General features: G+C 38.4%; 5 protein-coding genes across 7 annotated transcripts; 2 read left to right on the forward strand and 3 right to left on the reverse strand.

Annotated features, from left to right (window-relative positions):
- Window positions 1-37,652: 37,652 nt before the first annotated feature.
- pcdh15a (protocadherin-related 15a) lies at window positions 37,653-321,413 on the forward strand. Its single transcript, XM_051648198.1, has 37 exons — window positions 37,653-37,863; window positions 77,299-77,417; window positions 105,620-105,634; window positions 106,238-106,303; window positions 156,317-156,477; window positions 158,981-159,136; window positions 162,889-163,008; window positions 164,689-164,799; window positions 166,137-166,307; window positions 171,588-171,696; window positions 173,935-174,047; window positions 175,771-175,977; window positions 177,300-177,434; window positions 188,139-188,288; window positions 192,215-192,405; window positions 192,578-192,710; window positions 199,175-199,254; window positions 206,295-206,388; window positions 212,298-212,426; window positions 220,509-220,814; window positions 227,201-227,425; window positions 231,123-231,239; window positions 253,185-253,325; window positions 254,901-255,013; window positions 267,630-267,739; window positions 268,045-268,185; window positions 270,347-270,474; window positions 272,628-272,843; window positions 277,690-277,778; window positions 283,212-283,388; window positions 287,430-287,648; window positions 295,029-295,037; window positions 295,428-295,538; window positions 310,381-310,399; window positions 312,410-312,483; window positions 316,615-316,726; window positions 319,478-321,413. Exons 2-37 carry the CDS (start codon window positions 77,327-77,329, stop codon window positions 320,054-320,056), a joined length of 5,118 nt encoding a protein of 1,705 aa, XP_051504158.1. The 5' UTR covers window positions 37,653-37,863; window positions 77,299-77,326; the 3' UTR covers window positions 320,057-321,413.
- A 61,439-nt stretch (window positions 321,414-382,852) lies between these two features.
- On the reverse strand, window positions 382,853-388,162 carry LOC127412114 (dickkopf-related protein 1-like). Its single transcript, XM_051648202.1, has 4 exons — window positions 386,637-388,162; window positions 386,107-386,248; window positions 385,836-385,997; window positions 382,853-384,096 (listed from the first exon to the last, which is right to left on the reverse strand). The coding sequence occupies exons 1-4, from the start codon at window positions 386,892-386,894 to the stop codon at window positions 383,846-383,848; spliced, it is 813 nt and encodes a 270-aa protein (XP_051504162.1). The 5' UTR covers window positions 386,895-388,162; the 3' UTR covers window positions 382,853-383,845.
- A 3,285-nt stretch (window positions 388,163-391,447) lies between these two features.
- Window positions 391,448-479,062, reverse strand: LOC127412113 (cGMP-dependent protein kinase 1-like). Of its 3 annotated transcripts, none has more exons than XM_051648200.1 (18): window positions 478,629-479,062; window positions 464,144-464,310; window positions 456,704-456,817; window positions 440,497-440,602; window positions 430,894-430,957; window positions 421,496-421,573; window positions 421,297-421,391; window positions 417,640-417,705; window positions 402,361-402,435; window positions 395,716-395,812; window positions 395,071-395,210; window positions 394,384-394,473; window positions 393,830-393,971; window positions 392,684-392,847; window positions 392,455-392,577; window positions 392,061-392,123; window positions 391,915-391,981; window positions 391,448-391,752 (listed from the first exon to the last, which is right to left on the reverse strand). In XM_051648200.1, exons 1-18 carry the CDS (start codon window positions 478,880-478,882, stop codon window positions 391,654-391,656), a joined length of 2,004 nt encoding a protein of 667 aa, XP_051504160.1. In that variant the 5' UTR covers window positions 478,883-479,062; the 3' UTR covers window positions 391,448-391,653. The 3 variants fall into 3 exon arrangements, with proteins under 3 accessions (XP_051504160.1, XP_051504159.1, XP_051504161.1); XM_051648199.1 differs by lacking the exon at window positions 478,629-479,062 and adding an exon at window positions 473,899-474,506; XM_051648201.1 differs by lacking the exon at window positions 478,629-479,062 and adding an exon at window positions 466,649-466,723.
- Window positions 479,063-507,732: 28,670 nt separating this feature from the next.
- LOC127412150 (NK1 transcription factor-related protein 2-like) lies at window positions 507,733-509,776 on the reverse strand. Its single transcript, XM_051648281.1, has 2 exons — window positions 509,560-509,776; window positions 507,733-508,854 (listed from the first exon to the last, which is right to left on the reverse strand). Exons 1-2 carry the CDS (start codon window positions 509,774-509,776, stop codon window positions 508,247-508,249), a joined length of 825 nt encoding a protein of 274 aa, XP_051504241.1. The 3' UTR covers window positions 507,733-508,246.
- Window positions 509,777-523,949: 14,173 nt separating this feature from the next.
- LOC127412151 (MORN repeat-containing protein 4-like) lies at window positions 523,950-528,207 on the forward strand. Its single transcript, XM_051648282.1, has 5 exons — window positions 523,950-524,074; window positions 524,465-524,543; window positions 525,031-525,145; window positions 526,452-526,561; window positions 526,925-528,207. The coding sequence occupies exons 2-5, from the start codon at window positions 524,477-524,479 to the stop codon at window positions 527,071-527,073; spliced, it is 441 nt and encodes a 146-aa protein (XP_051504242.1). The 5' UTR covers window positions 523,950-524,074; window positions 524,465-524,476; the 3' UTR covers window positions 527,074-528,207.
- Window positions 528,208-538,938: the final 10,731 nt, after the last annotated feature.

Raw genomic sequence — 538,938 nt, forward strand, 5'->3', positions numbered from 1 at the left:
AGAAAGGGAAGAGTAAGGACTGCTGTCTCTCTGTGGATCATGCTGTGGTCACATCTGTCCATGCTGTGGAGCAGCAGACGGTCAGAGCCCTGCAGAGTTTAAAGCTTCAACAGCTGGGTCAGACTGAACTCTACACTCATCAAATTAACATGGATTTAAAGGACTGTGCATTTGATATAGAACACAGTCTGTTCCGGGCTTTTGCTGCTTAACTGCACTGTATGGTTATGCAAATATTGTTTTTTTTTGAGTCTGTTAATATTCACCAGTTAGCTAGTGTTGTGTTTGAGTTAGTGTGTGTTATTTAGTTAGTATTTTGTGCCACTGCTAGGCCCAGACGGAATATGCAGACTATTTTAACATTGAGGGGGAAAATCTGCAGAATGTATTTTTAAACATTGTTAAATATGTAAAACAGAAAGGAGAGTACCCTACACACAAGAAGGCTAGTGATGGTGGTAATGATGCACCAATACTAAAATTGTTATACTAGTAAGCCGAAAACTGGTAAATGGCCAATTGACCTGTTTCATGTGACAACACTGTATGACCGTGCTGCCATGTTTGTGACCAAAATTCCATTTACCTTCATTGTGCTGCGCTGTGGGATGCGGCAAAAGTCGGTGACATTTGTTTCTATTTATAAACCTTGAAATGGTGATACTGCTGCTTAATTACCAGAGCCAGAATGTAATTTTTTTCAATAAAGTTTTAAAATCTTTTAAGTGACACGGCTTAATTTTGCCAAAGACAAGCAGCGATGAAGGGGCAGAGCAGGGATAATAACTAGTGTTGGGTTCAAGTCCACCTTAGTCGAGTGAGAGTCAAGTCTGAGTCTTTAAACAATCGAGTCCAAGTGGAGACAAAAAGGGTCTGAGTCGGACTCAAGACCAAGTCCATAACAGGCCGAGTCCGAGTCCGAATGAATCTGTTCATGAATCTGAATTAAAATTTTAACCGTAAACTCAACATCAATATTTAAAGCTTATTTTAACCTTCATAACTAAGAAAAACAATTTGTCAATATAAATGCAACACAACCACCTCTGATGCATTTCATTTTCACATTTTATGATTGGTGTCCTGCTGAACAAACTTCAAAGTGGTTTCAGATTGAAAGAATATGCTTTAGGTCTGTGAAGACAAAACTGTCTTTCAACACACGTCTTATTGTGTTCGGTTCACTTTTTCAATTATTTGTTTATTTTTCCCCTCAACTCAAACATAGATTAAAGAAACTGAAAGCTGCATTAGTCATTACAACTAGTTATTATTATTTCGGATTTTAATTTAGTTTCTTTTCTACTTCATTTTCAATTTGTCCATTCAATTTCATTTAGTTTTATCTAAAATTATGGGTGAAATACTTGTAATGTAATTAATTAAATACATTTAATATGTTTAATACATTTAATAAATGGTAATATTAAATCATTTAATAATGCCCCAAAAAATTAAACAAAAAATAAAAACAGAAAAGATCAGATACCATTAAAAATGTATTTTTATTCTACTATACTTCACACTTTTCAGTCCTCCTGCTGTGTCCAGGTGTTGCCTACTTCCCTAAAGTTAAGATAAAACATTTTTATGGCAAAGTCTCCTTGAGCTGACATGTTCTTTTCACATTATATTTAGTATGGATAATAGGTGAATAGAGACTTCTCCCCTCACTTGTGTTCTTCATTGTATTTTCTTACTTTTTTGCCATTGAAATGCAAGTGCCAGCTTTACAGGTAACACACAGAGGTTGCGCTACAAATATGTAACGGACTGAGTTGTACAATTTCCATCATGGCCTATTTCATCTGTCATATTAGTTTAAATATCCCTAATACGTAGCATATTTGATTTTGTCTCAATATAGTCAACATTTCAGTTAGAAATGGCTTTGCGTAGTAAAGTGAGTATGATAGAACATTTGTTCTATTTAATAATTTGCAGAGTTGGGGAATGTACTTTTAAAAGTGTACTTACTTTATTGATATTTCTGGATGAGAGTGGCAGAGCACGTGTGGTGATCTTTTACGTGCACACACATACAGCACGCGCGCAGGCAAGAGAGAGAGAAAAAAAGTACTTTGAAAGAGTGCACACTGCCGCTCTCAGCCAGAATAATCACACGTAAGGACATATACATGTGAAAACTGATGTGCAGTATCAAATACACAGAATGTATGATAGTACTAACTGTAGAGAGCACATCATTATGAAGACAAAGCCAAATCCCGGACATTTAGAGGCAATTTTGAAATCCCGGCCGGATGCTTTTTTCAGGTCTGAAAAAGAGGACATGTCCGGGCAAAAGAGGACGTATGGTCACCCTATGTAACGTTATTTGTTTGCTTGTTTGTTTGTCATTGCATCACAAATGCCATGGACTCGGCTGGACTCCAGAGTCCTAAAGGCTGGAGTCTGAGTCAAGTCCAAGTAAAAATGCATCCGATTCTGTGACAAGTCCTAGTCCATTAAAATTGGACTCATGACTCGGACTCGAGTCCGAGTCTGAACTCGAGTACCCCAACTCTAATAATAACACTTGTGGGTCTTTGCTCATTTATTCAGACATGTCAGTTACCTGTACACGTGTCAGTTATATTTATAAATCCATCGATTCGGATACAGTTAAACTGGAAATGCACAAACTGAAGGACGATGTCATTCATAAAACCCAGACTGTATAAATGTATGCGATAACTGTAACACGATTTAATAAATACAAAAGCACTATAATGTGAATATACTGTATAGTATATATTTGATGTGTATATACTAATGTTAGTCAATATACAACACATCGTAAAATAATTAAGCAAAGACATCGCCAGACTACAATTTAAACATATTATTCCTATTCACTAATATGCCTCAGGTGCTTTCTGTGTATTCTTCATGAATTAAAAGCAGTTCTTGCATTCTTACAAACAGGATCATCACAGACGTTTTGTAAACTTTTGACCAAATCAGAGCAGAAAACAACACAAACATTTGTTATTTATGAAGGAGAAATGTTCACGGTGATACACCGAGAGGTCACCGCTGATGATCACAAATATGGCAGCTATGGGGAAAAAGTGACGTCACTGAAACAGGTCAATCCAACTTTTCCTGAATGCAGAAGTGTTCCATGGTTCGCCTGTTTTCAATCTCCAGTGTTTTCCCCCACATCAGGGTTTATTCTTAGCGGGTAAAGTATTACATTTGTAGAAGTTGTCAAAAACATATTAATCTATAGTGCCAATACTTCACAGAGTCGAAATTACCGGGTTTTTTTTAAATTTTTTATAGTGCCTATAGTGTTGATGACATGAAGCGATGGTCCGAGTTTTGTTATGTTGATATCATTAACTACTCTGAGTTGTTATGACAGCTAACAGCTGCACAAGTTGAGTGTGAAATTCATGTTGTTGTTCTCCATCTGGATCTCTCATTTAGGTTAGTTTTACATTGCCTCTTGAGACCAGAAACAGAAAACAGGCAATTAGAATCATCATGGCACCAACCAGTGGTTGCTCAGGAAAACTGTGTATAGAATAGATCTGTTTGTTTTAGTCTTAAAGGAATAATACGGGCTTGGTACAAGTTAAGCTCAATCAACAGCATTTGTGGCATAATTTTGATTACCACAAAAGTTTATTTTGACTTGCCCCTCCTTTTTTTTTTTTTTTAAAAAAAGCAATAATCTGGGTTATAGTGCGGCACTTACAATGGAAGTGAATGGGGCCCGTCTGTAAACTTTAAAATACTCACAATTTCAAAATGATAGCCACAAGATGTAAACAATAAGCATGTTGACATGATTTAAGTGTGATAAATTTGCTTACTAACCTTTTCAGTGTAAAGTTATAGCCAAATTTACAACTTCGTTGCCATGACAATGTAATGTCAATAAACCCTAAAATCCTAAAATGACTATAAAAATTACGATTTAAACTTTACATCTGAAATAATACATGAGTTTTAACAGAATAATTAATGTGATTAATAATTAAAGTGCTTTTATAAGCTTCACCTTTCCACTTTTAAACCCTCCAAAAATTGGCCCCATTCACTTCCATTGTAAGTGCCTCACTGCAACTTTTTTTTTTTTTTTTTAAAGAAAAGGAGAGATGATTTGAAATTATGTTTTGTGGTAATCAAAATTATACCATAAATGCTGTCGATTGAATTTACCTTGTTTTATACCCGGAATATTCCTTTAACTAATTTTTATGCATGAATGCACACAGCAACTCATTGTGGAATGTGCTCTTAAGAACAGTGCTATGAAATTGTAAGAGCTCATCAATGGATAATGCTCTTAAATGGTTAAATCTATACCTTAATCCCTTTAAATAAGCAATAGATGACGGCAAACATTTTTTTCATTTTGAATAGGCAGAAACAATTGTCCACAGTTTAATGCCCAACACTGGTCAATAAATACCCGATTTATATACTGTAAATCCTATATAAATCTAATTGAATTCCAAAATAAAACAAATAGAAATAGAATCCAATTCTGATATAAATGTAAAAATCTGTAATATCAGCCAATAATTTATATGGTCATGGTATGTAATTATTATAACAACTTAATAGTAGCTAAAAACAAAATTAAAAGATCCTAAATATTAATGAACTGATGCCAAAGAGGCAGGGTATGAGTAGAACTTCAATGACTGCGGTTTGATTTCAGTGGAGCTTTCTATGAAGTTTTGGCTGCAGATTGTGTGTTGGCCTGGTTATTTACACATCTATTTTTACACAGATATGTATCTCAGACATGTGTGAAACCTGAGATCACATGCTATTCTGCAAGCATAATGACCACAAACACAGAGATACACACAACAGTATCAATGTAATTGGGTTCACAGTGATGAGAAAGAGAGAGTCTTACAAAGGGAGTGTTTAAATTGAGGGCAAAGTTGATAACAAAACTATTGGAGTGAAAAGTGTGCTGGTACGATGAGAGAGAGAGAGAGAGAGAGAGAGAGAGAGAGAGACTTAAGATTTGTAATTTTAAGCTGCTGAGTCGGAGTGCAAACAAACAGTTCTTCCTCTTGATAGATGTATATCTGTGCAGCTTAGCTGAGTGTTTGCTTTCAACCCCAGCAAATTTATTTATTTTTTGCATAGTTTCAGGATATTACAGGTTTGCAAAGCAGCTCTGTATTTATATTCCTCAAACATTCTGGTTAGCGATTTATTCAACTTCTGCATTGAAACCACTGAACATATGGACTTTTCTGTTTTGTAGATGATTTCATCCTTAGTTGTCTATTTTAGTTTTTTGTAAACCTTTCTGTTTTTAGTAAAATCAAGATTATATTTTGGAAAAACTCCCTCCGAAAGAATGTTCAGCATTCAAAATGTAAACAACAGAGAACATTTTCATAATATTTGAATACTGAATTGCATTTCTTTCTGTCTGTACACTGCATTTTATTTAGGCAGAACCAAATCCTATGACCTAAGCTTACCTAAAACCTTAACACTATTCTTTTACTGCCTTTCAAGCACTGATATTTCCTTCAGGAAATGCCAGTCAAGTTTCTTGGATAAAATACTTGATTGATTTCAGTCATTATGCTGTTTTATGGAAACATTATTGATGTATTACTTTCTAATCTGGCAGATTCGTCAAGCATATCACACTCCATTAAAAATAGCAAATGTTTAGTAGTTTCAGGATGGCTTATGATTTTGTCTGTATCTGTTTGTACGGCATGCAGTGATGAATCATTAAACTCAACTCAACTCAACTCAACTCATCTTTATTTATATAGCACTTTGTAAACATTAACGTTATCCAAAGTGCTTCACAATTTTTGTAGAACAAACAATAAAAAGGAAAAAAAACAAAACAACAGAACATCAGAGACATACCTTTACAACACACTTGAAAATGTCTTCACTCACATAAAAATTAATTCATTACTCAGACTTAAAAGCTATTTCAAAAAGATAAAACTTCAACTTTGATTAAAAAATCTCAGTTGAAGGGGAGGAAAGGATGTGAATAGGGAGATCATTCCGTAACTTGGGGGCAACCATAGAAAAGTCTCAATCACCTTTAGATTTCTGTCTAGACCTTGCTAACAGCATTTGGTTGCACGATCTCAGTAGTCTACAAGAATAATAGGGCCTAAGAAAGTCATTAATGTACTGTGGAGACTGGCCATGTAGTGCTTTAAAAACAAACAATAAAATGTTAAAGTATTTAACTGGCAACCAGTGAAGGGAAGACAAGATGGGAGTAATATGTTCCCTTTTCCTGGTGCCAGTCAGTAACCTGGCTGCCTCATTCTGCACAAGTTGTAGATGGGATAACTGCTTACGATCAATTCCCGAGTAGAAAGAATTATTGTTGTCGAGGCGGGATGAAATAAAAGCATGAATTATCACCTCCAGATCTTTAAATCCAAGAAAAGGCTTTATTTTAGAAATAACTCTAAGATGATAGTAGCTGCTTTTAACTATAGAATTTATCTGCTTATTTAAAGTAAGAGCTGAATCTAGTATTACACCAAGATTGCTCACATTGTCCTTTACACTAATCCCTAGTGGTGCAAGTGTCTGGGCTAATGCCTCTTTAGATTTAGATGGGCCAAAAATAACAACTTCTGTCTTATTGTCGTTTAACCAAAGAAAGTTTTTAGTGGGAAGTAAAGCTGTGTGTCGTCGGCATACAAATGATAAGAAATTCCATATTGGCGGCAGATAGATCCTAGAGGATGCACATATAATAAGAATAATATGGGGCCCAGTACAAAGCCTTGAGGAAGACCATATTTTAAAGGAGCTGAAGATGATGCTGGATTTCCAATTTTAACAGAAAATGTCAAATCTGCTAAATAAGATGCAGTCCCCTGAATGCCAACCTCAGACTTCAACTGATCCAAAAGGATAGCATGGTCAATAGTGTCGAAAGCAGCGCTAAGGTCTAACATAGTTAAAATAGCAGAGAGACCTGAGTCAACGGCTAATAAAATATCATTAAAAACGTTCAAAATAGCAGTCACTGTGAAAATTATAATGTGTTTTAACCTTGTGCAACCCCGTGTACACATGCATGTACGTTGTATTTTGGATTCGCTCTACGCAACGCAGAATTTAAGTGAATTTAAACCAACTGAAAACTGTTCACAAGACTCTAGACTATAATTTAAGGGTTAAACTTTTGATGCACCGATTCACGTGACAACAGCATGGGTCAAATTCCATGAAGTGCTTCACAGGCTCAGAGCCAACAAAAGTGACTCTAGTAAGAAAACTCTTTACGTTTTTTCATTGAAACCTGTTTGGGTGTGAAGAGTAGCATATCTAGTTTGATATGTCGCTTTAAAAATGTATTCATTTTTCTTGCGTCAGTGTGATGATAAACATGATGCATACACACATGTATCGTGGGACATTATTCCCACAAAAGACGAAAAAAGAAATAACTTTCCACATTAACAAATCTGTGGGTTATTTCCCATCATTTTAATATAAATTTTGTTATATTTTATCTTGTTATCACTGTACAATATGGTTCTATTCGTTTAACATTAGTAAATGCATTCCTATATTTACTGTGCATTATCACATTGAGAATCAACGGGTTCATCCAAAAACTGAAAAATGTTGCTTTCAGAGGTTTTATATGGAGTTAGGATGAAAAAAAGGTGCATTTCAAACTGTTCTGAGACCAGTGCATGCAGACAGCACACCGCAGGTTAAGTCATTCACTAAATAGGGAGCAAGGGAGTAAGGGGACATCCTATAGCTTTCTATGCAGATAAGTCCATTCACTCCTAAACTCCGACCAAAAGTTCCGTTTCAGGTGATGTTTGGACCACTCAGCATGTTTGACAGACATGGGACAATGGAAATCAGCACATACAGTATATTCAGAATTTATAATAGTAACTTTTATTTTAACATGGTTGCAGTGATTGGATGATGCTGGCCATTACTTTGAATCAGAATTAATTATGCTAATTTCTGATGTAATGTCTGTAACATGTCAAAAACTTGAATAACCAACACTCCTGGAATCATGAAAAAAAATCTGACTTTGTATAGCTCGGTATTATTTAAAATTTAGCAACATAATCCCATTGTCCACATATGTGGACATACATTTTTAGGAAAACTATTTGCTCAATATACAAAACATCATGATATACATCATATATATATATATATTTAAAGTCTGTTTTGTTAATTATATATACATAAAAACACATGCTTTAGTTTAGTAGCTTTCTTTAGTGCTTCTGAAGATTTCTCATCTTTTGTAGAGCTTGTTTTCCTTTCTCTCTGTCTGTGTTGACTTTCACACGGTTTGAACTAAGCAGGCAGTTTTAAATAAAAGAATTTCTATAGAGAACCAGTGTTGTTTTGGTTTGAATGGCTAGTTAAAGTAGGCTTGGTCACCTGCATGGATTTTGGCATAACTTTTAGAGTCTAAAACATATTTTTTAATGAAATTGTGTCACAGATCCACGAGTTCAGTGGCATATATGTATGCAGATATGGGTACAGTCACTGTGACTTTGTGTGAGCAGCAGCTTATAAGAAAAAAAAAAGCTCAGATAGACCCTCAGATGTCTGTCTGGCTATCGCGGTCACAACAGTGTGTTGGTAGATGCACACTACACATACCTGTTTTGACTGAAACAACAGAACATACAGGGACGGGGAGATAAAAAACTAATGAAAAGGCAAAAAAGATTACAGTGGTGATATGGGAACCCAAGTCATCAATCACATGTTCCAGCCTCCAGGAATTAAATAAGTGACCCGTGGGTTACCAGACCAGATGCTGAACTACTGTATCCATCTCCCAACACATTGCTCACTATGACAGAATGTTGTCACGGACCGGCAGCAATATAACAGAGACCTGCAAAAGACTTCGGGTCTCATTAACTTAGAAATCATGATTATATATTAATATGTTTGTGCGCATAATTGTCACTGCACTTATTAGTAAATGAGACCCAGTCATATTAGTAGAATAACAACTCATTTAAATTTGAAATGCATTATGGGACAATAGGTCAGTAGTATTTGTCTTTCACTGCAGTCCTATTGTCACTCCTTCTCCTTTCCTGCCTCCCATTGGTTTATTGCTTTGCTTCTATCACCCTGTATCTCATGGATTTTAGCTTGCAGTCTCAGATAAGAACAGAGAAGCGTTAATCCACAGAAAGTTAGCAGAGAGAGTGCGTAGAGAGGAAGATAACCTCAGGCCTTGAGCTCTAATTCCTAACTGGAGGACTACTGCGCTCTCAGCCGTTCTGATGCTAGTCAAGGCAAAGCACCTCTAAGATATCAGCATACCTTTAAGAACTCAAAGCTGGATTTTTTTACATCACACATGCTGCAACAGGATGATGAAAAGATGCATTGATTAATGCCCAAAGGATACTTCGGGTTTGACGCAAATGCTTAGCGTCTGCGTACACGAATGCAAGCCTTTCAAAGTATCCTTCATTTGACTGTGCGCGCATGGACAGGCGATTAAGAGAGCCTGAACTATTTATCTTCAAGAGTTTAGACCCATAAGATGTCTTTATATTCCTTCAGACTCGAGTATTTTCTGACCTCCTCACACAAGCGTTCTTGACGTGCACATCCAATGTTTTTGTTTCTACATTCGTCTCCTGTTGTTTAGCGGCGATTACATCTAGCGCTTCTTCGTGACAGCAATGGCTCAAATGTGAGAGCTGCCACCTTGTGGACCCACTAATTAGTACAAATAATTCCAGGCACATGCGCACACTGTGCGGTTAAAAAAATCTGTCCGCATACGTTCATTGCATTTCATGCATTACGAAATTTACGTCACTTGTCCTGTACGCAGACGCCTAGGGTTCAAGTCTGATCAAAGTGTACTTTGGCCTTTGGACTAATGAAAACAGATGCTGGAGCTGGGCTATTATATTCCAACTAATAATAGCTATTAATTGCTATTAATCAGTTCACAGTCACACATATGATTTTTTAAATAAATTTTAAAGTGCTGATGTTTACTTTTCCAGTGTAAGCATGATTGATTATAATGACAGTAATTTAGTTCTGACACAGTGTCAGGGGAACAAGTAAAGTTTTTTTGGAAAAGACTTGGCCACCTTTATTCCTGTCTGACAGTCAGATTCCTAATGGAGTTCATGGAGCTTTTGTGCCTGTGGTTGCAAAAGTAATCATCTGCAGCAGGGCTGTGGACAGCTGTTTGTGTAAACGCAGGTCTAAATGTAGGTGTGAAGTTTGACCCAAGTCTTCGAGAGTGTGTGTATGAGAGAGGGAGAGCATGAGTCTGATTGTATAGCTAGTTGTATGAGTCTGTGGGAAGGCAGTCTTATCAGAGAATAAGTGTACGGTTTATCCCATAGGCTTTAGCTTTAGATCAGAAGATCTGAGTGACACAGTCGCTGTTCTCACTGTGTTCCAATCATCAAGTTCTCAGAAAGTGTTGAACTCCAGCCTGCAGGCACATGGTCTTCCTGATAGCACCCTTAGCTCAATGATCTACATAGCACTGTCAAGCGTAATGGGTCTAAGAACTGGCACTTAGCTTATAACTCAGCAACCGGGCATCTCTGTAACAGCATCTAAACTATACTAAATACTGTGCTCAGTTCAACCCAGAAAGTTGGAATTTGCTAATTGAAAAAGTGCAATTGAATGCCCCAGGTTCCAAAATTAACTTTTTAGCTAAGGTGGCTGTTAGATTAAAAAAAAAAAAAAAAAAAAAAAAAAACAGCCAGTCTGATTTCTTGCAGGCCAATTTGTTATTTATTTATTTATTTATATTTTTTTTTATTGCATTTTAAAAGTGTTTAGTGGGTGACACTGCAAAATTTACTGGCCAAATAGAAAATTTACCCGCACTTGTGTTAATTTCGGACCCTGAAAATGCCTCACCAAACGTCCAAACTCGTATGAAAATACCAACCTGGTCTTATAGAATCATGTTAAACCGGCGTCGCACTAGCCGATTTTTCCAGCGATTTTCAGGTTTAATCTTTATTTACATAATCACTGGCCAGTAGGTGAGAGACAGAGTGTGCATTAGCGCCTTCCAGTGGGAGGTTGTTGATCCCTTGACCATTCTTGCTGTCAGTGGTTCCAGCACATTGAAAAGCACATCAAAATTGTTTGAAAAATGTGTTTTGTTGCCGAGGCGGGCTCTTGTGTTCTCGTCAAGTGATCAGTGAGCATCTCCTTTTGCTTAAGAACTAACAAGACTTCATGCTGATCTGAACATTTTTATCAGAGATCACACTGAGCCATAAATCATCCACAAATGCAGATTGTAATCCACAGTGATTCTGTCACCAAGCTTTGGCCAACTGCGTTCGCATACTTGCGTAAAGTATGTTTCTGGCCTCAAAATGCTGTCTGTGTTGACAGTTTACTAGACCATTGCATTACAGTGCAATGGGGCTGTAATGCTGTGATCAATAGAGGTTGACTGAGCTGTGCTGTTCATCTCTGTAAATTTGTTTTCTTACCACAGATCTACTTTTACCTGTAAATCTTTTCAGCACTTTCCCATTCTAATGCAAGACCCTGGGTATGAGGTTCGTTTTAAACTGCTTTATCACATTTCTTCAGTAAATGTGTTAAAAAAGGTAACTCTTTTATCCAAAACAGTATACGAGTATGAGTAAGTGTTGCAATTTTTGGACATAAAAAGTGGTTTCCAAAAGAGACCACTCTTAAAACTTGGGTCTTTTTTTCCACTTAAACCTGGAAATAAAAAATTAAAATAAAAAAAACTGAAAGTTTTAGGTCTTTGAAAAATGTACAACAAAGAAGTGTTATGTTGAAAAATTAAGAAGGATTACTATGTCACTAATCACATGTAAGCAAATTCACTTGTGGTATCATTGCAGTTATCTGCTGAGTCAATGGTTCAAATCTCAGGTCTTTGCTCTCATGTTGTGCCTCTGTGATGTGGGTGGTTTCTACAGTTTGAGTTTATTTCAATAAACATTACAGACAGTCTGTTTGAGTGGAAGTGGAACAGTCACAGATGGAATTAAAGCTTGTTTGTTAAGGAATGTTGTTACAGACTTGTGCAGTTTTACAGTAACAGTCCATAATCAGAGGCGGATTATGACTAACAAGGGCCCAGGGGCCAATTTTCTTTGTTATACATAATGTAAACTCAATGTTAATACTACAAATTATGCATACAAAATGCATATTTACATGCATATTGCCATAATAAATTATAAAATATTTTAACTTCATCAAACACTTTAAATATTGATGAATTTAACAAATACAGAAGGCTCCTACAGTATCTGTGCAAGGGTTTGGTGAAATTCGGCAAAGAGCTCAGACATTTATGGCTCACACTGATATATCTTTTATAACTCACCTGAATGATGGGGTGTGTTCCATTCAGAAGTGATCATCCCTACACGCTATTTCCTTCAAAGACTTTAGCCTCCATTGTGAGAGCTTTGAAGGGCTGAGAGGCATGGGGCTCAAAAATAGTGGTCATTTGGTCAATATTTGGGGAAATTCTGTTTGGAATGACCCTACAGCGTGGCTACCATTATTATTCTTCCATCGAAAAGCCCTGCAAAGGCATGATTTAAGCCTTTTCAAAGTGTCCAAAAATCCCCAAGACTACATTACATTGACAGAATATTTGAATGAGCTATGAGTGTTGGAATGTTCGTAATTTCAAACTTCTGCTCTCAAAACTTGCACACAAGCCCTTTAAAATGCTCTTTACTTACTTAATTACTTATTTAATTTCTTTCTGTAAAACCTGTAATCATTTCTAACTTCAAGCATTTAAAACTATTTTAAACTTTCAGACAAGGCTTTGTCAGATCAACATTATAGTTTGTCTCGACATCTAGTTTAATTATTACTTTTGAACCACACAAAGTAAAATATCAATATTTTCTTGTTCCTAACCACCTAAGTTATTTTTGTAATGTGGGGCAAACATGCAGTTATAGCAATGAATAGTAACATTTTTGTTCAACAGCCCTTTTATACAAAGAATAAAGTTTAACCATATAAAGCCTAACATATGAAATAAGTCAGAAAAGTATATTTTTAAACCTGATTAAACCTATTTTTCTACAAAATAATGACATTAAGCACATGTTGCTTGAATTCAATAAATACTACTTTTGAAATAAAAATAACAAAAAACAAAAAACATACACATCGTGAAAATGATGTAGATGCTTTAGAAAGTAATGTATCAAATATGATACGCACAGTGTTATAAGGTTAATGAGTTGCTCAAAAAATGTAATTAGAAACATGAAGGCAAAAGGGTCCTATAAGAGGGCTGGGGGCCCTTATAATCACAGGGCCCTGTTGAGGGGGCCTTGAATAAGTTCTCACATATTTAAGCATATATAAACATTTGTTTTCAAAGTTGATAGACTTTGGTAGTCAAGGGCCCCTGGGCACTGGCCCCATTGGCCCGGTCCGTAATTCACCTATGTCCATAATGAGAAGACAGAGCTTGTCAAGTTGCATTTAGGAAACCTGCTTATCAACATTCATCAAAAGAGTTTCACTTTTTATTATTCCACATCTTCGGTTTCACCCTTTCCTACGTTCTCAGCATGAGTCACCCACAGACATGCTGTTTCGCTAAATGTCTGTTTATTGTGTTCTCACGCAAAAACATCCCGCTCGCACACACAATCTGAAGTGTATTTTGGGTTATTTTGCTCGAATTTGGGATGTTAAACCATACATCCTCTCAGTGGTGGGTACGCTGTTTGATCTCCAAGCAAAATCTGAGCTTTGCAGTCATGTTTAGAATCTCCTCTGTGTATAATGGTTTAACATGACAGCTTGACTTCACAGCGATTCATAGAAAACCAAAGCATGCTTCCAGTATCTTGTGCATTAAAAATGCATTTTGTCCTGCAATTTCACAATTCACTCATAACAAAAGTATGGCCATTTATTTATAAGTAAATAACAGCAGCAGAGTAATGCATTGTGTCTTAGCTGCTCCAAAGGGTATATTAATTTGGCAAAAGATGCTGTCAGTGCTGTTTTTCAGTCTACCAGTTGAGAGCAGTTGCTTATATAAAATAGTCTATGCAACACTTGCTTCCGGCTCTTTAATCTGATTGGATGAACGGCCTTAATTTCTGGCCACAACTCAAACATTCTAATATTAATAAGACTATTAGTGTTTATATATATATATATATAGTACTGTGCAAAAGTTTTAAGCACTTGGGAAAAATGTTGCATAGTGAGGATGTCTTCAAAAATAATGCCATAAATAGTTTTCATTATCAATTAATGTCATACAAAGTCCAGTAAACATAATAAAAAGCTAAATCGATATTTGGTGTGACCACTTTTGCCTTCAAAACAGTACCAATTCTCCTAGGTACACCTGGATACATTTTTTCTTGGTTGTTGGCAGATAGGATATTCCAAATTTGCCACAGTTCTTCTATCTATTTCGGCTGTCTCAATTGCTTCTGTCTCTTCTTGTAATCCCAGACTGACTCAATATTCAGTGGGGGGCTCTGTGGGGACCATGCCATCTGTTGCAGGGCTCCCTGTTCTTTCTATTCTATTCTATTCTATGTGCATATAGAAATGTTTGAGAGTCTAAAATGTATATTTCCTATTGACGCACTAAAGCTGAAAATGTAAATAACCATCTTAAGACAAATGTTTTTGTGAAGCATCTTATGTGCCTAAGACTTTTGCACAGTACTGTATATATTATATATATACCAAAAGCATGTATATATATAAATAAATTAATTAAAGGGTTAGTTCACTCCAGAATTTCTATTATGTCATCATTTATTTACCTTTATTTTGTTCCAAATCAAATCTGTATGGCTTTCTTCTGTGGAACACAAAAGGATCTGTTATGCAGATCTGTTAGCCTCAGTCACCGTTCACATTCATTTTATGAAAAAAAAAAAAAAAAAAGGGGTAATGAAAGTGAATGGTGAAAGGCTAACTTTCTGCCTAATATCACCTTTTGTCTTCCACAGAAGAAAGTAAGTCATATAGGTTTGGAACAACACAAGGGAAAATGACAGATTTTAAATTTTGTGTGAACAGTCCCTTTAATTGTGCTTAGCTGCATTTTATTTCATGCACTACGGCTGAAGCAGGTGGGATTTTCTTTTTTGATGTCTAATTAATTTTGAGGCTCATTTGACCTGAGAATATGCACACACATCGTAAACAAAAATAACAGGCTTGAGAAATGAAGGCTGTAGGAGCAAGGAGCATTTGATCGGGTCTCACTGCTACCTTGGCTTTTTACGGTAATGTACTGTGAGCTTAACTTGAGAACATAATTCTTTGTTTAAAGCAGCCAGATCCCTCAAGCAATTTATTGTATATTTCAGCACTTTGGAAACCCAGGATGGGTCGACAGCATGTGAAATTATTATTTCATGGCACCAGCACCACCACACATTTCAGCACCACGGATAGCTCCAGTGCGCTTGCACAGACACCACAGCCCTTTTTCACTATAATTTAGATATTATATGCAGCTTGGTTCTCTTTAAGGTTTGTTCGTTTGCTTTAGTCACCCATGACATCTCAGAGAGCAGATTCCTGGCATATGTATCTGGAACAGAAGTGTGGTCTTCTCTCGATTAAAATGACAGAATGGTTCTCTGGGAAGGAGCAAAGACAGGTGCCTAGTTCCTCCCAAATATGACCCCTATCCTTAGCTCTTCTCCTTCATATGCTCATATTCACTTTTATTGGCTCATTCATAGAGCTGTAAAGTTGTAAAGTGCTGTGGGATCCTATACAGCTGTGCACTAAATGACCCACAAGGCTCTGCTATTTTTCTCTAAATTAATCTATTCATTACCACTGACACAACACTTTACCCAACACCCAAAAAGAATGTATTTCTCAGTGTGCCATGGGAAGCACTGAAATTCAAAAACAGCCACAACTGTGATAGAAATTATGTTTGAAAACTTTGTGAGCTCCCTACCAAGACAGCATTTGAAGGTATCATACAGTAGGCGCTAAGGTTGCGCGGTATACTGGTACTAACTAAATATCGCGATACCAAAATTTTAAAACGGTACAAAATTGTCGTGTTGCTAATTTTAGTACTATACTCCAGTATAGTGCTGTTAACGAAATTTAAGTGATGGGACATTTTTTTATGAAATCAATGACAATTTGACAATTAATCACATTCAAATTTTGATATGGCCAAGTGTGATCATTGCACAACATAAGGATGTCATTTAATTAAATAATATACAGTGCAGTCTGCATGAGCTGCACACTTTAGAAGGAACTAGGGGTGCCACTGTGCTCTCTTTCATAGTTCACACACACAGAGAGAGAGAGAGAGAGAGAGAGAGAGAGAGAGAGAGAGAGAGAGAGAGAGAGAGAGAAATCGTATGTGATGCTCAATGAGGTGTGTTTATTGTTTGAGCAGCTGTGAACACATACATTTCTTCTCCAGTGGGATTTCAGCTTGCGAGTAGTACAGCATTTCCTTTGGAATGCAGAGCTTATTAAAAACTACTGTAAAAAACACAAAGGTCAGAACTCAAAGGTCCGCTAAAATAAAAGCACTGTTTAACTTGTATTTATTTCTCTTTTTATCATTACAACTGTTTTAACTATTTAATTTGACAAAAAACAAAATGGCAATTTTTGAATTTTATTTTCATGTTTTCATTTGGTTAAAGTTTTATGTATTCATTTGTTTAAATATTGTAATGATAACAGTTTTTATTCAAACATAAAACATGGAATCCACAAAAATTGTAACTGTAAAACACAGAATTTGTAATGGCAAAACTTTATGCAGTTCTTTTAATCAAGTCATTTTCTGTGTAATTCCATCAGTAATCTGAGACTATTTATTTGTTGCCTAAGTATTGATTTAGAATCGATACCGAGGTACCAGGGCTGGTATCGTACCGAAGCTAAAATTTTTGGTATCAGAGCAACACTAGTAGGTGCACTCCCAAAGTTAAGGCAGTTCCAAAAGGTAGACAGTATGTTTATGCTAAATACCAAATTTTTGCCCAACTCAAAAGGGCCATTCACACCAATGCATTTTTGCATCCATCTGCGTTGTTTTTGAAATGTTTTTTATGTAAACATGCACTAGACAGATGTCTTTGTCTATTGATGCGGCATATCTTGCTTGTTTTTTTGTTTTTTTGTACCTCACAAAGGAGTTATGTAGTTTTTAGACGACACATCAAGTTAAAAAAGACCTTGTATCTCAAGACACCTGCATTTTGTTATATTTTTTGCACTGCATTTGGCTTTTTTTAGTGCAAGAGCACATTTGGTCTGAACGGCCCAAATGAACGCCTGAGAAAAGAGCATTTTTAAGCAAACTAAATGAAGCCTGTTTGCAGAGTAAGTATAATTTAGCCTATAGAAGGCAGCTTCCTATGTAGGCCATAGACAGCAAGGCAGCTCACTAGGTTGCAACACTGATGGAATCTCACTGGCAGTGGCAGAGCTAGGGGGTGGCCAGGGGTGGCCGTGTCCACCACGGACTGAAGCCTGGCCACCCCATTGGCCACCCCACTCACAACTGCCGTTTTTGGTCATTTTTTGTCTTGGGCACAATTTAGTTTTTTAGAGGTGGAACCGTCTCTTTACAACCACAACACACAGGAGACTTAATATGTGCGCACACCAAGGTTGCTGCACCTCTCTGTCCTGGGTGTCATGTATCCACTCCCCTCTGTTTTTGTATCCACGCGCCTCCGCGTTCTACACCAACAACCACCATACCCCTGTCCGATGATACGAAAATGCTGCCCGAACATTTCTGTGCCACCACAGACTGATCGCTGGCCCCTGCTCGGCCACCCCTGTGAAAAACTCCTGGCTCCACCCCTTCTCACTGGTGGTTTTTGAATTCACTCTTAAGACTTCCAGACTATTTTTATCTGGAGAGAAGCCAATGTTTTGTTCAGAAGAATTCAAACTACCTACTGTATGTAATGCATCAACTAATGAAGAAGTCACTTTCATGTAGCTTCATCTTTTTTAATGAGACAAGACCCTACTAGGGACAAAAATGCTTAAATCAGCCTAAGATTATCTTTTTTAAAGTTGGTCTAGTTGGTCTCCAATCTCAGCCAAACTAATGTTCAGCTGGTTTAGCTGTTTCTTTTCAGACCAAAGGTCCTGTAAGTGTTCTCCAATTTTAGATGCATAATGTTGTGTGTCTTAACATTATCTGCTAAGTCTAGTTGCATTAAATGTAAACTGTAAATTCCCCCTCCCATCCTGGCAAACAGAATCAATCAAAGCTCTAGACTAGCTGAGGTTTCACTTACATTCTGCTGGAGTCACAACTTCACCCAGCGTTACAACAATTACTTTACGTGTCAAAAAACATCTTGCTGTGAGATTAAAATGCATACACTTGCCCCTAATGACCTGGGGCTAATTTCATAGGCTGGCATGTCACAACAAAAGACACACGCACATTTGCGCGCTCTACAGATGTGCCGTTTATAAACAGTTAAGTGATACTCACTGACAGTCTTGGCGGGACGGACCATCTGTGCTGCTCACAAGCTCCACAGGGCTTGAAGGAGATGTCTGTCACACACTATTAATGAGACTTTGTTTGTAAATGCTTCGTTCCAGCTAATTATTAGTACACACTGAGAGCTTCTACTCTCTGGAGCTCTAGTGAACTAGATAATGATTAGTGTTTTGGTTCATGGCCTCCCAAAGCAACTTGTTGCTTTAATAAGAATTCCAATTCAACAACAACCTCAGAGAGATCTTGCAGAGGTCATAGGCAACTGAAGGAATATTTTCAAGAAAATGCTTGTGATATTCCATTGCTAATTGCAGAATTGAATAAGTTGTTTAACAAATAACATCTGAGCATGCTCATGAGAGAATTCATACAGTGTGTGCACAGTCTGAAGTGGCTGTGCTGATACAACAGTTCTGTGTAAATTCACAGTTGTATTTTTCACAATGATTAATTTATGTGCTGTGTATTGCTATGCACATGACAGTATAGCTAGTTTATTAATGACAGTAAGAAATGCCTGCTGTCATTTTACAGCTCAGCCTGTTAGTTTTCTTTTCCAACAGAACTCTGTCAGTAGATCTGTTCCTAAACTTAGTGAGCTGCCTCGCTGCCTTCTGTCTTCGTAGGCAGCTGCCTTTTGAAACAGCATTCACAATGGCAGTGATTTAGATGACAAAGCGAACGGAAGTCATTTATTTTGAATGAAAGTTGGCGATATGAAGCAACATAAGCGACCACAGGCGATGTGACAGAGATTACTCAGGAATAAGTCAACAACTGAAGGATCTTAGAACTTATTTGACTATATGCACATGCAACAGGAGCCAGCTGGAACGTGATAGCTGTGCGGTATGTGTAAACCTCACTCCCCTGGCCTCAAGTGGCGCACTAGTGAGTGACGCTAGAGGTTGTAGCCTTTAGCCTTCTCGTTAGAGCACCCACTAACTACTAACACTCTCAGGAGATTCCAATAGACATGGCATCAACTTGTTGGAAAGATAACACAGCACTCTAATAAGCATACTAAGTACACAAACAAATATTGGCTGAAACAGTCCATTCTAATTAGATGGAGCTATTTTTATCAATAATATCAAATAAACTATATGATCAACATCTCCCTGCTGAATGCAGTCTAAGCAGACAGCGAACTAGGTTTTGGAAAAAAGCGTGTTTATTGCAAAATCATCTGACTAAATGTGAATAGGCAATATTTTAGACCACAATAAACTACTAAGCCTGATAGCTGACTTTTTTATACACTATATAACACGCACAGTGTTGATGAGTAACAGAGTACATGTAACGGGAATACATATTAGAAATACAAAATATAAGTAACTGTTTTCCACCACAGTTACAATTTAAATCATTGGTAATTAGAATACAGTTATATTCAAAAAGTATTTTGATTACTGAAGAGATTACTTTGCATTTTATTGTCATTTGTTTCATTTAATATTTAGTCCTTTCAGATGGAAAACATTTATACATATAAATGATGCGATCCAAAGTGCATTTGAACAGCGGTGAAACACTTTCTTATGATGTGTTACATTCATACGAGCAGACAGAGAAGTACGTTTGAAATAAGTTTTGGGGCAGAAGAAATAGAAATAAACCTTGTGTAAATTGTCAGCTTTATGCTAAGCTAAAATGCTATTTCTAGCATTACCAGGCACGATCATATTTCTTATCAAGTTAATTCATGTTGGATAATATATATATATATATATATATATATATATATATATATATATATATATATATATATATATTTTTTTTTTTTTTTTTTTTTTTTTTTTCTAGTAAGACCTTTGATCTTAGGGCAAAAGTTATATTCGTGATAATAATTTTTGTATTGTTTTCCTGTAAAAATATCTAAAAATCCTTAAAACAAGATCAATTTGATTCATCTTGTTTTAGAAACAACACTGCATAAGATATTTAGGTTTTTCAGAGAATGTATTTTTAGAGTAGAGTTTTATAGTCAAAACAAGTGAAAAAACCTACCAGTGCTGAAGAAGTAATCCAAAGTATTTAGAATACATTACTGACCTTGAGTAATCAACGGAATATGTTACAAATTACACTTTACAGCAAGTACTCTGTAATCTGTAGTGGAATACATTTCAAAAGTAACCCTCCCATCCATGAACACGAATGCATGCACTCATGCACACACACACTCTCACACACATTGAATCTTATTCTATTTAGTTACTCATTCATGCCCAGAAGACTCCGGTGATCTGTTCTGACCTCTTATGTGATGACTTAAGGCCTAAGAAAGTTCTCTTTCTCTGTTCTAACTCAGTTGTATATCTAAATATGCGCCCCAGAGGGATGTAGCAGCGTGATTAAACTAGGCTTAGCCATAGCAAAGCAGAGAGCAAGAACTCTCACTAACACTCTTATTAGTAATGTTGATATGTATTAACAGAAGACAGTGGAGGAAAATATCACAGTTTGCAATGAAAAATAAACAAGCTTTACTGGTCTATAATATAATGGCACAAGTCATTTTGATTTTACTGTAACTTTAGGCGACTCACGCAATGTTTAATTATTTATGACCTGAGGGAAAAGTGAGAGTTTCTATTAGCTGATTTAAGCTCTCACTGTGTCCTCCATATGTAGCCAAGCCATGTCACTGAAGGGTTATCCAGTTTTAATTAATAGCACAGAAATCACACAACTACCAGGGATATACAACTTAAAAACTTGATATACCGAAACAGTTCATTTGCTCATTTCTTAAAAATATACATGGATGTGGCCTTAAAAAACAGCTTAAATTTGGTGCATATGTTTTGGAATAGCCTTCAGCCTTCACAAGGATGAGTAAATAATGACAAAAGATTAGCCCAGCCAAGGACGCTCAGAGTGAAAGAGAAGCGAAAGTGCCATAGAAGCTACATGAAATTATATGGTTGCTTCAGTAAATGTGCTTTTCATGTCGAATATGATTTTAAAACACTATTGGTTAGGTTTAGGTGTTGGTCTAAGGTAAGCATGGCTTTTTTGTTCACCTCTCATTTACAGTATCTTTTAGGACACCATTGGTTATCCATCTAATATTCCCCTTTAAAACCTTGTCTGATAACAACATAATTTCACTCGCTTTTGGCGCCCCCCGCTGGACATTTCACTTGGAAACTGCAGCCAAATGTGTAATGAAGCACATAATTTTGGTTTACAAAAATGTTGCCACTGTCACGTAAATTTCATGAGATCAGGCTGTTCAAAAACGTAGATTGATCGACCACTTTTAAAAACTGTTTCTACACAATTGTGAAATTGTAATTTTGTTTTAATTACAACAATAACTGCAAATATGAGATTTGGACGACTTGAATTTATATGAAATACTTGAACTGAAATGAAATCTCGAATGTCTTTGCTAGCATCAGGATTTTTATAATGTGTAGATGTACTGCATGCTAGCACAGATTTTGTTCTTCTTCTATATTGAGAATATTAGATCCTGAGCTTGCTGAGGCATGAGCGAACAGCTACAGCGTGTTTCCTGCGTGCGTGTGGGGTTTATTTTTGATAGCAGGGCATCACTGTGTTTCAGCTAACATTTCCTGAATAATTTGACTGTGGGAGGTGCGCTGCTTTAGCCGAAAGGCTCCTTTACTCTGAGCAAGGTTTTAATTTTGTATTGTTTTGGCTGACTTTGGAATATGTGTATTTTACCTGTGCTACATTTTTTATTAAATGGGTCCATAGGTGCTGATGAGGCTTTTCATTAAAGCTGCAGCTCACAGCCCACTTTAGCTACAAGACTAGACTGCATTAGTTTGGTTACTGTGAGTGTATGAAGACACTCTATTTGCAGGTGGGTCTCTGTCTAAGACCCAAGGAGACTTCCAAAATCCACTGGTGCAAAATCTAACTACTGAACTATTTGGCCTGCCATGACTACAAATTACTGTGTTGACCTTGGAGTGGTTTTTCGATCACACACCCTCTCTGCAGTCTCTTCTCTTGTCTCTCTCTCTCTCTCTTGCTCTCTCTCTCTCCTTTCTATTTTCAGGCTTCCGTTCAGTGAATTTTGTGATTGCCACATGAATCTCCTGGGGTTGCTTGCTGATCTACTGTGCACAAGGTGTGGATGTGCACTGTGAATCAGAGATGTGTATGCATGTATTCTTCCATGTTTGGTAGAGAGTACCGTGTTATCAGTAAGTTGCAGACAGTTATGGTAACAAAACTGGAAAGATATATATATCGAAACAAGATATATAGCAGTATAATACGGTTGTCAGTCCTCAACTGTTTTAGGGTGTGTTCACACTTGTTGTTTGGTTCTCTTGGTCCTCTTGGTCCAGACCAAAAAAGAAAATGATACATTTAGTCCTGGTTCCCTTAGCGTTCACACTGGCATTTTTAACACCGAACCTAAAGATATGAATCAAAAGGCATCATAAAAAAGTCACAACCTGATTGGACAGCTTTTATGACGTATATCTTGCAACGGAACTTGCCGAACATCCAAAACAATGCTGGCTTCTGGGCTAAATGCGCTCGTTGGATTTATATATGTATATATGGTGGTATTTTTACCAGCTGAGAACAAATGAAGAGCTAATAAAATGTGTAAAAGAGTCAAAACAGTGCCAGGAATTCCTGCGTTGTACACACAAACGAAGATATGCTGCAAGGATGGCTGATGGCGGTTCCGACGCCTGTACCGAACTATAATGGGCAACATAGCTCCTATGATGAGAAGAACCAGGTATGCTTGAGGTCAGTATTAGGCAAATTGCTTCCTATTTTTGGTCTGTTTAGAAGTCTTTGGTCCATGTTGCGTTCATATATCAATCGAACCGCACCAGAGTTTGTTTGGAAGCGGACCGAGACCCACTATTCCGCTTGTTTGGTGCGCACCAAGGTTCGGATGGCAGTGTTCACACTTGTTCAAATGAACCGCACTAACAGAGCAATCGCACCAGAGTTCGTTTTAATCGAACCCAACCTGCCAAGTGTGAACACACCCTTATAGTGTTAAATATGGTTACGTTTACACACAGTTCAGTTATAGATGAGAATAACAACCACATTCAACTAAACTAACTTTTTTAGGACCTTTTTGAGTTAGACCTGAACAGAACTGCACTGGACAACTAGATTTCTGTTACGTTGTGCAGTGTGTGCCACTCTCTTAAAAGTGCATTCAGTAAAATATGTGTTTGTGTTGCACTAACACCTTGTGCTGTAAATTTAACATAATTCCAAAAGAGAAGTTCTCAGTTATCAATGTCATCAGCCATTATTAATTTATTATCAGCTATGATTAAGCCTTAAAAGAGTGAAATAGTCAGGTTCAGGAATTAAAATTCCCATTAATTATCTCCATAGGCGAATTGATTTTTAACAATAACATATAAACCTTTAAAGACGAACCAACTGCTAGCTCAGCTGGTGTTTATCATATATGGTATATGCCTCTGTTGAAGCCATCAGTCTGTATTAATTAATACTATAAAATACATAAAATAATACTTATTGTGTGCATTTATTTAAGGGCATTGTCTGTGTAAGTATGTTCACTCATTGTTTATTTGTTGATATTGCGCATATTTTTTGTCATAGATCTGTGACAAGCAGCCAAGTAAACATTTTAATTGTACTTGGTAAACTATACTCTGTACATTTGACAATAATAAAGCTTTTATTTTGACTTAATTAAATTTCATTGTTTAAAAATCAAGTTTAATAGTCAAATTCCTAGTAAAGAACAAGATGGTCCAGTCGAGAAAGATCCACCAATTAGAGAATCGTGGCAAACCAAGCCTGCAAAATGAACCCGACAGCGACCACTCACTTCAATTACGCAATCGAGTCAGTCTCCCTTCACTCTCAAACTACTTGTACATGTGCAAATATCTAAATATTTTGCAATAAAATTAAAATAGATTGTTTCTATACTTACACTCACCGAGAAACAATGTGATCTCAGTTATTTCAACTGTGGATGATTGTTGGTGCCAGACGGGCTGGTTTGAATATTTATGTAACTATTGATCTCCTGGGATTTTCACGCACGACAGTCTCTAGAGTTTACTCAGAATGGTGCCAAAAACAAAAAACATCCAGTGTGCGGCAGTTCTGCGGACGGAAACCCCTTGTTGATGAGAGAGGTCAACGGAGAATGGCCACACTGGTTCGAGCTGACAGAAAGTATACGGTAACTCAGAAAACCAATCTGTACAATTGTAGTGAGCAGAACAGAATCTCAGAATGCACGTCGGGCTTTAGTGTACCATAGTGTTCTTAATAAAGTGGTCAGTAGGTGTATTAGCAACTTTAAATCAATATTTTTTGTTTTTATTTTTATTTATCACAAAGCTTCATAGGATTGCAGATTGTGTCCTCAGGTCTTGCACTATTTTTGTCTGATTTTCAAATACTTTATTGCTTCAAATCAAAGTTTGTAATGTTTTGATTCACATCTGAGTTGGTTGGTCTGATTCTAGCTTAGAACTATTTTATGAAGCATTTTATGAGAGGGGAAAATACTTCCGGAACAAAGAGTGCCAAAAAAGTGGGCTGGCACAGGGCACTGTTGCACTCCTTTGTACTTGTTTATTAAATAACGTTGTGTCAATTGTACGAATATTTTCCGGTGTTATGGACACCGGCATCTTTGATATTTATTTTCGTCACTGTCACTTTAGTTAAAACCGCTATCGCAAGAGAAAAACAGGGGCTTAACTTTGATCATTCAATCATACAGACTGTATTCGGACGAATCTGGCCACTTCTCTAGACTGTAATATGAATGGAAATTTGAGAGTCATACCTGCTAGTAAATATGGTTGTCTATGCCAAACATTGACTGTGTGATCTCAAATTATTCTGTTCATAGATGTTGTATGAGGAGGACAGTTTGAGAGTCACACCTCTTAGATACAGTTTTAAATCCCAAACACGTATTTTTTGAACATAGCCATAGATCGCCTTCCATTGACCCCACTGTAATGCCATCAGTGAGACCTGGTCATACCTAATGTACATAGACAAAGTTGATATTAAGGATGTTATATGACTCCTCTGTGTAAGTACATTTCTGCAGTGGTGGAATACATGCCAGTGGTGTGATGTTATAGGGGTTATTATATGTGAGCACTGGACTCAGTGTAACTCTCTGGTTACACTGAGCTACATTTAAGATGTTAACTGGTTACGTTACTAGAGAAGAGAACAGCCGGCCTATCTCTCTCTGTCTCTGCACCACCCACATTCATTTTTAAAGAGTTGGAGGAAAAGTCACTTTCAGACTGCTTTTCATATTGCAGTGTCACAACCTCAGGCTCCATCGTGTTTATAAGCAATGCTTATCTCGCAACTGTGCTTTCAAAGCATTGTGTTGTTATTTTGTGCACTGGTGAGTGTGATGCTCGTATGTGTTTGTAATATACTGTATATGTGGCTGAATGGGAGATTCTCACAAAAACATTAGAAGAATAAACAAATGCTAAATTACATTTTGAATAAAGAAAATAAAGCTTGTCTTTAGGACTGTTATTATTATTATTATTTTATTGTGACGTTGTTATTTATTTATTTTTTTTATGACAATTACCCCCATCTCATTTTTCTTGATGATTTTCTTCTCATTATTTTAATGCATTCTTGAGAATCATTCTGTCTGGACACAATAATTTTATTTGTTTGCTTTTCAGCTGTAATTAAAGGCAGTATATGATGCATAATTCTTACTTTTTAAGTCATGCTGTCACAGTCCATCTCCCTCATTTTATTCAAGGACTCTTATTTTGAAGTTTTCCATGGACTTCATTTCCCAGAATTCACAGCCCTCATCATTCCCACTTGCTCATCATCATCCTCACCTGTATTCCATTCCCTCATTTAGTTCTTTGTGTATAAATACAGTTTTGCCCATTCCTTTGTCATTCCTTGAATTGTTATGCTGTGTTGTTAATTTGTGATGTTAAGCTTTATAGTTTGTTCCACTCCAGCGTTTGTTCCACTCCAGCGTTTGTAATTAAAAGATTGAATGATTCTACTCCTGTGTTTCCTCTCTTCCACTCCAAGACAACCACCATTACAGAAGGACTGACCTACAAAGAATACTGAATCACTTACCTGTTCTTCCTAACGTCCTCCTCCACTCCAGCGATCCCTCTAAACCTCCTCTCCTACATGTCCAGACCCACAAGAGTCATGGAGCTGACTGGTTCATTTATGGATTTATTCAAGCAAGACCTTCCTCTCCCTGAATACACCTTCAAGTTCTGCCAACTCATCACTTCCACCACTATCTCGGACCCCTACCTCTGTGCCATCTATGGTATGGGCTTAAACTTCCATCATTCCACAGCCCTTCCGCAAGTAGAGAATCTTCCCTTCTTGGAATACATCCGAGCCACGGTCTACGAGCCAGCGCCCATGCCTGCCACGGTCTACAAGCCAGAGCCCACTCCTGCCACGGTCAAAGAGCCTGTAGCCTCGACCGTCCCAGAGCCAGAGCCTGTAGCCTCGACCAGCCCAGCCAGCCATCAGCCTTGCCCCCAAAGGACCAACAGCCCGAGCCCATTGCGGAGTCTGGCCAGGTGCGAGAGCCGGCACTAACGTCTGTCCCAGAGGGCATATTAGTGGAGTTCAAAGGCACTGAGTGGAGCCCCGCCCATACTCCCACCACTGAGGGTGAGCTGAGCCCAGTCCCTACTATGGTTGATGTTTTTGAAATAATCTGTCCCATGAGTCTCCAGTCTCCACTGATCCCATCCAGTTTCCAAATCTCCTCGTCTCTGCTGTTCCCGCCCATCCTCCCACTCCCTCCTCCTCTGCCAAGGCCATCAAATTCCTCGGCCCCGCCTCCACAGGCTCCCTTCAACCCCTCGACGCCTTCCTTGGCTCCTCCCTCAACACCTTCCTTGGCTCCTCATCCTCCCTCCTCTGATCAGCTGGTTGCCCTCAAGTCACCAGCTCAACCATCAACCCTGGGGACTCCACAGGCAAGGGGATCGGCCTACCCTCTGACTCTGCCTTCGCCCTCCGAACCTGGACTCCGCCCTGGCCCTCTGATCCCTCTTCACCACCTTGGCCCTACGTTCCCTCATTTCCACTGTGGGCCTGTCGGCGTCTCCAGGGACCTTTGTCCCTCCAGCTCGGTCAGTCGGTTACCTGGCTCCACCTTCGGCTCTACCAGGGACTTCCTTCCATCCGCCTCCGCCTTGGTCCTCAGTCCCACCGGCTTTGCCTCTGTCCTCTGATCCCCCAACTTCGCCCCAGTCCTCTGAGCCTTTGGTGCTGCCTCGGTCCTCCGAGCCTCTGGCTCCATCCTGGTCCTTCGAGCCTTCGGCTACGCTCTGGGCACTAGGATCCCCAGTTCTGCCCCTCGAGCCTCTCACGGCTCCGCCTTCCATGGCTCTGCCTTCCACGGCTCCGCCCACTTTCCCAGAGTCTCCTCCTCCAGCGGTTCCGCCTCTTGACTCAGTCCCTGCCCTGTTGCCGCCTCCCAGGCCTCTTGACTCAGTCCCTGCCCTGTTGCCACCTCCCAGGCCTCCTGACCCAGGCCCTGCTCTGTTGCTGCCTCCCAGGCCTCCTGACCCAGGCCCTGCCCTGTTGCCGCCTCCCAGGCCTCCTGACCCAGGCCCTGCCCTGTTGCCGCCTCCCAGGCCTCCTGACCCAGGCCCTGCCCTGTTGCCGCCTCCCAGGCCTCCTGACCCAGGCCCTGCCCTGTTGCCGCCTCCCAGGCCTCCTGACCCAGGCCCTGCCCTGTTGCCGCCTCCCAGGCCTCCTGACCCAGGCCCTGCCCTGTTGCCGCCTCCCAGGCCTCCTGACCCAGGCCCTGCCCTGTTGCCGCCTCCCAGGCCTCCTGACCCAGTCCCTGCCCTGTTGCCACCTCCCAGGCCTCCTAACCCAGTCCCTGCCCTGTTGACCCCTCCCAGGCCTCCTGACCCAGTCTGTGCCTTGTGGCAGCCCCCCAGACTCCCGGATCCATTCCCAGGCCTGAAGCCGCCCCCCCAGGCCCCCGGATCCTTTCCCAGCCCTGAAGCCGCCCCCTAGGCCTCCTGATCATCCTCCTTGGATCTTTCATCTTCTGCATCATCATACCCTCCTCATCTGTCGTTGGGCACCAGGAAGTTTTTCCCCGGACTGCATTTCCCATAATTCACAGCCCTCATCAATCCCACCTGCTCATCATTCTCGCATGTATTCCATTCCCTCGTTTAGTTCTTTGTGTATAAATACCCTCCAGTTTTGCCCATTCCTTTGTCTGTCCTTGAAGTGTTGCATTGTGTTGTTAATTTGTGATGTTAAGCTTTATAGTTTGTTCTACCCCAGTGTTTGTTCCACTGCAGCGATTGTAATTAAATGATTCTACTCCTGCATTTTCTCTCCTCTTCCACTCCAAGACAACCACCGTTACACATGCATTTTTTCACATGACAGTAATAAGAATTTTCAATAAGACAATTGTCATAAAATAGGTGGGCCATTGACAAAGCTGTCCCAGGTGATAAAAATTAAAAACCTTTAAGATGCATATGTTAAGTTTGAAGAAATGTAACTTTTTTTTATTTGGTAGAATAACTTTTTGAAAAACATTAATGGAATTTTTACAAAAGAAATAATTAATTACTTAAATATCATGTGGTATAAAGGTAATAAGATAATTTCCTTGCACCTTGAATACATGACACTGCATGAAAAGAGTCAAATCTGGAAAAATGCAGGAATAGTAAACTCCCACTTAACTTCAAGTTTGTCAGATTTTTTTAGGGAAAAAACGGACCCAAGTGACATGTAACCGTTATCGTCCACAAAAAGCCACATACCTCAATTCAGCAGACATGTAAAGGGAACTGTGAAGTTGGATGGAAATTTACAGAGGAAATTTGGCTGGTTGTGATGACTGATGGCAGTCCTGCTGTGAGGGTTTTTAGAACACGGGGGAAAGCAAATAACTGAAAGTTTGGCTTATTGTAGGCTACAGCGAACTACATTACTGTACATACAAACATGCTAAAATAAACACCCTGAAATTAAAAATAGTTAACCAAACAGTGGTGATATTTAACTCAATAACTACGTTTTATTTTACTTTACATTTCTGACAGACATTACAGAAAAAAATTATGATTTTAAAATTAAGAAACTTATTTTATTTTTTATTTTTTTATGTACATTTTCAACACGTACACTGTTACCATTGTGCTGACACAGTAGTTACTTTAAATAGCTAATGGGTCATTCATAATGCATTTGGTCAATAGCCATGATCACTTGGTCAAGAAATGTCAACAAAACTGTTTTGCAGAAAATCGCATTACAGTTTATATAAACTGTAATGCAATTTTCTGCAAAACAGTTTTGATTAACTCATCTCATTAACTCTTCATTTGAAAGCATTGTGTTTTTAATTTAAGCAAAACATATGTCCCATGCAAAACATTGCTGCAGCAGAGTCAGTCTGTGTGTCCTGCAAACCCATACCTCCACAGGGCTCCCAACAAAAAAACAAAACAAATGTCTGTCTGGATGAGGGTGCAACCATGTTACCTTTTCAACAACATGCTGTTAGGTCAATGTGTTCTGCAACATGCATCTTTTTCCTGAGCAATAACGTGGAGGTGTTCAACAGCTTTTTTTGCAACCAACCCTGCTATAAAGACCAGCTTAACCAGCATGCAATTCCCATGCTGGTCTAGATCTAAACCTACTCTGAGAAATATTTACTGGAGAAACATGTGTAACAACTTGCCTGATCTCCCATTGTTGACTATTATATGATTTTTTTTTTTAATGCATGTGTTGTTTGGAGTTCTTTAAGTGGGTGTTTTCAGTGGTTAAATGACTGTTATGTTTTGCAGTTGCTGGAGAGACAGACTGAGACAAACACAGGTGTATTGTGTATTCTGTGGACATGATGTCTGATGATAAAGATGGTGCTGTCTGTGTGAGGCCAATGTGGGTTGTAAAACAAGCAGCTTTGAAAAGATCTGTTCCAGGAGCTACAGAAGAGACTTGATGCAGACCCACACTATACTGGAACTGATCACTTTCATGTGATGACAAGTGACAGAGTCAGATGCCAGTTAATTTACTGAACTTTAATTGAAGTTTCACAATGTGTTTCAGATGTTTGCATATTTTATTATTTTTATATTTTGTTGTGGCAGTGGGGGCGTGGTCAAGCCTCTCTCCGGAGAGAGAGAAAGCGGTAAGGGCGCTTACACCTTTGTTAAATTATGTCTAACACCTGTCACTAATTTCAGTGAGCACGGGGAGAGCGGCATAAATAGAGCCACACAGCAGGTAGATGGGAGAGAGAGCCAATTGTGAAGCCAAGCGTTTATTATTTCAAGAGTTTATTTTTTTGTGAAGTAGTTTGTATATTTTTAGAGTTAATCATTGAACAGTGTAAGAGCCCTGAACGAGTGTATTTGCTGCAGTAAGGAGAATAAAACGCTTACCTGAACCAGGAAATCTGCTTCTCGCCTCCTCCTTCCTCTGAGAAGTGTTGCACTTGTATATATCATGTTATCCTTTTACATAAAGATCTTTCAACCTAATTTTTGTCTCATCTTTGATGTTGTGTCAACATTGATTAAAGGCCTGTAACCTTAAGAGGCATAAGCTAAATGCTGTTTGAGATTGGGTGGGCTAAATTTTAAGTTTAACCAATAAAATTAAAGCAATGCATGCAGAGACCCAGTAGCTGTCTTGATTTAGGGAAGTGCTAAATAAATTGTAACCAATAAGATGAAAGCCAGTGTATGCAGTAACCCAGTGGTTGTCTAGATTTAAGGGTAGGTTAAATCCAGTTTGAAAAAATGAAGGTGAGATTTTATCTAGAAGGTGAGAAAGGCAAATATGACTCAGCTGTGAAAAAGTCTCCTGACAGACAACTTAAGGGGATTACTTACTATGGCAACAAATGGCCATACACGGAAGGAATCGTCAGTCACTATACAGCCGAAATGGTATATAATCGGATGTATAGGGCCTGTGGAATTTGAGACTCCAGGCCAGTATATTTCTGAATACGTCCGAAATTCAGCGGTTTATATGGGAGTCTACTGGTCCCAATACAGCTCATTTAATGCAGTGAGTGCAGACAACTTAATCATTAATTAAAAATTGTAATTAATATTTTTAAAAGTCTTTTTATTTTAACAAATATCATACATTTTTAAGACAAGAATATCAAGAGGTTTTCTCAGGGTTACTCCATGACCTGAATAAAATGTAGGCCTACCTTTTTCATTAAAATGTCAATTTTATATATATATATATATGTATGTATGTATGTGTGTGTGTGTGTGTGTGTGTGTGTGTGTATATATATATATATATATATGTTAATGTGATTGTATATGCACTTGACATTTTTTGCTTTAAGCCCTAGTAAAAATGTCAAAATGATTTTGAACTCAGTGATTGAAACATATGATTTGATTTGATTTGATTTGATTCATATAAGAGTTGTATTTAAGTCATGCATTTTATATGTATTTTTGAATAACGTAAGAGTGTCATCTCATTAACTCATCTCATTAACTCTTAATTTTAAAGCATTGTGTTTTTAATTTAAGCAAAACATATTTATTTATTTATTTATTTATTTTTTAGATGAACTATAATATGAACCTGCCAGGCACTGCAACGTTTCCTTCTCATGACTCAAGATTTACCTGCCCTCACCTTTTGTGACCAGGCAAATTAGATTATTACCTCTTGAAAGAGAGAGAGAGAGAGAGAGAGCGAGAGAGAGAGAGAGAGAATTTGAATTTTAACACTCCTTATATAAAAACATTTTAACATTAAAACATTGTGACAACAGAAACAAAAATCCTAATCCCCCCCCCCCCCAAAAAAAACCATATAATTACAGAATTAAAACTAAATTGTTCTCTTCATCAACTGTACATAAAAAAAAAAACACCAATACCCCAAAAATCATTAAAAGCAAGCAGATTATTTGTCATTTTGTAAAAAGCAGATTATTTGTCATTTTGTCAAAAGCATACACTGCTTTAATTCTAGCAGCTATAAGGGCTTTAAAAGTCAAATCAGGGTCTACTGAATTTCCCCCCCTTAATTTCCATTTTCTTGTCAACCATATTGCCAACTTTGCTTCACCTACTATAAGATTTATCAGAGAAATTTTCTTTCTCTCTGAAGCAACATACTTAGGTCCAAATATAAAATGTATTGGGCTAAAAACTTCCCCAAATTTCCTAAACCATTCCCCCAAAGTCTGAAACAACCCTTTCAGTCTAAAACAGTTTAAAAAAACATGGTCTACAGACTCTTCAAATGTACAAAACGGACACCCCTTTTCCACAGTGGAATCGATATGTGCCACATGTCTGTTTGTGGCTACCGCCCAGTGAATAACCCTCCATTGGAGATCCGCAGTGCGTTTCTCTATGGGAGGCTTATACAGGGACCTCCAGCAGCCCCTAGGGGACGAGTCTGGCCCAAATAGATCCAGCCATTTTGATTCCTTCAGCTTCTTTAGGGAGGCTTGATGAGACACTTTCACACATGTTACATACATTGCTTTCTTAGAGATTTCCTCAAACTTTGTTAGTTCTGGAGTTCTGAAATTGAGAATCGAGTCCTCCATTGGTTGTTCCTCAATGGCAGCAAAAACCCTTATCTCTGGAAAAAAACGATAGCCTTCCTCCTCCAGCGGAGATATCTTGTCAGCCTCAGAAACTTGTCTAAGGACTGAAAGTAAAAAAGAATAAATTTCATTAAGTACCATCTTCATGAACCTAACAGACTTAATGCCCGTCAGGCAACACATCTCCTCAGGACTTTTCCAGGTTTCACCAGCTCTCAGATCTGATATTTTGGTACAACCAGCTTTTGCCATTATAGTCCTTAAACTCTTAAGGTTTAACACCTTAGCTTCTATCAGAGGATTACTGAAAAGTGGTTCAGATTTTATCCAGTCTCCAAGGTTTGAAAAATCTCTCTCCAATTTAAAAGTGGATCTCCATGCTTTTAAAACTGACTGATAGAAAAACGAAGTGCCACTCAAATCCAAGTCTGTCAGCCTTATTAAAAACAACTGCTTGTCATATTTAAAAATGTCCACTTTTTGCAGCAAAGCGCAGGCTGTTTCAATCCAATTTCATCCTCTAGAATATAGCAGTCTCTGTGCAGCTTGAAGTCTGAAGGTCATGAGTCGGCTTTGTACATCTATTAATCCGTGTCCACCTTCATGAATGGGCAAATAAAGCACAGCCACCTTCATCCAATGACATCCAGACCAAACAAAATCAATTAGTCTCTTTTGTATCTCTTGAACAATATCCTCTGGTGGATTAAGCACAGTCATTTTATGCCAGAGCATGGAAGCAACTAGATTATTGGCAACCAGAACCCTTCCCCTATATGATAGCTGAGGTAGCACCCAGTTCCATCTAGACAACTTGGCACATACCTTTTCCACCATACCCTCCCAGTTCTTTCTCTGATACCCCTCCTTTCCTAAATGGACACCAAGAATTTTTCGCCCTTCACTACCCCATTCAACTCCACCTGGAAGTACAGGGAGATTTCTCTCTTGCCAGCTCCCTATAATAAAACCTTCACTTTTTCCCAGTTGACTTTTGCAGATGAGGCCTTTTCATTGATTTTTAAACTTTTTTTATAAAAACAGTTATATCATCAGCATATACAGATATATTAACAGGTCTGTTTTCAAACCCTTTAATTAAAAAACCTTGCAATTTCTTCCTTAACTGACAAAGCAAGGGTTCAATTGCCAGAGAATATAGTTGCCCTGATAAAGGGCAACCTTGTCTAATGCCCCTATGTATTAAAACTGGCCGACTAAGCCCACCTCCTACCTTTAACATGGCCGATGCCCCAGCATATAAAAGTTTTATCCCTGATATGAATTTTTTTCCAATTCCAAAAGCTTTAAGAGTACTGAACAAATAAAAATGATCAACTCTATCAAAAGCCTTTTCTTGGTCAATAGAAAGTATACCCAAATCTTGATCATCCATACATGCTAAATCATTACATCTCTTAATAAAAAAAGATTGTCCATTATAGTTCTGTTGGGTACACAGTAGGTCTGGCTTTTGTGTACCACATACCCAAGGTATTGCTTTAGTCTATTTGAAAAACACTTTGCAAGAATCTTATAGTCTGTGCATAATAAAGCAACAGGTCTCCAGTTTTTTAAAAGACCAAGGTCACCCTTCTTGGGCAGTAAAGACAATATAGCTCTTTTACAACTTGTTGGTAATTCTTTCTTTTTAAAAGAAACTTTAAAAACCTCTAACATGTCTTCTTTAAATAAGTCCCAGAAATGTTTATAAAATTCTGCAGGAAGTCCATCAATACCAGGGGCCCGACCAACAGAAAGTTGTTGAACTGCTTTTGACAATTCCTGTATTAGTATTTCAGAGTCTAATTCCTTTTGCTGCTCAGCACTCAATTTAGGCAGATCCTTAAGTAAAAAGTCCATACTAGAGCCATCACACTCTTGTGCTTTAAACAGTTCATTATAAAAGTCCATTGCATCTCTTTTGGATCAGACGTCAAAGTTCCATTAGTTTTCTCTCCGATTCTTTTCTTTCTAGACTAAAAAAGAAAGAACTAGGAGCGTCCATATCCTTCAACGAGGAAAACCGGGCTCTGATTAAAGCTCCTTTTGCATGTTCATGAAGAAGAGAACCTAAAACATTCTTTTTTTTCTTCAACATTCCCACATCTGCTAAATTATTGTTACTTACACTCATTTCAAGTTGTTCAATGTCTCTTTCAAGTTCTCTAATAGTTTTTTTAAACAAACTATTATTGTGAGCAGTATAATTTTGACAGAACATTCTTATTTGGGTTTTTCCCACCTCCCACCATTGTACAATATCATCATATTCACTTTACTTTTCTCTCCATTCATGCCACAATAAAACAAACTTTTCACAAAAAACTACATCATGCAATAATTTAACATTAAAATGCCAATAAAAACTAGAGCGTTGTGATTTTTTAAAACTTATTTCAAATAAACACAAATGATGATCAGAAAAACCATTCGGAGAAATAATAGATTTTAAAACTCTATTATTCCTATTTCTACTAATATAAAACCTATCTAACCTAGCTGAACTAATATGTGCATTGGACGCTTTAACCCAGGTGTTCTGTCTTGCCTTTGGATGCTGTTCTCTCCATACATCAAATAAATCATAATTTCTAATAATATTACTTAAAACATTTACTGAGGGAGGGCAGGGTTCCTCTCCATTTCTATCTAAAGTAAAATCTAGGGTACAATTCCAGTCACCACCTAAAATTAAAAAAGCATTCTTATCAAATTGCCTTAAACCATCTTGTACTTTATTAAAAAACCTAGTTCTCTCTGCTCCATTATTTGGAGCATAGATATTAACAAGTACAAACAGTTGGCCCATTATATCAACTTGAACAGCTAAACACCGTCCTCTTTCTATCTCACAAGAAGAAACAACAGTCATATTTAAATTTTTCCCAAATAAAATAGCAACACCCCCACCTACATTAGAGCCATGATTAAAAAAGATATTTCCTTCCCACAACATTTTCCAGTCTATTTCATTTGTCATGTCACTATGAGTTTCTTGTAAAAAAAATAATATTTTTGTTCTTAGTCTGAATATATTCTGATAAAACTGCCCTTTTATTTCTATCCCTCCCACCATTAATATTAATTGTTCCTAATTTTAAGCTCTCCATGAAAAGAGGGAAAAGAAAAAGAACAAGAAGAGAGAAGGAAAACAATCTAAAACAAGACAGAAGATTTACCCCTTGTGACATTAACATGGTTTGGTTAGACTTTTAGTTGAGGTTTTCCCTCTCCATAAGTTTGTGACAATTTTCTTCAATCTAAACCGTTTCCTTCTACTAAGCTCATCAAACCCCACAGACTTCTGTATTTTTCCCACTGAAATCAAAAACGTATTGATGTCTGGGAAAAACTTTCGCACTTCAACTGTTCTGCCAAATGTTTCATCTAAGAAATCATTAATTTCTTTTACAGTGTAGAGCTGTTCATCTCCACACTGAGAAGGGATGTCTGACATTTCAGAAATGTTATCATCATCACCTATCTCTTCCATACCATCACTAGCTCCTGTCTCCTCTATCTGTGAAAGAGAAGACTGTTCTGCACTTGCATTCTTGAGGCCGAGATGATGTTCTCAAAGCCAATCTGTTCACCCACAGCCACGAGCACATCTTCCACAGACGCACCGGCATCAGGCACACACCTGACTCCATGACGGAGTGAAAGAGAAGAATTCCACTCACTCGGGTGAGCTTCCATCTCCACACCCCGCCACGAGGTCAGAAAACAAACAAACAAGCAAGCAAACAAACACACACATAAAATAAATAAATGAAAAAAAAACAAAAAAAAAAAAAAAAAAAAAACAAACCAACCCAAAAAGGAAATAGGAGAAAAGAGTCGCTCTTCTCACGCGTAAAATGCTCACACACCCAACAATCCCAACATGCAAAGCGAGAGAGAGAGAGAGAGAGAGAGAGGGGGGGGGGGGGGGGGGGGGTTTTATACAGAATTATTATTATTATTATTATTATTATTATTATTATTATTATTATTATTATTATTATTATGTTCATAATGTCTTGTTAAATGCTTATTTTATTTTATATTGTATAGTGTATATTGTTCTTATATATATATATATATATATATATATATATATATATATATATATATATATATATATATATATATATATATATATTGTGATTATTATTATTATTCATTACCTGGCACCTTATTTTAATTATATTTTGATTGTTATTTGTTACTATTTTATTATTATTATTTGTCTTGCATTATCTGTTTTGTGTATTAATGCTTTGGCAATATTGTATGTAATCATGCTAATAAAGTACTTTAAATTGAAATTAGAGAGAGAGAGAGAGAGAGAGAGAGAGAGAGAGAGAGAGAGAGAGAGAGAGAGAGAGAGAGAGAGAGAGAGGGGGGGGGGGGGAGGGATGAGGAGGAGGCAGTGAGGGTTGAATGTCATGAGGGCTGTGTGAGGTGGGTGGGCAGCACTTTCATTCGAGCAGTGACGGTACTTTTCACCATTACTTAAAGAGGACAGACGAGCACCCTCCTGATTCTGAGCCGCTCGTGGACTTTAACCGCGTGAGGACAATCTACAAGAACTGAAATCACCGGGACTCTCCTGCTTTCTCCTCTTCTGTGGGTGTGTGTGTGAGAGAGAGAGAGAGAGAGAGGGAGAGAGAGAGAGAGAGAGAGACTGATGCGGGATGCACTGCGTGAGTCTGTCCGGAGAGACTCTGGATCTTAAGCCGACATGGTGGGTTTGAGTGATACGGAGACCGTATGCTAAATTCCTGACGGGAGTAATGAATGATTTCACACGCGCGCGGGAGTGAAAACGAGCGCACCCGTAACTATTGCTGTCAACGAGCTGTTTTAAGGGAAATGAAGAAATGAAATAACTCAAATAAGCAGCGTGAGTAAACATATATGATAATTAAAAGAATAACTAACATCTTGTCATGTTCTTAGAGAGAGTAATTTAATTGAACTGAGTGTCATTAGTTGATCTTTGCGTTACTCTTGGACAGGGATGTTTTTGGGATTATATGTGATCCATGTCTTTAAGGATATATCCCTCTTTACATTGAGCAGACTCGTAGCAATCTATAGCGGCATTTAAAGAGATTAAACTGAGACCGCACACATGTACATATTTATTTTATTCTTCACTCAACCTCTCTCTCTAGATCCGCATCTTTAGCCTTCTGAATTTATATGAGGGAAAATCGATTATTTTCTCTTAAGTTTTTATTTTATTTTTTATTATTCATTCAAGGCATGTCTGGTAAAATTAACTCAACGGCGACTGGGGTGGAGGGACCTCATGAGTTATCGTCCACGTTTCGGTCGACAGAAGCTTCATTAGTTAGAGATGATACAGTCACCCTGTGCTTTATTTGGAGATCAATTTCAACACGTTTCCATGTAAATACAAGAAATGGAGGAGCTTTGAAATCAGTCAGGAGTTTCAGTCACTCTGAAGCATGTCACAGAGTGACGAAACACATTGACATTGAGATCCTGCTCGGTCTTATCGGAGTTCTTATTTGGAGTTCTTATAAAGTAATGGCACAATTACTCTAAAATGGCATTAATGGTCATTTGTTGCAATTTGGTAAACGTGTGAATGCGTTCTCCTTAGAGGAATACTCCGGGTTCAACACGCGTTCAGCTCAATCGACATCATTTGTTTCATAATATTGATTACCACATAAATTAATTTCGACTTGTCCTACCTTTTCTTTAAATAAAAGCAAAAATCTGTGTTCCAGTGAGGCTCTTACTATTAGGGTTGGGAGGGTTACGTTTAAAATGTATTCCACTACATATTACAGAATACATTCTATCAAATTTAATTTGTAACGTATTCTTTTAGATTACTCAAAGTCAGTAACATAATCTGAATACTCTGGATTAGTTCTTCAGCACTGGCAGATTTTTTTTTTTTTTTTTTCACTCCATTTGAATATAAACAGTTTCTTTAAAAAAATGAAAAACAAACATCTGCCAGCACAATAAGCCAAAATACACTTAGATTATTAATAATAATAATAATAATAATAATAATAATAATACAAATAATAATAATAATAATAATAATAAAATCTGAAAAAAGCCTAAATATCTTAATGCAAAGTAAATTTATCACAATTTATTTATTTATTTTTATATTTATAAAAAAAAAAAAAAAAAAAAAAAGGAAATTCTCATCAAGAATAAGATTTTTGCAGCATAACTTTGCCCTAATATCAAAGGACTTACTAGAGAAAAACATTGTCTTGATAAATAATAATAATAATAAATTAATCGTGGCTGGTAACATGTGCATGTAAAAGGGCTAGAAATATCATTTTAGCATAAAGTTAAATGTTTACATAAAAATGTACACAAGGTTAACTATTTCTGCTGCCCAAACTTACTTCAAAACCCCACAGAGTGGACAAAACCACATCTTTTTCCTCAATGACGTCATATCCAACTTTTCCCTCATAAAAGTGTAAAAGCAGTCTCTGTCTGCTCCTATGATTGTAACACATTTAGAGTTTCACCGCTGTTCAAATGTTCCTCGGATCACATCATTTATACAAATAAATGTTTTCCAACTGAATAGACTAAATATTAAATGAAACAAATGACAATAAAATGCAAAGTAATCACTTCAGTAATCAAAATACTTTTTGAATGTAACTGTATTCTGGTTACCAACCATTTAAATTGTAACTGTAGTGGAATACAGAACTCATATTTTGTATTTTGAATACGTAATCCCGATACATGTATTCCGTTACTCCCCAACCCTGCTTACGATGGAAGTGAATCGGGGGCCAATTGGTAAACGTTAAAATACTCACTATTTCAAAAGTATATCCATAAACAGTATGTGAACAATATGCATGTTAACATGATTTTAGTGTGATAAAATAGCCTACTAACCCTTTCTCTGTAAAGTTATAGCCAATTTTACAACATTGTTGGCATGACGATGTAATGTCAACAAACCCTATAATTACTGTAAAAATGACAATTTATACAACTTTATAGCTCAAATAATACATGAGCTTTAGCAGAAGAATTAATTTAAGTGCTTTTAATAAAATTACAAGCTTCACATTTCTGCCTTTAAACCCTCCAAAAATGGGCCCCATTCACTTTCATTGTAAGTGCCTCACTGTAACCTCGATTTTTGCTTTTTTTAAAGAAAAGGAGGGACGAGTCAAAATTATTTTTTGTGGTAATCAAAATTATGCCACAAATGCTGTCGATTGAGCTTAACTTGTATCGAATCTGGAATATTCCTTTAACATCAAGGATGAAATGGAGTATGGGGGTGCAGTACTTCAGTGAAGTGATAACCAACAAGGTTATTCACCAGTGAAGCTATACAGCAGTGAAGTTGTTATAACCAGGGTCCGAAATGAACTTTTTTGCTGCCAACCAAGGTGGCTGGTAAATGAAAAAATGAACTTGCCAGTCAGATTTTTTAATTGCATTTCACATGTGGATTTGACAGACACGAGAGGCAAATAAACAATAGGATACTGTAAGCAAGTTCTTTGTCAGATTATTCAGTTACTGCAACAAAACTCATGTGTATCTAAAATGTTGTCTTGTGCACAACCAAACAAACCAAAATGTAACTTATTTTTCACTATAAATTGTGAGCGATCATGATTTGAAGCACAATCACACTTCTTTGTGCTTGATGTTTAAGTAATTGAATTCTGTCAGATTCATCAAATCACTGCTCCAAATGATTCATAATTTTTTTTTTATTTTTTTTTTTTTTATTCGCTAAAATGAGTTGCGCTATTGTTGATTCACTTAAAAGAACAAGAAAAAAGTAATTTGTTTGGAAATCGAACTACACTGGTCACGCTTTGTTTCGCACTGTATATCCAGTAACGAGGTGTGGTGGTGGGGGTGTGGTGGAGCGCCGGCTTGTGAATGGAGAGCGAGATCAGGAGATGAGAACGGTGAGGATCATCACCTGTCAATGATTGTCTTTAACAGCTGTTTGTCATTTAAGAGCGAGCCAAACACCAGTGAAGGGGAAGAGAAACACACGCAGCAGAGTGCTCTGTGTACATGTTATCCTATGCTGAAAAGTGAGTTTGTGTTGGAGAAATATATACCCTTTTGAGTTGGATCTCGCCGTCTCCCACTTCATCCTTGCAGAGAGTTAAAGAACTTGTCACAGTGGGGCCAACCCAGGATTTAAGGAGGAAGAAAGCCGCCATGGAAGCCTCACCTCTGGAAGGAGTTTTCAAGACCCTCGCCAGCATCTACCAGTTCCAGCATCAGGCCCTCCTCGAGCTGTGCGCAGAGCAGCAGCAGCAGTTCATTTGCGCCTCTCCAGGCTCAAGCGGAGGACCCGCAGGTGCTTGCTACCCCAGGAGAGGGCTGCCGCTACCACCCCATAGCCCACGACTGCCCCGCCCCAGGTGCCGCTCATCAAGATGTGTCCCCAAGACAATCTGGAGGCCTTCCTGGAGCTCTTTGAGCAGGTGGTGGGGGCATGTGGTAGGCCGAACACCCAGTGGGCGGTTCCGGGGAGGCCCAACTCGTGGTGCAGCAGTTACCAGCGGAGAACCTCCTGGTGTATGCGGACTTAAGGAAAGCCATCCTGCAGCGGGTTGGTCAGACACCGGAGCAACAGCACCAACACTTCCACGTGCTGACCCTTGGTGAGCACAGCTGCCCGTTTGCCTTTGCTCAGCAGCTCCGGGACACCTGCCAGAGGTGGTTGCTGTCTGAGCAACGCAACGTCGGGACTGTGATCGATCTGGTGGTACTAGAGCAGTTTATTGCTCGGCTTCTGAGAGTGAATATCAAGCCTTGGTGGATTCAGGTTGTAATCAAACCTCCATTCACCAAAGCTTGGTTCAATCTGAGATGTGCATGGGGATATCCAAAGTTACCCTGTAGTGATGGTCACTGTTCAGTTTTGGGGAAAAAAACATAAGGTCGAGGCTGCGGTTAATTCCCGCCTCACCCATGCACTAATCTTGGTAACAAATTGGCTGGCATTTACTACCTTATTAAGGGGAATGTGCGTGGATGGGTCCTGCAACAAAACGTATTGGTGTGTGGTGTTTGACTCGCTGGCTGGGGAGGCGGAGCTATGGCGGTCTGTGTCAGCTCCACTTTAGGAGGAAATAAGGAAGGGGAAATCTCGGATTCCCCAGCCCTTAGAGGATTCCCTGCTGGGGATTTCCCTCTGGAGCAGACACGAGATGAGACTCTTAGGCATGCCTTTGATCAAGTGAATGTGATTGATGGTCAGTGCCTCCAGCCAGACATTGCACTCGAATATCCGTATTTTTCAATGATCAAGTATTGTTTGTATCAAGTGATGCAATAACGCTCAGACAAAGGAGGATACAACACAATTTTGAATGGCGCGGAGCCATCGGGAAATGTTATTCTAGACGGCTCATTATAATCTGATAGCAGGTCACTTAGGGCAGGAAAAGACACTGAACCATCTAATGGCAGGGCGTTTGCGGGGATGTTCGCAGTTGGTGTGCGGCACGCCATGAATGGTAACTGGTGAATCTGTTGGCCACCCCAAGAGCGCCATTGCGCCCCCTTCCATTGATCGAGGTCCCCTTTGAAAGAATTGGTATGGACCTCATTGGGCCATTATAGCAGACGGCACACGGGCATTGCCTTGTGTTTGCTCTGGTGGACTACGCAACGTGATATCCGGAAGCAGTGCCTCTGCGCAACATCTCAGCATGTAGTGTTGCAGAGGCACTCTTCAGAATAATCTTCTGAGTGGGGATGCTGAAAGAAATTCTCGCTGACCAGGGCACTAAATTTATTTCACGTACACTACGCAAACTGTATGAATTATTGGGGATTAAATCAATTCAGACCAGCGTTTACCACCCCCAAACAGATGGCTTGGTCAAACGATTTAATCAGTCACTAAAGAATGATTCGTAAGTTCGTGCACGAAGACACTCGAAAGTGGGACTCTATTATTTGCAGTACTAGAGGTCCCGCAAGCCTCCATGGGGTTCTTCTCATTTGAATTACTGTACGGGTGTTGACTGCATGGCAGGCTCGACATCCTATGGGAAAATTGGGAGGTGGGACCATCAAACAGCAAAAACAAAATTCAATATGTTCTTACCCTGAGAGCAAAACTCCACACACTGGGGCAATTAACACAGGAGAATTAGCTCCAGGCTCAAGAACATCAAAGCCGGCTGTATAATAGGGTTACTCGGCTATGGGAATTTACACCTTGAACATGAATTACTTGATAGTCCTTGAATTACTCCCCACATCGAGCTCTAAATTACTTGCCAAGTGGCAAGGGCCATTTGAGGTCACATGGTGAGTCGGGGAAATCTATTATGAGGTTAAACGCACGGATAGAGGCAGAGCACGTCAAATTTACCACCTCAGTCTTCTAAAACCATGGAGAGAGGCGGTCCGTGACTTTGGCGATGGTGATTCTGGAGATGGAGGAGCTCGGACCGGAGGTGAACTTAAAAGCCATCGATCGAGTCACCCCGGTCACTTGCGGAGACCACCTCTCACCGTCACACGTCACAGAGTTTGCCAGGTTGCAAAGAGAATTCTCAGATGTGTTCTCACCTCTTCCCGGTCGTACGAATCTCATAGAGCACCATACCGAAACGACCCCAGGGGTAGTGGTATGCAGTTGTCCCTACCGACTACCCGAACACAAAAAAAAGTGGTTCAGGAAGAATTAAAGGCCATGCTGGATGGGGTAATAGAAGAATCCCACAGTGACTGGGCCAGCCCGGTGGTGTTGGTTCCGAAGAGCGACGGCTTGGTCCGGTTCTGTGTGGATTATAGAAAAGTCAATGCAGTGTCTAAATTTGAGGCGTACCCAATGCCTCGGATTGAACAGCTTAATTTAAAGACACTGGATTTAAAGAAGGGATATTGGCAGATCCCTTTAACTCCCATGGCGTTATTTGTGAAAGTTTTTGATGTTGCAAAACTGTCTCAGGACATTTTTGAATGTGGCCAGCGTGTTTGTGGTCTGTTGCTCAGCGCAGTGGTAGTATTATGAGCATTATACTGCTGTAAGCACTTCTGATCAGTGAAGAGAAGCAAATGGGAGCTATACCATGACATGGTTTAAAGAGCGCTGAGGCAATTACACAGAGGTCAAAGTCTTAGACATGCATCTGACCTTCATCCGCCTTGTGTTGGAGTTGACCTCTGACCTTTTCATGCCCATAATACAGCTTGACACGTCTTAGAACTGACCAGAGGTCTTATAACCTACTAATAGGAGAAAAGAGGTTGGTAAAGGTCGTTGAGTGTGTATGTGTGTGCATATGTGGAATAGTGAGGATATCATTATATATCGCTGTTTTTTTTTTAATGTTTGGACTGGAGTATCATGCTGTGTGCAATCTGGGTTTAGACTGTATTCATGTGCTCTGTGGACACCTTAGGGAACACATTTCAGCGTTAGCCTTGAGTAGCAATGCCTGAAATGATTTCCATTCACAGAGCCAGGCAGATGTTGATGGAAGGAGAGAAAAGCTGGAAGGCAGAGAAGAAAATAGATAGAGAAACAGCTGGAGAGAGACTAAGATGGACAGAAGCACAGCAAGTAAAGCAGCACCTTGAGAAGGAGGGAACGACTAAAAAGGAGCAGAATGTTCTATGTAAAAGGTAGATGTTACACAGTCAGGGTTGGTTTAAGGATGGATTGACTAGTCGTTCACCAACAGACTAGTCTGTAAGTGAGGTTGACTAGTTTATCAAGAATCATTTTATTTTTAATTTATTTTTGGCCTTGTTATTTCTAGTGGTAGTGCTTTAAAGGGGATTAATTTAGAATTTCTCTAAGAGGATTTTGGGTGCTGACAGTGTGTTGTGCTTTAACATGCTGTTAGACTGTTAGGATGGTAAATTCTCTTAGAGAAGTTGAGGCTTTAAATTTATCCCACTGCAAAGACAAAACGCAGTAACTACACATTTGGTAAAAATTTCGTTATTACTGAAATCAGATCTTTTGAAAACTGAGTGTGGGAAAATAATATCAAATCAATATAAATTCAGTATAAAACTTCAAAGCCATATTTTCAGTGTCACAGTGTAGTTTTTTGTTTCTGTTTTTTTTAGGGCAGTAAAGATGTTCCACAGCAGGCATTAAAAGAATACTTAAGGAACAAAATCAACTCCTTTAACAAAACATTAAGACAATAATGTCAGACTTGAAACTGGCTGCTTTTATAATGCATAATCAATAGGTTGTTGCATATCTGTTAGTTACCCTATAGAAGGACTGCGCAGTTTAGAATTGTTAGTTTATTTACACATGCAGGGTAACGTCTTTGACTATTGCATCATGTTTTGCACTGTTTTTTCACTGTCTTGCACCATGAGAGTTGCATTTTTATGATTGTGTGTCTTTTAAATTTTAAAAATGTGTCTCAAGACCCTTACATTCTGTTCCATTCTATTGCGCTCCTTCCAGCTATTTGTAAATACAAGAATGTGCCCTATGTGAATGCCCCCTAAGAAATGTGTCTGGACACTGTGTATGGTGGATATCTGCATAATTATACAGGGCTTCCTTAAGACCACTGGTTCTAAACCTTATTGATTTTTCGAAGAAAATATTTGAAGGCTATCGATCGGTTGTTCAGGCAAGGTACCAAATAGTCAATTACGAAAATAACACATCATTGTTGTGTTATGGTGATTTGGCCTCTCTCTCAATGTCGCAGCAGTATATAAGCCAAAATATTGTAGCTGAATATAACCCAAATGAAATCTGAATCAGAAAGAGCCTTATTACCAAGTATGCTTACACACAAGAAAACACTTCCAGTATACACACAAAACAACTAGACACTGTACATACAACAGTATACATACAACAACTAGACACAGAATTAAAAAATAAAATAAAAAATAAAAAAACTATGAAAGAAAGACAGACAAAACACATATACAAAAGAGTTGCTGCACATATTTACAGTCTTTATGCTATGTACAGATATGTGCAAATGGCAGTTAGAGGCAAGGGTGTGTACATTTAGTATGAATAAAACTGACCTCTCTGCCAAGTATGTAGTCTCTGATGTGTAAAGGAAAGATCCAGGCCAGTCCTGATGTCTCCAGTATACACCTTTACCTCACTCAGCCTCCTTCAGCTGTCTGATTCATGTCTAATCAGCTACTGTCTGCTGGGATTCCCCTGGGACGGCAGCAGCAGGTGAGGCCAGCAGAGGTTTAGTGCTCCGACAGAAAGGGAACAGTCGGGGAGGTCGGGAATTCAGGCTCCAGGGCGTAATAGAGTGCTTATGTATTGGGCTGAGACACTACAGTTGCAGGCCCAGATGGGTTAAGAGAGCTGTTTAGAAGAGAATGGCTGAGTTAGGAGGACAAAATGAATGTGTGAAGGGGCTGCTGTTGAGAAGGGTTGATTTAGAGAAGATATAAGACATGAGGTCTGGGCTGAGGGTGATGAGAGAGTGAGACAGATGCTCAGGGTGGATAAGGGTGTGTGAATGATGACAGAATGTGCATTTTTTGGTGAACTGTCCTGTTAATGAATCAAAATGAATGATTTATCCATGTTTTCAATATTATTAGTACTCATATTTGCTTTAGAATTAGTCTTAGTATTCAAATAGTTTTCAAGACATTGGCTTTGAAAAGACTTATAGCTACCTCTATGCATTTATTTCCCCTTTCTAAGTAGCAAACTGAAATATTTATAGAGGTTTGCCAAAGCCAAGGGCACTGGGCAGAGGTGCATTTTCATGTCTAGCTAAGTGAAGCTTGGAATCTGAACTTTTCTCTTTAATGTACAACAGCGAGACTGGTGTTGTCTGAAAACCATCAAATGACACCGTACCTCTGCAATAATAGGGGTTCAGAATATTCATTCTTGGGTTCTCGGAAAGGCTCAACATTGCTGCAACAATGGCGTTGTGAGTGCTCGGTTAAAAAAAAAGCATGTTTGTGTATGATAGAGAGAGAACGCCTCATCTCTACACTCTAGGGATGATGTTTTTATAGCCTTTCAGAAGAGATGTTCCTATACAAGCCATTAGTTCAGTTCCACTCTAGGGTCAAACATTCTTTCTATATCAGATCTTCCAGCAGAGTTTCAACTAAGAAAATTTGGTGCCTGTCAACATATCTGTGATTGATACTGTTTGCCAGAAAAATGGGAAAAAATCTGGTTATCTGATTTGCTTGTTCATTTTCATTTTTATTTATTTTCATATTTGTGTGTTAATTTTTGAGTTACATGATGGGATATGCAATATAATAGTAGTGCACTCAAATAATAAACACTTTTTTTTTTCTCCATTATTCAGAATACAGTGTATATCCAAATCTGATTGCGATTTCCTCTTAACGATTCTGGTTCCTTACCAGTTAAAAAATGTTTCTTTAAGAAACATTTGGAAATAATTATAAATGCAAATAATATTGGATTTACTGCCTTCAGCAGCCTGTTACAAAATGATGAGATCATTTCATTTTGTATTGCAGAAGGTGTTTACACAGACTAATTAACATGTAATTTATATATATATATACTAATTACAACAAAAGTCATAATGTGTATCTTTAATAACACATTGTCATATCAAGCCTTTAGTACACATAACACAGTAACAATTCTTGGTTCATTACACCGTGTAACATTTTTTTTCTTTTTTTTTTTTTTTTGGTTCCTGGGTAGTAAATGTTATTTCCTAATTGCTTATGCCTCAAAAGTATAGAAAATGGCTGTTATTCCCCACAAACTTTGCTTTTGTGACCAGGACAGTGATATTTTGAAATTGACATATTTTCCAGAACATTCCAGATAGATTCAGTGCTGAGTAAACTTGGAGAAACTTTCCAGTAATATGAATAGTAGTATAAATACAGGGGCCTTAAGCCCACCAGTTCAGTTTAGTTCCAGCTGCCTCAGTGGATACATATCTGCATTTTTCTGAGATGGCATCAAGAGGCTGCAAGCATCCGGCAGATGCATTTTGCTATGTCTGCGGACAATTTATCAAGACAAGAGCGAAAAAGTACTCCGTGGAAGCATCTGCTAAGATGTGTGAGTCCTACAAGGCATATTTCAGCATGCCTGTCGGGGATCAAGATAAACCCTGGGCACCTCATTTCACCTGCGAGCACTGCAAAAAAAACTCTGGAAGATAAGATGGACAATTGTTGCTCGGAATTTTGTTATAAAATTTGTTAATTTTAAAATTGTAAAAGTTTTTAATTTTAAAATGTTTTATAATTTTCAATGTTATTGAAAAAATATATCATATATAAAAAAAATTTGTAGGATGGTACAGAGGGGAAAAGAGAGCCATGAAGTTCGCTATCCCAAGAATTTTGCGGGAACCCACTGACCACTCAAGCAACTGCTACTTCTGCATGGTGGACCCTTCCAAACGTCAGACTGGCAAGAATGCACCTGCTATCACGTATCCTGATCTTCCTTCATCCATCGCCCCGGTACAACACTGCCACGAGCTGCCCGTACCCACTCCTCCGGAGAGAGAGCAGCCATCTTTAGAAGAGAGCATTAAGTCAGAGAGCAAGGAAGACGTTGTAGACCCAGATGACAATTTCAGAAGTGGAGCTGAGGAGAGAAACCCAAATTACCCCAACCAAAAAGACCTCAATGACTTGATTAGAGATCTTGGTCTCACCAAGTCCAATGCTGAGCTTTTAACGTCTAGGCTCAAGCAGTGGAACTTTTTTGATGAAAGTGTGCAAGTCGCAGATCAGAGGAAGCGCCACCAAACTTTTTCCAGCTTCTTCACCCGTCAAGAGGGGCTCTGCTTCTGCCACAATGTGACCAGTCTGTTCGAGGCAATCGGAATCGCTTGTAACCAGAATGAGTGGGGCCTCTACATTGACAGCTCAACCAGGAGCCTCAAAGCCGTGCTGCTCCATAATGGTAACAAGTACCCGTCTCTTCCCCTGGCTCACTCGGTGCACCTCAAAGAGGATTACAAGAGCATCAAGACCTTGCTGGACACCTTGAAGTATGATGAGTACATTTGGGGGCTGATTCGTGAAAGTGATTTACAGTATAATCGTACATCTCGAAAAACTACTCCTAAATCTTTTGTAGTCATTTTTGTATTACTTTAGTATAAAATACATGTTAATTTGGATTCATATGTTGTTTTTTCTGACTTTATGTGAACGAAAAGTTACAAATCCGCCTGTTTTTTCATTGGAAATAGGTACATTTAAAAATATCACTGTCCTGGTCACAAAAGCAAAGTTTGTGGGGAATAATAGCCATTTTCTATACTTTTGAGGCATAAGCAATTAGGAAATAACACTTACTACCCAGGAACAAAAACTGTAACATACATAGTTACATAGTGTTATGGGTCGGATATGATGAAATTAATGACTTCAGTAAGGTTTTCACTAAAAAGAATCAGCTGATAACAGTCATTCAGGAGTTGGCACTGTATGTTTTGCTGTGTAGATTCAAAAGAACCGACTTATAAGAGTCATTTGTTCAGAAATCAGACTACGTTGGTTGTGCTGTATGTTTTATGCAGCGGTGTAGTAGTTTCTGAAGAGGTGGGCATACAGTGAATTTATGAAGGACATAAAAAAACATGCACCCCTTCTCTAAAATTCATATATTTACATTTATTTACAGTATATATGTAAAATGTGTAAAAAATATTTTTTTTCCAATAAAAGTTTTTTGGCCGTTGTAATTATAGTTCCACATGAATTTACAAAATGTACTGTATATCAGGGTAAGTTTCTGTCAGGATCTTGTCACCTTTATCAGTCAGGTTTATTGTGGTGACAGGATCCTGACACGTATGTTCTATGTCTCTGTGTGAGCGCGCGGCTTTGGTTGTTTTCCTTGCCTTGTGCTCTTCTGTCTAGACTGTGTTTCATGTTCGGATCATGGTGTCTGGATACTGACTCTTCGGTCTGGTTTTGTCTTTTTTCTGAGTCGTGACCCAGACACTCATGCTCCATGTCTTGTCTTTGTGAGCGGATGGCTTCGTGTTCGGTTTTGGGTCTCTTGCCATGCGCTCTTGTCTGGTCTTGTCTTTGTATTTGAGCACATGGCTGATGATGGCTTCATTGCCGTGTGCTTTATTGTCTTGTCTTTGTATTTGTTTGAGCACATGGCCAATAATGACTTCATTGCCATGTGCTCTTCCTGTCCGGTCTGTTGTGTTTTTGTGAGCATATGGTTCTTGTTAAGTTGTTTGCCATGTGCTCTTCTGCCTCTTGTCCTGACCTTGTTACCTCATTATTAGTTTATTTGCTTCACCTGCTTTCCTTATTACCCTCCTCATTTTCTTTCCTATTTAACTCCATGGTGTTTTTTGTCTTGTGCCAGTTCGCTGTGGTTTATCACCCTGTTAGGTTCTCCCATGTCTGTTCCAGCTCAGAGCATCAAACCTAGTCTGCTCTGCAGTGTCCTGCCCTGGACCTTTGAGTTTTCCCCATCGGGGTAGTTTTTTTACTATTAAAAGCCCATTCTTCTTCACCCTCTCTTCTACCGTTCCCCTCAGTTTCTTGCTGACATGATGTACTGAAAAACTAAGAACCATGGTATGGTAACTTGATGTTAAATATGTATTTAAATTTATAGGTCTTATAAATATAATTGGATAGCAAATATCCAATCGCGTCTTAAATGTACGTTCTGATTGGTGGATCAGCTTAGTCGAACTATCTGTCTTGCCTGTGCCATCAGTTGCGCTCCCGCCTCCCACTGCTCCGTGCGTGTTTAGAGAGAATCTCTGTACACTTTTTAAAATAATAATAATAAAAATAATAATAATAATAATAAAAACACATTTCAAACAAAGGTGCTGAGGCATCGTGTTATTAGACTGAAAAAGTTCCAGGTCAAATGCCTACTCGTTGTACTGGCGGCCATATGTATTATCACTTATTTTAGGTGGGCATACGCAAAATCCTAAGAAAGATAGAAGGGCAAACGGAGTATGCCTGCGTATGCCCTAGACTGCACTACTGGTTTCATGTAGTGTTGTTGCAGTGCCGCTAAATGGTAGTGCTGGAAACAAAAGAAGAGTATTTGATAACACTTTACAATAAGGTAGCATTTGTTAACTTTAGTTAACAATGATAGTTTACATGAACTACCAATGAACAATACCTTAACAACATTTATTAATCTTGGTTAATTTTTAATTCAATGTTTTTTTTTTTTTTTTAAATCAAAAGTTGTATATGTTAACAACATTAGTTGATGCACTATAAACTAACATGAACCAACAATGGTTCACCTACTTTACTATTACCCTCCTCGTTCCAACAATTTATTAACTAGCATTAGCAAAGCTTAATAAATGCTGTTAAAAATATTTCAGTTAGGACAACTCTCAGAATAGTATAACATATATTTTTAAATCTATATATATATAGTATATGACATGGTATGGGCTTGGTCTTGGCTGCTGCTGCTGCTACTTGACATGAGTAAATATGCTGCTGCTGTTGCACGGAACCCGTGTGCTGCTGCTGCTGACAATGAAGAGTGCTGCTTCTACTGAACAAACATAAAATCCCCCCCATAGAGCAGATCTAGACAGGTGTTGCTGGGGAGGTGGAGGGAGAAATGCTGCATGTTACCATGCTGCTGCAGCCGCGCCACTATGATGCGTAGGCGGGTTATATATAATTTGATGAGGAAAAAAGGGGTTCTGATTGGTTAACATAGCAAGGTGTGCAGGGGTGACCTATCAGCCTGCGCCATAGAGTTTCCTAACTGAACTTAATTTTTCATTTCAGTTAAGACATCTCTCGGAGTAGTATAACATATTTTTATTATATATATGTATATATGACATGGTATGGGCTTGGTCTAGGCAGACTAGATCTGCTCTACTCATGCAGCTGCTGCTGCTGCTACTTGACATGAGTAAATATGCTGCTGCTGTTGCACGGAACCCGTGCGCTGCTGCTGCTGACCGAGAAGCATACTGCTTCTACTGAACAAACATAAAATCCCCAAACCACGTTAAAAGAAAATAAATAGACAAGACAATCAAATAAGATGATCCCTCCCTCCATGAGCAGATCTGACTGCAAAACATGTGGGCTGCAGTGAGGTGGATTTCAGTCACCTCTAGCTAGCAGTGTATCCCTAGCGTGTGTTAAAAATGTGTTCCCACTGGGGTTTGTCTAGTTTATCTAGTTATTAGTTGTTTTTTTGTTTTTTTGTAGATGCTGCAGTTGCGGCACCTGGACAGCACATTTGTGCTGCTTGCAGTTTTTTTTTTTTTTTTTTTTGACAGCACATTTGCGCTGTTGCAGTGTCGACCCATAGATGTTGCAGTAGCGGCACCTGGACAGCATATTTGCACTGCTTGTAGTTTTTTTTTTTTTTTTTCTCCCTTGGCTTGAGCCAAGTTAAACAAGACTACCATGGCACAAGCTGACAGCACACCTTAGCCAGTATAGGTGACGACTAGCACGGCACAGCTGATAGCATACCTCTGGAACCACCTAAACAATTCTATGATCAACTGAATCCAGAATACATAGCTTGAGTATTCAGAATAAATTGAACTGGTCTAAAATACGTGCTGCTGAAAACCAACATTCCATTCTATTATATAGCCGACAAGGTAACTCTGGGAGCTGAAGTGATTTTGTTCCGGCTTTAAAGAGTGCTGGTGTATGCTTCTGCATACAAAGTCCCTTCTGTATACGGAGTCCCTTGAGTAGACATATTTGCCTCACTGCAGGTGAACCATGACTCGTCATATGTTATCCGTCGATCGTTAGGAGGAGCGGGTCATAAAAGGAGTTCTGGTCTCAGGTCCAGAGACATGTGAAGAGAGGACAGAACTGTGTTAGTTTGGATTAGGCAATAGGTGATCCTTATTAAAGTATAGGAGAAATAAATAAGTGAAGTTTTTTTTTTTTTTTTTTTTTTTTTTTAAATGCTGCAATTGCGGCACCTGGACAGCACATTTGCTTGCAGTGTTGTTAGGTTTAGTTGCTCGGTCCTAAGATGCCACAGTTGCGGCACCTAGACAGTTCATTTGCGCTGCTTGCAGTATCGTGAGAGATTTAGTTGTTCGGCCTAAAGACGCTGCAGTTGCGGCACCTGAACAGCACGTTGTGCTCAGCAGGCTGAGCAGATGACAAGCATAATGAATTATGATTGGACACCACTGATTATGAATTAAGAAGTGTAAGCCACAGAGGGAATGTTCTTCTATTTAATATCTTATACTTAACAGTAGGAGAGATCATGCGATACAGCCTCAGACCCTGTTGGATATTGGTATGAATTTGTTGCTCCATTACACGAGCGATATGTCTTTCAGAGCTCATAATGTCTGCCGTGCATGAGTGACCCTAGATGATGCATACCGATTTATGCAAATTGAATGTACACCTAACTAAAATGACAGACAGGAGAATGCTGACCATGCAAATAAAGTAATCAACAGGACCTTATGACATAACTGGTTGTTTAAAATGCCAAAGCATGCAAAATACAGCCTTATGTCCAATTGCTGCATGCCTGCTGATTTCGATTTAATGATAGACTGAAACCATTTTTGGAAGGAAGCTTCCTTAATAGTCGGTCTGATTTTACCGTGAGAGGGTCCGGACAGTATTTCTCTGGAAGATGCCTAGCAGCAATGGTTCCTGCAAGGGAAGACTCTAGACAGACATTGTAAAGGTGGAATAGAAGCTGCATCTAAAACAGTGGTTCTCAACTGGGGGTGAGGACCCAATAAGGGGCCGTGGCACACTTCCAGGGCCCTCAAGATCTTTAAAATGATTTAGATAGGAAGATTATTATGATTTAAATATTTATTACATTATAAAACTTACAGAAAATTCTAAAATTAATACTCCCTTCAACATCTTGCTTTATTGAAAAATATACAGTTCTAGATGTTCTGTAGTACAAATTATAATAATTAATATTTTTAATCTATTGTCGATAGTAGTTTCTTTCATTAAAACTTGAAAACAGGCTTTGTCATTATTACAGTAGAAATACAGCAAATATATTATAATAATAATATACCCTACATGGTAGGCGTTTGAATACTTTCTCTGACAGTGGGGGGCCTTGAAGTCAAAGGGTGGAGAACCACTGATCAAAATACATTCATGTAAATTTTCAAACAGATTAATGATATTCAGTGGGTATGCATGCATTTATACATCAATTATGGTGCAACAACTGATGATGGCCATTATGCTTTAAAATATAAAATCAAATATGCTTATATGACAGTTTAAAGCTGCTCTGAAGCTGCCATCATTTATGCAAAACCAGTGTACAAAACTTTTGCGTCTTTCAGAGTGAAAACATGGCACTGTATTTTCTCCACACACAAGGGGGCTTGTGAGTGTTCCCTATCTGTCACTCACTCGACGTTGGTGTCGATGTACTGACACTAGGGGTCACTCTTGGGAGCCCGAGACACCACTGGTCTTTGATAAAAGGCCAATGAAAATTGGCGAGTGGTATTTGCATGCCACTCCCCCGAACATACGGGTATAAAAGGAGCTGGTATGCAACCACTCATTCAGATTTTCTCTTCGGAGCCGAACGGTCATGCTCATTGAGCTGAATAGCACTGTTCATTCACCTCTGCTGGATCTGACGGCGCATTTCAGTGGCTTCTCCCTCCTCTGCACTGGTGCACTGCAGAGAACGCCCCTGGGCGCTTCGGCAGAAAAACTAGAGAGTATATTTTCTAAAAGAACATTTTTCCCCTCTAAAAGAGTATATTTCTCTAAAAGAGCGCACACACGGAACGTCTTTTTAAAGACGCGTCTTTCTAAAAATGCCTTTCCGTTCGTGTGTTATTCCTGGTTGCGGTCGTTTTCTCTCAACTTCGGATGGTCATGATCGCTGTCTTTCGTGTCTGGGCGCGACACACACGGAGGCAGCGTTTATGAATGGTTCATGTTCTCACTGCGAGAACATGACCATGGCAACGTTGCAGTCGCGGCTTGCTTTCATAAGGAAGCAAGCCACCCCAGCGGCTACCCGCCTTGGTCATCCTACCTACGGGTTTGAGGTCAGCGCGGCTGGTGCTGGGGGCGATTTGGGGACCTCAATGGGATCGCCTCTGCCGGGTATCCCCCCACGGACCTCACATTCCCCAGCACGCTCGTCTGCCCCAATCGGGCTTCCGGATGAGTTCGCCGGCTCGTCGCACGGCGAGTCTGGCTTCTTGTTCGAGGCCCGCGAAGATGATGAGCTCTCGAGCGCAGCATCGGAGAGTGGGCTTGTCCAGTCGGATGCAGAAGCCTCAGCTGGGCTTCCCACTTCGGGGACGGTCGCCCAGTTACAGGCCGATGCCGAAATGATGGACATGCTTTCCCGGGCGGCCGCGAGCGTCGGGCTAGAGTGGAACCCTCCGCTCTCCCCTGAACCCTCGCGGCTTGATGATTGGTTTCTGGGCTCGCGGCACCGCTCAGACCAGCCGCGCCCCGCTCCAGTGCCATTCTTCCCGGAGGTGCAAGAGGAGCTGACGATGTCATGGGAGGCACCTTTTACTGCCCGACCCCAACTCCACAGTTCCCCCGCTCTCACTACCCTCGATGGTGGGGCTAGGGGCTATACGGTGATTCCCCCGGTGGATAAGGCGCTCGCGGTGCACTTATGCCCACAGAGCGCCGCCACCTGGGGTGGACGCCCTAAGCTCCCCTCCAAGCCCTGTAGGCTCACGTCGTCCCTGACGGCCAAGGCCTACAGCGCTGCTGGACAAGCCGCCTCTGCCCTGCACGCCATGGCTCTCCTGCAGGTCCACCAAGCCAAGGCACTGAAAGAACTGCATGAGGGTAGTTCCGCCCCAGATTTGATGCATGACGAAAACGCTGTTACCCTGCGCACAGAAATCGCCACCCTCCTACGGAAGGGCGCGATAGAACCTGTCCCTCCAGCCGAGATGAAGAAAGGGTTTTACAGCCCCTACTTCATCGTACCAAAGAAAGGCGGTGGGTTGCGGCCAATCTTGGACCTGCGAGTACTGAATCGGGCTTTACACAGATTCCCATTCAAGATGCTGACGCAAAGACGCATTTTAGCGAGCGTCCGGCATCAAGATTGGTTCGCGGCGGTGGACCTGAAGGACGTGTACTTTCACGTCTCGATCCTTCCTCGACACAGACCCTTCCTGCGGTTCGCGTTCGAGGGTCGGGCGTATCAGTACAAAGTCCTCCCTTTCGGCCTGTCCCTGTCTCCTCACGTCTTTACGAAGATCACAGAGGCTGCCCTTGCCCCGTTAAGGGAGGTGGGCATTCGCATTCTCAACTGTCTCGATGACTGGCTAATCTTAGCTCACTCTCGAGACGTGTTATGCGCACACAGGGACCTGGTGCTCTCGCACCTCAGCCGACTAGGGCTTCGGGTCAACTGGGAAAAGAGCAAGCTCCTCCCGGTTCAGAGCATCTCTTTTCTCGGTTTGGAGTTGGACTCGGTCTCCCTGACGGCTCACGGGACACACCACGTGGCCATTATGTCAGTCTGTCACCGTCTTTTCAGCCCTTGGAACGACCACTCGTTTCTACGAGCAGGTGTTCCCCTAGAACTGGTCTCCAGGCGCGTCGTGGTCATGACAGACGCCTCCAAAATTGGCTGGGGCGCTGTTTGCAACGGGTACGCAGCCACCGGCCTCTGGACGGGTCCGCGGCTGCGTTGGCATATCAACTGCCTCGAGTTACTGGCAATTCTGCTCACCCTGCGGAGGTTCCGGCCGTTGATCCAGGGCAAGCACGTGCTAGTTCGGACAGACAGCACGGCAGTGGTAGCATATGTCAACCGCCAAGGTGGTCTGCGCTCCCGCTGTATGTCACAACTCGCCCGCCGTCTCCTCCTCCGGAGTCAGCAGCACCTCAAGTCGCTGCGAGCCACTCATATCCCGGGCAGCCTCAACGCTACAGCGGACGTGCTGTCACGGCAGGTTTCCCACAGGGGAGAGTGGAGACTCCACCCCCAGGTGGTCCAGCTGATTTGGAGTCGATTCGGTCAGGCACAGGTGGACCTGTTCGCCTCCCAAGAATCCTCCCACTGCCCGCTCTGGTACGCCCTCACCGAGGCTCCCCTCGGCATAGACGCGCTGGCACACAGCTGGCCCCCTGGCATTCGCAAATATGCGTTTCCCCCAGTGAGCCTACTTGCACAGACTCTGTTCTACTTGCACTGATCCGACTCTGCGCAGTCGGATCAGTGCTTTCCTTCCTGCAGGAGAGGTTGGAAGGGAGGCTGTCCTCCCCATCACAGAAATGAAAGACTAAGAGCATATATAAAGATACCTTTAAAAGCTTGAATTCTCTTCTAGAAATACAAATATAAAATTGATCTTGTTACCTGCAAAAATCTCCTACGAAGGATGGTGGTATGCTGCTGCAGAAGGAATCATACAGCTGTAGATAAAGGATTTATTGCTGCCAAAAGAGCAGTGTGACGTCACGATCAGCTGAAGGACCCCCGCGGTCCGTGCAGGTGATGCCGGAGATCATTTATATACTCTTCGATGACATAACCGAAGAAAGAAATTTATCTCTTCTCTAGCCTAGCGCCCATAGTTGATGGTAGATTGCTGCGTTAGCTGAATTAGTAGGCTCCCTTTATAAGGTGTGCCGGAATGACCTATCAGCCTGTGCCACAGAGTTTCCTAACTGAACTTAATTTGTCATTTTGCTACATACATCTTTGTTTACAAAGAATTATTTAAATAAAAAAAGTAGCTAGTGTCATATAATTTATTATATAGGCTAATTTATTTCAAAAACTATTTTCTATTATTTGTTCATGATGTCCAGCGTTTATCTTCAACAATAAGAATGGTGACCTCCTCCAGAATGTGGCAACACAAGGCAGTTTTTAACACGCTTCTGCAGTGAGAAGCCTCCAGCACGCTAGGGATGGGAAATACACAGGCTACTAAACCAGTTTTCAGCCAGCGATCCTGCATCTGTGTGGAAAGGACTGAAAAGCATTACCAAGTATAAGACACCTCCCCCTCGCTCTGTATAGAATCAATAAATGGCTGATGAACTGAATGTGTTTTACTGCAGGTTTGAAAAGCCCAGTCTCACACCCCTCCCCCGCTCTGATTTTCACTTCACACACACACACCAACACCTCCTGAAACCCCGCTCCTGCTACTCAACCTGAACTTATGGTCTGTGAGGAGGATGTGTACTGGGGCTTCCGGAAACAAAAGACTAGGAAAGCTTCAGGCCCAGACGGTGTCTCACCTGCCTGTCTGAAAGTCTGCGCTGTCCAACTGGCCCCCATCTTCACACAGATCTTCAATAGATCACTGGAGCAGTGTGAAGTTCCCTGCTGCTTCAAACGGTCCTCCATCATTCTGGTTTAGAAAAAAAAACAAAACAAATTACAGGACTTAATGACTACAGACCTGTCGCCCTCACGTCTGTGGTCATGAAGTCATTTTTGAGATTTTGGCCTACCTGAAGGACATCACTGGACCCCTGCTAGACCCCCTTCAGTTTGCTTATCAAACAAACATGTCTGTGGATGATGCTGTCGACATGGGACTGCATTATATCCTGTATAACCTCAACAGACCTGGGACTTATGCAAGGATCCTATTTGTGGACGATTTGTCAGCCTTCAGTACCATCATGCCTGATCTTCTCTCAACGAAACTGACCCAGCTTTCTGTGCCAACCACAATCTGTTGGTGGATCAACAGCTTTCTGACAGATAGGCAGCAGCTAGTGAACTGGGAAAAATCACATCTGGGACCCTCACTATTAGCACTGGTGCTCCTCAGGGATATGTTCTCTCTCCACTGCTCTTCTCCTTGTACACGAATGACTGCACTGCAAAGGACACCTCTGTGAAGCTCCTGAAGTTTGCAGACGACACCACAGTCATTGGCCTCATCTGCGACGGTGATGAGTCTGCATACAGATGGGAGGTTGAACAGCTGGCTGTCTGGTGTGATCACAACAACCTTGAGCTGAACACACTCAAAACAGTGGAGATGATAGTGGATTTATATGTGAGCACACTTGGCAATGAAGCTCATTTTGAATCTGATTCTGATTCTACTTTTGCTAGTATTGCCCATTCGGGATACAACTTGCTGTAGACAAAGATTAGGACCTCTGTGGAGGTGAAGTGCTCTAATCATTAGGATGGGACTGGTTTTGTGTTAATATTATAACTGGACACAAACTGCTATCAAAAACCCTGGGTTCCTGTAATAAAAAATAAAAATAAAAAAAGACAGGATACACCACACTGGCAGGTTTTTTTTTTTTTTTTTTTTTGGAGACCATTTTTTCATCCTCTTGTGAGCGAGAGGTTTTCTCCGAAGAGCCAGAGACTCTAACTCTACTAGAGCATGAGTTCAGTTTGGTGGTGAAATGCCAAGGTGTAGATAAGCAGATTTACAGTTTTCTGTCAGCTGTCTCCATTCTGCCAACAGCTTTCTGCTTCCATTTGAAAAAGAAAGTCACTTGGCATCTGGGAGACACCTACATCATTACTATAGCAACCATTGTAGACCTGCCAGAAAATGGTTACACTGTCTAATCTGATTTGATCACTTTCAAATAATAATGGCCTTTAGTATGTTTCTCTCATTCTGTATGTTCTGCTTGATTAAGAGGGCTTTCACACTAGCAGTATAGTCCAAAACAGAGCATGGTTTGCATGAAAAATTGGTAATATCAAAGCTGTTTAGTGGACCAGGGAGCGGACCATGGTACCGAACCTGAGACTATGGCATGGTTCTTATGAGTGAGAAAGCATCCTGTACTTGGGTCTGGACTCGTTCAGGATGTAAAATAACTTGTGCATGCATTTTTGCTGATTTATGCATGACGACATCATCAGTTGCACAAAAGCACACTCGCACCATGAGTGGCAGGGGAACATAAGCAGTGCTGCAAATACATTGCTCGCACCCAACTGTTTCCTAAAAAAAAAAAAGCTGCGAGCATCAGATACAGTCGCTTTCTTCCGGACATGCATATCTGCTGAATTATGGCATGCGACTCACAGAAGATAATGACATCAATTTAATAAAAAACACAAATATAGAGATCCGCATTGTTTTCCATCATCTGCACGTTTGTGATGACACAAGTTGATGATGGAAAATCAGAGGGGCTCGACAGAATCTGAAAGAGTCTGAAATCAGACCAATGCTGCGGGGGCCACCGGGAACAATCACACTTGGATTCGGACCGCAGCAAATGTTCCCAGTGTGAAAACCACCTAAAGTTGTTGCTAGCTCTTGTGAGTCTTATTTGTTTGTTAATCTGTAGTTTTTCCCTTTAGTCTCTTTAGCAGACAATCAGATTGGTTCTTTATCTTTGACAATAGTGCATTTGTATGCACCAAAATGTTGCTTTAGAAGGCTTTAAAGGTAATGTTAAGTGCAATAACAGTAGGTTATACAGTACATGGTGCATTTCTGATGGTTTTTAATGCTTGTACATACCTTTCCACAAACTAATTACTGTGTGTATATGTATATTTTTACAAAATGTACAAAACATTTTGTTTTTGTTTTTTATGTTTTTGCACATTAAGTTTAGATATCTTTTCATATTTTTTAAGTTATATTAAATTGTTCTTTAAATGGTTGGCACTGGCAGTAGTTGTACTGTACTGCATTGTAGTTGCAGTGCAATATTAAAGATGTGTTTAAGAGTGGCCAAACATAGCTGACATCGTAATGTAAAAAGGTTCTTTATTTAGTCAGTTGTAACACGTTTTAGATTTTAAGCTCAGAAAATAGTGGCTCACATTTACAGCCAACAAATGTCTGTGGTTCATACAACCCTTAAAATACACAAATACCAACTCTCATTGATGTGTGGCTTGATGCGTTGTCAATTTTGATGGAGTTTGAATGAGATGCTTTGACCTCCGGTCTGTTCTTACACTCTCTGAAGTTGTTTTCAGACCTGTATGCTGTCCCTAGGTCTCAAACCACTCTGTCATTCACTCTCATATTGTTGTTGTATCTATAACCTATGCTCTTATTACAGCACACATTTTTTTTTTTTTTTTTCCTGTGTGCTATTTTCCCCTTGCTTGTTTGATATTGTGGTCTTGATTTCAAATTGCTGGATACAGTTCTCAAATGGTACACTCTACTGTGAATTCTCAAAAATAAATAAATAAATAAATAATAATAATAATAATAATAAATAAGGCTTATGGCCCCATTAACGTAATTGCATGCTGGTCTAGGCTAGTTTATACTGGTTAGTGCTGTCTAGCTAGTGGACCTCTGGGGGTGGCTACTTGTTTAGATAAGGTGAGATTCAAATACAAATATCTCTGTGGTTGATTGCCATCACGGTTGCTGTAGAAAATGTCTGGATGGTTGACATGGGTTAATCAGTGGAGTCATTAGTGTGTGGACCCCTGATGCTCCCTGATTACATCTCACACTAGGTAATGAATTTCTCTGCTGTCTTTGGCAGCATTCACACTTTTTGGTTCACCTTAGCTCTCAGGTGATACTGAGATTAGAGTGAAATATTAAATGAGAGATATTAAATTAATAGTTCACCTAAAAATGAAATTATTTTCTCACCATTATGTCATTCCAAAACCGTATGCTGTTATTTTTCTGTGGGACACAAAAGGAGACATTTTTGAAGATTCTTTATTAGGGGTGGGACGATATATTGAATTTTGATATATCATGAACCAAAAAAAAAAAAAAAAAAATTATGAACCATATAGAGGCAAAACTCGATATTTTGAAATTAGGGATGCACCGATACCTTCCGATCCGATTCCGATATCAGAAATCTCAGTATCGGCCGATACCGATCCAAAGCCAATCCCAGTGTTTATTTTATTTATTTATTTATTTATTTTTTTTGGTCTTTTTTTTGCATAATCAGTTTAGAATATCTTTACATTATTGTGTGGAACTAACTGGGAGTACTCTTTAATATGTAAAGAAACACAAACCTCTAACTACACATTATTTCAATATAAATGTATAGCTTATTAAGAAACACTATATTATAAATAGTATACTGCATAATGTAGCAGCAAAATTAACAGTAATTCCAGTCTTCAGTAGAAAAGAAACCAGTGTTTTATTTTGCCTTTTTTCCTCCTTTTTCCCCCAAAAATGTTTCAACTTGCATCTGGACTTCAAAGGATTCAGATCTCTTTTTTGTTCAATTTAGTTGTAAGACATCAGTCCACTTTTCATTCACACAGTTATTTTTTGGAACCCATTCAACTTAAATATTGTTATAAATTGTAAAAAAAAAAATACTAATGATGACAATAATAATAATAATAATAATACATTGTTATCAATATTATTATTATTGACTTTTAATTTTAATTTTAAATACAATGCAGTAATATATTTAAATTGTGCACTTTTTAAACACTCACGCTTTTATTTTGACATTCTAAATGCATAATATAAATGAACCGAACTATTGAGCATCTACATCTGAGATGCTGTTCTTGAGTAGCGCTCAAATATTGTGCACCACTGTTCATCACCAGCCTGTGCGTGAATTTGTGTCAACATTCATTAACGTGCTGGTGCTGCACATACTATATATTTACTTATTAAACACAGCCTTTTGTGATTCACAGAGCTATCGCACGTCTTCAAGTGGCTTTGAATAAAATGCACGAGTTACATGAACTACTGTTTTGGTGTTTTTATGTTTTTTTTATGTCATTTTTGGAGCTTGACAGTAACGATCATGACTAACACAGTATTGGACTTGGATCGGGCTCGTCAGACTGATACCGATCCAGGTATCGGATCGGTGCATACCTATTTGAAATATGCAACATTGTTTTCTGTCCATGTGATCTTAAATAAAAATGACCCATCAAACATCTGCCACTTGTTTTGACCCCTACTGTGCTTTATTTTTTTACACTGTTTACAGGGTACACACAGGGTCCTTCAAGTGCTTAAAGTGCTTGAATTTAGCTTTTAGAAATTTAAGTACAGGAATACCTGGAAATCACCTTGTTTTGGTGAGATTAAAACAGACCGTTTCTTCCATGTAATGAGTGCCCATCAAAGAAGAAATCCACACTCTCCACTTTAATTGCATAAAGTATCTTTAATATCCTTTCTGTTCTTTACAGTCAGATAAAAAGTCTAAGGAAGTATAGAGTAAATAATAGGGATGTGCTGAACGGCTAATTTCACTGATGTTTAAACTGACATTTTGAAGTCGACTAGTCTAAGAAACCAACCTTCAGAAAACAGTAAAAAAAAAAAAAAATGTTTAAGCCACCCTGTGACGAGGAGGAGGTCAGGGCCAGGCCAGGCCGTGACTACGCACTACGCCCCCAATTGGGCTAATCAGCCAAGGAGAGGGATAAGTGCAGCAGGATGCAGCAGTTCGAGAGAGAGAGAGAGAGCCACATGCAGCTGCCGTGTGTGTTTGTGTTGTGTGTCTTTTTGTTTCATTAAATATTATATTGACCGTTCAGCCGGTTCCCACCTCCTCCTTTCCCATTTTGAACCTTGTTACATTGGTGCCGAACGGAGGAGGGATGCGCTGTCGTGGAATCCTCGCCACTGCCGTCTGCCCAAAGGAACAGCTGCGGCCGGCAGCGAGGGGAGGAGGGGCTCGCTGCCAGCCGCCTGGAGTGGTGGAGCCACTGCCAGGGGCGGAGGGGCTCCCTACCAGCTGCCAGAATGCGGTGAAATGAAACTTTGTATCTGCTCCAGATATCCTCTTTCTTGTATTATTAATTATATTTAAAATATTGTAACAAGGTTAAAATGGGCAAGGAGGAGGCAGGAACCAGCTGGACAGTCAAAGTAATATTTTAATTTAAACTTAAACAAAAAGACGCAAAACATAAACACACACACGACAGCTGCGTATGGCTCTCTCTCTCTCTCTCTCGAACTGCCGCATCCCGCTACATTTATACCTCTCCTTGGCTAATTAGCCTGATTGGGGGCCGGGCGTGCGTAGTCATGGTCCGGCCCCTCCCTTTTCCTCGACACAGTCCTCCCTCCTTTGCCTAAGGCCGGGGAACCCCCGGCATGACGTACATCCTACCCCAGAAAGGGTGAGGGTGGGGGGGGGGGGGGGTTGCGCTGCCCTTCTGGCCCCGACCTCTTTAGAGCTGGGGAGGTGGACAATGGGAGGGGAAAAAAAAAAAAGAGGAGAGGGAAAGGGCAAGGTGGAGCGACAGTGAGAGAGAGAGAGAGAGAGAGAGAGAGAGAGAGAGAGAGAGAGAGAGAGAGAGAAAAGACTTGTTCACTGTTTCCCAGACATGCCATCGCCTGGTCTTCGTTCACTCCTCCACCCTCTGGCGGACGACAGCCACTCCTCCCTGGGCGGACCGAAGCAAGTCCTCCGACCCCTGGCGGATGGAATGCCCCTCCGCATTCTGGCGGCCGGTAGGGAGCCCCTCCGCCCCTCGCGGACGGCAGACGTTCCTCCATGTCCAGGCAGCCGGCAGTGACTCCTCCGTCCCCCACCGGACGGCCATGGCTGCTCTTTGGGTGGACGGCAGTGGCGAGGACTCCACGACAGCGCATCCCTCCTCCCTGAAACAAGGTTAAGATCAGCAAGGAGGAGTCAGGAACCAGCTGAACAGTCAAAGTAATATTTTAATTTAAAATTAAACAAAAAGACACAAAACATAAATGCACACATGGCAGCTGCGTGTGGCTCACTCTCTCTCTCGAACTGCCGCTTCCCGCTGCACTTATCCCTCTCCTTGGCTGATTAGCCCGATTGGGGTCCGGGCGTGCGTTGTCACGGCCCGGCCCTGCCCTCCTCCTTGTCACAAATATGTAACATTAATATGACAGTAATTTAAGCACAGCCTCTTTAAAAATATAAAGCCAAATGTAAATGTGTCAAAATTGTTTAATGTGGGGAAATATTAACTGACTAGTAATTCCAGTGTCGACTAGCAGCATCAGAACCGTTAAGTCGACTAGTCTCGCACATCCCTAGTAAATAATTACAGAATTTTCATTTTTGGGTGAGCTTTAAAGCAGGAAGGAGCACAGCGTTTTATATTAGATTTACTGTGAAGTTTCAGTAACATCTTGTAGGGGTTTGGTGTCTATGACAAGTGACTTACTCTAAGAATGGCCCATTGGTGATCAGTTAACTGTCATAGGACCATCTTTGGGTGGCTTTTGAAAGCATGCAGGGTGAATAAATGGCTTGTCTGTGAAATTTAGTCATTTTAAATTATTTAGTGATGCAAAACAGTGTCCTAGCATGGCATAGCATCAAAGTGTCTTTGATGAGGTTTAGCTTGACAGATCGTTTTTGAATAAAAGGGTGTCGGGCATTGACTGTAATAGGCTTTAGCTCGAGATGTCGGCAATTTTCACTGATTTCTTATTTGCCTGTGACAGAGGAAAGAGTGGGTGCTATTAAGGCAGGTGTGCTTGGTTGATATTACAGTGTGCAGTAGCGTATGTGGCCTTCTCACCTCAGATTGCTTTGCTGAAGCATAGTGATGTCTGTCACTTTAAACCATTACCCTTCTCGCAAGCAAAAAAGCGAGGTAAGAAAGAAACCGACACTCATTGTTTTAACATAGTTTATTAGATTAACAGATGGAGAAAGCAAGGAGCAGGACTCAGAAATCTACCAAATGAGTTGTATTACAGCACAAAGGAATGAAACATCACAAATAAGATTTCTTTAGGATCAAATGGAGTCTCCTGCTTCTCAGATGTTTCTGCTGAGAAAAAATACTTCAGTAATCTCATATGTGTGTCCTCTAGAGTTTCGAAAGAGATCTCAACAATGTCTCTGTGCTCACATTTGCTGCAATCCAACGTCCGAGATTTCAATATGAACTTGTATATTTTATATTCTAGTATCTCAGATAAAACCAAAGTATCTGTGCTATGCTATCCACATTATGTATCCACTTACTATCCACTTACTGTGTAAAAGCAAGTGTCATTTTTTTCTTGTTTTATTCCTCCTAAGGGATTTTAGGAGAAAGGTAAAGTTGAATCATAAATAAAACATAACTGGGAATTTTACATTCCATGTCTTCTGAAGACATTCAATAGGTTTTGGTGAGAAACAACCTGTAATTTAAGTCCTTTTAATTAAATGAATTTGTATTTTTGTCACACGTTAATGAGAGAAGCTCATTCACATGAGAACTTGCTTTGTATAGCACTGCAGCAAAAAAAAAAGAAAAATGTGTTCTCTATAGTGAATGATCAACAGACATCATAATTTTCACTGAAAAACTTCCACTTAAATTACGTGTAATTGCAGAACTTACATTTCCACTGCATGGCAGGTTATCTAGAAAAATAAAAAGAAATAAATCCATTACTCAAAAGGCAATGAACAACAAACAAAACAAATGCATAGACAAGTATTTCCCCAAAGTGTGGGCTGCTCAGGTAATTTGGGGGTTCAATGAGTTCCATGGAAAATTCATAGGTATTAATTTAAAACTAGGCCTGTCAAAATTTACACGGTAACTTGTGCATTAATCATAATATGATTACTTTTAAATGCTGTTTAACGCATTTACAGAGTTGTAAAGACTAATCAGAGGAAGAGCAGAAAAACAGGCATCCATCATACTCACCCAATCACCAGGGAGAACATTTATTTTTGCATTCGGCATTATTAAGTATAGCATTACCTTGCAATTAGTTCCCTCGCAAAAGCTTTATATATCTCTTATACAAATTAAGTATTGTTTTAGTACAATAACCATAGTTCAGAATGATTTTATTTATTTACTTAATTATTTATTTTTACCAAAGTTTTGTTTGTTTTTTTGCTCCAAATATCATGGTTAAAATATGGTTAATCTAGTAAAATCTTGTGGTTACTGTAGTTTTACAACAAATATCATAGAACTATGATCACTGTATAAATCACTGTAGTAAAACCATAATTTCCATAATAAAGCAGACTGTGTGGGAACAGCAAACTTATTGCAAAATAATGCAAAACTTATTGTGAAGGAATGTCAGAGAAAGCAGGATTGATGCTTTTATTCCTAAAACCAGATGAACTAACAATATGAGTAAAATTAGGGAATTTCTTCAGACAGTCAGTGACTAAAAACGAAATGTTTTTCATTTCGATTCGTTCTGAGCAGAAACTGTATTTTTCTGTTCTGGTTCTAGCGTTCTGCTGCCTCCTTTCCAATTGGTAACCGGTTGGAATGAAATTGAAGAACGGTTAATAAAAAAAAATATTTTTTTAAATGACAGTACTCTGTGCTTAGGGTGGGTAATGTACCAGTTGCAGTGTTACCAGATCATTCAAGTAAAAAAAGGGACCTGGGTCCTCATGTATAAACGTTGTGTACTTCTCAACTCACAATGGGATTTATAAAAAGTAAACTTGACATGAAAATGTGCACACCTCCACGCAAGCTGTACCGCTTGCGTATGCACTCTTACTGCTGTGTGTGAATCTGCGACTCCAGCTAGACAAGTAATGAACTGAACAGACTGATTATAAACTGCTTTTCATTAAATACACAGCATTTAGAATAAAAAAGTAAGCAGTTAAGCACTTGAATCAAAATTATCATTATCCAGCTAATATTAGGCTATATTAATTTTTTATACAGTAACTAACTGAAAAGGCATTGAAATATAAGCTGTAATAAGGAAATATTGGTAGTGAATTCAAAGCCAGTCAAATACAAAACAAATATAAGCTTACATATTTTATTTTTAAAAGCTCTTTTAGTAATCCAATGATGTCGGACAATAGTATAACACTGCACACATCATTTTATAATCTTTGTTTTGTTTCCAGTATTAAATATTTAACTTCTCTATACAACACCCTTAAAACGATAAAAAAAAAAACTGAGAAGCAAAATTGCATAGATTTATGCTTGCAACAATAATAAAAAAAATGTCCAGGAATAAGATATATTCTCTGAAAGCAAGTTAATATCTTACAAAAAAATAATGTTTCTCAGGTTTACAGATCTTGTTTAAAAATGTCAAGAAATTTTACTCTAAAACAAGACAAAGATTAAGAAATGATTTTTAGCACCAGTATCTAACTTATGGGCATTTGAGGGCATTAACAGTCTGTATTATCTCCCGTGTTCATAGTTTCATGTTCGATTCCCATTAAACTCGGTAGTCACATGTCTGGATGGCGATATGCATATGGTAATTGTATGTAAAGGAAGTTACGCTTAGTAAAAACAGGTGTTGTACACTCCATATCTGGCTATTTCGGGGAGGAGACGGGGTGGGGAATAAATCACGTGCATGTATGAACAATCTTCCGCTAGCTGGTATTTAAGTGAACTTTGCGCAGGATCTGGCATACGTACGGTTTTATAAATCTGAAAACTTTTGTGCTATGCGTACGCAAAATCTGACTTTTGTGCATACGCACACTTTTAGGATGAAATCTATGCAGAGTTTTATACATGAGGCCCCAGGTCTGGGAAAACATGCTCAAAATAAGGGACTTGCCTCACCCAAAACGTCTCCTGAATAGACATTCAAAAATCATAATTTTTCATATGAATCTACCAAGGAGGTCTATAATACCTGGAAAAATCTATCTAATAAAATTTGCAATTTAAATGTTGCTTGCAATAAATTTCGTTTCGTCAGGGTACACGGTTATACTGCATTCCATTCAAGTTGGATGTGGGATATTACTACTTGATATCTCCGACCATAAATGCATTCCATTCTACGATATTCGGAACTGCAATGCTCCCGTTAGCTTAGCAGGGGTTTGACTCTCATTAGGGATGCCTGCTAGCAACCTAACTGATAAGCGATGCTGCAGCGCTAGCATTTGTGCTTCAGGTGTATGGTTATCAAAAGAGATTATACTGTTTTATACACCTGTTTCTGCAGGCGTTTATTAAACAAGCTTTAATATCATGTAATGTGGAAACAAACTCATTTATCAATATTACTTAATAAAGTGAATGTTTATCACTAACTTTGTATATCTCCCTGAGTGTCCACATGTTTGTGTGACATCATGCCCCTGCATCTCGGCGAAATCGGAGTTGAGAATTTCTGCACGAGCCTACAAGTTGTAATTCTGACTTCAAGATGCATTCCATTGCACGTCGAAGGAAGTTGTAAAATCCGACTTTCCGAGTTGAATGGAACGCAGCACTACTTTTCTAATCTTGATCCGACACTGAATGCTCAAGCAGCCTAATTTACACTTAGAAAACTCATGATGTTGCTATAATAATGCACAAAGCACTTACCAATTTACTTGAAGTGAAAATCAGTCCTCCTTTCCTGTTTAATAAATTAAACAATCACACGGTCATGCAGAACATCTCGTGTTTTTAAATCTCTTTTTTTTTTTTTTTTTTTAAAGGATCTCTTTCTCAATGGCAATAGCAGCGGCAGTGATGACAGCCGACTGTTAGCAAGATCTTTCGCTTTCAAATTACATCACTTAAAGCGTGATTGCGTCAATCAAGGCCAGCTAGAAGGCCTCGACCGGGACATTTCCTAAAGATCACACCCACAAAGAACAAATAAATCAATCCGATTGGTTGATGAATCTGACAGTCTGATTTTAGTTGCCCATTCATTTGCACTGTTGAGGGATTCTGAAGAAATTCTGAAGGCCTAAGGGGGTGGAGCTAAGACTCACACGCTGCTTCAGCTTCGGGCATGCGATTTGTGAAACACTTTGCTTGTAAGCGTCAAGGAATAAATTCTGACTGGATAAACTTTTCATTTTTCTCTATTTGTTTGTAGATTAATTAAGAGTGGAAAGCGATTAAAAATACATAGGCAACAAGGTGATTGAGAATGAAAGGATGGAAAATATTTATTTATTTGGCATGTTAGGCCAGCAGAGGAGGCTTTGCTGGCCCTGAGAATTCGCCACTAAATATTTCAAATATTAAAAAAATACATCTGGCCATAAAGTCAATTCATGGCCAAAATCTCTCTTTCCTGCATGCATGCACAAACACATCATATTATGCATGCTGAATTATTTTATTTTAAACATGTAATAATTATTTAAATATTTTATTTTAAAATATTTTATTTTTTATTTTTTTATTTTAATTTTAATTATTTGTTTTAATTACAGATCTGCTTCTTGGTCAGAACCCGGCAGCATCACATTTCTAGCAATGCATAATATCTAACAATATTTCAGTAAAGACTTGGAAACAACTGAGAAATGCACTTTTTACCTTAACATTTTTCCTTGTATCTGGATTATCCGTGCATGTATACGTACTGTAGTAATTATGTATAGTTGTCTAAAAGGTCTTCAGCATGTCACAGAAGGCTACATCCACAACGTGCATTAAGGCAAAGAAATGTGTGATGCAGCAGTTTCCTTCAGAATCAAAGCACATGCTTATCATGTTCAACTAAAAAGAGATAAACCTAAATTTTTGGGCAACAGAAAGTGGTGTAATTCCAAAAAATTACTGTAATAAACCATTTAGACTTTGGTGTGATGAAAAAAATTATCGGAATGTAATTAAACAGTTATTAACCGGTTACCAACATAAAAAAATAAAAAAATTAAATAAAATAAAAAAATGTTTTCACTCTGGAACAACTGAAAGGGTCTTTATTTCCGTTTTCGGTTACGTTATGAAACAAATGTCATTGCTTTCGGTTTTAGTTTTCATTCCTTGGAAAGTTTTCAGTCCTTGCAGACAATAAAACATTATTTTACAAATTAATTTGAATTGTCATCAACTCTCTCAAACCCAAACTTTATTCACACCCAAAGTAATACATGAAAACTGACTTGAACGTAGCAAAAAACACAAAAGCTTGTTTGTAGGGTCGGATCGAGGAGCAGACCTCTACCGTTCATTAGGTAGTTTAGGTCAGTCGATGTTTGGTAACACATAGCAACATGTTGGCACATGTAAATGTTTCTAAATCCCAACAGAAAAAAATGCTCTTTCTCTTTGGGCTTAATGAATGATAATTGAATCACCACATCAACATTCTGGTGTTGGTGGTGTGTTTTGATAACAAGACAGATCAGAGGAAACCTGGGTGTATAAGAGCAGTTGTTTGAGAGATAACAGTGTGGATTTAAGCATTTGCTGTAGGGGTTGGTGTTTAGAAACTTCACGTCTGCTGGGTGATTTTGACAGCAGGAGGCAGCTTGTTCAGAGGTCTTTGGATCTTTCCTGAAATACAGCAGCTTTGATATCAAATGTTACAGTAGAAGATGCATTGACCTCCGATAATAAAACCCTGCCCAGACATCTCTGCTTGTCTTAAGAAAAACAAGCAGAGAATTTGAAGAGTGTTGTAAATGATGGAATAATGGACCATTACATGCAGCACATTGATGATTTAAAGGCTGCTTAAACATACACCACACATGCTATTCCACCTGTAGGAATTGCTGCAGGTTTCAATCTGTTCGTAAAATGACAAGATGATATTATTTAGTCCCTGTGTAGTTTAGCCTAATGAAGCTGTTTTAAATATGTTGCGAAACACATTGAAGGCAGTGATGAAGGCCATTGCTGAGTCTTAAAAGCGGGAGTAAGTTGCTTCAGTGTGCCCTCTCTTATGTTTTCTCTTGGCTGAGTGTCATTTGGTAACTCGGAAACCATCACCACAGCATCTTATGCCAGCACCGCCTGTCACTCTCACAGATACACAGATGAATAGAAAAAAAGTGCATTTAGTGAATAAAGTGGAAAGTTGGGTATATACAGACAGATTCCTCTTGATAGCAGCCAGAGAATGTGTCTTCTGTTGCCATGACTGTTAATGAGGCTTAGAAAGGACTCTGAGCTTTCTGTGCATTATACTTTGATTAAAGGACACAGCTAGTGGAGCAAAAAAAAAAAAAAATCATACCAAAAGCACACGAGGAATAATTCCCCAGAGAGAAGAAAGAGAGAAAGATGTACTTAATGGCTAAACCACCTGCCTCTGAGTGTCTGTGTATATAGTGACAATGTGGGTTTTAAATCTGAAGTGTTTTCTATGATGGGAAAACTTTCAAAGTAGACCTGATTCACAAGTCTTGCATCTGCAGTGTGTTAGTGATGGACATTAATTTTGCCACTCATATTAACTGCAATTACACAGCACACGCAAGCAGTGCTGCATGTAGAGTTTCTCAGCTGATTTGTGCTGTGTTTTGCATGCTGAACTCAGCAAAAAAATACAGTCAAAATGCACTGTGTATCTATTTATCAACATGGCCTTTTACTATTCAGGCTTTTATGAAGCAAAATAAGGGTAGCTGACATGAAATATGCTATACTCCATCTAAGAGCACCCACACACTAGAGTTGATGCTGCATCAGAGAACGCTGCGAATGCATCGATTTTAATGGGTACGGTGCGTCAGAAGGACACAGAGGGAAAACGCAAGGGTTTGCAAATTGACTCTCCGTCATGTGACTAAAAGTTAAGTACATTTAACTTTTGCTGCAATGCACTGAGCTGGGGTAAGAGTCAACATGCGAGCTGAAAGTATTATAGAAGCACAACAAAATTACTTGGTTTCTTTAGCGATTGTTTTTTTCATGTCATATTTGCTTTTTATGACTCTGTCGGTAGGTGTAGGTTTAAAGTTTAGGGTAGGAAGGTAGCTCAATAGAGCTCAAAAAACTCAAGAGCTTTTCCTTTTAAAACCTTATCCAGATGCACCCTTATGTAACTCTCATTTAGTGCCACGCAGTGCACATTTTACTAAGGAACTTAGAAGGATATAGCTGCATGCAGAGCTCCATAAAGGGGCGGGTTCTCCAAACCGCCCGCAAATATATATGGAGCTCCTAACCTAACCCTTTCCGTGACTGGATGGGACGCCCCCTTCTGAGTAACCCCACCCTCGTTTGGAGATTTCGCCCCCATTTGGAGATCTCCAGCCTGCAGCAATACAGCTTGAAGGAACTGCTGGAGTACCTGTAAGGATAAACAAAATATAATTTTGCAAAATTCTTGCCAAAGTCACATCATTTTCATGAGATCAGACTGGATAAATAAAGTCCATGGACATATTATGCATACTACACACAAAATAATGGAGTAGACTACTTCTCCATTGTTAGAAAAAAATAAATAAATTCAACACGCACAGGCAAACAAACAGCACTTTCTATTCAGTCTGACTGAATCCAGAAGATTTAAGCAGTTTATAGCTACACTTTAGGGTTAGTTTAGGCTCTGTATAAATTAATTGCCATTTGGATGTAAATCTGGTCACACGCCTCATGTAAACTAGATTTCATGATGATTAAGTGTAACAAGGCAGGTGAGGAATGAGGATCTAAATGCAGCTTTAATGAAAACAAAAGGTGAACAAAGTAACTCAATAAAACGAAACAAAAACACGGGAAACCAGGCACAGAACTTGACACATGTGAAGACTGACAAAGGAAAGGGCTTAAATACACAGGTGCAAACAAGGGAACGAGGAACACCTGTGGAAACAATCAGGGGAAAACCAATCATAAAATGAAACTACAAAAGGACTACAAACTAACAGGAAACAGAAACATGGGAACTAAACAAGAATTTCAACATAAGTCAATACAAAAAACAGGGAATAGGTGACAGAGCCCCACTTTTAAGGAGCAGATTCCAGATGCTCACAAAAAAAAAAAAAGAAAAAAAAAATTTGTCCATGGGGTGTGGGGGAAAACAGGTAGTTCAGTGGGGCAAAAGGGGTAAACAGGCAGTTCAAGGGGGCACAAGGGGCAAGGGGAGCAGAGGAACAAGGCAAAGTCAGGGAGGCTTGAAACCAAGGTGGAGACAGAGGGATGGAAAACCAGGGCGACGCTGCAGGCTCGGAGGACCAAGTAGACCAGAGCAGATCAGGCAGATGGCCAGGAGACCAGAACAGATCAGGCGGATGGCAGGAGACCAAGGAGACCAGAGCTGATCAGGCGGACAGCCAGGAGACCAGAGCTGATCTGGCAGATGGCCAGGAGACCAAGGAGATGACCTCAAAGTGGGGACTGGGTCAGGAGGCCTGGGAGGCGGCCGCAGGGCCGACACAGGGTCAGGAGGCCTGGGAGGCGGCCACAGGGCCAACACAGGGTCAGGAGGTGGAGCCACTGTAGGAGGAGCCACTGGGGGAAATAGTCTCTGGGGGACCGGGCGGAGTCGTGGGAGGCTCAAGGGGTGAAGCCATGGAAGGCTCGAGACAAAGAGTCCTAGATGAATGGGAAACAACCTCCATGGTCACGAACACGGGCAGAGACTCGGGAACGACTTCCGTGGTCGGGAACATGGGCAGAGACTCGGGAACGACCTCCGTGGTCGTGGGCATGGGCAGAGACTCTGGAACGACCTCCGTGGCCGTGGGCATGGGCAGAGACTCGGGAACGACCTCCATGGTCGTGGGCATGGGCAGAGACTCGGGAATGACCTCCGTGGTCGTGGGCATGAGCAGAGACTCGGGAACGACCTCCATGGTCGTGGGCATGAGCAGAGACTCGGGAACGACCTCCACGGTCGTGTACACGGGAAGAGACTTGGGAACAGAAACTTTTCTTATCTTCCTCCTCCTCTGGATGGTCGAGGCTGGCAATGCTGGCTCTGGGACGGAAGAGGCTGGCACGGCCGCTGGCTCTGGGACGGACGAGGCTGGCACGGCCGCTGGCTCTGGGACGGACGAGGCTGGCACGGCCGCTGGCTCGTTAACTGTGGCAGGCATGGGCAGCTTCGAGACAGGGGCCGTGGAAGGCTCCAACAAGGGAGCCGAAGACGAAGTTTTTGGCCCAGGTTTCCCGCCATAATGCACTGTATAAAGGGAACCGCAAAGTTCCAGAGCCTTCTCCACATATTCGCCGAGCATCCAGTGAGGATCAGCCGGAGGCATCAGTTCCCTCAGTGCACTATTCAGACCGGCCCGGAAGAAAACCACCAGAGAGCGGTCTGGATAGTGCACTACATTTGCCAGCTCTAAAAACTCACGGACGTGTTCCTCAACTGGACAGTCCCCTTGTTGATGAAGCAGAATTCTGACTGCCGCTAGATCCATTCTTTGGTCAGTCTTTCTGTAAAGAGGCAGGCGAGGAATGCGGATCAAAATGCAGCTTTAATGAAAACAAAAGATGAACAAAGTAACTCAGAATAAAACGAAACAAAAACACAGGAAACCAGGCACAGAACATAACAACACATGTGAAGCCTGACAAAGGGAACAGGGAACGGACAAACGTTTGCGGCAGAGTGACCTGTTTGAACAATGGAAGATGGAGGAATCGTTTGAGATTCTATTTGGCGTCAATAGAGGCACAGAAATGACACACTCTACCTTTAATGAAGTAATGCAAAATACAGTTTCATGGCTGGTAAGTTTTCTCAATTCAGCTGCCATTGACAAATGTGGCAGAAAGTTACAAAAATAACCTTTTTTATTGTTGTTATATTTCACAGTTCTGTGAAAGTTCTGTGAGCACTGTGGAAATGTTATGGTGGGAGCTATCATTTTCACCCTTCAGACTCCAGAGACCTGCTTAAGCTCTTTTGGGAATTGAGAATCTGACAGTGGCGGTGATGCAGTCTGATGTTGTATTTAGATGACTTTGTTGATGCACATCAGCGTCTGGTTTTAAAGGTGTTTTAGTGGCTTATGGCTGCCACAGACACATAGTGGAGACTGTGAGTATAAATGCAGGTGACAGATCAAATGAAGACATTCGTTTTTTGAGTGTAATTTTACATTGGCCTCAGCATGTAGGCAGCAACTGCTGAGAAAGGCAGCTGCACAGCGGGACATGCAAAATTAATCCCATGTGTATCCTTATTTGTACAAAGTGAAGTATTATCTGTGTTCGTGCGTCAAACGTTTAGAAATCAGAGTAGATTAAACCCTCATTTTTAGGAATGATGTTTGAATTAGTATCATGTCTCAGAACTCACACCTAGGGTCTAAAATGAACTTTTTTGTACACCTAACCATGGCGGGGGAATTGAGAACATTTACCGGCCATAAATATTTCTTGAAACTATTTATTTTGCCTAGTTTTTACACTCACAGCATCAAATTCGAGATAAACAGTTCTCCATCTCTTGTTGAAACTGCACCTGTCCTAAAAACATGAAGACACTTGATGACTTTGTTCCTCATATTTTCTGGTTTATTGCAAAGTATATTGTAAAAAAAATAAATAAAAAAAATAAAAAATAAATGTCATCTTCATGATGATTTTCTAGATCTTTTTTTTATCTAGATCTGATAATAAATTTTCCAGAGGGTTAGTATGTGATACACTCATTAAAATACTTTTTAAAGAGCACCTATTATGGTTTTTAAATGTGCCTAATTGTGTTTTAAAGGTCTCATACAATAGATTTACATGTATCCAAGGTCAAAAACACTTTAATTTGCTCATAATTAAAATTGCAGCATTACCATTTTTTTCCCAGTGTCAAAAATGACTCGTTCAATGATCCGTTCTAAAGGATTCATTCTAAACTCCTCCTTTCAGAGAGCCTACTCTCCTCTGATTGGTCAGATGCCCCAGTCTGTTGTGATTGGTCTACCGCTTAGTGTAGTATTTTAGGGCGGGTCAAAGCTGAATGTCATTATGTAGATTAGTACAGTAAGTCTGTAATTACTAATGACTCATTTCAGATGTTCAGAATCGGTTCTTTCTTTTGGGAGTCAATAACTCTATTTGACGTGCTCTTTGATTTTTGAAACTTTTTACATTCACAAACAGCTATATAGCACATGAATGGTAATATCTGAAAAACCATAATAGGTGCTCTTTAATGAAGTAAATGGTTTTTCAATTTAAAAAAGCATTAGAATATGTTACAAAAAATAGTACGGTTTTATTCAGTATGTGGCTAATATGTGCTCCCATACTGCAAAAAATGTATTCATGTAGTAAACATTGCAATTGGAATGGCTTACTTAAAGTTCTTATATCTTACATGTCTTTCAGTCTCTGTATTTTAATCTGGAATAGGTTAAAACATCACACACATAACCTTTTAACATGAGGCTGATACAACCCAAATATTTCAGGCCACGTCCACTGTAATACATTGTCGGTTGAAAATGCATTGATTTTGCAACATTTACATCTCTCATTCACACTGGAACAGCGGTTTCCTCCACTGAAAATAGAGAGTTTTAAAAATGCTCTCTAGTACTGCATAATTTGTAAAAATATGACATTGAGAAACTGACAAATTTTCTCAGTATGTCACTAATTTGAATTGTCCTTTGAAATGAAACTCTCTGTCTTTTGCAGGTGGGTTGGCAATAGCCAGTAACTGAAAATGAGGAGGCGCTGGTGGCGATCGGGATGTCTGAGGTCTGTGATTTGCCTGTTTGTTATCTTTACCCAAATCTCAGCTCAAAACACTGAGGGTAAGTCTTTAATTTATTCATTCCCTGTTACAGCCCTCTACATTGCATTGCATATGTGACAAATGTTTGTGCTATACGACTAAAATATGTCTGTTATTAGCCACTGGCTAGTAAATATTATGATTTCAATTGCCAGTAATTGAGTGGTGAAGTGGCGAAGCACCGAGATCCTTTAAATGAATAAGAAGCTGGCGATTAAGAAACAGGACTCGTCTTTTACAGTGTGTTGTGTCTCTTAAGCATGCACTCTGAAGGAAATTGACTTTCTTTGGTTGCACTTTTCCATGGACTGTTTTTACAACATGCTCCGTTTTACAGCATGGCTACAGAACTGTAACACGCCTGTCCTGTTGAATTCCCGTTGGAAGGTAAAAGTGTTGCAAAACTTGAGAGCTTGTAGATTTGAATTTGAGAACCTGTATGATAAATATTTGTACAAGCAAGTCAATACTTGTTATGCAGATAAAAGTTTCCTTTTGGCTCGTTCCGTGTATTTCGTGTCTAAAGACGAGATCCACACACCCCATTTTCAATTCATGTCTCTTTTAATATCCTTTCTGTTATTTACAGTCAGTTGGTGATCAAAAAGGTAAAAATAAACATTAATTCTAATAACACATTACACGGATATGGTAAAAACAACTGCAACTTCTCTCTCATTTATGTACGATGTGCTCATTCAGCCACTGTTTTCTTAAAGAGACCATATTAGCACTTGTTAAACATATTAATGTAAACTCAGTGTAAGTCGCACAAGTGCATATAAAAACATAACGAAATGTAGTAAGTGCAATAAATGTGTAAATACATAAATATTTAAAGGCACAGTCATACATTATGAAATATTTCATAACTTCAGAAAACACTGTAAATGGGGGGCTGGGTAGCTCAGCAAGCAATGATGCTGACAACTACCCCTGGAGTCGCAAGTTCGAATCCAGGGTGTGCTGAGTGACTTCAGCCAGGCCTCCCAAGCGACCAAATTGGCCCGGTTTTTAGGGAGGGTAGAGTCACATGGGTTACCCTCCTCATGGTCATGATATAGTGGTTCTCGCTTGGTAAGTTATGCACAGAGATCGTGGAGAATATCGTGAGCCTCCACATGCACTAAGTCTCCACGGTAACGCGCCCAGCAAGCCACGTGATAAGATGCGCGGGCTGACTGTCTCAGAAGTGGAGGCAACTGAGATTTGTCCTCTGTCACCCTGATTGAGGTGAGAAACTGCGCCACCACTAGGACCTAGTGAGCATTGGGAATTGGGCATGCCAAATTGGGGAGAAAAGGGGATAAAGTAAAAAAAAAAAATAAAACAAATAAAACTGTAAATATTAAATAATTACAAAATAGGCTCATGCCACATCTAGGCAAGGTTTTAGTAAATTGTAATTTATTTATTTATTTATTTATTCATTTATTTTGCATAGTAGTATTGATATAGTAGCATTTAAATTATTATTTTTATAATATACTTTCATTATTAAATAATTGTTATATGTGTAATTATATGGTCATTATTAGGTTCCAAACTTAAATATTATGTTAAAAATATTTATGAAATTTCAAATAGAGGCAACACCTTGTATCATTATTAAAAATTGCAATTTAATGACATCATATGAATTGATATCATGTAAAATGTGTTAATTTTGAAAATGATAAAATACTAAAATACTATATTGTGTGAAGTCATATTTATGAATACTACAGAAATGTGAAGATGTCCTCTTCTCAATTTGTTTAATATCTATTTTAGTTTTCAGTTTCATTATGCTTACATGTCATCAAAAGTCTGGCGAGTAAAAACAAAAATTTACTAGCCAATGGCGATGCTTTCTCCAACATGTCCGTAGAGTGTTGTGTTACTAAAAAATACCAAACAAAATAAAAAACAAGGTATTTTATTTAGCACTTTTGCAAAATAAAACCTTTTGCTCTGGGACCATCACTTATGGTTCATTCCTGAAGTTGTTGAAATGGGATTTTAGCCCAGCGTTTACTTTCTGAGCGAAGTCACAGAGATAATTGTATCTGTATCACTGTGTGACAGCGTCAATCAGATCAGTCTGTCATCTCTACACACCGTCATTACTAACAGAGCCAGATACAGCTCTCCAAACGGTGCGTCTGGTAATGTATGAATAATACCAGCACATCTGCCAAAGACAAACTGACAACCGTAATAAAAATGTGAAAACAATCCTGGAAATGCCATGAGGCTGACTGGAAATAGAGGGAAATAAATTGTGGCTAATGTCAGACTGTTTAGATTAGCAGTTGAGGATAAAAGATTTGTGGGTGTCCATAGTTGACATTTTCTGATATCCTTGTCTGTTCATGCAGTTTATTGTTATGGATTTTTTTTTTTTTTTTTGGTATGATTTTAGGAGCACAGTGAGGGTGCTATGTGTACTATCTCAGACGTTTGCAGGGCTCAACAATAAGGATGGCCTGGGTCGTCTCAGTGTAAGAGAGTTTCAGGCTAGTGCTGCATTGTCACTTTGTCTTATGTTCGTTGATCATGTGAATGCGTTATTATGCCTTGCAAACCTAAACATTTGGATTTCTATAATGTATTGAATGTTGTTGTTGTGAATTGTGATGATTTAAATAGGTCACTGCTCATTTGCAAAAAGTTGAACTTGGCTCAGCTTTGTTGTATCGCCAATAGTCGCTGTTGATAGTGTCATGAAGGCTGATACTACAAGGTGGTAAAAAAGCAAGATGTGTACACAGCAAAGGACTCTGCATCTGTCTGTACTTCTGGAGTCTATTTGGGATAGACTCCAAAGACACTTAATCTTACAGTTCGAACACTTCACTTTAGTTTTAATTATTGCCTAACAAAAAAGTTACATCACTTAATCTACCTAATTAAAACATGACTTGTTTTACACATAGCTAATTAAAATTGGCATTATGTTCATGCTGTATAACCAATGTTAAACTGGCTCTCCTTGCTGAGTCTGGTTTCTCCCAAGGTTTTTTTTTTTTTTTTTTTTCACTCTCCACTAACATCTTGGAGTTTTTGTTCCTTGCCACAGTCTCCTTTGGCTTGCTCACTGGGGGCTTAAAAACTAAAAAAAATAAGGCATGATTTTCAATTAAGTTTTTCAATGAAGCGGTTCCCTGGGAACTTTAAGGCATTTAATATATTACAGACATTATTGTAAGTAGGGCTGTCACGATTCTGAAGTTTGGCTGACGATTAATTGTCAAACAAATAATTGCGATTATGATGATTAATTGTCTGTTTTAGGGCTATGACGATTAATTGTCTCTTTTAGGTCTTTCATGATTAACTGTCATATAAATTTTCATACTTCATATTTAACTTCAAATATATAAATCAGATAATAAAATAATTTCCTTTTTAAGGTTTTAAAAACGTATAAATGACATGAAAAATATTGTTTAAATATCAAAATATGTCTAAATACTTAAAATATGTCTCTATTTTTGGTCAACTTTAGTTTTGGTCAGGTTTACATTAACACTGTTGTTTTGGAACTCCTGTATTTCATATTATATATATATATATATATATATATATATATATATATATATATATATATATATATATATATATATATATTCAAATTCAAAACTAAAAAAAAAAATATATATATATATATATATATATATATATATATATATATATATATATATATATATATATATATACTGTATATATATATATACACAAAAATTTTCTTCACTTTCACGTTTTTTTATGCTCTTTGATTAAACTCATGAGCTCTTATGTCTCATGAAGCAAAACCTGAGATTTTGTTTCATTTTATCACTCCACAGAAATAGAGCAAGCATGCGTCTCCTCTGTCACTGCGTGTCATTAGCACTGCGCATATGAACTCAAAATGACCAGAAATATTTGCCATTATATGATCGTTTAAAGTGAAGCCAGAGCACTTTGCGTTCACTATCAAAGTTTATATTAGTTCGTTTATGTTTTCACGGGAGTTTGGCGCGAGTCTGCTTACCGTGCGCACATCAGACCGCATCTTTCACGCGCTCTTCCGGACAGGAGCTGCTGGTTGACATCCGCGGTGCAGCTCAGTGACGCACAGAGATCAACTGAATGACACACAAATGCGCCATTGACGACTTTTAGCATATACAGGTATATTCGCTTGAAATTCCTTATTTGGTCATTAAAATGGGATTGGAATTTGAAGTCCATAATTGCAGTTGTCTCAAATAACCATGGTTAGATCAAACAACTGCGATCAGATAGACAGGCCTAATAGTAAGATTTTATGTAAAGCTGTTTTGAAACTATGTGTATTGTGAAAAATGCATAAAAATGACTTGATTTGACCTGTAGGCCTACACAGTTAAAAGTAAAAACATGTATTTGGGTTTAGAACAGAAAGAAGTCCTGGCAATTGCTTTGATACACTGCAGAAAGAAAAAAGGGCTTGTTGAATGTAATTTCACGAAACTTTCTTGAAAGTTTTTCTATCTTAGGATGCTAAGATAAGATGGATGCTTGGAGAATTTAGATTACTTAAAGAAGAGCACCATGGCAAACAAAGTCTTTTTAATTTTTTAATTTTTGAAATTTTTATTTAATGTAATTTCTTTTTTTTTTTTTTTATTGAAGTGAAATAAGAAGTACCGGATAGCAGCAAACCAAAGATGCGAAAGTATTAAAAATACATTTAACAGTAAGGTAATTATAATTAATCATAAAGAAATTGAGACATTCAAATTGTTTTCTCAAGATAATTATCTTATGATAGTTAAAACATTTCTTCTTGCTTTGGACTCTAAAAGCATTATTAAGTCTCTTCTGCACTTCATGTGAGGAGCTTGCTATTTTTATTGCGAGCTGGAAGCCTCGTCCGTCCCAGAGCCAGCGTTGCCAGCCTCGTCCGTCCCAGAGCCTGCGTTGCCAGCCTCGTCCGTCCCAGAGCCTGCGTTGCCAGCCTCGTCCGTCCCAGAGCCAGCGTTGCCAGCCTCGTCCGTCCCAGAGCCTGCACCGCCAACTTTGGCCTCCCGGAGGAGGAGGAGGAGGAGGAGGAGGAGAAGGGCTTCCGTTTCCAAGTCTCAGCCCATGTTCACGACCACGGAGGTCATCTTCGAGTCTCTGCCCATATACATGACCACAGAGATCGTTTCCGAGTCTCTGCCCATATACACGACCACGGAGGTCATTTCCGAGTCTCTGCCCATGTTCACGACCACAGAGGTTGTCTCCGAGTCTCTGCTCATGTACACGACCACAGAGGTCGTTTCCAAGTCTCAGCCCATGTTCACGACCACAGAGGTTATCTCTGAGTCTCTGCCCATGTACACGACCACGGAGGTTGTTTCCGAGTCTCTGCCCATGTTCACGACCACGGAGGTCTTTTCCGAGTCTGTCTACGCCCACGACCACAGAGGTTGTACCTGAGTCTCTGTCTACACCCACAACCACAGAGGTCGTTCCCAAGACTCAGTCCATGCCCACGACCACAGAGGTCGCTCCCAAGACTCTGCTCATGTTCACGACCATTGAGGTCTTTTCCCAGTCATCCAGGACCCTTAGTCTCGTGCCTACCATAGCTCTGCCTTCTACAGCTTTGCTCCATGCCAGAGTCAGCTCCAGGCCACATCACGGCCACACCAGAGTCAGCTCCAGGCCACGTCACCGCCGAACCTCAGTCTTCTCCATGCCACGTCACAGCCGAACCTCAGTCTGCTCCATGCCACGTCACAGCCAAACCTCAGTCTGCTCCATGCCACGTCAAAGCCAAGCTTCAGTCTGCTCCATGCCATGTCACAGCCAAGCCCCAGTTTAGTTCACATTTGTAGTCAGGGTTTTGGGATTCCACATTTGGAAAATAAACTGCATTTGGGTTCGTCACTTCATCGTCATCGTCTTCATCGTCGTCCTTGCCAGCATCGTTACAAACACACTTAAATCTTTCCATGGTGCACGAATAGACACTCAAACTTAAAGGAATAGTTCAAGTCATTATTTATTACATTTATTACATTATTTGTTACAGTCATTATTTAGCAGAACACAAGATTTTCTAAACATTTTTGAAGAATTGTTACACAGCTTTTGCCATACAACGAAAACCTTAAAAGTAAGGGATACTATGAAAGGTATAAAAATAGTATATTCCTTCTGAATAATTCTGAAGCCATGCGATAGCTTTGTGTGTGGAACAAACTGGGGTTGCATGATTTGGCAAAAAATTCATATTGCGATTAGCATGTGATTGGAGTATGTGCTTGGAAAGAACGCTGCTCATTCATGTCAGTGCATGCAGACGAATTACTGTATTTATTTAATTAAATCACATCTTTTGTGATTTAATAATCACACTAGCCATATCGCAATTCCAATTTAATTAAATTCATTGTGCAGCCCTAGAACATCGTTATTCACTGATTATCTTTACCTCCTACAAAACTTCTAGCTAGCCCACATCCGTGTCCAGATTCCAAAAAAGTGCGCTGCCATTCACGCCAAATTGTCATTGGTTCCTGTGTGTGTCTAAATACTGAATACTTTCAGCACTATTTTTGAATTCTGGACAAAAATGTGGGCTAGATGCGAGCTTTAGGCGAGGGCACAATTATCAGGGAATAATGACTTAAATTATGGCCTTTTCCTCACATAAACCTATCATATGGATTACTTTTGTGATACTTTCATGGTGCTTTTTTTTGTTGTTTTTTATTTTTTATTTTTAGAGCTTGACAGCCATGGTCACTGAGGGTTATTTTTGTTTGGAAAGTGCTGTGTTTTGTGTTCCACTGAAAAAAATAGCAGCATATAGGTTTTGAACAACATGATGGTGAGTAAGTGGTGACAATTTTTTTTTTTTGTTTTAGGGTCAACCTTCCCTTTAACAAAATAAAGAAACATACTTGTACAGCTGTATAGAAGAAAGATTGAGGACAAACATCATTGTGATGTGGTTGTGCTGCAATTTTCTGCAGTGAAATTAGCACTTTGTGGTTGTTAGTAATGGTTTTCTTGTAGTGTCGGGGTTGGAATTTGTTTGGTCACGGTCAGTCACTCACTGTCTGTGTGCAGCGTATCAAAGGAACAAAACCCCACGTGTCCTCTCATCACCACTGCGACCAGAGAACGCTTTTTCAAGTCCAAACTCCCATCCCCTGTGCGGAGAGTGTATCAAATCAAATTTTCACTCTCTATGTTTGTCTCTCTTTCTGTTTCACTATCTCTTGCTTTCTTTTATGCTTCATTTTATATTGGAATGGTTTTATTATAGTCACTCTTATCTGTTTATCACCTCTGTCACCTTAACTTCTGTTGTCCTGCTGTATCTGTCTCTCTTTGATGTTTTGTTTCAGTGCTTTCTGGGAGTTGCCGTGGAGGAGTTGGGGTTTTGTGATCTTCAGATCTCTTTATTTTTACTTTTTGTCTGTTGATCTATTTATATTTATTTTTCGGTAGCAGCAGCAACTCTCTTTGCGTTTACAAAGGTTTTACCAGTTGGATTTTATTTCCTAGTGGGAGAGCAGCTTGGCTATTACATTCCAGCCTCTATAATTTTATCTCTGTCTCTTCATTTTTTTTTTTTTTTCATACATGTAGGTATTTCATAAAATCCTTCATAAAGAGTTCTAAAGCATCAACCAAAACAACAAGTTCCAAGGTGATTCACAACATTACAAATGTGATTTGAAGCAACAACAAAAAAAGAAAAGAAAAATCTGACCAAAAGACAATGGTACAAGACTGCTTAACTTCTTTTAAGAGGGAATGAACTACAATTTCGTGAAACATTGCGAATTACTTAATCAAATTAAAAACGATGGAAAAATATAAAATTACTTATATAAAGTCATTGATATAAGTACAGAACCAATATATTAACATTTTATTGTAAAATATTAAAAAATATAAAAATATATAAATAGTTTGAAAGCATAGAGAGACTGACTCAATTGCCTCAATCACACCACGCCATGGAAGTAGGCAGTCACTGCAGGGCTAGTTTGGCTTGCTTTGCTGCCTTCCCTTCAGGATCATGGGTAGTGTAGTTCTTCACCAGCTATTCATGATTTTTCTTTTTTAAATGAAGATAAAATAATGCAGTCTGATGGTTTCAACAGAAACATATACCATCAATGAACAATCTCTGAGTACACAGTAGGTCTGTCTTTAAAGGTTAATAAGTTATCGTTAAATACCTATTCATCTACGGAGAAAATGAATGGGATGTTTACTTCTGGAACCAGACTGTTGCACTCTATTCAGAATTTCTCCAACTGGAGTCCAAAATTCAGCAATTTTCCATGGCTGAAAATGTCCAAAACCAAGGCAAGCGATATGAAAGAACTGGAAATACATGCTGGTCTTTCAACAGGGTTACTCTTCGGCTGTTAGATGATCTGGAGGTATTGTTACCTCTTTTTCTAATGAACTTTTTGAAAGCTAAAAAACGTGAAAACCATTTCAGAGAAAAGTTCCAATTTCCTGAGCCTGCGATAAAAGGTTTTAGCTAAAAAAATTAAATACAAAATAAATAAATCAGAGATGGTTCTCAGCAGATCATGCTGGAAGGCATTTTAGAGGATGCTGGGAAACATTTTAAAATTGACCAAATGAGAAGAAAGGGGAAGAACTTAAATGGGAGATATTAGCTTCACATATATGGCATGACTGAATCCTTTAGTTTAGCTTTTTATTTTTATTTATTTATTTATTTTTTGTAACAGTGCTCTGTGCGTTTGTGGAGAGATCACATTTTGGCCTTGATGTTTGTCCTCAATACAATAAATATTGTATGGTAAAGAGTGTACATGAGACATTTATGAATCAATAAGTCTTTCTTTGTCTATGTGTCTGTGTTCTCTCATTCTTTTTATTAGATGGCTTGTCTTTGTAGAGTGAGCTTTGGGATCAGAGATCATGTTCTCAAATGGCGTTCATGTTTATGGCTGTCTATGTGCTGAGTGGGTGTCAACCATTTACAGAATGTCCCTGAAATGTCATGAATTTATAATGAGCATGACTTCATCGGAGCAACTCACTCTGATGTCTGATTGAGGTGTTTTGCTTATCAGGTTGTTGTTTTGGAAACATGTTAATCTTCTTTCCTATGTTGCCCTGAGTTGGCATCACATTGTCCAGAAGTCTGCATTTAACTCTACACTTGTAGATCGTGTGAATTTATAACTGAAAAATAAATAAATAAAACCTCTATAATAATAACAACCTTTATATCATCAGATAATGTCTCCAACATGATATGACATATGATGTGATATGAAAGTAAAACTTAATTTATATTGCACCATTTTAAACAAAACAAAGTGCTTTACAGAAGACATATGCAGTGGGGCCGAAAAGTCTGAGACCACATTTAAAAAATCTTTTTGGGGTACCTGTTTATGTGAACAATCGAAGTTGTGAGGTGGGGATTGTTTGAAATTTAGTTTGGTGCCACTTGTTGCACAGAAATTACTGTATATTCTTAATGTTTAATCTCAAAAGCAATACCAAAATAAATAATGTCTGAACATAAAGAAAAGCGTCAGACAATCACTGGCAGCACAAATTATTTCTTTATTTTTTTACTCATTGTTTTCAGTTGTTCTAATTAAATATTAAATAAACTGTCTGTGATTTGAAAGGGTCTAATCAAAGTTTTGCATCATCTGTATAAATTGCTCTTTGTGCTCAAAAACACAGAGAATTAGTTTGTCTTTGTGAAAAGAGCAGGGAAGGACAGAAAATCTTCTTTCTACCTCTGCAATGGATCCTGACGTTAGACGTATGTGATTTTGGTAGTTTAATGAATGTTGGGCTGCTTCAGGGCAGACATTCTTTGATTAGAGTGCCAGAGTATCTGCTCAAATGTTGCTCACAGAAATAAACAAATCTGCATTTGATTTTTTTTTTTTTTTTTTTTTTTAAAGGGATAGTTCACTTATAACAATTATATCATTTTGAACTCTTTCTTTCTTCCTTGGAACTCAAAAGGAGATGTTTAGCAGAATGTCCAAGCTGCTCTTTTTCATACAACAAAAGTGGACAGTAGGGGTGGACGATATGACCAAAATCTTATATCATGATATGAGTAATTTTATAACACAATAACAATATATATCACAATACAGTAAAAGTTTTGTAAAAATTGGTTAACATATTAAATAACCATATTGTAATTCCTATATTTCAAAACTTCAATCTCAAATATAGTCAAATTAAAAAAAATAAAATAAAAAACTTAACTTGTTTTTAAAACTCAACCTTACCAAAAAGCTAAATTTCACATTATGCTACATTTCAGTCTGATATGTTGTTAACCATTCTTATTATTATTATAAACTTTTCTCAAGAAACTTAAGATCTTGCAAGATCAAGATCAAGGCAACAAAGCAAATTATACATAAGTAAAAAAAAATACGCCCGCATTACGTATGTGTATGTGTGTATGTTTGTATGTGTGTGTATGTGTGTGTATGTACGTAAGTGTATAATTATTTATATTTTTTATTATTATCTGTCTTGCTGCTGTTTTTGTATTGTTTTTGTATTGTTGTACACTGGAAGCTCCTGTCACCAAGACAATTTCCTTGTATGTGTAAGCATACTTGGCAATAGAGCTGATTCTGATTCTGATTCTGAATAATGTCATGGGACACAGTTTGCAGATTACATTTTCCTGCTCTGTGTCAGCTTTTGTGAACCCAGACAACAGATGTCACACCTGTTTTTGATGGAAAAGCCCATGCTTCTCCAAATCTCTCACATGAAGCCCTGCCCACTGACAAATAAACCCATGCCGCGCATATGGAATGTTACATATCGCGATTAGAGCCCGACCAATGTGGGATTTTTGAGACCGATACCGATTTTAGAGGGGGAAAATTCACCGATTACCGATATAGTGGCCGATATAGTTAATTTTTGAGCTGGAATGAAAACAGACCTTTTCTATGTGTATTGTGCACCAATTTTGCACCGATATGACTATGCAAAGGTGCTCAGAAGGCTGCTTTCTTAAACAAATATTTTTATCAAAGAATATTTGACATTATTATTATACATTGTCAACAAATTCTAGAAATGAACACTGAGAAAATAAAGAATAAATAAAAATACAATAAATAGCTAGCTAAATAAACATCAATACTGTATGTTCAGTATCAGTCAGTTGCTGACCATTTAAATAAAGAATAAATAAAAATACAATAAATAACTAAATAAATATCAGTACTGTATGTTTAGTATCAGTCAGTTGCTGACCATTTATATAAAGAATAAATAAAAATAAAATCAATAGCTAAATAAACATCAGTAGTACTGTTTAGTATCAGTCAAATGCTGACTATTTTAATACTGTCAGTCAAAGTTGTAAAACAAGAAGCATTTACACCTGCCGAATCAAGAGATAAACAGCGGCAGCTGTGTTAAACCATATTCTGCTATATAAGTTCAGGGGAAACTTTCAACAGTGGAAAACCAGACTTTTAAATATTACATTCTGTAAATGCAGTGACTGGAATTGTTCAGTTGAAGGGGGTGCCAAACTGAGAATCCTTAACAAAACAGTCTGGTGAATACATGTTTACACATTATCTTCCACTCCACTGACAAGCTATGAAAGTAGTTACATGGTTAGCTAGTTAGCTATAAGCTCGTTGTCACAGAGAGCAAAAGATGAACTTTGTTTACTTTCCAGCATTGCGTCTCACCAACTAGGTAACAACGTAGTGTGAAATCAACACTCAACAGCAACAGACACAATCCACCACCACACCGTTGTCTGCTGAGCTGCAAAAAGATGCTCTAATGCTTACCTTTCAATCTGCAACGTTACTGACTGCACTGACAATCTATAGTTGGCTAACATAGCAGACACATGTGATAAACTTGAGTGACATGGTTGTCAGGGACAGGGTTAATGTTATATTAGTTATATAAGGGGAAATGATGGGGTCATATCGATAATATTGGCCGACCGATATATCAGCACTAATCGCGATATACACGATATAGCAAAATGTCATCGCCACGATATACAGTATATCGTCATATCACCCAGTCCTAGTGGACAGTGACCAAAAAGGTAAATTCTGAAATCTCATTCACGCTTGTGCATATTCAAACTTGGCACCTCATGATGCACCGTGCCAGGATTGATGTCACTGACGCCAACACCATTGGTTCTCGTGTTTTTCCAGATCGATAAATGTTCAAAAATTGGAGGGGACCAAAAAGGTTAAGAATAACCCAAATTTGAATATTAGGGGCATGCATTACCCTCACTGTCTTTGGTGGTTATGACCCTGGCAATGCACAATGTTTGAAAATGCACAAGCGGAAAAGCTATTTCCAGTCATGAAAGTGCAGATCCTATCTACTTGAAGACTGAAATCACCAAAACGGTTGGTCAAGATTACGATCAAAGAACATTGCTCCTTTACCCCAGGTTAAGCTAAAAAGACCCTCAATTTTTCCAGCTTGTATAGCTAATGCGTACACACATTCTCGAGTTGATTGACAGGCAATGCCTGTATCTAAAAAGTGATTGGCTCTTTTACCTGAAAGATGGGACTTCCTTTCTACATTTATGCATTTTGGCAGACGCTTTTATCCAATGTGACTTACAGTGTACTTATTACAGGGACAATACCCACGGAGCAACCTGGAGTTAAGTGCCTTGCTCAAGGACACAATGGTGGTGGCTGTGGGGATCGAACCAGCAACCTTCTGATTACAAGTTATGTGCTTTAGCCCACTACGCCAACACCATTGTGTCCTTGAGCAAGGCACTTAACTCCAGGTTGCTCCGGGGGTACACTTTCTACATACACTACCAGTCAAAAGTTTTGAAACACTTGACTGAAATGTTTCCCATGATCTTAAAAATCTTTTGATCTGAAGGCGTATGCTTAAATGTTTGAAATTAGTTTTGTAGACAAAAATATATTTGTGCCACCATATTAATTTATTTAATTATAAATCTAAAATTTAATTAAAAAAAAAAAGTTTTTGAAATTGATGACTTGGACCAAATAATAAAGAAAAGCAGCCAATAAGTGCCCAGCATATAGATGGGAACTCCTTCAATACTGTTTAAAAAGCATCCCAGGGTGATACCTCAAGAAGTTGGTTGAGAAAATGTCGAGTACATTTCTGAAAATTCTAGGCAAAGGCTGACTACTTTGAAGATGCTAAGATATAACACAGTTTTGATTTATTTTGCATTTTGTTTAGTCACAGCATAATTCCCATAGTTCCATTTATGTTATTCCATAGTTTTAATGACTTCACTATTATTCTAAAATGTGAAAAAAAATAAATAAATAAATAAATAATAAAAAAAAATAATAATATATATATATATACATATAATTATATATATATATATATATATATATATATATATATATATATATATAATTATATGTATATAATAAACAACGAGTAAGTGTCTCAAAACTTTTGACTCAGTGTACTTTGACTACAATTCATATTAATAGAAGTGGCCCATCTCTGCTAAATAGTCTCTGACTGTATCTATGTCTGTTGAACAAGAACAGCACTTAGAAAGCCACCTTCTGCCATCCTTGTGGTCTTCTGGAAACATGAAATGAACTGTTCACATTTTTTTGTGAATTGCTCTCATATCTATGTACATGCTGCCAGAGCTGTACATGACTCTGTGCTGGATTGGCTATATCCACTGGATGAGGTGTAAACAAATACCAACAAGTCTCCTTCATCCGTGTCTGAGCAGCACGTGAGAGCTCTAAATATTGACACTAAGCACTGGGGAGATGCCACAGATGACCAAAACAGATGGAGATGTTTTCTCAGAAGCAGGGTGAGCAGGCCCACATGGAATCTGTGTGTGCAGAACTCCTCAGAAAACTCTGCAGAATTGGATTCACAAAGATCAGACCCCTTGTGTGGTTGTTTATTAAACATTTTGCCTAATTTGACGATGCTTTTAGCTTCCAATAAGAATGGTACTATTGCTATGTTTAACAAATTTTACCATGTTCAAATCCATTCCACAGAATTACACAGATTCTCTCAGAAATTCAATGGTAGAATCTATTGCACCTGTTTTGAAATAATTAAACTCAAAAGACAGTAGATGAGCTTGAGTGATGTTTGGCTGGACATTCAAATGCAACATTTATTGCTCAGAGGTTACTCTTTCATGGCTCAGGAGACTTGATTGAGTTCTTATATTTCATTGAAGTATCAGCTTTTTCTCAGATGTTTCTCCTAAATAAGGAATTTGTTGACACAGTAATAGTATAGAGATATAAAATTAATGTGTATAACATAGTTCAGTAAATTTTGATGTTTAACTTGACTTCATATTGAAATCTTTGATTCTGGATTGCAGACTATGGTACCTTGGCAATTTTGAGTGCAAGTTGAGGTGTTGTTGAGATGCCGTCTGGAGCCCAAGAGGAGACACATAAGAGATTACTAGGATCTTTTTATCAGGAAAACATATTTTAGAAGCAAAAAGTCTCCTTTTGTTCTCCATGTAATCCCATTGCTCTCTAGGAGAAACAATTTGGGTATTAAAGAGATCTCATTTAGAATTGTTTTTTCCAGTGGGAAGATTCTCAGATGCCTTCACACATATACACAAGCCTGAGACAGAGAGGAAAATAGAGAGAAGAGCCAAAAAGACAAAAGATAGGTTGTAAAAAAGGCAATGCCACCCTCACATAGTACATGACAAAGGAGCCAGCCAGACAACAAAAAGGTAAAAGCGTTCAAAAGCATTTCGACAGCAACATCATTTTTTGCACTATAGACAATTAATGTCACAGTGACTGAGGTTTAAATAAAGACAGACAATTTTTATTAGCATCAGTGCTCTCTAAATCTGTTTATCATCAGACAGGAAAGCTGAATTCCGTATTTCATGTAGACGTTATTTTATACGTAGGAAATATATACTCAAACACAACCAAGGTACAGAAATCCCAGAGTTTATCAGGATCCAAATGAGAGTTCTTGACTGGCTGAGACAGTCTGTGTGACTGAGCTGCTTTTCACATTCACAAAGCACTAAAGCCCCTGTGAAACAGCAATGCATGCGAGAGAGCATGAGCAGGGAAAATAGCCAGTATACACAATTTTCTCTGATCTGAGTTGTACACTTCAGATAGTTATTATATACAGACAATATGCAGACACATATTAGGTTTGACAGTAATATTTGGCATAATATGGAACTAGGGCTATATAGTTAACCCAAGTGCACATATGTACCTGGGTGAATCTTATGAAATTGATCGAGAACATGTCTGGGTCATATTTCTACCCTATTGTATTTTGCTTAAAGAAAAAGAATGCTATTTTTTACCATATAGATTCATGTTTCCTCCCCAGTACACATTACTATAATGCAATAAATAAATAAATACTTAATATATTCTTTACATTTTAAAATATTTGTACATCATAGTAGTATTTACTACACTGCCTTTAATTCATGCTGATTTAATGAAATAATACTGCAACAATACTTTTTTCAGCAAAAATTGTATTATAGTAATGAGAATCTAATGAGAATCACCATTGAGAATAATGGGAATTGCAAAAAACCTCCAAATTAAAACATCTGGACCAGTAATATGCCCTATTGTCATAAAAAGTATTTAATTACCTCATTTAACTGCTGAACCTTATTTATTATTCATAAATACATGTATGTATTTATTTTCTAACAGGAATTATTATTATTATTATTATTATTTATTTTTATTTTTATTTTTTTATTTTTTTGCAGTGAATAATTTTTTTCCTGTTTGATTTATTCTTTTTTTTAAGCCATTATTGTGTTTTTATGCTCATCTTGACCAAGGATACCAATAATCGTGGTACACTAAAGAAAATATACTGTATATTTTTTTTCAGTGGTCTATTTCTTTTTTTTATTTGTTTATTTTATTTTTTTGTATTAGATGTTAATTGTTTTGCTGGTGTATTTAGCAGTTTCTACATGCTGTGTTATTATGGTCACAGCTCTAAGCTCTACGCTGTCTTATTTTGCTGTTGTATGTGGCACTAGTCTAATCGCCCAGAAAAACATTTGAGGGCATGCTGGGAATCAGCATAATTCTCTGATCAGTGAATGGATGGGGGGCTGAAATCCTTTGCTCTGCTGTTTTTAAGTCTCATTCTCTGTGTGTAAATGAAGATTGAGAGACCTGCAATCCATCTCTCTGTCTCTCCCTTTCTCTCTCTGATAGTTATCAGGCTGAAGCAGACTGTTGTCTCTAAACCATCTCATGTGCCTACAGCTCCTGTCATTGACTACTGTAGGTATTACTCTGGACTTGAGCCCAGAAGATCTGCATGAACATTCAGAATGATTTCTATAGAGGAGGCGGGGGCTAGCTGTCACACAGGGAAGTTATCACAAGTGCTATATCTTAGTAGTTATTAGGTTTTGAGTTAAAGACCAGTTACAGTAGTATGTTGGTTTCAAACACCTAGTTCAAATGTTTTTTTGTTGTTTTTTTTTTTAATTAGAATTATTATTGTGAAATATGTACTCTAAACAAAACAAAAAAAATCATGTTTTTGGTAGTAGCACTTGGGTAAACAAGTGGGGTCAATTAATGAATGTTGATTTTAACCAAAAGGTTGAACTGTATTCTCAAGATGGGTAATATTCATAAATGCCAGGTCGGGGCAAGTTGTCACTTTGTTTATATTGTAGTGTTATTCAATCAATTAATTGCAATGCGTTTATGTTCGCCAAAACAGTGGTTTGATATCTTTTATGTTGCCTTTTATTTGTGCTTTTTCATGAATTGTTTTGTATTTCATTATTGTTTTAAAGCCTAAAATAGCCTATTTCATGTCAGGTTTCCATTGTGATAGCTTGCCTCATATAGTGTGACAACATGACCTGCTACTGGGTTAAATGGTAAATGTATGTTAAAGTTGAACTGTACAGTATCTTATTCCTGGGCAGTAACAGTAGCATTCCCACTGTTATTGCCCAGGAGGAATAAGACACAGCTCATTTAACGCATGTTGACCTTTTGACCAAATGGCAGGGCATTTTTTAATATAGCTTTTGTCAATAGCTTTTTATTTATTTATTTATTTATTTATTTTTGTAGGCAGGACTCACCGAATAATGAAATGTACTTTATAAAAAATACAAATAAAAAAAAAAAATGAAAAGTGTGTCAACAGGCTCTAGTCTCCACTAACTGATAAATGACTGAAACTCAGCTTGAATTTAGGCATTTGGAATATTAAGCTGTTGCTGAAATACTGGTTTTGGCTGGGTTTCCCAAAGCACTAAGTAGAACACTAGTAGCACTTAAGTAGTACTTAATCTCTAAGGCACGTTTCCCAAAAGCATCGTTATCTAAGTAGTTCATAAAAACTTTTGTAAATTAATGAGAGCTTTGAACTGCTCTCAAGTCCATTAAGTGCAACTTAAATGTATCTTTCTGGCATCTTTCACAGTTTATCAAAGACAAGGGGACATTTAATAAATTATATTAATATATTTTGATAATTGAAAAGCCATTGTAATCTATTTCAGAGGTTAAAAAGTGTTGAAAAAATCACATTGAAATCAATAGGCAGTCTCCGCAGTCTGCACATGCGACGTGATAGGTCTAAATTACAAGACACATAATACAGTACAGTATAACGTTATATTAGCCTTCTTTGATAAGCATATTTGTAATGGCAATAGAAAGACAATATGTTCTTATTAAACAGATTATTTAAGAAGACATGAGTAATGTAATGTGACCAGTTTAAAACTTAAATAAATATGCCTAATAAATAATACAAATTTGGTTAGAGGAGATTAGAGTAAGAGTGTGCAATGAGAGATTCCCTCTCTCTCTTCATCCTCATCTTCCTCCTTTCTCCAATGGCTGGTTCAAATCAGCTCGCCTGTAGTCTTTTTACAAGGCAGTAACAAATTGCATGATGCATAATGGCAGTAAGGCTACAAGTACACAGTGCCATGCACTCTAACCAGATGATCTATTAATATTTAGGTCTATGAGTAGTTCAGTACTAATGCACGTCAATTTTATCCTGTTCTGTGTGCATTTGTTCAGTTTCCAGCCAAATAACTTTAGGCTGCGTGAGAATCTCTTATGATTCACATCGCACACATTCACGTTACATGCATTTAATGCGTCACTTTCATTAATCTCTATGATTGAGCATCAATACATCTGAAACTCCATCTTACTAACGCCATAATTATTTCTTTAATTAAAGTCTTTAATAGTTAGGTAATACATTTCGGCGCCTCGACAATGTTACAAACAACTTCCATGTTTTTTATTATTTCCACCTTATTTTCATGTTGAGAAGACAAACACTGGACATATTTGCCAAAGTGATCATCACCTTTAGACCAGACATCTTCCGCAACGAAGCACTTAAGTTCTTCTTTATAACGAGCGATCTACGTGCTGGTTTGGGAAACAGGCGTTACTCCATCGTAAAATAACGAGCGACGTTCGTAAAGATGATCGTAAAAGCTTAAGCTGCAACGTTATTGGGAAACCCAGCCTGTTTCTTTAATTCATTTAAAACTGTGGTTGTAATTCCACCTGTGAGACACTCAGAAGAAACTATTGACCATCAGTCTCATGTGATCTGTGACTGCTGTCTACTTCTTTCTCTCATAAAACACATTAATAGAATCTCCTAGTGTCCTCTGAGATAGTGTGTGTCTGTGTGTCTCTGTGTTTGAATTAACTGACCTCAGGAAACAGTGCCATTTGTGCCTGGATATTTCAGGATTTTCAATTTAATGGTTTATTTATTTCAAGAAATCATATTTTCCCATCTCAAGCCCAAAGAACCAGGGACGTATCCGCCACAGACATAGGGCGACTGCACCCAGCAGCTAAGCAATTTGCATCAACACATTTAATTGAACATGACACAATAAAGTGTGCTCACCTAAAAGTTGCTGGTTCATGTTTCGGAGACGAGTGTAACTGAACTATGACCAGACAAACGTAAACACACTGGACCACGGAACTGTCTGGAACTGGACCACGGATCACTCCTGACGACTGCTGATGCTGTTGCATGTGCAGCTGAGTGTTGTTAAACTCATCGTAGAGTTTGCACAGAGAGTGCTAAGATGTTTAGACTATGACACGATTTTATCAAAATCAGTCGGAGGATCACCCACTGACTTACATTAAATAAAGAAATTACATCATACCGGGATACTTTGAGAAGTGTTGGTATGCAAGAAAAACTGTCAGTACTCTGTAGACTAAATTTTAAAAGTGCAGGTACTGCATAATGATAATTATCAGCCCACTTCAAGCACTGTATATAATCCATTAATATATAATGGTGATGAATGTGGACATGCAATTTGGCTGATATCCCAAAGACATTTTTTTTTTTTTTAAATAACATGTAGCACAAGCTGATGACTAGAGCCTCCTGCTATTATTTTTGTCATCTAATGTTAGCCTATTAAACCCTAAAAATCCTTTTTTTTTTTTTAGCCCCATTTCCAATAAAGTAGAAAAATGGGTGAGGATAAGGAGCCTTTAAAGATGTGTGCCTAGGGCCTGTGGGATCCAGCCCTGCCATTTGATAACGAGCTATTTTTACCAGTCTTTCTCTCTTTACACTCCACACATGCTGTTCATCGCTCCTTGACTTCACTAAATAGCTATTCGGCTTTGCTTTAATGCAGCTGATTGCTGCAGATTAGTTTGAATCATCTGACTCAGTGAGTGAGTGCTCCATTGTTTCTGGCTTTATGATTGATCATGCTCTTTCTAGCCATGTTAACTCCAGACCTCAACCTATAGCTTCAGCTTTTAGCTTTCCAAGATTTGCTCTGCCCTCTCAGATAAGTGGATCAAGCTGTAAGCTGCTTTACTGTGAGTGTGTGTGAGTGGGTGAATGTGTGACTATTTACACACTCGGCAGTTTGTCCAAATTCTGCAACCCAAATCATGTGGCATTAGTTAATAGAAAGAAATGTGCATAAAACAAGAATGAAGACAGGTCTGTGTGTGTGTGTGTGTGTGTGTGTGTGTGTGTGTGTGTGCATGTTTATACTACATTGTGGGGACCAAATGTCCCCACACGGATAGTAAAACCTGAGATCACCTACATTGTGGGGACCAGCCAGCAGTCCCCATGAGGGAAATGGCTTATTAAACATACTAAACATTATTAAACATTTTTTATTTTTTTTTTTTTTTTTATTTTTTTATGTAAAAATGCAAAAAGGTTTCTATGAGGGTTAGGTTTAGGGGTAGGGTTAGGGTTAGGGGATAGAAATTATCGTCAGATCTGTATAAAATCCAAAAAATGCATGGACGTCTATGGAGAGTCCCCACAATTATATAAAAACATAGTATGTGTGTGTGTGTGTGTGTGTGTGTGTGTGTGTGTATGTGCATACGCGTTCGTGCCAGAGTACAGTATTAACATGTTCTGTGAGTTTTTTGTGTATCATGAAAACATATTCAGGTCACATTCTCAAAATCAAGCCAAAAAAGAAAACTTTAAGATTTATTGGCTTGTTTCTAAGCAAGATATTTCATCTGTGGCCTAAGAAAGTAGTTAATTAGTTCTAAGCGTTTTAGAGACGATAACCTAAAAAACTGTCTTGAGAAAAACAGGTGTACATGTGGTAACTGTTGTGTAGGTGGAATAATTAAATCCGTACCGCTGAATGATTGTAAATTAATGCACACCAAAACTTTTACTTCGCATATTCCCTGTAAAGCTGCTTTGGAGCAATATGTATTGTGAAAAGTGATTTACAAATAAATTTGAATTAAATTGGAATGTTTGTCATCAGGTTTATACAGCCATCATTACTCGAATAGTGGGTTGAAAAAATATACACTCTCAACTTAATTAAAAGTGAATATTTTCCAAATGATTTTTTAATAATTTCTTTCAGCTTTAGTATAAAAAAAAAATAAAATAAAAAAAATAATAAAAAAAAACATTTGGAAACAACATGCTGTTTTTATAATGTCACACTTAATATTTTTCACACACAGTATAAATGGATTTTTATACAAATATATAGCTAAATATTAGTGCTGTCAGTCTATTACAATTTGTTATTGTGATTAATCGCATACTATTTCGTAGTTAATCGCGATTAATCGCAGATTTTGAAAGTGCTGAAATTTCCTGTCAAAATGCAATTATTTCCTTCTTAGGAAAGAAAACAAAAGAAAATATGTAACAATATAATGCTTTATTAAAATTTTCCAATCACCAATTCAAGGAACATTAAATCTTTCCCAAAGTCTAATTAGGAGTTTGACTAATTGAAAGAACTAGTCTCCACATAGGTTGCATTTTCAAGTCAAGACATTTTTATTTGTATAGCGCCTTTCACAACACACATAGTTTCAAAGCAGCTTTACAGAAAATCATGCATTAACAGAAAATTAAACTGTAGTATCTATAATGTCTTAGAGTCATCATTGTGTAGTTTGATAAAATACGATTATGATTTGTGTTAAAAAAATAAGTAATTAAATAATAGTTGTATTTAGAACCCCAGTGAGCAAGCCAAAGGCGACTGTGCAAGGAAAACAAAACTCCATAAGATGTTGGTTAATGGAGAAAAATAGCCTTGGGAGAAACCAGGCTCACTGTGGGGGCCAGTTCCCCTCTGGCTGACATCATGAATATAATGCCAATATTACTTATGTATAGTGCAAGTCATGGTTTAAAATTATTAAACTAAGTAAGCGTTAAGGGTCAGTGTTTAAACAAAGATTTTGTATGAACTGTAAGATTAATGACTAATGTCTTTGAAGTCCATCCTGGATTAACTCTAGAAGTTCACATAGATGCAATTGTCCTTGTTAGTTGGCTGATGAAGTGTTTTGTTGGCAATTAATTGATAGTCTATGTATTCCATTTCAAGAGTGTAGTCCATCATTAGACCGAGGTGATGCATGCAGAGATCAGTTAGGTGCATCACAGTTCAACCGGGTAATTTCGGTGAGGTCGATCCTAAGTCCAAGGTTCAGGCAATGGCATATTAAGGATCCCATGTCTTATGGTTGGAGTTGGCATCAGGTCACCCTCTTGAGTCCATCGTAATAGACTGAAGTGATGTTTGGCTGGCACCGGCTGCTATTAGTCATCATCAATCAGAGACACATAGCAGTGGAGTCCAACACGAAGCAGGAATGGAGCTGGATCCAGCCAGTTCTGGTGACCTCAGGATAGGAGTCCCAAGGTTGAGACAGGGAAACAAATAGAATAATATTAGCATAGATGCCATTCAATTTATTGCAGAGTTATAGATCATGATCAATGTTTCTGGTGTCTGGTTCCGTAAGACCTAACTAAAGCAGCCTAATTGTGAGTTGAAGGATAAATTAGGTGTATGCCTGGCTATATAGATGAGTCTTTAGTCTAGACTTAAACTGAGTGAGTGTGTCTGCATCTCGAACATTGTTAGGGAGAATATTCCATAGTTTAGGAGCCAAATATGAAAAAGATCTACCTCATTTTGTGGATTTTGATATTCTAGGAATTATTAACAGGCCAGAATTTTGCGATCGTAATGAACGTGATGGAATATAGCGTGGTAGAAGGTCACTTAAGTACTGTGGAGTTAGACCATTCAAAGCTTTGTAGTTAACAGAATTTTAAAATTAATTCGAAATTTAACAGGTAGCCAATGTAACGATGATAAAATGGGGCTAATATGATCATATTTCTTGGTTCTAGTCAGCACACTGGCTGCTGCATTTTGAACCAATTGAAGTTTATTTATTGATCTTGCTGGACATCCTCCCAGTAATGCATTACAATAATCTAGTCTTGAGGTCATGAACACATGAATTAGTTTTTCAGCATCAGCAACAGAGAGCATGTGTTGTAATTTAGCAATATTTCTTAGGTGGAAGAATGCTGTTCGTCAAACATTGGTAATTTGATTTTCAAAGGACAGATTGGTATAAAATATAACATCTAAGTTCTTCGCTGTAGAAGACAATGTAACAGTACATTCATCAAGAGTCAAATTATATTTTAGCGGCTTGTTTTTAGAGGTTTTTGGTCCAATATATAGTACCTCTGTTTTGTCGGAATTGAGTAGAAGGAAATTTCTGGCCATCCAATCTTTTATTTCATTAATACACTCTGCTAATTTGGAGAATTGTGAAATCTTATCAGGTTTTGAAGAAATATAAAGTTGGGTATTGTCGGCATAATAGTGGAAACTTATTCCACGATTCCTGATAATATCTCCCAGGGGTAGCATATACAAGGAGAAAAGCAAAGGCCCTAAAACTGATCCCTGTGGCACTTCATACTTTTGTTTGGTTTGACAATTCCTCATTTACATAGACAACGTGATAGCGGCCTGCTAAATAGGACCTAAACCATGCTAATGCAACTCCACAAATGGCAACAGAATTCTCTAGCCTATTCAAGAGAATGTTGTGATCTATCATGTCGAATGCAGCACTAAGATCTAAAAAACCTAGAAGTGAAATGCAGCCGCGATCAGATGATAAGAGCAAGTCATTTGTAACTCTGATAAGTGCAGTCTCTGTACTGTGATGGGGCCTAAATCCTGACTGAAATAGTTCATATATACTATTTCTCTGTAGAAATTAACATAGTTGGGAGGATACTACCTTTTCTAGTATTTTCGACATAAACAGGAGATTTGAAATTGGTCTATAATTAGCCAGTTCTCCAGGATCAAGTTGTGGCTTCTTAATAAGCGGCTTGATAACTGCCATTTTAAAGTTTCTTGGGACATGTCCTAAGGATAGCAAGGAGTTAATAATATTAAGAAGAGGTTCTGAGATTACAGGGAATACTTCTTTTAAGAGCTTGGTTGTATTGGATCTAACATACATGTTGTATAATGATGTTTCGCTAAGTTTTGTTAGCTCTTCATGACCTATGACAGCGAAGCGGTTGAAGTTGCATGTGAGGAAAATTATGAGACACTGTTTTCTGAGGTACTGTGACAGATGATTGCATAATTCCAATTTTATTTCTGATTATTTAAATTTTATCAGTAAAGAAATTCATTAAGTCATTACTCTTGTGCTGCGATGGAATATCTGGTTTTGTTGAGGCTTTATTCCTAACCAATTTAGCCACAGTACTGAATAAACACCTAGGATTGTTGTGGTTATTTTCTGTGAGTTTGCTAAAATATGCTGACCTGGCAGCTTTTAGTGCCTGTCTGTATCTATAGACACTATCCTTCCATGCATATTCATTGCAGTGGGAATTGAATCTCTTAAACTCTCATCCTCCACAATATTACGCTTTGCTACAGAAATCGTGAAGCTGCGTTCATGATTCACTTTGAACTCCACATGAAAAGCACTTGCAGACAAAAACGTCATATTCTGCATTTTGGTGATAGTTAAGACTTGGCATGCTTCTGTAGTAATTAAAATGTGCCTTACTTAGGCTGAAAAATATTTGATTTCTGTCACAAGTTCCATGTAGGCTTGTTTTGGACAACAAATAGTGTTAAGTGCTTCTTTCCCCATCACTTTATCACTGACACTAAATCACTGCTTTGTGGTGTGTGCATCAGTGTAATGACTCTGGGTGGACACATTGCAAAGTGTTTCTGCTAGTTTATGCTATATTAATGGTAAATGCGTTAATCACAATTATTAGCGTGTGAAAAACATGAAAAATGAACGTGTTAAACTTTTTTAATTAATCGCATGTTTTAATGGGTTAATTTTGACAGCCCTACTAAATATAATTACAGACAATAGCTGCCTTTATATTTTAGGAATTGGTCCCTTGCCAGAGGGTCATCATATTTTGGGGTCCTTGGCAAAAGAAAGTTTGAAAACACCTGCTTTAGGAAACATAATGACCAAAAAAAAAAAAAAAAACAAACAAAAAAAAAAACATTAAATTCATCATGATATTCACTATGCTGCTTAATTTTATATATCCAGCAAAAACATTGCAATATTTGCATGTATAGTGAATGTTTAATATATTGGCCAGCCCTAATGTGACCCTGACTGGATGTATGTGCTTATGTGTGTATAGCAGACTAAGATGATTTTGTCATCAATGCTTTTACAAACCTGTTTATTTGTAGGTGTGAAAGTGAGAAAGACACTGTCTTTATGCTTGCTGTGTGTCTGTCGGCACACAGTAGGGTTTGTTTTCCCAGCGCCATGTGACGTTTCCTCTGCTATCCTTTAATCAAAGTCTCTCCATTGTTGATGTCACAAAACACCTCTTTAATAAACCTCTGCTCTGTCCTTGGACTCATAAAGGCAGGGAAGCAGAGAATATATTCTCCTTTAATAGGGTAACTAGGAGCATTTGGGTATAGACAGCTACTAGAGTAAACAGAGCTTACAGAAGATTAGCTGCTGTTTGATGCGAGGTGGAAGTGCGTCTGTGGCCTAGTTGTTCAGTTGAGTTTGTGTCTATCAAAGGAGTTACAGAGCCTCTTTTCTCCTTGGCAGATGGAAACACGTGTTCTAATTGCAGCAGAAGTGGGCTAGATATTTTGAAGAAGAGCTCAGAAAGAGAGTGAAAAGGTCCTGTAGAGCTCTCTTATTTGATTTTTCAAAGAACTGCAAAATGAGAAACAGATGATGCTGATGTGATCCAGTCATATAAAGTGTCCTCATCAAGTCAGTGGTCTTAAAAGCCAGAAATCATGAATTTTAAATTTAGCTGTTGTTTGTATAGTCGTATTTAATGGTCGTTTTAAGGTTTTAGTTTTTATGACATTGCGTCACCATGGCAACAAAATTGCAAAATTGGATATAACTTTACACATAAAAGGTTAGTAAGCAATTTTATCACACTAAAATCATGTTACCATGCATATTGTTTATGTCTTGTATACTTTTGAAACAATTAGTATTTTAACGTTTATGGATTGGCCCCATTCACTTCCATTGTAAGTGACTCACTGTAACCCAGATTTTTGCTTTTTTGAACCCTTTGGCACATATGATCAAACTGGTGTGATTACACTAGGCTGGGCTCAGAGGCATACGATCAAACTGATGTGATCTGCATTCATGTTCCAGCAAAGAGGGACATAAGCAATAATGAATCAGCTGCTCAAATCTTTTCAGCATTACAATATCTTTATTTTTTATGTTACAAACATTAAAACAATCACTAAATAAAAGTTTAGAGCTGTTATCGTCAGATCTGACTGTTTTGATGCAGCGATGCGACCATGTTTTCTGACGTCAAATAAAGAATATCCTAGTAAGTTCACTTGAGGCTTCTTCCATTCTGTCAATCACTCATTCTCACCACTTCCGGTGCAAAAAGTGGAAGGGCTAGGTTTTTAGAACCATCTATGCTTGATGAACTCAGAATTGCATGCTGCATTGCAATGTAAACAATATGGTGGCGCATACAGCTGGCAATCACATCTTAGCAATCATAATCAATCATTGTAAACATCTAAAAATCACATTATATGTTTTTCTGCAGCGCATCTGCTGTGAAGTGTAAAGTGTAACACCTGTATAGACATTGTTGACATGTAAACATGGGTGGCCTTGTTGTGTTAATTCACAGATTCTGAAATGAGAATAGTCAGCCACCTTTTTGGTTGTATTTTTATTGTTTTTGTGGCTTAACCCTGACACTCATGTTATGTATCTTGTCTAGTCTGGATCTGTGTTGAGTGCATGGCTCAGTGCCATTCGCCTGGCCATGTGCTCTATCTGTCTTTATTTTTTGTCTCTGTGTGGGCACACGGCTTTGGGTTTGGTTCCTTTGCCGTGCGTTCTTCTGTCTGTTTGGTGTTTCATGATCAGAGCATGGTGTCTGGATCCTGACTCTCCGGTCTAGTTCGGTTTCAGTTCTGGGGTCAGGATCCGGACACTCATGCTCCATGTCTTGCCTTTCTCCCCACCCTCCCTCCCTGGTGTTGGTGTGCCTGTTGCGGACACCAGGAGGCATCCATCAGGGGAGGGGTACTGTCACAGTCTGGCCTGTGCACGCTGTGTGTTTTTCCCCTCGGGGCTTGTCATAGGTAAGACACTTCATGCTCATCAGCTGCGCTCATGTCCGTGTTTAGTTTCAGTTTCATCAGCGATCTGCATCAAATAAATGAAAAATGAAAAAGTTCTGTATCTCCTACAACATGCATTCACTTCTTTGTTATTATTTACTGCCCTATGCACATATTCGGCAACAGTTTAGCATTTGTCCTATGCTGACACAGCACTGTTTGGGTAAAGAAAAGTTTACATATGTGGCTTGAACAGCCAGATGCATTTACACTTGACCGAGTTTCATCTGGAATTTGTCTCAAACCACCTCCTGAAGTGGTTTGAGAGATCGGATTTCAATCCATCTCAAATGTGTTTCGGAGGGCATTTACACCTGTTTTTTTCATGATCGGATCCCTATCTGATCAGTGAAAACGCATGAAGTGGTCAAGTGTAAACAGGCCCAATCGACTCCCTTTCAGTTCAAGAGTTGGAATTTGAAATTAATTGGCCACACCCCACAGGATGGTGAATTAAAATGACACAACAAAAGGGAATTCCTTGCTCCAACACACGCTTTGCCATAAATCACAAATACAACAATTTTGACTAGTTATGCCTCTTTATCACCAGATATGAAGAATACTGAATAGGCATATTTCTCTACACTGTCAAAACAATTAACACAGTCATAAAAGCAGATTTTAATTTAAAATATGATTTTATTGATTCTGTAAAATGTTGAACTTTCTCACATATTTACTCTTCCTCTTATAATAACCTCACAAGTGTACTAATTCTAAATGTGTATCAGAGAATTCCTCTGTCCATTAATTTTGTGGCATTTTTTCTATACGGGTAAATGAGATCATTTTATGTAATTAAAATGTTTATTAGTATGTTGTTTGGCTCCATTTTTAAGTATTTGGGGAAAATTAGAGCATTCTGGGAAATGAAGTGTTCTTCCATCATGTTCTGTTTTATGAAAGTTAATTTCTGTTAAATACAATTTAACAAATACATTTTTTTAGGTGGCATTTCAAGCATTCATTATCATGTAATGTATTGTATCATCCAATTCAATTCTCAATTTTAAAGAGTGCACAACCCTGTGCTGTACACACACAGTTTTCTCTGTGTTCCTCTCTATGACTGTCTTTCTTCTCATATGAATCTTTCCTTCTTTTCTCCTCTTTTCTCTTCTCTCTGATGCTGACACTAACGCCCCTCTCAGACTGGCACTATGAGGGTAAGACTGCTTTCTTTCCTCTATCACATCATATAGCTCCTTAGACACACTTCTGTCTTCTCTTTCTGTTTCCACATTCATTCCCTTAGTAAAAATCAAAATCCCACATTCAACAAAAGTTCACAAGTGTGTTCAGTGCAAAAACTCACTTTCTTAATCAATATTTTTGTTTGGCTTTCCATTAATAATATCTAGACATCCTTAAAACATGATAAATTCACTTGAACAGCAAATTTACATAGATATTTTACATTGCATAAGGCCTGTTTTCAGACAATACATCATGAAATGAGATTTTTTCTTTCCCACTGGTAAATATAGTTTTTTTCTCATGTTAAGCGTAAATCTAACAAATTTAGTGAGGTTTATGCTTGGAAAACTGATCTGAATACAAGCATTATTATCTATGGCATCTTACACAATTTTGATTCTCAACTACATTTATCTTGTTTAAAGGGAACTTACACGTTTCTTTTTATTTATTTTTTATGGAAAACATAAAAAAAATACTGATTAAGGTAATGATTATATGCATTGTTGTGATGAAAGTAGCAGTAGGTTTGAGACTGACTGTGTTTCTCTCTCTTTCTTTTTCTGACACAGAGTGTAAGTTGTCTCGGACTGGTCCACCTGCTACTATCGTCACCATTGATGAGGAGAGTCCGAATGGTAAGCATCTCTGTCCTCTTGTAGTCACGATGTACCTGAAACATGCTTCTTCCTGTGAGTGATAACGACTGGCCCTCTATTAGCCTAATCAAGGTTTCACTTGTGATTTTTTATGAACGGTGGATGTCACTTAACTAAAGTTATCTGGTTTCTGTGGTCCAATTCAGCGTTTCCTTGAATATAGTGTTTTCATGAAGCCGCAGGGTTTCATAATTGAAATGCAGTGACTTTGCAAGATTTTGAAAGAGATAAATAAATAAATAAAAATTATATATATATATATATATATATATATATATATATATATATATATATATATATACACACACACTACTGGTCAGAAGTTTTGAAACACTTATTCTTTATTATAATTTTATTTATTTTTTTTCACATTTTAGAATAATAGTTTAGTCATCAAAACTATGGAATAACATAAATGGAACTATGGGAATTATGTTGTGACTAAACAAAATCCAAAATAAATCAAAATTGTGTTATATTTTAGCATATTCAAAGTACTCACCCTTTGCCTAGAATTTTCAGACATGTACTCTTGACATTTTCTCAACCAACTTCTTGAGGTATCACCCTGGGTTACTTTTTAAACAGTATTGAAGGAGTTCCCATCTATTTGCTGGGCACTTATTGGCTGCTTTTCTTTATTATTTGGTCCAAGTCATCAATTTCAAAAACTTTTTTTTTTTTAATTACATTTTAGATTTATAATTAAATAAATTAATATGGTGGCACAATTATATTTTTGTCTACAAAACTAATTTCAAACATTTAAGCATACGGCTTCAGATCAAAAGATTTTTAAGATCATGAGAAACATTTCGGTCAAGTGTTTCAAAACTTTTGACCAGTAGTGTGTGTGTGTGTGTATATATATATATATATATATATATATATATATATATATATATATATATATATATATATATATATATATATATATATATATTATTGTAAACTATTTCAGAGGACCTAAAAAAAGTGTTGACAAATCATTATGAAATCAATAGGCAGTCTCCACAGTCTGCACATGCCACGTGATAAGTCTAAATTTGCAAGACACATAATTCAGTATAATGTTATATTAGCCTTCATTGATAAGCATAATTTTAATGGCAACAGAAAGACGACATGTTCTTATTAAACAGATTATTTAAGACATACAGTATGTGAGCAATGTGACCACGCAGTTTAAAACTTAAATAAATATGCCTTAATAAATCATTAAAATATGGTTAATGAGAGTGAGAGTGTGCAATGAGAGATTCCCTCTCTCTCTCTCTCTCTCTCTCTCTCTCTCTCTCTCTCTCTCTTCATCATCCTCTTCTTTCTTCCTCCAATGGCTGGTTCAAATCGGCTCGCCTGTAGTCTTTTTACAAGGCGGTAGCAAACTGCATGATGCATAATGGCAGCAAGGCTACAAGTGCACAGTACATTGAACTCTAACCAGATAATCTATAAATATTTAGGTCTATGAGTAGTTCAGTACTGATGCCCCTCATTTTAATCCTGTTCTGTGTGCATTTGTTCAGTTTCCAGCCAAAAAACATTTGGCTACGTGAGAGCCACTTATGATTCACATTGTGTACATTCACGTTACATGAAGAGAATAAGCTTAAAGATGTTGAACTTTGACACAGTAACATCTCGGTTACTGTTGTAACCTCTGTTACTCAACACAAAAAAGACTTTGTGTTGATGTAGTGACACTAGGGGTTGAACTTGGGAGCCCCAATCACCTCTGATATTTGAGAAAAGGCCAATGAAAATTGGCGAATGGAATTTGCATGCCACTCCCCCGGACATACGGGTATAAAAGGAGCCGGCTTGCATTCACTCATTCAGGTTTGTGCTGAGGAGCCGAGACAGAGTCCCGGCCATTTCAGCGGGTAGTTCATTGTTGTGGCAGGAGGGACACAACGTCTCGTTCCCTCCATCAGGGAACAGAGGTTACAACAGTAACCGAGACGTTCCCTATCTGTCACTCACTCGACATTGTGTCGATGTAGTGACACTAGGGTCCCTATACGAACTGTGTTACATGGATCAGCGGTGCAGATGTAGGCAGGCTACCGCGTGCCGGGTAACAAGTGCACACAGCCCCATCGTAACCTTCCCAATGCCCCACATAAGTCACATAGTCCCTCGTACCCATGGTAGGTCCTACCTGGAAGGGAGGAGCTCTACAAGCACAGTGACTTTCCTCTGCCCAAGGGAAGACACGGGTTTACCGTCAGGGAAACCGTACCATGGAAAACACCTCATATGGGATTACCGACAGGGAACCACCACATATGGAGCACCTATCCCAAGTACAGGGGCTGACATGACAGGACATACTTCACGAGTACTGGGAATTTTCCTGCTGCAGGGTGCTGGGGGAGGAAAGACATCCAGGGTTCGCCGGTCCCGGGAACTCATGTGGATGAAAAAGCGCACGTTATCCCCTCAGGGAGGGGAAAGGCACTGAGTGCAAGTGGTACACCCAGCCAGCTGCCCGCATATTTACTTATTCGTACCCGCTAATACACGGGATGAAACTGGCTCAAACAGGAGATTGTAAAATCTCGCAAAGGTATTGGGTGTCACCCAGCCTGCTGCTTTGCAGATGTCTGTTAGAGAGGCGCCATTCGCCAGGGCCCAGGAGGATGCCGCACTCCTAGTGGAGTGGGCTTGTACTCCCAGGGGGCACGGCACGCCCCAGGCCTGGTATGCCAAAGTGATGGCATCCACGACCAGTGGGAAATTCTCTGTTTGGAGACAGCCTTCCCCTTCTGCTGTCAACCAAAACAGACAAAGAGCTGCTCAGAGCATCTAAAGTTTTCTGTGTGGTCCAAGTAAACACGCAAGGCACGTACTGGACACAGCAACGACAAGGCTGGGTCTGCCTCCTCCCGGGGCAGTGCTTGCAAGTTCACCACTTGATCCCTAAAAGGGGTAGTGGGAACCTTGGGCACATAGCCCGGCTGGGGTCTCAGGATTACGTGAGAGTATGCCGGACTGAACTATAGATACAAATCGCCGACAGTGAACGCCTGCAGGTCCCGAACCTTCTTGATGGAAGTGAGCGCAGTCAGGAGTGCCGTCTTGACTGACTCCAGGGGCTCAAACTGGGCTCTCTGTAGGCCCAACAAAACTACAGAGAGGTCCCAGGAGGGAATGAGGTGCGGCCCAGGAGGATTCAACCTCCTGGCACCTCTAAGGAACCTGATGATCAGGTCGTGCTTCCCCAAGGACTTACCATCTACCGCATCGTGGTGTGCCGCTATGGCGTCCACATACAGTTTTAAGGTGGAGGGGGACAGCCGCCCCTCTAACCTCTCCTGCAGGAAGGAAAGCACCGACCTGACTGTGCATCTCTGTGGGCTTCACCTCGGGAAGAACACCAATTCACGAACAGATGACACATCAAGCATACAGCTGCCTCCCTGAATTTGCACAGAGTCTGTGCAAGCAGGCTCACTGGGGGAAACACATATTTGTGCAGGCCCCGGGGCCAGCTGTGTGCCAACTGTAGACACCGAGTGTGTGACCCAGAGAATGAGGAAACCGCTTCAAAGCCCTCCTGGGGTTCTTGGCGCCGGGCCGAGAGACAGGGGGTGTCAGCTTCCTGCAAGAGGCTCTACGCTGGGGCCAAGACATTGGATCGGGCTGTGGCGGAGCCAGTGTTGCTGCCGTAGTTGGATACCCTTGGCGACGAGCAGGTGGGGTGCGGGATCTTGGCGGCCTGTAGGTGGAATCATGACGAGGCAGGATGTGCTGGATGGCCTCCATCTGCTTCTTAACTGTAGAGAACTGCTGGGCAAAGTCCTCAACAGTGTCGCCGAACAGGCCACCTTGAGAGATGGGGGCGTCAAGAAAGAGACCTTGTCAGCATCCCTCATCTCTGCAAGGTTGAGACACAGGTGGCGCTCCTGGACCACCATAGTGGACATCGCCTGCCTGAGAGCCCACGTCGTGACCTTTGTCACTCGCAGGGAGAGGTCGGTCGCCGAGTGCAGCTCCTGCTCACTCCCGGGTCAGGAATATCCTCATGCAGCTCTTTCAATGCCTTGGCCTGGTGGACCTGCAGGAGGGCCATGGCATGCAAAGCGGAGGTGGCCTGACCAGGAGCACTGTAAGGGACGATGTGAACTTACAGGCCAGTTCTTGAACACAGTTTTCCCTTGGCACACCCAAAGCCTTGTTTCTGGCTATGGCTTTCCAATGATCCATATATTTCAATACAAGTTATTAAATGTTCCTTATTCTCTGATAAACTGGAAACATACGAGAAAGATACATTTAAGTTGCACTTATGACTTTAGAGTGGTTCAAAGCCCTCATTAAATCAAATATTTATCTATTTTCTACCCATGAACAATTTTGAAAAACAAACTGTCAAAACGTATGGCTGTTCTCTCTACCTGTAGCTTTGGTCTTCAGCAGTTAACCCCCGATTGCACTGCACCACCTACTGGTGAGAACGAGTAGCATCCGGTGGAGATTGTGCATCGGTACTCTGCTGCTTTTCCTGCAGTTCACGGATGTGGAAGGTTGAATTTCCAACCGAATTTGAACCACTGAATTTGAGGAATTGAATTTTGTGAAGCAAAATAGAATGGGCTGAATTTTACCTGTCGAAAAATCTAGATGGTATTTTCAAATTAACTGAATATTTTGGAAATGAACTTTGGAAGGTGAATATTTGTTGGATAATTTTTAATAGCGAAATTAGTTGTGAAATGTTTCCAAATGAAATATGCAATGCTAAAAAAATAGCCTCCCAAAATGCAAGCACTGTAAATGCAACACATTTAAATGCAAGCACTGTAAATTCAACACATTTAAATGCAAGCACAATAAATTTATTTTTTCGATTAGAGCAATTGGCTATTTTGAATAAGCATTATCTTTATACTCAAAAAGGCATATTGTTGTCTTAAAAATATTTGCATAAGTTTACATATATTTGCCCGATAACTATTGTTCCTGTATTTACACTATATAATTTTAACCCCCCTTGGGGTCTTTTACCCCATGTGTGGGGCTCCCTTGCCACAAAAAATAAAATAAAATAATAATAATCAAAACAAAAAATTAATTTTGAATCACAACAAATTATGTTGCTCCATCAATATTCAATAAAAAATATATATATCTTGATACACTTTGTGACCAGGAAAAAAAAAAAAAAAACATTCCTTATGGTGTGCCTTTAGCCCCATTGTACCCTACTGTAGACTTGGTGTTTTGGCTGTTTTTACTTGGTTCAGCAAGCAACCACCTAGCAACCACACAGATCACCTAAGCAACAGTATGCCAACACCCTGGTAACAACCCAGCACTGTGGCACTTGTTTTGCATGAGCTTAGTACATTTACTGTAAAAATATAGTTATAGGCCTATGTATTGTTCATATATTTCTTGAAAGATTAGAACATTTCTTAAAATCCCAGGGGTACTGCCACAGGGGGTTCAGTTGGGCATCTCTTGGTTTACAGTAATTGGCCTAATGTAAAACCATGGTTTGGAATAGAAATGATGAACAATTGATTTAGAAACATTTTCAGATGTAGACAAAAGTTGTTTCAACAGTTGTCTTAAACTTCCCAGACATCATGTTCTTCACAGCAGCTCAAGAGACAGATACCTGTTGCTTTTCTGGCTAAGAATGTGTGTGTGTGTGTGTGTGTGTGTGTGTGTGTGTGTGTGTGTGTGTGTGTGTGTGTGTGTGTTAGTGATCGCTTGTTGGAACCATAGATGGTGTTTTTTGATGTGGCTGCACATTGGGGCCGATTATCACATACAGTATCTCGGTGAAGGCGATGCTACAGTGCGTCACACGCTGATAAACAAGCCGCTTGCCGCTGTAGTGCTCAACCGAGCGTTTGACAACACTGTCTGTTTGTTTATGTGACAAGTGTTGGCAACTGCTTTTGAGTTTACTGTCTGCTTTCTTCTCCCATCTCTTTTTTCTGCCATCTCCATTTCTCTATTTTCTCCCTCTCTCTTCCTCTCTTTCCTGAAGGTTTTTGTAGTTTTTCCTCTCTCTGTGGGTCAGAGAGTTCATTCAACATCCGTGTGTCTGTTTAGGAATGTGCAGTGAGCCAGAGGCCTTCTGGGAAATGTTGTTCCTGTAGCAGGAAGCAGTTTAATGGATATTTGCTCAGGCTGTTTACTTCTCTGTGTTTAAATAATTAGTTTGTTTTAGTTTCGCTTTGAAAGTTTGTGTTTAGACAGCACACCCAAAGAGACCCTCAGGCCCACTGCAAGACAGGAACACTTAAATACTGTATATCTGTAGCAGTGATATGAAAGCAACTGAGGCAGAAAAGTTTACCTGCAGATTATCCCTGTATTTTGATTTACAGTAATTTTGTTTCATTTCAAATTTCACTTCAGGTAAAAACAGAGCCAGTGTATCATTGTAGCCTTCAGTATATTTGTGTATTAACTTAAACTGCTGTTCAGTTGCTGTGCTTTAGATTATTTATTTATTTATTTTATTTAAATTTGCACATATTATGTGCTCTACATAGTGCCAAACTTTTTTTAAATAAAAAGTTTTGAACAATCTTGTCCTGTTCTTATTGTACTTGAACTTAAATTAATGCATTTATGCCAACTAAATACAGCAAAAAGGTCAATGAATATACTCTCCAACACAGTACCAAAAATATAACCACATTATATTACTACATAATTCCATTATGGATTTGTAATACATGTTTTGGCTTTTTACCAAACATTGATAGTTCTCTTCAGGAAAAAAAACAAAAAACAAATAACAATATTTTAATTTAGTAGACTAGTAAATTTAATAAACTAGCCTACATGGATAGATGATTAAAAAACATTAAATAAACAATAATAATAATAATGTTCGAATCAATTTCCAATGTGTCTGTCTGGGTCTGGATTTCCATACATCCAGTTATGGCCAACAAAATGCATTGATGTAGCCACAATGGATTAAGTACATATCTATTTTGCTAATTTAAATTGATTGCTGCAAGGTCTCATGGCCCATCAATTTTGAAAACAAATAATAATAATAATAATAATAATGTTTAATTGATAAAGCACCTTTCCAGAGCTCAAGGATGCTTCACAATAAAGAACAGTAAAATAACAATCATATAGACAATCATATGGACAGTGGACAGTTGCCCAGTCTGGAACAAAAACAAATGCAGTTGCATATAGCAGATATCAGATCTTGCAATCAATTAGACATTTCAATCCAGTACAAAAGAACACATAACATCGTGTAGACAGTATGGAAAGTGTAAGCAGTGTAGGCAGTGGCCCAATCAGAATAAAGATAAGCATACAAATACAATGAGTTGTACATGAAGCATATACACATTATGACTGATAATATTGGGAGAACAAATAGGTTTTGAGCTGAGATTTGAATTCAGAGATAGAGGTTATAGTTCGGAGATCCAGGGGGATTGAGTTCCATAGCTTACAGTACTGTGCAAAAGTTTTAGGCACTTGGGAAATACGTTGCATAGTGAGGATGTCTTCAAATATAATGCCATAAATAGTTTTCATTTATAAATTAATGTCATACAAAGTCCAGTAAACATAAGAAAAGCTAAATCAATATTTGGTGTGACCACCTTTGCCTTCAAAACAGCACCAATTCTCCTAGGTACACCTGGATACAGTTTTTCTTTTTTGTTGGCAGATAGGATGTTCCAAGCTTCTTGGAGAATTGGCCACAGTTCATCTCATTGAAGAAGTTGGGCGATACGACGAAGTTGGAAAAATGCTGCTTTAGAGAGTTTGTTAATATAGGCATCAAGGGTCAATGAAGGGTCAAGAATGATACCTAACCTTGATGCTACTCTAATTTTCAGACTGTGGCAGATGGGAAAATTAGAGTAGCATCAAGGTCACAGCTAGGGACATTAACTAGATTTTTTGTTAGAGTTGATGTTTGGGTATGTTTAAATATGTGGGCCCCACAGCTTATACAAGGCCACCTCACCAGGGCCCTGTGACTACGAGGGCCCCCAGCCCTTTTATAGGACCCTTTTGTCTTCCTGTTTCTAATTACATTTTTTGAGCCACTCTTTAATCTTATAATGCCACCTGGAGAAAGTTTCCATGCTCTTCTGGAAGTAGAAGACCTTGTAAAATAATTTCCAAAATAGCTACCTTCATATTTTGATGCATTCATCTTTTTTATGTGAAATATATGCTGATTTTGATAAAGTAAAATTAACAATAATGTTTATATTGTTACTGATATTTCAAAATTAGCATTTATTTAATTCAAGCAACATGTGCTTAAAATGTCATTATTTTATAGAAAAATAGGTTTAAACTGGTTTCAAAAATATATGATATCATATGTTAGGCTTTATATGGTTAACCTTTATTCTTTGTATAAAAGGGCTGTCAAACAAAAACATTTATTATACTGTTCATTGCTATAACTGCATGTTTGCCCTACATTACAAAAAATAACTTGGCTTAGGTGGTTGGGAAAAAGAAAATTTTGAAATTTTACTTTGTGTGGTTCAAAAATACTGATTAAAGTAGATACGTAAAGTTTATTGAGACAAACTATAATATTGGTCTGACAAAACCTTATCTAAAAGTTTAAAATAGTTTTAAATGCTTGAAGTTAGAAAGAGAAAGAATGAAAGAAAGAAAGAAAGAAAGAAAGAAGAGAGCATAAAGCAGATTAAAGGGCTTGTACATTTTGACAGTTTAAGTCTGAAATTATGAACATTCACAAACAGACTCTTAGCTCATTTTTCTTTTTTTTCTCCACTTTTCTCCCCAATTTGGCATACCCAAACCCCAATGTGCTCTTAAGTCCTCGTGGTGGTGTAGTGACTTGCCTCAATCCAGGTGGCGGAGGACAAATCTCAGTTGCCTCCGCGTCTGAGACAGTCACTCCGCGTATTTTATCATGTGGCTTGTTGAACGCATTACTGCAGAGACCTAGCACGTGTGGAGGCTCACACTATTCTCTGCGGCATCCACACACAACTCACCACGCACCCCACCAAGAGCGAGAACCACATTATAGCAACCTCGAGGATGTTAACCCAACATGACTCTACCCACTCAGCATGCCCTGGATTCGAACTTGCTACTCCAGGTGTGGTAATCAGCATCTTTACTTGCTGAGCTACCCAGACCCCTGACTTGTAGCTCATTTAAACATTCTGTCAGTGTAATGTAGTCTAAGGAATTTTTGGACACATTGAATAGGCTTAAATGATACCATAGCAGGGCTTTTCGATGGAAGAATAATAATGGTAGCCAAGCTGTAGGGTCATTCCAAACAGAATTTCCAAAAAACTCTCGATGGGGACTCAAGATGGCACCGAGTATGGTTGCTGTGTTGCGAGCTCCGAAAAAACATTGTAGTTTTTTGTTTGTTTTGTTTACAATTCTTATGTTTTTTGTCTTGGATGTTGTCTGCCTTATTGTCTACGACAGACAAACACATTTGGACATTGGTTCTGCAATTACACACCATAAACCGGACTTCAATTTTCTCAATGCCAACCCGCTGTTTACAAACACGCCAGCGGAGCAGAAGTATACTCTTGATCACTCACGATACATATATCAGCATCGCACTTTATTAGCCTCAGACTGGACTCGCATTTTATACTTCTCTTAATAACACACTGGCAACTGACTATCAACTGACAGTTGAATGTCAACACAACACTTCATATTTATTTCCACTGATTTCATGGGGGGGGCCTCGCCGCTGGTGGAGGGTTGCGACGCCGGTGAGGTTTGATACGGTGGTACTGGATTCTAAAAGAAAATTTGCCCCAGGGCCCTTGCTAGTCATAATCCGCCCCTGGCTTGAAGAAACTCAATTTTTTATATTTTTAAGTACATATGAAAGAAAAGCCGTCTATGCACTGTTTGTGAAGAGGTGTGCATCGGGAGCGTGTCTTGTGGAACATGCGCATGTAAAGAGTTCTCACTCTTTCTTTTCTGTTTCAGTCATTTGAAAACAGTTTGTAAGTATAGTGTCGTCTATGAGAATGCTGCAAATGACCTCAGACCATCTTAGGAAGTGCTTGAAGTTTAGTTCGCTTTATTTCCACGTTCGCACCAGTTCGCGTTTAACATTCATTTTGAACAAAATTCTGCCACTACACTTTGTGTACAGGTGCATCTCAATAAATTAGAATGTCGTGGAAAAGTTCATTTATTTCAGTAATTCAACTCAAATTGTGAAACTCGTGTATTAAATAAATTCAGTGCACACAGACTGAAGTAGTTTAAGTCTTTGGTTCTTTTAATTGTGATGATTGTGGCTCACATTTAACAAAAACCCACCAATTCACTATCTCAAAAAATTAGAATATGGTGACATGCCAATCAGCTAATCAAATCAAAACACCTGCAAAGGTTTCCTGAGCCTTCAAAATGGTCTCTCAGTTTGGTTCACTAGGCTACACAATCATGGGGAAGACTGCTGATCTGACAGTTGTCCAGAAGACAATCATTGACACCCTTCACAAGGAGGGTAAGCCACAAACATTCATTGCCAAAGAAGCTGGCTGTTCACAGAGTGCTGTATCCAAGCATGTTAACAGAAAGTTGAGTGGAAGGAAAAAGTGTGGAAGAAAAAGATGCACAACCAACCGAGAGAACTGCAGCCTTATGAGGATTGTCAAGCAAAATCGATTCAAGAATTTGGGTGAACTTCACAAGGAATGGACTGAGGCTGGGGTCAAGGCATCAAGAGCCACCACACACAGACGTGTCAAGGAATTTGGCTACAATTGTCGTATTCCTCTTGTTAAGCCACTCCTGAACCACAGACAACGTCAGAGGAGTCTTACCTGGGCTAAGGAGAAGAAGAACTGGACTGTTGCCCAGTGGTCCAAAGTTCTCTTTTCAGATGAGAGCAAGTTTTGTATTTCATTTGGAAACCAAGGTCCTAGAGTCTGGAGGAAGGGTGGAGAAGCTCATAGCCCAAGTTGCTTGAAGTCCAGTGTTAAGTTTCCACAGTCTGTGATGATTTGGGGTGCAATGTCATCTGCTGGTGTTGGTCCATTGTGTTTTTTGAAAACCAAAGTCACTGCACCCGTTTACCAAGTAATTTTGGAGCACTTCATGCTTCCTTCTGCTGACCAGCTTTTTAAAGATGCTGATTTCATTTTCCAGCAGGATTTGGCACCTGCCCACACTGCCAAAAGCACCAAAAGTTGGTTAAATGACCATGGTGTTGGTGTGCTTGACTGGCCAGCAAACTCACCAGACCTGAACCCCATAGAGAATCTATGGGGTATTGTCAAGAGGAAAATGAGAAACAAGAGACCAAAAAATGCAGATGAGCTGAAGGCCACTGTCAAAGAAACCTGGGCTTCCATACCACCTCAGCAGTGCCACAAACTGATCACCTCCATGCCACGCTGAATTGAGGCAGTAATTAAAGCAAAAGGAGCCCCTACCAAGTATTGAGTACATATACAGTAAATGAACATACTTTCCAGAAGGCCAACAATTCACTAAAAATGTTTTTTTTATTGGTCTTATGATGTATTCTAATTTTTTGAGATAGTGAATTGGTGGGTTTTTGTTAAATGTGAGCCACAATCATCACAATTAAAAGAACCAAAGACTTAAACTACTTCAGTCTGTGTGCATTGAATTTATTTAATACACGAGTTTCACAATTTGATTTGAATTACTGAAATAAATGAACTTTTCCACGACATTCTAATTTATTGAGATGCACCTGTATACAACCTAAACAAGTTCACCTTGAACCTAAAATTGATTTATATTTAATTTATTATTATTACAATAATAATAATTATTATTATTATTATTATTATGTTTACATTTATAATTGTCTTTAGATCTTAAGGTGTATTAGTAATTTTCCACCTGTTGTAGAGAGATACTTGCGTGACGGCAAATGTAAGTGTGGTTATATAAATTTTTTTGACCACTTCATTATTTTAATTGCTTTTTCACTTTGTTTGAAGTGCAATTTGATTTTAGAAATATCTTTGGTTTGAATTTTTCGTGTTTCAATAAATGAATGTATTTTAAAAGCAAAATCAATAAATCAAGAATATACACTTATGAGCCAAAACATTATGACCACTCACAGGTGAAGCAAATAACATTGATCATCTCCTAACAAGGCCACAAGTCAAGGTCTGGGTAGATTAGATGGTAAACGAACAATCAGTTCTCGTAGTCAATGTGTTGAATGCAGGAGAAATGTGCAGAAGACCTGAGCGACTTTGACAAGGGCCAAATTGTTATGGCCAGACTACTGGGTCAGAGCATCTCTGAAATGGTGGAGGGAGTGTGATGCTCTGGGCAATGTTCTGCTGGGAAATCCTGGGTCTTGCCATTCATGTGGACATCAGTTTGACACATGCCACCTACCTAAACATTGTTGTAGACCATGTACACTCCTTCAAGCAATAGTATTCCCTGATGGCAGTGGCCTCTTTCAGCAGGATAATGTGCCCTACCACACTGCACACATTATTCAAGAATGGTTTGAGGAACAGGATGAAGAGTTCATGGTGTTTCCCTGGCCTCCAAATTCCATCCACATGGCTTCCAAATCCCGTCCACATGAATGGTCACAGGGATTTGCTGGATCAACAAGTCCGATACATGGCGGCTCCACCTCGCAACTTACAGGACTTGAAGGATCTACTGCTAATTTCTTGGTGCCAGATACTACAGGACATCTTCAGGGGTCTTGTGGAGTCCATGCCTCAGCGATTTGGTGCTGTTTTGGTGGCACATGGAGGGCCAAATGCATATTAGGCAGATGGTCATAATGTTTTGACTCATCAGTGTACACAGATCCCTCGGCCAGGGGGTTGACTGTGTAATTGGATATCGCAATATTTTTTATAAAATATATTTTGAACATACAGTATTTGTTGCATATCGACCAGCCCTAATATCTATACAACACTTGTGTTGTTTTCTGTTTTGGTCTCGTTCTCTTCATTTCTAAAGGAACACAGAGGTGCTCTAGAAAAGGACACACAAGATGAGAGACAGAAATGGAGAGAAATTGCTTATGGGAGGAAAAGGATAGAGTCAGTTTAAGATTATATAAACACTTGACATTTTGGAGCAATTCAAATGCACCGGGATCTGTGCAGTCTCTGTTCTGCTGTATATGAGAGACACTTAAATAGATCTCATATCAGAAAGAATTCTACTTATTAAAGGCCTCTATATGTTTGGACTGATATCAGAGCTCAATTGCTTTGGTAATACATTCAGCTGGAGCTGCCGGGTATACTTTGATCCTGGCATCACAGACGTTATATCTGGTCATCAAAAGTGACCCATTTAAAAGATATTTTTAGGGATCTGAAATATTAGTGTCCGTTTGACCCAAGAGTTCTTCAGGGCTCTATGTGGCAAGGATTTTAATTCAGAACCAGATGAGTTTTCTTGAGAATATTGTTTAAATTGGTTATCAGGTTTTCCTATGTTCTTTCTATCCTATTAGTCTTTTGTAATATTCCATTAACTAAGATTAGCCAGGTCCAGGTCCCATCATCCTCCAGGAAGTGAAATAATTTTGTTGGGAAAACAACAGCACAAACATCAGGAAAAATTAGGAATGGATTGCATACATTCTGTGATGTTTTGTGGTATTAACTGGTTCGTCTCACTCTAAAACTTTCCATCCTGTTTTATAATGTTAATTACAGAAATTGGTATGATAATATCAATGATTTCAAAAGATGGTTAAAATTTGTCAAATTAATATCAATTTGACACCCTCATGTAAGATAACATGGAGTACCTTGCCGAGCATTGGCTGACTTCATCTCTTTGGGTGTTTCTCAATGCTAAAAATGCAGACAACGGACTTGCGCTCTTATGAAGACAAGTCTGCCAAACTACCTTGGAATAATTAATTTGGAAGGACAGGAGGACATAGAACACATCTATTGCAAGCTTTGAGATGTGCTGCAAACTCCCTGTTGTGAAATCGCCCTTCCCAGGCAACATTTACTGAAGCTTGTCATGGCATGGACAAGGCACAGATATCACACACATTACGAGCTGATGGCAGTCAAAAGTTACGAAGGTTTTTGTTCTTCTTCAAGAATAAACAGTGACATTGATGAGTTTGCAGGTTAGTGTATAAAACTGGTGTAAATGCGCAAACTGAACGATTAGAAATGGCGATGCTTATGCTCTGTATGTAGCCTTGAATAGGTCTTACTTTCAAGATGTCAAACCACAGAAAATCATACTTGCAACTGATGATACATTGTGTAGGCTATATGAAAGATACATATACAAAATATATCATCCAGTAATGGCTAGAGTAAATAATCTTTGTCCATTGGTAATGATTTGGGTCAAATTGAATGTAAAACTAAGCAAGTTACGCTCTATGTATGGCACTACAGAATTTTGACGCTAAGCATTGGCGGTGTGTGAGCGTACATTCATTGAAAATAATTGTTTAGAATTTTAGAATACATAATGTCTGCCAGACACGTCTGGTGTGCGACCCCATTTAATTTACCCTGCCGCTCACACTTTACCAAAGTTGTGTTGAGAAATATGTTTGAAAAGACTAATTGTGCAACGAGCAGCCCTATTTATATCTGAAAAATCCTGATATATATAGATAATCATTTGGAAAATCTTCTGATTATCGATGCGTGAAAAAGGCATTTATCCCAAGTCTGATATTTACATTGTATGTTACAGAGTTCAACTGGTACTGCAGAACATGAATGACCCAGTTGCACAATTTTTGAATCAGGGCCATTATTGAGCAGGTGGTTGATGACTTAATGGTGGTTAGATGCTCAGTGCTTATGGTCTTCCATCACTGACCTGAGTGGAGTTTAGTAAGGAAGTAATGTAAGAGTGCTGCGCTTAGAGTGGACAAATCTATGATGCATGAGGATGATGTGAACTTCTCACCTGAACAGATTGTTCACTGTAGGCTGGTCTGGGAGCAAAAGAAGGAGGAATATGTTTTTACATGGTTGCCCTCTTGAACTGGATCAGAATGAGGGGGAGATGTTTAGCTTTTTTGAGTTGCTATGCTGGACTTTTTATGAGGTCTTTTGAATGGTCCCTAGATATTTAAATGACTCAACTGTGCTGTTAATTACCAGCGGGAGCATACTGACCATTTCTTCTGGAAGCAGTACCATCTCCTCTGTCTTTAGGGAATTACACATCAAGCTCCAGACCACTGGACTGTCTCTCTCCTATAGATTCGTTTTTTATTGAGTACTGGAACAGAAACAGATACAAGATGTCAAAAAAGAAAGTTTATGCACCAATGGAATTTTTGATTATTACACAGCTCTCTGGAAGATTTGATTCTAATTGGTCAATAGCTCAAATTGGACACATTTTTTAATTCAATGGAACAATATACGTAAGAACTGATTTCAAATAATATTCCGGGTTCAATATAAGTTAAGCTCAAATGACAGCATCTGTGGCATAATATTGTTTACCACAAAAATAATTTCAACTTGTCCCTCCTTTTCTTTAAAAAAAGCAGAAATCTGGGCTTCAGTGAGGCACTTAGAATGGAAGTGAATGGGGCCAATCCGTAAACATTATAATACCACCAACAAAGTGATCATCACATGACTTAAAGGCCATCTTCTGAAGAAACCCCCATGGTTGCCATGGAAATCTAAGACACTCCTTTTGTCCTTCGATAAAAACAGTTTGCTACACTTAAATTACACTAATAAGGGAGCAAAACAGCATTTCCTGTGGAACGGCTGACTGTCCACGATCTCCAGAAATCCAAAAGAAGCTCCTTTGTTCCGTTCATTCAGTCAGAACAACACGAACACTTAATTATATACAGAATGACTATCCTCATTGTTCAAGACAGAGAGATTGAAGCGCAAATTCCAAAAAAAGTTATCTTCTCTGCGCTATGTTTCACATACGTTAATTCTTACAATAACTGAATTAATCATCATTCCCTTAATAAGATAATTCCTTACATATAAATTGTGAGCAGATACAATGAGCCTGTTGTATTACATATTTAATGGTGGAGAATGTTTATTCAGATTTCTGTTCTGATCATTTGTCATTTATCCTTCTTATAATGGTGGTAGAACGCGGCTAATTCCATTATACAATTTCCTACATATTAATGTTGGAGATACGCAGGCGGTTTAATCCACACCATGTGCATTTATACTACAAACATTTCCTACATATTAATGGTGGATAAATACGGGTATATTTAAATCAGCCCGTTACATTTAGCATTCTATTATACAATTCTTACATTGTTTTTGAGCTCAACGTTAGGTCCATTTCTATTTCAGTTAGGACAACTCTTGGAGTAGTATAACATGTATTTTTTATTCTATATATATGTAGCACGGAGGAGAGCGGGGCCGGGCAGAATGACGGATGCCCGGACCCCAATCAGCCTGATGAGGCGAGCGAGGGATAAAGGCGACTGAAGACGGCAGCTCGAGAGAGAGAGTGTGCTTCTACTGAACAAACAGAAAATCCCCCTGTAGAGCAGATCTAGACAAGTGCATCTGGGGAGGTGGAGGGATAAACGCTGCATGTTACCATGCTGCTGCGCCGTGCCACTACAGTGCGTAGGCGGTTTATAATTAATTAATTAATTATATATGTTTGAGGAAAAAAGGGGTTCTGATTGGTTAACATGGCAAGGTGTGCCGGAGTGACCTATCAGCCTGCGCCACAGAGTTTCCTAACTGAACTTAATTTGTAATTTCCTTGAGTATGACACACAAGAAGCTTGCTCTGTTTGTTGTCCCATCCTAATTATTTGTTTGCATTGCATCTGTAGACATAGTGTTTTTTGTGCTAGTCCATACTTGTGTGTGTACCACCAATGTTGCTTTGACAAGTAGATAGATAACACTTGGGTGTTCAAAATTACTTGGAATTGCCTGAATTGCATGATGTTTTTTTTATGAATGGATTGTGTTTGGAACATCAGTGTGTTGGACATTAACTCATAAAGATTAGGACTAGTTTATAGTATGTATACTTTGCATATTATGTCATTTTATGTATTTATAGAATTCCTGGATGACTTGTACAGTATTCAACAGAGCACACCATGAGAAATACTATATGCCACAATTTAACACGCTTGACTTGACCTTCGATTTCCAGTGTGACGAATGAACCGGCAATAATTATAGCCACGATTTTCAACTCTTCAATCTTTTTCTTGACTTATTATGCAATCAGACTGCCATGTTTTTTACACAACATTGGTTTAAAAATGCTAAATAATATAGGTATTTATTTTTTTTCGAAGATAACTGGATTTCACTCACTGAATTAAAAGTGATGTACAATGTAGCATCCTACAATTTGAAATGTTTATTGTTGCATAATATATTCTTTCACATAATATTTTAAATAGTGAGAAGTATACTGTGTATAATGTGCAGTATGCAATCCACTAGTATTCCATTCTGAAAACAGCCTCTGTGTGTTTCTATTTACTCTCTGTCAGCTATGCTAAGAGGGAATAGATGGTGAATATTCAGATGGTGCTTTAGAATTCAGCCTTCATCACTGTGAACTGGAGACCTGCTTTAGTAACCAAATGCATTACTGACTATTGAGATAGAGAGTGTGTGTCAGCTAGATTTAATTAAAGGCAGTATGACATAATTAAAATTTTAGTGTCAAATAGCAGGATTGGCTCCCAACCTTTTTTGTTTGTTATTTGCTTGTGCTATGAATGTTAATATTTAATAATATGTCTGCTCTATGACGGATTTCTATAATTATATGCACCAGTATTATGTTATATAATAACAGACAGCTTTATTTACATGATTTTTTATTGTCACATTTTAATATTAGAAAAAATGCACACGGGAACTTCCATAAACATCTTTCGATGATGATGCAAACAAAGTGTTGCGAAAACCAAACAAGTCAAATCATAGTTTTGAATCGATTCAGCTCAATCAATCAGATCCAGACTGATCTTATGATAATTAATTTTTTGCAAAATGACATTATGTGGTTCATTACACGTATTGCGGCAGTTTGGAGCTGCGCCCCTAGTGTTCATTTTACCAGGAAACTTTTGCGATACGTACAATGAGCCACGTAAAAAGATATTTTGCAAAAATGTAGGTATAGTCATGTGATTCTAATTTATGAGATCTGGTTGATCATATTGATAATTTAAAAATGCTGATCATATAAAAAATGCTTATCTTAGCCATTATGAATTTAGTCACCAGTTTTTGGAATAATTAATCCCAGTTTTTTGTATACATTCCTTTCATTTGTTTACAATAGCTACTTCCCCCCCTCCCCCAGATCTCCTCGGAAGTGAGCTGTAGATATTGGCTTGTGTTGTAGATCTTTACTTTCTTTAAAGTGTCTCAGAACTGACTGATTCATGCTGTACTCTCTAATCATCCTCTATTAGACCTGCACAGCCTCCCAAAATTAAAACCGTTTCCAAAACAAATGAAAAACAATCCTCACTCTATCAAACTGAGATAACTCCGTCCATCTGGTGAGTGAGTACTTAATGTGTTTGTGAAAATCATTCTTGTCTATGGCTCTGTTCCAACACCTAGTGAGCTGCTTACGTAGGCAACATTCAGATGTGTGCTCCCGATGCAAACAAAGGTTGTTCCAAAATGTAGGCAGCATTTTAAGATACCTTCTTTTCTGCTAATTCTAAGGGTACGTTTACACGACAACGATGTACTAAAAACGGAAACATTTTTCCTTTGCGTTTTTGAAAAGTTTAGCGTACAGACGACAACGTTATCAAAACAATCCTCGTTCACACGGATCAGCGAAAATGACTAAAAACGCTGTATTATGCATGCCAGGCCAGTAGTTGGCAATGTCACTTTGTAAAGAAACACTACGCGCCTACGCACATAAGCATTCTTCCACAGAGCTGTGAATATAAACAATGAAGATGGCGAAAGCATCGAGCAATTTTGTCTGGACGGACAATGACGTTGCTTTATTACTACAATTACTTTGCTGGAGAAGCATCAATAAACTCAAAATCTTGAGCAGCACAAACACAGTCCTGTAGTCCGCCATTGTAGTTTTGAATGTCTCGCGTGTTGTTTTGAAGTACTCGCACGCATGCCTATAGACTGAACTCTCAAGATTATTCAATAAACTCTGCTCATTTTTACCATCACTTCATCTCCTGCCTTCTTCTGTATTCCCCCTGCTGACTCTTGGACTGGGTGGAGAGTAACTTAACATAACAAGCTGTTGATATTGACTGGTTTTGGATATCAGACAGAACTCTGATATATGGATATCTTCTGATGGAGAGAGAGGTCTTGTGTACACTGCATCTAAAATGCATTTTCACTGCCTCAGGTTTTCATATTCTAAGCATATCATTGAATACTGTACATGGCATCACATCTATGTCTATAGGCTATTTACATAAGCAGTGAGTGAATGAATTGCAGGGTAAAGGTACATCAAATAAAATTAAGTAAATAAATAAACATTTAAAATACAAATACATTTTTCCCATCTGAATCCGTACATTAATTTCAAGATTTTTAATGTTTTAATTTGCACAGACACCAGTATTCATTTTGATAATTATACATCCCAAACTGATGCCTATCAATCCATCATTCTTTATATAACATGTAATATGCATGCACATGACATCATCGTTTTCACAAATTCACATATTTGTATGTTTGCACGGAGACGATAATGGCATCATTTTCAAAAACTTGCACTTTGAAACCCGTTTTCAAAATTGTGCGTTTTCAGGCCCCAAAACGCCATTGTTGTGTAAATGAACAGCCAAAACGCAGAAAAAGTTTTCCGTTTTTAGTTGAAAACGTCGTGTAAACAGCCCCTAAGTCAGAATTACATGTATGCCTTAAGAAGAAGGTAATGCCAAAATGCATTGGAATGAGCTCAGTGACATAAAGATGAAGATAGAGAAATGTTGATTATAAAAATACTTAAAATTCCTTCAATACTTAAAATTGTCAATTAAAAGTAGTTTCATCTTATGAAATATTTCCCCAATATGTGTGTACTGTGTTTTCTATACTTATTAGTGTTAGGCCTAGGAAAAAATAAATGTTCTGATTAATTTCAATCTTAATTTGAACAATCCTGATATAGATACTTAAAATCACAAGATCAATATTTTACTTTATGCCAGAGGTGATCATTACCTTTGCGAATGATCAGTCGGACTTGAGGTGTAAATGCTGCCTTGTGCTTCACAGAAAACTGGCTGAGTGAAGCCATTCCAGACAGCGCGTTACATCTACTGGGCTTCCAGCTGTTCAGAGTGGATCGCATCGCGGAGTTAATGGGGAAAACGAGAGGTGGTGGAACATGCTTTTACATCAATGAAAGTTGGTGAACAGATGTAACAACGGTAAAGAGGATGTGCTGTCCTAATTTGGAAGTGCTCTTTATTAACTGTAAGCCTTTCTACTCACCGCAGGAGTTTTCCTCGTTTATTCTGGTGAGTGTGTATATCATGCCAAACGCGTGTTTAAATGCGGCGCTGCAACAGCTGGCTGATCAAATCACAGACACGGAACAACAATACCCAGACTCAGTTATTATTATTCTTGGGGATTTTAACAAAGCAAATCTCAAATGTGAACTGCCCAAATACAGACAGCACATTACATGCCCCACCAGAGACAGGAACATACTGGATCATTGCAACACAACAATAAAGGATGCATATCGCTCTGTCCCTAGAGCAGCTTTGGGACTCTCTGATCAATGTCTGGTTCATCTTCTTCCAACCTACAGGCAGAAATTAAAATCAACCAAGCCAGTAGTAAGGACTGTAAAGAGATGGACCAATGAAGCAGAGCAGGAACTACAAGCCTGCTTCAATTGCAAGGATTGGAGTTTTTTTTTTGATGCTGCAGCCACAGACCTGGACGAACTCACAGATACTGTTACATCATATATAAGTTTCTGTGAGGATATGTGCATTCCTACTAGGACTTATTTAAAGTTCAACAATGACAAACCGTGGTTTACAGCATAGCTCAGGCAGTTTCATCAGGCCAAAGAGGATGTTTACAGGGGTGGAGATAAAGTCTTGTACAATCAGGCCAGGAACACACTGAACAAGGAAATCAGAGTGGCTAAAAGAAGATACTCTGAGAAGCTGAAAAACAAGTTTTCAGCTAACGACCCTGCATCAGTGTGGAGTGGCATGAAACAACTCACAAATAACAGGACTCCTACCCCCAACCCCGTGGTGGACCCACAACTTGCTGACGACCTGAATGTGTTCTACTGCAGATTTGAAAGGCCCAATCTCACACCCCACACCCACTCTGACCTTCACTTCACACAAACACCAACACCTACTGAAACCCCCCTCCTCCCCCCCGCTGCTACTCAACCTGCACTTAAGATCTGTGAAGATGATGTGAGCCACCTCTTTCAGAAACAAAAGACAAGGAAAGCTTCAGGCCCAGATGGCGTCTCACCAGTGTATCTTCAATCCTGTGCTAACCAGCTGGCCCCCATTTTCACACAGATCTTCAATAGATCACTGGAGCAGTGTGTAGTCCCATGCTGCTTCAAATACTCAATCATTATTCCTGTCCCAAAGAAACCAAAAATCACAGGACTTAATGACTACAGACCTGTCGCCCTGACGTCTGTGGTCATGAAATCATTTGAGAGACAGGTGTTGGCCCACCTGAAGAACATCACTGGACCCTTTCTAGATCCCCTTCTATTTGCTTATCGAGCAAACAGGTCTGTGGATGATGCAGTCAACATGGGATTGCATCATATCCTGCAACATCTGGACAGACCAGGGACATATGCAAGGATCCTTTTTGTGGACTTCAGTTTGGCTTTCAACACCATCATCCCAGCCATACTCCAGAATACATTACACCAACTCTCTGTTCCCATGTCTATCTGTCAGTGGATTGCCAGCTTTCTGACGGACAGGCAGCAGCTTGTGAGACAGGGGAAACTCACGTCCAGCACCTGTACAGTCAGCACTGGTGCCCCCCAGGGATGTGTGCTCTCCCCACTACACTTCTCTCTCAACACCAATGACTGCATCGCCAAGGACCCCTCTGTCAAGCCCCTGAAGTTTGCAGATGACACCACTGTCAACGGCCTCATCCGAGATGACGATGAGTCTGCATACAGAAGGGAGGTTTAACAGCTGGCTGTCTGGTGCAGTCAAAACAACCTTGAGCTGAACACGCTCAAAACGGTGGAGATGATTGTGGACTTTAGGAGGAACACCCCAACACTGACCCCCTCACCATTCTAAACAGCACTGTGGCAGCAGTGGAGTCATTCAGGTTCCTGGGCACTACCATCTCACAGGACCTGAAGTGGGAGACACACATTGACTCCACTGTGAAAAAGGCCCAGCAGAGGTTGTACTTCCTTCGCCAGCTGAGGAAGTTCAACCTGCCACAGGCGCTGCTGATACAGTTCTTCTCAGCAGTCATTGAGTCTGTCCTCTGCACTTCAGTAACTGTCTGGTTTGGTTCAGCTACGAAATCAGACATCAGAAGACTACAAAGGACACATCCAGAGTGAGGAAAAACGCTGGAAAAATCACTCTGGACCCAACTCACCCTGCCCACTACTTTTTTGATCTGTTGCCTTCTGGCCGACGCTTCAGAGCTCTGAGCACCAGAACCGTCAGGCACAGGAACAGTTTTTTCCCTCAGGCTATCCATCTCATGAACAGTTAAATTGCCCCATTGAGCAATAACTATGTGCAATATACAGTCTAGTCTTGTTTTTATATTTATCCAACACATCCAACCTCTTCTGCCATTTCATTCCTCTTAAAAAAACAAAAACATTTGCACTGTACATAACAGATTTGTATTTGCACTGTACATAACAGATAACAGATTTCTGTTAGATTGCACTATGTATGTGTCTGTGTGTGTATGTACGTATGTGTATAACTATTTTTATTTTTTATTATTATCTATGTCTTTCTGCTGTTTTTGTATTGTTTTTGTATTGTTGTACACTGGAAGCAATAAAGCTGATTCTGATTCTAAATGCAGCCTAATAGACCTGCCGTTGTCTAGTATGTTGTTAATGTTTATCAAACAACAAGAAGAAAATGAGAAAAGTACTTACTGCCCTAATTAAAGTATAACAACTTTATCTTTGCAACATGCTAAATGAAAACTCTTGAAATCAATCACAAGTTAAATATCCTGTGTGCTTCGCACGAGGAGCACTATTTTTATAACTTACAATGAGCTGTATGAGTTGCTGCCAATGTAGAGCTTTCCAAATCAGTCATTTGAGGTTACATTTCAGATCTGATGATGCCTTAGACAGCAAGTCAGCTCACAAGGTTTTTGAATCGAGCCAATGTTGACTTAATATTTCTGGGTAAACTCAATTAATCTGTCAAGCTGAGAGCTTCAAAAGGTGATGCCTTTCTCTTTTTTTTCCTGCACTTGTTGACTGTGGCTTTCCTCACAGATGCTCACTGAAATCCATCAGTAGCCGTCTGTTCTGCCTTTGCGTTTCTTGTCTGTTCTGCCTTTGCGTTTCTTGTCATCTTCTCTATGGATGGATGAATAGATGGTGTGACTTAGGGGTGGGCAATATGACCAAAATATTATATCACAATATGAGTAATTTTATATCACGATAACGATATACATCGCGATATAGTAATATTTTTCTGGAAAAATAATAAAAATCGGTTAACATAATAAATAACCATATTGTAATGCCTATTTTTGGAAAATCTAGTCAGTGAAATAAATACTTTTTAAATGAAAACGAATTCCTCTTATATCATTTTCTCTTTATTTAGAACTTGACAAACAAATTTAAAAATAAAATAAACACAGTTTTAAATCAACCTTACCATAATACTCAATTTCACATTATGCTGTGTTTCAGTCTGATATGTTGTAGACCAGTATTAGCCTACTATAAACTTTCCTCAAGAAACTGAAGATCTTTTTAAAGCAAAGTAACAAAATATTACATCATTTTAGTAAAAAATACACAACGAAAATAACATATCTTGCAGAAAATGAATTTTAAATGTATTTATAAACGCTTGCAAAAAAATATAAATAATAAAAACATTTTAAAAGACGGAATTAATGCAGAGCGCATCTTTTGGCTTTCATAATATTCTTTAGCGTGCTTCATTTTAAAGTGTTAAAACAGATTGTTCGTATTACCACAAGTGATTATCGCCGCACGACAGTTTGCAGATAACATTTTTCTAATCTGTGTCAGCTTTTGCAAACCAGATGTCGCACCTGTTTGAATGACAATCTCCCCTTCATTTTCTTACATTTTCTTTTGAACACATCAACAAAAATTTATCAAATGATGGAGACGTACAGGTGTGCGGTGTAGTCAAGCGCACCTCGGCATGTTAAAGAGATGATCCAGGTGTCTGGATCACAGTGACGCTGACCCAGCAGTGTGTGTCAGTCAGATCATGGTGGACTTCTGCATCCTCCGCTGCAGAGCGCTCAGAACCAGCCCGCAAAATCAGAATAGCAAAGAATCAGCCATGAGTTTGTGGGCACGTTTGTGACGTTGCCTGATCTGCATAATTCCTTTAGTGAATCTGGCGTTAAACCAGCACGCACAAATAACCGGCAAATTCATTCCCCGCTCAACCCTGGTTTCAGTTTCACGTGAAGCGTGCCCACTGATAGATACGGTCACACTGTGCACATGGATATTTACATATCGAGATATAGCAAAATTTCTGTCGATTGACACTTTATATTGTTGCCACAATATATATTGTCATATCACCCAGTCCTAGTGTGACTGACATTTAGCTGATAATTGAATGCAAGATGACTTTAACTGAATCATGATGTAAAAGCCACACGGTTGCTGGCATGTGAGTGTAGACAGCTGTTCATGGCAACTTGACGACGGTTTACACTTGTGAAAAAAGCCATTAACATCTTTTTCCACAAACTGCACTTTTGTGTAACTCAAAAAGTGAAATTTTAGCAGTTCAAATCAGGATCGTTTCAGTTCATAAATGATGTTTCGCTAAAGTCAGGCTAGTCGGGACTTTTAAATGTACAGTTTAGTTATCCACACACACATTGCATCAGAATATCCATACTTCCCTACTAGACACCAGACTGGACATTTTACAATCCTATAATCCCTCGAGAGCTGAGGAAACGTCACTTATAAAATGCTTGATTTAAAATAACTGCTGTGAACCATGTGTAAGTTGGCTCTTTTCAACTTTAAGTGACCTATATACCAAGGAAGTAGTGCCTTGCGCTTAAATTGTGCTTTTTTAACAAAACCAGAGTAGATCATTTTCACTGTTGTTGTTATTATGTCATATATTCGGGTCAAAATTCAGTGTCCACATGAAGTATGTCCAGAATCTATTCATCTATGCATACCTAAAGAATGTACTGTTTTACCGGCCAAGAAGTGTGTCCTTCATCTAATAAAGTACGCAGGGAAGTACTTCCTCTTATATATAATTTATATATAATATAATTATATAATTTTCTCTTTTTATTTGCAACTTGACAAACATAGTCAATGTAAAACAATTTATAAATAAACTCAATGTGATTTTAAACCAACCTTACCATAATGCAAAATTTCATATTATACCACATTTTACTATGATGTTGTTGACTAATTTTATTAGGGGCCAAGCACCGAAGGTGCTGTGACACCTATTGTTTTCGTTATTATTATTATTAGGGGCCAAGCACCGAAGGTGCTGCGGCACCTATTGTTTTCGTTATTATTATTATTATTATTATTATTATTTGTATTATTTTTTATTTCTTTTATTATTATTATTAGGGGCCAAGCACTGAAGGTGCATAGCCCCTATTGTATCCGTTAGTATTATTATTATTATTATTATTATTATTATTATTATTATTATTCCTCCCCAATGGGAGTCTATGGCAGCCCATAGAACCATTTGTAATAAAATGATGAAATTTGGAACACTGATTGGGGTGGTCTCCATAGCAAATTTGGGACCTCTAGGACAAACTCAACAGTGCCACCACCAGTCCAAAAATTTTATTTTATTTTGCATGTATCTTTTGAACCGTTTGTTCTAGAAACCAAATTATTTTTTCTGATTACTCTCCTCTTAATGTTTCAAATGAACCCCCATACATTATAACTCCATTACAGTAGCTACACCATTACAGTAGCTTTATCTTGGATAATATTTAGAGTTTAAAAGCTTCACATCCTTCAGACTTTTTCCGATTTGTCAAAACAATAGCTCAAAATAATCTTCCGACCGAGCCGCACAGAAATTATAGTAAAGAATTTAGATTTTCACCTCTGTTTAACCCTCTGGGGTCTGAGGGTGTTTTGGGCCCTGGAGATGTTTTGACATGTCTTGACATTTTTGCTTTTTTCAGTTGCTTAAAAACATATTAATGGCTAAAGTCTGATAACACTGTATTCAGCACAAACTGGGCTACAATAATATGTGAGCAACATGTATGCACATGTTTGTTATTTTGAGAAAATAATATTTATGCGTGGTTTTTGAAAAAAACTAAATTGATAAGTCACTGAAATAAGGCTATATAACACATACTAAACATTTGTTCACAAGACTTTTGAGAACAAGAGTTTTTGCTACAAAATGATGTGAAAACCATCCTGATCACTCATTCATACAAAACAATATAGTCATTTAACTTTTGTAAGACACTTTTAGTGTTAGAAAGGCCATATGCGAGGAGGCGTGGATGATCATTAATATTGATGTGATTCACACCTGAGGAGACAAAGACCCCTCCCCTGAGAGAGAATGAATGTGAGGAGACTTAATGATTGAATGTATTGTTTGTAGCTTATTCAAAAAATCAAGTTTAAGTTAAAAGACGTAATCTGACTATACATTTTCTTTACATAAAGACTTTACTTAAAAACTTTAGACCTACACTACCGTTTAAAAGTTTTAGATCGATAAGATTTTTTAATGTTTTTAAAAGAAGTCTCTTCTGCTCACCCAGGCTGCATTTATTTGATCCAAAATACAGCAAAAACAGTGATATTGTGAAATATTTTTACAATTTAAAATAACTTTTCTATTTGAATATATTGTAAAATGCAGTTTACTCCTGTGATCAAAACTACATTTCCAGCATCATTACTGCAGTCTTCAGTGTCACATGATCCTTCAGAAATTATTCTAATATGCTGATTTTCTAATATGGGCATATTTACAGCACATTTTACACATTTACTCCCGAACAGATATTTGCAAGCACAAGCTTCGTTGATGATAATGAGGCAGCATAAACACTAGTTAAAATATAATCTAAACTTTCGTATTATTTTTATATCATATTACATATCATATTTATATCATACAGCATACAATTTAAATACCAGCTTTAGCCGAAACAACATTTTAATGTAACTAAAACTTGCTTATTAGGACATATTTCAAATTTCAGTACTTTGAATATTGGCTGGCAAGTCTGGAAATAGTCCAACTAGTTAAATATGTACATGTTTATATAAAATAGCATGTCAACCAATGTAAGACTTACTTATCTGAAATTGTATCCTCGGCTGGATCAAGTCGCTCTTCAATCATTCATCGTCGGAGTCCTGCTCTTCTTCTGAGGAAAATGTGAACTCTTCCTCACCTGTGTAGCGTGCCATCTTCCAAACGCGCAGGAAAGTGAATGAATCTGATGATGAACTTGATGCTTTTTAAGGCATTGTTGGGGGCATTTACCATTTGCATAGATCGCCTCAGCACATTACCGTATGAATAGCGCCCTCTGCGCGTGGGTGTGATCATATTAGCGATAATTAGCTGAGACAGGAGAAACTGTACGTCGCTTTGTTTCATACAGATTACATTGCAGGAGATTATTTGTTTTATTTAAAAGTAGACATTTTAAGCTTTCTTTAGACATATGTTTCATGTTTGTCTGATAAGTATTCGCGGAGTTTCAGTTAATTTTTGTGATGTGTTTCAGAAAGATGCTCGCGGAGACAGAGACGGCTGAAAATGCACCCTGTTTATTTTCTTTATTTTACAAAAGCACAAGGTTTTGTTGTTGTTGTGAGTGTACACAAATAAAAGTAGACCCTTTATAGTCTCTAATGATGTCTTACACTTATCTGTATGCCCAAAAATGACGGAGTATTTTAAGTTGTTTCCGTTGTTATGAGGAAAAAAATCCAGCGTCCGTCGACCCCTGAGGGTTAAAAGTTACGGCAGCGCAAAGTTAACGTCATGGTTACTGGTGTAACCTCCGTTCCCTGATGGAGGGAAGGAGACGTTGGTGTCGATGTAGTGACACTAGGGGTCACTCTTGGGAGCCCGAGACACCTCTGGTCTTTGATAAAAGGCCAATGAAAATTGGCGAGTGGTATTTGCATGCCACTCCCCCGAACATACGGGTATAAAAGGAGCTGGTATGCAACCACTCATTCAGGTTTTACGCTGAGGAGCCGATATAAGGTCCGGCCATTTCAGCGGGTAGTTCAGCGTTGTGGCAGGAGGGACCAACGTCTCGTTCCCTCCATCAGGGAACGGAGGTTACACCAGTAACCATGACGTTCCCTATCTGTCACTCACTCGACGTTGGTGTCGATGTAGTGACACTAGGGGTCCCTATACAAAACGCCACAAGGCTGAACTGTGTTACGTGAACTGGCGGTGTGTGGTGGGCAGACTTGCTGTGTGCCTCATAGCCAGCACACCAGGTCGACACGTAACCTCCCCCAACACAGTTATGAGTGTCGAACGGCCCTTTTTGGGGACAAGTCGACTACCCAGAGATAGAGACAGGCTTAACCCAGTCGTGGCCTCTTTCCCCTTCTCTTTTTCCACTCCCTAAAAAAGAAGGGGGATTATCCGACTGGGCCGCCAGGTCTAGTCGGGGGGTGTCCCTCCCAAGGGGAGGACACCGCGGAGACCACACATCGCCCCAAGAGAGGGGGGGATATTTAAGTGGAAGAATACATCACATGGTCTTTCCAACCATGTGGAGAGCCTTCAAGGTAGATCCTACCCAATGGGGGAGGAGTTACTACAACATGGAGACTGAGGGGCTCTGCCCAAGGAAGACGCAGTTTGCCAGTAGGGAAACGAACTAGCAGAAGATATAGATCGCATGGGGTTAGCCTTACAGGGAACCGCCACATGCGGAGCACCTACCCCAGAACCGGGCCCTTAGTTAGCGTGTGTACTGGGCCGGCAGCGAGTCTCTCCGAAAACTCGACTGCCACAGGGCTCGGAGGAAGTCAACCAGGGAACAACTTTTGTGAACACTACTGGGAATTAACAGCGCACGTCTTCAGCTCAAAAGGAGGTGGAAGGCGCTATGTGCAAGCGATACACCCGGCCGGCTATCCCGGGCTTATCCGCTTGTGTTGCGTGCCACTACCTGGGACGAAACCGGTTCCACCCGGAGGTTGTAGAACCTTGCAAAGGTGTTGGGTGTTGCCCAGCCCGCTGCTCTGCAATGTCTGTTAGAGAGGCACCTCTGGCCAGGGCCCAAGAAGCCGCTACACCACGGGTAGAATGGGCTCGTAGCCCTACCGGGGGCGGCATGTTTTGGGCGAGACATGCCATAGTTATGGCGTCAATGAGCCAGTGGGCGATCCTCTGCTTGGAGACAGCGCTTCCTTTCCGCTGTGCACCAAAGCAGACAAAGAGCTGCTCAGAGATTCTAAAGCTCTGCGTGCGATCCAAATAGATGCGTAAAACGCGCACCGGACACAGCAACGACAGGGCTAGGTCTGCCTCCTCCTGGGGCAGCGCTTGCAGGTTCACCACCTGGTCCCTAAAAGGAGTGGTGGGAACCTTGGGCACATAGCCCGGTCGGGGGTCTCAGGATCACGTGAGAATAGCCCGGACCGAACTCCAGGCACGTTTCGCTGACAGAGAACGCTTGCAGGTCACCTACCCTCTTGATGGAAGTGAGCGCAGTCAGGAGGGCAGTCTTCAAGGAGAGTGCCTTAAGCCCGGCTGACTGCAAAACTCAAAGGGGGCTCTCTGTAGACCCTGAAAAACTACAGAGGTCCGATGAGGGAACAAGGCGTGGCCTGGAGGGATTCAGCCTCCTGGCGCCTCTTAGGAACCTGATGATCAGATCATGCTTCCCTAAGGACTTACCGTCGACTGCGTCATGGTGTGCTGCTATGGCAGCAATGTACACCTTCAAGGTGGAAGGGGACAGCCTCCCTTCCAACCTCTCTTGCAGGAAGGAAAGCACTGATCTGACTGCGCACCTCTGGGGGTCTTCCTGATGGGAAGAACACCACTTAGCGAACAGACACCACTTAAAGGCATACAGGCGCCTCGTAGAGGGAGCCCTAGCCTGAGTGAATGTGTCTACCACCGCAGGTGGGCGGCAGGTTCCAATCTTTGACAGATTTCAACCATAGTTGGCCTTTCTCAGGGGAATTTGCCCGGGGGGAGCTGTCACGAGGAGCGTGAGGTCCGAGCACCACGTCTGGGCGGGCCAGTAGGGTGCTTACCAGGACGACCTTCTCCTCGTCCTCCCTGACCTTGCACAGGGTCTGTGCGAGCAGGCTCACTGGGGAAAACGCATATTTGCGAATGCCAGGGGACCAGCTGTGTGCCAGCGCGTCTATGCCGAGGAAGGCCTCGGTGAGGGCGTACCAGAGTGGGCAGTGGGAGGATTCTTGGGAGGCGAACAGGTGCACCTGTGCCTGACTGAATCGACTCCAAATCAGCTGGACCACCTGAAGGTGGAGTCTCCACTCTCCCTTGAGGGTAACCTGTTGTTACGGCGCGTCCGCCGAAGTGTTGAGGTTGCCCGGGATGTGAGTGGCTTGCAGCGACTTGGTGCTGCTAACTCTGTTGGAGGAGACGGCGGGCGAGTTATGACATACAGCAGGAGCGCAGACCGCCTTGGCGGTTGACATATGCTACCGCTGCTGTGCTGTCTGTCCGAACTAGCACGTGCTTGCCCTGGATCAACGGCCGGAACCTCCGCAGGGCAAGCAGAATTGCCAGTAACTCGAGGCAGTTGATGTGCCAACGCAGCTGCGGACCCGTCTAGAGGCCGGCGGCTGCGTGCCCGTTGCCAACAGCGCCCCAGCCCATTTTGGAGGCGTCTGTCGTGACCACGACGCGCCTGGAGACCAGTTCTAGCGGAACACCTGCTCGTGGAAACGAGAGGTCGGTCCAAGGGCTGAAAAGACGGTGACAGACCGACGTAATGGCCACGCGGCGTGTCCCGTGGCGCCATGCCCGTCTCGGGACTCGAGTCTGGAGCCAGTGCTGAAGCGGCCTCATATGCATCAACCCGAGCGGGGTGGCCACCGCCGAGGACGCCATATGCCCCAGGAGCCTCTGAAAATGTTTCAGTGGAACCGCTATTTTCTGTTTGAACGCCTTCAAACAGGCCAGCACCGACTGGGCGCGCTCGTTCGTAAGGTGCGCCGTCAAGGAGACTGAGTCCAACTCCAAACCGAGAAAAGAGATGCTCTGAACCGGGAGGAGCTTGCTCTTTTCCCAGCTGACCCGAAGCCCTAGTCGGCTGAGGTGTGAGAGCACCAGGTCCCTGTGTGCGCATAACCCATCTCGAGAGTGAGCTAGGATTAGCCAGTCGTCGAGATAGTTGAGCATACGAATGCCCACCTCCCTTAATGGGGCAAGGGCAGCCTCTGCGATCTTCGTAAAGATGCAAGGAGACAGGGACAGGCCGAAAGGGAGGACTTGTACCGATACGCCTGACCCTCGAACGCAAACCACAGGAAGGGTCTGTGTCGAGGAAGGATCGAGACGTGAAAGTACTCATCCTTCGGGTCTACCGCCGTGAACCAATCTTGATGCCGGACGCTTGCTAGAATGCGTCTTTGCGTCAGCATCTTGAACGGGAGTCTGTGCAAAGCCCGGTTCAGTACTCGCAGGTCCAAGATTGGCCGCAACCCACCGCCTTTTTTCGGTACAATGAAGTAGGGGCTGTAAAACCCCTTCTTCATCTCGGCTGGAGGGACAGGTTCTATCGCGTCCTTCCGTAGGAGGGTAGCGATCTCCGCGCAAGGTAGCAGCGTTTCCATCTTTCACCAAGGTGAAGTGGACACCGCTGGACCTGGGCGGATGCCCAGAGAAGTGAATCGTGCAGCCGAGTCGGACGGTCTGGACCAGCCCTCGCGACGGACTGGAAAGCGCAAGCCATGCGTCCGAGTTCCGCGCAAGGGGGACCAAAGGGACAACGTCATCGGATGTACCGGCGGGTGGGGCCTCGCGGCGGGGCGGAGCTTGAGGTGCCACACCACATCGTGGCCGTGCTGAGTCCGAGGACATCGAAGCACTTACCTGGCTCCTTGTGACCACCCCCGGAACAGCCTGGGACGGGGGAGGAAGAGGCCTGTCCTCATGACCCGTGGAGACTGTCACATCGGGGGCGGATTTGTGCCACAGCTGGGCGCTCAGGGCGGGAGACCGCCGCTGGAGCGCCAACCTGCCAAATGGAGTGGTGGACGGTGGTCGTGATGCCAGCCGTACACACCGAATATGTGACCCAGGGAACAAGGAAACCACTCTTGCGGAGCTCTTGAGTACTGCAGCCACTTGGGCATGCAGCGCAATTAAATGCAAAAGGTAACAAAAAGAAGATCTGCTTACCAGCTCCAGATCAGCGGGTTTCGTTGTCCCTGGGTCGCCCGTCTCAGGGGCGCTTCGAAGACCTCCGTGGGTTCTTCGGTGCCGGCTGTGAGACGGGTGGCGTCGGCTTCCTGCGGTGGGCTCCACGCCTGGGCCGGGCCGGAGGGGCGGGCTGCGGCGGAGCTGGTGCAGTCACCGCAGGGGGACGCCCTCGGCGATGAGTAGATGGGGGGATCTTGAGCCACGCCGGGGCAGGACAAGCCGGCTAGCATCCATCTACTGCTCTACCATCGAGAACTGCTGGGCAAAGTCCTCGGTGTCGCCGAATAGGCCCGCCTGGAAAATGGGGGCAGCAAGGAATCGTGTCCTGTCGGCCTCACCCATCTCGACCAGGTTGAGCCAAAGGTGGCGCTCCTGGACCACTAGTGTGGCCATCGTCCGCCCGGGAGACCGCGCCGTGACCTCCGTCGCTCGGAGAGCGAGGTCGGTCGCCGAGCGCAGTTCCTGCATCAATCCCAGGGCGGAACTACCCTCGTGCAGTTCCTTTAGCGCCTTGGCGGACTTGCAGGAGAGCCATGGCGTGCAGGGTGGAGGCGGCTTGTCCAGCAGCGCCGTAGGCTTTGACCGTCAGAGACGACGTAAACCTACAGGCCTTGGACGGGGGCTTTGGGCACCCTCGCCAGGTGGCGGCGCTCTGCGGGCATAGGTGCACCGCGAGCGCCTTTATCCACCGGGGGATTGCCGAATAACCCTTGGCCGCCCCACCATCGAGGGTAGTGAGAGCGGGGAAGCTGAAAAGATCGGGACCGGGCAGTAAAAGGTGCCTCCCGCGACCTTGTCAGCTCTTCATGCACTTCCGGGAAGAAAGGAACGGGGCGGGGCGTGGCTTTGAGCGGCGCCGCGAGCCCAGGAACCAATCACAGAGCCGCGAGGGTTCAGGGAAGAGCGGTGAAATCCACTCTAACCGACGCTCGCGGCTGTCCGGGAAAGCAATGTCGTCATCTCCGCGTCAGCCTGTGACTGGGCGATCGACCCCGAAGGGAGGAGCCCAGCCGAGGCTTCCGACTGGACGAGCCCGCTCTCCGATGCTGCGCTCGAGAGCTCATCACTTTCGCGGGCTCCGAATAAGAGGTCGAACTCGCCGTGAGACGAGCCGGCAGACTCACCCGGAAGCCCGATCGGGGCAGACGAGCGTGCTGGGGAATGGGAGGTCCGTGGGGGGATACCCGGCGGAGGCGGTCCCATTGGGGTCCCCAAATCGCCCCCAGTGCTAGCCGCGCTGGCCTCAAACCCATGGGTAAAAGGACCGAGGCGGGAGCCTCTGGGGTGGCTCGCTTCCTTACGAAGGCGAGCCGCGACTGCAACGTTGCCATGGACACATTCTCGCAATGAGAATGTGACCATCCACGAACGCTGTCTCCGCGTGAGCAGTGCCCAGACACGAAAGACAGTGATCGTGACCGTTAGAAGGCGAGAGATAACGAGCACAACCAGGAATAACACACAATCGGAAAAGCATCTTTAAAAAGACGCGTCTTTAAAAAGACGTTCCGTGTGTGCGCTCTTTTAGAGAAATATATACTCTTTTAGAGGGGAAAAATGCTCTTTCAGAAAATATACTCTCTAGTTTTTCTGCCGAAGCGCCCAGGGGCATTCTCTGCAGTGCACCAGTGCAGAGGAGGGAGAAGCCGCTGAAATGCGCCGTCAGATCCAGCAGGTGAATGAACAGTAGTATTCAGCTCAATGAGCATGACCGTTCGGCTCCGAAGAGAAAATCTGAATGAGTGGTTGCATACCAGCTCCTTTTATACCCGTATGTTCGGGGGAGTGGCATGCAAATACCACTCGCCAATTTTCATTGGCCTTTTATCAAAGACCAGAGGTGTCTCAGGCTCCCAAGAGTGACCCCTAGTGTCACTACATCGACACCAACGTCGAGTGAGTGACAGATAGGGAACAATGTTGATGTAAAACTGGATGTGAGGCTGTATCTCGGCAACAGTTTAACCTATCAAAGCAAAACTTGGTATGCTTCCTCGGGACCGTGATATTGAGGATACATGCAAAGTTTGGAGACAGCACCACCTATGGGTAAAAAGATGTAAAAAATTGCTATTTTTGCCTGTAACTTTTGAACAGTATGCTCTAAAATCATGGGGTTGGTGTCTTTTGATTCCTTAGGTCATACATATTTCAATGTCAACATTTAAATGTTCTCATTTCAGTCATAATGTCCCTCTGCCACATTTAATTTTATTATAAAGTGATATATCTTTTAAACACATTGGCAAATTTAAAAGAACATTTTTATGCATCATAAACATGTCTTGAGGATATCTGAGCAGTTTTGAGACAGCGCCACCTATAGTTTAAAAATAATCCACACTTGTGTGCTGCAATGTCTCTTTGCCTTCAGTCTGACATGCCAACTAAGTGGCTCAATGTGTTTAAACACTGGCTTATAGTTTTAAAGATTGTGGGTTTGAATCCCCACCTCGACAAATCATGCTGTTAAAATTCCTGTTGCTATGGAGATCTTTGCATTGTGCTTTGAAAGGTTTGCTGGGCTTTTTCTCCAATCAAATTTTAATTTTAATTTTGTTGTAAAGTTAGATGAATATGAAGTTGATCATGGTGACTACGACGATTGGGTGTGATTGTTCTATGCTTGGTATATCCCTTTGGTGATTGTAAATGTTGTAGCTCTGTGCAGTGACCTGTTGAATGAAAAGTCGTAGGTTCAAATCCATCCTGAGGCGATGTGTAATGTTGTGTTTGCGCTTTATGTCATATGTGATCTTTGGGTTATTGTTAATGCTGTGCAATGCTTGCCATTTCAGTGCTTGGCCCCGTAATTGCTGCTTGCAGCTATATTTATTATTATTATTATTATTCCTCCCCAAGGGGAGTCTATGGAAGTCCATAGAACCGTACGTAGGAAAATTATTACATTTGGCACACTGATAGGGGTGGTCATGAATACCCCCATACCAAATTTGGGGTCTCTAGGACATACTCTATCGTGCCACCACCATATCAAAAATTATATTTTATTTTGTGCGTATCTTTTTAACCGTATGTCCTAGAGACACAATTTTGTCTACTTACTCTTTTCTTGATGATTCCAGCAGACCCCTTACATTAAAACACCGCCCATTACAGTAGCCGCCATCTTGGATTATGTTGTTTATAGATTTTTTTCCCTACTGTTTCTTCAAACTTTGTCCTAATTTCCTAAACAATGGCTCAAATAATTCTCCAGACTGAGCCGCACAGAATGAATCATGGAAAGTGTTTATTTTCGACTTTGTTGAAAAAACACATATTTAACTAGGTGCGCCACCTGTAGTTCAAAAGATAACCTACACTTGTGTGCTGACTTTAACCTCAGGAAGTGTCTATGCCACTCAGTCAGTGGCACATTTAGGCATGGGTGACATTGGCAGTTGCCCAGGGTGGCATCTTGCGCGGGGGGGACGTTACGAGGCACGAGGGGGCGTCCCTCCCCCCGACCCCGGTCAACAACTTTGGGGGCGTCTTGAAGTGGGTTTCGCCCAGGGCGCCATACAAGCTAGAACCACTACTGCACTCAGTAGGCATGTCAACTGAGTGACTCAGTGTGTTAAAGCACTGGTTTATAGTTCAAAAGGTTGTGTGTTTGAATTCCAACCTCTTTAAGTCTTTCTGTAGTTCTGGTGATTTTGTTTTTTATATATATTGCTTAATGAATGGTTGCTGGGCTGTTCCACAATAAAATTCTGAATTTGATCTCTGTTGAAAGGTTACATGAATACAAAGTCAATCATATTGACTGTTGTGCTTAGCTGTTAAAAAAAACCTCTTAGCATAGTATGTTCCTTTTGGTGGCTGTTAACCTAGTGGGTGAGTGGACCGGTGGTTAGAGCCATGAAATGTTTAACAAATGGTTCACGGTTTGCTCTCCACCTCAGCAAGTCATGCGTTAGGTAGAAATGTAGAAGTTTTGAAGATTTTTGTATCGCACTACTGAATGGAGGCTGAGCTTTCCCCCAATCAAATGTTGATTTTCATCTTTGTTGAAGAGTTACATGAATTTAAAGTTGATCATGGTAAAAGCTGTGCTCGGGTGTGATTCATCTAAGCTTGGTTTGTCCCTTTGTTGACTGGCAATGTTGTGGCTATGTGGTGCAGTGGATAGCTGACTGAACTGTGGAACAGAAAGTCATGGGTTCATATCTGTATGGGGTCAATGTGGTCTGTGCTTGCTCTGTGAGATCTTAGTGTTGTGCACTGGTGCTTGGCCCCATGTTTGCAGCTATGTTTATTATTATAAACTTTCCTAAAGAAACTCAACATCTTTTAAAGCAATGCAACAAAGGAAATAATATGTAAGTAAAAAATAAAAAAAATCCAACAAAAATAAACACTTCATTAGTCTCTTAATGATTAAGCCATCTCTAAAGAGAATATATTAATATCTGAAGGCAAACATGGCTGGTTTGTTTCCTAATATCTAAAATCATTCGAACAAAATTTTATTAAGGTGAAAGTTAAAAAAAAAAAAAAAACTCTGCATGACACGTAATTGTTGGCAAATAGCACAGTGTTTTAGCTGTTTTCCTCGTCAGTGTTGGTTAGAATGTTGGGCTCTCTAGCCATTTGAGATGTTTGTTTGACTTCCTCTATATCACTTTAAGGTAAAAAACTCAAATTAAAACTCTAAAAATTGGAATGAAAATTGTTCACCTAAATTGTGTGGTTTGTGCACGTTATCAAGAGAAACTGGGTTGAGTAGCACAAGTGATCCCGCTCTGCACTCTTCTGTCTCTGGAGCACAAACAGAAAGCCTGCTGGACTCTCTAGTGCAACTGTGTGCTCTGAAGAGACTCAACAATCATTTGAAACAAAGGTGCACGTGTCAAATTTCTACTGGTTTATTGTGTCTACCGGTATATCACCCACCCCTAATGGCAGTAATTAGGCACTGTCATAAATAGGTCAGTGTGACAGTGGGGGGCAGGTTTTCTAATGTCATATGGCAGAGGAAATACAACAAAGCGCAATGACCTTTTCACTAAAGTGTTTGACATTCTCTCTTCACACTGCCTCTCTATCTCTCTCTCTTTCATTTGTGATTTTCTCTCTAAATGTCTCTCTGTTGATTCTGTGAATATTCATTCACAACTATGCTTGTTTCGTATACTGACTTTTGTCATTACTGAATAACTTTTATCCATCAATCATAAAGATTAAAGGCTAATTTGGTGAATCTCCCGAAAACATGTCCAGATCACATTTCACCCCAAAATGAAATAGGAAAAAGAAAATATATATTTTGCATAACGGAAATTAAGCCTATTTATTAGAACTTTTTTTATTATTATTTTATTTTTTTGTTGTTGTTATTTTCAGTGGTGGCTCCTATTAGATTTTCATTACAACAGTACAGTATTTACAATAAGAGATGTCATAAAAATCAATGTAATATAATTATTTTTATTTTATTTATATCGTCGTAAATCAAAGGCAGTACAACAAATATTACCATTATGTATAAGTACTTGTTTTTAAATACTTTGTTTAATGTTGTTTTGTTTTGTTTTGCCTTATAATTATACAGTATGAAAATAATGTCACAGTGCAATAAATCTTAATGATTAATGGTTCTAAACACATACTTTCTTTTGATTTTAGGGTGAAATATGTCCTAGACATGTTCTCATACATTATGCTTGTGGCCCATTGCAATACCCAGAGGATTATTTTATTATTTGCTGAGAGGTTGCTCTTTCACAGCTCAGTAAACCTACTGGAGAGTCCTGTTGTTTCATTTATGTGCCAACTTTATCGCAGATATTTCTCCTAAAGATCCATAGGAGAATTAAGAATAGGCACAAATGAGTACAGTATGATTGTTGACATTCTTAGTATAGAGCTATAAAATTAAAGTGGACAGCATAACTCAGATAATTTAATTTGGAAGAATTTGATGAGAAACGTTTGAGTTCATATTAAAATCTTTGACTTTTAAAAGCGGACTTAGGTGTCCTGACAAATCTGAGCACAGTTTGATACTTTGTTGAGATATCTTTTAAAACACACATGTAAGATTAATGGGGTCTTTTTCTCTGAAGAAAAAAAAAAAAAACTTAAAATAAAGAGACTTCAGCAAAATTCTTCATTTGCTCACATTGCTGTCTAGGAGAAACAGTTTTGCTCTTAAAGACATGTCATTGAAATGTTTTCTTTATGGGTGCTTTCCTGCTACTGTATAATTTTGAGCAGTCTAATAATTACTACACTTATTTCCAGTTTATTAGTTTTATGTAATGGAGTGAATTTTGGATATGTGTCACAGAACTTAAGTAATGATTTTACTCTTTCTGCAGCCTATTGTGTGCACACGTCACACACACACACACACACACACACACACACACACACACACACACACACACACACACACACACACACACACACGAGAGAGAGAGAGAGAGAGAGAGAGAGAGAGAGAGAGAGAGAGAGAGAGAGTAAAAGACCATCGTTCTTCATTCCACCAGGTGTCTGAGAAGACAGTACTTCAAAACTCCCAAAGGGGCTTTACAGCACAAAATAAGATTACCCTCTCCTGATGTATTTAACTCTGGAATTTAAGGAGCAAGTTACGCATCACTGTATGTGTGTGTGTGTGTGTGTGTGAGAGAGAGAGAGAGAGAGAGAGAGAGAAAGAGAGAGAGAGAAGGAAAAGTCTTAAAGCCTAAAGACTTCTGCAGTGTAATGGTTTGAAGAACATATCAGAGGTATAATTTAAAGGTTAGACTTGGCATTTCTGAGCACTGAGACTTTGTTGAGATCTCCTTTGAAACTCTAAAGGAGACACATGTGAGATTATTTGTTTCTTTATATAGTTCACCCAATGACATTTCTGTCATTTTTTAGGCCTACTCACCTGCATGCTCTGTACTTAATCTCACTGGTGTCTAAGAGAAACAATCAAAGCATTATAGAGATCACATTTGTGCTTTGAATATGAATGAATATGATTAATGAGAATGATTGAATGCTAAACCCAGTCACACAACCCCTGTGCTGTAATGATTTTTTTGACTTTAAGACTCTTCTGGCAAGGCAGATGAAGAACAAAGATTTTCATCAATAGGGTAAAGTGATATTCTGGGATTTTCACTTCAAATTTGATTTCTCTCCTAATCGATTCTGCTGGATTTCATATCTTTCCTGCAGTTCTAATACACACACTCACACACACGCTCGCTGCAGGCCTCCTTTAATAGAGCTCAGCCTCATGAGGCATCTGAACACAATAGTCATTTCAAGTCAAGTCATTTTTATTTGTATAGCGCTTTTCACAACACACGTTGTTTCAAAGCAGCTTTACAGAAAATCATGCATTAACAGAAAATGAAACTGTAATATTTATAAAGTCTTGGAGTCGTCATTGTGTAGTTTGATTAAATATGATTGTAAACTGTGTATAAAAATAAATAATTAAATAATAATTGTATTTAAAACCCCAGTGAGCAAGCCAAAGGCGACTGTGGCAAGGAAAACAAATCTCCATAAGATGTTGGTTATTGGAGAAAAATACCCTTGGGAGAAACAAGGCTCACTGTGGTGGCCAGTTCCCCTCCTGCTAAACATCATGAATATAATGGCAATATTAGTTATTTATGTGCAGTGCAAGTCATTGTTTAAAATTAGTAAAATAAGTAAGTGTTAAGGGCCAATGTTTAAACAAAGATTTTGTATGAACTGTAAGATTAATGAGTAATGTCTTTGAAGTTCATCCTGGATTAACTGCAGAAGTTCACTGATAAAGGCATTTGTTGGCAATTAATTGATAGTTTGTGTATTCCATTTTAAGGGTGTAGTCCATCATTAGACCAAGGTGATGTAGGCAGAGATCAGTGAGGTCCATCACAGTTCAACCGGCAGGTCATTTTGATGAGGTCTATCCTAAGTCCAACGTTTAGGCAGTGGCATATGAAGTATCCCATGTCTTATGGTTGGAGCTGGCATCAGTTCATCCTCTGATGTCCATTGTAATAGACTGAAGTTATGTCTGGCTGGCACCGGCTGCATTTAGTCATCATCACTCAGAGACACGTAGCAGTGGAGTCTGACACCAAGCAGGAACGGAGCTGGATCTGGCCAGCTCTGGTAACCTCGGGATATGAATATTAACATAGATGCCATTAATTGTTTTGCAGATTTATAGATCATGATAAATGTTTATGGTTCCGGCAGACCTAACTAAAGCAGCCTAATTGTGAGTTGATGGATAAATTAGGTGTATGCCTGGCTAAATAGATGTGTCTTTAGTCTAGACTTAAACTGAGTGAGTGTATCTGCATCCCTGACAGTGTTAGGGAGACTATTCCATAGTTTAGGAGCCAAATAGGAAAAGGATCTACCTCCTTTTGTGGATTTTGATATTCTAGAGACTATTAACAGGCCAGAACTTTGTGATCGTAATGAATGTGATGAAATATAATGTGGTAGAAGTTCACTTAAGTACTGCTGAGCTAGACCATTCAAAGCTTTGTATGTAATTAACAAAATTTTAAAATTAATATAAAATTTAAAAGGTAGCCAATGTAACAATGATAAAATGGGGATAATATGATCATATTTCTTGGTTCTAGTTAGCACTCTGGCTGCTGCATTTTGAACCAATTGAAGTTTATTTATTGAACTTGCTGGGCATCCTCCCAAGAATGTATTGCAATAATCTAGTCTTAAGGTCATGAATGCATGAATTCTTTTTTTTTTGACATCAGCAACAGAGAGCATGTGTCGTAACTTAGCAATATTTCTGAGGTGGAATAATGCTATTCTACGAACATTGGAAATGTGATTTTAAAAGGACAGATTGGAATCAAATATAACACCTAAGTTCTTCACTTTAGAAGACGATGTATCAGTACATCCATCAAGAGGCAAATTATATTTTTGCGGCTTATATTTAGAGGTTTTTGGTCCAATAATTAGTATGTCTGTTTTGTCAGAATTGAGTAGAAGAAATGTATGGCCATCCAATCTTTGATTTCATTGATACACTCTGCTAATTTGGAGAATTGTGAAATTTTGTCAGGTTTCGAAGAAATATTGTTGGGTACCATCGGCAACAGTGGAAACTTATTCCACAAATCCTGATAAAATCTCCCAGGGGAAGCATATATAAGGAGAAAAGCAGAGGCCCTAAAACTGATCCCTGTGGAACTCCATACTTAAATTTTGTTTGATTTGACAATTCCTCGTTTACACAGACAAAGTGGTAGTGGTCTGCTAAATAGGACCTAAACCATGCTAATGCAAGTCCACATATGCCAACACAATTCTCAAGCATATTCAAGAGAATGTCATGATCTATGGTGTCGAAAACAGCACTAAGATCTAAAAGCACTAGAAGAGAAATGCAGCTGCGATCAGATGATACGAGCAAGTCATTTGTAACTCTGATAAGTGCAGTCCTTGTACTGTGATGGGGCCTAAATCCTGACTGAAATTGTTCATATATACTATTTCTCTGTAGAAATGAACACAGGAAGACATTACCTTTTCTAGTATTTTCAACTTAAATGAGAGATTTTAAATTGGTCTATAATTATCCAGTTGTTCATGATCAAGCTGTGGTTTCTTAATAAGCGGTTTGATAACTGCCATTTTAAAGTTTCTTGGGGCATGTCCTAAGGATAGCGAGGAGTTAATAATATTAAGAAGAGGTTCTGCGATTCTCTTTTAAGAGCTTAGCTGGTATTGGATCTAACATTCATGTTGTGTCTTTTGATGTTTCAGTAAGTTTTGTTAGCTCTTCATGACCTATGACAGCGAAGGATTGAAGTTGCTCATGAGGAAAATTATGAGACTTTGATGATTTCAATTTTATCAGTAAAGAAATTCATGAAGTCATTGCTATTGTGCTGAGATGGAATATCTGGTTCAGTTGAGGCTTTATTTCTAACCAATTTAGCCACAGCACTGAATAAATACCTAGAATTGTTGTGGTTATTTTCTATGAGTTTGCTAAAATGTTCTGAACTGGCAGCTTTTAGTGCCTGTCTATAGCTACAGACACTATCCTTCTATGCATCGCAAAATACCTCTAATTTTGTATTATTCCACTTGCGCTCCATTTTCCAAGCTGCTCTCTTAAGAGCATGAGTGTGATCATTGTACCATGGTGTGGTGCTTTTTTATTTAATTTTCTTTAATCTTAGGGGGGCGACATTATCAAGAGTGCTAGAGAAGACAATATTTATATTTTCTGTTATTACTTCAAGTTCTTCTAGTCTTTTTGGCTAACTGATATGAGATAAATCTGGAAGATTATTAGTGAAGCTATCTTTAGCAGTCAAAAGAATAGTTTTACCTGAACGATTGCATGGTGTAGATTAAGTAACATTAGTTGATCGCAGCATAATGATCTGAGATGTCATCGCTCTGTGGCAGAATTTCTATAGTATCAAAATCAACTGCATATGACAGAATTAAATCTAACGTATGATTATGCTGATGAGTTGGTCCTGTCACATTTTGTCTGACTCCAAGAGAGTTGAGAATATCGATAAATGCTAATTCCAATGTGTCATTTTCATTATCTATTTGAATGTTGAAGTCACCAATAATTAAAGCTCTATCCACAGTAACTACTAGATCTGATGTGCAAAATGTGCAAATTCACCAAGGAAATTAGAATACGGCCCGGGTGATCTATATACTGTAGCAAGGGCAAAAGACGCCAGAGTTTTTTTTATTTGTATCTGACGTTGTCACATTAAGCATTATTAGTTCAAAAGACTTAAACTTATATCCAGTCCTCTGAGTAACACCAAAAACTTTACTGTAAATTTTAGTAATCCCTCCTCCTAGATCCTTCAGACGAGGCTCATGTTTTATAACAAAATCCTGGGGGAATAGATTCATTTAAACTAATATATTCATCCGGTTTAAACCAGGTTTCAATCAAACAGAACGCATCCAAACTATGATCTGTAATAATTTAATTTACAATTAGTGCTTTGGCTGAAAGTGATGTTTAGTAGCCCTACCTTTATATGATGTTTATCTTCAATTTTATTTTTGTTATTTTCAAGTTTTACCTTAATCAATTTTTTCCTAAATTATTTATTGAGGGGTTTGTGTTTGGTAGTTCTGGGAACAGACACAGCCTCAATGTGATATCTAGGTGATTCAGTCTCTATGTGTTGTAGTTTATGTGACCTGCATGATGTCTCAAGGCAGCTAGCAGATGTTCGGATAAGCCAATTTGTCTGCTTCCTGACCTGGGCCCCAGTTAGTGAAATACTATCACTATTAAGACTATGAGCCAAATTAATATAGAAGGGAATGGCACCTTCCCTGGAGGGATGGAGTCCATCCTTCTTTAGCAGGTCAAGTCTACCCCAAACACTCTTCCAATAGTCTATAAATCCTATGCTATTCTCAAGACACCACTCAGACATCCAGCCATTCAGTGACACTAATCTCCTATAAACCTCATCACCACGACAAGCAGGGAGGGTGCCAGAGCATATTACAGTGTCACGGTTGTGTCACTCTGTCAGTCTGGGCTTTTGTCTGACAGAACTGTGGTATCATCGTCCCATGTCTGTCTTGTGTTTCGTTGTCTGTCTTTGTGTGAGCGCACGGTTTTGGTTGTATTCCCTGCAGTGCGCTCTTCGGTATGTCTTGTTTCATGTCTGGAGTATGGTGTCTGACTTCCTGTCTGGTTCGGTTTAGGTCTGTGTCGGGATCCGGACACTCATGCTCTATGTCTGTCTGTTATTGATGTGCGTGCATCGCGCTTATGTCATCTTGGCAGCATGCACTCGCATCAGTAGTTTATGTCTGTCTCTCGTGAACACGGGTGTGCCTCGTGTCGGGCTCACGTTGCGCTGCAAGCCCAGGTCGTGAGCTGTCATCACGTTGTGTTGAGGTTTGATCACTTTGGTCTGAGATTTAGGGTTTGTGTGTTGCCGAACTCTTGCACAGGTGTTCTGTCTTGTTTTTGTCGTCTGTTGCGTGCATCACGTGGCGTTTGCCTCGCGATGTACGCTCAGGTTTAGTTTAATGTGAGAATGCATGGCGTAGCTTTGTTTGCTGTTTCTACGCATTCTCCTGTCTTGTTTGTCGGTTGGCATGGGCATATATTTCCTTATTGTCTTGGTGATGTGCGTTCATGCCATTTAGGTGTTTTGTTGTCTTGTGAGAGCACGTGGCTTTGTTTTGTTTTTGTATCGCCACATGTCTCTCTTCTCTTATGTCATACCCCGCCTCCTTGTTTGCCCATTATTAGTTTATTAGACACACCTGCCCTGTCTTGTTAACCTGTTTGATTTCTCTCCCTATTTTAGTCTCCTCGTGTTTGCTGTCCAGTGCCAGTTTGTCTTGTTTCCAGTCTTGTGTGTTCCACAAGGACACTGTGCAGGGTACGGCACGATGACAAATCTGTGTGGGGGTATGCCCTTGAGATTTTATCATTGTCCTCAGGTCTGGGATATGATCAGACCTGCCTAACTGATCTCTTTTAGGCAGGTCTGAACGAACCTTTTAGATCTTGGGTCATACAGTCCAGCAGTCCAGCAGCCGCTGTCCAGTTCACTGCCCCCGTCCAGTGGCCGCCATCCAGTTCACTGTCCCCTGTCCAGCAGCCACCGTACAGTTCACTGCTGCTTGTCCAGCGGCTGCCATCCAGTTAACTGCCCCCCATCCAGCGCCAGGATTGGGGGCAACATGATTCTCAGTGGGTGCATCACTGAGTAGCGAGAATCGATTGGAAACCCTAACAGGAACAGGAGAGTGATGTCGCTTTGCTGAGCGAGTATGCCGTCGAGACGTCACCAAAATGCCCTGCCGTGGGGGCTCTATAGCCGGAACCAAAGTGTGTGTGTTGCTCGCTGTTCTACCTGCATCCGAAATGCATGCAGTTGAATCGCGATAAGAGAATAATGTGGGGGAAAACCTGATGCGTGCTGAAAAATGGCAGATATTAAAGATTAAAAACTGAAAACAGAATGCTAAGCAGGCTACCAAGCTACAAACAAACACAGACTTGTGCAGCGTGCCGGCAGCAACCAATGAAAAGCAATACAATCACACAAACCCAACAGCAGGATGACAGCTCATTTCTACATCCAAATAAGCATCCAGATCCTTCAGTTTAAATCGGACCTGTGTCAGACAACAATTCTATCATGTCTCAGATTTTTCTGTTCTAAACCTAAATGGCAAAGCACTTCTTCAGCTGGCAGAAGACACATCAAATTTGAAGAAAATAACCAGAACTAGATTTTTACTTTTCTGAAGAATAAGTGATTGGTACTTGCTTGTGCAAAACTTGCTGTTATGATGTTGAGAGTGTTGCCATGGGTTGCTAGGGCGTTTAGTTGGTTGCTAGGGTGTTCTGGGTGGTTGCTCACTAAATTATTTCAAAATAGCCCAGCCCCATTGATATTATATTCCCTAAATATGGCTTTGGTCCATTCTTCTATGCAAGTCTATGGAATCTTTGCACGTTTTTCATCCACCAGGTGAAAAACTTAAGTCTGATAGCTTTGAAAAGTAATAGTACACCTCTACTCAACCAGCCACACAATTTGAGGTATCAAATTACTACACGGGGTTCGCTACACCTAGGAGGTTTTGTAGAGGTACTACAGGGGGGTCTGCCAATTATTTTTTAGCTATTTGTTTGTGAGAAAATGAAAATATGTGTTAAACAAAAAGCCCAGTATAAAGCTTAATGGCTTTGCAATGTACAGTAAGCATTATTATAAAGTTTAATATGGTACTATATGCATTATATAATTGCTTGAGCTTAAAATGCAACAGCACTCAATGATCTTTATTTAATAATATGTAACAGTGCAGGGGTTCCCTGCTCTGTCTCCTTATCCACCATGGGTTCCTTGACCTCAAAAGGTTAAAGACCCCTGCCCTAACTCTAAAACTGAGCTATAGTAATAATGATGTCTGCCCTAGCAAACACCACTAATTATGTTGTTCGTCAGGCAGCTGGTCATTTATGAATAGATGTGTAAAATGTGCACATTTGCAACAGAACACAAGCTCACACCTGGTTATGGGTGTGAAATGGATTCTGAGAAGCTGCCTGTGAATTGGTGTATGTGGTGTGTGTGTGTGTGTGTGCGTGTGTATAGAGAGCACATCTGTCCCTGGAGTCTCTGCAGTGCCGGGTGTGATATCCCCCTTAATTGCATTTGATTTTCTCCACTGTGTGGTAAAGAAATGATTCAGAAGAGCAATTTTCCTCTTGTGTCTGCATTGCTGTACTGTTTCATCCATGTGTTATTTTCCCTGACAAATCCAACAGAATTAAAACTAATCCAACAGGATGTGGCCAGACAAGTCCATGCACTGTATATTGTTTGATCCATGCTTAGATACACTATCTATCAATCGGTCCGTCCATCCGTCCGTCCATCCATCCGAAAATGATATAAAAGAAATAAAGAAACATAAATGAAGAACAACATAGATGCATGTTTGCTTTCTTGAAGCTTTACACAGAAACACAGGTGCTTTAAAGACCTCAGATCATTAGATCCTTTTATGTTAACATTGCCTATGCTCTAACTGCTCTAATGGCTGATATTAGCTGGTGCTGGATGGGTTTTCTGTGATTTTAGTGGGCAGCGGGCATGTTGTGACCCCTGCGTGCCCTCACTGGCAGAGCTGAGATGCTGTTTACCTAGAGATTCTGTTATGCCGCCCTCACTGACGGCTGATTTCTGTGTGGTATGTTTTTGCTCAGCTCACATGCTAAGGCTGGTTTCGCTCAGGTTGTGGATTTTCTTTCAAGTAATAATGGGGGCAAACAGCAGGTCTTCAGAGTCTGTCTACATCTGATGGTGTAGGAGGTCTATTATATCTGAGTTTCCCAGGGAACAGGGATGTACTACTCATTTAAGAATGTTCTAGTTCTACTTAAAGGTGGTGTGTGTAATTTCTGCACCACCGGTGTCGCCAAACGGAAATCAAAAATAATAATTGTCTTAACAGGTTTCTTGAACACTCCTACCGTACTGCCCCTGACTTTTATTGTTTAGACAAACATGTAGTCCTGCCCCAGACTCAGAGGCCAGAGGTTGACATGTTGGGCCATTAAGATGCTGCCTTCAAGTTGAGGACAGTGAGGACATATTGAACGGTACCAAAAGTCCATTTCTATTCTTTGCCACAGCAGTCTTAATGGTTATAAGCATGAACTTTAGCTTTAAAAAGGTAACATTTAACATTTTGATTTAAAATAAAGTGGCAGAGATGGATGTCTTTATGTATTAAATGAATACTTATGAGACAGTGATGCCCTACACCCTTCAGAAAACTCGCTTCAAGCTCTCCAAAATGAGGAGGGCATAATGATGCTAAATTTGTAATGAATTTTCCCTACATTGTGTTTTAGCATGGCTGAAATTCTGTATTGACCCATTATTATGCATTCCCAGACAATTTTTTAATTAAATATAGTTTATATATATATATATATATATAGTTTTTTTTTTTTTTTTTTACCATATTTGACATCTTTTACACACATCTTCTTGAATATAATTGACTACAATGGTTCTGTGGCTGAAATAATGGAACATTTTTAAGACACTTAAGTGCAAAAACATAGATTTTGTTTCTATGTACATTGTATTTTAAGTTGTAATTTGTATGCATGCATGTATATACACTCACCGAGCACTTTATTAGGAAAAACCTGTACACCTAATTATTTATGCGATTATCTAATCAGCCAATCATGTGGCAGCAGTGCAGTGCATAAAATCAAGGAGATACGGGTCAGGAGCTTCAGTTAAGGTTCACATCAACCATCAGAATGGGGAAAAAATGTGATCTTAGTGAATTCATCTGTGGCATGATTGTTGGTGCCAGGCGGGCTGGTTTGAGTATTTCTGTAACTGCTGATCTCCTGGGATTTTCATGCACATCAGTCTGTAGAGTATACTCAGAATGGTGCCAAAAACAAAAAACATCCAGTGAGCGGCAGTTCTGCGGACGGAAACGCCTTGTTGATGAGAGAAGTCAATGGAGAATGGCCAGACTGGTTTGAGCTGACAGAAGAGCTACAGTATGGTAACTCAGATAATCACTCTGTACAATTGCAGTGTGCAGAATAGCATCTCAGAATGCACAACACATCGAACCTTGAGGCGGATGGGCTACAACAGCAGAAAACCATGTCGGGCACTTTATTAGGACTACACACAAATGTGATGTTTTCATGTATCCTCATAAATATATAATAGTTGTAGATTTAGTTTTAGATCCATGTTCAGTTCAGATTCTTTAGCATCCTCTCTGATCATAAATACTTGTGTGTGAGAGGCTGAGCCTGTAAGAATGAGAAGATCATAATTTCAGCCTGTGTTAATGTATGGTCGGCTGAGTTCTCTCTACAATGATAATTACACTTCATTTTATGCTCCAATGTATTACAAATGATTTCAACCCCATATGAACCCCCGCAAAAAAACACAAAAACATCAGTCCTCCCTTAGTTCTAACAGAGCCCAAACCTCAGGCGATTCTCAACCTAATTTAGGGCGGTCTGACTTGGGTTCTGTACCACACACCTATAGCCTACTGTACATAAGGTTTAATCTTTTCTTTTCTTTTTTTTTTTTTTTTTTCTAGATGTTTATTCTTGTTATCTTCAGGTATATGTAATAGGTTGTAACTGCTCAGAGGTCCTGTAAACCAAAACAAATGGCTTGTGTGTATGTGTGTGTGTGGGAAGGTTTAAGTAGTTTACGAGGGCTTTGTTTTAGGTTACAAACTGGTAATTACAAGGGTATTATGCTATAAATGTGGTTTGTGAGGACATTTCAAGTGTACCCATAATTCAAATTGCTTAAAAAACATACTAAACGATGTTTTATTGAAAATGTAAAAATGCAGAACGTTTTTTGTGAGGGTTAGGTTTAGGTGTAGGGTTAGGTATGTACAGTGTAATAAATCATTATGTTATGGAGAGTCCTCATAATGATAGCAGCACCAACATGAGTGTGTTTGTGTGTGTGTGTGTGTGTGTGTGTGTGTGTATATATATATATATATATATATATATAACATTATGGTTATTTGTCATATCATGAAATAATAATAATAATAATAATTATTATTATTATTATTATTACTATTGTACTACTACTACTAATACTACTACTAATGCTATTATTACTGTGATAAATAGTTAAGTTACATTTAGTTTTCATTTTATTTAGTGATTTTACTCACTTGCTAGCTATGGGTATATTCACAATATAGCACAATATAGAGCTAATATTGTTCTTTATTTATTATAAATATAATTTATTCCTGAGGTGAAATTTCAGAACTGTTTGGGTTTGTGTCTCTCTCAGGTACGGTTCTGGTGGAAAACATGCAGATCAATGGTCGTGCTCAGGATCCGTACAGAACCATCTCTTTGACACTGCTGGACAACTATGATTATTGGGTTATCCTAAACCCTGCACTGCAGAGACTGTATCTTAACAGCACTGGACGAGTGCTCGACCGAGACGTGAGGACACACATACAATCTGTCGAACGTAACATATTGCTGCTGCTGTCCTTTGGCTGACACACACAGAAAAGCTAGAGTATTCTGTATATATTTATATGGCGGTCTGCCTGTTTCCTGTAAGACAAACAAAAGCTCTGCAGTAAATTCTGTCCCATTTAGCGAGAACACCAACACGTGTCACGGTAATGAGATCATCACCGCCATACAAGTTTAAGACTGCAGTTTATGTAGTGACAGTAGATGCACATAACATGGAGTTTATGGGAATGTCAGTGATTTCATGCATCTTTATTTAGATGATTTATAAGGTGTAAAAGAAAAAACAAACTCTGGAAGTAATCATCTCAACACTACCCACAATGCTAGAGGTTTTACCCCTTACAGTCAGAGGAGGTCAAACAGGCCTTTAGTGACACAATTTGATCATGATTAGAGGAGGAATCCTCCTCCTCCTCTTCCTCTTCAGGAGGCAGTGTGGGATTCAGCCACTTCATTCAAGAGCGTGACTGTTTGTTTTGTGCGGAGCACTTGAGTCCAAACATCTTTATTTATACACAAGGCAGAGAGAGACACAGAGAGAAAGAGAGAGAGATAGCAGCCTTAACACTAATCCAGTTTGTCTTGTTTCATTGTCACGTATCATGGGGCTTTCACTAGGGATGCTACAATCAGGATTTTTACAGCCGATACCGATCACCAATCTCCTTGTCACCTGATCGGCCGATCCCGGTACCAATTGTTTCACCTTTTATCAGGATCTCTGTCATAACTGGCTATATGCATGCTTTCTGCACACCGTCTCTTTTAACTGAATTTTCCTCTTCCCAGTAATATCACTTTGCCTTGTTTTCGCTAACAAAAACAGTTTAAAAGGCTTCAAAGGCTTATTAAAAAAAGCTTTTTAAAAAAAAAAAAAAAAAAAAAAAAACATTAAATCAAGTAAAGGCTAACAAAATATTCTCCAGCATTTTAAGATTTAAATTAAGATAAAAAAAAAAAAAAAGAAAAGATTTAAAAATGAAGCTTAGTGTCAAACTGAGGACAAACTGATAACCCATAGGTGCAATTAAACTTAATGTGACATATTTGGTAATTGATTCGTTGTCATTATTTCATATAATTAATATTCCTTATTTTAGTAAGATTTTATTTTTGCATTATATTTAATACATTATTTTGTGGTGTCTTAATATTGTATAAAGAAATATTATATTTATATATGCCTTTTTGTGATGTCATGACAGTGCTGCTCAAGCCTTAATGGAGCCGCACAGTCTTTTGCGACATGAGCGATTGGTTTATGCGATCGGCTAAATTACCGATCACCAGTGTTGGGTGTAATGTGTACAAAGTACTGTAATCTGATTACATTTAGTGTTACTTAACAAAATTAAGTAATCTGATTACAGTTACAGACATGAATCAAATTAAATTACTTGGATTACACATTTATTGCTAAAACAATAATATTGATTAATTAGAATGCATTTTATACTGTATTAAGTTCCTATGTTGATACTTTTATGTGTTGCTGTGTCAGCTAATGAGCATGTGCTCTAACAAACCACCTTGGCATTGAGGACACGTATCGAGGCGATGGAAATTGATTGAGGTGTGTTACTATGGACGCAGCAGAGTGTAGTTGTTTATTCAAATTGAAAACAAAAGTGAAGCATTTAAAGTTTTCATGTGCCCACAAAAATTCTCAGTGAGCTCTGTGTCAGCATGCTCCCAGCCCTGGCTGAGGCACGCAAGGCTGGGCCGTGGACAAATCCTCCTTAAATATCTGCGCTCCGCCTCATCCTCGCACGTCTCCCTCTGGTGTCCCTCTGCAGCTGCCGCGGGAGTAGAGGGGATCGGTTTCGGGTGTATATGGAAAGCAACGCTCATTCCCGTATGATAGAGGGATATATTGCTCACAAGGTGGGAACATTTGCAGAACGACGTCTTTTAGCAAAAGGCTTTTTGTGTTCTTTATGTACTGTACACAATAAAGCACAAAGACAGTGCTATAGCATTACAGATGCGCAAGTGATAAAGGATACACATCGAGTCATAGGACGTGAATATCGGCCAATACCAATCGGTGGCTAATCAATCGGAGCATCCCTAGTGTTCACACATACAGTGATTTAATCGCTGGAGGTCGCCAAGGGGCTGTATTGTTGGTCATAGTGACCGTTCCTACTGGTGGATGCCCTAATGTGATTGGTGGGCTGCACAGCTGGTCATATCTTTTAAAAATCTGATCACAATACAGATGGTATGTATTGCCATATCTAATTTGTCAAGGAACCACCCTTTTAAGCAGCAAAGTTTTCTTGCTGCTTAAAAATAACTATAAACTATATGTTAACTAGAAATAGTTCCTACACTGGAAACTATAAATATAAATGTGTTCATTTTTATTGTCTAATAACTATTTCCTAATGTTTTTGCCCTACATATGTATACTCTCCCTATACTTAATAAAGTTTTCTGTATATGTTTTCTCTTTCAGCCACCCAGTTCCATCACCAGCATCGTAGTTCAGGTTCAGTGCACCAATGAGCTGGTGGGGACAGTTATTCTGCATGAAGTACGGATAGTGGTGAGGGACAGAAATGACAACACGCCTCATTTCCAGCAACCTCGTTACTATGTAGCGGTTAATGAGGTGAGTATGTATACTGTTTATAGTATTTAACAGTTATTACAGCTGTGATTTTCTAACATTTTGGACTGCCAAATGAAAAGATATTTCACACAGACTTGGCCTAAATATGCATGTTACCTTCATTTTCCAGATAAAGGGATGCCACTTGCTATTTTAAATATTAGAGCTGTCAGAAATAACACGTTAACGCATGAGATTAAAGAAATGTTCCGGATTCAATACAAGTTGAGCTCAATCCACAGCATTTGTGGCATAATGTTGATTACCACAAACATTTATTTTGACTCGTCCCTCCTTTTCTTTAAAAAAAGCAAAAATCTTGTTTCCAGTGAGGCACTTACAATGGAAGTGAATGGGGGTCAATTTTTCTAACATTAAAATACTGACTGTTTCAAAAGTATAGCAAAAAGACATAAAGGATATGCATGTAAAAATGATTTTAGTGTGATCAAATGACTTACTAACCTTTTATGTGTAAAGTTATAGCCAATTTTACAACTTCATTACTATGACGAAGTAATGTCAACAAACCCTAAAACCTTAAAATGACTATATAAATGATGATTTAAACAACTTTACAGTTCAAAAAATACAAAAGTTTTAACAGGAAAATTTGTGTAAGTGCTTTTATAAATTTATATGCTTCACATTTCTGTTTAAACCCTGCAAAAATTGACCACATTCACTCTCACTGGCCTCATTCACTTCCATTATAAGTGATCAAATGCTGTCGATTGAGCTTAACTTGTATTGAAAAGTTTCCTAAAAGTTTAACATGTTATTTTTCTTAATCGCGATGACCGTATTTACCATTAATACAGCATAAACCAGCATAAACAATTGTTGGTGGACAGAACCTTTGTGATGTGTCCACCCAGACCCAATACTCTGACGCACACCACAAACACACACAACAGCGTTTCCCTGTAAGAGATAAATTGATGGAGAAAGGACCTCTTAGCGCTATTTGATGTACAAAACAAGCCCAGATGGGACCTATGCAAGGCACATTTTAATTACCACAGAAGCGCTCCAAGTCTTAACTACCACCAAAACACAGAATGTGATGTTTTTGTCTGCAAGTGTGGAGTTCAAAGCAGCGTTTGACGCTTACCTTGATACTCTGAAGCGAATCATGAATGTAGCTTCACAGTTGCTGTAAAGCAGATTGGAAAGCGGATAGCCACAGCGAGAGTTTTAGAGATTTAATGCCCATTGCAATGAATATGCAACTTATGAGGGGGACCAGTTCTTTCAATTAGTCAAACTCCCACTTAGACTTTGGGAAACATTTAATGTTATTTGAAACGGTTCTATTTTAGTGCATTTCTGTCTTTATACCGTGGAAGGCTTTGTTTAGAAAATGTTAATAAAGTGTTATATTGTTACATATTGTTTTGCTTTCTTTCCTAAAATATAAATAAACACATTTTGACAGGAAAAGAAGTAAATATGGTGTCAAATTTTCAAAATTTGCGATTAATCGCGATTAACTACAAAAAATGATTTGAAAAATGTAATCTACTGACAGCATTTTTAAATATTCAATGTAATAAGATCATGTGATGACAATGTAGTATAGTACTGTTTGCAATGTTTACCATTGCATAATGTGTACTGTTTCACATACTGTGCAGTATGCTGTAAATAGTAGGCTATTTTTTATTTATTTTTTGCATTTCAAACACAGCCAAGGTCTGACAGCACTTTCTCTGCTGTTCAGCTGCTCGAGATGAATTATCAGCATTTCCATGGTCTTTAATTTAATTAAAATGCCAGTGCTGGTAAACTATTTTTCTTAAATACCAGATGAAATCAAAAGTTTTTGAATTTTAAGAATTATGGTTTGTTTAAACTGAAAAGGTGAAACATGAATTAAAACTGTTGTGTCAGATGTGAAGGGGGAGGATAATTTATGGGTGCGCCAGGTGCTTCGACAAAAACATTCTTCTGCATAGGATGTACCTGTGCTTCCTCGCTCCGTCCTCGCCTCCTCGCGATTTAGAAAATTGATACGTCCTGCATTATGGCAGACTTTGATCGGTTTCCGGGTCACGGGCTAGAGGACGGAGGAGCGAGGAAATGAGGATGCAAAATTTAAGAAATGAAAACCACCCCATATCTGGTAGCTTGAAGACCATCTGTTTATTAGCTTATACCTAAAAGTTGACAAAAAATAACTTTTAAGAGATATGTATTTAAAATTCATAGGAAAAGTGACCAAAAATATTGATGACTCATGGGCATATTAAAGTTTTTGTCCAATAAAATGCTATTGGACAGTTTGGACAGAATGTCCCTCCCCTTAATACCACCTGCCAATAATGGCAAAGTAGCAAATCAAATTTCACAGCAGTGACGCAAACTAAAGCCTGTTTGCTTTTTTAAAAAGAGACAAGCTCTTCAATAAATTTCGCCCCAAATTTATCTTACAAAATGCATTAATTCACAAAAGAAAATTGCCCTCTTCAAGTGACTTCATGAAGCCTTTAAACTTTGTGGAACAGAGAGCGAGAAGGGCTGACACATGTATAAAGTCATTGTATAGTCCATTGACATACTCCATCTGTTATTCAGATCTTAAATCGTCTCGCCTTGGCCTCGGCTCAAATTTCTACTCAACATTATGCACACACACACACACACACATACACTCGACCCTACTTTCCACAAGTACAACCATGATGCCTATTTTTAGCTGTAATGGCTTTCATTTATTTGGAATATGTTTGAATATCTTCTATGCACGTACGTGTTAAGGGTGTGTAAACGGTTGGCTTCTTTATGACTGTCAATCTATCTCTCCTCTCCTTGAGGTCAAAAATAAAGTCATCCCTTTCTACTTGCCCTTTTGTATATGCAAGCAGACATGATCATGTGACCCTATGTGTGACTGTGCCCTGTTTTAGATCCAAAAATGCAGTGACTGAGTTCTTGGGGTTTCTGGGTGGTTGCGCTTGTTTTTTAGACAGTTTCCAAAAACAAACAAAAAAACAAAAACTTTTAAACCATTTTAGCAAATACATACATTACATACTGTATATACTTAATTATTAAATTCTAGAGCCATTGATATTAAGTCAAATGATAATTTTTATTTGTTTTTTTTTTTTTTTTTTTTTTTGGTAATGCCGTACTACATCTTGAAAATCAACTTATTAATGAAACTTGTGAGTGTTGTTACTGGTTCCTGTTACTTTTTATCAGGTGTAGCACCAGCTACACAGCTGACTGGTGATATTCAAAGAACATGGCAGCCAATAGCAAAATACATGTATTTTTTAAAAATCCTACAATTATTTTTTGTGACCTTGTATAAAATAAGAAAGAAGAAAAATTCATAAAAATAGCACAGTAGGTGTATTGTATTGTTGACGATTTATTTATTTATTTATTTTTTTTTTAAGAAAACTCAGATGGAAATTCCATCGCAATTTTAGAATGACCCAAGAGGTTTTATGTGTGTGTGCATTTGTGTATTTGAGTGTAAGCATATATGTGAGTCTCTTTCTTTGAGTCTTTCTCTCTCCTTCACTTTTTTATTTTTTTGTCTACTGTCCCCATCTGTTTTGTCTTCCAGGATGAACCAAAATAAATACACACACACACACACACACACACACACACACACACACACACACACACACACACACACATCTGTGTGAAAGGGTCACGCCTGTTAGAGAGTGTTGTTGTTCCATAGTCATGTAGTGAGTGTGTGATGTTTGTTTCATGTGTTGTTTTCTCTCCAGCTCACTCCAGTCGGTACCACCATCTTCACTGGTTTCTCAGGAAACAACGGAGCCACTGACATCGATGATGGACCCAATGGACAGATTGAATATGCCATTCAGTACAACCCAAATGATCCGGTACTTCTCCAGTTACATTCATGTTCTTTGTAATTAACTGTCAATTTAAATGCAATGATTTTGTGCACAGATTAATACTGAACCCTCCTACTGTGATATTTTATTTATAGTGGCAAGAAAAAGTATGTGAACCCTTTGAAATTAACTGGTTTTCTGCATTAATTGGTCATAAATGTGATCCCATCTTCATCAAATTCACAACAATTATAGACAAACACAATGTGCTTCAGCAAACAACACACAAACAATTGTAATCTTTTATGTCTTTATCACATCCCATTAAACATTCACAGTGCTGTGGAAAAATTAAGTGAACCCTTGGATTTAATAACTAATCAATCCTCCTTTGGCAGCAATAACCTCATCCAAGCATTTCCGGTAGCTGCGGATTAGACCTGCACAAAGTTCGGAAGGAATTCTGGACCATTCTTCCTTACAGAACTGCTTCAGCTCAGCCATATCCTTAGGATGTCTGGTATGAACAGCTCTCTTGAGGTCATTCCACAGCATCTCTATTGGATTAAGGTCTGTGCTCTGACTGGGCCACTCCACACACTTTTTTTTTTTATAAGCCATTCTGTTGTGGATTTACTTCGATGATTGTCCTGCTGCATCACCCAACTTCTACTGAGCCTCAGCTGGTGCACAGCCACCCTGACATTATCCTGTAGGATATCTTGATACACTTGGGAATTCATTTTTCCCTTGATGATGGCAAGCATTCCAGGCCCTGAAACAGCAAAACATACCCAAATCATGATGCACCCTCCACCGTACTTCACCATTGGGATGATGTTTTCATGTTGGTACGTGGTGCGCTTTTTACGTCACACATAGTGCTGTGTGATCTTCACAAATTATTCAATCTTAGTGTCATCAGTCCACACACATTTTCCCAGTAGTGTTGTGGACCATCAAGGTGGTCTTTGGCAAACTTCAGGCGTGCAGCAATGTTTTTTGTTGGAAAGCAGCAGCTTCTTCCGTGGTGTCCTGCCATGGACACCATGCCTGTTTAATATTTTCCATTTAGTAGACTCATGAACAGAGATGTCAGCCAGTTCCAGTGATTCCTTCAAGTCTTTAGCTGTCACTTTATAGTTCTTTTTTACCTCATTGAGCATTCTGCGGTGTGCCCTTTGAGTCATCTTGACTGGATGGCCACTTTTAGGGAGAGCAGCCACAGTATTAAATCGTCTCCGTCAACTGTGGACAGATGAATATCTAAGCTCTTCAAGATAACTTTGTAACCCTTTACAGCTTTATGCATAGCAACAATTGTTGACTGAAGGTCTTCTGAGATCTCTTTTTTTTTTTGCAAGGCATAGTCCAAGTCTGTCAGCAGATGCTTCTTGTGCTTTTTATAAGTCAAAGTATCTCTAACCCACACCTCCAATCTCATTTCATTAATTGGATGCCAGGTTTGCCAACTCCTGACTCTAATTAGCTTTTGTTGACATCATTAGCCTAGGGATTCACATGCTTTTTCCAACTTACACTGTGAATGTTTGAATGATGTATTCAATATGTACAAGAACAATACAATAATTTGTGTGTTATTAGTTAAAACAAATTGTGTTTGTTCATTATTGTAACTTAAATGAAGATCAAACCAGATTTTAAGAAAACAATATAAATAAATGCTGGAAAATTGTGCAATCTTTCTCTCTTTGTCTCTTGCAGATCTCAAACAGGACTGTACGGGTTGCTGGGACTCTGTCTGGTAATATTGTTTTGGCAGAGCGACTGAACTATGAGGAAAGAACTCGCTATCTAATTGTAGTCCAGGCCAATGTAAGATTATTAACACATTAAATATATCCTTTATTGATGTACCTTAAGTAACCATTAATTAAAAAGTTAAACTGTGTCCAAAAGAAAATAATTTTTACTCACCCCTTAGACTAAAATATATATATATACTGTTTACATTAATGGACTTATAATGGAAGTCCGTATGGCAAAACATTGCACTGGCATAAGAGCTTAAATATGCACTTTTTCAAAAACATAGCTACAAAACTTAAACTGTATACAGTATGTGTTGGAATGAGACTGGTGTGACAAAACTGTTTACTTACCTTGTCTGTGCAAAGTTAATTGTTGTTAACACCATTTTTGTTGGTTTGTTTTGTTTACAATCTGAGAGACCAGTCAAAATTATTGTCTGTGGTAATTGACAGCTTGTCATAGATGTTGTCAATAGAGCTGAACTTGTGTTGCACCCAGAGCAATCCTTTAAAGACAAACCATTTCCAGTAAAGGGCTGGTTTTTTTGTAGTGGCTAAATTTTAGTTCTGGTACTCAGCACTCTTTATTCACTCAAGTCAGATCACTCTTGCAGATCACTCTTTATCCTTTACTGTTCAATACATTTCTATACATACAAAAAATAATCTTGTCTTTTGGGCTAAATGGTGTTGGTTCTTTTAGGCTGCCAGTTTGCACAGTGCACATTTTCTTTTTAAATTCCAGACCTTCCTCTAGCTGTCTCTGAATAACCAGCATCCTGATTTACTTCCAAATGCATCCCTCCACCCTCACATGAGCTGCATACACAAGTAGCTCTGAACTCATCTTGAACAGTGTCTCTGTGAGGTATCCAGGAGCCAAAGGCCATTGAGCATGTTTTCATAAAGCCAAATTGCTCAAAAAAATGCTTTACTTCAGGGCTGCAACAGCTCTCCTTCAAAATGGAATGACTCAGGATGTGGAAAATGAGGGAATGGCTTTAAAATGTATCCTGCTCTCTCTCTGTCTTAAATCTGATTGGAGCAGAAATGCAGGACTTCCTGATTTGTTCCTTCCATCTTTTTTGTGTGATTTTGTTTGATATTTTTGTTTGGTGGTTTAATGCAACCTCCTCTTCTTTTTTTTTTTTTTTGTTGTTGTTGTTGTTGTTTTTTTTAGTTTATCATGTGGAGAGTTTTGAGTTTGAAAAGTAACAGTACTGTGTTTCCATAGTACATTAAATATTGTTCTTTTAAGAAATTAAGTATTGTTCTTTTCCCTCATTATCATTCTTTCACTCTCATTGTATTTCTCTCTCTGAATGCAGATCTGTGAACCTTTGTAAATGCTGTATCTAAAGGTCTGTAACTATGGTAACATGCCTGCTTTTTTTTTTCCAGGACCGGGCTCCATTTCCAGGAAGTCGTCGCACAGCAACCACCACTCTAACCCTGGATGTTTTGGATGGAGACGATCTGGGTCCCATGTTCCTCCCGTGTGTTCTGGTCAACAACACTCAGAACTGTAACCCCATCACATACCGTGTAGCCATTCCTGAGCTCACAGACCCAGTAAGAACTGATTAAGAAATTGAGAAACCAGCCTAATCTGCTTTGCTAATCTTAAACTGATCTATCAGTCAGACCTAGCTGGTCTCCCAGCCTGGCCAAGCTGGTGAAATCTCACTGGTCCAAAATCCTGCTCCACATACACTCACCAGCCACTTTATTAGGTACACCTGTACATCTACTTATTCATGAGATTATCTAATCAGCCAATTGTCTGGCAGCAGTGTAATGTATAAAATCATACAGATATGGATCAGAAGCTTCAGTTAATGTTCAAATCAACCATGATTTGATCTCAGTGATATAGACCGTGGGATGATTATTGGTGCCAGATGGGCTGGTTTGAGTATTTCTGATCTTGGGATTTTCACACACAATAGTCTATAGAGTGTAAAGAAAATGGTTAGGAAAAAAAAAACATCCAGTGAGAGGCAGTTCTGTGGGTGAAAATGGCTTGTTAATGACAGAGGTCAGAGGAGAATGGCCAGACTGGTCCAAGCTGTCAGGAAGGTGACAGTAACCCAAATAACCACATGTTACAACAGTTCTATGCAAAAAAGCATTTCTGAACACACAACACGTTGAACATTGAGGTGGATGTGCTACAGTAGCAGAATACCCCTCCCGGTACCACTACTCTCAGCTTAGAACAGGAAACCGAGGCTGCATTGGGCACAGGCTCACCAAAACTGGACAGTAGATGATTGGAAAAGCATTGCCTGGTCTGACAAATCTGGATTTCTGCTGAGGTACACAAATGGTAGGCCCACTACAGACTCAGTTTTCTGTTCTTGGCTGACAGAAGTGGAACCCAACGTGGTCTTCTGCTTTTGTAGCCCATCCGCCTCAAGGTTCGACAATACAATACATGCTCAATACAACTGCACAGAGTGGTTACCTGAGTTATCGTAGCCTTTCTATCAGCTCGAACCAGTCTGGCCATTCTCTGTAGACCTCTCTCATCAACAAGGTGTTTTCGTCCACAGAACTGCCGCTCACTGGTTGTTTTTTTGTTTTTCGCCCCATTCTCTGTATACTCTAGAGACTGTTGCACGTGAAAATCCCAGCAGATCAGCAGTTACAGAAATACTCAAACCAGCCCATCTGACAACAACAATCATGCCATGGTCTAAATCCCTGAGATCACATATTTTTTTCCCATTCTGATGGTTGATGTGAACATTAACTGAAGCTTCTGACCCATATCCACATGATTTTATACATTACACTGCTGCCACACGATTGGCTGATTAGATTATCGCATGAATAAGGAGATGTACAGATGTACCTAATAAAATGGCCAGTGAGTGTATAAAAAACGTTATATTAAACATCATGTTCGACAGCAGTTTCACGTTCGGTGTGAACAGATATATTGCTTGTCACTGAAAACTTGGTAAGGACACGGTGTAAGGTGCTCAAGCTGTTTTTTTGGAACATGGTAGCTGTCTTATTTTTTTCTAGTCGAGGTGGTTTACCAGCCCCAACCAACTTAAAAAAGATGGTCTGCAAGGTCCACCCTGTGGTAAACCAGCTGATCCACCATCTAGAATCTAGACCAGATAATGACCATCAATGCCTGCTCAGACCAGCTAGAAACCATGTAAAACCAGCTATTTTCCAGCAAGGATGTTGTCAGATCTTGCTTTCTACCCTGAGCTATGACCATGATGCTCAACATTGTGGTTGTTTTAGCTAGATATAAAAATAGGAAAATGTCTTAACCTGACTGGAACACTTGAACTGCTCACAGACAGAATGACCTGAGGAGGTGCAGCGGGCAGCTTGTGAGTTCTTGAGAACTGGGTATCTGCAGGAGAGTGTATACTTTGATGGAGAGAAACAAACTACACACCTCATGTGGTACCTCCATAGATTCATGAGCAGACTCGCCAAAAATGGCAAACAGGTTGCAAATGTTTTTATCTGTCTGCTGGTAAACACTTCCAAGGAAAAACTAGCTGCTGCGTTTGCCGAAGTTTGTGAGATTCAAGACATCAAATCATTAAGATTTCATTTGTTTGAAACACTTAGTAACAAGTGAACAACACCTGAATATTTTGTATAAAATATATACTTTATATTTATTTGCTCTCAGGGTTATGTCCAATTTATACAAAACAAAGCGCAGCTGGTCACTTTAAAATGCAGTCAAATGGCTTGTTCCTGTCTAAGGGGGCAGTTATTGGCCAGAATAGGATTTAATGTGGTACAGATTTGACTTTAATAGTCAAATGTCTGAATACACAAGACTAAATGGAAAGTGAAAATAGTGGCAATAGGTGAAGGATAATGTACAGTTAGCCAGTCATTATCGCAAAATAAATGACAGGGTGAAAAGGACCCCGACTCAAAGTGGAGTCCCATTTATTACATGGCTTACTTATTATATGGCTTACATTCCTAACAAATAAATAAATTAATTGACATTAAATATTTAAATATAATGCCATTACGCAAGAAGAGACATGTTTGTCTGTTTGTGTAGACCTGCTTGTGAAAAATTGAAAGCTCTATTTTTATTTTTGTCATTGTGTTGTTGGTGTATTAGACCCTTACTGAGTTAAATGTCATTTCATATTTTCCATCACTTACGCTGCTCATACTGACCTATGCTTGGCAAAAGATGAGACACAGAATGCAGGGACAGGAAGGGTGAGAAATGAGGGATTTAGATGAGAAAAAGAGGTGCATGATGAAAGTTGGCTGGTGCAGATGGAAAAATGAGATCAGGGACAGGAGTAGAGACCAAGAGGGAAAGGACCTTCTCTGAGACCACAGGGTTCATCACCCATCAAAGACAGGATGTAGAGCTTAAATCAGCCCCCAGGTGAGGTGAGCTGGGGGTGGGCAGACCTCTAAGGAGGTGGATCTCTCTGGAGTTGAAGTGCATGTTAAATGAGTCCAACACAGAGATGGCTGATGTTTGCTCAGGGGCGACTTAGGCAGCGTATTAATTTATGCTAAACTATGTTTCTGTCACATATGCTGCACTCCTAAAGGCTGCCATTTCTGCATCAAATAAATGTGCTGCACATTTGCTCTCTCTCTCTCTCTCTCTCTCTCTGTCTCTCTCTCTCTCTCTCTCTAGCAGTTAGGCTAACTTTTCGCATACCGCACATGTTGGCAAATGTAGTAAATAAATTGGATATTCCATGCATACACAAAATTCACATACTATGCACAGTATACACACTATATTGTATAATGGAAGAATAGTAATGGTAGTATGCTACTCTGAAAATTTTCACATACTATCATTAAAAAATAGTAGGCAAGATTCAGTGTATACTGTCCAATATGCAGTAAGCAGTGCACTAGCATTCCATTACGGACACAGTAACCCATTTTTGGCAGGAATAGTGAGGTATTACTAAAGTTAATTAATAAGGCCACATATTTCTCCATTAGAGCTGGTATATGGTTTGAGAGTCCTTAATCTGTCCCCAGGCACGGATTAATCGGTTTAATGCCTGCTGGAGAGTGGGATTATGGGCAGCACATCTCAGGTGGGCAAGAATTCTTATTTACTGCCTTTTCATATTAAGATCTAGCATATGTATTTACACTTATATTTTAATGAAGTGGCCATCCCAAAAGAGATGTTTCCTATAATCATACCTTTTGGACTGTGAATCTCATCTGTAGAGAACAAACTGTAGTGCCAGATTAATGCATTGGACGAACTGCAGCATTTGTGAAGTATCTTTATTTTTGCTTTTAGTCCAGAGGAAATCTTTATTGGCCAGTTGTTGCTCTTTCATAGTTAAAGAGACATAATGGCATTATCGGTTATGCTCTGATAGCATAGGTCAGATAATTTGGTTTTGGAAGAATTTGATGAGTTGTTTTAGTTTCTATTAAATTGTCCGACTTTTGGAGGCAGACTTTGCTATTTTGGCAAATCTGAGCTCAGCCTGAGCCATAGTTGAGGTCTTTTCTAAAACTATGTTGGAGACTTGTGATATTACTGGGGTCTTTATCTCAGGAGGAACATCTAAGAAGCATGAGACTAGACTCTCCATTTAATCTTAATGCAGTCCTGGAAAAACAACTTGGATATGAAAGCGAAAATATGTATGATATTCTTTTTCATATATGGCAGCTTGTATTTATGATTCTCATCATGTTGTTGACTCCAGAGATGAAGTTCAATGTATATTATGGTGCTTGTGCTATGGTACATGTGATGGATCTGCCTTAAGCAATATCAGCAAATCACAACAAAAAGTCTGTAGCCAAAAAACAAGGAGCAAAGTGAGGGTGTATCGTGACAGTTTTTTATTAGAACTTGCTTAGGCAAGTAAAAATGTGATCTCAAACAACACCATTGGTGAGAAAAAGGTTAAAAACCAAAATATCAGCAAAATGCAGTTCAGTTCACATCATATAATTTGTGAAGAGAACAAAAATATTTCAGATAACATATGGTTGCTCTGGCCTTTAACTCTCTCTCTCTCTCTCTCAGAGGACAAATCACAGCAAAACCTAACCAGGACTAGACACTTTAAATAAATATCAAACTGACTGACTCACTAGACAAGACACACTGAATTTAAAGGAGGTGGCCAGAACCATATACATACAGAAGGGGGAATTAACAAACACAATATTACACAAACACTGAAAACACATGTCCTGGAAACAACATTATATAAATTAACCAAAATCAGAGCCATGGATATAATTTTGGTAAATGTAAACAACATTCTGCTATATTAAATCACATTTACTCAAGATCCCAAGTTCCCCAGTGTTCCCTCCAGAAATTCACAGTTGGTCTATTCCATCTACCCTTACAATTTCCAATAAAACAGTTCCATTTCCTGTTTGAGATTCTTTGCTGCTGGACCAGTCCATCTGAACATAATTAAACAACCACAGCATGTACCAAACATTTTAAATCAAGATATAACAGATTTAGAGCCTTTCCTATAGTTATTTTAGTAACATTTTAGTCTAAAGGAATTTTAACAGATTTTAGTATTGTTTTCCTTTAAGCTAGATTACTAAACCCATGCACTGACTCAGTATAATGGCAAATAAAGGTGGTAAACCAAACCAATGGTGTAGTGTCCTTTCATTCACTGATAATTTGCTGGATTTTGCTGTGGATATTGTTCTAAAATTCTAAAATTTTAGAGAGGTGTGTCCTTTCAGACTAACCTGCCTTTTTTATCAACCTCAAAGGCATTTACTCGTTCCTATCTGTTATATGCTCTGTCTGAGATTTTTCTAGTGTGCAGGTACCATTAGTTATTTATTCATGTCTCTCTATTCTAGAGCAAACTGAACCCTCTGAATGTGACTCCTCCTATTCGAGCTGTAGACCAGGACAGAAACATTCAGCCACCCTCAGATAGACCCGGAATCCTATTCTTCATACTGGTTGGTAGGTACTTCGGGGTATATTTTACTGTACCTGTTCACAAGCTTGAAACAAAGACCAGTAGATACGCTCACTGTGTTTCCATTCCTTTGAAATGAAAATTAAACTCTGTAATAAATATTCTAATAACATTTTTGTAATAAGTGCTTAAAAGGTTGAAATACAATTGTGTTATTAATACCATGTGTTATGATTGGCTAACCTCGTTGCATGTGAAAGAGTTACACTTACTCATGGACTGCAGGTGTGCTGTTGCTGCTGCCCAAGTTCACTTGGTTGCCATCTTGACATTGCTATTTTCATTACAGCTATTTTCTCGTTATGTAAGTACAGCTCCTATCTACTTGCTGTCGGCAGCCATGTCACCCTGCAGCTGTTGCGTGGTTGCCCACTAAAGCTAAGCAGGGTTGAGCCTGACCAGTACCTGGATGGGAGGGTTCCTGCTGGAAGTGGTATTAGGGAGGCCAGCAGAGGGTGCTCACCCTGCAGTGTGTGTGGGTCCTAATGCCCCAGTATAGTAATGGGGATACTATACTGTAAAAAAGCACTGTCTTTCCAATGAGACGTTAAACCCAGTTCCTGATTCTCTGTGGTCATTAAAAATCCCAGGGCACTTCTTGTAAAGAGTAGGGGTATAACCCTGGTGTCCTGGTCAAATTCCCCCCATTGGCCCTCATCTATCATGGCCTTCTAATAATCTCCATCCCTGAATTGGCTACATCACTCTCCTCTCCACCAATAGCTGGTGTGTGGTGGGCATTCTGGTGCTCTATGGATGCCATTGCATCATCCTGGTGGATGTTGCACACTGGTGGTGGTTGAGGAGATTTCCCCTATACTATGTAAAGCGCTTTGAGTGCCTAGAAAAGTGTTATATAAATGTAAGAATCATTACTTAAATGGTGAACAACAAAATCGCCACAACTGTTTGTTGAGATTACATCTTAACATGTCAAATCAGCCATAAAATCTGCTGATATCATATATTTTGCTTTTTAGCTCCAAATCTAAAGCTATATTTATAGAGATGTACCGATACTGTCCTTGTACTCACGGTAATGTTCTTGTACTCGTGCTTGAAAAAATACTCTAATACTAAAAATGATACCATCTGATGTACAAATATCATTACGTAAACATAAGCACACTAATTAAAATCACGTTATGTCCTACTGTGATTATTAATCCGCAAAGGCTGCGATTTAATAAGATACATTTAGAGTTTGCATGTGCTGTGCGCTTCAAATGTCAGTGCTTGTGAATGTGTGGAGCTGTTGTTGTGCAGACATAAAGACACAAAGTGCTCATACCTTTTAGAGCTCCTTGGCTCATACACAGAAAACTCCATCATGAGCATCACACGCCTTGTTTGTAGCAACTGACAACAAGCAAAATGCTAATTCACTTTGTAGGGCAAGGCACATACAGACTATATATTGATTAAATTAAATAGCAGCTTTTCGTGGTTTAATGATGATATTGGATGAGGTAGTGACCTGCTTTTCCAGAAGTGAGAAGCTACTTTCAAAACACACACAGAAATGGAAAGAGCTTCAAAAGAAAAGCTTCCACCAAAATAAAAGCTAAATTTAAATAGAAAAAAGACAAAAATATCACTACTGTATAGTTATGTAAAATTCACTGTAACACTACTAATAATAATTATAATGAGAAAAATAGTTATTGTGTTATATTTAAGCAATATCTCATCTGTGATGCTCTGTTATGCAGCACTTTATTTGACAAAAAATAAATCCAGTGTTATATTTTGGATTGTGCTGTGAAGTTCTGTATAAAAGCACTTCATTTGATAAAAATAATATAATAAAGTATTAACAAAGTTTGAATGAATTAATTTATTTAAACACCATGTTGATGATAAAATATATGGAATTCAGAAAAAAAAAAAAGAAAAAAGAAAAAAACAGAAAAAAAACTGTGAGTACCGTAGAGGAAGTATCGGTACTCCTACTCGTTCTCCAAAAAATGGTATTGGGACATCCCTACATATTTTTTCTGTCTGGTCCATGTATGTGCATATCTAAATTAAGAGAAAAAAGGCGATTGGCTCTTTTATCTGAAAGGTGGTATTACAACTGCCATATTGAACAAGTTCTCCCATTGATTTTCTATGTCGGTCTCCTCCTGCTGATGCTCTCTTTTAAGACAGTAGGTAAAAAAGAATAACATGAATTCGATAATAGGGTATATGTTGTGTCTCTCTATGTAACAATGTTTTAGGGCAACCAGCTGCTTACCTAGAATTCTTCTCACTTAACAAGAGCACAGCTGAGCTTCGGCTGCTGAAACCTGTGGACAGAGAACTATACCAGCACTTTACTCTCGTCATTAAGGTCAGTATATCATCATTTTCATCTTCAGGTTTTACAGTTCCAGGAGTGTAGGAACAATCTGAATGATCTAACATAACATTACAATAATGTATATTTCTATTATATATCCACTGCAATGTATATGCAACCTACAATGGTAGATTACCACTTAGCACTGCACTGGTCAAGCCAAAGTGTTCTAAGCTGAAGTGACCAGTTGGCAGATGCTTCTGCAGGGTCTTTTTATTTTATTTTTTGCCACTACTATTTCTCAGTAAGACCGCCAAAGCTCTTTACATATAATGTATAATTTCCACAAAAGTGGGGGGATGTCACCCCTAGATATAATGATTGCCACACACTTGCACAGTTAAGAGTCTCTCTAGAGCAGAATTATCATCAGTCCCACAGATCAGAATGATTAATCTAATGTCCTGTTCAGTAGGAGTGTCATCATTTTTACTATACCATTGGCTGAATGTTTTACAATCAGTATCATACAGCATGCTCTGCTGCATGGTTTTAACTGTAGAATATTTCTGAAAATATTATGCGCATATCATAGCATCATTATTTACACATACATTCACAGCTCATTCAAAGGGGAAGTGTATTATTTATGCACAACTAGCATCACCAAGCAGAATGGCAAAAATAATAGCTCTTTCAGATTTCCCGAACACTCCACCCATATGCCATTGGTCATACAAACTGCATGCTGGAAAAACTGTACTTATGCTACCTACTATTTCTTCAAATAGTATGTGAAACTGTATGTGTTATGATAAATGCATTAAACAGTAGTTTGCTACATTGTTTTCATAAAACTTCATTACATTGCATGTATAATTCAGCAATTGACATCCAGTTATCTCGGAAATGAAAACGTATGTTTTTCTTAACTTGAGGGGTTTGTTGCAGCTTGGCAAAAAGCCTTTGTATATTTAATTACATTAAATAAATCTTCTAATTGAATTCAGCTTGGATCAAGAGGGAGAGATCGAAAGATAAATTGTAAAGAGAAAGAGAGTGTGAAATTATGTTGCTCTGTCACAGATTTGGGTGCAACAACAATGTAACAGCAGGGGTAATTTAAATGTGTCCACTGTGAAATGATGCACGACTGTGTTTGCCATTACAATCTATTCATTTCATAATAACAAAGAACGTTATGCTTTTCTCATTTTGCTTCAAGCTTGCTGAAATTCTAGGCCAAATAACAAAACAAAACATTGCTACTGTGTGTGTGTGTGTGTGCGTGTGTGTTTCAGAGAGAGAAGTGACTATTCAATTGCAGAGCTACACTCTTTCATTGCTTCTTAATGAAAGTCAGTGATGGACAGGGTCATAATTGAAATTAGAATATATCCACACACTTTTCATCAATAAACAAAAGCCACTTTGAGCCATTTTGGTCTGTGAATTTTGGATGGTATTTTAACTATTGGACTGTAATTATAAATGACTAAATCCTTGAATAAAATGAATAAAAAATCCTTATAATTAAGGATAATTAATTATAATTTGCGTTTACAGAAAACTTTTTTTCTTGACAGGCTGCACACTTTCCAACTACATCTCTGCACATGCTAAACTGAAATAATATAACTTACAGTTCTGTTTTGTATTGTTTTTAAATAATGTAAGTACCAAATATTACCTTGCTATTACCATGTTTTATTTTTTATTTTTTTTTGGACATATACCATGGTAATACCATGTTTGCTTGTTTGTTTATGAACAGGCTGAGCAGGATAATGGTCACCCTCTCCCTGCCTTCGCGGACCTGCAAATTGAAATTTTGGATGAAAATAACCAGGCGCCATATTTCCAACGGCCCTCATACCAGGGCTTCATCAGTGAGTCTGCCTCTGTTGGCACCACCATCTCAGGGAATGGCAACCTCACAGCCCCACTGGGCATCATAGCTTTGGACAATGACATAGAAGAGGTGAGATCTGCTTATGAAATGAGCCAGACAATTTTCATAATTATTGCGGTTTCATTTGTCTTGAGGATACAGAGACATATTCAGTCACTGATGGTTTTAGTCTCTCCATATGTTTTATATTGTGGCTGCTAACTGGGGCCACACTAGTGGGTACCAGAGTGAAGCGATGTGTGCCTTGTTTCCTTTCCTTTCTTTTTTTTCTTTCCTATGTTTTCTTTTCTTTTGTCTTTTTTTTTTTTTTTCTGTTATTTTCTTAGCAGAAGACTAGGTGACTGATAATGGAATATCCTGATGGAATGTAGAGTATTTTATGTACAGATCTGCATAAAATGTGTCAGTTCTTCAGTAGCAAAACTTTTGGATATTTAATTATTTTATTTTTTCATTTCTTGTTAAAGACCCCATGAAATAGCTTGACCAGTACAGTTGTTTTCCCCGTTCGTTTATGTATTTGCTATTAAAACAGACAGTTGAGGCCAGAAGTATTAAATGGCTTGTCCTTTTTTTTAATTTTTTTTTTTTAATATGGCCATTATTAAAAGTAGCCATGTATAAGCCCTCTATAAAAACAGTTGTATATACCCCTGCATGAAGGGTTATCAAGATTTTTTGTTTATTTTGATTTCATGGGGTCTTTAAATACAACAAATTGTATAAATTGCTATTAAAATCATTTTAATAATTAGTATCATGCTAAAAATACAAGATTTAAGTGAATCAGTTTGTGTGTGTGTGTGTGTGTGTGTGTGTGTGTGTGTGTGTGTGTGTTTATGTAAGATATCTCAGGCCTTGTGAGAAAATCATCACAATCTAATCGATTAATCAATCAGTCAGTTAAAGATGACATGGTGGCTATTGTTTTATTATTATTATTATTATTATTATTATTATTATTATTATTTATGCTTTTCTCTCACTCCATCGATCTCTGTGATTAGTGACTGTGATGAATTCATCAAAGAAAGTACGATCAATAGACCAACTAATGCAGGTGTTTAGCAAACACAGTGCCCGTATTGACATATATAATCAATTATAATTACCAAACGCTTAAAGCAGTTCTTCTGATTTAGAAATCTATATTTAAATGTTAGAATTTTTTTGAATGTTAAAAACTTCTCTGTACATTCAAACAAACAATTAAAACTGGTTTATTTCTAAAGAGGCTTTTGCATGTCAGAGGTAGTTGTGTAATTCATTTATGTGTTTATTCAGCATAAGGATTTCATGTTTGCATGACAGTTGTTTGGATGGTGTGTCATAAAAGGCTCATTGTTGTGCAGTAATACTAGTGACCTCACATCTTTGATTCTCTTGTGAAGACCAAAGATCCTCAGTTGCAGATCACCCTGAATGACTACACCTCCATCTTCACCATCACATCTACTGGTATCACGCGGTACCTCACCCTGCTAAAACCAGTGGACAGAGAAAGACAGACGAACTACACCTTCACGGTACGCAAACAAACATACACATACATATGTTTCAGCTTATCTAAATTGGGACTTCCAATTGACTATTTATCCTCTTACAATGTGCTAATTCTAATACTGTTAGACTAACACAAACCTTTAATTAGAGGGTGAGTCTCACCAAAACAAGTCCAGGTCACATTTCACCCCAAAATTAATACAATTAAATTATTTCCATGACAATTATTCATTCTTCCTCAATCTCTTATTATTGTAATGCATCTGGAAATAGATTAATTGTTTAATTACTGTGGGAGGGAAATTATGTAAAAATAAAACAAATCTTAATAATCCTAAAAATAGGCTTTTTATTATAATTATTTATAATGGACCTTTTCACATGTTGGGTTTAAAACGTTAAAGTAAACTAAAGCAGGGTAATGGGCTATGGTGGTGAACGAAAAATCACAGCAAATATACATCATTTTTTCTGCTCCTATCTGCTGCAATAGCAAAAAAAAAAAAAAAAGAAAGAAAAAGAAAAAAAAGAAATCCACCATTACATTTCCACAGCTTTCAAGAGAGAAAAAAAAATTATAAAGTTTAAGACCGCTAGAAGAGAACGATGCCAAACTTAACAGTATTACCCCTGCAGTTGCAGTATTGCTGCAAACCGCTGTCAGAGTGAACACCCCTTTACTGTTCTGTCCTGTTAGTTTCTGTCATGACTCGTGGGACTCTGTGAACAGTGTCTAATATAGTAACAATATGAAATCTTTTTAAAGATTAATATTTCTGTCTTAAACATCAAGTCTCAGCATGACCCCTGTTCACTTTGATGAACAAAACAAAGTGATTTGAATGATGCTGTTGGTTCTTGTATATGAAATGTCTCTTTAGGGATCTGTCCATTGATTGGCTCTATCGATCTGAGTCTCTCTTGTCTTTGTGGATTCCCTGATCTTCCAGGAACAGATATAAAGACAGCTGGATCACAGGAGGAACATTAGAGCACACAGTTTCGATTATTGTCTCATCTGAGAATGATTGTGTTAGTTTTGAGTACTGCTTATTGCAGTAGCATGACCAGACTTTTTGACTGAGGTGGCGAATATCCTTTACTGTTTGTTCCCTGTCTGTCACTCACTCAACGATGTGTCGATGTAGTGACACTAAGGGTTCGATCTTGAGAGCCTCAATCACCTTTGCTTAAAATAGAAAAGGCCAATGAGAACTGGTGAGTGGAATTTGCATGCCACTCTCCGTCCCGGACATACGGGTCTAAAAGGAGATGGCATGCACCACTCATTCAGATTTTTTCTTCAGAGCCAAATGCATGCTTGTGTTCGTCCTCTCACCTTTCACTTACGCTGCTGGTTTTTACAGCGCATATCAGCGGTCACCCTCGCAAGGTCGAGTGTTGTGCTTTCCCTGGGCGCTTCGGCAGCTGAGTCTACGGGTGCTAAAAGAGTATATTCAAAAGAGTATATTTCCTTCTAAAAGAGCTCAGGCAAATGCTTGGCGTCTTTTTAAAGATGTCCTTCAGCGTTTGCGCCACTGGATGTGGCTGTTATCTCTCCCCTCCGGACAGCCATTAAATCTGTCTCGAGTGCTTGGGGCGCCAGCGAGAACATGCGAGAACATGCCCATGAGAACGTTGCGGTCGCGGCTCACTTCCTTCTTTATGAAGCAAGGAGCCACCGAGGCTGCTCCCCAACCTGGTCCATCCTGGGCTGATGCTTAGCCGGCCGGGTCGGCAAGCACTGCGGGCGATCTGGATGTGGATATTGGTTCGTTGCCGCCGGCTCAGCCCCCGCGGACCTCCAATCCCTCAGCACGCTCTTTCTCTCCGGAAGAGCTATCGACGGGTTTAATGTGTCATTCGCAGCTCGTGATGAGGATGAGCTTTCGGTCACAGCATCAGAGGGTGGGCTTCTGCTATCGGAAGTGGACGAATCTTCTGAGCTCCCGCCCACGTGCGGTAGAGCACAGGATGAGGTGGATGCAGAGATGGCAGCCGTGCTTGCCTGGGCAGCTGCAAACATCGGGTTTAAGTGGAACCCTCCACCCTGCCCTGAGCGTTCGTGGCTGGATGATTGGTTTCTGGGCTCGGAGCGTGACTCATGGCCGTGCCCCACCCTGGTGCCCTTCTTCCTGGAAGTGCACGAGGAGCTAACGAAGTCGTGGAAGGCACCTTTTTCTGCCTGTACATGCTTCGTGGGCCTGTCCATTCTGACTACCTTCGACGGCAGAGTGGCTAAGGGATATGTCGAGCTTCCCCAGGTAGAGCGCGCCGTAGTGGTACATTTATGCCCGCAGGGTGCAGCGACCTGGCGTGACTGACCAAGGCTCCCTTCCAAGGCCTGTAAGTTCTAATGACGAAGGCTTACAAGGCCGCGGGTCAGGTCGCTTCTGCCCTGCACACCATGGCCATCCTGCAGGTCCTCCAGGCCAAGGCAATTATGCACATCCTGCCACGGTGCAACTCTGCCGCCTTCAGGCCTCTGAAGTCCCGTGCCCCGCCTGCTTCTCGCCAGAGCCATTCCCCTGCAGTGCCGGCCCGTCTAAGGTGCGGGGCGAGGGTGCCTCCATCCTCTGAAGGGAGCAATAGAGCCCGTCCCCGTAACTGAGTTGCGCAAGGGCTTTTACAGCCCTTATATTATCATGCCCAAGAGAGGGGGTGTGTCACGTCCAATCTTGGATCTGAGTGCCTTGAACAGAGCCTTACACAGGCTTCTGTATGATATCAGGATTGGTTTGCTGCCTTTGACCTGAAGGACGTGTACTTTCACGTATCAATCCTTCCTCGACACAGACCCTTTCTTCGGTTTGCCTTCGAGGGACGAGCATACCAGTACAAGGTGCATACCAGTACCCTTTGGTCTAGTCCCTGTCCCCTCGCATCTTTACCAAGGTTGCAGAGGCTGCCCTGGCCCCGCTGAGGGAAAAGGGCATACGCATTCTCAATTATCTTGATGACTGGATAATCCTAGCTCACTCGTGAGATCTATTGTGTGCACACAGGGACCTTGTGCTTCAGCACCTCGACCAACTCTGGCTTCAGGTCAACTGGGAGAAGAGCAAGCTCTCCCCTGTGCAGATCATCTCTTTTCTTGGTATGGAGTTGGACTCGACCTCTCTCAAGGCACGTCTTGTGACCGAATGTGCTCAGTCAGTGCTGACCTGCCTGAAGACCTTCAGGCAAAAGGTTGCGGTGCCAGTGAAACAATTTCAGAGGCTCCTGGGGCATATGGAATCCTCAGCGGCAGTTCTCCCCCTCGGGTTGATGCATATGAGACCGCTTCAGCACTGGCTACAGACATCACTCCACAGTGCCATCAGACTTTCAGCCCTTGGTCAGACCTGGCATTTCTACGGGCAGGTGTTCCCCTAGAGTAGGTCTCAAGGCGCATCATGATCATGGCAGACGCCTCGAACTCAGGCTGGGGCGCCATGTGCAACAGGCAGGCAGTGTCTCTGGACAGGGCCCCGACTCCAATGGCACATAAACTGCTTAGAGTTGCTGGCGGTATTGCTGGCCCTGAGGAGGCTTCGGCCATTGATTCAGGGCAAGCATGTGTTGGTCCGGACCGACAACACAGTGACCGTAGCATACATAAACTGCCAAGGCGGCATACGCTCACGTTGCATGTCGCAACTCGCCCCAGCCGCCTCCTCCTTTGGCGTCAGCAGATGTTGAAGTCTCTGCGAGCCACTCACCTTCCGGGCGTCATCAACCATGCAGCGGACATGCTCTCATGGCAGGTAACGCTCCGTGGGGAGTGGAGATTCCACCCCCATGTAGTCCAGCTGATTTGGGAGAGATTCGGGGAGGCGCAGGTAGACCTGTTTGGCTCCCAAGAGTCCTCTCACTGCCCCCTTTGGTACTCCCTGTCCATGGCCCCCCTCGGCACGGATGCCTTGGCGCACCTGCTTGTGCCTCCTGTTTGCTGGAATTTGTTTTATAGATTATTTTCTGTTGTGTAATTCTGTCTCACTAAATTTGTATAGAAGCACTGGACTTGAGCAATCCGACAGCCAAGTTGTCGCGGGGGCTCTCGAAGGCGTACATGGACTGTGTGAGTTAGAGGGATGGACGGCGTTTAGCGCTGTCGTTTGTGGGGTAAATGCACACGTTTTTCTTTTTTCTGTGTTTTTTGTTCGGGGTTTGATTGTTGCACTAATGTTGGAATGTGGTCGTTATAATTTTATTTTTGACACACAATCTATTTTTTTAAAATGTCAATGTTAATATGAGTGGATTGTCTCTCTCCACATGGAATGTGAATGGGTTGGAGCACCCCATAAAAAGAAGGAAACGTAAGAAATATGATATAGTGTTACTTCAAGAAACAAATCTTTCCCCGCAGGAAGCTGAAAAATTTGGGAAGATATGGAGTGGACATGTTTTCTTTAGTACTTGCTCAAGTAAGAGCAGGGGAGTCATTACATTGATAAGTAAGCATCTACAAGAGTCATTATAGTTTTAGCAGAAATTAAGGAGCAAAGGTCGATTTTGGCTAATATTTACACACCTAACGATGATGATCAGGCCTTTTTTATAGATCTTGAAGGAATGTTGCAAGCTGCTGGCACCCCTCATGCTATAATATTGGGTGGCGACTTTAATCTTTTGATGGACTCAGTCCTTGATCACAGTGAAGCAAACGTGTGTAAGCCCCCTAAAGCAACAGTGACGCTTCAAAGGATGTGTAAAAATCTTGGTCTTACAGATATTTGGAGACTTTTGAACTCAAATGGGCTATAATTTTTTTTTCATCAGTCCATAAGATTTATTCTAGAATAGATTTTTTTTATTGTATTTTTTTTTATCCAAGTCCCTCATTTAATCTGTTGTTGATTGTTCAATTGGAAACATTTTAGTCTCAGACCACACCCTGGTGAGTTTAGAGGTATTGCCACATACAGAGAAAAAGGAATCATATAGCTGGCACTTTAATGTAACCCTTTTTGCAAAATCCTGAATTCCAAAAAATGCTAAAGGCTGAAATCAATGTCTATATGAAGATCAACTGGTCCTCAGTATCTTCTGTGGGTGTAGCTTGGGAGGTACTTAAGGCATTTCTTATGGGTCGGATCATACAGTATGCCTCATTCATCACAAAATCCAAAGCATGAGTACTCGTGGAGTTGGAAGGGAATATTAAAAGTGCCGAGGCAGAGCTGAAGCGCCGAATTGCATCTGATGGCCTCAGAGAATTGACCCGATTGAAATACAAATATAATACTATTTTGTCGTGGAAGGTGGAGTATTGGCTATTCAGGGCAAGACAATCATATTTTGAGTCGGGGGACAAAGCAGGGAAGCTTTTGGCTAGATAGTATTTTTCTACCATTCCCTCAGTGAAATCTGCTGGTGGTGAAATATTTACCAGCCATTGATATTAATAATGCTTTTAAAGAATTCTATCTTGATCTCTGTAGTTCCATGTCTTCGTCTACTGATAAAGACATTCAAAACTTTGTGAAACTCCCTAAATTGATGAATGAGCAAAAAAAAATATCTTGATCCTGAGATAACCTTGGAGGAGCTTGGTGAGGTAATTAAGGCCTTGCATTTTTTATGCTACAGAACTGGCTCCACATTTGCTAGAAGTTTATACGGAAACATTAAAGAATGGAAAGCTTCCGCCAACCATGACACAAGCCCGGATCAGTTATCGTCAAATTTCCCTGATCCAGCTAGACGTTAAAATATTGTCAAAAATTCTGGCTAACCGATTAAGTAAAGTTATGACATCTCTTATACATATAGATCAGGTAGTGTTTATTCAGGGCCGCAACTCTTTTGATAACATTAGGCATCTTATCAATATTATGTGGTCAGTTCACTTGACGCTGAAAAGGCATTTGATATGGTAGAATGGGATTATCTTTTTAAGATTTTGGAAATATACGGGTTCAGGAATACTTTTTTTGGATGGATTAAGTTACTTTATAGACACCCAGTAGCGGTGGTACAAACAAATGGATTAATTTCAGATTATTTTACTCTGGATATGGGCACCCGGCAGGGTTGCCCTCTTTCCCCATTATTGTTCTGTCTTGCCCTGGAACCATTAGCAGCCATGATAAGAAGGGAAGATGATTTTCCAGGGGTGGTGGCGGGAGGTGTGATGCATAAGCTTTTGCTTTATGCAGATGATATTTTATTATTTGTATCCGATCCCATTAGATCTATGCCTTGCCTCCACAGAATTATTAATTCCTTTTCTAAATTCTAAGGATACAGAGTCAACTGGTCTAAATCTGAAGCTTTGGCTCTGACAGCATACTGCCCAGTAACGGCTTTACAGCCGGGCGCCTTCCAGTGGCCCAAACAGGGCATTAAGTATTTGGGCATTTTATTCCCAGCAAATTTGTCTGATTTAGTTAGAGTTAATTTTGACCCCTTAATAAAAAAAAATTTGAGCGATGTGGGCAGGTGGGCTTCATTACATTTATCTATGATTGGGAAGGTTAATGTTATTCAAATTAATTTTATTCCAAAATGTAACTACCTGTTACAGTCTCTCCTTGTACATATCCCCCTCTCTTATATCAAGCAATTTTATAGCATAGTGAAGTCCTTCATTTGGAATGGTAAATGTCCCAGATTACATTTTAATAAGTTACATAGGCCGATTGACAAAGGTGGGCTAGGCCTACCCAAGATTTTGTTTTATTATTATGCATTCAGTCTTAGACATTTGGCTCATTGGTCGCTTCCACCTGAGAGAGCCCCTCCCTGGTTTTGTATTGAACAGGAAGTTCTCGCCCCTATTTCGCCATTGCAAATCCTTTCTATCAAACTAATCTGAGAAGTTAAGTTACACCCCGTTATCTAGCATTTGCACTCGGTATGGACAAAAGTGTCCAGAGTGTTTAATTCAGACTTTTATTTAAATGTTGCCTCAAGCATATGGCTGAACCCTAAATTATGTATTAATAGGTCCCCTTTCTGCTGGTCAGAGTGGATTTTGAGGGGGGTTGCTACACTTGGTGACCTCTATGAGAGTGGAGTGTTGAGATCTTTTGAACATTTGGTTCAACATTTTGGGATTCCCAGATCTTAGTTCTATAGGAATTTACAGCTGCACCACCTGCTCTGTATTGTTTTTGGGAGTAGCACCCCCCCCCCCCCCCACCCCAAAAGTGGCAGATACTGATTACTGCTTTTGAAAAAGGTCATGAGGCATCAGTGTATTACTCCCTGCCAATTCGGAGTCTGGGGGTCACAGCTCTAACGTCTATCAAGAGATTATGTGAGAAAGATTTAAACTTGGTATTGGAGGAGGGAGTGTGGGCTAGAATTCTAAAAACGTCAAGTCTGCATCTAGAGATGCAAAGGTGGGCCTTATGCAATTCAAGATTTTACATAGATTCTATTGTACCCCCTCTAGATTGTATAGGCTTGGTCTTAAAGACACACCCACCTGCTGGTAATGCCAATCAGAAGATGGAAACACAACCCATGTTTTTTGGGGGTGTGGTAAGATCTAAGAATTTTGGTTAAGGTCCAGAGTTTTGTGTGTGACATGTTGGGCACTCAAATTTTGTTTTGCCCCAGACTCTGTATTTTGGGATAAACATATATAAAATTGGGTTCTGACCAGTGTTATGATTGGTAGGCAGGTTATTTTAAGGGGATGGGAGTCAGATGGAGCGCCTTCATTCCCTGAGTGGTGTGCGGAGATGGGGAAGTTGGCTGCTTTTGAGGAGGGTCAAGTAGAAGGATGGAGGTTCAGAATTTGTTTGACAGGAAATGGGGCAACTACTTAGTGTTTTTGAGAGACTCTCAGGGAGGGGCGGTGGAGAGAGTAGTTCAGTATGTAGGCCTCAGTCAGGCTTTATGACTGTATGTAGGCCTGCTTTTGTCTCATATCTGAGTACACGAGGCCCAACAGTATGTACTGTATTTTGTGCAGAGTATGTATGCACATTTTCTGTATTTACTGTATGGAATACCCAGATGACCTACTACATTTGCCAAAATGTGCAATATAAAGCCATAGTATGGAATATTGTATTACACAATGCACTACTCAATGAATGAACTGGAAGTATTGCATAGCAGCTTTTTTTAAGAACTCTATTTTGACTGATGTGATTGGACTGCAAAAGTTAAGACATTTTAGCACAGATTTGGTTCAGAAGTGAAAAATAACTGTATTTATTACTAAAATGATTACTGGACACCATGCACATGCACATGCAACATGAGGAGGTCATGTGACAGCAATGTTGCATACAACTGTTTAAAAATAATTGGTGAATAATGCCTACTTTTTCATTTGCTTTTTAAAAAATAGTAGGCATTATAAGTGTGAACTGTGCAGTATTCAATAAATATTAAATTGGTATTCCATTCTGATAATAGTAAAACAAAGAGAAATCTCTTTACAGAAATATTCCAGGTTCAATGCACGTTAAGCTCAATCAACAGTATTTGTGGCATGATGTTGATTACCACAAAAATTAATTTCGACTTGTCCCTCCTTTTCCTTTAAAAAATAAAAAATCTGGGTTACAGTGAGGCACTTACAATGGAAGTGAACGAAGCCAGTCCATAAATGATAAAATACTCGCTCTCAAAAGTATAGCCACAAGACGTAAACAATATGCTTGTTAACATGATTTTAGTCTGATAAAATCACTCAATAACCTTTTCTTTGTAAAGTTATAGCCAATTTTACAACTTCATTGCTATGATGACATAGTGCCCTACACCCTAAAACGACTGTAAAAACGATGATTTAAACTTTACCGCTCAAAAATACACAAGTTTTAATAGAGGAATAAATGTAAGTGCTTCTATAAAAAATTTAAGCTTCACATTTCTGCCTTTAAACCCTCCAAAAACTGGTGCTTCACTGTAACCTTTATTTTTATTAAAGAATAGCTGGGATGAGTCAAAATTATGTTTTGTAGTAATCAAGATTGTGCCACAAATGCTGCCCATTGAGCTTATCTTGCATTGAACCCAGAATATTCCTTTAAAATCTCAATGGTTTCTCCTCGAGTTGAGAGCAAAGAGATTAAATGGACAGCAAATTGAGATTTTGAAAGAATTAAGTATCTTATTTCTCAGATTTGTGAAAAAGACCCTAATGTCACAATTCACAATTTGCTAAGATCCCACAGTCATAAAGAATTTTAGGAGAAACTGAGACAAAGTCAATACTGAAATGAAGCATACTGTCATTGATAAGTCTCCTGAGCTAAGAAAAATCGACCACAGAACAACAGAAATTTCCTCTTGGAGCTATTTCCTCTGGGGCAATTTGTCTGATGTTAGCCTTGTTTTTTGTTTGTTCCATTTTGTAGTTCATACTTTTTTTAATTGGCTATTCAAGATCCATTTAGGGCCATGCGCAGACAGTGGAAACAGAAGAATCACTTTCTAAATGACAGAAACAGGGCTGTAATCTCTGTCCGATACAGAAACTGTCTGGGCTCTTAACGATTTCTACACTGTTCGCATCTGTTGACGCGACATGATGCAACGCAACGGCTTGGGGTTGTCTACACTGGACACGTTGACACGAACATTCTAAAACATTTGTTTGTGTTTTTGGCAGTTGTAACGTCAGCTCGTGCAGCGAAAAATGGAATGGTACACCCGTTTACTGTTGTTGCGCCATGCCACAACCGATGCTTCCAGTGTAGACAGTGTAATTGATTATAATGGGTTCTATTGCTTTTGACACAACACGACACTCGCGTCCGGTGTAGACAGGGTGTAAGTGTTTTGTGCTGAAATTTATAAAATGACATTATTAAAAAGTATTTGCCAACTGAGAGGTCAGATTATGGTGTCTTTCATGCTGCCATGGACTGTTACGTTAACTTAATTCTATCTCTTCTATTTCTCTTTATTGCCTTTCATTTGTAGGCCTCATGGTCTAATAACAATACACTCGAGCAGTCATTCTGCCAATGCTTCATGCAGAGAGTCCAGTTTGAATCAGGCATCAGACTCTAGAGTCGCTCTGGAGTTCTGCTAGCCTGGAGCTGTTCTCCAGCACTCAACTCACAGCTGTGGTTACAAATGCAAAGCTCTGCCTCTCTCCTGCTCAGCTGGAGGATCTGCTGGGCTTTGATCCACATTTACTGCCTAGAATCTCTAGGGACAAGCTCATGGAAATGCAAGCTGTTAGATCAGCAGTTTGAGTGCCTTTGAAAGTAACACAGTGGGAGACTCTGGACAAATGTTTGCAGTGGCTGAACAATGGCTTTTTTAGCTGATACATTCGTAAGCTACCCTATAATGCTGAGAATTTGTTGTATGAGGCGCTCGCATCCTGTGTGCACTTCAGAATCTAATTGGCATGGCTTTACATTTTAGTCATTAGCTACAAGAAGCTGTGCACAAAGGACCACTGGAAATGGTCCTATAAGAGTAGTAAAATCACTTTAATGCACTGCCTGAACTGGCTTATTGCTTTTATAAAATACAGTAGCAGCAACAGCAATATTATAAAATTCACAGGTGTGCTATTTTACAACAGGTTCAAACACATACTGCTATTTTGTGTTGTTTTCAGACTTTTGGACCCTACTGTATGTTACTGAAACATAAGCTAGAAAAACAGATTGGATATTTTGATGTTTCCCTATTCAAGTAAATGGAAGCTGTATTCACATAACTGAAAATAGCTGTCCACGAGTGAACTGGGTTGCTTAAAAGAGGATTTTACTGATGTATAATACAATTTAAACTATTTTATGTTTGTTTTTTTAAAGCTGGTGGCAACTGATGGTGTCCAGCAGAGCAGACCTGTGACTGTGGACATCGTGGTCATCGATGCAAATGACAACACACCCACCTTCACTCAAGTGTCCTACAGTGTGGAGGTCTTCACTAATATGCTGCCTGGAGAAACCGTCCAACAGGTGAGAACACATGATTTGCTTCTAAAACAAGTTTACATGGCACTACAGCTGAGACATGTCCTCACTCATGAAGAGCCATTTATTCCTAGTAAAACGTTTATTCCAAAACTATAAATGTGATTTGCAGCTTTCAATGAATAAATTATATAATTGAAAAATCCTGGGCAAACAGTCATTCATCTAACTAAATACAAAAGATAGCATGCAACAAAACAACTTTTAAAGAGGAACCAAATAATCTAAAAGGCAGTTAATGAACTGGAGAAACAAATTACTGTCTTTCATCATCTGTCTTTCTGGCATGTGGAAACGTGATCAAATGCAATAATTTCAGTTTTTCCCCCACTTCTGAGATTGCTTGTGGGTTATTTTCTGAGGTTGTGTAAATGGTAACGGTTAGTTTTTAGATTTTTTGTTCAGAATGAGTTGTTATGCTAATTAATTATCTTTATTAACTAACTATATTAACTAATCGAAATTACAGGTGTGAAACAGATTAAATAAAGTACAATAAATAGACTACAGTGGTAAAATAATGGTATACAGAGTGTGGATACGTGGTGCAAAATGATATAAAGTGAATGTAACGGGTGCATTACTTTCCCTCAGGCAATGGCACTTTCTCTCTCAGTAATAAAACTGGCTTCTTGTTTGCTTTATTTTCAGTCTTTCTCATATTTTGCTATCAGTCTATATTTGTCTCGTACTGTCACGACTGGGGCAGAATTTAAAGAAAAGTCAAACACATAAAGACCTTAAGTTTCTCTTTAAATAACAAACCACCCGGATCCTCCAGAAATGGGGTCAGAGGGTCACAGTCAGGTCACCTGGGCCTCTTGGCTGTGTTTTATAAGCCATTTTTGCAGCTCTGCAGTGTGTGTGTGTGTGTGTTTTCCTTACCTTAGCACTCAAAAGCTCTAAGCAGCTATGGTATGGATCAGTGCTTCTGAAGTGCTCAGGTAGAATTCTCTAAATAATGAGAGCCGAGAATGGTGGCGCTTGCTTATTAACAAAACTTGAATTAATTACCCTTAGGGAATATTAATTGCCCCTGATGTCTCTGCTAAAGGCTGGAATTAACATGTACGGCTTGTGCTTTTAAAGATGTTAATGTTCCACCTTAAGTGTTTACATCTAAATATTCTTCTTTGAACCTCTGTGTTCAAGAATTTAAGCAGAATAATCATATTATGCTGCTTTTAAACCTCATTAATCTACATTTTAATAAGGATGAATGTAGTTGCTGCTATAGTTGGATTAAAATAATAAGTATTGAGTTTAAAGAAAGAAAGTTTAGAAAGTAGAACTGCATTTGACATTTACATTTATTCATTTTGCAGGCGCTTTTATCCAAATGAGGACTATAACAGAAGCAATTCATCCTAAGGAGGCAGTAATACGAGAAGTGTTGTAATACGAAGTTGTATATTTATCAGAGAAGCACAAGTAGAGAGGACGGTGAGAGACAGTGGTAAAATAGTGGATTGAGAACTTTTTTTTTAAATTATTTTAAAAAGAAGAAATAAGACATAGTGAGATTGGTTCAAGTGCGCGTGAACGAGATGTGTCTTTAGATGTTTCTTGAAGGTGGCGCTGCTCACCTGCTAATTGTAAGCTTCTGGGGGTCACATAGACTCAAAGTAGCGATTGTATACAGGGGGGTGCGGAGCCAGTGGTTGTTCTGTAAGCGAGCATCATTGCCTTAAACTTGATGCGAGCATCATTTGGCAACCAGTGCAGTTTGATGAAGTGCGCTCTCTTGGGTTTGTTGAAGATTAATTGTGCCGCTGCATTCTGGATCAATTGCATAGGTTTGACTGTACATGCAGGAAGTCCTGCCAGAAGAGCATTGCAGTAGTGCAGTATAGATATAACAAGAGCCTGGACAAGGAGTTGCCTAGACAAGGAGTTGCATAAAATCACAGGACTTAATGACTACAGACCTGTCGCCCTGACGTCTGTGGTCATGAAATCATTTGAGAGACAGGTGTTGGCCCACCTGAAGAACATCACTGGACCCTTTCTAGATCCCCTTCAATTTGCTTATCGAGCAAACAGGTCTGTGGATGATGCAGTCAACATGGGATTGCATCATATCCTGCAACATCTGGACAGACCAGGGACATATGCAAGGATCCTTTTTGTGGACTTCAGTTCGGCTTTCAACACCATCATCCCAGCTATACTCCAGAATAAATTACACCAACTCTCTGTTCCCATGTCTATCTGTCAGTGGATTACCAGCTTTCTGACGGACAGGCAGCAGCTTGTGAGACAGGGGAAACTCACTTCCAGCACCTGTACAATCAGCACTGGTGCCCCCCAGGGATGTGTGCTCTCCTCACTGCTCTTCTCCCTCAACACCAATGACTGCATTGCCAAGGACCCCTCTGTCAAGCTCCTGATGTTTGCAGACGACACCACTGTCATCGGCCTCATCCGAGATGACGATAAGTCTATATACAGAAGGGAGGTTGAACAGTTGGCTGTCTGGTGCAGTCAAAACAACCTTGAGCTGAACACACTCAAAACGGTGGAGATGATTGTGGAATTTAGGAGGAACACCCCAATACTGACCCCCCTCACCATTCTAAACAGCACTGTGGCAGCAGTGGAGTCATTCAGGTTCCTGGGCACTACCATCTCACAGGACCTGAAGTGGGAGACACACATTGACTCCATTGTGAAAAAGGCCCAGCAGAGGCTGTACTTCTTTCGCCAGCTGAGGAAGTTCAACTTGCCACAGGTGCCTGCTGATACAGTTTCTTTTCAGCGGTCACTGAGTCTGTCCTCTGCACTTCAGTAACTGTCTGGTTTGGTTCAGCTTCGAAATCAGACATCAGAAGACTACAAAGGACAATTCGGACTGCTGAGAGGATTATTAGTTGCCCCCCCCCCCCCCCTCTTCAAGAACTATACACTTCCAGAGTGAGGGAAAAGGCTGGAAAAATCACTCTGGACCCCACTCACCCTGCCCACTACCTTTTTGAACTGTTGCCTTCTGGCCGACGCTTCAGAGCTCTGAGCACCAGAACCGTCAGGCACAGGAACAGTTTTTTCCCTCAGGCTATCCATCTCATGAACAGTTAAATTGCCCCATTGAGCAATAACTATGTGCAATACACAGTTTAGTCTTTTTTTATATATTTATCCAACACATCCAACCATTTCATTCCTCTTAAAAAAACAAACAAACATTTGCACTGTACATAGCAGATTTGTATTTGCACTGTACATAACAGATAACAGATTTGTATTAGATTGCACTACGTATGTGTATGTGTGTATGTATGTATGTGTGTGTCTGTGTGTGTATGTACGTATGTGTATAACTATTTTTTTTCTTTTTTATTATTATCTATGTCTTGCTGCTGTTTTTGTATTGTTTTTGTATTGTTGTACACTGGAAGCTCCTGTCACCAAGACAAATTCCTTGTATGTGTAAGCATACTTGGCAATAAAGCTGATTCTGATTCTGATTCTGATTCTGACAGCATGCTCAGATAGAAAGAGTGTGATCTTCTTAATGTTATACAGAGCAAATCTGCATGATTGGGCTGTTCTTGTGATGTGGTCTGTGAAGTTCAACTGATCATCAAACACAACCCCAAGATTTCTGGCTGTCCTGGATGGTGTAATTGTTGATGAGTCTAGTTGAATGGAAAAGTTAACTAACACCTGGCAATATTAGGAGATAATGCCATGGCATTCACAGAGAAAAAGTAACAAAAATTACAATGGTAGTTTCATGGTGTGCCCTGATGGACAAGGGCATTGTAGTACTATAGTATTCTTTGTTTCATGACAAATAACTTATTGATATTTGTATTACAGAGCAGCTTGGGTACGGACAATAAAAAACAGTGTAAAATAAATAAAGAATGTGAACTAAAATAAAATAATCATGTCTCTGTGTATTCTCTCAGCTGACTGCACAGGATGCTGATGCTGGTTTAAACGGACTAATCACATACTCTATCCTTGCTGGAGATCGGGGCGATTTCATCATCAATAACCACACTGGTCGAATCACGTTAGCACCAGGGGTCACGCTGGTCGTTGGTCGTTCCTACGCGCTGACCATTAGAGCATCAGACAATGCTCCTGATCCAGAGAGGTCAGAAATGACTTAATTCCATCAGTGTTTGTCTTTGATCCTTTATTTGCTCTGTTATACTTACATCAACAAACTGATATTGTGTCATTATTACCTCATTCCTGTACATGGATTTATTGATGAATGATCTTTCATTTTATATATATATATATATATGTTTGTCTGAGTGTAGGAGCTCCATAACTACAGTGTACATTGAGGTTCTCCCACCCAACAATCAGAGTCCCCCAAGATTCCCCCTGCAAATCTACAACCTGGAGATCAGTGAGGCCATGAGGATAGGAGCCACACTGCTAAACCTGCAGGTACCCTCAATACTGCCTCCTAACAGTAGTATGCTGAATTGTTGCCACAGGACTTTAGCATCATATTGGGAATTAATTCATTAATTTTATTATTTTTATACAATATTGTGTAAAACGTCTTGAGGCAATGTGGAGGTGAGGGCATGGTCGAGATATCCACCTGATATGAATTGTGACTGATTACCATTTCTATGTTCACAGTGAGTGTCGGGGGAGATAAAAGGTGGCCCAGTCCACCGAAAGGGAGAGTGTGTGTGTGCATGTGTGTTGGCCGCTGCCGTTGTTCTTTTATATTGAAGCACCTTGAGTTTGTGTGCGTGTAAAGCTGTACTATTGCGCTGTAAAGCAAACAAGTTTTTGAGATCCAAATACGAACATCTGTTACACTGGTGCCGAAACCTGGGATAAAGAGGAAGGGTACGCTGCTGTGTAGTCCTCTTTGCCACTGGAGGAAGTGTTCCGATCCCTCACTAGCATCCTCCAGGCTCAACATCAGGCCCTCATGGATCTGTGGGCGGAGCAGCAACAATGCTTTGAGGTGCTCCTTCAAGGCTAAAAAGAGGACCGACAGGCATTGCGGAGCTTGGTACCCTGGGGGGGGGGGGTGCACGCCACGACCCCGGCAGCAGCAAACCCCCATGTGATGCTGACGAAGATGGGGTGCAAGATGACCCAGAGGCCTTTACTGAAGCTCTTCAAGCGCACGGCCCAAGTTCTGGAATGGCCCCAGCCGCAATGGGCAGTCCACCTCCTACCACTGCTGACCGGGGAGACCTAACTCATGGCCCAAAAACTCCCGGTCGACAATCTCCTGAGGTATCCTGAGCTGAAGAAAGCCAACATGCAGTGGGTTGGCCGCAGTCCTGAAGAGCATTGCCAGCGATTCCGATCCCAGATGCTGAGTGAAGACGACCGCCCATTTGCCTTCGCTTAACAGCTCTGTGACACCTGCTGGTGGTGGGTGCTGGCTAAGGAGCCCAGTGACATCGGTGGTGTCATCGATCTCGTGGTACTGGAACAATTCTTCTCCCAACTACCTAAAGGAACTGCGGAGTGAGTCCAGTGTGACTGACTGCTGTCACTGGATGAAGCAGTGCAATTGGTGGAGGACCATTTAGCGGCATACCCAGGGGCCGGCGCGCCCCACTCTCTCTCTCTCTGTGGTCCCTCCCCTCCTTCTTTCCGACCTGTCCCATTCCCCTTGGAAACGATGGAACTATCCCCTGAGACCAGTGCCCCAGCCTCGGGGGTATACTAATACTCCTGTCTCTCTCTCCCCCGGCTCTATCCATTCTTTCTCTCAGGTGGGAGAGGAAGGTGTGGGCTGGTGTGGGCGTGAGGTTTGGGCCGGTCTGTTGGAGTTGCGGGGTGCCGGGACACATCTTCAAACAGTGCCCATGATGGAGGTGGGAAAGTTGATCCGGGTCCCCGACACTCCATAGGCCACCCCCGATTGAGCTGGGACATACTAAATACCCTTGAGTATTGGGGGGGTACATACCAAGCCTTGGTGGATTTAGGTTGTAACCAAACCTCCATTCATCAATGCTTGGTTCAAAATGGGGCATTGGATACAAATAATCGGGTGAAGGTGAGGTGTGTGCATGGGGATATTTAAGATTATCCTGCAGTGATCGTCACTATTCTATTTCGGGGTCAAAAACAAAACATTGAGGCTGTGGTTAGTTCCCACCTCACCCATCCACTAATTTTGGGTACTAATTGGCCAGCTTTTCCCAAATTTTTAAAGGGGTTGTGTGTGGATGGGTCCTGTAATACAGTGGGACGGTGTGGGGTGTGCAATGCACTGATGGGGAAGGCAGAGCCAGGGCTGTCTACAACAGCTCCGCATCATAATGACATAAGGGATGGGGAAGCCTCGGCTTCCCCAGCCCTTAGGGGAATTCCCGCTGGGGACTTCTCTCTGGAGCTGATGCAAGACTAGACTCTTAAGCACACATTTGACCAAGTGAAAATTATTGATGGTAAACGCCTTCAGCCGTGCGTTGCACTCAATTATCTATATTTTTCAATTATAAACGATCAGTTGTATCGAGTGACGCAGGATGCTCAGACAAAAGATACAGCCCTGTTGTTAGAACCAAGGAGCCATCGGGAAATGTTGTTCTAGGTGGCTCATCATAGTCGGATGGCAGGTCACTAGGAACGGGAAAACACTAAGCCATCTCATAGCCTGTTTCTATTGGCCAGGCATTTGTGGGGATGGTGTGCGACATGCCGTGAATGTCAGCTGGTGAATCCACCGGCCACTCCAAAAGCGGCATTGCGCCCTCTTCTGTTGATTGAGATTCCCTTTGACAGAGTTGGAATGGACCTCGTTGGGCCAATAGAATGGTCAGCATGTGGGCATTGCTTTGTGTTGGTTCTGGTTAACTACGCAACATGATAGCCGGAAGCAGTGCCTCTTCGCAACATCTCAGCACGTAGTGTTTTGGAGGCACTCTTCAGAATAATCTTCCTAGTGGGGATTCCAAAAGAAATCCTCACTGATCAGAGCACTACTTTCTTGTCCTGTACACTATGCGAGCTGTACAAATTATTGGGTGTTAAATCTATTCAGACAAGCGTGTACCACCCACAAATGGACAGCTTGATTGAACGATTTAATAAGACCTTAAAAAATATGATTCGTAAGTTTGTGCATGAAGATGCTCGGAATTGGGATAAGTGGCTCGAACCTCTGTTATTTGCAGTGCGAGAGGTCCCGCAAGCCTCCACAGGGTTTTCTCCATTTGAATTGTCATATGGGCATAAGCCCTTGGCGTCTTAGATGTGATGAAGGAAAATTGGGAGGAGGGACCTTCACAGAGCAAAAATTTAATTAAATATGTTCTTGACCTGAGAGCAAAACTCCACACATTGGGGCGACTATCACTGGAGAATTTGCTACAAGCGCAAGAACATCAGTCCCGGCAGTATAACAGGGGAGCTCGGCTACAGGAGTTTGCACAGGGAGATAAAATACTTGTACTACTACCACATCAAGCTCCTAATTACTCGCAAAGTGGCAAGGGCCCTTTGAGGTCACACGGCAAGTTAGGGAAGTTGATTATGAGGTAGTGCAAACGGATAGAGGCGGGGCTAATCAAATTTATCACCTCAACCTACTAAAACCATGGAGAGAGGTGGTCCCCGTATTCTTGGTGATGGTAGTTCCAGAGAGGGAGGCACTCAGTCCGGATGTAAGTCTAAAAGCCAATCAGTTCACCCCCTTGTGGGGACCACCTCGTTCCGTCACAACGTACGGAGGTTTCTAGGTTGCAAAATAATTTCTCTGACATGTTCTTGCCTCTCCCCGGCCTCACTAACCTCATAAAACACCACAACGAGACAACCCCAGGGGTAGTGGTACGTAGTACTACCACTTACCCAAACACAAGAAACAAGTAGTACAGGAATAATTAAAGGCCATGCTCGATATGGGCGTAATAAAATACTCCCACAGCGATTGGGCAAGCCCGGTGATTCTGGTGCCTAAGAGCGATGTCTCGGTCCGGTTCTGTGTGGATTATAGAAAGGTCAACGCGGTGTCGAAATTTGATGCTTATCCAATGCCTCATATTGACGAACTGCTCAATTGGTTGGACTCGGCTCGCTTTTATTCGACACTGGATTTGACAAAGGGATATTGGCAGATCCCCTTGACGCAGATGTTCTGTGAGAAAATGGCCTTCTCCACACCGTTTGGCTTACACTAATTTGTGACCCTTCTGTTCGGTTTGTCTGGGGCCCCTGCCATGTTTCAGCTTCTTATGGACCGAGTCCTCAGACCGCATGCTGCATGCTGCATATGCCACTGCTTATTTGGATGATATAATTATTTACAGTAATGATTGGCAACTGCATATGCAGCATCTGAGGGCGGGTCTGGGGTCACTGCGATGAGCTGGGCTCACAGCAAACACGAAGAAGTGCGCAATTGAGCGGGTGGAGGTACGGTATCTGGGGTTCCGCTTGGGTCACGGGCAGGTGCGACCCCAAATTGATAAAACTGCAGTGATTGTGACCTGCCCGAGACCCAAGACCAAAAAGGAGGTGAGACAGTTTCTGGGGCTGGCCGGCTACTATTAAAGCCCGCTGACTGATCTCACTAAAAAGGGAGCTCCAGACCCGGTCCAGTGGACGGAGTCATGCCAACAAGCTTTCAAACTGGTAAAAGCTGCAGTTTGTGGCGGGCCACTTTTGCGTTCTCCTGATTTCTCTCTCCCTTTTGTTTTACAGACGGACGTATCGGACAGGGGGCTGGGTGCTGTTCTGTCCCAAGTGGTGGAGGGGGAGGATTGCCCAGTGCTGTACATTTGTCAAAATCTCTCAATTAGAGAGATGAAATACAGCACCATAAAGAAGAGAGTTAGAGTGTTTGGCCATCATGTGGGTGATCCTCACTCTCCACTACTATTTGTTGGGATGAGCATTCATCCTCTGTTCGAACCATGCCCGCTCCAATGGCTCCACTGCATGAAGAATGCCAACGCTTGGATCACCCGTTGGTATCTGGCACTCCAGCCATTTAAGTTCAAGGTGGTCCACAGACCGGGGGCACAGATGGCTGTTGCGGACTTCCTCTCCAGAAAAGGGGGGGGGGTGGGGGTGGAGTGGGCAGTCCGGACGTTTCCCCCGGCCTGAGTCGGGCGGTGGGGGTATGTGGAGGTGATGGCGTGGTCGAACGCCCGTCTGGGGAGAGAGAAATCGGTAAGGACATCCACCTGAGATGAATTGTGACTAATTACCGTTTCCATGTTCACAGTGAGAGTCGGGGGAGATAAAGACAGCTCAGTCCACCGAAAGGGAGAGAGAGCCCAGCTGAGAAGCTGCATGTGTGTTGGCCGCTGCCGTTGTTCTTTTATATTGAAGCACTTGAGTTTGTGTGCATGTGAAGCTGTACCGTTGCGCTGTAAAGCGAACAAGTTTTTGAATTTAATAAAATATTCCCTGTGTGGGAATCACCGTCTTCCTCCTTTTGATCCAAATACGAACATCTGTTACAGGCAAATTTATACTAATTAGGCAAACATGCTTTTTAAGTTCCCCTAAAATGATGGCGAAATGCACTGATGTTTTTGTTCTGTTGTTTGTTTGAGAATATTTCTCCTGTTCATGCTTATCCTTGAAATTCTTGACCCTTAAGGAGAACTTGGTTAGTCAAAGAGTGTTGATGGTTGGTTAAAACTAATGTGTAGTTTGGACGTGTACTCTTTATTTATTGATTTTCCTCAACAAACTAATTTTAAAATGATGCCACACATAGTATAAACTCAGCCTTCATTCATCTAGGGTGCTTTAGATAGTTCAGGAGAACAAAAGTTCAGCTTCTTCTATTGTATAAATTAGGCTTTAGATATCTGCCATAGTCATGGAAAACCTCAATCTAAAAAGTCATGAAAAAGTTATGAAAGTTTCTATGGTCATTATATCTTTCTCTAGTTATACTCTGTTCTAAACAATTGCATTGGCTAGAAATTGCTGTTTGTGAGTGCAATTGCTGTAAAATTATTATTTTTTTTTAATCATTCAGTTTCAGTATCCTAATTTATTAATCATGAATGACTGTAAAAGTCATGAAAAAGCACAAAACCCCATATCCAACATCTTGGAGTGGAGTTTTGTGTTCCTTGCCACAGTCACCTTTGGCTTGCTCACTGGGGGTTTAAATACAGGTTTAAATACAAATAATATATATATATATATATATATATATATATATATATATATATATATATATATATATATATATTAAGGCATAATCTACAATCACCTATTCATCAAACTGCACAATGATGACATAACAGCTTTATTTTCTGTCATAGCATAGTTTTATGTAAAGCTGCTTTGAAACAATGTGTGTTGTGAAATGTGCTAAACAAATAAATATTACTTGACTGACTTGACATGAAAATTAATTATCAAAATGTGTGGGAACCCTGGTCTTAACTCTTGGCAGTCCAGTCAAATTATGAGTCAAGAAAATTATCCTAAAAAAATCGCAGTTCTGTTGTAAACTGCACATTTTGTCAAATCCAGGTATTGTGTGCATACAGATAATGTGCATGCTATACACATTACACATACAATATTCTGCAGAAATAGTAAGAGTAGCATGGTGCTATGCTATTCTGAACATAATAAAAAAACAAAATAAAAAAATAAAAAAGACATAAATTGCTAAATACAGATGTTATACGTAGACTACAGTGTAATCAATATCAACAGATATTGCATTACAAACCAGAACATTCTTGCAAAGGTGTAGGGTTCAAAATTCTGAGATGTTTTAAAATGTCACTGATTCTACTTTTGTGCATCTTGACATTGGCCTTTTCATTTGAGTGTGGTATATTGTTATCCAACAATTGATTTTATGTTACATTGATTTTATGTTTCACCAGCCAGTACCAGCCAGAACGACTGGTGTAAATTAAATGTTAATGGGTGTATTTCCACAGGCTACAGATCGTGAGTTGGATCCCATCACCTACTGGATAGAGAGCGGAGACCAGCAGCACATCTTCAATCTATCACGAACGTAAGTTTTCATTAATAATAAAAGCGTTAATATATTTGTATATATAAAAATTATATATCCCTATTTTGTGATACACTGCCTGGTCAAAAAAAAGAAAAAAAAAAAAAAAAAGAAAAAAGTAGCCATTTGGATTTAAATAAGCAGATACTTAAGATCCTATGATTGGATCATTATTACAGTGTTTCAGCTTGCAACAATTCTTTTAACCCTAACTGATGCAGTGTGTAGCTTCTCATTTCATAAACAACCATGTCGGAAGACGTATCCTGTGGTCGTGGAAAAGATGTTACTGTGTTTCAAAAGGGGAAAATTATTGGCCTGCATCAAGCAAAGAAAACAACTAAGGAGATAGATGAAATCACTGGAATTGGGTTAAGAACTGTCCAACGCATTATTAAAACATGGAAGGATAGTGGTGAACCATCAGCTTCATGGAAGGAATGTGTTTGGAAAACAAATCTTGAATGATCGTGATCGGAGATCACTAAAACTATTGGTGAAGTCACATTGTAAAAAATCGACAGTAGAATTCATGGCTATGTTTAATAGTTAAAGCAGGAGTATTTCCACATGCACAATGCAACAAGAACTTACAGGAATGGGACTAAACAACTGTTTGGCCACAAGAAAGCCACTTGTTAGTGAGGCTAATCAGAAAACATGACTTCACTTTGCTAGGGAGCATAAAGATTGGACTGTGGAGGCATGGAAAAAGGTCATGTGGTCTGATAAGTCCAGATTTACCCTATTCCAAAGCAATGGTTGCATCAGGGTAAGAAGGGAAGCACATGAAGTGATGCACCCATCATGCATAGTGCCCACTGTACAAGCCTCTGGAGGCATTGTTATGATCTGGGGTTGCTTCAGTTGGTCAGGTCTAGGCTCAGCAGCGTTATGCGGCAATAAAATGAAGTCAGCTAACTACCTGAATGTACTGAATGAGCAGGTTATCCCATCAATTGATTTTTTCTTCCCTGACAGCACAGGCATATTCCAGGAGGACAATGCCAAGATTCATCGGGCTCAAATTGTGAAAGTGTGGTCCAGGGAGCATGAGGAATGATTTTCACACATGAATTGGCCACCACAGAGTACTGACCTTAACCCCATTGAAAGTCTTTGTGATGTTGTTGAGAAGACTTTACGGAGTGGTTCGACTCTCCCGTCATAAATACAAGATCTCGGCCAAAAATTAATGCAACTCTGGATGGAAATAAATGTGTTGACATTGCATAACAATGCCACAACAAATGCCACAAAAAAATGCGTGCCGTAATTAAAGCTAAAGGCGGTCCAATGAAATATTAGTGTATGTGACTTTTTTTTTGGCCAGGCAGTGTATGATTCCCAGTTAAACATGAATAAATGACTTAAGGTGTATGAAGCACACATACGCCTTAAGAAGTTTGACAATTAATCGTAAATCCTCTAAAATAGTTACATCATAATTGTGATTATTTTTTTGACAATTAATCGTCAGCTAAATTTCATAATCCTGACAGCCCTAATGTCATATGGTCTGGTCTGGTCTTGTCTTGTCTGGTCTCATGTGATCTTGTCTTGCCTCATCTAGTCTTGTCTCGCCTCATCTGGTCTCATTTGGTATTGTCTTGTCTGATCTCATCTGGTCTTGTTTGGTCTCTTCTCATTGCGCCTCACCTCTTTTCATCTCATTAGGTCTTGACTCTATTTGTCTCATCTGGTCTTGTCTCGCCTCAGCTGGTCTCATCTTGTCTCTTCACACCTCAATTCCCTCTTCTTATCTGGTCTTGTCTCTTCTGGTCTCATCTGGTCTTGTCTTGTCTGGTCTCATCTGGTCTTGTTTCACCTCTTCTCTTCATGCCTCACCTTGTCACTTCTTAACTCATCAGGTCTTATCTGCTCTTTTCTAGTCTGGTCTCATCTGGTCTTGGCTTTTCTAGCCTCACCTCAACTCATCTCTCCTCCTCTTCCCTTCTATTTTATTGTTAGTAAATGTTAAAATCATCAATAATGTGATTGGAAAGAATGGCAGAATTATTGATCCATTTTACAAAGAAATTTCTTTCTGTTGAAGAAACAGCAAAAGTCGTTAAAAAGTCATTGAAAAAAGGATATTAAAATTTAAAGACTTTGCCTTGAATGCCATGTGGCCTCCTTGAGGTTTGTGAGCCCGAAAGAAAAGAGAATCCTGCCACTGAAGTGTTTTATACGACTGATTCACAGGCTTCAGAGGACACGTTCAATATCGCTTTTGTAGGGGTCAGCTAAGGAGGAATTTAAAAAACACACAGGCACACACACACACACACACACACACACACACACACACACACACATACACACACACATGATCAAGCAGAACAGCAGCCTGTTCCTTCTGCTGTGTGTGACTGCAATGTTAACAGAATCCGTCTGTCTTACGACGCTCTCTCTCAACACACACACACACACACAAGCTCACTATAGGAGGAACCTGGTTATTTGCAGGAATCCTGTTAGTCTAGAGGTGATAATGGTGTCCCTATGGCTAGCGTTTCAGCATGGAGGATCACAGATGATGGTTTATTAGTTGGTCGGGCAGTATGTTAGATTTTAAGGCAATACTTGTTGTTTTTTCTTGTTTTAAGTATAAACCTCATAAAATTTTGTTCGATTTAAAAAAAAAAAAAAAAAAAAAAAAAGACTTAATATCTTATGATTTTGCTTCTCAAGTAAATGTATCTTTTTTTAAGGATGTTTAGATATTTTTCCTGGAATACACCAAACCCTTAAAACTGGTTCCAAACTATGGGATCAAAATCCCGTCAAAATTATTACGGTCACGGATCCAAAAATTATAAGCGTGAGTCAAAAAATAAAAAGTGCAGATCAAAATAATAAGCGCAGATCAAAAAATAACAAGCCTGAATCAAAAATATATAAACACATTTAAAATATGCTGCAAAAAAAAAAAAAAAAAAAAGAAAAAAAAAGAAAACAGAAATATTAAAGCGAAGTCATCAGAATTGCAAACAAAATCATGTTTTCCTTGGTTATATTAATGTTTTTTGTGCTCTCTGACAATTTAGCTCATATTTTCATTTTTTTTTTTTTTTTTGTACGCTTACGCTGTATTTTTCTTTGCTTTTGTTTCCAAGTTCTGCGCTTGGTTTTCCAAAACTTGTAGAGTTTCATGTAAATCAGGGGGCGTTTTGCGTCCCCATTGTTCCACTAGTTCTTGATCGACAGCTCCTCCTCTAGCCAATCATTCAAAGAGGGGAGGTGACGTCACTCCAATGCGACTCCGACGGCTGCTGCTCAATCGCAGGATGGTAGATGAAGATGGGTAACCGTCAGTTGGCTGTCAGGAAATACTTGTTTGTATATTGCTTTGCAGGCTCTTTGTGCCTCACCCAAACAGGAGTATCCTATTAAATTTACACAAAGATACATCAACTTTATATATTGTAAACACAGTTACTGAAGTACTGAAGGTTGGGGGAAAGGATTGCACTCAATTACAAAAATGTGTTATGTCCAAAAGGGTCTTATCTGGTGGCCAGCTGACAGAATAAAATCCAGATCCCGACACCAAGGCCTATTACAATACTGATGAATGTAGAAATGCTTACATATAATTAGACTTTTTTTTTCATTGTATAAAAAATCTAAAAGGTGTACATTATTGCTGACACATACATGCACACTTGGAGTTGGTTGTATGACTGTATGTCATTTGCTTCAAATGTTATTGAAGTTGTATACTCTATATCAGGGGTCGGGAACCTTTTTTCACTAAGGAACCAATTCTTTAATTTTTGGTTGATGCATTTTTTCGAAAGAGCCGTAGCACTAACAAATTATTTACTATTTTCAAAAACAGTTTTTTCAATAAAATAAAATGTGTATCTTGCCCATAGTCTATACTCAAAAACACAAAAACAAACAAATATGCAAAAATATATAGGTAACATGTTGCAATATGGAATTGTGTACACGTGTTTGTGCGGGTCTCCATAAAATGACTTTTACAATTGTTCATGAAAAAGTTAACTTCCCTTTTGGGCTGGGCAATATGTAAAAATATATTAACGATTATAGCTTTTAAAATATCTCAATATCTGATTATAAGGGTCAGTGAATATTTCTGCTTTATTGATTTTGCTTTAAAAATTACATTAATTTATTGAAACTCAAAAAAATTCAAATTGCACTTTAAATAAAAAAAAATTAAAAAAAAAATAAAAAACTATTAAAATAACTAAATGATTAAAAAATCTTATATAATTTATAACCACCTCCCCAAATCCAAACATTTACAATCTCCAATGGCCCCATTTGCCATCACACAAGCATCAACGACACAAGATGAAAAATTACTAATAGCTACAAATTAAGAATTAAAGACAATTATAAATGTAAAGATAATTATAATAATCATCATAATAAATAAGCCTAATAAATTCCCTTGTGTTCCCAAAAAATGCTGCAAAATGTGTGTTCTTATCGAATGTGTTTGCATTGCGTTTTGGTAATACAGTTAATGCTGTCTAAAGAAAAGAAAATAGAACTCAATTTTAGGTTCAAGGTGAACGTGTCTTGTATTACTTTATGACTTAATCACTTTTGTCTTTGTTTCTTTAATACACAGATACCTGTATATATTACTGAACCTGTAGAGTTGCATTTGCAATGTGTAAGAGCGAACTGCTCCGTGGAAATAAAGCAAACTAAACTCGCAGCACCTCACGAGATGATAGGAGATCAATTGCAGCATTCTCATAGACAGCATTATTCTTGCAAACAGTTTTCATTCAAATGAAACAGAGAAAAAGGGGTGATAACTCTTTACATGCGCTTGTTCCACGAGACAGAGTCCCGTTGCACGTCTCTGAACAAACAGTGAATCAGACATGAGCATTGACGGCTTTTCTTTTGTCTGTTCTTAAAAATACAATAAAGTTTCTTCAAGCACGTGTCTTTGTGACTAACAACATTTCTTGTCATGTGTAACTCCGAGACGTCTTACAGGTCACCCACCTTTTGCGGGTAGATGAGCAAAATTACTCACGCATGAAATACCTGCATTTGGACAAGGAGCTCGCGAACTGGACTGAGCCTCGCCGCATTTGGAGGGTGGTGTGTGCTATGTCACACCCTGGGTGCACGTAAAAAAAAAACAAACGTTTATAAAATCGCTCGTAGAAAATGCTCTTAACAGCTAATATCAATAGTTATTGGGAAACGAGGCCCAGAACTCTATGAATGCGCGTGTCTTGGAGAAGCGCTTTCATTGCACTCGTAAATAGGAGAGCTCACTGCGCACACATCAAATCAGACGCACATCTGCAGCTTTTCTTTCATCTGTTCTTCCAAATATAATCACAAACACGCGTCTTTGTGTCTAGTCTTACAGGTCGCCTTCCACAGTGGCTGGTACATAATCTCCGCATGAAAATCCGCATTTGGCGGGAGTTCATTTCAAACCTTGTTCACCAGGTGTAGGCTGTACGACAGTTTTGGGAGAAAGGAAATCAAAACAGTTTCATTGACTTCAAGCTTTACAATCGCACCCACACTTTCTGCAGGAAAATTATCTCTAGAAAGTTTTAAAAGATCATGTGTTGGTGAATGGTGAGACACCGGCGAGCCACTTGAGGCTCGCGAGCCAAAGGTTCTCGACCCCTGCTCTATATTTTGGAAATGTTTGTAAATGTTTTGGATATGTATGCTTCAATGTTGCCTGTATCTTTAGAGACGGTCCCTAAATTTGTGACTATTTGTGAATAAAGAACGTCCAATGTCAAGCCAACTTTATTGCATTATTTATTGACGTGGGGACGCTTGGTCACTTGTTTCTGATTTTGCTGCAGTATCGTGGAAAAGGAAACTACATGTAGCCGTGCCAATGATGCCAACTTAGGATCAGTACATAACGGCACATTCAGCAACATGGGAAAGCAGATCGAGTTGGGTTCTGAATTCATGACTACATTGGTACAGCTAGTAAAAACATGCATCAAACATCCACACCAACCCAGCCTTGTTTTTTAATTTTTTTTATTTTATTTTTTTAGATATGCAGCCAATAACTACAAGTAAGTCTTAAATAATGCCTAAACTAAAGATTCTGCTAACTAAATTCAGCTACTCGGACAACACATTGTTTCCTAGAGCTGGCAGAAAATACTCAAAACAGACACAAGCAGCATATCTATCAACCACAAATATAGTTATATTCAATTACCTGTGATTGTCCAGGATTTGCCAACTGACGGTTATCCATCTTCATCTACCATCCTGCGATTGAACAGCAGCCGTTGGCGTCACATTGGAGTGACGTCACCTCCTCTCTTCAAATGATTGGCTAGAGGAGGAACTGTTGATCAAGAACTAGTGGACCAATGGGGATGAGAAAAGCTCCCTGATTTACACGAAACTCTATTCACAAGTTTTGTAAAACCAAGCGCAGAACTTGGAAACAAAAGCAAAATAATGAAATTATGAGCAAAATTGTCAGAGAGCACAAAAAACATTAATATAACCAAGGAAAACGTGATTTTGTTTGCAATTTTGATGACTTTGCTTTCATTTTTCTTTTTTTTTCTTTTTTTTTTTTTTTTTGCAGCATATTTTAAATGTGTTTTTATATATTTTTGATTCATGCTTGTTATTTTTTGATCTGCGCTAATTATTTTGATCTGAGCTTATTATTTTGTTCTGCGCTTTTTATAAATTTGTGCGCTTATTATTTTTTATCTGCTCTTTTTATTTTTTAATTCACACTTATTATTTTGGGATCCGTGACCATAATACTTTTGACAGGATTTTTATCCCATACCAAACCCATATGTCAGTGGAACACAAAATGAGATGTTAGGCAGAATGTTAGCCTCAGTCACCATTCAGTATCATTGTATGGGGAAAAGGTGCAATGAAAGTGAATGGTGACAGAGATTAACATACTACCTAACATCTCCACATCTTCAAAGTCATATGGGTTTGGAAAAATATGAGGGTGAGCACTCATATTGACTTTGCGTTGTGTGTGTTAATGGGTGTGTTTTGTGTCTGTTCAGTATAGGTCTTCTGCTGCTGGCCAAACCTCTAGATAGAGAGACCACTGAACAGTATCACCTTATTGTCACTGCATCTGACGGCCACCCAGGAGGGGTGAGACTCAATACATCCTATAATTTCACCTCTCTGCTCTACACAACACCACTAACTGAAGTTGCTTTACATATATTTTCACAAATGCAAAGTAAACAAATAACAACCTCAAAAAAGACAAAATTTCATATTTAATGTTGTGTCATTAGTTCATTATATTCCCTTTGCATTACTGTCAAAAAACTCTCACCTTTTTAAAAGAACATTTACTTGGGTGTTATCAGCTTGCCTACTCTAATGAGAGAACATTAACAAACAGAGGAATGTTGATGTGCAAAATAACTGCACAAAGCTCATTTATCAAACACAGGCTCCTATCTTCTGGAGGTGGGGAGTTTTGGTGGGGTTTTGATAGTCATTTGAATAGTCATAAATGTCTTTCAAGACTATAAATCTGTGCCCTATAAATCTCATTTTGGAAAACACTCACTGTGTAACATGACTGGGGAAAATGTCTTCAAAATTGTCTGGACAGTTTATCTGGTCCAGATGATTAAGACAACAAAGATAATTAAATCATTTTAATTTCAGGTAATTTCATGTTGTTATGTGCAAACTGGTCAAAACTGAAGTGTGTAATTTCTTTGATGTTACAATATTTTCTTTGATCCCAGCTCAATATGCAGAGTATACAGTACGTAAGCCATTTGTACTTTAGCTTGATTTCCCCAAAATGTCTAAACACTTTGACGCTATCAACCAGGGGTGCGTTTCCCAAAATTCAACCAACCAACATAGTTCAAAGATTTGGTGTTTCCTGAAACTGTAGTTCCAACGAACATTTGCATACAGCTCCAGCTCTTTACCTGTGTTTAGAAGCATAGTTCATTGTTTGCTGTGTGGACATTATTTCACTAGTCTCAGGCTTCTATATCTTGTCCTCCATCTTTATCTTTCATTCTGTCAACACTTTGACCACGTTTACATGCATTTAAGAAAACGGCTTATTCCAGGGGTTTGCAGAAAAGCAGTGTTTTGAAACGTCACGTAAACACGAATGCAGCCATTTAAGGGATTAAAGTCTATTAAGAGAAAGTGAACACAGCTTTTATGTGTTTATGTTACCATAAGTATCGTTTATATATTTTTGAAAAGTGCGCATGTGTGTATACGCTCAAGTGTGTCGGGGGTACACCAAAGTTTGATGTAGAGGGAAACCCATCTATTGCAGCGTATTACTTAGTGCACGCCGCTTTCCTGTCTTCAGTGGCTTTCTCACATTAAACTGCTTTCTGGTGTATGTGTAAATGAGCATTTATCATTTAATATTCGAGGAAGTTATTAATCCATCCCCCGAGTAACGTCATTAAAGACAGCTATGATGTTGAACCAACGTGGTTCAAACGATGGATGGGCGACATAGTTACTACGGTTTCAGGAATCAGATGAGAATAGCTGGTTAATTTCCCCAAAGATGCATTGAACTCTGGTGGTTAAGCAGTGAGTTACATCAATGTATGGGAAATGCACCCCAGCATAGTATAGCAAATTTGACTCAATTTTATTCCGTCCAATGGATGACGAGGGATTGTTTGTAACTAGGGTTGGGAACCGAGAACCGGTTCTTGTTCAGAAACAGTTCTCCAGTGTGCAATTTTCCGTTGATGTGGCTGGAACACCATTCTGAAATACTCGGACAATGTTTCCAGCAACACATCTCTGCAGCAGTGCTGCCCTCTACTGACTCTACAGCATAAAACACACAGCTCTACCAGTGTATTTGATTCCCGATCAAGCGAGTCTCGAGCCGGCTCTTTTGAATCTAAAGCACGAAACATACACGCTTCCAGTATAGTTCGATTCCTGAAATAATTATTTAAAGGAGCTGGTTCTTTTGAATCTACAGCGCAAAACATAAAGTGCTTCCATTACAAGTAATCTTATACTGATGTGCAAGTTATGAATGTCCAACTGGAAATTAGAAAAGAACTGTTGAAGTCTCACAAGCCTGAAGTACAACATTAGGCTCCATGACACAGTCTAAACTGTCTCTGGAACTGTTACTTTTTATTTAATAATGACCTGTGTCTCTATTAAATCAAGCAGTGCAGTTACTGAGTGGTTGTTCATGTGTCAGTGTATAATTATAGATACACGAGTTTTGATGTAATAAGTGGAATTTTATAAAATAATAATTGAATTTTTGAAATATGCCATCACATTTCTTGTTGGTTTAGATTTTTTTTATTTAAAATATAATTAGTATCTATTATTGGATTGTAATTATGTCTCTAAAAAGTCTGCAGATACACCTTTTACAAGAACTGTATTAAATGAATTTCTGATTGGTTATATCTGCTCTGTAGAAATCGTCTTGGTTACTGATATAACCTCTGTTCCCTGATGGAGGGAACGAGACGTTAAGTCGATGTAGTGACACTAGGGGTTCGATCTTGAGAGCCTCAATCACCTTTGCTTAAAATAGAAAAGGCCAATGAAAATTGGCAAGTGGAATTTGCATGCCACTCTCCGCCCCAGACATACAGGTATAAAAGGAGATGGCATGCATCACTCATACAGATTTATGCTGAGGAGCCGATAGAGAGTTCCGGCCATGTCAGTGGCCGGTTCAGCGCTGCGGCAGGAGGGACACAATGTCTCGTTCCCTCCATCAGGGAACAGAGGTTACATCAGTAACCAAGACTACAGGTGGTGTCTTAACTGATTGCTGTTAAGAAATGTCCCGCCAAGCACTTTTCTAGAATAGTGCTGGGAAGTGCTCTTCCCTCTCCAGGAAGGAGGGCACTACGGAGACCACATCCTGCTGAAGGGAGTTAGCATGTGGAGAATACCTCACATGGACTTACCAATGGGGAAGTTCACATATGGAACGATGCCATAGGAGGACCCTATCTATAGAGAGGGTATGCAGCACAGTGGCAGAGGCAGAGAAAGCTCTGACGAGGAGAAACACAGGATCCACCTAAGGGGAACCAAACAGTGGAAACTCATCATACAGGATTACCAAAGGGGAATTACCACGCATGGATCACTGAGCCCGAGCACACAGGCTCACCTGAAAAGGGGAATGCCACGAGTACTGGGCCTGGTGGGGTCACTCCTCCGTCGAGTTCGTCACCTGAAGAGTGCTAAAGAATTAAAGAGGCATCCGGAGTTCGCCAGAACGGGGAACTGTAGTGGACACAAACCACACATTATCACCTTTGAAAAAGGGGAAAGGTGCAATGCAAGCGGTACACCCAACTGGCCGCCCGGTCTACCTGCTGTTACCGGGTCTATGTATAGGTTATAAAACCTCGCAAAGGTATTGGGTATAGCCCAACCCGCAGCTCTGCATATGTCTGCAAGAGAGGCCTCCTTGCCAGTGCCCAGGAGGACGCAACAACTCTAGTGGAGTGCGCCCAGACTCCCAAGGGGCACGGCAAGTCCTGAGACTGGTATGCGAGGAAAATGGCATCCACAATCCAATGGGCTAATCTCTGCTTGGAGACAGCTTTCCCCTTCTGCTGTCTTTCAAAACAGACAAAGAGCTGCTCCGAGCACCTAAAGCTCTGCGTGCGGTCCAGATAGATGCGCAGAGCGCTAACTGGACACAGCAACGACAAGGTCGGGTCTTCCTCCTCTGAAGGGAGCGCTTGCAGGTTCACCACCTAGTCCCGAAAAGGTGTGGTGGGAACTTTGGGCACATAACCGGGCCGGGGTCTCAAGATCACGTGAGAGTGTGCCGGCCCGAACTTCAGGCATTTGCTGGTAACAGAGAGCCTCATCCTGCGCTCTACCGCCCGTGGGCGGGAGCTCAGAAGATTAGTCCACTTCCGATAGCAGAAGCCCACCCTCCGATGCTGCAACCGAAAGCTCATCCTTATCGCGAGCTGCAAACGACACATTAAACCCTCGCTGAGGCGGACCGCCTGCATTGCTCAACAGCTCATCTGGACAGAATGAGCATGCTGGTGGGATGGGAGGTCCGCGGGGGCTGAGCTGGCGGAAGCGCTCCCATGTCCACATCCAGATCGCCCACGGTGCTGCCCAGGACGGACCAGGTTGGGGAGCAGCCGCAGTGGCTCCTTGCTTCACTCATGGGCATGTTCTCGCAATGAGAACACAACCCTTCCATGAAAGCCACCTCGGTGTGCTGGCACCCCAGACACTCGAGGCAGATTTCATGGGTATCCAGAGGGGAGAGATAACGGCCACATCCAGTAGTGCAAACACGGAAGGACATTTTTAAAAAGACGCCAAGCATTTGAGCGAGCTCTTTTAGAAGGAAAATATACTTTTTCTTGAATGTACTCTTTTAGCACCTGCAGACTCAGGCTGTCGAAGCGCCCAGGGGAAGCACAGCACTCAACCGTGGGATGGTGTAAAAATCCAGCAGCGTAGCAAGAGGTGAGAGGATGAACACACACACACATGCATTCGGCTCCGAAGAAAAAATCTGAATGAATGATGCACGCCATCTCCTTTTACACCCATATGTCCGGGGCGGAGAGTGGCATGCAAATTCCACTTGCCAATTTTCATTGACCTTTTCTATTTTAAGCAAAGGTGATTGGGGCTCTCAAGATCGAACACCTAATGTCACTACATCGACACAACGTCGAGTGAGTGACAGACAGGGAACTGAAATGATCTCATTATTTGGTAACAGACAGCAGAGGGTAGTAAATGCAATAAGAATTGCATTTCTCATTTCAAATAATTCTTTTAAAAAAAGGTACTAAAATAATTACTGGAATCGATACTGGAATCGTCAAGGAACCGGAATTGTTAAGAGGAATCGGAACCAGAATCATAAAATTCTTTACGATTCCCAACCATTTTTGTAACACCTGTTTGAAAACAGTCGCTATTTTTGCAGTTTTATTTGGTGAAGCTAGAGATGGAGTTCCACACTTCAGCTTTCATTCATTTATTTCACCTGTCCTCTGCCTCTAAAAGCATCATATGACGTTAATGAAATATTCACTACACACTGTTCCTGAGATGAAACGAGCTTTAATGCTATTTTCAGCTTCAAGAGACATTTTCAACTTATCTTTAGTTGAGTATTCCTGTGTTTGTGCCTCTCAGCGCACACTGAATGACTCTGCACATCATTCTTCATTATGTAGCTACCTGATAATTTTTTGCCAAATCAACAAATCCATCTTTGAATGCAAATTTCCCTATTCAGAATAATTTTCTTTTGCATTTTTTTATTTTTAATTTTTATAATAGATTTTTCATGCACATCTCCGTCCCACTGAGATATGATTTTGAATGATCGGTTGAATTTGTATTCATCACTGTGTGCTACTAAACTTTTAAGCCCCAGGAAGTCAATTGCTGATGATTTAATTACGCCTTTGCAAATGTGTTGCTGAAATGGAGTCAGAAACTAAATGGTGACACTCTTTTTTTAAGCAGTCATTTTCAGTATTTAAAAAGGCAACAAAAAACACAGATAGACAGCGGCAGAGTGAATGTTAGAGTGAAGGGATGATCTAGCGTTCTTTTGAACTGTCAGAGTTGTGCTGAAAGTTGTGCTTTTTTGTACTTTTATATGCACACACACACACACAATTTTTTTTTTACTAATTTGTTACAGACACCTTCATCTGAACTTACCTTAATTAATAGTTGCAAGTCATTTAGGCAAGTATGACATGATCTTGAATCAACATCATTTGTTGGTCATCGAAGAACATTTTTATCAAACAAGCATTGCTGTAATCCTATCCACAACCCTAATCTACACCTAAAATCATCAAATGATTGGTTAAGAATGTTGTTTAAGCCCCTAACGCCAACCATCAACCTAACACCATAAAATGTGATTGGTTGATAAGAATGCTGTTTTCCAGGACCAACAAGGATTTGGATCTAATATAATTTCGTACTTGACTAAATCATACTAGTTGCAATAATTTAAATACAACTGGTATATAATTCATCTGTATCTGCAGACTTCCACTGCTACAGTCATCATTGTCGTCACAGATGTTAATGACAATGATCCCACCTTTGACCTCACTCTACTCAGAAACCTGACAGTGCAGGAGGAAGAGGCCAATGTGCTTGTTGGTCAAGTCAGGGTAAGTACCATAAAAAGTAAATAAAGGTCTTTTAATTTGTGTCACTTTTAGTTTACAACTTTATTAATCCCCACAGGACAATTGAAAGTAGGTCTACATAGGTGCTTTTACACAAATGTTTCCCAAAATTATGGAATCATCTTGTAGGAATTATCTGAAAATTGGGCTGTCTTCACAAGTGGTCACTTTCACTTCACATAGTGTTACTTTTTGCTATGGATACACTGTTATCAGATACTTTTAATTTTAATGTTTAATGTGAAAGCTTAAAACATCACTATCCAGAAACTTGAGACACTATATATATATATATATATATATATATATATATATATATATATATATATATATATATATATATATATATATATATATATATATATATATATATATATATATATATGTATTTATTTTTTCATTAGTTTAACAATTAGCCCTAAGACATATATTTCCATCTGCCCCACCAGCTGCAACTGCTTCTGAGGGTCCTGCTACATTCACACCTGTTGCAGCTTCACCTGTCATGCAGCTCAGATTGTCAAACAGCAATCTGTTTTTCCCTAATAAAGTCATCGGAAATCAGAGTCATTAGTCACCTTACACCTTACTATGATGACTGCCTCTGTTCTGTTCTGCCCTGCCAAGCAGTGTGGATCTTTAATTAGTCTGTTTGATTTATTATGCTTTTGTTGGTTAGAAAGATAATCAATAAAAGACAAAACAGACTTTCATTCACAATGCTGTATTGTCATTCGCTTTGGCATCATGCTTTTCTTTACCGCTCTTTTGTTGTGCTGTGATGTCTTGATCTGTGAGTTTGGCTTTAAAATGATTGACAGGTGGGAGATGGCGTGTCGGTACTTTTGTTTATGGATGAAACAGCTGTGGAAATGTAGTGACATTTATTGCATGTTGCAGTGTTTCCCTATAGAATTCTGCTTATTTTTGTCACCCCCCTAAAAATATTTATTTTATTAAATAAATAAATAGTTACTTATTAAATGTGTTATATTTTTAATGCAGAAATATTTGGTCCTATCTACAGATAAAAACAAAACAAAAAATACTTAAATAAAAAATAAAATAAAAAAACATATATATATATATATATATATATATATATATACACACACTATATGGCCAAAAGTTTGTGGACACCCCCTTCTAATTAACGAATTTGGTTACTCCATTAAATCCAGTAAAGAAAAATCTTAATGTTTCTTTATGTAATGGCTTGGGCTTTGTGTGCAGCTGTTTGGGGATAGCCCTTTTCTGTTCCAGCATGACAGTGCCCCTGTGAACAAAGTGAGGTCCATAAAGAAACGGTTTACTGTGTCTGGCGTGGAAGATTTTTTAAAGCTATTATGATATCTATATTATAAAGATATTATATATATATATTCACTGAAGACTTTATTAGGAACACTTGTACACCTACAGTAATTACTCATTTGATTTATCTTTTTAGCCAATCGCGTGGCAGCAGTGCAATGCATAAAATCAGACAGATACGGGTCAGGAGCTTCAGGTAATGTTCACATCAACCATCAGAATGGGGAAAAAATGTGATCCCAGTGATTTTGACCATGGCATGATTGTTGGTGCCAGACGGGCTGGTTTGAATATTTCTGTAACTGCTGATCTCCTGGGATTTTCACGCACAACAGTCTCTAGAGTTTACTCAGAATGGTGAAAAAAAAAATTAAAATAACAAATAAAAAACATCCAGTGAGCTGCAGTTCTGTGGACGGAAATACCTTGTTGATGAGAGAGGTCAACGCAGAATGGCCAGACTGGTTCGAGCTTACAGAAAGGCTACGGTAACTCAGATAACCAATTGGTACAATTGTATTGAGCAGAATTGCATCTCAGAATGCACAACATGTCACACAATGAGGCGGATGGGCTACAACAGTTGAAGACCACATCTGGCAATTTATTAGGACCATGGTGTTACTAATAAAGTGCTCAGTGAGTGTAAATAACCATCTAAAGACGAATGATTTTGTGAATCATCTTATGTGCCTTTGACTTTTGCACAGATATTATATATCACAATAATATGGTGCCGCAGATGGCTGCTTGAGTGTGGAGCTCTCTTGCATTTTTGTTACTTTTGTTTGTTTGTCATGTTTTTTGTCACTCTTTCCCAATCAGTTTCACCAGGGATGAACTGCTGAATATTTGGCAGAGCATACCTGATAATTTTTTGCCGGTGTTTGATTATTCAGACATTTTATTAGACATCTTAGTTGGAGGTGCAGTTGTGCTCTACAAGCGATCCAAAAGACGCACGTGAGAGAAGCGAGCCGGTGCGCTTGTGAAGCTTCATCAACGTGGCTTTAGGACTCCGCTGCCGAGTATTCATCTGCCGAATGTCTGCTCCCTCGCCAACAAAATGGATGAACTGCTTCTGCTCACTCAAACAAATAAGGACTTTTCCAACTCAGCAGCTCTGTGTTTCATGGAAACCTGGTTGAATTAAGCCATCCTGTACAGCGCGTTTCATCTGCCAAGCTTCCAGCTGTTCAGAGCGGATCGCGTTGTGGAATCAACGGGGAAAACGAGAGGTGGTGGAACATGCTTTTACATCAACGAAAGTTGGTGTACAGATGTAACAGCATTGAAGAAGCTGTGCTGTCCTAATTTAGAAGCACTCTTCATCAAATGTAAGCCTTTCTACTCTCCATGGGAGTTTTCCTCGTTCATTCTGGTGAGTGTTTATGTCCCACTACAAGCGTGTGTGAACGCAGAACACAGCGTTTCAACAGCTGGCTGATCACATCACAGACACGGAGCAACAACACCCGGACTCACCTATTATTATTCTAGGAGATTTTAATAAAGCTAACCTCACTCGTGAACTGCCAAAATACAAACAACACATCACATACCCCACCAGTGACAGAAATATACTGGACCACTGCTACACCACGGTAAAGGATGCATATCGCTCTGTCCCACGTGCAGCTTTAGGACCCTCTGATCACTGTCTGGTTCATCTTACGAACTACAAGCAGAAACTAAAATCAGCTAAGCCTGTAGTAAGGACTGTAAAGAGGTGGACCGATGCAGCAGAGCTGGAACTACAAGCCTGCTTTGACTGCACTGATTGGAGTGTTTCTGAGGCTGAAGCCACAGACCTGGACAAGCTCACAGATACTGTGACATCATGTATCAGTTTCTGTGAGGATATGTGCATCCCTACTAGGACATTTTTATCATTCAATAACAAAAAAAACATGGTTTACAGGAAAACTCAGACAGCTTTGTCATGCCAAAGAGGCTGCTTACAGAATTGGGGATAAAATATTGTACAACCAGGCCAGGAACACACTGACTATGGAAATCAGAGTAGCTAAAAGAAGAGAGTCAGCTAATGGTTGATGAACTGAATGTGTTTTACTGCAAGTTTGAAAAGCCCATTCTCACAACCCTCCCCCGCTCTGATCTTCACTTCACACACACACTAACACCTCCTGGATCTCCCCTCATCCCCCCTCCTGCTACTTAATATGCACTTATGATTTGTGAGGAGGATGTGTGCCGGGTATTTTGGAAAATAGACTAGAAAAGCTTCAGGCCCAGATGGTGTCTACCTGCCTGAAGTTCCCTGCTGCTTACCTGCCTGAAGTTCCCTGCTGCTTCTAATGCTCCACCATCATTCTGGTCCCCAAAAAAAAAAAAAAAAAAATCACAGGACTTAATGACTACAGACCTGTCGCTCTCACGTCTGTGGTCATGAAGTTGTTTGAGAGACTGGTTTTGACCTACCTGAAGGAGATCACTGGACCCCTGCTGGACCCTCTTCAGTTTGCTTACCGAGCAAACAGGTCTGTGGATGATGTTGTCAATATGGGACTGCATTATATCCTGGAACACCTTGACAGACCTGGGACTTATGCAAGGATTTTTGTGGACTTCTGTTCAGCCTTCAATACCATCATGCCTGATCTTCTCTCAACCAAACTGACCCAGCAGTACATGCCGACCCCAATCTATCAGTGGATCACCAGCTTTCTGACAGATAGGCAGCAGCTAGTGAGACTGGGGAACTCACATCCGGGACCCTCACTATTAGCATTGGTGCTCCTCAGGGATGTGTTCTCTCTCCACTGCTCTTCTCCCTGTACACGAATGACTGCACTGCAAAAGACCCCACTGTCAAGCTCCTGAAGTTTGCAGATGACACCATGGTCATCTGCCTCATCCGCGACAGTGACGAGTCTGCATATAGACGAGAGGTTGATCAGCTTGCTGTCTGGTGCGGTCACAACACCCTTGAGCTGAACACGCTCAAAACAATGGAGATGATAGTGGACTTCAGGAGAAATCCCCCCGCACGTCTCCAGAGTGAGGAAACGTACTGGTAGAATCATTCTGGACCCCACACACCCTGCCCACTCCCTCTTTGAACTGTTACCCTCTGGCCGGCGCTACAGAGCACTGAGCGCCAGGACATCAAGGCACAAGAACAGTTTTTGCCCTCAGGCAATTTACCTCATGAACAATTAAACTGTCTCAGGAATCCCCCATAGTGCAAAAATGTAAATACATGTGTCATGTACATATGTAAATTCACATATTTAATTAAATAACTGTGCATACCCCTGCCATGCACATGCATTACCACTTGCACATGTACATATGCCATTGTGTTATATGTTCTAATATTTGTATGTCTGTTTATACTCTTACCTTGTTTTATATTCTGTGTCTCACTGTAATGTTCTTAGTGCACTTGTTTCTCCTATCACCCCAAAAAAAAAAAAAAAAAAAAAAAACGTGTACGTGAGAACACTTGGCAATAAAGCTCGTATAGATATATTATCATGTATAGATAGATAGATAGATAGATAGATAGATAGATAGATCTTTTTTAAGTATCTATACTACATGGTGTTATATGAACAACTAGTCAGTGATGAAACTAATCTTAACAAATCGTAAGACTTATCAGACTTATGTCAAGCTAGTAATTTGTGAGTTTGTGTTGTTTTTGAGTGATTCATTAAAAGAACTGGCTCATAAGAGACATTTGTTTGTAAATCAGACCACAATAATCCTGCCATATATTTTTTTAAGTGCAGCATACAAAGACAACACAATAGAAAGACACATTGTCTTGGTATATTTCGCAGTACATGATCTTTTTTTTATCTCGTTATATCAATTTAGACTGTAAACAATGGCGCTGTAGATTAGTGACTTTATAAAGTTATGGGCAACTAAACATGAATTTGATGGACATTGTTGCTCAAGTCAGATCTGAGCTTGTAAACTGTTCTCTCTATTTTCATCCTCTTTCTTTTCATTTCATCATCCCCTCATCGCAGAGACATGTTCTGTGTAGTCTGTCATGTTCACAACACGCAAGTGCTAACCAAACTTTTGAGTTCTATCTCACTCTCAGATGCACACACGAATCCCAGAGGAGACCACAACCACCTGGATTCTTCTTCTGCCATGACAAACAAACAAGCATGCATACATGGGCACTTATTTCATACATTAGAAATAACACACCATAAACAAAGACTCCAAACCATCATTGTGATACTGTACTACAAAGCACAAAGCCTAAAGCCAAACATTTTACAGCTGTAGTTTTTGCCATAGGCATTAGCAGCAAATATTGCCACACGCCTTGAGACTGAGAGTGAAAATTTGTTGTAAATATTCAATGCAAACAAGATTTTAAATGAAACAATACATTCATATGGACCTATTCATATTGGGGATGAATTTAGTCCGACTACAAAGCAAAATTTTATTTGTTATATAGGTAATTTTTTCCCCTTTGTTAGCTAGCACTATTTTATTACAACAGTCATACTATTATAAATAACAGTACACCTCTATTATCGTAATTTTACCGCAATTCAGTCCAAAAACATACTTTACAAATGTATGGCATTGACAAACCTCAAGATTCTCTTCAAACTGTTGCTCTTACAGTAGTTAGCTTGAAAGACAAAACTTGCCATAGAAGAATTTACACGAATGCCTGCTATAGCGCTCATTGTGGCAATGCTGCATACTTTTGAAAATGCATAGTTTTGAGTTATAAATTGGCTAAAAGACGTGCTTTTTGTGAAGCAGTAAATTTGCTTATTGATTAATCACGCTTTCACTACATTACTGCATTAAAGCAAAATAAATTTGTATTCTAAAATGGTTGTATCTTGCATGAAAGTATGTAATAGATCAAAGTATTTCGCTCTTGTTGTAAATAGAAATATAAAACCGAAGAATTGCATGAGTGAAATAAAAGTGCCACACAGCAGCTGTTGAGAAACTCTCTTGGGGAGGCCACAATACTGCAGGCTTGGCTGTTCTGACTTATGATGGCAAACAACACTGACATTAGGAAACAAGTTTTTTATTTACACATTGTGTAGTTTTGTTTGTTTATTTATCGTTCTTTTTACATATTCATTCCATTAGTTAATTATTGAGGCAAGCAGATGTTGTGTGAGTGTGCTGTCAGTAGGTTTTGATGAGTATGGCTGGTGAGAGGGGCCATGGGCGGTACTTTGATTTCTCACCGCTCAGATGTGGTGGTAATTTCTCAGGGCTCAGACATGCTCCTTTTTTATTTCACTTATTTCCATTCGCCTGCATTTGGATTCCATCGCTTCATCCCTTCATCTTCCTCTACCTCTCTCCTCTTTTGTCGCTCATGTCGGTTACTCACCATGTTTCTCTAAAAACCCTCTCTCCCATCTGCATGTGTAATTAATAGGAAGGAATTATGGCAGGCACCTCTGAAATTACAGTCAAACACAGCTCCCCTGCTCACATAAAAATGAGTCATTCTAATCACACAGGAATTAGGATTAGTTAAGAAACTTTTTATTTATTTCCCCTAAAGAACCACCAGAGATTATTTTCATTTGAGATTTTTCTTTCTTTCTTTCTTTTTATACTCATGCTTTTCTCCATTATGAAGGCCGTGGTGTAAGTGTCTGGGGGAGAAAACACATGAAATCATTGGTCCTTAAAGGGATAGATCACCCAAAAATGTAAATTCTATCATCATTTCCTAACCTTAATGCCACCCCAAATGTGTATGACTTTCTTTCTTCTGCAGAACATAAAGATTTTTAGAAGATTTTTTATCTCTTTAGGTCCTCACAATGCAAGTGAATGGGTACCAACATTTTGAAGCTCCAGAATTTACATAAAGAAAGCATAAAAGTAATCCATACAACTCCAGTGGTTAAATCCATGTCTCCAGAAGCAATATGATAGGTGTGGGTAAGAAACATATCAATATTTGAGTCATTTTTACCGTGCATATCACCACCTACTGGGCCGGGAGGAAAATTTATTGTAAAAACAGACTTAAATATTAATCTGTTTCTCACCAACACCTATCATATTGCTTCTGAACATATATATTAAACCACTAGATTTGTATGGACTAATTTATGCTGCCTTTATGTGCATAACATTTTGATACCCATTCACTTGCGTTGTGAGGATCTACAGAACTGAAATAGTCTTCTATTTCGTTTGTGTTCAGCAGAAGAAAGAAAGTCATACACATCTGGGATGGCATGAGGGCGAGAAAATGATGAGAGAATTTTCATTTTTGGATGAACTATCCCTTTAAAACCTCTGAATTTTCGAACCCAGATCCAAGCAGCCTTTTGTAAATGGCCTTGTAGGTGTTCCACACTGCCTTGACCTTGAGATGATCAGATCAGCTTATGGTTTGCTCAAATATTTTTAAGCAACCTTTTACTATGTAATAAATAGTGTAAGCAATGTATTAATCCTGAAGTCGGGTCTGTAGCTCATATCTGAATGTCAAGATTGAAATGTAAACAACTTTATATTTTAATTATTTTAAACACTATAATTCTGGCAGCTTATCCAATGTGCTCATGTGTTGTGGTCATGGTTGTTTAAGTTTTCTGCAAAACATCTCAGTGTCTTTAAATCTCATGTAAACATGATTTTCTTGCATTGTTACGGTGCCTCTGCCTCAGGGTGGCAAAATGTCATTCCAAACAATAAGAAACGCTGAATATAAAAAATTCAAGTGTATAATCATGAGTGTGTCTCTGTTTTCAGGCCACTGATGCTGATGCTGGGCTCAGTGGTCAGGTCCGGTACCGGCTGCTTTCCTTTGCATCTCTCTTCACCATAAACGCCACAGGCAGCATCTTCACAGTGGTTCCGTTGGACCGGGAGATGCGGAGCCGGTACGATCTGATCGTGGAGGCATCTGATGGGGCAGTGGACCCCCGCAGGACCACCATCACACTGCTGGTGGAGGTAACAGACATCAATGACAACAGCCCGGTGTTTTCTCAGCCCACTTACACGGTGAATGTCCCAGAGAACACCCCAGCAGGAACCATCATTCTGAGACTTAGTGTAAGTGCTCCACTCGCGATTGACTCATCAATAACTCTGTGTTCTCTGAGTGATTTAAGCTATTGAAAAAGTGTTTAGTAAATCTTAAAGGTAGTCACCATATTTGATTTGTGCACAGTATACAAAAGTTGATCATTGGTTTGGTTGGGGAGTCAGCTAACATTTTGGTCTCTTCATCACAAAAAGTCATTTAATCACTTCAGAAGACTTATTATAGTGCATGAGTCAAATCAGTTACTTTTACTCTGGCTTAATATTCTTTTATTGTCTTTTTGGAGATTGACAGCCTAGTTTTTCTATTTACTTTTATTAAATGCAAGATGTGAAGCTGTGTGGACATTTTTACATTTTTCTTATTAGTTCAAGGGAAGAGAGAAGTCATATTGGTTTTGAGTGACATCAAGGTGAGAAAATAATGACAACATTTTAATTTGGGGAGGGGATTTCTTATATCAATAGTTAATAGGTAATATTGAGTTATGTCCTTAAAGCAATAGTTTACCCAAAAATAAAAATTCTGTCATAATTTACTCACCCCCATGTTGTTCCAACCCTGTATTACTTTTTTACTTAATTTAGTGTCATCATTTTTTTTTTTTTTTTTTTAATGGAATTTAAGGTATTAAATTCCCCTTTCAATCGTCATTTGCGGTTGAGTATATTCAGACTTGCTGCATCAAGATCAATCACCTGATATGCAAGAACCAATGGCATTTGGCATCATCAGCTTGTCACAGCTTTTCATTGTTTTCTGTTTACTTCTAAATTCTACCTTTAACATTAACGGCTGCAGAAATTCCACACCAGCTAGTCTCCATTAGACCTGAGCATCTAACCTGACTTTTGGAAGAGAAAATGTTGTCTGTTTTTGTGTTTATTTACATGTCTGTGTGTCTTAACTGTGGCCAGACAGTAACATACTGCATTATTTGTATTTTTGTCTCCCTTGAGAGTCTTGGATTTTTTTTGGGGGGGGGGGGGGGGGGAGAAAGAGTGTCTGGATTTTCTGTTTATTCCCGACGGGCTGCATATTTAACTAGATACATATCGACACGCTTGACAGACTCCGTGTGAAAGGCAAGAAATGCTGTCTTGTGGTTAATGTGCCTCTAAACAGTTGTGCACTTGGGAATTTTAGAGGAATGACAACATAACAGAACACAGTCACCAAATGTGTGAGATTTTTAAGAACAAAACCCTGCGTATTATCCGAATGTCATCCACAGTCCAAGTTATCTGCCATTAAATGGTATAACTCTTTACCGCACCATGAATAAATAAATTAAACAGTGCATTCACTATTAGTGCCCATGGAAAGCTGTTTCTGTAAACTTTAAAATGTTTGTTTAAAAAGGATATTTGTGTACATTTTGTAACTTTATTAGGAACTGCAATATAATAAATGGTTAGATATCGAATATTAAGAATGACTGGTTTGCCTTTAACTAACAACACACACATTATTGTATTGTTCTTGTACATACTGAATACATCATTCAAACATTCACTGTATTTTGGAAAAAGTATGTGAACCCCTAAGCTAATGATGTCAACAAAAGCTAATTAGAGTCAAGAGTTGGAAAACCTGGCATCCAATTAATGAAAACGAGATTGGAGGTGTGGGTTAGAGATACTTTGACATATAAAAAGCACAAAAAAGTTTACTATTCACAAGAAGCATCTGATGATGTGGACCATGCCTCGCAAAAAAAGAGATCTCAGAAGACCTACGATCAAGGATTGTTGCATTGCATAAAGCTGGAAAGGGTTACAAAGTTATCTCAAAGAACTTAGATATTCATCTGTCCACACTTAGACAAATTGTCTGTAAATGGAGATGATTTAGTACTGTGACTACTCTCCTTAGAAGTGGCCGTCCAGCCAAGATGACTCAAAGGGCACACCGCAGAATGCTCAATGAGGTAAAAAAGACAGCTAATGACTGAAGGAATCATTGGAACTGGTTAGCAAAAGTCTACTTTGTTGAAAACATAAAAAAGCATGGTGTCCATGGCAGGACACCACGAAGGAAGCCGCTAATAATGACAGGGTGGCTGTGTGCCAGCTGAAGCTCAGTAGAAGTTGGGTAATGCAACAGGACAATGAACCTAAACATCAAAATAAATACACTACAGAAAAAAAAAAAAAAAAAAAAAAGAAATTCCACCTTTTGGAGTGGCCCAGTCAGAGCCCAGAACTTAACCCAATAGAGATGCTGTGGAATGACCTCAAGAGAGCCATTCACACCAGACATCCTAATGGCTGAGCTGAAGCAGTTCTGTAAGGAAGCATTGTCCAGAATTCCTTCTGAACGTTGTGCAGGTATAATACGCAGCTACCGGAAACTCTTAGTTGAGGTTTTTTCCTGCCAAAGGCGGATCGATCTGTTATTAAATCCAAGGGTTCACTTACTTTTTCCACAGCACTGTGAATGTTTAATGTGATGTGTTCAATAAAAACATGGAAGATTATAATTGTTTGTGTGTTGTTAGCGTAAGCACATTGTGTGTCTATAATTGTGACTTTGATGAAGATGAGATCACATTATATGACCAATTAACAAGAAAACCAGCTAATTTTTGCCACTCTATAAAATCTGTCTGCTAATGAAGACATCTGTCACAACTCAGACTTGGCTAATTCCCCTCCTAGATTCAGATAGGAGGTAAAACAAGATTGTGTGTGTGTGGGGGGGGGGGGGGGGGTTGGGTGGTTTACGTGGACTTTTTTTAGGTTACAAATTGATAATTTTAAGGGTATTATGCTATAAATGTGTTTTATTAGGACATTTCTAGTGTCCTCATAATTGAAATCACTTAAACATACTAAACAATGTTTTTTTTTTTTTTTTTTATGAGGGTTAGGTTTAGGGGTAGGGGTAGGGTTAGGGTTAGGGCATAGAATCTATAGTTCGTACAGTATAAAAATAATTATGTCTATGGAGAATCCTCATAAGGATAGCCACACCAATGTGTGTGTGTGTGTGTGTGTGTATGTTTGTGTGGCTGAGGGGCAAATGAGTAACACTGTTTGAAGACCGTGATCTTGCAGCCTTATTTTTATCTCGGTGTGTCTGGCACATCCGGGTCTCTACAGCACTGGTTGGTGTCAAAGCGCTGTGGGCCCCGGTGACAGCATCTGGTCTGGAGCTGAAGAACTGATCAGACTCCTTGTGCTGCTTCTCTACGGGGGTTTTAAAGCTTTATTTATATATTTCTCAAATCTTTGAGATCAGTGTAGATTTTAATTCTATGTGCCCCCAACATGCTCACAGCATCTCTCCTCTACTGTCTAATGCTTTCACTTTTAATCAGCATCAGGAGAACACACACATGTGGAACATGTGTATTACTGTAGTCTGTGTATGACTATATTCAGGGCTTAACAATAAGGATGGCCTGGGGTCAGTTGATGGAACTGTCCAATGTTCCAATTATTTTACATTCTTTGATCATTTACGTGTGTTTTTATGCTTTGTAAATGTTAACATTAGCTTTTCTGTAATGTTTAAATGTTGTTTTGCAAATTTTTACCAAGGAAATGTTTTGCATAATATATCTAAAAGTTTTGCAAATTAGTAATACAATTAGTTACCGGCAATATAATTAGTTTTTATTAGGAAAGAAAACAATGTGTTTTGAAAAACGTAACCTTACATTTTTGACACTTGTTGCTAAAAATCTTTTTTTTTTTTTTTTTTTTTTGTGGTGGTGGTGGAATGTTTGATGGGCAAAAATAATCTAAACTACTGGCCAGACTGGGTTAGCAGAATAATACAAAACAAATAATTATTGTTGAGCCCTGCCATGTGTGTTTTGCATGTTTGTGTATATCCGCATTGAAATATGTGTAATATGTTTGTTTGTGCCATATATGGTTGCAGCTGTTCTTGCAGGATTGTTGCATCGACTTATGTTCTTTAACTAAATGAGGACTCTTTTAACATTCATTTTAGGCCAGTGTTTCACAACCATTTTGACTTAAGTATCCCACATCACCATCGGTAAGGCTGATGTACCCATTTATCAACACAAAATCAAGATGTATAGCCAAGACTATATAATTTAACATTATCATTAATATTGATTAATATTAATGATAATAATAAATTATATTTAGGATATATTTTAGTTATAATGTCCAATTTGCTTACATAGGAAAGAAACTGACTCTTAGCTAATTCTATAAATTATACAGGGCACCTTCTAACATGGTACATTATGAAATAATTATTTTACAAATTTTATTTTATCATTTGTTTCTCATAATTTTGGATACATTTCAGCTTTTTACAAATGTACAAATTCCATGTATTACATCAATAAATATGATGTCTTGGAATTGCATATATTATATTGCATGCATATGTTTAATGACATGTTTATTGTTTACATGCATAATTTGTACTATTTACAAGTATTTACATTGATATGTAGAACAAGAGCTAAAAAATGAAAAAAAAAAGTCTCTTTAAGACTACCGGCAACAGTTTTGCCAGTGAGCACATTAACGAGAGAGAATGCACCCTATTTCTTTAGTGCATTTCTTCTATGTTTGATTAGAATTAATGTTTCTTTTATGTTGTTTTTAATCATCAAACTGTGAAGAACAGAAAGGGTATTAAAGAGACATTATTCAATGACAAATGGATTGTGTTTAGCTTATATTTAGACATGCATTTCACGGAACAAAAAACAAATTTCAACATGCAGTGAAAAGATCTTAATGACAAACTTCACATAGAGTAAAAGATCCATATCGGGGTTGTTAAAATTAGTATCAGTATTTGTATCAGTATTTTATCAGAAAATCAGTATCTTTATCCATTTTAAGCCATACATGTGATTTTGTTGGGTTCAACAAAACAAAATCGAATTATTTCCGCAACCCCCGGAACCTACTTACGTACTTGGGTACGCATACAGTCGGTTGGGAATCACTGTCTTACGTGATCTGATCACAAGTGGTCATTCGAGACCGATTTCCATTTACTCCTTGCAATAATATGAGTTTCATAGGAGTTTTGCACAGTAGGTTTACATGAATAGTTATAATTGAGCTACAGTGGGTTTTTTCCGTAGTTGATCTACAGTCTTCATCTTTCTGTCCAAGTAGACATGACTCAATGCAAATATAATATTTGAAGGAAGGATGTTGGCTGAGGTTGTGCCTATAAGACAGGTAAAGTGTCACCTCTGTCTTTTGGAACATGAGCACAATGCAGAGGCCATTTGTGGTCCAATTAACCTATATATATATACATATATATATATATATATATATATATATATATATATATATATATATATATATATATATATATATATATATATATATATATATATATATACATATATATATATATATATATATATATATATACATATATATATATATACATATATATATATATATATATATATATATATATATATATATATATATATATATATATATATATATATATATATATATATATATATATATATATATATATATATATATATATATATATATATATATATATATATATATATATATATATATATATATATATATATATATGTATATATATATATATATATACACGAGACGAAGTGCACCTACAATCTCGTTATCTAGATCTGTTAGTCTGTCTTTGCAAAAATCGTACTGGTACAGTTCAGTTGGACTAAAGTGTTTACATAACATTTTATAAAGATAAATTATTGTTTTAGTCTGACATGACTTGTAGAGTGCATGTAAACTTACTTAGTTTTTCCACCAGTCGATGCTTTGGGTCTGTGTCAACTAGTCGTGGATCAAATGACTTTGAATAGTTGCATTTGTTCTATATTGTGACAACAAGAGGTAAATAATTATGTCTAGAAACTGTTCCAGTGTATTTGTATACATTTGTTTTCTATAGTAATGTATAATGGTCCAAAATATTTGATATTGTAGATTTGAAGACTTTTGCAAATACACTGTAGGACTTCTTTTCTTTTTTATCAGTTGAAAGGTTGTTTTCTTTTAAAGTCATAACTAGCTGACCATGTCTTGGTGTAATGATTGCTTGTTAGGTGAGTTGGAGGTCCTTTGATTTTTTTCCGCAACAAATCAGGATGCAATAATTTGCAGTATTTTCACACTACAAAGGAACACCATATGTGTTCTTGACCACCTCAGAATGTTGTTTGAGTGATTGGATCACAAAACATCTCCAAGGCCTATTTAACCCTATTTACACCTGTCCACTTGTGCTCAGATACCAGGTGTAAATGGGGTCTGAAAGATCTATGAAAGATCTTAAAGTAACTTTTAGGTTTCTTGATTCCTACAGAACCAGGTGAAGTTTGAGATCATTATTTCTTTTTTTCCCCCCTCTCTTTCGCTCTGTCTTTCAGGCGGTGGATGCCGATCTAGTCTCTAATGTGACCTACAGAATAAAAACAGAAGCCGCTCGGCAGCTCTTTGCTGTGAACTGGCTGACCGGCACCATATCAGTGCTGCAAGCTTTGGACTTTGAGGACTTGGCAGCAGGGAACAGCACCTACACCTTTGAAGTCGAGGCATTAGATCACGTTGGAGTTCTACCACCTGGCACAGCAACAGTTATCGTTAGGATCACGGTAAGATGGCAAATTCACTACACATTTACGCCACTTTTGCGCAAACATGCCTAATTCCTATGTAAATTAGATTCATATATTACGCTTTGTTCAAATAACTCAATAAATGTTGTGCTATTACTGCCAGCGGAAAGCAGCTGATAAACTAAATTTCCCTTAAAAGAGTTGTTTATGTACATTTTCTATCTGGGTGCTGAAACTGCACTAAACAGAGCAGAAAGTGCCTGTTCTTTCAGCAGACGCAATTTATTCTCGGTGAATTGCACCCTCTCTTTTATCACAGCACTTTCAATAGCACCATTAGATTTCCTTTTCCTGTGAGTTCAGCAGGTTGCAGTCATACAGAGTATGAACTTGGGAGGATAGAAGCAAATTTTCATCAGGTCTAGTGCCATCAGAAAGAGCTGGTGATTGGATTAGAACTTCCAAAGCTCATCCATAGTGTCGATGTGCTAACACTTCGTCTTGTAGAAGCTGTGTTGACTGTGTTCCAGTAATGCCTACAAAAGATTTGATCTCTGAATTAAATTAATCATGAAAGGAAATGCGCTATGTTGGCAGGATTGTGGCCATTGTTTACTGGATCTTTGCCTGCGTTTGCCTACATTCCTGTTGTGTTATTTCTGGTTGACGCTGACAGGGGTGACAGACAAAGCTTGGTGCAGGTTCTGATGCTAGCCTGGCACAGCTTTTTCCAGGCCTGAATGACTCATTAGCTTTGTGACTGCAATTATGTGAGGATTTTAACAGGAGCGCTCTCCAGCGCCTCTGAAGATTAGCTGCGGGATCAGTACAGAAGGATTAGACTCCTACAGTTTTCAGCGGCTGAAGCATTTGGCTGTGATGAAAAGTGCCTTAAAAAAAATAAAAAAATAAATTTGTATTTGAAAACTTCCAATTTTTAATTAACTCTTTTTTAAATATAGTTTGGCTAATGATGGTCACACCGTTTTTTCTGTGCTTTTAGACATTAATCTTAAATATTATAATCTAAATGTTTAATAATGGACATTTCTGACTCTCAACTCTGATTTGATGAGTCATGTTCGAGACTGTAAAATAGTCATTTGAATGGCTGACTGATCTCAGTTCAAGAGGCTCAGGGATGTCAGAAAAGATGTACTGAGTCATCAGAAAAACAACATGGTGCCGATCACAGCAGAGTTTACTTTCTGTAGCTTGGTATTATTTAAAATGTCAAAACTTAGTCCCACTGTCATGTGTATTTTGTTGATTCATGTCTTTTATTTTGAAAAGTTTAGTTCCTGTTCCCTTGTCATGTGATTTCATGTTTTCCCTACATGTTCATATGTCATGTGTTCATTGGTTTATTTTCTCCCATGTCCTGTATTTAAGCCCTCGTGTTTGCCATTGTCGATTGTCAAGTGTTGAATGTGAGTGTAGCTGTTTATGTCAGGCCACGTTTATGTCAAGCCAATTTGTCAAGTCAATTTTCATGTTTATTTTTAGTTAGGGTTTTTGGATTTCATGTTCTGTAAATAAAACTGCACTTGGGTTCTCATCATCTTCGTCCTCATCATTGCCAGCAGCCAGCACATGTTACACCCACATGTGTTGCCATAATTTTTTTAGGAAAACGATCTAAAACTAGAATTATTTTAGTTATTTTTTTTTTTTTTTTTTTTTGCATGTTTGTTAGGTGCTACTAGTTACAAAATAAAAAAGTAAATGGGAAATGCACACAGCAGGTTATTGTATTGCTGTTGCCACTGTTTTATAAAACATTTGTGTTTTGCACCCCCGTATATAACACAAAACCATGTGAATCATCATTATTAACATGTCCAGCTCACAAATCACGTTAAAATTATATGCCTAATTGTCCTAAAAATAGTGTCACAATGCAAAAATACTAAACAGTTAGCTTTAGCAAAAGTCTAATTTCTTATCTCTGTCATTGGATTTTGGGTTAAAATATGACCTGGACTGATTTTGTTATATTTACTCAACCAGAAGTTCTTCCACCTAGAAATATAGTCCCACTTTTAAATGACCATTTAGACAGCTTCACAGATCAAATAATACATATTTTTTACAAAGCGAGTGTTTTAAAAGTTTATCTTGCCTAATTTGTTTCCGCAAGTGTGTACTGTAACTGTAAATGTGCTTTCCATTTGTTTATGCTCACTGAGGAACGAGTCGAAGTTATTGTCTGTTGTAATCGACAGTACATAGGCATTAGGTTATAAATAACCCTGACTATTCCTAAAAGCGTGTGTTTATACATCATGTTGACTTGTTCCTTATGAGACACAATTAAACTTAGATTGTCTCAAGTGTTTGTTGTGGGCTGAAAAACAAAGCTGTGAATCCTAGTTTTGCTGCTGCTCTCTTCAGATGTCTCTTGAATGTTGAGTTGTTTGCAGAAACAGTTTCCAGATTTCAGAGATGTTTACCTTCAACTTAGCAAATTTTGCACCCTGTTAGATTTACTGCGACAGGGAAGGTGTAAAGATTGCAATGAATCTCTAGCTTGGGTGAAAGGAATATCATTAATGTTTGGGTTGAGTCATCATATGTGGGCTTGTGGGAGATTCTGAAGATCTTGCAGAGGAATATTGTTTATTACATCCATAGGGATGGGATTGGGGTTCCAACTGCATTTCTTTTTTTTTTTTTTTTTTTTCTGTACTTTTGAGTAAGAATTCAGAGAAAACACAGTGAGACTATTCACGTTTGTCTGGACAATCAAAAATCTGTATCATTGTTGACATAGTTACTGTATTTTGGCTTTTTGGGGAAGTAAATACTAATATATTTTATTTACATATGATCGGATTTAATGTGTTCTTAGTGTTGGACATGAGTGGGTCTTCATTAAAAAGAGTCAGCTCATAAAAGTAGAGAATCAGACTGCACATGACCTTGTTGTTTCTAGTGTCATGCTCTACTAATTGAGCTACAGGACCTACAGATTGTGATGAACTTTCAGAATGTTTCATTTTACCTCTGTGAGCAGTTTCATCGTTGTTTCGATCTTTTGTGAGTCTGTAGCCCTCGTCCCCTCAACCCCCTGAGAAGAGCAGCCCACTTCATATAAATCCATAGTTCTTCTGCTATATTTTCATCCACTTGAACTCGTGCTAAGAGGTGAAGGGTCAGGATATATTGATGTGTTTTTCAGGTTGGCAAATCTTAATGAAAAGATGTTGAATTGAACAGCTTCTCTCCAAGATACAGTGCTGAAATTTCATGTCTCTTAGAGGCTATGTTCCGAAACCCAATGAGAAGCTATCTTTGAGGGCAGCATAATCATGCTAAGTTATTTTGTTGATGTTCCAATGGTTGATACAGTGGTCTTGGACTGTATACTGACACATACTAGTGTAGATAATTTAACTTCCACAGTATGACATATTTCTGAGGAAAAAAAAAATGAAAGGTGTGACTTCATTTTATCCATTGGGAATTGATTGGATCATAAAGAAGCGGTTGGAGGGAAGGGGCCTAAAATGTTAAAGGGCTTGGTGACATCAACCAGAACAGCCTGAACGTTGTTTCAGATGCAAAACAAGTTATAACATTTTGAGAAAGATAAGCTGATTGTCATTGTGTAGGGGAAGACAGCATACGGAAAAGATTCACATTGCCAATGTGTACTGCTTATCTCAATCCTGTTTTAATAAATGTTGATAATACATATTTTATCCATATTTTTCTCTGTCTGTTTGTATAGGACATGAATGATTTCTCTCCGGTCTTCAGTCAGGCACTTTATAAAGGGATGGTGGCTCCAAATGCAGAGAAGGGGACAGTCATCACAACTGTTTTTGCAGAAGATCAGGATCCTCCCGTAAGTACACAAAGCTATGAACCAGTCTTCTGTGATCTCTGGCTTATTCTCAAATTAAAAGCCTGACAGCAAGGCAAGCCAATCATAACAAAGGGGCGGATGCTGCCTTTGAGAATGTGCCTCAAAGGGAAACAGATCCTGTGATATCTCTCGGTGTGACGCGACATTAGGCGGTACAGGATAGACGTGATTAGTAGAGGGCAGTCGTATTTTATTCTTTGAACCAGCACCGATTGCTAATGGTTTAGTCAGTGAGTTCATTTCTCACATGGGACCACCTTAGCCAGTTTCAAAAAATTGCACAGCAAGAGATATTGATCAGCAATGGCAATAAACTATTGTTGATTTTATATCACCGACGATGAGTATAAATGTATGAAAGTGTTGCACATTTAATTTTGATATGTACTATTTTGTTAGGCTATACTCATTTTTCACTGGTCCTTTCTTGTGCCGAAGCCGATGCACGGCTTTTGCTTGGCCGGGGATCTGTGAATCTCTCTCACAACCGTAATGCAGCAGGCAGCAGCAAAGCATCTCAAATGTGGACAAGCCATTTTTATTGTGTGTGTATACTGTGCACATGTCGATAAACCACTAATGATTCAGTTACTAAAAGCAATTTTATTTAGTACATTCTGAATATAATGATGGATAAATATGCGCATTATATACAGGTAGCACTCAATTTTATTATGCTCCGGTTTGAAGGACATTCTAAAACGCTTAATGTGGCCTTATTGCTGCTCAAAACAATGACCTGGAAGAAAACAGATTTTATTTTATTTCCTTTGTCTTATTCACTACTTAAAAACATCAAGAGCTCAAAATCTAAACACAAAGCGCATCAAGGTTTTTCCATAGAAAACCATTAAAAAGAAAAAGCACTTAACATCAGTGCCCTTGGTTGAAATAAGAAAACTGACTTCAAACAAAAGGATGACCCAATTAAATGCAAAGCGTGGAGTCTCGGTGAGGTTTTTTTCTCTGAAGAGGAACCATGCCACATCAAGCGTTTTCCTTGTGACTTCTAGGAATGGCTGGCTTAACATAAAAATATTTCTTACCATGTCGGGTTTTTTATTTTTTTTTTTTTGCAGTAGATCGTGGTTGTGACAAGTGGAGTGAGATAAATTTGTTTCTCGTTGGGCATTGTTTTAGTCCATTACACAAAGGCCTAATCAAAATATCAAATATATTTTCAGGTATTTCCCATAAGGTGCCACTTGTGAATAGAGGGGAAAAAATGGCAAGAAAAAAAAAAAAAAAAAAAAAATATATATATATATATATATATATATATATATATATATATATATATGCAGAAAAAACATTTAATGCAGTTTTGTACAAAATAATAATTACAATAATAATAGAAAAAAATTATGATAATAATATAAAAAAGCTCCCTTCTTTATGATAGCACTTAAATCATTAAAAAAAAATAAACTACTAATAATTCTTCTAATTCTTGCATACTTCTGTAGGGGAGAGCGGGGTACAAACTAACACTTTTTGGTTTTCTTAAGTATGTGTAAATGTACTTGGGGTTTAAAGTATTTTTTCTTTTCTCACATAAATTTTACACATGTCTGGTACAAATATGTGGTCTTGTTTCACGAATACAGCATATACTTGCTGTCGCTATCTACCTGGAAAGAAGGAAAGTGAAATGTTACAACGTTTCCCATAGGTGGGACACGTAACCTGTGAGGGTCACATTGTAACATGACATATGACATATGGAGGTATTTGCTTTTTAAATAAAGGATTTCATTTTAATTAAATCATTTTATAAATTAACATCAACATTCTCTGGTCTAATTAAAATAAATAGATAAACTAAAGATAACCTAAAATATTCTGTCAATAAAATCTATTTATTAACTTTATCATATATAATATAGCAATAATATTGACACTTGACAATAAATACACAACAAAGCCATTGGATTGGCCTAAATAATGCAAGGATTGATGACACACACACACACGCGCGCGCGCGCAAAACTACACAGTTTTGTAATGGCAACAAGGCTAAACAAATGAAGTTTCGTCTAACAAGTTTGTGTGGAAATGTTTGAACCATGTGAGTAGCCCACACATTAGTGTCACAGAATGCAGAGACAGGACCCAAAAGCAGAGTGAAAAAAAAAACAAGGGCATTTTTTACACAAAATAATGCAAAAAACTAAAGGTACCTCATAGAGGGGAAAAACGCAAAGTCCAGGGCAGAGCTAACTGAAGAGGGGCTGGGGCAGACGAAACAGGGACCAGGATCGACCGGACCAAACAGGGATGGGAAACCAGACTAATAAGACACAAACTAGACAGACTGGAACACGAGACCAACACCGACTGAACAAACAAGACGAACTGGCACTGGACAGCACTGGCACTGGTCTCGGTGGTCATGAGCACTGACAGTGACAGGGAAATTACCTCCTTGGTCGTGAGTACTGGCAGTAACAGGGGAACAGTCTCAGTGGCTGTAAGCACAGGCAGTGACAGGGGAACAACCTCCATGGTCGTAGGCACCGGCAGTTGCAGGGGAACAGCCTTCATGGCTGTGAGCACAGGCAGTGATGGGGAATGACCTCCATGGTCATGGGCACTGGCAGTGATGGGGAAACAGCCTCCATGGCTGTGAGCACAGTTAGTGACTAGGGAATGGCCTCCGTGGCCGGGAGCGCTGGCAGCAACTGGGGAAACGGCCTCTGTGACCGGGAGCACAAGCAGCGACTGGGGAATGGCCTCCATGGCCAGGAGTGCTGGCAGCGACTGGGGAATGGCCTCCATGGCCAGGAGTGCTGGCAGCAACTGGGGAACGGCTCCATGGCCGGGAGCGCTGGCAGCAACTGGGGAGCAGGAGCCCTTCTCCTCCTCTTCCGGGTGACTGGGAGCACTGCTGTGGGAACGGCCTTTGTGACTGAGGACTGAGATGGCCGAGGCTTCAGGCGCTGGTTCTGGGATGGACAAGGCTTCAGGCACTGGCTCTGGGACGGATGAGGCTTCAGGAACTGGCTCGTTGACTGTGGCAAGTGTGGGCGCTGGCTCATTGACCATGGCAGGCGTGGGTGCTGGCTCGTTGACTGTGAAAGGTGTGGCCACTGGCAGCAGCAGGGAAACGGCCTCTGTGGCCGTGGGCGCTGTCAGTGGCAGGGGAACGGCCTTCGTGGCCGTGGGTGCTGACAGTGACTGAGGAGTGGGCGCCCTCCTCCTTCTCTTCAAGGGCAGAGGGAAGTACTGCTGCAGTGACAGTCTCCACCTCCTGGCGGTCAGCTGTGAGCTGGCAGGGCTGTGAGGTGGGAGCGTTGAAGTTGGGTTCCCACAGCCTACAACACAATCTACCACCTCCCAGAAGGACCAAGTTCGCAGGTCTCCCATATCTTCCAATCAACTGGCAAGTCTGGACAGGAACTGATGTATTAGAGCGGCCTCACCATAACCCAAGCCCTGAGCCACATTGAGGAGTGCCTTGGCATAAACATAAAAAGGGCGGTTGCCCTGACGCCAACTCCTCAGACCCAAAAGCAGAGTGGAAAAAAACAAGGGAATTTATTCACACAAAATAAAGGAGAAAAACTTAAACTACCTGTAGGGGGAAAATGCTAAGTTCAGGGCAGAGCTAACTGAAGAGGGGCTGGGCAGACAAAACAGGGACCAGGACCAACCAGACCGAACAGGGATGGGAAACCAGACTGATAAGACACGAACTAGACGACTAGAACCTGAGACCAACACCGACTGAACAAACAAGACGAACTGGCACTGGACAGCACACACGAGGAGACTAAAATAGGGAGAGAAATACACAGGTTAACAAGACAGGGTACGTGTGACTAATAAACTAATAATGGGTATACAAGGAGGCAGTTTATGACGTAAGACAGAGATACATGCAGTGAGAAAGAAACAAAACAAAGCCACGTGCTCTCACAAGACAACAAAACCCCCGAATGTCATGAGTGCACATCGCCAAGACAATAAGGCAATAAACGCCCATGCCAACTGACAAACAAGACGAGAGAATGCGTAGCAACGTCAAATAAAGCGATGCCACGTATTCTCACACTAAACGAAACCTGAGCATACATCGCAAGGCAAATGCCACGTGATGCACACAACAGGTGACAAAAACAAGACAGGACATCTGTGTGAGAGTTTGGCCACACACACATCTGACTCCTTAGACCGAAGTGACTGAACCTCAGCACAACATGAAGACATCTCAAGTGTGACGTGAGGTGCACCCGTGTTTGTGAGAGACAGACAAACACTACTGACGCTTGAGCGCATGCTTCCAAGATGACATAAGCGCGATGCACCCACGTAAATAACAGACAGACATGGAGCATGAGTGTCCGGATCCCGACACAGACCAAAACCAAATCAGGACTCCGTACTCCAGACATGAAACAAGACAGACCAAAGAGCGCACGGCAGGGAATACAACCGAAACCGTGTGCTTACACAAAGACAGACAATGAAACACAAGACAGACATGGGACGATGATGTCATGGTCCTGTCAGACAACAATCCAGACTGACAGAGTGACAGGACCATGACGGTGTGTGACCCGCTCTCCCCTACTCTTTGCGAACTTCCACATAACACATTCGCAATCAAGACATTTGGATAAAAACTGAATTTTTATCATTCTCGGGACACTGTCTCGCACATCTAGTCTGATTGACTTGTGTCTGACAGTCAAGTTTCTTAAAACTTTAAACTAGATGCTGCTGATCGCAGTAGGCTGCTGATGTAATTGTGCGTTATGCCATTGTTGCACTCATGGGAGATATTTTACCTGAGCTTTGTTGATTAAAGTCCACCATACAAAGAGTGCAAATAAACATCCTGTCCCATGCTCACTTGTGCATGAATGATCATTTATTTATGTTCATTAATGTTGTGTCAAATTTTTATTTTTATTTATATTGTATTTATATTGTATAGTGGTACCGTTACTTGGTGGTTCTTTACCGTTGTTTTACGAGAAAGAGTCTTCCCTTTCTTATACCACATATGCTGTATGAGATTTAAATAAACCATTTGTCATAGGGAATAAAAATATGGCATGCAATATTATTTACATGTACAGTAGGCTATATGACAGCACATGAAAGTCTGAATTTCACACATACACTGTGGCTAAAAACCCCAGAACTTAAAGTGTAACGGCCAAGTTAACTGGTTTTATTCCAGGAAAAAAGGCGGTTTATTTAAAAACAATTTGGTAACATAATATTGACATTATAGGCAGTAATGCTGAATACTTAAATTTTATAAGTTAAATTTATATGGTACCCTATTCCATTATTAATGCAAGCTAAGGTATAGGCATCAGTTACTTTCCTTGTAGGAATTAGGCTATCCTAATGGAGGAAGGGATTATTCACACCAACAGCAGACACCTACACCCCCAGACCCCCGTAATATCACACCTACACTTGTAATGTGGGTGTAAAAATAAACTTAAGTACCTTTAATTTTTTTTTTTTAAGTTGTTATGGCTTTCAATGTGAATGTCATTTTTTAGCTATACGAATTTATGTGTAATGTTATCTGATCACTTTCTTTATCACATTTAGGCCTACCTTGAAAAAATAAAGTCCTTCCCTCTCCTGATTCCTAGTTGACTTCCAGAAAGGAGATACGTGTTAGACATGAAACAAAAGAATCTTGAATGGGGCCGTTTGAAGCTAATGTTCTTTTAAAAAGTTTTAGTAATCCATTTGTGGCAGAGAACAACTACTATAAAAAGTAACACTTTATGCCTACAGCAATGTATGTGAGTGTGTGTGTGCGTGCGTGTGCAGGTTTGGGTGGTTTACGGGGACATTTTTTTTAGGTTAGAAACTGGTAATTACAAGGGTATTATGCTATAGATGTGGTTTATGGGACATGTCTAGTGTACCCATAATTCAAATTGCATAATAATCATAATAAACAATATTTTTATTTTATTTTATTTTTTATTTTTTTTGTTGAAAATGTAAAAATGCAGAAAGTTTTCTGTGAGGGTTAGGTTTAGGGGTCGGGTTAGGGTTAGGGGATAGAATCTATTATTTGTATAGTATAAAAATCATTATGTCTGTGGAGAGTCCTCATAAGGATAGCCTATAACAATATAAGTGTATGTGTGTGTATATATATTGAATTATATGATAAAATGCATTTAAGATGCATGAAATTTAACTTTGGTTTATGACAATAAATAAATGTAAATATGATATTAGTGTCACATACCTTTACAAACATCAATTAGGCTGCATACTATTACATATCAATTTAACATCAACCAAGGCAAATTATAACTCAGAAATGTTCATAAATATTTCAAAAGTGCTTTGTATTTTAGACATATAACAACACAACAAATTTTCCATATGTAGGCAATGTTTCTTTAAATATAAAATCCAGTGGAGAGAGTCTTCTTCACAAGTTTGAGGATGTGTCTGATGAATTTATTTCCACCAAAGTCAGCTGGCTCGTTTAGAGTTTGATTGGATTATTATTGATTTGAATGTGAATGGATATAATTAAAAAAGGAACTCTACAAAAATGTGAACTCATTTTTAATGCTACAATAATCTATAGCCCATGCTTTAATCCAAGAATTACACCATTTATTAAATCATTTCACATTTTACAACAAATATTATTAAAGACATTCTCCGCGTCCACGATTGCATGGACGCAGAAATCGGCCGAAACCACTCAAGCGATGTAAGATGAATTTGTCCACAGCCACCATTCTAGAGTCAGCCTTTTGAATTTGAGGTGGGGAATCTGATCCTAGTCCAGAAATTACAAGCCAACGTTTGTCCTTTTATTAATTCGTAAAGCAAATCAACCAGGTTTAAAATTAATAATTTAATAATATTTAATTCCAAGCAAAAATACGTAAAAATCTAAATGTTAGCCTACAAAACTCTGCTTAACATCGAAGCAAGCTACAAGCAACATCACACAAGTTACAGTGTCTGACATGCCTGTGTGGAAAAAATAAAAATAAAACATATTTGAAATATCCCAAATATTTTAACACAGGGTTACTTTTCCAAGCACAACAAAAAAAGTCAATATTTGTATAAAAACAAATATCGATGTCCTCCATTTAAAAATACATTGGCCTATTTCTTTTACATGTAATTTGCTCGGATGTTCGTAAATAATTCACTGCCCGAGAGGTCTCTGACACAAAAATAATAATCTATTCTTCTACAGTATAATCATAAACAGCTGATCCTCCACACGCGCCTCTTTTATTCACGTTAGCTACAATAACTAGTTCTGCTAGCCAGGTTAAAACAGTGCGCATGAGATAAACAGTTGTAGACATGTAAATAATATTGCATGTAAAGCAAGTATAGACGCTGACTACCACACTTGGAGTTGCAAGTTCGAATCCAGGGCGTGCTGAGTGACTCCAGTCAGGCTTCCTAAGCAACCAATTGGCCCGGTTGCTAGGGTGGGCAGAGTCATGTTGGGTTAATCTCCTCGTGGTCACTATAATGTGGCTCTCGGTGGGGCAAATGGTGAGTTGTGCGTGGATGCCATGGAGAATAGCGTGAGCCTCCACACGCGCTAGTACTCTGCGGTAACGCGCTCAACAAGCCACTTTATAAAATGCTCGGATTGACTGTCTCAGATGCGGAGGCAACTGAGATTCGTCCTCCGCCACCCGGATTAAGGCAAGTCACTACAGCACCATGAGGACTTAGAGCGCATTGGGAGTTGTACGTGCCAAATTGGGGCGAAAAGGGGAGAAAAAAAATAATAAATATATATATATATATATAATAATAATAATATTGCATGCTTTTCCTTCACGGTTTGTGAATACATATCTTCTGCTTCGCAATCGGTCATTTTAACATTGCAACTCTTTATTTAATAATGCGAATACTGTAGCTCCAAAAGTCCTCCTGAAGTCCACTATCATCTCCACTGTTTTGAGTGTGTTCAGCTCAAGGTAGTTGAGAGGGTTGTGAGACTGGGCTTTTCAAACCTGCAGTAAAGCACATTCAGTTCATCAGCCATTAGTTGACTCTCTACAGAGCGAGGGGGAGGTGTCTTGTACTTGGTGATGCTTTTCAGGCCTTTCCACACAGATGCAGGAATGTTGGCTGAAAACTGTTTTTCAGCTTTTCAGAGTAGCTTCTTTTAGCCACTCTGATTTCCTTAGTAAGTGTGTTCCTGGCCTGGTTGTACAATATTTTATCCCCACTTCTGTAAGCATCCTCTTTGGCATGACAAAGCTGTCTGAATCTTCCTGTAAACCATAGTTTATCGTTATTGAATGATAAAAATGTCCTAGTAGGGATGCACATATCCTCACAGAAACTGATATATGATGTCACAGTATCTGTGAGCTCATCCAGGTCTGTGGCTGCAGCTTCAAAAACACTCCAATCAGTGCAGTCAAATCAGGCTTGTAGTTCCAGCTCTGCTTCATTAGTCCATCTCTTTACAGTCCTTACTACAGGCTTAGATGATTTTAGTTTCTGCTTGTAGGTCAGGAGAAGATGAACCAGACAGTGATCAGAGTCCTAAAGCTGCACGTGGGACAGAGCGATATGCATCCTTTACAGTGGTGTAGCAGTGGTCCAGTATATTTTTGTCTCTGGTGGGGCATGTGATGTGTTGTTTTTATTTTGACTGTTCAAGGGTAAGGTTAGCTTTATTAAAATCTCCCAGAATAATAATAAGTTAGTCCGGGTGTTGTTGCTCCGTGTCTGTGATGTGATCAGCCAGCTTTTGCAGTGCTGCGTTCACGCATGCTTGTGGCAGGATATAAACACTCACCAGGATGAACGAGGAAAATTCCCACTGTGAGTAGAAAGGCTTACAGCTGATGAAGAGCGTTTCTAAATTAGGACAGCACATCTTCTTCAATGCTGTTACATCTGTACACCAACTTTCGCTGATGAAAAAGCATGTCCCACCGCCTCTCGTTTTCCCCGATGATTCCTCAACGTGATCCGCTCTGAACAGCTGGTAGCCCAGCAGATGAAACGCGCTGTCCAGGATAGGTTCATTCAGCCAGGTTTCCATGAAACACAGAGCAGCAGAGTTAGAAAAGTCCTTATTTGTTTGAGTGAGCAGAAGCAGTTCGTCCGTTTTGTTGGTGAGGGAGCAGACATTCGCCAGATGAATACTCGGCAGCGGAGTCCTAAAGCCGTGTTGATGAAGCTTCATAAGCGTGCCGGCTCGCTTCCCTCACGTGCATTTTTGGATCGCTTATAGGGCACCACTGCGCCTCCGACTAAGATGTCTAATAAAACGTCAGAATAATGAAACACAGTTTAATACCAGTTTTAACACAGTTTCCTGATGTCAAACTAAAAATGTAGCCTATAAACTAGTTTGTCCACTGGAGCCTTCTCCCATTCTGTCCACACTCATTCTTACCATTTCCAGTTCAACAAGTGGAAGGGCTAGGGCTTTTTAGAACCTTCTATGGTTGACGAACTCGGAATCCCTTGCTGCATTGAAATGTATACAATATGATGCCACGCATAGCTGGCAATCGCGTTCGCTATCGCATCTTATCTATCATAATCAATCATTATAAACATCTAAAAAAATCCCATTATATGTTTGATAATCTGTCCTCCAGTGCATCTGCTGTGAAGTGTAAAGTGATTTTTTTTTACAGTGCGCATTAGAGAACTCATGATGGGGGATCCGTCAATACAGGAAAAACTCGCGTGCGAAAAGGTTAACACAGCTTATTTGATTACTCACCTTAAAGCTCAGTTAATGGAAGTTAAGAACATCCCAAAAATGTAGACATTTTACCAATTTAATATGAGCCCGAGGCTGTTCCGAAATCAGTTAATGCGATTTAAGTAAGTTAATTTAAGTTAATGATGTGCTATTTGTTTCAGTGTTTTGTTTATAACGGAGAAATAGAGAGTAAAGTTAGGGTCAGGAAGAGGTGGTGGGTGGGTTCTACTGGTTAAGATCTAGGGTTGGAGGTTAAAAGTTGGTTTACTGTATATGATGGGGGTTTGAGGGAGTTGAGCTTAGATTTGGGGTTAGAGTTTAAATTATGCATTTATTTAAGTGGTTTATTCTATCACTGAACTCTTTAAATTTGTTTGGGTGTCAGTTATTTCATTTTACTGTAAGTCTCTGCACCTGGTGTCTCCTGCATACCTGTTCCAAACTGTTTCCACATTTCTTCATAAGCATGTTAAACTGCTGGTGTGGCGAATGAGTTTGTTCTGTGCTGTCACTCTCTCTCTGCGTCTTTATTTGATTGATCTGAAAGAGCGCTTTAACATTTGCCGTCTGAAGACTGGCCTCTCTTTCTCGTTCACTAGACAACTTCGAAATCAAATTACATGTGGCAACATTGAAATTTTGACACTGTGGTAAATTTGAAAATGTTGGCATTTTTTTTCAGAGAGTGGAAATATTTATTGGATTTCCGAATGCAGCCCAGCACGCTCCTGAAACAGTTACAGCTGGAGGGAATTACAAGGCCATTACAATACAGCAAAGACATACATCCCTTATTGCCTTATAAATTACATAAACAAGGTTATTCGCTGCCTGAGGTTTGGTTTATTCAGAGTGGCAGTGCACACTGGGGTCTGGATACACACTGACTGCCTGTAAATGTTTATCATCTGCAGACAGTAAAAACAAAACAACGGTTTGTGGTTTTTTAAACTTCTCTATATGCTTTATCTGGACTTGAGACAGGAGGAGCTTGTTAACAGACTTTATTGGCTGTCTAAAACTCTGAGACCGCAATGGGGTATAAGTTTAAAGACTATATGAAGTTCTGAATGTACTGTAGTTTTTAGCTCCTCTGCCATAACTCTCAAGTCTCATTTGCACTGCCACATATTCAAACTTGGCCTTTTTTGATCAGTTACGAGACACGAGAACCAGTGGCGTTTGGCATCACTGAATGCATGCACACCAATATGCTGATAGCTACAGGACTTTAAGGAACTTAGCTGTAATTATTTAGGGAATATTAAAAGAATTCAATTTCATGACTGATCAACCTATTTGGCCAGCAATAAATTGAAATGAGCATATCTATTAATTTTAGAGGGGATATTATTCTTGTGGGAACAGCCAATAATATCCAAAATATTGTCCAAAGCACCATTTGTTAGCAAAGTAGCAAGGATCAGGCAGTTTATTGTCATTAAATTGTGAGCATGAATCACAGACAACTTCTCTTTGAATATAGACAAGACTTTATTGTACTAATCCACAACTGCTACACAGAAACTAATCTAACACACACACACACACACACACACACACACACACACACACACACACACACAGGTTAGTATACAAAGAATGAGCTTTGAAACAGAGAAAATAAATACTATACCAAGCTTATGGCACTATAAAGAATTTAGTAGACCATGACCTGAACAAACCATCAATTAATTAATTTAACCCATTTATTGATTAAAATGAGGTAATGAAATATGCACCAGTTTAGCAATAGTCTGTACATGCATTTTCTTGGTTCATTGGGAAGGAAGTTCTTCGGCTCGATGGTCTCTGGTTCATTGAGTCGATGGTCTAGAAATCTGTTTGAAGATGGTGTCAGTTTCGGAAAAAGCCATATAAGGACAGAGGATTGGATGATGGGATGGGCTGGATGGAGTCTCGTTTCGGATTGCAGAAGAAAAGCTCAAAACTTCCACAAACTCACGAGAATTCAATTTAGTCCGTTATGACATGGTCTTTTAACCCTTTCTGCTGACCAAACCCCAAAAGAGTTTTAGCCATTCAGAAATCGTCTTTGAGCTGGGGTGTGACCCGCTTTTTCCTCCCATAAATTAGCATATTTTTATTTTGGTCGCATGTCGATCAGTTACCTGCTCTTAAAAGATATATTGTAGTCATAAACTTTATAACATGAATATGATTTAAATTATCAGGAATTAATATAACTTCAACGTTCTGCAAATGAAAAACCAAGCTCATACATAGGAGACATAACATATTTGCTATAAAGGGTTAAATTGATAGTTATTAGACATGAATAATACAGGATTAAAGGTCATAATAGTAAATTGAAATTATTATAGCCAGACTATAGCATTATGTGGGGTAATTATACTACTGTTAAAAACTTTATTTATGTGTAATCTCACAAGTCCTAATTTTTTTCTGTGACTGTTGAATTTGGGCAGATGTATTATGAGATCCATTAAGTCAGACATCTTGGCACTATCACTCCAGGATTGTAGTTTATGACAAAGGTCCTAGTGTGTGAATTATTATAAAAAAAATTTTTTGCCGGGAAGTCCTACCAAAAATCAGCTTATTCAAAAATCTGACTGTGGCAGGGGGGGCATGGTCGAGCATCAGTCCGGAGAGAGAAAAAGCGGTAAGGACGCTTACACCTGAGCTAGATTATGTCTAACACCTGTCTCTAATTCCAGTGAGCATGGGGAGAGCGGCATATAAGCGGCATATAAGCGGCCACGCCACCAGCAGAGAGGGAGAGAGAGTCTGGCACGAGAGGCCTCACGGTGAAGCTACTGAGTTGTGACATTAAAGAGTTGTGATAAAGGCTTTGTGTTGATTAAGAGGCTATGACTAGGAGCCTGTGACACTAAAGAGTTTGTGAAGCTGAAGAAGTTACTGTGCCAGTTGTGACTCTGTTTCCCCGAAGTTTGTGATTAAAAGCTCACCTGAGACATGAAACATCCTGTCCCAGTGTCCTCCTTCCCTCATTCTGTGTGACTTCCCTTACACTGACAGTGCATGAAAATCTAATTTATTTGACTTGAAATCAATTATCATTCTCTGCTTTTAACGTCAAAATGTAAACAGGCATGCACACAACACTTGCGCACATAGGATATGCTGTTAAGAATGCAAGTAATGTTCTTTGCATGCAGAGTGAAATCAGGGTAATGGGCAAAAATCTCGGTGTGCCGACTGGTCTTTGAAACCGTTTATGACATTACCCCGATAAAATAACACCGTTTAAGGCATTTACGTGACCTTGCACATTGTCGGCTTATTAAGAATACGCTTAAGCATGATCTTAAGTAAAAACGTTCATGTAAACACACTCATTAAGTCTTGTATCACTGTAGGGGACAGGAATGTGTAAGAGAGAGGTGCATGCTGCAGTCTCTGACACAGGTTAACCTGCAATAGTCTGCTTCAGACAGAGACACAGCACTGCCTGACTTCACACTAGAGCTTTCCTGAAAGATTTTTGGGTTTGCAAGTGTTTTTTTTTTTTTTTTTTTTGGTAAGAATTTTGGACTATGTCAATGCCAAAGAGACAAGATCTATGACCCCATTTACACCTGGTATTAATATGCATCTCAGGTGATCCGATCACATGTGTTCAGGTGAGACACATCACTGTTCACACCTGGTCGCTTAAATGCGTGTTCTGTGTCCATTTGTGTTTCAATTTGGAGGGGAGGGTCTCTGTTTCATGAAGACATACATCAATCAATATGTCAATGTGTTACTACATGATATTAAAGCGCGACAAAATCAGTAAAGACAAAGAAAGCGCGAAAAAGACTCCCAGAGAAATTAATCTAAGCACATACACAAAATGTCAAGCAGAATTATCCATTATTTTAGTGGATTACCTGTTTTAAAGGATCTTCAGGTGTTCGTGCTTCTCATTTGTATTGATATCATACACACTAAAGAAGATCCGTGAAGTTCTCATGATTGTGTATGTATCCATTTTTTAAAATGTTACTGATCAGACGGTTACAGTATTTCATTTTAAAGCCGCTCGTAATCTGCAAAATTTAAACTCTTTTTTTTTTTTTTTTCAATTTGGAATGCCCAATTCCCAATGTGCTTTTTAAGTCCTCGTGGTTGCGTAGTGATTCGCCTCAGTCCGGGTGGCGGAGGATGAATCCTAGTTCAGTCAACCTGCGCATCTTATCATGTGGCTTGTTGAGCGCGTTGCCATAGAGACATAGCGTGTGTGGAGGCTTCACGCCATTCACCGCGGCAACCACGCTCAACTCACCATGTGCCCCACTGAGAATGAACCACATTATGGCGACCACGAGGAGGTTACCCCATGTGACTCTACCCTCCCTAGCAACCAGGCCAATTTGGTTGCTTAGGAGACCTGGCTGGAGTCACTCAGCACACCCTGGGATTCGAACTAGCAAACTAGCGAACTCCAGGGGTGGTAGCCAATGTATTTTACCACTGAGCTACCCAGACCCCCTAAAGTTTAAACTCTTGTTTTAGTGCAGCAGTTGACTGACAGGTGAGGGGTAGCGCTTCACTGCTGCTGGGACACATACTAGACGGATTCGTGTTTACGCCTCAAATGTGATGTGGTCACATGCATTTTTGGCCCCATTCATATGTGTTTTTTGTGATCCCATCACAAGATATTTTAAACACCGTTTAGACCTGTATTTAACGCTGACCACATGTGATCGGATCACCCGAAATGCATCTTAATACCAGGTGGAAATGGGGTCTATGTGTAAGTCTTTGTGTTTTACTAAGGTCACATCCACACTAATACTTTTTCGTTGAAAACTCTGGTTTTGCTATGTTTATGTTTCTCTTCCACATTGGAACAGCGTTTTCCTCCTCCAAAAACTTTCAACTTTTTAAATGCTCTCTAGTGCCACAAACTTTGGAAGACAATGATATAAAAAAATTTAGTTTTCAACTGAAAACATATTAGTCTTGATATGGCCTAAAAATTAAGACTTTTGAGACAACATCAAGAAATTCTCAGGTCAAATTGAAGATTCTCAGGTCAAGTTGAAGATCATTTGCAATAGTATCAGGGCTCAATAATGTGGATGGCCCAGTCACAGAGGTGCCCATTATGTTTATGAATCTATGCCTGTCAAATGTTACATTTACAGCTGTAAAACATACTGATTTTATTATAAAAACCCACATAAAGGTTTATTTAATTTTTAAAATGATTAATAATAAATAATAAAAACTAAGTATACTTTCTGACAGTAACACTGACATTTAGAAATACAATGGGGTCGACTCCAGGGCTTGCTGAGTGACTCCAGTCAGGTCTCCTAAGCAACCAAATTGGCCCGGTTGCTAGGGAGGGTAGAGTCACATGGGGTAACCTCCTCGTGGTCGCGATTAGGGATTCTCGCTCTCAATGGGGCGCATGGTAAGTTGTGCCTGGATCATGGAGAGTAGCATGAGTCTCCACATGCTGTGAGTCTCCACGGTGTCATGCACGACGAGCCAATTGATAAGATGCGCGGATTGATGGTCTCAGAAGCGGAGGCAGCTGATACTTGTCCTCCGCCACCCATATTGAGGTGAGTAACCGCGCCACCACGAGGACCTACTAAGTAGTGGGAATTGGGCATTCCAATTTGAGAGAAAAAAGGGGATAAAAAAAAAAAACAAAAAAACAGAAATACGGTGCTGTCAAAATGTCCAAAACCACATTTTAATATCTGGGATTCTGTATTTAAACCTGTAAATAAACACAGTTTTACAGAAGAAAAGGGCAAGATACTGTACCTTTTTGCATTGGGGCCAGTAAAAAAGTCAGCAAAGCATGTAAAAACCTAATTGTCTGGCCCAATCCTTATTTTTGAGCCCTGAGTATACTCATGTTTTATTCTTGTTTTGCAAGGTTACATGTCTTTGCAGCCAGTCAAGGTTTGTAGAAAATTATAAGAGGACAGACTCATTATAATGAGTGACATGGATTTCTGTTTCTCTCCAGACTGCTTTCTTAGTCTATTTTGTGCGTGTGTGTATGTGTGCATTTGTGTGCCAGTACACAAATTTTTGTTTTGATGTCTGCTCAAGAAGAAGTTTGTGATGACCCTGTATGCCCCAATGAAATACCAGATTCATCATTCCAGTTGTGTTGTGAATCACCATGGAGACATGGTGCAGCTCAGTCTCTGTCTCTCTCAGGCATGACTAGACTAGTCGGATAATTCTCGCATTTAATATGTCCTTCTGAGAAAAGGCCCTGAAAGCTAAAGTGCGGTACAGCACAAGGACAGGAAGTGACCGTCCTCATTAGGGTCTAGCTCAAACACAGATGATTACAGTACAAGAATCGCTGCAGTTCCAGGCAGCGCCTGTGAATGAGATAATGACACAGTATTTATAAGCGTGACTGCAAAGGTCATTACAGTACGAGAATCGCTGCAGTTCCAGGCAGCGCCTGTGAAAGAGATAATGACACAGTATTTATAAGCGTGACTGCAAAGGTCATTGGGTAATGAAAGCTCCTCCTTTGCCTTGTGCTGGTTGAACCTTGCGTCCTGCATCGCGACTTCCTTTTATTTGAAAATATAGAAAGGGATGAGTAATGAACTTCCATCCTTGAAGTGTCACTACAGAGCAGAACAACCGACAGCCATTAATCATTCAGGCAGAGCTTCAATACAATCAGCAGGCAGAAACTGAATGCGTCTTAATAATGCGAACGGCTCACATTTGAGTGTTGGCAGTGACACCCGCTGAAAATGACTCATGAATGTCATATATTAAACAGCTAACTGATTTTATCCCGTATTAGCTGGGAAGAGGACTGTCTAATTTTGTGGCTTAACCCAGTCAGAGGATTTCCTTTTCTGGCAGATTGAGCAGATTTAATGCCTATATTTTCACTCAAAAGAGTAGGGCTGTGTCAATACAATCATATTCCGATATTTCACAATTATTTTCCTCATGATATTGCATCAGTATGTCATCGATAGCATCGATTAGTGGTCATCCAATATGGGTAAATACAATATCATGTGAGTAGTGTGGCCGATATAATGCTGATATACACATAATAATTATCATATACACTGGCGGCCAAAAGTTTGGAATAATGTACAGATTTTGCTGTTTTGGAAGGAAATTGGTACTTTAATTCACCAAAGTGGCATTCAATTGATCACAGAGTATAGTCAGAACATTACTGATGTAAAAAACAGCACCATCACTATTTGAAAAAGTCATTTTTGGTCAAACCTAGACAGGCACCATTTCCAGCAGCCATCACTCCAACACCTTATCCTTGAGTAATCATGCTAAATTGCTAATTTGGTACTAGAAAATCACTTGCCATTATATCAAACACAGGTGAAGGCTATTTGGTTCGTTAAATGAAACTTAACATTATCTTTGTGTTTGTTTTTGAGTTGTCACAGTATGCAATAGACTTGCATGTCTTAAAGTCAATATTAGGTCAAAAATGGCAAAAAAAAAAAACAGCTTTCTCTAGAAACTCGTCAATCAATAATTGTTTTGAGGAATGAAGGCTATACAATGCTTGGAAAAAAAAAAAAAGATTTCATACAAAGGTGTACACTACAGTCTACAAAGACAAAGGACAACTTGCTCTAACAAGAACAGAAAGAGATGTGGAAGGCCAGATGTACAACTAAACAAGAGGATAAGTACATCAGAGTCTCTAGTTTGGAAACAGACGCCTCACATGTCCTCAGTTGACAGCTTCATTGAATTCTACCCGCTCAACACCAGTTTCATGTACAACAGTAAAGAGAAGACTCAGGGGTGCAGACCTTATGGGAAGAATTGCAAAGAAAAAGCCACTTTTGAAAATAGAAAAACAAAAAGAAAAGGTTAGAGTGGGCAAAGAAACACAGACATTGGACAACAGATAATTGGAAAAGAGTGTTATGGATCTTAACCCCATTGAGCTTTTGTGGGATCAGCTAGACTGTAAGGTGTGTGAGAAGTGCCCGACAAGACAGCCACATCTATGGCCAGTGCTACAGGAAGCGTTGGGTGAAATGAGAGGATTTTTTGGTGAGAAATCTTTGAAGTAGTTTAATTTTTTTCAAATTGTAATATTAATTTTATTTTATTAATGTCTTTACTATACATTGTGATCATTTGAATGCCACTTTTGTGAATAAAAGTACCAATTTCTTTCCATAAGAACAAAATCTGAACATTATTCCAAACTTTTGGAAGCTATTGTATATGTGTGTGTGTGTGTGTGTGTATATATATATATATATATATATATATATATACACACACACTACCGGTCAAAAGTTTTGAAACACTTATTCTTTATTATATATATATATATATATATATATATATATATATATATATTTTTTTTTTTTTTTTTTTTTCCTACACGTTTTAGAATAATAGTATAGTCATCAAAACTATGGAATAACATAAATGGAACAATTGGGAATATGTTGTGACTAAATAAAATCCAAAATAAATCAAAACTGTGTTATATTTTAGCATCTTCAAAGTAGTCACCCTTTGCCTAGAATTTGCAGACATGTACTCTTGACATTTTCTCAACCAACTTCTTGAGGTATCACCCTGGGATGCTTTTTAAACAGTATTGAAGGAGTTCCCATCTATGTTGGGCACTTATTGGCTGCTTTCTTTATTATTTGGCCCAAGTCATCAATTTCAAAAACTTTTACATTTTTTTTATTTCATTTTAGTTTTATAATGAAATAAATGAATATGGTGGCACAATTATATTTTTGTCTACAAAACTAATTTCAAACATTTAAGCATATGCCTTCAGATCAAAAGATTTTTAAGAATTTCAGTCGTGTTTCAAAACTTTTGACCAGTAGTGTGAGTGTGTGTGTGTGTGTGTGTGTGTGTGTGTATATATATATATATATATATATATATATATATATATATATATATATATATATATATATATATATATATATAAAATCTAAGAATACCATACTGAGATGCTATTCTTCTCACCACAATTGTACAGAGCAGTTATCTGACTTACCATAGACTTTGTCAGTTCGAACCAGTCTGGCCATTCTCTGTTGACCTCTCTCATCAACAAGGCGTTTCCAGCTGCAGAACTGCTGCACACTGGATGTTTTTTGTTTTTGGCACCATTCGTTGTAAATTCTCGAGACTGTTGTGTGTGAAAATCCCAAGAGATCAGCAGTTACAGAAATACTCAAACCAGCCCATCTGGCACCAAAAATCATCCATGCGATTATCTAATCAGCCAATCATGTGGCAGCAGTGCAGTGCATACAATCATTTAGATACGGGTCAGGAGCTTCAGTTAATGTTCACATCAACCATCAGAATGGGGAAAGAATGTGATCTCAGTGATTTGGACCGTGGCATGATTGTTGGTGCCAGGTGGGCTGGTTTGTGTAAATTCTGATCTCCTGGGATTTTCATACACAAGAGTTTCTAGAGTTTACTCAGAATGGTGCCAGAAACAAAAAAATATTCAGTGAGCGGCAGTTCTATGGACGTAAACACCTTGATGATGAGAGAGGTCAACAGAGAATGGCCAGACTGGTTCGTACTAACAAAGTCTACGGTAACTCAGATAACCACTCTTTACAAATGTGGTGAGAAGAATAGCATCTCATAATGCTATTCTGAGATGCGTGTTGCTGCTGTTTTGGTGGCACAAGGGGGACCTACACAATATTTGGCAGGTGGTGTTAATGTTGTGGCTGTTCAGTATATATATATATATATATATATATATATATATATATATACATACACACACACACAGTACTGTGCAAAAGTCTTAGGCACATAAGATATTTCACAAAAACATTTGTCTTAAGATGGTTATTTATATCTTCAGCTTTATTGAGTCAAAATGAAATATACATTTTAGACTCCCAAACATTCCTTTTGCAAATAGAAAAGAACAGAAGAACAGGGAGCCCTGCAACAGATTGCATGATCCCCACAGAGCCCCCCACTGAACATAGAGGCTGAGATTACATGAAGAGACATGAAGCAACTGAGACAGTCTAAATAGATAGAAGAACTGCAGCGAATTCTCCAAGAAGCTTGGAATATCCTATCTGCCAACAACCAAGAAAAACTGTGTCCAGGTGTACCTAGGAGAAATGGTGCTGTTTTGAAGGCAGAGGTGGTCACACAAAATGTTGATTTAGCTTTTTGTATTTTTGTTTACTGGTCTTCGTATGATGTTAATTTATAAATGAAAACTATTCATGGCATTATTTTTGAAGAAATCCTCACTAGGCAAATTGTTTCACAAGTGCCTAAAACTTTTGCACAGTACTGTATATATATATATATATATATATAAACAATAATAATACAGATAATTAAAATGCATTACATTATTTTGACATGCAAGTAAAGCATTAAAAAAGACAAAACAAAAAGTGGCTTTAGAATGCACTATATTGTTTAATTTCCATATTATTGAATATAAGCCTATCATTGGTTTACAGTCCATAGCAACGATTTTGCAACTGAATAAGTCAATCAGTCTGAGATTTATTATAAGGGCAGTTTCAAGGATTGTTCCTTATTACGGTACGGGACATGATTAATAAAGTTTTTAACGCGTTATTTTTATATATATTTAATCGCACCGAATTAATGCATTAAATCGACAGCCCTAATTATTATATATGTGAATGCCACTGACAGTTATCTGCCAGTGGCAATAATCTTAAAATGGCAAATATTAGCCAATTAATTGGTCTTGCTGATATATTGGTCTATTAGTACTGCACCTCCTTGTATCACTATATTTGTATTAGTCTATGCATTCAGATATTTTTCTAATGTTCAATAAACGTTTTTTTTTTTTTTTTTTTTTTTTTTTTAAGTTTGTTCAAATTGAGCTTTCTGTGCAGTGTTGTTTATTTCATTATAAATAGATTAATGGTAGCCTACTTGAGCATTTGATTTCTATATTACTTTCATGATGGCACATTTGGCCCATAGTTTATGTTGATAATTTGGTTTATGACTGGATTTGAAAACAAGGACGGCATCGAGTAGAAACTGTAACGTACGGTCATTAGATTTCGTTTTTCGCTTTACCACTCCTAATCATAGTGGTGTGATTGTCTTGAAAGAGCTTACAGTGGTCAGATGAAGTAAATCTGTCTTTTTTACTCTTCTTGGTTATATCTTTACCACCAAGCCAACACCAAGTTAAATTATTCTTTCCTTCTTTAAATAATGCTTTGAAAACATGGGGGAGCAAAAAAAAAAAAAAAAAAAAAAAAAAAACAACCAAAAAAACAACAACTTATGACAAAAAAAAAAAAAAAAAATAAGCCACAGAAAAATTTAGACATAGATTTAAAGAAGAAACTAGAAACCAATTTCTTGGCTGTCAGAGATGTAAATGTGATGCTGTTTCTGTCTCTTTTTCTTGCAGTATAAATGACTTTGTATGTTTACCACAGCACAAAGCATCAAACATTTATGATACAGCCAGTCATATGGGCCGTAAAGTATCAGTAGAATGAGGTGCGGCTGACTCTGTAGCTCTACAAAACAAGATGCACAAGAGACCTTTTAGAAAGTTCAGACCAACCATTCAAAGACACCACTTTAAAGGAATAGTTCATCCAAAAATGAAAATTCTGGCATCATTTACTCACCCTCATTTCATTCTAAACTCATATGATGTTGTTTTTTCCAAGAAACACAAAATGAGATATTTTGCAGAATGTTCAAGTTGCTCTTTTCCATACATTGACAATAAATGAAGACTGGGGCTGTCAAGCGTAAAAAAATAAATAAAAAAAGCATTATAAAAGTAGCATGAAAGTAGTCATGTGACTTGTTTGCTCAATTTCTGGTCTTCGAAAGCCATACAATAGCTTTGTGTAAGAAAAATACTACAAATTCAGTTGCTGTATCTCGTATATCTAATTCTTTGTTTCAAATACAGTATTCAGACTTGTCGAGTCCCAGCTTACAACTCGGTTTGGTCTCTGTCTTCCGTTGTATGACAAAAAAAGAAAAGCTTAAACATCCTGATCTGATGTCATAGAAAGCCCTTTTGAGGCAGAGATAATAATAGAACTCTGTAATTATATAATAAGCTAATGCATGTAATTAAATGTTATAATATATCAGCTTTGGATATTTTAACTTCAGGTGGATATGCTTTAGGTAACATGTTCATACAAACCATATATCTCCCTCAGGGTACGGCGGCAAGTAATGTGTGCTACAGAGTGGATCAGGAGCAGTGTCCTTATAGTGGCAGTATCTTTGATGTAGAGCAGGACACGGGCAGAGTTATCACCAAAGTCAACCTGAACGAGGAGCCCAACGCCATTTTCAAAGTGAGTCTGGGCCAACAAGCCATCCTTATGTTGTTAAACATTGGCAATTTACCCTTCACTAAGCCCCGCCCTCCTAGGGCTTGTTCTTACAATGACAAATAAGAAGCAATCTGATTGAGTGAATTACCTCAATTAAGGAACTATTAGGTAAAATTCATGTATTTACAGTATGTTGATTAGTTATATACAGTACAGTCACCAAAAATCTTTTCTTTGGGAAGGCTATATGCAAATGTAAAATTGAGCTTAAAGAAATTTGTGATTGATATGTTTACTTCAGAATCAAGATAAACGCTTATCGCAGTCATTTAAAAAAGAGAGAAGCCTTATTTGATTACAAGTGAAAACAATAGTGTAAGTGAATATAACTGTTCTGAATGCCCAACCACAATTAGATAAGAGCAATTGTTTGTCTGAAAATATAATTTAAAGGCATCTTTATTCAGTAACTGTTTTTAAGGGTGAATTAACTACTACCCATAGTTTAGGGCTATAATGTATAAGGAACAACAGTTATGGGTCAATGAAAAATAAGTATGTCTGTGATTTTTGGAGTTTGTTGGGGCAAATAATTGTGAAATTGTCTAAAAATAATAATAAAATATTTTCCTTACACCTTATAATATAATCATTCTTTTAAAAAAAAATCTATGTGTTTTTATGTTTTTTTTTTTGTTTTTTTGTTTTTTCTGGACCCACTTTATATTAGGTGTCTTTGACTACTATATGTACTTGACACAAGCATTTGATACAATGTACACAGTAAAGAAATGCTGTAAATTTACCGCCAAATTCCTACAGCAATCTACTGTGATTCTTAAATACAGTAGTTTGCGGTTAAAAATGTTGCATTCTGGGAGATCAAGAGCAGTCTCACTGTGAAGTGACTAGTTTTACGGTAAATAGCTGTTCTATGCAAGGCATTAGGGGAAAATGAACATTTAAAATCTTGACATCATCTTGGTGAAAGCTGTAGTGACATTTTGAAACTTATATTTTAACACCCTGACCCTAAACCCTTACCCCTAATCTAAACCCTAACCATACCCCTAAACCTACCTGTACCTCAACCTCAGTAGCAGCAAATGTGAATCTTGTGAGAATTTTGCAGAAAACATGCATTACACAAAAAGTACACTGTATTGTATGTATTTCAATGTTAGGACATAGTAGTTAAAGACACCAAATATAAAGTGGGACCGTTTTTTCTTGCTACATGACACAAAATGTTAGTTAAACCACACACTTTGATTTGGTGAACAAAAATCCTAAAAAGTGCTTCACTACTTCTTATTCATTTTAAAATAAGTTACACTAAATACGAATGTACTTTTCTCAAGAATGTCAGCCTTTTAATGACACTTGTACTTTGTTACGATCTCAGGAAGGTTATGCCACCTTCACATTTTTGTCTTTATTGATTTGTGCCGTTTCAGTGTTTTTTTTTTTTAAGAACTAAATTTCCAGGGGACAAAAAACAGTGGCATGCCGTTGACCCTTATTCATCTTTAATCTTTTAATATTTTTTAATTATCTCTATTTTAAAAATGTTAATCTCTCAAACTCTGCTTCTAGCTTGTGGTGATCGCCTATGATGATGGAGAACCAGTGAAGACGAATAGAACCACTGTGGAAATCACTGTTCTCCAGCCCTCCAGGATCCCCATCTTCACCCAGGAGGAGTACAGGTGGGCCCTGTTGTCTGTAGGCACAGAGAACAGGAATTTACTCATGTATGACATGTTCTCTTTGAGGTTTCCAAATAAGAATTTGTTCAGCGTAGTTCCCTGTAGGATGATTCAGAATATCTGCATGAGTAATAAATCTTATCTATGAATATGTGACTAGAAGAGCTGGGAGGTTGAATCTAGTGAGTCAAGAGCTCTCAAACACTGTTGTTTCAGAAAGGACACGTCTGCAGCCCATCAACGTGTTTGAATGTGGATACTGAAGATTCTGGTTTAGTGTGCGAGGGGTTTAAGGGTTTCACGGTACAGAAGTGTTTAGTTTTCAGGTTTTCTTGTAATAAGACGCAAAGTCAAATGACTTTACTGGCACCATCAACAATTCAAATTGTTCACATGCAGTTGAGCTTATAGCGGTTGATCCAAATGTTTCTGTATAGAAATTCCTTTTATTGTGTCAGGCCAAGTTTATTGATACCGACCATATTTTCCTCTATTGTAAATTTTATTGAAAACGTTCCTTATCAAAATCATCCTACATCTTTTAGCAAATCCTCAACAATTTTTTTTATAAGATCATCCTCAAAACACTCTGGTCAAAATTTGGTGAAGTGTTGGTTAATATAAGCTTTAATAACCAGTTTTCAAAAATAAACCTGCCCTGAGAAATATTCATATTCAAGAGTAAAAAGTGTGACAGGAAGCCCTGGTCACCCCTATTCATTAAATATCTGACTTGTCATTATGCTTACCTGTGACAGAAAGATCCATTTCAGTGTCTGTACATTTCATGAGTTAAAATTCTCTTACATTTCTTTCATTCATTCCTGCCTCTCTCATTTGTTTTATGTTTTCATTTTCTCTGTAAAGGCGCCATTGAGAGAGATTTTTGTTCTTCTGGTCAGAGAGAATATAGATATTCTCTCTCTCTCTCTCTCTCTCTCTCTCTCTCTCTCTCTCTCTCTCTCTCTCTCTCTCTCTCCCTCTGCAGAAAAAAAAAGTCTTCCAACTCCAAAAATATAGTTGAAAATAGGGAAAATAGAGCTTCAGCCAGCCTGTTCTGGAAGAATCAACTCAAATGCAGGGATATATTAAAAGATCTGTAAATTATTCCCTACACTGAGCAGATATGTGTCATTTGCATGAAGATAAAAAATATCCAATGTTTTCAGAAAGTATTTAGATACCTTCACATTTACTACACTGGTGTTATTAGCTCTTATCAAAATCTTTTTGAGCTCCCTCACTGCCTACTGTAGTGACTACATAGGCATTTGCCTCCTAATAGGCTGTTCAGACCGAAAGTGTTTTTGCACTAAAAAAAGCTAGATGCAATGCAACAAATAGAACACAATGCAGGTGTCTCATGTTTTTAAATGTTAAAATTCCTTTAACTTGACACGGAGTCTTAAAAATATTGTGCTGCAGCGTGAGATGCTAAAAAAACAGCGACACGTGTGCCGTGGTCAGAAACGTCCGTCTTGCGCACGTTGACATAGAAAAACTATTTTAAAATGTCCGAAACCATTAACAAGGCCGAAGCATACTCAACACTAGTATATGAACGCAGACGCTTATAGCTACGCAAGCTTGATTACGTGCATAGTTGCATTCCAAAATGTGTCAGACCGCATTTCATAACACAACGCAAGTACCCTTTGCATTCACATTTTGTCGATTTTTATGTGAGATCAGGCTGGTAAAATAAACCTATTTAAGTTAAATAAAGGCACAACATAAGTCATGCACATCAGGCCAACAAAACTAGCTGCACTGATTATATATATATATATATAATTATAAGGCCGAATTAACCTTATATCTGGTTATACCAGTTTTAAGAATCAGATTAGGTAGCAGTAACTCTTTAAAGTTGAATTGTGTAACTTTTCTGATGTTAAAATACTTCAAATACCTTCTCTCTGAACCGTAGTGAAAAATAAAAAATAAAAAATAGTTCACCCAACAATCATAATTCTCTCATCATTTTCTCACCTTTATGCCATCTCAAACCCACATTACTTTTTTTCTTCTGCAGAACACAAACAGAGATATTTTGATGGAGATAAGAGGTGTTTTTGTCCATACATACCAGTGGGGTCCACCTTGCCACAGATATGTCAAGCACAAGTAATGATCATGATCACTTCAAGGAGACTGCAGATGTCAAGATTTATATTGAAAAATCTATTATAAGTTGGTCTGTTTCTCACCTAAAACCGATTAGAAGACATGGATTTTACCACTGGAGTTGTATGGATTATCTTTATGCTGTAATGTGTTTTTCTTTTCTTTTTTCTTTTTTTTTTCTTTTTTTTGCTTTTTCTTTTTTTTTTTTTTTTTGGAGCTTGAAAGTGTTGGACAAAAACACCTAATATCTTTAGCAAAATATGTTTGTGTTCCTCTGAAGAATTAAATGCATAAGGGTTTGAAACCACATAAAAAGTGAATTAATGATGAATTAAATATTATTTTTGGTTGAACTATTCCTTTAATGGTCGGACTGACATGATCAGTCTTTAACACACAAACTTTTAACACTCATTTCTAATATTTGAATCTTTCTTAAGGGTCAACATCTTACTCTTATCTTTTGTCAAATAGCATCTAAAAAATAGTAGTTGCTGTGTAAATGTGAGTGGTCAATGTGTTCATCGTTGACATGTCAAAAAAGCACAGATTTTGAAACAAGCTATTATGTTAGTTTCAATCATCAGTGTAAAACAATGTTTGCAACCGATTTTACTGAAATATTTTTTTTTTTTTTTGACTTTTGGATTGTATCCATTGGAATGTATTTGAATCATGAAAAGCTGGTGTTACATACCAGAATGGAGCCAGGTGTTTGGGGGAGAGGGGTTGAAAAGAGGGATTTGTGATATCAGCGGAAAAGGAAAGTCATTTCCGAGATGGAGCAAGTTATTACATTTTGGTAAAAGATTACAAAGACAAACATTTTTTGGAATTACATGCACAAATGAATCGTTATCAATGAGACCAGGAACCTGAATTAAAAAAAAGTAAATAATGTAAATAATTTTGATTTTATTTTGGAAAATTCAAGTTTTCATGATTTAATCCTGTTTGGCATTTTTGAATGCTCTTCAAAATGGAATCGTAAGAAACTTGACTGTTGAGGAGATAATAAAGCTGTATTCCGTCTGTTTCCCATATGGGATTTGGGTTTTGCTGCTCATTCAGCTCTGATGTTATACAGTGTGCAGTCTGTTCTGAGTGGGGTTGATGTTCGAATGGCTGTGTGTTGACTGAAGCAGTGGGCCAGAGAGAACACTTCACTGGAAGCTGTAATGGCATGAGCTATAGAGAGCATGCAGCGTTCTCTGTAGACCTCATTAAGCTACAGACTTTAGCAGAGAAACTCTGGATATCTGATTAAAGCACACCTGAGAAAAATGGGTTAAATGAAGACTTACAAGCTTTCACACACATTTTATTTTATTTTTGATTTTTTTTTTTTTTTTTTTTACTTTGAGTGAAAGGTACTGCTATGTGTTAATTATAAATGCAATTTTGTTTTTTGATGCCTAAAGTGCTATCCCTGCAGTGGCGGACTGGCCATTGGGAGAACCAGGACTTTTCCCAGTGGGCCGGCCGTGAAATGGGGCCGCATGGGCCGCCGCATTATGCAAAACGGCGCAGCGATACGCGGAAGGGGGCAGCGATATGCAGGAAAGGACATCAACTTTTGGGCCATTTTCTTTGTAAAATCCTGGGCTGAATTTTCTTCCCAGTCCACCCCTGTATCACTGTAATGTTTGTCAAATTTCTTCATTGGATTGCTTTATGCTTATAGACTTTTCACATTTTTTGCACTGATTTTGGGGCCAAATTTATATCCTTCTTTTTCTGCGATGCTATAGTAGTCTACTTCCTTACTAATATCTCTGTCGACAAGGTCATATTCTCAAGGATTAATGATCTTTGTTTACCAACAAGTCGCACACAATCCCGCACACACACACAGAAACATGAACTAAAGAGAAGTTGTTTTCTGTTGTCAAGTCTTATCATTGTCATTCTGTGCTTCGCCCAGGGCCGCTGTCACACTGACACCTCTATAGTTTACGACACTGGGTGAAGCTCACAAAACCTGTCAAGAACATGTCTGGGTTGTTTTATATTAGTCAATTATTTTAGGGCAAGAAAACATTTTCTTTTCTTTTTTTTCCCCTTGAAAAACAATTGAGGGGTGTCACTGGACTTTTGTGACATCTGGGGCTTAGCCCACAATAATCCTTCCATGACATGGCCTGAAATTCGGTGCGGGATTGCAGGCATTGCGCACTATAGGCCTGTCGCGATTATTAAATAACCATCTGATCACGGTTATTTTATCTTAATTCTAATTCCAATCACATTTTAATGCCCAAAAAGGGAAATTTTAAGGGAATATATTGTATAAATGCCAGGCATGGCACGTTTATGTCATTCATTTGAACTCCGAGTCCGAGCATCACTGAGCCGCACCATGGAGATCAACCAGCTCCTGTCCGGAGGAGCGTGTGCAGCGATGTAAGCAGAGGCTCGCACCAAACTCCCACAAAAATATAAACAAACAAATATAAACTGTGATAGTGAACACAAAGCACTGCGGTTTCACTTTAAACAATCGTTTAATGGCAAATACTCCTGGTTCATACATGCTGTGTTAATAACATGATAAAGAGAAGAAGTTGCACACTTACTCTAATTCTGTGGAATGATAAAATGATGAAACGAATTCTCAAAGGTTTTGCTTCATAAGAAATAAGGGCTCGTGGTTTTAATCAGAGCATTAAAATAAAATGTGAAAGTGAAGAAATTAGGACAGATTATTTATTTATTTTTTTTTTTTTTTACTATTGCATAATATAATAAAGATAAATATAAAAATATATATAAAAAATATATATTTAAAAAAATATATATATATAATATTAAATATATGTACAATGTAAAACAATGTAAATGTACAATTGACCAAAACTAAAGTTGACCAAAAATAGAGATATGTATTTAGAAATATTTAGATATTTAAAACATTGTTTCATATTATTCATAAGTTTTTAAAGCCTTAAAAAGAAATCATATATCTATATTTTATTATTTGATCTATATATTTCAAGTTAAGTAAAAATTACATCTTAAGGTGTATGAAGCACACATGCAGAAAAAAGCAAACTTTAAAAAATATGCCAATTTATAACAATTAATTGTGAAAACCCTTAAAGAAACAATTAATCACCATAGCCCTAAAACAGACAATTAATCGCAATTATTTGTTTGACAATTAACCGTCAGTCAAATTTCATAATCGTGACAGCCCTAGCGCACAATTTGAATCATTCCCGCAAGTTCCACGTTCATAGCACAGGGCATTCCCACACACTTTTATTCAATTTACAGTCCAGCTGCAAATTATTAAACCAATAAATACAGATAAACAAATCAAATAAATAAACTTGTTTTTGCATTGAACTGTAATTCCAGAAGATGTGTGAATAAATTCGCTCTATCACTCCCTCTCTCCCACACAGCACCGCGTTGAGCAGTTTAATGTGAGCGTGCACAGCGAGCAATCACTTTGTCACTTAGTTACTGAATTTAAGATGTCATAGATTTGTGCTCCCATGCTACATTACCTGAACTTTCGCTCTTTTCATTTAAGATCTACTACTGTCCTAGTGAGTAACACTATTGCTCCCTGTGCTATAGCCTACTTCCATGCCCATCGGCTCATATGCATCTATCTGTTTGAAAAGCTTCCTCAACTAGAAGCCAAAAGTGCAGGAAGGATGGATCATATATATTTATTAAGTTAATCAGGTCTGAGGGAACACAAAATATAATGTAACCAAATGCTACAATGTATTTAATAATAATATTAACAAAAATATCTGGATAAATAGCCTTGATGTTAAATAAAACATTATCAATGATACAATATTATAATATAATAATAATATAATTTTACATTAACCACTTTTAGTGTATTAATCACATCTCTGATTAATTTTCATTGTGAAATGTTTATTTTTTGCAATCATAATAAAACCTTAGTGATATATATATATATATATATATATATATATATATATATATATATATATATATATATATATATATATATATATATATATATATAGAAATAAGGCTTGCATAATAAAACCTTAGTGCCTCTGATAGAGAAAAGCTGCACCTCTCTGAGAGAAAATAGAAAGTTATGTATTTCTCACCCAACACTATGTATGGCTTCAGAAGAATTGAAATATAGTGCTCGAGTGATACGGGTGACTTTTATGTGCTTTTGTAGCTTGACAGTCACAATCACAATCCACTCGTCCTTCAACCTTGTGTTTTACGGATGATAAAAAGTCATACTGATTTTGAAACAATCATGGCAAAAATGTAAATCTTTGGGTGAGCTATTATATATTAAAATTGCTCTTGCAGCAGTATCACGTTTTATGTATTCTGTTCTATTTTTTTATGTTTTAAAAGTATATAGGCATAATTAAAATGTTTTATGGATTAATGTAACAATGTAAGCCTACTGACAAAAAGTTCATTCTGATTTATTTATTTATTTATTCAGTTACCTTGTTCAGTGAAAGAACATGTTCTGTATTCATTTTGGATGGAGTTCACCAAAATTGCCTTCCATAAGCTTCCAGTCGGACTGCGATGCTCCTCACTGAATGATACCTATATCACCTTGGTCAAAGGAGGGACAACACTCTCTTAAACTTCATAGAAAATGAATTAACCACTAACAAAAGCCTTCATCGGCAAAAACCCAAGGACAATGCATCGACGTGTATTTCCTCAGTTAATTTGTGACGACTTCAAGGACTTTAACACTAAAATATATAGTTATATATAAAATAATTTTGACCGTGACCAGGATATGTTTTCTTGAGATTGCGTTTTTGTGTTGTTTTTTTGCATTTTTATGTGTGTGTGACGAGAAAAGAATAGAGAACAAACAATAGAAAAGTCTTTATTCCCTTACCCCTCTATATAAATTATAAATATATATGTAGATATAAACTATATATATATATATATATATATATATATATATATATATATATATATATATATATATATATATATATTAACAAACATTTTAATTTTACCTGCTCCATTATATGTCCCTCTTGGAGAATAGATCTGTTAAATTAGGTATAATGTGCAGTCTGAAGCACAATAAAGCCAGATAAGATAATCAGGATCCTGATGCAAAGCAAATAACAGAACATTATCATCTTATAATACAGCTACTTACCAAAAAATACAACAAAATATTGATTTGAGTTGAAATGTATTATTATGTGAGAATAAAAAGGCAGTATAGTGATACGAAATACATGAAACTAGCACAGCTTTGTAGGAAATCTGTTGCCTGGGACCACAGTCAGATATACAGATAAACAGACTGCAGAATGCAATGACTGACCAATCAGAATCAAGTATTCCAGAAAGATGTGTGTAATAAATCATTGTACTATGCAGTTCATGTAATAAGTTGCTTATGGTACCATAAGCAATAAACAGCACTGACTGTCTAAAGACTAAATTAACATTCCTAAGGGTAGGTCAAACTATATTGCAATGTTTTAATCCACGGTCATTAAAACACTGATATGTTGTGTAAGAATTCTCGCAAATGATAATTTTGAGGAGAGATGCCTCCAACGGCTCACAGAGGAGACTATTAGAGAGATTTAAACAGACCTTGAGTCTTCTAAGGTTGTTTCGGTGTCTGAATCATCATCAGGACAGACAGTGTTGTGTTAGGTTGTGGTTGCATAAATCATTCATATACTGTAAAATACTTCTGTGTAGCTCAATAGATCCTACCTACACTTTGGGGTTTTTTTACTGACCAAAAATGGTCTTGCAATGTCAAACTAAAGAATGTAGAAATTACTTTAACTGGGTCTTTATCTAGAAGTAAGTCATAGATTACTGAAGCAGAGTTGATCTACCTTTAATTCACTGTTAATGAGCTTTGAAACTTCAGTACAGCTTTCAGAAACAGATAGTTAAGAAACTAATCTTCACCCTGATATTTATGTACATTTTGACCATTGGATTGTACAGTTCATACATTGTAGAACAGCACAAACAACACTAGTTTTTAGATAAGCACAAATAGCAGCAGCAGAACCGCTTTGCCATTGTCAAGTCAGCATGCATGTTGTTTTCTGTACACCGTGTTTGTTCTTGACACCGAATCAGCAAGCATAATGCCACACGATCTTTGCAGTGTAAGGGGCTGTTCACACTGAACCGTTTTTTTGCATCCATTTGCTCTGTTTTTAAATTATTTTCCAATGTAAACATGCACTAGACTGACTTCTTTTACCGTTGCACAGTCTTTCTGCTTTTTTAGCATCTTGAGCAGGAGCATCACCTTTTATCAGATGCTGCATCAAGTTAAAAAATCTCTCAAGACACACTTTGCTCTATTCATGGCATTGCATCTAGGTTTCAACGGTGTGAAGGATCCCTAAATGTGTAGTGTCATTGTTAAATAGATGTTCACAAAGGGTGCTTTCCATTGCACTCCATCTGTGCTATTTTACTTTTTTTTTTCTTTTCTTTTTTTAAAGCATTTGCAGTACATATGTACAAGCATATTGAGTGTTTAATAGCAACAGTGCATAGTAATGCGCATATACAGGCCTTCTCATCCAACATAGCAACATTGGCTCAACTAGTTTGTCTACCTGTTTTTCCAACTAATGAAAAATATGCCAAGTGTTTGGGAAACCTGTTTGAAAATGATCATTATTTTTGCAGTTCTGTATAGTGCATCTAGTTGTGCAGAAATTATACACTTTACCTTTAAAGTATCATGGCATAACCATTTAAAAGCATTATTGTACCATGGTACTGCCAATTTCTTAAAGTTGTATAGAGTTATATACAGTAGACTTGCACAGCAGACAGCATCTTCGTATTTGTCCCAGTAGGAAACATGTTCATGTTGATAAGATTATATTACAGCTTTTATTTGACACAAAAATGAAAGAATGATAAAAAATAAATAAATAATAAAAAAAAAACTTTTAAAGAACTCAAAAAATCAGATGAACATCAGTTTTATAATAATACAGAAGATTTTATTTTATTTTACAAATGCGGAAATTGTTTGCATGTTAAGTGGCGTAAAAAAAAAAAAAAAAAAAAAAAAAAACGCAATGCTAATACCAGGTGTCCCTACATACCGAGTGTTGCCAATCGACAAATATATGTTGTAGAGCACAATAGTTTCTGCAATTACACAGCTATGCAAATGAGAATAATATAATCAGCATACTGTATACAAGTGCACTGATGAAGATGGCTGTTAGTTATTGTGCTGCAGCTGCTCTTATTTTTGTGTTTCCCCAAGTCCGCACTTGGGTTCTGGCTATTTCTGCTTTTTTAAAATTCCAATTGTAACCAGCATGAAGCTAAGCATCGCTTAGATTTTCTTGCAACCTTGTTTTTTTCGCTGACAATGTGGCAGTTCACTGCACTAGAGCGCTATGTCTCACTGAGACAGAGAAGAGCACTACACCCCATTTATGGCTCCGAGAAGCCCAGGCAGTCAGAGGCTCTTCTTTTATCTTTTTTTTTTTTTTTTTCCTTTATCTAACTGCAATGGCTGTATTTTGACTGCTGTACAATAGAGACAGGAGTGTCATGTCCACCCACTTCTGACAGCGAGCGTGTGGTCCTCCCCTGAGACTTTCTCAACATCTGTGAGAGGAGTACAAGAAAGATCACAGTAATTTCAGATATTTTTTTTGTTTGTTTGTTTGTTTGTTTTTTACTTCTTTCTTTCTTTCTTTCTGTATTTATTTATTTATTTATTTATTTCTAACAGTGTGGTGATCCTGATTATTACATGGCTACTTACCAAATAAATAATTAAATGTACTTAAAATAATAATTTAAGTCGAAAATACATTATTATGTGTGAAGAAAGAGACAGCAGAATCTCCATAAACAACTAAATTCCACCTCTTGTTTGCATCAGAGTTCTGTTGGTATTCATATTGCGGAAATGATCATCTGACTGCTCATTACCACATTGATTATATGACCACCTGCCAAATAAACTAATGGGCATTAAATATTGATTTGAGTTTAAATTATTTTATTAGCTTAGTTTTAGAGATTTCAGAGTGATACAAGAAGTACTGTAGTAAAGATGACTCGCAATACCCGGATCAGTGTCTGGTAAAATATCACTCTGTTCCCGGATGTGGGGTCATTATTCAGAAATATTAGAACGCTGGATGATGTGATTGCCCATTCAAAATCAGGTATTCTAGAGAGTTGTGTAATAAACCATAATAATAGACTGGCATGGATAATTATTCCAAATAATACTGCAGCATTCTCTGCAAACTGTTGTACAGAGAATACTGAAAAATAGCTGAAAATGTGTACAGATTTTGTGAACATAATTTCCATAGCTAATAAGTATTGATGATTTCACAGACAAAACTCTGAAAAGAAAGTGGAATATACAGTTCTGCTTGTGGATATCTAATTTACTTGCTTCTTAAGTGTCTCAAACACATTTCTAAGTATTTGTCCAAGATTTGATGCCACTGTGCATTAACATAACAACATTTAGCACTCCAATCAGGACTTACAACTCTATTCTTCTGCTGTATGAAAGTAGCCTAAAAGTGCTTTCATACTAGCACTTTTGGTGCACACCCGGGTTCGAATGACATGAAAGCTCAGTTCATTTGGATGATGAATGAATGATGTTTTCGAACTCGGATGTGCACATGTGAACCACACCCAAGTCTGCTTGAAAAGGTGGTTGTAACAGGGTTCAGGATGGACAAGGAGGAGGCAGGAACCGGCAGAACAGACAACATAACTTTAATGACATAAATTAACTTCAACAAACATAAACACACCGACACACACACAGCGGCTGCGTGTGTCTCTCTCTCTCTCAAACTAGTGCCTCAGGCATGTATCCTCATGGCCCAGCCACGCCCTCCACCTCCACCGCCCGATTCAGGCCAGGGAAACCTCAGCTTGACATACAACCCTCCCTTCCTAGAGGGGAGGTGTTGCCCTTCTGGCTGTCCTTCTGCCGGCAGGTCTTCCCCGCCTCTCTTGAGCCCTGGGAGAGACGAGGGGAGGGAGAGGGGAGAGGGAAAGAGCGAGGTGGTGAGACAGAGAGAGAGAGAGTGGAGAGAGAGAGAAAAACTCGCTCGCCGGTCCCTGGACACACCGTCGCCTGGTCCTCAGCCACTCCTCCATCCCCTGACGGATGGTAGCAGCTCCTCTGCTTCCCAGTGGACAGCAGCGGCGAGGACTCCATGACAGCACAACCCTCCTCCTTCCCAGGTTTCGGCACCAATGTAACCGGGTTCAGAATGGGCTAGTAGGAGGCAGGAACTGGCAGAAGAGTCAACATAACTTTAATGACATAAATGAACTTAAACAAACAAACACACTCACACACACAGTGGCCATGTGTGTCTCCCTGTCTCTCTCGATCTACATTTATACATTTACATTTATGCATTTGGCAGACGCTTTTATCCAAAGCGACTTACAGTGCCCTTATTACAGGGACAATCCCCCTGGAGCAACCTGGAGTTAAGTGTCTTGCTCAAGGACACAATGGTGGTGGCTGTGGGGATTGAACCAGCAACCTTTTTTGCTTACCAGTTCAGTGCTTTAGTCCACTACGCCTCCACCACTCGATCTGGCACCTCCGGCTCATCTTTATACCCCTCAAGGCTGATTAGGACAATTCAGCGCTGGGCGTGCGTCCTCACAGCCTGGCCACACCCTCCTCCTTTTCACAGTGGTCTAGGGTACAGTTCATGTGAACTCCAGTATGGTTTTCTGCTGATATGATGCAATCGTACCAAATAGCAGAAGTGATCCGCTTGTGATGACAGGTAATTTGCGTCTTTGCAGGCTACTGTTCGCAATTATTGTAGTATTATGTATTTCTCGCACCTGCTTGTGTCCAAATAAATCCTCTCAGAGAGCAGCTCACATTCTTCACATCACTTTCAATACTTATACGGACTCGCGGCAGACAACACTAACATTTATCACGTCATTGCACATTTAATGCATCTGTGGTAGACAAACATAAGTGTTGTTCTGTGCATGTAAAATTTTGGTGGTAAATCCAAAGAGTTGAATACTTTAATAAAACAGTAAAGCTGATGTCTTCTTGAGTTGTTACCTATTTACAGCGGTAAACAGCTGCCACTTGTACTCACATTGATGATGCAGTCGGACCGTGGTTTAGACCCAAATAATAAGATAGAACAGAGACCAGTGGGAGGGGGGAGGAAACAAACTCGTTTTCGGTCCAAGCAATCGAACCAAGTCTGAAAGCACCTTAAGAGATCACCTCAGTTTATACACTTAAGAGCTTTAGAAATTGAGTTTTCTTTTGACAGTGATTCATCTGCTTTAAATGCAGTAATTAAACTCTCTTCACCTCTTAAAGATCTGCCCTTGTGTACTTTCTGTAGGGGTGGAGGGCCAGTTGAACTGCTCTGATGTATATGTAATAATCTAATTTAAGTACTAATTGAAGCTGGATTAATTCTGATGTGTTGTGCAGATTTAGTCCAGTGAGTGAGAATACTCCTATCGAAACACCTGTGGGACTAATTCTGGCTGCAGCCGTCAACACTACTGTCTTTTACTCCATAGTGGATGGAAATCATGGAGGTGAGTTTTTATAACACAGTGCAGGGAACTGCCTAATAATTAATTGGACATGTGAATAGCATTGTTTATTTGCACAGGTTGTTTTTATTGCTTTTGCACCGAATTCACTAAAGGAATTGCACAAATTATCTGTATAATGGCACAATTTGAATGGGCTAATGAAGCCTTGAGAGAGCTATGCGTAAGCATTCTCATTCATCTCAGTGGTAATTGCTTGACTGGCACACCGTGACCCGTCAAACCTTGACTCCCTTGGGTGGCAAAAATGTGTAGTGAATTGTTCTCTGATCTGTTTTTGTTTGTAGGTCAATTCAAAGTCAATAACCGCACTGGGATCATCTACACAAATAAAACACTGGACTATGAGAAGGTGACCAGTTATGTGCTCCGGGTGCAGGCTGACTCCCTCGGCATCATCCTTGCCAACCTACGTGTTCCTTCAAAAAGTAAGACCAATACCAAATCAGCCTTTCTATTTCTCTATAAGGATTTTATTGAGGAAGATCAATCAGCAGATGTCTTCAGGACATTCATGATTTAGAATCTACATAAATCTGCTCTTTTTAAGATGTTTATCAGATGTTTGCACACAAATAATTAGAATGTGACATTTTCAAGATGATACACTCTTTAAAAAACATCTTGGAGATTTTTGTGTGCTTAATGGGCAACTGTGGTAATACCACTGTAACCCACTGTGATGAGGAGGAGGGCGTGGCCGGGCCTTGACCATGGACGCCTAGCATTGAGTTGCCCCAATCAATGGGAGAGAGTTAAGGAGGAGCTGGGGATGCCAGTGGGGGGGACACGCAGAGCTGTGTGTGTGTCAACATGTGTTTTTGTTATGGTGAAAAGCACTTTTACATCTGTGTTTTGTTTATTAAAAGTATTTTTGGTTGATAACCCAGTTCCCGCTTCCTCCTTTCCGATGAACTAGAGGCTTGTCTGCCACACCCACTTCCTCTCTTGTAGGTTATTGCCTCAATATATCTCATGTACCTTCACGTCAGCACATGGTCAGTTAAGATCAGGATGTGAGTTTACTTGAGAGGTCAGTAGTGTTGTACTCATGCATTTTATTGAGGTTAAGGAATAGATAGGACAGACAGGTAGAGTGAATTATATAACTCTGTGAGAGATTTGATCTTCCTGCTGTCAGTCTGTGTACTTTTTTAAACTTCATTGATGTGCGTTGAAGGATCAGAGCAGAACACCATTTAGATCAGGGGTGGGCAATTATTTTGTTACAGGGCCCACATCGGGCTTTAAATATTTCATGGGGGCCATATTGTACTCCTTTTGAGATACAATGTTCCGCATTGATCTGGTTCTTGGATCTTTTAAGCCCAGAAATAGTTGTGTACTCATTCTAATGCATGATGCACTATTTTGTGTATATTTGACTGATGGGACTATTCTGCAATTGCCTAAAAAATTGCTCTACAAAGGTAGATTTATATCAGGCATTAAAAAACTGAATAAAGGCTGAGCATAATTATAAATTATTTCCTAAACTAATTCCCCGGTAAATTATTCAATTTAAAAAACTCTACATTAGTGGTCTGTATTAATAAAAATACAAATAAAAGATTCTGAAAGCTTATTTTAATGTTTGATGCAAGCAACCCATTTACCTATTTTATTCTCAAAAAATTACCCTTTTAAAAGGGGCATAATGCGGGTCTCGTCAATGGTTTTTCCGCCAATGGTTTGGCTTCCCATTCAGTATACATAACTTAATAAAACAGGCTGTGTGACTATTATGAATGATTACTGCAAGAGTTAGATTCACAGACAGGTGTGGGGGACTTCAACATTTCTAAATTACACAAATACAATGCATTTTCATCTGTAGCTTGCTTTTGCTTGCATGTCAATGATTACCCCTCCGTGTGTCAATGATGTCTAGATCTATGTTTGGATTTTATTAAAGTTCGTCACTGAGAAGCTTTGCTCGCAAACTTAGTTGCACCAAACAGCACAAGCAGCCTTAAGAATGGACACAGAGTGGCCATATAACACTTTTCCCTGAGCAGAATATTGTTCAAAGGGAAAAGCGAGAGCTAGAAAGAGTGCACTCGCATGTATGTTTGCCAGATTGCACAAATTAAGTATAACATTAGGTGGCATTAGGTACATTGAGGACCTCATAGGCCTCCAGCATAAAGAAATGTATAAACCACATACATCAGAAAGCAATAATATGAAAGCAATTATGATATATATTTTGTTGTATATAACAGGACAGGCACAAATTATCTCTGTCTCCTCCATAATGGCTGGTCTTGTGCTGCCCACCTGCTTTATTTCTTTCTTTATTTTCTTTCCCTCTTTCATGGAGCTGTGATATATGGCACTTCATCTGCGGTTTCCCCTGTGTGTGCTTAGATCTACACTAGATGACTTTATATACTGTCGCGCAGCACAGAAGAAGACAAATGCTTTTTGACAGAGCATATTTCTCACGTCTGCAGCAGCGTGGAGAGGGTTGAAGCAGCTGTGTGTGTTTTCATTAACTTTTGTTTTTACACTAACTTTGACAAATAGGGCCAATATTTCCATAAACTGAACTCTGTTTCTCCTCTGTGTATATGGAAATATAAACAGCAAACACAGCAAAGGTTTTCATCGACGTTCAGGATGAGAACGATCATCCACCGGTCTTCACAAGGTCTCTTTACATCGGAGGAGTGACAGAAGACATGAAGACCTTCACTACAGTCCTAAAAGTTGTGGTAAGTATATGTGCTTATTATGTTTTTAATAAGCAGGGGTATTGAAAAGACCTTGGGTTTGGCTCATTTTAATGAGGTGATGTAACGTTTACTCAGCGTCTAAGCTGATTTGCTGAAAGGTTTTACCATTTACTGCTTGGTCTTAAAGTCCCTGTGAAATGCCTTGATGAGTGCAGTTCGATTTGGTGTTTTGACATGTTTCCTACTAAAACAGGAAGTTGGGGGGGGGGCAAGTCGAATGACTCATTCCAATTTAAAAAAATAGCCAATAGGCTTTAGTTTACAGCCACACACAAACGCATATACCGCATTCCACCATGCTGCTTTTGTCAGAGCCGCTTACTGGGGAAACTTAAGAAGTGCTCTTAATACAGGCCAGCTTTTCCAAAAACTTACAAACCGACCGATGATCTAACTGACAACATTAATGCATAACCATCCCACAAACGCACACAGCACATTGAGGTCTTTGCTTACGACGAGGCTTGAACCATTGCAAATGTATGAGAAACAAGTGAGTAAAAGATAATATATCCATGTTTTAAATCACAATACACTAAGCATAAAGAATAAAGAACACTTACTCGCGGTATATGCCAGCACAAAAAAATATGAATAAACTCCAACAATTTTCCTAGCATCTCTCCCGCATTGGCGTGTCTCATTCAGAAGTGATCATCCCTATGCCCTATTCCCTTCGAAGACAATTACCATCTACTGTGAGAGATTCAATTGGCTGAAAGGTGATAACGCTCAGTCAGAACTCACTTTTTAAGCAATTCTTATTGGAAATTCTGTTTGGAACGACACTACAGCATAGATTGTGCTCACTTTGAAGTGCTCTGCCAAGGCATGATCAGCGTCAGTTGAACACTGATGCTTATCAGTTGTAAGGTGAGGGTGCATTCTCGTTCTAGAAAGCATTTGATTGGACAAGGTTTCTCAACCTCTATGTGACATCATAGACATTTATGAGTATTTTTAGCTGGAAGAGAGAGACTGCAGATATTAAATGCTTATATCTTAATTATTTTTTTGAACTTTTAGAAGTACACTAGCACATATATGACCTTAAAGCTAATACATATGGACTAAAAGCAGCAAAACTTTAATTTTGATCTCACGGGGTCAAAAAAAAAAAAAAGTTTTAAACAGTTTTATTAATCACAATTTGCTGTTACTTGAGTGACCGCCCTAAATTACTGCAAGGAACTTTTCACATCCTGACACACCTGTCAGCACTAGTGCACAATCACTCTATGTTCAAATCTACTAATTTCCCCCATATCTCTTACTTACTGTGCTTGCTTAGATAGCTGTTCTTTCCATTTCTGACAGTGTGGACAGCAAGTAAAATACACCCAGTGGACTCCTGCTAGGTGTGGTCATCTGATAAATGTCACATCTGGAGATATGGAGGTTATTAAATTACACTGTTGATGTGAAAACAACAGAGAGCTTGTACTTATTGTTTTTGTAGCTGCAAAATAATTTTAAAGGCTTTTAAAGGTATAGTTCATCCAAAAATAAAATAATGTGTCATTATAAGTTGCACAAATATATGAACTACTTTAATGGAGTTTTTATTATTATTATTCAATTAACTTTTAAATATAGTCAGCCTGAGTCCCCATTCACTTTCATTGTATGGAACACAAAAGTCAGGTCCTCCTTCAAAACATTTCCTTTGTGTTCAATGGAAAAAATAAACTCATGTGGGTTTGGAGTGACATGAGGGTGAGCAAATGATGACAGAATATTTCTTTTTGGATGATCTTTTACTTTAAAGCCATGTCCACACTAATTTGTTTAAGTTTGAAAACTTTTTTCATTTTCCTAACCGAACTGTCTTCTTTTTCCAAAGTGGAGGAAAACGCCTTGTGTGGATGAGAGGCGAAAACATTGTAAAATCAAAGCATTTTCAAACGAAAATGTATTAGTGTGGACGTGACCTAAACTCCTCCCTTATACTGATGTTGTTTCAATTAGGAATGTATAGGAATTCTTTCAATAAGGTTGACACTTTTTATATATAAATATATTTATATATTGTAAGCCTTAAAAATAGTGAAGTTCTTCCTTTATATACTGTACACGGACAATGTTCTTTGTGACACTCTGTTTGTTTTTGGATATTTGTGTGTGTGTAACAGGCTTCAGATATTGACACAGGAAACTACAGTAAGATGACCTACAGATTAATTATCCCTCCCACGGCCGAAGGGCAGGACAGTTTTGTTATTGAGCCATACTCTGGCATGATCAAGAGCGCCATCATGTTCCGAAACATGCGCCGATCCTACTTCAAGTTTGTGGCCATCGCCACGGACAACTACGGACAGGGGCTGAGCAGCAGTGCAGATGTAGTGGTGAGTGTGTGTAAACTTGACCAATGACACTTTTATTAGGGGTCAAGCCCCGAAGGATCAAAGACCCCTATTGTTTTCATTAGTTTTCTTATTATTATTTTTCTTCCGTTCTTGAGTCTATGGCAGCCCATAGAACCGCTTGCGGGAAAGTTATGAAATTTGGCACAGCGATAGAGGACAGTCTGATCTGTTACCACAGCAAATCTGGCATCTCTACCTCAAACCCTCTAGCACCACCAACTGCCCAAATTTGCACTCACGTTTATGTTTATAACTTTTGAAATGTGAGCCCTAGAAACTACATTTTTTCCTCTGATTCCTTGGCTCAAGATGATTCGACTGCACCCTATGACGTCATTTTCCGCCATTTTGAATTTTCTGAAAAACATACTTTTTCAAGCTCATCCTAGGCCATTTGTCCAATTTGCACGAAAATTGGCCTGCATCATCTAGAGGCACTCACGACAAAACATTATTCACAGAATTTTGATAAACCATACCATTTTCGAATGGCGCTTCAATGAATTCGACAAAGAGCATGCCAAAATGGACGTGAGGGTATATCTCCATAACGCTTTAGCATATTCATACCAAACTTATTATTTGTCATAGGCACCATGACTCGACGGTGCTTGCTCAGTTTCGGAACAGTGCCACCTAGTGGTCAAAAGATATGAAAAAGCACATTTTTGCTTATAACTTCTGAACAGTTTGTCATAAAATCATCAAATTGGTCTCATTAGATTCAGTGGGGTATAGCGAGTCCAATGATATGAAAAATTTCCATTTTGGACATCAGCCATTTTGAATTTAGTCATAAAATGCTGTATTTTATGAATGACTTGGCGTATTGTTACGGAACTCTGTATGTGTCTTTGGCACCATGCTCTGAAGGGACTCAAAAAGTTTCAGGACAGCGCCACCTTGTGGTCACAAACTATAATGCTATTTCTAAAAATGCTAATAGCTATTGACTCCTTTTGCCTACTGTCATGAGACTGGTCTTGATAGATTTGGCTCATGCCGAGAACAATGATACCAATTATGTCATGATTGAGCAAACTTCCTGTCCGCCATTTTTAAATGTTTTGAAAACCTACTTTTTCTAACTCCTCTTAGACTGTTTGCCCGATTTGCACTAAAATTGGCCTGCATCATCTAGGTAAATTCACGACAAAAATGTATTCACAGAATTTTGATAAACCATAACGTTTTTGAATGTCGCTTCAACGAATTCGACAAAGAACATGCAAAATTGAACTTGAGGCTGTATCTCCGCAATGCTTTGAGGGATTTATTATAAAAGTAGAGAGAATGATATATTTCAGCTTTTATTTCTTTCATCACATTCCCAGTGGGTCAGAAGTTTACATACACATTGTTAGTATTTGGTAGCATTGCCTTTCAATTGTTTACCTTGGGTCAAACATTTTAGGTAGCCTTCCACAAGCTTCTCACAATAAGTAGCTGGAATTTTGGCCCATTCCTCCAGACAGAACTGGTGTAACTGAGTCAGGTTTGTAGGCCAACTTGCTCGTACAGGCTTTTTCAGATCTGCCCACAAATTTTCTATCGGATTGAGGTCAGGGCTTTGTGATTGCCACTCCAATATCTTGACTTTGTTGTCCTTAAGCCATTTTGCCACAACTTTGGAGGTTTACTTGGGGTCATTGTCCATTTGGAAGACCCATTTGCGACCAAGCTTTAACTTCCTGGCTGATGTCTTGAGATTTTGCTTCAATATATCCACGTAATTTTCCTTCCTCATGATGCCATCTATTTTGTGAAGTGCACCAGTCCCTCCTGCAGCAAAGCACCCCCATAACATGATGCTGCCACCCCCATGCTTCACGGTTGGGATGGTGTTCTTCAGCTTGCAAGCCTCACCCTTTTTCCTCCAAACATAACGATGGTCATTACAGTTCAATTTTTGTTTCAACAGACCAGACGACAATTCTCCAAAAAGTAAGATCTTTGTCCCCATGTGCACTTGCAAACTGTAGTCTGGCTTTTTTATAGTGGTTTTGGAGCAGTGGCTTCTTCCTTACTGAGCAGCCTTTCAGGTTATGTCGATATAGGACTCGTTTTACTGTGGATATGGGTACTTGTCTACCTGTTTCCTCTAGCATCTTCACAAGGTCCTTTGCTGTTGTTCTGGGATTGATTTACACTTTTCACACCAAACTACGTTCATCTCTAGGAGACAGAATGCATCTTCTTCCTGAGCGGTATGATGGCTGCATGGTCCCATGCTGTTTATAATTGCGTACTATTGTTTGTACAAATGAACTTGGTACCTTCAGGCATTTGGAAATTTCTCCCAAGGATGAACCAGACTTGTGAAGGTCCACAATTTTTTTTCTGAGGTCTTGGCTGATTTCTTTTGATTTTCCCGTGATGTCAAGCAAAGAGGCACTAAAAGAGTTTGAAGGTAGGCCTTAAAAAACATCCACAGGTACACCTCCAATTGACTCCAATTAGCCAATTAGCCAATTTAAAAGCTTGACATCATTTTCTGGAATTGTCCAAGCTGCTTAAAGGCACAGTTAACTTAGTGTATGTAAACTTCTGACCCACTGGAATTTTAATATAGTCAATTAAAAGTGAAACAATCTGTCTGTAAACAATTGTTGGAAATATTACTTGTGTCATGCACAAAGTAGATGTTCTAAATGACTTGACCAAAACTATAGTTTGCTAATTTGAAATCTGTGGAGTAGTTAAATAATTTGTTTTAATGACTTCAACCTAAGTGTATGCAAGCTTCTGACTTCAACTGTATATATACATACACTATATGACCATTTCCATTCTCGCCCTGGCCTTTAGAATTAAATAGGCAGTTTTTTTTTTTTTTGCTGCTGTGCCTGTTAGACTTCTGTGTAAACAACTTTTTTTTGTGAAATAAGCAACATCATTTTGCTTCGAGTTGCAGGTTTGGGGTTGAGTCTAAAATAGTTTTTAACCACCCAATCCCTTAATACAATTTTCTTGCAAAGCCTGTATTACATTGTGGCACAAAATAATCTACACTGAAATGTGCCACTCAACCTGTGAATGTCGAATTTAAATTACCAGGGACATTGTAAAAAATAAGCTTCAGTTGCTCATTCTTAACATAAGCTTTTGGAGAGATATGCGGAGTAGCAGGTGCTACACATCCTTGTTCGGCCAACTGAACATGGTTTAAGTTTCCCTCATTTAACCCCTATCTTTAGTTCTTCTAGGCTTAGGAATAATTGGATGTATCCTGCTTATCCTTATTACCTCACTGTGACTGAGCAGGCCATGCTTCTGCACACCCATTAGGCATTGCTGATGTGCAAATATGGGCGGTCATACAGTATATTCATGTTTTATTGATAATTATTTTCAGAATGATATATTATTTTGCAGCTCTGTTTTAATAAATGATCTTTTTGAAATGCAGTGGAAATGTTGAGTTTTGAAAGTTACAGTATGTTTTCAAAGTACAACAAACTCTTATTTCAAGAGGTCAAGGAAAATGTAATTCCTCATGATGATATGATTTATGCACCTCATGCAAGACGATTCAAACACAACATTAGCTCTACATCATTAGAGTTCAAACAGATTATTTAAATGAAAATATTTTGTAAAGTTAATGTTTAGGTTTAGTTCAAGTCAAATCACTGAATAATTTTAAATGAGTCTAAATCACGTAACAGTAATCAGCCATTGCTAGAGGGTGAAAATATCTCTCTGGAGTGCCGCTTGGTTTGGTAAATATCTTGTCAGTCTGTATACTTGTGCATTTCAGCATGTTTTGTTAGAATAAAATGTTTGTTTGCGTGAGTGCATGTGGTGTTTGTGTGCTGGTTAGTGCAGTAATGAATATATAAATGAACTCTTTCTGTCAGCTGAATCATTTATGCTTCTATATTTTCTGGACTGTTGCAACCAGTGATTTGTGAATTTTTCAAATCTCTGAAGTTAATGAATGCCTAATAAAATAAGATGGATTTGAAAAACAGCTATATGTGCATCAGGTTTTTAGAAATCATATCATTAATGTTTGCATCATTTTAATTTTCAATTGGCAGTATAATTTTCTGCTGGTTTAGAGCATTTCTTTAAACATTCAGTGAGCCATTACACTGTTATTGACCAGCTGAATTAAATGCCATAAATCTGCATATAGCCTAGGACTTTAAGTCATGGTGATATACAGTGGGGTTCAAAAGTATGAGACCACTAGTGAAAATTTGTATATTTATTACACATTATATTATCAGCATAATAATTTGAGTGAAAAGTTACACTAATAAATTAGTTTCAGAATGTATTTGTATGTGTATATGCACATTTTGCTTTAATGAGAGCATGCACTCATTAATTAAAACCACATTATGCCAGCATGATTTAAGAATAGTCAAAAGAGCATTTCAGACCCACACTGTTTTAAATATTTACAATATATTCAGAATTTTGTTGATTACATAAAACTAAGCATCATCATAAATATTGCAGTGATTTAATGTGCTTTTTATTTGGCCATTAAGTTAAAGGCCTTGTCAGACTACTGTTGTGATCCATTCGTGTCTCACACCTCGTGAGTATGTTTGCATTACGACAGAAACAACAACAAAAATGTGAATCTATAATGGATATTTAGCTGAAACTAAAATTAAAATCACCCTTTTAAGCTATTTTAGAGAAAAGCAAAAATACCAAACTCAAAAATCATCAACGGCTGAAAAATATCAAGATTATTTTTTTTAAACTACATCACCCAGCCTTTGTGTATATAGCACGTTTAAAACACCATATCACAGTGAATGAAATCTTCTCATCAAGTGTCATATGTTCTGTGTGTGTGTTGTAGGTGTCAGTTGTGAATGCACTGGACATGCAGGTTGTGGTTTCGAATGTTCCGCCCACAGTGGTGGAGGAGAATAAAGAGCAGTTGATAAGGTGAGAATTCCTCTGTCGTGGTCTGGCTCTGCACTGGTACTTTCCTCATTTAAATGTTTCCTGCAATGTCAGCAGCTATTGTTTCCTCAGTTACTTTGATTTAAAAGGGCATCTAAACTGTACAGTTACTTATATCAAATAAAACATCTATTAAACAAAACACAGGAACTTTCCTCAGTAGTTTGCAGTATGATAACAGATTAATAACAGATTGATATGTTAACTGTCTCTTAATCTGAAGAAATTAGGTACAGTTCACTTAAGTTTTTCAACATCCTACCTGTTCTCTATGATTAAAACATTTACCAGTTATTTAGAATTATATGGAGAATTTCAGAAAGAACAAATACAGGTCATGTTTCACCCTGAAATAAAAAGAAAGAAGCCTAGTTTGACATTGTGACATTTTCATGATAATTATGAGCATTCAGTTTCAATACTGTAATGCAAACAAAATAATGCTGGCCTATATTACTTTGAATGGGAAGTATTTATACACTGTAGGGTTTGTTGTACTTTTGTTGTGTTTTAAGCATCCAGACCAGGGATGGGCGACTTTGAAGGTGGCGAGGACCAACATTTTTTCTCCTTTCTAATAAGGGGCCGGATTAAAAATACGCACTCACAATGTTCACACCCTTACTCAGTTTCTTCTTTGTGGGTAATCTATGCACAACTAATGCAATGTGCTTTTAAATATTTTGTTAACTATATAAAATTTTATTTAATAATATTTATAAAAACAATTATTTTATTTACTAAAACATGCAGTTCAAATGTACCAATTCATGTGCAGTTGACAAGTAATAGATTTCTTTAAGACAATTAATCTCATTTGCATTGTCTGTACATTTGCAACACACAAATGAAAACAGACAAGGATCGTATTTTCAATATTTTCAACCCCACCTCATAAAACAGCTTATGGGTTTTAGTTCAAATCTAAATATCATCACCAAAATCCAAATATTATCATCAATAACAATACTGGATACAAGAATATAACATTTCAGTGTATTAATGCAAAACAAAATTTCAGCACCACACCAGCCCCGTAACACACACGGAGCGAACAGTCCCATGCGTCAGAGAAACATTCTCAGTATTCACAAGACTTTTCAACAATAGACCTTATTCACGCCAGCGCCATCTTTGATTTTTAATGGGAATGACAACGAGGCTGTAAGGCAGGGCTCTTCAACTACTTTCTTGCGGGGGCCAGATTATCCAGATGAAAAGTTGGCGGTGGCCAACATTTTTTCCGTATTTATCTTAGCTAACACTTTCATCGCAAGTAACATGTTACTTAAAAAACTCCCTTAATACTGTGCATTTATTTATATGAAAATAGTCACAGGGTATACTGTATGTTGAATTATATTTTGTAAGGTCTGGCCATAAATTCCTTCATAAGATCTGTCTGAAGAACAAACATGACTTATACTCATTACTAACAAATATTTTTTTGATCAGATTAGACACAATCGTTTGACACTTCAAGAATAGTGAATAAAAGCAAACCTTTCAGCGCATTTACTTTGAACGTTCAGTTTTCATAATCAATTGCTTTTGTTGCCTAATGTGCATATGTGCTGACAACATTTCTGTCACAACTGCGATGATAACGTTTTACAACTGTAGATTTGACCGCACTCCACACAACCAAGCAATTTTATATAAATACATTTGATTGAAAAAGACGCTATCAAATGCTCACTTAAACGGTGCGAACTATGTTTAGCAAAGCAGTGTAACTAAACTATTGCCAACTTATGATGACTGAATGCTGTTGCACATGCCAATGAGCATTGCTAAACTCACTGCTGATTGTTGAGGCTCGCGCCTATGAATGCTGAGTGTTGCACAGAGATCGCTCTGGTATTTCAGATGGTGAGACAATTTGATAAAAAAATAAGTCGGTGGGGCAGACAAAGATGATTGGCAGGCCAGATTTGGCCCGCGGGCCACCAGTTCACTAGCCCTGCTTTAAGTGATAGACTTACAATTTCTTCAATGGCATGAACGGTATAAAGCTGTATAAAGCTCCTAGATCACATCTGATTTTCCACAACTCATGTTGTCTGGAGTTCTTTGTACACTGAATGTTTTTGGACAGATATTTTATCATTGTTTTTTTCCGCGGAATGATCCAAAAACACTTTAAACTGCAGTACAGCCCATTGAAGAGACTGTAAGTCTATCCCTAACAGCCTCGTTGTCATTCCCATTAAAAATCAAAGATGGTGCTAGCACGAATAAGGTCTATCAGACAGGCATCTCAATACTGAAATAGCGAAACTTTAAAGTTTCTCACTCTGACAACGACTTTTTCGTTTTATGCAAGCATGAGCGAAACAGAATAAGGTGTCTTTGGTGTATCCTTGCGCTGTCACAGATTTTGTAAAAAGTTTTGATGCCGGTGTATTTTACCCTTACATCTGTGAGGAGAGCAGCTCTGGCAGCAATGGTGTATGTATCTCTCATACTGTACGTCTCTTTGATCTGTTGATCAGTGGTGTTGTAATGGCGAATCAAATTGAAATCTTTAATGACAGATTTTGTATCCAGGAAAACAAAAGGCTTGGTTTTACCCTGCGTACATTAACATTAGTGAACACTAGCTCTCTGACTAGCTGAGGTAAAATGTTGCTCGATTTACTTTACAAATGGTGAACAAGTGTATGATGAATCCTACAGTGATCAGCAGGTCTGCTAAGAGCAAGCGACCTCTTCTGGTTGATAGTTGTAATAACATTATAGCCTGAATGCAATCTTTACATAATCCCTTTTTGAGTTAACTGAAATCAATCCTCAGTCTTGCTGACAGGACTTATTCAATGACACTGCAGGCCGTGTATGGCCCACGGGCTGCCAGTTGCCCATCCCTGATCCAGACAGTAATGTTTTTGCTGTTTAATTACTGTTTGCGTTACAGTAATAAGATTGAATGTGCTTAATTGTCATGAAAATAATGTCATAATGCAGAAAAAAAAAAAAAAAATATATATATATATATATATATATATATATATATATATATATATATATATATATATATATATATATTTTTTTTTTTTTTTTGTATTAAATCTGAATGGTCCTTAACAAACCTAAAATATTTTTATTTTATTTATGCATGGTTTATCTTTTTATTTTGAATGAAATATGACCTGGTTATGTTTTCATCAGATTGATCCAATAGGCTTAAAGGGATAGTTTACCCAAAAACTTAAATTCCCTCATCATTTACTCACCCTCATGCCATCCCAGATGTGTATGACTTTCTTCTGCTGAACAAAAACGAAGAATATTTCAGCTCTGTAGGTTCTCACAATGCAAGCGAATGGGTACCAAAAGTTTGAAGCTCTAATAGGACATAAAGGCAGCATAATAGTAGTTTATACGAATCCAGTGGTTAAATGCATATCTTCAGAAGCTATATGCTAGGTGTATGTGAGAAACAGATCAATATTTAAGTCCTTCTTTAATATCAATCTCCACTTTTACTTTGACTTCCAAATTCTTCTTCTTTTGTTTTGGCGATTTGCATTCTTCGTGCATATTGCCACCTACTGTGGAGGGAGGATAATATGCGGCAAAAACTTATTTAAATATTGATCTGTTTCTCACCCACATTTATCATGTCGCTCCTGAAGAAATAGATTTAACTACTGAGTCACTGGAGTGTAATTGAGACAACACTAGAAATGGCAGAGTGACTTGGGAGGTGATCGAGACACATCCATAGTCATACCAATTTTTTTATTTATTATATATATACAGGTGCATCTCAATAAATTAGAATGTCGTGGAAAAGTTCATTTATTTCAGTAATTCAACTCAAATTGTGAAACTCGTGTATTAAATAAATTCAATGCACACAGACTGAAGTAGTTTAAGTCTTTGGTTCTTTTAATTGTGATGATTTTGGCTCACATTTAACAAAAACCCACCAATTCACTATCTCAAAAAATTAGAATATGGTGACATGCCAATCAGCTAATCAACTCAAAACACCTGCAGAGATTTCCTGAGCCTTCAAAATGGTCTCTCAGTTTGGTTCACTAGGCTACACAGTCATGGGGAAGACTGCTGATCTGACAGTTGTCCAGAAGACAATCATTGACACCCTTCACAAGGAGGGTAAGCCACAAACATTCATTGCCAAAGAAGCTGGCTGTTCACAGAGTGCTGTATCCAAGCATGTTAACAGAAAGTTGAGTGGAAGGAAAAAGTGTGGAAGAAAAAGATGCATAACCAACCGAGAGAACCGCAGCCTTATGAGGATTGTCAAGCAAAATCGATTCAAGAATTTGGGTGAACTTCACAAGGAATGGACTGAAGCTGGGGTCAAGGCATCAAGAGCCACCACACACAGACGTGTCAAGGAATTTGGCTACAGTTGTCGTATTCCTCTTGTTAAGCCACTCCTGAACCACAGACAACGTCAGAGGCGTCTTACCTGGGCTAAGGAGAAGAAGAACTGGACTGTTGCCCAGTGGTCCAAAGTGCTCTTTTCAGATGAGAGCAAGTTTTGTATTTCATTTGGAAACCAAGGTCCTAGAGTCTGGAGGAAGGGTGGAGAAGCTCATAGCCCAAGTTGCTTGAAGTCCAGTATTAAGTTCCCACAGTCTGTGATGATTTGGGGTGCAATGTCATCTGCTGGTGTTGGCCCATTGTGTTTTTTGAAAACCAAAGTCACTGCACCCGTTTACCAAGAAATTTTGGAGCACTTCATGCTTCCTTCTGCTGACCAGCTTTTTAAAGATGCTGATTTCATTTTCTAGCAGGATTTGGCACCTGCCCACACTGCCAAAAGCACCAAAAGTTGGTTAAATGACCATGGTATTGGTGTGCTTGACTGGCCAGCAAACTCACCAGACCTGAACCTAGAGAATCTATGGGGTATTGTCAAGAGGAAAATGAGAAACAAGAGACCAAAAAATTCAGATGAGCTGAAGGCCACTGTCAAAGAAACCTGGGCTTCCATACCACCTCAGCAGTGCCACAAACTGATCACCTCCATGCCACGCCAAATTGAGGCAGTAATTAAAGCAAAAGGAGCCCCTACCAAGTATTGAGTACATATACAGTAAATGAACATACTTTCCAGAAGGCCAACAATTCACTAAAAATGTTTTTTTTATTGGTCTTATGATGTATTCTAATTTTTTGAGATAGTGAATTGGTGGGTTTTTGTTAAATGTGAGCCAAAATCATCACAATTAAAAGAACCAAAGACTTAAACTACTTCAGTCTGTGTGCACTGAATTTATTTAATACACGAGTTTCACAATTTGAGTTGAATTACTGAAATAAATGAACTTTTCCACGACATTCTAATTTATTGAGATGCACCTGTATGTATGTATGTATGTGTGTGTATGTATATATATATATATATATATTTATTTATTTTTTATTTTTTTGCAGTATTTTGGAACGCTATGTGCAAGATCAGATCCCTGGTGCTAAAGTGATAGTGGAATCGATCGGCCCGCGGCGGTACGGAGAGGGATATGAACTGGAGGACTACTCCAAATCAGACCTACAGGTCTATGCCATCGACCCTCTCACCAACAGAGCCATCTCCAGACAAGAACTCTTCAAGTAAGCCAAACTCACACCCACTCCTTTATGCAGCCTACTATGGCTTTGTTCAGACACTGCTAGTCACACGTTTGGACAGACAGACAGAAAGAAAGAAAGAAAGAGAGTTGGAGCCTTGGCATAGCATGTTGAGTTGTGGTGCTAAAATTTTGAATCTGGCTTGCAACTATACCTACGTCCTCATTCTGTTCTGTAAGTCTTCATCTCCCTGTCATTTTCTGTCCTTCCTCTTTTATGTGTGATTAAAAAAAAAATGCCATATATAAAGGAGAAAAAAACTATTTATTGCTTTTGTATAGTTACTTAGGAGGCATAGTGCATACATGGATCACCTGTCCCACTAAGCCGTGAGAAAAATTCCCCTGACATGCATAGAGCATTTATCTCATTTAAACTCTGCTGTGCCCTGTGGCCCAGCGGGGAGACGCGTCTGTCACTGGGATCCAACATGAGTCATCAGGATCCAGTTCAAATTTGTATTTACTGAGCCAACATACATCTCATTTATATTCACAAACACAGACCACATGCCTTATTCTCCCATCTGTATTTCAGATTCTAACCACAATTCTTACTCTTATACCCATTTTATATTCAGGTATCTTGTATCTCATTTGTCTTCAACATCATATTTGTTTGACACACAAAGTACACGAGTACATGAGAGAAACTTTCATGGTGGTTTGCGAGAATTTGTTGTTTTTAGCGCCAAACAGCACAACTTCTCACTTGAACATGCAAGCAACTGTAAAGCCTTTCTCATAGCACTCAAACGGCACAACAGACGTCAAGATTTTAACTGAAAAATAACTTAAATTGTATCGTATGCCTACAGAAGTCTTGAAATACTATACTACTATATATATACTTTTTATATATTTTTATTTTTTATTTTTATTGAATAATGTGTATCTATATAGTGCATATTGTATACTGTACAGTGTATGTTATTATTTGTGTATTGTTGAGTGTAATTATGTGTATATCAGATGTTTAAATTGTGCTGTTAATTTGATGTTATTGTAAATTGGTACTGTCTCATCACTGTCACGACTGCTATGTTGATCGGAACTGCACCCAAGAATTTCACACACCATTACACTTGTGTATATGGCTGTGTGACAATAAAGTGATTTGATTTGATTTGATTTTGATTTGAAATGATGCACAATTTGCATAGATTACTTTTACTTTCACAATCAACTTCCATTTTATTAAAAAGACTGTATAGAAAATATTCATTATATAAAAAAAATCATTTTGTGTTCTGCCTCAGTAAGGAAGTCTTATAGGTTTGGATAATATTTAGTAAATTATGACAATTTTATTATGACAAAATTTTGGGGTGAACTATTCCCTTAACTATTCCCTGGGTTTTCATTCAAATATTAATGCAGATCTTTCTTTTAAAATTCTTTAGGAGAAATAAAGCACAAATGAGACATTATCTATTATAAATGAATGTGGAATAATATTGATCATTTTGCCTTTTTTGAGTTCTTATCAAAAGCTCTGACTTTTGATGTCTTTTTTTTTTTTTTTTTTTTGGCTTTTTAAGACTTTTGAGATTGTTGAGAAACTCTAGTAGAGACACATAAGAAATTAAAGTACATGTCGTGTCTGGAGTGTGGAGAGCTACAGCATGTAATTTATGTTGTCTTTGCATATTAATATAGGGATAAGAGAAAGTATTTTAGCAAAGAAAAAATGACACATTAGCTTTAAGCAAATATCTCCATTGGCTTTCCATTTAATGTAATTTCTAAGAGAAAAACAAACTGAGATATTAATGTATAGAATGATACAGTAAGATAACAATGTACTGTATAGTTGTTGTTTTTTTTTTCCTTATGGATGAGACTCTTTTTTTGTGCGTGTTGATGTAATCACTCAGTGTCAGAAGTCATGATATGAAAGTTACATGGAAACACTTTGTTCTTTGGACTTTTTTGTTTACTTCTTTGACTGAAAGCATCAGAGTGCTTTTTGCTCTCCTTTCATGTTTTATTGCAGACAAGTTTGTTGTGTCTCAGGTCATAATAATCAAATCTGTTTCTTTAAGCTTGAGAGTCTGAGCTGCATTCACAGTCTGACACAAATATTCCACTCACAAAACTAGTTTTTGTGTCCAGAATCTATCTGGTCTCTCTCAGTGGTGTTTTGTATTGACAAGTCCAATCATCCTGCTGGTTAGAAGCCCGTTGACTCTGAAATATGGTATAAAAACAGCCAGCCATCGTTGAGCACATTTACACCGTGTCTCTGTAACAGTGTTAGTTAACCCGTGCTGCCTCTTTATCAATACAAGGGACCAAATGCAAAGATATAAAGGACTAGTGGGTAAAACTATTGTCAGTGTTCATGAATATGCCAGTCATATTTGAAGATCAGCTGTCTATAGCATAATTGAATTTTCTTGTTTCTTACAGGTACAGTAAAAAGGGCCAAAGGCCTTCCTTAAAGGAATAGCTCACAATTCTGTCATCATTTACTCTCCCTCTTGTTGTTCCAAACCTATATAACTTTCTGTCTTCAGCGGAACACAAAAACAGAAGTTTTGAAAAACTGTCCTAGTACCTCGAAGCACAAACATTGCAGATGTAAACAGGTCAACACGCAAGGTCTAAGCGAACAAGCTTCTCTCATGAACGTGCAACAAACCTCAAGATTTTAACTGAATAATAACTTAAATATCGGGTAAAAAACAGAATACTTGCATACTGATTACTGCATACTGTCCAGTATATGCTATACTGTATACTTTCTGCTATATATGTTTTAAAAAGTATGTGAAACAGAACACTTTATGCAACAGAACACATTTCAAATACTATGCAACATTATTGTCACATGACTACATTACGTTGCATTTTTTTTTTTTTTTTTTTTTTTTCAGTGGGTGGTGTGCAGTTATCATCTCGGAAATTGCTATTTTGACTTTATAATTCAATTTTGTGTAAAAATGTTTAAACTTTTGGCAGCCTGTCCAAATTATTAGTCAAGAAAAATATATTTAAAATCACAGCTGATTCATTCTGGTTCATTCGTCTTCTATTTCAAAGTATATACTTTATAAACCTTTAAAACCAAAATCTATTCTTCATTTCACTTGTACTGAGAGAAAACTGGTCAAATGTTTTGAAGTTCAAGTACACACAGAGTTGTTGGTCTATTTGACCACATAGATCAAAAACACATCAGTCTTTATACCTGGAACATTGATCGTGTTTAAAAAATCTTGTTAGCGAGGTACTTCTCTTGAAGTGTTCTGTTGCAGGAGTGCTAATTGGTCCGGCATAGATACTTAAAAGTACTTGAAGTACTTAACATGCAGGTCTGTTTAAACATTATTGATCAGCAAAGTGTGTTCAAGGAATGCCATTTTCAGTTTAGGAAAACTACTCTGCTTTCAAACAGGCCAGGTAATCGGCTCTATATATAGACATCAAGTGATAATAACCCATAGCACAAGCCATACAGCTACATAGGGGAGAATGAGGGTTTCCATCATGTTGCCTAGTAACACATATAATGAACTGAAAAAGGCTAAATACAGCTGAATGGATGCTGTCCTCATTAGCAGAATTCTTGGCTCCTGGTCCACTGTTGACATGCTTTACATTGACACTGAATCTTATCAACATCTTACTGTCAATCATGAGGTTTCTAGGCTGGAGTGTTGTATAGGCACTGTGCATACACTGTGTATGTAAGGGATAATCAACAGTCATTATTACAAAATAAAACCTGACAGGGTAGTCAGGTTTATTCTGAAGGGATATATTTAGCGATTTCCTTTTTAGCAGTCATTATACAAAAATATTTGAGCACGGAATGTAAAATATTCCAGAGAGCTGTGACATTTGTAATAATATAGAAATAGTTGTCCCTAATATGCTAATTGTGATCGAATAAACAGTCCTTAAAATTGTACCTTTGATCCCCCAGATTTCTCATAATGATCTCATGACAGAACAGGAGGTTTGGCAGCTGTAAATGACAGCATAATGAACAGTAACGATCAGTGTTTGTGTTTGACAGATTTCTGGATGGAAAGATTCTAGACATCAACAAAGAGTTCCAGCCATACCTAAGTGAGGGCGGGCGCATTCTGGAGATACGTTCTCCTGACATTGGGGCAAGCGTGAAGAAGGCTGCACAGGTGGTGGGCTACACAGAGGGGGCGCTGTTGGCACTGGCCATTATCATCATCCTGTGCTGCATCCCTGCCATTCTCGTCATCATGGTAACATACAAACAGTGAGTATTGTCACAGGTGTGACGAACATTCTGATGGACACTTCTTTAAATTGTATCATCAGAGGAAGATCTAGTAACTGGATTTTACTACGTTTTTAATGTTCATTGCATCAAATCTTTTAAAAATATTCAAGATTATGTTTTAATGCATGGAGTATACATTGTCGGCATATTTATCCATTCATTACTATAGGGAAAATGGACGGAATATCCAGTAGATATAGCTATTTTCAGGTACAAAAACACTCAAACACTTCAGATAAAGTTAAAAAAACAAATAAACAAAACAAATGGAATTCAAGAGCAGATTCGCAGGAAAGCTCCGTTGAAGCATAGTGTGGTGCAGAGGACAGCAGCCAGCAGACTGGAAGGCAGTCACTCTCCCGACATGCGGGCAGAGATTAGGAATCCTCCATTAAATTCTCATAAACACAGAGAACGAGCGTACAGCAAACTGGAAGGTAACCACACTCCTGACATGCGGGCAGAGATGGGCAACCAAACAGATACACGAGGCAGGACCAACTAGGCAGAGAGAGTGAGGTAAGTACTTCACATCAAACAACAATCTAGCAAAGATACTGAGAACATGATGGGTTCAAGTAGTGAGTGAATCAGTGGAGAACCAGGTGCTGCTAGCACAATAATTAGTGGCATGATCAGCTTTCCCCTGGGAACACTGGGTTCTTATGATCATTCCAGACTATGAAAGGTACCCCTAAACTCTCTAACCAATGATGCCCCTCACCCAGAGCCAACCGGACAGGCAGCAATTCTCAGTTACCGACATCATAGTTCCGTTCTGCTGGTGTTAAGCGGTGTGAACAAAATCACACAGATGCATCTTTCCGTTCGAGGAAGAGTGCTGCGACAGGACTGCCCCAACACCAACCTCAGACACATCCACCTCCACCATGAACTGACATGCAGGGTCGGGAGTAACAAGGATGGGTGCGGTAGAAAACCGCTCCTTTAATTTAGAGAATGCAGCCTCAGCCCTCGGGGACCAACAAAAGTCGGAGGCGTGGCGAGTTGGCTGTAATTCCTAATAAATCTCAGATAGAAATTAGCTAACCCCAGAAACCTCTGCAATGCCTTGCGAGAATCTGGGGTTGTTCAGTCAGAGATGGCTCTAACTTTAGCAGAGTCCATGAGCGCTCCATGAGACGAAACGATGAACCCCAGGAACAGAATCGACTGTACATGAAAAGCACACTTCTCAGCCTTGATGAACAGCCTTCTCTAGCAGTTGCTGAAGAACCTGCCTGATTTGCTGAACATGGTCCTGGATATTCTGGGAGAAGATCAGAATATCATCTAGATAGACAAACACAAAATGATCAACCATGACTCGAAGCATGTCATTTACGAGCCCTGGAAGACGGCGGGGGTGCTGACCAATCTGAAAGGCATGACCAAATATTAAAAATGCCCCCTATGGGTGTTAAAAGCTGACTTCCACTCATCCCCCTTCCTAATCCGAACAAGGTGATGAGCGTTGCGTATGTCCAACTTGGCGTGGTCGTTCCACTCTAAAGAAGCCACCAGGGTGTGAAACTCGATAGCATAATCTGAGACACGCCGATCTCCTTGAGACAGTCCAGATAAGACCCTTGCCGCCTCCTGACCTTGAGCCGAGTGGTCAAAAACTCGGCAGAGCTCTGTGGAAAAGGCATGAAAAGAGGCGCAACAGGGATGTCTGTTGTCCCACATGGTGGTCCCCCATTCACTGGCCCTTCCAGTGAGGAGCATGATAACACAAGCCACCTTCATTGTTTCCTACGGGAAAGCAGAGGGTTGTAACGTGAAGAACAGGGAACACTGTGAAAGGAATGTGCTACAGGATCTCGCCCTCACCTGAAAACGGGGTTGGAGGAGGGATACGAGCCTCTGAGCGCCCAGAAACATGGGGAACCACTGGAGCTGGTGAGGGTGCTTCATGAGTGGGACCAGCATCGGAAGGTAGGTGGAGTTGTTGAACGACAGAGCTGAGCTCAGCGAGCTGCGACGCCATCATCTCCAGAGACCGGTTAGATGCGGAGATCTGATCCTGCTGATGTCCCAGTGAAGCTCCCTGCTGAGAGAGGGCAGAGCGAAGAGTAGACTCCTCCGCTGGGTCCATACTTGGCTAGATTATTCTGTCAGATAGCGAGAGCGAGACAAAGAGTCCCAAGAGCAGAGGATCAGTTCAAAGGATTTATTAACAATAAGTATTCACTTCAACTGTGCTGGCAAAGACCAAGGATCCCGGCATCGGCTGCAGCAGTGGGGAGAAGCTTGCGGATGCCGTGGAAGTCAGGAGCAGATCCACAGGAATCCTCCGTTGAAGCGTTGTGAGGTGCAGAGAACAGTGTCCAGCAGACTGGAAGGCAATCACGTGGGCAGAGATGAGGAATCCTCCGTTGAAGACTCGTGAGCTCAGAGAACAAGCATACAGCAAACTGGAAGGCAACCACACTCCCGACACGTGGGCAGAGACAGGCAACCAAACAGATACACGAGACAGGACCAACTAGGCAGAGAGAGTGAGGTAAGTACTTCACATCAAACAACAATTTAGCAAAGATACTGAGAACACGAAGGGCTTAAGTAGGAAGTAAATCAGTGGAGAACCAGGTGCTGCTAGCACGCTAATTAGAGGCATGATCAGTGTTCAGCGCCTGTGAGACATGAGGGAGAGAAAATAACAAAACACACAGAGCAAACCGACAAACTCACCAGAGCTGTGACATCTATATATATATATATATATATACACACACACACACACACACACACACACACACACACGCACATAAACACTTAACAGTGTTTTTCCTTCTAAAAGTTGACAGATCTATTGGATATTTCTCCTCATTTTACCCATTGTAATGAATGGAAAACAATGGTAACTGGTATTTTTTCCCCTCATACTAAACCATCTGACTGCAGATGCCGAAAAAATGAGAAAAAATGTTGCACACAAAATGAGAAAATGAGAATGAGAAAAACATCACATACATAAAAGCGGACAGTGATTAGTCACGTTACATGTCAGACAGCTGCTTCTTGACCAGAATAATCTGCAATGGACCAGACTTCATGATGATTGTCAAAACTTTGGCTATGCTAGATTTGTAAACCTCTAGCGTGGCTGTTCAAATTAAAAATATACATTTTATATCTAAAATCTTGTTTCTTGACTTTCTATCCCAGAGTTGCTCATATACTGATTTTTAAAGTTCTAGCAAATCCCGTGGACATCCAAAAATAACAAATTCATAAAGACTTTTTACTCTACAGTTGAAACTTTACATCTCCATTTGTAACCTCAAAGGTTCTGATATAGTAAAGGAGAGGCTAGAACAACATGAGAGAGAGAGAGAGAGAGAGAGAGAGAGAGAGAGAGAGAGAGATGCCAGCTATTAAAATGGCTCTTTTTTTTTTTTTTTTGTAATTAGCCATGCTAACAGGCTAATCTCCCAGCCAGCTCTGTGTAAAAGCAGATTAATTCTTGACATTTGTGACAGATCCCCAGCATTCACTCCATCCGTCCCACATCAGGAACCCCCTCGACAATTTGGCATGTGGGCCTGTTCTACATACATGGTAGTTCCTCTGAGATAGAGAGAGAGAGAGACACACTGACTCAGAGATAGAGAGCACAAGTGTGGTCTTGACCTCCTGCACACGCCAATGAGTCTGTCATCAGCTGTTGTGTAAATACATAACAGATGGATAATTACTGAATGGAAAATAAAAAGCTAAACACACACACCAACGTGTGCAAAAGTTGCTATAGAGCGCAACAGTAGGCTTCCAGATGAAAAATCCCATAATTGTTTTGTTTGTTTGTTTTTTTTCATTGAAAAATAGATTTTTAGCAATAACATGTAAATGTTTTAAGACAGACCTACCATAAGGGGGGTTGTTAAATTATGCTATATTTGTCTGTGGAAGCCTCAAGTCAGTGTGATTTTAACTTTAAAAAATCATGATTAATTGCCAAATTCCTAGGGAAGAACTACGCATTAGGCCGTTTTCACGTTTCGATAATCAGAAGATTTTCCAGATGGTTATCTCTATATATACGGATTTTTATTTTTCCAGATCTAAACATGGCTGCTCGTTGCACAATAGTCTTTGTCTATTCAAAAATATTTCTTACAACTTTGGTAAAGTGTGAGGGCAGGGTTATTTAAAGTGGGTTAAAGCGTACGACATGGTGCATTTTAATGTTTCTTTTTTAATTCTATGAAGGTATGTACGCACACACCTTGGACTTGCCATCTCAGGAGACTTTTAAAAATTCTGCTGCACCACGGAGCTCAACTCGCATAGTTTACCGTTAAATTCGACTCAATTCATTATCAAAGGACATAGATAATTTACTCTAGTCATTACTGGATGATATATTCTGTAAAACTATCTTTCATAGAGCCTACACAATGTATTTTCAGTTACAAGTATGTCTTATTGTGGTTTGACAGCTTGAATGAAAGATCTATTCAATGCTACATACAGAGAAATTGCATAATAAACGTTGCATTTGTAATCATTCAGTTTGCACAGTTACACCAGTTTCATACACTAACCTGCAAACTCATCAATGTAACTTTGTTCATTCTTGAAGTACAAAAACCTTCGTTACTTTGGACTGCTATCAGCTCATAATGTGTGTGTTATCTTTGCCTCTTCCATGCCAGGACCGGCTTCAGTAAATTTTATGTCGCCCCCTTGTGGTCTCCAAAAGCTATTAGGTCAGTCAACATTGAATGGAATGCAACTGGCAGTGAATTGAAAGCACACAAATTAGGCTCCTAATTTAAATGTCAGCTGATGTTAATATATCGATGCTTAAAACATTTATTGATTAAATAACGTGCTGATCAATAATCAATAAGTCAATATTTTATGACATCCCTAAATCCCTAATAAATGGTTTATTAGCAATAGTTTTTTTATTTTTTATTTAATTGTTGTGGCTGATTCGATTTTGTCATTCGCAGTGCTTCATGGGAAGTGTAGTTCATTCATTCATATAAGTCATTGGCCCTGTTTCCACCTGGTATTACAATGCGTCAGGGGCAGTGGTGGCTTGGCGGTTAAGGTTCTGGGTTACTGACTAGATGGTCAGGGGTTCAAGCCCCAACACTGCGACGATGCCACCGTTGGGCCCTTGAGCAAGGCCCTTGACCCCATCTGCTCCAGGGGCGCCGTATCATGGCTGACCCTGCGCTCTGACCTCAGCTTGGCTGGGATATGCGAAAATTAGGGGCAGTGGTGGCGGCTCTGGGTTACTGATCAGAAGGTCGGGGGTTCAAGCCCCAGCACTGCCAAGATGCCACTGTTGGGCCCTTGAGCATGGCCCTTGACCCTATCTGCTCCAGGGGTGCTGTATCATGGCTGACCCTGCACTCTGACCCCAGCTTAGCTGGGATATGTGGAAAAAAAAGAATCTCACTGTATATGTGCAAATGTATAACATGTGATAAATAAATACAATTATTATTAGTCTTGAGTGATCCGATCACATATGGTCAGCTGAGACACATCACTGTTTACACCTGGTTGTTTAAATGCATCTTCTGTGACCACTTGTGTTTGGATTTGGAGGGGAGGGCCTCTGTTTCATGATGACCTACATCAATCACTATGCCAGTGTGTTACTGCATGATATTAAAGCGCAACAAAGTCAGAAAAGACAAGGAAAGTAAAAAAAACAAAAAAACAAACAAAAAAAAACACGTGCTGTTTCTCCCAGATGCACTTAAAATTTAATCTAAGCACAAATGCAACATGTCAAGAGGAATTATCCGTTATTTTAGTGGATTACCTGTATTTAAGGAGCTACGGGTGTTCGTGCTTGTAATCTGTGTTAATATCAGACACAGTAAAGATGATCCGTGAAGCTCTCGTAAGTGTACAGTTATCCGCTTTTTTACATTTTCTGATCGGACGGTAATTTCCTTTTAAAGCCGCTTTTAGCTGGTAAAGTTTAAAGTCTTGTTTGAGCACAGCGGTTGATTGACAGGTGAGGGGCGGCACTTCACTGCTGCCAGGATGCATACAGGATGGATTAGAGTTTACACCTCAAATGTGAGGCGGTCACATGCATTTTTGACCACATTCATATGTGGTTTTTGTGATCCGATCAAAAACGGTTTAGACCGCATGTGATCGAAACGCATCTTAATACCAGGTGGAAATGGAGTCATTAAGCACACAGTCTTAAACCTTTGTTTTTTCCTGTTTTCAAATACATTCTTGCTTTGAACCTAATGTTATAATGCTCATTCATTTTGTTGCTGGTTGGTTTGGTTCAAGGCTTAGAACTCTTTATTGAAGATTTTTTTTTTGATATGCCTATGAAGTAAAAAATGAGGAAAAATACTTCTGTAACCAACACATTTACTCAACACACACGTTTGACTTCATACAGCTATTTTCACACATACTGAAGAGTTTATTTTGCATTAAGTTTAAATTCAGTAGGTTGAGTGCATTAAGCTGGATGATATATTAATAGTTTGTTTTAAAATGTATTTACCAGCAGCCGACACGAGTGTTTACTGAGTGTGTGTATATCTCAACACAAGATCTCATACTATCCTTTGAGTAATTGCATTCTGGTTAAATAAATAATGTTGAGAGGGCCACATCTCTGATAGCCTGCAGGATGCCCAGGGTCAGGATGAGAGAGAGCGTGTGCAAGAAATACAAAGTGGGGAAGGAGAGAGGAGAGCTGTATTATTTCTAAGCAGTGAAATGTTTGATAAACTGGGGTTATCCTGTGCTGTTATCACATCTTAAAGTGGAACATGAATCTTTAATACACACACACACACACACACACACACCTGAAGCAGGAGTTGCATCCAAAACAACTCCAGAAGGCTTCATGTGTTCAACACTAAGAACCTTTTTTTGGTTCTAAGAAAAGCCTGGAAAATCATTTTTAATGAATATCTTCCTGTGGGGCAAATTTACTAACATTGCAACATTACCACCTATTGTTGTTATTATTTACAAGATGTTTGTGAAGATTTTCTATTGATCATAGCAACATTAGTTAATCTTATGTTGAAGAAGAGCATTATAACTGGGCATATATCCTTACACAATGAGCAGATGAGCATACTTTCTGCATTTTAAAGAGCCAAAAATGCTGTACAGTCTTAGTAAAGTGAGCCAGATCCTAAATCCGACCTGCATGATTTGCAGGAATTGCTTTTTGCAAATCATTTGGGTCTGTTTGCACCATTACTTGATTTGCAGACAGTGTGCTTTTTGACCCTGTGTGTTTTTAGGAATTACTGCTGTGCTAATTATGTAATAAATCTCCATTTCTTTTCCTCTTTCTCTGCACTTCCTGTGGCTGCATGTGGATCCTTCTCCTAGATTCAAAGAGTAAGTGTGCTTCTTTTTGATGAACTATTCGGACTTTGTGTACTTTCACAGTCCCATTATTCAATTGATGAATTGAGATGAGCCGGGAAGGATATGCTTTCTCCAGTCCTCTCTGATTCCAGCACAATAGAGACCTTTGAAAATGAACATATATGACTAGTTTTATGACCTCATAAAGTACAAAGAGGAAGAGTTCAATTCCATCCTAATAAAACACCTCATCTCAGTGTGAAAGGTGTTGAATAACCCATGATATTTTACATTGTATGAATAAAACAAGCTGGAACAGATCAAATGAGATTTCCCGGTGTTCCAGACCTCATATCTTCCAATAACACGGCTGAAATGAATCTTTTGAACGAGAGAACATTTTCTCTGTGCGATTTGCAGGAGGCAAGCCGAGTGTGCCAAAACCGCCCGTATCCAAATGGCACTACCTGTTGGCAAAACGACAGCAGCTACTCCGATCAATCTCTACGAGGAGCTGGGAGACAGCAGCATGTAAGTCACCAAAATAACTTCAACCTTCAAGAGAGACAGAAGAGAGACACTGAGCAAGATTAGTTTATGTTTGCAAATACTGGAGAAAGTGTGGATGTCTTCAGAAGTGTGTGTGTGTATTTGAAGGGCAAGTCAAGATTAGTTTACCCAAAAATGTAAATTTATCATTTGCTCACTTGTATATATTTTCTTTTTTCTATTGGTGGAACACAAAGATGTTTTGCAAAATGTCAGAGCTGTTCCATACAATGAAAGTGGATTGAGATTTGGTCTGTCAAACACTAATAAGGACTAAAAAGCACCATAAAAGGAGTCCATATAACTTGTGTGTTATATTCCAAGTCTTCTGAAGTCATATGATTTGCTTTGAGTAAGAAAAATACAGAAGTGTGAGTTGTTATTTGCTTAAAATCTTCCCATCCATATTAAAATGATGCCTGTCACAATCAGTCACAAGAAACTTAAGACTTTTAAGGTCATTAAAGTTTAATCTGGTGTGATGTCTCGAGGCGCAGCTTTGACTATGTGCATGCGTGAAAGAGATCTGAAAACTACAAAAGAGGGTAAGATTTTCACCAGCCACTTTGTTGCATGGAAAAAGAGCTGCGTAAACACGCAAAAAAGAAAATCAAACGGGTTTTGAAACAACATGAGGGTGATTTAAATGATGACCAAATATTCCTTTTTGGTGTACTATCGCTTTAATGCACTGACCTGATTTTTCATTTGAGAAAGAAATGTGTTTTTCCTTATAAAGACTTGATGCTCTCCAAAGGAAGAGAGTGTTCTTTTTTTTGCCATCCCAGAGGTAATTGTTTCTTTGGGAAATTAGCTGTGCTTTAGGCTTTAAGATTAAGCCTATCCATGGAGACATACTCACTTTACACATACATTGTCCATTGCCAAGAACAAGGCCATGCTAAAATTGGAATAAAATGTTAATAGATTAAAATATTATAGCTGCAGCACAACATCTGTGTCCCTCAGGTAAACACTTTTAAAGTGCCTTTGATTTAACACAATCAAAACAAATGCAGCTACTAACAGAAATAAACAGCGAAAAATAAGTTATTTTTTGTAGAATCCATTAGAATAAATGCTGAGATCGCTGTGCTGTTTTCCTTAATAGCAGTTTAACAGCATTGACAGAAAGTTATTGTTTGGTTGTGTGTGTGTGTGCACGCGTGTGCGTGTACGTGCGTGTGTTTATTGCTTCACAGCTTTGTCAGATATGCATAAAAACAGTAGCATTTCAACAACCTTACAAAATAGTCCTCAAGTATTCACTCTGTGACCCCTCAGGTTTTTTTTATTTTTATTATTATTTGTTTGTTTTTTGAGATGGCTGATTTTTACATTATAAAAGGTAAGAAAATAAATAAATAAACCAATAAAAACAAATATTTAACAAACCAATAAATAAATAAAAATAATACATGTCCAGATCATTATTCACCTCAAAATCAAAAGAAAATTATATTTTGCTTCAATAAATATTATATTTCTTATTAATAATAATATAAATATTATATTTTTCAATAAAATTAAGCATTATTTTATTGAAAATAATTCCCATTACTTTAAAGCAAAAAATAACATATTTAAATTAACATATTTAAATTGTATATTCGTTATTAATTTGCTGCCTTTAACATGCCAAAAAAAAAAAAAATATTACAGTATTTTCTCAATCTAATACAGCAAAATGTACTGTAATACAGTAATGAGAATCTAATGAGAATCACCCATGTCCTCACATATATAGTAATGAGAATATTTGAAACTGTGCTAATCCTAAAAGAGGCTTAATTTTCTACACAAATATATTTTTGTTATTATTATTATTTATTTTTCGTTTTGACTTTGGGTTGAAATTTGACCTTGTTTTTGTTAGGGCTGTCAATCTATTACAATTTTTAATCGAACTGATTACATGGTATGCCGATTAATCGAATTTAGTATATAATGATTAAATAATTATAAATAGTTACATTTAAATAATTATAAATAAAATATATATATACACACACACACACACACACACACACACACACACACACACACACACACAAAGTGTCTTAAGAATGCAATATATTGTTTATTTTGCTTTTGGAGCATCTCAGTTGTGTTGCATCATAAACATACCATTTTTAGGTCGCTGTGTCTAGTTAAACGAAGTTTGAAAATTAGAAAAACACGTCTTGAGATCCTGCCTTTGGATTTGTGCTCCATCAAGCTGTGTTTGTACGCAAGAACGTTTTCTCATTTTGTCGTCTGCTCTTGGTAATTGTGCATCGCTGTGCATTGCCTACAGCGAGTTTCGCTTACTGCCCCCTGGAGAAAACAGGTGGTACTCCAAGCTTGAATTGCTCAGATGGAAGGAATATTCCTTATTACGGTCCGGGGACATGATTAATTGCGTAAAATTTTTGAACACGTTATTTTTTTTATATAATTAATCGCACTAAATTAACACGTTAAATCGTGAGATTCCCTGTTATACAGTGTATTCCTTGCCACTGAAATATAACTATTTATGCAGTTTTTATCACATGTATAATGTATGGACATCCATACTGTACATACAATGCACATTTACATCACATGGGTAAAAGATGAGTGGTTGTATCGACATTCATGTTTGACACAGTTACGCATATGCATTCCCCTTTATCTTTTACATGTTTCTTTCTGTGAAACTCATCTCAAACTCATGTCTATCTGCATGTCTTTTTTTTTTTCTTTTTTTTCTCACATTTCTCATTCTCTGATCTGCTCTGCTGTGTTTTCCAGGCTTGGACTACAGTGTGTAGCATGAAATATTCTGTATACCCCTGCAGTGTTCACTGTTTCTCCTTACATTATGTTATCAGTGTATTTGAAAATCCCTCTCAATTCACAGTTGTGTTTTGTAGTTTCATGTCAGTGAATCGGCCTCAGTAGCTGCTCTGCTAGCTATTGTTTGAACCTAATGAAACTTCATTATGTCCAAACAATAGGTAGCAGAGAAGCTACTGAAACTATTGTTTCATTAGGTCCAAAACAGAAAGTTCATGTCCTTTTGAAAAGTGAAGTGTGTATTTTTTTCAGCTTTAAAATACTTTCTCTTATCCCAGTTTAAAATGCAGAGACAACTATAAGGAAGCCATTATTAGGTAGATTCACCTCAAACGTTTAACACGGTGTCTTATTTTTTTTAGCATCCCAGCCAGTCCGACATAGCAATATTGGCTCAACCAATGGTGTGAATTTGGGGCGGCACTATCTGTCTGGCTAGCCAGTAGAAGAAAAAAAATCACTATTTATGTAATTCCATTTGGTGCCGCTAGTGGCACAGAAATTACACACTTCACCTTCAGGTAAAGCAATGATCTATGTGTGTTGAGTTATAGAGGATTAAAGCGTTTTGTAGTTTAGCTAGATAAACCCCTCACCACCAACCTGTAGCAGGCAGTTCTCGCCACTAATCAAACACATGTGACAATCGTCCTTCACTTTGAGACTTTCCGTCCTAGATCATCTTGATTGGTGTTTGAACATAGATTATCTCAGTAGATATGGGGATGTCTGTCTGTTTTATAGGTGCTATAGTTTGATCTTTGCAGTTCGTAGCTGGAAAAACATAGCTTCGATATGGACACCTTTAATGCTGTGTAGATATTAAAGCTGGATTTGGAATATTACATTAAACAAGACGAGATTATATCAATTTATGTATCAAACTCACTCAGAATGCCAACACGGTTTTCCACGAATCATTTTATTAGCCCATATCCATGTTTGTGTTTACAGGCAAATTATATAAAATGGTGAAATCGTTCACAGAAGCTTTTAACTTCTCCTCCATCTTGCCTTTATTTGTCTCCAGTGTCTTCACTCACAGCAGACGGGTGACGTGAGCTTCACTTTTTTCACTCTCATTGGTATTTGCTAGTGAATGTCACTTGTCATTTGCATAAAGTTGAAATATTCTAAACTTGTCTTGTCGCTTGCCACAACAATCTCTGTCACCGGTGGTCGCGGCAGCTTGTGTCGCCGGAAGTTGCTGTGCTCTCATTGAAATTTAATAGGATCGTGTCACTATGTCGCGCGATGTCGCTGCCAGTGTGAACGGGGCATCACACATTTGCCGTGGTTTCAATCAGGATCAAATTATGATTTTGTGATCCCTCGTGATGTATTGAATCATGGCATAAGTGTTATGATATGTGTTGTATTGTGAGGTAGTTACTGAAACCTGAATGTGATATGTAAAAAAATTTTTTTTAAATGGCTTGATTGGTCGAGCTCTTTCTGTGAAGTCCATTAAAGTGAAAGATTTGTGGATAGCGGGTCATTAGCAATCCATCGACCCATTGCTGTTTTCTCCCTCAATTCCTTCCTCTCTCTTTTGACACGTGCTTCAATCTCTTTCTCTCTCTTCTTCTGTTGTTTCCTCTCTTGCGGACTGCAGTGAACGCAGGAAGTCTGTAATCAAGGAGGCTGATCAACAGAAACTCATAAGCGCTTTTGTCTCTCGCGATATTGATGCACATAAACAGGCTGGAAACGGCAACTTGCACAACAAATGTCCCAGATCAGAGAGTAACATCACCTTTCTTTCGGATCAACGGCCTCTAACCACCAAAACCCTCTTTACCAAGACGGGGTGCACAGCAGTCCTGAGCCCAGCTCTGAGGTGCACAGGCTGGGGGGCTTTTTGGACAGTGACGCCCCTTCTCCAGCAAGTCCTAACAGCCAGATGACTTCTTGGTCCATGCCATCCCGTATTCGAGGGGTGGGCTTTACAATGCTTTTAGACGACAGGATCTCTGGGACCCTGCTGAGTGGGAGGAGCAAGATATTAAGGTGGGGCTTAAGGACAGCAGGGAGGAGCATGTTGCAGATCTGGATATGAGTGGTTGTAGCACAGAGACAAAGCTGTCTGTCAGAGAGCAGCCAGGCGGTTCGAGCAGCAAGCTTTAGCCGAACGGACTCTCAGACAGAGTCGGGACCCTTACACTTCATTGGATCTGTTCGACCCGCTCATCAGCACCATCATGCTCTCGTACAGCCCCGTTTCTGTCAAACAGGATGTCCCACCCTGCATCTTAATAACCAGGAGCAATGGCGAGAGCCCTCCCCCAACCCCGACACAGCAGCCGACTCCGCCAGTCCTAAGGAAGTTCAGCTCTAGTATATCCAGCTACTTGATGGTGGAACCCTGTGAGGTCAGACTGGAAAACATACCGAACCACCCAGACAGCCCACCACCCTCTCTTCCCATCCCTCCTCTCTCCTCGCTATCCCCTCCACCTCTACAGAGGGACTCCACCTTGCCCCCAGCTGCTCCTCAGTCTCCTGGACTGCCCATCCACTCTCCAATTCTACACGCCCTGGCCAGACTCCACCCTGTTTCTACCCGTACCACACCTGAATTGAAAGGGATCCTCAAGAACTTTTCCAGTGGATCTGATGCAGATAGATCCACCAAGACTATAGATGGAAAAGATGACAGTAGTTGTGAAGGAGGTTGTAAAAATCCCAAGACTGTCTTGCTGACAGAGCCAGAGGCTGAACAGGATGAAATAGGCCTACCAATCAGATTCAGACACTTCTGCTCAGCCTTCAACAGTGGTGTTTGGGACTCCATTTCTAAACAAACTCTGAATCTCTCATTCTCTTTTAATATCTGCCTTTTTTTCTAAATTTCCTCCATCTAAACTGTTGTATAATTATTTTTTCATGCATTCTTTTAGTGATACAACAGCTAATTGAAAAACTTGCAATTCAATAATGAAAGTAGTCACCAAATTTGTTTTTATCAGAAGTCAATTGGGACTGTGTGCAGTGGCATGGAGAACCTCCATCAGTGATGTCACTTTACAGTAGTGAAAATATGAATTTCTTTGAAAATTTTTCAAGGCAGAAACCACAGAGCAATCTGAAGAGGACAAAAGTGCATACAACTTTTGTCTAATGCACAGGAGCACTTTATATTAAACGCTTCAAAGAAGCTCATAAGTCAGAGATGTTTTTTGTGGTGTTTTTTCTTAGCGCATAACTCATATATTATTGTTTTTTTAATTATTTGTGAATGTTATAAATTAAAAGTCATGCAGGTATTTACATCTTCGAAAACAGTCTGTTTCTATCAGCAAGTCGTTAATTTACATAGAGCAGAATGCAACATAGAAAGGGAGCACATAAATGTTTACTATATATATAAATATCTAGTGCATATATATATATATATATATATATATATATATATATATATATATATATATACACACACACACACACACACACACACACACACAACAGTTAGTTCCGGTCCTCGAATCTGATTGGACGAGAGACGTTGAGCACTGATGGTCTCACACCATCAGCACTCGGACACTTCACTGTGTGTATCACTCCACTTGTGTTCGTGCCATTCTAAACTAAAGTGTAAGAGCAGTGCATATGTGTTAAGAGCTACTCTATGTGTCTCTTTTTACATGTTTTTTTTTTTTTTTTACATTACATATGTTAGCCAGCAGGTGGTGGCAAAAGATAGTTTTTGTGTGTAATATGAGCCAGTTGGGTGACGTTAAGTGAATCCGCATCAGCCAGTGTTTACATACAACAGCACTCCGTGATCGCTCGTATTACTACTACACTACTAAAGCTAGGAAATTTGAACAACTTCCTTGGAGAGGACATGCTGTTTAAAATGGTGGCGAAGATTGTGGTTTCTACAGTGAATGACTCTTGTGCACCGGCTACCGTGAAATAGGCAGAAATACCCTCACTTGGATGGCTATTTTTCCACTGAGAAAGCTGATCTTCAGAAAGCTGACAGCATCTCTGTTTGGGAGTGGCAACAGGTGATCGCACATGCTCCATCTTTCTCTCTCTCTCTCTTTCTCTCACACACACAAACACACACATCCATCCTTGTTTATCCAATAACTTGTTAGAAACAGCACAAGCCATGATAATATTTCTGTAGTGAAATTTTGGACGTATCATTTGGTTTGAACCAGCAACAGCAGATTCTGATCCGTCGGTTAAGAAAGTAGTTCCATGCACAAATGCGTTTTTATGACCATACTCCGTTTTTCCTAATTTTTTCAAATGTACTTGTTCATTGAACTGTTGTATATAAGCAATATCACACACGCAATCATGCTATTTGGCCCTAAATCAGCACTGCTGTGATTACCTACGGCACTTGGCCTGTGGCCGAATAACAGCAGCGCTGATGTAGGCCCATATCGCACTCTTGCTCATGTGATATTGCTTAAATATATATATATATATATATATATATATATATTGATAAAATGTATGTTGTCGGACAATGTTTGTTTTAAATTAACCATATTTAATTGAAATCCTACATGTAATGAAAGTAATAATATTTGTATAAGAACATTCTACCTCTTACCGGTTGAGTAGTTTATGGTTTGTTTTTCTTTATTATTATTTATAATTTAGAAAATAATTTACAGATTATCAAAATATTTAATTGACATTGGTCATACTGTAAGAGGTGGATTTTGATTGAAGAGCATTTATTATGATGAGTGTGATTGTGAGAGGAATGTTATTGGATATTGATTATGAAGGTGATGACTGATTATAATCTGATTTGGGTGTGCCTTATAATTAATGAAAGGTGAATATAGTTGAAAGATGTAATGTAAAAAGAGTTAGAAATGCTCTTTTTTATATAGTGTTATTATCTTTCCTGAGGTCAACTGATAATGTTAGTAAAGTTTTTTTTTTTTTTTTTTTTTTTTTGCATTAAAACAGTCATAATTTAGTAACATATGATCATTACGTTTTAAGTAACTTACCCAACACTGATTACATTACAAATTTATTTATTTCTATAGCAAATTTAAACTTCAGTTGACCAAAGTGCTTTTCAGAATATACAGACTATACATATATTCATCACATGCTCACTTTCTCTCTCCCTGTCTGCCTCTGCTCTTTCTCTGCTCCCAAGTCACGGCTCAGTCCTGCAGTTGTTTTTGCCCTTTTAGAAATTCAAACAGTCGAGAATCACGTCAAGATTAAACAGTGCAGCTAATCGTTTATGTGGGGCATGGCAGGGGACATTCACTCTGCCGTTCCCTGCTGAATTCACCCCATCAGGCACGTAGTCAATATCTCTGCATTTAGATAAACAACTCCCAACAATATCACTGCAGGCTTTCCATTTAGACAGACAACTCCTCTCTTAAAAACACCCTCCTAAAGGACAGATGGCATCGCCTTCATCCATAACGTAAAATATGTTTGAAATCTGTCATCATCCCATAAGCAATAAAAATGCATGTTTACCAGTGTCTAATCTTTAGTTCTCATGTATTTGGCAGGCGCCAAAGCAACTTGCAGTGCATTCAAGCTATACATATTATCAGTATGTGCGCTCCCTGGAAATCAAATATGCGACCTTGACCACAACCAATACAAACTGTAGTAGTTTTTCCATGCATTGGAACTTGATTTGAAGCACTATCTAGTAAATGATCAAAGATAATATAAGTTTAGTATGTGAGCACTGGATGGATGTTGTGTTGATGTGTCAGGGCTTATTTAAAGGTCCAGAGGAGAGTGTCTATTCACGTAATCGGCTCAGCAGGATGAAACCACAGACTGTGCTGTCTAGAGGAGCAAAGGAATTTAATTACTCAATCAATGCTGTTGACGTCACTTTTTTTCTCTGACTATCTCATGTGTTCTTATCTTTCATGCTTACTTGCTCCACCACGCATTATAACATGAATGTCTCCCACTCAAAAATTTTTTTTTATATTTTAATCAATTCAGTATATCCATACATTGTTACAAAAATTTGTACCTTAAAAAATAAATAAATAAAATAAAACAATCAAACTTCATTATCACACAAGAACCAATAAGTTTGACATCATCATCAGGTTGCAGTCTGTTCCTAACACAAAGCTATTGAATGGCAGAAGACATTAGTGACATGATAGTGAGGAAATGTTGTTGGCTGAACTATCCCTTTAAAAGAAAAGTCTAAACTAGAGCTGGGTAAAAATATTGATTTTCTGATCCCAAGATCGATCTTTAACTTTAACCCTCTACAATGCGAGAAAATCACTCGTATATTCAGCCAAATTTTGCGCTATGCAACTACAAATGTTTGTGATCAGCCACTGGTTGGTAAATGTTCAGATTTTACTCACCAGTGATTGAGTAGTGTAGTGGCTAATGACGAGATCCACGCAATCCATTTGTGTCTTCTAAAATCCTTTATTTTCTTTACAATCAGTTGTTGATCAAAAACAACAAAAAATAAACATTTAATTCTAATCACACATAAAACGGATGGGTTAAAGAGCTTTTGTTAATGTGCGCTCAACCAAAACACTTCTGTGACGCTTGCTGAACTGCCGGTATTCTTAAAGAGAAAGTACCATTTTAGCACCTGCTCTACAAACCAATGAAAATAATTGTTAATAGTACAAATTATGCATGTAAAGAATTCACATGTAACAAAATGTATAAATGCAATATATTAAGTTTATTGATGGCAAACATGGATTTTGTACATTTGTAAAAAGCTAAAACGTGAACAAAATGATGAAAAAACTGATGATAAATTAACATTTGTAAAATTAACATTTTCATAATGTACCTAGTTAGAAGGTCCCCTGTATTATTAAAAGCATTAGCTGGTGGAGAATTTCTTTCATATGTAAGCACAATTAACATTATAACTGAAATATACCTATAAGAATCGTCAGAGGCGTCATGCCCATTCAAAGTAAGAGGGCACGTGCCCCCTCAGATATTTGAGCCAAGAGGATTTTAAATGGATTATTTGAACTTCCAAAGACAGATTTTTACCATTGATAATTATATTGAATGATTATTGCATGTACAAAAGAATGTGTATGTGGCAGAAATCGTTATTCACATTTTAAATTGAGTTTTTTTGTCAGTCCAATAGAGTCACATGTTCCGCTAAAGGCGACGTCCCGTGGCTGCCTTGGATCGCGCTCACGGGGAAGCTCGAACACATATGGGAAAGCATGATGTTAAGCTAATCAATTAAATAAACTTATGTGTAGTTTACCTTTCCTAACTGTGTCTGTCTCAGTGGAACAGTCAGTCTTTTTTTTTCATAGTCTAATATAGATTATGTCAACATTTTTGTTTGATCGGTTGCTGTTCATTTCCTTTGATGCTGAAATGTGTTTGACTGGTTTTGCAGAAGTTCCTCTCCTTTCCAATCATTATAAAAACTGTATTTTTTTTTTATTTTTTTGACTTGTTTTGAAAAATGAAGAGACAGTATTCCGTGTTTTCTTGGCATGTTTCAGAAGACGAAAGACAAACAGATATGGTTTGCTTGGCGACATTTCCACAGTATTCGTCCAACCACTATTATTGTAAACGGTGCAGCGACTCTCTCGTCAGTGGGTTCTTCTCTTTTATAAAATTGTACATCCTCGTTCCCTTTCCTTGCAACAGTTCTTCATGAATTTTCTGTGAATTATCAAGAATATTTTTATTATTTACAGTGAGCATTTTTTGGATGGAAACTTATTTTCTTTTTTATTCTTTAAATACTCTGTACTTGAAATTAGAGGTCAAACTAAATCATTTAGCCCTTGGAATTCATTTATGAAATAGAGGTAGGCTAAATTTGCGGCACATTAAATAACATTACATTATTTCATGCCTTTGTAAATGTACTATTACACCATATTTATTGTATTTTAGTGTTATTAGTGCTCTCTTAGTTCTTGTTTTACTTAGTTAATACACCCGAACGCACATATCACAATGATTTTATGAGCCACTATGCGTAATGTTACTACCCACACGCTGTTGTAGGCATTCTAGGTGTTTTTATTTGTTATATTGCTTTTACTTCATTTAAATTCAAATTTATGAATTTTACTCATTATGTAATGAAGACACAAACAAAAAGAGGTATTGATAAAACATGTATCTAAGGGTGAAAATCACAGCTACACCAAACAAAGCACCACAACAATATTTTACTACCTGACTTCTCCACTCGGATTTGGATGACTTGGACAGTTTTGTGCAAACAAAGGTTATAGTTATTAAGCTTATTTTTTTTTTTTTTTTTGAATGTCTGTTGTCCTATTGAAGGGCTGTGCTTAGTGTCTAAGAAATGTGTCTGATTGGTGTCTTGTGGAAATTACTCCAACCTAATTATACAGGGCTTTGACTAATCATCGACATAACGCACTGACGAATGATGATGACCCAATAATGCCCTCTTAAAATGTAAAAAATGGCCATGAAAAACAACTCCAGGGGTCAAATGTTGCCCTTTAATGGAAAGGTTAATATATATATCACTCTGGTATGATCGGCCTCTTTTAGAAATACTTACATATGTATATACTTAATATATACATATGTACTCAAGAAAATGTAAAACTTCAACCTAGGGAACATGCCTGGACCCCCCTTGACAATAAGGGTACACTTCTTTACCCTGAGATTAAATCCCGCAGGAATGCAATTATGAAATTTCTTTCCTGAAAAAGTTTTTATTCCATTTGTATAAAATAGAATGTAATGGTAATAGATAAATGTTAAAAAGAACTACATTTACAGTAATCACCTCATTCAGGGGAAGGCTAAATGTTCACCTTCTTTAGATATAGACTTCAGCTCACTCTCTATTGAGCTGAGACACAATTTGCACTGCCTCTTATGTCGTGTATGGAAAAATATGTGCACAAAAGAAGTGGTAAGAGCACAAGAAAGCGATGTAAAAATGCAATTGAATGCAACCATTACAATTGCTGATAAAAACAGGTGTTTTAGACCGTTTCCTGTTATTTATACTGCTTGTTGCAGCAATATGAACTCTGCATAAATGGCGGTGGTGGGTTGGGTTTGGTTGACCCTGGTGCCCCCTCAAAAAAATTAGGTGCATGATGCCCCTGTGAATCGGAATCAAAATGGGAATCAAATCGAGGGCTTGTAAATCGAATTCAAATCAGAAAATCTGTATCAATACCCAGCCCTAGTCTCAACTCACCTTGTTGTGTTTTCTTCTCCATTGGCCTGTTCTGAATTCATTTTTGCATTTGAGTATTATGGTTTTTAATATCTGTCACAAGATCAGAAAGTAAACCAATGGTTAAATGTGGGTGTTTGATGTTTGTCTATATGTGTTGTGTGTCTATATATTATATATTATGAATGCCTGAGGGATTCAACAATGCTTTTCTTTATATACATAAATAATAAATGTACATACATAAGCAGAACATGTCCACATGACATTAAAGTAACTGTGTATGTCGATCCTTTACCCAGTGTTACTGTCACATTCCTCCCACACACTGTAACTATAACTCATCTCTCATATTCATGCCCTGTATATAAACCTACAATAAATAGTTGTTGTTTTTTTTTTAATTAGGCTAATTATAATAACAACAGAAAATCTAACCCTAAAAAAATAAAATAAACTATATATAGGCCAAATCTCACAAAGCCACTGAAGAAAATGTCTGGGTCATATTTAAGAATTTTAAGCAAAATATAATTTATAATTTATTTCTTCTAATTTTGGGGTGAAATGTTTAACTCACACTCTGGCACTATAAGGGATACCCCTCAAATGTAATGTTTTCTGGAAATTCAGTTAGTGTATGGTAGGACAATTTATTCAGTAGGCAGTAGTCCATTTGTAAAAAAAAAAAAAAATAAAAATTCAAGGGGGATGGTGTTGTCAACCTTTTAGCTAAGTAAATCGTATGGGTTATTGACAAATAAGGTTGTCCGATGTGTTAAAATGAGAAATCTTTTAAAAATCTAGTTTAAAATATTTGTGTCAAGTTCTTATAAATGTAATCTTTGTGTAAAATTTGGTTTCATAAATTTTTGAAAACCTTTAAAGCACTTTCAAAAAAAAAATGTAAACTTTAAAATTGTCATGTGGTGTAACCATAAAGTAAAAAGTATCATAATACATTCTTTGCACCTTGAATACATGAGAGTTTAAACAACTTCGTCATTAATTTCAAAAATGTTTTCAAAAACATTTTTCAAGGTAAAAAATATTTGTTATGAATATTATGAATTTCTGAATGAAAAATATCAAGAAAAAAAAAATTCTTAGGGTTACACCACATGACTTGGACAAAATGTTCCTTTTCATACAAACGTCAAAATGAATATCAGATTATTTTTTTAAACTTCACACTCGGTCCTGAGGGTCTAAAGGTATCCGCTCTGTTTTGTGGTTTTTAGGGTCAACATAAACAACAAAATGGCTACCTGCATGTTGGTTACACCAAATGCCTCTGATTTGGTGGACAAAAGCGTTTTTAAATATGAAATATGTTTAAAGAAATAACAATAAAAGATTATTCTGCACTAGCCATGCCAACATTTTTTTTTTTTTTTTAGGAATTTCAGCTTTAATGAGACTTTTTACAGTCTCTGGACACCACATGCCATTATTTTACTTTAAACCCCAGAAAAATTATCAATATACCTTTAAACTCAGGAACTGAAAATGCAGTATGCTCATCATAGAAGAGGTATATTCAAGTAAATGGTTTGTGACAATTGCACTTTTTTTTTAATGTATTTTTTAATTAATAGGTATGGACAAAAATGAGCATCACTTCATTGACCCATACACATTGCCATAATATGCACCTGTTACCCTATGTAACTGTATTTTGTGATGAATTTGGTGAAAAGAATCCATGTTATAATCATGAAAAGGGTTTTCTCTTGATCGCTCGCTCACAGTCAAAGACACACATCTTTTTCTACTCCATTAACTGAACTAGTAAAGGAAGTTCGAGCTGTTTCTATGAAGGATGCTTAAACAGTGGTGTAAAAAAGTTGTTCTACACACAAAAGCATTTACCCTGAAAACTTGTACATGTTGTGTACACTTGTCATAGCAATATCTTACCTTCTGTTCTCTCTTTTTTTTTTAAAGACAAAAATGTTCCTTGAACTGTTCTCCAAGCCATTTTTGAAAGTCCGCAAAACTTTTGAAATCGTGCATTACCTTAAGTGTAACTTAAGAACATGCCAACCCATCGCTAACACCAACATACCTGTTTGCCAGTGTTTTCAGAAAACTAGCGTCTTTTCACCGTGGCGAGAGAGCTTGCGTGCTCAAGGTTGCCAGATTGTGTGACTAAAGTGTCACCCTGGCAGAATAGTTCCAAAATGTACAAGTATCAAGATTTGATTACAGGATTTCACCTATAGAAATCTGGCAACCTCACACGTTGAAATCAAATTTTGACCTGTTAATCACAGTTATTTAAAGTCTGTTATTTATGAGACGTAGAGAATTAAATATTTTACTTGCATGATTAGTTCTAAGTAATGCATGACACAATTAATCTAAAGGGGATAGTAAGGGGGGATGGTGGTTTTACAAGGGGGATGCTTTTTGGTGTTTCTTGCAACAAGGGGATGGAATCCCCTTGCATCCCCCCTCAACTTGAGCCCTGTCAGTAGGTGATGCAAGTGTGTTTGTGTTGTCGGTTTGCAATTCATCAGAAAATGACTTATTTTGTAGAGCAGATTGGTAAAACTGCTTGTGTCAGGAGTATCGCTGCCATTTCCCTGAGTGCATTTCTATCTATAAAACTTACAAGTGCTTTGCCACTTAAACAAGGTTTTTTTCATTTTGGCCCAGTGATCAAGACGATAGCAAGTGTTGAACTGCTCAAACACTGAGATAGAAGTGGGTCAGGCTCTTGATGAAAAGAAACAAACCTACCGTAAATTACTTAGCTTGGCAACAGATTTTACATTTACATTTAAATGTATTTTTTTCTAACACCTCTGTTCCCTTCTGCAGGCGGGGCATGGGCAGACAGGTAAGTCATTTCGTCAGCATTTCCTCTTGCCTGTTTTTCATTAGTGGTGTGCTAAAGCAAGCATCACTATTACTATTGCTCATACTTAAAGGAATAGTTCACCCAAAAAAGCTCCACGTGCTTCCTGCCTCCTCCACGCGTGACCTTACCAACGAGTTTATATCATCCCTCTCATGAGCGCGTGTCACAGAGATGTACGGAAGCGAACATTTGTAGTTAAAAAGTATATAAGTGTTGTTTTGTTTCTAAAAATAATCAATCATTTGGGTTCAGAAGAACTTTATTTGTCGACTGGAGTCGTGTGGATTATTTTGATGCACCCTAAATATGCATTTTGGACCGTCAAAAAATGGAGTACATTCACTTGCATTGTTTAGAGGAGAAATGAAATCCTAAAAATCTTAAATTCTGTTTTGATGAAGAAAGAAACTCAGATACATCTTGGATGGCGTGAGGGTGAGTGAATTATCAGCAAATTTTCATTTTTGTGTGAACTATTCCTTTAAGAGTTAAGGATTTGAACATCCCCTACATATTAAACTTCGGCTCATAGTTTCTCCCGCACCATTTGCACTCATGAATGACACATGTAGTTTGTCGAGAAGAGGTGTGCTATTACTTTTCAAAACAATCAAACAGTTATAGCCTGGTGGACGTTAAAATGAGTGGGGAAAACCCCAATAGATTTACATTAAAGGAGGGACCTGAGCCATATATAGGGATCAAAATATCAAAGAGACTTGTGGATAGGTTCTTTTGACTTGATAGTAAGCAACCACCCAGAATACCCTTGAAACCACCTTGGATAGCCCTAGCTAATGCATAGCAAAGTCATGGTGGTGACTTTTGTTTGGCCAGGGTTTGATTTAAAGGGCTTTTCGTTAAAAAGTCCCAGGTAAGAAACAGCCTTGTTCCTTGTCACTTCAGATTACCAATCGAGTCTTGCAAGAGAATTCCTGTAGAATCTTAATGAGATGAAGGCAGCGATAGAAACTCAACCATTAAAGATACATTTACACCCTACTTAGGAAATTGAAAAGTCTTGTCTTATCTCATTTTCGCCTGCATACATAATTTTGTGAGAAAATGTCACGTCAATGTCTAAGATGGCAAGTTAATGCAAATAGGTTGCATGTGGTGCATGCTGACAGTTTTGAACTTGTCTGACCTTCCAAGCACTTTATCTCTTAAAGTTTGAATTACTTGTTAAGATGGAATATTTTTTTCTTGCCTGCATCTCTCCATCATTATCTTTCTCATCAGGGCCTCTTTTTTTCCTCCCCCTATTTTCCTGTTTTAATGCACATCTTTTTGTTGTTGTGTTCTATCTGATCATTTGTATGTATCAGTACCTTTGCTTGGCATTCTCTTTGTCTTTATGACTTTTATTCTGCTTTGCCTCTCATGTATTCTCTCTTAGTCTCAAATCTTTTACTTTCCCTCTCTCTCTTTCTGTGACTGTGCCAGCAGCAGCAGCTGTTGAGACCCTCTCTGCTCCGGCCTGAGGTAGCAGATCTGTTCCTTTGCATGTCTTTTCCAAAATGTCCTTACAAATTGTCCTATTGTAACTGCAGATACTGGATATGATTTATTAAAGGGATAGTTCAACCAAAAATAAAATAATTTCCTCTCCTGCATGTTGTTCCAAGCTCATTTGACTTTTTTTATTCTGTGGAACACAAAAAGAGATGTTAAGCAAAATGACAACCTCAGTCACCATTCACTTTCATTGTATGGAAGAAAAAAATAAATAAATGCATAAATAATTTTATTTTATTTTTTTACCGAAGAAAGTTGAATGTGTAATAAGTGAGTAAAGGATGACAGAATTAGTATTTTATTGTAAACTATCCCTTTAAGATATCATATTTCTCCTTCTGTTGTTTATAAATCACTAATACTCATAACACTTTAGTAATGTCATTGACTTTGATTGTAAATTGTGCACCAAACATTGACAGATTTCTGGAACTTTAGGTGTGACATCTGTCTTTATGTCTGTATTTTTAGGCTCTCTCCATGGAATCAGGTATTGACCCTGGGCAAGATTACTATACCCAAGACTACTATAGCTACGATCAGGGGTAAGTTTCATTGGATATATTAGAGTGTATTTGTTACAGACTGACTCCAAATTTAGCAAGTTGTCTATCTGTGTATTATAGATATTTTAACCTCCTATCTTAAAGGTGAAGTGTGCATATTCTGCACCACTAGTGGCATCAAACAAATTTGCTAAAATAAAGATTATTTCCACAGAGCCCCCCAAAACAATTTTTTGTGAGTGAATTCAGATGTAGAATGGGGTAGTGTATAGAACCGGATTTAAAACAAACATTTTTAGTTGTAGTGTTTATGTGGCTCTAGTGAGTACAATACATTAACCTAGTCTTCGTTACAGGCCGACACTCTTATTATTTCCAGTCAAAATTGACTGGATACAGTAATCATGTATTTTTAGTGAAATTAATTTTATTAAATTTATTTTAAATAAAAACACTAAACGTATGCATTTCTTTTGGAATTGTATGGGTTTTTAGACGTAATTTATCTCTAAACGACTAAATTACATCATTTATTTTCATATAAAATAAACACATTTTATATTACTTTCACTTAGTTAAAAACATACACTTCATTACACTGAAAATATTAAAATGTGTCATGTATTTGGAGCATCTGATGCCATCTGCTGAAAAAAAAAAAAAACATTTACATGAAATTACAGTTATAACCAGAAGATGGCTAGAGCGATTCACACATGCTGCCTGGTCACTGTAGACCAATGTTGTAACATCGTTAATTTCTAGATATTAAGTTATTAATTTGGATATATGTTTAGATATTATCAAAGACTATTACTTGTCAAAGTTGAGCTTTTATATATATATATATATATATATATATATATGCGCAGTCAAACTTGACCATGGTGTTACAAAGGGTAGACTTAGAGCAAATCGTTTTTTTACAAACCATTTATTTTGCAAACATGCAAATTCAATTCAAATTCAGTCAGTGAAGTAAATGAAGTGTAAAAATGGCAAGATAATGAACAGCAAGATAATGAACAGAAATATATTAAATAGCAACAAACAAATTACTTACAAAAAACAGAACTGAACAGTGAAGAAGGAGAAAGTTTTGTTTGTAATAAATAATAAAGTCTTGAAAATCACACAGACTCATAGAATCTAGTTAGCTTTTGTGTGTGTGTGTGTGTGTGTGTGTGTGTGTGTGTGTGTGTGTGTGTGTGTGTGTGTGTGTTGAGATGACAAGTTTAGAAAAAGTCATCAAGCCTTGTACCATTTAGTTGAAAAAGTTTTTTTTTTTTTTCTGGATGATTTGGTTCCCACACCAAAGTTCTGTATATATGCGTGTGTGCGTTAAAGTGTGTTAAAGTGTAATTCTTTGTTTTTTCTTTTGCTCGGTCGGGAATGCTAAAGGATAACATTGTTTGATAAAACCACCTAGATTCATAGAATCAATTCAGAATTGTTTTGTGTGTGTTCAGATAGCAAATGTAGGAAAAGTCTCCAAGCCTTGTACCGCTCCAATGAAGGAAACCATTTTTATTAAAAAATAAAATAAAATCAGTCAAAAATGACAAAGACAGTAGAAGGGTTAACTGAGCATCTTGTGTGTGCAAACAGAAGGGGGAGACTGCAGACAAAAGAGAGACAAAGAGAGAGGCATAAACACTCTTACACATATGACAAGGTATTGAGTTTTACCATCAGAACTGATGATGCTCAGATGTTGCTCTGTGAACTGCATGTTTAACGTCAGCCACTTTGAGATTCCGGAAGCTTTGATGAGATTAATGTGTCTTCAGCGCTATACAACCATCTTTATCTAAGCTCAGTGGATTAATTAAGATCCACATTTGTTCAGACTCAAGTGCAATGGCTTCATCCATTACATTAGCTAGAGTCAGTTCCTGCCGAAATGAACAGCAAATGGTCTTTGGGGCCACAATTTTGCTCTGAGCATAAACTGTGATGAACACAAAGATCTCTGTTGATTGAGGTCTTCAGCAATTAATCATAAAATTGATAGTTCCAGTCCTGGATGCTTACTGGTCAATACAGCATTCTATTCATGCTAAAAATACACAATATATTAGCAATGACACAAAACACCTCTTCGTCTAGCTACTGTATATCACTCTACAGCACCCTTAGAGGCCAATTATTAAATTATATATATATATATATATATATATATATATATATATATATATATATATATATATATATATATATATATATACACAGTACAACATGTAAACTGGGTAGATTTACATGTCAGGCTGGTTTATAAAAGCAATAAGTCACTAAAGATTGTGCTAAATTGGAAATATATATTCACAGTTGAAGGGGTTGCACATCATGACGAACAACACCATTTGGCTATGACTATAGTCACAATATAGCACAGCCTTTACTACACTGCATATTTAACACACCTTTAGAGTTTGATGCAAACCTCTTGACCAAGTCGCCAGAGCAATGCTGCAAGAGAATATTCTTGAAAAGTCACTTAACCTTTTATCTGATAGCACCCTCTCAAGATTTCCTTGTCCACAGTCAAGACCTTCAAGGAAGAAAGATGGCTTTGATTCCACAGACATCAAGGGAGAGAGTGTAGAAGATAAACGTTGCACTTTATTCTGGCTATAGATCTGTCAAGCCTGAACTGCACCTGCTATTTAAGTGGCCTGGCCTGTTAAAGATCCAGGGCTGTTTAGAGAGATTAAGAATCGTTAATGGGGGTTTAGCCTTTCATCCTCGGATCACTGTCTGCATGTCCCACACGGATGGGGTCGCACGTGGGCTAAAGTCAGTTTCAAATGTAATTTTCTGTCTTTATATTCATAATTAAAAACCTGTTAGAGATCAGACCCCCAAAAGACTCAAAATCTACATTACTATACATTGTGTCCACTGGTGCTGAGCATGCTCAGGGCTTTTCAGTTCATTCTCTATGTGAGTTACTGTAGGCTGCAAGCTTGCGTTGGGAATTGTGGGATTGTGGTATTGAAAGTGGAGCAAGCAGTGAGAGGTTCAAAAAGTTGTGAAATGCTGAACTTTATGCACATGAGAGGAGAAAAAAAACATTTGGCAGCAGCAAATTGCTATGATGTGAAGACAAGATAAGGTTGTGACTTCTGTCATAAATTACAAGCTTAAAGTGGAGTCTCTGAATGTAGTGCTCAAATCACATTGTCACATATTGTTATATTTCATTTAGATTTCCAATGGAGTTTGTACACTTTCATTGTAGTTAGGCTGTGGCTGTGTTAAATTTAAAACATGTGTTTCATTGACACTGTATGTGTTATGTATAGAGTGGGGTCCACACTGCCAATCTAGGATTTAAAATCTAATTTAAACCTGGAAATAAACAGAAACAAATAAGCATCATGACATAAAATTAATCAGAATTTGTATAATTCTCCACTCTTTGAAGGTCACTCATTACATAAGCAAATTTGTGACATTGATGATGTTAGCTCCTTTTTACTGTACAAATGTAATAATTTCTTGTTTACATTGAAGCACACAAGATGCTCTTTGAAGCATTCCCAAAACATCCTGGTATAACACGGATCTTCATGGTCTGCTTAAACCAAATACTAAGAAACAATGAAACTAATGTAATTTTACCAATTTGACATTTCACTCAAATTGTTAAGCTGATAGTATAATAACACGAACTCCACATGAAAAGTGGTTGCAGATAAAAACATCTCATTCTGCGTTTTGGCGATAGTTATGACTTGACGTGCTTCTGTGGTAATTAAAATCCGCCTTACATAGGCTGGAAAATACTTTATTTATATCACAAGTCCCATCTGGGCTTGTTTTGTACATTAAATAGCGTTAAGAGTTCCTTTCTCCAACATTTTATCACTGACACGGAAGTGCTGTTGTGTTTGTGTTGTGATGTGTGCATCAGTATAATAACTCTGGGCGGACACATCGCAAAGGTTCTGCTCTTCCAACCGGTGTTTTTGATGTTTTATGCTGTATTAACTATTAATGTGTTAATCGCGATTAAGAAAAATTAACGCATTAAACTTTTGTAATTAATCACATGTGTTAACACATTAATTCTAATTCAAAGCAATCATAAACCTTATATTTTACAGACACACCCTCAAAAATGGAAGTCAGGTTAACACGTTGTAATGTTTTCCTCCCCAAATCCAGATATGATCCCTATCAACCCTATGGCAGCCGCAGGAGGCTGATCACGCCCATGTATGATGAGTACGGAGAGGCCATCATGGAGGATGAAGCTTATTACTATGGTGGACCAGAGGTAATCTTATATTCATTACTTTGAAAATTCAAAGACATTTTGTAGGTACACAGTGCATTTATGTTTTATTTTTTGTTCTGTAACTCATAATCTCTTTATCACCCATAAATAATCATTATCATTTTATGTGTCATTTAATATCTGGTGTCACACAGTTTAATTTTGTTACCTGTGCTGGGCCAAAATCTTCCCAATGATGTTTGAGAAGGGGGAAAAAGACAAAGATTATGCCAAGCTGACATCTGCATGCCATATTGACAGTCAAGAGAGCCTGACAGATGGGCCAAGTCCAAGCTGTTCCATTGATGGCAAATCCTCGGCTAGGGGTCGACTTGGGAAAGTTCTGAAATGCATTAATCTGGAATGATGAGGAGAAGGGCATGAGGGTGCACAGTCGGCACTGAATCAGATGATCAGCGGGAGAGTGAGATAAAGGGGGGCTGGAGTTGCCAGTTCGGGAGAGAGAGAGACGCACGCGGCCGTACTGCATGTGCGTGTATTCGTTTATGTTTGTTTTATGTTGAGTTTCTCATTAAAATTGATGCTGACTGTTCAGCCAGTTCCCACCTCCTCCTTGCCCATCCTTTATCTGTTTCATCTGGCAAATAAGCTAAAAGCTAGAAGGAAATCAGAGCAGCATCAGTGTTCTGTTAGCGAGAAGGACGAATCAGCCGAGTCAGAGAGGGAAAAGATGAAATCAAAAGTGTCCATCAGTGTCAGCGAGCCAGAGGCCAGTGGGAGTGGATTAGAGGCAGAGAGCTGAAAGAAGGGCTCAGATGAGGACGAATCATCTGAGAGGAGCAGTGTAGCAGCCTCTACTGAAGATAAGGGCTTCTGAAAGTGGATGTGGACTGAGAAGATGCCAACGAGAGCACAGCTGATTCTGAATCAGAGCCAGATGAACCAGACGAGTCTGATGCGGAGAGTAAATCTAAATCTGGGACCGAGAAGTCTGGAATTGAAAAATATTCAGAGGCAGAAGAATCCGAAACTGAGAAGGGATCGGATTCAGAGGAGTAATCCGGCTCGGAGGAAGGGTCAGGGTCTGGAAAGACTTCGGGAACAGAGAAGTCCAGAACTGAAAAATCAGGAACTGAGGAAGAGTCGAGTGTTGAGAAGAGCTCTGCCACCGAAAAGGAGTCAGAGGAAGCATCAGAATAAGATGAGAAATCAAAAGGAATGGAAGCGTCGGGATCAGGTTCGGAGCTGTCTTCTGCTCGCTCTTCAATGAAATCAGCTCACACTGAGGGTTCCTCGGAGTGCTCTAGTACAGGAACGCAGAGCAGCAGAAGTGGGAGTGTTTCCGGTAGTGCTAGTGGTACTCCAAGGGGCAGTGGATCAGGTGGCAGCACTGTAGGGTCTTCAGTAAGGTCTTCACAAGCATCAGTGTCTGAGAGCAGTGCCAAGAGTGGGTCAGGGAGTGAGTCAGAAATGAGTGGATCAGATTCTGTTTCCATGTCCGGCAATGAGAGAAGCTCTACAAGCTCCAGATCTGCAGGAGGAAGTCACCACTCTCTCAAGAGCATTATTACCTGATCATCCTAGGACACCATTGAGGAGGAGAGCGAGGAGGAGGAAGAGGATGTTTCTGAAGAAGAAGAGGATGATGAAGCTGCAGAGAAGAGCAGAGAGTCAGCCAGCGAGCTGAGTGATGGATCAATGGATCCATTGATAGATCAATGTCACGGAGGTCAAGTGTGATCTCAGCACCAGGAAGCGGAGGAGCTCCAAGCCCGTACGAGAGCAGTGTCACAGAGAGCTTGGATGAAGTATTTGGAGGCCTCTCACCAATCAAAGAGGTGGATGAGGATGCCACAACTTCCAGCAGCACCTCAGCATCTGAGAGTGGCTCTGTGCAATGCTCACAGATGTCAGGAACCAGAGGAACCATGGAAGAAACAGAAGTAGATTCTGAATCAGGAGATTACACAGCTTTCTAAAAATACTAGGGAGTGGTCAAGGCGAAGTAAGACTAATTGGCTTCTGCTGTGGAGTGAAGTTATTCCCTCTTTTTTACAGTCTGTTCTCCTATTCTGGTGTGTTCTGGAGCAATTCCAACTGCATAGGAAAACTAAAAATGGCATTAAATCTTCTATCTCGTTTTTCTGGTGTGCGCTGAAATTTCTCCTCTTGTGTGGACCAACATTATCTTCACCTCTAAACTAACTGCAATGCATGTTTATAATTTAAAGTTTTGTCCATCTTCTCATGTTTGCTTTTCTAAAAACATAGTTTTTATGTGTGTTTTGATTTGTGTGTTGACACCACATTGGGGTGTCAGTTTGCTTTTCTACTAGGGTTGTAAATACTTGCTCTGACATTGTTTTGAATCTGTTACAATTCTTAATTACAAAATGCACTGTGAAATCTGTTCATGGTTAGATAGGATTATGTTGGCGCAGTTCAGATGTATTTAAAAAAAATATACTAAAGACACATTTAACTGGAGGTACAATCAAATAAGTGTGACCAAAGTAGACTTGCAATCTAGAAACTGAAGATAGGTCAATAATTATATTTGGTAAAAGAGATGATTGGATAATTGGGTATTATTATAGCAATTAAAATTTATTATATTGTGTAATCAATGCATTGATTTTACATTTGATGCATTGCAACCTATCAATGTATTTTTTACACCGCTATTCTCTACATTTCCCTCCTTCTAAGGAATGGGCATTCCCACCTAGTGGAGGGTTTATCTTTGACGGTTTCTGATTTTTGTTTATAAATTCTCTCTCTGATGTCTAGGCTGGCAAAAAGAAGAGGATCAAACTTGTTTTAGATGGAGAGCACGACACAACTTCCACCAGAGAGGACAGTGGACCGGACGTCCTCCGGAATCGTATACCCAACATCAACAGCCACAGTAACATCAATGGATCAGTGTACCTTGCCCAAAACGGTACCATCATCCGAACACGGAGGCCCCCTTACCCCAACAACTTAAAACTGGGCTCACCAGTACGATTAGGTAAACAATTTAAAAAACTGGAAAAGCTAGGTGTCACACATGAAGAGCATTTCCCTTTAAATGGTACTGCAGATAATGGTCCTACTGTTGGCACCACTGCCCTTTCATCTTTTACTGATCACAACCTCAACTCCAAAGATTGCAGTGTAATTGGCCCTAACTGCATAGGGCCCAAATCCAACATCGATAAAGCCCGTTTGGACCAGGATAGGGGGTGCTGTGAGCAGGACTCTTCGGTGGACAACGGGGAGATTAAAGAGTCGATAGAGTCTCCGTGCGAGCAAACGCTGTCTGATGAAGAGGAGCTTTGGATGGGACCCTGGAACAACTTACACATACCAATGACAAAACTCTGATTTTTAGTTTTACTAATGCTGATGGTACTGTATCTATTTAGTTTCCTTTTGGGGTTTTTCTATGTTTTATTTGGGTTAATCAAAGAGTCTTGATTCTGTTGTATACGCTCCAGACACCGACTAAGAAATGTGATTCTCTTATAGGATTTATGTTCTTTTTTATTTTCATGAAGGTGACTATTATATTTCATACTTCTTACTAGTATCAGACCAATTGTTGTGGATGACAGGGCTATTCTGTGGAAATTACTTTGCCTCAAGTCAATCATTTACAAAAATGTATACACTATATAATTAAAATGATTAGCTGTTGTCTGATATGATTTCACAAACAGACAATATAAAGAAAATGCAGCTGATTTAAACAGTTTAGAAAGTGTGTCCATTACAGCTTTGATTGAGGAGTATTTTTAAAAAATGAATCTAAATTGAATCCCTGAAATTATGTATTAACAGTGATGACTGCTACACTGATAGAATTGTTCCTCACGTGTTTTATAATGGATGTATTTTTTACATTGAGAATACAGTATATGATTGTAAAGACACTAATATTTTCAAAAGATTATTGATAGAATATAAATATACAACTAAGTAGAAAATATACATGTATTTTGATAACTTTAACTATATGTTATATACAACTTGTTTTTCATTCCTTTTTTCATTAAGAAATCAAATTACTATTATATTACTATTTACTATTTATATTGATCACTTTTTTCTTTGCCTTTCTTTTTTTTTTACATTGGTCATATTGTTTGAAGCTTTGATTTATTATTATCATGATTAAAATGTGAACATGTGCAGATGATGCAAACATGTTTGTCAATAAAAATTGACAATTACCCCAAAAAAAAAAAAAAAATCTTCATTTGTCCTTCAAAGATGCAACGCAGCTCTGTGCTGGCAGGTATGAATGTATGTCTATCCAAAATATGATAGCTGCCTGGGAGAGAGGAGACTATCTCTGATGAATACTGAGAGATCTAGAATGCTCATTAAAGCTTTCTGACGTGACGTGATGAATAGAATTTCACACCTGATACTCTAAATTTTAATACGATACCTGGCTATCCTGATCTTTTAAGGATTTAGGATTATTTTGGCTCATTCATATTATTCAGTACATTTTTTGTCCCATCTAGTTAGTTAATTAGCTAGTTCTCAATACCACATTTAAAGGCTTATTCACTATGCCCCAACAAATGCCAATACACATGGCTGTAGGTGTCTGTTTATACAGTGTTAACTCTGTTGGTGTTTGTTGGTGCAGAGTAAACTGTAAACCTGTAAAAGTGAATATAGGGGTGAATTTTAAATAATTGTACTAACTTGGGTACTATGTGCTAACTTAACAAATGACAAACTTGCAATGTAATATTCCAGATGTACCTTTTTTTGCAGGTCTTTTTTTTTTTTTTTTTTTTTTTTTTCAATGGAACATATTTCAAACAAAACATGTTTTCTTGGGAATTTAATTTTATTTAGTAATCAGTGTATTTCATTTTCCTTTTGTAATATCCCTTTAAGTTACAGAAGCCAGTTCCCTTATGGCATCATCCTCCAGAAAGTGACATAATTTTGGTGGGAAAACAACAGTACATCCGTAAGTGTTGGCAATTGATTTTCAGTTTTGTGTTATTTGTTTGTGTTTCACTTTAAAATATTCCTTTCTGTTTAATAAAATAACAAATATTGTTATAATATTCTTGTCATTGTATAAATAATTAAGCTATAATTAATAAAGTTTAAATGCATGAGCTTGAACGGCCCTTTCTCCTCAGGAGGAAAAGGGTTTGTGTGATGTAAGGTTAATCATAAGGGCAGAATTACAGTTTTTAATAACAACATTAATAACATGAAAAATTACTATTACAATTTGAAAAAAATTTCAGAACTTCTTAAACTACTTCAAAGAGTTCTCATCAAAGAATCCTCCACGTACAGCAATGACAGCTTTGCAGATCCTTGGCATTCTAGCTGTCAGTTTGTCTAGATACTCAGGTGACATTTCACCCCACACTTCCTGTAGCACTTGCCATAGATGTGGCTGTCTTGTCGGGCACTTCTCACACACCTTACAGTCTAGCTGATCCCACAAAAGCTCAATGGGGTTAAGATCCATAACACTCTTTTCCAATTATCTGTCGTCCAATGTCTGTGTTTCTTTGCCCACTCTAACCTTTTCTTTTTGATTTTCTATTTTCAAAAGTGGCTTTTTCTTTGCAATTCTTCCCATAAGGCCTGCACCCCTGAGTCTTCTCTTTACTGTTGTACATGAAACTGGTGTTGAGCGGGTAGAATTCAATGAAGCTGTCAACTGAGGAAATGTGAGGTGTCTGTTTCCAAACTAGAGACTCTGATGTACTTATCCTCTAGTTGTACATCTGGCCTTCCACATCTCTTTCTGTCCTTGTTAGTGACAGTTGTTCTTTGTCTTTGTAGACTGTAGTGTACACCTTTGTATGAAATTTTTTTTCAAGCATTGTATAGCCTTCATTCCTCAAAACAATGATTGATTGATGAGTTTCTAGAGAAAGCTGTTTCTTTTTTGCCATTTTTGACCTAATATTGACCTTAAGACACGCCAGTCTATTGCATACTGTGGCAACTCAAAAACAAACAAAGACAATGTTAAGCTTCATTTAATGAACCAAATAGCTTTCAACTGTGTTTGATATAATGGCAAGTGATTTTCTAGTACCAAATTAGCAATGTAGCATGATTACTCAAGGATAAGGTGTTGGAGTGATGGCTGCTGGAAATGGAGCCTGTCTAGATTTGATCAAAAATGACTTTTTTCAAATAGTGATGGTGCTGTTTTTTACATCAGTAATGTCCTGACTATACTTTGTGATCAGTTGAATGCCACTTTGGTGAGTTAAATTAGCAATTTCCTTCCGAAACAGCAAAATCTGTACATTATCCTATAACTTGTGGTGGGTGGGTGTGTGTGTGTGTGTGTGTGTGTGTGTGTGTGTGTGTGTGTGTGTGTGTGTGTGTGTGTGTGTGTGTGTGTGTGTGTGTGTGTGTGTGTGTGTGTATTTCAAACTTGATTGCAGGTAAAACCGAAGTGATTGCAATCTGTTTGTGAAAGCTTTCCTAATTTAGTTTTTTATACAGTTTTATCCACTATTTTCCACCCTTGATTTTTTTATAGTTTACATGATGTGTTCGTGGATTGTATGTGTTTCTGTGATTTCATGTGCATGCTTACAGGCAATTGTGAAGTGATTAACAGTTAACTGCAGATTTCTACATTCACCAGCAGAGGGAGACACACTATTGACCCTTCCACTCTTCTCCAGGTTGTAAGTGTACATGAGAAGTAAAGTGTGTGTGATCTGTTTGTGTTTGTCGCACTGGAAGGTTCAACATCACATTCCACAGGCTGAAGATCACCTCCTGGTGTTTTCAAATATTGGCAATGTTTATAATAGCATAATAAAATACTTCTCTTATTATCTCTGCAGTAGGCTATATAGTGTGTATACAGGGCACAGTATGCTTATTTTCTGCACGGAATACTGGCAATATTCGGAAAGCATATTAATACTACTAAAATTACTATTACTTTTTCTGTAGTATGCATATTGTATGTGTGCATGTGATCCAAGGTTGAAAAACTACATTTGCCAAAATATGCATTATACAACAGAGCACACTACACGGAATACTGGCAATGTGCAGAATTGCATACTAACGTTCTATTCTTACAATGTCTGCTGTATATAGTATGCATACTGTGCACACTATGCAAATTTTCTATATGCATGCAATAGTAGGATGACGTACTGTACCACCTTTGCTAAAATGTGCAGTATACAAAAGAGCACACTGCACGGAATACTGGCAATGTTCAGAATTGCATACTGGCGTTCTACTTTTACCATGTCTGCTGTACATACAGTAGTATACATACTGTGCATGCAATAGGAGAATGACGTACTGTACCACATTTACTAAAATGTGCAGTATACAACAGAACAAACTGTGCAGATTATTGCAAAGTTCGGAATAGCATACTAACATTCTACTCTTACTATCTCTGCAGTATAGTTTGTATACTGTGCACAGTATGCAAATTTTCCATATGCATGGGATGCCTGAATGACAAACTAGATTTACAGAATAATGCTATAGTATATTATACAGTATGTAGTGTACTATATGTGTAGTATACAATAAAGTGTGGAGAACTGTATCAATGCAATGCACTCAACATTCCATTTGCAGTGTGAATGAATTAAAGTAGTAGCCTATCCACTGCGATTTTGACTACCAAAACACATTTTTACACAAAATGTTATAAAAAAAAAAAAAAAAAAAAAAAAAAAAAAAGCAAAATCTGAACATAATGAAGATTATGCGATAACAACGTAGCATAGAAACTAGTAGCCTATTCCATTCAAAACATATGTCGTTCTCACTTTCACACGCACACACACATGCACTGTGATCTCTGGATAAAAACATTCCAATAAAACATCTTTTCTATGTGACTAACACATATTTTGACCCGTGCTGCAGAGCTCACAGGCACATGTGATAATAGGGCTGCCAGGAAGCGTTTGTTTCAGCAGCCAGCGCTATGTGTGAGGTTTGTGCTCAGGTGCTGTAATACAGGACTAAAGCTGTTATCTCTGCCTTCTCAGATGAGCCTCTATTGAATGTTTCAGAGCTGCTATTACAGTGCAGTCAGATGACTTATGATTCTAATTACTCAGATTATATAATTAGCTACTCGACGTCTGCATCCTGCAGGGAAAAGTGCACACGCAGGTGCTTATGAAAGAGCGAGAGGTTGCATGTGTGTGTTTTTGGAGAACTGATGGGTCTTTGGTAAGGCCCGTGACAGACAGGCTGTACTGCCGCTTGTGAGGTGGTTGAGGGGTAATTGCGTGGTCTCGATGCTGCAAACTAATTTTCTCACAAGAGAAAACCACACTGTTGAAAAGATGCGACTGTTTGAGCGTCAGGCATAAACCCTGTGGCCTCGGGACAGACAGGAGCTGTCAGCCTGATTCTCTTGTGTCCTTTTTTGTTTTCATGTGTCAAGCAGTTTCTCTCCTCTCAGACTGTGAGGTTAGAGACCTGCGTGCTGTAAATATGCAGTTGATATAGACAGACAGTTCTGTATTATTATTATTATTATAATTTTATTTTGTTTACTCGAGGTTCAGATTCATTTGAATCTGTATGTTAAAGGCAAAGTTCACTCAGAAATGAACATTTTGTCATCAAATACTCACCTTCGTGTTGTTCCAAACACCTTTCACTCTTATTGTATTGAAAAGTGAAGTGAATGGGGATTGAGGTGAACATTCTGCCAAATATCTCCTTTGTGTTCCAAGAAAGAGAGTCATACATGTTTGTAACAGCATGAGGGTGAGTTAATTTTTGGGTGAACTAAGTTTTTTGCAAGCTGCTTAAAAAAATTCAGTGAATTACCACTTTGAAGCAACCACTTTTATCCAGTGCATTATTAACACTAGCTGACCATATTGTGTCTGCAATATGAGGTAGGTAACTCGGCATTCACTTGTTTATAGTATGTTACGATATAAAGCAATATAACGCTCTCAATCATGAGATACCAATCATCAATACCATGGTATTCTTATGGTACTTGGTGCTTTTTATTAGTGCTGCTGATGTCATTTATTTGCCATTGAATTATATATTTGACATACTTAGTTGAAAAACAACATGGACATTTAAACTCAGCAAAAACAGAAATGTCATTTTTTCAGGACACTGTATTTTAAAGATAATTTTGTAAAAATCCAAATAACTTTACAGATCTTTATTGTAAAGGGTTTAAACAATGTTTTCCATGCTTGTTCAATGAACCATAAACAATTAATTAACATGCACCTGTGGAACGGTCGTTAAGACACTAACAGCTTACAGACAGTAGGCAATTAAGGTCACAATTATAAAAACTTAGGACACTAAAGAGACCTTTCTACGGACTGTGAAAAACACCAAAAGAAAGATGCCAAGGGTCCCTGTTCATCTGCGTGAATGTGCCTTAGGCAGGCTGCATGGAGGCATGAGGACTGCAGATGTGGCCAGGGCAATATATTGCAATGTCCGTACTGTGAGACGCCTAAGACAACACTACAGGGAGACAGGAAGGACAGCTGATCATCCCCATGTGTAACAACACCTGCACAGGATCGGTACATCCGAATATCACACCTGCGGGACAGGTACAGGATGGCAACAACAACTGCCCGAGTTACACCAGGAAAGCACAATCCCTCCATCAGTGCTCAGACTGTCCGCAATAGGCTGAGAGAGGCTGGACTGAGGGCTTGTAGGCCTGTTGTAAGGCAGGTCCTTACCAAACATCACCGGAAACAATGTCGCCTATGGACACAAACCCACCTTCACTGGACCAGACAGGACTGGCAAAAAGTGCTCTTCACTGACGAGTCATGGTTTTGTCTCACCAAGGGTGATGGTCGGACTCGCGTTTATCTTTCTCAGGAATGAGTGTTACACCGAGGCCTGTACTCTGGAGCAGGATCGATTTGGAGGTGGAGGGTCCGTCATGGTCTGGGGCGGTGTGTCACAGCATCATCGGACTGAGCTTGCTGTCATTGTAGGCAATCTCAACGCTGTGCGTTACAGAGAAGACATCCTCCTCCCTCATGTGGTACCCTTCCTGCAGGCTCATCCGGACATGACCCTCCAGCATGACAATGCCACCAGCCATACTGCTCGTTCTCTGTGTGATTTTCTGCAAGACAGGAATGTCAGTGTTCTGCCATGGCCAGCGAAGAGCCTGGATCTCAATCCCATTGAGCATGTCTGGGACCTGTTGGATCAGAGGGTAAGGGCTAGGACCATTCCCCCAGAAATGTCCAGGAACTTGCAAGTGCCTTGGTGGAAGAGTGGGGTAACATCTCACAGCAAGAACTGGCAAATCTGGTGCAGTCCATGAGAAGAAGATGCACTGCAGTACTTAATGCAGCTAGTGGCCACACCAGATACTGACTGTTACTTTTGATTTTGACCTCACTGTTTCAAAAGTTTAGCCAGAAGACGTAAACAATATGCGTGTTAACATAATTTTAGTGTGATAAAATTGATTACTATCCTTTTCTGTGTAAAGTTATAGCCTATTTTACAACTTGTTGCCATGACGATGTAATGTCATCAAAAACTAAAATCCTAAAACAATTGTAAAATTGACAATTCAAACAACTTTACAGCTCAAATAATACATGAGTTTAAATAGAATAATTAATGTATGTGCTTTTATAAAAGTATAAGCTCCAAATTTCTGATTTTAAACCCTCCAAAAATTGTCCCCATTCACTTTCATTGTCACCATTCACTTCCATTGTAAGTGCTACACTATAACCTCGATATTCGCTTTTTTTTTTTTAAGAAATTAGTTAAATTAGTTTTTGTGGTAATCAATATTATGCCACAAATGCTGTCGATTGAGCTTAACTTGTATTGAACATGGAACATTCCTTTAAATATGGAAGACGGATCCTGAAACGTAATAAAAAATATAACAGGCCATTCTGATTTATTATCTCACAATTGTTACTTTTTTTCTCTCACAGTTGTGAGATATAAAGTTGCAACTGCTTGATATAAAGTCACAATTGCTTGATATAATCTTGCAATTGCAATTTTATTTCTCAGAATTTCATATTTATAACTCGCAATTTTGTGATATAAAGTTGTAATTCAGAGAAATAAAGTTGCAATTACATGATAAAACCTTGCGACTGTGTAATATAAACTCGCAGTTGTGAGTTTATATTACGCAATCGAAAGGTTATTTCTCTGAATTGCAACTTTATATCTCGCAATTGAGATTTTGAATCTCACAATTAGGACTTTTCTCGTAAAAGACTAAGAAGCCCGACCTGACCTGAGAGTTCGACCTGACTGTGACATCTGACCGCAGGAAGATGGATTTTGCCACGTAATAAACAAAGTAAAAGAATGATATAAACTTGCGATTGACTGATTAAATCGCGCAATTGCAACTTTTTTTGCAATTTGGACTTTATTACTTGCAATTGTTAGATATAACCTTGCGATTGCATGATGTAAACTCTCAACTGCGAGAAATAAAGACACAATTGTGACATAATTGCGACTTTATTTCTCGCAATTTTGAGCTATAATGTCACAATTCCGCATTTTTTCAATTGCGACTTAATTTCTCGAAATTGCGACTTTATATCTTGCAATTGCGATTTTAAATCTCACAATGACTGTGACATCGGAAGACGGATCCTGTCACGTAATAAAAAAAATAAAAATAAAAGAGGTAATTCTGACTTTTTATCTCGCAATTGCGATTTTGAATCTCACAACTGAGACTTAATTTCTCACAATCGACTGTGAAGCTTGACCTGAACCGAGAGTTTGACCTGCGACATCGGACCACAGGACTATGGAAGACGGATCCTGTCACATAATAAAATAAATCAAATAAAAGAGGTAATTCTGACTTTTTATCTCACAATTGCGATTTTGAATCTCACAACTGAGACTTAATTTCTCACAATCGACTGTGAAGCTTGACCTGAACCGAGAGTTTGACCTGACTGCGACATCGGACTGCAGGACTATGGAAGATGGATCCCATCACGTAATAAAAAAAATTAAATAAAAGAGGTAATTCTGACTTTTTATCTCACAATTGTAACTTTTTTTTTCTAGCAATTCCAAGATATAAAGTCTCAATTGATTGATATAATCTTGCAATTGCGTGATAAAACGTGCAATTGTAAGTAAAAAAGTCACAACTATGAGATGAAAAAATTACCTTTTTTATTTTGTGGCGTCTTCCATACTTAAAAGGCCTGTGGTGTGACAAATAGTTTTAGTTTTTTTAAGTACACACACTTCAAATAGCCTCCTAAATAACACTGTCATAAAAACAGCATAGGCTATAATGATACAAGTATTTGAAAATATTGTTTAAAGTAGTTTTTGATAAAGTGCAGCATGTCACACTGCAGAACACTGCTACTCATAATGGGTCTCTAAATATAAAGTTGCATTCTTAACATAGTTTCTGCAGAATGAGATTGCGGTGTTAAATTCGTAGCTGGTCTGTTTGTGGGAAGGCCATTATCTGAAAATGGAGTTCAATGAGGGCACAGCTTTGTGCCAGTCACTTGTGTTTGTGTGTGGAAGGTCTTAGCAATGCCTACATGAACTAGCATGGGTCGTCTGTCATGAATGATTTACTGCCCCCTGCTGTCTACTCACCGCCTCTACAACTATAAACTGCCCTCAGGCCGATGGTTTTCAATGTATTAAGACCTCGAAACATTTTTTACGTTTTAACATTACACAGTCTTCTCGTCGTTTTCATTTTCTGGATAATTTTAGACACATAAATCATTGTAGAGATGGTTTTCAGCAGGAGAAAGAGCATATATAACTTTAAATGCTCGATGTCTGGTTGTCGATAGTAATTTCTGAAGACTTAGTGTGTTTGTTTTGACATTTGTGTACCTCTAATGTCCACTGGGTTTATTTTTGGGGCACCATTTGATGTTTTTATTTTTCAAGGCAATTTTAAAAACCATTTTTGGCAGCCATAAGTATATATTGTTGGTTTGGGGCACTTATAATTTCTGTCTTGTACATGGTTATTTTTGAGATGTACTCGTGCCCAAATTACATTTCAACTGTCAGACAATCTCACTCGCAGACATACGCAATAATATGCAGGAGCTATTCGCGGTTCCATCCCACCCGAGATGTTTTATTATTTCTGAAATACTGGGTGTGTTGAAAAATAGATAGTTCACAGTCTAGCACTTTTAATGAGTAGCTGCTGTTCATGTATATTTGTGTACGAACTGCTCTCAGCTTTGCCGCAAAACTGTGAGACGACACTGTGTCCTGCTTTGATGCTCACTCGCTGTATTTGTTTTCTCTTCAGTGGTAAAATCATTTTCTTAATCAGTATTTGGCCTTGTTTATCAGGAAAATATCTAAATGTCTTTAAAAACTCCTGCCTAAGTTTGTTTGCTGGTCTTAGCTGGTTTAAGCTGGTCTCCTGGCTTGGGTAAACTGGAGTTTAGATGAGTGGCCAACCCAGCCCAGCCTGACAGCGTTTTCTGTGAATTCTCAAATTAAGCTTATTTCGCTTACCACACTGGCAATCACTAATTTTTGTTAGATTTATGCTTAAAGATGACAATAAGTCTTAAAGTAATATTCCGGGTTCAATACAAGTTAAGCTCAATTGACTGCATTTGTGGCAAAATGTTGACACAACCACAAAAAAAAAAAAAAAAATGTATTTAGACTTCAAATTAATTTAGTCCCTCTTTTCCTTTAAAAAAGCTCAAATCTGGGTTCCAGTCAGGCACTTACAATGGAAGTGAATGGGGCCAATCCGTAAATACTCACTGTTTCAAAAGTATAGCCACAAGACATAAATTGTAGTGATTGTAGTAATAATAGTGTGATTAAATCGCTTACTAACCTTTTCTGTGTAAAGTTAGGCAATATCCAATTATACAACTTTGTTGCCATGACAACGTACAGCGTTAACCCTAAAACCCTAAATTGACCATAAAACAATGCTTTAAACAACTTTCAAATAAGACATGTGTTGTAACAGAAGAACGAATGTGCTTTTACAAAAACATTTCTGCCTTTAAACCCTCCAAAAATTGGCACCATTAACTATTTTTTTTTTTTTTTTTTTTTTTGGTAATCAACATTATGCCACAAATGCTGTAGATTGAGCTTAACTTGTATTGAACCTGGAACATTCATTACGCTAACCCCAAAATGAAAATTCTGTACTCATTTTCTCCAAAACCAAGACAATACAGTACATTTTGAAGACTGTTGATGCTACTGAGCTAACATCTTCTTTTTTGTCCCATGGAGGAATTTATTATTATTATTATTATTATTATTATTATTATTATTATTATTGGAACAACATGAGAGTGAGTAAATGATGACAGAATTTTCAGTTTTTGGTGAACTAACCCTTTGATATCTTATGCAATGTTGCTTCTCGAGTAAACAGGCCTATATCTTTTGCTAAGGATGGATGTTTAGATACAAGACAAAATACTAATTACATTGTGTGTGTGTGTGTGTGTGTGTGTGTGTGTGTGTGTGTGTGTGTTGAATTGTATTGCTATCATTATATGTTGCATTAAAATAATACAGGCACTTGTTTAGAGTTTTCTCCCTGGCATGCAGAATGGTTTTGTCAGCAATGCATGTCGGTGTGTCTGGACAGAGTATGGCAACGGCTGGCGTCTGTGGCATGGTCCAGGATGATGATGATGTGTGTCTGTGCGAGTGCTATTTCAGGCCCAGTGTGCGTCTGTGTCTCGTAAAGCCAGACGGGCTCTGTTGCTGCTCACTTTACACACTCCGTGTGTGAGTTAGCACATTGACTCGACTGCTCTGATGTGGTCCGATGCCTGTGTGGTCCTGAGAGGAGAGAAAGAGAGGGAGGGTCACACGCAGCACTTAAAGCATTACACATTATTAAAAGACAGTCTAACTTTGAGGAGAGTTTCAAAGAAAGAGCGTCTGACTTTGACACTACTGTTCGCCTAATGTACTGTTATTCAGGTAGAAAGAAATATGATTTCCAGTCTCACATTTTCCAAACAGCTAAAATGCTCCCACTTTTTCAGTAGATGCCAAGCGGCAGAGAAAGACCAGAGATGGAGTTGTAGAGAAAATAGAGGCAGGAAAACCACAGATCAGGCACAACCAAACGTTTGAATCCTTTGGGAAAGAGTAAGTTGTTGTTTTTGCTGTACTCCACTTTGCCTGAATGGTAAAGGAATAGTTTACCCAAAAAATACAATTCTGTTATTTACTCGCACTTATGTCATTCCAAACCTGTATGGCCTAATTTCTTCTGTGCAACGCAAAATAAGATGTTTTGCACAATGTCCCAGCTGCTGTTTGTCCATAAAATGAAAGGGAATTGGGAATGGGGCTGGCATGCTACAAAAAGGCAACATAAAGGTAGAATTAAAGTAGTACATTCTGTATAACCTGTGCACTATATATAACATTACCGTAACAACACACTGCAGGCATCCACGCTTCCAGGTTCTTTTGAGCAGCTGATTTCCTTGGCGAATATGAGCAGCGCTGTGATTTGAATAATCTGTTAAGCATTAACAGTTTGTTTATGTTAATAAAAGTTATTATAAATGGTTTATAATGAACATATACAGTATGTTTATTTTTAATAATTTACAGACTTGAATCAATTTGCCTGTAACAGGTTAATGAATATTACACATTCTCACACTTTTAAAGCATGAGAAATGTGCATATAAAAATGAAGAATACCATAAGACATGCAATATGTATATTTACTAATTAAATTATTGGTTCACACAGTACATAATAACATTTTATGTATTTAAAATGCATACCAGCCCATTAAATTAAACAAGTTACTTACTGCATTCAAAATATAAGACACATTTTAGAAGTAGTACATTATTCTTATTCACATATCCAGTCACAAACAGCCAGTACATGCTGCGATGGTGGTTACGGGGGCCAGTTCGTCTCGTTACATCTTTACATGGTTGCCTTTTTCATATAAGATCTTCATTAGATCATGTTTGGCATTATTTCTGTCATAGTAGTTGTGCTTTAGAAATTAAAAACAACATTTTGTGATTAGAGTTTGTGCCATTCCTTCACGAAAAGTTCAAATCTATCAACAACTGCAGGACAGTTGGGTCTTATAAGAGCAGGGGCAATCACAGCGACGGTGATCCGTGAAATATTATAATTTATGTCAAATCCTGAGTTTGTCCTGATCCACTGATCCTGATGGAAATTTAAAGAAGCCCAAAATCTTCAATACTCTTCAGCATATGGGGTGTTTCACTTTCAGCACTTTCTGGGATTTTTCAGCTCAGTTTAAACAAAGCATCACTTGATAGTAGTTTACATATACATTTAGTCTTTTAGCAGATGTTTTTATCCAAAGCGACTTGCAAATGAAGAACACAGCAAGCAATTTCAGTATCACACTGCCAAGTCTGCTAGTGCAGAAGAAAGAGAAGATTTTTATTATGTATAATTTAACTAAAATGTAATTTTTTTTAATGTATTTTGTAATTAGGCTTAATAGTATGGAGCCCCTTAGAGGACAGGGCTGGATTTGTTTTTCTGAAATAGTTTTGCATGCCCTTGCAATAGTTTTGCATGCCCTCGCAATACATTTACCATGGTTTTACTTCAGTAACCATATTTAATCATGTTATTCATAGTGAAACCATAGTAATAATACCGTAAAACAAAAACTGGTAAAAAAAAAAAAAAAAAAAAAAAAAAAAATCATAATTTTGTGGTTATTATGGTTTAACTATACAAATACCATAGATTAACAATGTTTTCACTAAAGTAGGCCTATAATTGTAGACTGTAGTAACCACAGTTTTTGGCGGAATTATGATTTTACTATAGTAATATTGTAGTAACCATGAAAGTAGCTTAAAAGATAAGTAACCATGTTTTATGGATGGAAACCATGGTTTTAATACAGTATACTGTATCCGTACAGTAACCATGGATTTACTGTAGATTAACCATGGTTAATCTTGTGTTTACTATGGTTTTACTACAAATTCCATGGTAAATGTAGTAAAACCATACTTATCACAAAAGTATGATTTTTATTAACATAGTTATCGTTTTCCTGTATTATCACTATGGTTTCACTACGAATATCAAGGTTAAAATATGGTAACTTTTTGTAATACCACGGTAAATTTATTGTAAAGGAATGCAAAACTTATTGCGAGGGAACACAAAAATGTATAGCGAGGGAACTCAAAACTATAATGAGGACACGAAAAACTATTTCAGGAAAAAACAAATCCCGCCCTGTCCTCTAAGGGGCTCCATAAAATAGTAAGGGCATTTATTAGTTATTAGTGTGGAGTTATTTTCTGTCATGAAAAAAATAACCCGGAAGTGATACTACCGAGCATTTGTTTGCAAACAGTAACTTCATCTATTTTTTAAGTCTTCTGTAGCCATACAATGGATTTTTGTAAGAAACGGACCAAAATGTAAGTTGTTATTCACTGAAAATTGTTTTCCACCACAACTCTTAAATCTCATATGTGCTTGTGCACATTAAAACATAGCACCTCAAGATGTGTCGCACCAGTTTTGATGTCAGTGACATCAAGATTTGGTGGTTATCATGTATCTCATGACCAAGCCTGAATGGGAAATGAGAGCAATGGTGGAGAGCAAGATTTTCAGATTAATGACTTCAGTTTGTTCCTCACATAAAGCTAATATTTGTCTTCAGAAGACTTGAAATACACTCACTGAGCACTTTATTAGGAATGCTACAGGCCTGATAAAGTGCCAGACGTGATGTTCTTCTGTAATAGCCCATCCACCTCAAGGTTTGACGTGTTGTGCATTCTTAGATGTTATTCTGCTCACTACAATTGTACAGAGGAGTTACCTGAGCTACCGTAGCGTTTCTGTCAGCTCGAACCAGTCTGGCCATTCTCCATTGACCTCTCTCATCAATAATGCATTTCTGTCCCCAGAACTGCCACTCACTGGACGTTTTTTGTTTTTGGCACCATTCTGAGTAAACTCTACAGACTGTTGTGTGTGAAAATCAGGAGATCAGCAGTTACAGAAACACTCAAACCAGCCCGCCTGGCACCAACAATCATACTACGGTCGAAATCACTGAGATCACATTTTTCCCCATTCTGATGGATGATGTGAATATTAACTGAAGCTCCTGACCCATATCTGAATGATTTTATGCATTCATTTGCCACACTATTGGCTGATTAGATGATCACATAAATAATTAGGTGTACAGGTGTTCCTAATTAAGTGAGTGTATTGTGCATAAGTTATCTGAACTACTTTTTAGGTGCTTTTTTGTCCTTCTGGAGCTCAATATTCCAATTCCCCATTAACTTTTATTGTATGGAAAACAGCACCCGTGACATTTTGCTACACTTCTCCTGACACAGTCTTTTTTGGCTGAACAATTTTTTATTTATTTTTTAAAGACCAGAGTTGTCAGAAAGTGTAGAACTAAGATGTTTTTTTTTTTTTTTTTTTTTTCTGTCAGCAGTCTCCACCAGTTTCCTTCTTAAAATGTCACCTGTAAATGTACAACCCTGCATACTTTAACTCCCAACTGATGTTGGATTTCTTTTTGTTCAAATTGCACTTTGATATACAGTTGTGCTCAAAACTTTTGAACACAACTGTATGCCTTTGTCTCAGCTTTGACCTGTTGCGCTCAGGGCCCTAGAGAGCCTCTTTGCGTCGTAATATTCTCGTCGTAATATAATACCTTTATATTTAAAGTTCTTTAAACACATTTAGCCTGATTCAAACTGCTTTTAGCCCATGACTCCTTTAAAGTTCCCTTCAAAAAAAGTAGCTATCAAAAATTGGTGTATTTATGACTCCCCCTAAGTATCACAAAAATTAACAAGAATTGAGCTTGATAGATTTGTTCAAAACTCATTATGGTTTGATTATAGTCAGCTCGTCTGCTCAGTTTAAAGCATTTGGCAGCGCTGACTCACAGTTGCTGCTCAACTTTGATGTGATGTTTTTCAGTGAATATCATCTTTCAGTTATGATGTCTAAGCATATATATTTGTCAGAGGTTAAGTGGTTTGCACTTTGTTAACCAGTGTTGGGCAATACTGTTTTTTTGCGTGGGATAAACTTGTTTTTCTCAGAGTGAACGTTTAATTGCAGTGGAGGAAGCCCACATATTTCAACCTGCACATACAAATGCTGCATTTCAAAAACATGCTCTTTTAATGTAATGCCTGTTTGCTGCTCTATTACACATTATTGATTCGATGCTTCTTGAGACTATGAAGTTAAAACAGAAAACTGTAGGGCAGCTGAACAAATTACATATGATTTCAAAGTCATAATATAGAATATTTGTATAGATACTTTTACATTTATGCATTTGGTAGACACTTTATCCAAAACAACATGTGAATTTAAAGGAATAGTTCACCCAAAAATGAAAATTCTCTCATCATTTACTCACCCTCATTTCATCCCAGATGTGTATGACTTTCTTTCTTCTGCTAAACACAAACAAAGATTTTTAGAAGAATATTTCAGCTCTGTAGGTCCATACAATGCAAGTGAATCGTGGCCAAAACTTTTAAGTTCCAAAAAGCATTAAAAAGGCAGCGTAGAAGTAATCCATAAAACTCCAGTGGTTAAATCTATATCTTCAGAAGTAATGTGATGTGGGTGAAAAAAAGATCAATATTTAAGTCCTTTTTACTATAAATCTCCACTTTCACTTCCGCATTCTTCTTCTTTTGTTTTTGGTTATACGCATTCTTCTTGCATATTGCCACCTACTGGGCAGGGAGGAGAATTTATAGTAAAATGTGGGTGAGTAAATAATTTTTGGATGAACTATCCCTTTAAGTAAGAGTAGTTTTAGTAGTTTCAGTATTTGTGTGAGTGATGTTACAAAAAGACGAATAATGAGAACAGCCCTCCACCTGCTGCTGTTTACTGTCAGTCGAGTCACTGACATGTTTAATTGGTCTCAAGTGGATGATGATGATTGTGAACAGTGTAATGACACACTAAATATGACATGAATTAAAAACCCTCATTAGTTGAGTGAGAAGAACAGGGTCGATATCAGCCTGCCATTCTGTTTTTTTCAATTTGCATATATTTAAATAGCTGTGAGCAATATTATGGCTTACAAACAATGGATGATTTCTTACTTTAATCTACTGATTCCTTCAAATCAAGCAAGGTCAGGAACAACTTGACCCACTAAGACCAGCAATTCAGAGAGCAGCAGGAAGGGTTAAGTGGCACAGCATAAGATCAACCTAATCAGCAGATTAAAATTAATATTAATGAATATTCAGTACAAAATAAGCTCAATCGACAGCATTTGTGGCATAATGTTGATAACCACAAAAAAAAAAAAAAAAAAAAAAAAAAAGAATATTCTAATTGTTCCTGTTTTTCTTTCTTAAAAAAAGCAATAATTTAGTTAGGCACTTACAATAGAAGTGAATGGGGCCAATCCCTAAATATTAAAATACTCACTGTTTCAAAAGTATAGCCACAGGACAATATGCATGTTAACATGATTTTAATGTGATAAAATTGCTTGCTAACCTTTTCTGTGTAAAGTTATATCCAATTTCACAACTTCTTTGCCATGACCCCATAACGCCATAAGCCCTAAAACAATCATAAAAACAAAGATTTAAACAACTTTACTGCGCAAGTAATACACAATTTTTAACAGAAGAATTCATGTAAGTGCTTTTATAAAATTACAAGCTTCACATTTCTGCCTTTAAACCCTTCAAAAATTGGCTCCATTCACTTCTATTGTAAGTGCCTCACTATAACCACTAGTCTAAGTATTTTTTGTGGTCGATTGAGCTTAACTTGAATTGAACCCAAGATAGTCCTTTACGCTTAAGAGATAGTTCACCCAAAAATGAAGAATGTGGAAAGAAAATCATACAGGTTTGAAACAACCTTAGTGTGTGTAAACCTTGACATGATTGTTATTTTGGGGTGAACTATCCCTGTGAACAAGGAAATCCAAAAATAAAACATTACCTAGAACACCACTTGTATGCTGAATATGTAGTGTACTGCCTCTGTTTGGCCACTAGAGGGGGAACAGGGGCTTCAGTAGAGGAGAGCAATGTTTACCAAATATTATTTACTTCCATGATGGCATAATTACAGTTTTTGACTGCCAGCGCTGTAGTGTGTGTGTGTGTGTGTGTGTGTGTGTGTGTGTGTGTGTGTGTGTGTGTGTGTGTGTGTGTGTGTGTGTTTGTTTGTTTGTTTAGGGATGAAGCAGAGTTGTGTAATACTTTCTAAGAATATATTTGTGGATCAGAAGATTTCAAACAAAGGGCAAACCAAGAACTACAACACACTTGTAAACATGCAAGTTTATCAGCATGGATGCACTGCCAGTTTAACATTTTGAAATTTTACATGTAGAAAATGCCAGGATCATCACAGAACAATTAAAATGATAAAAAAAAAAAAAAAAAAAAAAAAATCTTTCATTCAAATCATTCTTTCTTTTTCTTCTTACGCTCATGTCATATTGTTTTCTGTTTTATAAATAGTTTAGTTATTTCAGTTTACTTATTTATTACACTTTATCCTGCCTTTGGCTTTATTTGGGAAATAAATGAAAAAATCCCATCTTTGATAAAATCCTGTTTCCTTGCCTCTGAGTGTGCTAGAACATCATTAGAGCAGCCAATAATACCATAAGTCTTAATATAGTAACTGTTCGATCAGATTGTGGCCTGTGATTCTTGTACAGGATGTGTGTGCTTTAAGTATGTGTAATAATTGTTGCACAGCTGGCGTTCACATGATACATACTAAATGCTGTAATATTAATATCGTCCCAGCATCATCTCAAACTCTCTCATGACCCTGTGGGACTTGTCAACCTGTCTGCATGTTCTTCTGTCTGTCTCTGTGCATGTGGATGTCTGTCTCTCCCTGGAGTGTCCCGCCGTAACCATGTGGGCCGTGTCTGACTGTAAGATGAGTGGCGCGGTGGGTTTTCATCCAGATAGTTGTCTCCGGATGCTGGAATTCTTTAGTGATGCTGGAATGCTTTTTCTCAGTGTCTTACAATCATCTCAGACAGTATCTTCCTTTTGAACTTGTGAAGTGACTCCGCTGTGTTTTCACACTTCATAAATCAGTATAGCAGCTTTCGTTAACAATCCTCATGGCCTGGCATTATTAAAGTCAATCTGAAATGAGTATGCAACCCTTTAGTATACTTTAGTAATCTGACATATTTCCACGTGCAACAGGGTATTCAACAAGAACAAATTTAGCCTATAGTGTTCCTACTCTCATTGAATTCCTGGAAATATATGGGAATTTTACATTTGTGATTTCTAGGCCGGGAAAAGTCATGGAAATAAAGATATTTTAAAAATACCATGTACATTTCTAGGATATAGTGAATATTACAATTTCCATAAAATTGTCTCAGCTCTAAAGTATTTAATTGGCTACAAATTCTTGTCCAGTATTCACAAACGGCAGGAAAAGTCACAGAAATTCGTTGGTTATACCTGAATGTATGGATAAATTTTATCCATCGGAACTGACTGGATCATGAAAATTAGGAAACCAGAATGGAGACAGGTGGTTGGAGTGGAGGGGTTTGTGACATCAGCTGAAAAGGACAGTTTTTTTTTTCATAGATTTTTTTTATTTTTCATGTTTAATTTTGATATAGTTTTCTTTAATATCAGACCTGTGATTATTTAATTTATAATTTAATCTGACTGTTTATCTGACTGTTTCTTGAATTGTTATGATGTGCAGAATGCGTGCACTCTTAGAACAGCACCCAGAAGTTCGATGGCCATTTAGAGCACTGAGCATTTTCTGTGGGCTGGGATACAATTGAAAAAAATTGTCGGTTGCATCTACCTATATTTATTTAGCAGGGAAAACCATTATTGACACAATTCATAGCTGAAGCTTCTGTATCGATTACAGAGAGCTGAACTGAAGCTTAATCCTTGGGTGGTTGCAACTCATGATGATTCTAGTTATTGGACCAAGAAAAAGCATATCATCAGAGTTTCAAATATAGCGAGAGTAATCCCATGACTGCCTATTTAAAACCGTGGGGTTTATAAGAATGGATAAGTACCTCTGACGAATGCACCTGCAGCCTTCAGATGCTGCTTGAGTGTTTGGAATCATATGACACCATAATTGCAAAATGTGGAGATTCCAAATGAAGTCTTGATTGTGGAGAGGATTGTATCTACTAAAGAACAGACCTGTGATTGACTTAAACTGGCAAGAATAACTGGTCAAGCTGCATTTAACTGCTAATCCCCAGAGTCATTAGATTTATATGTCTTTATATCTTGTCTTATAGATCAGTAGGTGACACAACTATGAGAATCACTGGACATCAAAAGTATGTGAAAAGACAGAAACATGCAGTAAGTGCATGAATTTACAAGAAGCCTGATTCCCAGAGATGGTGCAGAAATGCTTCAGAATCACTGGGAATATTTTATCAATTCTGTTTTCTTGCCAAGTAGGAAAGGATGCCCCACTCTACAAGTGGAACCAACCTGACATTCTTAGGTTCTTAAGAAGAACATCCCATGGAAGTACTTGCAGACATAGAAATCCCAGTTTGAGACATCTAGATAAAGGTAATAGTCAACACAACATTAGGTATTGTTCACAAACCATTTTACTTCCATAATGTGAACGATTTCCAAGTGAAACAGACCATTCCATTTTGTTTCTTTTTTATTTGGTTGGGCGAGGGACAGGTTGATATTATCCGTTGAAGGTAAATTGTATTTTCTTGTTGATATCTATGAAAATGTTGCATCAGAAACACCCAAACAATATTCACCAGAGTTAACCTATGCTTCGTGGCACAAGACATGACCAAAATGATCTGGGGCCCTAAATGTTTGAGCTGCAATGACCACTTTTAAGTCTCCATTCATTCCTGACCACATAAGGCATATTTTTTATTCTCAGCTGTTACTAAATGGAACATTATTTGTTGTTTTTAGTCAACCATAAGGGTTATTCCATCCTCAGAGTGCTGCAGTCAAAGCTGTCTTACCAGATTTTCCCAAATGATGAAACCTTTCAGAGAAAAAAACCATGCCCACTAATTAATTGGAGCATTATTAAATGGATACTTATTTATGATGCAATTACTAGGGCTATTTTCCATACTGACACTTTCCACAACTTGCAAAGTGAGAGACTGAAAGGATTTTGGATCTGGTTTTGATTATTTAAATGGAGCCGCTAAATTTTGACGTGGTGTGAGGCCAATTTGTGGTGGGTGAAAAGTGGAGACTTTTTTATAGAGTTGTAGACTTGACAGGTCCTATTATCACTCATACTGAGAAGGTGTGTGTGTGTACTGTACTGTATGCACAACAGGTCCACTTTTATAAAACATTTAATTACTTCAAACATTATTTCAGCCCCTAAAATTGTGGACACAGATTTCTGTGAACACAAGCTGAAGTTTCCATCAGCGCTCTGAGCAGAACTGTGAGTCAGCATTCATAAACACTGAGAGAGAGAGTTCAGTTCAGTTAAACACGGCTCTCAGCACAGATACATCAAAGATGGTACTCCACATATTTTCTTGTATTTTTAAGAAAACAGAGAAAAAGTTATGTGAAGGATCTCTGGAAAAAAAATGCTGGAAAGTTGAAGTTCAGAGATGTTGTGGAATAAAGCAATAAGCCAATTGTGGCACAATGCAAAGTCATTGTATACAAGAAAGGCAACGGCAATTTGAGAAAAGACACCAAAGTCAGATTTATCATCAAGTACAGTAATATGATCAGTGTTGTGTAAGTTGCTTAAAAATAGTAATCCACTACAATGACTAAATATTTCTCTAAAACTGTAAATAGATTAATTTACTAATTGCTTCATTGAAAACGTTTCTAAAACACTTTTCTGCTCAGCAAATTCCAAAGAATGTCTATATTTCTTTATTGTTCATTGTTACACACAAGTCATACACTCAGCACCTCACATGTCTGTTTCACAATGACTCGTTACAGGGCCTACTTCATGTATTCTACATAAATAATATGTCACAAAAAGGAATAACCCTATAATGTACTTAGTTGAAGTTAATTGAAAGTCAGTAACTGTAATCTGATTACAATAATTTAAAATGTAATGTATTACACTACTTTTTTTTTACTTAAAAAGTCATTAGATTACAGTAACTAATTACTCTGTAATTGGATTACACCCAGCACTGAATATGATGATACTTCTTTTTTCCACAGCTAGGTTGCAGCACATTCTTGTCCTGACGCATGCTATTCAGTAACAGCAGTTTTAAAATTAAAGGACTGCTGCATACTTACTTAAGTGTATTTTAGATTAATCTGATTATCTTTTGTCAGAACAATTTGTGTGTGTGTGTGTGTGTGTGTGTGTCTTTGCCCCTGCATGTTGTTCTGCAGCACTATGAGGAGTCTTGGGTTGTGGCCGCTCTGTGGCGTCACTGGGAATGAAGCTGTAATTTGACAGTCTTTGATGTGTGTAGCATTACCTGTAGACTGCAGTCGTCTCTCTTTCTCTTCATTTATCTGTCTCTTCCTCTCTTCCTGTCATTCTCTCCATCTCCTTCTTCCTCTGCCTGACCAGAGTCTTTGAAGTCTTATGTGGCGTGACGTGTAGACTGTTTTAGTTTTTGGCTCTATCCTTTTCTCTTTCCTGCTCTTTCTCGTTCTTTTTTTCCCCTAATTTCTCATGGCTTTGATGTTTTGTGTGCCGTTACCTGCTGTTGTTCTCATTCATGTTCCTGTCTGTCTGCTCTATACCTCCTATAAGACGTATAATGATGAGTAATTACCCTGTTTTGTAGTGCAAGAGGAGACTGTGTGTGACAGAGAAAAATAGAAGTGCCTGTAGCAAAATGTTATTTCTCCAAGGTTGCTTTTTAATCACTCAAGAGACTGAATAGTGTTCTCAGTTGTGTTTCATTGAAGTTGTGCATCTACTTCATTCTCAGGCCACATCCACACTATACATTTTCATTTGAAAATGCAAATTTTTCTCTATATTTTGGCCTTCTTTCCACACTGAGACAATGTTTTTGTCCAGTGAAAACCGAGCTTTTCGAAAACTCTCTCCCAAGTGAATAAATTTTAAAATGCGTCTTTCCTTTGCAGTGTGGACAGGGGAGACGGAGGTAGGCCTATCTGAAAACGATGACATTTTTGTTGTCATGTAACGCAGTCATGTGATCCATTCAACCCAAAACAATCAAGATGGCGGCCCATGTTGTAGCACTGTTGCTGTGCCTGCTATCGACTTTGATAACATTGTTAAATTGTTACTAGGTACAGCCTTAACATTGCATTCCATCAAAAGCGACAGGAAGTTTACTCGGAATTGCTATCTGGTGACGTAACACGAGGACAATTTTGTTTCAGACCATACATGGAACCGTAGATTTAAGCGTTTTTATACATTTCAGTGTGGACTTTTGGAAAACGGATTAATGTGGACGTAGTCTCAGATGTTTGTCCTAAAATATCTGAAACCAAGTGAAACAAAAAGTGTAGAGCAGAGAGATTGGCAATATTAGGCCCAAATCATACTGTACACAAGTATTTAAAAGCAAAAGCTGCTAAGCAAGCTCAATTTCACATTGTTGCATTCCGTTATGTGACAGAGTGCAATTTGTTATTTAACACAAGAATATGTTGCATCAGGCATGGATTAACCACAGGGCCGATTTGGCCATTGCCCAGGGGCTTCTAAACCCAAGGTACCTCAAGCTCTAAACCACTTTTTTTATTATTATTATAATTTTTTTAGATATCTATTATAAATCCATCAGCCTTATACGAAATACAGTTTGTTCCACCGAATGTGTGCTGTACTTGCAGCTCGAGCACAGGCACTCGAGTGCAGCACATTTCTTTAAAGGACTATAGAGAATAGCATCTGATTCACAAAACGCTTCCAAACACAAAGATAAGGCGCAGTCTACCCTTACTGTGTATAATGGTGATGGTTTAAATTAATTTATTACTGTGACAGAATTTGGGCAACAAAATATGTAGGACTTTAAATTGTTTTAGTCCTGCATGCATTACATTTTTAATGAAAAAAACAAAGATGTCTTAATAGCCCAACTATGTACACGGTAATCTTTTGGAATATCGGACTCAGATGGGTTTCAAGACCTCTATTACATGTGCAAATTAACCAAATAGTAATTTAGGTAGGCTATTTGAATAAAGGTGCGTCTAACAGTTAACCAAATTCCGACTATCCGTGCACATCCCTATTAATAACGTATGATTTTGGTTTGGTTCATAATTCAAAAGTACATATAATTCTGCCACGCGTCCTGTAGAACGCATAAAGGTGAATGTATTCACGTAACTAGTGTCATTTATTATTATTATTATTATTATTATTATTATTATCATCATCATCATTGGGCATGGAGGGCCTCCATAGTGTACCAGTGGAGACATGGAGATGGAACTGCTCATTAACTCTCACTGACACACACACACACACACACACACACACACACACATATGTTGGCGTGGCTATCCTTATGAGGACTCTCCATAGATATAATGATTTTTATACTGTGCAAACTATGGATTCTATCCCCTAACCCTAAACCTAACCCTCACAAAAACGTTCTGCATTTTTACATTTTCAAAAAAACATCATTTAGTATGTTTTTTTTTAAGCGATTTGAATTATGGGGAAACTCGAAATGTCCTCATAAACTACATTTATAGCATAATACCCTTGTAATTACCAGTTTGTAACCTAAAAAACTGTCCTTGTAAACCACCCAAACACACATATGCACACACACACACACACTGTTTAAAGTTTCATGAGAGCACATTTCTGACTCAAAATCCCTTGGACAGCCACTCTACTAAGCTGACGGTAGCCTAGTTCATATGATAAATCACCAAACATATGACGTATGATCTTCATTCAGAGCATACTCTCATCCTGTCTGACAGACAGAACCTTCATCCTGACCTTTGACCTCTGAGCACCACTCTAGACAAGATGCGCTGATGACCTCAGTCTAATTTCAAAGGCACACACACATGCAAACAAATGGCAGACCATTAATTTCTGTGGCTCCAGTATCACAGCGGGATGAGGTCATCTGTTTCAGTATGACAAACAAGAGTCTGATTATGTCATTTGACATTCATTTGACAAAAAGATGACTCCTCAAGAGGTCAGAGTTTGAACAATCTGACTTTAATCTGACCTCTTTAGTGTGTGTGTGTGTGTGTGTGTGTGTGTGTGTGTGTGTGTGTGTGTGTGTGTGTGTGTGTGTGTGTGTGTGTGTGTGTGTGTTGTACATGTTGAGTAACACACTGCAGGGATTCCAGGCATAGCTCAGATGTTAATGCTCCTGTTTTCCTCTGAGTCACCTGAATACTTCAGACGTCTGGGAAGGAGAGAGCACAGGAAATGACAGAGCAAAAGGAAACTAATGTAGAGAAAGGGTCGGTCTTACCGTCATGTTGTTGACCAGTCAATCATCCACAGGAATTGTGACATCTCCAGTTTGCGAATTGTACCACGAGTTTTCCCTTTTCGCGCCCCTTGCATAGCTCCTGGTCACTGTTTTGAGTCACCTTTCTGAATTCAGTATTTCATTTGAAAAGGTTCTGTTGTGTTAAAAAAATTTAGAAAATATATTTTCCATGTAGTCTCTCAATTAATATATAAGGGATAATGTGCAGTCAGCCAGTTATTATCGCAAAACAAACCCAGAGAGGTTGATCAGGAGAAATACATGGGACTTGTATTACCCCTGAATGTAATAAAAAAGTCTTCAGCATTGCTGTTTAAGTAATGAAGCATGTCACACCACAGGACATGTCATATTCACAAAACAATGTTATGCCAACTAGAAACCACTTCTGATCAAAGTATATTTTGACTTCCTATGGGGAAGTCTTTCTCTCTGTGATGTGGATGGTCCCGGAGGGTCTGTCTGAACAACACGATCATATGTGAAGTCAGCTTGTTTCCAAGAGTTCTGGTACCCTAGGATCGGCCACATTAAGCCATTTTGTAAGTTTACAAGATGGCTGCCTCTGTATGGAGCTCTCCAATTATTTTGTTGTTTTTGTTTGTTTGTCCTGTGTTTAGTAATTTTTTTTCCAATCAGTTTTACCAAGGACTAACTTCTGAACATTCGGCATTACATACCAGACAATCTTTTCCCAGTTTTGGACTATTCAGATGTTTTGCTGGACATTTTAGTCAGAGGTGCAGCTGTGTTATTTAAATATGCCATGAGACACAGGTGAAGTCCTTCACTTCACACAAACATCAACACCTCCTGCAAATCCCTGGCTCACTGGTGCAGTCAAAAACCTGGAGCGCAACACGCTCAAAACAGTGGAGATGATGGTGGACTTTAGGAGGAACACCCCAACATTGACCCCCCTCACCATTCTAAACAGCACTGTGGCAGCAGTGGAGTCATTCAGGTTCCTGGGCACTACCATCTCACAGGACCTGAAGTGGGAGACCCACATTGACTGAAAAAGGCCCAGCAGAGGTTGTACTTCCTTCGACAGTTGAGGAAGTTCAACCTGCCACAGGCGCTGCTAATCCAGTTCTACTCAGCAGTCACTGAGTCTGTCCTCTGCACTTCAATAACTGTCTGGTTTGGTTCAGCTACAAAATCAGACATCAGAAGACTACAAAGGACAGTTTGGACTGCTGAGCGGATTATTGGTTGGCCCCTGCCCTCCCTTCAAGAACTGTACACTGAGTGAGGAAAAGGGCTGTAAAAATCACTCTGGACCCCACTCACCCTGCCCACTACCTTTTTGAACTGTTGCCTTCTGTCCGGTGCTACAGAGCACTGAGCACTAGAACCGTAAGGTACAAGAACAGTTTTTTCCCTCAGGCTATCCATCTCATGAACAGTTAAAACTGCCCCATTGAGCAATAATTATGTGCAATACACAGCTTAGTCTATTTATATTTATCCAACATACCCTACCTCTTCTGCCATACATTCACTTGCATCTGTATATAACAGATTTGTATTTGTACATATATATGTATATATATATATATATATATATATATATATATATATATATATATATATATATATATATATATATATATACTGTATATGTTGTATTTCTATATATATTTATATTTTCTATTCACTTTTTAAATTTATTCTATTTTTTTTTTTTTTTGTTATTATCTCTATGTCTTGTTGTTGTGTTGTTTGTGCACTGGAAGCTTCTGTCACCAAGACAAATTCCTTGTATGTGTAAGCAAACTTGGCAATAAAGCTCATTCTGATTCTGATTATGCCAACTCACAGACAAGCGGCATCTCCCATGAGACATTTTTGTATCAGCTCTAGTGTATTTACCTTCTTTTGTGGTGCGACCGGAAGTGCGTTGCATCTGCAGCGTCGGAGACCCGGGTTCAGATCCCACGTTGAAACCAGGAAATAATCGCGTTCGCCTAATCAGTAATGAGTGTGATTCAGAGTTTCTATTTTTCCCTTTAACGTTACATTTTTACTCCACTGATGGTCAGGTTTGGGGTTTGGGCTGGGGGGTACAATTTATAAAATATGAATTCCTCTTTACTGTATTACAGCCTGTACAGCTCAAAACAACACATTAACAACTCTTTGTGGGCATCACACCCGGAATTTGGAGCTCACACATGCCCATACACCCTACAACACTTGTTGCTTTGGCCACCGGGGGCAGTGTTTCGCATTTTGGTAAGCACAGACGGATTTTAGCTAAAGAAAATTCAACCTACTGTTTCCGATTTCACTGTGAGATGAGTCTTGTGTGGAGGACCTGTGATGCCACACAGACTGAGGGAGAAGTTTCCGCTATGGCGATTCCTTTCTGCTGCCAGAGTTCTGCCACTGCTTGCGTCATTACAACTGAGTTAAACGTCCATTAAATGTTCTCTCAGCCCGTAAAAATAACGAAATGAAGATGTTTGGAGGAAGGCTTCAGCTCATTCAGTGTGTATGTGTGTTTTTTTTTTTTTTTTTTTTTTGACTTAAAGCTGAAGTGTGTCATTTCTGCGTCACTAGTTTCAGCAAACTAACACCCTGCCATTGGTAGAAAAAACATAGTCCCGCCCCAAACTCACGCGACTGTTGGGTCGAACTGGTTGGGATGTTCAAACAAATGGTGCAATGTTTTAAAAGAGCCAAGTGTGGCAAAAATGTACGTAGCATTATTTTAGGCATGTATAATGTGCACTATTTCACATACTCTTTTAAAAATAATAGTAGGCAGCATACAGTATACACATACTGTGCTGTATGCAATAGGCTAGTATTCCATTCCAAAAAACAAGCAAGTTTTGAAAGGATTTTGAGGAAATATCTCCTAAGAATAGCTGTTTATTAGTGCTTAAACTATCAGTTTTAGATTACATTCTGTTTTTGTTTGTTTGTGTCATTTTACCTCAAAGAAACAATTAGTGATTCCCTTACAATGAATAGCCTCAGCTACGCGAGGCCACTAAAATGTCAACAAATTAGCTGCAGGCAGTTTAACTCAGAGAGAGAGAGAGAGAGAGAGAGAGAGAGAGAGAGAGAGAGAGAGAGAGAGACACACATCTGAAATCCTTTATCACGAGCTCTCTGTGGTTTGTCGTGTGAGAAGTCTGGCTCGCTGCTCGCTCTTCCATTATCACTCTGATTAAGCGTCTTTTAACTTTCCTAAATCACTCCTTCTGCCTTCCCTTGTTTCCCAAATTGTAAGGTTTTCTTAAATCCTTCCTTTATTGAATTTCCATTTAGGGATCAAAAAAGCATTTGTATTCTGTTATTGCATGAATTACACAGATCACAACTTATTCAAACATGTCTCAACTTGATCAGTTACTTGTAATCAGCACTTTAAGATGTACTGAGTGGTTTCTAGCTTGCTGCTATGGTATTCTGGAAAGTAGGGTGTTGCTATGTGGTCGCTAGATGGTTGCTTACCGGCTGTAGTCAAAATCTCTCCTCAGCAACTTTCATGATTTGAGGCATCATTCCTATCCATAGAGCACCACCAATAAAAACCTTGGTCTGCTGAGCATGCTCAAAGTTCCTGCCTGCTTAATACTCAGGAAAAAGATCAGGTATTTCTGGTTGCTAGACACATCACAGATGGGACTGACACTGCATTGTGTGTATGAGTTAGGCATCAGTTGTTTTCCAAGGGTCACGGCAGGCTGCTTTCTGCTTTCAACATGCACTGGTTAGGGGACGCGTGCGTGACAGGAAATGATCATTGACTTTTCAAAGAGAAAGTTGGAGTCATTATGCAGAGCTGACAGGATGGACTCCTATAGATTGAGTGTGTCTGTGTGTGTGTGTGTGTGTGTGTGTGTGTGAGTGTGTGTGTGTGTGTGTGTAGAGAGAGAGAGAGAGAGAGAGAGAGAGAGAGAGAGAGAGAGAGAGAACTATGACTGTCTGTTGTCTTGTGTCAGTTTTGAGGCAGGTTTGTTTGGAGAATTGAAGAGAACATGACAAATGGACCAGTGGTCCAGACTCACTAAACCACAAGTTATGGCTTCCCGTATGAAAGAGTAATAAATTAATAATTGATAAATTGTTTCTCCAATACAACAAATAGATTCAATGGAAAACAAATAAAGGTAATTTCTGTTCTATGCTATCACATTAATTTTACTTGCTGCAATGTCAAGAGTTGTCACAATTGTGTCTCTTTTGATTTCTCCAGAATAATTTTAGGAGAAACATCTGATAAAAAGAAAAATTGATACTTAAAAAAAAACACAACTGAGAACTCCATGACTTCTCCTGAGCTATTAAAGAGTGAACTCTGAGCAATAAAATTTGATTTGATTGAGGTGACAATGAGGATTTGTGTGTGGTTTTCCCCTGAGAGCTGTGAATCACAGTAATGTTCTCTGGTAATGTGATCCACTAATAAATTTTTTTTTTTTTTTTTAAACACGCTATTGTCTTGTATATGCCACTCCAGTATAATAAGCTGTTATCAGATTCTCTTTGAAGTGCAAATGTTGTTTTTAATTACATTAACTGAAAAGAGTGTTGATGATAAAAAAACAAAACCACGTGTGGTTAATGCAACAAGTTACATAAATGAAAAGATTCCTTACCATTCTCAGTCATTCCTGACATCTTGGAATTTCCCTGGACATATGCACCTAGGGAAAAATGTAATTGCTCAAAGGTTGCTCTTTTATTGCTCTTGAGACTCAATGGAGTTCTCAGTTAAGCTTAAAGGAAAAGTTCATCCAAAAATGTAAATTCTCTCATCATTTACTCACCATTATTCCATCCCAGATGTGTATGAATTTCTTTCTTCTCCAGAACACAAACAAAGATTTTTAGAAGAATAGCTCAGCTCTGTAGGTCTATATAATGCAAGTCAATGGGGACCAAAATTTAAAGCTCCAAAAAGATAATCCATAAGACTCCAGTTGTTTAATCCATGTCGTCTGAAGTGATCTAATCAGATTTGAGTGAGAACAGACAAAAGATAACTGCCTTTTCACTATAAATCTTGAAATCAGCAGTCTCCTTGGTGATTATGATATCAAGCTTGATTACACTTTCTAGTGCCATCTAGTGGTCTGCGCATGTGTCAAGCACTAGGAAGTGTAATCGAGCTTGAAATCATGATCATGCCTAGATACTACAATGGCAAGATGTACAGTGAAAAAGTTACACAAAGTTGCATTTTGGTCTGTTCTCACCCAAAATTGATTTGCTCGCTTAAGTAGATATAGATTAAACCACTGAAGTCATATGGATGACTTTTATGCTGCCTTTATGTGCTTTTTGGTGCTTCAAAGTTTTGGTCACCATTTACTTTCATTGTATGGATCTACAGAGCTGAGATATTCTTCTAAAAATCTTTGTTTGTTTTCTGCAGAAGAAAGAAAGTCATACACATCTGGGATGTCACATGTGTGAGTGAGAAATTTCATTTTTGGGTGAACTGAACATTGCATAGTGAATGAACGTTACATTTATATAGCGCTTTTCTGACACTTCACACTAAGTGCTTTACACAGTGAACAGGGGACTCTCCTCAACCACCACCAGTGTGTAGCATCCACCTAGATGATGCGACGGCAGCCGTAGTGCACCAGTACACTCGCCACACACCATCTATTGGTGGAGAGGAGAGAATAGAGTTATAGAGCCAATTAATGGATGGGGATTATTAGGAGGCCATTATTGAGAAGGGCCAATGGGGGAATTTGGCCAGGACAACAGGGTTATACCCCTACTTTTTAAATGAAGTACCCTGGGATTTTTAGAGCGTCAGGACCTCAGTTTAACATCTCAACCAAAGGATGGTGCCTTGTTTCAATATAGTGTCCCCGTCACTATACTGCGGCATTGGGACCCAGACAGACCGCAGGGTGAGCACCTCCTGCTGGCCTCCCTAATACCTCTTCCAGCAGCAACCTTGAATTTCCCAAGGAGGTCGCCCATCCAGGTACTGACCAGGCTCAACCCTGCTTATCTTCAGTGGGCAACCGGTCTGAACTACTCCTTAAATTAAAGTATCAATTTGTCTTCTATGTTTTTCCTAAAATTCCTTATGAGAAATGAAAATAGACAGAAATTAGGTAATTGTTAATAGAATAGAATAAAATTACATGGATGCAAACTACTCACCTTTCTGCTAAAGTCACCTTTTTTTTAGGCTAATTTTCCCAAATTATTTGGTTATTTAAATCACATTAAAGGGTTATGTTAAGATTTAAAAAAATATAAATAAATAATAAAAAATAATAATAATAAAAAGGCTTTAAATACAACAAACAAATCAACTAAAAATATACATCTAGAACTCCTGCTATGACTTTCTCACCGTTTTCACCTCTCATGAGTTTGTGTCTCTGAAAATAGAATAGAATAGAAGCTTTTATTGTCACACTGTACAATAAAAGCTTCTATTCTATTCTATTCTGTCTATTCTATTCTGTTCTGTTCTATTTTCAGGGAAATTGTTGTATGTACAGCATAACAACATACTAACGTGTAAAAGAGCACATGAGCAAATGTACAGTAAATGGGTAAGACAATACAATATTCAATACAATGTAAGGCAACACAATACACAAAGTTTTATTATACAATACAATACAAAGCACTACAGAACAATATACAATATACTAAAAACCCTGTACACTATACATTAAAGTGCAAAATACAACACAATACAATTTACTGTAAAACAGTACAAGTATAGAGCTATAAAATGTATGTGGATCTGCCCATACAATTTTGAATGATTAATATTTGAGTTCAGATTGCAGACATTAGTGTCTTGCCAGATCTGAGCACAGAGATCTGAAAAGCAGGAGACTTAAGCAAAATACTCCATTAGCGCTCCACTAATCTCAGTGTAGTCTTGGAGAAACAATTGAGATATTAAAGGGCCCTCTGCTAGCATTTCTATCCAAAATCCATATGGTGCAAATGAGTCACTTCGATTTTGCCTGAATGTAATGGTATGTTTATTCTGAGTCAAACGGTCCATCATTGGGCCAATCAGTGATACTGATGGAAGTGTTTGATGGGACAGGGTCTGTCAGTCTTAGAGTCACCATGGTGAAACATGTGTGATCCAACGGGGTCAAAAGGGCTGGATTTAAATGAAAACTTTAAATAACTGCCAGGCTGTGTCATTACAAAGTATTACTTGCCTTGTGCTAGCGGGGCCGAGCCACAGTAATGATTACATCTCCTGCATGTGGCTCTGCCTTAGAGGAGACAGCACTGGCCTTTAATAGAATGTGTGTAATTACACTGCACTAAGAGAGCGATGCCCCACTAACAATCACATCCTCCATAGAATCATGGAAATCATACTGTGTGAATGTGTGTGTGTTTCTCTCTAAAACTCAACATATTACCTGTTTTTCTGCTATCTAAAATACTGTTGCAGAATATTATCTTTTTTGGAATCATATGTGAAATTTCCATAACAAGGCCAGTATTGCAATACAAATACCTTTGTCATTGTGTGTGTCAACCTGGTTTCATAGAATTATGTTACTGTACCTACATTTTTGTAAAGTTATTTTTATGTGGCTCGTTTTATGTTTCGTGGCAGTTTCCTGGTGAAATTAACACAAGAGGCACTAAAACAACAGAGGACGGCAGATACTTTTCATCCTGTTCCTCACACAATGCTATCTTATGACATCAAAACACTTTTACTATAATCCATGACTTAAAAGGCAAAGCATTCATAACCAACTACATTTACAAGCTTGCTTTAGTATGTTCAAATTGACCGCTTTATAGATTTATTTAATTTATATTCAATTTTATCAATTTATAGACCGCTGCATTAGTGATGCAAAGGATCATGATACGAGTCCAAAAGAGCACGCAAATTGATATATGAGCCGAAAGTGTCATACAAGCACCAAAAAATTAGCAATTGCATTTTACATGCCATAGTTGCTTTTTATGACATTATCACTTAGCTTTATGGTTTAGGATAGAATCTGAACTGCCGTGATACGAGTTAAGAGCCACGTAATATTATTATTATTATTGTTTTTTAATATTGTCACAAAATTTGCATAAAATCAGACTATGAATGCAATAAAAATATTTGCAATTTCATTTGTAAAAATACTTTGGAAAACAGTTTAAGTTGTAATATTGCATATTTTGCATATATAAACTTTAAAATGCATTTAATAACAGTAACTGTAAAATAGTCAATTATTTACCAAACCTGCTGCTTACATTGCGTTCCCCATATACAGTATATATAATTTTTTTGCCTTTATGTATGGGGTTTGAAAGAACCACTAAAACAAAACATTTACTGTAAGTTAAGATGGAATAGAGTAGAGTGGAAGCCACAAGAGCCTCTCTGAGAAATGCAACAACTGTGGATTTAAAGGTTCACCCAAAAATAAAAATTCTGTCATCATTTACTCACACTCATGTTGCTCCAAACACATATGACTTTCTTTCATGGAACAAAAAAGGAAATATTTTCAGAAATCTTCACACTGCTTTTTACCATACTGTATAATGGAATAAAATGGTAACTCGGGGCTGTCAAGCTCCAAAAAAACAAAAAAAAACAAAAACAATAAAACCACAGTAAAAGTAGTCAATACGACTCACACAAGCCAAACTTTTAAGTAGTTTTAAATTAGTTCACCCAATAATGAAAATTCTCTCATCATTTACTCACTCTCATACCATCCCAGATGTGTATGAATTTCTTTCTTCTGCTGAAAAAGAATATTTAAATCCTTTTTTTACTCTAAATCTCCACTTTCACTTTCATTTCCAGATGTGAAAGTGAAACTAAACAGGCACCGCAAAGTGGAGATTTAGATTTAAAAAAGGACTTAAATATTGATCTGTTTCTCACCCACACCTATCATATAGCTTCTGAAGACAGATTTAACCACTGGAGTCATATGGATTACTTTTATGTTTCATTTATGGGATTTTTGGAGCTTCAAAGGTCTGGCCACCATTCGCTTGCATTGTATGGACCTACAAAGCTGAAATATTCTTCTAGAAATCTTTGTTTGTGTTCAGCAGAAGAAAGTCATACAAATCTGTGATGGCATGAGGGTGAGTAAATGATGAGAGTTTTTTTAATTTTTTTGATGAACTATCCCATTAAGCTGTTATTCACTCTCAAATCAAATCATCGATCAACTCCCATTTTCCAGCAGTCAAATAAAAAATGGCGACTTTGATGCAGGTTTGACATTGTGACGTTTGGTCATGAGACACACCAGAATCAATAGCTGCTTTTCCACTATAGGACTAGTATGATCCAGGGCTACCAACTGGCCAGCCGGGGCCAATAGCCTCGGACCTCGATCCGCAAGACTAAAATTGATCTGCGTTCCCACCATCGGAATGCAACTGGCCCTGCCACATACTAGCATGCATTCATTTGGGCCGATAGTGTTAACGCGGCTACTGAGCTTTGATGTTATTGACTTGCAGCCTGCATTGTAGTTGGCATATTTGATTTGGCCAATGCAAACGTGAGTTAATCTGGTTTTGGATGAACCATTTCTTTAAATAAAAACACCTGAGCCAAAGAATTTGAGCCAAAGTATTTTTGCATGTTTCACAGTGCTATGCTCTTCCCACTGAGTCATCTAACTCCACTTCACATTAGAATGAGTGACTGATGTGTTAGAGTTTTTGACACCATGGTGGTGGTTATTTCTCAGGCATGGGGTTTGCTAAAATGTGAAATTATTTTAGCTGTCATCAGAATGGGTTTATCTGAACTATTTACGATGTAGCAAGTGTTTGATGACAGATCTTTGATATCTTTGGGTTTGGTTAATACTTAATTTGTGCTGTCTGTTGGTTGACAGCAGAACAGAGGCCAGAGCAAAAATGCCACTGAATGTGCCAAAAATGCCCCAGATATATAGAATGCGGAGGCAAACAAATTCCCCTTATTTGAATTCCTCTGATTTTAATGTATTACATAATAGCCTGTTCTACTCTAGGCCTGTATATGAAAATGAAGCCGTTATAGACACTAGAGCGATGTATGATTTATCATAGTGACGGGCAATTATTTAAAAATAAATTCTAGCAGAATGTTTATTTTGTTCTGATATCTTGTGCATTTGATGTTGGTTTAATTTTCTAGACAACAGCCAGAATTGTTTATTTTGAGAATTTATTTAAATTATTTGATTCAAATTGAAACGTATTTTACATAAATGAATGACATGCTCTCTCTCTCTCTCTCTCTCTCTCTCTCTCTCTCTCTCTCTCTCTCTCTCTCTCTCTCTCTCTCTCTCGTGTGTGTGTGTGTGTGTGTGTGTGTGTGTGTGTGTGTGTGTGTGTGTGTGTGTGTGTTTTTGTTAGAAAACAAAAATGCCCTCATAAAGGAAAAATGGCCCTAAAAATCCAGAGGGCCAAAATCGCTCACTTTTTCTCTCTGACTCGTACACACACATGCACACATACACGCTCAATTCCTGATGAAGGAAGCTATTTCTCTAAATGAGTGCCACTCACGGCTGCTTGTTTCACATCTTCCCTGATAAGCATACAAACAAAAGTCCTTTTATTCTGACACAGAGGCTTCAAACAGCATCTTCCACATTGCCTCAGATAAAAGACAGTCACGATGTCAACTTATTTTTCCCTCATTCTCAATGAGAGTGAGAGAGAGAGAGAGATAGAGAGAGAGAGAGAGAGAGAGAGAGAGAATGTCATCTTCACAAACGCCACATTCTCTTGCTATTGTGACATTTTGATGCAATAGCAACTTTTCTCACCACTAACTGAACAAAATGCCTGCTACTGGGACAAGTTGTCAGGTCAATATGTGTTCAATGAACTGTATCTTTCCTCCTGGGCAATAACGGTCAGAAGCTTTTTTGTAGCCAAGACTTCAAGTAATGTGGTTATACAGAAATTTACTTAATAAACCTAAGCTGAGAAATATTCACTGGACTTAAATGTATGAAAACTAGCCCCAGTCTCCACTTTATGTTTAGGTTTTAGTTGTCATATATCAAAAAAACTTGACGTTGTACCCCAGGTTATGCGTCAACCCCCTTACCATCATATTTGTTTGTTTATTTTTTCTTCAGTTTTTTAAGTAATGAACTATTCAAATAATAAAGAAAAAAGTCACAATGACATCATCCTTACAGAAAGTGAACTCTTCATATACACTGCCTGGCCAAAAAAAGAAAAAGTTGCACACTCTCATATTTCATTGGATCACCTTCAGCTTTGATTACGGCGCCCATTCGTCGTGGCATTGTTTCGACAAACTTATGCAACGTCACAACATTTATTTCTATCCAGAGTTGCATAAATCTTTGGCTGAGATCTTGTATTTATGACGGGAGAGTCGAATCACTCTGTAAAGTCTTCTCCAGCACATCCCAAAGACTTTCAATGGGGTTAAGGTCAGGACTTTGTGGTGGCCAATTCATGTGTGAAAATCATTCCTCATGCTCCCTGAACCACTCTTTCACAATCTGAAACATGCCTGTGCCGATAGTGAAGAAAAAAAACATTGATGGGATAACCTGGTCATTCAGTACATTCAGGTAGTTAGCTGACTTCATTTTATTGCCACATAATGTTGCTGAGCCTAGACCTGACCAGTTGAAGCAACCTCAGATCATAACATAACACTGCCTCCAGAGGCTTGTACAGTGGGCACTATACATGATGGATGCATCGCTTCATGAGCTTCCCTTCTTACCCTGATGCACCTGTCACTTTGGGGTAGGGTAAATCTGGACACATCAGCCCTCATGACCTTTTTCCATTGCTCCACAGTCCAATCTTTATGCTCCCTAGCAAACTGAAGTTGTTTTTTTCTGATTAGCATCACTAACAAGTGGCTTTCTTGTGTCCACACAGCTGTTTAGTCCCAATCCTGTAAATTCTTGTTGCATTGTGTGTGTGGAAATGCTCTTACTTTCACTATTAAACATAGCCGTGAGCCGTGAGTTCTACTGCTGATTTTTTACAATGTGACTTCAAGCATTTTAGTGATCTCTGATCACGATCAATCGAGATGTTTTTCCGACCACATTTCTTCCGTGAAGCTGACAGTTCACCACTATCCTTCCAGGTTTTAATAATGCATTGGACAGTTCTTAACCCAATTCCAGTGATTTTTAGCAGTCTCCTTAGTTGTTTTCTTTGCTTGATGCAGGTCAATAATTTGCCCCTTCTGAAACACAGTAACACCTTTTCCACGACCATGGGATACGTCTTCTGACATGGTTGTTTAGTTACCTAACTGCATCAGTTAGGGTTAAAAGAATTGTTGCCAGCTGAAACATATTAATCTGCAATAATGATCCAATCATAGGATCTTAAGTATCTGCTTATTTTAATCCAAACGGTGACTTTTTTTTTTTTTTTTTTTTTGGCCAGGCAATGTACAAGTTGAAGTCTCCTCTTTTTATCACTCTATGTTTTGTTTTGTTTGTCAGTAGAGAATGATATTAAAATATATCAACCCCGTCATCATAGTTTTGTATAGTAAAATGATAATTGAATAGTAAATAGTGGATATTTGTAAAAACCTTGAGACCTGTATGTCAAATTGTAAAACTGTCAACCCTGTTACCTTTTTGAAGGCATAAATATATCCCAATATATATCAAAACTTTCATTCACTTAGCATGAGATGTCGTAATTACATTTATTAGCACTGAACACGTCACTTGTGTGACAGAACGTATAAAATCTTCCAAAAATGTACTTTAAAAATCACCTTGAACTGGAAAAGGCACCGTTTGATAAAATTACTAATTTGTTTCTAATAAATGCATTGCACTATTCATTTTTTCTTTTCAGCATCTTAAAGTATAAATACTGAACATTTCAGATAAATGCCTCATTGTGTTGCCGTATTTGTAAATGCGTTCCAGAGTGCGGTTCTGGGAAAGGTCCACATCTCATTGGTATGCTTGAAATTATCCTGGTAATTGGTGTGTGAAAATGAGAGGGGAGCAAAACAAGCGAGGGCAGGTCACATTCTGATTTCCAGAAATGCTTATTCCAAGCTAAGAGTGAAAACATTGACTTTGCAGTTTTATTATGCCAGTTTACACAGCACACACACCGCATGGGGTCGAGGCAACACATTTTAAATGCATCAACTTGACTGTAAATCACATGCAGCAAGAGAAACACAAAACTGGAGCACTGGCATTCAGCATTATTTCAGAAAGCTGCTTTGTGGCTTTTTTGGATAACTAACAACTAACTGTGCAGTAAAATATACTGTCCTGGTATTCAGACCTAAACAATTAGAGTTGAACTGAGGCAGCTGTAGTGGTCTGGAGTGATCCCAAGCAAGACTGAAGGAGAAATGTTTGCTGCACTTGGAAAGGTTAAGGACCATGTAAACATGTTTGTGTAAACGTAAGACACCTGTAAAGAGGCAATGATGCGAGTGCAGAGTCTGTCCGTGAGATTGTCATTAGATAAACTCTGTTGCAATCATCATTCTTTGATAGCCTTAATGTTCCATGTGATATTGGCACAATTTCCACGCTACATATTACAGTACAGTAAAAAAAAAAAAAAAAAAAAAAAAATATATATATATATATATATATATATATATATATATATATATATATATAGTCTTAATCAGTATTTTTGTCTTGTTTTCCTGTACAAATGCCTAAATTATGCAATGGCATTGAAGGCATTAAATGAAAGTAAATGGTGACTGAGGCTAACATTCTGCTTAACATCATTTGTGTTCAACAATAGAAAGAAAGTCATACGGGTTTGGAATCATGAAGGCAAGTGAATAAAATTATTTCTGTGTGAACAATCCCTTTAAAACAAGCAAAATTGACTATAGAAACAACATTGTGTGATATTATTTGTAACGATGCTGGCAGTGCTGGCAATGGCAATGATGATGATGACGAAGACGTGAAGATGAAGAACCCAAGTGCAGTTTATTTACAAACATGATAACCAGTAACCCTAACTAAAAATGTGAAACATGAACTTGACTAGACTTAAAACTTGACAAACATAACATGGTTTGACTTGACTTGACTTGACTTGACTTGAAAGAAACACATTCACATTCATTCAGTACTTAACAATGGACAATGGCACACATGAGGGCATAAATACAAGACATGGGAGAACAAGACAAACAAGTTAACCAATGAACAAACAGATCTCTAATGAGATAAATAAACAATAAACCAATGAAAACATGACACATGAACATGGGGGAAAACAGGCATCACATGACAAGGGAAACAGAAACTAAACATTTCAAAATAAAAGACATGAATGAACAAAATACACATGACATAATTAGACTATATTATCGAATATGTTTGAATCAAGTTTATTCTTCTTTCCTCATTGACAAATATTTTTTTTTCTTGTTTTAGGCATACAATTAACTCGTGTTTTTTTATTTATTTATTTTTATTTTTATTTTTTAGATTTATGGTTAAAACAAGAAAATATAATTTGCCAAAGGGTGTAAGAAAAATAAACTTAATTCAAGATTTTCTCTAAAAAAATTCTTTGAAAATAAGTCTTAATAACTCAAGTAAGTTATATTTTTATACATTTTTACCAGAAAGCAAAACAAAAATACTGATAGGAAGATGATTTTTACAGTGTACAATTTGCGTAACGGATGCTATAGTTATCTTGATATGTGATTCCTGCCACTACTTTCTGATTTTATTATTAATTATTTGTTCTTGCACAATAGAGCAGTTTTGTTCAGTTCTCATATAAGAAAGTAATAAAAGCTCAACGTAATATTTATAATTATAACAGTATAATATTTTGTATAAAAATGTTACATCACTGTTCCATTAAAAGTGTTCTTGGTGAGAGAAATATCCTTTAATAACACAAAACTTGTGATTAAAACTTGTATAATATTAATATTAAGCATACAATAAAAAGATGATGCAATAGTGGCATCTAGTAGCATCTAATCTTTTTTTAGTATTATTATTACAACTATGCGGCCTGCAACACCTTATTGTTTTATTTTTTTGTTGCATCTGATCCCCAAGAAAAATTGTTTGGACACCCCTGGTCTAGTGCGTGTTTTTTTTTTGTTTGTTTTTTTTAGCTATTAACTCAGCAATAAGTGTTTTCTAATTTTTGTCAAGCTAACTTACTGATATAAGAGCACAAAGGAAATGTTAATTTTATACTGATAAAATTTGATAAATTGATATTTCATTATCATATTCTCAGTTGTGTAGCTAATTTATTAAGAGGTTGCTCAGAATTAATTTCTGGCTCCATAACATTCTTACAGACTGATGAAATTATCCATATGGAGTTATGAAGAGGGAAAGATAATAGCCTAATGGCAATTTATGTCAGTATTCACCTGAAAAAAAAAAAAAAAAAAAAGCGCTGTTCAGTTCTCAAATATATGGTTTCCATTAAAATGTCCAGGATGCTTGTGGTGCACAAGTAAAGCTGAAAACCACTTAGCAGAGTATAACTAATCCAACATTTATACCCAGACAGAGTTACTGGCATCTGAGGTTCCATCAGTGGCATATTAGTAATTACCCTCCAACAGAAATGATGACTTTGGGTGACCACACATCACAATTCTGTAAGCTCAGCTGCTGGGCGATTACAGGAACAAACCACGGGTTTTCACACCTCTGAACTCCCAGATTATTATGTCCATTACAGCATATTTGAAAACTCTGTCTATGGGGCATATAGTACAACAGCCCCACAAAGTACTTAAGCCATTTTAAAAATGTACAGTATGAATGTCATTGCATTAGATAACAAAATATCAAACCATGAGTCATCTGCAAACATATGATCCTACACCTTTTCTTAGAACTAACTTTCTTTCTTTCTTTTTTTGTATCAAGTGTTGTTTCCCTCAGGTAAAACAGGTGTACTAGCAGAGTAGCCACAGGTGTAGTTCATCACATTTACTGTAACTAACATACAACTTGTGTGCTATATTCCAAGTCTACTGAAGCCATATGATAGCTTTGTGTGCAGGATGAAATTTAAGTCTTCATTCACTGATACTGTTCCCCTCTGCCAAAGCTCTGAGATGTACTTAAGAAGTCATTTGGACTGCAAATAACACCAAAGGCCATTCATTTTCACATGTTTCTATGTACTAATGGCATCATATTTGATTTGAAGGGGAAGATTTTCAGTGAAAAATGACTTGTATATAAAAAACAATTACTCGTATGGCTTCAGAAAACTTGGAATATAGCATACGAGTCATACTGGACTGCATTTGTAATACTTTAATTGTGATTTTTATTTTTTATTTTTTTTGTAATTTAGGAGCTTGACAGACCCAATTCCCTTTCACTTTCATTATATGGAAAAGTGCAGCCTTGATATTCTTCAAAAATGATTCTGTTCCACACAAGACAGAAAGTCGTTCGGGGTTTGAAACTACATGAGGATGACAGAATTAAAATTTTTGGGTGGAAAACTCCTTTAAGTGTGGCTTAAGTATCTTAAAACATTTTGAGGTCACTGTAAGTAAAAAGAACATTGACATGATTCACTGTAATAGCTTATTTTAGTGAGAAATTGCATGTCAAATGTGCCAGCATGTCACTGTGTACTGTCATTTTGGGTTATTTTAATGCAACACCGTTGAATGCTTCTTCTCTTGGCTCATCGCTCCCTCTTTTCTGATATCACTCTATTCTGGACATGTACTAAGTGATCAGTCGTGTCTGATGCTCTAGGGAAGAGCACAGAACAGAACCAATCTGTCTGGCAAGTGTTTCCATATGGACACTGAGAGGGGGTGCATTCCTGTGGAAATGAAGGCAGTTCCTTTCATCACAAAGACATGATCAATTCATGATAAGGATGCCAGGAGCACTACAAAGTGAGGGAAGAGAGAGATATAAAGAAACAGAGGAAGGGAGGGATGAAGGAAGATTAAAAAAGGGCTTCAAGTATGAAGACAGAGGGACAGTGGGTGAGAATAAGTGGAGGACTGAAGAGATGGAGAGAGTGCAAGAACAGGAAGAGAGAAATTGGCAGTGTAAAGAGAGGGCACCCAGATGTGAATTAAAACATTATGCAGCAAGTTTCCCTCTAATCAGGAGATGCCATCAGGCCCTGAGGTCACTTCCTTTGAGGCCAGCTTCTCTCTGTCCAGTGATCATCACTTTATCAGGAAGGAATGCAAATTGCAGTAGAAATCTACAATGGCACTGCTGTGGTATGGTAATCACGGACAGTGGCGTGTCATGAGCGGTCCTTCAGATCAAGAGAGCTTTTCATGACAACTTCAAACAGATTTACTCATTTTCATCACTGTTTAAACTGACTTCTTACTTATTTATTTATTGGAATATAAACAAATTACGACTGGTTTAAGTTCTAAATATGTGTATTTTAATTGAAACTTAAGGCACATACAGTATTATATTACGTTAGGCATTATGTCTAAAGGGCCATTCAGACCTAACACCTTCTTGCAATAAAAAAGCTAGTCACAGCGCAACGCATAAAAAAAAAAGTTGTCTTGAGTTGAAGTTCGATTAAACTTTTTCCTGTGCAAGACGCTGAAAAAAATAAAAAATAAAAAAATGGCGAGAATTGATGCAACGGTTAAAGACGTCCATCTAGTGCAGGAATGTCCCAACTTTGGCCCGCAAGATTTTAGAAATAGAATAGAATTTGGTACACTATTTATTAATTATCTTCCTGAGACCCACACATGACTTCTGAGTGCATCTTCCATTTCATTTTCTGATTTGTAACTAGTAGCACCTAATAAACAAGACATTTTTTTTTTTTTGTAGAGCAAATAGTTTTCCTAAAAATGTATGTCCTTGTATGTGGACAGCGAGACTAAGTTGTGAAATTTTAAGAATTACCAAACTATAGAAAGTAGTCATACATATTTTCTAGAAAGATGAAGACATAATTCTGATTAAAAGTAATGGCCAGCATCATCAAATCACTGCCAATCAAAATAACATTTTTAATTATACAATTCTGAATCTATGTATTGATTATTATTGTCCCATGTCTGCCAAACATGTTTAGTGGTCCAAACATCATCTGCAGCCTGAAACTAAACTTTTGGTCAGATATTAGGAGTAAATGCACTTAGCTGCATAGGAAAGCAATAGGATGCACCCTTTCTCCCTATTTAGTGAATTACTTAACCTCCAGTGTGCTGTCTGTCTGCACTGGTTTGAAATGTACCTTATTTTCATCCTAACTCCACATAAAGCCTCTAAAAGCAACATTTTTCAGCTTTTGGATGAATACATTTATTCTCAATGTGAAAATGCAGAGTATATACTGTATATAGGAATGCATTTACTTATGTTAATGTATAGCACCTTATTGTACAGTGTTAACAAACAAAAATACAACAACATTTTGATTAAAATGAAGCGACAAGACCCACAGATTTGTTACTGTGAAAAGTTATTCAAAATAACGAACATGTAAACATACGAACAGTAAACATGAGTACTTCATGTTTATCAGCGCGCCAAAGTGCGAAAAAATTAACAGATTGTTTAAAGCGGCATATCAAATGAAACTAGAGACTCTCCTCTTTACAACCAAATAGTGATAATGGGTGATATGTCAAGAAGTTGGTTAAGAAAATGTCAAGAGTACATGTCTGCAAATTCTAGGCATAGGGCGACTACTTTGAAGATGCTAAAATATAACACAGTTTCGATTTATTTTGGATTTTGTTTAGTCACAACATAATTCCCATAGTTCCATTTATGTTATTCCATAGTTTTGATAACTTTACTATTATTCTAAAATGTGAAGAAAAAAAATTATAATAAAGAATAAGTGTTTCAAAACTTTTGACCGGTAGTGTATATATGGGGTGTTATTTTATAGTGTTATCTGAATTCTTAGTGAACACTTTCATTCCCTAGACAGTGCACTCTTTTATACCCATAATGCATATAGAGTATACAACTGATATACAGTAAAACAAAAAACTACCTTAATTCTTGCAATCTTCGCACTTGTTGATTTAAAATAAATAAATAAATAAATAAATAATGCATATTGCAATATAGCGAATCAAAATTATACAAAATGGTAATGAAAAGATTATATTTTAGCAGTTAACTCCACTTAATGCCAATTGTTTTATATTTTTTGACAAACTAACTCACTGATATAACAAAAGAGGACAATTTAATTTGCTAATGATATAATTCGATAATTAATATCATGCAATGATTTTGTGAATTTCTCATAATTATATTCTCAGTTGAGTGGCTTATTTATTAAGAGGTTGCTCAGAATGAATTTTCAGCTCCATAACTTTTCTACAAACTGGTGAAATTATCCATACTGGGTTATGAAGAGGAAAAGATAATGATACCCTAATGGTGAATGTCATTATGCAAATCATATTTAGCATCCATACAGCAGCCAAATTGCAGGCAAACTGTTCTAGTCTGCACTGATCTGTGTGTTTGTCTCTCTCACAATGTATGGGCCACACTAAATGTGTCATGAAAGATATAATTCAGCCACCCAGGGTGACAGAACACACACAGACAACAAAACCTCAAAACGGAGGGACACAGACCTCCGAATTGACACGAGACCTCCACAAACTTTTATCAATCACATCGTCTATTTCAGTTATAAGAACCAGCCAGACAACAGCTGGTGCTCCTGGATCTTTTGGAACTTTCTCAAAGGATTTTCAGCCACATTTCTGCATTTTTTACATGGTCCCATCTTGACTAGGACCAGCCTTCATAAAAAACATCAAACTTTCTGGGAAGTCATATTTGTGGGTCATTCCTATTATGCTGTACTTCTTGAACTCTATAACTTATTACAAAACAACAATTTTCATTGTGTGGTAAAGGAAGTATTTCTATATACCAGACCTACAGTAGATACTGTATATGCTTTGGTCATGCTTAGACATTAGTTACGCAATGGCGAGGAAATGAATTGTGTTTGCTTAAATTTGCGTAATGTTGTAAAATGCAAGATAATATTTTTTCCATCCTTAAAATTGTGGGTTTCATATTTTAACCAATGTAAAATCCAGTTTGACAGAACTTTGAGGTGGGACTACCTGTTTGATATACCAATGGAAGACAGAGGAAGAGTTCTGGAAACCCTGTTTGAAAAGAGTCTTTCTGCCACTGGTAGTACACAAATTACAAAATATATGTATACATTTTATGAATTACTAAATTCACCTTTTCAATTCAATGTTATGAATTACAAAACGACAAAGTTCATCTTTAAGAAATATTTGATGGAAAACATGAAAAGACTACTGCATAACAGGACTGACCCTTGTGCATTTTCTTGGTTAAATACCAAAGGCCACCACCAATCTTAATTTTAGACTGAAAGCACTTTTTTCTTTTTCTCTCTCTCTCTCTCTCTCTCTCTCTCTCTCTCTCTCTCTCTCTCTCTCTCTCTCTCTCTCTCTATATATATATATATATATATAAATTGCCCATATTTAACCCTGTAATGCATACTTTGAGTCTTTAGTGACCTGTGACCTCATTCCATCCCCTGGACCCTGGACTTTTTGGAGTTATGCACACACCTCATCAGTATACCTCAACCTTTCTCATCTGAATAGTATAGAATTGTATAGAGTCTTAAAGGCCCTAGATATTTAACTGTGTCTGATTTTATTTATTTTTTTCAATTCCATAAATCATGTTTTTTTATGATTAATTAATAAGTGTATAAGTTTACTATCACAGGATATACAGTTGTGCTCAAAAATGTGCATACCCTGGCAGAAATGGTGAAATTTTGGCATTGATTTTGAAAATATGACTGATCATGCAAAAAAACTGTCTTTTATTTAAGGATATTGATCATATGAAGCCATTTATTATCCCATAGTTGTTTGGCTCCTTTTTAAATCATAATGATAACAGAAATCACCCAAATTGCCCTGATCAAAAGTTTACATACCCTTGAATATTTGGCCTTGTTACAGACACGCAAGGTGACACACACAGGTTTAAATGGCAATTAAAGGTTAATTTCCCACACCTGTGGCTTTTTAAATTGCAATTAGTGTCTGTGTATAAATAGTCAATGAGTTTGTTAGCTCTCACGTGGATGCACTGAGCAGGCTAGATACTGAGCCATGGGGAGCAGAAAAGAACTGTCAAAAGACCTACGTAACAAGGTAATGGAACTTTATAAAGATGAAAAAGGATATAAAAAGATATCCAAAGCCTTAAAAATGCCAGTCAGTACTGTTCAATCACTTATTAAGAAGTGGAAAATTCGGGGATCTCTTGATACCAAGCCAAGGTGAGGTAGACCAAGAAAGATTCCAGCCACAACTGCCAGAAGAATTGTTCGGGATACAAAGAAAAGTCCACAGGTAACCTCAGGAGAAATACAGGCTGCACTGGAAAAAGACGGTGTGGTTGTTTCAAGAAGCACAATACTTGTTGACCCCTCTCCAAACACAGCGCTTATGGTTGTGACCATAAAGCTCTATTTTGGTCTCATCACTCCAAATTACAGTGTGCCAGAAGCTGTGAGGTGTGTCAAGGTGTTGTCGGGCATATTGTAAACGGGCTTTTTTGTGGCATTGGCTTCTTTCTGGCAACTCGACCATGCAACGAATTTTTGTTCAAGTATCGTCGTATTGTGCTCCTTGAAACAACCACACCGTCTTTTTCTAGAGCAGCCTGTATTTCTCCTGAGGTTACCTGTGGGTTTTTCTTTGTATCCTGAACAATTCTTCTGGCAGTTGTGGCTGAAATCTTTCTTGGTCTACCTGACCTTGGCTTGGTATCAAGAGATCTCTGAATTTTCCACTTCATAATAAGTGATTGAACAGTACTGACTGACATTTTCAAGGCTTTGGATATCTTTTTATATCCTTTTCCATCTTTATAAAGTTCCATTACCTTGTTACGTAGGTCTTTTGACAGTTCTTTTCTGCTCCCCATGGCTCAGTATCTAGCCTGCTCAGTGCATCCACGTGAGAGCTAACAAACTCGTTGACTATTTAAACACAGATACTAATTGCAATTTAAAAAGCCACAGGTGTGGGAAATTAACCTTTAATTGCCATTTAAACCTGTGTGTGTCACCTTGTGTGTCTGTAACAAGGCCAAACATTCAAGGGAATGTAAACTTTTGATCAGGGCCATTTGGGTGATTTCTGTTACCATTATGATTTAAAAAGGAGCCAAACAACTATATGATAATAAATGGCTTCATATGATCACTATCCTTAAATAAAATACAGTTTTTTTGCATGATCAGTCATATTTTCAAAATCAATGCCAAAATTTCACAATTTCTGCCAGGGTATGCAATCTTTTGAGCACAACAGTATATTTATTTGTTTATTATAAGACAAATGACTACTATATCACATTGATTTTCTGTGGGACAATGGTGAATTCTAAGTATAACATACTGTATGTGTAATGGTGGCCAGCTGATAGATAGCTGTGCAATGTGTATAAACCTCACTTTCCTGACCTCAAGAGGTGTACTAGCGACTGATGCTAAGGGCTGTAGCCTTTAGCCTCCTTGTTAGCGCACCCGCCTCCCATGCTAGAGACGCTGGTTCGAGTCCTGTAAGGAGCGGGTAGAACAGGAGCTTCACATATATGCTATTTCTTACTCAAGGTGGCACTGTTGTTTCAGTGATTGACTTGATTTACATTTGACATTGCTATTTGACTAAGAAGAAATGTGGAAGTCAACTATAGCAAGTGTAACACATGAACAGTTTGATTTGGCTTTTGTCATTTGGGTGTACTTCTGACATTATGTAAGTTGTGCATCTATTTGGACTCAAAAAGTGCCTGAGAAAGTACTTAGCTTATGTGTAGTTTATGTGTAGATTATGTTATGTGTAGCTCAATATTTGTTTGACAGCCAGATGTGTATCATGAAATTTCAGTGAGGAAGTAATGATTCCTGTTCTATATTTGTTGCATCATTAATATATGAAAAATAAAACATGAAAATATATCAGAATATATTCTATTCTGTTATTTTCTAATTGGCTTGAAAATGTTTTAAACACATTGACACTATCTGGGCATTTTGTAGATCCATTTGTGATAGATATATGTGCTTAAGACCTGAGTATGTAATAATGTTTGGTGAAACACCCATGCATTTAAGGGTTAATGACTTCAGGCTAAGACTGAGGGAAATGCCCTCTGCTTGTTGAGTGGCCATCAGTATTATTTGGCTTCACAGATCTGTTTAATGAACTCTGGGGTTTCTGTGTGTATGTGCTCTGTGCCTCTAGACTCATATGAACTTGTGGCGCCTCAAATAGTCTATGATCATGCCTGACAGCGGCTGTTAGCCAGGTATTTCTGAAGCAGGTGTGAATGAGCAAATGTTTTTACACTATGATGAGACTGCGATGGCCTCTCTGCAGATAAATGACTTTGAATTAACCTCTCACTTCACCCCGCGGACAAGAGAAAGACACCCAATAAGCTCCTCACTGAGATCAAAGCCAGTTTGTGCCTGTCATTTCTCCCCACTGTTCAGACTTGTGTTAAACTAAAGAAAAGGCTAGTTTTGTGGAGGGAGCTGATGATTATTATGTCTTAAAGAGATTAAATGTGATGCCAAGATCGAAAGTGACATTTAACTAATTAAACTCAACCTGTCGACACATAAAATATACTTAACAAATCGCAGCCTGTCTGGTTAGGCTGGGTATTTTCATTACTTAGATGTTCTGAGTGGTTGTTAGCGCATTGCTATGCAGCTGTGAAGGTGTTTTGGGTGGTTGCTAGGTGGATGCTTACTATCCCAAGTCAAAAGAGCTCACAGCCAAGTCTGGTCTCTAGAAATGGCTCAGTTTCCTCCTTTTTTGCCAATTGTCCACCTGGCAAAACTTCTAGTGTCCGATCACATAAAAATTAAGGGACAAGTTACAAACCAAGGATTAATGTCCATGACTGGCAGCCCAGAAATTCTAAACACACAGCAGTTCGCATTTGTGTGTGTTGTCTGCACATGCGCCTCGCATTGAGTGTACTAAAGAGTATCACAAAGCGGTCTTAGTGCGCATGCATTGAACATGTCCGTATGGGCACAAGAGAAGGCTATACAAATTATATATATGAAGCACTCAACACTACATGAGATGAAATGGCACACAATAAAACTAAGTATACCCTAGCCTTAGTTTATTTATTTATTTATTTTATAAATTTTGCCACTCTTATCCACCTACAAGTGACAAATGCCATTTGTGCTGGAAGCTATTGATCCATACATGGATACAAAATTTCTCCATAGCCCGCGGTCACATTTTTGTTTGCCATTTACACTAGGAATGTGCACGAGTAATCGAGTACACATTCTGCACCAGATACTGGAGTATTAAAAACATTACTCGAATATCGCAAATTACTTTTCCTTTACGCATTTGCCTGCTGTGAGTAGCACTGAATTACACTGTAAATCTCTCACCAAATCTTGTTGTTACAACTGAGTCCACTGTGGATGTGTGCCATCGAGGTCTTTGATGAGAGTAGAAGATATCACGTGTTTTTGAAAGCAAAGTGTAGCAGTACTTGTAATATTTTGATTCTTATTGAATTCTACTGTAATTTTTTTTTTTTTTTTTTGGTTCATGTTGGAGTCATGCAAACCAACAGATGAGGATCTCCTTTTATTGTTGAAAGAAACAGCATAGTGAGCTTGGAAGCTGATCAGACCAGTGTGTGAGTATGTGCATTAAATCTCTGATCACAGGCAGAGTGCATTTTATAAAAAGCAAACATTCATGACTTTTTTTACTGAATAATAAAATGTGAAATTATAAAAATGTGGTAGCCTTTATGTAGACTCATATGTAGACTTTTTATTATTAATAATAATATTATTATTATTATTATTATTATTATTATTAATGCATATTGTTCATTTAATTCTTTCCCAAAAGAAAAGTATAGTTTGTTAAGTTATCTTATTTTGAAACCGTTCTTTGTTAGGTTAATGAAACAAAATATACAATTCATGTACATGTCATACTTGTTATTTCTAACATGCATTTTAATTTACGAGTAATTGAGTATTTGTTTTTTGTGGGTTAGAGTACTCAACTACAGAATTACATGAAAATGCCCATCCCTACACTGCGTGCCCAATTATAAGGCAAATTGTATTCCTCAGGATTAATTTTATTGTTGAACAAACACAATGCTCTCAGTCAATCCAAAACCTCAAACCTGAATGTTGAACAAAGAAAAAGTGAGTTTTGTCTTTCTCAGGGGAATATATAAGTGTGCACAATTATTAGGCAACTATTAGTGTGCACAATTATTAGGCAACTAAATTACAAAAAGAATTTCTCCCAACTCAGTTGTTTATTCTCAATTTTTAGAGTAGGTGCAACAAATAAGTAACACAAAATGACAATTAAATAACATTTTTGGCCTTTCAAAAATGTTCAGTGACCAATATAGCCACCCTTCTTTTCAATAACTGCCATGATCCTTCCATCCATGGAGTCTGTCAGTTTCTTGATCTGTTCACAATCAACTTTCGCTGAAGCAGCAACCACAGCCTCCCAAATGCTGTTCAAAGAGGTGTATTGTCTTCCCTCACTGTAAATCTCATGTTTGAGAAGGGCCCACAAGTTCTCAGTAGTATTTAAGTCAGGTGAGGAAGGGGGCCAAGTCATTATTTGGGCATCTTTGAGGCCCTTGCTGGCTAGCCAAGCAGTGGAGTACTTGGATGCATGTGATGGAGCATTGTCCTGCATAAAGATCATGACCTTCTTGAATGCTGAGGATTTCTTCCTGTTCCACTGCTTGAAGAAAGTACTTTCCAGAAACTGGCAGTAGGTTCGAGAGTTGAGTTTCAGTCCATCTTCAACTCGAAAAGGTCCAACAACCTCATCCTTAATGATAGCAGACCATACCGTACCCCTCCTCCTCCTTGCTGGCACCAGACTCGAAGTGGTGCCCTGTGTCCATTAGTGATCCAGCCACGGGCCCATCCATCTGGTCCATCAAGAGTCACTCTCATTTCATCTATCCATTAAACATTTTCACTATCCAAAAAAATCTGACTTCATGTATTTCTTTGCCCAATCTTGACGATTCAACTTGTGAATATATTCAGTGGTGGTCGTGTTACATTTACATTTACATTTATTCATTTGGCAGACGCTTTTATCCAATGCGAATTACAAAAGAGGAAAACATATTGTTTCAGCCTTCTTGACCTTGGCCATGTCTCTGAGCACTTGACACCTTGTACTTCTGGACACTCCAGGTAGGTTGCAGTTCTGGAATATGGTGGCACTGGAGGATAATGGGTTCCTGGTAGCTTCACGTTTAATTATTCTCAAGTCGTTTGCAGTTAATTTGCGCCTTTACTTCTCCATGAGTTTTTTGCGTCCCAGCTGACTATTCACAACAAAATGTTTGATTGTCTGGTGGTCATGCCTCAATAGTTTAGCTATTTCGAGAGTGTTGCATCCGTCTGAAAGGCATTTTACAACATTTGACTTATCAGTGTCAGTTAAATCTATTTTTTGGCCCATTTTACCTGAGGTAATGAAGCTGCCTAATAATTATGCACACCTTGATATAAGGTGTTAGTCACTTTCGCCACACCCTCCCACATTACACAAATACATACCACCTGAAAATGAATGAATCCAATAAGCATTCAAGTTTATATGGTTTGGAGTTGGAAAATGTGCATGGATATAATGATAAGATCAGAATACTCACTTGCCTAATAATTGGGCATGCAGTGTAGTTTACACAGTCTAGTGCTGTCACAGAGACTGGTGTGATATCTGAGGACACTTATTTCATCTTTCAGGGAGAAGGAGTATTTTCTGTATACCATTCCATAAAAAATCGCTTTCAGCACCTTTAAAATATAGATCTAAATTAAAATGTACTGTACATCTTATTAAAAATTTACCATTTCACCCAACAGACAGATTATGTGTTAGCTTACTGACATGCTAACATCCAAATCAATTTTTAGTCGAGTGTCCTGTGCACTTCACGAGGATCTCTATTTCTGTGGCGCACAAAGTTGCTGTCTATGAAAAGCGATCCAAATCGCTCACTTATGAGGCTTCATTTAGGTTAGGATGCATTAGATTAAAGGAACCCATTTCTCTAAATGAGTGCCACTCACTGCTGATTGTTTCATATCCTCCCTGATAAAGAGAAAAACACAAGTCCTATTATTCTGACACAGAGGCTTCAAACAGCATCTTCCACATCGTTTCAGTTAAAAAACTCTGGAAAGTCACAGTATAAACGTATTTCTGCTGCCTTACTCTCAACGAGAGAGACAGAGAGAGAGAAAACATTTTTGATTTTCAGAAGTGCCACATCCTACTGTACTATTATTTAAAGTTAAAGGGATAGTTCATCCAAAAATGAAAATGATCATGCTATCTGAGATGTATATGACTTTCTTTCTTCTACATAACATTAACAAAGAAATATATCAGCTCTGTAGGTCAATGCAAGTTAATAGTGAGCAAATGTTGAAGCTCCAAAAAGCACATAAAGGCAGCATAAAGGTAATCCACAAGACACCAATGGTTTAATTCATGTCTTCTGAAGCAATCCATTAAGTTCTTTTTTCACTATAAATCTTGCCATCAGCAGTCTCCTTGGCAATCATGATTGTGCCTAGAGACTGCAATGGCAAGATGTACAGTGAAAAAAGGAGTTACATTTTGGTCCTCACCCAAAGCCGATTTGATTCAGCCATTGTTTATTCACCTGCATGTTGTTCCAAACCTGTATGACTTTCTTTCTTAAGTGGAACGCAAAATTAGATGTTTTCAACCTATTCTTTTCCATACAATGAAAGTGAAGGCTGGATTTTCAATAAATAATTTACTTTTCAAATATCAGTCTGTTACTCAGCTATCATAGGGCCTTTTAAGACTAATAGGAATATAGTTTACAAGTCGTATGCACTACGTTTATGATTGTTTTTTTTGTTTGTTTGTTTTTTTTGGAGCTTGACAGTCCCTTATTCCCATCCACTTTCTTTGTATGGAGGAGAGCAGCCTGCCACGGACATTCTCCAAACTTTTACTTCGGTTTTACACAGAAGAAAGAAGTCAAACTGGTTTGGAATGACCTGAGGGAAATTGATATAGAATATCCAATTAAATAAGCTGTGGTCAGGTCACGTAATGCTTGTTTGATTAATCTCTCACCACAAAATTAATAAAAACCTGATCAACATATTACAAAATGTACAGTCATTTTGACTGTCATGACATTAATCACCATTTAGTTTAGAATGGTTGTGTATATTCTTCTCAAGACATCATTAAATTTCTTTTAATGTCTTCTGCTCAGTGTCACACTAGTTAGGCAGTTTAGACAGCAAGGCAGCTCACTAGTTTTTGGAACTGAACTACTGTGTGTGAAATTAAGCTGCATTCTGTGGTTTTTTTAAAGCTGGGGTGGGCTCTTTAACACTCAATGTTGCCCTGTACTTGGCCAAGCCAAAACAAATGTGAAAGTGTGCTAATTCAGAGCAGGCCTGGCAGCCATGGACCCCAGGAGATCTACATTTGTTTTGTTTAGTCTGGCAGCCACTCCAGACACAGAATATTGTTTTATTATTTCGGTAAACAATGGACAGTTTGTTGCAGGGAATAAAAAAGCAAACGCAACCGTAGGCTATGCACCAGACTCGCCTGAGAACAGCAGGTGGCACAGCAGTTTTGTCAGTGCCCTGTGTGTATAACTGGATGGACATTGCCCCAAAAAAACTATTTAGACACTTAAGTCACATTTAACATGTATGAATTTTATTGCATTAAATAAAATAATATTTGAGAAAAAAATGATGCTAGACTTTTTCTCACAATTAAATTCACTTTTAAGAGCAAATTTGTACAGTTACTTTTATCCAGCTGGTCCGACTGTTTCATATGGGTGAAACAGAGTAACCACTGCTGTAGTTCATCACCTTATTAACTATACAGATTTGCTCACAAGTTAAACAACCAGAAAGTTTATTTATTTATTTTTTTTTTGGGTGAGTTCCATTCTTCGTGCATATCGCCACCTACTGGGCAGGGAGGACAATTTATGGTAAAAATGGACTTAAATATTAATGTATTTCTCACCCATACTTATCATATTGCTTCTGAAGATATAGATTTAACCACTGGAGTCTTATGGATTACTTTTATGCTGCCTTTATGTGCATTTTGGAGCTTCAAAATTTTGGTGCCCATTCACTTGCATTGTATGGATTTAGAGAGCTGAAATATTCTTCTAAAAATACACAGCGTATTGGGTGAGTTAAGAGGACCAGGTAATAATGACTAACAGCTAGGGGTTTTAACTAGTGGTCAGTGTATTTCAAAATGTATTTCTAAATGTGCAACAGTAGTGATCTGTTAGGCAGGTGATTCTCATGAAACCTGTCAGTAAAATGTCCCGGTCATATTTAATACCAAATTACACTCACTGAGCACTTTATTAGGAACACTATGGTCCTAATAAAGTTCCCAATGTGGTCTTCTGCCCATCCACCTCAAGGTTCAACATGTTGTACATTCTGAGATGCTATTCTGCTCACTACAATGGTACAGAGTGGTTATCTGAGTTACCATAGCTATTTTGTCATCTCAAACTAATCTGGCAATTCTCCATTGACCTCTCTCATCAACAAGGCGTTTGCATCCACAGAACTGTCACTTACTGGATATTTTTTGTTTTTGGCACCATTCTGAGTAAACTCAGACTGTTGTTACGTTCCGTAATGTGTGCAGTTTTTGCTGTGCTGTCCGTGTTCTTACTCTCTGTTTGTGTTTGTGGGTGTGTCTTCTACTCTGAGTGTCTGCAGTTGCCGCTGATTTACAGATTGGCCATTTCTGATTGTGTGCCTATAAAAACCCTTTGCTGCCTTTCAGATGTGAGCTGCTGTGAATTTGGGCTGGTCACACTCCTCCATGCTCCCCACCAGCTGCCAGACCTGTCCCTCGTGTTCTCGAGCTGAGAGTTTGTTACATTGTTGCTCTTCAGAATTAGAGTGTTTTCTGGGCTATAGCAGTTAGGTTTGTAGGGGTGACTTGTCCTGTTTATTTGATATTGTTTGCTCTTTTAGTGAAGTCAGATTAGTTTAATTGTATTTTTATTTCCTTTTAAGGTTAATTATTTTCTCCTTTTTCTTTCTAGGTTGTGTTTATTATTTTGGGCCCAGGGTCACCCTGAAGCCCAAATACCTGCTGCATTATTACATCTTTAATACTTTATCTACTTCCAATAAAAAAATATTGGATCTATGATCTTGTTGTTGGGGGTTTTTGGTCTGACGGTTGTGCGAGGAGCACACCTCCCTTTACTTTGTTGCGTCCTACTACTAGGGGATGTAACACTGTTGTGTGTGAAAATCCAAGGAGATCAGCAGTTACAGAAATATTCAAACCAGCCAGTCTGGCACCAACCATCATGCAGTGGTCAAATTCACTGAAATCAAGTTTTTTTTTTTAACCAATTCTGATGGTTAATGTGAACATTAACTGAAGCTTCTAACCTGTATCTCCCTTATTTTATGCATTGCATTGCTGCCACATGATTGGTTGATTAGATAATCGCATGAATAAATATGTGTACAGGTGTTCCTTAAAAAGTGCTTAGTGAGTGAAATACAAAAAATATGTTTTGCACAAAGAAAATGAAGCCTAAGGACCATTAAGATGTATATGCAAAATATATTTCTTATATGTTTCTGTTGATTTGAGTAAAATAAGACCAGAACATTTTCTTGACAGGTTTTGTGAGAATCATACAGAAGGTAATAATGTTTATTAAAGTTCATATCAAAAGTTCTTAAATGTTACAGAGAAAATCTTGCTTTTTATTTTTATATCAGGGTCCTTTGGGATGTCTAAGAGTCTGGATGGGATTGCCCTGGGTTTGTGAAGGTTGATGACTAACTTGGAATAACAAGTGCGCTCAAAAGCCTTAGGAAAACAAAATCACAAATCTCTTTAATTGCAATGTTTTTTCCTAGACACCATCGAGATCAAATGATGGGCAAATGGATAGTTTAAGCATAGTTTATCCAATAATGAAAATTCTGTCATAATTTACTCATCCCCATGTAGATCCAAACCCATAAGACTTCCTTTTTTCCATGGAACACAAATGAAGATGTTAGGTTGTATGTTGGTCTCAGTCACCATTCACTTTCATTGCGCCTTTTTCCATATAGTCAACATGAATGGTGACTAAGGCTCTAATTCTGCCTATCATCACTTGTGTTCCATGGAAAAAATAAAGTTTTATGGGGTTTTAACAACATGAGGGTGAGTAAATGATGGCAGAATTTAGATTTTTGGGTGAACTATCTCTTTAAGTCTTATGTGTCTCCTCTTGACTCAAACTGTGCTCATATTTAATAAGATACCAGATTTCACAATCAAAAGTCAGAGATTTCAGTATTAAACGTTTATCATCAAATTCTTTTAAGACCAAATTACAGTATATGAGATGTGCTATCCACATTATTTTATAGCTCTATACTTTTAAGTATATGTCTATGTTTTTTGTCTCCAAAGGATTTTCAGAAGAAACATCTCAGACAAAATGTATACTTAAATTAACATAATTTGGAACTCCATTAGGGATCTTGAGCTATGAAAGAGCAACCTGTGAGCAATACAATCTTTCCCAGTTCCCTTGTGAAATATGAGTAGACCTGAGGCTCTGTGCTGTTTACTATTCACTCAGAACAAAAGACTTTTTAATTGTTTGTTTTGATAAGTAAGTTCAGCTAGCTTCGGAATGAAAGGGGTTTAATTAGTGACTGCCGTTCTCGTTTTACGCAACTGCTTTCGTTTACCTTCCTCTGACCGACAGCACAGAGATGAATGGAGCGCATTGTTTAAGAGCGGATCTGTTGGGTGTAGGAATGACACCCGTTATAAGACTGTTTTGATAAGCTTGGTATAAACTGACTCGTGCCAGGTGAGAAGCTGCTTTAATGTGTCTAATGAACACAGACATTCCCACCTAGAACAAGGCCCACTTATTCTGTCGAACATTGTTTGTGTGGTACAACCAATCACAACAGCAGATTCACAAAGACTCTTTGAATTAGGATTGAATTGCTGTGCACCTGTGCCAAAGAAAACAGTGAATCAATTATTCTGAGATATATGAGAAGTTTGTTGCCACATTATCTCTAGAATCAACCATCATATTAGTAATTTCTCTTTTAAGCAGGCTGAAGCATTGTATGCAGACGAAGAAAAAAAAAAACAACCCACCCATGTTTTGTGGTCAGAGTGGTGACGCAATTCTATATTGCGCTCCAACACTTACGAAAAGCTTGTCCCACGTAGATAAATCAGATAAATGTTGTCGCGCAGACCTCGAATATGATGTAGCTGGCAGTGAGATCTTTGCTTCAGCTCAGTGCTGGAGTTCTGGCGTATTTGAGAGCAGTATACTTCCCCCTCAACCGTCACCACAAACGCACTTATACACACACTCACACACACATGCCTGTGGGCAGCAGAGGTTTGTGGTCAGCCCAATAACGAGCAGTTCAGCATAAGCACGGTTTCTAGACTGCCCCAAACCCCAGAACCCTCTGCTGCTGAAATATTACTCATAACAGCTGTCACCCTGAGTGTATGTTCATGCAAAATACTAGCGACTTGATAATGGAAATATGGCATGTGAAAATATTCTATGTACTGTAGTAATACAGGCTATAAAATACGCAAATTAAAATACAATAATATATAGGCTATGAAAAACACAATAACAGATTTCCAATTTTAATATGTCAAGTGGCAAAATTAACATTTTTTTTGCAATGCAGTCTTAATTCAGCTGTTGCACACTGTCTGTGATGAACTTGCAAGTATTTGGAGACTTTCTTGTCAACCTGGTCTCATAGAATCACATTACCTAAATTTTTGCTAAATTATCTTCACACGGCTCGTTGAACATATCGTGGCAGTTTCCTGGTGAAATGAACACTAGAGGCGCTACAACAGTAAGGACTTGTATTCCCTATCACACAAATCATGAGTAAAACTGCAGAATATCATTTCATAAACACGTACTTTTCGCCCTGTTCCTCATACAGTGCAATCTTATGACATTGTAACAATTTTACTGTAGTGCATGACTATCATAAAGCAAAAGTTTTAATGTTTGCATTGCATAACCAACTGCATTTACAAGCTTGTTCGAGTGTGATCAAATTGCGAGGGAGCTCAACTGATAGAGTGTTGCACTCACGATGCAAAGGACTGGGATAGGAGTCCTGATGAGCATTCGAGCTGACACGTGAGCCGAAAGTGCCATAGAAGCATCACAACATTATATGGTTGCTTCAGCAATTGGTGATTCATCTCAAACATTTATTCAAGAACCAGCTGAAAACACATCTGTTCCGTGAGCACTTAACCAATCCACACTAATTGTACTTACTATTGAACTTAACTTGCACTTACTGTACAAAAAAAAAAATAATAATAAATAAATAAATAAATCCGTCTCTGTCTCTTTTTTTTTTTTGCGCTAGCGCCAGCTTGAGAGCTTGGCAGTACACCATTGTATATGTTGTTGAACTTTGTATGACAAATTGCTTGCTATGTTCCTCATTTGTAAGTCGCTTTTGATAAAAGCGTCTGCTAAATGACTAAATGTAAATGTGACACTATCGGTTAGATTTATGTCTAAGGTTTAGGGTAGAAAGGAAGATTTTGTTTAGGAGCTAACTCACTTTTAGCGCCACTCAGTGGACGTTTAACCTCGGCTGTACGTGTAATGAACCACTTAATATAATTTTGCAAAAATGTCACCCCAGTCGCATAATGACATCTGGCTCTTTCTGGTTGTCAGAATTAATGGAACATGCCCATTGTTGAGCATGTCCATGTGATGAACTACAGGTCAGTCTTTGTTTGCTTTGAAGGTAAAACGGGATTATTATTATTATTATTATTATTATTATTATATTTATTATTGGTACTTAATGAGGTTGTTCCATTACATTATATATATAGGAGAAATATATCAAAAAACTAAAATTAAAGTCATAGATGTGTAAAAAGACATTATATTCAAAAGTAATAAGAAATATGACATATACAACAGCACAAATAATACATAAACAAATATGAATTGCAGTATGCATGGAATGATTGAACCAAGACAGTGTAAAATACATCTGTGGTTTCTCTGCTAGGACACCTATGTGAAGGGGAACTTGCCTCATATCATACATCCACTAAAAATAATATTTGGAGCAGCTGGTTAAAAGAATTTGCTAAATTTGCTCAGAAAAGTGAAGTTTGTTCTAAGATAGGCTCTGCCATCTTATGTTTTCATATACCAATTGGTTTGATATTTTGTTGTCAAAGTGTTGCTTAAGTGTCCAAATACTTTTTGTGGCCACTGTACATAAATCAAACTTTGAGATTCTGAGAAAGTCTCTGTGTTAGGAGGAGTGAATTTTCCAATCCTTCATGCTCTTGCTGAAAACGTTACCCTTCTCTCCATTCCTTGACCCTTCTATCTCTCTTACCTTCTGTCTGTCTCGCCTTCTCTCTGGTGACAGACACTGTGGATGAAAATTACAGACAGGCAGATCTGTTTAATGATGTCAGGCGTCAAAGATTTGAGTGCTCAGGAAAACTGACTATTTCAACTGTGGACACGGAGACTAGAGAAGGAGACGGCCTTTACACACACACACACACACACACACACACACACACACACACACACACACACACACACACACACACACACACACACACACACACACACACACTCTCTCATGCACACACAAATCATGACTGCACGTCCACTCTAAGAACAAGCTTTGGTTTTCTAAGCTGTTCTCCTTGTCCGCTGTCAAAGTTACTCACCTCCTATCGCAGCCAAATAAGCAAATTACTCCGAAACAAGTCCAAACAAACCCGCATTCGGTTTCATCTCAGTAGAGCTGGCCAAGTATGTGTGTATGTGCGAATGTCTTTTCTGTGTTGTTTGTGTGTATTTTTTTAACACTCCCTTTTAAAGTTCACTGAAAAATGTACACTCACTAAGCACTTTAATAGGAATACCTCTACTTATTCATAAGGTTATCTAATCAGCCAATTGTGTGGTGGAAGTGCAATGCATGAAATCAATGAAAAAATCTGATCTCAGTGAATTCGACTGTGACATGATTGTTGGTGCCAGAAAGGCTGGTTTGAGTATTTCTGTAATTGCTGATCTCCTGGGATTTTCATGCACAACAGTCTCTAGAGTTTACTCTATGGTGCCAAAAACAAAAACATCCAGTGAGCGGCAGTTCTGCGGATGGAAACGCCTTGTTGAAGAGAGAGGTCAACGGAGATTGGCCAGACTAGTTCAAGCTGACAAAAAGGCTACGGTAATTCAGATAACCACTCTGTACAATTGTAGTGATCTCAGAATGCACAACATGTTGAACCTTGAGGTGGATGGGCTACAACAGCAGAAGAACACACTGGATCATAGTGTTCCTAATAAAGTGCCCCGTGAGTGTAAATTCTGTCATTATTTACTCACCCTGGTGGAACACAAAATGAGATGTTAAGCAGAAAGTCTAAGTTGCTCTTCCATACAATGAATGTAAATGGGACATTTGATGCAGGGTGTTAACATGCCATGTTTAAATGAACACAAACGTGAAAGAGATTTGAGAGCTATGGCAGTGGGAAAGATTTTCAGTGAATAACAACTTAAGTTTCAGTCTGTTCTACACACAAAGCTATCATACGGCTTCAGAAGACTTTCCATATAGCACACAAGTCATATGGCCTTTTATGGTGCCTCAATAGTAATTGTTGTTCCCTCGACAGTTTAAATCAGCATTCACTTTCAATGTCAGGAAAAAAAATAGCAGTTATCTGAGTTACCGTATCCTTTCTGTCAGTTTGAACCAGTCTGGCCATTCTCCGTTGACCTCTCACATCAACAAGATGTTTCCGTCCGCAGAACTGCCGCTCACTGGATGTTTTTTGTTTTTGGCACCATTTTGAGTAATCTCTAGAGACTATTGTGTGTGAAAATCCCTGGAGATCAGCTGTTACAGAAATACTCAAACCAGCCCATCTGGCACCAACAATCATGCCACGGTCAGAATCACTGAGATCAAATTTTTTTCCCCATTCTGATGTTTGATGTGAACATTAACTGAAGCTCCTGACCTGTATCTACATGATTTTATGCATTGCACTGCTGCCACATGATTGGCTGATTAGATGATCGCATGAATAAGTAGGTGTACAGGTGTACCTAATAAAGTGCTCAGTGAGTGCACATTATATCTGATAATTGTGTTTTTATTTCTTGCAATTGAGACTTTATTTTTCATAATTGTAACTTTATTTTTTACTTTTTTGTTACTAGTTTTTGTGACTATTTCTCTCAACTGCAGCTTTATTTCTCATGATTGTGACTTTATACCTCGCAATTGCGACAATTTCTCACAATCGCAAGTTTATATCATGCAATTCCCACTTTATATTTAGAAATTTCTAATTTATTTCTTGCAATTGGTCCTTTATTTCTCATAGTTGTAACTTTATACCTGTATACCGCAATTTCAACTTTATATCTCGCAATTTCTACTTCAAAACCTTTTGTTTTTGTTTTTTGTATGGCGAGATCTGACTTTATACTATATGGCTTTAGATTGATGAAATATATTGATCAGTTGCAGTTTAGTTACAAAACTGCAAACACATCAAATACAGACTGCACAAATCATATACAGTAGATAACCTAAAATTTAGTGAATTTAGCTTAGTGAATCCAGAACACTCTTTACTAAACTATACATGCTACATGTGTGCCAAAAACGGCAACATAATAAAGTAATTAAAGGGTCAGATATCTCTATGATTAACCTGCAATTCAGGCCTGACTGCAGGACTAATTAGAAGTTAGCCAGACACACCAAAGGTTTTTGCAGCTGATCCTCTTGTACTTCCTCTGGATTCTTCTCGTTTGATATCCTCCTGTCAGCTTTGTACTTCCCTGCTGTTTGGGCACATTCAGTCTTTCATGTGGTCAGGTGTTTTTCTGTAGACAGGGATATGGCTACCTGGAGGATTACATCTCTTTAAGAAGAGCTCTAAGCACGTTTATTTGCCATGATAACTTCCGCCAGGGGTCAAAAGCCAGGCAACTATATTGGGGGTGAGGTACAATAGGAGGCTTATATTTTAAGAGTAATGTCGTCACTGCTCAGCTTTTTTTCAGTAAGAGACAAACATACACTATCCACGGCTGACACCTGACCTCACCGTTATGTCCACATGTTCCACATGCATTATAAAATAAAGGTTTGTTCTGTGTACTGCATGACCGCACATCTCCCTCAAAGAAAAAAAGCATTGACACCAATGCACTTACAATGAAAGTCTATGGGGCAAGCAAACAATGGTTGAGTTATGAGTCGAAATTATTTTCTGTGGGAAAGAACAGCAGCATGCTCTCTATGTATTGTTTAAACTGGGGAATGCAGTTGTCGATTAGCATTTCTGTGTAAACTTTTTATTTTTTTTTTTACAAACGAGTCTTAATTATGTTATGTTAATCACCAACAGCTTGCTGTCAATGTTTTGTAAAAACTGAGGTTAGCTGCTGATGATTAATTAGTAAAAAAATAAAAAAATAAAAAAATAAAAACTGTACAGTGTACAAAACTTCCAGTGGAAGTCTATGGGGCAACCATTAGGTTGCATAGGTGCTGTTAATATAGCTTTTCTTGTACAGTATTAAATCTTTAATCATGCAGAAAGACAACACAACTCAAAACATATCTTGTTTTCTATGCAATAAAAAAGGAAGGCACTTTTTTACATTTACATGTACATTTATTAATCTAGTAATTGCTTTTATCCAAAGTGACGCTACAACTCAATATATAGCAGATTTTTGCAAAGTCTGTGATTAATTTCCCCAAGTTTAGTTTAATATCTCTCTAGATGCTGTAGGAAGCTACTGAAAACCAGCTGAATATTGTGAACGGTCATTAGACTAAAGACAGTGAAGTGTTTTTTTAGGGTTGCATCTGTGGCAGTTTGGATCAGAAGAATCCATCAAGAGAACATACTGTAGAGCGTCCATTACTTGTTATTATTATTATTATTATTATTATTATTATTATTTCATTAATATATTTTAATAACACAAATATCTTTACAATTTACTCGAAATAAAATTAGAGTACTAATAACACAATATAAATCATATGACTTGCATATTTACAATATGTAAGTGTGTGAATCATAATATGCTACTTTTATAGAATTCATATTCTCAGTGTTAAGTGCAATATCTGACTACGTATTTACAATACAGTAATTTACTGCAAGAAGAATAAGAAGTTCCTTATAAAGGGAAACAAAAGCATTCTGCCTTTTGTGATGACCCAGGAAAAAAGTCTTAAATAGCAGAGTGTACAATAGAAACATCCATACGGTGCAGTTTCTCTGCATCCGTCCAGGAAATATGATCAGTCCTTTTAATGGTGCATCCTTCTGTGGAGTCAGTTTTCCTTTGTCGCCGCAGCATGTGTGTCCGCATGCATGCTTGTGTTGTGAGAGCAGTTCTGCAGAGTCAGCGCAGTTGGCAGGTATGGAGGTTTCGGCTTTCTGCTCCGGCTTTCTCTCTCTGGCCTCGGCATGTCAGACCAGCCCCGCAGTCACAGCGCTGGAAGATCTCCAGACCGTGAGCCCCTTTCCGTCGGTGTCGCGTGCACATCTGCCCCTCCGTCAGCACAGGTTTACAGATTCGTGACCAGAAGTGCCTGGCACAGCACAGCCCATCCAGACAGTCTGAGGACCTTAAACACGTCTCGCCCTCGCCACCTGAGAGAGAAAAGACAGATTTATATCAAACTGATGTTCATCGGTTCTGTACTGTAAAGATTGGTAATGTTATTCATAACAGCTATGAGAAGTGGTGGTTTTTGGTATCAGACTCCTGGTAAAGTTGATGTGAGAAAAAAAGAGACAAGACGAGAAGTGAAGAGAAGAGGAAGGGCCAGGAAGAGACAAGAAATGAAGTACTTTAGAGACAAGGAAAGATAAGATGAGATGAGAAAACAAGAGTCCAAGATGAGAAGCGATACGAAAAGAAGAGGGTATGAAGAGACACGGTGAGATGAAACGAAAAACATCCTTTGTAAGGTGGATCAATGAAACAGAATTTTATTTCAGCTAGAGAAGATAAGAAAATAGAAAAGACCAGACAAAACTAGACCAGACCAGACGACACTAGACCAGATAGGACAAGACAGAAGAGAAAAGAGACCAGAAGAGACAAGACAATGCTAGACCAGATTAGATCTGAAGAGAAGAAAAGAGACTAGATGAGACTAGACCAGAATAGGAGAGATGAGACAAGACGAAATGTGACCAGACACAACTAGACCAGATTAGACCTGAAGAGAAGAGACAAGACTATACCAGAAGGGATGAGACAAGATGAGAAGAAAAGAGAATAGACCAGATGAGACCATAAAATTAGAGAAGAGATCAGACAAGACTAGACCAGATTAGACCTGAAGGGAAGAAAAGAGACTAGACCAGAAGAGACCAAAAAAGTAAAGAAGAGATCAGACTAGACTAGACCAGATTTGACCAGAAGAGAAGAAAAGAGATCAGACTAGACTAGACCAGATTAGAAGAGAAAAGAGACTAGACAAGACTAGACCAGAAGAGATGAGAAAAGACGACTAGACTAGACCAGATTAGAAGAGAAAAGAGACTAGACGAGACTAGACCAGAAGAGATGAGAAAAGACGAGAAGAAAAGAGACCAGACTAGACTAGACCAGATGAGACCAGAAAAGTAGAGAAGAGACCAGACAAGACTAAACCAGATTAGACCTGAAGGGAAGAAAAGAGACTAGACCAGAAGAGACCATAAAAGTAGAGAAGGGATCAGACAAGACTAGAGTAGAAGAGAAAAAAGACCAGACAAGACCAGATTAGACCAGAAGAGAAGAAAAGAGACCAGACCAGATAAGAAGAGAGAGGAGAAGAGACTAGACAAGACTAGACCAGAAGAGATGAGACAGATGAGAAGAAAAGAGGATAGACCAGATTAGACCAGAAGCGAAGAAAAGAGAGCAGATGAGACTAGACCAGATGAGACCATAAAAGTAGAGAAGAGATCAGATTAGAAGAGAAAAGAGACCAGACAAGACCAGATTAGACCTGAAGAGAAGAGAAGAGACTAGACGAGACTAGCCCAGACAAGAGGAAAAGAGATCAGACTAGACTAGACAAGATTAGAAGAGAAAAGAGACCAGACAAGACCAGATTAGACCTGAAGAGAAGAAAAGAGACTAGACGAGACTAGACCAGAAGAGATGAGAAAAGATGAGAAGAAAAGTGACCAGACTAGACTAGACCAGACGAAACCAGAAAAGTAGAGAAGATATCAGACTAGACTAGACCAGATTAGAAGAGAAAAGAGACCAGACAAAACCAGATTAGACCAGAAGAGAAGAAAATAGACCAGAGAAGAGAAGAGAAGAGAAGAGAAGAGAAGAGAAGAGAAGAGAAGAGAAGAGAAGAGAAGAGAAGAGAAGGATGAATCACCTTTCACTGGCTGCTGTGGGTTTGTAAGGATGGTGTTTCTTTTAGGATGCTGCACCGCAGTGATGTTCTTTTCACGTGTGACTGCTATAGTAGGAGCATCCGTTCTGCCAACCTGTTGCGTGGCATTTACCCTGCCAATAGCATCAGCAGGTTGGCACACGCCTGAGAAAGGAACAAGATGCATGTGGAAAAATGTAACTTTATGCAAACTGGCTACAACAGTAAACTGATTTAAGCTCTAAACATATAAGAAGCATAAGGTGGTCTGTACCGTTAATGCATTGGTTTCCAGCGCAGCACATCCCGTCGCGAACGCAGCGTTTCCTGCGCCTGCGGCAGGTCAAACAAACTCCCCGCGAGCCGTTACAAAACTCACCGAACTTGCACTCAGCATCAACGGCGCAGTGTGGTGACTGTGGACGAATAAATAATAATTATTAATTTCAAAAACCATGTTTACACAGTGCTTCAGAGGATGCATATAATGTAGCATATATCTACAGAAAAATATTTTTGTATTTATTTTTTTTAAATATATATATATATATATATATATATATATATATATATATATATATATATATATATATATATATAATTTTTTTTATTTTTTTTTTTTTATTTTTTTAATAAAAAATACATATTTATATATTTTTTCTTCCCCCAATTAAACGAGCTTATTATAACGAGCTTTTAAAATGAGCTCAATAAAATCTCTAAAAGGCACAAAGTCTAAATGCAAACTGTTGTATCCTTTAAGATGCTCGTTCAGTCAACGAATCCAGCGATGTGCACACGTACCGCCGGAGCGTCGCTGTCTCCGGTGCCGGTGATGCGCGGGCTCGCGCTGACCGCATCACTCGGACTGGATGCGGCAGGCAGATGCTTGATGGAGTTCCGTAACACAGGTCCTGCTTGAGCATCTGCACTGATTCCTCCGCAAACAGCGAGATAAACAGTCACAATGGTTAGTAATGAGACCGGTCTCATGTTCTTCTCTGCCAGCTTGTCACGAAGTCCCAGATGATGAGTGAATGAATAAAGTCTAGAGCACTTCATGTGTCTCCAACAGTTTGTGTTGGACACGTGAGTTTTATGCGGGACTGTTTGTATGCTCCCGCCCCTTTTAAATGACTGTATGAATGCATCAACACGCTCTCCACCTCCCCTCTATCATCGCCTGTGCAGACTCGTGCCGATTACCCAGCGCAGACATCTGCGCAGGCAAGTGGAATATCATTCTGCTAATAAAGCGCGCAGTCTCTCCTGCTCATGAATATTAATTTGGTCACGCTGACGCTGAATCAACTATACAAAACAATAAACAACATATAACAAATAGCACTACACATTCCAAGAGGGTTACAAACAGTATACTTTATAATATCACCGAAGGCGTTCTCACGCTGAAAAAGTTAGACGCAACGCCAAGAACAGAGCCGAACGCAGGTGTTTTGAGACGCGTTTTGTTGAGTCGAAGACAATACGTCTAAAAACGCTACACTTTTCCAGATGATGTTTACATATGAAAACAGCGCGGACGGACGCAGAAACGCATTCTGTGTATTATTATTTTTTAAAGAGTATTTAAAAAGAAACAGGCTGAAAAATGTCGCTTGTGAATATAAAATTTCGCTTGGAAAAGTAATAATTTGTCAATTTAACACAAAAAGGGTCTAACTTCCAAGATTCTGACTAAAATAGAAGTTATGGGATATTCTCCTTTTATTGATTTATTTATTATTATTTTTACAAAATTTAAAAAAGTCAATTCAAAACACTTTACTATAGACACAATCCCAAAACACATGGTCATGTTTGATGACAGAAGACACAAATGGGAGAAATACCGTCACTAAACTTTGCTAGTCTATTATTTAGGTAACAGTTATGACTTATGTGAGAGACTTCAACTACTTTGTTAGATAAAATAAATGCCTTCCCAAGCAGCCACGATACTTTCTATTCAATATTCATGCTGACGCTGCTTGGCAACATTCCTGTAGCTGTGTGGTCTAATTAATATTCATAAGTCACGCCCTCATTATAATAGGGATTGGTGTAGTCGTCGCATCTTTCGCAATAGTTGTGCGTAATTACCGTCGCGCCCCCTCAGAAACGTAAATCGCTTAAAGTTAAATTTAAGGGATATCATTATACACGACAGTACCTGTCAGCAGCCCCTGTTAAATATGTCCTAAGCTTCAACCTAACAATTTGTCTGTCAGCACATAGAATTTGTGCATTAATGTTTCATGCGCTTATCCAAATTACTGTAGTAAAAAAGCAGTTCCTCAGTGTTTGTCTTCACCGAATTTAAGTGCTAATCTTCTGTGGGGGGGGGGGGGGGGGGGAAACAGTGCCAAAAACAGTGAAAAAGTTTTTTATTTGGTCTCAGTTAACAGCATTAATTGCACAATTGTTATGATAATTGAACTAATGTGAAATGACCCACAAACCTACCTATTTTTAAGATCTATTTTGTTTAGCTTTGGAGATTTGTGAGTCTTAATGCTTTTCTTTTTCAACTTAACTATATCCTTAGCTAGGGTAAACCTAAAGTATCATTTTTAAACACGTGCTTAATAGTGTAAGTCTGAATTAATTTGAAATCCGAAATCATTCTTTTCTATAGTTTCAATGACTGTCAGTTCAAGTGTACACTAGTGAGGTTTATATGAATGTTGAGAAATGGCTCTATTCAGGTGTCACAACACTGCTGATGCGTCTGTCAGAAATTCAATGATGAATTGGTGCCCCCTACTGATCATGATGAAAAAAATCATAAAAAAACTAATCATCAAAAAATCTTAATTGCTCCAATGCAAGCACATGCAAAATTCACATTTCAAAGTCACTGCAGCTTTATGCCCCCAAGTGAATGGGTACGGGCGCTGTTAAGCTCCAAAATGAGCTTATATATAAAGCATGTGTATGTGTGTGTGTGTGTGTATATATATATATATATATATATATATATATATATATATATATATATATATATATATATATATATATATAAAAATATAAAAGTAATAGTCAGTATCTGGTGTGGCCACCAGCTGCATTAAGTACTGCAGTGCATCTCCTCCTCATGGACTGCACCAGATTTGCCAGTTCTTGCTGTGAGATGTTACCCCACTCTTCCACCAAGGCACTTGCAAGTTCCCGGACATTTCTGGGGGGGAATGGCCCTAGCCCTCAACCTCTGATCCAACAGGCTCTTCGCTGGCCATGGCAGAACACTGACATTCCTGTCTTGCAGGAAATCACGCACAGAACGAGCAGTATGGCTGGTGGCATTGTCATGCTGGAGGGTCATGTCAGGATGAGCCTGCAGGAAGGTTACCACATGAGGGAGGAGGATGTCTTCCCTGTAACGCACAGCATTGAAATTGCCTGCAATGACAACAAGCTCAGTCCGATGATGCTGTGACACACCGCCCCAGACCATGAAGCACCCTCCACCTCCAAATTGATCCTGCTCCAGAGTACAGGCCTCAGTGTAACACTCATTCCTGATAACGATAAACGCGAGTCTGACTATCACCCCTGGTGAGACAAAACCGCGACTCGTCAGTGAAGAGCACTTTTTGCCAGTCCTGTCTGGTCCAGCGAAGGTGGGTTTGTGCCCATAGGCGATGTTGTTGCCGGTGATGTCTGGTAAGGACCTGCCTTACAACAGGCCTACAAGCCCTCAGTCCAGCCTCTCTCAGCCTATTGCGGACAGTCTGAGCACTGATGGAGGGACTGTGTGTTCCTGGAGTATCTCGGGCAGTTATTGTTGCCATCCTGTACCTGTCCCGCAGGTGTGATATTCGGATGTACCGATCCTGTGCAGGTGTTGTTACACATGGTCTGCCACTGCGAGGGTGATCAGCTGTCCTTCCTGTCTCCCTGTAGTGCTGTCTTAGGCGTCTCACAGCACGGACATTGCAATTTATTGCCCTGGCCACATCTGCAGTCCTCATGCCTCCATGTAGCATGCCTAAGACACATTCACGCAGATGAATAGGGACCCTGGGCATCTTTCTTTTGGTGTTTTTCAGAGTCAGTAGAAAGTTCTCTTTAGTGTCATAAGTTTTTATAGCTGTGACCTTAATTGCCTACTGTCTGTAAGCTGTTAGTGTCTTAACGACCGTTCCACAGGTGCATGTTAATTAATTGTTTATGGTTTATTGAACAAGCATGGAAAACATTGTTTAAACCCTTTACAATAAATATCTGTAAAGTTATTTGGATTTTTACTAAATTATCTTTAAAATACAGCGTCCTGAAAAAGGGAAGTTTCTTTTTTTGCTGAGTTTATATATATATATATATACACACACACACACATACTTTTTTTCCTTCAAAATTTCATGTTTTGTGTTCCAAAGAAGTCAAAGGTGTTTGGAACAATATGATAGTGATTAAATTACAGAATTTTCATTTTTGGGTGAACTATTTTTATAAGTTTTACAGTATGATCATTTTACATATATAACAGACAGATCATCACACGAGGACACTGAGAGTGTCTAAACAGTTGCTTTATTGTGTAAAAAAGAAGACAGAGCATCTGATGGACATCAGCAGGCTAAAGGGGTCGTATTCTGACATGCAGCACGAGGAGCGTTTCAGAATGCCGTTGATTTAAGGCACTAATACTGTCCATGATCTGATACAGCTGAATCTCTGGAGAAATTATTACATTGTACCTGCATTCGAATTAGTCCTAAGAGCACAAGAGTTTAAGAGATGACCATAAAATGCAAACCAATCCCAGTTCCGTTCCTGATTTGACTCCACCCTGTTCCTATTTAAAATCTGTCCATTTACAGTCATTTAAAATACTTACCTCCTCCTTATAAATGCATCTGGGACAATAAATACAGTACACTCTATTAACGGAGCTATGAATTTGAGGCACATCATTTCATGGGATTACAGTTTGAGAAAACCATCGCAGGGCTCAGAATATCATAAACTGTAATGGCCATCATACTGGACAATAAATTAATGGCAAAGAAAGGCAATAGAATGCGACTAAAGATGTCTGTTTGTGTGTTTGCAGAGATGATTAAAGCCTGGTGCACAAGCCTAGTGGTATTCAGAATAAATATGCCTTCATGTTATGAACATATTATCGAAATTATCTCAGATTCGCTCTGATGAATGAGCAGAAAAAAAGCACAATGTGCACCAGGCTTTTGGGTGAAACTGAACCATGAGGGTTTTATGATTGACGTATTATGACACATGTGAAAGATTAACCGATACATGACAAGAACGGCAGCGTATGCATGTGTTTTTGGAATAGCGATTCTATGCTACTATGTACATGTGCTATGATGAATGAGTATTACTCTAAGAGTAACATTCAGGTCTGTCTGGACTCCCTTGACATGTAGCTTTGACATACAGTGTTGTTTTCACATAGATAGTCTTAATAAGAGTAGTCTGCACACAGATTGGTGAATGAAGAGTTTGCAGCCAATCAGGGAGAAGAACAAAGCACTGAGGTCACAACCTTTTCCCTAAATGGACTGCCTCCTCAATTACCTCACAGTAAAGGTGGCTATTATGGGTCAAAGGTGAACACACACACACACACACACACACACACAAGATTCATTTTTTACATTTTAAAGTCTACAGTCATTTTAAAGTCACTCCACAAGAACTTAATTTGATGATGGACAAAATCCATTTTCTTTCTTAATTTTTCATCAGTAGTGCAGCATTGTCCAAGGGAAGCATGTCTATCCCAGGTAAAAGTCCCATGTGAGCAGTGTTGAGTGTCTGTGCGTGTGTGGTTACACGTGTTTAAGTCTTTTTAGAAGTCTATATCCCAGCCTGAGTTATCATCAGGTGGCGGCTCTTCATTGTCCTCTGGAAAGCTGTCAAAGTTACTGGTGTCCGTGGAAGATGTTACCTGAACAATGGCAAAAAAACAAAAAAACAAACAACAGCAGAAAATGTTAGCTTGTGACATCCTGAAAATCACGTTTGCAATGTGCTGGCCAAGAATTCATGTCTGTGTACTTTTGTAGAATGTGTTTCTGGCCTAACATCAGTCGAACAAGTAAGCACTTACATTGGGAATGATGGGGGGCGTCAGTGTCCCCTTCCTCAATCCGTCCCAGTTAAACCCTTCAAACCATCTGTAATGATTAATTAAACACTATCAGGACAAGACTCTTTTCATTCATGTCCATGTTTAAATGCATATCTCAAACTCACTTGTGCTTTTGGATGTCTTTGACACCGTTTTTCAAGTTTCCAAGTCTTTCAGATGGAGCATCTCTAAGAACAAAGAAAAAAGACAGAAATCTGTGTTGATAAGAGCCACTTCTTTTTCTTTCGGCTGCTCCCGTTAGGGGTCGCCACAGCGGACCATCCATAATCCGCATATTTGACTTGGCACAGGTTATATGCCAGATGCCCTTCCTGACGCAACCCCCAGTGGCTGGGGGACTCTCACTCACACCTATGGGGCAATTTAGAGTCTCCAATTCACTTAACCTGCTTGTTTTTTTTTTTTACTTGTGGGGGAAACCGGAGCACCCAGAGGAGTTGATAAGAGCCACTAACAGAACAAATGTCTGTTTTTTCCCCACTGTCTTGATGTACATACCTGCATAGCTTTTTGATGAGATTGGCAGCATTTTTGGTGATTTTTTTGGGGAATTCTATCATGTCAATGCCTCTAAGAATGATGTTGTATGTTTTCATTGGATCAGGGCCTGAAAAAGGAGGACTGAAAAATATACAGGAAAAAAGTTAATAAAAAAATTGCATGTGTATAAATTTGCAGTCATAATACTTACTGATATTTAATGGAGTAATTTACCCCTCTGTCTTACCTGCCAGTCAGTAACTCGTACATGAGGATACCGAGAGACCAGTAATCTGCCGAGATATCGTGTCCTTTGTTCAGGATGATCTCTGGAGCCACATACTCTGGAGTACCGCAGAACGTCCATGTCTTCTTCCCAAAGCCGATCTTCTTAGCAAAGCCAAAATCCACCTTGAACATATTTACACACAAGATGGAATTTAGGCTTTTTTTGTCACTAGAGGTCTCTTAAATTCAGACATCTTGAAACCTGTTGATGCTCATTGACCCCACCCATGGGTTTGACTTTGCTTTGCTTAAATTAGTTCACATTTACCATATAGTGTGCTGTTCAAAATTGTTCATAATGTTGACATATTATACATCTTTATAATATGTCAACATTATGAACTCTTTTTTGACTAGACTATATAGTATATGTGACATGCACATCAACAAGTTCATCCAAAAGCTGAAAAATGTTTCTTTCAGAGGATATATGGAGTTAGGATGAAAATAAGGTGCATTTCGAACTGTTCTGAGACAGAGCAGACAGACAGCACACTGTAAGTTAAGTCATTCACCAAATAGGGAGCAAGGGAGCATCCTATAGCTCTCTATGCAGATAAGTGCATTCATTACTAAAATCAGACCAAAAGTTCAGTTTCAGGCTGCAGATGATGTTTGGACCACTCAACATGTTTGGTAGACATGGTACAATGGTAATAAGTACACAAATTCATAATTTATAATGTATAATTTTATTTGAACACAGTTGGCATTGATTGGATGATGCTGGCCATTACATTGAATCAGAATTAATTATGCTAATTTATGATGTAATGTCTCTAACGTTTAAAAAATATGAATAACCAACACTCCTTGAAACATAATAAACAATTTGATTAAAAAAAAAGGCTTTCTATAGCTTGGTATTATTTAAAATTTCTCAACACAGAATTTTTTTGTTGTTGTTTTTTTTGCTTGTTTATTACGTGCTTCGTGTTATAAATCAAAAAAGGAAATGGAAAATGCACTCAGCAATCACGCTTGGGTTTCATGAGGTTATGGGGACCACTTTATGCTGTGCTCCCCTTGAAACTTTTGAAAGGGTGGGTACTGGGTGTCAACATGGGTGGCTTTATATGACACAGAAAACTCTTCCTGTTCTCACCAGTTTGGCATAGCCTCTGTGGTCCAGTATCAGGTTCTCTGGTTTGAGGTCTCTGTATATGATGCCTTTGGAATGCAGGTAAGCAAACGCCTCCACCACACATGCTGTGTAAAACCGTGTAGTTGAATCGTCAAAGTTGCCCCTGTGATTAGAAAATAAATAAATAACACTTTACAATAAGGTGGTATTCGTTAACATATATTAACTCTATTAGTTAACATCAACTAACAAAGAACAATATTTTTACAGAATTTCTTAATGTTGCTTAATGTTAATTTCAACATATAATAAATTCAAAGTTGTATACGTTAATATTAGTTAATGCATCATGTACTAACAATGAACAATTGTATTTTTATACACTAACACTAACCAAGATGAATAAATGCTGTACATTTTTTATTTGTTTTTAGTTTATGATAACTAATGCAAATTCTGATGTTAAAAAATGGAACCTTACTGTAAAGTTTTGCTCAAAAATGGATTGTTGTGATGAAATACAGACAGCAAACGAGAGAGCATACTGATAAAGAGTGAATGAAGGCAGCTCTCACCTGTCTCTGAGGATTGTCCACAATTCTCCACCCAGACATGCCTCCATCAGCATGTAGAGGTATTTACTGTCCTTAAATGTCCTATAGAGTCTATAATAACAAAAGGAATATTCAGAAACAAAAGATATTTTGAACCCTGATATTACGGATGAAAACTTTTTTTTTATAGGAGCTTTTGCTCATTTTCAAGTCAAAACTGGAATGTCAACATTTTATTAATAACTCCAGGAATAGATAAAAAAAAAAAATGAAATAATGTAAACAATTTTAACAGCACACCGAATGGCTTTTTGCGATAAAAAATAAGTTATACGTTTCACAGTTAGTTGGGGGTGCAGCGTTTTAAACCTATTCCAGTGCTCAAATGAATTTTGTCTGAATTTTGTCTGCTAGGGACAGTGTACAGCAAGATAGGATGGATAAGTGCTGAGATCAGACACTAGTATACAGTCAAGACTTGTTGGCGCCTAATTGTTGATATTGCAGCAGCTATCGTTAATAACATAAAATGCTATTATACACTTTCAAGGGTAAAAGTACATCCGCTTACTGTCACATATCTGATGTAACAGCTAAAACTACCTACAGTACACCATGCTTGATGTTAATGAATTTAGTCATTAAACAGGGCATCAGCTGTCAGAATGGTTGAAGTTTAATGTAACAGATACATGGTGCTGGAGGTACCTGACAATAAAATCTGAATGCGCCTCCTGCATGATGAGTTTCTCGGAGCGGATGTGCTCCTGCTGTCTCGTGTCCACAATGTGACGCTTCTTCAGGATCTTCATCGCAAACGTCTTCACCTCATCACTCTTGAGCTGGACCTAAGAACAAAACAAGAGGAGTAGGAAGTATTATTTGCACCATTAGCTTAGCAAATAATAATAATAATAATAATAATAAAAATGTTATAAGCAAGCCCACATGGAATCAGCACACCTTTTTCAACTTTTCAACATAATTTCTGTGGAATTATGTGGAATGGATATAAAATAACTTGTTAAACAGATCTGTGTGTATTACACTCTTATTGGGAGCTGAAAGAATAATCAAATTAGCCAGAATATTTAATAAAAATGCAAAACTTTGTTAAGGCTGAGCATTTTTGCAGAGTTTTGTTGGTGTAGATTCTGTATGGGCCTGCTTATTAGGTAATCATTTCTGCATGAGTAAGACTATAATATCTTTCCTTTATTGTGAAGAACGCACAATAGGCCAAAAATAAAAATCCATGCTGACTTAATCTGCTGACATATTAATTTGGAAACCATAAATACACTTGTTTATACAATAAAAATAAATATTTTATACATCTAACATTTACAGTACCAGTTCAACACGTCCAAATCCTCCAACTCCAAGAGTGTCGATGATGTTGAAGTCAGACAGGTTTAGGTTTGAGAAGAAGGAATTCTCTGCTTCATATCTGCATTTCAAAAAGCAGAAAAATTAGTGATGACTGAATGGAAGAACAGATGGAGGGAGTTTTTTCCTTTGTCTGTCCAGTGGAACAACAAACAAAATCTGCATTTCTTCCCAAAAATATCTGTCCTCTGGTTCTTTTTCCCCTTAAATCTCTGATGTTTAATCTAGTAAAAGTCAGTGGTGTAGTAAGGCTGTTTTTTTTTTGTCACAAACAAAACTCCCATCCACGATACGCATCAAGTGCATTTTAGCTTCTCTAGGTGATAAAGCTTTTACTCCTTTAAACAGAGATAATTAAACAGCAACAGATGCAAAAGTCTGCAATTATATAGTTCCTGTGAATACCAGCATGGGTTTAAACAACTTAAGGGGTGGGTGAAACCGAACTTGAAACTTCAGACTTTATTTGCTGTGCAAATAAGGTCCGTTTAAAATCGAAAGCAGCCATATCATTCAGTATCATAGGCATTATCATGTGCTTCTGTATCATTCAGTATTATTCGTTAAGCGATTAAGCAACTTTTCACGGTTAAAACCTGACGCCCGCACCCACTTACCTTGTCTTTGTTGCCATTGTCAGTTAAAGGGATATTTCACCCAAAAACATAAAATCTCTCATCATTTACTCAATCTACATTTCATCCCATATGTGTATGACTTTCTTCTGCAGAACAAAAAGAAGAATTTTAGAAGAATACTTCAGCTCTGTAGGTCCATACAATGCAATCGAATGGTGACCAACAGTTTCAAGCTCCAAAAAGCACATAAAGTCAGCATAAAAGTAATCCATATTTCTCCACTGGTTAAATCTGTGTCTTCAGAAGCGAAATTATAGGTGTGGTTAAGAAACAGATCATATTTAAGTCCTTTTTAATATAAATCTCCACTTTCACATTTCTTCGCAAAAAGGATTGAAATGTTGATCTGTTTCTCATACAACGTGATTGCATCGCTTCAGAAGACATGGATTAAACCACTGGATACATATGGATTACTTTTATACTGCCTTTATGTGATTTTTGGAGCTTCAAAGGTCTGGCCACCTTCCACTTGCATTGAAAGGACCTACAGAGCTGAAATATTCTTCCATAAACCTTAATTTGTGAAGAAATAAAGTCATACATGTCTGGGTTGCCATGAAAGTGAGTAAATGATAAGAGAATTTACATTTTTGGGTGACCTATTCCTTTAATGCATAAAATATACTGCTGGTTTGACTGAATGAGCTCTAGCGGTAGTTAACTTTCACACTGTCAGTTAAAATGATATTGTATTAGAGGTTATTGTATTACACATTCATAAATAGGCATGATGGGGGCCACAAAATAAAAGCTGAAGAGCTGGATGTGGCCCTTGGCTTTAGTATGTGAGCTAGAAAGTCAGTTCCTTTAACTCAGTGACAAATGATTCACTGTAAAGATCAAAGAGGACTTTACGTTCATAATATTACAATGGTGTTTTGATTTTGTTAGCCACTGGCATTTTCATTGCATCATACTACAGCTGGTTCAAGAGAGGTCAGAATGACCTAACAGTACTGTAACACATTCTAAATAAAACTCTGCTTGATGTCTATTTACAAACTCAAGTTTGCCCTAGTGACCTTTGTGTACAGTCATGTATTTTTCTCCATTTAGAGAATTATTGTTTCAATCAAAATACTAGCACTTTCTATTGGTTACAGCACTATTTGTTGTTTAATGGTGAAACTACCATCCTTAAAAAGGGCCTATGATGCAGAACTGGCCACTCAAATCCCCTTAAAATAACTCACTTCAGTGAGTTCATCTCGTGACTACTGACAGGATTGAGCTTGTGTTTTGCTTGCACAAATTGCTCCCTGGTGTCACACCGAGGTTATGATTTTCCATGCACATTGCCAAGGGTCCTAAAAACCAGCATACACACACAAAGCATCCTTCAGTTCTAATTCAATCCCTTTCACATTATCAGTTATTAGGCTGGACAATGGAGGGGAAAATCTTTTCTGGGTCAGAGATGTGGATACAGGCTTTTGAATGCTGGCATGTTCTGCAGATACAGAGCAAAAATAAATAACCCCCAAGCTATTTGAAGCTTACGCTTATATAAATATGTCAATGATGTATAGTAGATGTTTACTGTGGTTCCGTTCATACGGCACCCAATCAAACATTTAAACAGTTGTGGCTTCAAGTAGTCACTTTGGATTTGGAATACAGACTTAACATTGTTACATTTCTGCACTTTTATTCATTTAGCAGATGATTTTATCCAAAGGGACTTACAAATGAGGAACATAGCAAGTAATTTGTCATACAAAAGCCAACAACATCTGCAGTATTGCATTCTAATATTTTTCTTTCGAATCTTTTTTTCTAAATCCTTAAAATAAAATAGAGAGAGGGGGAGAGAGAGAGAAAGAGAAAGAGAGAGAGAGAGAGAGGGGGGGGACTGAAGGAAGAAGAATGTTTTTGAAAAAGAAAGAAAGTTTTTTTAATCATCAAATGAATTGATGATGGGTTCAGAGGTCATATAAATGCACTGGTCTGATAACTTTGTTTCCAACAACAAGAGCAGCTCCTCATTTGCAAGAGTCTGAACATGTCTGATTCTGAATATGTTTTCAAATGCATGCATAAACCCAGTCAGCCAAAACATAAATGAGATTAAAGATCCCATAAAGGAATACACTGTGGGTGTTTTGGATCTTAAATGTATTATGATGTTGTTAGCTTCCAGCTTATTATTATTATTATTATTTTTAATCAGCATGCATAAGACTATTTACAGTACTGTTTTTCTGGACAAATGCCCACAGAAATCAACAAAATAATCAGTTTTAAAATGGCTTTGATTAAAAAATAAACCCCGAAGCCACTGCTGATAGAGCATGTGTGTGACGCTGCTTCAGGCTCACAGTTCCTATAATTCACTACGAATAAAAAGACTGCCAACTCTCACTCTCAACTAAAGAGTGTATCTTATTGACTACATGGTGGAAATACAGAGCTTTATTTATCTAAATGCTACTGTGATGTATAGAAACAAACTTGTCAGACACTGACTTTTCTGTCAATGTTTAAAAATGGAACAAAATAAGAGTAATGGCATGTCTTAAAACTTGTTTATAAATGATCTGGATGACCAAAACTGTAAGCTTTTTGGCAATCAGTCTTCTACTTTTGTGATAGGTTACTCAGTCGCTTTCCTGCAGCTGAAAGCTGACACATTCAGTACATCATACTGTAGCTGTTTTTTTAATTGAAGGATGAGTCTAAATTGTGTTTTAATAATAATAATAATAATAATAATAATAATAATAATAATAATAAAATTAACAATAATTTTAAAGGTGTTTTGAAGGTGCTGGGAGTGATTTTTTTCATGGAAAGATATGCAAAAAAATGTCCTACTCCCTGAAAGATATTAATAAAATAAGTGCCACGAGATATCTCACCGGTCTCTGTGACAGCTCTAGACTCTGTAAACAGCAAACAAAAATGTGTCTGCGGGCCACGGACAATGATGCTTTCTGCCTGTCAATCATTGCGCACGTTATCATAGTATTGTAGTTGCAGCGAATTATTGAGGCATAATGCAATTTTTATGCCATGTTGCTCATAACAGTTGTCAGTTGAGGGCGCTATTTCACTACTGTTGTTTTTAACAACCGTTTCTGCTCTCAATAAAGCTCATTTTGGTATGTTTGGAGTTCGGGTTTTGGAAAGAGGGGGTGTGGCTAATCCAATGGCTTAGTCTCGTGGAAGTAGAACAGCTGAAATCACTTACAGCACCTTTAAGTATATAAACCTCATTAAATTTTGTTAAATTTCTTTAAAAACAAGATTAAATATCTCATGTCATTTTGCTTCTCAATTAAATATATCTTGTTTTAAGGGTGTTTAGATATTTTTACGTGACACCAATTAAATTATATTAAATTAAAAATACAAAGAAGCTTTTTTTTTGCAATGCAGATCTAATCTAAAAACAATCAATTATATCAGCAGGCCTATAAACAACACTGACCTGTAGCTAAATGTAAAGATATAGTGAAAGGTAATAAAATAAACTTCAACAGGGGGGCCAGATATAACTACAGACAAAAGTTACAAACATACCCTGGAAAACAGATTCGGTACTATAAATATGTAGTTTATGGTGTATTTTATCTCATTAGAGTGTTCTCTATCTGTCAGCGTGGCGGCTGGAGATTCATTTATTAGTGGCAGGTTTGAAGTTTAGATCACAGGGAAAGCAAGCGCAGGAGGTGACAGCTTTAGATGTGTCTTAATAAGCTTTAATCTGTGACAGTCACACAGGCCACAGACAACTTTTCATTATTTATCAGCCATATTTTACATCGCAGATGAGCTGATAAGAGTAAGAAAAGTTTCTATTTCTGTAAGATGTAAGATAGAGGGGATTTTTGAGGGAAATTAATTCCTAAGCTGCCCCAGAATCCACCTCTCAATCTCTCTCTCTCTCACTCTCTCTCTCTCTGTGTGTGTCACATTTATCTGAGCGGATTAATTTCTCATCACTGCGCAATGATTGCATTTCTCTCTTATCATGTTTCTTGTGATTATAAACAGTTGCCGACAGCTCTTACGTAATGTGTCTTCTGTATGCTCTTACAGCATTTCCTACATCACAGTTTCAGTACACACCTTTGTGTAAGGACAAAAACTTGCCTGCACTCAATAATAATGACTAAAACAGAATGCTATTAATATGAACTGTAATTGAAACGACTCATATTTCATTCAGATTGGTTTAACTGGCATAATTAAGTATAATAATTTTAATAGTCTCACATAGCCTGACTATTGATAATCGACATAAAGTCTGGTCCACATTGCAGCTTATTCTGGGCCAAGAACCACCCAATTAAACATGAAGGGGCCATCTGACCAACATATAAAGTTCACTTGTTTTTGTGTGATGTTTAGAGGCAGGACATAACCCTGAGAGGAAAGCAGAATGTCTAAAAAACATCTCTTTTGCTAAAAAGACCCCGTTAACACCTGTGTTTCAGGTAATCCTGTCAAGTGGTCAGAACTAAGTACAGGTGTAAATGGGGTCCAAAATGTTTTGTGATCGGATAACAAAAACCTCATATGGAGGTAGTCAAAAAGCATGTGACCAAATCACATTTCAAGTGTAAACACTAGTCCGTCCTGATGCCTCCCTGACAGCAGCAAAGCTCCATCCCTCACCTGTCAATCAACATCTGCATGAGTTTTAAACTTTGCCGGTATCATGCGTCTTTAAAATAAAATAACCGTCCAATTGAACAATTTGAAAAAGCGCATACATACATTACGTGCTTATATTGTACATGCCCAAGAACTTCATGGAACTTCTTCAGTGTGTCTGATATCAACATACAGGGATACAGATCAGAATCACACACAGCTGAAGCTCACTTAATTCACACAGTACACTCCACTAGTATAACAGGGAATTTTAATCGAAATGTCACATTTGTGCTTAGATTAAATTAAAGTATAATAAGCAGAAACAGTGCCCCAGCTTTCTTTGCTTTTTTAATCTTTTTTGCTTTTAAACGCTTCATCATCATCATACAATAAGACACTTACATAGTAAGTGATTTCAGTCATGAAATCAGAGACCCTCCCCTTGAAATCTAAACACAAGTGGTCACAGAAGACACATTTGAGACCGCATGTTAATACCAGGTGTAAATGGAAATGTCTCGCTTGTCCACTTGTGATCGAATCACCCAAAATGCATATTAATACCAGGTGTAAACAGGCTCTAAGATACTCAAAATCAAAATTCTAAATATTTTTTTTTTTTTTTTTAAGTTTCAATGCCATGAACCTCACTCACTTCAGTTTGAGTAATCTTAATTTTGTTTCCCATTGAACATAAAAATCTGTGCACCTGAAAGTGACAGTTCACTCAAAAATGACAATTCTGTGATCATTCACCCACCTTTTTGTTGTTCCAAACCTGTATTACTTTCTTTCGTGAAACACAAAAGATTTTAGGCAGAATGACAGCCTCAGTCACCATTCACTTAAACTGTATGGAGAGAAAAAAGTTACGATGAGAGTAAATGGTGACTGAGAATGACACAGTACCTAACATCTTGGTGTGTTCTATGAAAGAAAGTCAATGTTACGGGTTTGGAGCAAAATAAAGGCAAGTAAGTGATGACAACATTTTCCTTTTTGGGTGAACTATCCCTTTAACTCCTGGAAAACTGTATATAGTCAGCTAATCAGAGTGGAGCTTGCTGTTTTTAGAAAGCTCCTGCAATCTTTCTGTGTAATATGCATCAGGTGGTCTGAGGTTGAGACAGTGACAGTGTTGTGTAATGACTCATCTAAAGGGGTCATATTATAAAAAAAAAAAATTCCCGTGGTGTACTACAGAAACATTCTGTATATGCTTTCAGAACTGAAAACTATATGATGAGTGTTTTGGGTGCAAGAAACCTTGAGTAAAATTATAAGTGGAGCTCAGGAAAGAAAATAAGAAAATAAAAACATGATGATATTACACTTTTAAAAGGTTTTCAGAAAAGATTTCACCTACTTTGCTTTTGCCTCTGCATCTTCACAGCCTTTGTTAGACACATCTTCCAGACCTCCAATCAAGTGTTTGTATGAGCTGAAAAAAAAAAAGAAAAAAAGGCACAAATAGCATTTCTGAAACAATTTAATCTTTGTGACATGGTTCTGTTTATCAAAGGCATAATTTTCAGCCTGATCTCATGACAGTTATGTTACTATGGCCACATTTTTGCGAACCAAAATTACATGCATCATTACATGTTTGGCTGCAGTTTCCCAGTGAAATGGTTTTTAAGGTAAATGTTAGATGTTTTAATTACTAAAACGTACCTCCCTAACCTAAAACTTTAACCTAAACCTAACCAATAGTGATCTTAAATCAAATAGGAGGTAGACACAAAACAGAAATCACTCTACTAGGTGAGCTACTGGCTACCGCAGAAGTTAACCAAGCTGGAGTAAATGTAGGTGGGTCTGTAATAAGGCATTAAAATGTATTATTTTTCAAATCGTGTATTAGAGTAAAAGTGTTTCGCTATCATAACTTAGCAGTGTGTGAGTAATAGTGCGAATTATATGTGTTAATAAAGTCATAATCAGCCATTGTAGTTGTGATTTGTGTGAAAGTGACTAAAACGCAATGTTGTTGTAGGGCCTACAGTGTTAATTTCACCAGGAAACTGCAACACAATGCAGAATGCAGCACGTAAAACTCAGTTTGCAAAAATGTAGTTTGTTATAGTAATGTTCATTCTATGAGACTAGGTTGTAATTTTTTGTCACATGACTCTTCTCTGTGATGTTTGAAGCAACAAATAAATAAAAGTCTGGCTGATAGTTGGCTAATCTAAATATTGTTTATTCCTCCTGTTGAGGAGAAGCTGACTATTTGACAGTGTTCTTACTAAGCTGTCATACAATTGAAAACACTTAATTAAAGGAATATTTTACACAAAAATGAAAATTATGTCATTATTTAATCACTCTCATGTTGTTATTTTTTTCACGCAACACAAAAGTAGATATTTTTTTAAGAAACATCACACAGCTCTTGCCATACAACGATAGTTGTGCCAAAGCTTGCGTCTAGCCCCTGTCTGCATCCAGATTCAAAAATGGCCAGTCAGTGTCACTGAAACCAAAAAGGAAATTGTATGACGATATGGCGGCAAGCAAAATGCCAAGATCGATAAAACAGAAACCAGATCAAAGCAAAAAACATGCTGATACAGACGGCGAATGAGAGCCAGAAGGGCTGGCCATTGGGAAATGCTGTACTAAACAGACTCGGGAGGAAAGTGATCTCGCCTCAGCCATAAACAACATGAGAGATGATTTCTTATCTAAATTTGATAGTGTCCTATCTGCAATTCAAGGAATAAAATTTGTTTCAAGAATTTTCAACAAGACTTTTGGAAGCTGAACAAAGAATTGGCAACAACGAGGACAGTTTCACTTTACTTATTTAGATAATGAATCTAGAGAATAGGTGGAGATGGCAAATGCATGGTTTTTAAAGCTTTTTAAAGCTCATAGCGCCACCTATGGTACGAACTCCATAAAAGTCTGCATGCTTGTTTAGAATCATATGTTGCATGTGCTCAGCTAATTTCGTGAACTTCTGAGTTTTTGTTTAGGAATTATGGGCTTATTTGTACACTTGACCACGCCCATTTTCTAAATGACACTGTTATAGCTACCAAAGGGTAAAGGGTGTACGATTTCTTTCAAATTTTTCACAGACCTCTAGGGCCAGGAGTTGAACAGGCCCACCGAGTTTTGTGCCATTCGGCCTCCGATAACCTTGTCTAATAGGTGCTCAAACTTCATTGGCCGATGGCAGCCATGTTTTTTGAGATACGCCAATGTCCTCATAGACAGTCATGGCACCTTGGACAAAGACACTGCATGCCGATTTTCAACTCAATCAGACTAAAGTTTGCGTAGTTAGAGCTGTTTTCATGTTTTTTTTTCCTTCCATAGCGCCACCAAGTGGCCAAACTCCGCGTTTTTTTACTGTGACCTCAGATTGAGCTCATACACATGTGTACCGAGTTTGGTGAAAATATCTCATTTCGTTCGGGCGTTATAGCCATTTTAGTAAAAATGGCCCGCCCTTTTCGAACGTTTTGGCACCCCTTAGCGACCGTGAGTCGAAATGTCAAATTTTTTTTATAATTATTGATAATCAGACTCCAGAGTATATTTCTGCACTGGTTTGTTCTGATCGGGTGAAAAACCTAGGACTAGTTTGCAAAAGTAGGTTTTGAAGATTATCTGAAATATGTACCAAACGGTTTGACAAACACCAATGCTTCTTGAGGCAAAGTTGTTTAGAATGAGAAGAGCTATCAGGTGATATATATTACTTGTGTTGTTTCACAACACTGCATTATATACAACCATTAACACCTAAAAAAATCATGATAGCACCACCTAGTGGCCAATTTTTTAAAAACTTAGCACAACCCTCTAAGACCAAGAGTTAAATAGGTCCACCAAGTTTCGTTACAATCGGTCATTGGTAACCTTGTGTAATAGCTGATGAAATTTGATTGGCCGATGGCGGCCATGTTTTTTAACATACATGAATGTCCATATAAACAATGATGGCAGCTGAGACAAAGACAATGTATGCAAATTTTGAAGTCAATAAGATTAATGGTTTCATAGTTACAGCCAATTTCATGTTTTTTTTGGTATTATAGCACCACCATGTGGCAAAACCGCGCCAACTTTTCTGGGCGACCAAAGGTTGACCTCTTACATAAGCATGCCAAGTTTGGTGAAGATATCTAATTTCCTTCAAAAGTTATAGCCATTTACGTAAAATTCTCCTACTCCGATGTTTTCGCATACCGTAGCTAGCTCGAGTCGAAAGTTAAAACTTTTTTTGATAACTTTTGATATCGAGACTCTATAGAATCATTTGACACTGGTTTGATCCCAATCTGACGAAAAACCTAGGACTAGTTCGCAAAAGTAGGTTTTATGAAAAATCCAAGATGGCGGAAAAATTTTCGAAGTCGAAATCGGAGATATAAGTTTTGTTTGGTTTGAGCCAAGGATTCCTTTGTCTACGACAAATGGTCGAGGAGTTATGAGCAGTTTTGCGTTTGTGATCTCTGTAGCTCCCCCTATTGACCGATTTGGCCGAGTCCGTGTTTCTGAGTAGCGAGCAATACTACTACCATCTGACAAAGTTTCAAGTCTCTAGGCCTTACGGTTTGCTCTGCCCGATCAGTTTCATGGCGGAATAATAATAATAATAATAATAATAATAAAATTCTTAACAATTACAATAGGGTTTCAGCGCTAAGCGCTTGAACCCCTAATAAAAATCGTAACAATTACAATAGGGTTTCAGTGCTAAGCGCTTGAACCCGTAACAATTACAATAGGGTTTCAGCGCTAAGCGCTTGAACCCCTAATCATCGGTAATTAGAATACAGTTACATTCAAAAAGTATTTTGATTACTGAAGAGATTACTTTGCATTTTATTGTCATTTTTTTCATTTAATATTTAGTCCTTTCAGATGGAGAACATTTATTCATATAAATGATGCGATCCAAAGTGCATTTGAACAGCAGTGGAACTCTTTCTTATGATGTGTTACATTAATACAAGCAGACAGAGAAATAAGTTTGAAGTAAGTTTGGAGCAGAAGAAATAGAAATAAACCTTGTATAAATTGTCAGCTTTATGCTAAGCTAAAATGCTATTTCTAGTAATTTTACATGCACATGTTACCAGGCACGATCATATTTGTTTTCAAGAAAATTCACATTGGATCATAATTTCTTTTTTTCCTAGTAAGACCTTTGATATTAGGGCAAAAATCATATTCTTGATAATAAATTTTGTCTTGTTTTCCAGTAAAAATATCTAAAAATCTTTAAAACAAGATCAATTTGATTCATCTTGTTTTAGAAACAACACTGCATATGATATTTAGGTTTTTCAGAGAATGTATTTTTAACATGTGTATTTTGTCTTACTGTACTGGCAGAGTTTTTATAGTCAAAACAAGTGAAAAAATCTACCAGTGCTGACGAAGTAATCCATAGTATTTAGATTACGTTATTGACCTTGAGTAAACAGAATACATTACAAATTACATTTTACAGCATGTATTCTGTAATCTGTAGTGGAATACATTTAAAAAGTAACCCTCCCAACCCTGCCTACAGGAATGTTTACCCAGCGAAGCTGAGCCTGACACACCTTGGTCGGATGAGACTCTTTGACAATCCAGCAGATGTGGCGGCATTTATTGACACAATTTAGCCACGACAAACTTAAATATATGTGACGAAAGTCCGATTAAAAAAATCTACAGAGTGATTTAATTTGGTATGGAGATGATCCTCTTAATAAATAATTAATAAATATGGACAATTTTGAGTTCTGGAAAAAGTCAGACAGGTTAATGAACTGTCTTATGCATTTTTTTTCTTGATAATATGAGTTAAATTGTAAAAAAAAAAGAAAAAAAAATGCTGAAATTGTTTGAAAATTCGTGAAAGTACACGTTTAGTCTTGCAAAAAACTGCTCCTCATGGTAGGATCAGTGAAGCGTCATGGTGTCACCACTGGACTAAAGAGCGGGGGAAACAATGCAGTCATGTTTGGTGTGACAGCGTTGATATTGCCATTTCAGTCTATAAAATGTATGTCAGTTTACTTTTTTTTTGTTGTTTATATATATATATATATATATATATATATATATATATATATATATATATATATATATATATATATATATATATATATTGTTTTTTTTGTTTATGTCTTTTCTTTTATACATTCATTTGGGATAATGGACAGTTCAGATTGTCTAATAATACTATTGATTTCTTTAAAATGCATCCTCAACTTATTGGTTTATATTTAAGTATAATTAAAAATGCATGGTGATACAGCTAATACAAAGGTAATATCTTGGAATGTGAGGGGCTTGAGAAACACATCTAGTATCAAGTTAAACTATAATGGTTAGAAGGAGATGGGTTGGTCAAGTTTATGCTGCATCATTTTCTTCCAATGCAAGGGGTGTATTAACACTGATAATCTGTTCCTTTTAAGTTGACAAATGTAATATCGGATACACTGGGTAGATATTTGATAATACAAGGTTCATTAAGACATGCTCTAGTAAATCTGGTTAATGTATATGGCCCAAATGAAGATAACCCAGTTTTTTTTGAAAAAATATTTTTTTATTATTTGTCACTCTCCCGGTAAAATGTATTATGTGCGGCAATTTTAATTGTACAATTTCTCCATGTCTGGATCGCTCAGCTGGGATATTTCACATCAACAAAGTTCTTTGAGTTTAATTTAAATGAGACTCCTGCAACCACAAGATGGGAGGCCTTTAAAGCATATATACATGGTCAAATAATGAGCTCCACAAGCTCTTCTACAAATAGAATTAAATTAGAAATGCAAAATTTAGAAAACAACAATTAAAGAAACAGAGACTATAGCTCAAATCCAGATGTACATCTAAATCAAAAACTTCTTTCCCTTAAAGCTCAATATAATGAGCTGTCAATATCTAAGGCAGAAAACATTATTTTTGCATCTAAGACATCATTCTATGACCAACGGGAAAAGGCAGGAAAATTACTTGCTTGGCAAATTAAGAAAATGGAGGCAGAAAGAACTATAATTGATATTCAGACCTGCACTGGAGAGCTTACTGCTGATCCACAGGAGATAAGTAATACATTTGTATAATCTTTTCAGACTCAGTATACATCAGATCTCTGCAATATCTTTATGAACAGTCACAGTTTATAGACAATTTACAAATACCATTCTTGTCTGGAAATGCTAGGGACTGCCTAGACAATGAAATAGGGGTAAGCAAGATTGATGTGGCAATTACTAATATGAAAATTGGAAAATCAGCTGGTCCAGATGGTTTGCCAATTGACATTTACAAAAAATTCAAAAATAAATTAGCCGGACCCCTTTTAGAAATTTGTATAAAATCTTTCTAGAATGGTATTCTTCCCATTCCTCCCACTTTAAGAAGTGCATTGATTGCTTTGATTCCTAAACCAGATAAGCCATTATCTACAGTAAATAATATATTATTTGTTTATTTTATTTTATTTATTTAACAGTAAATAATTTGCTTATCGAGCAAACAGGCCTGTGGAGGATGCAGTCAACATGGGATTGCATCATATCCTGCAACATCTGGACAGACCAGAGACATATGCAAGGATCCTTTTTGTGGACTTCAGTTCGGCTTTCAACACCATCATCCCAGCTATACTCCAGACTATACCATAAACTATACCAGCTCTCTGTTCCCACGTCTATCTGTCAGTGGATTACCAGCTTTCTGACGGACAGGCAGCAGCTTGTGAGACAGGTGAAATTCACTTCCTGCACCTGTAACAACCTGGAGCTAAACACGCTCAAAATGGTGGAGATGATTGTGGACTTTAGGAGGTAAACCCCAACACTGTCCCCCCTCACTATTCTAAAAAGCACTGTGGCAGCATTCAGGTTCCTGGGCACTACCATCTCACAGGACCTTAAGTGGGAGACCCACATTGACTCCATTGTGAAAAAGGCCCAGCAGAGGTTGTACTTCCTTTGCCAGACAGGCGCTGCTGATCCAGTTCTACTCAGCATTCATTGAGTCTGTCCTCTGCACTTCAATAACTGTCTGGTTTGGTTCAGCTACGAAATCGGATATCAAAAGACTACAAAAGACAGTTCGGACTGCTGAGAGGATTATTGGTTTCCCCCTGCCCACCCTTCAAGAACTATACACTTCCAGAGTGAGGAAAAAGGCTGGAAAAATCACTCTGGTCCCCACTCACCCTGCCCACTACCTTTTTGAACTGTTGCCTTCTGGCCGACGCTTCAAAGCTCTGAGCACCAGAACCGTCAGGCACAGGAACAGTTTTTTCCCTCAGGCTATCCATCTCATGAACAGTTAAAACTGCCCCATTGAGCAATAATTATGTGCAATTCACAGTCTAGTCTTTTTATATTTATCCAACACATCCAGCTTCTTCTGCCATTACCTTCCCTTGCACTGTATATACAGTGGTGTGAAAAAGTGTTTGCCCCCTTCCTGATTTCTTATTTTTTTGCATGTTTGTCACACTTAAATGTTTCAGATCATCAAACAAGTTTAAATATTAGTCAAAGATAACACAAGAAAACACAAAATGCAGTTTTTAAATGAAGGTTGTTATTATTAAGGGAAAACAAAATCCAAACCTACATGGCCCTGTGTGAAAAAGTGTTTGCCCCACCTGCTAAAACATAACTTAACTGTGGTTTATCCCACCTGAGTTCAATTTCTCTAGCCCCACCCAGGCCTGATTACTGCCACACCTGTTCTCAATCAAGAAATCACTTAAATAGGACCTGCCTGACAAAGTGAAGTAGACCAAAAGATCTTCAAAAGCTAGACATCATGCCGAGATCCAAAGAAATTCAGGAACAAATGAGAAAGAAAGTAATTGAGATCTATCAGTCTGGAAAAGGTTATAAAGCCATTTCTAAAGCTTTGGGACTCCAGAGAACCACAGTGAGAGCCATTATCCACAAATGGCGAAAACATGGAACAGTGGTGAACCTTCCCAGGAGTGGCCGGCCGACCAAAATTACCCCAAGAGCGCAGCGACAACACATCCAAGAGGTCACAAAAGACCCCACAACAACATCCAAAGAACTGCAGGCCTCACTTGCCTCAGTTAAGGTCAGTGTTCATGACTCCACCATAAGAAAGAGACTGGGCAAAAATGGCCTGCAAGGCAGAGTTCCAAGACGAAAACCACTGCTGAGCAAAAAGAACATTAAGGCTCGTCTCATTTTTGCCAGAAAACATCTTGATGATCCCCAAGACTTTTGGGAAAATACTCTGTGGACTGACGAGACAAAAGTTGAACTTTTTGGAAGGTGTGTGTCCCATTACATCTGGCGTAAAAGTAACACCGCATTTCAGAAAAAGAACATCATGCCAACAGTAAAATATGGTGGTGGTAGTGTGATGGTCTGGGGCTGTTTTGCTGCTTCAGGACCTGGAAGACTTGCTGTGATAAATGGAACCATGAATTCTGCTGTCTACCAAAAAATCCTGAAGGAGAATGTCCGGCCATCTGTTCGTGACCTCAAGCTGAAGCAAACTTGGGTTCTGCATGGGACAATGATCCAAAACACACCAGCAAGTCCACCTCTGAATGGCTGAAGAAAAACAAAATGAAGACTTTGGAGTGGCCTAGTCAAAGTCCTGACCTGAATCCTATTGAGATGCTGTGGCATGACCTTAAAAAGGCAGTTTATGCTCAAAAACCCTCCAATGTGTCTGAATTACAACAATTCTGCAAAGATGAGTGGGCCAAAATTCCTCCACAGCGCTGTAAAAGACTCATTGCAAGTTATCGCAAATGCTTGATTGCAGTTGTTGCTGCTAAGGGTGGCCCAACCATTAACTGGGATTAGAGGGCAATCACTTTTTCACACAGGGCCATGTAGGTTTGGATTTTGTTTTCCCTTAATAATAACAACCTTCATTTAAAAACTGCATTTTGTGTTTACTTGTGTTATCTTTGACTAATATTTAAACTTGTTTGATGATCTGAAACATTTAAGTGTGACAAACATGCAAAAAAATAAGAAATCAGGAAGGGGGCAAACACTTTTTCACACCACTGTAGCAGATTTGTATTTAGTTTTGCACTATATTTGTGTATGTGTGAATGTATGTTTGTGTCTGTGTGTGTGTATATATATATATATATATATATATATATATATATATATATATATATACTGTCTTTTTGTGTATTCTATATATACTTGATTTTCTATTCAATTTTTATTTATTTATTTTTATTCAATTTTAAATTATTTTTTATTATTGTCTATGTATTGTTGCTGTTTTGTATTGTTGTGCACTGGAAGCTCCTGTCACCAAGACAAATTCCTTGTATGTGTAAGCATACCTGGCAATAAAGCTGATTCTGATTCTGAAATATGAATCATTTAGACCAATTTCACTTCTTAATTCTGACATAAAGATCCTCGCTAAAATTTTAGGTCTAAGATCGGAGAAGTATCTTCCATCTTTAATAGAAATGGACCAATGTGGGTTTGTTAAAAGCCACCAGGCTTTCCACTATATTAGGCACATATTACATTTAGTGTGTGTAAGAGAAGAATCTAGGAACACATGTATTTTGTGTCTAGATGCTGAAAAGGCTTTTGATAGGGTTGAGTGGCCATATCTTTTTGAAGTACTCTCTAGATTTGGGTTTGGGAGGCATTTTTGTAAATTGATTAAATTGTTATATTCAGAACCAATGACAGGGGTTAAAACAAATAATATAATTTCAAAACCATTTTTATTATTCTGCAGAACTCGTCAAGGTTTTCCTTTGTCCCCATTATTGTTTGTTTTAGCATTAGAAGTCACCCCAAAATTAAAGGAATTAAGATAGCAAGTATGGAACACCGTATTGCAATGTTTGCAGATGACACAGTGTTGTTTTTAACAGATTTGAAAAACTCTATTCCAGTGCTCATTGATTTGATTAATACCTTCAGCAAATTTTCAGGATTTAAAGTAAATTAGGAAAAATCTTGCATACTTTTTCTTAATAATGAAGAGAGGTTATATCCGAAAATAAGTCACCCCTTTATTAACTCTGTGGATGATTCAGATATCTTGGAATCACTATTACTCTTCAATTAGCTAAACGTGCTTCAGTGAATTATGATCCTATAATAAATAAAGTGAAAGAAGACCTTAACAGATGGAGAACTCTTCCTATTTATTTAATGAATAAACATAATTAAAATGAATATACTGCCTAATTTCTTATCTTTTTCAATATATATATATATATTTTTTTTTTGTTTAAATTTCTATTTTTTTTTTAAATTTTTTACCATCTTTCTTTCTATGCTCCATTCGACGAAGCAGTTTATAGCGTGAAGTTGCTGCTGCAAACTGGCTGCTCCTGCACTTTAAAAATGTGAAACAGCTCTCTACGACTGCTCATATGTTCTCTTATCTAAACTTTCCACACGGAAGCAGTGCCAGCTGCCTCCACGAACGGGTGCCGTTCCAGCTTCATGCCATTAGAATTCAATTTTTTGAAAGCGAGAGAAACAAAGATGAACTATTCAATCCAACCACCATTTCAACCCCCAGCATTTTTAATCAGGTTCTGCCACACAGGTGATGCCCGTCAGCCTCATTACCTCGCTGCAGCTTGTTTAGGGCGTGCTCTATCCAGCGATTGTTCATCATCTTCTAACATGAATATCACGATTGTTTCTCCTTCCAAAGTGCCCTTCGGAGTGTCAATTATTTCATTCTGACCACAGGGGCATCATGCAACACAGAACTCCTATCAATCGACCGATAATCTAATGACAAAATCTTTTCAAACCAATGCAGACATCTTAATGCAAGCTCGCTGCTGCGCAGCACTCGCTCTGACTATTCCACAGCACACTGCAGTTATACACGGCCTCTCTCCGAACAGACAAGATCCGAATTCGGCTCCGCAAGAGGCGGATTATGCACCACGTCCCAACTCATTAATAAACATCCTGCAATGCGTCTGGCTTGCTCTCAGCATTATTGACGTATATTGTACAGCAGGGGGCAGTCATACTCCTAAGTAGCGAATGACCACAAGTGTATCCTTCAGTAATGATTGCAAGTCCATTTCTCCTGCATACCTGCATGCAGTACAGAGCCAAAGCTCTTATTTCTCAGATCATTTTATGCTGTTTTTTTACATTGTTTATTAAGACATACTGTATGTCCCAGCACATTTCTCCTGCATTTCTGTATGCAGTGCAGAGCTGCAACTCAATGCATTCCTAGATAATTCACACCTATTGCTATGCGATGCATTTCCTAGGCAAGATGCATATTGTACTACAGGTGACAGTTATACTCCTAAGGAGCGAATGGCCTCAAGTGAATCCTTCAATGATGATTGCAAGTCCATGCATATCTTTATGAAGTACAGAGCCAAAGCTCTTATTTCCAAGATCATTTTATGCTGTTTTTTTCACATTGTTGTACTGTATTCCCCAGCACATTTTTTTTTCTAAATGTTACTTTTCACAGATTATTTCTTATTTCAAAGGGTCGTGAAATGTCTTCCTAGTATAAGTTTCACCTAAATATGATTATTATTCTCTGCAAGAGCCCTTTTAAATTCCTGTCACTGGATTGTATGCAGGTTTACCTCTCGCTTTCTCTATCTAGGTGTCTTTCCAAGACTTCACCATTACCTACCGAGGAACCAAAGATGGCAAACATTTTAGTTAAAAAAGCACAACTGCGGTGCTCCTGCCTTTGGCTCAAAACAACCCTAAGCAGCACAAATGTGCTGTCCACGTGCCACAACTGCGGCGTCTTTCGGTTCATGCAACAAACTCCCATGACACCACAAAGCAGCGCAAACGTTCTGTACAGGTGCCGCAATTGCGGCGTCCTTCGGACCATGCGACAAACTCCCACCACACCGCAAAGCAGCGCAAATGTGTTGTCCAGGTGCCACAACTGCAGAACCTTTCAGGCCGTTCAACTAAATCTCCCACAACACCGCAATCATGTTTCCTGTTTCCTCTTATGTTTCCTCTTATTAAAAGTCTAGGGGCATAGCTCATAAATATATACCCATCACAAACTGCAATTCAGCAAGGTTCTTTACTCTGTGCCACCCGCCATTCGAATGCAGTGTGGGCTCTTGCATTCGGACGCAGTGTGAGCTTATGCAATTTGGCCACAGGTTCTCCTGTTTGAATCGCAGTTTGGGCCCTCCCGTTCGAATGCTTTGCAGGCTTTCCCATCGAATTGTAGTGTGGGCTCTCCCGTTCGAATACAGTGTGAGATTTCACATCATTCACTCCGTGGGTTCTCCCGTCCTTAATGCAGTATGAGCTCTCCTGTTTGAGTGCAGTTGTGGTGCAGTAATCTTAAGAGCCTTTTAGCTTTTCCCATTAATCTTGGCATTGTCATTTCCATTGCTCATGGTGAAATGAGCCCAACACACAATAAGGTGTGCCTAAATGTGATAAACCATGTGTGCCCTATTTGATACTACAGCCACAGTGCCCCACCAGATAATGTGCTGCAGCGCCCACCCACGCTCGATGACGCAGCATTGCCCGCATACTCTCGATTATGCCACAGCATCACCGCTTTCGCATTTTGATACCGCAGCAACAATGCCCCGCCACGACAAACATAATAAAGTTGTATTCTTAACTAACCTTTTGCTTCCCTTACAGACGTATATAAAGGTATTAAATTTACATATTCCTAACTAACCAGTTGCTCCCCCTACAGGTAAGTACAAACTAACCTTTGCTTCCCTTACAGGTGTTAATAAATCTAATGAAGTTGTTTGTGCCCTACTCGATACCACAGCAACATTGCTCCACCCATACCAAATGTGTGTACACGGTTGTTAATATTTCTCCACAGGCGCTTTCAATGTTCCATACTTTCATAGAAGTGCATCTACAGCAATGGAAGCACAGCAGCGCTCCCACAGGAGCTCCTTCACTATGCTTCCAAATACTGCTGCAGCAGTGCTTTAAACTCCGCTCCTGCAGGAGCACCCCCCTCCTCTTTTTTACTATTCCATCTCTTCTACTCCACTGCCACAGCAGTACTCTAAACTCTGGTCCTGCAGGAGACTCACTTACTCTACAGCCACAGCAGCATTTTAACATGCTTCCGCCGAGACTTTTGTCTTCGCTTCTCAGCAGCTTCAGCAAGCATTACAGGAGATAGCAGTCACCACCTACTCTTCTCAAAGCACCATATTTCCCTATATATGGGTAGTCTATTGAGTGAGGCTACCTCTGCAAACAAGCCCCATTCGATTGCTTGCTGGCCTTACCCATTTGAATGCCGTGAGCTCTCTCATTTATAGAGCAGTCTCCCATTCGAATCGCAGTGTGAGCCTTCCCTTTCGAACGCAGCGCGAGCCAACTCTCATTCTCACCTTCCACGTTCGATTGCTTGCTGGGATTACCCGTTAGAATGCTGTGAGCTCTCTCTCTCTATAGGGTAGTCTCCCGTTCGAATCGCAGTGTGAGCCCTCCCTTTCGAATGCAGCGTGACCAACTCTCGTGCTCATTTTCCCCGTTCGATTGCTTACTGGGCTTACCTGTTCAAATACTGTGAGCTCTCTCTCTCAATAGAACAGTCTCCCGTTCGAGTCACAGCATGAGCCCTCCCTTCCGAATGCAGTACAAGCCAACTCTAGCTCTTATTTTCCCAGTTCGATTCCTTGCTGGGCTTACATGTTCGACTGCCGTGAGCTCTCTCTTTCCATAGAACAGTCTCCCATTCGAATCGCAGTGTGAGCCCTCCATTTTGAACGCAGCAAGACCAACTAGTGCTCACTTTCCCTGTTCGATTACTTGCTGGGCTTGCCTGTTAGAATGCCGTGAGCTCTCTCTCTCTTTATAGAGCAGTCTCCCGTTCGAATCGCAATGTGAGCCCTCACTTTCGAACACAGTGCGAGCCAACTCTCGCTCTTATTTTCTCCGTTAGACTGCTTGCTGGGCTTACCCGTTCGAATGGCGTGAGCTCTCTCTCTCTCCATAGAACAGTCTCCCGTTAGAATCACAGTGTGAGCCCTCCCTTTCGAATGCAGTGCAAACCAACTCTCGTTCTCATTTTCCCTGTTCGATTGCTTGCTGGGCTTACCCGTTCGAATGCAGTGAGCTCTCTCTTTCCATAGAGCAGTCTCCCATTCGAATCACAGTGTGAGCCCTCCCTTTCGAATGTAGCGTGAGCCAACTCTCATTCTCACTTTCCCCATTCGAATACATGCTGGGCTTACCCATTCAAATGCTGTGAGCTAAACCTCTTGCTTAGAACAGTCTCCCATTTGAATCGCAGTGTGGACACTCCCTTTCGAACGCAGCACAAGCCAACTCTCATTTTCACCTTCCCATCCACTTCTACGACGAGTGGTGATCTCTTGTACGAATCAGCAGCGTAGCCCTCTCGACCAGCCATCGTACAAGAACACACCTTCAAACAAATGTGTAAAGCACTCCCTCTATACAGATTTTGGGGGGAAGAACAATTAAGAAGCATCCGCCAAGCCAATTTACCAAATAGAATTGTTGCTGCCTTGCTGTCCTAAACACTTCCTGCCATAGTCATGGTACTGTTCTTTCATCTTAACGCTTTTTTTGGGGTAATCAGGACTCGAATCGAGTCTCGAGCTCCGAGCCCTCCAGTATATGGACAGCAAGCCAAATACGTTTACTGCTTCAACACAAGATTACATTAACATACGAACTACTGAATTCTGGTTTTGCAATCCATATATACCCTGGGTACAAATAGAGTTGAAAACCCAAAACACCATGAGCCTTGACACATATTTATATTCTGAGTGATTCCCTCAAAAAACTCATGAAGTATACTAAAAACCCTTTTGTTAGGAATACTGTAGAGTGTAGTATGAAGCTCACAAGGCACAGTGAACAGTTTATAAAATTATACTTATCACCTATATGGCGAAATGGGAACTCTACTCCTGGTAAACTGGATATGGGATTCAAACTTTGGTATTACAAGGGTGTAAGTAATATATTATAAAGATAATATTCTTATTTTTTTGGATAACCTAAAGTAAAATTATGATATCCCCAATCTATTTTTTTTTTTATTATTTTTTATATATCTTCAACTACGTAGTTTTATAACCTCAGCACTGGAAAAAGCATCTTTACAATATCAACAATTAACAACATTAGAAAAATTAGCAATAAGAAACCCCTATGATAAAGGACTGACAACTGTTATTTATGGTAAATTTTGAGCAAAGCGAAGAATTGCATTGAGTGATGACTTAAATCCTAGATGAAATAATGCTCATAAAACTAATATATTCAGCTGACACACTGTGTCACAGAGACTGGAATGAGAGTTTCCCCACTGGAGGGCACATGTCTGCCTCTCCTTCCTTCCCTCTCACTCTCTCCAGAATATTTACACATGTGAGTCTTTAGTTATTTAAGTTAAGCTTGATTTATTGACTTCTATAAGGGAGCAGATGAGCACCTTCAAACCCACAGATTCTGTGTCCTTCACACACACAAATAGAAGGATCAGTGTAAAATCCATAGACGTTCAATGAGCCGGAAAACATGGACTGAATTACTTCTGCTGGAAGTCAATGACACTTTAAATGTTTTAAGCGGCATATATTTATGTACAGTACAGAAACATGTGCCACAAAATGAATGTGACCTATACTCACTCTCTGTCAATCACAAGGCAGGTGACAGTCTCTGCTGCAATGAAGTTAGCAGTTCTGATATCCTCCCTGTTAAACAACACAAATATAATACTTAAAAATATGTTGTAATGGTGTGATAGACAGAATGGTGTGATAGACAGACAGACTGTTAGATAGATAGATACGAACAGACATACACATGTATGTTTACGATTTTCAATCATTGACAAACTTAATTACATATCAACATTTAGCTATTTCAGTAAAATGAATTAAATAAACAGTAACTGTCTTACTAAACTTAATAAAACTTAAAGCCTAATAATCAGCGAATGATTTAATCTGATTGACTAAATAACTCATCATGCATCAGAGTTTCCTGATTGTCCTCTTCCTCACTGTTGCTCCAGTCGCAGTCATCAGAGTCTGAAACACACATTGACCTCATGATGGTCTGCGTGGGTTCACTCGCTTTCTGATCTGAGTACAGCTATATGCGTATGTACACCACTACAGTACAGTACACCTCTACAAACACTGCAAAAATCACTTTGTGACATCTGTCCCACTATCGGAAGTTCTGTTAAGAGGAAGACCTCTCACGCATTGACAGTATGAAAGCAAAGAGGGCTTGACACTAAACACACATGTGGGCACACTGTCTGATCCTCTGTCCAATAGCAAATAGTGCTGGACACCGAACACACACACACATGCTTTTTGAATCCATTTCTAGTGAGGCACACTCACTTATGCAGAGGTGAGAATTCTTCACAACATAACGACTCTAAAGCTGTCACAGCACAAATACACAATAACACTGCTGCAAAGGTCACAGCTGCTTAATGCAATACTACTGAGCAGAGGAGAGGAGAGGAGAGGAGAGGAGAATTTACTCACCCTCGTGTCGTTCTGAATCGTATTACTTTTTTTCTTCTGTGGAACACAAAAGGAGATGTCTGCAGAATGTCCAAGCAGCTCTTATCCATACAAATGAATGAGGACAGGGGCTGTTAAACTCCAAAAAAAAAAAAAGTGTGATAAAAGTAGTCCATATGATTTGTGCACAGTATTCCAAGTCTTCTGAAGACATACCCGCACTATAGCTTTGTGTGAGAAACACACCGAAATATCGGATTTTTAGTCATTTGTTAAACTCTTCCTCTCCGATGAAGCTCTACAATCTCATTCACACTTGTGTGTATTCAACCATAGATCACGGCTCATGCCATATTGTGCCAGGTTTGACGTCAATGTCAGATGCTATTGGTAGTTAGGTATCTTGTGACCAATCGTGACACAACACATCTTAATGTATGCAAGAACAAATGTAACAGCGTAGAGGAAGATTTTCAGCAAATAGCATTCCTTACACAAAGCTATTGTATTGCTTCAGAAGACTTGGAATATAGCTTACACGTCATATGGACTACTTTTCTGGAGCTCGACTATCTCAGTCCCTATTCACTTTTGTTGAATAGAAAAGAGCAGCTTGGACAGTCTGCTAAGCTTCTCCTTTTTGTTCCATGGAAGAAAGAAAATCATTCAAGCTTAGAATGACATGAGGGTGAGTAAAAGATGACAGAATGTTAATTTTTGGACGAAATGTTCCTTTAATTGGAAGATGTGTGGGTCAGTGCGTCTTTAGAAGAATACATCCATCTGCTTGAGGAAATGCGACATGAAAAACCGGCACCAACATCACTGCGAAACGTGTCCGTGATCCAAACGCTTCAATGTATACATATGCTCACTCATCAATTTAATCCTGGGATCAAGAGATTCTTTGATTAAGTTCTGGTCCCTGTTAATAATGATCTCTGAGCATCATGACACACATACACACACACACACACACACACACACACAGTTTTCTGAGTTACACAAGGGCACTGTATGTGCTTTTATGGGAGAGCTTTTAATTGGTCCCTTAGGAATTGTTTTTGGAATCTTAGTGACCGTGTACAATGTTCTGAACTTCAAAATCGTGGCCCATAATTGACCTACATATATCACACACTCACACTCACAGCAGAAGACTGTTGAACAGGACACCTGATACACCAGAGCGTATCAACATGCTCTCAGGATCACTGTTTCCTAGTAACACAACCAAACGCAGGGTTATAATTGGGGATAAACAGTCTCCTTACCACAGCCAATAGAACAGAATAGAATAGAATAGAAAGAAAATCTTAGAACATAACAGAATAGAACACACAAAAAAACAGAATAGAATAGAACACAATAGAAGGTAACAGAGTAGAGAACATAATAAAATGTTATTTATTTTTATTTATTTATTTTTGCCATTCAATATATACACAAGGCCATTAATCGATTTGTTTTGTAATTGTGTAGTCCTAAAATAATAGTGTAGGACAGAAAAAACGAATCTTATAACAGAATAGAATAGGACAGACCACAGCATAAAAAAAATAATTAAAAAAAAAACTGAATAGAAAAGAATATACAATAGTAGGGAACAGAATAGAAAAGAACAGAATTCAAAGGAATAGAACAGAATAGAATGCAGACATTATTTATTAATGTATTCTTTTGTTTGTTTGTTTGTTTTTTTGCCTTTTGCTTTTCAATATTTGCAAATGATAAAGATGTTTAGATTAATTGTGCAGTCCTAGAATAGTAAATGAAATAGAATAGAAAAGACTAAAATAGAACAGAATTGAAAAGAACAGAACAGAATAGAAAGCAGACTATTTATTTTATGTATTTTTTATTTTATTTTGCCTTTTGATTTCCAGTATTTGCAATGATTTTCCTGTAATTTACCCGGTTGCATGTGTGAACGGGGGTCTAATAGAATAGAATAAAATAGAATGGGACAGAAAAAAAAAATTAGAACCGAATAGAATAGGACAGACCACAGAATTATAAAGCAGAATATTATAGAATACAATAGAAAAGAATAGAAAAGAACAGAATTGAAAAGAACAGAATAGAAAGCAGACTGTATTTATTTTATGTATTTTTTATTTTATTTTGCCTTTTGATTTTCAGTATTTGCAAATGATAAAGATCATTTGTCATAAAATGATTTTGCTTTGTAATTAGATTAATTGTGCAGTCCTAAATGGAATAGAACAGAATAGAAAAGATTAGACTAGACTAGACTAGAATAGATAAGTATCTTTGAAACAGAACAGAACAGAACTGAACTGAACTGAACTGAACTGAACAGAATAGAATAGAATAGAATAGAACAGAACAGAACAGAACAGAATAGAATGCAGACTATACTTATTTTATTTATTTTGATTTTTGCTATTCAATATTGGAATGAAATTATTTTGTTTTGTAATTAGATTCATTGTGCAGTCAAAATGGGATAGAATAGAATGAAATAGAATAGAATTACTAGAAAGCTCCCAGGAAAACACAGTGGTACGTGCATGAAAGACCAGTGTGCCTAAAGCTGAATGTGTAGTCATCTGTTTGTTCTGTGAGCGCAGCCACTCTAAACAGTGTTTATTCCAAGACCTTTTCCAGTTCCAAGAGTGCTTTTTTATTGCTGCCACACGATGGCACCACATCCTTTAAAAGCTAATGAAATATCTTCCATGATGTGTCGCCAAATATATCTCTATGCTTGTGTTTGAGTTAAGACTTATTAATTGATCGAATGGAAGATAACTGTAGCATAGAAGACAACCTCACCCTTGTAGGGCTTTTTCCCCGAATGAGTCGCCCTTCCCCAGAGAACGCAAGTGGACGGGATCCTGACCCGGACAGTCTTCTCGAGTCACAGTCACCTAAGCGCAGTCAGCATGGACAGGATTGAGAACAAGAGAAAGAGACATGAACATTAGGTCGTCTTCATGTCAACTGTGCTTGTGCTTTTCTGAAATGGACTTACTTTTCCTTTACTGATAATGAAGAAAGTGTCTCCTCTTGCACCCTGTCGAATGATGTAAACACCATCCTCATAGTGTGTCTGTAAATGAGAGAGAGAGAGAGAGAGAGAGAGAGAGAGAGAGAGAGAGAGATTAATTGAGAGTTGTGAGTCTCAAGTAGTGAATTTGCAGTCTGAATTGAATATAATCAGTTAAACTTGGCAGGATATCACACAATTAACCAAAAGCAACACATCATTCTATTGCATTGCCTTGACTGGCTGCATATAAAAACAAACAGCACAACCAGTGGAGTCTGATTCACAAAATGAATAACTCTCATTAATCTTTTCTTATAATGAATCAGTCAAAAATAATAAAAATAATAATCTGAAACTCAAGTTATCAGTTTAAATCAGCCTACTGTAGCATTTACTGAATTCATCAGAGTGCTTAATTAATTCACTTAATTCTGCTGAACTGCAAGTCAAATGAGTGGATTAGCGTGTGAATTTGCAGACACAAGACCCAGCAGATCTCTAAATGGCTCACTGAAAAGAGACAGCACAACATTTCTCTGACCCCCTGTGTGCTATCTTTGACCTCTAGACACATCAGTCTGAAATCAGATATGACCAGCAGAATGGAACCTAAACCCTACCCAGACTCTGACACACGCAAACATTGTTCCAACATCATCTACAGTCTGACCTCTAAGAAAACACACATACACCTCCTGAGTGTGAGATCTCTGAGAGCAGAGATCTATTTTGTGATTTCTTTTCTGGTTACACTAGGGAAAGTGCAGAGGTAAATAGCTTTGAGATGGAGGCATTTTGTATTTTTCCAATCTTGAAAGTCACTTTAGATTAAAGCCTTTCCTCTGTGTCTTAAATTAGATTTAGAATACTTCAAAATTATTGGAAAATATAAGTCAAACTTAAAAATTTGTGAATGTCAAGGGGATTTTAGTGGATGTATAAAGTCAGTTCCACTCAAGTTCACACAGGTGTCCTAACAGAGTAACCACATGTGCATTTCATTGCATAAACTATAGACTGACAATGGATGAACTACCATGGAAAAATAATTTTTTGTGAAATGATTTGCTTGAGGGGGGAAAAATCATTTGCAAAAAATAAATAAAAAAAAATAAAAAAAATCATGTAGTTTGGTATTTTGTTATCTATGCAATGACATTTAAACATTATAACGTCTTGGTTACTTTTGTAACTTCCGTTCCCTGATGGAGGGAACGAGATGTTGTGTCAATGTAGTGACACTAGGTGTCACTCTTGGGAACTTTTTTTTTAAAAAAGGCCAGTGAGAATTGGCGAGTGGAATTTGCATGCCACTCCCCCGTACATACGGGTATAAAAGGAGCTGGTATGCAACCACTCATTCAGATTTTGTGCCGATGAGCAGAGACCAGGTCCCGGCCATTTCAGAGGGTAGTTCAGTGTTGTGGCAAGAGGGACACAACGTCTAGTTCCCTCCATCAGGGAACGGAGGTTACAAAAGTAACCAGGATGTTCCATATCTGTCACTCACTTGACATTGTGTCGATGTAGTGACACTAGAGGTCCCTATACAAAATGCCACAACTAGCAGAACTGTGTTATGTGAACTGGTGGTGTGTGACGGACAGACTGCTGTGTGCCTCATCGCCAGGGCACTAGGCCATCACGTAACCTCCCCAACGCTCTTATGAGCGTCGAACGCTCCATCAGGAACAAGTCGACTGCCCAACTAAAAGGCCAGGCTAGCCCAGCCGAGGCCTCTTTTCCCTCTCTTTTCTCCCCAAAAAGAGTGGAATTTGTTAACTGACTGGGAGCCATAAGTGTCTGCGTCGGGGGGGGCGTCACTCCCAAGGGGAAGACACTGGGAAGACCACACCCTGCCCAAAAAGGAATGGGGGGGGGTATTTTGAGTGGAATACGTCACATGATCTTACAGAGTCTTGTTGGAAGTATGTCATGTGGAGAGGTCCCATGGTAGGTCCTACCCAAAGGGGGAGGAGTTTCTAATGGGTTAGAGGGGCCTCTGCCCAAAGAAGATGCAGTTTGCCATCAGGGAAACGATTTTGCGGAAGATATCACATGGGGTCGCCTTCGGGGAACATGTGGAGCACCTACCTCAGTACAGGTGCACATTAGCGCACGTACTGGGCCAGTCAGTCAACTACCAGAGGGCTAAGGAGGAAAGTCATCCAGGGATCACAGTCTGTGAACATGACTGGGAGTCAAGTGCGCACGTCTTCACCTCAAGGGAGGGGAAAGGCGCTATGCGCAAGCAGTACACCCGGCCAGTTTGTCCTGGAACTTACCTGCTCGTACCTGCCAATACATGGGATGAGACTGGCTCAACCTGGAGATTGTAGAACCTCGCAAAGGTGTTGGGTGTTGCCCAGCCCGCTGCTCTGCAGATGTCTGCCAAAGAAGTGCCATTGGCCAGGGACCAGGAGGCCGCCACACTCCTGGTGGAGTGGGCTCGTAACCCCACAGGGGGTGGCACGTCCGAAGCCTGATATGCCATCGCGATGGCGTCAATGACCCAGTGGGCGATCCTCTGTTTGGAGACAGCATTTCCTTTCCGCTGTCCACCAAAGCAAACAAAGAGCTGCTCGGAGCTTCTAAGGCTCTGCGTGCGATCCAAATAGATGCGTAAAGCTCGCACCGGACACAGCAACGCCAAGGCTGGGTCTGCCTCCTCCTGGGGCACAGGTTGCAGGTTCACCACCTGATCCCTAAAAGGGGTCATGGGAACCTTGGGCACATAGCCCGGTCGGGGTCTCAGGATCACGTGAGAGTAACCCAGACCGAACTCCAGGCACGATTCGCTGACAGAGAATGCCTGCAGGTCCCCTACCCTTTTGATGGAAGTGAGTGCAGTCAGGAGGGCAGTCTTCAAAGAGAGTGCCTTAAGCTCAGCTGACTCCAAGGGCTCAAAGGGAGCTCCCTGTAGACCCCGAAGGACTACAGAGAGGTCCCACGAGGGGACGAGGCACGGTCTGGAGGGATTCAACCTCCTAGGAACCTGATGATCAAGTCGTGCTTCCCCAAATACTTACCATCTACTGCATCATGATGAGCCGAAATAGCGGCTACATACACCTTCAGTGTGGAGGGGGACAGCCGCCCCTCCAGCCTCTCCTGCGGGAAGGAAAGCACTGATCCGACTGTGCATCTCTGGGGGTCTTCGCATCGGGAAGAACACCACTTAGCGAACAGACGCCACTTCAAGGCATACAGGCGCCTCGTAGAGGGAGCCCTAGCCTGAGTGATCGTGTCTACCACCGCAGGTGAGATTCCAGAGGTCTGGTCTCGGGTGCCAGATGGTGCCCCGTCCCTGAGAAAGAAGGTCCTTCCTCAGGGGAATTTGCCGGGAGGGGGGGGGGCTGTCGCAAGGAGTGTGAGATCTGAGAACCACATCTGGGTGGGCCAGTAGGGTGCTACTAGGATGGTCTGCTCCTCGTCCTCCCTGACCTTGCACAGGGCTCACTGGGGGAAATGCGTATTTGTGTAGTCCAGGGGGCCAGCTGTGTTCCAGCGCATTTATACTGAGGGGTGCCTCGGTCAGGGCGTACCAAAGCGGGCAGTGGGAGGATTCCCGGGAAGCAAACAGGTCTACCTGTGCTCGACCGAATCGACTCCAAATCAGCTGGACCACCTGAGGGTGGAGTCTCCACTCTCCCCTGAGGGTAACCTGACATGACAGCACATCCGCTGCGGTGTTGAGGTCGCCCGGAATGTGAGTGGCTCATAGCAACTTGAGGCGCTGCTGACTCCAGAGGAGGAGACGGTGGGTGAGTTGTGACATGCAATGGGAGCGTAGACCACCTTGGTGGTTGATGTACGCTACCGTCGCTGTGTTGTCCATCCGGACCAACACGTGCTTGCCCTGGACCAACAGCCGAAACCTCCGCAGGGCGAGCAGTACTGCCAACAACTCTAGGCTGTTGATGTGCCAACGCAGCCGTGGGCCAGTCCAGGAGCCGGCAGCTGGGTGCCCGTTGCATACGGCACCCCAGCCCGTCTTGGAGGCGTCTGTTTTAACCACGATGCGCCTGGAGACCACGAATGCAAGGTCAGTCCAAGGGCTGAAGAGGCGGAGACAGATCGGCGTGATGGTTACACGATGTGTCCCGCGGTGCCATGCCCATCTTGGGACTCGAGTCTGAAGCCAGTGCTGAAGCGGTCTCATATGCATCAACCTGAGCAGTGTGGCCGCCACTGAGAATGCCATATGCCCCAGGAGCCTCTGAAAAGGTTTCGGTGTAACCGCTGTTCTCCATCTGAATGCCTTCAGACAGTTCAGCACCGACTGTGCGCGCTCGTTCATGAGGCGCGCTGTCATCGAGACTGAGTCCAACTCCAAACCGAGAAAAGAGATGCTCTGAACCGGGGAGAGCTTGCAATTTTCCAAGATGACCCGAAACCCCAGTCGGCTGAGGTGAATGAACTTCGCGGATGAATTCAGCTTCAATGAATAGAACCGCTCGGCTCCGAAGAGAAAATCTGAATGAGTGGTTGCATACCAGCTCCTTTTATACCCGTATTTCCGGGGAGTGGCATGCAAATTCCACTCACCAATTCTCATTGGCCTTTTTTCAAAAAGGCAGAGGTGTTTGGGGCTCCCAAGAGTGACCCTTAGTGTCACTACATCGACACAACATTGAGCGAGTGACAGATAGGGAAGTGTGGCTAACCTAACCTAACCCTAACTGTCCAAATATGTTTTGAGGTCACAGTAGCTAGTTTTTTTCTTCTTTTTGTTTTTTTTTTTTAGATAAGGGGGTGAACTTCAATGGAAAGCCAGTGAAATCATTCAGTAAAGTTATGAAGCAAAAATACCTGGATTTAAAGGCATGCTGCTATGCTGTATGTGAAAATAATTAAAGAGTTGCTTCGAATAAAAGTTTAGAACAAGACAGAGGGAAGACAGATTCAACCATGTGTTCAGACTGTCATTCCCCAGAGCACTCCAGCATAATTACATATGCAAAATTAACATTTAAGTTCCAAAACCTTCAGCAAATTTCAGTTACTCCTTTAAGGTCAATTATTAGCTGAAGATACTCCCTCCACTCTATTCAAATTGATAACATTTGTTTTACAAATCATGTCACAAAATTATTCAAGGAAGGACTGGGATGAGCGTTTGACCTGTGTCTGTATACTGAGATAGAGAGAGAATGTGACCGGCAGCTGAGTAATTTTAATGACACAGTACTCACAGTGGCATTAAATACAATGATTATTTAATGTGCCTTCCTCAGCGGACATTTGATCTTCTGTTTATTATAGACTGATATTATTATTTTGTCAGTTTACATCAGAAACTGAGCTATACTCAATCTTTTGTTTATCATGCTGTAGATTTATCACAGTTGCTGTAATAACAGTGCACATCTGATGGTGTCCATGTTAGACATATTACACAAACATGTAATTTACTAAAATAGCAATACCAGAATATGTACAGACTGTAAATAACTACAAATTGTTCCTTAGCATAATTATACTGTATATTAAAACCGATGTGTGCAATTTTTCTATTGTTAAGTCTTTCTCATATCCTAGCTTAATATGGAAAGCCATCTTTGAGTAAGCCGTTTGTAGGTTGATTTCCGCTTAATTGAATTTTCTTTAAAAAATAAATAAAATAGAAATAGAAGAGTTTAACACAGTGACTCTTTCAAAACATGAGTGTGCTTCTTTGAGTGGCCTGTCAAGTCTGACACAGCAATATTGGCTCGACCAATGGAGTTTGAGGTGAGACTATCTGTTTGCACGACCAATGGAAGATGGGGGGAGTCTTCTGAAATCTTTTTAAAAACAGTGATCATTTTTTAAATTCCATTGGGTGACGCTGGTGCAGCAGAAATTAAACACTTCTGCTTTAAGGTTTTAGTAGAACCACTTAGTGCTGAATTATGCATAATACTGTAACATAATATTATGGGTCTTGTGCTGTGTTGTAAGGTGATATTTTAAGTTGTAATGTGTTGTCCTGTGATGTGTTGAGTTGTGTTGTTCTGTGATGTGTTGTTTTGTGCTGTGCTGTTTTGAGTTGCTGTGTTGTGCTGTGATGTTTGAGTTGTGTTGTGCTGTGATGTTTTGAGTTGTGCTGTCCTGTGACATGCTGATTTGTGCTGTGCTGTGTTGAGTTATGCTGCTTTGAGATTATTTGAGTTCAGTTGTGATTATTTTAGTTGTTCTGTGATATTTAAGTTGAATTGTGCTGTGTTGAGGTGTGCTGTGATGTTTTGTGTTCAGTTGTGCTGTGCTGTGATGTTCTGAGTTCTGTTGTGCTGTGTTGAGTTGTGCTATGATATTTTGAGTTGTTGTGTTGTGCTGTGATGTTTTGAGTTATATTGTCCTATGATGTGTTGAGTTGTGCTGTGCTGTGCTATGATGTGTTTGGTGAGTTGTGTTGTGCTGTGATGTTTTGAGTTGTGTTGTGTTGTCCTGTAATGTGTTGTGCTATGATGTTTTGAGTTCTGTTGTGCAGTGCTGTGATGTTTTGAGTTGTTTTGTCCTGTGATGTGTAGATTTGTGTTGTGCCATGATGATTTGAGTTGTGTTGTGCTCTGTTAAGTTATGTTGAGCTTTGCTGTGTTGAGTTATGATGTGATATTTGCTGTTTTCAATTGTGTTGTGATGTGATGTGCTGTGTTTCATTGTACGGTGTTTAATTTTGTTGTGTTGTGTTGAGTTGTGTAGTGCTGTGTTAATTTACCCAGTGGGTGATGTTTGTGCTGTGTCTGTGATGTGTTGTTATGTTGTGCTGTCTGTGATGTGATGTCTTGTGGTGTGTTGTCATGCTTGTGCTGAGTTAAAAGGCTGTGAAGAACATTATCACATTTTAGTAAAGGCACACAGCTCTGACCACAGTCAATGCAAGATTATCAACAAATCCACACAGAATGGAAAACAATTACCTTTTACCCTTTAAACACAGAGAACTGTGTTTATCCATCGCTCACTCCCTAGTGATAAATGTAGACCTTTATGTCTGTGAATGATAGACTGATGACTAAGATATTCACAATGTCTATGGCCCATCTTCTCATGCTATTCTTGGATTAAAACATCGATTTTCTCCTTTGATGTTTTGTGGAAATTACAAGTGGACCTCAGATGTCTACTGTCTGAGAAGCAGTTATTCTCAATGTCATTCAGAGAGTAAAAAAAATAAATCTCAATGACACATACACATTCACTTCACCACGAATACTTATTGAACAATGTGCATTTACCAAAGAGACAAAAAGATCTTAAAATGCTTCCTAAATTATGGATAACAGTATAAATACGGAGCTTTATAATATGAGGTGTGAGTTTTTCCTAATACTAAAAGCCATAAAATGTGACAGAGTACATGAACATATACAGCTGAAGTCAGAAGTTTACATACATTAAAACTAAGTTTTAACTACTCCACAGATTTAAAATTAGCAAACTATAGATTTGGCAAGTCATTCAGGACATCTACTTTGTGCATGACATGAGTGATTTTTCCAGCAATTGTTTACAGACAGATTGTTTCACTTTAAATTGACTATATCATGATTCCAGTGGGTCAGAAGTTTACATACACTAAGTTAACTGTGCATTTTAGCAGCTTTGAAAATTCTAGAAAATGATGTCAAGCCTTTAGACAATTAGCCAATTAGCTATTAGTGTACTGAATTGGAGGTGTACCTGTAGATGTATTTTAAGCCCTACATTCCAACTTTCCTCTTTGCTTGACATTGTGGGAAAATCAAAAGTAATCGGCCAAGACCTCAAAAAATAAATTGTGGACCTCCACAAGTCTAGTTCATCCTTGGGAGCAATTTCCAAATGCCTGAAGGTACCACATTCATCTGTACAAACAATAGTATGCAAGTATAAACACCACTGGACCACTGGATGGCCATCATACCGCTCAGGTAGGAGATGCATTCTGTCTCCTAGAGATGAATGTAGTTTGGTGTGAAAAGTGCAGATCAATCCCAGAACAACAGCAAAGGACCTTGTGAAGATGCTGGAGGAAACAGGTAGACAAGTGTCTATATCCACATTAAAAAAAGTCCTATATCGACATAACCTGAAAGGCTGCTCAGCAAGGAAGAAGCCACTGCTCCAAAACCGCCATAATAAAGCCAGACTACAGTTTGCAAGTGCACATGGGGACAAAGATCTCACTTTTGGAGAAATGTCCTCTGATCTGATTAAACAAATTTGAACTATTTGGCCATAATGACCATCATTATGTTTGGAGGAAAAAGGATGAGGCTTGCAAGCCGAAGAACACCATCCCAACCGTGAAGCATGGGGGTGGCAGCATCATGTTGTGGGGGTGCTCTGCTGCAGGAGGGACTGGTGCACTTCACAAAATAGATGGCATCATGAGGAAGGACAATTATGTGGATATATTGAAGCAACATCTCAAGACATCAGCCAGGAAGTTAAAGATCGGTCGCAAATGGGTCTTCCAAATGGACAATGACAATTTGTGGGCAGAACTGAAAAAGTGTGTGCGAGCAAGGAGGCCTACAAACCTGACTCAGTTACACCAGCTCTGTCTGGAGGAATGGGCCAAAATTCCAGCACTTATTGTGAGAAGCTTGTGGAAGGCTATCCAAAATGTTTGACCCAAGATACAGTAAGTGTATGTAAACTCCTGACCCACTGGGAATGTGACGAAAGAAATAAGAGCTGAAATAAATCATTCTCTCTACTATTATTCTGACATTTCACATTCTTAAAATAAAGTAGTGATCCTAACTGACCTAAGACAGGGAATGTTTTCTTCAATTAAATGTCAGGAATTGTGAATAACTGAGTTTAAATGTATTTGGCTAAGGTGTATGTAAACTTCTGACTTCAACCGTATATTTCCTTTACAGGTATTTTTTGAAGCGTGTAAAAGTGTTTGTCTGAGTGGCCCCACAAGTCACCTTCTGGCTTAAACAAAGGCGTCAGATGGGGACAATTTGGTTTGGTGCTGCTAGTGCCATAGAAATGACACACTTTACCTTAACAAAGCGTCTTGCAAACTATATTATGTTGAGACAGTGACTTCCTCAACATAAACAGACATGAAACCAACAGTTGCCAATAAGAACATAAGCACACATATAGTAAGACGCAGTCTGCAGAAAAATTGGAGGTGTTAAGTGTTATTAGTTTGAATGATTGAAATTAAAAGGACACAATTAGTGAATCACAGTCTGCCAAAAAAATCTCTAATGTGTGTCTTTAACCAAACAGGTTTTATTGTGGTTCTTTTAAAAGGAGTTTAATACACACAGAATAAATAAACTATAAATCAAAACAAGCCGGGGTGCTGTTGTAGAGTTCTAATATTTAGGCATGTAAAGGCTATGATTTAATAATTCTATGTTTGCTCAAGAATCAGGGAGATCTCTTACCTCCTCAAGGACATCAGCCAGCTTGCTCAATATTTCCTCTGGAAGACCTCGGAATGTCGGGACACTGTTGGTGAAAGACAACATACATCATTATGGTGTAAAAGAGAGACAATCTTAATCTGTATTTGGATGAAGGCAGAGGTCTTTATCCAAAGTTGAAGTGTCTTTTGGTGTGTTTTCCACTCATCTGTTCCTTCATATTTGTTTTTATTTTATCCTTTTTATTGAATTGCAATCAGGACATATCACAGTGTTTCATTACTCCATAGAGACTTTTAGCACTCTTTCATTTCCTTTTCCACACATTGATGTTCAAAAATGATATTCTGAATTAGTATTTTTGTCTTCCAGTTAAAATATCGAAACATCTTTAAAAGATAAATTTACTTGAGAAGCAAAATTTATTAAAGCTATCAAGACTTATTTTAAGAGAACATATCTTACATTAACTTTATTTTATCTATATAGGCAACTAGTTTTTTCTTGTTATATGCATTAATCTAACAAAAGTTACCGAGGCCCATGCTTAAAACAAGAAAAAACGATTTGCCTGTGGGGTAAGAAAAGTTAAAGATGTATTCTCTGAAAACGAGTCTTATTTACACAAGTTTGCTTCAAGTAAATTGATCTTGATTAAAGCATGTCTAGACATCTTTTCTGAAAAACAATTCAAAAATACTGATTAAAAAAATATTTCTTGTAGTGTAGGGCTTGTTCTCTCTGAAACTGTGGAAGCAGCTGGTCATCATCACAAATCGAAATAAACCCAGAGCTGCTCTCTGCCAAGGAAACAATAATATCATTCAATCACTACAATACAAAACTTCTAAACATTTCCGGTCATATGTCAGTTACATTATAGAGGAAAAGGTTTGTGTCTGGCTAATTTGTACACACAGAGCTAATTAGACACAAAAGCCAGGTCATTATTTAGATTACACAATATACTCAGTAATTTATAATAAACCAATTGAATCATGTTTAGTATGAGACAGCAGGAGAGGTTGTCTGATCTGCTGTCATGAGGGACCATAAAATGTCCCTAATGAGATTTGTGCTTCTTTGTCTGGTACAATATTAAACATACAACATTTACAAGGGTGTGCTGTGTCCATTTTCACTTTCGTGCATCATGAGATGATCATACTTAAATAACAGCTCTTGCATAAATATTTCACATGTCATAAAAAATTCAAGAGTACATTAAAGTCTCCAATTACAGTTTAAAGCAAAACTTGCAGCAGAGAAATGTAAAGATGTCCTGGATACACACAGGTCATTCTCAGGAAACAATGGCATTTCTGCCTGACAATTTCTGTATAATTTCATTTATGAAGGTTAATGTTGAACTTACAAGAAATCACAATTTTCAACATGGGCAAAAGTACCAGGGTCATAACCACGACTGGGGGACGAAATGAATGAACCCTCAATATTAAACAAATATGGGTTTTTCAATGACATATATATTATCATCAGTCCTAAATATGTGGTTACTGTGTTGCAAAGTACCAATAGTTATTTATCTTTCCTAACCCTAACACTAAAGCACTACATTAACCTTGTCACAGAAAGGTTGTTATTTATACAGTATATATATATATATATATATATATATATATATATATATATATATATATATATATACACACACACACACACACACACACACACACACACACACTGTATATATATAGGAGCTGTCAAAATTAATGCGTTAACACATGCGATTAACTTAAAAAGTTTATTAATGCGATTAATGCATTTACCGTTAATACAGCATAAACCAGCATAAACACTGGTTGGAAGGTGGAACCTTTGCGATGTGTCCGGGCGGAGTCATTACACAGATGCGCAAACCACAACACACACAACAGCCGTGTCAGTGATAAAAAGTTGGGGAAAGTAGCTCTTCATGCTATTTGTTGTACAAAACAAGCCTAGATAAAACTTGTGACAGAAATCAAGTATTAAGTAAGACACATTTTAATTACCATAGAAGCACGGCAAGTCTTAACTATCACCAAAACGCAGAATGAGACGTTTTATATACGATATATATACACTGGCAGCCAAAAGTTTGGAATAATGTACAGATTTTGCTGTTTCTGAAGGAAATTGATAGCGGCATTCAACGGATCACAAAGTATAGTCAGGACATTACTGATGTAAAAAACAACACCATCACTACTTGAAAAAGGTCATATTTGATCAAATATAGACAGGCCCCATTTCCAGCAGCCATCACTCCAACACCTTATCCTTGAGTATTCATGTTAAATTGCTAATTTGGCACTAGAAAATCACTTGCCATTATATCAAACACAGCTGAAAGCTATTTGGTTCGTTAAATGAAACTTAACATTGTCTTTGTGTTTGTTTTTGAGTTGCCACATTATGCAATAGACTGGCATGTCTTGAAGTCAATATTAGGTCAAAAATGGCAAAAAAGAAACCGCTTTCTCAAGAAACTAGAGAAAATCTCAGTCAATCATTGTTTTGAGGAATGAAGGCTATACAATGCGTGAAATTGCCAAAAAAAAAAAAAAAAACTGAAGATTTCATACAAAGGTGTACACTACAGTCTTCAAAGACAAAGAACAACTGACTCTAACAAGGACAGAAAGAGATGTGGAAGGCCAGATGTACAACTAAACAAGAGGATAAGTACATCAGAGTCTCTAGTTTGAGAAATAGACACCGCACATGTCCTCAGCTGACTGCTTCTTTGAATTCTACCCGCTCAACACCAGTTTCATGTACAACAGTAAAGAGAAGACTCAGGGGTGCAGGCCTTATGGGAAGAATTGCAAAGAAAAAGCCACTTTTGAAACAGAAAAACAAAAAGAAAAGGTTAGAGTGGGCAAAGAAACACAGACATTGGACGACAGATAATTGGAAAAGAGTGTTATGGATCTTAACCCCATTGAGCTTTTGTGGGATCAGCTAGACTGTAAGGTGCGTGAGAAGTGCCCGACAAGACAGCCACATCTATGGCAAGTGCTACAGGAAGCGTGGGGTGAAATGTCACCTGAGTATCTAGACAAACTGACAGCTAGAATGCCAAGGATCTGCAAAGCTGTCATTGCTGCACATGGAGGATTTTTTTGATAAGAACTCCTTGAAGTAGTTTAAGTAGTTCTGAACATTTATAATTTTATTTTTTTTTCAAATTGTAATAGTAATTTTTCACGTTATTAATGTCCTGACTATACATTGTGATCAGCTGAATGCCACTTTGGTGAATAAAAGTACCAATTTCTTTCCATAAGAGCAAAATCTGTACATTATTCCAAACTTTTGGCCACCAGTGTACATATATATATATATATATTAGGGATGTGCGCTATGACTAATTTGACTGTCGTTTAAATGGAAGTTTTGTAACCGACTAGTCGACTTGTCTAAAGAGAAACCAACCTTCAGAAAACAGTAAAACAAAAATAAAAAATACTTAATCTATTCCAAATCCGATGCTAAATTCTACTGAAAAGGGGCATTAATCTGCGACGTGCTCCCCTTGAATTATGATCATTGTACATTAAATATAGAACATGACACGCATTCACTAAATCAACAGTAGCGAATATTTAATAGACATATTTATTGAAAACAATTGAATGAATAGTGCAGGCAGTGGCGATTTTAGGGGGTGGCCTGCGGTGGCCTGGGCCACCCCTGAAATCTCATTGGCCACCCTGTGGCCACCCCAGAACTGATTGGTAGTTCATCATGTTCATCAACACAAGAATGAAGAACCAATAGAAACACCTGTCAATCAAAGATGACATCTCAGGTCATTTGTTGATTTAGAGCCACACTGACCCAGGGTCAGTTTTATATTTCTGACCATTATAGTAGTGGTGGGACTGAAGCTGTGTGAGCTGATCTTTGATCAGTGGGGGGAGGGGCAGGTGCCGCAGGTCACGGGCAGCGGGTGTCAGGTCTGGAGTATAATGGTCGGTCAGAAGCACGAAGCTGACACGAGCTAGCGTCTACCTCCAACTTCCAATGAGTTGACGACGTCGATTTGTGGTCAAAAAGAAAGCTGTTATTTGAGAGGTATGTTCATCTAATCTATCGTTTAATTTATCCTGAATTTCCATGTGAATGTGAAAACATTTTTTCATTGTTACAGTAGCTAGGTTAAAGAGTAAGCTAGACCCTACACCACATTCAGCATGTTATCTTTATATTGACAAGAAATATGAAATGCCATGTTTTCTAATTTAATGACGGAGGTGTGTAAAGCGTTTTACAGATGTATATGTTCAATAGCTAAAGTTATATATATGGCTAACCTGTGTGTGAAATGGAAGGGTTTGTGCTGTGACTGACCTTTAAATCTTTACATGAGTTATTTATGAGCTCTTTATGTGTATTATTGGTCAGTCAGACCAATAAAATCTTCAAAGTTTTTATACCTTATTTGACATTTTAAATATGCAGAGGCAGGGCAAATTGCACTTAAATGCCGCAAATGATTTGACTAAATATTTTATTTGGTAATATTCAAAGTAATTGAAGCTATCAGAACATGTGGAAAATAAACCTGGGTAGACACTGTAAATAGAGTTTTGTTTTTTACTGTATTTAGAGCTCAATCTGCAATTTTGGGGTTTCCAGACAGACACCTATAAGCCCTCGTAGCCAGTTTCACACACTGATTTGTACCCAATTTAACAATATTTCTGCTGGACAGTGCAGTTATAGCTAATAAATGAATGAATAATTGACTGAATGATTGATTGAATTGCGCCTCAATCAGTTATCACCTGTACTTGTATCTTTTTATTATTATACACTATACCTGATTTTATACGCAGATTAATTCTCTACAATGAGAATAGCTCTTTAAAATGTGTAACTGACATTTCCTAAACAATTACTGATTTAAAAATGGATGTTATGTTAAAATAACCAGAGATTCCCAGAAACTGTAATAGGTTGAAATAGAACAGGAATAGAAAACTGTCAAATGTAAAAAAAAACAGTCTGATATTGAATACAAACAATTCAGTGAATGCTAACATGAGTTTAAGAATTCATTTATTCTACATGTGTAGATGCTGAAGCAAAGCAATGCGATATTTACACATTTTGATCATGTGCCATTCATAAAGTTTCTCCCGGTATGGCCACCCCACACTAGGGCTGTGCCCCATCTTGGCCACCCCAGTACAAATGTCCTGGATACGCCACTGAGTGCAGGATCAATGGAACAACCATTAAAAGCCTGTTCTAAACGGAAATCACCAAGTAAAAGTTACTTAACATATTAAAACAGTCAGGATATTGTTGAAAATAATTAACAGGTAGACTAAGCCAAATCTATGAGAAAGAAAAAAAATGCTTTGAAAAGTCATGCATATTTCAGGACATGCGTGCATTAACCATTGATCTAATATGACAGATGTTCGGTAAAGAACGTTAACCAATAACAGTTACGATGTAAAAAAAAAAAAAAAAAGTAGCTATAGGATAGAAAAAATAGGCCTGTGATGTAGCCTGCAGTAAACCTAATGTATTCTATACATGAGGTGCACACAAACAAAAGACAATTTAACCCGTTAACAGTCAGCACCTCGTTGAAAATAGCCTTCTTAATCAGCAGATTTTAAAAAATGGCATACATAGTCTAAAACAGTTATTTTCTAGGCTACTTACTCAAAAGCATAAATTTTTTGATGAGTAAAATTAACCCGTCGACATGGTCCGGTGAAAGACGGGACTTGACTCACCTGAGGCGGCTATCCTGCGCTTGAAAAAGCCCGCTCAGCGGGAAAATAACATCCAAGCATGCACAGTTGTAAAGAAGACTCAAATGTGAAAACATCCTTAGGTACTTCAAATCATCTGGAAAGCCGATTCCCGCACAGCGAAGTGTTTTCATAACTACTTTGCTGAGTTTGCTTGTCTAGCGAGAGGACATTTTCCTGCGCGCTCCGCGAGTGAGAGAGGGAAGAAGCACGCGCAGCCTGAGGTGAAATTAAACTCTGTATCTGCTCCAGCTATCCTCTTTTTTAAATAATATTTGTATTATTAATTCTATTTAAAATATGTAACATTAAAATGACAATAATTTAAGTACAGCCTCTGTAAAAATATAATGCCAAACGTAAATGTGTAAAAATTATTATCAGTTTAATGGGGGGAAATATTAACCGACTAGTAATTCCAGTGTCGACTAGCAGCATCAGAACCGTTTAGTCGACTAGTCTCGCACATCCCTAATCACACACACACACACACACACACACACACACACACACACACACACACACACACACACACACACACATATACAGGTGCATCTTAATGAATTAGAATGTCGTGGAAAAGTTCATTTATTTCAGTAATTCAACTCAAATTGTGAAACTCGTGTATTAAATAAATTCAGTGCACACAGACTGAAGTAGTTTAAGTCTTTGGTTCTTTTAATTGTGATGATTTTGGCTCACATTTAACAAAAACCCACCAATTCACTATCTCAAAAAATTAAAATACATCATAAGACCAATAAAAAAAACATTTTTAGTGAATTGTTGGCCTTCTGGAAAGTATGTTCATTTACTGTATATGTACTCAACACTTGGTAGGGGCTCCTTTTGCTTTAATTACTGCCTCAATTCGGCGTGGCATGGAGGTGATCAGTTTGTGGCACTGCTGAGGTGGTATGGAAGCCCAGGTTTCTTTGACAGTGGCCTTCAGCTCATCTGCATTTTTTGGTCTCTTGTTTCTCATTTTCCTCTTGACAATACCCCATAGATTCTCTATGGGGTTCAGGTCTGGTGAGTTTGCTGGCCAGTCAAGCACACCACCACCATGGTCATTTAACCAACTTTTGGTGCTTTTGGCAGTGTGGGCAGGTGCCAAAACCTGCTGGAAAATGAAAGCAGCATCTTTAAAAAGCTGGTCAGCAGAAGGAAGCATGAAGTGCTCCAAAATTTCTTGGTAAACGGGTGCAGTGACTTTGGTTTTCAAAAAACACAATGGACCAACACCAGCAGATGACATTGCACCCCAAATCATCACAGACTGTGGACACTTAACACTGGACTTCAAGCAACTTGGGCTATGAGCTTCTCCACCCTTCCTCCAGACTCTAGGACCTTGGTTTCCAAATGAAATACAAAACTTGCTCTCATCTGAAAAGAGGACTTTGGACCACTGGGCAACAGTCCAGTTCTTCTTCTCCTTAGCCCAGGTAAGACGCCTCTGACGTTGTCTGTGGTTCAGGAGTGGCTTAACAAGAGGAATACGGCAACTGTAGCCAAATTCCTTGACACGTCTGTGTGTGGTGGCTCTTGATGCCTTGACCCCAGCCTCAGTCCATTCCTTGTGAAGTTCACCCAAATTCTTGAATCGATTTTGCTTGACAGTCCTCATAAGGCTGCGGTTCTCTCGGTTGGTTGTGCATCTTTTTCTTCCACACTTTTTCCTTCCACTCAACTTTCTGTTAACATGCTTGGATACAGCACTCTGTGAACAGCCGGCTTCTTTGGCAATGAATGTTTGTGGCTTACCCTCCTTGTGAAGGGTGTCAATGATTGTCTTCTGGACAACTGTCAGATCAGTAGTCTTCCCCATGATTGTGTAGCCTAGTGAACCAAACTGAGAGACCATTTTGAAGGCTCAGGAAACCTTTGCAGGTGTTTTGAGTTGATTAGCTGATTGGCATGTCACCATATTCTAATTTTTTGAGATAGTGAATTGGTGGGTTTTTGTTAAATGTGAGCCAAAATCATCACAATTAAAAGAACCAAAGACTTAAACTACTTCAGTCTGTGTGCATTGAATTTATTTAATACACGAGTTTCACAATTTGAGTTGAATTACTGAAATAAATGAACTTTTCCACGACATTCTAATTTATTGAGATGCACCTGTATATGTATATATATATATATATATATATATATATATATATATATATATATATATATATATATACGTACACACACACATATATATATATATACACGTGTGTGTGTGTGTGTGTGTATATATGTGTATATATATATTATAACAGTTGATTACATTTTTTAATCATGGTTAATTGCATAATTTCTTGTATATAAATACATAGTGTGTATATATACACTACCGGTCAAAAGTTTTGAAACACTTACTCATTATATATTATAATTTTTTTTTCACATTTTAGAATAATAGTTTAGTCATTAAAACTATGGAATAACATAAATGGAACTATGGGAATTATGTTGTGACTAAACAAAATCCAAAATAAATCAAAACTGTGTTATATTTTAGCATCTTCAAAGTAGTCACCCATTTTCTCAACCAACTTCTTGAGGTATCACCCTGGGATGCTTTTTAAACAGTATTGAAGGAGTTCCCATCTATATGCTGGGCACTTATTGGCTGCTTTTCTTTATTATTTGGACCAAGTCATCAAATTCAAAAACTTTTTTTTTTAAATTACATTTTAGATTTATAATGAAATAAATTAATATGGTGGCACAATTATATTTTTGTCTACAAAACAAATTTCAAACATTTAAGCATACGCCTTCTGATCAAAAGATTTTTAAGATCATGAGAAACATTTCGGTCAAGTGTTTCAAAACTTTTGACCGGTAGTGTGTGTGTATATATATATATATATATATATATATATATATATATATATATATATATATATATATATATTAATAACACACAACTGGGTTCATGATGTTAAGGGGTTGAAAGTTAGGGAAAAAATGTATCATAACTGCATTTTTTTTTATCAAATATTATTGCAATACACTACATTATTCACTTCAATATTCTTGTGCAAAGTATAGTACTTCTGTAAAAAACTATCACTTTTTCCAACAACAGAGTTGGACTGTTGAGCTTGACTAGGCCAATACAGTACAAGTGTAGACATAATGAAATACTTAGGAAGACTGCAAGAGAAACTTGCTTCTGTTTAAACCATATGGTCAAAATACTTTTTTTTTTAAATGTCACTTTAAATATTATGTCAGGGGCTAGGATCAGAAGCATTACATAAAAACACATATTGAATCTATTGCATCTAATGCTTTCACATGCACTCTGCTTTTGTTTTATAATGTTAACGGCTTGTGAATTATCAATGAAAAAATTAGGTCTTGCCTAATTATTCAAAACATACAAATAGCACCAATGTGGTAATACCATTAAAATTAAAAAGATTTCAGAAATATCATAACCACATTAGATGACTCATTAAAAATAATTTCATTACATTTCATTTTTCTTATTTTTAAACAAAAGACTGAAAGAGAGAAATCATGAAAAGAGGAGAGGAAAGGAAGATACAGAGCTATAGAGTCTCTGTACCAATGAATTGCTGAAGCTTCCAAGAAACTCTTCTGTTCAGCCTCAATGTCTTTAAAGTCTTTGATGAAGACTTCTTTCATCCGGTTTGGCTCAGGAGCCCAACAATGCAGAATTCTGTCTTTAATATGTAAAATATGCCCCATGCTCTCTTCTCTAGTTGCGATTATGCAAATGAAGATATCAGATGACTAAAAAGGAGACAGAGATAGAAACAAAGGAAGAGGAGGAGCTTCCAGTGAGTAAATGCTCCATGATGAGACAGCTGCTCACCTTTTTACTAACTCCATGTATTCGGCATGTTTGATGAGGCCCGTCCTCATCATGATGGTTTGGAAGCACTGTCTGTCGATGGCCCATAACTTCACACTGGTCACAGCTGAAACACATAATCAGTATTATTCCCTCAGTTTCCTAATAATATCAGCATCCAAAGCTTTTGTCATAACATGAGGCCTTAATTCAAAGCCAGATATCCTTAAAATTATTTATCAGTGTTGGACAGGGTCTAAAAGATGAAATTAGACCCAATCTGGATCAGTGTTGAGGAAGCAACTTTGAAATTGTAACTTGCCAAGCTACAGTACATTCTCTCCAGGTTATTAATTACACTATAGTCAAGTTACCCTTTTGAAAACTATATATATATATATATATATATATATATATATATATATATATATATATATATATATATATATAACCCATTATATAATTAAAAGTTAAAAGTGCAGTATACTGTATATGTGGCTTAAAAACAACAAGGATCTCAAATTAGGTAACAGCATCAACATAAGCACTCTAAATACAACTAATAAAACTAAAAAACAATCATTTATGTAACTAAATATTATATTTAACTGATAATATAATACTTAATACTTAAAAGTCATATTTAAGTGACTTTTAGAAAATGATACCTTAATACCTTAAAAAAATCTCAATTAAGTGTATCATTTACTTGCATTTGCATAAAAAAAAAAAAAAAAACTGTATACTGATGTGTTAAAAACAGCACAGAGAAAAGTTCCAGCAGTGAATAATTGGAGAACACTTAAATAAACAGACGTGTGCTGAGATGAACTGATAGTAGACCCGTCTTGTCTGAATGCAGTCACTGACTCACCTTGCAAATGGGACTTCATCTGACTTTATGATGGGCTCAAATCTTTTAACAGACTCTGGTAATGTCAGGAAATTGAACTACTCTGCACATGAGTTATTAACAGTATCATTTGAAGTGTGAAAATATTCATCCTGTATCACACTGAGACACATACACACACACACACACACACACACATTAATCAGGGAAATTGTTAAAAAAGTATTTATTTTACTAATATTTTCTAAACTATTCACTATTATTTTCTAAACAACTAATAATTGCTGTAAAAAAATTATTGTTCAAATTATTAGTGCATGATGGTTAAAACATTAAAGGATAGTTCATCCAAAAGTGAAAATTCTGTTGTCTTTCCAACCCCGTATAACTTTCTTTTTTCCAAACATGCAGAACCTTATTGTAAAGTGTTACCAAATATACAAACAAAGAAGAAATATTGTCACAGATGTGCATGGTACAGTCAAGAGGCTTTTATACATTAAGCACGTTTTCTGCACAATATAACCTGCACTCTGCAAAACTGCTGATGGTCAAATTGATTTCTGATCCTGAGACATTATTAGTGGTCTATTCAGTCTGCATGTCACAACTCGTTTGAGGTGATGATTTCTAAAAACCTAGAGAAACCACAATAATCCTTTTGGCTTTGTTGAGCCATCCTCTCAATCTCTGTACAAAGCAAGACAATTTCCTTGGACAACCCTGCAATTAACTCACAAAACAACATTCAACAAAAGTACTTTCAATAGGTGCTGAGATTTTCAAAAGATGGGCGACTGAAAGCTTTTTTATAACAATAACAGATAAATAGCACTGTAAAATGTTTTGGGAGGATTCTTGAAGTTGTTATATTGGCCTTGGTAAAAAGATCTACCCCCAAGTCTTTCTGATATTCTGGTTCCTGCAATAAACTGCATGATTTCAGGCATCAATAATGACTATAGCACAAATGGTGCAGGACGAGTTACATGCAAGTATAATACTTTGGTTAGGGATTTGTTCAAAATCCCTAATCCTATGAGGGATTTAGCAAGCACCATTAATTTTGTGGAATAACAGGTAAAGAACAATTCTTGACAGCGAGCTCTTCTCTTCTCTTCTCTTCTCTTCTCTTCTCTTCTCTTCTCTTCTCTTCTCTTTTCTTCTCTTCCCTTCCCTTCCCTTCCCTTCCCTTCCCTTCTCTTTAGTTAACCCAGTTCAGATCCTCTGAAGCAATCCAGCTGGTTTTGGGTGAGAACAGACCAAAATGTAACTCCTTTTTCATTGTATATCTTGACAGCAGTCTCACTGGCAATCACGTTTTCAAGCTTGATTACACTTCTTATAGCGCCATCTAGTGCTCTGCGCATGCGTCAAGCACTAGGAAGTGTAATCAAGCTTGAAATCATGATGGTGCCTGGAGACTACAATGGCAAGATGTACAGCAAAAACATATTATAAAAAAAAAGTTATATTTTGGTCTGTTCTCACCCAAAATCAACTGGATCACTTTAGAAGATATTGACTAAACCACTGGAGTCGTATGGATTACTTTTATGCTGACTTTATTTCCTTTTTGGAGCTTCTTAGGTCAGTTAGGATCACTACTTTATTTTAAGAATGTGAAATGTCAGAATAATAGTAGAGAGAAGGTTTTGTTCCTTTCATCACATTCCCAGTGGAATGTGATGAAAGACTTTGTTAGTATTTGGTAGCATTGCCTTTAAATTGTTTAACTTTTTGGGTAGCCTTCCACAAGCTTCTCACAATAAGTTGCTGGAATTTTGGCCCATTCCTCCTGACACAACTGGTGTAACTGAGTCAGGTTTGTAGGCCTCCTTGCTCGCACATGCTTTTTTAGTTCTGCCCACAAATTTTCTATCGGATTGAGGTCAGGGCTATGTGATGGCCACTCCAATACCTTGACTTTGTTGTCCTTAAGCCATTTTGCCACAACTTTGGAGGTATGCTAGGGGTCATTGTCCATTTGAAAGACCCATTTGCAACTGAGCTTTAACTTCCTGGCTGATGTCTTGAGATGTTGCTTCAATATATCCACATAATTTTCCTTCCTCATAATGCCATCTATTTTGTGAAGTGCACCAGTCCCTCCTGCAGCACAGCACCCCCACAACATGATGCTGCCACCCCCATGCTTCACGGTTGGGATGGTATTCTTCGGCTTGCAAAACATAACGATGGTCATTATGGCCAAAAAATTTCATTTTTGTATCATCAGACCAGAGGAAATTTCTCCAAAAAGTAAGATATTTGTCCCCAAGTGCACTTGCAAACTGTAGTCTGGCTTTTTTATGGCGGTTTTGGAGCAGTGGCTTCTTCCTTGCTGCGCAGCCTTTCAGGTTATGTCGATATACACTACCGGTCAAAAGTTTTGAAACACTTGACTGAAATGTTTCTCATGATCTTAAAAATCTTTTGATCAGAAGGCGTATGCTTAAATGTTTGAAATTAGTTTTGTAGGCAAAAATATAATTGTGCCACCATATTAATTTATTTCATTATAAAACTAAACATTAATAAAAAATTAAAAAAAAGTTTTTGAAATGGATGACTTGGACCAAATAATAAAGAAAGGCAGCCAATAAGTTCCCAACATAGATGGGAACTCCTTCAATACTGTTTAAAAAGCATCCCAGGGTGATTCGTCAAGAAGTTGGTTGAGAAAATGTCAAGAGTACATGTCTGCAAATTCTAGGCAAAGGGTGACTACTTTGAAGATGCTAAAATATAACACAGTATTGATTTATTTTGGATTTTGTTTAGTCACAACATAATTCCCATAGTTCCATTTATGTTATTTCAAAGTTTTGATGACTTTACTATTATTCTAAGATGTGAAAAAAAAAAATCATAAAAAAAAAAAACAAAAAAACAATTATAATAAAGAATGAGTAAGTGTTTCAAAACTTTTGACTGGTAGTGTAGGACTCTAAATGTGGATATAAAGACTTGTCTGCCTGTTTCCTCCAGCATCTTCACGAGGTCCTTTGCTGTTGTTCTGGGATTGATTTGCATTTTCGCACCAAACTACATTCATCTCTAGAAGACAGAATGTGTCTCCTTCCTGAGCAGTATGATGGCTGCATGGTCCCATGGTCTTTATACTTGCACACTATTGTTTGTACAGATGAACATGGTACCTTCAGGCATTTGGAAATTGCTCCCAAGGATGAACCAGACTTGTGGAGGTCCACAGCAAAGAGACACAGAGTTTGAAGGTAGGCCTTAAAATACATCCACAGGTACGCCTCCAATTCAGTACACCTCCCATCAGAAGCAAATTGGCTAATTGCCTAAAGGCTTGACATCATTTTTTGGAATTTTTCAAGCTGCTTAAAGGCACAGTTAACTTAGTGTATGTAAACTTCTGACCCACTGGAATTGTGATGTAGTCGATTAAAAGTGAAACAATCTGTCTGTAAACAATTGTTGGAAAAATGACTTGTGTCATGCACAAAGTAGATGTCCTAAACGACTTGCCAAAACTATAGTTTGCTAATATTAAATCCGTGTAGTGGTTAAAAAATTAGTTTTAATGACTTCAACCTAAGTGTATGTAAACTGACTTCAACAGTACAGAGCTGAGATATTCTTCTAAAAATCTTTGTTTGTGTTCAGCAGAAGACAGAACGTCATACATATCATAGATGGCATGCGGGTGAGTAAATGATGAGAGAATTTTCATTTTTGGGTGAACTATCCCTTTAATTCAAAAGGAAATAAGTATATTTGTTTTAAATGTTTTTGTCTTGTTTTAAGCATATACCACACTAAATGTTGTTAATAAATAAGACTTAATATCTAATGTCATTTTGCATCTCAAGTAAATGTAATTTGTTTAAAGGGTGTTTAGATACTTTTCCTTGAAAACATGACAATAATAGTGATTAAAAAAGGTTTTTGGCTGTGTATGAATATCTATGTTGCTGATCCAAGTTTATCTGACTGTTAACTTTTTCGTTCAATTGTAAAGTGCAAAGAGCAAAAAAACAAAACAGACAGCCCTGGTAGATTTATTTTTTAGTGCCAAAAAGCCAGTCTCCAGACGGGTGGCTATTTACCCTTTAAAACACCCACTCTCTGCTGTGTATTAAAAACCAAACTCAGGGAGAGAGAGTGAGCAAAATCATCTCCTGTTTGGAACCATAATGGAATTCATACCTCTGGCAGATCACAATTCATCAGATACACACATAAGCTTAACAACATCCACCTACACAACTGCCACGCAACATATGTTCATGAAGACAAACATTACTTGAGTCACATTTCAATTTTACTCCATATTTACCTGAATCTAAATCCCTAAAGCCATCTCAAATGTCTATTTAACAAAACCTAGCTTAGCTTCCATCCACTGGTTTACAGTGCATTCAGAAAGTATTCAGACCCCTTAATTGTTTCACATTTTGTTGTAACCTTATGCTAAAATGTTTTAAATATTTTACTTTCACATCTATCTACACTCCATATCCCATAATGACAAAGCAAAAACCAGATTTATGATAACTCTGCAAATTTATTAAAAAGAAAAAACTGAAATATCACATTAACATAAGTATTCAGACCCTTAACTCAGTACTTAGTTGAAGCACCTTTGGCAGCAATTACAGAGTCCTTTAGGTGCTTTTTTATGTGTCTTGCACTGAGGAGAGGCTTCCGTCTGGCCACTCTGCCATAAAGCCCAGATCGGTGGAGTGTTGCAGTGATGGTTGTCCTTCTGCAAGTTTCTCCCATCTCCACACATGATCTCTGGAGCTCAACCAGAGTGACCATCGGGTTCTTGGTCACCTCTCTTACCAAGGCCCTTCTCCCCGATTGCTCTGTTTGGCCAATTTTTTTGTAGCCTTCCCCAGATCTGTGCCTCGATACAATCCTGTTTCTAGCTCTGCAGGCAGTTCCTTTGACCTCATGGCATGGTTTTTGCTCTGATATGCATTTTCAGCTGTGAGACCTTATAGAGACAGGTGTGTGCCTTTCCAAATCATGTCCAATCAAAGTGTAGAAACATCTCAAATATGATAAAGAGTAATGGGATGCACCTGAGCTAAATTTTTAAATGCAAAGGGTCTGAATAATAATGTCAGTGTAATATTTCAGTTTTTTTATTTTTAATAAATTTGCAAAGTTAACATATATATATATATATATATATATATATATATATTCATTATGAGGTATGGGGAGTAGATTGATGTGAAAAAGCATTTTAGCATAAGGCTGCAACATAACAAAATGTGAAAACAATGAAGGGGTCTGAATACTTTCTGAATGCACTGTATAGCTGTGTCTCATTTCAAAGGCCTCATTTAAAAAAAGCCTTGTTTAAACGAGATGGGCTTCGTAGGACAAACGGAAACAGAACTTATCATAGTTGCTATAACAGCACACCACTCTTTAACAAGCACAAGCGCTTTGAGTGAGAAGGGAACAAAGTCCCTTTGGAAGGGAATGTATGAGGTAAATTTTACAGGTGTACTTTTAGTCTATAACACTTTATTTCAATTACTGTATTTATTACTACAATTATACATCTTATATACTCTGTACCTGTCTACTGAGGTACTTCAACTTTTGAATTAACATTACTTGCATTTGATCATAATTTTTTCTGGAAAATTATGTTCATTTCCGTTGAAGCAAAGAATTGTAGGTTGTGAGTGCCCTCGAAGGATACCCCTCATGCATCCTATGAAATCCTGTGAAAGAAGGTTGCATTCGAAGGCTGCATTCGGAGTGTCCTCCTCTCTTTTCTGAAACGAGACAGCCTTGATGCCGTATGTGGCCAACAAATGCGACCTCCGGAGGATACAGTCTTCGAAACAAGGCACAGCTAATGTATGCATATCAGACGCCTGAGGAAATGGCAATCACTACAGCTGGAAGCAGATTTTATTTCTGGTCAGGGGCTATACACATTTTCCAAAGACAAATGTGTAACTGTGTGGTTAGGGCAAGGCGATATATCACGATATACTTGTGATGGTTTTGCAGAAAATATAAAATCAAGCAACACTGTGAATTTAACAGTGATTTAAATGCAGCTTTTATTTGCCGCTTAAGTTTCCTAAATAGCCATTGGGCTAAGGGACTGTTCAAACCAAATGCGCTAAAAAAAGCAAATATACTGTTAAAGAACACAGGTGTCTAGAGACATGTTTTTAAAAGTTCTTTTTAACTTGACACGGTGTCTAAGAAATGTGCCGATTCTTTACGAGACACAGCTCAATAACGTTCAAATATGTCCGCATTTCTGCATAAAAAAAATATATATATATAAATAAATTGAAAATAGCTCAGACAGATGCAAATTAATTAATTGTCACTGGTTTAATTTTGCAATCCCTCTGTGACTAGTGACTTCCGAGTATAAAGGCACATAGTAGCCCCCGTGAGCCAATTTTTGCTTTAAAATGTTTTACCCGCAGGAAGCAGACACCCCCCGTCTCACAGCCTGCCGCCAAGAACCCGAGGAAGGCTTCTAGCCGCCCCTGAGACGGGTGAGCCATCCTGGGCCACACACCCGGTGTTTACGGCCATCGTTATTGTGATCGCCGGACAATGCACATTTATGGGAGGCACGATGCTGTGGAGGCGGGCCCCCCGCCCCTGCGCGCCCAGCTGCAACACAACACACCTGCCCGGGCAGTTGTGACGGATTACGAGGACGGTTGCGCTCCCCAACCTGTCGCGATGGCTGACCAGGACCGCTGATTTGGCTATGCGATTCAGTTTGCCAGGCACCCACCTGGATTCAGCGGTGTCCATTTACCTCAAGTGTAGGGCGAGAACGCAGCTGCCCTCCCGCGAAGATCGCGTCCCTTCTGCGGATGGACGCGGTAAAGCCTGTTCCTCCAGCCGAGATGAAGAAGAGGTTCTACAGCCAAGAAGGGGGGTTCTTCATCGTACCAAGGAAAGGCGGTGGGTTGCGGCCATTCCCAGACCTGAGAGTTTTGAACCGGGCCTTGCACAGACTCCCGTTCAAGATGCTGACGCGGAAACGCATTTTAGCGAGCGTCCAGCATCAGAATTTGTTCGCGTTAGTAGACCTGAAGGACGCGTACTTCAATGTCTCGGTTTCACCTCGGCACAGGCCCTTTCTTTGGTTCGCCTTCGAGGGCCGGGCACACCAGTACAAGGTCCTCCCCTTCGGTCAGTCCCTGTCGCCCCACGTCTTCACAGAAGTCGCAGAGGCAGACCTTGCCCCGCTAAGGGAAGTGGGCGTCCGCATCCTCAACTGTCTTAACAACTGGCTAGCTCTAGCTCACTCTCGAGACTTGTTGTGTGCACACAGGGACCTGGTGCTCAGGCACCTCAGCCGGTTGGGGCTTTGGGTAAACTGGGGAAAGAGCAGCTCTCCCCGGTACAGAGCATCTCTTTTTTTGGATTGGAGTTACACTCAGTCTCTATGATGGCGCGCCTCACGAGCGAGCGCAAGCAGTCATTGCTGAACTGCTTGAAGTTGTTCAGGCAGAGCATGGCAGTCCCACTGAAGCATTTTCAGAGGCTCCTGGGGCATATGGCGTCCTCGACGTTGGTCACGCCGTTCGGGTCGATACATATGATACCGCATCAGCACTGGCGTCAGACTCGAGTTGCGAGGTGGGAATGGCGCTGCGGCACACATTGCGTGGTCGTCATGCCGATCTGCCGTTACCTGTTCAGCCCTTGGACGGGCCTTGCATTCCTACGGGCAGAAGTCCCCTTAGTGCAAGTACCCCAGGCACGTCGTGGTTAGGACAGACGCCTCCAAACATGGCTGGGGCGCCATGTGCAACAGGCACGCAGCCGCGGGCTCCAGGACAGGGCCGTGACTGCGTTGGCATGTCAACTGCCTCGAGTTGCTCGCAATGTTGCTCGCACTGTGGAGGCTTTGGCCATTGATCCAGGGCAAGCACATGTTGGTCCGGACGGAAAGACCTATGAAGACCTATGGCGGTGTGGAAGACATGGAAGACCTATGGCGGCGCACCACAATGCAGTTGACGGTAAGTATTTAGGGAAGCATGACCTGATCATCAGGTTCCTTAGAGGCACAAGGAAGTTGAATCCTCCCAGACCGCGCTTCATTCCCTCATGGGATCTCTCCGTGGTCCTGCAGGGAGCCCCGTTGGAGCCCTGGGGTCAGTTGATGCAAATTCCACTCGCCAATTCCCATTGGCCTTTTCTTAAAGATCAGAGGTGTTTGGGGCTCCCAAGGGCAACCCCTAGTGTCACTACGTTGACACAACGTCTCGTTCCCTCCATCAGAAAAAGGAGGTTATGAAAGTAACCAGGATGTTCCTTTTGCTGTTCGTTACTATGTATTGATATATTGCTTCATAAATGAACATGATTAAATCTTAGTCTTTCTTGTGTCCAATTAGTGAAAACTGCAAAACATGCTTTAGTTACCATTTAACTAGATTTATTTTATTATTATTTAACTAGAATTTTACCGTATTTTACTTCATGCATAAGGCTACAACAGCTCTTTGGTCGAAATGATGGTTCCTCTGCTTGAAAAAAATAAAACCACCCATTTAAGCCAAAAGTTAAGTTTCCCTGCAGACCATTAGCACCCAGAGATTCATTCCAGTGGCGCTGATAAAAAGGAAGTTCTCAATTAACATAAAGATAGAAGCTATGTGGTCAGAGCGGACGCATGTCTCAGCATGCTCTCTGATATCACATCAGTTAATTTTATTCATGAGCGAGCCAGAACTTATAACAAAAGAACTTGCCCTGACACGACCTGTTCTCTGCCAACCCTATACTGGCAGACTTATTTTGTCCATAAATTCAGACTGACTATGTTATGATCTACTGGTACGTTTCAAAGGTGTCAGACACTGTCACAAAGACAGAGGCCATTTTCAAAGCATGATATGAGTAAAATATATTTTTATTTACTTGCAATTCCTAAATGAAATGAATGACTTCCAGTCACGTTGTTGCTAAAAATTGCTGTCAGTGTGAATTAGGGATGTGCTATGGTGGCCGACCAATCGACTAATCATCCAACAACTGACTAGCCGATTAGTGGGGTTGACTACTAACATTAATATTTTTAGTAGTGGTGGTTTTAATGTGAGATGCAATTCTCATATTAATTGAGAGATGCAACTTAATGGAAAGCATTTTTGCACTTAAAAAACAGTCAGCACAGTAGAACCCCCTGAACGACGTTTTGTCTCATTAATGCTTTAAGTTTAGTCCATTTATGCACCGCTGCTGTTACAGCCATCTAAGCACTGCATCAACAATAAATTTCAAGACGATCACTGTCAGAAGTTAAATGCTCTGCTGTGAGTAATGTTCCTGTATTTGTGAGGTGTTTTGTAGAAATTAAAGTATTTTGCTGATTCTGTCAGACTTAAATACTGCTTAAATAAATAGTTACAGTTAGAAAGGTTAAACTGCTCAATGTCGTGAACTAGTGTGTACCCGCATCATTATCTTGCAATTCTGCACTTTTGACTGCGCAGCAAGGATCGCCTTGAGACTCCCAATCTCTCTGTTTACATTGAAACAAGTGATTCTGCAGCAGGATGCACATAAACGGTTTTGTGTCATTCTTTATTGGAGCCTTTCTTATGTCTTTCTTACTTTGATAGTTTTGTGCAATAAGATGTTATAGTTATTTAGCCTTTTTATTTGTTGAATATCCGTGCATATATCCCTCTGAAATGCGTCTGATCGGGGTCACATTACCATAACGGAGCCTAATTATATTTTATTATCCTTAACACATACAGTACTAGTCGACTAGTCATTCAAACAACAAATCGACTAGTCGATTATGAAAATAGTAGTTTTGCACACCTCTAGTGTGAATAGGGTTAGGCAGTGGCAGATACGCAAGTCAATACGAAATATTCAAGGTTTAATTTTTTATCTAATCTTAAATTTTGACTAAAGAAAACTTTAACTATGACCAAAATGATCTACAAAACAAAGTTTTGTTAAGCTGAATTAAAACTGTGGAGAGAACAGAGTAACCTTTTGTTTTATGGTCCAGAATAAACCTTTGTTCAATCACAAATGCATGTGGAAATGATGAAGGTGACAACGGTTTCATGCTTTTAGAAGGATGTTTTCTTCAAATGTAGTATGATTCAGTGAATCATTCAAGAGAGATGACAGAAAATTGAAACCTCAGGTAAAGAGAGAAAACTGGAAAAAATATTCTCAAAACATAAATGCACGGCATCCCTTATAAATAGCAGATTCAGGCCAGTATTGAACAGAGTTGAGATTTTCATTGCTGCTCTTTCTCTAGAGAAATAATGCTGCCATCATATCAACATTTATATTATATATATTTACAAAAAAAAAAAAAGAATTATATTATATATATTAATTTCAGTGGTAAGAAGAAAAAGAAATCAACGCAATCCTCGTCTGCCAATAAAGGGGAGTCGACAAACACAAGAATACGATAAAGATTCTAGAGAGAGAGAGAGAGAGAGAGAGAGAGAGAGAGAGAGAGAGAGAGAGAGAGAGACAAACAGGTGAAAACCCTAAAGCAATTCTTTTATTTTGTGGCCTCTACTGTTTACAGACTTTCAGGGAGAATTTCATCTTTAAATGAGCTTTGAGCTTTTGTGCCATTACAGTAATCTCTCCAAAATGATAGATGTTATCTCAAATGAAATGAAAAGAGATTAAAAAAAAGATAAGATCTTGAATAAGGCTGTTATCTCAAATGTACAAGTGTTTCAGCATTTGGCGTGAATATTGTGCTTGTGTCCATTAAAGACAGGCTACAACATTTGCTGCCATAACAGTTTGTTAAATGCATCAGATTAGATGACAATATGTTATTATGTATGATCTTAATCCCATGAAACCACACCACCAGAATTAAATTTGGACCACACAAAAAAAGCTTATTCTGGAGAAGTACCGTTTAGACAGTAAGCGGCTTTCAGACTGATATGTACATTATGTTTATGTAACATTTACTGTAGGAGCAGACATATCTGAAATCTGACATAACTCTGAAAATAAAGTAGAATACAGTATATAGTAGTGCTTTTTACTTGCTACTAGATTCAATTTCATGAACACTGAGAATTTTGGCAAATTCACCAACTAGTTCTTCCTTAGAAGAGCTCATTACAGCACCCTAGGAACCTGTAAAAACAGCGGATATGTGCACCCTACCTCCAGAAAATGGCTTAGCAGTCAGCCAATCAGATTAGAACTGCCGATTTTAGCCAGCTTTGCTCATATTTGTTTACAGCAGATCATGATGGCAGCACAACAGTTTTAACTAAAACCAAAACACCTCGAGCATCGGTGTTTATTTCTCAGCTGGATCGCTTCATACAGAAAATAAAACATGCGCTGCTAAATTTGTTTTGACCAAAGCAAGTTCTGTCTGAAATGCAAACTGATCCCTTACTAAGTATTTTGTCACAATCAAACAAAACAAAACAACACAAATCACATCTAAAACTCCAACTGTTCTATCGAGTCTTCATCAAACTACTGCAGGGCCACAGTTTGAGGTTTCTTATTTAGTGCCAGGATGGTCTTATCTATGAGTACATCTCTCAAACTTTCATTTTCAGTTTTTAAATCCTCTTGGACAGAAGTAAACAAACTCTAAATCGTAGCTGGCAAACCAGCAAATGAAGGTGCCAAGTCAAACGGTTACTGATGGAGCATTTGTTTGTCAGCATAGGAAAACTTTCATTTGTGGCACTTGCTAAGCCCTTACTTCTTTACCTTGATTTTGGGGTGAAATATGACCCAGGTATGTTAAAGCTGAAGAGTGTAATTTCTGCACCACAAGCACCATCGAACATAATTGCAAAAATACAAATTATTTTTAAACAGCTTTCCAAATACGCCCCCCATATGCTGTTGATCAAACAAACAGATAGTCTCACTCCCAACTCACGGCATTGGTTGAGTCAATATTGTTGTGTCAGGGCGGAGGGGTCGCTTAAAACAGAGGAATTGTTTAGGGCTGTAACTTTCTATCATTTTTGTAATAGAGTAATCTAACGATTATTCTGATGATTAATCGAGTAATCGGAAAAAATACTTAATTCAGATTGCATAAATTTATCGAGGTGAAGTCACGTTTGGCTAAAATGCATTCATTAGCATAAGTTTTGATGTACTCCATGACTGAATAACAATAACAAAACAATTGTGCAAACAATATCTAAGACACCCAAAGCAGATCTATAATATAAAAAAAAAAAGATACAAATTAAGCGGACAGAGATTGGCTACTCCAGGTGTGCCCAACATTTTTTTAATGCATGATCTACTTTTTCTTTAACTAGTTCAACGCGATCTACCCATTTCAGTTTTGAACTGAATTAAATCAAGAAATCGCGAACGCCCTAGAATTTTAACAGCACCACAGAGACACAGTGTTTACAGTTTTTTAGAAAATTAACCTAGCAGCTCCAGTTTAAAAGCAAAAAATACAATTATTGGTTACTATATTGGCCACAATGAACTGTGAATTATTGGTTATAGGTATCTGCCCAGAAATTCCACATTGGTGCATCCCTAGTTTATAGCAAATAAAGGTAAAAAACCTGTATAACATCTAGACACTTCCAAAGACTAATAGCGGCAGTAAAGACTCATATTCTCTCAAGCAAAAGAAAAAGATGCCATATTAAACTTTTGCTGTAATATGTTTGTTTTCCTTCAGGGTCATAATGTGCTTGCTAAGAGTGGGTCAGTGTTTCTCTTACAATATCTGTAGAGCATCCACTGGGGTACAATAATTACAACAGAGTAATGTGATAAAGAGCCTTTATCTTGCATCGCCCTTTCAGGGGAATGAATCATTGGGCTTTCTCTCTTCTCTGTTGAGTCCTCCTCTGCTCTGTTGTTTATAGCTATGAAAAGACAGGGCAGCAGTACGGTGGGTGAGATCACTGCAGGTCAACAGCACTTTAAGCACTGGTATATCTGTGCTGATTCCCCTGTGCATTCTAATACTCTAAGCCACAGCTTCTCCAGAAAACTCATTTACATGCTAACACCACTGGAAACCAAATACAACAAAAGGTGTGTGTTTAAGAGAGAGAATGAGAGAGAGAAAGAGAATTAACAACACAGCAGCTATGCAAAAGATTTTGATGTCATAAATAACTAGATCTTTACATTTTTTTTTAAGAAAAAAAAGATCGCTAACTTTGCCAAGTCAAAATCCTCATTTCTCTATAATATTCTGGTCTCTAGATAGGGCTCGGGTGCCTTCTTCAATAAGTCTGTGGAATTTTTACCCATTAACAAGCACACACAAAATTTGAATTGAATTAAAGGTTTAACACAAATGGATGTGTATGGACAGCATTGGTGTCACGCTGATGATTAAAACAGAAATTATTTCTGATGCATTCCTCAGTTGGTAAAATAAGCACAAATCATGTTTACACTTTCACACTTACAATGGAAGTCTAAGGGGCATGTGATTAATAGCAAAGATGTGCAATTAATTAATTGTGTTTTTTGATCTGTAAAGTTGTATAAATCATCCTTTTGAGGTAAGACTACTTTTCAAGGTTGATGTAAAAAGTGTTTTACAGATACATCACGCTGCATCATGTTCCTGTGGTAACCTTGTGCATATCAAGTGAAAGTTTACATGAGTTAAGACATGCACATAAAAGGATGTTCAATGCTTTCAAAACAGTGTGACAATTGTATGTTTTTTGTGTTTTTTAGGTGATGGACATTTGCCCGTTTGGCATTCATTGTACGAGCATTACTGTACACACATTTTCGGTTCTTTTTACCAACCAAGTCATTTTTTTACAATTATTTTTTTTTTTGCGGGAATCAAGATTAAATTGTATTTAACCTAAAATATTACTTACATAAACTGAAGCGAAAATAACTGAATTGAATGAGAATTCTCCAGACTCTTCTGCAAGTGAGATTAGAGATTGCTTTGCTCTAATGGCAGTCATGCACACAGTCATGTGTCACATTTGGCCATGTGTGGGGAGATCAGACACATGAATGTCCCCTAATCCCAGCCCAGCTCACTTTCTGTCCCAGACGCTAACCAGAGAACCAGAGTGCAGGCTCACAGGAAGCATAAACACTGCCAGAATAGAGAGAGAGCTGACGGAGAGAGGATGGAAAAACAGAGCCAAGCAAAGGAAAAAAAGATAATATGTATGAAAGAGAATGATGGCACAAAGAAAAAGAAAATGAAGAGAAGAATGGAATAAGAAATGAAGAAAAGGCTTGAAAATTATCCAGAAATGACAGCACACAGGCCTGTGCATATGAGATTATCTAGTTTAAAAAAAAATAATACTAATGGGATAACAATGGATTTTAATTACTGCTGTGTTAACTGGCTGGTAATTATATAATGAGAACCAGTAGCCAGAAATATTCTTAGAAATAAAATTCTTCTAAAAGGCATATTCAATGTTCAACACAAGTTCAGCTCAATCAACACAATTTGTGGCATAATGTTGATTACCACAAAAATGAATCAACTTTTCATTTAAAAACTTTTTTATTATTTAATAAAAAATATTTTAATTTAGCATTTTTGTTGTAATCAACATTATGCCAATAATTATTGTGTTAACATGATTTTAATGTGATAAAATCGCTTACAAACCTTTTCTCTGTTATATCCAATTTTACAACTTTGTTGCCTTGACAACGTAAAGATGTAAACACTGTTATTTATTAGTCCACCGCAAAAACAATGATTTAAACAACTTTACAGCTCAAACAATACACACATTTTAACAGAAAAATTGTAAGATGCATGTTTCTGCCTTTAAACCCTCCAAAAATTGGCCCCATTCACTTCCATTGCAAGTGCCTCACTGTAACCTCGAATTTTGATTTTTTTTTTTTTTTTTAAAGAAAAGGAGTAACAAATAGAAATACATTTTGTTGTAATCAACATTATGCCACAAATGCTGTTGATTAAGATTAACTTGTATTGAACCTGGAATATTCCTTTCACTACTATTTTCTTTTTATTTCCTAACTTAAGAAAAAATTATCAACTTCAAATATTTCACTTATTATTTCTTAGAATTTATCCTACTATCCTACTATTTATTTCTGTTCAACCCTCATATATATCTGAGTCCGGCCCCCTCTCTACTGATAAGAGCACAAATTAAAATCACAGATGGAGTGATTTCTAGTGTCACTGTTGTCTTCAGTCATACTGAGAATTATTTGTCCCGGGAGGAAATCCCACAGTAGCAAGATAGGAAATGTGTCCTGGATGAAACTCAGACTGTAAATCAGTATATTACCACTGCGCTTAGAGAGCAAAATACCCCAAAATTTCCCTTTGAAAACTGTTTGCTTGAGTCATCAGAATTACTTCATTCGCTACTGTGTACTCACTTCTCACAGTGGCCGTCCTGGTGCAGTTATAAAGGATGGCAAGTTCTCCAAACACTTTTCCTGGTCCCATAGTGCATAACTTCAATCCTTCTTTAGTCACTTCAACTTTCCCCTCTGGAATAAAAACATTTAGACATACTTCAATAATTTATAGGCATGTTAAATCACAACTTTATATGTTTGGAAACTAGTTCATAACCAGTCTGTGAACAATTCAGTGAAATTTGCACACCCACTTGAACAATCTTGAACATGACTTTTAATCCACTGCATTGGAATCTCCCACAACTTTTCACAAACAAGTCCATGTCACATAGAAGAAAGTAATATTTTATGAGGCCTTTTATAATGTTTCATTTTAAACACTATTTGTCTCAATTGTGATGGAATTAGACAAGAGAGAATAGGATGACAGAACTGATAGAACTGACTGATAGGAAATTATATGCTGTGCCCGACAGGTGCTTCATCACACACACAAAAAAAGAGGGCAGCTTTTCTCAATTTTCAACAGACAAGCAGACACATAGGTGATGACACAGGTGAAAAACAATGTGAGATGAGACAGAGAGATGCAGAGAAAGGTATTGAAAAGGTGTGAAGGACATCTCAAGTTTTCAGATGAGAGAAAGAGAGAATAAACCTCTCCTTAGATGAGAAGAATGTAAGAATAAGAGAAAAGAGAGAGTTGATGACCCATATCTTCTAATGGACAATTTAAATAATCATTAATATTCGGCTCTGGCAAAAGAGGATTATGGCCTTGACCTTAATCAAACCTTTCTCCACATTCATTATGACAAGGGTCCAAAATTACTTTTTTGCAACACCTGCCAATGGCTGAAGTGCAATAATTTACCAGCCAAGAAACTTTACTTTTGCAGTATTTATTATTATTTTTTAATAAAAATGCCTTTTGTCTGAATGACAATTGGATTATTTAGCTGGGGGGTTTTTTTCTTCATATTTGTGACCAAAGCACAGAATCATACACAGCATGAGATTTACATCTCTAAGTTGAACTGCACCTGTCAAAAATACATTGTGATTTTGTTCCTCATATGTTTGTTTTGGTGCAAACAATATTCTCCATATGTGTTGTTAGGCCATCGTGGAGTTTTCGAGAAAAAATCTTTAGGCACCTTAGATAAATTCTGATTATAAAATTTCCTCCTGATGGATGTTCTCTAATGTATTTACACACTTACATTAAAGTGTGTACACAGGATAAAAAAATACAATCAAATGTTTTATGATCACATTAAAATGAGAGGTAAGAGCATGCAAATAATGTCTTAGGTACTGTTTTATCTTGGCATCAACAAGATAAAATTAGATTCAGGCTTAGAATTAATGAAAAGGTTACCCACAATAGGTCATATAAGTCCATCATTCAATTTGGCAGTTATTATTACAGTCATAAGGGAATTAAATATTAAAATGAACACAGCTTATCAGCACCACAGGACATGGTCAAAATTTTGAAACATGAAGATTAGCTATAATCTTTGTCATAAAGTCTAATAAATAAGTCTTTATACAGTGGCCCCAAAAATACATTGGACATTTAAACCATACTTAAAATGTATGGATTTCATTGCATTAGATAATACAATCAAACAAAGTGGCACATGCAAACAAGGGTAAGGGGTAAGGGTAAACTTTATTGTCCCGTATAGGAAATTTGTCTTGGGCTCAGAGCCGCTGCATATAAAATACAAAAATACAAATACACAAATACAAAAGAAAATACAAAAAATTATACAAACAGCCACATACAAAGAGGACTAATACAAATGATGCTCAGAACTAACTTTACTTGTCTTAGCTATTTTTGCTTTTACTTTTAACCAACTGGTCCTTAGGCGATTTTTAGTGGATGTAAGAAGTCGGTTGTAGTTCATCACAGAAAGGGCCTAAATACTTTTTGGCTCAGTTTTGAACAGCATATCTATTTTTATGGTTTAAAACTTAACAAACCTCTTTTGTGAAATATTTTATCTTGAAAATTCTGCTTGTGCTATCTTCCTTTAAAATAAATCCCACTTGATTTGTTAGTTTTATTTCTATTGAAATGATATGATTATATTTGTAAGTGTCTTAAATAGTGTCCAAATACTTTATGGGGCCACTGTGTCTACAGCATGTGTTTTTATTAAACAGAAAGTTAATTCAATAATTGGAGTAATATTCATGAAATTAAGCAGTGCAGGAGGTTTTTAAAGATTGTGAGCAAGAACAGGGTCAAAGTTGTAAGGTTCAGCACAAGGTTTGATCAAACTGAAAGGCTGTAGTAATTTTAAGCTCCTTAAATGTTTTTTCAAAAGCTAATACACCCACCACCAAAACAGGAAGTAATAATGTACAATAACGTGACCTCTAGTTCCTCCTGCGACAGACACAGGAAGCAATGACCCTTAAGGTCAAGGACATTGCTGTGAACAACTCATTACATTTCCCAACATGCACTGATGTGCTTCTTTGGTAAAAAATGCAAACATCTCTTGTGATGCCACATGGGGCACAGGCACTGACGTGTTAAGGGCTGGCACTGCAAGACGACAGGTGACCCCCCCCCCCCCCCCCCAACCTGTTCATAATGTTTGCTCTGTCAGGGTTATTAAGATGTATATTTCCGAGTACCCTTGAGCTTCTATTAATACCCTATAGCCAATCACCTATTGCCCATGATTCACAAATATGAAAAGAAAAAGGAGAGATGTTCGTCCAACATGGGCTCTACTAAATAAACATTAATAACTCAGGGACAGATGCTAAGTGATTAAATAGGCAGGAAAGAAATAATGCATGAAATGAAATCAAGAGTGTGGACTGCAGATAAGCCCACTGAAGACAGATATTAAATGATGGGAGATTGTCTTGTGTTTACTCTGCAAGCTAACAAGGAAATAACATTGAACGGGACATGATTAGATTGAATTGTGAAAAGCTAAACTTTTGGGGTATGATATTGTTGGTTCATTTGCCTCACCCATGCGGTCTTGGTTACGTCAGCAGAAAAGTTGTTTAAGAGTAGTGAAAGACCAATATGTCAACCAGGCAAATTAATCAGCCAATTGTTGTCTCATTTGAGAAGATCAGCATTATTTAAAGGTGCAATATGTAACAGTTTTCATGTAATATTCGCCTTTTTTTTGCCAATGTGTGAACGGCTTGTAACGCAACTTAAAAAATGAGCCCTTCCTGGACTTCCTAGGTTGCCTATTAAAGCCTGTAGACTGATTTTCATGTGAAGGGAGTGGGTCGGTTTTGCCGGGAAAATCCAAAGGAGGTGACGTTTATGCGCGCTCCCGAGAGCCTTGCATCAGACAGTAATAGCTTCTCTTCCGCTATTCAACAGCGACAATAAACTGCAACACTAGGTAACGTTATCTTAGAGATGAAATCCAGCAAACGTCTGGCACTCAGCACAAGACCGACTCCTACACAAACTCAGAGTAAGCCAAAAAAAAAAATGTATATACTGAATCCAGTCTGGCTAAGCGGAAACGTGATCGTGGTCGAGCAAAAACTAGAGTGAACATCGGCAGGGCATTTTATTCCTAGAGGGAACTTTGTTCAGTTTTGGAGATCAAAACCGACCCTGAATTGGCGTTCTTCTTAATGGACAGGTAAGCTTACATAACTGCAAAGCATGTGAAATATAGTGCCATAAGGATTGATCTGTGTAATTTTAGCTAGCTTGATCTTGCCTGCACAGTAACTGTCATAAACAATGTTAATCTGTAATTATTCAGCAAGGTAAACTACAATAACACATGAAATGAATGCTAGACAATGTTCAAGATAATGCAAAAAGACCCATTCATTAGTGTAATGTAACTTGGTTATACAGAAAATATATACAATCTATTATTATAAAACAATAGTGCATCGATATATCAAAATGACAGTTGTGATGGAATCACATCAATACTGAATTGTCAACATATTTATAATGTATAGTCTATTTTATCAAATTTAGCTAACAGCTATTGATAAAGCTGGCTAGCTAGCTAACGCCGACATAGGCTATCATATAAATGCAGTCAATGTATCATGCAAAGAAAAGTGATTACTTCAAACTACAGTCTCGCATAGTCAGAGCTATATCCACACTTTGTTTTAGCCCTGTTCCAGCACTGGAGAGTCAAATATAAAATACAGTCTCAAAGTTTGTAGTAAAACTGTCATAACTGTGTAATTTTAATTATGCAACCTCATCTGTCAGCATGATGTCGGTGAATCACGTTCAGTCTCTTTGTACTTTACGTCATTGTTTTGGCCGATGCTCACGTCCCTATGGAGTGCGCGAGCACGAGCAACAGGTCGCTGGCTGCAGTTCACTTAATGGCCACAGGTGTCATTAATAACAAGGGTTTCTGAATCTTACATACTGCACCTTTAACAGAAGTGTTAGTTAACCCTTGCATCAATTCCAAAATCTACTGATGTTGTCTGTTTTTAGAGAATTTTGAGTCAGTATTGTGTAAACTAAATGTTTCATTCGTTTTAGCAATTTTGTGCACATCTCATCTGTCATCGAGTTGTATTATGTGGTATTGTCTTGTGGGTTATATCGGCCATTAAAAACTCATATTGCCCGACCACTATTTCAGGGACGGATAGAGTTATTACATACTGATGAAAACAAACAATTTTAACTTTAGAATAAAAAGTACTGATGAATCATAAAAAGACAAGAACATTTTTAAGTAAACAGGGTCAAATCTGATTTAATATTTTCTTTAAAAGAACAGTTCACCCAAATATTTAAATTCTGTCATAATTTACCATGTTGTTGTTATGTCTTTCCAAACCTGTTTGACTTTATGTAGAAAAAAAAAGAGACATTTTAATTAATATTTCAGTCTGTCTTTGGAATACAATAGCTGTAGATAGGGACACCCTTTAATGCTTAGGAAAGGACTCAAAAACGTAGTCAATTGACTCTTTGTTAAGCTCCGACATTCTTGGCTACCGTTGCTCGCTCTGACAAGCTTTGCAGAACTTCCCATAGTAATGAATGGGAGAGTGCTGTGAATGGCGCGTTTTTTTTTTTTTGGCACAACTGTAAACAATCATTACTTGACATTATTTGATCATTACGTTACTTGAAAAGAAAAAAAAGCGGCATTTGATGGCGATTACTCACCTGATAACATTAGTGAATGTGAACAGAACTGCTCATAATGTCTCATAACACACTCACTATGATGCTGTGAACTTTTTATTTACTATCGCCTTTACTAAGACCTGAATAAATACATTAATGAATTAACATTATGTTATTATCTTTCATTTACCTTGGAGCAAATGTAGGTGTCCTTGCTGATGTCATTCATATTCATTTGGGAATGAGGGCTGACACAGTATAATCCATAGCATGATCTTATCGTGATTTATTTAAAGATTTAAAAAAACAAATAAAACATAGTGCACGTATCCAATCTAGGTCCCTTGTGTCACTATTACAAGTGACACAGCAACAAAAAAACGTAATGTTTCTTTGGACAATTTCTATAAAATTCCACTTAAAACTACTCAAACACAAATTACTCCCATAGACTCACATTGGAAAAAAGCGAATGATTGTCAGAGAAATGGCGGACCCCCCCACCCCCCACCCCTACAACCGCCCTGCTCTGAAGAGTTTGTTTCTCTTTCTAAGAGAAAATCCCAAAGGAATGGTCCTCTTTCTCCCTCTCTCCCATGTCCTTTCTCTCCAAATCCTGTGTTCTCCCTGATCTACAGATTATTTCTATGGCAATATCTGAACAAAGCAGAGCTAATGTTGATTAAGCAGTTTGTTTCTCTGAGTATGTATGATCATATTTGTTTTATTATTATAGACAAACAACACATCATATTGCACTGTTTTAAAACCTAGTGAATTGCCTATGGAAGCTACATTTTAAAGCACCTTGGGCATGCTCCAGACACAAAAGCAGTTCCAAAGGGTAGGCATCTTAAATATGCTGCCTTCTAAAATGCACACAATTTGTGTGGCAAACACTATTTGAGTTGCTGCCTATAAAGAACGTTTCAAATCGATCACCAATGAGGAAGCTGCCAATGCAGGCACTAGGCAGCAAGGAAGCTCACTAGGTTTTGAAAAAGAGCTAATGTGTTCTGGGATTTTATACAGCAGATATGCACTCACTCTATCCCTCTCTGTATAATTGGCTTGTGGCAGGTTTTGGTGTGTTGGGGAAATGCCCAATTTGTACCACAAAAGCACTGAATCTCTGGGGCATGACTGACGAAATCCTATAATTCAAACCATGTTCCTTCACTCCCTCAGAAACACAAACAGAGAGGACAGAGAAAATCCTCTGATCCTTACAAACGACAAACCTCTTTTTTCTAGTTAAACAACACACATTGACAGATGTATTGACAGATGTAAAGACATCAGAGACAGGTCCACTGACCAATCGGGGACAGCAACAACGGCAAAGTCCAAGACAAGTAATGTTGATGCTTTAAATAAAATATTGCAATACATTTGTAAATAAGCGACAGACCATTTTGGCCATTTTGATATTCTGTGCAATGGCCGTTAACAAACAAGCCTGCTAAAATACATATAGAAAAGAATACATTTTTAGAAAAAAAAAAAGTCAATTTTGAGTAAATACTGGGTAAAATAAGTTATAATTTTAGTAATCTTGTGTACATCTCATTTGCTATCATTAAAATACACTGCATACAGTATATTGCATTATATCGGCCATCTGCCACTCACTCTCTACATATTGCATCATATCGTACATTTAAAAAAGCCCCCATCAGTTAAACACTTGCAAGAATGGTTATACATTTTTGGGGTAGAGATCAATGGAACGATAGTTTAACAGCTCTCCTCGGATTTGGTATGCGCACTCGCGCGCTATGTCATTCAAACATGCGCATGCTCGAGAGTCACTCGGATCTGTGTGCGGATCACAGTGCGGATATTTGTTAAACCCGTTTGAATAGCTCACCATATATACATGATCATCACGATCACAGTAATAACAGAAAAAATAATAGTTAATCCTCCAATAATGGCGTTGAGACGTCACACAATTGATTATTCATGAACTGCATTACTTCATATCAAAACACTAAAGAGTGCGAACAAATCCTAATGATTTGTCACTGGAGCAGTTTTGGAGTAAGTACAGGAAATGTACCAATTGATTTTGAAAGTATCTCAGGTTTGTGTGATGCTGAACACTCTTTGTCTATTGGTTGACTGTCTTTGACAGTTGCTTAGGAAACTTTGCTATGGTTTTACGTGAGGCATGAGGGTGAGTATATAATGACAGAATTTTCATTTTGGGTGAACTATCACTTTTAGAATTTCTGAACATACCTAAATATTGGCTCACTCACACACAGAGAAAGCTCTCATACTCTCTTTTCAAGAGGAACTTTTCCATTCCTGTCTCTCACCTTCCATGACGTAGACGAGGGAGCCCACATCCCCCTCTTTAATAATACAGCTGTTTTTGTCATAGTCCACTGGATACATACAGTCTACTATCTCCTGGATCTGAGACATCTCCAGGTTCTTCATGAAGTCATTGTCTAGGATAGCTGACTTGATCAGTTCCTTAGACCTGTACAGTGAGGAAAGATGATGTTAAATAAGGCTGTGTCACTTCTACAACACTGTTTAGATAATGGCTATGTTTGGAATGGAATGCTAGCCTTTTGTTTGTTGCGTACGGTGCAGTTTACGCAGAACACTACCTACTACTTTTTAATAATAGTTTGTAAAAAATACATTATGCCACAATAAACATTTCAACTTTGTTGTCACATGACCTTATAACATTTGTCACATGACCTTAAACTCGAGAAAGTTTATTTCTGTGAATGTCCACTTGTCATCTTGGGAGTAAAAAGGTTAATTTAGCAGTCAAGAGAAACATGTTTAGTTCATTTGGTTATTCCATGCATACAAAAAAATGGCATATTATGCACAGTATGCATTCGATACAGTATACGGCAGGAACAGTAATGGTAGAATGCTAGAATCAGAATAGTATTATGCTATTCCGAACATAACCAATGAAATGCTTCAGGAGTGAATCCACTAGGAATGTGGGTTTTAAAAAAATAAAAAAATATATAAAAATAACAGATGAAATAGACCAAGTCTCTTAGCCAGTGCTGAACGTCAAAGCAAACAAAAACCAGAATACTTGTACAAAATGAGGATTGCAAAGGTTTGCATCATAGACACACACAGAGACACACAAATACAAATCTTTCAAGTAATTAAAAGTCAATGTAAACTTCCACTCAGGCACTCAGTAATAAAGATGACACGAGAGTCTGAAATACACCTCACAGCAAAATATTTATAAAGAGTAATCCATTCAAAAATAGATTTATCTCAGTAAAACTCTCTAACGGGCTTAAAAGTGAAATATGTCATTTTTTTCAAAATACTTTCTCCACATTTGTTTAATATGCAGAGACAACTAAAAGCAAGCCATTCGTAGGCTGACTTCTGGCTCAACCAATCACATGAGTTTGGACTACATGCTTGTCTGGACCATAGCAGACAGGGAATGTTTAGGGAGCCTGTTTGGAAACAGTCATTATTTTTGCAATTCTTTCTGGTGCTGCTAGAGCACCTTTAATTGCTCAAAGGAGGGTAGATGGAAATACTGTACAAGGCTTGATGTGGTGTGTTATTTAAATCTCATGTAAATCTCATTATCCCGGTAGAGTTGACATATGCGATGTATTTTTTATATCACACTTCCGAAGACTTTTGAGTGTTCCTTAACAAAAAGCCTATCATTGTGACAGCCGTGCTCTTGTTTGTGTGAACCTGGACTGATGCCAGACATCAGATTTAGCTGCTCAAGCCCACAAAAACTCACCTGTGAACCACACAGTGTTTACATTCCACAGACACGCTCCTCGGACAGCAGAAACAGGGCCTTTTAAGATCTCTGCATTACATTTTGTAGTTCCTCTTTCATTTGACTCTACACACATGGACATTCTCACCCAGAGGATAATATTATTGAATTAAACTTAATGGAGTTCTTAGCTGTTTCATTTAAGTATTAATGTTGTCTTTTAAGTTTGCTGCAATTCTTTAGGAGAAATAAAAATGGACAAAAGTAGACAATTGTTGACATCATATAAGAATATAGAGCTATAAAACTATTGTGGATTGTATAGCTCAGATCATTTGGTCTTATAAGAATTTAATGACAAATTCTCATGATAAATAAATTCACATTGAAATCTCTGACTTTTCAGTGCAGATGTTGGTACCTTGGTAAATCTGATCACATTGTTGAGAAACTTGAGCAACAGTCTCCATTTGGTAGCCATTTAATTTCATTGTTGTCTAGGAAAAACAACTGAGATATTAAGGAGATCTCATTTGTGATATTTCTTTCAATGGTCAGTTCTGCACCAGCAAATTTCAGCGCAACAACCTAAAACACTTTTAATACACGCATACACATACATCTGCAGATAAAATGGGGTCTTATCTCTGATGTTGTGCAATTGAGGATGAAAGACAGCAGGAGCATAAATAACAGCAGACCAATTTGACCTATTTTAATTCTACTGATAATTCTCCACTTTGAAGCTACAGGATGTCAAACATCTCAAATGGCTAGGCGCTTATCTGAAACTATGTCAAACAGCTCTGACATTCTAAACAACATTGATGAGGAAACCCTCTTTCATCATAAAGTGAGATCTGCTGTCAAAGTCTGTGTCCATTTTTTCAAGGGTGACATATTAAACACAGTTTAAGATGTTTAGATGATCAATAGCAACCCACAGATCGAGTCAACACAAATTGCAACTATAAATACATTATTAATTAAAGGGATAGCTCACCCAAAATTTTACATTTTGACAGAATTTTTATTTTCAGGGTAAACTATCCCTTTAATTACAAAAAAAAATACTGACCCAGTAGAAGTGCAGGGATCACTGGCCTCATTTACAGCAGACGACCTCTGGAGCTTCCAATGATTGGTTTCAACACTTCAGCATCTGTTTGACAGATTTTTACTCACTGCCTTTTGCGAGAGGATATTCACATCACAGGTCTACAGACTGCCTCCCTTAAAAGGACAAAGTATGCTAAGACTCAAAGCTGAGAAAATTGGAGTAAGCCATGGACATGGAGCCATAACGGCTGGACAGCTTGTTGTGGTATGCAGACAGTGAATGGATCTTGCTCATTACAGACTAAAACTATTACCAGGATAAGTGTTGATCATTTCAATTTGGGTTACGGATCTTGGTTGGTTTACTTGTGCTGTGTCACATTGCAAAGTGAAGAAGGGCTGAGATAATGTGACGTTTAACCAGCAATTAGATACTGCTCAAAATAATTCCAACTTTTCTCATTAAAAAGGCCTTTTCTCTGTCACATAATATTTCCCTAAGGGAGAATTAATAAAAATACTTCATACTGGAGAATGAATATTTTTATAAGCAGTAGGGAGGGGACTGTCCCAAGGATCTGTTCTGATTCACATGTACTGCTGATGTGTTTACTGTATGATTGGTGTGGGCTCATTGGTAGCTTTGTGTTTGTCTATAGAGGTGTGTGCTAATGTGTTAACGGCCATATCTCCCTCCATTCTTTATTCTGTCTCTCAACAGAATACTTAAACACAAAGCAAGGCCTCTGTACAGATAATAGCTTTTGTTGCTCATGATACTTCATGGGGAAAGTCAGGGTGACTAAAATGGTCACAAATGTGACAAAATATAATTGTGATAATAAAAACACTTTGTGTGCATTCATTTGTGGCTTCATCAAATATCATCTTGTGAGTTACTAAATTGAACCGATTTGAACCGAGTACCATTACTGTGATGTGTACTTTAGGTTTGTTAGACTTAACATCTGTCTAATTACTGATTAATTGTTCATACAGATGGATCTCACAGTGAACTTGGAAACAGCAGGTTGACTTTTCTTTAGCTAAAATCAATCTGTATTACTGGAATTCAAAACATTGCCCCCAGTGGCCAAAGCGGTAAGAGTTGTTGGGTGTATGAGCATCCATTTTCCGGGCAAAATCTCCACAGGGGGGCGCCAAAAGCGAGTTGTTAAGTGAGTTGTTTTCAGCTGTACAGGCTGAAGAGGAATGCATATTTTATCATTTATAAACCATGAGTGGAGTAAAAATGTAATGTTAGGGGGGGAAATGCAACCTCCTAATAACGCTCATCACTGATAATGTGGACGTGATTACATTCTGCTTTCAACGTGGGATCCGAACACATGTCTCTCACGCTGCTGACGCAATGCACTTCCGGTTGCACCACAGCAAAAGGTAAACACACTGGAGCCAATGCAAAATTGTCTGATTGGAGATGACGCTTGTCACTGAGTCAGCATAATGTGGCCGATCCTAGGGTACCAGAACTCACGGAAAAAACATGCCGATTCTCTGTGTGATCATGTTGGTTCATATAACAACGTGTAAGTTAGGATAAATATTCACAACATTATATATATATATATATATATATATATATATATATATATATATATATATATATATATATATATATATACGAAAAAAATAATAAATACTGTTCTAAAACATTTGAATATTTTACAAAACCCTTATTGATTATTGCTGATTCCGGCCTGTTAAATTATTATTATTTTTTTATTTTTTTTTAGCTTTTATTTTGACGGAGCTTTTATTTTGAAGTGTTTCTGTGTTGTCATGACGGTCAATCTGGAAAAGCCGGTCAATACGTGACTCAAGGTGATTATTAAAACACAAAAGGCTGCTATTTAATTAAATAAATATGTATACTGTATGTGCCTTGTGCTACAAATTGAATTTGCGCTCTATTAACTGTCATCTGCTACAAACAGAGCGTGCAATGCTCATGATAGTTTTTTCCGTGTTTGAGCTAAGGAGGAGCTTTAAGGTGTTCAGACTTGTAGTTCGGTTCTCTTGGTTCTCTTGGTCCAGACCAAAAAAGAAAATTATACATTTAGTCCTGGTTTGCTTAGAGTTCACACTGGCATTTTTAACACCAAACCTAAAGATACAAAACAAAAGGCATCAGGATAAAGTCACAACCTGATTGGACAGATTGTATGACGTATATTTTGCGACGGAACTTGCCGAACATCCAAAACAATGCTGGCTGCTGGGCGAAATGCACTCGTTGGATTTATATATGTATATATGGTGGTATTTTTACCAGCTGAGAACAAACGAAGAGCTAATAAAATTTGTAAAGGAGTCAAAACAGTGCCAGGAATTCCTCCGTTGCACACGGCGGTTCCGACGCCTATACCGAACTGTAATGGGCAACATAGCTCCTATGATGAGAAATACCAGGTATGCTTGAGGTCAGTGTTAGGCAAATTACTTCCTGTTATTGGTCCGTTTAGACATCTTTGGTCCATGCTGCGTTCATATATCAATTGCACCGCACCAGAGTTCGTTTGGAAGCGGACCGAGATCCAATATTCAGGCGGTCTCGGTCTGCTTGTTTGGTGCGTACCAAGGTTCGGATGGCAGCGTTCACACTTGTTCAAATGAACCGCACTAACAGAGCAATCGCACCAGAGTTCGTTTTAATCTAACCAAACCTGCCAAGTGTGAACACACCCTAAAAGGTACGTGCAGCCGGCGTCGTCACAACATTGTCTCCACACAATCGCAAGCGCTCACATTTGAAGCGCACAGCACATTCAAAATATAATTTATCTCATTAAATCGCAGCTTTTGCGGCTAAATAATCTCATTAGGACATAAAGTGATTTTAATTTGTGCTCTGAATATTTACACAATGACATTTGCACGTCAGATGGTATCGGTTTTTGTTATCTGAGCATTTTTACGAGCATGAATGCAAGTACATGAGTACCAGTATCGGTATCGAGACATCCCTAGAAATTTGGCCACTGAAAACAGCCATTTGGTTCATACATTTTTCAGTTTAGGAGCCAGTGGCTCCTATATTGTCATTTTTTTTAGTCTGGATCCCCAAGGAAGGTCCAAAATCTCTAGAACTTTTGGGTATGATTCGGATTCAATAACATATTTCAAATCGCCAATGATATTTGGCAAAATCTGTAACATCTCTGATGAAGTTTCTTACATAAAGGGCACATTGGGTCAAGGACATTGTGTCAAGGGCACAATGTCAATGGCTCATGGCTCACCCCTTTTGGGTAATCGAATCAGCAACCTGGTTACCAACTCTGACCTTTAACCTCAACACCAAGCAAAATAAAGTTTCCAGGCGCATGTGATGAACTTACATATCCAGAGGTCAAAAAGTCCAATGCAGACATTCCTGTTATAGTACAGATCTCTGATATTTCAAAGGGTCTCAGACACTCTGGATGCCACAGACTGGCTCAGAGGAAATATTTCAATCAAGACTTCAAACAAAATATCAAAAACTTCTGGTCTTTCATCATTTGTAGTGTGTCAAGTGCCACCACAGATGTAAAAGGTTTTATACAACAGAAACAGAATGCAATTATGAGACAGACAGAATGTGAAAATGTCAAAAAGACCCTACCAAAAGAACTCAAAATACTTTTTGGCAAATATATATATATATATATATATATATATATATATATATATATATATATATATATATATATATATACACACATACAGTACATATTCTATTTTTATTCTTCTTTCTCTTTTAAGTAGTAGTGTCAGCTGATGCTTTTTTCTGAGGGTTGTCACACTAAGTTTTGTTGTACTCACGCAATGACAGTAAATTGTTTCATGTATGTTTTTAGTGAAAGCAGAGTATTTTTGTTTACCTCCAAATGAAAGGAGACTGAAACAGAAAAATGGATGGATTAATACTTGCATCTGCAAAGAAAGACAAGTGAAAATAAGGACTTCTTTTTTTTTTTCTTTTTTTTTCTTTTACATCTAAAAATAACAGTAATTTCCCTAACCACAAACAGAGATATAAAATCTTCTCCCGACACATTCTAAACTTTCAAAGACTAAATCAATATTGATGCCTGTTTGTTACCATCTGGCAGCCCAACACAAGCTGTTCTGAAGCTCTTTCTTCAGTTATTTTTCTTTAAATGGCAATAATCTGTCCTTGAAGAGCTCATCAGCTCAAGACACAAGCAGAAGAGGAAGAAAAGATACAGAATAGGCTCCACTTCATCTGCATTCAAAGGGATTTTCTGCACAAAACAAGGTTATGTTGTAAATTAATACAGTGTTGAGCTGTCAAATGTCAGATGCACAGCAGATGGGGAAGGCCACGCTGGTCAGAAACGGAAGAATGATGTTCCTCTGCTGCCAAACCGCTAGATTCAAATTAATTAAGGGAAAGCAATGTGTGTTCACAGCAGCAGGTTGAAACACAAAGATCCTTCATGTCTTCATGTCCGAGAGAATTGTTTAGTCTGGTTAGGTCCTCTGGTCCTGGTATTGTTTATTCCATTTAAAACACAACATGACACACTAATATTGTGTGTATAATTACAGCTGATTATGTAAATAGCATGAGCAAATGTTCCTGACCCACCTGCTGCATGGTATCATGCTGCTTTGATAAGCAAATTATCAGTCCGTTAAACAAAGCGGTTATTATGTTATATAACCAGAGTTTGGGCATTTCTCTCATCAGTGCCTTCTCTCTTCAACTACTCAGTACTGACACACTATTCCTGGTTCAGATATTTCCTTCTGGGAAATCCAAATTTCTTACAGCATCATCAATTAGACACTTTTGCAAATGTCAATGAATGCCATTCTGAACAAAACATAATGAGTTTAGATAATGAGCGAGTTGTCGGATTTACTGCAGAAAATAGAATGACTTTAAATGTGCAACCTGCAAAACTCACCATACTGCCCTCTGTTTCAACAAGTTGCCATGGTAACCATAGTTTCTGCCAAAATGCAATAGTTACTCCAGTTATTGTCATTAAGGTCATCTGAAAAAAGAAACTACTGTTACATGGCAAAGATTCCAAAAGTTTCTTACAACGTTTGAGATGAGATCCCATACACATACTTTATATATTATGATTTTACGCATGTAATAATAACTGGAGTAACTATAGTACTATAGCAGATAACATTAAAGGATTAGTTCACCCAAATATGAAAATTCAGTCATTGTTTACTCACCCCTTTTGTTGTAACCCTATGACTTTCTTTCTTTTTCTTAACCTAACCCTATCCTAACCCTAACCCTAACCCTACCCACCCAGATAGAACTGTACACATCCAGAGTAACGAAAAGGGCTGGTGAAATCACTCTTGACGCATTCGCCCAGCACATTTCCTTTTCAAACTGCTGCCCTCTGGCCGGCGCTACAGAGCACTGAGCACTAGAACAGCCAGGCACAGGAACAGTTTTTTCCCTCAGGCCATCCACCTCATGAACAGTTAAAACTGCCACCAAATACTTTGCTTTTTGTCAACACAACCATGTGCAATATTCAATCCATCCATTTCTACTTATATCCATATTTCATTTATATTTTTTAACATATCCTACCTCTTCTTCAATACATTACATCACCTGCACATAACTGTATATAAAATATTCGAACAACATTATTGCTCTATAGTATGTTTCTTTTTTTATTTATCTGTTATATCTTATTTTTATGTCACTATATGTATATATGTTTAAATGTATATGTTTGTATGTATGTATATGTATATATGGTTGCATTCTCTTTGCACTGGAAGCTTCTGTCACCATGACACATTCCTTGTGTGTGTAAGCATACTTGGCAATAAAGCTCATTTTGATTCTGATTAACACAAAGAGAGAAACTGTGAAAAAATGCTGTGCTCAGTGATGTCATACAATGGCAGTTTATGGTGTCCACATCTTCAAGCTTCAAAAGAATGCAAAAGTATAATTCAGAAGTCTAATAAATTATTCCATGAGACTCATGATTGTTATAAAAGCATACAAAAGGTTTGGTGAGAAACAAACCGAAATCAAATGTATTATTTAGTGAAAATATTCACTGACCGTTGATCTCCTGTGCGCGTTCATAATAGGGCACGAGAGCAACACTTCATGCAGCCCCCTCGCGACATTGGGGCGTTCAAGAGAAAACTTGTTTTGTTTATCTAAAAACAGGTCCTCCACAGCGATAGTGATAACTGAACACAACACAGAGAACAGAACTTACTAAAAATATCTGAAGAGTTTGTAGTCGAAGAATTGATGCATTTCTATGCCCAGCCTTAGTTTTTTAAACGCAGTACTTGTCAATCAAGCAGAAACATAGAGGAGGCTACATGCAGCTACAGTCACACCGTGTCCTAACCTGACGGCAAACGACATTGTGATAAAAGATATATTTTCTATGGTAATCAGTTTTTGACCTCACCAGCAGTGACGAGCGACAGTACATTCTATCGATAGCTTGTTTTCTATTTTTGGCATCGCGTGGGTAACTCTGTCAACTTTGAACTGGCACCGGTACAAAAACTTTCCAAAAAATAAGGCTGGGCATAGAAATGCATAAATTCTTTGACTACAAACTCTTCAGACATTTTTAGTAAGTTCTGTTCTCTGTTTTTTGTGCATCTGTGTTGTGTTCTGTTGTCACGATCACTGTGGCGGACCTGTTTTTAGATAAACAAATGTGTTTTCACTTGAGCGCCCCAATGTCGCGAGGGGGCTGCATGAACTGGAATAATTTATTAGACTTCTGAATTATACTTTTGTGGGGTTTTTTTAAGCTTAAAGAGGTAGTCACCATAAACTGCCATTGTATGACATCACTGAGCACAACATTTTCATAGTTTCTCCCTTTGTGTTAAGAAAAAGACAGAAAGTAATATAGGGTTATAACAACACAGGGGTGAGTAAACAATGGATGAAATTTAATTTTTGGGTGAACAGTCCCTTTAAATGATACCAGGGTCAATTTTGGGGTGAATGTAAAGTGTGATGTTCGTATGAACAGCAATTCATTAAAAGTAATTAAGTCTAAGCTTAGGATAAATATCAAATGTCATGATTGAATGACGTATTTAAAGCATTGTTTAAAGCTGTATGTGATGACTGTAATGGGTGTATTGAGTTTAAGGTGGTGTTGGATGAATTTAATGTCATATTTGATGGTTAATTGTGGTATTAGATGTTTTATTGTAGCATTGGATGTCTTTAGTTGGTATTATATTCAATAATATTTAACCTACTTGGCGCTTTTGGGAACGTTGGGCAGGGTCACGTGACTCAGATGCTGGACGTTGGCAGGTTCGGCGCTTATCGCCTGGCGTTTGGTGCGCTGATGCTCCTGCAGCTCCGACCGATTCTGGACCTGTTGGGTCGCCGGGCGGATCACGGAGCGGTACTTATCCAGTTCGTTCTGAAGTTTCTGAATGAGTTCGTCTTTTTGGTCCAGCTCGAGCTCCAGTTCGTCAATGAGCGCGTCTCTCTGCCTCAGTTCTTCAATCTTTTCTTGAAGCGCGTACTGGAGGTCGCGTAAAGTCCCCATCATCATCCCTTCCGAATCGAATAAAACCGAACAGAACCGAATAAAACCGAACTTATCCTCACAGAACCGCACTTTTACCAACTTTACTGAGAGGAAAGAAATCCTGCTCACTAAACCAGCTTCTGTTCTATTCTACAAGTACAACAACCACACAAAACAGAGTAACCTGTGGAAAAAAAAGTATGTCAGTGTATCCATGTAACACAAAAAAAGAAAAGAAAAGAAAAAGCGCTCAGCTTCACAGAAGCGCACAAAACCTCACAGCACTGACAGACGCGTATCCGTGTGAGCGCGCGTCGTTCGTGGGTAGTGACGTGATGAATAAGCGGGGCGCTCGAGACTGCAAGCACGCAGCCCTCGCGTGCGTCACAAAATAGCGCGGGATTCCTGGACATTCAGACGAATGTTCAACGCTGGAGGGCTGTATTGCCATCTGTGATGATTTAATAGCCTTTCATTTATCTTAATAACTTAATAACATTAGTTAACAACATTAATTAACATGAACTAACAATGAACAATATTTTACAACATTTATCAATCTTTGATAATGTTAATTTCAACATATTCATACATTTATATGTTAACATGTATATGGTAACATTACTTAATGCACTATGAACTAACATAAAATAACAATGAATAATTGTATTTGTATTAACTATAGCATTAACAAAGAATAATAAGTGCTGTAAAAAATATATCGTTCATTGTTAGTTCATGATACCTAATGAATTAACTAATGTTAACGAATGGAACCTTATTGTAAAGTGTTACTGTTAAATTATAGCTACATTTTTCCTGTTTCACTATTTATTTATTTATTTATTTTGCAGAAACACCTATAATAGGCGATTTTATGTCAGGTTTCTCTAGTAACAACCCCATAAGGTCAACGTGTGTTCAATAAAATTGACTTTCAAAAGTAAACCTACCATAAGAAATAGTCCCTGGACTATTAACTATGACAACTTGCCCCGGTCTTATTTATATATATATATATATATATATATATATATATATATATACTGTAGCTATATTTTGGAGAGGTGGTAAGGATGCGTCATGTCTGTTTTGCCTCATGTTTGGGCTGACAACTTTTTAAAGGACATAAGGCGCCCTCTGGTGTCTCAAGATGCAGGACACACAGGACAAATTAAGAGACGTGAGGGCTAATGATGCTGAAAAGTGATTAAACAAGAAAAACGCAGGTGTTGTGTAAACTGGGGTGTTAACCTTCATAGTTAAATCTAAGGGAAATACCTGTGTCAGATGCTCTATCAATTCTTAGTACATATATTAATTGATATACTCTCTGAAGTAGCAGCAGAGTATCTGTGTCCAATGGGCTTATACTCTAGTCTGGATACATTTTTAGGGTGTGGGCCTGTAGAGCTCTCCTTGAAAGCTTTTGTTGATTTATAAATTAACAATCGGCGAGGACGGAACTTGAGAGAAACAAAAAGCCCGCGAAAGCTAGTGAATGTGAGACAAACCTTGGTACTGTGAAATTGAAACCGCTTGACAAACGATTCCAAAAGCCCACATGAGCACCCAGATTATACCTTTTTATGCCTACATTTATTTGGATATTCAAACAAGTCAGAAATTACACAAATTGAACAATCTAAATAATACCTGAAAATGACCTGAAGAATGTATTGTGGAAGATTAGTCCTCCTCTCTGATGCTCTTTTTTTTTGTTGTTGTTGTTTTTTTTTTTTTGTCCTACCATCTATCTCTCTCATTGTCATTGTCCTTGAAAGGAACTCTCCCTGAAAAACAGGCTTTAAATTTCATCTCTATAAACTCTTCCTGCAGGGTTCTTCCTCTGTGGATCGATGGAAAGAGGATCTGTTGAAACATGACGTGTGACTGCTCACTTCTGCCACAGACTCACAGTTGCCACAATTTTGTCTCTTTGGGACCCATACAAGTACACCAACACTTTTTTTAGATGACATCAACAAGATTTTACTTTCAACAATAACTCTAGAGCCCATAAAAAAATTTCAGACAAGTCCTTGACAACTCAATTAAAAAACATGCATTATTAAGTTACACTTAAAGTATGTCCAGGAAAGCTCCCTATTGATTTTTTTATTCTCTTATTTTATTTTTAAATTCTATTTTCTATCTGTATCTTATTCAATGTATGTGAACATGTGTAAAGCTCTTTGTAAACACTGTTTTAAGGTGCAATATACACTCACTGAGCACTTTATTAGGAACACCTGTACACCTACTTATCATCATTGAACCATCCAATCGTGAGGCAGCAGTGCAATGCATAAAATCATGCAGATATGGGTCAGGAGCTTCAGTTAATGTTCACATCAACCATCAGAATGGGGAAATAATGTGATCTTATGGCACTTTTCCACTGCACGTTACGATTCGACTCGAGTCGACTCTGCTCGCTTTACTTTTCTGAGCTTGCTTTTCCACTGCAGTTTAGTGCAGCCTCAACGTGGGTGGGATTATAGGCTGATCGTCATAGTTGCATCACCCCATCCAGCTCTCGTTGGATCCTCTCCTCGGCCACTAGCGAGAGGAACGTCTGCACCTCGTTTATTGACCACGGCGTGGTTTTGCGCACAGCCATTTCTTTTTACAATTCGAAAGTCACATGAACAAATGATACTGCTATCGCTGTTGCTAACTTTAAAACTAGCGGGTTGATGTCCCATGTCGCAAATCCAGTGACGCTGGTAGTGAAGATTTTCTCTGACCATTCAGTGATCTGCAGGGTTTTGACGTCACATTTAGTATTGGCTCGGCTTGCTTGGAACCTCGACCGAGGTGGTACAAAAAAAGTATCAGGTAAGTAAAAAGTGAGCAGAGTCGAGTTGAGTCGAGCCGTACCATGCAGTGGAAAAGCCCCATTAATGATTTCGATCGTGGCACGATTGTTGGTGCCAGATGTCAACAGGTTTGACTATTTCTGTAACTGCTGATCTCCTGGGATTTTCACACACAACAGTCTCTAGAGTTTACACAGAATGGTGCCAAAAAAAATGGTTCCAGTTCTGCGGACAGAAATGTCTTGTTGATGAAAGAGGTCAATGTAGAATGGCCAAACTGGTTAAAGCTTAGACATCAGGTTTGGAACAACATGATGGTGAGTAAATGATTACATATTTTTCTTTTCTTTTTTTTTTTTTTTTTTTTTTTTTTTGCTTTTTTTGCTTTTTTTTAGGTGAGCTATCCCTTTAAGTTTGGGATTGCAAGGAATTGTTATACAGTACCTCTCTGTTACTAACAAGGTGCTAAAAGTAACTGGACATGGATTGCAACAAATGGACACTGTTTGTTTATCAGCATATGGTATCAAGTCCTCATTAAGCTACAAACCGCTTTTGTCTCTCTGCCTCTTCCATAATTAAATCATTGAGGAAAGAGTCATTAGGCCAGTACATCTACCTCATGCTATACAAATACATAATTGCACATACTCTGCTCCAAGTGTGATCATCCTAAAAATGCAACTGAAAAGATTTTTAAAGCACTTTTGGTTGTTAGTTACAGCCCTTAAGTGATGGGGAGAAAAGCAACAACAAAAGGAACTTCTGCCCTCTTGTGGACATTGCTACATGCAACGCAACTGTGAGATGATGCTAAAATAATTCAGCAGGGTCTTTTGAGCCGCAGACCACCACAACTCATAAACACTGCAAAGGATAAAGATTTCCACAGGTAAAGTCTTAAAATAACTAGGCCTGAGTTGTATTTAACTCAAAGCAAACTTGCTGAATAGCAAGAAGCGGTAAAGGCAGAAGCATTTCAGATGAACAACTCAGAATCTGTTTAAAACATTTTTAGAAGGTTTGAAAGATCTTTTGGAAAGCCAATCTCAGAACAAAAGACTAGCCATAAATGTTACGTGTAAATTATATTGTGCACATTTATCAGATTTGAATTCTTAGAAGGTTCAGCCAAATATTTTTTAAGGATGCTCACATGAAGAGATGCCTCGAATCAGAGGGATATGGCTGATGGGAGGGGAAACATATGGTCAAACAAAGCACTTTCTAATGGCGTATTAAATATCCTCAGACAGGCTCTTGGGCGCTACACGTTCAAACCCTAAAAGCCGATAATGCACGAAGCTTCCTGTGCTCAGAGCCCTCTGGGAGCAGATGATGATGATGATGATGATGATGATGATGATGATGGTTAGATCAATGATACACCCTCTCTCCTCCTCCTCCTCTCTTTGAAGCTTCACAAAGATGCCCTGTCATCCTAAAAGCTTCTCTATTCATGTCCTGAATACTCAAAACACACAATGATGCACCCAACACGCCCTTTTTGTGATAGACAGTGCATTCAAAAAACACCAACAAAGTGTCAAACTATTAAAAGTCCCAAAACCACCAAGCATCAATTGCAAATGTTTAACAGTTGTAAAACATTTTTAGAATGTCTCACCTGTCAGATTTGGCAACTCTCCTAAAGCTTTGGTTTGATAAATCCTGGTGCGTTTGCGGTTCGGCTGATATTCCCTGCGCTCGGTGCGTCCGGGGTCCGATCTGCGCGCACGGTAAAACAGACTGATATTTGTGCAGCTTTCGCTTTAGTTCGTTGATCTCGTCTTCTCGGTCCACCAAACGCCTCTCAAGATCTCGTATCCTCTCCTCCTTCAGCATTAAAATCTTGGCAAAGTCTTCCTCCAGGTCACTCATTTTGAGGTAGTAGATTTAATTAAAAATAAAATAAAAATAAAATAAAAAAAAACTTTAATCCCCGTTAAATCAACCAGGCGCGTTCTCCAGATGTGTCACGCGTCCAGAGAAGCTTTGGTTTTGAAGCTCCACAGCTGATCTATCCACGTGTTTACTGTAGGAAATGGGAGTCTGTGTCGGTCCCGCTGTTAGTCATGTGCGCTGGTGCTAATGTGGCGGTCACTGTCCCAAACATCCCCGTCCAAAAACATGCACCGGGCACAGGCTGTCGCCTCTTCCACGGGGCTTCGGCATAGGCGGAGTTTCACTTTTGTGCTTGGGAGGGTGGGGGCAAAGCCCATCGTAAAGGTTGTAGCTATACCTCGAAAGACTGTAACACCATTTAAATAAAGAGTGGCTTACACTGACATTTTAATACGCAGAGGCGGAATAAATGTTATTATGAAACAAGACATGTTCTGATTGGCATCACATCGAAAAGCGACTGTGGCGACTGTTTTACCATTGCCTAGTAATCACACGTTAGTTTAGTCATACAGTAACGACAGCATTCTACACACTAAATAATAGTAACAATAATAATAATATATCATGATGAATTGTATTTATTTTATTTACACGCTCAAACAATTATAAAACAATTTAGGCTATGCCTCCCTGGCACCCCCCCAAAAATGTATGTGCGCTGCTTCTTCCCAGTCACGTGACGAGTGTATGACGTAATTTCGTGAAAGCCGACACGAGAATCTCAAATTGGAATAGTTAGACACCTTACCATTCTATCTAAGTAAAAATCTCTCTGTTTTCGGATTATTTTTATCCTATGACCAGTGGAGAAGCTGGATAATGCCACACACAGCACTATGGCATTAAATCAGCATTATTTCATTAATGACCTGACCACTGTGTAGAGAGATACAGTAGACCATTGTGCATTCATGACCATCTAGCCATGATATGAAATCATCATCCCTCTATTCATTCATGAGAGAAGGGCTCTAAGAGATATAAATAATCAGGGAGAAATACTGTAGATAGAAATACTGTACTGTAGATAGAGATATATAGAGAGAGGGGAGGGAGGGACAAGAAAGACTGCAAATCTACTTCAATAATTTTGAAAGGCGATCATTGCACTCAAGTCTCTTATTAACAAAAAAAAAAAAAAAAAAAAAAAAAAACCTGTTTTTGAAGTGAAGTCAGGATTTTTTTATATCATCTAAAATATTGCCCAATTTTGATGAAAAATCAGATAAACTGAAAGTTGGCTGGAAAAGACAATAAACTTTTGCAGACCATATTTGTCAATTTACATTCATGTGTTGATGGACGGCTCTTGACCTATCCAATATGGCGGATGCGCCGACTTATTGCGCTCCATAGAAACAGCTGCTAATCAGGTTTCTACGTATAGACATCTATGCAGTATGCCATTGGAGTAGGGTGTCCAAATCCACAGCATTCATAAAAGCATAGGCAAAAAATACCTGGATGACCTACTACATCTGGCAGTATTTTAAAGTGTACATCCACTGTACTCTGTTCTATCCCATTTCAGATCTGTATGACTTTCTTTCTTCTGCTGAACACAAACGAAGATTTTTAGAAGAATATCTCAGCTCTGTAGATCCATAAAATGCAAGCAAATGGTGGTCAGAACTTTGCTCAAAAAGCATATAAAGGCAGCATAAAAGTAATCTATACGACTCCAGTGGTTTAATCAATGTCTTCGGAAACAATATAATTAATGTGGGTGAGAAACAGATCAATATTTAAGTCCTTTTTAAAATCTGGATCTACTTTCAAACAGCCCTCCTATGCACGTTCACGAGAGAACCGAGTTCTTCTTCGTCTGTGTTTTGGCGATTTGCATTCTTCGTTCATATTACTGCCTACTGGGCAGGAAGGATTAAGAAAAAAAGGGAGGGATAAAGGAAAGGAAAAAAAATAATTTTAGGTGGTTATATTTATGAATAATGTGAATCACCAACAAACACAAACCTTATTGCATTAAAGGGTTAGTTCACCCAAAAGTGAAATTCCTCTCATAATTTACTTACTTTTAAGCCATCCCAGATGTGTATGACTTTCCTTCTTCAGCAGAACCAAAGTGAAAAATTTTATAAGCACATTTCAGCTCTTTTTGTCCATTGAATGCAAATAAACAGATGCCATCAATCTGCTGACTATTTGATGGTCCAAAAGTCATATTTAGGCAGCATAAAAGTAATCCACATGACAATCTTAAACGACAGTCAAATAATGAATGTCTTCTGAAGCAAATTGATAAGTTGGTGTAAGAAACAAATCGATAATCAAAATGTTTTTAACTTTAAATCGTTGCTTCGGGCCAGAGCTGTATTGCTGTTTGAAATGACCCAACTCTTGCGTGATGTTCATTCCTCTGTTGTATACAAATACACGCTTCTGACTTCTGCTTGAACACGCCATTGCACTTACATCACTGATGCATCAACTGCTGGCAGGAATCAATTTTTTGAAGTTAAAAATACATTTTTATTTATCAATTTATTTTTTACACAAACCTATCAGTTTGCTTCAAAAGACATTAATTGATCAACTGGAGTCATGTGGATTACTTTTATGCTGCCTAAATGTGTAATTTTTGGGTGAACTAACCCTTTAGTAAACCCCAAATTAGGACCAAAACATATGGCTGTGACTTAATGACAAAGACACTTTACCAATGACATCACTCTATTACTTACGTTATCTCTACTATGGTGATTAATTTTGTAGCTTTATGCTAGTTTCCAGTATGTCTGTCAGTGTATGAGGTAGCCTATGTTTTTATAAAAGGTGAGCATGTTTCAAAATAAGTTATTTGACATTGGCGTGATCACAGAGATATGATATGATCTCAAGCATTGTGAATGATTGTGAATGATGGCACAGTGATTAGCACAGAACTGCTGTGCACCTGAGGGAATGATTGGATTACAGACTGAGTTGGGGTGGGGCTGACGGGAGGTGCTGAGGGTAAGAACAGTGGCAGACATTATTCACCCCTTTCCTGTTACACAGTCTCTCTTCCCCTCCCTCTTTCTCACTGAAACTCAATAGGATGGCTCTGAGCTTCAGGACCAGAGGACGTTTTGTCAGTCATCGATTAGTTCTGCCTCTGCGTTCTGAAATAAGGAATACAGGAAGTCAGCAAGGAGATATGGTCAATAAGGCAGTAATAAGATGATCCATGTGCCTATTAAAAATATATAAACCTCCCTGTTTCTAAAGTGAAAAGTCAATTTTCTAAAGTTAGAGGTGGAGATGCCCTCCTCAGCAGATTCCATGTGTGTCAATACAAAACATGGGCTGAGAAATGTTAAGACTTAGCAGTCACTACACCTTCAAGAAAGAGTAGAGCTAAGTCTACTTACTGTATCTCTGTCTGCTTATATTTTATCGAATGTCAGTTCACATGGCCTGGGCGAGGAGGTTGATATAAACTGAACTGACTCCTGCTTTCATTTCTCTCTCTCTCTCTCTCGCTAAACCCCCCCCCCCCCTCTCTCAGCTTCTCACTTATTCTCTGTTTCTCACACTGTTGTCTCCCTTCAGGTTAAAATGCTATATTTTTAGGTGAGCGCTTTTACACACTGTTCTTAAAGGGGTGACTATTTTCACTTTTCTCAGGTGTCGTGTACTGGCGTCTTATAATACTTGGTGATTGGACATGATTCATTAAACCAATGGACTATTTAAATGTGCTGGTCATCTCTCATCAAGTTGATTTCCCTATATGAGCACTCTGTACTGTTCTTCATGGTTATTTTTATTTCATGGGCTTCCATTTTAACAATCTGCAAAGATTAGTTTTAGCCTTTTCTGGAAACGTTTTTTACACAGTATTTACAGGGAATAACAAAGTTTCTGACTCATTCACTCTTTCTGACTCACTCATTCATCCTCAGTACTATTGTGGCCATCAGCATGCATGGGCAAGGCCAAAGGATCTTCTTTTATGGTGGATCCTCAGCTTTCCTCTCACAGACTGCCCACATCTGGTGGAATTTATGGGTCTCAGCTTTGAAGTGTTTCCCCCATGTCCAATATGGCCTATTATTCTTGCCCTGACTCTCAAGAGTCTTACAAAAACCTGCTCTGGTAATAGCCACAGAGTCTACACTGGTGCTTCTTTCTTATCTCATTCAGGGATGGGGTCATCCATCTAATGCACAACCATAGGTGTGCGTATATCTGCTATTTTACAATATATGCAATCAGAAACTAGAGTTGAAACTATTCATTTTATAATATTAGTTTTACTGTTTTGAGACAGAGTAGGTGGTACATAATGTATATGCTTTTGCAAAGATATCGGACTTATCAATGTTGTGAATAAACTTATGTTCTTAATAGAAAATAATAAAATTAGATGAAGTACCTTTCTTTTGTAAAAGTTTCATGGAATTTCCATCTAAAATAGTTATATAATAGGCTAATGTATACTGTGACTGTCTTAGATAAGACAGACAGACAAACAGACAGATAGATAAATAGATAGAGACAGACAGACAGACATATATTGTAGATAGATAGACAGGTAGACAGATAGATTGATACAGAGACAAACAGACAGATGATAGACAGAAAGACAGGCAGACAGATAAACAGATGATAGATAGATAGACAGACAGACAGACAGACAGATAGATAGATAGATAGATACAGACAGACAGATTAGATAGATACTGTAGATAGATAGATAGATAGATAGATAGATAGATAGACAGACAGACAGACAGATAGATAGATAGATAGATAGATGGATAGATTGATAGATAGATAGACAGACAGACAGACAGACAGACAGATAGATAGATAGATAGATAGATAGATAGATAGATAGATAGATAGATAGATAGATAGATAGATAGATAGATAGATAGACAGATAATCTGTCACTGTGTCTGTCTGATCTATTTTAGCTTCAGCTGTGTTGACAGTGCTGCAGGCTAGTAGTTGTGCTCAGGCTAGATTATTATGTGTGTGTGGTGCAGAGTAATGGTGTGTGTATACACGTGTGTGAGTTGAGCGTAACAGGCCTTAAATGGTGCGGCTGGGTAAGGTCAGGCAGTGGAGGGAACCTCTTCATGCCACGGATCTAAAGACAGCAAACAGATTTCTGTACCTCAGTGACAGAACTGTATAGCAAGATCACAGTTAGAGTCACAACCCTTCCTCAGATAACCTGATCTAATTGTAGCTACTGTGGAAAAACAGCATATCTGTCTACATTGCTGCCCCTTCCTGTGTGTGGGCGCTCCAGAGTTTAGTGTAAATATTGTTGAATGTTGTGAGCATGTATCATTCAAGTGGGAAAGGAATCATTGGTGGAAGGTCAACAGGCAGATGTCTTAGCTAGCAGACAGAGGCAGAGAAGCTGTCAGAGAGCATAAGGTGCTGTATTTTTTTAAGGGATGGAAAAACGTGGAAGTTAACTGAAGACAGACTGCACAGGAACTTGAATGGATAAGACATGTTTTTGTCACAAACAGGCAAACTCTATTCACTCCTGACTAAAGGAAGCACTCTCAGGATAATACGTAGTTACTATATGCATGGGATGGGATATGGGCATATGGGCAAACTGGTCCAAAGCATTTTTTAAACCATATATTGCTAGAGGAGGCAAGTTCAAGTTTAGGACTCAGACGTTATTTTTATTTAATCTTGGGTGCATTTCATATGGACTAAACCTGTACCAGATGTTTGCGTCAACATTTCCGCACATCCAGTTGTATATTTACTTGTTTCTGGGCCAACTCTTACCCAATAAAGTGTTTGTAAGTAGATGTAGTATTTGTGGTGAGGAGAATTACTCAGGCCTGGGCAGTTTTGATTGGTCAAGAAGAATCTGTGTGGCCTAATGATGGTCCACACGATGACCCGGGCTTTAGATCCATCCTCTCTAGGAATCTTAGAACAGATACTGCTGTTACGGTCATGGGCATGTGTTAAAGTATGTGTGCAAAATTTTCTCCAGAAGTTAGCTAAATCTGACAAACCTCCCTTTTTTGGGTAAAAAATTGCATAAAATAAACACACACACACACACACACACACATACACTATATTGCCAAAAGTATTCGCTCACCCATCCAAATAATTGAATTCAGGTGTTCCAATCACTTCCATGGCCACAGGTGTATAAAATGAAGCACCTAGGCATGCAGACTTTTTCTACAAACATTTGTGAAAGAATGGGCCGCTCTCAGGAGCTCAGTGAATTCCAGCGTGGTACTGTGATAGGATGCCACCTGTGCAACAAGTCCAGTCGTGAAATTTCCTCGCTACTAAATATTCCACAGTCAGCTGTCAGTGGTATTATAACAAAGTGGAAGTGATTGGGAATGACAGCAACTCAGCCACGAAGTGGTAGGCCACGTAAAATGACAGAGCGGGGTCAGCGGATGCTGAGGCGCATAGTGCGGAGCGGTCACCAACTTTCTGCGGTCAATCGCTACAGACCTCCAAAGTTCATGTGGCCTTCAGATTAGCTCAAGAACAGTGCGTAGAGAGCTTCATGGAATGGGTTTCCATGGCCGAGCAGCTGCATCCAAGCCATACATCACCAAGTGCAATGCAAAGCGTCGGATGCAGTGGTGTAAAGCACGCCGCCACTGGACTCTAGAGCAGTGGAGACGCGTTCTCTGGAGTGACGAATCACGCTTCTCCATCTGGCAATCTGATGGACGAGTCTGGGTTTGGCGGTTGCCAGGAGAACGGTACTTGTCTGACTGCATTGTGCCAACTGTGAAGTTTGGTGGAGGGGGGATTATGGTGTGGGGTTGTTTTTCAGGAGCTGGGCTTGGCCCCTTAGTTCCAGTGAAAGGAACTCTGAATGCTTCAGCATACCAAGAGATTTTGGACAATTCCATGCTCCCAACTTTGTGGGAACAGTTTGGGGATGGCCCCTTCCTGTTCCAACATGACTGCGCACCAGTGCACAAAGCAAGGTCCATAAAGACATGGATGAGCGAGTTTGGTGTGGAAGAACTTGACTGGCCTGCACAGAGTCCTGACCTCAACCAGATAGAGCACCTTTAGGATGAATTAGAGCGCAGGCCTTCTCGTCCAACATCAGTGTCTGACCTCACAAATGCGCTTCTGGAAGAATGGTCAAAAATTCCCATAAACACACTCCTAAACCTTGTGGAAAGCCTTCCCAGAAGAGTTGAAGCTGTTATAGCTGCAAAGGGTGGGCCGACGTCATATTAAACCCTATGGATTAAGAACGGGATGTCACTTAAGTTCATATGCGTCTAAAGGCAGATGAGCGAATACTTTTGGCAATATAGTGTATATACTGTACATATGTATAATATATGTATATATTTTATTTTCCTTTAGGGGTAGGGCTAGTCTATAATAATTATAATTAGCTTCCTAAAAAAAAAAAAAAAAAAAAAAAAAATTAAGTCTATGGTATTAATTTAAATAGCTAAGTAAACGTGTGTTTGTGTGTACATTCTTAGCTGAAACTATATGGACAGTTAGCTAAATTCCATCCAGGGATGTCCTCAAAAGGAAAATTGATTATTAAATCAAGCAAATACTCAGGATTTGGGTTAGGGTTAGTCTTTAGTAAATATAATTAGCTTAATATAAAAAAAAGTCTATGGAATGTCCTCACTGAGACAGCTAAGTGTGTGTGTGTGTGTGTGTGTGTGTGTGTGTGTGTGTGTGTGTGTGTGTGTGTGTGTGTGTGTGTGTGTGCGTGTGTCTGGCAGGTATGTCAGGCATGATTATGTGGTGTTATGGAGAGTCATTGTGTGAGCAGCAATGCAGCTACGGTCAGCTGTCCAACCAAAACACAGTTTCCCTCAAACATCCTCGTAAAAGCCCAGCTCACTATAGATAGATGTAAACTGTTCCATAAATCACGGGATGACGGGCCCTGCTAAAACAAGCCTTAAACTTTGCATCCCAAACAACATCACCTCTGAAACCCAAGCCCATGTTGTCTAGACTCTCTTCTTGATTAACCTAAACAAAACAAACCTGTCTTATCTCCAATAGTTTAGGGATTAGTGAACCAAAAACTAAAAAATGATATCATTATTTACTCACCCTCCACTTTCTGTGGAACACAAAAGAAGATTTTTTAAAGAATCATTTTGCCATACAATTAGAGTGCATAAAGAAAATGGTTTGTCAAGCTCCAAAAAGGATACAAAAAAGCACCATAAATGTAGTCCATACAACTTATATTTTATATCCCAAGTCTTCTGAAACCATACAGTACAATACCTTTGTGTGAGTGACAGAAAAGGCATTGGTTGTCGCAGTTATAGTAAAATAAACACAAAGTGGCTTTTTTCTAATTAAACGCTGATGCTTGGGGAAGGGCAAGATTATCAGTGATTAATGTCTATAATTTGTATAAAATAAATGAATTTATAGAGTCATTTGAAATACTTTAATGATACATTTATGATGCTGTTTTGGTGTGATTTATTTATTTATTTTTGTCCTTTTGGGAGTTTGACAGCCCCTGGTATTGCTGTATCAGTTTTGCTTTGCTGAATTGAGTCCCACTGCTCTTCTGTTCAGTGCAATGCCAACCATGAGTAAACAAGCTCTGTTCCACATCCCTGACAGAAGAGCTGTGCCTCAGGTGTTTTAGTGCTCACAAGGGCCCTCTGACCTCTGACTTCTGGTGAGTTTGATCTAGTTCAGCCTCAAGATCTACTGCCCTGTCAGGCCACACATTCCAGAGGGTCAACACCTGTTGAACTTGCTGAAAGAAAGAGAAAGAAAATAAATGAATGACCAGGGAGAGAATATGGAATAAAGAACGAGGACATCCACAAAAGAATGACAAAAATGGACAGAATCTGGTCAATTTATTAATCTGTACAGTAATCAACGGCTAATCTAGTTAGTCTCAGGATTGTGTTTACAACCAAGCCTGTTTAGCAAAGAATAGAAACTTAATTAGAAATGATGAAATGATTAAAAAAGACAACTAGAAAAACTTTAGCTTACAGATACTACACCTCTATGCTGTATGCATGTGAACAGTCTAAACCTTTACTTCTAAAAGATCTTAATAATGTATTATAATAAATGTATACTCCAATCAGAGTCATCCACCCCAGCTCAAATAATGCACACACTCTGAGAACAGAGCTGCCTCTAATCTCTTTATTCAACTGTGCTTTTATTGGTGCTATAAAGTTATATACTATTATAGATAGTATAAAAAGTTTTCTCCTTTTTTTGCTGACGTCACTTCCTGTTCCTGTTGCTGACAGCACACTGCACGAGTGTATGTAGCTTGCTAGCCTGCTTAGCATTGCTTTTTCTTATTCTTATACGTTCATTGTTTTATCCTATGCCATATTACCGCATGCTTTGTGTTTTTCTGCTTTTCTACTGTTTCATCTGTGTGTATTATACCACGTGCACCCGTTTCTCTCGTTTTTTTCCCCCCGCTTTTTTCTGCTTGTCTACATCTCACGTATTGACTGCGTGCATTTGTTTTCTCCACTGTGTTTTACACGGATTATTGCATCAATCTCAAACATCTGCTGATTAGGAACCACATCGATCTCAAACCTTCACTGCTCAAGAACAACCATAACAACAACAGCAACAACAAACAATTGCAGTAAGTCATGGCATCCGCTCATGTTATTGCATTACATGCCACATGTTTACTATAGCTTCTTCCGTCAGCAGTGAGGGATTCACATGTGATAAATGTAAGGAATTAGTCAGGCTAACGGAGAAGGCTAATGAGCTAGAGACACGAATCTGAACACTAGCGGAGGTCAGCGAAAAAGAGAAGCCGTTACATACTGTTTCGGATGTGGGTAGAACAGCGAGCAACACACACACTTTGTTTCCAGCTCCAGAGCCCCCGCAGCAGGGCGTTTGGGTGAAGTCTCAGCGGCATACTCTCTCAGCAAAGCGACACCACTCTCCCATTCCTGTTAGGGTTTCCAATCGATTCTCCTCACTCAGTGATGCACCCACTGAGAGTGATGTTGAAAGAGCACTAATAATTGGTGATTCTATTGTAAGGAACGTGGAAAAAGAGACTCCAGCAAACATTGTTAAATACATTTTGGGGGCTCGGGCATCTGACATCAGATCAAATTTACAAGTGCTGGCTAATGCTAAACGTAGATTTTCTAAAACTGATATTCATGTTGGCACTAATGATGTCCAGCTTCGCCAGTCAGAGATCACTAGAGATAATGTTAAAGAGGTGTGTGAACTTGCAAAAACTATGTCATACACTGTAATATGCTCGGGCCACCTCCCTACTCGTCGTGGTGATGAGGTTTATAGTAGATTAGTTTCACTGAACGGCTGGATGTCTGAGTGGTGTCTGGAGAATAGCATAGGATATATAGACAATTGGAAGAGTTTTTGGGGTAGACTTGACCTGCTAAAGGGAGGCGGACTCCATCCGTCCAGAGAAGGTGCCGCTCTCCTTTCTAGTAATTTGGCTCATAGTCTTAATAATGATAGTATCTGACTAACTGGGGCCCAGATCAGGAAGCAGACAAACTGGTTAATCCGAACGTCTGCTAGCTGCCTTGAGACATCACATAGGCCACATAAACTACAACACATACAGATTGTATCACCTAGATATCACATAGAGGCTGTGTCTGTTCCCCGAACTACCAAACACAAAACTCTCACTAAATCATTTAGAAAAAACATTATTAAGGTCAAACTTGAAAAAATAAATAAATAAAAAAATTTAAGATAAAAATCATATAAAGGTAGGGCTACTAAACATTAGATCTCTTTTTATCAAAGCACTAATTGTAAATGAAATTATTACATATCATTGTTTGAATGTGCTCTGTTTGGCTGAGACCTGGCTTAAACCAGATGAATATACTAGTTTAAATGAATCTACTCCCCCAGGTTATTGTTATAAACATGAGCCTCGTCTGAAGGGTCGAGGAGGAGGTGTTACTACAATTTACAGTGAGGTTTCTGGTGTTACTCAGAGGACAGGATATGAGTTTAAGTCTTTTGAACTAATGCTTAATATGACACCGTCGGCTACAAATAAAAAATCTCTGTCGTCTTTTGCCCTTGCTACAGTATATAGATCACCTGGGCCATACTCTGGTTTCCTTGGTGAATTTGCTATTTTTCTATCTGATCTAGCAGTTACTGTGGATAGAGCTTTAATTGTTGGTGACTTCAACATTCACATAGATAATGAAAATGACACATTGGGATTAGCATTTACTGATATTCTCAACTCTCTTGGAGTCAGACAAAGTGTGACAGGACCAACTCATCACCATAATCATATGCTAGATTTAATTCTGTCATATGGAGTTGATATTGAAACTTTAGAAATTCTACCGCAGAGTGATGACATCTCAGATCATTACCTCATCTCTTGTTTGTTGCGATCAGCTAATGTCACTCAATCTACACCACGCTATCGTTCAGGAAGAACTATTCTTTCAACCACTAAAGATAGCTTCACTAATAATCTTCCAGAATTGTCTCACATACTCAGTAAGCCAAAAAGTCTAGAAGAACATGATGAAATAACAGAAAATATAAATACAGTCTTCTCTAGCACTCTTGATAGTGTCGCCCCCCTTTGATTAAAGCCTCACACCATGGTACAATGATCACACTCATGCTCTCAAGAAAGCAGTTTGGAAAATGGAGCGCAAGTGGAAGAATTTAGAGGTATTTTGCGGTGCTTGGAAGGATAGTGTCTGTAGATACAGACAGGCACTAAAAGCTGCTAGGTCAGCATATTTTAGCAAACTCATAGAAAATAACAACAACAAGGATCAGTTTTATGACCTCTGCTTTTCTCCTTATACATACTGTATTTCCCCTGGGAGATATTATCAGGAATCATGGAATAAGTTTCCACTGTTATGCCGACTATACCCAACTTTATATTTCTTCTAAACCCAACAAAAATTCACAATTCTCCAAATTAGCAGAGTGTATTAATGAAATCAAAGATTGGATGGCCAGAAATTTCCTTCTACTCAATTCTGACAAAACAGAGGTACTAATGATTGGACCAAAAATCTCTAAAAATAAGCTGCTAAAATATAATTTGACTCTCGATAGTGAACTGTTACGTTGTCTTCTTCATCAAAGAACTTAGTTGTTATATTTGATAGCACTCTTCCACCTGAGAAATATTGCAAAATTATGACACATGTTCTCTGTTGCTGATGCTGAAAAATTAATTAATGCATTCATGACCTCAAGGCTTGATTATTGTAACGCATTACTGGAAGGATGTCCAGCAAGTTCAATAAATAAACTTCAATTGGTTCAAAATGCAGCTACCAGAGTGCTGACTAGAGCTAAAAAATATGATCATATTAGCCCAATTTTATCATTGTTACATTGGCTACCCGTTCAATTTCGTATTAATTTTAAAATTCTGTTAACTACATACAAAGCTTTGAATGGTCTAGCTCCACAGTACTTAAGTGACCTTCTGACATGCTATATTCCATCACGTTCATTATGATCACAAAATTCTGGCTTGTTAATAATTCCAAGAATATCAAAATCCACAAAAGGTGGTAGATCCTTTTCATATTTGGCTCCTAAACTATGGAATATTCTCCCTAACACTGTTTGGGATGCAGACATATTCACTCAGTTTAAGTCTAGACTAAAGACTCATCTATTTAGCCAGGCATACACCTAATTTATCCTTCAACTCACAATTAGGCTGCTTTAGTTAGGTCTGCCGGAACCAGAAACATCATTTTCTATAACTCTACATAAAATTGAATGGCATCTACCCTAATATTATTCTATTTGTGTGTGTGTGTGTGTGTGTGTGTGTATATATATATATATATATATATATATATATATATATATATATATATATATATATATATATATACTTACATTGGAAAATGGACCTGGATCATATCTAGGGACAGAATATCACTTTGGAGTGGGCTTTTTCTTATGATGCAACTAACTTGCAACCACCCCGGACACCCTAGTAGTCACCTAGCAACACCCGAGAATCCACCTAAAACACACTAAACACTGCACAGCAATGCCTTGGCAACCCGTGGCAGCAGGTTTTACATTCAGAAAATTAAAAAAACTCAACCCAGTCTCATGACAAGTCATAATAATAGTATAAGATGGTGAAATTGTAGGAAATCATGTTGTCACATTCAAAAACATAACATTTTTACTCCCACAGAGAAAAGTAAATAAATCAATAAACAATGTTTTTACGACTTTTACTAAGTTTAAAGGAATAGTTCACCCAGAAATGAAAATTATCTCATCATTTACTCACCCTCATGCTATCCCAGATGTGTATGAATTTCTTTCTTCTGCTGAACACAAATATTTTTAGAAGAATATCTCAGCTCTGTAGGTCCATTCAATGCAAGTGAATGGTGACCAAAACTTTGAAGTTCCAAAAAGCATAAAAGTAATCTATAAGACTCTAGTGGTTTATTCAATGTCTTCTGAAGCGATCCAGTTATATAATCCAAAATATAACTCCTTTTTCGTTGTACATCTTGACAGCAGTCTCCTTGGCGATCATGATTTCAAACTTGATTACACTTCCCATAGCGCCATCTAGTGCTCTGCGCTTGCGTCAAGCACTAGGAAGTGTAATCGAGTTTGAAATCATGATCGTGCCTAGAGACTGTAATGACAAGATGTTTAGTGAAAAAGGAGTTATATTTTGGCCTGTTCTCACCCTGGCTTCAGAAGACATTGATTAAACCACTAAATCAAAATGGAATTAAAGTTGGACATTTTCGTATGTGCCAAGTAGTACGATATCTTATGATTTCAGCATCTCATACAAATTATTACGAGTTGTTATGAGACTGTTTAAAAAAATCTCTCTTTTTTTTCGGTTTAATATAAATTAAAGATTTAATATAAATTGTGTGGACTACAGTGTCAGTATCATGCATGACTGTGAACTGTATTAAAACAAACACATGCAGTACTGTCACATCCACCACTGCAATTCCTCAAATTCACCAGCAGAGGTCATCCTCGCCCGAGTATTAACTCAGACCTTAATTCATATCAACTGTTGCCAGTTTCTAACCTCATTACTATGTGTATATATACTCGTTGCTTTCTTTGGTCAGTGCGAAATCTTGTTATTCTGTGGATTACAATTCTGAGCATTCTACCCTGTTACATGTTGATCTGGTTTCCAAACCTTTGCCTGTCTCTTGGATATTTACCTTTGCTTCTGTTTTGGATTGTTTGCCTGTTTCTTGGACTGCCATTGGATTTTCGACTCTGCCTGCCTGTTTCGTTTACCCTGTACACCTGCCATCAGTATGTTAATTTAATAAAGCTCTGCTTATGGATCCCAATGCCTCTGCCTTCTCACCATCATTACAGAAGTCTTCACCTACCCAGGATCCAGCGGAGCTTCAACAGGTACACGCAGAGTTTGCTTCACAAGCATCTATGCTCACTGAATGTCACAAGCAGTTCTGCAAACTTACGACACTTACTGGAGAGCTTGTAAAATTCTTGCATTCAAACCCCCCTATGGCTTCTGCTAATGACACTACTGCTCTGCTTGTGACCACTCCCACACACACTCTCTCACCCTCCCCAGGGAATCCTCGCTTGGCATTTCCCGACAAGTTTGATTAGTACTCCATTCCATTGCAAGGGCTTTCTCATGCAATGTACAATTTTTCTTGCATAACAACCTCACATGTATTCCACTGAAGAATTCCAGGTAGCCTTTATCACAAGGAGGTTACTGGACTGGGCCACGGCCATTTGGGAGAGGGAGAACCATCTCTGTTATTCCGTCAAACGGTTCAAAACCCGATTTCGGGAGGTGTTTGAACACCCAGCAGGCAGAAAAAAGGTTGGAGAGCAGTTACTTACTATACATCAAGGTAATTCTTTAGCAGTAGATTACGAGTTCAAATTCCGTACTTTAGCGGCACAAGCTGGCTGGCCCGATGATCCTCTGAAAACTCTGTACCATAATGGTCTGAACCAAACTCTTCAAACCGAACTTGCATGTCGGTAAGAGAACCTCACACTGGATTACTACATCACCCTTTCCATAAGATTGGAAAATCTCCTTAGAACCCGCAAACCCTCACTGGATTAAAACTTCCTTAAGGATTCAGTTAACGACTCACCACCCACAGAACCCATGCAGACTGGAACACCCGCTTAACTCCTGAGGAGAAACTACAGCGCCGATGTCTGGGGTTATGTCTCCACTGTGGTCAAACTGGACACTTGCTCACCATCTGTCCCACTCGGCCAGAGACATCTAGACCTGCAATCGTGAGTGAATCCTTTTCATTTAATCTAACCAACAATCAACTAGTTGTGGTCTCAACTATCTCCTAAAAATTCTCACCAGATCTTTATTCCTGCTTTAATTGATTCTGGTGCTGCTGTTAGTTTCATGGATTATAACATAGCCAAAGATTTGAATTTACCGCTTTTTCCCTGTGTTTCCTCCATACACATCTCAGAATTAGATGGACGCCCCCTCGGCTCCAGTGCCATACAGCACATCACGGAATACGTCACTCTGAAAGTCAGGATCCTTCACTCTGAAAGCATCCAACTATTTTCTCCTCACAATCCTCTCATCCTGGGGTTTCCATGGCTCACCCAACATAATCCTGTGATTTCCTGGAGTGCGGGACAGATTTTGAAATGGAGCCCTCAATGTCATCAACAATGTGTCGTCAATTGCACTCCTCTCCCATGCCGCATCTCTCACATGGATGTATCCCATATTGATCTCAGTACGAATGTTCCTTCTGTTTACTCAGATCTGTACAAAGGATTCAGCAAAAGTAAAGCCACCCGGTTACCACCTCATCATCCACAAGATTGTGCCATCGAATTACTACCTGGCATTTCCCTTACGAAGAAGAAAATGTATGCACTTTCCGCTCCTGAGTCCTGGGCCATGGAGGAGTACATCAATGAGGCACTTGAGCTCTGGTTTATTTGCCCTTCCACTTCTCCGGCAGCTGCCAGTTTCTTCTTCATTGAGAAGAAGGATGGGGGTCTTCGGCCTTGCATTGATTAACGTGGTCTCAATGCTATAATGATCAAATATAGTTACCCACTTCCACTCATACCAGCTGCACTTGAACAACTACGCGACACCAAATACTTCACCAAATTGGATTTCCGCAATGCCTACAATCTCATCCGCATTTGTGAGGGAGATGAGTGGAAGACAGCTTTTCTGACGACAACAGGACACTACGAATATCAGGTGATGCCTTTCGGATTGGCCAACTCCCCTTCGGTTTTTCAAGCCTTTGTGAATGAAGTATTTCATGACATGATAAATAAGTGGGTAATCATCTACATCGATGACATACTAATTTATTCATCCTCGATGGAGACACACACTCAACATGTCCGACAAGTCATGCAACACCTTAAGGGCAACCTGTTATTCTTCAAAGCAGAGAAATGTGAGTTTCACCGCACCACCTTATCTTTCTTAGGATATATTTTGAGCGCTAAGGGGGTGGAGATGGATAACTCGAAAGTGCAAGCTGTCCAGGACTGGCCACACCCCAAATCTTTTAAGGAGCTACAACGTTTTCTGGGCTTTGCAAATTTCTACAGGAAATTTATCCGGAACTTAAGAGATTGCAGTGGAATGATGCAGTGATACAAGCATTCGAGGAACTCAAGACCCATTTCACTAGCACTCCCTCCGTCACCCCAATCTCGCCTTGCCGTTCGTAGAGGAAGTCGATGCTTCGGATAGTGGAATTGGGGCAGTTCTTTCGCAAAGGCATGGAACACCTTCTAAATTATTCTCCTGCGCCTTTTACTCCTGCAAACTTACAGCCACAGAACAGAATTACAATGTTGGTAATTGCAAACTTTTGGCAATGAAGAATGCATTTGATGAGTGGTGACATTGGCTAGAGGGGGCACAACATCCATTTCAAGTCTTTACTCATCATCGTAATCTGGAATAAATACAGGCAGCCAAGAGACTCAACCTGAAACAAGCACGCTGGGCTTTATTCTTCACCCGGTTCAACTTTACCATCACCTATAGACCAGGCTAGAAGAACAGTAAGGCCGATGCCCTGTCATGTCTTCATGATGCCCCTCGGGTTAGGATGGAACACAAGTCTATTCTGCCTTCCTCCCTACTAGTAGCACCCGTCCGATGGGAGATCTTGGATGAGATCCAACAGGCTCAGGAATCTGATCCTCCAACGAGCGATTGCCCACAGGCAAGACATATGTCCCCGAATCTGTGCGTACACGACTAATTCATTGGGTACACACCTCTCCGAGTTCTGGACACCCAGGAATACGTGCTACTACCACATTCGTACAAAACGAGTTCTGGTAGCCTACCCTTCTTTCTGATGTGTCTATGTTTGTAAAAAGATGTGCACAATCCAAATCCTTGAAACAAGTGCCTGCTGGATTACTTAAACCACTGCCTGTTCCATAATGACCTTGGTCTCACCTGTCCCTCGATTTCATCACTGATCTCTCTGCATCCCAAGGTAACAAAACTATTCTGGTGGTTATTGACAGGTTTTCCAAAGCATGTTGCCTCATTGCATTGAAGAAACTACCGACCGCTCTGGAGACCGCAGAGATGATTTTCCAGAATGTTTTCTGCTTCTATGTCTTACCTAAGGATATTGTGTCTGACCGAGGAACCCAATTCACCTCACGTGTCTGGACAGCATTCTGTCAAATGTTAAACATTAACTTCAGCCTAACATCTGGGTACCATCCACAGTCAAACGGACAAACCAAGAGACTCAATCAGGAGATTGAATGCTTCCTCCACTCTTACTGTCATCAAAATAAACACGAGTGGAACCATTTCTTAGCCTGGGCGGAGTATGCACAAAATTCACTGATAATATCATCCACAGGTTCACATTTGAACACTGTTCCAATGTGTTCTGGGTTTCCAGCCTCATCTCTTCCCATGGTCTCCAATGAGCCATCAGACGGCAAAAATTATATGCCAACCATCGCCGCCGTCCAGCTCCTCATCTGAGACCTGGCCAACGTGTTTGGCTCTCCACTCGGGACCTCCGTCTCAAACTCCCATCAAGGAAACTAAGCCCAAGGTATGTAGGACCAATCAAGATAATTAAACAAGTCACTCCTGTATCTTACAGAATTTTACTGCCCTCTCATTATTGCATCTCTCCTACCTTTCATGTGTCACTGCTCAAACCAGCTGAATCGAGGTGCAGCCCCTCGAACCAGGAAACCCCGGCTCCCCCCCTCCCTTGATCATTGACGGAGAGGAGGCTTACCGAGTCAGAACTCTCTTGGACTCTCGGTGTCGGGGGCGTTGTTTGTAGTATTTGGTAGACTGGGAGGACTATGGTCCAGAGGAGCGCTCATGGGCACCGGCTGGGGACATTCTCGACCCCTCCTTAATTACAGAATTTCACCAGAATCATCCTTCTCCGTCCTGCACCATGATCGTGAGGCAGACCACGTGTAAGAAATCCTATTTGTGTCAGGAGCTGCTCACAAGAGGGGAGCTCTGTAACATCCACCACTGCAATTCCTCAAACTCACCAACAGAGATCATCCTCCAGAATATTAACTCTGACCTTAATTCATATTACCTGTTGATAGTTTCTAACCTCATTACTATGTGTATATATACTTGTTGCTTTCATTGGTCAGTGCGAAGTCTTGTTATTCTATTGATTACATTTCTGAGCATTCTACCCTGTTTCATGTTGATCTGGTTTACAAACGTTTGCCTGACTCTTGGATATTTGCCTTTGCCTTCTGTTTTTTATTGTTTGCCTGTTTCTCGGACTGCCTTTGGATTTTCGACTCTGCCTGCCTGTTTCGTTTACCCTGGACGCCTGCCATCTGTATGTTCGTTTAATAAAGCTCTGCTTATGGATCCCAATGCCTCTGCCCTCTCACCATCATTACAAGTACACAGGCTCTCTGTTCATCTCTTTTAGCAGCCACATCAAATGTGATGGGAGGAAAGAGATTTTCAATCCGGGTACATTCAGAGAAGCACCAGCACACAATAGCAAGTTCAGTATAATCAGAACACAAGCCATGAGGAATAATAATTTATGAAAAATATATCTAGTGCATGATCAGATAATCTCAAGCAAAGTTAATTAGTAGAAGACAATTACTCAGATATCAAGACAAGAGGCCTCATCAATGTGAAGTACCAGAGACAGACTGAAGAGTTAACAGATAATCCTAAATTAAATTAGTTAGAAGAAGAGGATGAAAACAGCATGACAGAGAGGGAGACTTGCATATTTTGTGTTTAATGGTCCTGTTACTGCTCCCCACTGTGGCACACTAGTGTAGTCTTTCACAAAGAGAGCTCACACAAACAAGAACATTGGAATGTGCAAGACAGACATGAGAGTAAACATTAATATTTGCCCTAGGACAGAAGACAAAAAAAAAAAATAAAAAAATAAAAAATAAAATAAAAAATCATGATTTGGTCTCTTTAGACAATATAAAAAAGAGCTGATCTCCTTCTAGTGTCTTGCTCATCTCTGCCTGCAAAGGTTTGTGTTAGAGCCTCTATTTAAAGTTGCCCTCTCTTAAAGCCGTACAGGGGAGTGTTTAAAGATTGCCACAAATGGAATGTACTGCATGCACATTTTAGGAAATATAGTTATTGGAGCGCTTTGCTTCAGATTTTTGTGCTTGACTGCACTGCACTGGCCCACATTACGTCACATGTATCCCAGCATGCCATGGAACTATGGGAAAGGAACAGGGTGACAGTAGAAGCCCTTGGCATACACCACTCATGAGCTATTCCTTGACCAAAACACTTCACTGTTTTCCAGTTAGCCCAAATAAGAGCCAATAATGAAAGCCCCCATCACCCCATCTCTCTCTCTCTCTCTCTCTCTCTCTCTCTCTCACACACACACACACACACACACACACACATGTTGGTGTGGCTATCCTTATGAGGACTCTACATAGACATAATGATTTTTATACTGTACGAGCTATAGATTCTATCCCCTAACCCTACCCCTAAACCTAACCCTCACAAAAAACTTTCTACATTTTTACATTAAAAAAATAAATAAAAAAAAACATAATTTTGTATGTTTTTTAAGCAATTTGAATTATGGGGACACTAGAAATGTTCTCATAAACCACATTTATAGCATAATACCCTTGTAATTACCAGTTTGTAACCTAAAAACAATTTCCTCGTAAACCACCCAAACACCCCCCCCCCCCCCACACACACACACACATACACACACACACTCCTGCTCACAGTATTTACTATAGAATTGAGGAGTTTTTAATACACATGTGAAGTTAATGGATCATTCAGCCTCTAAAACTATGACTGTAACTCATGTTTAACTTGGCAGGCTTTGCATATAGGGATGGATTAGTTCAATATTTCACCTCTTATCTTATTTCATGAAAACTTCAAAACTCGAGGAATAATGTCACTTATTTCCTCTTAAAAACCCTGTTTTTAAAAATGTGTTGATTTTAGTCCATGCCTATTAGCTTTGAAGCCATGTTTATAGTGTATTCCTAAAAACTGACAAATGATCTATATGCATATATTATATTCTTTCTTTCTACAAAAAAGACCAAAAAATATTTATGACTCTAGAACAAGAATATCCTTCCCCTTAAAACCACCTGTCTGAAATGGACCCTTTTCAATGGTTTGGGACGCGGAAGCAGGTTAAACTTCTATAACGGTGAACCAGAGACCACAGCAAATATTATTTTTGAACAGCAAAAGAAAAAATCCACTATTACGTTTCCATGACTTTCCAAATAAGGAAACAAATAGTGCGGTGGATTACGGCAGTCAAAATAGAGAAGGATGCCAAATTTACTGTTAATTTCTTAGTAGCTGTATTTAAAACCTCATTGCAGCAGTGTTGACTAGTTGTTGTTTTTTATTATTAATATCAATGTAATATAATACAAAGTATAGTCATATAAAGGTATTTTAAAAAAAAGAAAGAAAGAATAAGTCCTTCGATATGCCCTACCCACACTTCCAGTTTCAACAGGAAACAGTTTAACCACAGGACAGAAAACTTCTCAAGCAATTTCATGGGAACTTTAAATTCCATTGTAAAAAAAAGTTTTTAATTTGTGAAACATTTGACAAGAAATTAAGCGATGGACTAATGTTTTTTTAAATCTATTGATGGGGTGAAGATCTGCTATGTTCCAGAATCCAGATTGGATAACAGGCTGATGAAACGGCAGCCAGAACAATTCAGAATGAACTGTCACTCAGCCAGAGGAACACACAGGCCATAAGGGCTGGATCCAACTCTACTTCACTCCTACACAAATACACACATAATATCGCACTCACAGAACACATGTACATGAAAACAAGTTTTAGGGGATTTAGTTCCAATTGGATGAGAGAATGTCTGATCACACTGTTACGTAACTCTTAGCACTAGTGCACAGAAAACACTTGGTTTGTTGGTGTTTCTTTTTTTCGTAATGAAATATTCAAAGTCTAAGCCTGGTAAAGACTACTTTTACTAACCTATTAAAAGTATTTTTATCCTAATATAACTTCTGGTATATATGTTTAACTTTGATATTGTGTTCTAGTCAAAACTGACTGATTAACTTTTTTTTTTTTTTTTTTTTTTTAAACTTTAGTTTATTTCATCAAGTTGAAATAAAATTCCATAACTTTGTTCACACAGGGCGTTTGAACTATTGGTTTTATTTTACTTTGTTACACCTGTGGTTTTCCAGTCTAAAGTGATCGGCAAATGGAAATGAATGGATTAGACTACAAAATACAGTGATATTAAGTGTTCAGGAGCATCCCAGTACTTTAGATGAGCACATATGTGGATTTGTGTTTGCACACACAAAGTGTTTGGACATGTGCACACGCACATACAAGAGTTTGGACATGTGCACACGCACATACAAAACGTGTGTTGAGCTCCCTTTTGTGCATAGTCTTTTACTCTTTTCACTGTACACTCTTTGAGGAATATATATATATATATATATATTGTACTTCTTTAAAGAAGTACAAGACCTGTCATAATTACTTCAAAAAGAAGTTTACAAAAAGATCTAATGCAATATCTTATCTTAGAGGGCCGGCCATTTTTGACTTGGAACACAAAAGGTGTTAGCACAAATGAACACAACACATGGGTTAATTTGAGTATATCTGTGACCATAATTCCATTATGTATAGTGAATACTAAATTTCCCCTCAACCAAACAAATTTCTCTTATTATCATTCAACACGGTTATTGGTTACATTTCATGAGACAACAGCTTCCTTTTGTATCAGTGATCTTGTATGATCTGAAACAGGTGAAAGAAAAATCATTTAAATTCAGTTAAATTCTGAGATCAAACAATTAAAATGAATTCACCACTTTAGTAGTAATATGGATCTTTTAAATTCCAAATCAGCCCAAGTAATGACACCTGAGCCAATACTGCCCTCTATTGGGCGCATTGTGTTATAACTCTGCTTTAGTAATTTACCTACACTTGCCTGCAGTGCCACTCAGATCAATATTTCCCAGGCCCTCTTGATCTCAGACACGTTAAAACCGTTATTCATACTGCTCCATTGATCTAGACAACCTATCAAAAGGCAGTTCCCACAAGCTAACAGTATTTAAAAATACTCCCCAAAAACTAGACTGTCAGGAGCACTAATAATACTGGATTTTACATTTTGCAACAACTTTCAATTCAGTGTAGGATGGGGGAAATTCTGAATAATTAATTCACAGTAAATTAGACACTTTATTTGCAAGTAATGCAAGTAAATATGCATTAAAATTGACACAGCTATGTATGGAATGGAATACAAGCATACTGCTTACAGTGCAGTATACAAGGTTTTAAGTATGTATAGGTATGTCTGTGTGTAATTTATATTGTGGAACAAAACAAGTATCTTTGAATAATGATAACCACATGCCTTATTTAAATCCCAGAAGAAATTTAGAAGGTAGTCTATGGCTTTAAAATGCTAATTCTCATCTGGCTTTTAGGACTACAACCTAAACAGCTCCATTACTGATGTAACAACATGTTACTTTGCCTGGCCTGTTATCTCTTTCAAAACTTTGTTACATGTCATTAGTGATATAATGGTTGAGTGTTTTTATTGCCATTCCAATTGAATCTGTTTTTCAGGTCCAACACAGACAGTGAATGGCCCACCAATGTGTCACAAAGCCAGGATGGTATCATTGTACAGTGAGGTAAAGCACAAAGGTTTCAGTCCAGTACAAGGAAGAGGAATAAAGACTAGACACTTGCATCTGGAATGTCAAGGAAACATAGAGGCACCTCACTGAAACTACCTTATGTGGTAGCCTTCTTTTAGTTACTCCTCGTGAAACCATCATGACGAAGAATAAGACATTCATACCTACCAATTTAACATTTCTGGACCAGCGACAAAACAGTTTTTGCACACCATGTTTATTAACAAAACTCTTTTGTAAAATTATATGTAGGTAAATATTGACTTTTTATTACTATATTGTTGACTTGGTGCATACAAATTATATTTATTATATTATAAATTAAATACCATTCTTCCTTGTGTCCATTTTGTAAAAAAAAAAAAAAAAAAAAATATATATATATATATATATATACAGGTGCATCTCAATAAATTAGAATGTCGTGGAAAAGTTCATTTATTTCAGTAATTCAACTCAAATTGTGAAACTCGTGTATTAAATAAATTCAGTGCACACAGACTGAAGTAGTTTAAGTCTTTGGTTCTTTTAATTGTGATGATTTTGGCTCACATTTAACAAAAACCCACTAATTCACTATCTCAAAAAATTAGAATACATCATAAGACCAATAAAAAAAACATTTTTAGTGAATTGTTGGCCTTCTGGAAAGTATGTTAATTTACTGTATATGTACTCAATACTTGGTAGGGGCTCTTTTTGCTTTAATTACTGCCTCAATTCGGCGTGGCATGGAGGTGATCAGTTTGTGGCACTGCTGAGGTGGTATGGAAGCCCAGGTTTCTTTGACAGTGGCCTTCAGCTTATCTGCATTTTTTGGTCTCTTGTTTCTCATTTTCCTCTTGACAATACCCCATAGATTCTCTACGGGGTTCAGGTCTGGTGAGTTTGCTGGCCAGTCAAGCACACCAATACCATGGTCATTTAACCAACTTTTGGTGCTTTTGGCAGTGTGGGCAGGTGCCAAATCCTGCTGGAAAATGAAATCAGCATCTTTAAAAAGCAGGTCAGCAGAAGGAAGCATGAAGTGCTCCAAAATTCCTTGGTAAACGGGTGCAGTGACTTTGGTTTTCAAAAAACACAATGGACCAACACCAGCAGATGACATTGCACCTCAAATCATCACAGACTGTGGGAACTTAACACTGGACTTCAAGCAACTTGGGCTATGAGCTTCTCCACCCTTCCTCCAGACTCTAGAACCTTGGTTTCCAAATGAACTTGCTCTCATCTGAAAAGAGGACTTTGGAACACTGGGCAACAGTCCAGTTCTTCTTCTCCTTAGCCCAGGTAAGACGCCTCTGAAGTTGTCTGTGGATCAGGAGTGGCTTAACAAGAGGAATACGACAACTGTAGCCAAATTCCTTGACATGTCTGTGTGTGGTGGCTCTTGATGCCTTGACCCCAGCCTCAGTCCATTCCTTGTGAAGTTCACCCAAATTCTTGAATCGATTTTGCTTGACAATCATAAGGCTGCGGTTCTCTTGCTTGGTTGCATCTTTTTCTTCCACACTTTTTCCTTCCACTCAACTTTCTGTTAACATGCTTGGATACAGCACTCTGTGAACAGCCAGCGTCTTTGGCAATGAATGTTTGTGGCTTACCCTCCTTGTGAAGGGTGTCAATGATTGTCTTCTGGACAACTGTCAGATCAGCAGTCTTCCCCATGATTGTGTAGCCTAGTGAACCAAACTGAGAGACCATTTTGAAGGCTCAGGAAACCTTTGCAGGTGTTTTGAGTTGATTAGCTGATTGGCATGTCACCATATTCTAATTTTTTGAGATAGTGAATTGGTGGGTTTTTGTTAAATGTGAGCCAAAATCATCACAATTAAAAGAACCAAAGACTTAAACTACTTCAGTCTGTGTGCATTGAATTTATTTAATACACGAGTTTCACAATTTGAGTTGAATTACTGAAATAAATGAACTTTTCCACGACATTCTAATTTATTGAGATGCACCTGTGTGTATATATATATATATATATATATATATATATATATATATATATATATATATATATATATATAATTATTATTATACATTTTTATTTAAACATTTTGAATCTCATTTCTGAGAAAATAAACAATTATCAAGATATTTTTCAAATAGCCTGAAAAATACTGAGATATATTTTTTTGAGCCGGTTGGACAGTTGCTTGGGGCCTCGGAAATTGTAACCGCCCCTGGTTGAGCCTGTTTCTGAGAACACACAAGCCAATCCATGATTCAAAACCCAACACTGTTAGTCGTTATGGTGGACCAAGTCTATGGAGGACCAAGACGGTCAATATAAAAAATAAATACATTTGTAAATAAATGTGAAAAAATGAAAAATATTATTCATAGAAATAAATTCAATGTATTTATTAAATTACATAAATTAGTATTTATACTTTTATTTCCTTATTTATATATTTATTTTCACATATTTATTTCCTCATTTATTTCCACATTTATATATTTCCACATGTATTTATCCCCACATATTTATTTCCTCATTTATTTCCACATTTATATATTTCCACATGTATTTATCTCCACATATTTATTTCCTCATTTATTTCCACATTTCTTTATCCATATGGTAATGAGGGGGAATGTTTTCTACTTTTGGCATAACAATAAAACTCCAGAGTGCTCCATCTTGTGGTTAAAATGCGAGTTTACAAACTTGAAATATAGCCACAGATGGGCGTGAACATGCATTTAGAAATTGTAAAACACACCTGTGAACAGAGCAAGTCAAATAGGGAATGAATGATCTTTTTAATGACTTACAGGTGGGCAATACGACCAAAATCGTATGTCGTATTTAAGTAATTTTATATCGTTGTAACTGTATGTACATAGGGAGACCATACTTGTATGGACTCTGGATTTCTAAAATATCCAGGAGTCAGCTCAAAATCTTGGTGGATAATCTGAACAGAAACCTGAACAGATCAGATCTGATAACAGACATTTTGACATGGACAAAAAGCAGCGTGTGCACGTGAAATGATTGAGTATTAATCATATTTAATGCAAAGCGCCAGATGTTGATGATAAGAGCTTGGGTTTATTAAGGGTTGGCACATATAATAGCCATGAGAAGATTTGAGGTTACTGATATGATTGATGTTTTTTGCATTTTTACAAAATTCATTTCTTTAGAAGTAAACCTTTTTTAATGAGGATAAAAAATCACTGTGCACCTTTAAGTTTCAAATTAGTTTCACAAGTTAAAAAATGTTTCCAAGCATGCCGGAAAATACAACAGACAGTGGATGTGGTTAGTTAAGTAGCATGATGCATATGCATGTGCATCCGTGTTGTTTTATGTAGGCCTACGGTTCATCATACCGTATGACATTCCGATATGACATACATTTTTTTCACTACAATTAGAGTATGCCTTGTCTAACGGTACTTGTCCATTGGCATAGAAGAAATCTACTCAGCTACACACAATACTACAGAGCTTCTGCTTAAGGGCATGTTTGTACGGTAATGGTACCGTAACGGTACATGTCCATTTGGGCGGAGCTGGAGTGGAGCTGAGCAAGTTTCAATTAATTCCTATGGAAACCGAGCCACACGCTTGTGAGGGGTATTGTGGGATTAACAGTGTTGCGGAGCAAGCATTGAGAGTGGCTGAGAGCATCAGAAAGTTGAGAAATGCTCAACTTTATGCAAATTAGGAGCAAAAAATGCCGGGCGGCAGCAAACTACTGTATGCTGAATTCAGACACACTCGCTCTGCATGCACAAACATGCCCCAAAGCGGCAGCTCTCTAGCATTATGAGCAGCGTTGAGCGGATTTCTTCCGTTCTATGGACACGTACCATAAAATCACTAGTGTTTCGTTTGTGAATCAGTGAATCTTTTAAGTACATGAATCGTTTTCGATAGTAAAATTATTTCGGTCGTGAACGACTTCGTGTTTTTTAATAAATCAGTTCAACACAAGTTAAGCTTAATTGACAGAATTTGTGGCATAATGGAGTAATAGTAGTAATGGTCATATCTCCTTTTCTTAATTAAAAATAAAAAAGCAAAGCAAAAATCCTGGTGCAAAAAAAAAAAAAAAGGTGAATTGGGCCAGTTTTTGGATGGTTTAAAGGCAGAAAAATACAGCTTAGAATTTTATAAAAAGCACTTATATTAATTATTGTGTTAAAACATGTATTATTTGAGCTGTTAAGTTGTTTAAATGATCATTTTAGGGTTTTAGGGTTTGTTGACATAGCATCGTCATGGCTTACTGTGTAAACCAATGTGGGTGCAACTTGGCTACAGACATTTTAGACCTTGTTTACAGCTTGTATTAAGACGTGGTTCAGATGATATGATCACAAAATGGTCAGTGCTTAATATAGTTACAGTATAAACAGGGTGCAAAACATTTTGTAATTTGGATCACAAAAAAACACATACCGAGGAAGTCAAAAATGCATGTTATCACATCACATTTGAGGTGTAAACACTGTCATGAATAATGCGTCCCGGACGGTAACAAAGCACCACCTCTCAATCAACCCAGTGCTGAACATAAGTTTAAACTTATGTGCAGATTGGACAACTTGAAAAAGCAATTAAATACCCAAGCACAGAAACTTCACGGCTCTTCCTCAGTGTGTCTGTCTGATCTCAGCATGCAGGGTGACAAGATGACAAGCACACATATACATCTGAAGCTGAACTAACAGAGGTAGCCTACTGCACTAAAACAGATAATTTTGCTCGAAATTTTACATTTGTGATTAGATTAAATTTCAACTGCACCTGGGTGAAAAAGTGCACAGGTTTTGTTTGCACTTTCTTTGTATTTATGACTTTTTTAAAGTTTATTATCATTTAGTAATACACTGACATGGTGATTGATGTATGTCCTCATGAAATCAGACTCTCCTCAAAATCCCAACACAGCAATGAAAGAATAAATGGATGGACGCCGCAACAACAGCTGTGTTTTCTTGACAACGGAAGAAATGCCCACATTTCACACTTAGCATCATGGTACGTAGGAAAAAGGACAACTATGCACAGAAAAAAGTTAGTATGCGATTTGATCACACTAAAATCATGTTAAAACACATATTGTTTATGTCTTGCGGTTATAATTTTGAAATAGTATTTTAATGTTTACGGATTGGCCCCATTCACTTCCATTGTAAATGCCTCACTGGAACCCAGATTTATTTATTTTTTTAATTGTTTTTATTTTTGAATGGTAATCAATATTATGCCACAAATGCTGTCAATTGAGTTTAACTTGCATTGAATCCAGAATATTCCTTGAACGCATAAAAAGACGTTGACAGATGAAAGTCGCCACCCACTGAAATGTGTGATCTGAAGAAATAGTCACAAACATATCAGTGAAAAAATCTGAATGATTTATTTATTTATTTATTTATTTTGTGTGTGTGTGTGTGTGTGTGTGTGTGTGAATGGACTCCAAAGACTTGAGTCACTGGGATAAGGCTGAAAACCCCTGCTGTAGAACTTCATATGTTGTTTTATTTTGGTGGAGTAAAAATAAATACTAATGGAGATTCAAATTGATCAATACACTATTAATCTGTGTCTATGAGTCAGATAAAATCAAGAAATGACCTTCAGTCTGTTTTTATGTTATTATGACCTCAATATGCTTTTACACACTGTAATACACATCAATGTCTTTAATTGAAAGTTCAGTCAGAATTTGATATTATTCATCCACAGTAGCCTAGTTCAATGCTGACATGACTGCTTTTATGTTCAAAAGGAACCAGAAGCTATACACCCATCACAAGAGCTGTCTCAAACCCCGTATTCTCATGTGAGCAGATCTTTGAGATTTATCATTCATTAGGTCGGTTTGATCCATCTGAACTTCGCCCTTGAAGTCTCTGAAAATAAATTAAAAGAAAAAACAGCAATCTTGAAATTTACACAATGAACATGATGACGGAGTGTCTGAAACTTCAATCTGATCCAAACAAATCTCGTCCTGGGGATCATAAAACACTCATAAGTCCGATGTACAAGGTTTAGCTGTAAATTCACATTTACAAGTAGTCTATGATCATTTCCTCTTCCAGACTTCATAAATGTGTGGGGAAAAATGGTGGTTGCAGAAAGCCATCGGCCAAAAAGGGATGCAAGAGTCCACCAGAGGATGCCAGGTGAACCGGACCAGCGGAATGAAAGATCACGTTCCCGGTGCTGAACGGAGGGTAGAGGGCAGGTGTGGATCCACATGTCGAGCTGATGCTGGGCAAGGAGTTTGTGCCGGGTGGCAGGGAACTCTCAGCACCAGGATTCTGCTTTTTCCATTTGGTTCTTCGGTTCTGGAACCAAATCTTGACTTGAGTTTCGGTCAGGCTCAGGGAAAGTGCGAGATTTAGTCGCTCGCACACGGATAAATAACGGGTTGTGTGGAACTTGTTCTCCAGAGCCACCAGCTGTTCGTACGTAAACGCGGTTCTGGCACGGCGTGGCTTTGCACAACTGTGATCGGACCGACGACGCCGCTGGCATGACAAATCATCTGATGCTGGAGTTATTCTCTCTTCACCTGCCTCATCTGGGTCCTCACACGGAGAAAAGTCCGATTTTAAGGTTCCTGGAGGGTCTACAGAGTCCGAGTCAATATCTGGATCAGGCGGATGCAGCCTAACTAAACTTTGATGCTCTTTAGCTGAAAGATCACCTGCCAATAAAAAAAATATCAATAAATGGTGTTTGTTAGTTTCAGTTTAATGTCAGTTTATTGCATATATGGCCAATATATGATTAACGTTCAATAAATAGTTGATTTATCATTAATAATAGCCTAATACTAGGCCAATCAAAATAGTTGTAGTGTGTGTGTGTGTGTGTCAAGAGGGGGTGGGGAATTGGCCATAATCCCTCAACAATTTTTAAATCACAAATAGCCTCAAATGTCATGTTGCGGAAAGACACCAGTTAAATCTTGCTCTGCCATCCAGCCATGACGCGCTAATGGACTTTCATATTTGTCGGCAGATCCATAAATGTCATCTATTTAAAGGGAAGTTTTAATCGAACGATATTTGGGATCAGACATGGCAGGGGTTTGAAGTTTGGAGGCGCAAGCTGCTGGAGGGAGATATGCAGCATCCAGTAATGGGATATCGATCAAAGTGAGCGCAGGCATCCTCAATGGGACGATTTAAACAATTATCTGCCCTGACTGTCCCAATGGCAATCACTTACTCAGCTGTGGCTGATTAAAGAAAACGACGCCTTGGAAATGAGGGGAAGGTCACATTCAATAAGCTTTAGTGGATAAAATACTACATAACGGAAAACTACAAACATAAATACACATATGCATATCTGACCAAAATAAGAACAATATAGCGTCTGGTTATTGCTGAGTATGTTGCCTTACCGATATTTTTGCAGAGAAGCGGCTCCCCATGTCCAGGACTTTCTTTGCCGGTGCGCTGTTCCTCTAAACTTCCAAATTCGGTGTTTTCTAAAGGCGATGAGCCTTTGTTATCTGTCTTTTTACTTGTGAACTTTTTGGGATCCAAAATGTCAAGAATTGAAAAGGAAATCCGGTGACCTGATGTCGTTTTCACTCCTGACTCCTGATATTCAAGCATTTTCCAAGATGGCCAAATTCCAGGAGTATTTCTGAAGTGGTCTCTTAATTCTGTATTCTTGTATTAAGCAGACACATGAAGTGCGAGCAGCTTCTCGTCAGATGTGATGCGGTCAGATGTTAGTGGATGAAGGTGCGCTTGAGCTGTTTAGCAGGTCCATTAGAGGAGACGCGCGAACACGAGAGTTTAACGGGATCTCTTTCGATTGGCTGAGATCACTCGGTACTTAAACCTGCGCACATTTCAGTCAGTACATCTGGACGAGTTTCCAGGCTGACAAGTGGCTTAAGAAAACTGTTGCATTTAATCCTTAGACTACAAAAAAAAAATAAATAAATAAATAAATAAATAAATAAATAAATAAATAAAAGTTCTTCAGTGGTTCTTTGCAGTACTTTAGATTCAGCAAAGTATTACTTAGGATCCTTGAGTTTGGTATATAGGCTGGAGATAGTTCTTTGGAGATTAAAAATAGTATTGGTGAAAAACAATATATTTTAAAACATCTTTTAGTTTCAGTTCAAATCTATTAAAGTTTTGAGATTGTATTCTTAGCATAGGCTATAATTTTAAAGATTTAAATTGAATTAACCAAGGAACATTTTGGAAAATTGATTTTTTCAGTCTTTTCAGTAACAAAATAGAAATTTAGAACATTATCATTGCACTAATATCGATTTTGATATCAAGGGCAAAATGTTTTCTTTTATTAAAATGTTTACTACACAAAAAGTTTAAATGTTTATTTTATTTATATATATATATATATATATATATATATATATATATATATATATATATATATATATATATATATATATCATTATTATTTATTTATTTATTTTTATTTTTTATTTTTTATGTAGCTTAAGCCAGCGTCTTCACATTCACTATTTGGCGTCAATTGGACAAAGCTTGAGGTGGATCAATAAATGTGTGTCAAGCACTGATAAATGAGGGGCACCCCTTTGGAAGCATTACTATTACTGTTTCATTAGCTTACAATTTAATGCTGTAACTTTGTTTGCCTAAAATACATAGAAATACTGTAAATAGGGAAAGGGTTGTAGGATAACTCCAAAAAGGATCAAAATATTTTCTAATTCCCTCAAAACTCTTTGATTGATTCCACATAAAATTACAAGTCTTTATTTGACCATTAAGCCTAAATGTTATATCACTGCCATGGCTAAACAGCATAAATATGCTAAATTTTAACAAAGTGCCAAAGCTACTGACTTGTATGCCATGAGGGAAATGCCTACATAGGCTTTTACAGATATTTAAAAATGGCCCTGAGAAAGTATAGTATAGATAGTTAATGTGGTGAACTACAACTGTGTTTATTCTAATTTGACACCATGTGAACTGACTGAGAGGAACTGACTACATACATTACTAAAATACATTTTGAGACCAGCTGGTTAAAAAAATAATATATATAAAAAAAAAAGTTAGTTCTGAGGAAAGCATGATTTCTCTGCAGATGTCACGATGTGAAATTGAAACTTTTTTTTAAGTATGGCTCAAGTGTCGGGCCTGGGTAGCTCAGCAAGTAAAGACGCTGACTACCACACCTGAAGTCTCAAGTTAGAATCCAGGGCATGCTGAGTGACTCCAGTCAGGCTTCCTAAGCAACCAATTGGCCTGGTTGCTAAGTTGGGTAGTGTCACATTGGGTTAACCTCCTCGTGGTCGATATATTGTGGTTCTCGCTCTCGGTGGGGCACGTGGTGAGTTGTGCGTGGATGCCGCAGAGGATAGCGTGAGCCTCCACATGCGCTATGTCTCCGCATTAATGTGCTCAAAAAGCCACGTGATAAGATGTGCGGATTGACGGTCTCAGACGTGGAGGCAACTGAGCTTCGTCCTCAGCCACCCAGATTGAGGCGAGTCACTACGCCACTACAAGGACTTAGAGCGCATTGGAAATTGGGCATTCTAAACTGGGGAGAAAAAGGGGGGGAACCCCCCAGTGTCCAAATATCCTGTGGCCCAATGGTAGATCAAAAAGAAAAGTGCATTGTCAGAACACAACACGCATTCACAAACACCACATCAAACCACACACCACATCAAACATCACAGATGTTATTTCCTCTCCTCTCCTTTATGAAAAAGGGACACTTAACCTCCCTTGCCCTGCTATTCAATTGCATTTCTGCTTGTTTGCAGCGTATATTTTGTGGCTGTAACATGGTCTAACTTCAGACAGTCACTGTCCGAACAGGGACTGTTTGCTTACATTAGCATGTGTAAGCCCAGCAGCTTGTAATGAGTGAGCTCCATAAGAATGGGGGCTGATGTCTTTCCTGAAAGTTTATAACTTCCTCTCTGCAGGCCTGATAGCATGCACATCTGTTTACACAGACCTAGAGGACAAAAGTGTGGCCCAGGGGGCAAAACGCAAGTTCAGGTACTGGAGATAAAGAACCCACAAGAGGTAAGGTGGAGGTGGAGCTGCTGGGGGCAAAAGCAAGACTTTAGCCCTGGGGAGGGAGCACACCTTTGGACAAACCTCCCCACCGTTCCAGCATCCCCACCTCCTGACCCATAAAGTCTTCAGAGCACCAGGGAGGCCAGTTTAGTCTGCTAAATGCCGGCTCATTCATGTAGTTGCATCTTAAAGTGGAGCTCTGTTTGCTCTTATGGGCGTATACTCTTTGTTTGGCTTTGTCTCTTTATTCCTGTCCACAGTGCAGAGTCAGACGGACAATAGAATGGAAACTGCTGAAATGTCAGTCTTTTTGATGATAACAGCTTAAGAGCACCAAACATCTTGTTGATTACCCTCTTTAATTGGAGAAAAAGACTTCTTAAAAGGGGTGTAAAGATTAAAAGGTGTTTAATCTGTCTCAAAAAAGCGATTTTTGCCAGGTAACTGACAAATATAAACTTCATTACAGACAATTCAGAGCGAACAATGCATCACAATGCATGCAATTTGCAGCATGTCTCAACTATTTAGATCCAGGGGTTTTTTTTTTAACCAAGGGGCCCTGTGTGATCATTTTGGTCTGTGGACCGATTTATAAAACATAGAAATTTCTTAAAATTTTTAAATGATTCTGTTTCTAAATCATCCATATTCCTAAATGGTGTACATTTTTCTTTTTCTTTTTTTTTTCTTTTTTTTTAAGAATGTTTGGTTGAACGCTTTTAAATAAATAAATATATATATATATATACAGAACGAGCAGTATGGCTGGTAGCATTGTCATGCTGGAGGGTCATGTCAGGATGAGCCTGCAGGAAGGGTACCACATAAGGGAGGAGGATGTCTTCTCTGTAACGCACAGCGTTGTGATTGCCTGCAATGACAACAAGCTCAGTCCGATGATGCTGTGATGCGCTGCCCCAGAACATGATGGACCCTCCACCTTCAAATCGATCCCACTCCAGAGTACAGGCCTCGGTGTAACACTCATTCTTTCGACGATAAATGCAAGTCCGACCATCACCCCTGGTGAAACAAAACCGTCACTCGTCAGTGAAGAGCACCTTTTGCCAGTCCTGTCTGGTCCAGCGAAGGTGGGTTTGTGTCCATAGGCGACATTATTTCCGGTGATGTCTGGTAAGAACCTGCCTTACAACAGGCCTACAAGCCCTCAGTCCAGCCTCTCTCAGCCTATTGCGGACAGTCTGAGCACTGATGGAGGGAATGTGCATTCCTGGTGTAACTCGGGCAGTTGTTGTTGCCATCCTGTACCTGTCCTGCAGGTGTGATATTCGGATGTACCGATCCTGTATAAGTGTTGTTACACATGGTCTGCCACTGCGAGGACGATCAGCTGTCCTTCCTGTCTCCCTGTAGTGCTGTCTTAGGCATCTCACAGTACGGACATTGCAATTTATTGCCCTGGCCACATCTGCATTCCTCATGCCTCCATGCAGCATGCCTAAGGCACGTCCACGCAGATGAACAGGGACCCTGGACATCTTTCTTTTGGTGTTTTTCAGAGTCAGTAGAAAGTTCTCTTTAGTGTCCTAAGTTTTTATAACTGTGACCTTAATTGCCTACTGTCTGTAAGCTGTTAGTGTCTTAACGACTGTTCCATAGGCGTATGTTCATTAACTGTTTATGGTTTCTTGAACAAGCATGGAAAACATTGTTTAAACCCTTTACAATAAATATCTGTAAAGTTATTTGGATTTTTAGAAAATCATCTTTAAAATACAGTGTCCTGAAAAAGGGACGTTTCTTTTTTTTTTTTTTTTTTTTTTTTTTTGCTGAGTTTATTTGCACTTCTGGTGGATCTAAACTGCATTTTGTTGCTGAGTACCTGTACTGTGCAATGACAATAAAGTTCTATCTATCTATCTATCTATCTATCTATGGGTCACAACCACCTTTGAAAAAAACCTTATTGAACCCTATGAAATGCATGAACAAAAAGGAACCACAAACAATTTACTAAGTAAACACATTCATAAAAAAACATTTGATGGAAAGCATTACCACAAAACTTTTGGGCATAATATGGGAGTGATGTTTTAGGACGTCCAGGCAGGCACAAGGTCGGCAGCATTGTTGGGTAATTACCCAAACGGTTCTACCTGTTCAGCAGCAGACCTAATGAAGGCTCTATGGCAGTGTCCGGGACGGGTGAGCGCTTCTGGCAGATGCTGACATGCAGCAGATGTGGAAAGTGGCTGGGTGATTTGTTAAGGGGTTGGATCATAGCAAAAGAGGGCAATTACACCAGGGACACTGTCACACAGTCATGGACATCGGGCCATTTGCACAAACACACACACTTTCACTGAGGTAAAGGTCAGTTCACTCCACAGACTTTCTACATGCTTATGTACATTGCAGGTACCACGCAGGCAAAACATGTATTACTGACAGGGAAGGAGAAACAACTTTAGAGAATGCTGTCATTGCCAACACGGTCTCATGACAAAACAGTATAATAGTAGAAGATGGCAAAATCGCAAGGAATTATACGAGTTGGCGCATACATAGAGAAAAATAAATGAACCAACAAATGATATTTTGACAATTGTTTGTAAGGTTAACCCCTAACACAAACCTGAACCTAACCATAAAGTCTAACCACCCAAACCCTAAACCTAACAATGATTTTAATAGGAAAATAACTTTTGTGAACCACAGAAGAGGAAAATATCGGGGTTTGGAACAAGAAGAGGGAAGCATATTACAGGTTATTGACACACAGCAGTCATTTATTGCATAAATAAATATGGAATGATTAACCAAATATGTTTACAGACTTTTGAAATTCTGTCTGTTGACTGGTTTGTCTCTATGGCAATAATAGCGATATCTTACGATTTCACCATCTCGTACAAATTATTATGAGTTATCATAAAACTATGTTACCATTGCTTTCCAGCCACAATCTACTCACAGCAACAAAGCATGACATTGACCCTGAATAGAATAGAATAGAGACCTCACGGCCTCAAAAATAGGGCAGATGGAAAATTACAAAATTATATGTTGATAAAAAAAAAATGGCCATTTCAAATAAAATGATTGCCTATGTAAAAAGAGGCAGAACCTAATACATTTCTAGTTATGAAAGAAACAGATTGTTTTTGTCCTTTCAACACATATAAAAACCATCCAATGTTTCCCTCTCCCTAAATTAAGTAGCATAATCTGTGTACACATGATTTTGTTGGTGAAGCTTCTCTGTTTTTTTTTTTTATTATTATTTATTTATTTATTTTTTTTTTTTAACAAGACAAAGAAATAATTCTGTGGACCTTACAAAATGTTATTAAATGCTTAGGTGGTTTTATAGAAAATAGAAAAAGGTTGACATTCAGCATGGAATAGAATAGAATAGAATAGAATAGAATAGAATAGAACAGATGATCGCCACACAGCTGGGGCTGAAGGAAAATAACATAAAATGACATGATAAAAAATGCTGTATTAAATCAAATTATTTACCTTTAAGCTTGATGTCATGGCAATTGGAGGGAAATCTTATCAGAAGATGTGGGTTTACATCTGCTTTTCCCCATATCTACAGTGGTCTTACAGTGTCAGTAGAAATGACAAGACACAGTGAGCAGAGTAAATTTCTATTGGCTGCTGTCACATTGGAAATGCACACACATCTATGTGTTGTGTCAGGTGTTTAGAGATACACATACTAAATGTATGTGTAGCTGCCAGACTTCTTTGGCTTAGATCAAGTAGAATGACAAAGGTTATACAGAGAGAAAGGATGCATTTATAACTGCAGGGTGCAGCATAATCACAAACTCTGCTGTGAATGGACACTCTGGTTAGTGCACTGCTAATGTACAGTGTAAAAGAAAGAATTACACAGTCTGAGGTTATATGCTGCAGTCAGTGTGATGTTCAGTCACTCAGCGCTTGCACTGATTGCTTATTGTTCGCAGAAGGTCGCATAATAATTCATTAAATCCTAACGAGTCCGCCTGGAACCACCTGCACACCTTTCCTCGATTTCCTCTTAAATTACGAGCGACTCTCACGCTCGGCACACTCAAAAATGAAGATATATTCTCTATGTAAAGAAGAGAGCTATTAGTTACATTATTTAAACAGCACTCTTTAAAGCAAGGGGGAGGCTGACTTTATGAAGGGCAATTAGGTACTCACTATAATTGATAATTCATACTCATCACAATTAGCCAGTATAAATAGGGTGCCTGGGATTAATGATTATGGTTGTTTAGAGAGAAAGAGACACTGGGCAGAACTGGCCAGGCATGGCTGACAGAGTGAAAGGAGGCAGAACTGAATTCATCTCTATTTGTGGAGAAAACAGATTGTGTTTGTCCCTTCAACACACACCCAAATCATACACCCTCACCTTGAGCTGTTTAGGTAGCAATAATCTTTTTGCAGATTAAGTGTTTTCAAAGCTTCACAGGAATGTTCTGCACAGCAATTGACAGCATTAGTCTATTAGCATATAACTCATCCCTAGTTTGCTTGCTGTAAACGTGATTTTTGCTTTTTTTTGTAAGGCACTCACAATGGAAGTGAATGGGGCCATTCCATAAGCATTAAAATATGCACTGTTTCTAAAGTATAGCCATAAGACATAAATATTACAGACAGGGTGCAATAAAAAATAAAAATAAAAACATAAAAAAATAGTTTGAATGTGACTGTCATTAATGAAATTTTAATGTAGGAATTTACACAACAGTGTAATATCAAACGTACAGTCTAAAATTCTAGCCTAAACTGTAGACTAAAACCATAGAAAATAATTGTTTTAACTGAATTAAAACAATTAACTGTATTAACAGTTAACTGTCTCTTTAGCTGAAATGAAATGAAACAATTAACAGGCCCCTGAGGCATTAGGTTAAACTGTCAAACATTTTGATGCAGGGCTAACGTTAGCTACTTCTCAGATTAGAAACAAATTCAACCATCTATCCCGAAATATCTGTAACATGTTGATTCCATTTTAGTCCAGGATAAGCTGCACACGTGTTTTACCAGTTTAATATGCAGATACAACTAGAAGCAAGTTAATTTTCTTAAAAACTGTAAATGCTGTGCCATGGCGATATAAAAATGGCTCTGTTTGTTTTGGGCGACCTGTTCAGACCGCTCCAACAACATAAATCAACCAATGGCATGAGTTGAGGGCGGGACTATCTCTTTGTTTGACCAATGGTAGGCGGTGGGCGTAATCACAAAGCTGTTTTGAAAATAATGCATTTTTGCAATTCCATTCGTTGGCGCTAGTGTCGCAGAAATTACATAGTTCAGCTTTAACGTTTCACAATGACAGCAATAAACTATGGAGCTGGATTTATTTAGTCATTCAAGCCGCTGTCATCAAACTATCACTGTAATATATGATTCATTCCACTCAAACAAATCTGTAAAAAAGTCAAATACTGCACCATCTACTGTCAGATATGGGAAATGCATTCAGTCTCCGGGGATGAAAAATGAACGATCATAAGGGGGGATATCAAAAGCAGAGGCAGATATCCGACAAATCACACCCTGATTTTAGTGCAATAAAAGAACTTATTACACGGATCTCTGAAATATTCTATTCTGATTCGTCAATGGTGCCATCTATCGGCCTGATAGTTATAACCGCATATTCAGGCTACGTCCACATTCATCCGGATACATTTGAAAACAGCGTTTTTGTTTTTGAAACACTCTCCGTCCATACAGCCGTTTTCAAGCGTTTTTCAAAAGTTGCTCATCCACACTGAAACGTATAACAACTCTTAAATCCCCTTACTGCACATGCGAAAAATGGCCGTTCCATGTACTGTCTGAAATGCAACTGTCCTCGTGGGGCAGCAATTCCAAGTAACCTTCCCGTCGCCTTTGAAGGAATACAATGTGAAGGTTGTACAAAGTCACATTTATCTTTATCAACGCTATCAAAGTGAATAGCAGACACAACAACACTGCTACAACATAGGTCACCATCTTGATTGTTTTGGGTTGAATGGGTCACATGACTTCGTCACATGACAACAAATACGTCATCGTTTTCAGATATCTTCATATTCCCTGTCCACACTATTTTGCAATTGAGAGAGCGTTTTCGAAAAGTTGTGTTTCGCTGTCAAAAACGTAGTCTCGGTGTGGATGGAAGAACAAAACGTAGAGAAAAACAAAACAAAAACCTATTAGTGTGGATGTGGCCTCAGGTATTAAGATATACTACAGTATCAGACTGGTCATCTGGGTATGGCGAGTCATCTTTTCTGGTTCTCGGATCACTGTGCGATCTCTACAAGTAAGCTAATAAAGTAATTTCAACTCAAATAAATTTTAGAGTTAAAATTGTCATTTCAATTATCCCTAAATGCTCATGGGTGGTTTCATAAAGATTAGATGCACTCTACATGTAAGATCATATGCTGTGTTATGGTATCAGACGGCTGAGGTGAAGGTCTTTGGTAGCTTTGCTCTCTGTTGACACCAACATAATTGCTATAGTGTGCGCTGGATCAAGCAGTCCTCACTAATCAATAAAGTCTTCACCAGCCATTTCCCCCAGTAATTCTGCCCTTGTTTCTCCTCTAATTGTTCTTTTTCAAGCAGGAAGGTCTTCGCCACGAGCAAGAGGTGTGTGCACATGTGCATGTTCCTATTACTGTAAACTGCAATCTTAAAACAACACTCTGCGGAAAGAAACTAAATATCACATTCTGGATTTTATAATTGTTCTCTTCCACACCTAATCTTTATCTTGCTCTTTATCTTGTACTTTTTTTTTGCAAATGCTGTACAATTAAAAAATGTGTGCTATATATATTTTTTTTTTCAAGTTTCTTAACAAAGCAGAATCAAAGTAATATTAATCCCTTTTCTATAATATGTTGTATTGTGTTGAACGTGCACAAACATTATTGAAAATAAATCTCATATAAAGACACAACACTTTAATTAAAAGGCTAAATAGGACTCGTTTAGTGTAATTATGCTAATTTATAAATTGTATAAATCTAAAATATAATCTAATTGATAAATAAAATATAAAAAATAAAAAAATCGTCCAATGTTATCCATTCATGTCCACTATTTTAAGCTATGTACATTATGTGTATGAAGCCTTTATTAAATATTGAGTAGGAACATCCAATGAAGTGAAATATCACCAAAAACCGATGTATGAAGTCAAGAATAAAGCATTCCTAATTCCTACACAACCTAATTTTTTAGAAAAAAGGATATAAATAATGAAGGACAACTACTAAGTAAAAAATATACACATGATCTGTTCTGGCCCTGACAGATGAAAGTAGATTTCAATTTGCAGCAAATACTACGTCCTTTAATAACCCTATCTTTTTTATCACAAAAAGGGACAGATTAATGGATAATATTATTGCTTATGAAATAAAAGCCCCTCTACACTCTAAGACATGAGATTTAGAACCAGAGTGTGACAGCATGACTTCTCTAACCTTGATGTTGGATGCTCTGATCATGTTCAACAAACTTTTTTCACACGTTATGGCTTTAAGAGAATTATAGGTCAATTTAGGTTTGGACAGTGAGATGACCCTTGTCAACAACCTCTGTTCCACCATCCCACCCCTTTTGAAGTTGACCTTTGTGATTTTTCTTGCAAGGAGAGCAGACTCTATTGCAGTGATGTTTGTGTGTGTGTGTGTGTGTGTGTGTGTGTGTGTGTGTGTGTGTGTGTTGGTAGTGGTAAAGTGTGGTCAGTCCTCATGAGCACTCATGTGTAGTGATGCTTGCAGGGCCCATCCTAAATCGGGGGCATATGGACTCTACTGCCCATTTCCCTGGGGCATTATTGCTATGCTGATTTACTACCAGTGAAGGACAATCAACAGAGACCAAATTATACCCGAATCACATTGTGTGAATGTTTGTTCATGGTCTTTAGGTTAAAGCAATAAAGGGTGAAAATTAATATAAACAATCAATTATCTCACAATTAGTAAGGTACTAGCTACCATTCCATATTTTAGTAGTTTAGAGGAATAGCTTGCTTTAAAAAAAATAACCTATAACAGGAAAACACCCGAGAAAAAAGTTTGGGGAATGAATAAAGTTGAGGGAATGAGTCTAATGGTCATATTATTTACCAACATTGACAGTGTTTGACATACTGCACCATATTCAGAAAATGGGTTTCTTGTTGTTTGGAAGTGAGAAGCACTCATCTTTAACATTAAAGATGATAGATCTCCAGGGTGAGATTTTTATTGACATTTCTCATTACCAACCTATTGGTGTTTATAGCGATGGTCATAAATGGCCCTCCCTGTGGTACTTTGTTTTATGAAGAGATCAGCTGTCAGGGGATATGAGTTTGAACTTCCACAGGATGCACTGACACCTGTCTGGTCTAAATGACCCGAGAGAAGAAGGAGAGAGAGAGAGTACTTTGTTATAGGGGAGACCGGGGCTAGATGTCACATTCAGAAATTGTCACAAATCTCAGTAACTACAAGGTTATGAGTCAAAAGTCCAACTACATAAATGCTTGTTTTCTCTTACAATGGCTGTCTATGTTGGTTCCAAACACCCAGTTCAAAAATGTCTTAAAAACATTTTTTTTTTTTTATATATTTTTTTTTCCTGAAATGTAGCTCTTGGGTAAACTAATGAACCAGACTAACATTCATTCAACTGTACTATAAAGGTAACTTTTAACAGACAGATTTTATTCTCTGGAAAAGTAAATAATAATAATAAAAAAAATCATGTTGGGGCAAGTTGTCATCTGTGTTGTTCTGTATATATTTTTTATTTTATGAAATTCATTAATGCAATTTCTGTTGGCCAAAACAACTGTTTGATATTTTTGTATGTTACAATTTCCTTTTTGTTGTTTAATTTTTTTTTTCATTTGCATAAATGTCATTAAATAGTCTATAATACCTTTTTAATACAGACATACACTCTCTGAGCCCTTTCTTAGGAACAATATGGTTCTAATAAAGTCCCCGACGTGGTCTTCTGCTGTTGTAGTCCATCCGCCTCAAAGTTCGACATGTTGTGCATTCTGAGATGCTGTTTTGCTCACTACAATTGTACAGAGTGATTATCTGAGTTACCATAGTCTTTCTGTCAGCTCGAACAAGTCTGGCCGTTCTCCGTTGACCTTTCTAATCAACAAAGCGTTTCTGTCTGCAGAACTGCCGCTCACTGGAATTTTTTGTTTGTTTTTGGCACCATTTTGAGTAAACTCTAGAGCAGGGGTGCACAATTAGAATTCAAAGAGGTCCAGTGACTAACATTTTCTCCCCCTAATGGTCCAAATCATTAAATTGTCTAACGTGCGCTATGATTTGGGGGCATATGTCGTTCTTGCATATGTATAGCTAATAAACAAAGTACTACATTTCAATAACATTTCAACAATATTTATTGCACATTTTCAATGCAGACACATTAAACATGAGGTAAAATAAATATGCAGCCTAATCATACATAAAAGTAGGCCTATCACAAATGTTCTCATTTCAAGCTAAACAAGACTGCATCTTCACAAAAAAATATCAAATGTGACTGTTTCTGATAAAAAGTGCTTTGATTTTTGAACAAATAAGAAAACATAGGTTTAATAGTTATCTTTCCTACTCTCTCCCACTTCACTTCTCCATCTCTCTTCTTTAGTGAGAGAAATGGGCTTTTGCTTGACTCCGGTGGATCGATCATACTGGGCTTTGAGTTCGTTTATTTTACGTGCCCTCACCTCAGACTGCTGTGGATATGTTTGCTCAAAAGATCTGTGCTTTGTCTCGTAGTGGTGCTTCATGTTGGCACTTTTTATTAGAGCCACAGTCTCTGAACATATCAAGCAGAGTGGTTTGACACTCGCTACGGGAAGGATAAAGGCATATTTGTCTGTCCATTCCACTTTGAAAGATTTTGATTTTCTCAATTGACTTTCCTGACTTTTGCGCATGCCATTCTATAATTTCTCCTCTCACTTCCGCTTTTGCTTCTCTCGCTGTCTCTCTCTCTGACAACATCAGTCTCCTAACATGCATTGTAAACATTTGCTTTGATTGGCTGAGTTTCATGATAGAACCTTCACAGGTCCGCCAATTGTGCACCTCTGCTCTAGAGGCTGTTGTGCGTGAAACTCGCAGGAGATCAGCAGTTACAGAAATACTCAAACCAGCCCGTCTGGCACCAACAATCATGCCACGGGCAAAATCACTGAGATCAAATTTTTTCCCCATTCTGATGGTTGATGTGAACATTAACTGAAGCTCCTGACCCATATCTGAATTATTATATGCACTTCACTGCTGCCACATGATTGGCTGATTAGATAATCGCATAAATAAGTAGGTGTACAGGTGTTCCTAATAAAAAGCCTGTGAGTGTATAGTGGAAGGTTTTTTTTAAGGTAGTTATTAGTATTTAATATTGTTTAAAGGTTTTCCCTATCAAATCAGTGTAAATAAACAGCTAATTCCCATTGTGACAACAATTAAAGTCTGACAACATGCCCCACTATAGGGAATAGTGTTCCACTAAATTAAATTACCTGTATTTTTATTTTTTAAATGGTAGTCATTTTTAAGTCCCTTACGCATGCCGTCTGGGACTTACACTGACACCTAGGGGCCTGGATATAGCATCATTAAAATGCAATAGTTTTCAGTCACTGATGCCGTTGTTGAAATTCACTATTCACAGTCAGCCGTGACTAATTTAATCCATGAGTGGAAGTGTCCAATAACAGGGCAATTACTGAGATTAAGGAAGTAGTATTTGGTTGATCATGTGATCATAACATATCTTCCCCATGAGGAGACCCTCTCCATTTAGAATAAAACAGCTTTTATAAGGTTATTGATTGTCAATGAAGTGCTCATGATTTTATACATACAGTATGTTTCAAAATTATGATTTATTTATGGAGTGCAACTTTTATAATGAGGAAAAAATTACAGAGTGCACCTTAAAGGTTGTATACCAAAACTGACTTTAAAAATGAACTCTACCCTGAGAAATATTCACAGCAGTCAAAAGTGTGACGATTAGCCTTTGTGCATTCTTATTTTGAGAACCAAAATTCCAAAAATGACCTCGGAAATATAGTATAACCTCTAAAAAAGCAGTCCTTACTTGTAAAAAAAATAAAAAATAAAAAATAAAAAAATAGGCTGATGTTATTTTCATTGATTTAAAAACAACAAAAGTCAACGGGATATCCTCATACAGTGTGTCTGTTTCTCTGTGTTAGTGGTGTCTCTTGTTAAGAAATGAGGTTTCTGAGACAATTTCTCAATCAAATGACTCAACAGCCTAATAAATTAATGTCTTGCCAACGCAAAGGCATGTTTTAGAAACACAGGTCACAGAATGTTTGAGCGAACATGAGCTAAGCCATTAAATATATATTAATGTTGTTGCCAACAAAGAAAAAATAGCCTAGCTCAAAACTGCTCTAGTCATTGTCAACCAAACAGCTGTGCATGTTCACTTGGTTTGTGCAGTACTTTTAATTTGGATCTAAATTACACTTAACTATCACATTTTCAATATAGAATGGGTACAATAGAAACGTGTACTTGTCAATCATATTCTCAAATGGTATTTTTCAGGGAGAAATGCACTGAACACTACTTCCCCACACTTCCAACATCATATCAAATGATAACATTCACACAAAAATTGAGCCAATCAGCGCTCAGTATAATTGCACGCGGAGACAAGCAGCCAGGGAAACAACGCGAGATTTTCAGGAGAAGAAGAGATTCATCTAGAGGAACCGAGACCCGGCGATTCAGATCCAGGTTCTCCCTGCGGATCCGCTCAGGGTTTTCATGACCTTAAGGCTCCATATAAACATCTCAGGTAATTAACTGTTCCTCTACTGGTGTGAAAATGGCGTTAAAATGCAGCGCTCGCGTTTAAAGGTCTGCGAATAAGAGGCGGAATGACGTCACCGCAGCTCTTCTTTAAGACCGTACATTTCTTAGTGTATCGAGTGTAAAAGACCCGTTACTCCAGTGCGTGGGTGAAAGTGAACTATCAGTATGCATTTTACTCTGACTGAGCGTTTACAAATATATTTATGTCGGTGTGGATATTGGTGATGTGGTCCAAATCTGATTATACACAGAAATACTTTATATGAAATTCTTGGTTTGGTCTCTCTCTCTCTCTCTCTCTCTCTCTCTCTATAATAATTGGATTTCGTTATGTTAATGTTACCTCCTTAATATTCATTTGTTTTGTTTGCAGCTTGGTGGAGGTATGACATTAATCAGGGGCTCCTTCACTTATTCCAGTGGAGAAGAATATACCGGAGAATGGAAGGAAGGCAAGATATCTCTGCATGTGCAAGAGGATTGCATCATTGCTGTTTTTATTATATAATTTATCTTTTCATTAACATATTCATATTTCAGATGGAAATAGTTGTACCTGTTTTCAGGGGTGTAGAATCTACGCCCTTGCCTGTTATGCAATTTTATTTTGATGATCAGAATGGAAGAACATTGGAAATGTTATGTTCCTAAACATGTCTAATTATACAGAACTAAATTGGTTTTGTTATTTCTTTTGATTTGTAAGGCTCCTGTATTTGTAATTAATGAGGGCAGGCAGAATGGCTTGAGGTGGTGGTAGCACACTGCCTAATTATCTAAAGTGTTAATATAATACATGCAGGTGTGATCCCAAGTTGGAATTACAATTCTAAATACAGTTCTAATGATCAGAGTTGTTAACACATAGAGAGATGACCATTTGATTAGTATATTGGATAAAACGTGTCTGCTAAATGTTAAATTGTGTTTGCTGTGCAGGTCGGAGGCATGGCAAAGGAGAGCTGAAGTTTGCTGATGGCACTTGTTATAAAGGTCACTTCGAGAATGGCCTGTTCCACGGATCAGGGGTGTTAGTATTTCCTGATGGATCCAGGTGAGTGAATTTGTGATCAGGTTCATGGCTTATGAATATTTCAAATTTCCCTAAAATGAGGTGAATATGTTAGAAGTAGTGACTTTGTGGTTGTAGTGACCGAAATGGGTTTTTCAATGGCTGATACCGATAACTGAAGAATAATATATAGGCTATATGTGATAGGTTAATAAAGTTTAAAGCAACTGATATGTACACCAAAGGGCGTAGATAATCTACGCCCTACGCCCAATAATCAAAACAAGCAAGTACAACCCCCCCCCCCCCCCAAATCATGATCAATGGAAACATGTAAATGCTTTACACCGCAACCCCCCCCCCCCCCCAATGTTCAAGCCAAATCTACAACCTTGTGTACACCTACTGTATATGTTGAAATTAAGTTAAAAAAAATGTACACTACATTTACTCAATTCACCAAAAACATTTGAAAACAGAAATAGTGTATTATCTATTGACAAGTCTGTTGGTAAACTTTGGAATCGACACAAGGGTAGCTTCTGTTAATTAAAACAATAGTTCAAGCTAAAATGAAAATGCTGTTATTATTTACTCACCCTCATGTTGTTACATCCCTATATGACTTTATCTCTTCCATGGAACAGAAAGTTAGATGCTAGGAAGAACGACACTCTCAGTCACCATTCACTTTCATTGTATGTAAAAATGCAATGAAAGTGAATGGTGACTGAGGCTGACGGTTATATCGGGAGATGCAATTTTCTCAAAATGGGCAAATATTGGCTGATTTAATATCAACCTGGCTGAGATATTGATCTATCACTAATAGTGACACTGTTAAGCCCAAAGTATGCTTCGGTTTTGACATGAACGCTTAGCAGCTGCGTACAGTCAAATGCAAGCCTTTTAAATTAAACTTCATTTGACCGTGCGTGCATTCACAGGCGGTTGGCTAATGGACTATTTCTCATCAGGAGTTTAGACACATGAAGATGACTTTATAGTCCTTCAGACTCGAGTTATACAAATGCAGGTATCTCCAGACTTCCTCACACACGCACTTTTTGTGTGCACATTCACTTTTGTTGTTGTATCCACACTCGTCTCCTGTTTTTTAGCAGCGATTATATATTCTTCCAGCACTTCTTAGTTACAGTAATGGCTCAAATGTGAGTGGTCCCACTAATTAGTGCAAATAATTTAATGCGCATGCATCGGCATGCATCGGGCTGCGCACGTTCAGTTCTCGAGCACTCTGCTGATGAAATTTTTTTGCGTCTGACCGAAGTATACTTTGGGCTTAAGAGCAGTTATGTGTAATAAATCACCATGTCTGATCAAACAGGTACGAGGGTGAATTCGCCCAAGGAAAATTCCAAGGGGTTGGAATCTTCAGCCGATTTGATGGCATGAAGTTTGAAGGGGAATTCAAAAGTGGTCGCGTCGAAGGATTCGGTAAATATTCCAACGTAAATATATGAACCAACTTAATGATTTTTTTTTTTTTGTATTGTTTGTGGGATTAGGTTAAGGGTTCACCATGATATCATCAGGCCTGGAAAAGTAATGGAAATTAACAGTAATAAAATCTTAAAAAGACGTAGAAAAGTAATGTAAAATTTCTAAAGTGTATATACATTTTTCTAGTTATGCTCAACTGTAAAATATTTACTCAGTTAGAAATTAAGCTTTCAGAGTCTAATCTTTAAAAAAATCTTTAAAAAAAATCCAGATTCTGTAATCATAAAAATAAAAAATGGAAATTAACTGGCCAAAAGGTGTGTGAACCCTAAAATGTGCTCTTTCTTGCCCATGTAGGACTGTTGACATTCCCAGATAGTTCCCATGGTGTTCCACGGAATGAGGGTTTTTTTGAGAATAACAAGCTTCTGAAACGTGAAAAGTGTCAGGCTGTGGTGCAGAGAGCCAAGAACTCAGCATCAACTGCCCGAGGCCTTTCTGTATGAAAAACTGACCTCAGTAAGCGCACCCCTAACTGCGTTTCTAAGATCAGGCCCCCGAATACAATACGGATTGTACAGACACGTTCAGGGGTGATCACTGCCTTCAAACAAAGGAGATTGAAAATACATAAGAACCATCAGACCCTCAGGGATGGATGAAAGACTTACCATTCCACACATCTCTATCTCTCTTACATTGTTGCTTTGCCTTGGTTTCCTCTGTGGCTTAAAAACATTATAAAATTATGTAGGTTTGATTTGGAGGCATGGAGAAACTTAAATCACCATCAACGGCATTGTTGGTATAAGTGTGGTCAGAATTGTGGCCGTGAATTTGCCTTTGTGAGCCATGGTTTTAGTCGTTACTGTTCAGGGTTCCCATGGTCATGGACAACCTGGAAATATCGGGGAATTTAAACTGGGATATGCTAGGGTGGGAAAGGTATGGAAATGAGAAAAAATCTACAAAGGCATAGCCATTTCTACAGTGAAAGACTGGTACATGACATATAGGTAGACATCTGCAATCTCTGTTAAGTGATTATTAAAAAGAAATCCTTTAATCATGAACGACTGGAAATGTAATGAGAAATTAATTGGAGAAAAAGTGTGGGAACCCTGCTATTGTAACTTATTTACATTTTAAATCAACACTTTCTTTTTTGCACATTTGCCTTGGTTCTTGCATTAAAGTCAATGGAGTCTAGAAATATAGCTGGAATAATATATTTCATGTTACGTATAGACAACAGCTGTGAAAGAATGTTTTCAGCAAACTGTCTTAATGATTTATTTATTAATTAATTTAATTAAATAAATACATAAGATATACTAACAGAGTATAGGCTATTATGAAATAATGTTTTTAGTTGTATTGTTCCTGTAGAATGCAGAGAACTAAAAATAGTTAACAATGTATTTGGTGATTTGCAGATATACAGTACATCAACTGCAATTGTACTTTTATTATTATTTTCTGAAATTCTTATGGTTCACTCTTCCCATCATGTGCAGTGTCAGAGAGAAGCCTTTGTCACTATCATCTAATATATATACTGACACCAAAAATAATTTTGCACTGTTATTTAATTGAGCAGAGAATCAAAAGACTGACATGGAAAATAAAATAATAGTCAGAAAACACCACCCAGTCTTATGTTTCACTCCAGCATTTTTGTCATGTTCATTCTGTTATGCACACATTCTTTTTGTAGTGAGATAATGCAATGACATTCATACATTTTTATGTGTGGCTTAAGTGTCCAAATACTTTTAGGTGCCACTGTGAATCATTCAGTGATTTTGTTTAGCTTATTATTCTTTCTATAGCAAAACCTCACTATTTAAGGTATCAAAGGGCAAAGAATGGCAAAAAGTTCTTACCTTCAACCATTCAATGTAACCACTGCATTAATTGAATGCTTTCTAATCACAGAGCAACTGAGCATTTAAAAAAGATGTTTCACAGGCACACTGTGATGTTTATCAGCTGCAAGCAGCACACAGGGAAACCCTTTATGATACTAGGCCAAAAGATCAGTTTGTGAACTGGGTGATCTCAAATACAGCAGCAGAATACACAGTACATGAGTAATTAAAAAGAAGAAAAGTGCTTATTTATTCATAAACAATGTTTGCTTTTAGAATTAGGTTCTGTCTGTTGAATGGTCATCACATGATAAGCACAGATAACGTATGTGTGACACTTTGGCATATCAGTTTCTTGCAAGCAAAGCCATGTTATATGATGAACCAGGAAACTATGCACAGCAGTGAGCCTTTGCTAGCAGAGTGAGCCAGAGACAAAACAAATTTAGGGTAATATGAGTAATAAGTGAAAATACATCTAAATTGTTGTGCATGCATGCTGTATTTAAGAAATATTCACATCTAGCATTATTCAAATGATAAAGTGATCCTGTAACTTAGCGCAAACCATCTTGACATTAAACTACATGTTTAGTGTACTGAACAAAGTGTACAAAGAATAGTGTACTGTATAAGCTTAGGTTTTAGACCTTGGTTCTGTGCAAATTAACTGCTGCATCAGAGCCACTTTGCCATTGATGCAAGAAAAGACTAAGCACTAATCAAAATGCAAATACAGTATATGTATAAAAGATTAACCATAATTCAGCATGTATCAATTTTACAATGATGTCATTGCAGTTGGTTACACATTGAATGCTGAACAATTTATCAATGTAAGTCAATGAGATATTTTAAAACTTTCATCTTAAATTTCTTAATAAGTATAGAGTTTACAAAAAAAAAAAAACATAATTATTTAGCACACTAAAGATAGTCAGCATTAGTGGTCTGGGCTGAAATAACTGCAGAAGTATTAGGGTTAGTATTTAATACCTAACCATAATGTTTGAGGAATATCAATGCAATGCAGCCTTGCAAGCACTGTAATAATATAATGCATCATCTTAAGCCACACCTTCTGAAATAACATTTTCACCTGACCAATGCATATACTGTATATTATCAGCAACATTATGTCTTGTCATGAAAAATGCTCCTGTGTTCATCAAACAAATTTTAATTTTAACATTTAAATGTTAATAATATATGATCTGTACATTGCTTGAGAGTAAGTCATTATATATATATTTTATATATACAGTAAATTTTATTATATATAATATATAAAATGAGGCCTAAGAACTTTGCACTTTGATGCGTGAGTGAAGACAGGCACCTTTCACCACTGATTAACACAGAAAGGAAATAGTTACTTAGGCAAAGATGGGGTTGTGCACCTGCTCATGGGTGATCTAATGAATCCAGTGCATCTCCATGTATCTGTCAGGCTAGACCAACCTCCCTCATCTGTTCCAGCTTCTCCAGTGTCTCCTTAGTGTCAAACTGCCATTGCTTCACCTGTTCAGTGGCTGTAATACCCTCTTGAAACACATGAGAGAAGGGGATGTTAATAACCAGCTGTTGGACCACACTGGAAATATGACACATAAAATGTTTTCATGAAGCATGAAGTAATATACGAGTTAAATGAATCTTAATCTGCAGTCCTTACAGCATTCTTGATCCCTGCCAGTATGAGGAGTTTGACGATTTTATATCGATTTAATCTGACAGCATCATGTAGAGATGTGTCCCCCTCCTTTAAAAGAGAAGAGAAAGGTAATAAAAAATAAATAGATAACTTTATTAAAACATCTAAATAAAAGGTCAAGTGTGTTATTTCTTCACCAACAGAATTGCAGAAATGACTTCAAAAGTTTCAAACACTCCCAAACAACAGTCAGCAAGTTCACACCATTGATTGAATTAACGTTGTTATATCCAGGCCTTTCAAACTAAACCAAAACGTTTGCAATTCGGTTGTTGTGTAGTGGCACAGAAATTACACACTTAAATTATAATCTGCATAATCAGTGTCATGTTTTGGAATATTTATTCATCTATTACCATGTCTTTAGCATTTATGTTGATACCACTGACTAAAAGGTGTTGAATGATGTCACTATGACCTGTCTGTGTGGTCACATGTAAAGTTGAGCTTAAAAAAAAAGCAGGGTCAAACTAATCACAATTTTTGGCAGCTTGTTTTTACATACAGTGGGCTCCAAATATGTACAGTATAAGCATTATTTATGAAAAAATAAAAGCACTTTTACTTGTGGTGTCAGACTTTTGGAACCCACTATACATGATATCAGACAAAAGCTGTAACTTTGTCTTTGACATTGATGTCAGCTCTCCTGTCCTGAAGAACTTTTAGTGCTGCAAGACTTCCACCTCTGCAAGCCCAATGTACAGCCCGGCAATCCAGCTAAAACAACAATACAACAGGAATTATGTTAATTTTGAAACAATCGTAGCTATTAAGCTATCTGTGATTACATTGGAAAATTTCATAGTTCTCACCTTGTCTTGCTCCTTTGTCCAGTAATGTTGCCACAACTTTAGCACGATTTTCCAGAGCAGCTCGATGCAGAGCTGTTTTCCTGAACTAAGAACAGTTCCTGAACAGTTATGTCAGCAACTGCAAAGAGAAACATCATGTAGCAAGAGAATGCATCATTTTTTACATACTACACCTCATCACAGGCGTTTAGATCTCCTCTGTCTTCCAGAAACTTCTCAACTACTTCCAGCTTTCCCTGAGCTGCTGCATTCAAAAACTCCTCAGGATCTACTATAGGTCCCTGACAACATCAGAGATATACAGAGCAACAGTGACTAATTACTTTACTCACAGCATCATTAAGCTTGTTAAGAAGCCTCTAAACATATTTTTGTTCAATCGAAAAATAAACGCATTGCATTAACATTGCTTGCATTTTCTGGGGATGCAGTTTCAAATGTTTGTACATTTAAGCTTTGAATATTTAAACTGAAAACATTTCGCCCAAAATTTCATCATTAAATCTACAATAATAAATAGTCGCCTTGGTAAATATTACCTGATGAATAATAAAGATGAAATCTTAATAATACAGAATTTTTTGGAAAGGTAAATATTTGTTATTGTATTTTTAACGATGCAATTTTGCGCAAAATGTTATTAATTGAAATATTCACAGCTTAAATTTACAACCATATGACACTGCAACCCCCAAAAATGCCTGCATTAATTTTTTAATTAGTGCAATTAAGCATGCTTTATTGATTTAAATACATTTGTCATTAATATACTTCCATATACATCACTTTTATGTACCATAAATGCAGAAGTAAAATGTTCACCATTGTGCCTGTACCAAAGCAATCCAAAATCACTTGCTTAAATGACTGGCGTCCTGTTGCTCTGACCCCCATCATCAGCAAATGCTTTGAGAGACAAATCAGAGATTACATCTGCTCTGTGCTGCCTCCATCACTGGACCCATTGCAGTTTGCTTACCACAACAACTGCTCCACTGATGATGCCATTGCATCTACAATACACACTGCTCTCTCTCACCTGGAAAAAAGGAACACTTATGTGAGAATGTTGTTTGTAGACTACAGCTCAGTATTCAACACCATAGTGCCCTCCAAGCTTGATGTGAAACTCCGGGCTCTGGGCTTAAACAGCTCGCTGTGCAGCTGGATCCTGGACTTCCTGTCAAGCAGACGCCAGGTGGTTAGAATGGGCAGCAACATCTCCTCATCACTGACCCTCAACACTGGAGCCCCGCAGGGCTGTGTTCTCAGCCCACTCCTGTATTCCCTGTACACACATGACTGTGTGGCAACACATAGCTCCAATGCCATCATTAAGTTTGCTGATGATACGACGGTGGTAGGTCTGATCACTGACAATGATGAAACGGCCTACAGAGAGGAGGTGCACACTCTGACACACTGGTGTCAGGAGCACAACCTCTCCCTCAACGTCAGCAAGACAAAGGAGCTTGTGGTGGACTTCAGGAGAAAAGACAGAGAACACAGTCCCATCACCATCAATGGAGCACCAGTGGAGAGAGTCAGCAGCTTCAAGTTCCTCGGTGTCCACATCACTGAGGAATTCACATGGTCTGTCCACACTGAGGCCGTTGTGAAGAAGGCTCATCAGCGCCTCTTTTTCCTGAGGCGGCTGATGAAGTTTGGAATGAACCGCCACATCCTCACACGGTTCTACACCAGCACTGTAGAGAGCATCCTGACTGGCTGCATCACTGCCAGGTACGGCAATAGCACTGCCCACAACCGCAAAGCCCTGCAAAAGGTGGTGCGAACTGCTAGACACATCACCAGAGGTGAGCTTCCCTCCCTCCAGGACATATATACCAGGCTGTGTGTGAAAAAAGCTCGCAGGATCATCAGAGACTCCAGCCACCTGAGCCATGGGCTGCTCTCACTGCTACCATCAGGCAGGCGGTATCGCAGCATCAGGACCCACACCAGCCGACTTCATGACAGCTTCTTCCCCCAAGCAATCAGACTTCTGAACTCTTGATCTGTCACGATCAATATACATCAGCACTGCACTTTATTAATCTTATTACCTCACACTGGACTGTCATAAATTATATTCTCTCTTAACAACACACTGGCAACTGACTATCAACCAACAGCCTGAATGTCAATACAGTACAATACAACCTACTGTATATTTTATATATAATATATATACTATTTTTATTGTATAATGTGTATTCTATATTGTGTGTATGTGTATTCTATATTGTGTGTATTGTGTACTTTACAATATTCTATATTGTGTGTGTTGTATACTGTACATTGTATATTATTATTTGTATATTGTGATGTGTGTAATTATGTGTATATTAGATATGTAAATTGTGATGTGTAAATCTGTTTATTGTAAATTGGTATATGTCTCATCACTGTCACGACTGCTATGTTGCTCGGAACTGCACCCAAGGCTTTCACCCACTATTGTACTTGTGTATATGGTTGTGTGACAATAAAAGTGATTTTATTTGATTTTATTTGATAAAATGACAAAGTAAGGCCTGAAAACATTTGCGTCACAAATCTGCGCCACCTAGAGGTCATAAATATTAATTTGGATATAAAAATTATTTCAAATAGCACTTGAATAGACAAATCATATATCAAATGAAAACTTTCATTCTCAGGAATGCGACTGTACAGTTTATTTTGTTGCCCAAATACCACAGTTCCAAGGATTTTCAAAAGAATTATAAAGTGAAATATGATATCTGTAAGACATCAAATACAAACGTCTTTTTTATGCGCCGATCAATGCTGATGTAACCCCAAATACTGTAACTAAACACTTTATATCTGCTTCTAAAAAAATGAGCTATTTTTTACTTGTCTGTTAGCTTGTTTGTGTGAATAATCCAGTATTCATGTTATATCAGTGTTACACATAAACACAAAGGGGAGGATCTCATCTTTCTGATGAAACCTAGACTGAGCTTCTAGTCCACTCAGAGGCCGAGATATTCGGTGAAACAATGGGGGTGGTGTATGAACTGAAAATTAGACTGAATGTCTACAGATGAGTTCTGTGAAGGCTGAAATGCATCAGAGTGCCACCTAAATTTCAGATTGGCATTTTGTGACAGAAGGTGATAGAGGAAAAAGTCTTATTTCTAGTACTCGCTGCCATCTAGTGGAATAAAATAAGACTTTTTTTGAGGGAGGTGGAGTGAACAAAAAAAGAATTGCATGCTTACAAAATAAAATTAAATTAAATTTAAAAAAATTTCATCATAAGATTGTTAACATATACAATATTATTTATGAATAATTGAAGTCTTATTTTAATTTGGAGTGGTGTCTGAAAAAATGAGACAGTATGTGTATATGGTGAGCTTTTAAATTTGAGTGTAAAAAAATTGCAGGCAGCAGCCCAAAAATGCTCCAGAATTGAAGAGGTGTTAATCATTAACTCATTCAGTCCTCATGCATAGATGATGGAGGATTCTGAAAATAAATAAATAAATAAAATAAAAAAAAATAGTTTGTTGTTTTTGATTGACAGGATTGTGAAAATCTTTTTATTTATTTATTTTTTATTCCTGACTGTATCATATACAGTGTGGTAAATAAAAATGATATAAGATACCAATTCTGATATTAGTCAGTAATATTATCAGTAAAGCATTCTAGAGTGCAACAGTACTATCATTCAAGGGGACTGGAAAAGTGTGTGTGTGTGTGTGTGTGTGTGTGTGTGTGAGAGAGAGAAAGATTAACATGCTTTGTGATCACAATACACTTTCACATCATTTTTACAGCATGTAGGCTTAAAGCCAAAGTCCCTTTGGCAACGCCCACTGGGCAGCTAATTTCTGTCTCAGCAAGGTGTGCAACTACTGGTCCCACAGTATCTATTTGAAAGGGGAAAGAATAATAAGACAATTTTATGCTTTTTTTTTTCTTTTTTCTTTTTTTTAGCTGGAATCAAGCTTAAAAAATATTTTTCAGGTTTGTCTTTCTAAAACATGCATTCTAGACCAATAAAGCAAAGCACTGCCTTTACCAAAATGGCAATTGGCTCTTTTAATTGAAAGGTAGGTCATTGTTTCCTACAGCTGCTATATTAAGCATTGCGATTTCTCCTATTAATTTTTCTACAAGTGTTCTGTCTCCTCCTCTTTATACTGTCTCTGGTGCAGCCCCTGTTTTTATAAGGTTTAACCTTCTGTTTGTCAATGTTGGGGCCTGAGTTTGGGGACATAGTCTTGGGAACTTTGTCATAAATCATAAGCTGATCCACACAGATGTGCATAAACTCTAGCAATTTCATACAGCAGTCTTGCTAATAGAGGTTGTTGCTGATGGCAGCAGCTCTTGGCTTGTAAACATCAAAAGCTTAATATCGAGTGACACTCGAATAAACAGAAGATATAATAAGCCACAGTGGAGTTACTTGGATCTTATGAGCCCCAGTGCAAAGAACCTGTCGGGGCCCTCCTTGGGGGACCTCAGTCATTTTTAATTGCCCATCGGGCAATTGGTCGACCTTCACGTGCCCCCTCTCACCCCGGGCCCAAGGGTGGCTGCCCACCCTACCCTCCCTGTAGTTATGCCCCTGATAAGGCATCTACACACACCAGGTTTAAATTTTAGCAAGACCACTACAACAACAATACAGGAATGGTAATATATCTGTCTGATTTTAGGTTCAACAACTAAGAGGAACATTTTTATTGCTCAGAGGTTGCTCAATTATCTTAAACCAACAGAGTACAAATTATCTTAAACAAACAGATGTTGGAGAGATCAAATTTTACTTTCCCATGGGAATAAATATTGTGATCTGTGCTGTGAATCTTCACTTAACTGAATATATGCAACACTTTGTTTGACAGGTTTATTACCCCCTCCTCCCCTCACAGAAGGTGAGTCCATGATCAAAATATCCAATATCCGTGCTCAAGCCAAAACGAACATAAACTTTTAGATTGAGGCTTCAAAAATATCAGTGATGATGAATAATGTCAATACTTTTGGCAGTACATGATGTTATGCATATCAGTTGGAAACTTAAATATTCGGCAGCAGTATCGGTCACTAAAAGCAATATCGGTCAATCTCTAGGGTGAACATTCTAAAATCTAATTTATTTAAAACTCTATTTTAACTCATTTAAAATAGACAATTATAAGAAAATAAGAAATTAAATAAAAATGTTATTTAAATTTTTAATCTCTTCCCATTTATCAAGGGCTGCTCTTCTCCCAGCTCTTGCCCAGAGGATGTCTTCGTCCATCATGAGAAAAAGTTAATGTTTATTCTTGACATAATCAGACAGATAACACAGAGTATTGTCAAGTTGTCCTTCACTTTCAAAACAGTTTTCTTTTAGTAGTTGCAACTGATGGCCTGAACAGACCAGCCTTCACAAATAATAATGTGACTCATAAGCTATGTGGATCCTGCCAATACCAGACATGCAGGACTGAGATTTGATGCTCTTATAGCTCACAACAGGAATGTAAACCACGTCAGGCCCTGTGTGACAGCCGTGGACATGAGCTCGATCACACACATGCATGCGACCCTCTCCTGTCCTGTGAGCTCACCATCCAGGTACTGGAATTCCACTTTTACAAGAATCCCAACCCAATAACACCCTGTTAGTTATGTTATTTATGACATAAAACAACATATTTGTAACATTTTACAGTAAGGTTTCATTTGTTAAAATTGGGTAACAAAATAATTAACATGAACTAACAAGGAACAATACTTTTACAGCATTTATTAGACTTGGTTAATATTAATTTCAACATATAGTAATGCATTTTCAAAATCAAACGTTGTATATGTTAACATTAGTTATTGCACCATGAACTAACATTAACAACTTACATTTGTATTTTTATTAACATTAACAATTATTAATAAATGCTGTAAAAACTATATATTGTTCATTGTTAGTTTATGATACCTAATGCATTAACTAATGTTAATGAATGGAACCTTATTGTAAAATGTTACCAAGATATTTATGTTAATAGAGATTGTTATTTTATTATTATTATTCTATTTGTGTCCATGTCTCAACCTCGGGATTCATATCCAGATGCATAGGCAAACATTACTTCAGTCTTTTACGATGGACTTTAGAGGATGATCTGATGCCAACTCCAACTGTAAGACATCGAATACTTCATATGCCACTGCCTGAACCTTGGACTTAGGATGAACCCCACCGAACCTCACCGAAATGACCTGCCGGTTGAACTGCGATGCACCTCATTGATCTCTGCCTGCATCACCTTTGTCTATTGATAGACTACACTCTTGAAATGGAATACATAGACTATCAATTAATTGCAAACAAAAGCCTTCATCAGCCAACTAACAAAGGACAATGCATCCATGTGAACTTCTGCAGCTAAACCAGGATGGACTTCAAAGATATTAGTTATTAATCTTACAGTTCATAAAAATAGTTTTTTTAAACACTGGACCTTAACACTTACTTAGTTTACACATTTTAAACCATGACTTGCACTGCACATAAATAACTAATATTGGCATCATATTCAAGTTGTTTAGCCAGAGGGGAACTGGCCCCCACAGTGAGTCTGGTTTCTCCCAAGGTTATTTTTCTCCATTAACCAACATCTTATGGAGTTTTGTGTTCCTTGCCACAGTCGCCTACAGCTTGCTCACCGGGGTTCTAAATACAATTTGAAATGATGTGTGTTGTGAAAAGCGTTATACACATAAAAATGACTTGACTTGACTATTAGTGTTTCATTAGTGTCAAGTGGCACCTCATAAATGCCTTCTAGTCTATAAGAACGGCTGTGACTACACAATGTCCAATCCCAGAACAATATTTGGGAACATTCTGTTTGTCGTACATCGGCAAGAATGCACACTAATGTGTGACAGGACATCTGGTAACAATGCATGTTTACCATATGTAGCATCCTTCAATAGCGTGTTTGAAGGAAGAACAGAGGCAGAAGGTGAGATCACTGAAATGTTCCAACATCATCTGACTAATAAAACAAAACAATTGATACCAAGCATTGAGTATCATGAAAAGGAATCATATGGAAATGTGCATGAGTAATTTGAATGCAGAATTAAATAAATACTCCCAGTGCTTTGATTTCATAATGATACAAGCATGTTGTTCAAGTCCTTGAATGGACCATACAGGCCCTGAATGCTGAGTCAACATTCAATTTTTATTTCACCAAAATGTTTATTGGTTTATTAACATGCTATTGACACCTGTTCAAATACAGCTGTTTCTTCCTTTGCACACTTTTTAAGTCTTGAAACATTTGTTTTTTTTTTCATTTCCAGGTTTAGTTCAATAAGATATATTTTTATATAAAATTGTGATTGGAATACTTTATTGAACAGTTTAATTTCTCAAAAGAAAATCATATTACTAATTACTTTAAAGTTAGCTTCTAAAACACTATTTTTTATGGCTTAAAAATCTAAATATTTGTTGTCTATATGTTTTATGAACATTCCAACTTATATTTTAAATGCATTATGCACAAATATTATTTTAGAAATGTGTAACACAAGTAATGTACTTAAAAGTAATTACCTTGGCTGAAAGTCAGTTACTGTAATCTGAATGCAAGAATTTAAAATGTAATGTTTTACACTACTTTTTGAACACAGGAGTAATTAGATTACAGTAACCACACTCACTTAGCACTTTACTGGGAACACCTGTACACCTACATATTCATGCGATTATCTAATCAGCCAATTGTGTAGCAGCAGTGCAGTGCATAAAATCATGCAGATACGGGTCAGGAGCTTCAGTTAATGTTCACATCAACCATCAGAATGGGGAAAAATGTGACCTCAGTGGTGGCATGATTGTTGGTGCCAGACGGGCTGGCTTGAGTATTTCTGTAACTGCTGATCTCCTGGGATTTTCACACACAACAGTCTCTAGAATTTACTGTTGCCAAAAACAAA

This window comes from Myxocyprinus asiaticus, chromosome 21 (genome assembly GCF_019703515.2).
Source record: "Myxocyprinus asiaticus isolate MX2 ecotype Aquarium Trade chromosome 21, UBuf_Myxa_2, whole genome shotgun sequence".
Classification (NCBI taxonomy): domain Eukaryota; kingdom Metazoa; phylum Chordata; class Actinopteri; order Cypriniformes; family Catostomidae; genus Myxocyprinus; species Myxocyprinus asiaticus.

Excerpts from the sequence above, each read along its gene's own strand:
- LOC127412151 (XM_051648282.1), top strand. The coding sequence starts at position 524,477 with ATGACATTAATCAGGGGCTCCTTCACTTATTCCAGTGGAGAAGAATAT. Across the intron at positions 524,544-525,030 it reads TACCGGAGAATGGAAGGAAG|GTCGGAGGCATGGCAAAGGA; the intron begins GCAAGATATCTC and ends TTTGCTGTGCAG. Across the intron at positions 526,562-526,924 it reads TGGTCGCGTCGAAGGATTCG|GACTGTTGACATTCCCAGAT; the intron begins GTAAATATTCCA and ends TTGCCCATGTAG.
- LOC127412113 (XM_051648199.1), bottom strand. The coding sequence starts at position 474,203 with ATGATGATGGGGACTTTACGCGACCTCCAGTACGCGCTTCAAGAAAAG. Across the intron at positions 440,603-456,703 it reads CAGGACGGCCACTGTGAGAA|CTGTGACCAGTGTGAAGTTA; the intron begins GTGAGTACACAG and ends TATGTGTTTCAG. Across the intron at positions 430,958-440,496 it reads TACATGGAGTTAGTAAAAAG|TGTCCCGACATTCCGAGGTC; the intron begins GTGAGCAGCTGT and ends TTTCACCAACAG.
- LOC127412114 (XM_051648202.1), bottom strand. The coding sequence starts at position 386,894 with ATGAAGTGCTCTAGACTTTATTCATTCACTCATCATCTGGGACTTCGT. Across the intron at positions 386,249-386,636 it reads GAGACAGCGACGCTCCGGCG|TCACCACACTGCGCCGTTGA; the intron begins GTACGTGTGCAC and ends ATTCGTCCACAG. Across the intron at positions 385,998-386,106 it reads TGGAAACCAATGCATTAACG|GCGTGTGCCAACCTGCTGAT; the intron begins GTACAGACCACC and ends TTCCTTTCTCAG.
- LOC127412150 (XM_051648281.1), bottom strand. The coding sequence starts at position 509,776 with ATGCTTGAATATCAGGAGTCAGGAGTGAAAACGACATCAGGTCACCGG. Across the intron at positions 508,855-509,559 it reads GCTTCTCTGCAAAAATATCG|GTGATCTTTCAGCTAAAGAG; the intron begins GTAAGGCAACAT and ends TTTTATTGGCAG.
- pcdh15a (XM_051648198.1), top strand. The coding sequence starts at position 77,327 with ATGAGGAGGCGCTGGTGGCGATCGGGATGTCTGAGGTCTGTGATTTGC. Across the intron at positions 156,478-158,980 it reads GACGAGTGCTCGACCGAGAC|CCACCCAGTTCCATCACCAG; the intron begins GTGAGGACACAC and ends TTTCTCTTTCAG. Across the intron at positions 159,137-162,888 it reads ACTATGTAGCGGTTAATGAG|CTCACTCCAGTCGGTACCAC; the intron begins GTGAGTATGTAT and ends TTTTCTCTCCAG.